Source organism: Desmodus rotundus, chromosome 4, assembly GCF_022682495.2.
Source record: "Desmodus rotundus isolate HL8 chromosome 4, HLdesRot8A.1, whole genome shotgun sequence".
NCBI lineage: Eukaryota > Metazoa > Chordata > Mammalia > Chiroptera > Phyllostomidae > Desmodus > Desmodus rotundus.
This window is the reverse complement of record NC_071390.1, coordinates 104,291,521-104,807,332: the sequence shown is the minus strand read 5'-3', so window position 1 is coordinate 104,807,332 and position 515,812 is coordinate 104,291,521. Positions and strand designations below refer to the sequence as shown.

Sequence of the window (515,812 nt, the reverse complement as noted above, 5' to 3'; positions counted from 1 at the left end):
TGGAGGATATTGAAGACAGTGGATTGATGCCCACTGTGCATTTGTGCAGTGGAAGGGCAGGGAGGGCCAGAAAGTGTGTGACCTGCCCTCCCCTAGTCCGCTTCCTGCACAAAAGCTCTTGTCAGCACCCGGGCTGTGTGGAGAGGGGTGCAGTTCACTTCCCCAAAGTCTGGGCCAGCACCGTCCAGTGGGAGCATAATGTGAAGCACTGGTATAATTTCAGATTTCCTAGTAGCCCCATTTTTTAAAAAGTAAAATGAAACAGTCTATACTAATTTAAACATGTTATTTACCCAACACATCCCAAATACTGCCACTTCAACAGGTAATGAATGTAACAATTATCAGTGCAATCTGTCATGTTCCTCCTTTCCACACTCCCCTTACTTAGAGGGCCGAGAGCCGCTGTGCCTGCAGCCCGGGCCAGGGACCACCTCCTCTCCGCACAGCGCAGGTCTTGGGCGGGCCGTGTAGTCCAAGTTGCTTTTGAAGGTACTACCTGGTCTAAAACCACAGGCCCCAGGCTAACAGAGGTGTCCCCTTGCCAAGCAAAGTGTGGCTGCACCGAGAATGTAGCTGAGGCAGCGTGGTGCACAGGCAGAGCCAAACTGCACAGAGCCGCCCACGTGGGAAATAAAGAACAACTGAGTGGCAAGGGGTGGTGTTGGGGGCGGGAAGAGTTTTCTCTGTAGGGAAAGCAGTACGCCTACGTGCGAATGCATGTGTGTGTGTGTGAGCGTGCACGTGTAGCCTTGTATACTGCGCCCGTGTGCATGTGTGTGCGTGCATGCACATGTGTGCGTGTGAAGGTATGTTTATTTATACACCCGTGTGTGCCTGTGTGTGTGCATTTATGTGTGGAAGTGCCTGTTTGTGTGTGCATGTGTGTGTGTGTGGTGTATGAGAGAGAAAGAGATGAAATGTGTAGGGAATCCACATCTATAGTACTTCTGTTTATTTCTCCAATAAAACATTTTTGGGAAATGGCACAGCACTGAATGAGGCTACTTTGAGGGACAGCTTGCTAGAGGGACTATTAACAGCCAAGGCACCTGTGTACTTCACCCTTGAGGATCCCTGTTGCTCCGTCTGGGCAGGAAGACCCCTTTGTTCTCTGTGGGTCAATGGCAAACTACTGTGATGCACAGACCTGGGCTTGACGCTTGGGAGAAGGGCAGCTCCTTTCAGGACAGCCTGAGGCGCTGAGGGGGTTCCCGGTGCCCAGGAGCTGCTTTCCCTCTGCCGACGTGGAAAATGAAGCTCTTGGACGCCCAGTTGAGCGGTTCAAGCCTGCTTCATGAAGGGGAGAAGCCTTGGACAATGGCCCAGGGCTGGGGGCACAGGTCCTGTCAGGCTCCTGGCTGGCTGTGGGAGGCCAAGGGGATGCATTAGGGATCTGAGGTTTGCTCTGCCATGTAATAGCTGTGTGACCTTGGACATGCCACCTGATCTCTCTGAGCCTCAGTTTACTCAGATGACAAATTAGGAAAACTGAGCCTACCTGTTGGGTCTTTGGAGAGGGCTGAAATTGTGCATGAAGATGCAGAGACTGGGACTAGGGAGCTTAGCTCCCCCACCCCGTCTGGTGTGTATATGTGGGGGCCACAAGGCCCCTCATCTCAGCATGGGGAGCTCAGTGCCACAACAGGCTTACTTCCCCACCCCCCAGGACCACCCAAGCCAGCCCCGACTGCCCCTCCTATTTCAGTCCTGTCCCAAGAGTGTCAGCCCACCCAACTCACATAAGGACTGATTCTCTGAGGGAAAGACGCCGTTGGTTGGTCCAACACACACACCCTCCTCTTATCTGAGCATTGCCCCCCTCCCCACCTCTCAGGCTGTGCCAAAATGGCCATGTTTGACTATATGTCACCTGAGGCAGAGAGAGAGACAGAGAGACAGAGAGACAGAAAATAGAGATAGGGAGGCATAGAGACAGAGAAGCAGGGAGAAGCAGAGATAGAGAGAAGCAGAGAGAAAAAGACAGAGACAGAGAGGGAGAGAGACAGAAATAGAGACAGAAAGGCAGAGACAGACAGAGAGACAGAGACAGAGTCACACAGACTGATCACGTAGACCTGGGCCTGCCGCAGTCAGCCCCCAGGGTCAGTTGTAGGCCAGAGGGTCTGACCCACTCTCCGAGGGGCTGGCTGCGGAACCTGTATGGAGGCCTCGTCGCATCACGTGGGCTCCTTCCTTTCCTTTCTGCTTCCTGGGAAATAGACCTTCTGCAAATTGATTTCAATAGCAGAATTTCTGATTCACTGGCAATGAGCCCATAGTGAGGTGCTAAAAATGGCATTTCTGGGCACTGACTCAGTGGTTAGGAAGCATTTGGTAGGTTTGTTTCTGCAGTGGAGGAAAAAGTGACTCATCCTCCTGTACTGGAGAATGGAAAGGTCCTTTGATTAAACCCGGAGTCTGATGCCAAATCTGGGCTTCTCCCAACCCAGGGGCCCTAGGAGAGGAAATCCCACCGCAGACTGGACTCGAGTGCATGCGAATGTCCTGCCTCCCAGGAGGGAGTTGTTTGCTCACCCTTCCCCAGGCAGGAGTGGGCCATCCCCATTGGCCAGGAGGGTCTGTGAAGCCTCCTGCCCTTCACTGGGGGCAGCCTCTCCTTCGATGCTGCAGAGAGGTCACCCTGCCTTCAACCAAAGGGTTGGGGCCAAGCCTAGGCTCTTGAAACAGCTCGCTTTTATCGGGAGCCCATAGGAGGCATGTCATGGGCTGGGGCTTGAGGGCAAGTAGTTGATTTGGGAGGTGGTCCTGGAATAGCTGGTCCAAGTGGAGGCAGGGAGGGAGACCATAGACTGCAGGAGCCTTGTCCAGCACCGGACAGTGTAGGCAGGTCTGGGGTTCCCGGGGAGAGGCATCTGGGGTGTCACCCACAACTCCATGCAGGGGTACCCCCTACAGCCCCAGGCCTCATCTCGGGTGACCAGAGGGAGATGCTAGGGCAGCCACAGGCATTCAGTCTGTGCCATTCAGCAATCTCAACAGTCTCAGGTCAGACCAGCGTCCTTTCTCATCTGGCCCACAAGAAGGGGGTGTGTGCTGCCACCGTCGGAAGAACCGGGATGGTGATGCTGGGGGAACTCCAGGGGCTGGTTGCTTGGAGAGTAAGTAAAAGGGCCAAATGTCAAGAGACAGTGATGGGCAGGAAGAGTGTGTGATTGGAATTGTGTGCCACAGGTCTGCACGTGGCTGCTGGGTGGCCGGGTTCCATGGGGCACACAGTGCACACCCTGACATCCACCTTCCACACTAAGAAAGAGCTTCTTGGCCTCTGCCCTCCTGGCAGCCCTGGACAGTGGACAGAGAGGGCTCTGAGTGCATCCCTGGCTGCCCGCCAGGCGTGGAGAACAATTGCTGATGGCTGAGATGGGTCAGACCACACCTCACTCATCAATAATCCAGGGACTGAGCTGTCTCTCCCAGGCTGCGCCTGCCATGGGCCTCACCCAGGGACTCAGGCGAGCTTGGCAGGGTCAGTGAGCTTTGATTTCTCAGAGAACAGGGTGAACCTTTCTGAACCATTCTGGCTGCAGGACACCTGGAAGAGTCTTATGGCCAGTGCCTGGGATTGACAGCTCCTGTCTTGGAATGAAGTCAAAGGCAGAAAGCTCAGCCCAGGCCAGGCCTTCTCATTGATGGCACATTTAATTCTCCTGCAGAGCTCACTGAAATGTAGGTTCCCAGGCTGCTTGCAGAAGGCCTGGCTCTGTGAATGAGCAACAGCCCAGGGTGCCTGGAGCTAGGACCACAGGCCATCCCTCTGAGAAGCAAAGTACTAATGGGAACTTTAAACCAGATGAGCTGCTTCAGGAAGAGGCCAAACATCAAAGTCAGGGTTCATGTTCAGAAGTTAGGGCTCCTGGTCAGAGCTGGAAGGGTGTGCCCTGTGCTTCAGCCCTGTTCCTGAGGTGGCCTTGCAGGTGGACTTTGCCCCACCCCACCCCACCTCCACCCGGAGCTGCACCTGTAGCATCGCTTCACCTCCCACAGGCTCTCAAGGACTGAGCATGGGTGTCCCTCCCAGGGTGGGAACCCTAAGGCCCACTGGGATAACCAGACAGGGAGGACTGGGGGTGGGAGGGGCCTCGCAGAGCAGCTGAGGCAGTAGTTGCCTGGCCGGGCTGGCTGCTAGTCCTGCTGCACACACCAGTGGCCATCTAGGGCCTTGCCCACATCTGCTATCTTTGGGGCGCTTAAGATAATGGCTGAACTAATGAGTAAATGCATGCACAGATGAGACTAAGACTTGAGAGATTGCCAAGATGATAAATTCCTGGAGAAGAAGGAAAATGAATGTTTAGTGTCTATAGCACCTCTAAAGGCTCACGCGCTCTGCCCGATGTGACCTAACCTCACTTCATGTTTCCTGTGGAGTCTGGGGTCACACCATTCTCCCTTGGCCATTGCAGATACTGGGGAAGTTGAGTTGAGAGGGCAATTTAGAAATTAGGCTCTCGCCGCTGATGCCCGCTACCTACCGGAAAGCTGTAGGGCTAGAGGCCAACGGAGGGCCCTGGAATTGCAAACACATCCGAGATTCTGAAAGTGCAGCGAAGCAGTTCTGTACTGTGCTTTCGACCTGCCCCGTCATACTCTTCTTGACAAATCTTCCAGCTGAACCTGTTGGTAGAGTGTTTCATTGGGATTTTGGAATGGAAGTCAACTGGAGAGTGGGATTCGCATAGGGATTTTAAAGTTACTCATTGGAGAACAAATGCTTCCCGATGGGAGCAGAGACACTACAGGCGCTGGAACTGTGTGGGAGGTCTAGCTCCATGGCCTGGCCCCGCCCGGCTGGTAGGACTGCTGGCTTTACCACTGACCACGAGGCTCTTCCTACCTCGGTCTCTGAGCTGGGGCTGACACTTCAGTCCTCCTGGGTGAAGCTCATGACTTGATTTCTATCAATTCTTCTGCAAATGGAAATGAGAAAGTTCAACAGACTAAATATTTACTGTGTGTGAATAGCATTGGTTATTGTTAACCTCAAATACATGGAGGATTGTTGTTCTGGCCTGTGGACTGGGCTCAGCGACATGGGAAAGTGAGGCGATGAGATGCTAGCTGGGAAAGTGGCACTCATCCATCCTCGGTCCCCTCCTGCCACCCTCCCCAGCTGTGGTATAAATTTAAATTTGGAGCAAACATTTCAGAAAGAGCTTCCTGTCAATAAGATCCACCCAAACCTTCTATTGAGCCAGAATTAGGGTGGGTGCTTGGAGTCTGCCTCAGGGTACCGAAGCATCCTGAGAGACATAAAAATAACAATCTTAAAAGATTGTGCAGAATTTCTAGCCTCCTCGCTGTTCACAAACATTCGTGGCAGCTAGAGGGCACGGAGCCAACGTTAGTCGTCAATGCTCAGAGTGTGGTCCACTCTGCAGGGCCCACATCCCCTGGGAGTGTGAGAAATGCAGCGTCTCAGGCCACATGACCAGGCAAGAATCTGCAGCGTGGCCAGGTGAGCTAGTGATTCCTAAGCCCGGTGGTGGTGAAGGAGTGCTGGTAGGCGGAGCTGGCTCTCTTCCTCCCACTCTTTCCTTTTCCTTCCCTCCCCCAATTTCCTTCCTTTCCTATCCCTCTTCCCTCCCCTCCTTCCCCTCTCCCCCAATCTCACACAATTTGAGCAGCCTGGAGCTGCGCCTTCTATTTTAGGCAAAAGAGCCCACATCCCGTAACAGCTCTCCTCACGCACTGCCCCTGCCATCTGTACCAGCAGCAACTTGGGTAGCAATATTTTCTCTTCCATTTCTTGGGGACAGCTCCATTCATTTTGTTCGTCTCATCCTCAGTACTTGGGTATTCAAACACTGATGCTGTGGGCAATCCCTGTTCTACTTTCAACAAACGAGTAATTTATCCCTGGAGGAAAAAGCCATCTTCTTAAATAAAGGGATGGCAGATGGGCTTTTGTCCACTGAAGCAACCTTCCCAAACCACAGCCAGCTGCAAGCAAGAGGAGCTCCCTGGTCCCTGCCTCTGTGGCCACAGGCAAAGAGAGCAGAGGTCATGAGCACAGGTCATGACAGAGTCTCTGGTGCTTCTCCTAGGAATCACCCTTTTCTCCTGAGTGCTCTCAGCAGACTCCCCTGAGCTTTCCATTCTGGGTGCCACCAGCCAGCTCAGACATCCTGAGGCCCAAGGTCAGCTTCTCTACAGACATGCATCTCAGTTCCCAGGGGCGGGACTGGCCTCTCTTTGTCTTTGCCTCCTCTGATGGAAGTTACTCTTCTGGGATCTGTTCTGAGGGGACTGGGGCAGGATCGGGAACTCAGATCTCCAGAGCTCCTGCTGCCTGCCACCTGGGAGCCCCTTAGGGGCCCAAACCTTACATGAGCCAGACCCATCACTGGGCCTGAGTGTGAGCAGCGCTGTGGCTGGACTAGACTCACTCTGGGGTGAGGCCACTCACTGAAAGGGAGATGATCTGGATGGCCTGTTTACCTAGGCCCCTGAAAAGGGACCAGCTCTTCCTGCGGCCACAGAGATCGGGATGTGAGGGGCTGTGAGGGCCAGCTTGTCACTAGGGGATGGATGGCCAGTACACTTATCCAAGCGAGGCAGGAAAGTTGGAATAGGGAACAAAGGTCTCAATCTCTCCCCCCTCTCCTTTCTGTGTTCATTGGGACATCGCAGATGTGACCTTCACTGACTGCCTGCTCTCCTACTTCCCCTCCCCAATTCCCCGTAATTGAGAGGACCCCCACGAAATAGAGCAATCACTAGCTGGAGAGAAGGGAGAGGGACAAGCCATGTTAGCAGTCACTCTACCAGTGTCAGCAGCCAAGGTCCACCATATTCTACTCCCCATTGCCCATGTTTAATGAAAACCTTCCACCCAGACCCCACTGGCAGTCTTGTTCTCCAAGGCGGCCCTCACTTGCTTCTCAGGTATGTACTATCGCTTTAGTAAATTTACTATGCTTTGCTAAATCTTTCTTTCATGCTTTCAAATTTCTTCTTTTTTTTAATCCTTACCTGAGGACATTTTTCCCCACTGCTTTTAGTGAGAGAGGAAGGGAGAAAGGGACACATTGATGCAAGAGAGAAACATTGATTGGTTGCCTCCTGTATGTGCTGACTGGGAATCAAATCTGTGACCTTTTAGTTAGAGGATGACGCTCCAACCGACTGAGCCACACCGGCCAGGGTCGAATCCCTTCTTGTTCTGTGAGAAGAACCTGGATGGGTCGAGGCCTCCCTTAGCCTTCCTGGGTGCCACCTGGCATCTCAAGGAGGCCCCTCTTCTCAGAAACACTGACTTTCAGGGTCCGAAGTGGCCCTCGGGGCTAAATTGTGCTTGTCAGCTCCTTCCTCCTGCTCCTTTCACTTTTGAGCAGCTCAAAGACAGAGGACACCACAGACCCAGGGCATCCCTCTCCCTCAGAACTGCCTGTCTCCACCTCCAGGCTTCTCACACGTCTCAGTTCTACCACCCACTGTTTCCTGTCCTTGAACTGTCCCCATTTCCCTACTTCTTTCTTTGCTTTTTGAAGTACAGTTGGTATCCAACGTTATACTGGTTGCATTAGTTTCAGGCATCCACTGTAGCGACTTGACATTTTTATACCTTACAATGTGATCCCCTTACTAATTATCGTAATTCTCTGTCCCTGAGCAAACTTATCACAATATTATTGACTATTTCCCCTTCCCCTTCCCACCCATCCCCCAGCCGCTCCCATCTGGTAACCATCCCTTTGGTCTCTCTTTGTGTATCTGTTTCTGTTTTGTTTTGTTTGTGCATTTATTTATCTGTTTAGATTCTTCATATAAGTGAAACCATATGGTATATGTCTTTTTGTATCTGGCTTATTTCACTTAGTGTAAAACCCTCTTAGTCCATCCATGTTGCAAATGGCAAGACTTCATCCTTTTTGTGGCCGAATGATATTCCTGGGGGCCGGAGACCATGAGTTTGCCTAAGGAGGGTAAGCCAGCCCAGGTCGGAAACAGAGCAGGTCAAACTCCTGTGCTGACGAGCTTCCCTGGGTTCTGGACAGGATGCCCCGGGCCCATGCTGGGGCACGGGCTGACCTGGAAGGAGCACAGCAGGTGGTCACCCCCTCCTGCAGCTGTGCCTGAACACAGCCCCTCTCACAATGCTGGCACAAACCCCGAGTCCCTGGGGCAGCCAGGGAGATTGTTTTCCTCAGAATGTGAATCAACCACATCACCCCATAACTCTTAGACTAAATCCAAAGTTCTCAGTATGTCTAGAAGGTTCTCAACAGCCTGGTACCTGGGCTGCTGGGACCTCCCCGACCTCAGCTCTGACCGTGGTCCACCTCTTCCCTCTGTCTTCCCAGTACAGCCCGGCCCAGCTGATCCCACAGCTCTTCCTTGCCTTCAGACAGCACCCCTGAAAATGCCCCTGCCCCCTACATCCTTCTCATCTCCACTTCTGCCTCTCCCACCTACTGTCTGCACATGTGCCAGGGCCCTGCACAGTCACTGCTGCATCCCGGGCCCGGGCGGGCACTCTGCAGTTAGTGCTCTCGTGAATGGGTGGGTGGCAAGAATTACACTTCAGTTACTGCCAAGATAACTGGTCTCTGGGTTCTGAACGACCTTCCCCTTGCATAGTAAGAACCCCCTGGTCTTGTCTGCCACCAGGAGGCACACGTCTCTTACCCCACATGTGTGCAGTTGGGGGAAGCTCAGTGCAGAAACCTACCTGCGTCCCTTTTAGTTAAATCTCACCAGATTCGGTCTCCTCAGCTCGTGAGGCACTTTTCAGATATTGTGTCAACCTCAGCCATCTGATGCCACCTCAGTGTCTGTCGTGAACGGCTCCAGGGAATTTTCCCGTCACCTGGCTCAGACACAGTTACCTGAGTGAGCCTGGCGCATGTCCCAGGGCCGCCTGAAGTGACTGCAGCCTTTAATCAACAGTCAGCCGGCCAATCGGCCCCTGTCCTCGCGTCCTGGTGAGTGGATGTAGGCAGGACGTGCACCCCCTCAGGTAGTTCTAAATTTCCTAGTGGCCTTGGGGAGTACAAAGAAACAGGGAAAATTAACTCTAAGAAAATACTTTATTTAAATACCACATCCATGGTACCATTTCAACATGGAATCAACATAAAATTATCAATGAGACAGTTCATGTCATTTTCATCCCAAGTCTTGGAAACCTGGTGCTGTACGCTGACGGCCCGACGGCATACGCTCACTCAGGCTCACCGCACTTCCTGTGCACGTCTAGTCTCTCTTCAGCCTTGACCATTCCCTGCGCCTGGTCCCAGAGTCTGTCTACCTGTGTGTGGACAGGTGTCAGGTGAGGACTGCCAGAGGCCCTGAGAAGGGTTCTGATGGGGACCTGGCCTGACAGGCAGCGGGGAGCTGAGTGACAGTGGCCCTGTCAGTCCTCCTGCGAGCCACACAGCCCATGGGCTCCTGCTCACCCGGCACCTGGCCAGAGAGTGGAAGAGGGGCCGTGGAGCGTCCAGGAGCTCTTGGGCCAGGTGCCCAGTGAGCTGTGAGAGGAGAAGGAGTCCAGGTAGTGCCTTCTCCTCCATTCCTTCTTTTTGCAGCTGGTGGGCCCCTGAGTGCCCCAGCCAGTGACTGTTTAAAATGCACAGGCACATTGCAAACGATGCCTTCCACGCTGAGAAAAAGTTTGGTTTTCAAATCCACTCAAATTATCATAGGAAATGCCAACAGCTTGCACTTCCAGCAGTGCGCAGGGCTCAGTTTCCCACACGTCGCACGCACAGTGCTGTGCACTTCAAATCTGTTGGGGGGTAGGCTTCATGGTACGTGTTTTTACCACGATAACAGTTTTTGAAAATTAAAAAGAAATGTCCACATTACAGGAAAAGGGAGGAAGATACAAAAATCTTACAAAAAAATTCTAACTCTTCACTTTTAAATGGTTGTAAAAGTGGCTCTAAATTCTTTTGTCCTTTCTTGGTGTACTTTCTCACTGTGAAATGGGTTTCAGGAGTTGAAAATGCATCGTCAGACAGTCTTGGGAATGAGTGATGTGTGGCCATTTCAAGGATAAATGCTGATATATGGAGGTTATGTTTTCTCAAGCAAGTTTCACAGTGAGATCTTTTGAAAAGATTTCATTTGGAAGTTTTGTGCAAAATCAGTATTCTTGTTGTGACGACATAATGATAAAGAAAATGCGAGCTCCGTGTCATGCACCCAAGTCCCCCATTTGGTCAGCTCCCCTGGCAGCCAGGTGCACCTGTGACCCTGTGAGAGCCCCTGGGCAGGGCGTTGATTGGCTCTGCCTCTCATCCCAATAGCGCTGTGGGTGCGCAACGTCACTCCACTGCCTGCTGGGGACGGGAGGGGTGAGAAGAGGGGTGGTGTGATGGCCGCCCCACCTTCTCTCTCACAGCAGAGCAAGAAATGTCTGTTTCTATGATGGTACTGTGAGCTTTTGAGGGGTAAGCAGGTCGTGTCGGGTTCCGACTGTCGGGGGCTCACTGAGATGCCGCGGCACTCCCAGTATTGCAGGGGTGGGGGCGGGGGACGGCGAGGGAGCAGCAGCACCGGAATCACTCAGGTCAGAGTTTGTTCACTGTCTCACTCCCCGTGCAAACACAGTGTGAAATTTAAAATACATAAACGCAAAAAGAAAGCAAATTAAAGTGAAAGTGAACTTCTGGGTATAAAAATAGGACAAACGTTAGAGGTTGGAGGTGCTCTCTAAGCTACCAGGGTAGTTTCACTATAGATGCTACCAAACGGTCAGCGGCAGTTTCTCCACCTATCAATGCAAACAGAGAGGTTTTGCCAGGACTGACATTGTACAGAAAGCAATTCCCCCTTTGCAATATTTTTGGAGAGATTACTGTTAAAACTTCGAGTTAGAAGACGGTGCTGGGGTGGTTCCAGGTACTCAGGGCAAGCAGCTGCCTCAACCCCTTTTTGGAAGGAGGCAGAGGATAAATATAGGAAGCACAGGACACACACAGGGCAGTCACGAATGAAAGGGAACTTGGACTGGCTGGAGCCAGAGCTCAACCAGTCTCGCTTGGCACTTGAATCTCTCCAATCGTGGATCACGAGGAAGACTCTCGGGCTCCCTGCAGTCTAACGCTTGGCAGAGGCAGGGGCTGTGCAAGCCGATGGCCCTGGAGCCTTGTGTGCAGAAGGACCACAGAACTGGGAGAGGCAGTGACCCTGCCTGGCTCAGCTGACAGGACACAGGCTCCCCTGCGGATGGCAAAGGGGGTCTGGATGAGGTCTGGGTCAAGGGCAAGACCCCTGCTGTTGGGCAGAGGCTGCCAGACAAGCAGTACAGCAGAAGAGGAGCTGCTGCATGAGGCCTGGTCATCCACTGGCTGCTGTGTCACTGATCCTGGACTCAAGCTGCAGGGCCCGAGCTGGAGTTGCCACCTCCATATCCTTGATAAATCTGTCCCCGATGTGTGTTTATAAAGTTCAGTGGGGCAGTGCAGCATGTGTCTGGCTCTCGGCCCCACCCTCTGCCTTCTACAGGCATTATCCAGGTGGAATCAGCAAACAAACCACCGTGTCATTTCAGTGATTCTGCGTTCAAAGTAAAAGCTCTGATATTTGCATTTAAAACTGCCTTGCGCCCTGGAGGGTGTGGCTCAGTGGATTGAGTGCCAGCCTGGGAACTGAAAGGTTGCTGGTTAATTACAGGTCGCTGGTTCGATCCCCAGTCAGGGCACATGCCTGGGTTGCAGCAGGTCCCCAGTTGGGGAAGAGCAAGACTCAATTGCATTGAAGTTTCTCTCCCTCTCTTTCTCCCTCCCTTCTCCTCTCTCTAAAAGTAAATAAATAAAATCTTTTAAAAAACTGCATTGCGCAATATAAAGATGAATGGTAAAATTCATCTTCACCAATCTAAATATTCAATTGGAATATTTAGATTTTCTTAGGGCAGTGATAAAGAGCAAATAAAAATATGATAAGTTGAGAAAGAATGATGAAAAAAGAAAAGCATTAAATATAGCTTTCATAGTTTTTCCTGCCTTTGAGCAAAGGGCTGTGTTCCCACACCGGAAGGAGACATTACTGCGCAGAGTCCGTGGATGGAGACCCAGGACAGCCCACACTCCCGTGCACGTGAGAGCAGGGCTGCAGCCCGCTTTCCAGGGCTGTGTATTGCTAGCGCACGTGCACTATCCACGCTCTCCCAGGTGTCATCTCAACTGCTCTGGCCCGGCCTCAGGATCCAGAGCGTGTCAGAGCCAACACTTGACCTGAATCCCCATCAGTGCGAAAGGAGCCTCCGAGAGCCGAGCTTCACAGAACAAGAACTATCAGGCTTCCTCGGCCGCAGGGTCTCAGGCAGGGCACTGGGGGCTGCTGGAGATACTGTCCCTACAACAGGGAGAGTCTGCCATGATGTGGCTCAAGAGTCCCCATTCAGGGAAAACTCACATAATTCTGAGTGTTTGCAGACAAGGGCAGTGGATATTCTCATTCACACCGAAGTGTAAGCATACAGATTCCTCAAGGGCCCCGAACGAAGACCTGCCTCCAGGGTTCAACTTTCCCAAAGGCGGTTTCCTCACAGCCTCTCTTTGGAAGGCAGCTTCCAGAGGACTTTGAAATTACAGAGAAACAAGGCTCTTTATAGAATAAGAGACAAGCACAACTAAGGTGATATGCTGTGACAGCTCCCACTCCTCCTTGGGGTCTCACATGTTTACCTTTATACAAAACTGTCAGATGACTTCCAAAGCATCTGGTGCACTTAATATGAGCAACATATGAGCTTCCAGTTGCTCCACATTCTCATCAACACTTGGTATTTTCAGCCATTATAATTTAAACCTCTTAGAGGGTATGTAGTAGTATCTCACTGTGGTTTTGATTTGCATGTCTGTAATTTGCATAAAGTTAAGCATATTTTCTGGTATTTATTGGAAAGTTGCATATTTTATTTTATAAAATTTGTCCAAATATTTTTTCCATTTAAAAAATTGAGTTGTCTTACTACTGAGATGTGAAAGTTGTTCACATATTCTAGGTGCAAGCCCACTGTCCAATGTATGTATCAGATATTTTCTTCCAGTCTGAGGCTTGCTTTCTCATTTTCTTCAAGGAGTCTGTCAAAGTACAGAAGCTTTTATTTTCTTTTATTTTAAAGTCCAGTTAACTTTTTTTGTTTTTAAATTGTGCCTTCTATATCTATTTTTTGGTTACTTTTGAGATTTTGTTTCTTATCACTGGTTTTAGTTATTTTCTCTATGATAGGTCTTGTTGTGTTTTCTTTGTATTAATCTTTCTTGGGAATTTATTGAGTTTTTTGGATCTGAAGATTTATACATTTTACCAAATGTAGAAGATTATATCATTAACGATAATATTTTCCTGCAGCTCCCCACTTTTCTGCTGGGCTTCTCACTACACATCTGTCAAACCACTGGATGTTGCTCCTTGGTGCACTAAGCTTCTGCTCATTGTTTTTCAGTGTTTTTCTCTCTGTCCTTCATTTTGGATGGTTTCTTTTGCTATATCTTCAAGTTCATTGATCTTATCTTCAATGTCTAATGTGCTATTAATACCATTTAATACCATTTTTATTTTAGCTATTGTGTTTTTCATCCCTAGAATTTCCATTTGATTCTTTATCTTTTATGTTTCCCATTTATCTTCTCATTAGGTTCATATGTTCCATTACATTCTTGAGCATACTGAACATATAATAACATTTATGCTTTTGTGTGATAAATTTATCATCTCTGTCATTTCTTGCCTTAGTGCATGTGTAGTGATTTTTTTATGGGATGCTGGTCAATGTGAATTTTAGATAGCCATTTGTCAGATTGTGTTGTATTCCTTTAAAAAAATTGAAGCTATTTTTAATTGTGCTTGATTCTTTCAAGGTTTTTAAGAGATATTTTGTGGCAGGTCTAGGTTAGTCTTGCCCATCACTACTGAGGCAATCTGCTGATTAGCCGTGTATTGAGCCAGGTCTCTCTAGCCTGACTGTAGGGGATGCGAACAATTCCTAGCCCTTTGTGAACTCTAGAAATTGCTCTGCTTATAGCTCCTCAGTCATTCTCCTTTCTCTGGAATATGCTCTTTAGCAAACTAAGGAGTTTTACCTTGATCATGAGCAAATGGTTTCCAACTGAAGACTCAAGAGAACACATATACAGATTTTTGAGCTCTTTGCTTCTATAACTTCTTTCTCTTCTGTACTCTGCCTCACAAATTTTAGCTGCCTAAGCTTCCCCAGGCCCCAGTCTCTACCTCCTCAACTCAATGAAATCCCCTGGCTCTGTTTTTCCTACCTGTGCCAAGATCAACATTTGCTCTTGGGATGAATCTAGGTTGCTGGAATGACTCGTCTACATCATTTCCCTTCTCTTATGAAGCATGGTCCTATGTCGTCTGCTGTTCAATATCTAAAAACAATTTTATGTACTGTGGGTATTTTGTGCATGGTTTGTTTAAAATATTTGTCTAATTTTCTAACTGTTACAGCAGAAAAACCAGTCTGGACACTTACTCTCTTACAGCTAGAAGTGGAAAACTCAGTTTTGTTTTTTTTAAATATTTCTCTTTATTATAAAAATAACACATGTTCATTTTAGAAAACTTAGGAATTACAAGTAGATACATACAATGAAGATCACACACACCACAAGAATAACCACTAACCTCATGGTGTCTATGTATCTATGCATCTTACAGAGTCCCTGTGAGCAAGTGTGTATGTGTGAGCATGTGTATGGATACATGCTGTGTTTCTAACGAACTATGGAAATGATCCCTGAAAGTATAGTCTTACATAGTGTGTTTTTAAAACAAAAATAGACTATCACACATACTATTTTATAATCTGATTTTCATTTAATAATATATCATAAACAGGTTTCCATGTTATTGAAATCCTGAGACCATCTCTGACTTCTTTACTTATATGTAGCCCTCTCCATTTACCTTCCTTCCCTACGTCTTCCCTTTTCTCCTACTACAAACCTTCCTCAAAAACTTCTCTGCAGAGGTCTGACCAGTGTGGCTCAGGTGGTTGGGTGTCATCCTGCAAAGTGAAAGGTCACCAGTTCAATCTCCAGCCAGGACACATGCCTTCAGTCCTCAGTTGGGGCTTGTACAAGAGGCAACCTACTGATGTCTCTCTCTCATATTAATGTTTCTCTCCCTCTCTTTAAAAATAAAAACAAGAACTTCTCTGTAGAGTCTCTTTCACCCCCAGTGCTATCCTGGACATTGCAATGAACAGAGAAAATAGAGATCACGTTCTCTTGATGAATTTAATATCACACAAGGCAGAGTGACATAAGTTCTGTGCCTGTTTGGAGAACAATGGCAGAGAATGTAGAGACAAGCACCTTGTAGAGTGGGGTTGGCTTTGAAGTGTAGAGTAGATAAGGAAGTGTAAAGGCTTATTTAAAAAATAGAGTCACAGACCAAAAAAAAAAATTAACTCTGAGATCTCTCGAAATTTACCTCTTTAGAGATTTTACAGTATTGGAGTCATATAATGAGTTGTCATTTTTGTGGGAGTTTCAAAGCTTTGAATGATTTGCCGGATAGGTTTTCTCTCTCTTCATAGGAAAAATTGGTGTGCTTAGCCTGAGTTTCAACGTCTGCTGTGATCCTGTTGCTCAGGATAGCCCAGACAAATCCGTACTCCTACTAGTAATTTGTCCACTTAAAACATAAGGCAGAACACAGTCTGTTCCGTATGCTATAGTATTTTGATTGTACACAGTTATTAGGATTTCTAAAAGTGCTAATGTGAGCTGTTTACGTGAGGGATGGTAATCGCAGAGGGAAAGTTAACTATGATAAAAATCAACCTCTCAACTATATATGAGGTAAAGTAAGGGGAAGGGCTAATATTTAGATGTCTTTTCTTGGGGTATACTCTTTAATATGTCAATTAAATTAAATTCCTATATTTTTATGATGAATAATTTCACATTTTTAGCTCAATAGATATTCATATTTATAATGTATAAAAACTATTAAATTTACAAATATGAACAGGTCTACTTCTGAGCTCTCTTTTCTCTTCCATTGGTTCATCCATGAAGCAATACCACAACTCTGAATTAATTATTATAACTTTGTAAGTGTTGATATTGGACAAGTCTTCCATTGTGTCTTCCCTCAGGAGTGTCTTAGCTATTCTTGGCTCTTTGCTCTCCACAGAAATTTTATAATTAATTCATCAGATTCCATAAAAATTCCCCTTTGGATTTTGATTAAAATTGTGTTGGATCTATATATCAATTTGGGGAAAAATAATATCTTTTTGATCTTGAGTATTCCTAGTCATGAATATACTGCTCTCCTTTAAGGCATTCTTTAATGGGTCTCAAATGATTAAAAAATGTCCTCCATGATGGTCTTCCAAATATTTTTATGTGTATTTGGAGTTAATAATGGTGCATCAAATACATTTTTGCTAAATATCAAATAACCAAGTGTCAAAACAGATATTTGGCCAATGTCATGGCCAGAAGTGAATATCAGAAAACTAAATATATCTCTGAAATACACACGTAAATATAAAACATTATCATACATTTTATTTTATGAAAAATTTTAATTTTTACACTACAATTTTAGTATCAGCAATTCAAGTTTGATATTACACTGCAGAAACAATCGGTTCTCAGAACCGATAGCCGTTAGTGCCCCTGCAGCTGCCGGACTTCACGTTTGCAATGTTCTCACGTTCAGATGAGGTGAAGGGAAAACCAGATACTTTTGAGGTATGTCATTTTCTTCTCTAAAACTTCCACCTTCATATTTTTAATGTATTTACTGACTAGATCTTTTCTACCCAGAGAAATCTGGAAGTGCCAAACATAACAAAATACTTTTAATTTATCTTCATGAGCCATGAAGGATTCCCCCAAAATAATTTTTTTCAAGGACCTCATACTTTAAATGAAATTAACTGAAAATTAAATGCAGATTTAAAATGTTATTTTGTTTAGTGTAATGAGTGCTAGTATGCCAAACAATTCTACGATGACTAAAATAATTACATAATCTAATTCTCAGTATTGTGCTTGTATAATTACATAAAGTTTTGGGAATGTTTCTTGGTTCAAAATAACAATGTTATTCCTATATTTATCTAGCTAATGCATTCTCTTAACATTCATATTAACTTGAAGTCATTTTCCTTATTTATTCAGTTATTTGGAAGCTCTTGATCACCATTTGTCTGATAAAATCAACTGTTTTTACAACCATCATTAATCCACACAAAATTTTATTTCTTCAATAATATATATACCACAACCAACACTTTAACATGAAAAGAACCTAAGACTTTTTCCTCCAAGTTACTTATAAAATGCATACCTATATTCACTAAGTAAATATTTAGATATTAGCAATAAAACCTAATACCTTGCTTTGCCTTATTGCTAGTGGTAAACAACACTGGCATGTGACTGCACACAGAACCAGGGAGACAAGACCTGACGCTGACGTAGACCCCTGACCTTCCCACGCCCAAGACAAAGCCAACCAGCAGACGGAGCCCCAAAGCAGGGGTTGAATATTAACATCGGTGCCAGGTGCTAGATAACTTTTCCTTAATTGCTATGATAAATGACATTTTTGATAAGTTATATTTTTTACATATTGTTAGGGTATGGAAATTGAGTTTTGAATGTTGGTTTTATATCTAGCAATGTTGCCAACCTTTCTCCTAAATTTTAATACTGTATCTATTATTTGGGGGGCCGTTGTGAAGACCACCATAACAGCTGTGAATGATGACAATTTGTCTTTGTTTTACAGTGGTCTTCTTTGTATTGCTTTTTCTTCAGGGCCAGGGCCTCAGCAATGCTGGATAGAAGCAGAGCTGGCAGTCATCCGTCCTCTTTCTGATTTGAAAAGAAAATGCTTTCAACATTACCTCATTCGTTATGAAGTTAGCTGAGTTTTTCAGAGATACTATGGAAACAAAAATGTAAACCCCATGTCTTCTGACTCAACAAGTCACATTTTCAACCAGTCCCATATCCTTAGACTCAGCCTGGCTCATGAAAAGCAAGTGCATGCCAGAGATTAGGAGGCCCTTACTAGCAGTTGTTAGCAGAAACCTTGGGAAGATTAGGACTATTGGCTCAGGAGGAGAAGAAACACAGAGAAAGATGCAAATGTTTACGAGACATTTGAAGATGCCAAGAATGTAAATCTTTATTTTTCTTTTTAAAAAATTGTGGTGAAATACACGTAACATAAAGTTTACCATATCCAAGAAATCATTGCCAAATCCAATAGCATGCACCTTTCTCCCTGGGTTTTCTTCTAAGAACTTTATAGTTTTAACTCTTCCACTTAGGCTTTTGACCTATTTTGAGTTATTTTTTTGTATGTGATATATGTTTGGATCCTACTTCATTCTTTTCTTGATAGATATCCAGTTGTCCCAGCACCACTTGTTGGAAGGACTGCCCTTTCCCCCCGCTGAACGGTCTTGACACCCTTGGTGAAATCATTCAGCCGTACGCAAGGGTCTGTTCTGAGGCTCTCTATTCAATTGTTTCATCTGTCTGTCTGTTTGCCAGTGTCACACTGTTTTGATTACTATAGCTTTGTAGCAAGTTTTGACATTAGGAAGTGTGAGACCCTCAACTTTGTTCTGCTTTTTCAAGATTTTTTGGCTATTTGGGGTCCCTTGACGTTTCATATAAATTTTAGAATGGATTTTTCTATTTTTGCAAAAAGCATCATTGGGATTTTGACATTGATTGTATTGAATATGTAAGATAATGTAAATCTTACATTGGAGTCAAGGCCCTTTTGAGTTAACATTCATACCTGTTCTAGATCTTGTGCTAGTGACTTGGAGAATTTATTCTCTAGAAATTCCATTTTGTGTCATGTAGATTTCAAATACTTATTTTCAGATGCTTAATCTATGTGGAATATAATAACCTTGGTGCTATATACACTAGTTGCTTATTTGGAGAAACTGCATTTTCTGTAATCTCTCTTATCTTTAAGGAGATTTGTAGCCTTTTGATAATGACAAAGTTTCAAGACCTTTCTTTGCCTGGCTTTCTCCCTTCAAGCTTGATTGCAATAAATTGATAACTTGTATAGATTCAGTTCTTAAAACACATGGGACAGATTTCTAATTATATTCTTTACCATGTAATGGAAGCTCTCACATATTCCAAGTTTGCTAAGAGTTTTTATCATAAGTGGGTGTTGAGTTTTATCAAATACTTTTTCTTGAATTTATTGATATAATCATATGAGATTTCTCATTTAACTTTAATGGTGGTAAATTACATTAATTGATTTCCTATGTAAAACCAATTTGTAATGCTAAAATACATCTAACTTGTCCGTGATAGGTTACCTTTCTTTTATAATGCTAGGTTCTGTTGTCACAATTTTGTTCAGGTTTTTGCCTTTATGTTCATAAGTGATGAGGTTGCTAGTCCTTAAAGGTGAATCATGTCTCCTAGAATTCACTCCCTTTTGTGGGTCCAGCAACGCAGGTCAAACAATGGAAAGCTGCAGAATTAATGCTGTGCTAGCTCTGGGCATACGTCTAAGAAAGGCCTGGTAGGTTCAACATTCTCACTTTTGAAAGCCCTCGGAGGCCATATAAGTCTTGTCAACATGCTTGTGAAACCACATAGAGAGGCCACATGGTCCAGCTGAAGCTCAGAGACCATTTAAGAGACAGGCCCAGTCATGTGTACATCCTCTCTGAGTGTAACTTCTCAGCTGTCACCAGCCAGGCACCGCATCTCTGGTGAAATTATCTGGGACATGCCAGCCCAGTTGAGCCCCATAACCTTACCTGGAGTAGAAGAGCCCTGTGAACCGCAGATGAATGGAAGAGAATAAATGTTTGGTTTTTAAGCCATTAAGTTCTGGAGTAGTTTGTATGCATCAATATTCAACCCAAACATTACTTTTGTCTATTTTTTGTATTAAAATTAAATTAACTTTGTAAAATAAGTTAGAACTATTCCCTTTTAAAAAAATGTTTCCTGAAAGAGTTTATATAAGGTTAGAATGAATTATTTCTTGTGCGATTAATAGAATCTGTTGATAAATGTCTGTGGCTCTGATGTTTACATTGTGGGAAAATTTTTAAACATTTTCTTCTATGTGTTTATTGATTGAATCTGTGGTTTTCAAGACTCCCTGATGTGCTTCAGTAAAGTCACTGGGCGCAGCAAGATTTTTCACTTTCAGAAGGAAATACATTGACACCTGATATCCATCGGGCATTGCACACACTTCTAACGAGGCCGTTCATGGTTTCAACTTCAGGTCACATTGCATTCCTATCAGTGACATAGCTTTGTTAAACTGGTTTAAATGTGGAGGTTCTGATTTAAAAAAAAAAAAAGCATGTGGAAATCAATGTGGAACAGAAAATGAAGATGGTGGTGTTCAATCTGATTCCACGGTTTGAGAAGGTATGTCGTGTCCTGTGGGCATCTGCATCTGAATAGTAAGGAATTATGGTTAAAAAAAATTATGTATATACTTTTCACCAAGCAAGTAAGTTGTTAGGATATAATATGTGCTTTCTCCCTGTGGTCTTTGTCCATCTGCTGGAGGTTTGTGAATTTTATTGATTATTTCAGGGAACTAGCTTTTGATTTTATTGATATTCCACCTTCACTTTCTATTTGCAGTTCATTGATTTCTGCCCTTTTCATTTTCTTTTTAAAAATTGTTATTTATTGATTTTAGAGACAGAGGCAAGGGGAGAGAGAGACAGAGAGAGAGAGGGACACTGGACCTGTCGTTCCACTTTATCCATGCATCTAGTGGTTGATTTTGCATGTGCCCTGACTGGGATCGAACCTGCAACCCAGCCAGGGCTGCTTTCTTCTACATCCTTTGGGTTATTTTTGCTCTACTCTTTCTTTAAAAAAATTTTTTAGTGTGTAAGCTTTGATTATTCATTTGAGAATATTTTTTCTAACATGAGCTTTTAATGCATTTCTCATTACTCTTAAGTGTACTCTGTTTGGCTTTTGGAAGTTTGACTATGACGTGAGCCTTCTTTGTATCTATCCAGTTCGGTGTTTATTGAGCATCTTGAATCTGTCAAGTTATGTCTTTCATAAGATGGAGATTGTAAACCATTATTTCTTCAAACACTTTTTTTAATCCCACTTGCTCTTCAGTTACACATATGTAAAGGTTGTTTGATGTTACCCAATAGGTTCCTCAAGATTTGATCTTTTCTTATCCTTGTGTTCTCGGTACTTCTCACTATGTCCCCTCTATTTATTAATCTTCAAGTTTAAGTATTCTTTCTTTTGTCATTCCATTTGGCTATTAAGTCCACCCAGTGAATTTTTATTTCAGATATCAAATCTTGGGGTTCTTTCGTCATTTCCATTTCTCTTTGAACATATTTTGTTTAATTTCACTGAGTATAGTTCAAATAACCCCTTTAAAACTTTGCCTGTTAGTTCCAACATCTGGGTCATTTCAGGTTTTCTATCAGTTTGGTTTTTTGCCTCTGGAGGATGGGTTCCATTATCCTGGGGTTGGTTTGTGTGTATGTGAGTTGACTTTTCACATCCTGGACATTTGAAATGTTAAGTTGTAACGACTCAGGATTCTTTTCATTTTCTCTAGCAGGCATCATTTCTGGGTTTTAGCAGGTAATGATCTTGGTGAGCTGAAGAAATGGTCTCAGTTCAGATCATCTCTGTTCAGCAGATATTCTCGGTCATTCCCACACATGTGTAGTTCAGAGAGAGACACTCAGCATTTGGGGATTCCCTCTCTGGGTTTCCCTTCTGAAATTCCTTCCTTCTGGGGTGCTGTGGCTTCCCTGGATTCTGTTGTCTTGTCCAAACCCCGAAGACTGGTTTTCCCACCCACACCCATAGAGCCCTGTGCACCACACTCATCACCTCTGGCCCTTTCTAAAGGCTACAGAGACAGGCACTGGTTCACACAAGTGTCATTCTCCAGCATGGACTCCCCCAGACTCTACATGCGTCTCATCTCAGGTCTCTCAGGTGGCTGCTTTTATTTGATGTCTTATGTTATATTTGTCTCTTGCAGGCCTGAGGTCTGCTAGGATCTTATTAGTCATCATAGAAACAGAATACCTTCCTTATCTCATAAAAATGCTTTGTAGTTTCAGTTACGTATGCTGTTGACCTTTTTCTTTAAAATCTTCAAAGACACTATATTTCCAGGTCCTATCAGGAATGGTAGCATGATTCTGAATTCTTCCTCTCTTTCCCTTTCTTTCCATATTTGCTAGTTAGTCATTGTTGCTGGTATATAGATATGCTATTGAATTTATTTTTAAAATATATTTTATTGATTATGCTATTACAGTTGTCCCATTTTTTTCTCCTCTTTATTCCCCTCTGCCTTGCACCCCCCTCCCACCAGCATTCCCCCACCTTAGTTCATGTCCATGGGTCATATATATAAGTTCTTCGGCTTCTCCATTTCCCATACTATTCTTTACCTCCCCCCGTCTATTTGTACCTACCATTTATGCTTCTTATTCCCTGCACCTTTCCCCCCATTCCCACCTCCTTTTTACCACTGATAACTCTTCATGTAATCTCCATTTCTGTATTCTGTTCTGTTCTAGTTGTTTGCTTAGTTGTTTTTGTTTTTGTTTTAGGTTCAATTATTGATAGTTGTGAGTTTGTTGTCAATTTACTGTTCATATTTTTTATCTTCTTCTTTTACTTAGATAAGCCCCTTTAACATTTCATATAATAAAGGCTTGGTGATGATGAACTCCTTTAACTTGACCTTATTTAGGAAGCACTTTATCTGCCCTCCCATTCTAAATGATAGCTTTGCTGGATAGAGTCATCTTGGATGTAGGTCCTCGCCTCTCATGACTTTGAATACTTCTTTCCAGCCCCTTCTTGCCTATAAAATTTCTTATGAGAAATCAGCTGATAGTCTTATGGGAACTCCTTTGTAGGTAACTGTCTCCTTTTCTCTTGCTGCTTCTAAGATTCTCTCCTTGTCTTTAATCTGGGTAATGTAATTATGATGTGCCTTGGTGTGTGCTTCCTTGGGTCCAACTTCTTTGGGACTCTCTGAGCTTCCTGGACTTCTTGGAAGTCTAATTCCTTTGCCAGATTGGGGAAGTTCTCCTTCACTATGTTTTCAAATAAGTTTTCAATTTCTTGTTCTTCCTCTTCTCCATCTGGCACCCCTATGACTTGGATGTTGGAACATTTAAAGTAGTCCCAGAGGTTCCTAAGCCTCTCCTCGTTTTTATGAATTCTTGTTTCTTCACTCTGTTCTGGTTGAATGTTTATTTCTTCCTTCTGGTCCAAACTATCGATTTGAGTCCCAGTTTCCTTCCTGTCACTGTTGGTTCCCTGTATATTTTCCTTTATTTCACTTGGTATAGCCTTTACTTCTTCCTCTATTTTGTGACCATACTCAACCATTTCTGTGAGCATCCTGATTACCAGTGTTTTGAACTGTGCATCTGATAGGTTGGCTATCTCTTCATTGCTTAGTTCTATATTTGGAGCTTTGATCTGTTCTTTCCTTTGGGCCATATTTTTTTTTTTTGTCTTGGTATGCCTGTTACATAGTAAGGGGAAGAGCCTTTGGTATTCTCCAGGGTGGGGCAACCACATCACTGCATCATGGCACTGTATGGGGGGAGAGGGATCTGAGAGGGAACAATGCCACTTGCTTGGCTCTTTGCTGGCTTTCAGTCACTTCCCCCACTACCCACAGCAAATTGGGTCCCTCTGGTGCTGATTCCTGGGTGGTGGGTTTGTGTACATTCTAGGATCCTGTAGGTCTCTCCCACAAACTCTCTTGTGAGGCTGGGAGTTTCTCCTGATGCCTCAGCCCCCACAGGATTTTTTAGTCAGAGGTTTTGAAGCTTTTTTTCCTCACCCTGGAACCCTGGGTTGTGCAGTGTGTCTCACCCCACAGTTGTTCCTCTCATTTTATCTGCACACAGGTGTGGGAATGCCCGGTCTGCAAGCCTCTGCCTCCCCTGACCCCATCCTCCAGCCCAGCCACTGCCTTGCCTCAAGTCCTCTCTGCCCTGGCTGCCTGTCTCCGCCCCTCCTACCAGTCTGGATGAATGTTTCTTTTTTAACTCCTTGGTTGTCAGACTTCCATATGGTTTGATTTTCTAGCAGTCCTGGTTGTTTTTTGTTTTTAAATTTGTTGTCCTTCTTTTGGTTGTGCGAGGAGGAAAAGTGTATCTACCTACTCCTCCATCTTGGCTGGAAGTCCCAGCATGCTATTGAATTTAAAAAATTGTTTTGCATACACTTTCTCCCAAAATGTATTTGATTTAGTTTCTTTTCATTTCTAGAGGAAAATTGTAAATAAGGATTGTAATTTTTATTGTTTTTATTTCCATTCTTATTGGAATATCCTTTTTGCTTCTTACCCTTCACTGACACCTCACTCCTGGCTCCATATTCCTCTGCCAGGCTCATGCCTGGCTTGTGGGAGGAGAGGTGACAGTGTGGTGGAGCTATCCAGAATAGTTGAACCGAGACCCAACTTGACTCATTAGTTCAGCCAAAATGGCCAAAAAGAATGGGCTTAATACAAAGCCTTTGAGTATTTTGGGTGAAAACAGTGAGAAAGCCTTGACAGAAACACCTACTGGAAATAGGGAGGTGGAATTCTGTTAGATTTTGGCTTTGTTAAGGACTAAGTGGGGTGGTATTTTGATTCTAAATTCTTCAAAGGACAATGGAAATAACCTAACTTCTCTTGGCTGAAGCTGCAAAGTAAAGCAGAGAAGTAAAGAAATTATAAAGCTAAATCATATCAAAATTTTCCCTTGGAATGACCAGATAATTGAGAGCAAAGTGATGATTTTATTTGCTCAAATTAACTGAAAATTTTTTTTATCTTGCATCTTGCCCCTATGAATAAAGCATTGGTGTAGGAAGGAAAATTGAGTCTTCGCTTCTTTGAAAAACATATTTAAACATCCTTTAAAAAGAGAGAAATAGAAAAAGTATATGAAGAGGCCATTCCCTGAAGAATACAAATAACCAATGTACATATGGAAATAAGATATACCTCACCAGTAGTGTGGGAAAGGAAAATTAAAGCAATGGTTAATATGATTTTTTTGCCTACTAGATTAGCAGAAGTTAAAATTTTTGATAGTATGCAATGTTAATAGACTGTGGTGAAATAAATGTTTGTGGCTGACATTGGAATGGCTATAATTAGCTCACACTATTTGGAGAGTGTGGCAGATAGCAGCAGGCCTGGGCCTCCCCAACTGGGGGCAAGGTGACATCAAATTAACCATGGCTTGGCCAGACCTCTTTGTGAGCTCCTGGACAGCTCAGAAGTCACTTCCTCACACAGTTGTGCCAGGTACTACCCCGCACCTGTGCTTTCTGTACTTGTAGTTGCACCGACTACCTGGGAGCATTTTATCAGCTGGCAGACCAGAGGAAGCGCTCCAGGAGAGCAGGACTTGCATGGTTCATTCTTGTACAGAGAGTCTTCACTTACTTCCACAGCTTCTTGGAACTGCAGCTAGATGACAAGGAACCAATCTTATCACAGGTGAGTTGATACAAACAACAGTTAAGTTTCTGTGGCATCTCATCAATGCTTTAACGGAATGGCACTGAATAAAACAACATTATTAGAGGGCCTGCTGCTATCTGCCACTCAAGGCAATGGCAGGGAGACGTTGCCCATAGATTTAAGCTATGGGATGAGAGGGAGCCCAAAGGAAAGTCTCTGCACCATGAAGTAAGCCCAACCCTCAAAGCTGCACCCAGAATACAGCAGGTGCCTTTGGGTTTCCAGTCAGCTGGCCTATGTCCAGATGTCCAGCCACAGCCTGATCTTCTAGAAATCGCCTGCAGATGGGCAGCTTCACACCAAGTGGCAGCATCCAGGGCCTGCATTGTCATCTAGAGGCCCGTCCTGTCCGGTGAGCCCACCATCAAGTGCCTATGTCCAGCAGGATCAGGACCGCAGCTGGTGGAAGCTGAGAATCCTAATGCACATCCTGTAAATATTGCAATACAAGGGACTGTGTAAAATAAACTCTAATATCCTAAACCTGCAGTGTTAAGAAAACACCCTTTCTTCCAAACCGATACACTCATGCTGTGCATAGTAACACTTTGATCAGTAATGGATCACATATATGATGGTGGTCCTGCAACACTTTTATTATGGAGCTAAAAAGTGGACATTTTAACACAGACACACAGGAAAAAGCAATGTGACAATAGAGGCAGAGATGGAGTGACAAGCTAAGGGACCCAGCAACCCAGCAGCTGGGAGAGGGGCCTGGAGCAGCATCTCCCTCTGAGTTCCAAAAGGAACAGCTCTGACAGCACCTTGATCTCAGACTTCCAGCCTCCAGAACTGAGGGAGAATAAAATATCTGTTGTTTAGGCAGCCTGGTTGGTGGTACTTGGTTCCAGCTGCCCGAGGAAAGCAGCACAGGGCTTTAGACATGTAACAAACACAGAATGCTATTCACGTGGCATCCACGCAAGAGAGCCCATTAGAAACAGGGTGGCTATCTAGGGTAGGAGGCAGAGCCTCCGATTATGGGGGAAGAAATGAGGGTGGTGCTCTTATGGACGTCTGGGAGAGACCATCCCAGGCTGAAGGACTAGTGTGCACAGAGGCACTTTGAGATAGAGAAGCTCTGCGTGGGAGAGGCGGGAGGGGCGGGACTGGCTGGACGTCACGCAGGCCGGTGTGTTATCCCTGCCTACAGTGTTCAGTACAGTAACGTGCAGTATAAGCTGGTGGTCCAGAAGGAATAAGCTCTAACAGGCCACGCATCCCTGTAGGTTTGCGTAAGTGCATGAAATGATGTTCACACAACAAAATTGCCTAACAACACATTTCTCGGAACGTATCCCTGGCATTGAGTAGTGTGTGACTATACTCAAAAACTGTGCAAGGGCAGGAAAGTGCCAGAGGATTTCACATCCGATAAAGGAATATGGTTGTCTAAGAAAACCCAATAAATCTCTTCACAATTTTCCAGTGGAAAATTATCTGAAGAGCAAGGCATAATAGTCTTTTCAAATTGTCTCAGTCAAATTACATAACTGCCTCTCATCAGACTTGCAAGGTGTTTCACAAAGAGTAATTTTAGTTCTAACGGCACATTAATGCAGATATTTGACAAATCGGAACCAAATGCATTTCTTGCTTGGTGCTCTTGAATGAAAGAGGGGGGGGTGGAAATCACCCTAAGACTGCCACTCCTACTTACTTAATTATAAAAGAAATAGTATTTCACCCAAGAATTTTATTTGGCTTGGTTTCAGAAAAGGAGGTTTCAAACTCAGTTTTGAACATAGTCCATCTGCCAGGTTTCTTGGGACAGGAAGTTTGGGCTGCTGGATTCCAGGGAGTATGGTTTGGGGTCAGCACGTGTGTGGTTCTAACCCCAGGAAGAAACCAGAGGTTACCAGTAAAGAGAGTCAGAGGGAGCATCAGTTACAGAATTGATGACACACTCCTCTGATGGAAACCATTTCTCAAGTTCCATGTACATGTGTGGAAGGAGCTTCAGAAGGAATACATGTCAATTACGTATTCAGAGCACGAGATGCTACCGTCTCCAGGCAAAGCCCCCAGTGCAGCTGACAGGTGCTCCTGTGCTCTTGTCCCTGCTGCGACCTGGGGAAGCTGCTCACCCCGTGGCCCCCGTGTTCTCCATGGCACAGCACCTGCACGTGGCTGAGTATGTGTGGGGGGGGTGCCAGGAAGACTCCTCATTTGCCATCCTGCGGCTGGTGTACAGAGCAGCCAGAAATGATCATAAGTAATCTTGGACCTGATTTAGAAGTCCCTGATGCAGTGGTTTTCAAATTACAACCCACAGAGACTTACAGGATTTTTGGTCTGTGTCTAGGATGGTCTGCAAAAGGAGGCTGCAAAGCTGGGCTCTCAATCAGAGCAGACCTTAGCAGGCCCACCAGTATGTCATGCAGCTGTGTCTGTCACAGTCCCATGGGTGCCATCACCTTATAGATCTCACAGGCCAGGGCTCATTTTATAACAGTTTCCTAGAATGTGACAGTGAAGAGCCTGTTCTGATCAAAGCCATACATTGCAAACCTTCTCTGCATAACACAGGTAGTGTCTTTAGAAAAAGGCCCCCGTCCCAGTGATCAACTGTCCCTCCCTGTGTCTGCACCCGGGTGGTCCCCTTTGACCCATGTGGGGACACGACCAATGAGACAGAAACACATTTGACAGAGGCTGGGGCTCCCTCGCTCTCCCTCGGGACTTTCAGCGTCCAGACCCCATGGGAAGAAGCCTGGCTGAGCCTTCTGGGGAGAGCCAGAGCCAACTTCAGGCACAGGAACGGGGCCACGGGGATGTGCAGCCACGCCTGTGCCCTGATGTCCCAATTACTGGTCATGGAATCATGGGCAATTAAGTAAGCCACCCAGCTTTGGGGTAATCTGAGGTAGTTGCTATGTGGCACTAGATAGAGACTTGGGTATCTTTTTCTAGTTTGTACAAAGGAACGAATTGGGCTAGCATGTACATAGGGCTGCCACTTAAGAGCCCTTTAAATAAAAGTTTTGCAGCTAAAAATATGCTTGGAAAACCTGTTCTGGTTAAATACGTTGCTTCACTGAAATTCCTAGCATAAATAAAAATGGTCAACTTTTTGCGAAATTGACAGTTTCTAATATTCAAATATAGTAAACTATATGCTCCTGGTACCATACTAACATTCTTTGGCTCGATGTAATGTGGTCAGGCGTGATTATTTGCTTTGATCTTCTAGCTCACTAATCGGCCCTTAAAATGTTTTCATTCTAGATAGAATACATTTTTCCTGTATCCTTTAAAAATGTCCCCCAACAGTTAAATACTTTAAATCCACCTGTTTTTGTTTCGTAGCTGATCATGAAACATCAGACATGTACCTTTGTTCCTTTGAGGAGATTAACCATATTTTTTTTAACTTCCTGCTCCAGTGCTCATATTAACTTGTTGTTTCGGTGTAAGTTTTCTCCCCCGTTGAGTTGGCAGTTCCCCTTTGCCACACAATCCACAGCTTCTGCTACTGCAGGCGCTGCTGGGGGCTCCCTGCCCTGGGACAGTGGCGCCCTCCTCAGGAGCCATGCAGGAGTGCGGCAGCCTCTGTGCCGCCCCTGGGAAGTCTCGCTGGTGTGGGCATCTTCAGTCTCTGCTCTGGTCTGTCTCTTCCAGCTGCCCTCCCGGAGCAGAAGTGCAGGCTGTGGTCACTGTTGCACATTTGTCATTGATTAAATTTGCACTTAACATTAGTGTTAACCAGGCACACCCTTCCCCTGATGACATTGCTTTTTCCTTTCAAGTTAAAATATGACATTTTGACTAGAAGATCACGCTGGGTCAATATTTGCACTGCAGTAGCAGAAGTGAGATAAAGGGCGAATGTCACATAGAAAAGGCAGAGAAACAAAGGTACAGCTCAGGGAAGCTATGTGGCCAGATGGGGTTCCAGGAGGGACCGGCAAGGGGTGGGGCTGGTGAGGACAAGGGCAGTACCAGTGAGCAGGGAGGGTTGGTGTCCGCTGTCCCTCATGCCTCAAATCTCTTCACTAGCATTTTTCCTTTGGAGTAAGAGGCTGTCAGGAATGTTCTGTTAACATGCAAATTGTCCCCAGAAGGAGAAGGATCCTTTCCCAGAAATCTGCATGCAGAGCATCTGTACCCCCAAGTGGCAGTTGCCTGAGAGGGCTTGGGAACAGACCCTGGTGAGCTTGAGCAGCCCCAAGGACTCCTGGGGCCAAGGCAGTGCTATTAAACACCATCACCAGGGCGGAGAGGAGCGAAGACCCAGCGTGTGGTGGGATGGTGAGGAGACTGCACTTTTGGCCAGGCTGTCACGAGCTCTAGAGAAAATAGATTGGGTATGTTTCAGGAAGGCTTTGTTTCAGTGACATATGCCCAGGTAAAGCTCTTATTTGGTGCTATTCATGATTTGTCCATTAAAACGTGCCTGCTGCCCTGGACAACGTCGCTCGGTTGGGCATTGTCCTACAAAGTGGAAGGTTGTTGGTTCGATTCCCGGTCAGGGCACATGCCTGGTTGCAGGTTCCATCACGCCAATGTTTCTCTCCTTCTTCCTCCCTCCAATCCCTTCTCTCTGAAAGTAAATAAGTATTTAAAGTAAATAAGTAAAACATGCCTGCCATCCTTGTCCCACCCCGTCCACATGGCCTTGCTCTGCAGGAGAGTCCAAAAGAAACAGACATGCTTCTCTTTCTCCTCTGATGCTGTAGATTTCTCAGTTTGGGGAAACGCGCCAGCATGTTTCTCTTAAAGTCCTGAAGTGCAGATTTCAAAAATAAGTAACTTTAGGGGGAATAATCCTCTTTATTTTACCCAAGGATTTGTATAAGATACCTTTCATTAAAATAGAATTTCATGTACAAAATTTTGATTTGCCTTGTGTTTTAAAATAACATCCACGCCTAACACATGTTGGACCAAATCTCCTAGATTGATGAGAGGTGGGTGTTTTAACTCAGAATGGGGTTGAAAATGGCCTGCCTGTTACTCAGAGCCTTGTGCAGAGTCGCAGCCGGGGCCCAGCTGAGTTGATTGTTGAGTCACTGCACTGTTGGTTTTGTAGCAAAATGTTGGCACTTTCACCGTAAAGAAGAGGAGACAGAAGAATGTGTTGGGTCAGAAGGCCCATGAATGCTGGAGCTCTGACTTTCCATCTGTATATTCCCAGGGCTAAGCACATTGGTTTCTAACGAATAGTAGATGCTCAGTAAAATATTTGCTGAACATGCAAATGAGTTCATGAGAATGAATAAATGAAAACTGGGCTGGTCAGTCCAAGTCCTTGATTCTGGCTGCTGGTCTGTTACAGGTAAATTATCTGATTGCATGACCTTTGCTCCAAGGTGGTGAGGGTCACCTGACATATTATACATGTGGGTACATGTTATATAACACAGAACAAGCTTATAGCACTTGAGGCCCTGTTTCTATCATTTGACTTTACTTTTTAGATTCCACATGTAAGTTATACCATGCAGTATTTATCCTTCTGACTTATCTCCCTTACCAGATAATGCCCTCAAGGTCATTCATGACGTCATAAATAGCAGAATGTTCTGTTTTTGTGGCTGAGTAATATTCCACTGTATGTCCATACCACATTTTCTTTATCCAGTCATCCATCGACAAACTTTAGGTTATTTCCATGTCCTGTCTATTGTAATAATGCTGCAATGCATATGGGGTGCAGTAGAACAGTGTTTGTCAGGGAATGGGGGGTAGAGGGAAATAGGGAGAGGTTGGTGAGGAACAACAAACTGTCAGCTGTGGGATGAATAGATCTGAGGATCTAAAGTACGACACGTGGCTATGGTGGGTCACACTGTGTTGTGTAATGGAAATGTACTGAGAGAGCAGAATGTTTTAACCAAAAATGAAAAGGTAAATATGTGAGGCGATGGATGTGTTAATTAACTCAATGGGCGTAACCCTTTCACAATGTATGCGTGCAGTGAGTCACCACGAGGTACACTCTGAGTATCTTACAATTTTGTGTGTTACTTATACCTAAAAGAGCTGAAATTTTTAAAGAAATCATGTGTTGTAATAAACTAGGTAATAACATCAACAAATATTCACGATATATAATTTTTGGATTATTTGGGTTTGCGTATGTTTAAATGTTGGTATTTGCTTGGAAAAGCAAACTTGCTTTTTCTGTAAAACAAATATCTTTCTTTAAAAATATATTTTATTGATTCTGTTATTACAGTTGTCTGATTTTCCCCTCTTTGTTCCCCTCCACCCTGCACACCCCCTCCCACCTGCATTCCTGCCCTTAGTTCACATCCATGGGTTGTATATATAAGTTCTTTGGCTTCTACATTTCCTACACTATTCTTACCCTCCCCCTGTCTATTTTCTACCTACCATTTATGCTTCTTATTCCCTGTACCTTTTCCCCCATTCCCCCCTCCCCTTCACCACTGATAACCTTCCATGTGATCCTCATTTCTGTACTCTGTTCCTGTTCTAGTTGTTTGCTTAGTTTATTTTTGTTTTTGTGGTTTCTTTGCTTCAATTATTGATAGTTGTGAGTTTGTTGTCAGTTTACTGTTCATATTTTTTATCTTCTTCTTTTACTCAGATAAGTCCCTTTAACATTTCATATAATAAGGGCTTGGTGATGATAAACTCCTTTAACTTGACCTTATCTGGGAAGCACTTTATCTGCCCTTCCATTCTAAAGGAAAGCTTTGCTGAATAGAGTAATCTTGGATGTAGGTCCTTGCCTTCCATGACTTTGAATACTTCTTTCCAGCCTCTTCTTGCCTATAAGGTTTCTTATGAGAAATCAGCTGATAGTCTAATGGGAACTCCTTTGTAGGTAACTGTCTCCTTTTCTCTCCCTGCTTTTAAGTTTCTCTCCTTATCTTTAATCTGGGTAATGTAATTATGATGTGCCTTGGTGTGTGCTTCCTTGGGTCCAACTTGTTTGGGACTCTCTGAGCTTCCTGAACTTCCTGGAAGTCTATTTCCTTTGCCAGATTTGGGAAATTCTCCATTATTTTTTCAAATAGGTTTTCAATTTCTTATTCTTCCTCTTCTCCTTCTGGCACCCCTATGATTCAGATGTTGAATGTTTAAAGTTGTCCTGGAGGTTCCTAAACCTCTCCTCATTTTTTCTGAATTCTTGTTTCTTCATTCTGTTCTGGTTGAATGTTTCTTTCTTCCTTCTGGTCCACACGATTGATTTGAGTCCTGGTTTCCTTCCTGTCACTGTTGGTTCTCTGCACATTTTCCTTTATTTCACTTTGCATTGCTTTTACTTCTTCCTCCATTTTGCAACCATACTCAACCATTTCTGTGAGCACCCTGATTGCCAGTGTTGAATTGTGCATCAGATAAGTTAGCTATCTCTTCATCACTTACTTCTATTTTTGGAGCTTCGATCTGTTCTTTCATTTGGGCCATAATTTTTTTTTGTTTCAGCATACCTGTTACTTACTTAGGGGTGGAGTCTTAGGTAGTTGACAGGGCGGGGCAGCCCATGCCACTGTGTTGTGACACTGTATGTGGGGGAGGCATCCTAAAGGGAACAATGCCACTTGCTGGGCTCTCCGCTGGCTTTCAGTCACTTTCCCCACTACCCACAAGCAAATTGGGCCCTTGTAGTGCTGATTTCTGGGTGGGTTGGTTTGTGCACATTCTAGGACCCTGTGGGTCTCTCCAACTAACTCTCCTGTGAAGATGGGGGCTTCTCCCGCCACTGCAACACTCACAGGTTTTTGCAGTCAGAGGTTTAGAGGCTTTATTTCCCTGCGCTGGAACCCTGGGTTGTGTGGTCTGTCTCGCTCCCCAGTTGTTCCTTACGGCTTATCTGCACACAAAGGTGGGACTGCCCAGTCTGCCAGCTGCTGCTTTGCTCACCCCAGTCCTCCAGCTGCTGCCTTGCTCTGTGTCCTCTCTGCCTGCCTTCCTGTGTCTGCCCTTCCTACCAGTCTGGATAAATGTTTCTACTTTAACTGGTTAGTCGTCAGACTTCCATACAGTTCGATTTTCTGGCAGTTCTGGTTGTTTTTTGTTTTTAAATTTGTTGTTGTCCTTTTTGTTGTGCGAGGAGGCACAGTGTGTCCACTTGTTACAGAACAGATGGGGGGGTTCACATATACTATTATGGAAAGGATCCCCCTTTCTCTCTGGGGGTCCCCCCCCCACTTACTAGGTTCGCAATGCCCACTGCCAGAGGAAAGACGTCTCTCAATGCCAGAGACTGGTGAAAAGGAAAGATATTATTTATTTAAAAGTTACACAGACTTAGAGTAATGACTTAATGTCTTCATTAAAATACTAAAGTCCTCTAGAATACCCACAGACACACACAGTCCTTCCCTCTCCCTCTGCCCAGTCAGGGGTACCGTATCTCAGGAAAAGAAGTAGAAGTCCATGATTCAGGTTCCCAGCACCATCAGTTGTGTGGCTGCTGCAATCTCCAGTTAATCCAAAGACATGTGGCACCTTCTCATGGCCCACCAGCAAGAGTCCCTTCTCCCCTTTTCTTCCCGGCAAAGTCTCTCCTGCTGCCTAAGCCGCATGGCAAAAAGGAGCACTCCAAAACCTCGTGGTCCTCTCTCTGCTCTCCCCAAACCACATGGTCCTCCCTCTCTATGGCTGCCATGCCTGGGTTTAAATCTCAGCACCAGTCTTCCTCTGCAGCCCCATTTCCAACTCCTCCTACAATCAGTTACACCTGCCAGCATTCCCATGTTCTTCCAGCTTTACTGGGCTGCCATAGTAAGTCTGGGCAGGTGTGGCCCCATGGCATGGAGCCAATCTTCTCCAAGCTCTCACACAGGTGCTGTAACCAGGGGGAGTTGCCTCCCAGTTACATCTTGAGTGGAAGTCACTCCCATCCCCCTGGCTCAAAGCATGGCCACAGTTATTTAACATATCTATGAAACCAGTTAAAGGTTACAGATATGTTAAATGACCACCCCAGGGGCAAGCCGCACAACTGTTGCTATACAAAACAGCTCTGAATGGAATGGCCCTGCTCCATGTGTCCCTTCCCCCAGCTCACGCTTGTGGGGATGAAGACATTCTATATATTTTTTCTAATATTTCCTGGACACCTTGAGTTCTGGACCCCATTACAAATCCCTATTTGGGGCCCTCCTCTTGGCTGTACCTTGTGAACCACACTTACACCTCCATCTTGGCTGGAAGTCCAGAAATCTTTTTACATTTTATTATGAAATTAGTGCATTGTTGTAAATTTTAAGTAATTTGCAAGATCATATAAATTTGGAAGTGAAGGTTCTCCTGCAATCTGTGTCTGACCCCTATTCTCACCCAGATGTAACTAGTTGCAGATAATACCTGGCCAGCTGGAATACAGAGCTGATAATACTGCTGATCAGCAGGTAAGGTCTGAAGGGATGATTATCTTTAAAATATGTTGAGCCCTGACCAGGTTGCTCAGTTGGTTAGGCATCTTCCCAATGTGCCAAGGTTGTGGGTCAATCCCATATAAGAATCAGCCAATGAATGTGTAAATAAGTGGAACACCAAATCAGTGTTTCTCTCTCTTTCTCTCTCTTAAAGTCAATAAAAACAAAGTGTTTTGATAAAGTCACTTCTTAAATTTTATTTCAGAAAATATAAGGTAGCCAGTAGAAGTAGGAACATTGTATTTGTAACTTTCATTGATTATCCATTTGAACATTCAAAGATATTTACTACACTCTTGTCACATTAGAAAGGAGTCAATAGAAGTGTTCAGTGTGTGAGAAACATTTCAAAAATCATTTGGGGAAACGTGAGGTTTTCTATCTGTTGTGTGTTGCTTGTCATCTGACCTGGAATACAGTCTTAGTTGATGAACAAAAATAGTTCTGTTCCTTTATCCTTCATCAAGGTTTCTGGAGTGCCCCTCACGTCTGTGCAATTTGCTGGATGCCCTCCGGGGACCATACTTGGGATTCCTTGTCTTTTAGTCCTAGGAATTGTCAGTGGAATCTCAATGTGAAGCAGAAGCTTTAACAGCTCTAGTATTCCTGGCGTATTCTATCTCTATCTCTTTTTATTTACGAAAAATGCCATCTTATCACTTAAATGGTACTGAGAATGACATACTTAAATTTATTTTTGACCACACTAAAAAGGCTTTTTTCCCTTTTTGTGTGTATTGAGATGGTTATTATACTCACATGGAAGTTCAGAAAATTGGTTCAAGACTTTGTGAGGTTTATCAGTAAAGATAATGTTTCAGTGATATAGGTGCAGTGAACACAACAATCGTGTTCAGCCTGCCAGGAATCGTTGTCCAGGTAACGTGATACTTTTTCTGAGCAGACCTGTGAGTTTTTACTTAAGCCATTTGGGAGGAACAACCACATACAAGCAGTGATAAGAGGTAACTTCCAAATTTCACCCCAGCTCTCTGATCCCATAGTTCTTTGCTTCACAAGTAACTAGTGGGGAAGGGGAATGTGCCCTGTGCATCCTTTGCAGCAGCTTCTGGACATTTGGAAGGGTAATTAACAGTTACAGTGAAAGTTAAAGCTGTCACGACTCTCCCAGGGACACTAAATTCTCTAGAATCTAGAGTGTCAACTTCCCAGGATGTTGACACTGAAATGAAGGTTTTGGTGGGACCCTGAGCTAATCCAGTGGAAAATCTCTTGGGTGTGGCTGCCTCTCTTTTGGACCAGATGGTCTTGAACACCCCTTTTGGCTGTTACTGATTATGTGACTCGGCCCGTCTCTCACTGTACACCTGGCCCTTGCTGGCACTATGGGAGAGCAGGGGACAAGATCGACACAGCCAATGTGCTTTGATGGTTAATGTCCTAGTCTCTAATTAATTTTTAGAGAGGGGTGAAAGAAGGGAGAAAAAGAGGGAGAGAAGCCCTGGCTGGTGTGGCTCAGTGGATTGAGCACCGACCTGTAAGCCAAAAGGTTGCCAGTTCAATTCTCAGGCACTGGCCCATGCCTGGGGTGTGGGCCGGAACGCCAGTTGGGGGCATTGGAGAGGCAACCAATCAACTTATCTCTCACACATTGCTGTTTCTCTCCCTCTCTTTCTCCCTCCCTTCCCCTCTCTCTAAAAGTAGATAAACAACATCTTTTTAAAAAAAATTTTTAAAAAGAGAGAGAAAAGCATTGATGCCTTTCATACCCACCCTGACTGGGGACAGAACCTGCAACCCAAACACCAGGAATCGAACCAGCAGCAACCCTTCACCCTGCAGGACAACGCTCAACCAACTGAACCACACTGGTCAGGGCCTGTCCTCTGTTCAAAAGGAAATCACCAATCTGTGTCCTACGGTTAGCAAAATCAACAGTTCACCTTCTGTTTTTTTCCATAATTCTCAAGAACTTAATGTTTACAAGGTACCTTTGCCCTGGACATCTCTTTCCTTAAACTTACTTACAAGAAGAATTTACCAAATGGAGGCAGCTTTCTGCAAATGTTACTTGGTGACATAATTTCTGTCTGAGTAATTCACACATCTAAAAAACACACCCTGGCTGGTGTGGCTCAGTGGATTGAGCGCTAGCTTGCAAACTGAAAGGTAACCAGTTCGATTCCCAGTCAGGGCACATGCCTGGGTGGCAGGTCGGGTTCCCAGTAGGGGGCGTGGGAGAGTCAACCACACACTGATGTTTCTCTCCCTCTCTCTCCCTCCCTTCCTCTCACTCTAAAAATAAAAATAAATAAAAATAAAAATATATATATATACATAATGAGACCATATCTACTAAAAAATAAATTAAATCTTTAAATAAATAAATAAATTTGCCTTAAAAAAAAAAGAACACACATGACCACCTACTCTGCACCAACACATAGTAGGGAGTGGATTGTGATTTACAAAAATACTTTGCACATATCCAGAGAATCCCTTTCCTGGCTTTGTTTACTTGTTTAAGTAACAATGACTTTGGATTCAGCCTGAAGAAAAGCCATATTCTTTTTAAAGGAAAAAGCATAATATCTGGGTTGTTAATATGCACAGGGTTCTCCCAGCAAATGGAACAAAGATTCAGAAATGTCATCATATTTTTCTTTATTCAAAGAACACTGAAAATTGTGAATATTACAGACAAGCCCCGGAAAATTGAGAAGAGATGAAATTTACTGGCACGTTGATGAAAGCCGACATAGCTGGAAACGTTCTGTCTCCTTGCGAGTGCATAAGCACATGCGCAGGCCCAGGTTGTGCAGGAGCTTCTGATTTATTCAACAGTGTTCCTGCCTCCACTGCTGTTCCTCTTGGTTGTGCATCTTGAAGACACGTATTATAAGACATATTCTTGGACCAGGCAGATGAAAACTAAGGATTTCATTTTTATTCATTGAAACAATGACACTAAGACAGTCGCTAACTCAAAAAATGTTTAAGTATGAGCTTGTGTTTATTTTACAGCTGTGGCCCATTTTGGTGGAATTTGTGATTTTTTTTGTGAAGTCGTGCCTCCCTCTAGGGTGTTGCTGATGTTATGACGTAGAGAAGAAAGAAAAGACAGCATCCTGCCTTCTGTTATATCACAAGGATGAAAGGAGCTGGCTTGGCTTTGGCAGACAGAGCATCTGACGTGACAACCAGGGTAGTGGATGCTGCTGGTGTCTGGTGACGTGAATAGGCTAAACCTCCCTGATGAAGAGAAACGGGTGGCAAAGGCTGCACCAGGCACCAGAGGTCTGATGCAGAAGGGAACTGTGCGGTCATTCCCAGATGGGAGCAGAAAAGTATGGGAGAGCCAGAACCACATAGCCACTCACTCCTGAGGGTACTGCCTCTGACCCCTGCCAGCAAGGGATAGCAAGGACAGGGCCCACCCAGGGTGAAAAGTCCTGTGTGGGACATGCCGATGTGAACCCCCGGGGGAGAGTCTTAGCTTTAGCCTGGCAGAGCAGACAGGGAACACAGGCCCTCCTGGACAGCCTCCCTGAGGGCAGTGGGTGGCTTCAGTGAGCGCTAGGAAGCCTTTCAGGGATAGCTAGCACTGATCTTACATAAATGATTTTGGGAAACAGAAGGAGAAGAAACACATCCCAACTTCTGTTTTGAGATGGACACAACTTTGATATGCAAACCAGAAAGGACATTAGAGGCTAGCCTCTCATGAATGTGGATGTAGAAATCCTAAACAAAATACTAGCAAGTTGAAAGCAGTAAAAGAAGAAGGTAAAATACCTCATCGCCAAGTTGGATGTATTTGAGAAATAGACTGGCCTTAGAAACTCAATCATATAATACATTAAATGAGAAAAATAATATGATCACCTCTGCAGACTTATAAAAAAGCATTTGGTAGAGTTTAGCCTGTACCAATAAAAAAAAACAAAAGCCAAAAACCTCCACACATGTCTTAGCAATCTGAGAACAGACAGGACTTTCCTTAATCTAAGAAAGGGCAGCTACAGAAGACTGACAACGAACATCACTCAGTGGTGAAATGTAGAAAACTGGCCTGAGAGACAGACGACAACAAGACAAGCTTGTCAGCTAACGCCACTGCTACCTAACTTGTATTTGAAGTCTCAGCCAGTGCAATTAGAACTGAAAAGAAATAAGAGTTATAAAGATTGTAAAGTGTGGGGGGCCCCTCTGTCTGCCATGGGTGACAATAAGTCTACCAAGACATGATCTGCTTGGGAAGGAAGGATGGCCAGTCTCTCAGAGGAGAAGGGCCTTGAGCTTCTTCCTCAATGGGCTTTTATTGGGTTAAATTTGCACAGGAATATAGGTAAAGCTCATCAATCATTGTCAGGCAGTAATGATCAAACAATAGATAACATTCAAAGAACTATGAGGGCTTATTCTGAGTCAGGGTCAGATAGCTAAAAGGTCATTAAACTTTGAGGAACAAACCCATTCTATGCTTGGACCCTTATCATTTAAATTGAGGTTATTAGCAAAGCAGATTTCACAGGATTTTATGCATTCTTTTTTGGGCCTGATCCTCCCCCCCTCCCACTCCCACCCCCACCCCCAACCCAAGAACCACCCTTTACAGCACAGGGCCACACCCACCTCTGGCATTGTTTCACGCTTAAGTCAGGCAGGGGAAGTAAGGCAGCCAAGAGATTAGGAGACTTCTTGCAGACAGAATGAGGACTCAGGCTATGTCAAAGCTGAGGGGCAAAGGTCCATCACCCCCTTTTTCTACAGCCCCCCAAGTCCTTCCCTGAGGGCCCCTTCATGACCATGCCTGTCTTATGTCATCCCTCCCTTGAGGAATCTTACTCATCATTAGTTAACTAGTCATCCACTTGGGGCCAAGCAGGGTGAAATAAAGGGGGTAGAGGCAGCACCCCTGCCAGGAAGATAAGCTTTGTCTCCTTAGTGGCTTATGGTCCTGAGGTCTCTCACTCAGCCTTAGCCATGGGGGGTTACAACTTCTGAAACCAGGCAGGGCAGTTCCCAACAGTAAAGGGATAAATAAGATTCTCATTATTCATAGATGACTGTGCACATGGAAAAACTAACACAATCTAGTAGATAAGTTACTAGAATTAATGAATGAGGTTTGCCTTATTGAATACACCAAAAATTGCATTCTGTATGCCAAAAGTTGCACATTGCATTGCATTTTTTTCATTCAAGAAAGAAACAAAAAATGAGCATTTGTAAAATATACCATTAAAGTAGAATAAAAAATTGTCAAACACTCCAAGATAAATCTGACAAAAGAACTCTATAGGGAAAGTCATTAAACTTTCTTGTGAGACTTTATTTTTTTTTAAGATTTTATTTATTTATTTATTTATTTATTTATTAGAGAGAGGGAAAAAAAAGGAGAAATAGAGAGAAACATCAATGTGTGGTTGCCTTTCGAGCACTCTGCACCAGAGGCCTGGCCCACAACCCAGGCATGTGCCCCGACTGGGAACTGAACTGGTGATCCTCTGGTTTACAGCCCACACTCAATCCACTGAGCTACACCAGCCAGAGCTATTGTGAGACTTTAAAGAGACTAAAGAAATGGAGAGCTAAGGAGTGTCCATGAATTACAGACTCAGCACTGTAATGTAAATTCCTCCTCAAACTGATTTAGTGATTTCAAGCTCCTCAGTCACACTTCCAACAGGTTTTTGTTCTTTTAATATTTTTAGAATAATTTGATAGGCTGCCTCTAAAATATATATGGAATTGTAAGTGCCATGAGTAGCCAGGATATCCTTGAATAAGGTGGGAAGACTTTCTGTGTCAAATATCAAGTCATACTATAAAGCTGTGTAGTCATGTGCTGTGGTATTTGTAGACCAGTGAGCAAACTAAGTAGAATAGAAAACCTAGAAACAGACTCACATGTGCCTGATTTATGATCATGTGATGTATGACAGAGGCTGTGTTGGCGAGAGAGACTGGTTCTTCTTGCTGATGCTTGTGAAGAATTACAGATCAGCAAATCTATTTGCGTGTAATCAGTTTATTAGTGATCTGTTCCCATGGAAGAGAACGGGCCTGCATAGAGAGGGGGGTGAAAGGCAAAGTTTCAGGGCAAAGCAGGGTGGCGAAAGTAAGAGCGGCTGCAGACCAGGGTGGCGAGCTCCGGGGCAGCCTGAGGCCGGGTGGCCAGAGGCCCAGTGCCCCGGGAGCCAAGAGTGCCAAGAGCACCCTCAGCCCCCCAAGAGAGAGTTAGGACTTTGTTCTGAGGACTTAGATAGTTGGTGGGACAGGAGAAAAAAGTTACATATTGATTAACGGGTAAATATGGTGCCAGCTTTCCTGGGGGAATGTGACTATCCAAACTTAGGTTTGTGTCAGGGTCTGTTAGCCCGAATCCTTATCTTGCTCCAGACCCCATTTGTTCATCTTGTTGTAAAACAAATACGTGACAGGAGTCAGTTAATTAAAATTGGGGCACTTTCTAAAGTTATTTATGGTCTCTTTCTGTAAGCATCAGGGACTCCCTCGTAAAACAGTGACCAGAGGTAGACAATTAACCAAAGTTATTTTTTGAGCTTCTTCCTCAGGCACCGTGGGCCCTCTCCTGCATTCCAGGCCTTGGGATGAAAGCACAATTTCGTGGCTTTCTTTCCCAGATAGTGGAAATGTTTCATAGAATTTCAAGGACTCCCCTTCTTTCTTGTTAACATAGTGTTTCTTGTGATGTTGGAACACCTGGCGATATTGTCAGACCAGGCTCAGGACTGTTGAGTTTGCATGTGAGACACGTCTCCCTCCTCCTACCCACCCCCACCCCCCCCCCCCCCCCCCCCCCCCGCCCCAGTTTACTATTTAATCTACCTAATTGGTAAAAGGCGTTCCCTGGCAACCAGGGTGCTAGACGCTGGCCAGTAACAGTATTGTGGTCTCAGATTCTTCCTCTGCTGTCTCCTGCCTCAGTTGCACTTTAGATGAGTGGGGCAAGGATGGACTTTTTTCAATAAATAGTATTGGGAAACTAACCAAAGGAAGGAAGGGGAAAGGGGAGGGAAGGAGAAGGGGAGGGAGGAAGGGGGGAAGAAAGGGAGGGAGGAAGGAAAAAGAAAGGAAAAAAGACCCTTTACAAGTTATACACAATTAATAAAGAACTAAAGACTGAAATAAACATTCTAACATCTGAAACCAAACTTGGAATCAAATTCGGTTGATTTTCTTTTCTCCTGAGAACGTGTTCTATTTTCTTGGTTTTTCGTGTGTTGGGTAGTTTTGGATTGTATCCTGGTCGTTACAAAAATTAAGCTGTGGAGTTCAGAATTTGGTTTTTTTCCTCCGTGGATGTTGCGTCCTTTACTTAGTAGGTAATTTTCTTGACTGAGCTGGAACTGCAGTCTCTTGAGTGACAGTTTCAGTCCATTCGGATCTTTGTCTGCACCTGGGGATTTTGAACCTGTTCGTGCATGTGTGGCCCGGGGCTGACCAATTATGAAGGAACACAGTGAAACCTAAAATATATGCAGGAAACTATGAAAAGTGATGTAGTCCACTTGAAATGGAATGTCTATAAATAAATAAATACAATACCCAAAATCTGAAACTAAATGGATACATTATAAGACAAAGAGAAAATCTTTGTCTATAAGACAAAGAAAATGGACAGATCACCTTCTTCAAATGACTGACAGTTACACACAGCTGGATTCTCAGTCGCAACATTCAAAGCAGAAAGTTCAATGGCATTGATCTCGTCAACTGCCAGCCTAGCATTCTATGCATAGGAAATCCATGTTTCATGGATGAGAGTGAAATTAAAACATTTTCACAGATGAAAATGGAAAGAATTCATCACCAACTAACTCTCACTAAAAGGAATTCTAAAGGAGACAGAAGATAAGTGATCCCAGATGCAAGTTTTGAAATATAAAGAAAGAATAACAGAAAAGTGAATATACAGGTAAATGTAATGGAACATTGGCTGAATACAATAGTTATACTACTATCTAGTAGGGTCAAAAAATGAATGATAAATTATGGGTTGTAAATAAAGTATTCAAAGTCCTTGTATTATCCAAGAACATAACAAAGATTTTATCTTTATATTTTAATAATTTAACCATGGGTGTTGTAATTTCTGGGGTAAGATAATTAGAATTCACAACTTCCAAACTAATAGTGGAAAAAACTTAAATGATCAGGAATTCTTAACCAATCAAAATACTACAGTCCTGGCTGGTGTGTCTCAGTGGATTGAGTGCCGGCCTGCGAACCAAAGTGTTGTTTTGATTCCAGTCAGGGCACACGCCTGGGTTGCGGGCCAGGCCTCTGGTGTGGAGCACGTGAGAGGCAACCACACACTGATGTTTCTCTCTCTCTCCCTCCCCCTCTGTCTAAAAATAAATAAATAAAATCTTTAAAAAATACCACAAAAAGGAGAGAAAAAACAGAAGAAGTGTGACAAGTGGAAATCACAAAATAAGATGGCAGACTTAAATCTAAATATCTTAATAACTACATTAAATGTAAACAACTAAACTGGTTTAAAAAAAACAAAGAGTGTTATACTTATTTTTTAAAATTTTTATTTATTGATTTTAGAGAGTCAGAAAGGAAGGGAGAGAGAGGGAGAGAGAAACGTTGATTTGTTGTTACATTTATTGATGCATTCATTGGTTAGTTCTTCTATATGCCCTGACTGGGAGTCGAACCTGCAACCTTGGAGTATTGGGCTGACACTCAAACCAACTGAGCCTACTGGCCAGTACAGAGTATACTGAATCTTAAAAATTCAGCATACCTGTTGTAAGAATATGGGAAGATTACTAATAAAAGGATAGGAAAAATGTATCATTTATATTTGCAGAAGATATTTGGTATAAATAGATTAATGCCATTGAAAATTGACTATAAGGCAAAAAGCGTTATGAGAATTAAGAAAGGATGCTTCATGATGATAAAAATTTCAATTCATCAAGAAGATATGATTATGTGAATTTGCAGATACCTCATTAAGATAACACCAACATACATAGAGCAAAAGAACTATAAGGAGAAATAGACAAATTCACAATTATAGAGGGAAATTTTATTGTACCTCAGTTACTGAAACAAATAATCAGGTCAGAAAAAACAGCTGGTTAAAATATAAAAGATTGTCCCTTGCTGGTGTGGCTCGGTTGGAGCATCATCCTGTAACTCAAAAGGTCATGCGTTTGATTCCCGGTCAGGGCACATACCTAGGTTGAGGGTTTGGGCCCTGTCGGGGCATGTGTGAGAGACAACTGATTGATGTTTCTTTCCCTCTCTCTCTCTGTCTTCCTTCCCCCCTCTCTAAAAAATCAATAAGCATGTTCTTGAGTGAGGATAAAAAAAGACATAAAAGATTGAACAATATAATTAACAAACTAGATTTATAGTCATTTATTTAACACTATAACCAACTACCAAAACACATGTTTTCCATTACACACAAAGCTTTTACAAACAATGGCTTTAAAAAGCATTAAGAAAGGTAAGCATTAAAACATCTCAAAGCATTGAAACAATATCCAAGCATTTTCTGGTCATGATGTTTATGACAAAGTAATTCAAAATATTTAAAAAATTCCAAAGAGAAGACTAGCCAAGGCATTGTAGAAAGAGGAAGAGAAGAGAGGAAGGGAAGGAAAGGAAAGGGACAAAGAGAGAATGAGGAGCCTCAGCTGTCAAGTGTTTAGAAATGACGAAGCTACATTAATCAACAGCATGCTGCACTGGCGTAAGAATAGACAGAGATGAGTGGGACAAGGGCAGCGTCTGCGGATGCACAGCAGCGTGAGGCCTGGGGGAACGTTCAGAGCAGTGGGGGCGAAGCTGCACTTATGTTCGCAAGGATATCAGCTCTGAGACATACATACCTGGGATAGATCGTATGACATGTCATATTCTCATACATTATACGTGATCTACATCAGATATGTCGATGTTATTATTTGTTCCATAATTACCCAAATCTAGAAGTAATCCAAATGTCTAACAGTAGAATGAATGGTAGAATGGATTAAGAAACTCTGATATACTCATTCAAAAAAATATCTACTTAAAAAAGTAGGCTACTTGAAACAAAATGCATAAATCTATAAACCTAAAGTTGAATGAATAAAAAATAAAACATATAAGTTATGGTTACAGTATAATTCTATTTATACAAAGTTCAAAAGGAAGTAAAATTAAACTACATTTTATAGGGATGCTTGCAAGGATGGTTAAGCAAAGCAAGGGTGTATCTCCCACACAGGCAGACGAATGGTCTGCCTTGGAGGGAGGGAGGGTGTTGTAGTCAGGAAGGACCTTCTGGGCTGTAAATATTGTTCAATTTCTGGACCTGGTTTACAGTTACTTGGCTTTCTAACCATTTGTTAAATGTTACCTGTAATACTTATGTACATTTCTTTATATTTTGCAATAGAAATTTTAAAAAATTAGTATAATTCAACTTCCTATGAAAATCAATTTTCTGACATGGTTGAAAATTAGTTAGCTTTTACTTATTTGTTAAATGCCCAAACATTTATGCATATGTATATGTTACCCTTCACACCAAAAACATGTCATTGTGTAACTAGACTTGCAATGAAAAACAGCAATCGCCAGACCATCTTGTTTCCTAGAGGCACAGTCAGAGTTTCTGGTGGGCTTTTTTCTGTGGTATTTACCTCATCATTTCTAAAAAATAAGCTTAAAGGGTTGTGTCTTTACTTTTTACTTTTATATACTATTTATAGACTGTCTGCAACCACAAGGTGGCTTTCTTATCCACCTCTTCTTCTCGAGCCTCACACACCCTACTTTCCTATTCTCCTCTCCCCAACCATATTATGTTTCATTTATTTCAACTGGATACTATTATTTGGTATTTACATGATTATGACTATATAAATATTATTCATAACCAAAATTATTCAACCCTAAACTCCTATCAATGTGTTCCATTAGTTTTTTTTCTTGGAGCTATCCCTCCAGAATCCCTTATTCCCCCCCCCCCCGCCCCCAAGTTTGGACCAGAATTTACATTATTATGCTTACGAAATATTTTTCAGAGACTCCCACCAGCCGTGACCTGGTAAGTGATACCAGATTTGCTGCCCACTGAAACAACCACAAAATTGGACAGTATGTGTGTACGATACAACTCTTTTCAGGCACTGAAAAATGAGCATCACAGAAGAGAATCTCTCGGGGGGAGCCCAGTGTTGCCCCGTCATTGTTCTGGCTCTCAGCCTGGAGGTGGTCTTTCTGCTGTGCAGGAAGAGCCTGAAGTTCAGACTTTTGAAGTGGCTGGAATTTGTTTGTCAGGGTGTCTGAGAAGGGGGAGTTGCCCAGAGAGGAGCACCAAGAGGTCTGCCAGTGAATCACTGTGGGTCTTTGGCTTAAGGCCAGGCTGCACAGGCAAGGGGTGAAACTCTGTGACTAAATAGACATCACCTGCTGTAGTCTGAGAGCCAAATGGTGACAGCAGAAGGCACACAGTTGTGGGTGACATCGGAGTACTGCCTAGGTGGTAGAGAGACCTCATGGAAAATTTGGGAATGGAGTGGACATTCTAAAAAGGGCAAACTTTTTAGGAAGTTCCACACTCCACAGTAAGGGACATGTCCTAAAAATGAGGTGTAAACCAAAATAGGCCCGTTCCAACAAAGAATACAGCCAAGGCTGACAAGATGAAAAGTGAATGTCCACAGCTTCAGTGTCTGAACAAGCTAAACACTTGTGTATGAGGAAGGTGTGATTTTCTCTCTCTGCTCCATGCCATACGCAATGGTCAGCATATACTAAAAGATCACTAGATATGAAAAGAAATGGGAAAACATGAGCAAAAGTCAAGAGAAAAATACAGTTTTTGAAAAGTGGTTCCTGGTTTCCCAGATGTTGGAACTAAAAAGCAATAATTCTCAAGCAACTATTACAAATATACATGTTTATAAATGAACAAATGGGGTCTCAACAGAAAATGTAATTTATAAAAAAAATTCAAAGGGAAATAGGAAAACTGAAAAGTGCAACATATGAAATAAAGAGTTAATTGTAAGAACTTAAAAGGAGATTGAAGGTGTTAGAAGGAAGGGTCAGTGCCCTGACCAGGTGGCTCAGTTGGGTGGAGCGCTGTCCCATACACCAGAAGTTTGAGGATTCGATTCCTGGTCAGGGCACATACCTCGGTTGTGGGTTCCATCCCTGGTCGAGTGCAAATGGGAGCAATCAATCAATGTTTCTCTCTCTCATAGATGTTCTTCTCTCTCTCTTTTTCTCACTCTCTCTCACTGAAATAAATAAAAACATATCTTCAGGTGAGGATTAAAATAAAAACATAATTAAAAAAGAAGAAAGGCCCTGGAAGGTGTGGCTCAGTGGATTGAGTGCCATCCTGCGAACCAAAGGGTCACTGGTTTGATTCCCAGTCGTGGCACATGCCTGGGTTGTGGGCCAGGTCCCCAGCAGGAGATGTGCCAGGCAACCACACATTGATGTTTCTCTCCCTCCCTTTCTCCTTCCCTTCCCCCTCTCTAAAAATAAATAAATAAAATCTTTTAAAAAAAGAATTACATCTTTAAAAGAAGAAGAAGAAGAAGAGAGGGTTAATGAGCCTTTCCATCTGAGAAACAGAAAGAAAAAATATTGAAAAAATTAAGACATGAGGACTTCTGGTCAAGATGGAGGCATAGGCAGACATGGCTCACCTCTTCTCACAACCACATCAAAATTACAATAAAATATAGGACAACCATCACTCAGCAAAGTCAGAAGTCAAGCTGAATGGAAGTCTGACAATTGTGAAATCGAGTTGAATGGAAGTATGACAACTACGGAATTAAAGAGACCTTATCCATCCAGACTGGTGGGAGGGGCATGAACATGGAATGGGCAGGTCCCACACCCATGTGGATAAAAATTTGGGAGAGATATCTTGGGAGCGAGAAGTCCCAGACCCACACCAGGCCCCCAGCCCAGCATTCCAGTGCCAGGAAGATAAGTCCCCTCAACTTCTGGCTGCAAAAACCAGAAGGAATTGAGTCAGTGGAAGAAACTTCTGGAGTCTCAAGCAGTTCCTCCTAAAGAACCCACACACAGACTTACTCAGACTCACTCCCTCTGAGCTCCAGCACCAGGCTAGCAGCTTGAAAGGCATCAGTGGTACATAGGGAGGAACTGAAGTGTCTGGCATCAAGAGGAGCAGATGCCATTGTCCCTTTGCTAAACCTTCCCGCCAGAGAGCTGGCAGGCTGGTGCCATATGTGAGACTCCATCAACCTGGCTAACACTGTTTGCCCTACCTTGGACATCCCCAGAGGCTCTGGTCCATCTGACTTAAGGACCCATCCAAGTTGCTTTTCCATAAAAGTGGTTCGTCTTGGCTCCTAGGTCTTATCAAACGAGCAACACCTGGCTTCAGTGAGCCCTAATGGCAGTCAGATTAGATTCACAGCTTGGCTTCACCTGGGAATCTCTGAGTTAGCACAAGTAGCAGCCATCTCAGATTGTTTTACAGTTCAGGCAGGGTGCCCCATGTAAAACACAGGTGGGGGCTGACCTTGGCCTGCACCACCCAGGGAACCCCAGGGCCAGCACACCCAGTGGGCAGCCACAGACCACTTAGGAGCACCACCACCCTGCCCCTGCACAGCTGATCCTGCATGGATGGCAGAGGTTGGTGGTCAGTGGTCATAGCCACTCCTTGCAGGTGACTGGCCTGGGTAAACCCCTCTCATTGATCTGCCAACAGCAATCAAGGCTCAACTACAAGAGGAGGGTGTACTCAACCCATGCAAAGGGCACACCTTGGGTACCCAGCTTGGGCAGTAGGGGAGGCTGTGCCACTGGATCCTACAGGACACCTACTACATTAGGCCACACTACCAAGACAAGGAGTCAAAGCAGCTGTACCTAATAATAGAAACAAACACAGGGAGGTTGCCCAAATGATGAAACAAAGAAATGTGGCCCAAATGAAAGAACAGATCAAAACTCCAGAAAAAGAGCTAAATGAAATGGAGATAAGCAATCTATCAGATGCAAAGTTCAAAACACTGGTCATAAGGATGCTCAAGGGACTTAGTGAGGACCTCAGCAGCATAAAAAAAGACTCAGTCAGAACTGAAGGATACACTAATTGAAATAAAGAACAATTTATAGGGAAACAAAAGTAGAGTGGATGAAGCTGAGGATCAAATCAATGATTTGGAACATAAGAAAACAAAAAACAACCAATCAGAGCAGCAAGAAGAAAAAAGAATCCCCCCTCAAAATGAGTATAGTATAAACAGCATCTGGGACAACTTTAAGAGGTCCAACATTTGCATCATAAGGGTGCCAGAAGGAGGAGAGAAAGAGCGAGAAATTGGAAATCTGTCTGAAAAATTAGTGATAGAAAACTTCCCTAATTTGGTGAAGGAAATAGACATGCAAGTCCAGGACACACACATAGTCCCAGTTATGATGGATGCAGAGGCCCACTGCAAGACACATCATTATTAAAAAGCCAAAGGTTAGGCTCTCTTGGCCAGGTGGCTTAGGAAGCAGGAAAGCAAGATGTAGCATCCATGCAGAACTCTCTCTCGAAGCGGTTTGAAAGAATGCAGAAGGATTCCCACTGGCCCACCATGAGGATGAGGTTTTGGATTAAGAACAGGAGTCTAGCTGAGCTTTGGGCTTCTATTTCTTTTCCTGAGATACGGTACCGCTGACTGCCCTGGTTTGGCAAGGGGAGTCAGGACTGTGTGGGTGTTAGTGACTTTGGGATTTAACTGCAACATTCTGCCATTACTCTACACCTGTGTAACTTTTGAATAAATAGTTCCTTTCCTTTTTACCAAAAAAATAAAAATAAATAAATAAATAAAAAGCCAAAGGTTAGAGATAAAGAGAGACTCTTAAAAGCAGCAAGACAAAAGAAGTTAGTTACCAGATGGTTGCCAGATGGGAGGAGGGAGGGGAGACTGGGTGAAGGGGTGAAGGGATTAAGAAGTACAGATAGGTAGTTACAGAATAACCATGGGGAAGTATAGTACAATATAGGAAATGGAGTAGCCAAAGAACTTATAGGAATGACCCACAGCTATGAACAATGGTGGGGGGATTGCCTGAGGGAGGGGTGTTGGTTGGAGGGGGACAAAGGAGGAAAAACCAGGACAACTGTAATAGCATAATCAATACAATGTAATTTTAAAAACTAAGACATGAACAGAGCAATTATTGAACACTATATATTTCTCACGTGCTGAAATTGAACTAATCTCGTTCACTGCATTTGTTTTAGTTTGGTTTTTTTTTGTTATTCAAAAACTTTAAAAGCTGTATACAATATTAATATGTTACAATTTTTTCTACTGCTTCAATTACACTCCATAATTTTGGTTTGTTTGTTTTATAACTTGCCCTTTAGTAGTCAGCCCTTTGTAAGTTCTTGGTGTTTAGGATATAAAGTTTTAAATCTAGATTTGTTTTTCTTCCCATATTAATACCTGTAATGGTTGACTTGTGTCCCTGAAGACGTGCTAAAATCCTCACTCCCAGGACCTCACAATATAACTATTTAGAAAGACACAAACAGAAGGAAGGTGACGTAAAGGGACCAGTGTGACAATGAAGGCAGAGATTGGAGTGATGCAGGACAATCTGAGGACCACCAGGAGTTAGGAAAGTTCGGGAGGGATTCTCCTTTAGAGCAGCAATTTTCTTTCTCTCTTTCTTTAAAAAATTTTTTTTATTGTTATTCAATTACAGTTGTATGCCTTTTCTCCCCATCCCTCCACCCCACCCCAGTCAAACCCCCCTCCCTCCCCCATCTTCACCCTCCCCCTTGGTTTTGTCCATGTGTCCTTTATAGTAGTTCCTGTAGAGAAGCAATTTTCAACCTTTTTAATCTCATGGCACACATAAGCTAATTACTAAAATTCTGTGGCACAACAAAAAATAGATCGTATTTTCTTCCAATCTGACAAAAAAAAAATCGGTATAACTTTGATTCATTCACACCAGATGGCTATTGTTGTGTTGGCTGTTGTCTTTTTCTTTTTCTTTTTTTAACAATGTAAAGGAAAAGAGGTCAGTGCCCCCAACTAGTCAGGTACTGCATGTTTTAAAAATCCTTGCGGCACACTGTTTGAAAATCACTGCCGTAGTGCGCCAGAGGCAGGGCTGCCATGCTGACACCCTGGTGTCAGACTTTCCAGTCTCCAGACTGTGACACAATGTTTCTCTTGTTCCAAGACATAGTTTTGTGCCAATTTGTTACAGCAGCCCTAGGAATCTAATACAGTAATTTCTGCTGCAACATTTCAAAATAACATTTTTCTTCCCTATTTAAAAAAAGTTACCTGGTTCATTATATCTTAAAAGTCATTAGTTTGGAGCTCTGTCTGCCTGTATTTGTATTTTGTTCTAATCAGTCTCTCTTTTTATTTTTGTTTTTTATCCTCAGCCAAGGGCTTTAAAGAGAGGGAGAGGAAGAGAGGGAGAGAAACATGGGTGTGAGAAACATCGATTGGTTGCCTCTCATATGCACCCCCAACTGGGGACTGAACCCACAACCCAGGCATGTGCCCTGACTGGGAATTGAACCAGCAACTCTTTGGTTTGCAGGCCCATGCTCAATCCACTGAGCCACACCAGCCAGGGCAACTTCCTCATTCTTTAACCTCCTTAAAAACTCGTTGCCCATGTGGCACTTATTACATCCCTCTTTGTTCTGCTGGATTTGCACACATATCTCTTCTTCCCAAGGTCTGAAACCACTGAGAGAGTTTGTGAAGTCCTCGGTGAGGCTGCCTACTTGGAGAAGAGGATGATATGAGGGATCAAAGAGATGGAACAAGGTGGGTAAGATTATCTCTGGAGTACTGCCCCCAATTATTTTGGGCATTTGAGAGTGTTGGGTAAAAATGTGTGGCCTTGACATTTTGTGAACTGTATGCATGGCCATATTTTCTCCCATCTCAGGTCAGATTCTTAAGAGGATTCTGGCTTTGATTTGGGAGTTGAGTAAAAGGCCAAGAGACGAGGCTTTCCTTACTCACGTGCCCAGAAAGGATGCATCATGAATTGGGGGCTCTGAGGTATATCAGCTTATCTCCAAGCCAGGGGCAGAGTGGGGAGCTGAGAAAGAACTTGAACCAAACAAGTCTCAGAAATCTGCTTGAAGAGTGTGATACCCAGGGTCATGCTTCCCTCTTCCCCATGTCTTCCCATGCCATCAGCAGAGGCCTGACAAGGACAGAGAAACATCGACTGCAGGGCACCTGGAAGGGAGAGATAGGGCCGCTGGATGAGCAGCTGGTCAATGAGAGGCTCACCTTTTGCTCTTTGAAGATGGAGGCCACATGAGGTGTATAGATGGGCAAGGAACTTTCCTGAATCAGATCTTTTGGGCAATATGGGATACAGTATAAGTGTACTGTTTCTCATGTATATTAAAAGTAAATACCAGTTTTGGCTAGTGTGGCTCAGTGGGTTGAGTGCTGGCCTGAGAACTGAGAGGTTGCCGGTTCCATTCCCGGACAGGGCACATGCCTGGGTTGTGGGCCAGGTCTCTAGTTGGAGGCATGTGAGAGGCAACCCTTCGATGTATCTCTTGCACATTGATATTTTTCTCCCTCTCCTTCTCCCTTCCTTTCTTTCTCTCTAAAATAAATACATAGATAGATAGATAGATAACTAAATAAATAAAATCTTTAAAGAAAGAAAAAAAATGCAAATGCCAGAGTAAAAGGGTCTGTAAGGTCACGTGTCACCTGCTTCAGCCTGCCTTTGTTCCTTTTACTTGGGAAACATGCTTTTAGGGCCATACGCTCCTAGAGGTCATAAGCAACATACTATATGGCAGCTGCATAGTGCTTTGCACAATTGTTTTCTAAAAACTACATGAATGACTGGGAAGCATTAGAAATCTTCATGAGCCCATGCAAAGCGAATAAATTTTGAATAATTCTTTGGCTTATAAAAATAAAAAGTAATATTAACGTAGAAAATGAACCCAAATAAAAAATAATATTAATGTACAAAATAAACCCAAAACGCTCAGTTGCCTAAGTCCGTCCTCCTCCCCTCTCCCCAAACTCAGACTTGGCAGGTTCCTGACTTTCCATGAGCTGCCCGCCCAAACCAGCTTCATGGTGGATGTAAGCAACTACACCCAAGCCAGCAGTGACCCAAGTTTTTGCCCCGTGACATACGGAGCTTGTCCGGAGCCCTTTATAGGCTGACGCTCCATCCCTTAGCTGCTGTCAGTGTTGGTGCTAATGGATCACGGTGACCCACCTTCCTGATGGGAGTGACTGATGGTGGCCATGCATCACAAGTCGACAACTGAGTGTCCCAGTAGTACACAGGCTGGCCGTCAGTGCTGCTCCCACAAACTATGGACTGTGGTCTGCTTCTTTCCTCCTCCCCTGATGTGCTCACTCCCTATAGGTTCTGTTTTATAAGAGCACAGCCTCAATACAGTGTGTGTGACCCCTGAACCCCATCAGGGAACCCACCTGACATCTCCTCAGTCCATTTGCCTGACTGTGAGCACGGCTGGAAGCTTAGGCACCGGAACTGACAGACAAGACTTCTGCTGTAACCGGGACTCGGATGCCCACGATTGCTCATGCTCTTCTGTTCCCACCCAGCCCCGTTCTCATGGCATTAAGTTCATCTCCTGCTTGTGGGAGGGTGATGGTTAGACAGCCAGTGTGTGGTGAGTTGTGGATGGTGCAAATTCACAACCTTTATTTTTGTTTATTTCCATTGAGTGTGTCTGAGCTAGTGCAGACTGGAAAACACTGCTTTTAATTATCTTCACAATAATGAGAGTCTGCATTTTACACAATTAAATTTTTGAGACTCCACTTATGAACATGATGGTGGAGTTTTACTTGGCACAACAGAAGCAACTCAAGAACACACTTGATTGTGTCTGTGTGTTCTACCCCACCCCCATCTTGAAGAGATGAAGCTAGTTTTAAAATTTTCTTTTATGATTCTGTTCCACTTCATAGATTTTTGATGGTGAACTTTTAGTTCTCAACCACTTCTTTCTCTTCTGCTTTAAAAGCCTATGTTTTAAACACTCAATCAAGTCTTGTATGTTAAAGCACTTTGTAAAATCATGGGGAAAAAAGCTTGTGTGTTGCGTGTCACTTGTCTCAGCCATTTAATTGATATGAATTCTGGGAGTGACAATTAATTTTAACATTAGCTTAATTAAGCCAGATATTAGTCAGTCATAATTGGCAAAGGAAATATGCTGTAAAGATATAATGCTGTCTAAGACCAAACAGGATTAATTTTTGGATAATTTGTTCTTTTGTGCTAATAAGGGTTCATAAAAATGATCAGAAATGATTACATTATTGGTAATTGCAGATGATTTATAATAAAATATACAAAGAAACACTAGGCTATTTGTCCAAGACAAATTCACACACTTATTTTTTCATTGAAACATCTTCAACTTATGGCTGAATTCTTAGCACTTCCAGTAGTGGTATGGAAATTACATTAACATGCTGTGGAATTCCTTCCTGCTTCTCCTTTGCTGACAGACTGGTTCTTAGGTAAATAGTTTCAATAGTTCTTTATTTCCAGAGGAAGATAGTGAGCATAGCAGAAAGGCAGACGCACACACGGCTCACCCAACTGAGTCCCTTTCACATTCACTCTGTAATGATGTAAAAAAAGTTACGAAAAAGTTAATGATCTCTTGCATGCGCAGAGTAGTTTCATTCAAAAGTTCAAGCTCCTTTCTAAGTTCTAAGCAATTAAACCCAAACTTTCTGTGTCAGACTATTCACTTTTGTCCTTTCTTTAAACCTAACTGGCATTTCTGATATTATGGGAAGACCAAAATGAAACATAACCAAGAGCATGAATTGCCAGGCACAGTTCTGTAGAGAGACTTCTGCTTAAGAAGATGTGTCACAAAAGGCTGTAAGCATCTTTACCCCCAGGACTTAGGATATAAGAATTTAAAGCACTCCCACTACAGTATGTTGAACAAACTCTTCCTAGTAACTTTGGAAAAGGTAAAAAATTTACGAAATTGGGATAAATGTGAGAGGCCAGAGCATGAGTAAATTCCACATGAATCTGATGAGGAGTGAAATAATCAACTCTTAACAGCAGTAAGACTCAGGAAGTGAAGGTGTGTCTGTGAGACACCATCTGCAAGAGCGCTGTCACCTGCGGAGTTACCTCCCCTTATCTCAAGAATGAATCGGCCATCTGGCTCTGAGGATGCCTTCGGAGTCCGCTGGCTGAATACCCTCTTTTACTACTCTCTCTTCCACCCTAACCAGGCTTCTGAAACGTAGGACCCAGTTAATGTGAGGAACTAAGTTTGTACTCAGAATTGACTTGGGATTCAGTGAATCAGGAAACACAGAGGTGAGGTCCTGTGAGTAGGTACACAGTGGTAACAAATGACCCAGGTCAGACAGTAGAGCAACATATAGACAGAGGTCTCCAAATCCTAGTTTGCATGATGATTACTTGATTAATTAGCTTTAGGAAGCTGCCCCTCTGTGGAACTCAAAAACAATTGTCTTCAGGGCTTGTCTGGGCAAAAGGATAGAGGAGCAGAGACAGCTTTCAATGTCACATTTTAGCATTTCTTCTCTCTGCTGGCCTCTGGCAGGCCACCCCCTAGTGGGCCAGGATCCTCATGGCGGAGCCTTCCCCCCACCCCGGACATCTGAATGTTTGTGCTGTGTCTCAGACCCTCTGGGTTTCGTTACAGCAAAAGCTGGCTCATTTGACAAATTAAACTATGCTCGCGTGTTAACAAATGCTTACGATGTGTGACCCCTCCCAAGCAGCAGCCATAAGATTTTACAGCAGCTTTCTGAAGATAATTGAACACACTTCCCAGGGCTGTGGCAGAGATTATGAGGCAAATAGCCCTTAGTGCCCACTGAACTTACTGTAATAAACTTCTATTGACTATTATTATGCCCACCTTGTCACACATTCGAACCAGGTTTTTATACGTATAGACACAGATGACCATATATATTGGGGTTTTCACGAAGCCCTACATTCCCTGAGGCTGCCCTGACTGGAGCAGAAGAGAGGAGGGAACAGTCTTTCTCTTGTTCCAATGCCAGACTTCACTTCGAGAAACAACATGCTGTTTGCAGGTCCCTCAACACCGCGGAGTTATTATAGATGAACTAGCTGCTATCGGAGATGCACAGATGGTCTACTAATCTGGTACACCAGGCAGAAAAGAGGTGTGTGATTCCAGAGGTGGGAGAGCATCCTTCCAACTGGGAGATTGGGAAGGAAGGCTTCATGGAAAAAGCGGCGTTTGAGCCAGGACTTGAAGGGGTAAAATTTGATGTGTGGTTGTGACTTGGGCTGGAAAATAAGGGAGAGAGTATGACAAGAAGAGGGAACATGTCTGTAGAAACAGACACAGGCAACTAAGAATTCTCAAGAACACAGGTGCATGACAGGGGGCTGCAGAACAGAAGGTAGAGAAGAAAGCTTTGTGCCAGGGCCTGTGAAGCCTTCAGTGTCCAGCAAGGAGTTCTCAGGTTTGCAGAGAACCACTGTATATTGCAGAGCCCAGACTATCTCCTGTTCAAAGTGACACTTTAAAACAAGTGATCTTGAAACTGGAAAAGTCGGCGTTCGTACTGCCTGTCACTACCAGAACCAAAATGCAGAGACAAGGATTGAGTCTTTATGGGTACCTCATTCAGGTGGCCAGCAATCTGAGGAGACGGTGGGTTATGTACAGTCAAAAACCACCTTAACATCTCATTTCAAGCCAACCTTTTTATAAGGAGAACGAAGGTTAGATAAGGGGTTTGGAAAAAGGTTAATAGGATGAGTTGCAGTCTGGAAGCGATTTTCCTAGTATTTCTTTATCTCTTGATCGACAATTCTTCATCTGCAGCACTGGTGGTCCCCCCGGAACACAATGACTCAGATACCGTCTCCACGGCTTGCAGACCCCCTGGGGCACAAAGGTCGAACTGCTTTTCCACCTCCTGCAGTCCTGTGGTCATGCAGTCAGTTCCTGGAATAACAGCCTTCCAGTGCATTAATCACTTAAGCCTATAGCAAAGGCTAAAATCTTTAACTCTTGAGTTCCCCTGTCAATCCGACAGCCATCATAGGAGAGATTACAAGGAAAAAACTTGCGGGGGAGGGGGATGGGTGCAGTGTGTGCTCTGAATTAGGCAGTGGCAGTGGGCAGAGGGGAGGAGAGAGGCTCAGAGAATGGTTGTAGGTAGAAGTTACTAAAGCTTGATAACAGGCACGGTTCACAGCACAGCACGGGTGACAGGGAGCAAGGGAGGCCGTGATCTGAGATAATGAGCAGAGACTAAGGATCAGCAGTTAAGAAGATTCTGATTTTGAGTATAATGAGTTTTGAGGACACGGCAGGATTTCCAGATAAAGACGTCTATCCGGCCACTGGAAATTCCATGAGTATACTGTCCAATCTGCACTCTGAAGTTACACAAAGACCCGTTAAAATAAACCTTCATTCATAATCTCAGTGTGCTATCAATGTGTTTAATTCAAAATAGTAGTCTTCTTTGGAACCAACCTCAGTTATAGCATCGTCCGTAAATGATCAAAACCCATCTGTGCATTGAAAAGGGAATATATATTTTTGTTTTGGCATCATCCTGCCCGACAGTGACTTGATACTGCTCACTACGTGGAGTGTGGAGCCTCACTTTGCTGTAATGAATCCAGCGCTTTATTCTGCAGACTGCGGTTTGAATCCTGGTTCTGCTGCATTTTACTTCTCTAAGGCCTTTCATCAGTAGCAGGAAGGGCTGGAATAGAGCCCCTCTAAGGCTCTCTGCACCAGTGGTCTGTTTGTCCTGAAAAGGAGAGAGATGATGCTGGAGCCAACAGTGTCCATATGTCCACAGGACTTAAAGCACAGGCATTTGGGTTCCCTTTTTTCTGGCTTGTCACTGTCAGTTGCTCACTTCTCTCACAAGTCCCCACTGAGAGGTCAGATCTGTATGAGAAATGCCCACAACTCTCTAAGTTGCCACTATGGTCAATTCACTGGAGGGTGCAGGGGTGAAGAAGGCTTGTCCTCTGGGAGCTTACATTCAGGCTGATGAGGATGATAACGAAAAGTCAGACAGGACAAGGGCAGTAAGCAGTGGGAGCACAACAGGGAGGGGGAGAGATCTTTCTGGAATTGACATTAGGGGTGGATGTGGGAGGTGTGGGCAGAGAGGTGGGTGAGCACCCTGGATGAGGGCACACCCTGAAGGAAGGTGCAAAAGGCCTTTAGGAGGTCTTTTGGGAGAGCATGTGTGGTGGGGCTGCAGTTTGGGGCCGGGCAGTGGAGGGTCTGGTGTCTCCAGCTAAGCAAGCAGGGTAAGTACAACTGCCTACTTATGAAAGGGGAAGGAATGCCACAGAGCTTCTGGGCGTTGTTTCCTCTTCAGGGTTAAGGTCGCCGGTGGGAAAACGACCAGGAGTTCCTTGGAATGCGCCAGGCATGTGCACAGGCTGAACTGGAAAGAGCGGTTACAGGAATGAAAATGAGGTCAGGTGACCAAGACTTTGACAGCCCAGAGAGGATTGGGAAGACTGAGGAAGGCAAGAGTCTCCGGGGACTCTTTCTGTCCTGGAGAATTAGGAAACTGGTGCAAGTAGTTAGAAGTCAGGAGAAGGTGCTGGCTGAATCTTGGGTTTGTGAGTTTGGGGTGTCAGGGTATCTTGGTGAGGTGATTCAGTTGGACAGTTGTAGACATGAGACAGCCTCCCCTAAACGATCAGGCCCAGAGGCACAGATCTGGTAGTCGCCTCAGAGGTGATGCTGATAATGCAGCCGGGTGGAAGAGGAAAGGACGGTATCCTGGGCGGTCATGCAAGGGCGTGGGGAAGACGATCAGCTGAGGACGACAGGAGCCCCCAGCCTATGAAAGGTGGGTGCTGCAGACTGTGCAAACTGGCCACGACCTTTTAGGCTAACATGGATGTGGGCAGTAGCTGACTCCACCTCTCCTCCAGCCTCCTTTTCGCAGGTGGGGAACAAGGCCAGGCAGACGCACTGATTAGCCAAGAGCACAGGCTGGTGGATTCTGCAGTCAGAGTTAGGAACTTCCAGCCAGGGTACTCGCTCCACGGCCCAAGCTGACCCCGCCCCCCTCTCCCCATAAGAAACTATTCACACACACACAAATTCAGTCCTCGAAGACCCAGAATACTTGAAGTTTCAACCTGCGCGTTAAGACCGGTCTCCAGCAGGTATAATTTCCCTTTAACCAGAGGGAGGCGAGGGCTGGGCGGGGTAGGGAGGGCCAGCAAGGCCGGCAGGGCCGAGGCGTGCACCCTGGGAGCGCGCGCTGCGCTGGCCCGCCCGTCCCCGCCCTGGTGCGCGTCGCCATCCCAGTGCACGCCCGTGTCCCGGCGCGCGCCTCCGTATTGCACACCATCCTCCCCCTGCCACCCCCAGATCCTCCAGCGCACCCCACAAGCAACCGCCCGCAGTGATCGTGCTGGTGCGCGCCCCCGTCACTAGGTCCTCGCCTGCCCCCTCCCCGGTCCCCTGTGCGCGCCCCCGCCCTGCAGCCCCCGCCCTGTTTGCGCTCTCGCTGCCGCGCGCACCAAGAAGCTCCGGCGGAACGGCGGAGCAGCGGCGGGATCGCGCCGGGCCGGGGGCGCGCGGGAACGCGGGGGCGCGGGCGCGAGGCCGCCCGGCGGGGCCGCGCGTAGGAGGTGCCGGAGGAGGAGCGCTGCCCGCCGGTGCCGCCGCTCGGTGCGGGTCAGGGATCGCAGGAGCGGCCAAGCCGCGGCCTGGAACAAAGAGGCGGGCGCGGCGCGATGGCGGACCGCAGCCTGGAGGGCATGGCGCTGCCGCTGGAGGTGCGGGCGCGGCTGGCCGAGCTGGAGCTGGAGCTGTCGGAAGGTAACAGGCCCGGTCGGGCCGCGCCGCGCTGTCTTCGGGAGGCCGCTGCGGGCGGGCGGGAGGGCGCGTGGTCCCTGGGGAGCGAGGTCCCTGCGGTGCGTGTCGCGGCCCGCACCTGGGCCAGTGCGTGTCGCCGCTGGGCTGCGCTGCGGCGGGGCCTGGGGCGCGGGATGGAGCGGCTGGCCTGGCGGGCCCGTGTCCTTGTGCGCGTCCGCGCTCTGCCCCCGCGGCCCAGGCTGGGGACGTCTCCGCGCCGCTCGGCCTGCGGTGTTCTGGCCTTGTTCTAATGCGAAACTTGTCGTTGGACTTGAGGGCGTGATCACCGACGTGCATAGCATCCTGGTTTTCCAACGGCCTGTCCTGCTTGGGGAAGGTAGTGCTACTATTGTTCGTGTGTGTTGTGATGCGAAGGGTGGGAGAGTCTCAAACCTCCTCCTTCAGGCCAGGTTCCTTGCGTCGCGCTCATCCCTCGGATTTGGAATTGGTGACAGATTTGCAGCCGTGATTCATGGAGTGCTCTGTACGGTTTCTTATTTGCTCTTAATGGTGGGATCATGTGCTCAACTGTCATAAGTTTAGATCGGGTTTTGCTATGTCTTAAAAAAGCCACTAAAGTTCTGAAATGTTAATATTTAAAATATATTTAGTATTCACCTGGCTCACCCTCGAAAGGCCACTAACATGCTGTGGTGGGATGGGGAGGGACCGGCTGGTCTCGGATTTATATTTGGAGCAGTGCAGCGTGGTGAACTTTGTGTGTGTGTGTGTGTGTGTGTGTAACGGTTTTGTGAGGGCCGGCAGCCAAAAAGTAAATTCATTCGTGCCAATTTCATCAGCAGGGAGGAGCCGATGTTGACTTTATGTCTTCCTTTTTAACACTTGCAGGGCGCAGAAAGGAATCAACCAGGGGACTGAGGTGTAGTGTTAGCTGCCTTTTCGGAGGTCCACAGACTATTTCTCTTTTTCAAATCTGGTGTTCTGCAAGATATCCCCATGTTTTATCATATTAAACAGTCCTGTAGCCAGAGAAGGAAGCGCTTCCCGGACTCTGTGCTGAGCAGACACTGTTCGACCTGGTTGAAGATGTGGGGGCCTTGCTAGTACCCCAGGGGGCCCAGAGGCAGGCCATACAGGGTGAGTCCCCCTGGGAACACTGTTGAGGTTTACACTGGTGGATAAGTGTGTGCTCTGGACAGTGCTTAAAGGAATGAAGTCTGTATTAGAAAACATTTGCTGGAATTCTTTGATTTTGTCAGTGTTCAGATGGGTTTTCTCCCTCACTTTTCAAAGAGCCCCTCAGAGCTCTAGTTTCTCATCCACACCACTGTTGCGTGATTCACAGCACCCGTCACTCATGCATTCTCTTCAAACAAGCACTTCTGCTGTGTCTGCATCATCTGAAGGTTAAGTGTCAACACCCCACCTGTGTCAGCAAAGTGGGAGCCATCCGAACTCCACAGCCCTGTTCACCTGTCCCTGTCAGCCTGGAATTCAGCTCACGTTTGCTTCTCTGAGTCTGGGACAGTGCCCCGCATGTGTGTCCTGGCCCCCTGCTATGCTGGGAGCAGTCACTTACAGTCACTTGGGGCGCACTCACCTGTTAGATGACACTCACCTATCACCAGCTGTCGCTCTCTGAGGGTGAGTAATATGTTCCCACTGCCCAGAGGATGGCAAAACCACTTTAGACCAATGTGCTCCCAGCCCCATGCCCTGTACAGATTTTTTAAAAGGGCTTAATGAATTTCTTATTGAGTGTCTGGACAGAGAAAGGGATGTGTGTGTTTGCATTCAGGAAGCACATTATTGTTTTTCTTTCTATGTAAACCTTGCTAGACCTAGCCTGAACACTGAAGAATTATAGAATCAGAGGGTTGTGGTAGAGGCTGGTGGAGCCTCAGCCCCCTCCCCCCACTGCTCTCCTCCCCCTCCTCACCCCCCCCCCCCTCACCTTGACTTGCTTTGTTCCTGCTGAGTTGATAGAGTTGCTCTTTAAGGTCATTTGGGATTTCAGGTCTTGTAACCACGTAAAATAGTTTTACTGGCATAAATTAAATGAACCAACTTGTTTTCCAGTAATGCTTAAAAGGAACCAAATAATATCATGATCAAAAATCTCTGTGTCTCTTCACATTTTGGAACTTAAAAATTGCCCCAGCATACCCACTTTCAAAGGGAAGAGTTAAAACAGCTCTTGGTGCTGAATTGCTTAAGTGTATTGCTTTCACATTTTCTCTTTAATCAAGATTCATGGGGAGAGGATTCTTTAAATTAGCCTTCATTATTTTATGGAACTATCAGAAAATATTGTGGGAGCACATGTGGAATTTTCAGTGCTCAGTTCCTACAGAGGAGGATGGCATGAACAGTTCTGTTTTACGTACACAAGATCGGTTGACAAAGCAGTGGACTAGCCTCTCGAAGTTACAGGGTGGCCTGCCAGTCGTTGATGGTCGCCTATTTTCTGGCTTTGTAGGCAGTGGGCCTGTTTTGGTTTGCACTGTCTGATGGGTGTTGTTATAGATGCTGATATTATATTTTATTGGGCCATTGTCTGCGGAACTCAGGTTTTTACTTCCCTGCTCTGCTGGTTGCGTCCTTGTTTCTTTCTGCCGTTCTCACTACCCAGTGCTCCCCTCACTGGGGAAAGCCAGCTCCTCTCCCATAGAACAGCCTTGTCAGCAGTGAACAGGAGCCTTCTGGGGAGATGTGGGCACTAGCAGCTCCAGTCACTGTTGTGCGGCCAGGGATTGTGGGTCTGCTCAAATCATTGGGACTGAATGTGAGTGGGGGAGGAAGCCAGCCAGTGAGCTGGCCGCTGCGGGATGCCAAGTGGAGTAGCAGACACTCCTTTTCCTAGATCATTTTTTTCGTCCCTTCTCTTGCCTTTTAGGATCTTGCATTTTTCTTCTTGACCTTAACAGGGTCCCCAAATAATTTCAGTAATAATGAATAAACATTTGGCTTCAGGAAAAACTTTAAATGGAAATACCAACCAACGTAGAGAGGAAACAGAAAACTTCTCAATAAAGACAGGCTCACGTCTTGTTTTTAAAGAAATTCGTGTATTGATTGGGATGGAGCAGTAAGTTTCTCTGTGAACTGATGCTTGTTCCTGGGGCTGGGCCTACCCTGGACTTGGCAGCTGCAGAAGGCACTCTCCCACTCCTTCAGGGGTGGCTGGATGCTTATTCTGGTGGACCAGGGAAATTGCCTTGTGATATAGCCTGCGAAACTCATTTGGTGTTTGCAGAAGAGATGTCTTCAAAAAATATTTACCATGTCAAACCCTTTGTGGCCTTTAATTGTTGGTATGCCTACTTACTTCCTAACTTCTGCTTATGGGGGTTACTCAGTTCAGGCTTCGTTTTGCTAATTAATATACCAGATTACCTTAACTGTTAATTTTATTCCATCATAGAGTCCAACTTCGCATTTTCTTAGTAATAGTGAAGCTGTTTGTTGAAGGAGGTGAGTACTGACTTAAATGTCAGCACTTTGTGTTGGTCAAGGAACCAGTAATTTTTAAAAAATTGCAGATGTGCAAACCACAAGCAGCTTGCACGTTCCTGTCACCAAAGAGTAGAATCTTAACGAGATGGCATTTGGAAGGTTTGTGGACTTAAAACGAGTGGCATTTTCAGGGCTACTGGTCCCAGATAACAAATACACTTTGCTCAAACTCGTGTTCTGTCCTGCACACTCTTTCCAGCCCCGATGCTTTTCTTGGAGGTCCCTGTTGCTACAGAGCTAAAAGCTCTGCTGAAACTTAAAGCTTAGGACCACCTCACAAAATCAGTAAGCAAAGGCCCAGCTGTCTCAATGCCACCCAAACCTTGTGTACATGCTCCTCATGGAAAGGAAACGGTTAACTCTGGAAAACAAATGTGTGAAAAACGTTGCTACCCCCCCTCACCGCCCAGAGTCTCCTTGATGACTTGTTGTAAGTGGGGGAGGAGGAAGGGCTGGCCGGCAGAGGCAGGGAAGTAGAGGCTGTGGTGCTGCACCTCCCGCTGGAGTCAGATCTCAGGATGGTTCAGAGTTTGTTTACTTTGTATACCCATCTCAGAATTGTCACACTTAAGTATCACGGTGAAGGAAATGAGATACTCGTGCTAAATGTTAAATATTGTTACCTGCATTAAAAAATATTTCCAAAGTGGCAGCATTGATATGTGCGGGATTTGAAATGGGTGGACTTGAATTCCAAGAGTTCTTCAGAGTATGAAAATTGTTACATTTGAATGGCCTTTTCTCCATGAATATAGATGTCAAATTTATAGCCAGGAAGCTATGGAAGTAACCACACACACATTGAAGGCACAGATATGTAACCTTGTGCCAAATGCTTGTAAGATGTTTGCAATGCTGTAGTCCTTAGATCTGAACCTCGTGGGGTTAGAGCCGAAGCAACAACTCGATTTTGTTTCAGACGAGGCCCACGGGTTTTATATTCTTGTTATGGTTTCAGGCTACAAGCTGTTGGATGTTATGAGTCACTTCTCGTCTTCCTCCTCCCGGCCTTCTTCAAATGGTTGTCTCTTTTTTTAGAGCTGATTTTTTAAAAAGCAGTGATTTAGGGGATGAGTTGTAGCTTTCTTCTGAATTGCAGAGAGAATGTACTGGATCATCTTCGTTTGGATATTGTGTACGTGGACTGACTCACCAGTTCAAATCCTAGTCATATTATTCAGATCATTTCTAGTTCCCACAATTACTCAGGCACCTTAAAAAAAAAAAAAGCAAATTCTCGGTGCAGTGACTTGATTGCGTTTTGGGCATCAGAGTTCATCCTGGGAGTCAGGGACCTCTCATCGGCTGTAACGTGGACAGCACCTCGGCTGATGTGTTTGGTTTCCTGGCCGCTCTTAACTGGGTTGGTGCCTTCCCACCCTCCAGTTTCTTCCTCTGCACACCTCTACTTGCAAGGTTGCTGTCTTTATCTTTTTGGTGCCCCATACAGGGGTTACCTACTGTTGTTGCCCGCGCTCTATTCTTTCTGCTAAGAGGGTTGAAAAACTTGTCATGTCTCAAAAGAAGTAATTTCATCAGTTTGTTTGTGATGATAACAAATACGGCTCTCAGAGAGGAGAGGCGAAGTAGGGGTCCCAGCGGGGGTGGGGTGGGGTACAGGAGCCAGGGTGATAAGGAATGGGGTTCCTGACTTCTGAGCGTATGGATACTGCCCTCTGTCTTCAAGACCTGACTGGGGTATTAATTGGAATAAACCCTGAAACAAATGGAGTAGGAGAATCCTGAGGTACCAAATTGTAAAAGTCAAAATTACAAAAGCAGTCTTTTCTTGGGGGAGAGGGATTCTGTTGTTGTTGTTGTTGTTGTTGGTTTTTTTTTTGGAATATTCTCTTGATATTTTGTATAGTAAAATGGACCGTCTGCTGTGTAAATTACAAATTGAAAGAGTTCTTTATTTTTTCTTCAGGACTTTATTTATTTATTTTTAGAGAGAGGGGAAGGGAAGGAGAAAGAGAGGGAGAGAAACATCCGTATGTGAGAGATACATCATACTGCCTCTCCCATGCACCCAACTGGGGACCTGGCCCACAACCCAGGCATGTGCCCTGACTGGGAATTGAACTGGCGACCCTTCAGTTTGCAGGCTGGGGCTCAACCCACTGATCCACACCAGCCAGGGCTGAATTTTTGTTCTATTCCCTCTTCCTGTTTCTCACCAAGCTGAGATTCACTTCCCCATAAAGATGAAGACAGCAGGGATCTACCCTGACCATCTTCTAAGGAAGTTTTAAGAGATGCTTGCTGGACAGTAGGCCAGTGTACCTGAAATGAAAACGGAAATGGAAACTATGTTATTCATTAACCTTACTGGAAGTTTCTGGGTCTTTATGAGTAAAGGAATGCAAACAGAGCATGGCCAGTTATGGCAGTGTTACAATTACCCATATGCTGACAAAATGTAGCTTGTAAGTCATCATATAAGGATGTCAGGTATATCTAAGAGCAGTTGCAAAGCCTGATATTATCAAAGGAGAGGAATAGATGAAATCTTTTAGTTAGCCCAACGGTTTAGGAAGGACAGCTTCACCTAGGAGCCATCCGTTGGAGGGGGCTGGATTATATTACCCTGGGAATTTAAGCACAGAAATCCATCTTTACTTGTGGGTGACCTTCTTCTGTGCTTTCTTGACTATCTCTGGGTTTTTCTAATTCCTAGCGGCAGGAATTTGTGAGAGGATATTGAGATTTCTCTGGCCGGAAGGTCTGATCCTCTGAGAAATCTTCCTGCTTTTCCTCCATCAGAGAGTGCGCCTCGTGCTCTGTCTTGGTCCCACCACTCACGGCATTGTCTTGGTGAGATAGCTTGTCCCTCACAGCCTCAGTTTCCTCAGCTGTCCGGTGGCTTAGTAACCCTCCCTGCAGGGTTGTCACCGGGACCAGAGAGGCCGTGAGTGTCCCAGTGTTTGCCTGGTAAATACTCACTTCTGCTCTTTTCCTCCCAGGTGCTGGGATGAGCTCCTTGTTCTTCCTGCTCCTGGTGCTCCCCTCGCCCCAGTTTGTTCACAGGATTTGGGGTCACAGTGACTGTAAGAGTGGCCCTAGGAGAAAGGAAGTGGGAGGAGGAGGCCTTTCAAGGCACAAGCAGGGTGTGGGAAGCACTCACTTCTGCCGAGAGGGCGCACTTCTTAACCATTGCTTGGCCGCTTACCGTGTACTGGAATAATTTCAGAGCTGTGATGCCTTGAAAAAATTTTTTTGAAAGACAAAACTTGTTTCTTCCTGTGACCTCTTTGAGTCAATATGCCTGTAAGTGCCCCCTCCCCTGCCCACCTTTTTTTTTTTTTAGCTTCTTTACCTTTCAAGAGAAAAGTAGGAGAAGGATGTCCTTGCTTAGGTTCTAGTCCAGCTGTATCTGGGAAGGATGTCCTATTAGGTTTTCCTCCGGACTGCATTTGGATCTCCTGTGAGACTCGTTCTGGAAGCTTGCTGAAGGAGCTGAGTATCTCCTGCCGCATTACCCGATCCCCGCCCCCCCCCCGCCCCCCCCCCCCCCCCCCCCCCCCCCCCCCCGCCCCTGCTAACTGACGACGAAGTACGGAACTCTGCCCAGCTGTGACTCCAGACATCTGCCTCGAGGACACGAGTGGAGAGAGACTAAGCTGACATCGCCTCTCATCGTGTCTGGTGACGTTCACATGGATGTTGGCTGATGGCGCACACAGGTGGAATGACTGGAGCCTGCGGCAGTTCTGAGAGGCCAGACCCCGCCCACCTGCAGCCTCCTGCAGCGGTGCGAAGTTTGGGCAGGGGCTCACTCTGGCAGTGTGGCCCGAGGCCCCGTTCCCTGGCGGGCCAAACATCTGGGATGTCCTGGGGCTTTATCCTTACAGTCCTCCTGGCAGTTTCATGGGTTGAGCTCCCTTGGGTTTGTGACTGTGAGTGGGATTGACGCTCATGAACTTCTTCTTTTAAAATAAAGACCAGAGATAAGAGTGTTAAGCCCCACCCCCACGTGAACTTAATGGCATTGCAGAAGTCATGGCTTCAATCACGTATAATGGCGGACTATTTCAGAGTAACATGAAGTAATGAGGTGGAGCTGGACTTGGTGCCATACTCTTAAGTGAGCATTAGCAGGCTTCAAAAACATCTTTTGTTCTTATTTATTTGGGCAAATGTAATGGATGCTTGAAAGCTGTTGAGTTTTAGTAATATACGGTAATCTTTAAGGAGCCTTTTAAGCAAGGGTGTGATTCCCTTAAACTTAAGTCATTAATATGCACCTATTTAGAGCCAAGGAAATAATGAGTCAACTCACCAGGGTTGAAGCTTTGTGATGAGTATTACTAATGAGCATTGTCACTGTCCCGTCTGCCCCCAAGTCACTGCGGCAGTGCTGTGTCAGTTCTGGAAAAGTAGGACTCGCTGTGGTGGGAGGTTTTATTTCTTCTCTGTGCTCAGTTCCCATGAATGTAATCTCACTGGGTTGGCTGGGCAACGTCCACGGCGCAGAGGTTGACGGGCCAAGTGAGAGATCGCACCTGGGGCTATTTGGCTGCTGCTACCACAGTTGGACTTTGGGCGTGCTTTCTCACTTAGTTACTTGTACACAGATCAGCGTGAAAAGGAAGTAGAATTCCTTTTTCTTTTCCCCTCCCCCCTGAGATGGTGATGAATTATTATTTAGATCTCCTACTAGTAAGAGATTTATAATGCCTGTTGGTATTTTAGAATTCCCTGTTGTTAGGAAGGTCTGGCCCTGGACACAGGGAAGGAAGTAGCCTTGATTTTGCTTGTTTCCTTGATGACTTATTGAGTTTAGCGTTTGACACAAATAGGACTGTGGATGAAATCTGCTCTTGATAGAAAGGGTGTAAGTAAAACAGGGCCATTCAGAACGTCCTGTGACTGTAGAAGATACAGAAGAGCAAGGCCTTGGGGAAGGAGTGTGGGCAGAAGGTGGCCTGGGTGGGGCTGGCTGAGAACACTCAGCAGCAGCAGGAAGCTCACCGGGGTGGCTGCAGCAGCGGGACCCTAAGGCAGTTTGATACCCTGTGATTTATTCTCGAAAGATGATGTGGGACAGGGACTGATATTTGGGACACTAGCATTCTGTGAAACCAAGATATGAAATCAGCCTCATAATTGCATGACACCCTGTATATTTCAACTGCTTTCATGCTGATATTTTTTAGTCCCTTAAAAGTATTTTCTAAGGAAATGATGTTTTCTTCTTCTTACAGACAAGGAAAGCAGACTGAATTTCACATGGCCAGAAAGCCATCATGAGCATCAGAACCTCGGTTTCCTGACCCGTGGTCAGTGTCCTGAGTGAGCTGGCAGACCGTAGGGCTTTTGCGAGGCGCGTTTCCTTTGGATCAGTGAATGGGGATCCAGGCCTCTCTTTGGAGACGCACGCAAGGAGCTTGACAGCAGCTGTGGGTGCTCTCGGGAGGGGAAGCAGTGGGCAGCCCCCTCCTCAGCAGTCTCTCCCCAGCCGGAGCAGCAGGTCAGGGAGGAGAACGCTGGCATTTTCCTTCTGCTTGGTTGTGACAGGGCAGAGGCTTATGCTGCACATTTTCTTAGCTGGCTGCCTCTGGAACTTTGCATTTAAAGTGTAATCTGTCTTCTAGGGGTGGGTCCTTTGGTGTTCACTGTACAACTTCACATTTTCTGTATGCTTGAAAATTTCCCATGTTAATCATGGAAGATAAGTAGAAGACATGCAATCCCTTGGGTTAACTTTTCCGGATAGCATCCTTTAGAATCAGGAGGCTGGATATGGTATGGTCTTATCTGAAATCTTAATTGTTTTGGTCAAGAGACAATGCTGTTAATTCTGGGTTGTATTGTTTCTGGGAGATGTATTCTAAATGAGGTTCCAGGACTAACCTCTGCAGCGTGGGTACCAGAAAAGGGTGACCTCTCTCAAAGCTTCCCCACAGTACTAACCAGGATGAGGGTGACCATGTTTAAGCAGCCGCCCATCACTCGTGAGGTGGTCAGTTTTCAGTTTGACGTGGAGTGCTTGTATGCCCCGTGAACTGCCCGTCCTGATCTTCTCTGGTTCCTGCAGGGATGGGCCCACATCTCATACTCAGGAACCGCGCTCACCTCTGTCCCCAGGGAACTGGCGTTGTGTCTGTAGGGATGCATGGTGCAGATGTGGCCTTTTGAATGAGATGTTGCAAGTAGACATCTTTTTGGTGTGCATAAAGTCTGTTCTCTTTGTCATGGTGGAGGATGCTTACATATATTCATAGCTACCACTCACTGATTATTCCCTTTGTTGCATTAAATATATTACATTATATTACCTTTTAGCACTTATAACCTGAGTGAAATTACATTCATCTCGTAACAAAGGAAAGTGTTCAGAGAGCTTACGCAGGCCACGGGGCGAGCGTAGGTCCCAGTCATCAGCTTTGTCCTTGGAGCTCTTTCTGTGCTGCCGCCACCTGCTTTTCATGTGATAGCTCTCCCAGGGGGAAGCCCACTCTTGTGCCGTAAGTTAGGCAGATCCGAAGTAGGAGATTGAATTTTTGAAAGGTGGAGACTTTTGCCCTGGATGGTGTGGTTGAGTGGGTTGAACGCTGGCCTGCAAATCGAAGGGTTGCTGGTTCCATTTCTGGTCAGGGCACACGCCTGGGTTGCAGGCCAGGTCCCTGTTTGGGGCCGTGCGAGAGGCATCAGATTGGTGTATCTCTCACACATCGATGTTTCTCTCCCTCTCTTTATCCCTCCCTTCTCCTCTCTCTAAAAGTAAGTAAATAAATAAAATCGTAAAAAAAAAGAAAGATGGCAAGTTTCATGGTATATGTGATTTTTCTTTTTTACACATTTACTTTCATATATGCTAAATGATTATGTGTTCCACCTGTTACAACAATTCCCTTAATCACCAGACATTACTCGTACTGGTGCCCCTTGTTTTGTCGCACTTCATAGATGCTGCATTTTTTGCAAATTGAAGGCAAGACCCCCACCAGCAAACAGACAGCACCTGAGTGCTACCCGGGCTTGACTGCGGTGGCCAGAACAGGCGCGCCACCTCCTAGGTCTGCCTTCCCGGCTCTGCCTTCCCAGGTTCTGGGAAGGACAGTTTGGGAACCTGGAGTCTCTCTACAGGGGATAAAAAAGATATTCTATTTTCATAACCATAATCTGTTTAATAACGTTGTTGGGATTGTGGCTGTCTGTTGTCCTATTTTTATTTTTGGATCCTTGAGGGGAAGCAATTTAGTGATTACTCATAATTGTGAAAATAATTTAGCGATTAGAGAAATCTCATTGGGACAAATCTGATAGCTTCTTTCCTTTCAGTAAATTAAAAAAAAAATCTTAATCTAGATAAACATTGGTAGGAATGATTGTTTTTAAAATAGGTAAGATTTTTATGTGACATGAACCATCCTGGGATATTGTCTCTAGAATATTCTAGAACATCCACCTGTATTCTCACAAGTCTGTACCCTCCTGTCTCCTGATTATCCATGTTGGCATCAGACTTTTTAATCCAGATGAAAATTACAAATGTGTGCATTCGTGTGTGACGTCTTTTCCTGCCACATGGGCCTTCCGAATGTTGTGGTTGGACAGCACAGCTTCCCGTGTGCGCAGCCAGAGACCAGGTCGCTGCTCGCCAGTACAGACAGATGTTCCAGCATCAGGAACCTCGAAGACTTTTTCTGTTACAGGAAGTACATGGATCCCAGAACAAAGACGGCTTTGTGTGCTCTGCATTTACCGTGAACTTTGTTGAGAAACTGGAACAGCAGTTAACAGAAAACATAGAGTATGAAATTCTGTCATCAGATCGTTTTGCATATTTATGATTGCACCTGTCCTGGAAGCTGGGAAGGCCACTTGCTGTTGGCCCAGCTGGGGCCACGGCTACCAGAATTAATGGAAACAATATCATTTTCCAGTTTAAGTATTTTCAATCTAAAGGTGCCCCATGTTTGCATAATAACCCGATTTTCAAAAAAGATACAATTCAACTTTCAGTGGATTGTATTAATTTGGTTATCTGTGGCTGGATCATTACACTGTGTTGTGAATTAATTTTATTTTTCAATTTATCCTCATAGTATAGAGCATTCTAGAAGACCAACCAGAGGCTCAGAAGAAAGCATTAACATCGTTACTCGTAACTTAGACCAACTCTTGGTTTTCATGAGATGATAGCCATAATCATGTATTTAATTTCCATTTCTCACTTTGTTCTAAATTCTAAGTTCCTTTTTTGTCCCTGTTTCTCCCGTGTTCTTCTCGCGCCATCCTTCCATTTTCTTTCTGATTCCGAGACCCTCAGTGCATGGCGTGTGGGGTTCCCGACAGCTGTGAATCTTTTATGACGTGGAGAGGACTTCTTCTTTGGGTCAAGACAGCTTAAACAAATTTCAGTTGCCCGAGTGTCACCTGTTTTGTGGGTGGTCTGTGGACAGTTCTAGCCCTTTTCCTGTGGGGTTTTGGCTACCTTTTCTTTGCCCTACTCCTGACTGCTCTGGCCTGTGAGTGCATATGCTCTGCACACCTGTTTCATCACGCAAGGCGGTTAAGCAGAGCTCTAGAAGTAAGTCCCACACTGCCACATAAGCACCCTTCCCTGGCATTTGAGTGTGGGTTGTTTTGTTGCTGTGAATGACCCTGAGGATCCTGGCCTTTAGGAGCCCCTTACATTGACGTGGATATAAAATATAAAATCAATTATGGTATTATGACACCTCATGGAGCAGATAACAAAGATGCTTTAATCTGAACAGCAGCTGAGATGAGAACACATTAGGTTTGGATGTGGATGACCTTTTGATAGAAGCAGCTGGCTTTTGTCATACCCTGCACGCTGTGCTTGCACTGTTCTCTCTTTCATACTCAGAATTTCTATGGTACCTGAAGGAGATATTTACTAATTTTAAGGGAGTAAACTACTCTAGCAATAGAAGTGCTCTCTGGAGATTTAAATCGGATAGGTTTGCCATATTGTTTGTTGTCTGCTATTTATTTTTTTAAAGAATTTATTTATTTATTTTTAGACAGAGGGGAAGAGAGGGAGAAAGAGAGGGAGAGGAAATAGTGTGGTTGTTTCTCATGCGCCACCCACTGGGGACCTGACCTGGCCCGCACCCCAGGCATGTGCCCTGACTGGGAATTGAACCAGCGACCCTTTGGTTCACAGGCCAACACTCTACCCACTGAGCCACACCAGCCAGGGCTCTTGTTTACTATTTAATACGAAGGAGAGTTGATGGGTAAGTAGCTGAATGTGCCCACCCCTGTGTCAGTGTGCATGCATGTGGAAGTGTGCAGGTGCACACTTATCTCCAAGTGAAATCAGAACAATTCCATGTGGTTGCAAAGTTAGGTGGAGGTTGCTTTTGCCTTATGAGAACTTTTGGACTGTCTTTCCTTTCCTCAAGCACTTATTTCATTAGTCCTTTTTGAGTGAGGCTCTGTGTTCCATGCTGTGGGAGTGGCGGCAGTCGGTTTTATAATCCAGAAGGAGCTGGGACACATGCCTGTGGGGAAGTTCCGCACAGATGGAGAAGACACACTATTGCGGAGGGCCCACCACAACTGCATGTGGAATTCGGTGCCAGATGAGCGACCTCAGCCCTGAGAGCTCTGAGTCTGGAGGAAGGAGCGGCTGGGTGACGGAGGGGGCTCAGTGTGCTCGCTGGGTGGAGAGGGCCCTGGGCCTTTGCAGTGGGGCCAGAGACCAGCTGTGCTGGGGGTGGCATGTCACTCAGTGTGGCTGGGCAGTGCTGTCTGTGGCTCCTGTGTTCGGGGTGAGACCCTGGCTGGCTGGCTATGGCCTGAGGTGTGAGGCCTGGGGCACTGAGCTTAATGGGACCATGGCATCTGGGTCTTTTGTAGTTTTCAGAGGCACATGTGAGTGATCTGGGCTTTTCTTTGTTTTCATCTCTACGTCTGTCCTGTCCAGTGGAGCGACTGTACAAGGTTTGACTTATAACTCTGACACTGTGGTAAAAGAGTAGAAAGTTAAGCCCTGAATGTAAGACTCTAACCTTGGAGATGACCTCATTCAGCCTTTCCACTTTTTGAGCAAGTTTATGGAAGCAGGAGGTGCAGGGACTTGCCAAAGATCACCAGTCAGCGGCCGAACCAGGTAACAGTCTCCTCTCTCTGCTTGTCCTCTCCGCAGCAGACTTTGCCTCCTTCCAGGCGCTCCAGGGTGGGGGGTGGGGGTGGGGTGGGGAGGTGAGGTAGGGGGAGGCTGGCAGGGGCGAGTATCATTAACACAGAGCGCCTACTCTTCAGGTTTTCAGTGTGTGTGCTATGTGTGCACAGAGCGGGGTCCACGCCCCCCTCCCCCTGTCCTGCAAGGTTTAGGTCATGAAGCAGCAGTGTGGGGACATTGGGCTGTGTTGGAGGTGACACTCACCCTGTGAGGCTCCTGCCCTGAGCTCTGTCCTCCCTCCCCCCAACCCAGTGCGTTGGCCTCTCCCCTCCAGACAGACGCCTGTGGAGCTTGCATTTACCTTAGCCCCCAGTTCAGGACCTTCACACCTGCCCTGCAGGGTGCATGTTGGTCACTGATGGCTTTGCCCTGTGCTGACCAGTGATGGGTTGAGTGGGTGTGCAGGGCGGTGGTTGTCTGACCTCAGGGACACTGGGTCATCCATGAGGCTCCCTCTGAGGAAGGTATCAGAGAGACTCCCACTCCCCCCTCCCCGAAGGCAGCCCCCCTCCCCTGCTCCCCTTCTGCACTCTCTCCTCAGCCACTGTTACCCCCGGGCAGCAGGATGTGCTGTGACCATGGGGAGGGCGGAAACCTTCAGTCATCTGGGCTGTGAAAGAAAGACCTATTTTTTAAAATCAGAGAACATCTCCTTTGTCTGTCTGCTTTTTAGTTAGGATGAGGATGCTGTGCGTTTCAAGTTTCCCTCTTTCTAGGAAAGAATGAGTCTTCTTTGTGGCGTTGCTGTTGATTTGCTGTATTGTTGGCAGAGTGAGTGTCTGTGGGCAGCCTCTGCCTTGCAGCCAGGTCTGCCTTTTAGGTAAGGTGGCCGAGAGGTCCCACCTTCACCTGGCCGCCGGCCCCCTGTCCAAACCCAGCCAGTGGGGCACATGAGGCTTAGCACACATCCCCGATGGCCACCTGCAGAAGGCCAGTTCAGTTGTCACTGTCATTGCGTTTGAATCTTAGAACAGGTGTGGGCAGATACTCAGGCCACCACACGGACCTCAGCTCTGTTTTACCACATTTCTTCTTTCTTGACATGTAGAAACTTGGCCGTTTATTGCAGTCACCTGGGAAACTGATTCCTTGTCCCCCAGGCTGCCTTCAGAGTCACAGTCTGGGGTGGCGTGGTGTCCCTAGGCGATTCCAGTGCAGCTGGCCAGCCTTTGGGAGCTAGTGGCTTCTCCCACTCACTTGAAGTTTAATCATGTATTTCTTTGGAAAGCGTATTGGCATGGAAAAGAAGTAGGAGGCAGGAGATTCTGGTTTAGTCCGACTCACTGGCTCTATTTGCTTGGGTGTTGTGAGCATTTGGGTGTAGATGATGGTGCCCTGTGCTTTGTGTTCAGCTCTCTCAGTAGGTACTAACATAATGATTGTTCCTAGAAGGCCAGTTTGAAGAAAACTGAAATTCAGAATTGCATTTTGTGAACCTTTACTATTTGGAAGGAAGGAATGCTGGGAGCGGACAGCTCTGTCTCAGCCATGGCCGGTGTGCACAGCGGTGATGGTCTCACTTTTCCACAGGTCTGCCTCCCTTGGGAGCTGCGAGTCCTTGAAAGCTCAGGCACCGTAGAAACGCTAAGTGAAGACTGGACCCACTGCAGGAGAAGGAAAAGCGCTCTGTGGCAGACTTCCAGCTGGCTATTTACCGAGTCAGCAGGTTACTCTCAGGGCCGTGTGAGGCCCATATAAGATCTATGGCGTGTTCCTGGCCATAGGTCCTATGAGAAGGAACCTCAGCTCTGCTTTTGTTTCAATTGCCTACATTTTCCTGGGCTGCCGTGATCGATGGTTGTTGTGAAAGCTGCTACAGAGGACGCCACGTCAGGTCCCTGCTCCAGGCTGTGGTGTCCACAGGGCAGCGTTTCACGTGGGGGTAAAAACGTAGACTCTACAGGACTTCCGTTAGTGAGAACTCAGAATCTCCCCAGCAACTGCGTATGTGGCTTTTTCTTTTGAAAAGCTAACTCATACACTAGAGTTTATTTAGTGTTTATATGAAGTTTGTGGAATTCTTAAAAATATTTTCTTAACTAGATGATGATGTCATTATTGGATTTGGGCAATTGCAAATCTTGTTTTAGATTGTGTTATCATTTATTTACTCTCTCCTTTCAGTTAAAAAGTACAATTTAGTTAAGTAATGCAGTTAAAAATGAAATCAAAGTCACAAATACATAACATCTAAACAGTTAAAAAATATATATGTATACTTTATAAGTCATCCAGACTGAAAAAGGAAATAAAAATAAAAATTGAGAGGATCCAGTGGTGCAGAAATGTTACGATTATTTCCTCTTGTGTCCAGGAAACCTACATCTTTGAGACTCTGTGTTTTCTTTTTCTAGGTCAGCGTCCTTCGAGTGGTCACCAGAGGCGGGGGGAGGGGGAGATGTGGGTCAAGGGGCACACACTTGTGGTTAGAAGGTGGAAAACTGCTGGGCATGATGTACAGCAGGGCGACTGTATTTGATCAGTCAGTATTACATATGCTTAATGTTGCTGAGAGGAAATGTTAGGCATCGTTACCACGAAGAGTTAATGAACATGTCCATCATCTCACACGTTCATCTTGATCTTGGGGACCGTTTCGCAGTACGTACAGACATCGTCATGCTGCACAAAGCAACTCAGTCCTTGGGTCGGGTCTCTCAGTCTTCGGCTCCCGGGCCCTTTGTGTGGGGCGTCCTCTGCATCGTAAGACCGTCAGTGTCATTGCACTTCTACCTGTCAGATGCCTTCTGTGACACAGTGAGACGTGCAAGTTGGCATTTCCTGGTTATTAGCCGTTGCTAATTTTTGCAAATCCAGTTGTGTGATTGAAACGTGGTTCAATGTCAATGTTTGGGTGAACAGGTCTCCTCTCAGCATCTGCATCAACCTGTCCAGGCCAAAATTGGTGCACATCTTGGTTTTACGGAAGTGAAACCCTTTCGATGCTCGTGCCCTGAAATGTGTGCATAGTTGTGTGGCATACTGGCTAAAATGCATCTGCGACCTGTGTGCCAAGGGCCCTCTGATCTGCTGCTGGGGTGCAGGGTTGTTTCATGAAGAGAATTCCAAGGAGGGAGGCTTTATAAGGACTTGTGATCTCCCCACCCTGCAAAAAACCCCTTTTAGTTAGGGAGGTGTTTCCATATGCCTTTGTTCTCCATCTGTGGGGGGGAGGGTGGGGGGCACTGTCCTTTGTGTAATGGCCTTGAAAGCCTGGTCCTTCCATTCTGTGCCCCTAAAGCAGTTCTTTTCATGTATCAGTTTGGTTGCTTTCTTGCATCATACCCCAGTTTTCCAGTTTACTTGCCCTGGGACTCAAGGTGGATATAGAATTACAACAAAAGCTTATTCGTGCTTAGTGCAGGGGAGAGACCTCCCCAAGTTCCTGCCGCCTCCCCTGCTTGCCTCTCGGAGAGCAGGGCTGTGTGGTCTCATTCACCACCTGCCTGCGAGGGCCGGGGAGACTTAACAGTGTTTCCTAGGCAGGAAAACCCATTCGTCCGAGGTGATGAGAATCCTTGTATTCAGTTACCTGGCGAGGCCCCGGCTAGGAACCATGAAGGTGGTGCGTGGACCCCTCAGCACAGAGCATAGACACGGATACCCCCTCGTGGGGGCCCAGGCGTCTTGTCAGGGGGTGTGTCACTGATTTGGGTCTGTGATCACTTTCTTGCCTAAACCACAGCTGTGACACATAATCAGTGTGCATCACTGCTGGTTTTGATTTCTCTAAAAGAGAATAAGCAAACACTTGAGAGATGACCTGAGCTCAGAGTCTTAGATTTAAAACATTTATTATTATCTCCCATAATATATTCATTGTTTTGCCCACACCTAATTTGAAAGCAAAATTATTTTTAATTAATAAATTATTATTTTTTCCTATATCAACTCTGCAAAACATTCCACTTCATTTTTGTGGAATCAGTTACTGTTTTGGGAGTCATATTTTGCTGGCTTAAATAGTCTGTTACAGGTACAACTGGTCCAAACAGGTTTAGGAGCAAACACACCTGTTTCACGATCAGCTGCTAAGAAGGAGCATCGGCCAAGTGAGCATGTGAGCAGACTTGAGCTGCATTGGCATCCCCGGGCCTGCTGCAGGGAGAGGCTGGAGACACTGTTTGGGGGATGGGGGGTGGAGGAGAGCCTCCAATCAGGATGGAGTCTCCATGCTCATGAACCCTTGTTTTTCAGCAGTTCAATTTTTCCGGCACTGTCATAATTATCAGGAGAGTTTTGTTTGAAACAATGTATTGGGCTGACCAAAAAGTTGTTTAGGTTTTTTTCTATATGCTGGCTCTAGTAGTGTTTAGTTGTCTTCAACTCATTTGAAACAATTTTGTTAGGTTGTATTGTGGCAGCTGTCATATCAGCATGCATTTAAAAACAAACTTAGCAAAATTTGTGAATTTTTGTGCAGCCATTTTAATATTGAAAATGGAAGAAAGTACACATATTGGGCATATTATGCTTTATTATTTCAAAAAACGTATAAGTGCAATTGAAATGCAAAAAAAGACTTGTGCAGTGTATGGAGAAGGTGCTGTGACTGATCGAATGTGTCCAAAGTGGTTTGCAAAGGTTCTTGGTACTAATTGACATTTTGGCCAAATAATTCTTTGCTGTGGGGCTGTCTTATGCACTGGAAGATGTTTAGCAGCAGCCCTGGCCTCTACCGACTAGAAGCCAATAGCAGGAGATAGCTGATATACTCAAAGTATCCAAATCAATAAAGTTATTGGTGAAAATGAAAAATGTGTTTTTTACAGTAAACACTAAACAGACTTTTTGGCCAACCCAATACATTCTATTAAAACTTAAAAGTGTATGGATATTCCCTACAGCTCTTGTAGGAGGAACTGGGGGCCTAAGAATGAATGTAGGTATACTGCTTACAACCTCTGTGGGTGGTAGAGTATGTGTGAACGTAACTTAGGCCAGAACTGGACGTCTTCAACTGTCAGGTTATTTGGGACCCAAGAGGATTCTTGGAGGGGGCCGCATGCATCATGATCCAGGCTGTGCTTCTGATGGGCAGCATGCTGGGGGTCAGGAGAGGCCCAGGTAGGCCCATGGGCTGTTCCCCACTGCGGCACTGGGGGATGGTGAATGTCTGAGCTGCTGGGTGGGAGGAGGAAAGAGAAGAAAGTGTGTGTGTGTGTGTGTGTGTGTGTGTGTGTGTGTGTGTGTGTGTTAGAGAGAAAACAGATGAACTGAGGAGCCTTAGTGACCCATTCGGGGAGACGCAGGAAGAGAGAGAGGATGGAGGTTTGAGCCTGGGCAGCTGAGGTCTGTTGGAGATGCAGAGAAGCAAGTCTGGAAGGAGGATGGGTTCACTTCAGACTTGGAGATGCTCTGGGTGCCACATGAGCACAGTTTGGAAACAGGGAGTGATGCTCGGGAACCATCTGGACTGGGTGGGTTTGGAGACGACTGCACAGATGTGCGGTTGAGTACCAGGGTGGTTGAGTACCAGGGTGGTTGAGTACCAGGGTGGTTGGAAGCCGCAGGTGGAAAACCAGGAGGACAAAGGACAGTGCTCCTTCAGGCGTTTGGGAAGTAGTCAGGCAAGAGAGAGAAGGCCTAGCTTGAGGTTAAGGGAAGGGCTGGATGGTGCAGTTCTTCAGAGCCCAGAGAAGAAAGGTTCTTTTCAGATCATTTTTCCAGATATTGTTGAAACTAGGCGGCAGGACTCAGGAGCATTTGACTTGAAGCCTGGGAGGCACTGGTACCTGAAAGGAGCAGTCAGGTTGGAGAGTGAGGGTGATGTCACTTCCCGTGGGAGGTGCTATGGGGAGACAGCTAGCGTGTGTGTGGGAGGGGCGGTGGTGAGCATTCCTGCAGATGAGGATGGAGGGAGAGACTGAAATGCATGGAAGAGTGAGTGAGGACCAGTGGAGCCAGGTCCCCTCGGATGGACAGTCTTGCCCTTCTGTATCCATGAGTTGCTGTTATTCCAAGTTCACAGAGTAGTCTGCTTCATTCAGAACAAAGGAAAGTTCTGAAGGGCCCTCAAAGCTGGAATGTGCCTGCCTGTGCTTTTCAGAACGCTGTGCACTTTGATTCTGGTTTATTGTGGATGACTAACTCCAAGCATGTCTCCTGTTGACGTCTACAGAGCAGCCTGCCAGCGTCACGGTCCCCACAGTGTCTCCCCACGGCCCAGTGTTTGGAAGGAGGAACCTGCAGTTTGGACTGTGTGACTCCTGAGTCGTCTGACTTCCTGTGTGCATGGTGACTTCCACCTGTGCTTCTGAGCCAGCAGCATCCAGTGGGGAGCCAGATGCACCTTGCGTTCCTGTTGTGTCTGCGTTTAGCTTCTGCCTTCATTCAGTCCTGTGCGTGTCTTTCATCTCTGCTAATAAATGATGAATGTAAACAAGCAGTCAAACCCACAAAGCAGGCTTTAACTCACACTCAGTGCTCCAAATGAACACTAGAGAAGGGGATCCAGGGAGGGGAGGAGAAGACCCCTTGCAAGGGACACTTGACCCTGGGGCTGAGGGGAAGCCCATGCTGGGGGGCTGGGCTCAGCATGAGAAATGCAGCGTTTTTGTGAACAGACAGTGGTAGGTCCTCATGGAAAATAAAATCTTGGAGTCTTTGTGAAATTATTTGATTTATGACTATATCATCATCATTCTGATAGGGGAGTTGGGGGTGAATGTAGTTGAAAGAACAAAGAGAGGCTGTGAAAAACGTTGGGGCTGTAACTTGTATTCTGGTTCTGGGATTTTGTTTTCTGTTTTTGGTTAGGTGTTTTTTTTTAACACTTGGGGTGTGGCGTTTGAAACACTGTATTTTTGTGATGTGTTAGCTGTGAAGTTAGATTCCTAGAAATCAGTTGTGGGAGCTCCTGGCCATGCTGTCTGTGTGTGTGATGCTGGAGCTCCTGTTAGTGACACTTCATTCCCAGTGTTTGAGGGACACCTGACTTCTGAGGCTGTAAGATGTGGTTTTCTCTACAGTGCGAACATGGTTTAGCATCGTTAGAGCTCTCACGAGCGATCAGGTTCTCGTGTCCCTTGTAAAGCAGACACGCATTTTAAAAGTGGTCCTTTCTTTCCCTTGTCTACAACTCTGTGTCTTTCATTTTCCTTCAGGGCAGCTTCATAAAATAGGGAGATAGGAATGCAGTCTTCATTCTGGACACAGAAGGGACGAGCCGGGCTGACTCGTGTGCCTGACGGCATTGGTGTGTTTCCCACGTGTGAGGGGCCTCAGGACTGTCAGTTTTGTGCCTTCCCCCAGAGAATACGGTCTCCTGTCTCAGGTCTATTCTGCTGTGGTATTACTTCCAAGGGCTCTTTCTTTGCCTTCAATTTTGAGAACTGTGATTTAGTTTCTGGGATGATAAGAGGGTCGCGAAAGGGCATGGAAGAAACAGGCAGGAAAGGAAGGATTATCTCATGATTTTAGTCAGAAGGAAATCACTGAGACGGAAAAGAAAAAACCTTCTAAGAGGGTCGGACACCAGGAAGTTACATTGAATAAGTGACCCCATGTCACACAGCCCCTTTTGCATAATTGTTGTTACTGGGGTAACGCAGAGAATGGGAACATTCATTGAGTTCAAAACACACATCTTTGCGACTTGGACTGCAATCAGCAGCCTTAGTTGAAGTTGGAGAGAAGAGGGTCTTGATGAGGCCTCATTATTTGAAATCAAGACATGGGCAGCAAAGTGGGCTCACTAATTTCAAGAGGGTACATTTGGGGGGATGTACCCCTTTTTATAGAATTGAGTGATTGGGTTCCTGTGAGTGTGTATGTGTATGTATGTGTGTGTACATGTGTGTATGTGTTTCCGGGCATATGTGCATGTGTTTGTGCAGATGTGTGTGTGTGTTTCTGGGTGTATACGTGAGGCTATGTGTGCATATGCGCACATAGGTGTGCGGGTAGTTTGTGAAGTCCTCTGTAGGAGGGCAGGCTGCTGAACAGCCTCTGCCCAGAGCCCGTCAGTCCTTCCCTCTGGGGGACTGCAAACAGCCCACCACTGGGTAGAAGCTCCCAAAGGTATATAAGGTATATCAGCCTGCATCGTGGGAATTAGTTTTAAATGGGTGTAGAGGCGTCACAGACATCATAATAAAAGTGACATCGATGGCTCCTTGTTATAAGCTTTGTGAATGATTCCTGGACCAGTGAGAGAAGAGGCTGCTCAAAATACAGGTGGGTTAGTGCTGGTGTTCGCCCGGGAGGACTGTTAATGATTAGTGTTTCTGGTAACAAACGTGCTGTGTAAACTTTCACGGGGCTTGAAGTATCGCTCACACTATGCCAAGTTAATGACACCAGGGTTTTGATCTCTTCCTTGTTCTGCTGACTTAGGCCAGAGCTGGGGCAGCAGCTCTCAAGTCCATTTTTCTTTTCTCTCGATAAACCCAGAACATTTGCATCACTTACCTGGCCTGTGTGAAAGCCTGACCGTTCCCTTCCCATAGCCGCGGTGGTCAGTAGCACCTACGGCTGCTTTCTCCTTGTGCAGTATTGGCTTCACTTGCTGTTCTGGAGTCGCTGTGTGCTTGCTGCCCGGTGTTTGCTGACAAGGGTCTGGCTACCCTCCTGTCACACCCTCGACACGGGCCGGGGCTGTGCGCATGAGGTGCTGGCTGTCTAGCGGACTGCTGCCGGCCTCACTCTTCCTCACTGAAAACCAGAAACTGCAAAAGGCTTGTGACACAGTCCAGAGAAACCTGGCTGTAAGAAATGGTTAATCATATGAGACAGGTAATAACACAGGTTCTAGTGAAATGTGAATTTATGTAATAATGCACATTATCACTTGAAAAATATGAATCATATTTGAATATTGAACCTAAAAAGAACTCAGGAACTAGATCCTGTGACAGTATAATTGGTGATACTCCAGTATGATATAGTAGAGCAGGGTAGAGCACAGCGCAGTATAGAATAGAATGAATAGTACACAAGAAATGATGGTAGCGTAGTACAGCACCGTGCCGTGTAGAGTAGTGTAGAGCGGTGTAGCGTGGTGCAACACTGCAGTGTAGAACGGTGTAGCGTGGTGCAACGCTGTGCAGTGTCGAACGGTGTAGCGTAGTACAACACTGTGCAGTGTCGAACGGTGTAGCGTGCTGCAACACTGTGCAGTGTCGAACGGTGTAGCGTGCTGCAACACTGTGCAGTGTCGAACGGTGTAGCGTGGTGCAACACTGTGCAGTGTCGAACGGTGTAGCGTAGTATGGCACTGTGTAGTGCAGAGCAGGATGACACAGTGCAGCACGGTAGAGTGTAGAATAGTATCGCGGGTTACAACACTGAGTATAGCATAGAACAGTGTAAGTACATTGTAGCCGTGTGCAGAATAGCATCCCATCTCTTCCCCTCTCTTTCTTTTGTTTACTAAGAGAATTAGGATTGAAAGAGATGAAGAATAGAAGGTTGTCTTCTCTTACTCTTGGTGCCATTTATTTACTTCTCAGGGATCATTGGTGGCCCCTGTTCATTGAGAGTGTTCTGTGTGGCAGTCGGTGCCCTGTCTGTGTATAAAACATGATATCATGTGTAACTAGTTACTTCATGCCTGGCATGTGTCACCTACTCAGTGCATTTTATCTGTTGTTAATATTTTAATTATTTTTTTAGAGTACTTTCCCTCATTTGAAAAAAAGGCACAGAATACATTTTTTAAAAGGCACAAAATACATATCATATTATGTAGAAAATGAGCCTTTCCATGTGGATTTTTACTTTAACAAAAATAGAAATTTATTGGGGAAAACCCACTAGTACTCAGAATGCTGGCTCCTTAGATGTTCTGTGCTGTGAGTGACGTTGCTTGTGTAACTGACTGTGGAAAGGATTTCCAGTATTTTGTCTTTTCTCCCATCTTTCATCTGGCCGTCTTTTCAGAGAAAGCCCCAGTTTTGAGAAAGGTCCTGGTTAGCATGGGATGCAGATGGCAGCTGCGAAGAGAGGAAGCACGAAGGACAACGTGGAGGGGGCGCTGGTGTCCCCGGGGCTCCTTCCTAGGGGACCTTGGCCGAGTCCTCCTCGGGTGGAGAGTGACTGAGCCAGCCAGAATGCGGTGATCTGGAGAGGCAGCCATGTCCCTGTCTGAAGACACCCATGTCCAGGTGCTTGCTGACCCAGACAGGACAGCAGGGTGTCCCGTCCAGGTAAGAGCATTACAGCATCTCCTCTGAGCAGTGCCTACTTTCATCTTTTCTGAAGCTCTTCCTGACTTTAGCCTTCGGTTTCCCACGTCAAAGAACAATTTAGAGTATCCTTTTGAGTTGCTTTGCCCTGAACAGTTTAAGTCATTGATTACTAAGGGTCCTAGTCCCCATCTCCGTGGATGCCTTTCTCTTATCCGAGGAAGTATATTCTCTTGACATTTCTGAATTGGCAAATTTTGGGCATAGAATCATGACTCTTGTTTTAATTTGCAATATATGATTACTCTAACAGACCCAAGTCAGAGTTCATTTAAAGCATTGATTGTAAGGGTGTAGGGTGGCCAGCCCCTTGTGTGATTCCCAAGGACCAGGGAATGGATGTATTTTGCCTTAAATCCCACTTGTCCCTTAAAGGCCCAGCCGGCTCAGAAGTCCTCTCTGATGTGTTTCATGTTTCAGGTCACTTTTAATTGTCATTATGCAGTTTGGGTCTGATGCACAGAAGAGGTGGAACACTCAGAAGGCAGGAATTTGCCTCTTCCTGTGGCATCCTGTCTGGTGTCCTGGGCAGTTGTAGGAACTCAGATATGCTCACTGACTGGGGATTCCTATGGTGTCTGAGGGAAGCTTCCTCCTGTTCCAGTGCAGCTGTCTGTGCGGGAAGCCCGCTGCTGGTTTCTGCAGGGGGCCTGGAATGAAGAAGGAATCCGCAGAGGGAGTGGCGAGGTACTTGGAATTTCTCAGAGGTCTTAGGCTTCAGGGATGTTCCTCAGTTAAGAGCTCATAGTCCCAAAATTAATCCGCCCCTCCCCCAATAAAATGGTTAGTGCAGGTTCCGGCCTCTCGCCTTGATTGTGTGGCACCTGCACATCGTACGTGTCACCTCGCTTTGCTGTTGGGAGATTCGTGCATAGGTCTCAAGGTGGTCTGATAGCATGCTTCTCAGGTATATCCTTGCAAAACTGTCTCACAGCCACAATAGTATATTCGAAAAATGCCTTTTTGGGGGCGTCTCTCAGCGTGGTGGAGACACAGGCCTTTGTGCAAAGGGAGGCTGGGCCTCAGCCCACTGCTGTCTTAGGACATCGAGGTTTATTAATGAACCTTTGTGGGGATTGCTTATTTGCCAAGTACATTGGGAATTTTTTTCTCCATTAGGGCTTTTTAGGGTGTGATGACTGCAGGAAAGCTGGTGGTTTCTTCAGGTTTGCCCAGTCAGCAGGCGTGTGTGTGGCTGACGGCAGTGGCCCTTCTGCTCAAAAGCCACCTGCGGTCCGAATCCTCATCCGCTCAGCCTTCCCCCTCCCCAGTCCTCTGCCAGGGCGCTGCTCAGCCAGATCACACTCTTTGACGTTTATTCTGTAGGAAAATGCGCCCACATTCAAGGGCTCCCAGGGTGAGTGTCTGGACCTTGGCTCTGTGGCTGCAGTTGCCCACCATGCTGGAGGGGAGTTCAGGCTGCATCTGAGGGAAGGTCCCCTGAGCTCCCTGAGCTGGGTGACTTTGGATCCCCCAGTGGGAAGTGGGAAGAGGGGTTGGGTCAGTGAGCAAAGGCCTTTCATCTCTTTCTTCTTCTTCTTTTTTAAAGATTATATTTATTTTTTTTTTTTGAGAGAAGGGAAGGGAGGGAGAAAGAGAGGGAAACATCAATGTGTGGCTGCCCCTCACGTGCCCCCTACTGGGGACCGGACCTAGACTGGGAATCAAACTGGTGACCCTTTGGTTCACAGGGCAGCGCTCAGTCCACTGAGCCAGGGCTCTTTTTTCTTTAATTAAACAAAGTCCAGAGAAGCAGTGGCTCAAGGTTATGACCCACCTATCAGAACTGGAGGGGCACATGGGCCTCTGACTCGCATCAACCCAGGGACGCCCCGTCCTCATCAGGCAGCACTCTGTGCTCACATCACTCTCATGTTTTTACCCATCTGGAGTCAAATGCCCGAGTGGCCAGTGCCATCCTGGCCTAGCTATTTGGGTTAACATCGGAGAAACTGCAGGCACGCATCACAGGACGTGTTAATTGTATCCACTCAGCGGCTACTTCATGAAATGACAAGGGTCGTGCACATTGCCTAGTAGACAGCGTGGTGTTGGCATTTTGGGTCTTAACATTTTTTGTTGGAAAATTTTATTCTCTAGACATCCAGATGTTGTCTTGTAACCATAAATGAGTGGTTTCAATATGAGGAAACATGAATGATGATTCTTAGTGACATGCAACCAAGTACTTACATCACGAATCTGGAAATATTTAGCCTTGAATGGAGATGCCAAGCCTGTGTCCCCGCTCCCCACAGGGGGACATCTCTGGAGCTGGAACTGAAGGTTTGAGGGCAAGGTTTTGGATATTCAGCTTACCCCCAAACGAGAGGGTACCATAAATCATTTGTAACAGAAGAAAGGAATTGCATGGCTACAAAAAGTGAATGATTGATTGTGAGTGCTGCTGGAAAAGCCCCTACCCATGGTTTTGATTGGTCCCTAAATCAATCTTTTGTGGATTTTACCGCCTGTGGTGAGGGAAGGAACGCACGAGTAGATTTCCTCACGACTTCAGGCCAGCATAGCAGGGACACTGAGCTCTGCCTCCGGGCTCCACACCGCCCGTGGTCCATAGATGTCAGTGAGGAACAAAGGCCCTGCCGTGGGCAGGCGAGGGAGAAGTCAGGAAGCTCGAAGGGCTGAGGGACGCTGAACCTCGTGGAGGCGGGGGCGACTTTGATTTGGGCGTGGGTCTCCCAGGGGTGGGCTGTCTTGAGGGGCGGTTTGGGGTTCTGCCTGGTACTACATGGGCTTGATTTGTTAGGAAAGGTGACTGATATCCAATAAGAAATGTTCTGATCCCTTCGAGGTTTTCTCTTTGCCATGAAAGTTGTGAATAGAACATGGAATATCTACCTTTTGTCCTTCTAAGGAAAGACCAACAGACTACCCCACACTACCGCCGTTCACTGTTCAGGTGCACAGGACATGGAGGGAGGTCAGGAGTGCCCCTCCGCGTGGCTGGGAGAGGGCTGGGCTGCCACAACTGGTAGCTGGGGCTCCCGAAGGCTCTTGCCCCACAGTGCACTAAGCGTGGTCTCCACACCCGTGGAAGCTGTACCTTCTGTTACCTCATCAAGGATTTGAGGCACCTAGAGAAGTGTGTGCAGAAATTACGGTGTTGCATGTATGGGACTCTGAGGGGGCTGATAAGAAAGAATGAGCAGGATCTATATTTGCCACCAGAAAAGCATCCAAGAAAGTAAAGAAACCGGACAAAAAAAGGATCATCTTCCTTGGTGCCATTTTTGTTAAAAACAGAAGGTGAACCTAGTGTGGGTTCTGTGTTTATTATGTAAGTGTAGACAAGATGTGCAATGAAGCGCAGACTCTGCTGTGGTTCACACTGGGAAGTGGGATGGGGTTTGGCAGTGGGGGAAGGGGCTACTTATGTGTTACTTTTTTATGATTTCATTTTTCAAAGCAAATGATTGGAGTTAAGTTTGCCTGGTGGGTGGGCCTGGCAGATGCAAACATGTAATGACTTCAAATGATACCAGTTTGTTTCCTGATCACAAAGAATTTGGAGGTTCTAGGTCTTGAACCAGGGGGTCACTGAGGCTCCCCGTGTCTGTGTCCTGCACAGACCTGGTGTGGCAGCCTGGTGTGACAGCCTGGCCATCCTCAGCAGTGACCTCAGCTGAGCAGGCAGGTGCATTGGGAGGGTTGGGGGCCAGGCCCAAGGGGCAGAGCTCACAGGGCCCTGCCTGGAGCTCAGTTATGCCCTCGAGGAGGCTGGCTGTGTGGTCTGGGATGGAGGAAAAAGTGGGTTTAGATCAGTAGCTAGCTGCGTTCTTTACCATGGGGGATGTACGATAACTATCGAAATCCACACTGTTCCCATTTTTGAATTTTGTTTATTTTACTTACTGTGCCACCTTTTAGAAGACATGGGTATCCTAAGTTGGAATTAGTGCTAATTCTATATTTTAGTACTATTAATATAGTATTCCTCAAGAATGCATTGTTTTCTTTTATTCCATATCCCAAGAGTTCCAAAGGTTACCTCCTTTATGTAGCTTTCTTTATCTGTCACTCTTCACTCATTCTCTTTCACCTTAGGGACAAATCACTGGGGTGGGGGTGGCCGTCTCGCCCCTCTGGCATGTCTGTGCCCAGTGCTGCTTACGTGGAGAGACTTGTTTTCTGTGCGTTGTCTCTCTGTTCCGTGAGTGTGGACTTCAGCTCAGACCCTGAAGTCTCTGTAGGCGCTGTCGTCGCCCGAGGCTCCTGCTACCACCTGTAGGAAGGAGGGCACAGTGTGGGCTCCAGGCTGTGCCGGTTGCTCTGAGGGCACATCTCTCCTGGGGGTAGGGTTTAGCACCAAACAAGAGGGTGTCTGAGCAGCACCTGGAGGTCTGGCTCTTCCCTCTCCTCTTCCTGGCTGCTGCCTCCCAAAAGTGCTCGCCCCAACTAGGAAGTCGTGTGCTTTGCTGGACAGCTTGAGTCGATGTGACCTTGGGACCACAGATACTGTTTGAATTTCCTTTTCTGTTCCGAGGTGTTGACTGTGTGTTATAGCAATGAAACCCGTGAATGTTGGTGACTCCTATGGTCACCTGCAAGGGAGCCATGAGCAAGCGTGTGGGATGTCAAAAGGGCCTTCTTACCTCAGAAGAAAAGTGTAATGACTTTCCTCCAGGAAGAACCTGTCTTTATTCAAAATAAGTAGAGGATCATTTGGCGAGTGATTTGGGATTTTGGTTTAAACTAAAAATAAATTAACTTCCTTTTATAGCACCGTGAACATGGTATTTGAGTTAATTATTCATTCAGAATTCAAATAACACTTGCGTGCTATGTTCTGACTTCTGATTCCCTTCTCATTCATGGCATTTGCTGCAACATGACAAACTCTGAATCTGAAAATTGCTGGGTCACGTGAGAAAGGGAAACGTGGGTTCTCTGGTGTTTTTCTTTAAGGGAGTTGCATAAATTTACATTTACTTTATATTTTACTTTTTCAATAAGAACAATTCCTTATCAGAAATGAACTTACCTGAAAGTTAATAAAAAATAAAAGCAACACACTTGGAAATGCTTATGTTTTAATGAAAAAGAATTAAGTTACCATAGAATGTTTATTTTCTTTTTCTTTTGTCCTTCCCCACCCCTACCACTATCAGTCATGTTCAAGTTTGCTTACAAAAAGGTGAATATTATCATTCATAATCTTTTAATGCAATTTTCAGCCCAAGGAATAGGGCATAATTTTAGCAATGGAAATTCTCAACTGAGTGGGTTGGTGCAAAGTTTGGAAGAAAAAAATTATTAAACTTCTACCCCTTCCCTGAGTGCCTCCACCTTGAGAACAGGATTTAATTAGCTTCATTTCCAATTTAAAATAATTTAACAGTTAACAAACTCTTACAACCCTATAAAATTCTGCTTATGTGTTTTGTTTTGTATTTTTCAGTTGCTTGGCTTAATATGATAAATGCATCATGAATTATTTTAGTAATTGCTGTAGAAATTAGTGTTTTAACCAACTATGACAAACTTTACAGCCAAGTAAAGAAAATTTTTTACCTATTTCTCTTATAACGAGGGTTGCCTTTTCTTAGAACTTCTACCTCTACATTCAGGGTAGAGTCACCTCTCTTCCCATTGGGTCCCCAGGTGGCATTGTGCTTTCTGGGTTGTGGCTGAGTCCTGGGGTCCCCCCTCCATACTTGGGCACAGAGATAGGGGGTGTAAATTTGATGTTGTCACACTTATTAAGGCAGACAAGGGAGAAAGGAGCAGGAGTGGCTGGTCGCCGTGACTCTGGGGTGTCCTCGGCACCATTCTGGGGTTCCAGTTGGGGCTGGGTGGGGTGGGAGGTGGTGGTCGCTCATTTCTCCTGAGGAGTGTTGAACCCACACACGCACGCTTTCATGGAGAAGGAAATGAATATTACTTAAAACTTTAAAATGTCCCCTCCCAAAATGTATCTGAGTCAGAATGAATGTTAATTCACTTTACTTTGAAAAGTAATTAAACTATGTACTACTTTCTAGGAAAAACAAAGAAAACCAGTTGATTTAAGAAATAAAGTTGGAGTGATGGATGGGCTTATGTGCTAGTGGTTGACAATGTTTCCTCAACAATAGAGTTGGTTTTTGTATTTCAAATATAAAACATTTGTTAAACACAGGAAAATGAAGGGAAAAACAATCCTCACTCCCCCACTGAGAGAGAAACGTTATCAGTGTGCAGATGTACTTCCTTTTAGTATTTTCCTCGGTCATTTTTACTGTGTGATGATCACGTGACAGACGTGGAGTTAGTTGTTTACCATGACTTAAAAAGCACTTTGACTGTTAAAAATAGTATGTGTTCATTGTGGAAAATTGAGATGACTCTTTTGTTTAAAAATTACTCATAATTCCGCTAAACCACTGATATGCTATATAAATTTTCTTGATCTTTTTATATACTTGAAATATAAATTTTACAAATAGTAAGTACATAATTTCTTGGTATTGGGAATGGAGGCACAGAGGCAGCAGAGTGCACAGGGAAAGCCACAGGCTGCCCTGGACCAGGGTCTGTCTGAGCTGCCTCCTGCGTTTTAGATGCCTGCACCGGGAAGTCGCTGCACCGCGCCTCCCACGGTCCATTCTGAGCTCTGACTTCCATTTCGATTAGAGTAGGGGAGGGGGGAACGGCCAACCTGCAGCCCACGGGCCGCATGCAGCTTGGGATGGCTCTGAATGTGGCCTAACACAGAATTGTGAATTTACTTAAAACATGATAAGATTTTTTTGTGATTGCGTGTCACAGTGTATTTAATGTGTGGCCCAAGACAGTTCTTCCAGTGTGGCCCAGAGACACCAAAAGGTTGGACACCCCTGGATTAGAGTTTGAACCTGGGTAGTTTCGAGCCCCCCTGTCTCTGAGACTGTCTTCCTGCTGCTCTCCAATATGACACATGCCAGAGTTGTCTTCAAAACACACACATCACTTCATCATCTTCGGGATTCCGTGTATGGAGGAAAAATCTGAGGCTGGCTCTCTTTTTGTTTCACAGTAGAAAACTTATCTTTTTCTCCAGAATGTTTTTAGGGTTTTCTCCCCTTTCCTTTGTAATAAAAGTCATGTTTAGCTCATGCTGCTGTGGTCTTGTTTTACTGTTTTGTCTGGAATTATGGCCTCTCACAGATGGCTTATTCAGGTTGTCAACTCCATGCTTAGTGTCTTGCCATCCTTCTTAGCTGCCCCATTTTAATTTCTTCATTATTTTGATTTTTATGCTAGCCTCTCCACCCACATTCTGGTTCTCGTAACGTAGACACCAGGTTGAGTGGTGTGGAGTGTTCACAGCTTGCCTGTGTGTCGGAGGTTTTGGTGGCAGTGTTTTACGCTCTGTGGGTCTCCATAAGAATTTTTGAGAAGTGGCAAACTTATATCAGGCTGCCGACCAGATGCTGTTTTATGTGACTCCAGGCCAGGCTCTCTGAAGTGAGGGCCAGCATCTGGGGCTCCTCAAGGTGAGTTGTATCGTTGACTGAAGCCAGGAGCTGCACCCCCCCAGTTCTCCAAGTACAGGAGGTGTGTGTACCACGTGTGGGCAGGCGGGGGGGCGGTGTAATCAAGCTTATGTCCTTCTCCAGAACACATCTGGAGTGCTACCCAGAGGCTTGTGGGGTTTTCTTCAGCAAATGTCACTGTCTTTAGAGACCAGGACACAATTAACTTATTAAAATGCTGTAAGTGCCTAATTGTTAGGGACTCTGGTGCAAAGCCAATGGGAGGACTCCCCATGGAAAACCTTTTACAGCATTCCTCCCACTCCTGAATTCTCCCGGTCCTGTCCTCGTTGTCCTCATCCCTGTCATCCCTGTCATCCTCGTCCCTGTCGAGTGTGGCTCATCCTTGGTCTCCTGAGGCGCACTGAGGCTTCTTCAAGACTGCCTCCTTTCTCTTTTTAAATAACAAGTAAGCTTACAGAATTTAAATTGCTTTGTCCTTTAAGACTTAGCTTCCCTAGCTGTCTGTACCTCTAAACTTCAGGAGTTGCTGTCTGTTTTTGCTGTGAGTGGAGCAGGAGTCAGGTTTGGTGATGGTGAAGAGACAGGGGTGGCCATTGCCGGGCTCTCGCCTCTTCCCGGTGCTTTCCCGTGAGGGCCTGCGGTGCTGCTTCTCATTCTTCCCAGTTCCTCGACCTCGTTCCACCAAGGGGAACCTTCTCCTACTTATGCTTTCCCCCAATTTAAAAGCATATAGTGATATTTAATAAAGCAAATGAACCCAACAAGAATGCTTTTAAAAACTGGGCAAGGGGGAGGGAACGGAAGTATTGATATGTGTCACACTATAACCAGCCAGAATTTAATACCTACTTTTGATAACATTGGCTAGCTAGAAGGGATGCCGATGCATCCTCACTGCCTCATGCATATTTATGGAGTAAAATGGGCTTAATGGAAGGGTAGCGAACAAAGCAAGTCCATTCCAGTACTCATGTTCTGTGATTGGAATAATGAAATAGTTTTGGTAATTTAGCTTAAAGATCTTCCACATCAGCACGTTGGGGTGTGACATGTAGGGTAGCATGTGGGGTGGCTCAGGGTTTATCCCAGAGGCTCCGACACAGGGACACGGGGTTGTTAAATCCTTTTTGAGTGTCTCTTCCCCCCTGGAGAACCACAGGAGGTCTGGGTAGAGAGAGTGGAGCTCACACATATCCCTGTCATGCTCCTTCCCTCAGTTAGCCACTCTTGAGTTTACAGGAGAGTAGGGGCTGGAATGAATGTCGTGTCCCAGTGCAAGAGCACGGAGGCTTTCTGTGTGATTGTGGCTGTAGACATGCATGCCCCACGGTGTGACACTGACGGGCATGGGGTCTGTGTGGGGGCCTGGAGACTTGACCCTTGAAGCCATTCTTCCGAACAAAGTCAGAATCAGCAGAAGGACTAACGTGAGAACGATATTGTAGGTGGTGGTGTTGGCCAGCGTATCACTGGGAACATAAACCTCTTCAGTGGAACCTGCTGAGTTATTTTTGAGTTTAAATTGGCAGCTGATGGTCATGGTGTCTGGAGCTTGCCCTATGGATGTGCCTAGTTTATTGCAGTGGTTCAGGGTTCTTATCAGAAATGAAAACTCCTTGTCCCACCTGTGGCCTGCAAGCCTTTAAGAGGCCCCTCACCCCAGGCGATTTGGATGAAGCTCAGATTCCAGATCTGCTGGTTTACTGGCTGCTGTGAACTGTGCTTGTTCAATTTCCAGCACAGAGGCCAGGTTCTGAAACAGCTAGTTCCAGTATTGTACAGTATTAAAAAAAAAGACGTGTTTTATTAAAATGGGTATGGTAAGGAGAATGATTTCCTTCATCAGATTCAGAAAGACTTCAAAGTGCAGGCACTATTTGGAAAGAAAGTGAGCTCCTATCTTTCTTGCCTTTGTGTATTGGAGCAGGGATATAAAACCATTCAGTGTAGTCAGTTTAAGTACATGTTGTTTTCACAGGTAATCTAATAGGACTGTATACCAGTGATGCTGGCTATGACTGACTAGTAGAAAAATCAAGTCAAAATGTGGGTCTGTTTTACTCTGAGTGTCTCTCTCAGCAGCAAGAGAGAATGGCATTAAGGCTTTTCTTCCAGATGTGAGCTGGTAGGACAGGGGTACAGTCCATCAGGTACCTGGGATCCAAACAAAAGCCTGGAAGTACATGCAAGGCTGCCGCAGTTGCAGTCTCTTCTGAAAGGGTACGTCATCTTGAGGGTTTCGCTGCATGGCCTGCTGTGCCCACCGGTCTGAGTTCTGGACCAGGTCACAGTGACCCAGCCCAGGTGACAGACCAGCCCTGAGTACAGAGGAGCCTCAGGTTTTTTGTCCCACAAACTGTCTTTAAAAGAATTACATGGACCCAGTGAAGTAGGTGAATGTAGTGTCCATTGTGACCCAGAAGACTGAGGAATGACCTTGAAATCCTTTCAGATTAGGGTAGGTTTTTCCACTACTCACAAGAATTTGTCATGAACGAACTTGGAGCTATCCCTCCTGGTTTTGATAGGAAGGGAGGAAGAAGACTGCATCGTTAGCTAGTCTCTCTGTGCTGGTGGGAGGTAAGAGGTGAAGCACAGATGAGAACCAGGGTTACGTGATTCTGTGATCCTGCATTTTTTCTTGGAACATACCCGTCACTGTCGGCACGGTGAATCAGGGCACGCCGTGGCTACACGCTCTTTAATGTCCTGACCACCTCTGTGGTCCGTGCCGCCTGTGGCTGCTACGGCAGCATCTGAGTTGATCTTCATAGTTTACTTGTTGATCTTTATAGTTTCCCTGTTTATCTTCATAGTATTTGTCTTCCCACTGTCCCACACTTGTCAATGTGGGATGTCATGTGCAAGGCTGCCCTGGTTTAACGGTGCTGGAATTTCCGTGTAAAGGTGGTCTTTCCCTTTGAGCTTGTTTACTGAGGTGTGGTGGGGCGGGTTTCAGAGGCTTCGGGGGCAAGACTATCCCTTGGTGTCTCTTCACCAAGCAAATTCACTGTGTATCCTGGGTGGCCCTTGGGGAAGGTGAGGCTGCCCAGCCATGTGCCCAAGCCAGGCAGGGGAGTGTTCCCTGTGCACATCTCGAAGTTGGCCTGGGACAGCTTCCTGCCATTATCCCAGAATTCTAGCGCTGCTGCTCATTTGTGTGTGACCTTGGACAAGTGTCTGAATTCATTAGGCCTCAATCTAGCCTGTAAAACTGGCACAATGTGACTGTTCCGAAGATGTATTGGACCGGAATGCATGCGGCCAGCTGTTTTGTGCTGGGAGAATGTCCAGTTGTCATTAAGAGTGAACACTCCAGGCAGATGACATTGGACCTGAGTGACATAAACCTGCTAGGAAGCCTCCCCATCACTTCATGCCCTGGTTTCCACATCGACCACTCCTGTGCTCCTAACATCCTGGCGACATTTTTGCTATTAGGACAAATTCCATTGTGTTTGTTATAGTCCTGGGTACACGCTGGACTCTCAACATAATAATTATTATTATTACTCGGAAAAATAATAGTGAAGCTAGGCTAATTTCCTCATACTGTGTTGCGATGGGGAGTGTCAGTAGCCCAGCCCAGCAGTTACTCGGTGCCTTGACATCTCTCTGTTTTCATGGTTTCCCAGCAGCAGAGTGAAGCTCGATGGGAAAAAGCGTTTCTACAGTGGAAGCAAAACCATGTTAGAGCCTGTTGTGACTTGAGTGGCACAAGAAGAGTTGTTTATGCTACAGCAGAAATGAGATGGGTGCTGTGTCTTCCGCTTCATATTTTTAGGGGCACGGGACCTTCCTCACTTAGGTAGGAGATGGCGTTGCCCTAAGCTCAGGGAGGAGAGCTAAGAATAAGACGTGGGCATTGCAGTTTATCCTCCAGACGGTCCAAGAAGCCAGGAGAACCCTGACAGTCTCTGTTCCCTCCTGGGGGCCGAGGGTCTGTATTGAGGACATTTTGCAAAATAACCTCAAGACTGAGTCAGAATCTGTACCCTAAAAGACAATGCCTTGGATGGCAGCACTTTCTACCTGAGTGCTCAATTGACTTTATGTGGACCCTGGAGACCTCCAGCTTTTTAGTTACCTGGGTGAATAAGTGCTGGAAATACCTAAATGCTCTTGAACCTGAAACTCTAATGTCACTGTGTAAAGTTTATTACCAAAATAGGGTGTAAGGGGAGAGAAGAAACAACTCCTCGACCTGGAATGACCCTAACTTGTGACTTGCAATCCAACGCCCCCTGTTATTCCTTCTAGGAGCAGGGGGACTTTAATGTTTTGCTTCAGTGATATATTTATTCACATTGATTTCTTGCTTTGCAAGTACTGTGCTTTGGAATTAAAATATTTAGGCTAAATTGTCATGTATGATTGAATTGGCACTATAACGTTACCTTCTGTAAAGTCTTTTGGTTTCCCATTAGAATTACTTACCTTTACATGAGTTAACAAGTGAAATCTGCTGTCAGTATAGTTAGGATGTCAAATTATATAGCATTTTCCTAAATGGCTCATGCTCTCATAAATTTTTGAAATTCATTTATTCATCCAGCATGGATTGAATGCTTCTTTCTGGTTCCCTAGTCCTTCACTGTTCACATATATTTTTAAAGAGTTTTCCTCTATCTAGCTCTAAAATAAGAATGCATTTAGAATTTGGCTTAGAGATAATTAAGCAAGATGCTTTCACACAGCAGTTATGCTTTCATTTTTGCTGGAAAATGTGTTCTCAGCCTTGGCACACAGGTGATGTCAGGCCCTTCTTGCCTGTGGGTTCTGCTGCCTGCTGGGCTCAAGGCTGGGTCCGTGCAGTTCACAGAGTGAAGTCAGGCTCATGAGTTACCTGCCTTTTTACATTTCCCCTGTGGAGGGATTAGTCCTTGGGCAAAGCTTTGGTTGTTTCCTGCTGGACAAGTTACCTCTTTTAGTTCAGTCTCCCTAGTTAAGCTTTAGAAAAAAGAGGTTAAATGAATTGGACAGTGGTTTTGGCCTTCTGAGCCGTGAAAACATGAGAACCTAGGAATTTATAATTGGCTTCACTTAGCATAATGCTCTCCAGTTCCATCCATGCTGTTGGGAAGAGTAAGGCTTTCTTCTTTCTTTCTGCTGCTTAATATTCCATCGTGTAAATGTACCACAGTTTTTTGATCCACTCATTTACTGATAGGCACTTAGGCTGCTTCCAGCACTTGGCTTTTGTTAAGTAGCGCCTATGAACACAGGGGTGCATAGGTTCTTTTGGATTGGTGTTTCAGGATTCTTAGGATATAATCCCAGCAGTGGAATTGCTGGGTCAAAAGGCAGTTCCATTTTTAAGTTTTCTGAGGAAATTCTTACTGTTTTCCACAGTGGCCTCACCAGTCTGCATTCCCACCAACAGTGCACTAGGGTTCCCTTTTCTCTGCATCCTCTCCAACACTTATTGGTTGATTTGTTTATGATGGCCATTCTGACCAATGTGAAGTGGTATCTCACTGTGGTTTTAATTTATATCTCTCTGATGGCTACTGATGTTGAGCATCCTTTCACATGTCTATGGGCCCTCGGTATGTCCTCCTTGGAGAAGTGCCTATTCAGGTCCTTTGCCCATTTTTTTAATTGGATTGCTTCCTGGTGTTGAATTGTGTGAGTTCTTTATATATTTTGGAGACCAAACCCTTGCCTGAGGTATCATAGGCAAATATGTTTTCCCATAGAATTGGTTCCCCTTTCATTTTGCTGATGTTTTCTTTAGCCGTGAAGAAGCTTTTTAATTTGATGTATCCCCATTTGTTTATTCTTTCCTTTATATCCCTTGCCGTAGGGGATATATTGGCAAACATATTGCTGCATGGGATATCTGAAATTTTTATGCCCATGTTTTCCGCTAGGACTTTTATGGTGTCACAACTTATATTTAAGTCTTTTATCCATCTTGAGTTTATTTTTGTGTATGGTGTAAGTTGGTTGTCGTTTCATTATTTTTTCATGTAGCTCTCCAGATCTCTCAACACCATTTATTGAAGAGACTATTTTTGCTCCATTTTATGCTCCTGTTCCCTTTGTCAAATATTAATTGACTACAGAGACATGGGTTTATTTCTGGGTTCTCTATTCTGTTCAATTGATCTTTGTGTCTGTTCTTATGCCAATACCAGACTGTTTTGATTACCGTGGCCTTGTACTATAGTTTGATATCAGGTATTGTGATCCCTCCTACTTTGTTCTTCTTTCTCAAAATTGCTGGGGCTATTTAGGGTTGTTTATGGTTCCATATAAATTTTTGAAATATTTGTTTTATATCTGTGAAAAGTGTCATTGGTATTTTAATAGGGATTGCAAAAATCTATAGATTGCTTTGGGTAGTGTGGACATTTTAATGATGTTAATTCTTCCACTCCGTGAATAAGGTATATGCTTCCATTTATTTGTGTCTTTAATTTCTTTCTTCAGTGTTCTGTAGTTTTCTGAGTATAGGTCTTTTACCTCCTTGGTTAAGTTTATTCCTAGGCACTTTGTTTTTCTTGTTGGTGTAGTAAATGGGACTTTTTTCTAGTTTCTGTTTCTGATATTTTATTGTTGATGTACAAAAATACCTTTGATTTCTGAATATTGACTTTGTATCCCACTGGTTTACCAAAGTCACTTATTAGGTCAAGTAGGTTTTTGGTGGAGCCTATAGGGTTTTTTATGGACACTATCATGCCATCTGTAAACAATGACAGTATTTCTTCCTCCTTTCCAATTTGGATGCCTTTTATTTCTTTTTCTTGTCTGATCGCTGTGGCTAGAACTTCTAATACTATGTTGAATAGCAGTAGTGAAAGCAAACACCCTTGTCTTTTACCTGATCTTAGTGGGAAAGCTTTTAGTTTTTGCCTATTGAGTATGATGTTCGCTCTAGATTTCTCATATATGGCCTTTGTTATATTGAGGTATGCTCCCTCTACTCCCACTTTGCTGAGTGTTTTTAAGGTAAATGGGTGCTGTAGTTTATCAAATGCTTTTTCAGCATCTATTGATATGATCATGTGATTTTTGTCTTTCATTTTGTTTATGTGATGTATTACGCTTATTGATTTGCAAATATTGTACCAGCCTTGCATTGCTGGGATGAATCCTACTTGATCATGGTGTATGATCTTTTTAATGTATTGCTGAATCTGGTTTGCCAGTATTTTGTTGAGGATTTTAGCATGTATGTTCATCAGTGATATTGGCCTATAGTTTTCTTTTATTGTTGTGTCTTTACCTGGTTTTGGAATTAGGATAATACTAGCCTCATAGAACGAGTTTGGAAGTCTTCCCTTCTCTTGAAATTTTTTGAATAGCTTGAGGAGGATAAGAGTTAGCTCTTCCCTAAGTGTTTGGTAAAATTTGCCTGTGAAGCTGTCTGGTCCAGGATTTTTGTGTGCCAGGAGTTTTTGATTACTACTTCAATTTCACTACCTGTTATTGTTCTGTTCAGGCTTTCTGCTTCTTGATTCAGTTTGGAAGATTATATTTTTCTAGAAACTTGTTCATTTCATCCAGGTTGTCAAATTTCTTGGTGTATAGTTGTTTGTAGTAATTTCTGACGATCCTTTGTATTTCTGTGGTATCAGTTGTAATTTCTCCTCTTTCATTTCTGATTTTATTTATTTGGGTCCTCTCTCTTTCCTTCTGATGAGTCTAGTTAAAGGCTTGTCAATTTTGTTTATCTTTTCAATCAACTGGCTCCTGGATTTATTGATTCTTTGAATTGTTCTTTTAGTCTCAATGTCATTTAATTCTACTCTGCTCTTGATTATTTCCTTTCTTGTATTTGCTTTGGGCTTTGTTTGTTTTTGTTCCTCTAGTTCAGGGGTATCAAACTCATTTTCACTGGGGGCCACATCAGCCTTGTGGTTGCCTTCAAAGGGCCAAATGTCATTTTAGGACTGTATAAATGGAACTGCTCCTTAACAGTTAAGCGAGAGCTTGGTGCCGGGCCAGATAAAACAAGATGGAGGTCTGGATTTGGCCGTAGGCCTTGTGTTTGCCACCTGTGATGTAGTTCTTGTAGATGTAGAGTTAGGTTGTTTATTTGAAAATTTTCTATTTTTACAGGTAAACCTGTATTGTGCCAAACTTCCCTCTCAGGACTGCCTTCACTTTGTCCCATAGGTTTTGGGTTGTTGTGTGTTCATTTTCATTTGTTTCCAGAAACTTTTTGATTTCTTCTTTGGTCTCATTGTTCACCCATTCATTGTTTAATAGCATGTTATTCTGTCTCCATGAATTTGAATGGTTTTCACTTTTTTCCTTGAGGTTGGTTTCTAGTTTTAAGCCATTGTGATCCAAGAAAATGCTCAATATGATTTAAATTTTCTTGAATTTGTTGAGGCTTGTTTGGTGCATTGAACCCGCAGTCTTTCAGTTCTTAGGCCAGTGCTCAGTCCACTGAGCCACACCAGCCAGGGCTTCACCACCCAGGGCTTCACCACCCATTTTCAGTGAGAACCTGGCTGGATAGAATACTCTTGGTTGTAGGTCCTTGCTTTTCATTACCTGGAATATTTTGTGCCAGTCTCTTCTGGCTTGTAGTGTTTCTGTTGAGAAATCAGCTGCTAGTCTTATTGGAGCTCCCTTGTATGTTACTTGCTGCTTTTCCCTTGCTTTAAGATATTCTCTTTGTCTTTAACATTTTGATACTGTGATTTATAAGTAACAGATATTTGCTCTTTATCCACAATTCCTGGCTCACAGGTCCCAGAACTCTTGGAATTTCCTAAGGGTTAAGGGTGGCAAAGGTGTTTTTTTATGTTAATGAGGTGACTTATGGAACCCCTGTGTGTTTAGAGGGACATTCAGTCCCACCCCAGACCTCTGAGGAGAGGAGGGGGCTGGAGGTTGCATTGCCAATTGCTGATGATTTAATCAATTGTGCTTGTGTAATGTGGCCTCCATAAACCCCTAAAGAATGGGATTTAGCGAGCTTCCAGGGTGGTGAACCTGAGATGATTTGGGGAGGGAGAATGGCATCCTCAGAGAGGGGGTGGGTAGACTGGTGGGGCGGGTGGGTAGAGAGGTGAGGGGTGGGTGGATTTATTGGTGGGGGTGAGTAGGTGATTGACAGAGAAAGTATATATAACTAAATGGTAACAATTGTAGATCTACATGGAGGAAGTTTGTGTACTTTCATTGTAGCATTCTTTCAACTTATTTTTTTTTGTGTGTGTGTGTGTGTGTTTGAAAGAGGTGGTTTTATTACAAATAAGGAATTTCTGCTTAACAACGTGGACAAAAACTGAGAGAACCCACTGCCTTTAAGATATCATGATAATGGATTTTTTTTTGAAAAAAAAAAGACTGCACATAGTTTATTAATAAGTTTCATATTGATTTCATGCAAAAATGATAATACATTGGATATATTGGGCTAAAGAACATATTATTAAATTCATTTACCTTTCTAAACATTTTTTAAATATATTTATTGATTATGCTATTACAGTTGTCCCATTTCCCCCCCCCCCTCACTCCACTCCATCCTGCCCACCCCCTCCCTCCCACATTCCCTCCCTATAGTTCATGTTCATGGATCATACTTATAAGTTCTTTGGCTTCTACATTTCCTACACTATTCTTACCCTCCACCTGTCTATTTTCCACCTATCATCTATGCTACTTATTCTCTGTACCTTTCCCCCCCTCTCCCCCTTCCACTCCCCTATTGACAACCCTCCCTGTGATCTCCATCTCGATGGTTCTGTTCCTGTTCTAGTTGTTTGCCTACTTTGCTCTTGTTTTTGTTTTAGGTGTGGTTGTTAATAACTGTGAGTTTGCTGTCATTTTTACTGTTCCTATTTTTGATCTTCTTTTTCTTAAGTAACTCCCTTTAACATTTCATATAATAAGGGCTTGGTGATGATGAACTTCTTTAACTTGACCTTATCTGAGAAGCACTTGATCTTCCCTTCCATTCTAAATGATAGCTTTGCTGGATACAGTAATCTTGGATGTAGGTCCTTGCCTTTCATGACTTGGAATACTTCTCGCCAGCCCCTTCTTGCCTGTAAGGTCTCTTTGGAGAAATCAGCTGACAGTCTTATTGGAAGTCCTTTGTAGGTAACTGTCTCCTTTTCTCTTGCTGCTTCTAAGATTCTCTCCTTTAATCTTGGGTAATGTAATTATGATGTGCCTTGGTATGTTCCTCCTTGGGTCCAGCTTCTTTGGGACTCTCTGAGCTTCCTGGACTTCCTGGAAGTCTATTTCCTTTGCCAGATTAGGGAAGTTCTCCTTCATTATTTGTTCAAATAAGTTTTCAATTTTTTGTTCTTCCTCTTCTCCTTCTGGCACCCCTATAATTTGGATGTTGGAACGTTTCAAGATGTCCTGGAGGTTCCTAAGCCTCTCCTCATTTTTCTGAATTCTTGTTTCTTCATTCTTTTCTGGTTGGATGTTTCTTTCTTCCTTCTGGTCCACACCGTTGATTTGAGTCCCAGTTTCCTTCGCATCACTATTGGTTCCCTGTACATTTTCCTTTGTTTCTCTTAGCATAGGCTTCATTTTTTCATCTACTTTTTGAACAAACTCAAAAAATTCTGTGAGCATCTTGATAACCAGTATTTTGAACTGTGCATCTGATAGGTTGGCTATCTCTTCTTCCTTTAGTTGTATTTTTTTCTGGAGCTTTGAAGTGTTCTGTCATTTGGGCCTTTTTTTTTTTTTTTTGTCTTGGCGCGTCTGTTACTTTAAGTAAGGGGCGGAGCCTTAGGTGTTCCGGGGCGGGGCGGGGCGGGGTGGGGTAATGCTGGTGGCTGCGCTGTGACGCTGTACGCTGTACGTGGGGGAGGGGCCGAGAGGGAGCAATGGTGGTCGCTCCACTCTCCACTGGATCTCAATCTTTCACTCCGCTACCCACAATCAAATTGGGCTCCTCTGGTGCTGGTTCCCGAGTGGGTGGGCTTGTGCATACCCTAGGCCCCCTTGGGTCTCTCCAACGACCTCTCCTGTGAGGCTGGGAGTTTCTCCTGCTGCCGCCCCAACCCCCACGAGAGTTTTCAATCAGAGGTTTGAGGCTTTATTTCCCGGCTCTGGAGCCCTGGGTTGCCCGGTCTGCCTCGCTCCCCGCCGTTTGTCCGGTTTATCTGTGCGTGAATGTGGGGCCGCGGGATCTGCTAGTGGTCAGACTGCCTGCCCCATTCGTCCCACACTCTGCCAGTCCTGGTCCTGCCACGGCCACGCGAGTCCTCTCCGCCCTGGTGCCCGTCTCCCCCGCCCCCCTTACTGGTCTGGATGAATGTTTATTTTTTATTTCCTTGGTGTCGGACTTCCTTGCCGTTTGATTTTCTGTCAGTTCTGGTTGTGCGAGGAGGCGCAGTGTGTCTACCTACGCCGCCATCTTGGTTCTTCCTCAACTTCTTTAGTATGTTTGACTATTTCCGTGATAAAAAATGGGAGAATTAAAAGAATTTAATATCAAACTGCACTTTTTTTTGGATTAAGACAGAGTTGAAGTATTCATGATGATTTTTTAATTCATCAGGATTTTATCCCCTTGGGTCTCCAATATAGTTTTCTTTCTAATAAAGTTGTTATTTTATACATCATTTAGAATATAGATCATACAAAAAATATGAGGATTGTCTTACAAAATCAGAGATTTGGTTAGATATGCAATTTATAACTGAAAGGTAAAAACTGAAGGTAAATGCTGCCTGTTCTAATTTCTGTAATGACAAGGTCCCCTGGGTGCAGACACTGAGAACAGTGTTGGGTCACCTGTCTGAGCTCTGTTGAGTGCCACCACCCCTGGGCCAGATGAGGGGCCCTCAATTGCTCTTTCTGTGGCAGTCCTTCACTTAACTGCATCACGGTGGCAACTGCGCCTCACGTCCCCTGCCAGAGTGTATGTTCCTCCAGGTCAATCACAGCTGGCGTTACCTGCGCACCCAGCTGAGCACTGGGCACAGTGGGTGTCGCATAGCTGTGCCGTGAACAGTGACTGGGAGAGCTGTCTGTTCCTGCCCTCCTGTGGGCAACCAGCGAGGACAGTGCCTCATGGGGACCCATGCTTTGGGCAGCACCCAGGCTGGCCTTGGCTCCAGACTCCTGCAAGGCAAAGGCTGGTCCATCCCTGCCGTTCTCCTGATGACGGCGGGCCCGTGTTGTTCACTTATTTCCCACCTCAGTGGAAGAACAGAAGGTGCACAGGGCGGCCACCTCTGTCCTAGCTCAGCAACTTGGTGCCATAAACACCCCAAAGACTGGCCCAACCAGCTTTCCGATTCAGCTCTGAGGCTTGGCAGCCTGGCCCCTGCTGATTTTGTCTGGGGTGAACCACCAACCCCTTCGCCTCTGCCCGGACCCTGGGCCTTTGTTCATTGCCCTGCATGGACTTCTGTCTGACCATCCTTGACACTGTCCGGCACTTTCTGTCAGTCAGGGAAGAGCAGAGTTCATGTAGCAAGCTGCGTGGGACATTGGGACGGGCTTTCTGGACCTTCAGAAAGTGGGCTTGACAGCTAGAGTTCCTTTATATTAACGGCCTGTGTGTAAACAGCTGGGAAATTGGATCATATGTATTCAGCATGTGTGTATATACATTTTCTTTTGGCTAATCTCTTATTACATTAAATCAGAAAGATTTGGCAAATGTCTGTTTCTTCAACTTAAGTGGTGATAGAATTCTGTGATTGTCCCCAGCTTACCTTTGACTTGGAAGGTTGGTGTTTCTGCCACCAATTTGTAAGGTTCTCTGTCTGTGTCTTGTGTATCAAGGACTATTACCAAAGTGAATTCCTGATCTAGATTCAGGGAAACCGACAGGTTTGCTTAAATCATGCTTTCGTGGTTATTCCTTGAAAACATCTTCAGTCCGTTAAATCCTCAAGAATTGGTTGCCAATTTGAGATAAAGAGTTAAGTAGGTGGGTTGTTGAGGGCAGAATTTTGATTGAATTTGTTTACAATAGGTGTAATACTTTTATGGTGCCTTTCAGAAGAATTTAGGAGGTTGAAATGCCATGAGAATCTCTTATTAAGGATGTTTAGTTTTGGGGTGGTTTGTCCTTTCTATATGTCCGTCAAGCAGTGGTCTATACTTGAACTAACGTTCGACGTCCTCACCACTGCAGAAGCTCACCTGGCATCCCAGAAAAAGAGGAGGGGGAACATTTCCACCGAAAACTTTATCTCCAGTGTCATTCGAACTTTTATGAGCTGCTGTCACTGTAAGCAGAATCTGCCAGAACACAGGGCTTAGTGCAGCTACTGCACAAGGTGGGTTAAAATAACAAACCATCATGACTCTCGACTGATAAAATGTCAGGTGAGGCTCAGAGAAATAGGAGAGGAGGCACTTCCTTTTTTTTGCTATTAGTGTAAAGTTGGAATATCCAAATGACAGCATTTTTGTGGATTCTGATATTTTTATTAGCATTTCCTCTGAGGAAAGGCTACTAGTGTGACTGCTAGAAACAGGGATGCCCAGATTGGAAGGGCACTGTTCTTCGTGAGCACTAGGGTTTGCAAATGTAAGTGCTCATCACCAGCAAAGCTGAGGCCAGGCTCACCGGAAGGGTTCTGAGATGGGGGTGGTGGGGGTGGCTTTCCAGGAGGTTTTCTGGAAGCAGGCCTGTCAGCTGGGACTGACATCCTGGGACTGAAAGTAGGGCCATCCTTTCAATAGAAGAAGTCAGGAGAGAGCATCTTTAACTGAAAAAAAAGTTTCTGGGAAAAGAGCTGTTTCTCCCTGTTTGGGGAGTTGAAACTTTTCCCCACATTGATTCAGGGATACTCTTTGTCACTGACTGAGGACCAGCCACCTGCTAGTGGGCAGAGTCACCCTGTTGCGTCAGTCACAGTAAGATCCTCCAGTTTTTGGGCCCCCATGGGTATAGTAGGGTTTTCTTCCTACTGGTTCGAGGTCAGTTTTCTGAATCCACCCTATTACCAGTATTAGTTGCAGAGTTCAGGAGCTTTTACACACGTCTTTGTATGTTGTGTGGGGCGCCTTTGGCCCCGGAGCCCACTCTGAGATGGGCCTGCAGTGGCTGGGGATCCAGACGGCAGCTTCGAGCAGGTGGGCTGGCCTGAGGCGTGGTCTCCTCCAGTTGACCTGGGGTATGCACAGTGTGGGGGCGCCAACTGCACCAACAAGGGTACCCGGGTGTTCACTGTAGTTTGGGAAAATGTGGTCCCACTGCTGGCAAGAAATGGCAGAGCCTTTGTTGGACAGTCTCACGAATGAGAGATTCATGAAGAAAACTGGTTTTGGAGTGCATCTCCTTCAGACATAGGGGCTTGTTCCGGGGTCCAGCTATCTGCTCAGTGGACTTGCTGTGTGTTGTTCTAGCTCAGCACCGCAGAGTCAGGCAGGCATGATCTTTCTTTTTTAGATTAAAATTAAAATTTTTTTTTCATTTATAGTTGACATACAATATTATATCAGTGTCAGGTGTACAGCATAGTGTTTAGACATTTATATGTTTCACAAAGTGATCACTCTGTTAATTCTAGCACCCACCTGGCATCATACACAGTTATTACAATATTACTGACTACATTCCCGGTGTTGTAGTTTACATTCCCATGACTGTTTTGTAGCCACCAGTTTGTACTTCTTAATGCTTTCCATCTTTTCCATCCTTTCTGGAGCTGGTCTCAGGGTGGGCAGTTGCAACAGTTCCCGATGGGATATTCAGACTGCCAGTAGCAGACCCTGGGCAGCTTACATGCCATCAGGATTTTAATTAACTTCTCAGTACTTCTGCAGTGATAGGGTTGGGGATGGCGGTTGTGTGGCATGAAGAATGGCATTTGTTCCACCCCATGGGCTTCTGCGTTGAGAGCTATTAGTCAGATTCCTTTAATAGATGAGCACATATCCTCTCAAAACCACCAAAGGAAGGTGAGCTTGTGTGGAGTGGCCAGCAGCCGATTTCACTCCCTCCTCCTCCAGCTGCGTGTGTTGGAGATGCCACTCCCTGGGTTCTGAGGAGCCAGGGGCACAGGTGTATTTCAGGCAGGTCTCAAGTGAACCAGCCTTGGTGATGGGGCAACAATTGCTGAGTGTTAGCTGCACAGATGTGCTCAGTGAGAAAGGATTCAGCACCAGTGATGAAAAGAGCCAACTGTGCGTGCGAGGTGGACATAGAAACAAGAGTCCTGGGGGCTCCTGGTGCTACAGGGGGTGTGGGCTGTCAGCCAGAGCTTCATCTCCTTTAATTTCACTGCACTGGAGAGAGAGTGAAGGTGGAGGCTATTGCAATTCACAGCATTGTAAAACAAAGTATCATATTATTAGAAAAGTGTCTTAAGAAATGAAATCATCTATAAGGCAGATCACATTGAAATAAAATGAGTGTTTGCCCTCTGGAAGGCACTTCTGCAGAAGCAGTGTGGAGTTCAGCTGAACCAGTGGGATCCTAGGGCTGTGTGAGCGGGTCAGGCGGACGCTGAGAGAAGCAGGGACCGGACGTCGTCCAGAACATGATTTCCGGTCCTGCCTCCACATGTTCCCAAGTCCTAGTGCTGGTCATTACCACCCTTCTGAGAAGGTGAGAACTATAATTTGTCTGATCCATTGCTAATGCTTCATTTTAATCATTATCTCATTCCAGACCTGGATCAAAGAGGGAAACACTATGTGTTTTTAATTATCCAGCCCTGCCTTTCCCCAAATCTTGTTTCTGTGTTGGTTTATAGCATGACATTGTCTCTTTTATGAATTGTTATCCTTTAAATCTTGTGCTTTTGTATACGTCACTCTCTATTCTGTCCCATGATACAGGTTCTTCTCCCCAGCTCAAAACTTAAAAATAGTCTTTGTTCATATGTAACAGGTTCTAAAGGTTTCAAAAGTCTACTGGAATATTAGTTATTGAATATTGGTAGTTTACTTAAAGAAAATTACATTTTTTAAAATATTGTATTAATTATGCTATTACAGTTGTCCCATTCCCCTTCTTTGTTCCCCTCTGCCCTGCATACCCCCTCCCACCAGCATTCTTCCCCTTAGTTCATGTCCATGGGTCATACATGTAAGTTCTTTGGTTTGTACATTTCCTATACTATTCTTAACCTCCCTCCCCCTGTCTATTTTCTATCTACCATTTATGCTACTTATTCTCTGTACCTTTCCCCCCCTCTCCCCCTCCCCACTCCCCTGTTGATAACCCTTCATGTGATCTCCATTTCTGCTATTCTGTTCCTGTTCTAGTTGTGTGCTTAGTTTATTTTTGTTTTTGTTTTTGTTTTTTTTTTTTAGGTTCGGTTGTTAATAACTGTGAGTTTGTTGTCATTTTACTGTTCATATTTTTAATCTTCTTTTCCTTAGATAAATCCCTTTAACATTTCATATAATAAGGGATAAGGGCTTGGGGATGAAGAACTCCTTTAAGTTGACCTTATCTGGGAAGCACTTTATCTGCCCTTCCATTCTAAATGAGAGCTTTACTGCATAAAGTAATCTTGTTTGTAGGTCCTTGCCTTTCATGACTTGGAATACTTCTTTCCAGCCCCTTCTTGCCTGCAAGGTTTCTTTTGAGAAATCAGTTGACAGTCTAATGGGAACTCCTTTGTAGGTAACTGTGTCCTTTTCTCTTGCTGTTTTTAAGATTCTCTCCTTATCTTTAATCTTGGCTAATGTAATTATGATGTGCCTTGGTGTGTTCCTCCTTGGGTCCAACTTCTTTGGGACTCTTTGAGCTTCCTGGACTTCCTGGAAGTCTATTTCCTTTGCCAGATTGGGGAAATTCTCCTTTATTATTTTTTCTAATAAATTTTCAATTTGTTGCTCTTCCTCTTCTCCTTCTGGCACCTGTATGATTCGGATGTTGGAACATTTAAAGATGTCCTGGAGGTTCCTAAGCCTCTCCTCATTTTTTAAGATTCTTGTTTCTTCATTCTTTTCTGGTTGAATGTTTCTTTCTTCCTTCTGATCCACACCGTTGGTTTGAGTCCCAGTTTCCTTCCCGTTATTGTTGGTTCCCTGTACATTTTTCCTTTATTTCACTTAGCATAGCCTTCATTTTTTTGTCTAATATGCGACCATATTCAACCAATTCTGTGAGCATCCTGATTACCAGTGTTTTGAACTGTGCATCTGATAGGTTGATTATCTCTTCGTCACTTAGTTGTATTTTTTCTGGAGCTTTGATCCGTTCTATCATTTGGGCCATTTTTTTTTTTTTTTGTCTCCAAGGGCCTATTACGTTTAGGGGGTGAAGCCTTAGGTATTCACCAGGGCGGGGCAACCGCGTCACTGTGTTGGGATGCTGTATGTGGGGGAGGGGTCCAAGAGGGAACAGTGCCACTTGTTCTGCTCTCTGCTAGTTTTCAGTCACTTCCCCTGCTACCCACAATTAAGTTGGGCCCTTCTGGGGCTGATTCCTGGGTGGGTGGGCTTGTGTACATTTTAGGCCCCTGTGGGTCTCTCTAATGGATTCTCCTGTGAGGCTAGGAGTTTCTCCTACTGCCGCCTCAACCCTCACAGGTGTTTTCAGTCTGAGGCTTTGAGGCTTTATTTTCCCATGCTGGGATCCTGGGTTGCGTGGTCTGTCTTGCTCCCCAGTTGTTCTTCCCGGTTTTTCTGAACATGAATGTGGGACTGTGTGGTCTACCAGCTGCCACCTTGCCTTGAGTCCTCTCTGCCTGGCTGCCCGTCTCTGCCTCTCCTACTGGTCTGGATGAATGTTTCTTCTTTAACTCCTAGGTTGTCGGACTTCCATACAGTTCGATTTTCTGTCAGTTCTGGTTGTTTTTTGTTTTTAAATTTGTTGTTGTCCTTTTGGTTGTAGGAGGAGGCACACTGTGTCTACCTACGCCTCCATCTTGGCCAGAAGTCTAGAAAATAACATTTTAAATGGAGTATTAAATAGAGAAATAATGCTTTGATTTTGTTATGGATTGATATAAAAATATTAAATATCTTCTCTCACCTTCATACTTGTATAATATGAAAATGTATATGGTTATCTAACAACTAGGTTGTACCTCTGAAACTAATACAAAATAACATTGGATGTAGAGTGTAATTGAAAATAAAATTTGAGAAAGGAAAAGAAAATGTAAAAGCCCCAAACTCCTTTGTAGACACCGTGTAGGAATGCATCATGAAGAATGCATTTGGAGTCTTCCTTTTTTACTAAATTTTATGTATCTCTTAAGCAGTTGGCTGGAGAGGGGGTGTTTATGTTGAGTGAATGTTTGAAAAGATTTCTCCCGATGTAAAGTTAGTTTTAAAGAGTCCTCAGAGTTCCCTATAAAGGTCTACTTTTTAAAGACTGTTCTTGTAAAAGTGTTTTAAGAGCTTTGACACCTAGAGGTGCTAAGTGCTAACTGTCCAGCCCTGTGGCACAGTTGTTAGCTGTTACAAAGTGACACATTTAAGCAGTATTAATAACTGTGTATCAAATGTAATCTCAAGTGTCGCTCTTTTTGAAGCAAAATTGAGTCCCTACAGATGATATAATCTTACGCAGTTTTAATTAACATGGAGATTGCTATGAAATTAGACAGACCCCAAGAGACAGATAAAAGCCTGGGAAAGTAAGAGTTCAGGATACTCACTAAGCTTGCCCTAAAAAGAAGTGAAGCATAGTAAATAGAAAGCACCAAAGGTTGGGCACTTAAAAAATTTAGTTATTTTAATTCATTAATTAAAATAATAGAAACAATTTATTTGCATTCATTTTAATTATTTTGATTAAATTTGTGATAATTGAGATTCAGTTTTGTGAATTGAAGTAATTTATTTTAATTAATAATATATCAAGTAATTTTAATTATTGATCTGAATAATTTTGCCCCCTAAGAAGACTTAATGTTCTCTGAGGGCAGAAGCCCTTCCTGGTGCTGCTTCTGCATTCGTCACGGCAGAGCCTTTCCCCGAAGCTTACCTTGTGCCGTGGTGACCCCACAGCCCAGTCCCACAGGTCGTAGAAGGAAATCTAGAACACTGGCCACAAAATCGTCACCTCCATCTGAACCACAGGTAGATGAGCCACCACACCTCACTTTTTGGGTACACGTTTAAGTATGAAACAGATGGAAAGTGTTCACCTTATTTTTAAGGCAGGGTTAAATGCTTATTATGAACTCCTGGTTTTGGTATCAAATACTGAGTTTTTTTCATTAAGATCGTTCCCATACGAAGAAGACAGAGCCTATCAGTGCTGTATCTCTGGTCTGAGTCAGATCAAAGAGGTCTTATTAATTATTCATTATGACATTTTACATGTTATTTCACTTTTTATAATTACCAATCTGTATAATTAAGCTTTCATTGAATTGAAGTGCTTAACATTAAGTAAGGCTATAATTACAACTATTAAAAAAAGCATATGGAAGAATTAAAAAAATCTTTAATTAGAAAGGTCCTTTTTTCCCCCAGGTCCATGGTGAATATTTTTCTTGTCAACAGGTATCTTTAATTATTTCAACAAAAAGAGAAAAGCAAAGCAGAAGAGCGGAGCGGTCAGTCACGCTGACCGGAGAGAGTGTGCAGTCTCATCAGCCCCGTATTTTGCGTCTGGGATTGGAGATATGCTCTGTGTCTGCGAGCGTCTTTGATTCTGTGACACGCGTTCCTGGAGTGCAGAGATGGTTCAGTCCAGCTTTGCTGTTTTACGGATGAGAGGGCAGACGGGCATCTGCGTGGCCCCCTGGGGTTGCTGTGAGGAGCCAGTACCCCCTCCTTGGCGGCGGACGTGCGGAGGATCAGCTCCAGACGGTGGTTCAGCCGGCACAGGGACCAGTCTCTTTCTCTGCCAACGGCTGTTCCTAGTGCACTGTAAATCAGGAGGGGTTTAGTCCAAATCTAGTCTGAATGGAGTAGGTTGGAAACAACATGGAAGAGTTGAGAGGTGGTTAGCTTTCTGTGAAGTGTTCTGTCTTAGCAAATAGCTCTTGATGGGAAGTCAGTCCCCTGCTTTGAGGCCACCTCCAGTGGGTCTTAAACAGGAGCCATGGTGACTCATGTATGGTGAGCTCCAGGCTGTAACCCAGTGATGAGGCTAAGTCTGAAGGGCAGTGTGGAGCCTGTTTAATGGGGCTGATTCCACAGAAATAGGTCGACCTGTTTCCCAGTGTCAGGTTTCATCCTTCAGGCACAGGTTCCATCTGGTCTTACTCTGAAGGTTTCTGTGCAGCACAGCCACCCTCCACCCGATGCTTAGGGGGCGAGGAGGAGCTGGTCCTCTGCGCCCATATCTTGGGCTCCATTCCCACAGCCCCCGGTGGTCCGTTTTGTGTCTGTGTGGCTCTGATCTCTGGGAGGGACCTAGGCTTTGGAATTAACCCAAGTCCTGCTTCTGTCCTTGGAGAATGGGACAGTCACTGCCATCTCTGAGGGTTATTGGGAGAATTCTGCATTGGACAACCTCTCGGAGAGCACCAAGCATGTGGCCGACCTGAGGGTCTTGGCCCCGTCGGCCCCTGTAGCACCACATGGCACCTCTCACAGCCCATTTCTCCTCCATTTCCCTGCTGCCACCACATGCCGAGCCGCTGCGTCCTTCTCTGGAGATGAGCATCTGGTGTGTCTCCTCAGCCTCTTCTCTAATTGGTGCTGCACAGCGGTGTGTCTCATCAGTCCTCCCGAGGAGAGCCCCGATCAAGCTGTCCTGAGGTTGGAACCCACAGTAAAAAAACCAGATTTCTTGTTTAACTGTTCACAACCCTCTGAGCCTGCATTCCATGGATCTGCCTCGTCTGCCTGTTTGGCTCAGTGGTTCCCGCTGCAGCGATCTTGATGCCCAGGGCTGGGGACACTGAGTGATATCCGGAGACATCTTTCAGCTGGGAGAGAAAATTGAGAGTGGCTTAAGGAACTCCTGGTATAATGAGTGACATAATTAGGTCTGCCTTCATGAAGGAGGGCAAAGGCAGAGGAAGGGCATGAGTTTGCTATTAATCTTATTTCCTACGAGTAACTAACTCACAAGTGAGTAGTATCTGTAACCACAGAATAAATTCGAATGGATCTTGGGGATAATTAATGGATTTATTCAGGAATGGCCCAAAATGGGAGTTCTAGTGAAATAATTAAAGTGGGGTTTGATCCCGACTCACTGTGTGACCTTGGGCTGTCATGTCCGTTGTGGGTTTCAGCTTCTCCCAAGTGGGCTCACCCCGCTGTTCTCAGAGCTCCTGTTCTGCCGTGGCACTTCCTCCATCTCCTGTATCCCGTCTGGAACGGGCCATGGTGCAACACCGAGACTTTGGATACAGTGCTGAGCCTCTTTAAGCTGATGTTGCCACTTAAGGGATTCAAGGTAAAAAGGAAAGGTCAAATCAAATATGTGGGAAGGAAAAAGGAAACCAGAAACAGAGATGAGATGAGGAAAAGGAAGATGAACAGTAACTGTTTCTCCGGGTGCTGCTGAACGAGATGGGTGCCCCTCTCTTGCCTTGGCCCCGTTCTGTGGGTGGTCCCTGACTGCAGGTGGATTTAATAGAATTCCTCAGGAGGGGCAGTTCCAGGAGATGTCTGAACCCTGGAGTTGATGGCCCAGCAGTAGGTTCTGGCAGGACTCTGGCACCAGCTGTTCTTTACTAGCTGTGTAGCCTTGGCAGGTTCCTTGGCCTCTCCCTGCCTCTGTTTTCTCATCTGTAAAATGGGGATCATAGTGTATCTCAAGCAGAAGGTGGTTGTGAAGGTCACAGCCTTCTTCACTCTTCAAACGTGCACTCAGTCTTAGCAGTTGTTAATGTGGACGTGACTGAGGGTTAACGTGATAGAAATTTGTGGTTTCTTATTTGCTTTATTATTTCATTTATCCACAGTTTATTAGCTTTTTGAAAATCATTTTTAAGTAGTTTTTTGTCTTGGAATGAGTTAAGTGATTCATCACATATTTCATTAGATGCAATTCTTCTGGTTTTCCAGGTTTCGAAAAATCTCTTTTGACATGCCTCTAAAAAATATGGTTATTGATTTTAGAGAGAGAGGGAGGAAGAGAGAGAAACATTTATGTGAGAGAGAAATATCAATTGGTTGCCTCCCATATGCTTTGTGACTAGGGATCGAACCCCCAACCTTTTGGTGTACAGATGATGCTCCAGCCAACTGAGCCACACCGACCAGGGCTGACATGCCTTTTATCAGCCCCTTTCAAAAGCCTTCAAGAGTAAACTTCATTGCTTTATTTTATTACTGTCTAAGGCGATGTCCTTCAATAGTTAATTCTTTTAAATCGAAAGATTGTCATTAAAATTTTTTATTGTATACAATTTCAGGTTAATTCCTCTTTTTGATATTTTAGGCAACTGTTCCCCATTTATATGTAATCAAAAAGAATCAGTACAACTTTTATGTGTTGTTTGTATTTTTTTGGACATATTAAGAGGTTGTCACTGCTTGTCACCCTAATGGAAATAGCAGTATGCATGAAGGTATGTATGAGGCCTTGCCTGGCTTAAAATCTTTTGCAGATTTAGGAGTAATTTTTTTCATTCTTCCCCAGACCTTCTCATCCTTGCTCATTACTCCTCTGTCCTTTCCCAGCATTTGGAAGCTGTGCCAAGAATGTTTGACAATGTTAGGATGTCTTATCTTGTGCTGGCAGCTGAGGCCACACAAGCTGGACGTACTTAGCCCACAGGCCCAGGCAGAACCCAGCACCGAAACTGCGTTCCCAACGGAGCGGAGAGCTCAAGCCCGTCGTCAGGGCCAGGCTAGCTGAGAAAGCCCTCCGAGCAGTGTTTGATCTGGGAATCCGCTGCTGCCAACTGCCCATTTCTGGGATGTATTTAAATTTTGATATGATTTTTCCTCTTGTGCCGAAGCTAGTGCGTGACTGTCTCTTAGTCACCGTCATGGGACTCAGTGTCAGTTTGACTGGAACTGGCAGATGTGGGAATGCCGCCCGGAGCCCTCGAGAAGCAGGGCCCTGGACTGCTGGGCCAGCGGATGATGGAGGGTTTGTTGTCTGCTGGCTGCCGTGGAGTTCCAGTTGTTTTGTGATTGTTAGTGTAAATAGTGACCAACTGAAGAAATGACTGTAATTTAGACTGACATGTTTTAATTTTCATAGTTGGCATCAGGATCTAAAATGCAGGAGACTGTTGAGCAAAAGTGCCACCTGAGGCCACCTTTCCTTGGTGTCTGCCTGGAGGTGGGGCGAGAGTTTTACTGCTGTTGGTTGTGGGCTTGGAAACCTTGAGTGGGGGAAGGTGGGGCTGCCGGCCAGACCTGCGGAGATGCGGGTCAGCGGGTGCGCTCCAGAGAATTTCCAGGATGCTGTTTGCTCATGGGGACCAGTTCTTCCGCCCAAATGCAGTTGTTTCTGGCTCTATTTTGTTCTGGCAGCCTGTGTGCACCTCCATCTCAGCACAGTTAGCATTATCTGTCATTTCTGCTTGGTGTCCACCAGAGTGAGGGCTTGCTTTGGGTTCGCTCAGTAAATCCTTTCCGAGTAAGTTACTTCGTTATGTATATTTACATTTAAAGTATTTATAAATGAGCTTTCTTGAGGCTTTATGGCTAAGGTCGGAGGCACGTCCTGTAACAGACTTGGGTGTAGGGCTGGGAGGATGTGCTGGATGTTCAGCCGGAGTGGATTCCAAGTCATTCAAGGATACTCTCCTTTTGCCTCCGGACGCTGTAAAAATGCAATCATGTTAAAATTTAATACAGCAGTTCTTTGTGCCTTTCGAACGTGGTTCCCACTAAGTGGAAAAAAAGTTGTTTCAAGTGGAGCTGAGTAGCCAAATCGATACGTCAGTTTTTATCTCGTGTTAGAGCTCTGAAGCTTTCAGGCCCGTTGGAGGAAATGGGGAGACGCTTTCTCCACTTTGCAGCTGTGCAGGCGTGACTAGGTTCTTGGGCCCAGAAGACAGGGTTTTCTCTGTGCACTGCAGGGACGCTGGGCTAGATGAGTGCAGTTTTAATCAAGAAGCTTTAAGAAAACATTCTTTTCCCAAAACATTTTCAAACAAATTAAAAGCAAATGATTTTTTCCTGTTACCAAGTCATATTAATTGAAAATTATTTGGCAAAAATCACAATGAATCACACCACCAGAAATAACCTCTGTTAATATTATAATGCATTTCCCTGTATTTTTCAGTATTCATCCATGCACCCATCCACCTATCCACACACCCCTCTATCCATTCACCCGTCTATACTTTTGACCAATACCACTGTATTAGGAAATATAGCTTTATTACTTGCTCTTTTTTCTAGGCAGAAGACTATCGCACAACACTTCCATGTTAATAAATGTTCTGACCAGATGTTATTTTTAAAGGCTGGAAACTAGGTTACGAATCTGAGTCATGAGAGGACCTATTCAGATGAGGCAGATGGAGCTGCGGTTGCTGAAAATAATGGGAATCATCATCACAGTCAGTGCAACCTGCACAGAACTAGGAGGACACGAGGAGGAGTAGGAATGATTGAATTAAAATCTCCGCCCATTCCTTGGTGGAGGCTGTTCTTGCTGCTGGTCCCTGAACTGTCAGAAATGCAGGTGATTGGGCCCCACTGACTCAGGAGCTGGGAGGGAACCCTAGCAACCTGTGTTTCACGAGAGGTTCTGATACAGGATACCAGTGGAGAACCGCTGCTGTAGGATAGGCCAGTCAGGTTCAGACCCACCTGAGAATAGCCTTGGGGTCAGAGTTAGTAGGCAACTTGCTGTAACTGCACATTGGCACTGACCCTTTCAGAACTAGCTGTGTGGTTAAAAAAGTTGGGATGACAGGGAATAAACCCAGGCAGGCCGAGAACTATACATGGTAACAAGGCATGAGCCCCACCAGGCCAGATGTTCAGCAAGAAGACTTAGGGGCTTTGGGTCCAGATCCATCTGTTCAAACAAACCAAGATTTAATTGCTGTCTGCTATGTAGCAGGCACTACAATGGAGTTTTGGACTAAGATAATTTAATGAGTGGATTGTTTAAGGGTTTAATGATTAAAAAGGAACATGTAAGCTTTGAACCATTTCCTTGTTGGGAGCTACTTCAACTGTTTTGGAATAAATGCTGTGATATAAGAAATTTTGCCTTTTATGGAGTGGCTGCCTCCTTTTACTCATTCAGCACAGGTGGCCAAACCCTGGGCTTCACACTTGGAGTCAGTCCTGTGTTCTGTTTAATCAGCAAAGCAGACAAACAATCCAATTAAAAAATGGGTAGAGGACCTGAATAGATATTTCTCCAGAGAGATATACAGATGCCCAGTAGACATGGAAAAATGCTCAACATCACTAATCATCAGGGAAAAGCAAATCAAAATCATAATTAGCTATCATTTCACACCCGTCAGAAGGGCGATCATCAATAAATCAACAAACAAGAAGTGCTGGCAAGGGTGTGGAGCAAAGGGAACCCTTGTGCACTGATGGTGGGAATGCAGACTGGTGCAGCCACTGTGGAAAACAGTATGGAAGTTGCTGAAAAAATTAAGTATAGAACTGCCATATGAACCAGCAATTCCACTTCTGCATTTATATCTAAAGGCAATGCAATCACTGTCTTGAAGAGCTATCTGTATTCCCATGTTCACTACAGCATTCTTCATAAAAGCCAAGATATGGCAATAACCTAAGTATCCACTGGTGGATGAATGGATAAAGAAGATGTGGTATTCCTATGATGGACTATTATTTAGCCATAAAAAGAAGGAAATCTTGCCATGTGTGACAACATGGATGAGCCTGGAGGAGAGTATGCTAAGTGAAATAAGTCAGAGAAAGACTTATATGTAGATGTAGAAAAAGCCAAATTCATAGAAGCAGAAAGTAAAAGTTCTGGGGATCTAATGTATAATATGATGGCTATAATTAATGCTATATTGTATACTTGAAATTTGCTAAGAGAGTAGAACTTAAATGTTCTTACCGCCCCCCCCCAAAAGGTAAGTATATGGGGTGGCGGAGAGATACTAACTAACCCTACTGTGGTAATCATTTTGTGATGTATTTGTCTCTAAAATCAACATGTCATACACCTTAAGCTTACACAATAGTATATGTCAATTATCTCAATAAATGTTCAATAAAACTGAAAAAAAAAAAGCCTTTTGAATTTGTGTTGGGGAGGGCACCTGAACTCCAGTTTCCCAGCAGCAGCCTCTTTACTTTGTGCACCTGGTGCTTCCTGAGGCATCGAGTTGGACACGGTGGTTTAAAGCGCTTAGACAATTCTCTGCATGGGGCTGAAAGTGCAGGGCTGCGGCTGCTGCACAGGGAGCAGACCTGTTTCATCTTTGGCCTTGTCATCCACTTAGTTTATAGCATTTCTTTTGTGATTTGTGGCAGGGAGGAAAAGAGAGCTTCAGATATGATGCCAAGGCCCTTTTCAACCTAGGGTTCCAGGATTCTCAATGATACAGATAATTCCACATATTTGTTACTTTGTGACTTACAGACGTCTCACATCCTGATGGGCAGCACTGGCCTCACCTGGGAGGTGGAGAAGCCCAGGGAGGGGATAAGTGCGCCATTTTCCTTATGTATATGGGGCCTTGGGTGCAAATTTACACGAGCAGTGAGTTGAGTGGCAGAGTGGGGATTTGAATACTGTTGGGTTTAATCTTCTGGATCTGTTCTGTGGATATCATGAATAGTAAACAAAATGAAAGCTCGGGAAAAAAATTTTAAGGATTTTCTAACCTATTACTTTAAAACACACTTACCATGGAAGCACAGTCTGGGCCCATTGCGTTTATTCACTTGAACTTTCTTCTGCGTGAAGCTGATTGTGGTGTAAGGAGGGGCCGGACCCATGTGGCCCTTCTCTGTTTGGCCTGTGCGGCCATGTCCCTCTTGTCTCTTATCTACAGCCTTGGAATATCCCACAGAAGTTATGGTTTGACATTACATACTGCCCCCTGATTTTTCTGAAAACTGTAAGGTTTTCAGTGGAATGAAAAGCTGCTGCACTTCTTTTGGCCTGATCCCGCCATCAGGCCTCCCCAGCTGCCTCCCGCCACAGTGCCCCTTCTCAGAGCTGACGTTTCTGAGGCCTCGCCAGTCTTGTCTAATGTCGTGCATCTTTCGTCTTGTTCTGATACCTCACGTGTTTGCACTTTCTCTGTTCGAATGCTCTGTTGGCCCCTTGGGGTGATCCCTACATCTGATCCTTGTGGGAGCCCTGCTTACCAGTCCAAATGGAATAATTACTTGGTGAAACGTGATGTTTTGACGTGGAAAAATGAATTTAATTGCTGTAAACATTGGGCTAAAGTTGGGAAGATCTTAGGTACTTTCAGAAAATTGTGTTCTGGAATTTATGGTAAGGATGTCTAAGTGTTTACTTCACCATCTTTGCATCCCACTGTCCCTGGTCTAGCAGTTTCTTAGTAAATGTTTATGTACTGAACTTAGCCGAGTCTAGTATTCCCACCCTGACTTAGAAGGCCAGTCACCCAGCAAACGGCACGTAGAGTGTGAGTTTTGTTTTGGTGCAGTAAGACATCATACTTCCAGGTCAATATTGGTATTTCATCAGATGGACCTCCAATACAGGGCTGTTGTTGGAGTGCTGATAGCAGTATTGCATGTTTTGGCTGGAGGAAAAGATTTTTTTTTTCTTTTGCCAGGAGGAGGAAGAGGGGGAGGGAATGGGAAGGAGAAAGGAGGAAGAGACACTCCTCCCATAGGCTGATCTCCTGAACCAGAATTACAGCTGCTTTTCCTGTGTTGGCAGATATCTCAGGAAGGCACACTAATAGAAATCCTAAAATAATGTATTCTTAAAGAACATGAACTGAAATGGGAAATCAGCACTTACGAAGTTCTTTGATTTTATATATTTATTGGACATTTTTTGGTCAAAAGAAAGCATGTATCCTAAATTATGCTAACGAAGGTAGATCATTTTTAAAAGCAAACAGAATATGGTATTTTTTAAAAAATAAAACACATTTTTGTTTGTTTTGAGACCTGAACTTTCTGAGCAGGATCTCAAGTCCTGTTTTAGGTTATAAACTAATGACTTCCTTTCTGGGGGGTGTGTCAGCCTGTTACTATGTGTAAGGTCAACACAATGACAGAAGAACGTGTCCACAGGTGCTCTTTGCTGAGCAGCTCGCTCTGCGCTTCGGGGTGTTCTTATATTTGTACTTCCTAACAACGCTGTGATGAAGCAAGTTTCACTCTCAGTCACATTTTTACCAGACAGAAGATTGAGGCTAACAGGGCACAGATAACGTACCCAACTTATGGCCTACCCTGTGGGAGGTGGAGCTGGGACTTGAATGGTTCTGATGCCAAACCCTTGTCTGATTCTCTTGTCTGTCCTTTTCCCATTTGCGACTGTGCACTGTGTGAGAGGTGCCCTGGGGTGTGTGCGCTGGTGTGTGCTGGGTGTGCACGAGCTGGTGTCTAATGTGTGCATGTGCTTGTGTGTGTTACAGTGTATACGTGTCTGTGTTGGTGTGTGTGCACTGGCTGGCACGTGTGCACCGGCATGTGTGTTGGCGTGTATACTGATGTGTGTGCATGTGCGCCCGATTTCAGAAGCTGTTAGTAGGGGGTATTTTGTCAGGTTGGTGGTTCTCTAGTTTTGGATCCATCCTTGGCCCTCGGCCTGTGTGTGCCCATCTCCCTGAGCCTGATTCTTCATCTCCAAGGCCTCAGTTCCTCAGGACTGAACATCAGAAGTAGTTAACTGCAATTATTGGAACATTCACATGTGTCTCCGTGGGGAAAAATAACAACAAAAGCTGGAACAGTTTGCCTGCCTGAGTGAATAATTAACCAGTAGATAACCAGTCAGCAAAATTATTAGATAAGCCCGGAAATTAGAGTCCACATAAAACATATTTATTTCCAAATTCAAACAAACGGGAACTGTTTGAGCATTGCAGCATTTTCTTGCTAAACTTTGACATATCTGGTGCTTTCTACCCTTTTTGATTAAAAACCAGAATTGAGGTCACTACCAGTCAGAAATAGTAAAACTTCTAAATTCAGTTTTATGATATGAGACTTATCACAACAAAAGGTAAGACCCAATGGGCCACTTTCTTCCCCATATGTTTGCATTACTTTTCCCTTCCTTTCACATTGTGCTCATCGCTGCCAGTTACCTGTTCACATCGAAGAGACGTTAGTCTTATTTTGGAGAAACTGTAGTTAGGGTTATTTTTTTTCATGGTTTAGTTAACCTGTAAGTCTGGTGCCCAAATTTACTCAATAGTCTTTTAAAGTACAAAGATGCTGTCCAGCCAGTGCTCCCTTCCCATATATTGCGGCCTGCCCAAGAGGACCACTGTACACAGGCTTTTGGAAATTGAGACCTTCTATGTTTTTTTAAGTTCAATATACATTTGGTGTAGGAGAAAATGGGCCTCTTCTTTGAGTGCCTATTTACTGCCTTCTTATGAAGTATTTAATGATGAAACATACTTACAAGCTAATTTTATAAGTATATGGTTATAGTTGAAGTATCATTACAGTTTAAAAGCAAGAAATACTCCCATAAAATTGATAGTAAGAAAGAGCTATAAAAACTAATAAAACACAAAATGTTTGTTGTCATGAACATATACAATGGAAAATATATTCAGCTCAAAGTCCAGGCTGACCAGAATTCCTATGTGAATAACTTTAGCCACATGTGACCCTGGTAATAAAGAACACTGATATGATGGGACTATAATAGACTGAAATGTTTTTGTACAACCAAGGGAACCATCAACAAAATGAAAAGACAACCTACTGATGGGAGAAGACATTTGCCAATGATATATCTAGTAAGGGGAGAGTATCCAAAATTTATAAAGAACTCATACAACTCAACACCAACAAACACAGAGTCCCATTAAAAAAAATGGGCAAAGGGCCTGAATAGACACTTCTTCAGAGAGGACACACAGATGGCCAATAGATAAACAAAAAGATGCTCAATGTCACTAATCATCAGAGAAATGCAAAGTAAAACAGTGAAGTATTACCTCACACCTGACAGAATGTCTACCAATAAATCAATAAACAACAAGTTGTTGTTGTACAGAAGAAGGAACCCTTGTGCACTGTTGGTGAGAAAGCAGACTGGTGCACCCGCCATGGAAAATAGTTTGGAGCTTCCTCAAAAAACAAAAAATGGAACTGTCTTATGACCCAGTGATTCCACTCTGGGTGTACTTTGCCTGCCCTTGTATATCCAAAGAAACCCAAAACACTAATTCATAAAAATATATGCACCCCTATGTTCATTACAGCATTATTTACAATAGCCAAAATAAGGAATAACTCAAGTGCCCATCAACAGACGATTGGATAAGAAGAGAAGGTACATATCTACAATGGAATGTTATTCAGTCATAAAAAAGAATGAAATCTTGTTACCATTTGTGACATCATAGATGAGCGTAGAAGATATTCGAAGAGAAATTAAGTCACAGAGAAAGGCAAATACCATGTGATTTCACTTATATATGGACTCTAAACAGCAAAATAAATGAAGGAACAAAATAGAAGCTGACTCATAGATACAGAGATCAGACTGATGGTTGTGGAGGGGAGGTAGGCTGGGGGACTCGGTGAAAAGGTGAAGGAATTAGGAAGTCGGAATTGGTCGTCACCTAATAGTCACAGGATGTAGAGGACAGCACAGGGAGTGTAGTCAGGATGAGTGTAGTAACTGTGCATGGTGCCAGATGGGCACTTGAAGTTTTGCAGGGACCACTTTGTAAAGTACATGATTGTCTGTCTGATCGCCACACCATACACCTGAAACTAATATAAAATAATACTGAACATAAACTCTAACTGAAAAATAAAATTAAAAGAAAAAATTGCTGATACATAATTTTGATTCTACATGTTTTTACTGGATCTGCACTCACATAGTGCAAGCCAGTATATTTAATTGGGCGTAATTAAGGTGATTTATTTAAAGCAGTGATACCTGCTCTGAAGGGGTGGTGGAGGACCCCACACTGCAAACGCAAGGGCAGATTACTATTCCCAGTGACGTTCTTGGTGTCCCTCATCCACTGCTCTGTTGAAAGCACAGTGATTGGTCAGTGAGGAGATGACTGCGGAGACTGAAGTTGCCGTTTTCATCCAGTGTCAGCTGCTGCAGAGCCTGGCCGCCCAGTGGAGCCCACTGTGGACCAGCGGTGAGCCCTCCTCCTGCAGCATCTGTGGATCAGGGTCCACACCAGGTCTCAGAGTAGGTGGTGTGTGCATGTCCAAGGCTTTCCATTGGGTATGTGCCCTGATCTTTGTTTGTTGTCCCTAAAATCTTGGAGGGTCCCCAGCCTCCTTGTATTGTAGGATCAGGGCCTGGGCACTGGCTTCCCCAGGGAAGACCATTCTATCTTCTCCAGGAACCTGATGAATGTCTGGACCCAGGGACAGCAGATGGTTGTCACCTGCTGACTGTTCTTCCCCCACTCAACTCTGATGTGCCACGTGCTTAATGTCATTTCCATGTGTAAATTCTCCTCTGGCTTGTCAATTTCAGGATTCCTCAGAAAGTCTCTTCTGTGCAGCTTTGGGTTATCTTGCCCATAGAGAATGAGGTTGTCCTGAACACAGCTGTCAGACAGAGGTGTGTCTGTCCTGAGTGCCCTCTGGACTGGGTTTGTGAAGGGAAGTGCTTCTGGGCAGAAGTATGGCCTCCGTGAGTGTGCACACCTGCAGGCTCGGTGTCCAGGGCAGACCCCTGGGGTGCTTCTCCTGACGGGCACAGATGAAGTGGTGTTTTGTACTCAGGGAAACTGTTAGATGGTTGCTGATAATTATCTGAAGAGTTTCATTCCCCAAATCATGAGTTGTTCCATGGTTATTCCATGACGAGTTACTCCAGTGTTAGAACTAGTATCCTGTAACTAAGTGATGGTCTTCTCAGCTGCAAAAAGCCTCAAACAAACAGAACCTATAAGGATAGTTAAAAAATTATTATTTCATAGTCATGGCTATAAATACATACAGTTTATGGCCATGGCTATAGAATCGGCTGCATTGTAGCTTAAACCCATAAGGCCTGTGACATGGACCACTTGCTGACGGTATTTTTAATGTTGGGCGGGAGTCGCACGTCCCAGAGTTGGTTTGTAATGGGAGCAGCAGCTGTGCATTTGAGAAATGTGGGCAGGTTAGCTACTCCAGCCAGCCGACATGTTACTGGACGAAGGAGCTGGAATGAGGCCACATCGGTGGCAAGGAGTTGGGTTTTTATCTTAGCAAATGTACCCTCTGACTTTGTGAACCCACTCGTCAGCCAGGAGCTCAGCTCAGAGGTTTTCTTTCCTCATTTGTGCCAAAGAAAACTAATTTCTCAAAGGGTTCTTATAATTTATATAAACAAAGCATTTGAATACTCAGAATATATATGAGAAAATGTTACCTATTTTTAAAAAATACATAGAAATCTCACTATTTGACAAATTTAATTTATACATGGGGATTAAATAATTGAAGGCATTTGTTTTACTAATGAATATTTAAGCATTTTATGAACAAAGTAAATATCAACAGCATTTTAAAATAATTTTGGATTTTTGAAAAACATTTAGATCACCACTGAGACGTGGTGCCGGGACTGAGTGAATGCTGGTGAGTGAGATGGTGAGCTCCTCGTCCTCCTGAAGCTGGCAAGTGAGGGCCCATGTTCTTACACTGTAATAAGGGCTGTGCTTGCAAGCACAGTGAATTTCTTCAAAAGTGGAATTAGTATCACTGCACAGCTATTAGAATTGCTAGAGTCCAGAACTTGGACAACACCAAGTGCTGACGGGGATGTGGAGCAACAGGAACTCTCATTCAAAATGGTACAGCCACTTTGGAAAATGTTTTGTTAGTTTCTTACAAAACTAAATATACTCTTACCATATGACCCGACAATGTATTTTTTTCAGTATTGATCCAAATGAGTTGAAAACTTGTGTTTACACAGAAGCCTGCACATGGATGCTTATAGCAGCTTTATGCATAATTGCCCAGACTTGGAAGCAACCAAGGTGTCCTGCGATAGGTGATGAGGTCCATCCAGATGGTGGAATATTATTCAGTGCTAAAAACAAATGAGTTATCAAGTTATAAAAATACATGGAGGAAACATAAAAATACACACTACTAAGTGAAAGAAGCCGATCAGAAAAGGCTGCATTCTGCAGGATTCCAACTCTGTGACATTCTGGAAAAGACAAAGCTATGGAGATAGTAAAAGATTACTAGTGGTTGCCAGGGGTTGAGGGGAGGGAGGTGAACAGGTGGAGCCCAGGGTTTTAGGGAATGAAGCTACTCTGGATAATACTATAATGGTGGATCAAAAATGGAAAAGTCAGCGTTCATGCTGCCTGTCACCACCAGAACCAGTAAGTAGAGACAAGGATTGAATCTTTATCTGTGCTTTATTCAGATGCTGGCGATCTGAGATGGTGGGTTATGTACCCTAAAAGACCACTTTACATCTCATCTCAAGCTGACCCTTTTTTAGAAGGAGGAGAAAAGTGTAGGTAAGAGGTTTAGAATTCAGGGAAAAAATAGGTAAGGGGTTTGGAATTCAGGGAAAATGTTAATCAGATAAAAGCTGCAGTAGGGCAATTTTCCTAGCATCCTTCCATCTGTTGACTGATGATTCTTTATCTGTGTCCTGGGCGGTAGAAGTCTCTCCCTGGAGCACAGGGGGTCAGATACCATCTTGACTGCTTGCAGTCCTCTTGGGGCACAAAGGTCAAATTGCTTGTAGTCTCTTGGAGTCAGGGTGGGTCCTACCTTCAGTTCCTTAAACAATAGCTTTTTACCTGCATTCATTACTAAGCTCATTCACTATAACTTAAAACTAAAAATTTCCCAACTCTCAAGTTCCCCCATCAGATACATGTCATTAGACCTTTGTCCAAACCCGTAGAATGCACAGCACTGTGAGTGACCCTGATATAAACCGCGGACTTTGGGTGATGATGATTTGTCAGTATAGGTTCAATGAATGCACCATCTGGTAAGAGATCATGGTAAGGGGGAGGCAGTCCATGTATGGGGGCAGGGGACACATGGAAAGCCCCTGCAGGCTCCCCTCAATTTTGCTGTGGATCTAAAACTACTCTAAGAAAAATAAAGACTTTATGAAAGTGGGATCAGCGCAGGAAGGATGAACTGGCAAGCCTGCTGGGGAACAGAGGGCTTTCTGGAAAGGGTGTTTCCTTTAGGTGAACTGTGAGATGCAAAGTGTGTGTTCCGAGCAAGGGAGAGTGCTTTAAACACCATAGTGAAGGGTGAAAGAGCTTGGTCCACGGAGTTGACCGCTAAGTGGCACTAGATCAGTGTGTGGGCTGCTGGGAGTGGGCTGTGGAGGGGAGTTGTGGTAGGCAGTGGGGGCAGTCTGTTTAGATGATGGGTGGGTGATAGAGAACATTGTCCTATAAACCTAATGGTTTAGATTGTATTTCAGTGGTGTTCAGGAGTCAACTTAAGGATTTCCATCACAGAAGGGACATGTTTGAACTTGAGTTTCAGCATGGGCTAGGGCTGCATGTGATCTCATTCTGTTCATAAAACCCTCCGGGGTAGGCTCGCTTATTGTCCCCATTTTACATTTGAGAACACTGAGGAGAGTTTACAGCATGTCTTCAAGGTCACACAGCTGGTTAGAGGTAGAACTAATAGATCAGGCCACGATCCCAGAGCCCATGCCCTGATCAACCTGTTTGGGTGTGAAGCTGCCAGGCATGGGGGTGTGGACAAATAGTGAGGAGGGTTCTTATACACTTCAGAGAACAGGCAAGTAACTAAAAGAGTCAGAAGTAGTGAGGATGAAGGAATCAAAACATTTACAAGGCATTAGGAAGGCAAACGGGCCACACTTGATGGCGGCTTCGAGAGAGAGGAAGAGGGAGAGGGAGGAGACAAGCAGAAGCAGAAGCCTAGGATGAAATGCAGGTTTTTGGTTTGGACAAGAGGGAACCAGAGCAGGAGGGTAGGAGGGGAGATGACAGGTATGCTTTTCTGTGGGCATATTGAGTTTGCGGAGCCAGGGCTTTCTCAGCAAAGATGGCTTGTTGGCGGTTAGTGTACGACAAGAGTCACTCGGGAGAGAAATGCAGTTAGAGGTAACTGGTTGTGCGAGGCACAGTCTTCCACGTGACACTGATACCAGAGGACGCGTCTGCACAGGATGAGAGAGCCTAGGCTGCAGCACTGTAATATGTGTTTGGGGTGGGCCTGCTGGCCACCAAAGGAGCTGGAGAAGAAGCTGTCAGTGAAATAGGGGAAAAGGTTAAGGTTGAAATATTCATTGATTCCGCCACTAAGGTGTCATTGGTGGCCTTGATGAGGTCGTATGCTACACTGTTTATTCACGGAGTGAATGCATCTGCTCACCACTGGTCAGTCAGGTCTGCCAAAGTCTGGAAAGCCATTTTGCTGTCATCCAAAATGATTCGAATGATTGCCTCTCAACTGAGATAAGCAGATTAACATCTGTGAATCGGATATTACACTTTTTTTTTTTCCTGTTGGTTGGCTTTATTTAAGTGAGGTTCTTTAAACCTAGCCTTCACACAGATAAATGAATGGATGTTTAAATATTAATTATGGGAAGAGATTTTCATCTTAGATTTTTAAAAATGTTGATTAAAATATCCCCTGTAGACATACATCTTTGTAGATTTTGCTTCTGCCTATAGAGAATCATAAGTATGTATTCTCTTCTGTAACTTTTGGGTCTTTCCTAATGGAGCGATAAATAATAATCTTACTTCTGAATCACCTTTGAATTTTACAACAGCACAGACTATACCTTCATTTCAGTGTGGTAACAATCAATCAATATTGCTAATAAGTCAGTGCTAGGGTTTTGGGAGCCCACTCATATTCCTCATTTTAAAAATGATGATCTGGTGCAGTGATGTCTCAGGTATTTTAAAATGCTTGGATTTGAATGTGTCAAAAATAGGTGATTTTTGTCTTTTTTTTTTTTTTCTGCTCCCACATAGCTGAAGGACATGGATTTGTTAGGGCAAGGGTTATTATTATTTTTTTTGCAAAGGGAATCTCGGATGTGTATAGCTTGAAAAAACCCTCTGGATAATTCCCTAAGTTTCTTGAAGGGGAGCCTCTTGCTGTTGAGAATCACTCGCAATAATGGCTAGGTTTAGCCAATTCTGGATTCTCTGCAAGTTTCTGGGACCTGTGGTTATATGCGTTTCATTAATAGTGTAAATTCTTGGTTGTTATCTCTTCAAAATTTATCTTTCCATCTCCCCTCTCTTTTCCCTCCTTTAGACTGTTGGATGTTGTTGTTTGGCTGCTGTGTTCTGGTTCCCACATCCACTCTTTTTTCTCTATACCATATTTTTTGGACTATAAGACTCACCAGACCATAAGACGCACTTAGGTTTTAGAGGAGGAAAATAAGGGAAAAAAAACCCCTCTCCACCACGGTGCCCCCCCCCCCCCATCCCCGAGAGCCAGGTAAGCTACATTCGGACTATAAGACGCACCCCCATTTTCCTCCCAAATTTTTTTGGGGGGTGCGTCTTATAGTCTGAAAAATACGGTATGTGTGTTTTGGTAATTATTGATTGATTTTTCCAGTTCATCATTTTCCCCCCTTGCTTGGGTTGAGTCTACTGATGAGCCTGTTGACAGCATTCTTCGTCTGTTGCCATGTTTTTATTTTCTCGCATTTACATTTGACTTTTTCTTATAGTTTTTTCTTCTGGTGAAGTTCCTCATCCCTTCATGCATGTTGTTCACATTTTCCATTACAACCTTTATATATTAATCGTGATGTTGAAGACTTTTTGGTTGATGGTTCTTACCTCTGAGTCATCTGACATCTGCTTCTGTGGATCGCTTTGTTTGGGGATAGTGGGCGTTTTCTGCTTTGGTTGTGTGTCGTGTGCATCTTGACTGAATGCCGGACACCAACACAGGGTTGTCCAGACCAAGGTGCTGAGCGTTTATGCTGGACGTAGGCTCTAGTCTTCTACTCAGTTACTGGTATGGGAAGTTGAGAGTCCCTCTGGTCAGGGTGTGGATGGGATTTGGGGTTTGTTGTCATCACAGTCACCTTCAATTCCTCCAGCTCCACCTTATCCCTGGGCTGGGGTTGCTGGAGGTTTTGCTCAGTATTCCTGATCCAGTCCTCTGGTCAGAGCCTGGGGTGTCTCCCCATGTACCCCCCACCCCCAAGCTCAGTCACCAGTAGATGCTGTTGTTTGCTATTTGGTGCTTCCTACTTCTGGTAATAACGGAAGAAAGGGGTGTTCTGCCTGTCCTGGTCCACCCTCAGCCCTGGGGTCTAGGGTGAAGTGGGCATTTTTGGTGATGTAGCCCATTTCCTCATGGCAGCCAGTTCCCACCTGGTATCATTGGCAGGAGAGATTTCTTTCCCCTCTCCCAGGGTGGAAGTGTTTTTCTTTCTCTTCCTCTGGGAGGCAGTGGGTCTTGACAGTGCCCTGGGCCCCACAGAAGTAGCTGAACTCCCTCAATGGCTCTGTGGGGGAGGGTCCTGCCCCCCATTATGCCCTTCAGCAGGAGTGACTGTCCTTCCCCATCTGAAGCACCCAGGAGAGGGGCACGGACTGAGGACTTCTGTGCATTCAGGCTGCCCACCCTTGGCCTTCAGCAGTTTGTCTGTCACTCAGTGTAGGTGAGATCCCATTTTCATATCCTTAGAGTCCCAGTAAAATGCAGCTGCCTAGGCAACCCTGCAGCATCTCTGTGCCTGCACCTGAGTATTTTGAAGAAGCTAGGGAAGCAATCATGACCTGTCCCAGTGGTGAGCCGCTTCACAGGTGGGGATTCCCATTTGTAGAGCATCCATTCTGTGGCAGACATGGAGCTACACCCTTAATGTGCAGCGTGGGTCAATTTGACAGTGACTCCAAGGAGCACCTGCATTAGTGGGGAGATACAGCACAGTTGTTTCTGGGCCTCAGGCTTGATTCCAGGCCAGTCGCTGGTCCAGTGTGTGGTCTGCTGTGCTGCTTTGTTCTGCCCGTTGGGCTCCCCAGTGGGGCAGTCAGGGGAGTCTCCCTGTGCTTGCCAACAGTGAGAGGGTAGAGAGCTGGTCATACTCAGGAGAAGCACAGATTTATGAGATTTTCCCTAAGACTATACGTTTAAAAATTCATATTGGAAAAGAAAAAAAGCTTTTGTAAGGGAAGCAAATTAATTTGCAACTGACTCAAGACTCTCATGCTTGGATAGTTGGTTTGTTTAGGAAATTGGTCCCATGAGTTGTGTGCTGAAGTAGGAGAGTACCCTGTGCTGTTTCTCAGCAGTCTTCAGGAGTACACGGATGGAGAAAGATGTGGAGCTAAATGTGGACGAATTCCACCATGAGCCTCTTTCCCTGTACCCTGAACCTCTCATGTGGCTACAGAACATGATTAAGCTGAATCAGCACAGCCTACCTGCAGACAAAAACTAATTAATTTAGAAATAAAGTACCATATTTTGCTGTGTATAATGTACACGTTTTTGCCCAAATTTTTGAGGGAAAAATAAGGATGTGCATTATACATGGGAAGTGCTAGTTCTGTACCTATATAAATGTTTTTAATTCTTTTATTTATGCTTATGCATTAAAAGTGTAACTCTAGAAAACAATAACAATATCTATATTTTCAAAAGCAAATGCTAAAATTCCATTATAACACAAAAACAAGTATCTGAATATAAATAAATAAATCATTGAATTAAAAAATTGAAACAAAAGATTTTTTTCCTGAAAGTTTGGGCCAAAAATGTGGGTGCACATTATACACAACAAAATACAGTAGCTGGTAGCGTTTGGTTCCCAGGTGGCATTGCATTCCAAGCGCCCTCTTGGATGCTGTGGTGGGAGTCACGGGAGCTACAGCTCTTGTTCGGAGGTTGCTGTAACCCGATGTGTAAGATGTGGGTTTTCAACTCTGATGCCTGGGAACTCTTCAAAGTGGGTTACGCACTGCGCATGCATGTTTCTTTTACTGGTGAAATCCTTTGGTGACATTGTTCCAGATGAGTCAAAAGTGCTCGTGAAGAGAGGGCCAAAGAAACCCTGCTCTTGGCTGTACCTCATCTGGCGTCCCAAGTAAACTGACAATTTATAAACATTTATGAATTTGATGGGGGGTGTGTCCTACAGAACTTAGGTTGGTAATGCAGTGTTCTTCCCTCTCCCCTGTAATTGTAGGTGACTGGATGACTCGATGTCTCACTGGTGAAAGTTCGATGAATTAAATGTGTTTGAGGAGAAGCACTCCTAGCAGTCACCTGTTTCTCCATGATATACAACCTGCCCCTACAACAAGATCTGCAAGTTTTCAGCTTTTGCAGGAGTAGCCACGGTGGGGCTTGGTGATTAGATTGAAGGCATAAACCACTTGATAACTTTTTAAAACCATGCAAATGATTTCTCTTGAAAGAAAGAAGCAAATGGTGCACACGAGATTCCTATTTTTGTCACTTGAATATTGGCAGGAGCAGAGGCATTAGGGAGCCCACCTGGGAGCTGCTCAAATCCTACGCTATTTCACAGTAAAACTTCTATTTATATTTCACTGCGAAGCACGAGATACAGTAGAAATTGTCTCCTCAGTCGTTCCTCTGTGTGAGAGCCTGGCACAGCATTGCCTGCCTGTTTTGCAGAGCGTGACAGCTGGTTGTCTGTGGGCCGGGCATGCACCTCATGCCTCGGTTCTGCCATCCCTGCCCTGCTGCCCGTCCCGCTGAGTGTTCTCGCCACCCTCCACTGGGAGACGGAGCCACGGGAGGTCACACACGTTAGGGCTGGCTTCAAAGCTAGGTCTGTCTCTCTGCAGAGACTGGCCCTTCTCAGGGCGCCTGTTGTGTCACATCGCTGAGGTGACTTTCTCTGAGGTCAGGTGTTAAGTCACTCTGAGGAGTGGAAGAGCTTCTGAGCATCACGTCTTCCCATGTTCACTCTCTTGAGCTGTGATGTCCACTGTGATAGCCTGTAGCCATGGCTATTTTAAATTTAATTAAAATTTAATTACATGAATTAAATACAGTTGCACTTGAGCAACATGGTTGAACTGCATGGATCCACTTATATATGGATTTTTTCAATCAATACTATACATGTATGTTCTTTTCCTTATGATTTTCTTAATAACACTTCCTTTTCCCTAGCTTACTTTGTTGTCAGAATACAGCATATAACACATATGCAAAATATGTGATCAACAATAGGCTATTAGGAGTCAAGCTTTCGAAGAGTGAGTTATACACAGATTACCAATTCCTCAGGGCGTCGGCACCCCAATCCCCACATTATTCAATAGTCAACTATACTTTGAAAAATAAGTTTACTAATTAAAAGTCTGGCCCTTCAGTCACACTAGGCATCTTTCAGGTGCTTGACAGCCCCGTGTGACTGTTGGCTTCTGTTTGCAGAGGGCAGAGGTGGGACCCGTTCATTATGGGAAGTTCTGTGAGACGGGGCCACCCCAGAGCAAGGGCTCCTGGACAGTGGAGCCAAGTGGGCACCCTTCACTCCTTGTTGGCTGTGACAGGGCCTGGGCATTGCGATGTCTGTAGCCCTGTACCTGGTGCCACAAGGCAGGCGCAGTGCAGGTTGGGGTGGCTTCCTGCGGCCATCCAGTGCTTTCTTAGTGTTGGGGCTGCGTGCTGATTTCAGGGCGGTGTGCGGGCCGGGTGGGGGACGCAGGCGGCTCCTGTGCTTCCCTGGCTGAGCCAGTCTCTGTGAGTCCCCAGTTCTGTGTGGGCAGGGAACACCGGGCCCCCCCATCAGGCCTTGCGCTGAAAGAAAGGGCAGGTCCCCTGTAGTATCAATCTCAAATTGTGAACCCAGGTGGGACTCAACTTTGATACCTGGCCAAGTGTGGAACCTAAATAGTTGTCTATACTGTTTGTATGGCAAAGAACGTGTGGCCACTAATTTTTTTGTTTTTGAATCGGAATCTTTATTACAAGATTTATTTTTTATTCTTTATTTCTTCCAATGACAAGGGAAGAAAATAACCATCCACAAACTCAACCTCCAAAAGGTTCATCACTCGTCCCTGCCAATACTGATTTGTAAGAGATCTTGAAGAAGGCCCCGTAGGGAAATAGGGCATATGTTTTCCTGTAAACCTATCAGTGAATCTCTACAAATATGATCTGTTATCCAAATTATAAAGTGAAACCTCTCCCCACTCATAGTCCAGAAAAATGCCAATCTCACAACTTGCTCTCAGGGCACATGTCACACACACTGGTACACGGGTGACATTGTTAGGTAATGTGATATAAGGACATTTCTAGGGAACAATTCTTTACACATACCTAAGGACCCTCCACCTGTGCCTCCTCAAGCCCTGGGAACTCAGGACAGGTGGGCAGGAAGTAAATGCCTGAGACTGTGCAGACAGTTGGGTGTCATTGCCCTTAATAGCACCCTTTTTCTGTGTTTTGAGATAATGAGAGTTGGGTGAGCAGTTTCAGGTCTCCTGTTAAATCTACCTGACATGTGCTGATCATTTTTGAGGGCCAAAGTCATGTGGGAGGAGAGTACAGCATTTCCTTTCCTATGGAAAGACCCCTGTGTTTTGCAGGTGTTCATACCTGTTGTGAACACATTTCGGTACCTGCCAGTAAATCCTGGTCTGTCTGAAAATCAGTCTCTGCTGTTTTACATAGCAGGTTTTTTAGTGTGGATACATGGTTTGTAGTTTGTCTTTTATTTTTTTCTCCAGCATCCTTCTCTTCCGTAAGGAGCCTGGAGCGATGTGCAGTGTGCTTTGTTTGCAGGGAGCACTCATGGTCTCCATGTTCCTAGTGCAGTCTAGCTTCCAGTTTTCCATCCTCTCCTCAATTGGAAAGTTTTCGCCCTGGATGGGTGGCTCAGTTGGTTGAGGTGTCATCCATATGCCAACAGATTGCAGGTTATGATCCCCAGTCAGGACACATACCTCGGTTGTGGGTTCGATCCTAGCCAGGATGCGTGCAGGAGGCAACTGATTGATGTTTCTTTCTCACATTGCTGTCTTTCTCTCTCTATTTCTCTCTCTCTCTCTCATTTCCTCTTGCTTTAAAATCAGTAAACATATCCTTGGGTGAGGATTAAAAAAAGGTTTTCAAAACTTGGTTTTCATACCCTGTTTCAGCATCTTCAACCTTCTCCCTCAAGAGCTCACTGTGGTTTGGGCGATTCCCATTGTGACAGCTGCCGCTTGCTCAGTGGACATCAGGAGACCCTGCACTGGGGACAGAAGAGCCCCAGGCCCTTCTCTCAGAACAGGGTCAGAACACACAATGATTTTTCTCTTTCTGCCATGTCCTGTGGCTTCTCATGATGGAAGACCGCTTAAGCATAATACTATCAGTCATGTGACATAATCTGGTGTTCCTCCTGAAGTTCCCATTAGGGCTGTTGTGGTGGCAGACAAGACAGGGGGAGGATGTCCTGTAGATCGATCCAGTGCAGGTGGATGCAGGAGCGACAGAAGTTGTGTCTGCAGTTAGGGGTCAGTGGGGTTCAGGGGAATATGGCCTCTGCGTGGAGTGCGACCCTGGAGGCTGCAGAGCGCATTGTGCAGTGTGGGTTTCTGTCTGAGGAAACTTCCGTCTGTCTGACTTTCCAGGAGCTAGGACAAGTGAGAAGCTAATGTCTCTAGCCCTCCCTCTCCTCTGTGGGAGGCAGCACCAGCTGATATCCAGTCTTCCCATCACCCTCTCCTTCCATATTTCCCCCAACTGAAGGTTAGCATGGAGTCCTTGTGGTTACAGATGAAGCACAATATCCAAGACATTGATGGTTTCTGTGGCCTGCAAGGTGCTCACCTGTGGAAGCTCTCTGCTCAGGTCACCTTGGCTCTGTGCTGAGGGGTTGCTGCTCTGTGTCCTCAAGACCTGGTGGCTCTGTCAGCCCCTCCTGCTGGGACTGTGGGCGCCTCCCTTGCTTGCTGAGCAGATGGTCTTCTCCTACTAGGTCAGAGGACACGGCATAGGTCTCTGTTCATAGTTATTGTGTGGCTGCTAAGTTGAATTCCCATGTATATGCTTAGTGAAATGCAAGATCCTGGGACTGCTGCTGAAGTAGCTTTCCTGGTCCTGAGTGCCAGAGGTTAATGACTGGGAATGCAATTGCTGGTTTTTGATAACCCAGGCTTCCTGGCCGTTTATATGGGGAAAACATCCCTGGATAGCTTAAGGTAGAGGAAGGCAGGACTTGGGGGATAGTTTGGGTAATGTGTTTGGGATGGGCGCAGGTCAGATGCAAAGGCTCCACTGGGCCAGTGCCCAGGCCTCTCCTCTTGGAAGGTGCTGGGGGCCTGAAGGAGTGGTTGCAGGGAAGAAGAGCCTGTTGGTTCTCATTTCCAGGCAACAGTTCCTGGTGTAAAGTCCACTCTTACTAGGAATGTGTGCCATTATAATTCAGGAGCAAATGGTGCAATTGCTGTAATTACCTGCTGTTAAGTCCCCATTTCAATTACCATGTGTTAGAAACAGTGACAATTACTAAAAGTGGGGAGGACAAAGCTATCCAGGGGTGGAAAGTGACGTGGTTGTTTGCTTGGTTTATCCTTGCCAAGAATAGGAAGCCAGTGGAACCAATTTTAGCCTTGACTTTCCTCCCAGTCGGCTCCGTCAGCCGGCTGGCATTCCCACAGCTGTGCCAGCCCCTCCCGGGCTCGGCGGGCGCATTCCAGGCGTTCACTCTCAACCTGATGCCAGGACGGGCTTGTTATTTATAGCAGTGACACCACATTATTTCATCTGTTTGTTCTGGCATTTTGTAGGTGTGGACACTGAGGCTGAGGGAAGTTATACCTTTCAATTGTTTTTAATCTCATCCTCATGGTAAATACCTTCTATAGGAGTGGAATGCACAGATGTTGTAGAGGTCAGAGTCCTCTCTCAAACTCTGGCATTCAGGACAAGGTCACAGTTCCTGCACTGGCTGACCTGGGGCCTTGCCAGGAGAGGAAGTGCGTGAGGAAGTTATGTATTCCCACTGTTGGTGCAAGAAATGTCCAAACCTGTAGAACAATTTTATGAGTTTACTTTACACAAACTGATGACTATTGCCAGGAAGCAAGACCTCAATGAATTGAGAAAATGCTCAGGAGTATGGTAGTTTTGCTGCTTATTTTACAAATTAGAAAGAAGGAGATAGAAGGGGGTTACATGAAGTTCATTGGTGGTCGACTAGGGAGGCAGGAGAAAGCAAAGCAAGGAAATCTCTGGGATTGGATAAAAAGTAAAACAGAACTCATTTGTCATAAATTTTTACAGCCATTCCCTGCATAAAACAAGAGCTCGTGTTCTTTTGTAGATGAGACAGCGCACAACTCATTTTGACCTTCCTAAGCCACAGACAGGCCTGTCCTTTGTCACCAACTTCACAGGTGTATGGAATGTTTCCCTCGAGCACAGCCAGGGGAGAGACATCACTATTGCATGTGACGAATGGCTAAAACATCACTATTGCAACCAACTGAAAGTGCACGCTTACTGGGAAGGGTCAGACAGTTGTTTCAAATTCTGAATTAAGTTTTAAACCAGCAGGCAAGCAACTACTTTCAATAACTAAACTGTCTCATGGGAAACCTGACCCTTTCTGACTTTGAAGTAGCGTATACTTTGTTTGTGGACCACCATTGTTACATTTTTGGTTTCACCTGTGCCCGAAGTGACGAGCAAATATAAGTGTTTTCAATTATGACCCTTTCTTTGGGGGATGGTGGTGATCTCTCTCTGTGGGATCTCTGGTGTGGACAAATCAGGCTTAGGAAGATGCTACCCATTATGTCATTGTCTCAAGTGTTTTCCAGAGACGTAGAACAATATAAGGCATGGGTGGGAGAGTTAATATTTTAGGTGTCTCTTCTCTTTTGAAATCAAGACTTAAAGAAAAAAAATTGCTTTGAGGTCTTTCCTCATACATGACTTTCTCCTTGAGGTTTTTACGATTATCTTGTTACTGAAGTCCCCCAGCCCCATCCTTGGAGGACTTTTCATCTTCATATCCTCGTTTAAAGATATAGCTAAACCCAGTGAGTTGGATTTAAAATACCTTTCCATTTTATTTTATTTTATCTTCTTTCAACTGATATATTTGACATTTTACTTGTAAAAATTTAATTGGGTGAATTCATTTATTCTTGATTGTAACTGACATAACTAGATCCCTTAAAAAACCCAAAATAATAACATTCCTCCCCCCCGCAAAAAGCAGCTGAAAAGTCCTGAAATTAAAAGGATAATTTGGACACCAGTTTAAAATGGCCCCAGTAGAAATTCCAGTCACATGGGCCACCCGCCCTGTGAGCCACCATTCCCGGGGATCCAGGGTGTTTGGGAAGTCATAGAGATGTGTGTATGTCAACCTCTGGGACATCATATTAATATTAATTCAACCATACATGTTGATTGCCAATAGGCCAGGCCCTGTTCTAGGAGATGGGAATTAGTCATGAATGAGAAACAATCTTTCTTTCCTTTTCTTTTCTTTCCTTTTTTTAAAAAAAAAATTTATTTATTTATGTTTAGAGAGAAAGAGAAAGCAGAAAACATCAATGTGTGGTTGCCTCTCTAGCGCCCCCCAACTGGGGACCTGGGCTGCAATCCAGACATATGCCCTGACTGGGAATCAAACCAGCCACCCTTTGGTTTGCAGGCCAGCTCTCAATTCACTGAGCCACACCAGCCAGGGCAAGAAACAGTGTTCGGTTTTTTTTAAAATATATTTTATTGATTATGCTATTACAGTTGTCCCATTTTTCCCCCTTTATTCCCCTCCATCCTGCATACCCCCTCCCACCAGCATTCCTCCCCTTAGTTCATGTCCATGGGTCATACATATAAGTTCTTTGGTTTGTACATTTCCTATACTATTCTTACCCTCCCCCTGTCTATTTTCTACCTACCATTTATGCTACTTATTCCCTGTACCTTTCCCCCCCCTCCCCTCCACCTCCCCCTGATAACACTCCATGTGATCTCCATTTCTGTGATTCTATTCCTGTTCTAGTTGTTTGCTTAGTTTGTTTTTGTTTTAGGTGTGGTTGTTAATAAGTGTGAGTTTGCTGTCATTTTACTGTTCATGTTTTTAATCTTCTTTTTCTTAGATAAATCCCTTTAACATTTCATATAATAAGGGCTTGGTGATGATGAATTCCTTTAACTTGACCTTATCTGGGAAGCACTTTATCTTCCCTTCCATTCTAAATGATAGCTTTGCTGGATAGAGTAATCTTGGATGTAGGTTCTTGCCTATAAGGTCTCTTTTGGGAAATCAGCTGAGTCTAACGGGAACTCCTTTGTAGGTAACTGTATCCTTTTCTCTTGCTGCTTTTAAGATTCTCTCCTTATCTTTAATCTTGGCTAATGTAATTATGATGTGCCTTGGTGTGTTCCTCCTTGGATCCAACTCCCTGAGTTTCCTGGACTTCCTGGAAGTCTATTTCCTTTGCCAGATTGGAGAAGTTCTCCTTCATTATTCTTTCTAATAAGTTTTCAATTTGTTGCTCTTCCTCTTCTCCTTCTGGCACCTGTATGATTCGGATGTTGGAACATTTAAAGATGTCCTGGAGGTTCCTAAGCCTCTCCTCATTTTTTAAGATTCTTGTTTCTTCATTCTTTTCTGGTTGAATGTTTCTTTCTTCCTTCTGGTCCACACCGTTGGTTTGAGTCCCAGTTTCCTTCCCGTTATTGTTGGTTCCCTGTACATTTTCCTTTATTTCACTTAGCATAGCCTTCATTTTTTGGGGGTAAGCAATGTTACCCCAATAATGTGACCATATTCAACCAGTTCTGTGAGCATCCTGATTACCAGTGTTTTGAACTATGCATCTGATAGGTTGATTATCTCTTCGTCACTTAGTTGTATTTTTTCTGGAGCTTTGATCTGTTCTATCATTTGGGCCATTTTTTTTTTTTTTTTTTTTGTCTCCAAGGGCCCTATTACGTTTAGGGGGTGAAGCCTTAGGTATTCACCAGGGCGGGGTAATGCTGGTCACTGCGTTGTAATGCTGTATGTGGGGGAGGGGTCCAAGAGGGAACAGTGCCACTTGTTCTGCTCTCTGCTAGTTTTCAGTCACTTCCCCCGCTACCCACAATCAAGTTGGGCCCTTCTGGTGCTGATTCCTGGGTGGGTGGGCTTGTGTACGTTCTAGGCCCCTGTGGGTCTCTCTAATGGATTCTCCTGTGAGGCTGGGAGTTTCTCCCACTGCCGCCTCAGCCCCCACAGGTGTTTTCAGTCAGAGGTGTGAGGCTTTATTTCCTGGCACTGGAGCCCTGAGTTGTGCGGTCTGTCTCGCTCCCCAGTTGTTCCTCCCGGTTTATCTGCGCACAAATGTGGGACCACCCGCTCCACCAGCCACTGCCTTGCTGGGTCTGCCAGCTGCTGCTTTGCCGTGAGTCCTTTGCACCCGGCTGCCCATCTCTGTTCCTCCTACCGGTCTGGATGAATGTCTCTTCTTTAACTCCTAGGTTGTTGGACTTCCACACAGTTTGATTTTCTGTCAGTTCTGGTTGGTTTTTGTTTTTAAATTGTTGTTGTCCTTCCTTTGGTTGTGCGAGGAGACGCAGTGTGTCTATCTACGCCTCCATCTTGGCCGGAAGTCTAAAAAACAGTCTTTTGATGGATGATTGGATAAAGAAGATGTGGCACATGGATTCAGTGGAATACTACTCAGTCATGAGAAAGGATGAAGTAACTGCCATTTGCGACAACTTGGATGGATCTTGAGGAGATCATGTTAAGTGAAATAAGTCAAATGGAAAAGGACAAGAACCATATGATTTCACTCATATATGGGATATAAAACAGAAAGCAACAAGTAAACAAACAAAACAAAACAAAAATCTCATAGACATAGACAACAGTGTGGTGGTTACCAGAGAAAGGGCACTGGAGAGAGGATGAAGAGTAAAGGAGGTCAGGTATATGGTAACGGAAGGAAACTAGAGTATAGGTGTTGAGCACACAATGCAGTGTACAGGTGAGGCATTATGGAGTGGTACACTTGAAGCTTATATGATCATATTAAGCAATGTTACCCCAATAAGTTTTTTAAAAAGGAAACAGTCTTGATTTCATTGGGTTTACTTTTTCCCCCATTTAAAAAAAATTTTAATGGAAAGAATAAAATGATCAGTGAGGTGAAAGGAAATGCCCAGCTTTTCTATTGCTTCAGGGAGGGAAGTCTTAGTAACTGTTGGCAAGAAAGAGGCTCTTGGAAGGGTGGGTGCAGACACGTGGGGCTTCTGTGGGAACGATTGAGATGAGCAAGGTGGACAGGCCCCGTTTGCCTGAGATGGGAAAAGTAGAACAGCCTTGGGGATTCTGGCAAAGGGCTTCTCAGATAGGTGAACCCTCGTGACTTGATGCTTATTGGATGGAAGAAAAAATTGCCAATCCTGGGAACTTTGTCCCACCAATACCTGTGTGTCACCTGGTTCTATCAGCTTTGTGTTTGGGAAGTGGTAGCCACATCAGTATTAGCTCAAACTCAATTCCTGCAAAGCCTCCTAGGGAATTTTCTGTGCCTGCAGATTTCCCGTTGTACAAATAGTGAGGGAGCAGCTGTAGGACAAGGCGTGATTTCTGCCTGTAATTCATACACCAGCAGGATTTGGCCAGGTGAGACCTTCGCAGGGCTTCAGGTGAGACCTATACCTGCAGTTGGATTTCTATTCTTCTTATGCTTTGAAACCTGGGTATACTATGGGATTATCAGCATTTTTGATATTTAAGAGGTGATAATTTTATTTTCTAAGAAGTCAAGGAGCATGAGAGTATCACGTTAAGTACTCTCAGTCTTAGATCAAATGAAATCATTTGAAAGAAAGAAAAACTACTTGGGGGAAAGTTTAACTTATTTTAAAGATAAAGGGATGACATGTTTCTGAATTGAGTTAATTATTACACAGGTGAAGTGGTTTTGAAAAGACACTATAGGTGCTTTAAATTCATTAAGGATACTGCTCTTTGTCTTGATTTAGAAAATCGGCTTTGAAGCAGTATGTTGCCATGTTCAGTCAGCCTCACTGGCGCTTACTGGAATGTACAGTAAGTGACTGTAAAGATGAACTGGATCTTCCCCCCGCCCCGCCTGTGTTACTTTGTAAAAGAAAAGTTCTGACAGCTGATGGAACAACCTTCCACCGATTTCCTTCTGGTTCCATCACGAGAAAAAGTTGTCCTCTTGTTAATTTTAGAGTTTACTTTTTTGGAAGTTCGTGTAACGAGAGAAAAGGTCACAGTGCTTAACAGTGACTTTAATTTAGGTGTTAAATATATTCTAATCATATTTGTCTTGTGATATTTTTAGCTGTTTTACACTAAATTTAGAGCAGTGAGTCATACTGGCTAAATGTGTCCTTACCTTTCTCTTTTTTGAAGTAACATTACTTTTGTTTATAATATGACTCCAACAACGAAGAGTGATGATGGGGGAGATATGCTCAGGATATGGGGTTAGTTTTCTGTTTTGAATGTGTTAAGATGTTTAGGGGAAGAAGTTAATTATACTTTTAATAACTATTGTTCTGTACATCGGGTAACTAGTACATTAACTTGTCACTGTAATGATAACCATATGAAACCACTATACTTGATACAACATCTTACGTACGTTGAACCTATTTGTGTTGTTATATAAAAATACACAGGGAGTTTATTTCCGGAAAGTCTGTTCTGACACCCAGAATCGAAAGTAGTAATATATTTTTGAGATGGTCTTTTGCGTGTGTGTGGCGGCTTCTTTTTCATATCGTGGGAAGGAGACGTAGGAGGGTTACGTCAGATTTGCTGGCCGGCGTTTGTATAAATTTCAGTGACAACCTGAGGATTTGGGGGTTCATCCCCACAGCGCCCATCAGCTGTGAGCCCAGCGTCCTTCTCTGGACCACTCACCCCATGGGGTTGTATCCAGAGTCATTGTCACCACCGTAGACTTGGATATCTCAGCGAGAAGGGCACAGATGGCCCGATAAACCCATTTGGGCTGTAGAATACTGAGAATCTTAGATTTTAGATTTTTCCCTGTCCACTTTATGGACTATGAGTTGATTCTTGTTGGAGAGGAGGCCCCAAGTCTTCGCTGGTAAAGACAGTGGCCACAGTGCTACTCGTGAAAGTGGAGATGTTCTTGCACGATATCTGCCGCAGGGACACATGGTTGTGCAACGTCGTCTTCAGGCCTGAACTGAGACCTGAGTGGGGATTGGTGTCGTCGGGCCCTGGAGTATTTGCACGGACTGCCGACTCTTCGGGTGTGTCCTGGCAATAGTGTCAGCTATGTTTTTCTCAGCTCAGTGAATTAGTAACTACTTTCTAAGTGCAGAATGGTCAGCCTGGCTCGAGGTGAAACCTTCCTATTTTGAGTTGTGTGGGACAATTCTGACTGCGAGGTCTTCAGGGCCTCCTGGAAGGAACAGGAGAGATGAAGACATTCTGGAGCTTCAGAAACTGTAAGACAGACTCGAGCGCCTCTTCCCTGGGACGGAAGAGCCCGATTAGAGGAAATAGGATGTGCTGTGGCCTGCTCTGTGCTCAGCTGGCCCTGCACCAGGCACGAAGACAGTCTCAGGAAACACAAGTCTGTCATGAGCTGTTACCACTCAGAGCAGACCTTGTGTCGGGGGGAGAGCATGGTAGTAGTTCTGGCATGTTGTGAATATAGGAACGTGGTAGTTTTGGGGTTTTTTGATGTGTTCTGGTGGCCTGTCAAGTAATTGCTGGAAAAATATCCTCGGTCTGCAGTCACTGTGATGAAGCTCTTCAGCTTTATGGAGGCAAACCTGATGATTTGACAGGTAAGCACTCCCTCTGGTTTCTGAGGTTAGAGAAACATTGTTCAAGAGTGGTCTTTGGGTTTTATTATTCTTGGGTGGGGGATAACAAGGAGTTCTTCATTGGTGGGGCACTCGTCCAAATTAATGAGAATTTAAAATCCCTGAGGAGAAGTATGATGGGCGGTGGAGCGTTCCCTGTCTAAGGGTGGTGGCTGCTGGTCCCTCCCAGGGGCACGGACAGAGTCTGCTGGTCTCAAGGGGGCTCTGCCGAGTGACAGAGCGTGCCAGCTGACAAGTGGTTCTTGTTGGCTGGTACCCTCCAGCTGATCTGCAAAGGGGCTGTTCTGACATGGCACTTCCAACCTTACCTTCACAATTCATTCTGCAGGGACAACTCAGACATCAGTTCCCAAGTATTCACTCGACATTTATTGGTGCTCCCCAGTGCCAAACACTGCAGCAGGCTCCAGGGTCCCATTTCGGAAGACGGTCACGTCCAACACGACAGCGTGGAGCTGGGGGCACTTGGAGAGAGTTGTGGGAACGGGAAGTGGAGTGATTAACTTTTCATGGGGGGTTCACAAGTGAGGACCTTTGAGATGGGCCCAGAAAGACAAGGGCATGGAAGTGGTGCTGTAATGCCTGTGGCTTGAGGTTTTGAGCCATTTTGTAGTATTTTGTCTTTTGTCTTATTTGATGGAGGACATCTTCCCTTTGCTGGACTTATCTGTCTGTCTACCTGCCTGCCTACCTGTCTGTGGATAGATAGATGCGCACGTACATGTAGATATGTAGATGTAGCTTTCCAAGCTTCCTCATTCAGTTTCGGGTATGTTGGTGTTATGGAAATCCCTAAGACGCACTTCTACCACATGATCGTCAGGTTATTTCTGTGCCTAGGTAAATGACCTGCAGTATTGGTGAATTACTAAGTTAGCAGTTTTGAGGGCATCGGCATCCAAGACAGAGGCAGACATCGTGAAGTAAAATGCATGCCACGCTTTAGAAACATTGGTTCTGTGATCTAAATTAGAGATTTGATTTGGTAACAGCCTTGGCATTCATATCCGAAATGGGGAAAATGCGCTTTCCTGGTTTGGTATTTCTGCTGAAAATTTGCCTCAAGAACAGTCTTGTATAAATAACAGTTTATGTTTTTAGACCAATGCTAAAGGCAGGGCATCAATTGATCTTGTTATCTGTGGTGATGTTATGTGTTTTTGATGAGGAGTTTAGACTTTATTAGATTTCTTAGGAAACCCTGAGTGGCAGACCAAAGAATGCTTCAGGATATTCTGGAATCTGGTGGAACTGATAGATTTGGATTCTCATGATTTTTCTAAGGAAAGCCAGTAGTTGAGATAGTTTAGAATCCAGTTGTGCTGCCTCAGTTTCCCATTTTAAGAGGAAGACTTAGCTTGGATGTAGAATGTTCAATGTTTGAATCCCGATGGCCAACGATATTGGAGTTATAACTCTCTTGCACCAAGGCGAGGAGGTTGTGATTCCCAGGTAAAATCAGCGCTGGGAGGGTCTCCTGTGAGAAGAAAGAACTTACCCCCCCAACACACACTCCAGCTGCCCCCAGTTCTCACCATTTCTGGATGCCTCAGGTGTGCAGAGATCTCTTCTTGATGCTTAAACCTCCTGTATTATCTTAAACAGTTTCATTGTGTATGGCTTCTGATTTAGCTGTGCTTTGTAGATTTTTCAGATACTAATGGCCTTTTCTTGAACTCTTGCTTTTGTAAGACACTGATCTTGGGAATGTGTAGGAAAAGTAGCAAGCCAACAATTTGATTGAGGAAACCCAGAGTCTATAGCCTGCTCGTAAGTGCAAATTTATTTTTTTCTCCCCCTCAAGTTTTGGTACCACTGCTCCCTAATTGGTCAACAGTAAATCATTGGCCAAGTGCTAGGTGAACCTCCCACATTAACTAAAGTGTTTATCTTTTTTCTCTATGCACTATATTTGTTTATATGGGACAATAGAATTGAGAAAAAGGTTTTTTTGAAGAAAATTCATTTCTGTAATTCTGGAGAAATAAATCTTTTTTTCAGAATAGTTACTTTAAAAAGAAAGAAGTAACTCCAAACTATTAAATGTCTTATAATTAAGTGGCTGTTTTATTGTATGAGAAGATTTAGAGTATTAAAGTTGAAAGCTCTTTATATTTGATTTAAAATTTTGGGGGTGTGTGCATTCTGGCTAGTGTGGTTGGAACGTCATCCCATAATTGAAAGGTTGTGGGTTCAATTCCTGATCAGGGCACAGGCCTGGGTTGTGGGTCCAATCCCCGGTCCAGGTACGTACAAGCCCTGGCCTGGGTGCATGGGATTCCCGGTTGTGATGCGTACAGGAGGCAACCAATTGATGTTTCTCACATCACTGTTTCTCTTCTTCCCTCTCTCCCATCCTTTCTCTCTAAACAATGAAAAAATGTCCTTGAGTGAGGATAAAAAAAAAATAAAAAAAATAAAAAATAAATTTTCGGGGTGTACATCTGCACGTGTGCCTGTGTGCAATGTTGTCTGTGTGTGGGTGTTGTTTGTGCACAGATGTTACCTGTGTGCATCTGTGTGTGTCTGTTTCTGTGTTGGTGTGTGCTTATGTACATGCATGTCAGTGTGTGTGTGTGTGTGTGCACACATGTATATTCTCCACAACCACACACAGCTCTGGAAATATGTTGTATGCTCAGTATTTATTGGTTTGCTGATTTTTTCAGTCATGTTGGCTGACATTTGCATGACTATTTTGTTATGTGTTATTGTCATGTGATATATTTAGGTTCTAAATTTAAATGGAAAATTACCAAAGACATAATTTTTACTTAGCATCCGTCGTCAGTAGAGTGATTCCCCTCAGAGAGGTCTATGATATGGTCCCCAGAACCTGTGAATGCCACCATACATGAGAGAAGGGACTTAGCAGATGCGACTAAATTAAGGATCTTGAGATGGGAAGACATGAGGATTGTTCTGTGGCCCAGTGCCATCGCAGGGCCCTGGGGAGAGGGAGGAAGAGTCAGAGCAGAGGTCCTGGCACCTTGATAAGCTGAAAAGGTTAAGGGAAGGGTCCATGGCAGCCTCAGGATGAAGCATCCCCTCCCAACCCTGAGCTTAGCTTAGTGAGACTTCTGAGCTCACGAGTGGAAAGAGAGTAAATGTGTGGGGCAGGAAGCCACCAAATTGGTAATTTGTTACAGCAGCAACGGATACAGCGTTTCTGTTCTTTTCCTCTGAGTCTTTTAAAAACGGTTATATGTCTTTTGCGTGTCTTAAATTATAATGAGAGGTGGTTTGTAGGGTAGGCATTTAAACTATGATGGAAAAGAGAACTGGGCAGAAGTAGTGAACCTTCTTTGGAGGTATTATTTGAGTGTTTAAAAAATGACTTGTCAGTCACACAGTCTGACCTTGTTAATAATATATTGGAAACACTTGTTCTGATTTCTCCGGGAGACTTAAGTTTTTATGCAATGTGTGTTAAAGTAAAAAAATTGAAGACTTTCTGAGATAGAAGTCCTGAATGTACATTAATTCATGTTTGAGTTTTGGGGTACCTAATTCACCCACTTTACTGCTTGGGCCAATAAAATTTCATAATTTGCTGAATGTTCTTTTTTTTCAATTAATGTAGTACTTTGTAATAAATAGTGTTCACATAGATTTCATATATTACTTGACATGTCAGAGCTTAAATGTGATCATTTGTGCCAAGCAACTTGGTTGGGACAGGGCTTTGCTGGGCAGGTTTTATTTTGTTTTCTTTTATAGGATGTAGGGCAGCGTTTTGGCTCACTGCTGCTGAGCTAACAATCTTGAAACATAAGGGCTGTAAACTCTACCAGTTTGCCGGTGGGTCTCATCACCACTGCTGGGACGTGGGCCTGTAGAGGCCCGCCCCCTTCCTGCAGGAGAGGCTCAGCACTGAGGTTCTCGGTGGGATTGTCTTTCCTGAACCCGCCCTCTAGGAAATGCCACTCGAGTCCTCCTGGTGTTTCCATGAAGTGCCCTGACCCACGGAGAAACAGTGATGCATGAGTGTGGGTCCTGTGCTGCCAGATCAGGGTGACGGAAGTGTCACTCTTGCAGGAAACAGGAGTGATTGTATGAGGTGGGAGTGAGTGCAAGATGCAGAAACCCTTTTGGGAACCTCTGCAGTGGGAGGAATGTGCCATGAGGACTTGAGAGCTTAGACAACCTGGGAGCCTGTCGGGATGTGTCCAGACCACTCCAACCCGACTTCTGACACCAGGAAGCTCTCCTGAGGCCTGTGTCCTGCAGGACAGGATGGCTACGTCCTCCACCTCTCTGCTTACCACAAAGAACCCACCTTCTCATGTGACCCAGATAAGATGCCTGGTGTCCCTGTGTACCCAGGGCAAGCCCTCACATCTCTCCAGATTCCCGTCTCTGCCTCATAAGTGATGAGTTGTGTTGCTTACCCACCAATCAGTGGGAGCAAAATGCTTGCTAACCAAGCTCACTCAGGTCAAGCTTCTCGCCTTCCCAGCTCTTGAACTCGCAGCCAGCAAGCAGCCTCTTGTCAGGACCCTCCCAGGACAGGCTGGCACCGGGTAAACCTTCCCTGACCTGCATCTGGCTGGGCTGCTTCCGTCCCACTCCCCGCAGCAGGCCCCACCAGGCTTGCTTACTCCTGCCTGTGAGACACCCTGTCTCTGCCTCCCCCTCAGATGGAGGCAGGCTTTGGGGCACCGTGCTCTTTCTTCCTATTGTGGTTGTCTCCTCCCGCTGCCACAATGATTCCTTTGAATAACGTCTGTCCTCACCAAGTTCAGATCTTTTTTTCTGCGCAGTGCAGTTTCCATCAGAGAACAGCCAGAGTGCTGGGAAGACGTCCTAGCCAACATCTGCATTCCGTGGGGACCCTCTTGCCGCCCAGGTCTGGAAGCATAGTTTAAGTTTTCCAGCATCATTCAGGTGGACGCAAAATAAAAACATTGTAGTTCTAAAAGAGAGAGGGTCTCTATGTGAGATTATAAAATAGTTTGAGAGCATTTCTGTTTTTCTCACATGCATTTCACAGCTAAAATGGGAATGGTGATTTTTTGAAGCCCAGTTGTATTTTTAAACTATTGTTGTGTTGTAAAACTGAGTGTAGCTTTATTTTTGATTTTTGCTGGATTAGCTGGAAATTTACTGAATCTTTGGAGTGGTAATAATGACACTAGTTTTTATGTGTATGACTTTTTTTTTCTTTAATGAAGCAATCAAAGTGTTGTAACTTAAAACCCATGTAGTGTGCGAAGCAGGTGATAGGCTGAAAAAAAGCCAGCCATTTGCCTATGCTCACTTTACTTCGTGGTGTGGTCAAGAGAAGGAAAACCAAGCTGCTCAGTTGGTTCAGGGCACACGAGATCCACGAAGGTCAGGCAGCCCTCCAGCACTGCACTGTCTCGTGTGGTACGTAATGTGCCATAAATATTGGTGACACTGGTTCTTTGCACAGGAAAGTCACACCTGAGCAAGGGAGTGTGTTTTGAAGGAGCGCTGGAAAACATTGTTCAGTGTATCAACACTGATGTAGAAAGGGCTGTGACAAGCCTAGATCCCACTGTCAACCCAACTCAGTTGTTGAGCTGCCTGACTGTGTGCAGCTGTGTTCGCTTGCCAGTACCAGCACCTGTCCTGGGGTCTTCACTGTTTGTCATGCTAATGGGAGGCCCCACGTGTGAAAGCACTTTCAGGGTGGAAAGAGCCGAGGGAGCTGCTGGGACCATGACCAGTGTGTCCTCTCTGGTGAGTCATCTCCAGGCTCGAGGCCATTTCTCTCAATAGCAGCACTTCCCCCAGGCTGGAAAGGAAGCAGTGTGGAGACTGTGCCAAAACTCACCTATGAAATAATCTTACTGTTCTGAGGGAAGTGTAGTCAGAGAAGGCAGGGAGAGGACCAGGAGAAGTCTGCGGTCAGCGAGGCCTCTGGGTGTGGGAGTGCTGTGGCAGGCGGGTGAAGCAGAGTCCCTGAGATCAAGTGGCCTCTGTACACAGAGGGCCCCATCCAGGTGTGTCTGTCAGCTCAAGCTGCTGCAACAAAATGCCCAGGGCTGGGCCTTAAACAACAGACATTCCTTTCTCACGGCCCGGAGCCTAGAAGTCTGAGATCAAGGTGCCAGCATGATGGGGTTCCAGGTTCATAGATGGGGTCTTCTCCTGTGTCCTCACATGGAGGAAGGGGACAGGGAGCTCTCTGCGGTCTCTTTAATAAGGGCGCTAACCCCATCATGGGGGCTCCATCCTCATGACCTCATCACCGCTTCAAGGCCCCACCTCCTATCACCATCACACTGGGGCTTGATTTCAACACAGGAATTTGGGGAGCATACATTCACTCAGTGCACAGCACAGGGCACCTGTCCCTTGGCTCTGAGCGGAGTGAGCTTGGCCCTATGGCCTCAGCTCCATCAGGTCCCTCAGGTGACACAACAGTCTGTCCCAAAACTTGTAGCACCTTAGAGACAGAATTCGTGAACTTTTGCTGTTTTTCATGGCTGCTGCTCCTTTCCAGTGTCACTCTTGTCCCATGGTTTTGAGTCCTGGGGTAAGGAGGAATCAGACTTCCCCTGGTCCTGGAGAGCAATGCTGGGGCTAGCCCCATGGCAGAGGGCATGGGGCAGGAGGTGGGCTGGACTCTGGACCTGAAGCTGTGACCACTGACTGATTCACATGTCTTTTTTTAAAAAAGGATTTTATTTATTTATTGTTAGAGGGGGGAGGGGGGAAGAAAGAGAGGGAGAGAATATCGATGTGTGAGAGAAGCATGGATCAGTTACCTGTCGCATAGCCCTACTGGGGACCTGGCTCACAACCCAGGTATGTGCCCTGACTGGGAATTGAACTGGTGACCTTTTGGTTTGTGATATGATGCCCAACCCACTCAATCACACTGATCAGGGCGCATTCACATGTCTTGATCCTCATCACAGCCCTTGGAAACACTGGGGGCTGCTGCATTTATCTATTTTTACAGGTGACAAAATGACCTCAGAGAGGTCGGGGGAAGTGGGTAGCACAGTCGGGAGCAGCGGTCCCATGGCCTGGCTGCCCTGAGATGTCACAGGTGCAGGGTGTTTCCGCTGCTGTGTAGTATTCTCATGGACAGTGCTGAGCTACATGTCAGAGATTCCCACGCCGCACAGGGAGACATGACCTGAGGTCTCCTTACTCATGCCCACAGTGCTTCCATTGGTCCAGTTACCCTGGGCGTGTACACGGATACTTGAAACCTTCGAAAACCTTGACCTGAGCTCCTTCTACTTCTCCTCATGCCTCCCCCTCATCTTCGAATAGCTGCAGGTCTCCCTGTCACCTATGAGGAAACTGGGGGCCCATCTCAGTTGGTACCTTCCCCTCAGCTCACACATCTTGAAAGATGGACCAGATTCACCCATTGGACCATTGTCACAGGCTCTTGGTGCTACCACGTGCCTGGCAGAAATGATATCCCCCAAAAAGTCTCATTGTGATATTCCTACTAAAATTCTCAAATGTTTGATATTGCTGTGCATGTCGTCAAATGGGAATGTTCTGGTCAGTATGCAGTTACTGAAATGTGCAGCCCACATTGAGTGTTGGCTGTAAGCAACATTCCCAGGTTTATCTGAGCTGTGTTTTGCTAAGGAACCCAAAGTACCAGAGTCAAAGTTGTCGTGACAAAAAGCATGAAGTTGGCTCCATTTAGCTAGACCTCCGGTGCCCACACTGACGCCAACTGATGGTGGTGCTTGGTGGGTGCTAATTGAGATTTCCTTCCAGGTTTTCTCCCATTGGCAAGTCCCTTCCCCATCCCCAGTGAACAGTCTCAAGTTCCCATTTGGGCACTGGCTCGCTCCCGTCTGTCTCCTCTGGACTTCTTGTCCTGCACTGAGACTGTCCCTTCCAGTGCTGATCTATCTCACAGGATATGGCTTCCTACTTCAGCTCTTCCTCCTGGGTGTTGGGGTTAATGAAAGTCTGAGACAAGCAAGTCATGGACACTCATGGTGGGGTGTGGCCTTAAGGGCTCACAGCCCACCTGGTGCACAGACCATCACTGAAGATGGTCACTGAGCTCCAGGCATTTTGCTCCTCCCTACATCTGCATCATTTCACGTCCTTCTATAGCCTTCCTGTAGTGGGACCTGCGTTACTGCCGATTTTCCAGTGAGGAAAGGAACTCCAAAGAGATGTACCATCATAAGCAAGGTCATATAGCCACTAAAGAGCAGACTTAAGCTGCATTGGGGTTCCCAATGGGCTCTGCTGTGTCTCTCAGAGATTCATAGAGGGTGAGTCTGCAGCTTTTCTGTTAATGAGTACGCTGACTAGTACCTTCCCCTTCCCAAATAATCCCTTTCGTACTTCAGCAACTGTTAGTCCTTTGTATCAAACAGTTCCCTTTTGTTTCTACTGACTACCTCCAGTTCTACACCTTATGCTACACACCTTTGTTAGTGAAAAGGCCGGCGCCCCCTTTGCAGCCCTGTGCAGGGGGCACACACCCTGAGAGTGGAGTAGACTGGATCACGGCCACTCTTGGCTGCCCTCTCGTATAAATGCATGTGAGACGGCACCCTTGTAACATCCTACAGCAGGTCTTAGGGAAGTATCTCTACTGAGAAAAAGTTTTGGCTGATGGGTGGTGACTTTGAGCTTCCCACATCTTCCAACTGAGCCGGAGTGGGGGCAGGGGATGGCATGGATGGTGAGGCAAATTGAGTGTACTAGCTCCCTGCTTGGTGTTGTTTTTGCATAACAAAAGTTTAATCATGCTTAAAAAATAAAAAACCCAACGGCCTCTTTTCACCTTAAAGACCAGAGGACAACCATAGCACACCTGCACTCTCACGAAGAGGCCCCTCTCTGGGAGAGGAAAGCGGAGAGTGCGGTAGTCTGTGTGCAGAGGTGCCCCCCTGCCCAGTCGCAGTGTTCACAGTCATTGGTGAAAAGTTTGTTTAGCATGAAAGGACAGAAACTTTATGGATTTTTCTCCTTAAAAAATTTTGAAAAGTTTTGAGTGCTTATAGTAATAAAAGTTGTTTATTTTTATTAGAGTCCCATATTTGGATTCTAAAGATACACAAAACATTCTGTGTAAAGTCTGTGGAATCAAAAGCTAAATATACTGAAATTTTCTTGCAGATTTGTTTGGTGACAGTGATAAGAGGGAAGTGCTTAGAAATAAATTGTTGCCTGAGGAATACTTTTTCTTGTGTTTTGGTGGACACTGGGCATTACTTGGCTTTTTTCCGGTGTGAAGGCAAAGACAGACATTCCAGTGACCCAAACGCTGGTGTCTTCTCCCTCTGCTCTAAGACATGCGTTCCAAGGGTCCGGAAAGCTCACACCAAGTGTTTCTGGATGATGTCTTGTCTGTTCACATAAATGCTAGTTAACAAACACTGTACTGTAGATGCTTAAAGCTGACTGCCCCTTTTATTATAAATCAGGGAGAAATAATAACAAGTGTTTTGTGCTAGGGACTTTAAAAATGATCTCAGCTTTTTCCCTGAAATAAGATAGCCAGTTATTTATTGGATTTTTCATGTGTTCCAGGGGGAAAAGAAACTAGATTACTCTATATGTACAAGTGAAAACATTTTTTAAAATGGTTGAAGCTGAATTCACCTGATCTCCTTTTGGAAGATTAGTTTTGAATTTGAGTATTTAGTAAACTATATTTAGGTTAGTTTACCAGAGTATTTTAACATTCTTTAATTTCTTTCACTTGTATTTCATGCTTAGAGCCTAAATGTGTTGTTCTGACACTTGTGACTTTTATATTCCTTTAGTATTTGTAAACCCAGGAGATATGAGAACACAGTGGGAGGTAGGTGGTGAGGGAGTCAGGGTACTGGGGTTAGATTCTTGCTTTGCCCTTAGTTGACATTGGACATTGGGTGAGTGACTTAGGGCTCTGTGGCCCTTGGTTGTCAAATGAGGGCCTGGATTAAGTGACTTGAGAGATTCCCACAGCCCCTTTCAGGTCACCGTTTCACCTTGCCCTTGGTTGCCCGATTTTCATTACTGACCTATTGATTCATAGTCCAGTGGGAAGTTGGTCGGGGATGAGTGACCCGCAAATTCATGGTTCTTCCTTTACTGTAAGGCCAGTGATAGGTTGTTCTTTGACACAGTTTGGTCTATTACTATTCCCTTTAGTTCCACCGTGATCTTAATCATTCTGCAGTTTGGGATTGATATGTGATTAGGAAGAGATGGCCCACCACATCTGTACCTGCATGTCTCAAAGATAATAGGAGACTTGTGCTTGGATGGGTTGATGTGTCTGAATTCCTTTACCTTCTGCGTTTGCTGGGTACCGTGTTCACATGGGACATCGTATTGAGTCCTTCACCCATTCTGTCTGCCCACTTGGCTAACTCTAACGATTTCAGCGAAGTGCCACTTCTTTGGGGTCCGAAGAAATAAGAGTGGTGTCTCCTCCAAACTAGGGGGAGATGGCATTTATTCTGTCTTCTGGCAGAGAGATGTCAGGGATTCTGACTTCCTGAACTCAATTCACAACCAAGAAAGGTGGTGGTTTATGGAGCCTGTTTGGGTTGACTTGTTCCTTCTTTGCTCATTTTATTTCTGGGGTCCTGGTGTCACGTGGCCTTGGCCACTTCAGTTTAGGAGCAGAGACAAGGGATCCACATTTGTCTGATGCAGAAACTTCCATGTCATTGGATGGTATCCCTGAGTGGCCCATAGTGGGGTTATTCCCTGCTTTGGACAGGAAGGCAAATACCCACTGGCTTTTATCTTCCCAGCAATGGTTTAAAATAGACTGTGTGAATTCACTCTTGGCGTTGAAAGTGCCTACAGCCCGTCCTGGTGTGGCATCCGGCATTTTGCTCAGCTTCATGTGCTGTCACGTGTAGACATCAAATGAAGACTCTCACATTGTGGTCCTCACATTGAAGAGAATAAAAAAACACAAGCTGGCCATAGCATGGGCTCCCTTTGAAGTTCCATGCCATTCATTGCTTTGGATTTGAGAAATGAGGGGCTTCATCAAGAAGGATGTGTGACCACAGTGGGCCTGTGATGGAGGGGCTGGACACAAGGAGTCTCCTGGCAAGAGAATGGGGCAGGAGGGGACGGAGGACTCTGGGGTTGACGTTCTACCAACTCTGATTCCCCATGGGGCCTGAGTGAGATTCTGAGTCATTTCCCACAGGGAATGTGTATCATACTTGTGTCTGCTGTGTGAGCGTGGCCATTTGGGTTCAGGGAGACCAAGTCCATATTGTGGTCTTTTATTGATATAAAGCTTGAACCAAAGGGTTAGTGCTCAATTTAGGGGTCTTGTAGGAAGGCAGGACTGCTGACTTCAGCTGTCCTGGAGGGGATGAGGGGAAGACAGGGCAGAGGCTGGTGCCAGCATGTACTTCTTGAGTGTCTCTCTCCCATTTTTCTTTTTTAATGTAAGAACTGAACTCTGTACTCAGTTAGGTTGATTCACAGGGACTTGTCTGGAAAGTCATAGTGGAGTTTTCCTCAGGGGTGACTGGATATCAGATCAGCTTTATTTAGCCTGGACTTGCCTGTGGGCGCTGACAGTGTCCCGAGGAAGATGCCTCCTGCCCAGAGTGGTGGCAGAGATGGAGGTGGATGTGCTTCGGTGAGTCAGGGAGCTGTGCAGACCTGCTGGGGCCGGGCTGGAGGAGGAGAACCTTGTAGGCAGGCTGTGTCGGGGAGGGAGCAGTCACCCTACGGGGGATGGGGTGGGTCCCACGCTCAGTCCTAACTCTGTGCCTCTTCCCTGTGTTTATATATAGGAGGGGGAGAATTTGGGGTCAGTCGGTACGTTATGGGTATAAGTTCTGCCCTAATGTCATGCCAGCTGTTGTCAGTAATATTATTTATACTCATCTATCCTGAGGCTTATTTGGTATAAAAATATGAAGGGACAGAAATAGTTCAAGGGCACTTAAAAACTTACATAATCTTGAATAGGCCTAGTTTTATGATGTTTCATGTATTAGAAAGGATCAGGAAACAAATTCATTTCACTAGTTTAAAATATCTCTACCGTTCCCAGTTTCTGGCAAACATTGATGGTTGGTTGATACCTAGTGAGAACACGTAATGTTCTGTAACTAATGCCCTTTGCCTCCGTGTGCCTTGTTCACTGGGTGTCTGCTGCCCGAACCATGTGCGTGGCCCGGGAGGGAGAGCACGCTGGACCTCATGGCCACGAGGAAGCCTGCAGGTCACTGCAGGGAAATAACCACGTGTGTGTGTTTGCTTTTACGTGCTGTGTGCTTGTTTGTCTGCACGTGTTGTTCACATGCTTCATTGTCACGGCCTCTGTTAGTTTGTGGACTCGTCACAGGTGGTTCCTCTGTATCTCCATGGTGGTGATGACCAGCAAGAGCTGGCACTGCTGCAGGCAGAGGCTACCAACAAGGAGCTCAGACGGCTCTGTGACGCCACTCACACCTCCACTGAGTCCCTTATTTTGGTTCAATTCAGAGTGAGATATTTCTTTCCACCCAGGGTTTAACCTTCTTCCAAGGAGACACTCTCATTCAGCTGTGTAGTGCCTAAAGAAAAGTATTTATAATAGTTGAAGAAATGTCTCTAGACTGAATGGGTGAATGAATGGTATGTCTCATAAGGAGGGAAATTTAATACCAAACATAACATGATTTTAATGGACTTGTTAAAGACGAGCATATACACTAATACAATAAATTTCATTTAAAAGAAACAAGGATATTTTGTCTGTGACCTTTGTTTCATAGACCTGTTGCTTGTATCTCGGCAGTGCTCTTCCCAGTAGGGAAGGTCTTGTCTCTTCTGACAGAGAGGGACACTGAGGAAAGACTTTCTGTGTGTGTGTGTGACTGGTGGGTGGCCAGTGCAGTGCCTGTGACCTGGGCTCTTGGACCTCACACTTGTGTCCTTTTAACATTGACAGGTACCGGTATTTCATTCCTGGTTAAAAACAAGTTTTTTTGTCCCTTCTAATCAATGTGGTCTAGTCAGTTAATTTGTTTAAGATGTCAAAAATGATTGCTTTTAGATTCCTTTTTCTACCACAAATAATAATTTATTTAAAAGTTATTTAAAAGTTTATATCCTGCCCTATTCTAAAAGGAGCCAAGGAGGATGCTAAATTATTTCAGTGTTTAGTTTTCTGCCCTGGGCGCACAGGAGGCTGCCTGCCCTCCGTGCAGGGGGCTCTGGTGCTGGACGCTGAAGATGCCACACATGCCTCTACCAAAGGTCCTTCAACTCTGCTGCAGAAAGTAACCCTGTTGTGCATTTTACTCCAGTTAATCACATCGTTCAGAGAACATTGGGTCCTGTGTGTGCGCCAGGCCCTGGGTTGCTGGGAGTTCACGAGCGAATGGCAGAATCCTCTCATGGATTGTGCCTCTAGTGGGTCGACCAAGGAGACCACCAAAATGCAGTACAGTAGAGGCCGTGTAATAGAAGGTACCTGCGCTCGGGTTTCACTGCTTCTTCAGGGGTTGCATTTAGGCAGCACCCTGGGCACTATGTAACTGTCCTCTCCTTAATCCTTCAGATCAGGAGCAGATGAGATGAAAAGTAGAGTTTGAGGACTTTGCCCAGGGCATTTAGACAGCAAGGAAGAGCCATATGAGTTATCTTAGATTCTTGCCCCAGGTGATGGGAGCTCTGACTTTGCTAGAGAAGGTTGGAGGTTATGGGTGGAGGGTCAGAGGCCCCCCCCTGGGGAGATGGTCCCCAGCTGATCCTCTGTGGGGGGGGGCGGGGAGAGAGAGAGATTGAGAGAGATTTCCTTGAACAGCAGAACCAAACAGCACATTTCAGGGTCAAAGCTTAAGACTTGAGGAGAGAGTGGGGTGTACTATGAATGAGAAAAGGTGGATTCTGGGCTAGGCATCTTGAGTAGTGATGGCAAGTGGTCAGGAGTGGCTCTTGCTGGGACAGCGAGGATGAAATGTGTGGGTAGTTGGACTTTATCCTGTAAATGGGGAATGTTTAAATGGTTTAAGCCAGACAGATAGCAGTTGAGTTTCACTGAAGAAAGATGTTGATGACAGATTGACTTAATGGTCCTGAATAGTAGACTTGTGAAGTAAACTAGGCAAGAGATGATAAGGCCAGACACAATGTGGTGAGTTTGGAGAGGACGGGATGGCTGAGAGATCATTAGAAGGTGAAATTAATGGGAACTGTGGTGATTTGATGTCTTAGAAAAGAATAGTGAAAACCTAAGGCTGATATTTTATTTTTCAATTTGGCACAATTGGTTGAATGATAGTATTTTCCAACAATGAAGGTAGGAGGAAGGCATGATTTGGGGGAGGCAATGAAGGAGATAATGAGTTTTGTTTGGGGGGAAGTTGTTCGAGATTGAGGGGGCATCTTGGGTAGAGATGAGACAGGTTAGTAAGCCAGGACAAGCAAAATAGGGAAACTGAGACAGATAGTTAAACAAGCAGTTTGCAGCCATCTGAGAGTAAATTGCAAAATCATATCTTCCCTAACCAAGAACAATTAAGAGTAAATGGTTTACACTTCTCCCCAACCAGAGGGTAAATAGCTTAAATCATCCTGCTCAGGGAGACAGGTAACAGAAATCCAATTAGTGTCATTTGCCAACCACACCCAAAGACAGATGAAGTTAAGGGAATAAATCCCATTTTGGCGGCATCAGCATAAAGATGATGAATCTTCTATTGAGATCCTCCCCTAAGACCTCTCCTAAACTCCCAGTCTTTGTTTAAAGAATTTATTTATTTACCTTTAGAGAAAGGGGAGGGGTGGGAGAAAGAAAGGGAGAGAAACAGCAATGTGCAAGAGATACATTAATGGGTTGCATCTTGCACACCCCCAGCAGGGAACCTGTCCCACAACCCAGGCATGTGCCCTGACCGGGAATTGAACCTGTGAGCCTTTGGCTCGCAGGCTGACATTCAATCCACTGAACCACATCAGCCAGGGCGGCTCCCAGCCTTTAAACCCTTCAAAACCAAGGTCCCAGAGTACATGCTCTCCCTCCTGGGAGCACACCCCACACCTTTCCCTCTTCCTAGCTTCTTCCCCCACAGATGTGCATCTCCTGAACTCTAAGGGACCCAGTGAGACTTGCAACCAGGGAGCAATGAGCAGTGGCAACTCATTCCGGGCTAACCCCCTGAACCTGTCTTCAAGGCCCCTTTCCTCTGAATTCGTGAGCCAAAGCAGCCCAGCGTAGGCTCATTTTCCCACCTAGTCCCTCTACTGTTGCTTCTCTCCTAAGCCCTTCCTTGTTTCACTGTCCCCAGCTTTAATAAACTTAACTGCGAAGTCACCTGGACTTGTGAAGTCTTTCTACATGAAGTCAAGGACCCACACACTACTGGCCGGCCCTAGGCAGACCTGCTCAGGCCAGTCCTCTTTCTAGTAACAGAAATACCCAGTGGGATATAGACAGGGTGAACAGCATGGAAGAGGGTGCTATTCAATTATGGTGGGCAAACAACATATATCAGGTCGGTGGGAAACATTTTCTTGTTGGCACGCTAGACGTGGGTGTCTTTGGGCGTGGAAGATAGAGACTTCCGAGTTCTCAGGGTAGAGTTAGGCCAAGACAAGGGTCAGCCACCCTTGGGACAGGTGGAGTTGTTGAATGAGGGAGGGCAAGGGGTGATAACCTAGAGGACCACAGGATTGGCTAAGAAGGAAAATCAGCAGGAAATGGAAGCTCTTAGAGACCCAAGTAAATATGGGATTGAAGGTTACACAGAACCACAAATCCAAGTTGTGCTTAGATGTTTCCACGATTTGTAGATACATGTGAGGGGAGAGGAGCCAGTTAGCTTTCAGATCATGATTCTGTTAAGGGCACCCTAGGTTCTTTTGATCTCCCAGAATAGAAATCATCATCAGAGACTACTATGGAACCTGGTGTATTGGCCAGGAATTGAACCTGTCTCCCTATGGCAGGTGAGAATTCTACTATTGAACCACCTGGGTTCTTGGGAACTCCTGAGATGCAAATCAAGAGAGTTCACCACAAAAACAGTTCAGGTAAGAAGTTTATTAAGAAAGCTTGTGCATGCCCTGACCAATGTGACTCAGTTGGTTGGACAAAGTCCCACAAAGCAAAAGGTCACTTGTTCCATTCCTGATCAGGGCACATGCCTGGCTGTGGGTTAGGTCCCCAATCAGGGCACGTGTGAGAGGCAACTGATTGATGTTTCTCACATCAATGTTTCTCCCTCTCTTTCTCCCTCCCTTCCCTCTCTCTAAAAATACATACATAAATAAGTAAAAAACAGACAAACCAAAAAAAGAAAAGCCAAAACCTTGTGTGTACATGCAAGGGAAACAATATATGAAGATAAAAAAGGTGTTGCACCCAAACAAAAGCTGAGCAACAGTTTTAAGTTGAGGCTGGAACGATGACATCTAAATGTGGTATCTAAGTATGTAGAGGTGGGGACTCTTTGGTGCTTGGTCAGTATAACTACATGCTTTTCATGTGTGGCACGTCTCATTAGCATGTTAAATCTCCACCCAGGGGGGTGTTTTTCTTTTTTAATGACAGTAAGGTAATACCCTTAGCATTCACTCTGAGGCTCAACCTCAAATATATTAGAGTAGAGAGGGTCTCTCCACTGCTAAAGCTGCTCCCCAAGGCTGCTATGCTGATTGGGTGCAGGTTTTGAAGAGCAACCTACGGAAATTCCAGTCTTATCTAGGAGAGGCTCAGCCTGTGTCATTCCCCTCTGAGGGATTTTATCTTCCTTAATCTTAAAGGATAAGGGCTGAAGTTCTTTTCTTCTGAAGCTACTTCCAGCTGACAGAGGCTGAACCCAGGCTTGATCAAGGGGTGGGTATGATCTTGAGTCTGGGGTCTCAGTAGTTAAGATTGGCTGAAACTCCTGTATGACTGCCAGCTCTACATGGAACTGTTGAAGCCTGAAAACACAAACTATAAGAAGCTGAAGGGGCAAGAACCAAATGATAGCAGGAGTAGAAAGGCCATCAGGGGCCCTGGAAGGGGAAGGAACCGGGTCAGCAAGGCAGGTAACCTTTAATGGTTTCCCAGATCAGACCTGGATTACCAGAGTACATTCCTTTCAACCAGGTAGCCGGCTGGACTTCTTCGAAGCCTACATTATGTCATCTAGCTAAAGTCTGCAATCACAGGGCTCAGAGAGGCTCAGCCTGTCTTAGCTCCACATAACTTAATTGGAGCTATTTTTTCCATGGTGTTTATTCTGAAGCTTGTCAAAGCAAGAGTTGGGGGACAAAGCTGAACATTTTTAGAATTATTATCATAATAGTTAGGACTTATGAAGAACTTTGAATTACATACAGTCATTGTTTTGCTCCCCCCCCCCCACCCAGATGTGTTCCTAACAGTGTTGCTAATTATGGTGTTTAAACTGCTGGGTTAACAGTACCCTTTTCAAGCAAACATCTGATAGATAAATTTTGTCTAGTGAGTTCCTTAATGAATATAAATATGATTGGCTCTATCCCAGTTGTACCTGTAGCTCTGGTTTATTTGGTTTTCACTGCTGTATAGTATTCTACATGTGAGCATACCATTGTTCACCCATTTTCATACTGATGGGCATGAGGTTTATTTGAGGGAGGTGTCTATTCGAGGCTTCAATTTTTCAGGATTTCGTTTTAGACTATAAGCATGTTATAATGAGATAACATTATCTGCCATTGAACCAACATGAACTCTGATTACAGCCATGCAAAAAGACATTTTAGTAATAAGATACATCGAACCGTTTTCTTATAGTCAGATATCCACAAATGTAGAGCCTAAAGTCATCCAAATGCTCCTCAGATCTTAAATTTATAACACATTTTGCTAATGTTTCTGCCAATTCAGTAGGTTACACAGAAATATGAGAATTTGAAGTTACTCGTTTAGAATAGAAAGAAACTGCATTTTCTTAATACCCCCAGATATATGGCCGTGAGTGTTGTTTTCTTCTTTTTATATGTCCACTGTGTTCTTCACTTCAAGTGTGAAGTTATATTTGAATATCGCTCTCCACCTCTACTTTTAGATGGGCACATAGTTCTTCAATGAAATGTAAAAATTTATTACATGAGAAGATTCACCATTTATGGGACACACTTTCATATGAAGCACATTGCTGTAGGTCCACTTCAGATGCTTTCTGTGGGGTGACTTAGTGACCTTTCACTTAAGGCCCCGTTAGCCTGGAGAGTTTATTAAAAACTGAGTGGGTTTCTGACGAAGGTCCCAGCTTCATTGTCCTGATGTCCTTAAGTGTTGGGGGAGGTAAGCGAGGAATATGTAGGATATTCTAGTTTTTCTTTTTATTCCTAGAGTTTTTCCTTGATATTCCCCATGTTTCTATTTCATGGGCTTAGTGCTTCTATCTGACCTCAGGTAGGTAGATGGAAAGGGAAATTTTGTTCCGTCACTAACATGACTTTTTGTGCAAGTCTCAAGTCAACTGGGATTTGGCAGCTTCTGTGGGAATTGATGGTGTTCTTTGTTTTTCAAAATAATTCAATGTTGCTATTTGTCCTGCAAATGGTAAGTGTCTGGTGGTTCCGTGGAGAAAAAAGATAGGCATGAATCTGGTGTTAAAAGATGCAGGGGTGGGTGTGAGAGGTTAGTTTACAAACTATACAATAATGGAAGCGTGCCTGTGTCAGCTGTGATAAAGGTTTTAGTGATGAAATGCATGGAATCCATGTTGCAATGTTGACCTCCACAAGTGAAAGGCAAGAACGGACACTTTCTTCAGCTCTGGCCTAGCCATTCTTAGACTAAGACTAATTTTGTGGGTCCCTTCGGAAGCGCAGAGTAGGGAGGGATTCCATGACTCAGGTGTATTTAATATGCAGAGAGGGAGGAAGGTTGCGGGTCCTGGCAGATCCAGGAGGTCGAGGCTGATTCCTTTCCGCTCCTCAGGTTCTGCCTGTGTGTTGTGACTGTAAAAATCTGACTTTCCTCAAGTGATTGCAGAAAGCAGGAGCCAGTTCTGGTCACTGAGCCCAAGCAATGGAATTGCCAAGGGCTGGGGCTTCCCACACAGTGAGCCTTTGCTCTGGGAATGGGAGGTTTCTGGAAAACTGCAGTGTCCAGACAAGGTTGAGCCGGGAAGGGAAGGATGGCCTTGGTTTTCCACCACCCCTCTTCCTCAGGATCCCAGGAGGTGAGGAACAGCCCCTGCCTGCTCAGAGGGTGTCCCGTGGTCACCAGCTCCGAGAAAGAGTAGCAGTGCTGACCACGTCTCATGCCCCTTCGATGACACTGAATGTTTTCTCCACTGTTTTTTTTAATCCTCACCCGAGGACGTGCATATTGATTTGTAGAGAGAGGGAAAGGGAGGGAGAGAGAGAAAGAGAGAAACATGGATGTGAGAGAAACATTGATCAGTTGCCTCTTGTTCACGCCCTGACTAGGGACCGAGCCGGCAACCTAGGCATGTGCCCTGACCGAGAATAGAACCCGCAACCTTTTGTTTCCAGGACAACGCTCCAACCAAATTAGCCACACCAGCCAGGGTGGTTTTCCCCATTTCTAAGTCCATATTCTTAAAGGGGTCAGATTCTTGAGTGTTATGAGGTTGTCATCCCCATAGCCCTGTTTATCAACCACATGTGAAAAGCCAGGCACAATAATTTGTGTTCATACCTGGTGTTTAACTCACTGGAAATAGTTCTGCTTCTCTCTCAACTACTTACATAGTTAATTCTTCATAGAATGAAGGTGTCGTATTGGACATAAGATACAACCTGTGAAACGACTATTGGTTTGGGAACCGTATTATTCTACCTATTGTTACCATATTTTTTGGACCTGAACTTTGAAGGTTTATAGGAGTTAAATAAGGAGATCTGAAGTCCTTCCTAGCTCAGAGAGTTTTATGAACTCTGTTTTAGGCCGCTTGAGCTGGCAGGAATAGGTTACATAAGGAACAATTCCGGAAATGTTGGGTGCCCTGCCATTAGCTCTTTGGGCCGAATGTGTAATTTTCTCTGGTGGTCCTTTCGAAAGGGCCAACACTCTGCATACATACATTCTGGTATATTTGTTACAAAAATGTGGCCTTGCCGTGCAGGTTTCCCACAGGGTGGTCAGCGTGTCGTTCTGCACTGTTGATGACGGTGAGATGCAGAGGGCTTAGTAGGCCGATGTTCTGATAGCGTTAGCTGGGGCATGTTGGTGCGCGTGTGAATTCCTGTCGTAAGGTGGGACTATTTCTTCTCTAATAAAAGCTTCATCAAAGTGATTGCTGTCAGATATTCGATTCTCATTTTGGTAGTAGAGTTTCCAGGTCCCTTCTTCTATTTTTAACTTGATTTCTAGTACTCTGAAGGCCAGGAAATGGAAATAGCCCATCTAACTCACGGGGCCTGAATTTTGCAATAGTAAGAGACGATGGGCTCTTTGTGGCTCTGCATTTGTTTAAAGACTGTAGTAAACTCTTGTCTTGGTCAGTTAGGGCGAGTTCTCCTGTTTAATCCCAATGTGAGTGAATCAAAGCTGGTACACGTGTTGTTTGACGCACCATATGCCGCAGAGTCATCATCCAAGCCCGTCATTGAATGCCTTGGGTAAAAGGAGTTACAGGGCCTTTCGTCACCTGAGGGTCGTCATCAGGGGAAGAAGATCAGTGTGGGCGTTGACAATTCCAGCCTTTCCAGTGATGACTAACAGAGCTGTGTGTTTCTAAGAGCCTTGTATTTTATTTTAAGTCACCGTTTATCCCACTCGAGGCAATGTTCTGTTTTAGATCTGTTTTTGCACCATGCACTAGTTTTATGTCTCCCCCAATAATTACCTTTTCTTTTGCTCTTGGCCCCACCATTTGAGTTTTGTTGCTATTGGACTTGAGAAGCCATCTGGTGTGAGGCCTTCATGTGGCGGGTGGGCCCTGGGCCACCACCCTGGTGCCCAGTTTGGTGCTTCTCGGTGTGACTTATGAAGTTGTCCTCAGGATTGACTGTCTAGAGAGTGTTTGATTTTCCTGTAGATCAGACAGCTTGTTAGGGCCATTCTGCTGGTGCAGAAACCACCCTCAGTTGGTCACCTCTTGTATTGCCCCTTCAAGGTATTTATTATTTAGTGTTGGTCCAACTATCTTAATCTGAGGATAGTTTATATTATAATTTAATTAAAAGATTTTCAACCCTGGCCAGCAGCTCAGTTGGTTGGAGCTTTGTCCCATATACCAAAAGGTTGTAGGTTTGATCTCTGGTTGGGGCACGTACAGGAGGTGACTGATTGACGTTTCTCTCTCTCTACCCCCCCCCCCGCCCCCCCCCGCCCCATCCCCTCTTTCTAAATCAATAAGCTTATCCTCTGGTGAGGATTAAAACAAAAGGACTTTCAGTAGTTCTTTATTACATCACTCACGTTGTTAAATGGTTGGAGTTTCCTTGGGGAACTTACTTTGAAATGAACGGCTTTCCCCCTCAATGTGTTCAGCTGTTATGTGTGTATTTGCCTGGGAGCCGCCACAGAGTTTATCTGCTTTAGCATTGAGCTGTTCATACCTCCTCATAAGAAGCATAATGTCATATAGAGAATTACTAGTTTGTTTTTGCTTCCAGATAAAATTATTTCTTTTTCCCACAAAGAGATATTTACTAAAGTAAGTAGTAAGCTATAATATGCTCAGAATAAAACTTGGATCAATAGACAGAATAGAGAGTCCAGAAATAGATCTGCACAATATGGCCATTGATTTTTGATGAGATGAAAAGCAATTCAGTGGAAAGTGGATCATCTTTTCCACAAATGGTGCTGGAAGGATTGTGCATCCATATGCAAAAAAAGGAAAACTCCTTACACAACAGTTTACTCTAAGTGACTGTGCATTAAATGTAAAATGTGAAACTATAAAATTTCTGGAAAAAAAACATAAAAGAAACTCTTCTGTACCTGAGGTTAGGCAAAATATTAGATATGACACCATGATTCATAAAAGGAAAAAGATAAGTGGAGTTCATCAAAATTAAAACTTATGTTTGCAAGAGACACTGGTAAGGAAAATGCAGAGACAAACTATACCCTGGGAAAAATATTTACAAATCACATCTCCTAGAAAGGACTGGTGTGTAGAATTGCTCAATCGATAGACATGGCCCAGCCGAAGCAAGGCCTGCTTCAGTGTGGTTGGTAGGGTAATAGTATGGGTGTAATAATTTATAGTTTTAATTGAACACTTCACCTAAAGTGTCATATGGTATGCTTGAGTTACAGAATCACATGCTTATGATTTTGTAATAAAAGGGGCATTATTTGTGCTGGACCCTGTATTCTGGAATATATATATATCCCCAAAATCCAATAAGAAAACAAACAACCTAATTTAAAAGTGGGCAAAGGATTTAAAGAGATACTTTATTGAAAAGGATACAAGAATGGCGAATAAGCACATGAAATATTCAACATGACTGCTCCTCCTGAAATGCAAATTATAATCACGATGAGATGCTTTTAACATCGATTAGAATGGTTGACATAAAAAACAACTGACGATACCGTGTGCTGGTGAGGATGGGAGCAACTGGAATTCTTGTACATTGCTGGTGGGAAATCAGAAAGTGCAGCCACTCTGGGAATCAGCTTGACAGTTTCTTTAAAAAGTAAACACAGGCTTAGCACTTGACCCAGCAGTCGGGCCCTTGGTGTTACCTTCAGAGAAGTGAAAGCTGACGTTCAACAAGAGTCTGTACTCGATTCGTACTTGCCCCACACCGGTGAATAAATGAGGAATGATAGTGCGTCCGTGCCATGGCATACCGCTCAGCAGCACAAACAAACCAATTATGGATGTCCACCCCAACTTAGATGCTCCTCGGTGGTATTATGCTGAGTACGAGAAGCCAGTCTCAAATACTACGGTCCGTAAAATTCCACTTATGTAACATTCTGGAAAAGACAAAACCATAAGAATGAAGAACAGGTCGATGGTTGCAGGAGTCGCCTCAACTCTATTTTTATGAGCTTAGCTTTTTAAGATTCTGCATGTAATTGAGAACATAAGATATTGAACTTTCTCTGACTTATTTTACTTAGCATAATATCCTCAAGGCCCACCCCTGTCGTCACAAATGGCAGGATTTCCTTTTTAACAGCTGAATAATATTTGTGTGTGTGTGTGAACACGGCATCTTTATTCATTCACATCAATGAGCATTTAGGCTGTGTCCACACCTTGGCTATTGTAAACGATGTGGCCGTGAACATGGGAGCGCAGGTATTTTGAGATCGCCTTGTCATTTCCGTTGGGTAAATGCTGAGAAGTGAAATTGCTAGACCCTATGGCAGTTCAACTATCAGTGTTTTGAGGAACCCGTATACTGTTTTCCACAGTGGCTGTACCAGTTTGCGTTCTCACCAGGAGAGCACAAGGGTTCCTCTCCCCGCATCCTCGCCAACACTTGCTATCTTTTGTGTTTCTGATAATAGCCATTCTGACCGGTGTGAGATGATACTTCATTGTGGTGTGGATTTGCATTTCCCTAATTATCCCTTTTTTTTGCTTCCCCTTTTTCTTTTCTTTTTAAATTTTTATTGTAATTCAATTACAGTTGTCTTCCTTTTCTCCCCATCCCTCCACCCCATCCCAGCCAAACCCACCTCCCTCCCCCCCTACCCTCCCCCTTGATTTTGTCCATGTGTCCTTTATAGTAGTAATCCCTTCTCCTCACTGTCTCCTCCCCACTCCCCCCGGCTATTGTTAGATTGTTCTTAATTTCAATGTCTCTTACCTCCTTTGCACCTCTGGGTTTAGTCTGTTTTCCCTGGGACTAGAGCCTTTGAGATAACATCTGGTTCTCTTGGGGAAGGGGGAGTGTACAACATACTAGGTGACCATAAACCAATCTCATCACCTCATGGGGGGGCTCCTGGGCTACCAGGGCCTTGTTGGCAGGTGTCTGTGGCCTCTGATGCTCAAGGTCCTTCTGGCTCAGCAGGAACTGTGGGGAAGCAGGAGCAGCCCAGGCTGCCCCCCAGCACCACCTCCTCAATCACAGCACAGATGACCTGTGGCCTCTCTTCTAAAGAACGTGTGGGCACGGTGGGGCGTGGGGATGGGCTGGGGAGTCAGTTATCGGCCCTACAAATCGAGTTTCTTTTTAAGGAGAAACACACACCATAGCAGGTAAATTGTGCTGGGATCCTGTTTCAGCAGCTGTAGTTTCAGATTCCTGCAGGTTGGCCCCAGGAAGGGTTGCACAAAGCTGTTTAGTGAGATGGAGAAATCAGGGTGGAGGGAGGGCTGAGCGTGTCCTATGATTGTGCTATGAGCAAGAGTAAACATTTCTTCTCTGGCTTCTCCCTTAGCTGCGCCAGCATTGCTGCAGGTGAGCTCACCACCTTTCCTCCTTTGGGAGGAACTACTCAGTCTCCGGTTCGTTCTTGGCTGGGCTGTGGCTCTGGGTGTGGATGAGGACAGTCTGGAGCCTCATTTCTTTTGTGTCCAGGCTGGAGGCTGGTGGCATCTGTCCTCCTGCCTCCTCATATCTTCATGTTAATCAGCTGCTTTGGGACAGGGACAGCTGCCAGGGAAGTGTTCAGTCCAGACCTCCTCTGTCCACCTGGACATTTTGACTCCTCTGTCCAACCTGGGCAGTTACGGAAGCAGCCTTTGTGTGGGGCACCCCCTCCCACCAGAGGCTGTCTGCTTTTAGGTATTTGGAAATGTCACTTAACTCATCTTCAATTTAAAGTGTGTTATTAAATTTTAATGTTTAAATTGATGGCTGTGTTTTATGGCCTTTATTTGATTTCCTTCCTAATTGATTTTTCTTTTTCCCATATGAGAGGTGGTGTTTTAAGGGAGAAAGTGGAACCTAGCCCCATTCTGAGGATCTATAGTGACTTTCGAGAGCCTTTCACACAGGCAGGGAGACCATCAGGGAGCCGGGATCACAGAGGGCCTGTTAGCCCGGCGCATGCGTGACTACCAGGAAAAGCCCTGCCCTGGAGACACTCAGTACTGCCTCTCCTTCCTGTTCCCCCAGAAGCTGGGCATGAGGGGATGACGGGCATGGTCCACCTCCCGAGCCCCTGCTGCTCCTTCCACTGTGTTCAGTGCCTGATGGGCGTATCTTTCCGGTTCCAAGGTGGCCGGGGATGTTGTCGCTGGCCTTGTGTTCCCAGACCCAGGTGTACTGGAATCAGGAAGTGTCATGCCGGGCCTTCCAGACGAGGGTCAGTCATGAGCTGATTCAGGTGGAAAGACTAGGAAAGTAGTTTTTGTGTGTTGTGGTGTGTGGTCTTGGATTTATACACATGGGGGAGGGGTACATGTGATATGTGTGGTCTTGGATGTATACATATGGGGGGTGCATGTGTGGAGTTTGGTCTGGGATATGTACATATGTGGGTGTGTGCTGATGTGTTGTATGGTCTGAGATGTATTCACATGGATAGGTGTGTGTGCATGTGTGGTGTGTGATCTGGAATGTGTACATGTGAGGACATGGGCACATGTGAGGTGTGCGTGCACATGTGTGCAGGAGCCCCTCAGATAGCTTTCTGAAATACGCATGTGACTGCCCATGGTGGCTCTTTGACCAGGCACCTTGGCACCTTGGCACCTTGGTGTCCGCAGGGGCAGGTGACAGCTCTCTTCCTTCTCTCAGGCTCTCTCTTGTACTTGCCCCAATCCTGACATCCTGGCTTCTTAATGGTTTGAGGTTTTCTTTTCTTTTCTTTTTTACCCTCGCTCGAGGACATTTTTATTTTCATTGCTTTTAGAGAGAGAGGAAGGGAGAGAGGGAGAGGAACATTGAACTGAGAGAGAAACATCAATTGGTTGCTTCCTGTATGTGCCTGGACTAGGCAACTAGGCATGAGCCCTGATTGGGAATCGAACCCACACCGTTCAGTTATAGGACAGTGCTCGTACCAACTGAACCACACTGGCCAGGGCAGTTTGAGGTGTTCTTGATTCTGAGAAAAATCTAGAATCTAGTCACTGCTGATCTGCAGACCTAGCATAAGGCCTGTCTGTGTCCTACAGAGCGACTAACAGAGAGCCAGGGCCTGTGGAGGCAGCAGGTGTTGGGGGGAGTCGGCGGTGCCTGGCTGTCTCACAGGATGGTCACTTGGATGGCTACTCCTGAGGCGGCTCCTCTCTGATCAACAGTGGCGCGTGTCTAGTGTGCTGGTCACTGGATGCTGATCCAGGTGGGCCATCTCATGTCCCCGTGTCCTTTCTGTACCATTTCCTCCTTTGGGAGAGCCCAGGACAGGGCCTCCTTTCCAGCTTCCTATTCGTGTCCCTCTACCACCCCACACTCTTGTCACCTGTTAACGAGGGCAGCTGCATCCGTGGCCCAGCAGCACTCTCCCTGGACCCTGGGGAGGAAAGCAGATTGGGGAAACGCTGGACTCTGAACCCAGAACAGAATAGATTTTTCCCAGACCTGCTGTTTTTCTGAATATTCTTTTATATTCTGGTCCTGACTTTTTTTTTTCTAAGGGAAATCAGATCTTGAGTTTTTCTTTAAGGAAATGTGTCTTTGTATATTTGCTGCCATCTGAGGATTCTCCAAGAGCTCAGGTCACATGGAACCGGTTCCTTCTGGATGAATTTGGTGAACAATTAGGGGGCATCATATGAGCTTTGCTGTCCACTCTGCACCCACCGTTTGTAGGGAGCCAGCTACTCCTGTGACGAGGAACAGTGAACTACACGACAGCATGAAATGATGGTGCCTTTGTTTTCACAAGATCAGTGGAAACTTAAAACACAAACTTATTCTTTGGACTTCAGAGGGGCATGTTTTTTTTGTTTTTTGTTTTAAATATTGTGAAAAGGGAACCAGTCTCTAAATAGGCTTCCAGACTTGTTCCCCTGGAGATGGTGTGACTGAGTGAGGGTCAGGGTGCAGGAAATTGTGGGAAATCTGTCAACTGATTTCCCAAAAAACACACCTTTAGGAAACACGGGTGAAGATGTTCCTGATGAGTGAAAACATTTCAAAAGGACACGTTAAATGGTTGTCGCTGTTATTTTAAAGGTTATCATAACTTTCCTGTTGCTTTACGTGTAAATTGCCTGTGGAGTGGGAAAGGGTTTGTGTACTTTTTTCTCTTTTCCTGTCTGAATATTAGAGTTTTTGTTTTGTTGTTGCTCATAGATACATGGGTGTGTAGTTAAAAGGAGGATTTAAAAGCCGAGTCCAGTGGAACCTTGTGTGTGGAATAGTCCTGTCTAGAGAAGGCGACAGTTGGTGCTGGACATAAGGCCACCTGCAGCATAGCCTCTGCTCTTCAGGTGGCCCCGAGGCTGAGGCTGGCGCTTGAAGAAGGTCACAAGTAAAGACAGCGGCAAGCCAGCACCAGGCTGCCCTTGCTTCTGTGTCTTAATGGGTCATATCGAGAAGCTACACATGGTTCTTGTGGAAGGAACATCTGGCTGTAGTCATCAACGTGGACCCTCAAGATTTCAGTTTTTCGTTCATGACAAATTTTTCAGTGATTTTTTAAATTTGAGTAATAAATAGGATGGAATTTGACTTTTCTAACCTTCCTGTTATGCATTTAATGTGTTTCTGCATCAGATGCGTTTCTGTTATGATCATGATGATAATAGTAATAGAAATTCCTTCCATTTATTGAGCTTCACGGGAGCTAAGCACTTACATACCTATAATCCCAAGAGGAACCACTGGGGCAGGCGGTGCTGTCCCCATGTTACTCTGGTGGAGGCTGAGGCTCATGGAGAGATTAGGAAGTGTGTCCAGAGCCAGGCAGCCCATCAGGGGCGGGGCAGGGCTTCCAGCCTGTCTCTGCTGCTCTGTAGCAAACGCCTTACCTTCCCACTGTCTCTTTTCTGAACTTCTTAAAACGTTGTGTATATTGAAATCTGAGTATTTAAAACTCTCTAGAGGGATTTGCAATTTAAAAGAATCTTAGTGTAAAGTTCAGTAGTGAGTTCGTGTGTAGAAGAATGGTCTCTTACCTTCTGTGTAGGTACTCACCAAGAATTTATTCCACGTGAACTTTTCCTCTATCTCGTTCCCAGACAGGTAACTTGTAGGGACTGCTCATAGTGAGGGCTGCCACGTTGCCCTGTGCTTTTAGTGGCATGCCACGCAAGTGACATGGACACTGTTGAAGTCAAGTTGTCTTACTTGGTACCTAGCTTTAATGCTTGTGATCACATTTCAGAGGCGTGATTTGATCACTTGTAATAAAAATATAAAATCATTCATTTTATTTAATGTAAGTATTAAATAATTTCCTGAAGTGCATTCCTTCCACTGAAGTTAGTCTTAGACGTCCTTTGTGGAGGCATCCTTTGTTCTTGCCCACCTCCCCACTGTCATGTAAGTATCAGCACTTCCCAGTAGTGTTGATATTAACAAATGTGTAATAAAAAAGGCTTTGTCCCTATATCATAGATGACTTCTTTATGATAAAAATGAGAGAATAATCAGTGGCCTGGCAAGTGTGCAATTTTCAAGTCTCTTGGGGTGAACACCGAATTCCTCCCCAGAGAACAAGATGCACACATTTGCACTCACCACCTTGTGTTCCACATCTTCCTAATGAATCCGCGCTGCTCCTTATGTCGATGCTGAGTGTGTGAAGCAGCCTCTAGCAGGGTGTGAAAGGTTTGTGGAGAACATGTTTGTTTTGCACATACTTGGCTTTTCAGAAGCAAAGGATACACTTTTAATACAATGGCACTTTTTCTTATTAGCTCACTTACATAACTGAGTGTTCCTTTGGAGGAAATACCATGCGTTTCTGTGTATGTTATGTTCTTTGGGGATAAAAGTGGTTACACAAACAGATCTATGTTTTGTAGATCTTTTGTAAATCTATAAGGTTTTATACATCTACAAGTTGCTCGAGTGAGAATATTATGATAACTGACAAGGTGCCTTTTGTGGCAAAATGACCTTAAATACATATCGTTTTTGTTTAGAAAGAAAAATAACCACACTTTTTCCTGAAGATGGTAGTTGTGATATACATCAGAAGTTTTCTTTTCTTTTTTTCATTTTCACCAATAACTTTATTGATTTTGTGTATTTTGAGCATGTTGGATATCTCCTGTGTGGTATAACATTGATTATTCTCAATTAATGCCTCAATTTGATTACTGTCAACTTCAACTGGTCTACCCAACCATGGAGCATCATCCAGAGAGAAATCTCCAGCACAAAACTTCACAAACCACTTTTGACACGTTTCATCAGTCACAGCACCTTCTCCATACACTGCACAAATCTTTTTTTTTTTTGCATTTCAGTTGCATTTTTACTTCGCTTTTTATTTTTATTTTTTCACTGTTGTTCTATTATAGTTGTCCAATTTTCCCATTGCTCTCCTGTGCCTGCCCCCGCCCTGCTCCCATAATCAATGCCTACCCTGTTGTCCATGTCCATGGGTCATTTACACCCAGAAGTTTTCTTACCTTAAAGTGGAAACTTGCTTTCATTTCTTTGTAACTAAATCCTCAGAACTTCTATATACAGTGATTTCTTCTTCTTTTTACAGAAATACTGAGCACCTAAAAAGACTTTCTCTGTAGCCCGTTTGTGTCATTACAGTGTTTGGCTCCATTACAGTATTTGGCTCCATGGTATTAAAAACAAGAAAGGCAAATGCATGTCAGTGATTCCAAGGACGGCTGTGCTCATGGCCTGAGGGCCGTGAATACCCAATTTTCAAACATTCGTCTTCCCTGATATAAACGATGTAACATTGGTTTTCCTTCCACTCCCAAGTCACAAGGCTTACTGCTTCTCTCGTAGTGAATGTATGTGCGTTTTTACAAAGGAAATTTTCTGTTTGTTTGCATTGGGTCAGTTCCAAAGAAAATTACCAGGAGTGGAGGCTCTTCCTGAGATTTCCTTCTGAGATGCCCCCTCACGTGGGCTGGGCTGGGCTGGGATTTGTTCGGCTTGTTTCTTTCTCCGCAGAGAATCAGGTCTGAACTTCTTTCCTTTCAGGTTCTTGTGTAACCATGGACACTCTAATAACCAAGTGCATGTTATATATAATGAATAACTAAGATGTTATGAGATTTTGGGCTTAGGCTGCACTTGGGGCAGCTAGAGTGGAGAGGATTGAATAAGGCATGTGGGAGGCTGAGTGCTTCTGAAGACATATTCCCATCTCTCCTGCAGCACGGGGGCTGGGGACAGAACTGACCCAGAGCTCAGAACCACGGATTCAGCCACTGCTCACACTGCCGGTCTCCTGTCTGCCTGACCTCACTGTTTGCTCACTTACTCCGTCTTGGTGTTCATTCCATTCACAGCTTCCAAGAAAGAACAGCAGAGATCATTACTTAAACAATACAGTTTTATTTAACTTCCTCTAAGAGACATTAAAATCATTGTGTGTGAAGCTTCCAGATAGTGGTATTTTTATTCTTATTTTTTCCATAGATGTTTAAGTATTTCCGTGCAAATCTTTAAAAAAATCTGTGAGTGCATTTTTGAATCACAGCTTTGATGAACAGTTTGATGAACAATTTTCCTTAGGTAAATTTTCTTGGTTTTTGTGTTCCCAGAAGCTTGTCTATATTTATTTGGAGAAGACTGCATGCCTTTATTTTTTCTACAATAGCCACTGTTTTAGTTAATATTGTATTTATAGTATACTGTTGACATACGAGGTCTGTCTAGAAGGTATCCAGCCATGTAATATGAAAAGTAGAGACATTTATTGAAGAAGATATGAGATACAAGAAACATTGTACATAGGACAGTGACGCCTCAGTCCCCTTCAAAGTAGGCACCTTGGGATCTCACACAGTTCTCCCAGTTGCCATCAGCTACCCCATCGTATTTTCCTGAATCTCATCAATGGTCTGACATCTCTTCCCTTTCAAAGGTGATTTTAGTTATGGGAAAAGCCAGAAGTCACAGGGTGCCATATCTGGGCTGTAGAGCCGTTGAATCACCTGGGCGATTTGATGTTTCACCAAAAACTCTGCACCCGATGTGTGTGATGCCTGAGCACGAGTGTTGTCGTGATGAAGCTGCCCATCACCTGTTGCCCACAGCTGTGGCCTTCTGAATCATCCCAGTAGTTTCCGTGGAGGAACCTTCAAGCTTAACGCAAAATTTGATGCAGATTCATTGCTCTACTAGCTCAGTCATTTTGAATACGACAGCCACACAGTACACACGCTCACACAACAGTGTCTACTGCCCCTATTGACTAGTACAGGAAGTTGTTACTGTTCATACATATGCATTCCAGTCCACTCTCCTTGGCTGCCAGGTTACATCAATGTTGTGCAAACTGTTCTTGTTATATTAACAATGGTTGGATTTTTTTCTGGACAGACCTTATAGAGCAATCTTTCATTTTAGAAAGTTTGCATTTTAATTTAAAAAAAATAAAAACACATTGGGTATTTCTCCCTTGTAGCTTAATTCAATAAAAGAAAAAAGCCTCAGGAAGGCCATATTTGGTGAGTGGCTGGGTGATAGGGACATTCAGTGGTGGCACTGGATTGCACCCACGTGACGCGGCTGCTGGGGAAGGCTGACTTCCTTCCAGGCTGCAGTGGGTTTCTTCCTGGGACATGTGTGTTTCTCTAGGAAATAAAGAATAATCTGACAGAGAGATTCTGTGACTCAATAAGTTTAGCGGGAACTAAACTTATTGAATAACAGGTTTTGTCTCAAAGGCCAAAACATGACGACAAGTTTCTTTTCTGATTTTCAAAAGGACACTGAGTCTTTGCTGATCGGCCTGCATGCACATATTGTACGGGACACGCCTCACTGTCAAGCCGGGCTCCAAGGGAACGGGGCCTCGTAGTGTTTCACTGCGCTTATGTCACTAGTTGTATTCATTAGAATTAGTTTTTTAAAATCCTGTCAGAGTTAGCATTTTAAAAAAATTTTGTGTAGAACTGGCAGAATTTCTATGGTGTGTTACAGGTGATATTATTCAGGGCCCATTCAGGGTCTCCATGTATGTACACTATGCATGTGTGTGTACATTGTATGTACGTACATTGTACATCTATTTGTCTTTATAGCATGTACATTGTATGCGTATATAATACACATACATTATATGTGTGTACACTATATGTTTATGTGTGTACACTGTGTATGTATATACATGCACTATATAAGTATACAACTATATTCTGTAAACTTCTGTGCTACAAGTATGGATGCATGTTATATAGTGCATGTGGTGTATTCTATGTGTGTGCACCATACGGATGTATTATGTATCTATAAATCGTGGATATATAGGTACATATGCTAAATATATGCTATATACACACATATAACACAACGTGTGTATTTATAGTACATGTAAATCCCTCTATAGGTATATGAATGTCCACTGTATACATGTTTGTGTGCACACTATATGTGTGTGCATGGATGGATGCTATGTGAGTACATACAATATAGATGTATATATATTTGTGGACACTGTATATACACTTGTATATATGCACACTGAATGGATATATATGCATGTGTATATACTAATAGATATACACCCACACAGGTTATAAGTATATGTGTATGGATACTGTATACATATGCATGCACTATGGATGCATGTATGTGTGACTAAAGTGTATATGTACTACATATGTATATACAGTGTAATATACAGTATTCACATAAGGGAGTCTTATACTAGTTAAAGTTCTTTGAAGGCCGCGAGTTGTTTTATACTTTTCATAAACTGCTGGGCTAACGATAGGGCTGCCAACCCTTCATCTGGCCATTTATTCTTTGGCAGGCATCCTGGAGTCCTTTCTATGTGCCAAGCATGGTGTTAGCTGCTTAGGTACAAAGATGAATCCAAGATTATTTCAGGAAGCTCTTGCCATACTTGGGGAGAGAGCCCATTGGTGACTTAGTGTGACAATGTGTAAAACACGTGTCCAGACTCATACTGAAACTCATAGACACAGACAACGGTGTGGTGGTTGCTGGAGGGAGGGTTGGGAATGGGGTAGTAAAGGGTGAGGGGGCCAAACATATGGTGATGGAAGATTTGACTTTGGGGGGCAGGCAATATGCAGATCATGTATCATAGAAATGTTCACTTGAAACCTATATGACCCTATTAACCAATGTCACCTCAATGAATCTAAATAAATAAGTAAATAAATAAACAAATAACCAACCAACCAAAGGAGAAAAACAATGAGTACTGTTAGGGGCACATAAAAAATGGGGTTGATTTGAACATGATAAAATTTTCAAATTTACTTGGCCTTTATTAATTCCTACTTATAATCCTGATGCTTTCTTTTTTTCACTGGCAAATTGATGATGAACTATATTTATGTCTTTTAAATCATGATTTATTCATTCAGCTAGAGGCCACTCCCTTGTAAAGTGCCAGTAATATGTCAAAGGATGGGTCAATTTTACATTGTCAAAGGATTAATAAGTACCTCAGGGCACATCCTTACTGGAATTTGCTTGTTCCTGAAATGTAAGCATTTTATCTTCAGCTGGTAGGCACACTCAAGTTGCCATTGCAATTAGTTCGAATTAAACATTTTGAGCCACGTCAGAAACATGCAAACATCATAATGAATGAAAATATATGTATATACCAGTTAATGAATTTTATCTTAAATGAATGTGGAGGTCAGCTTCTGTTTGTGACATTCTAGTCTAAACTACTTGTTATTGTTTAGTCTCAATATAAACATTTAGTTTCATTAAACTGGGGCAGGGGGTGCGGGAAGGAAACTGGAATGAGCATTTATCCAAGTCATTACTGGAGGCCAGTATTGTGCCGGGTAGTTTACGTGTCAGCGCATTTAATTCTCATGCCGCTTTATGAGGCGGGTTTGTTACTGAAGAAACCGTGGGTAGGAAACTTAGGTCAGAGCGGCTAGGGCCTTGCCGGCAGTCACAGCCAAACCAGTTCTTAACATTGCTTTTCAGCACACAAATAAACAATGTTCAGAAGTCAATTATGATTAAATACAGTTAATACTAAAGTGTGACTTAATCTGTGGTGACTCTGTATTGACAGCATTTCATGACTAATGATGATAATTATGAGAAACAGCTACCTTTTTTGTGCTGTGCGTGGAAGTATGGAAGTGTCAGAAGGGAGTCCACTGACAGACACTTGCAGGGTGCAGCAAGATGCTAGCAAATTTGGAATAGACAAGCACAGTTAGATGGAATCTTGGCCAACAAACGTATATAGCAGTTGTAGAAGTCTACACAAATTTCGTATTAGAAAATGTGAGTTCTTAAGTCATCACCGCTGAAGGCAGCAGGGCACGTGGCTTGTGAGCAGTGTTGGGAATGACATCCCTCTTCCAGAAATAGCAAACTGTGTTAGGGGAAGGGAATGCCTGACATAACGAAAATGCAAAATCATTAAAATTCTAAAGCGTGGCTGATAGAAATGCTAACTTGACTCTTACTGCAGTAGAGCCGTAATGGGTCAGACAAGATTGTATTTCACTGCTGCGTGTTCTGAAAGTGGCGCTGGAAGTTGGTGCCCTCAATCGAGTTCTTCCTGCGTCAAGAGACCTGCTGGTGTCCTGTCCCTGTGTCTGTACTCAGGTTGGAGGGAAATGCGCCCTGTGGGGCCTCCCCTGAGCCTGGAGAAGGCGTCACCTCCACGTGGCAGGGCTTTCAGGTATGAAGTGATAAGTGTGCATTGACTCAGAGTTGTGACAGCTGCTCTTTCCCGTACCACCCCATGGATTGTCCCCTGCATCAGTCCTCTGGGGCGGTTTGCTGTTCAAGCTTAGACCTTCCTCCCTTCTTAGCTCAGGTTTCAGGTCTGTGAGGCGTGTGCTATTTTGTCATTTTTGGTGATCACCTGTGCCCATAGGAAGGAGCCTTGACCTACTAAGATCCTGCACTACCAGAAAACCTGGGTGTCTCTCAAGAACTCTGCTAAAATCGCCATGCTACTTCTCTCTCTTTCTGATGAACCGACAGACAGTCCTAGAAGAGTCCGAAGCACAATTAGTTGCTTATCTTAATCTCCTTCCTTACCACTGCCTGCTTCTTTTTTCAAGGGGGAACAAAAAACATATATCATGAAATTTACCATTCCCTTCCTTGTTTTGAAACAAAGCTGCCTTTACCGGCCAAAAATTTCTGCCATTATAGTTAATGGTTTGGTTTGTGCAAACATCAGTTAATATGTGTCCCTTAAATTGGAATTTTATTTATTTTTTAAAAAGCATCACAAAGGGTCTTGCTAATTGTTTCGTATATAATTAATAAATTGTACTCATAATAAACTTAGATGTCATCTTCTAGGTAATTCTCTTGAGTTTCAAATTCGTGTTTACAATGTTATGCACTACAATTTTTCAAGGTAAAGTTTAAAAGATTACAGTATTGGAGTGAGTTCCTTTTGGTCCATTCTTTTGTCTATTTTTTAAAACTTGAGATGTAATTGGCATCCATTATATTAGTTTCAGGTGTACAACATAATGATTTGATATTTGTGGATATTGGGGGAGGACCACCACAGCAAGTCCAGTTAGCATCCATCACCGTCCCTCGTTAAACAATGATTTTTTGCTTGTGATGAGAACTTTCCAGATTTACTCTTTTAGCAACTTCCAAATCTGCAAATGGTATTATTACATTGTAACTATAGTCATTGTGCTGTGACATATTTTACAGCTGGAAGATTGTACCTTTAGACCCCTTCACCTGTTTCATTCCTTCTGCCCCCACCCCATCACCGGCAACCCACAATCTGTTCTCTGTATCTATGTACTTGGTGGTTTTGTTTTGACTCCACATATAAGTGAGATCATATGGTATTTGTCTTTCTCTGTCTGACTCACCTTGCTTAGCATAACACCCTCTAGGTCCATCCATGTTGTTGCAAATGACAAGATTTTATCCTTTCTTTAAAGGCCCAGTAATGTTCCACTGTGGACATAGACCACCTTCTCTTTATCCACCCACTGACGGGTGCGTCGTTTGAGTCCCTGCCGTAGCTATTGCAAGTTACGCTGCAATGACCACGGTGTGCAGCCATGTCTCTGACATAATGACTTCATTTCCTTTGAATAAATGCCCAGAAGTAGGTTTGCTGGACCCCATGGTAATTCCTTTTTTAAATTTTTTTTAGGAACTTCTATATGTTTTTCATGGTGGCTGCACCAATTTATATTCCCTCAAACAGTGCACAGGGCCCCCTTTTGTCTACGTCCATGACAACACATTTCTTGTCCGTTTGATGACAGCCATTCTAACAGGTGTGAGGTGATATCTCACTGGGGTTTTGATTTGCATTTCCCTGATGATTAGTGATGTTGAGCATCTTTTCATGTACCTGCTGGCTGTTTGTATGTCTAATTTGGAAAAAATGTCTATTCAGATTCACTGCCCATTTTTAAATAGGATTTAAAAATTTTTCCTTTTAAGTTATGTGAGTTCTTTATAGATTTTGACTATTAACCCCTTGTCAGATATAGGATTTGCAAATATTTCTCCCTATTCAATGCCTTTTCATTTTGACTATGATTTTCTTTGCTTTGCAGAACATTTTTAGTTTGATGCAGTCCCACTTGTTCATTTTTGCTTTTGTTGCCTCTGCTTTTGGTTGCAAATCCAAAAGTCATGGCCAAGTCTGATGTCAAGGAGCATGCCACCGATATTTTTGAGAAGCTTTATGGTATTGGGTCTTACAGTTAAGTCCAATGCATCTTGAGTTAATTTTTGTCATGGTGTAAGATAGCCATCCAATTTCAATCTTTGGGATGTGGCTGCCCAGTTTTCTCAACACTATTTATTGAGCAATGAGGCTTCTAGTTTGCCTGCATAAAACCTCTGGTTATCATAGGAACTTCAAGGTATGTGGCTTTGAGTGCTTGCAAAAATTGTGTCTATACCACTTTCTGTGATTTTTGAGAGCCTGCATAAACTCTGGTTATGCCAGAGTTTGCGTGTTGGTTAACAAGAGCTTAATAATATTCACATTGGGGCAGATTCTGTCTTTTTAATTAGCATCTCTTGACAAGAATATGCGCTTTTCCTATCAAGAAGATGAAACAAATGTCAGCTGTCCTTTCCTGGGCCACAGCCATTTTGGATGGTCCGCCCTGGTGCTCACGCCTGTTTCTCCTGTCTCTCGGTTTACAAGCTTGGGTTTGGGACTGGGTGCTTTGGTTTGCCACATGTCATGGGAGGCTGTCATCTGAGGACTTGTTTTCTATTTCACGGTTACATTATTTGAATTTTTTCCCAAACAATACTCTACTGTACTTTTTATTTGAATTTATGTGTACATAGAACAACAGGATAATTATTTTTAATAAACAATATGCAGTCCCCTATTTATTATGTTATTTAGTTGTAGAAAGATAATAGTGGCATTTATTTTAGTAAAATCTATGCTAGAATTGTGCAAACCTTTATGTAAAATGATCAGTCTAGCCCTGATTAGTGTGGCTCAGTTGATCGGGCATCATCTCACAAAGCAAAAAGTTGCTGGTTCAATTCCCGGTCAGGGCACATGCCTGGGTTGTGAGTTCAGTCCCCAGTCAGGGTGTATACAAGAGGCAACTGATTGATGTTTCTCTCTCACAAAGATGTTTCTCTCCCTCCCTTCCTCTTTTTCTAAAAATAAATAAGTAAAATCTTTTAAAAAATGTTCAGTAAATTCTTACTGCTAAAAGGAATGATTGACGTGAGTAAAAACTTAAACTTCTTACTGACCATATAGTCAGTAAAATGTATTATGTGACTTAATATAAGAAAGCATCATTACTTTTTTTAAAATCTGCTGTGAAATTTTTTTAGATGCCTCTGCAAGACATAGGAAAAACAGAATAAAATGTCTCCATTGAGGGAAATTGTGTGTTAGGACAGCTGTATATCTGACTTCAAAGACCCAGAGTGTGGACCAGCTTTCTACAAACGGAGTCCCGTTACTCTGAGTCTTCGACACTGGTACTGGCAGGTCCACCGAATTACCTTTGTAGGAGTTTCAGAAAGATGCTGTCATGAATCAAATACAATATTGTATCCCTTGCATTTTAGTTGTGGCTTTTGAGATGTGTGAAAATTCTGTTTGCAGTGTCTGTCTCTTACAGATTTCCTTTGCTTAGTTCAGAAAAACATATCGGAATGCCTACCAGCTGAAGCACTGACTCACAAAAATATAAAATTCATGTGTGGATGAACTGGCCAGCTGCTCTATCAATCTAACCTGGAGTTGTGTACAGTTAATTATGTTTTAGTCCTTATTAATTATCCTGATTCCTTCAGTATATTGTTGCTGAACGTCTGGAACAGTGGATTCCTGTGCGGGGTCCTTATTTGATTGCTGAAAATGGGAACAATTTTCCGCTTCCCTGGATGTGAGTTATGTGACTTCAACTGTTGAAATGATATGCACATTTGACAACACAAGAGTTCACTGCTACTGAAATTTATGTGCTTTGGAGCATTGTCCTCATAGAATGAGAGTGGAACCTTTTACTTGTGGGTCGATGGCACTGTTTCCTGCACCTTTTTACTTTTCCACCTTCTTCAGTATTTGGGTGCAGTGCCCTGTTATTTGTGGAGAGACCAGGGAGATGGGACATCTGCACTCCAGGGCTTTTTCTGCTCTAAGAGACCTCAGTTTCTCTGGCTCCTTACTTGGTCTAGATGTTTACCTGTGGAGCCTGAGGGAGCTGTTTGCACACCTGGATCCACACCTACAAATGTTTTCTAGCTTCACAAAGGTGTGGCATCAGCTGTTACGGTCACTGGAAGGCTCAGTTCTGAAAAGAGCTGATCCTAATGTAAAAACGGGGCAGAGCCGCTGCCCGCAGTGGTCACTCCCTAGTGCCCACTCCATGCCCAGCCTAGCACTGGCGGCAATGGGGACCCACGGGTTTCCTTGTCCTGCCAGCGTTTAGGGAGTTTTGTGGAGGAAAGGGCACGTCATTAACTCTAACTCAGAGCAGAGCACGATGTGCTGTGGAAGGTGAGGGAAAGAAAAGGTAATAAGTATGAGTAAAATATTTTGGGCACACTAGCAAATCTCACTGCACCTGCTGGTACCTTGACACCCTTTTGATCCCTGGAACCTGGGTCTGTCAGAGACTCCCACTCCCTGTAAAGCTCATGTGTCCCCATTATTGCCCCTGGGGTGACCATAATTGAAAGTTCATAGGGGCTCCTTTGAATAGGAAAACCTTACAGCCTCAGGGTTGATTCCAGTTATTTTAATTAAGATGTTGCTTATAGATTACAAACATGGAACCAAACAGATACTCCATAATCCCTGTAGCTCTTCTGTAACTATAGCTCCGAAGCAATTTACAGGTTAAATAACAAAACTATGTAAGCTATGAAATGGGAATGAACGTTAATTTAAATAATCTGTGAGAGCAGACAGCGGCTTGCATCTCGTATGCAGGGATGGTGGGACTCATCCCCGGTGTCCCCGTGTCTCTCCCACAAGCCTCAGCGGGTGAAGCTGTGCTGCTGTGCAGTCGTGCACGTGTGACGTGGTGGTTGTAGGGCACATGTTGGTTATGAGTTGGCCCTCAGGTGGGCTGCAACATATTGATGTTAATTTTAAGAATAGTCATTGCATTGAAAACAGAATGAAACAAAACTCAGTGAACCTGAAAATAGGCTGGCTAATTTGGATGGAGAAAGCCAACCCCTGACCAGTGAGAAACAGAAAGATGAGAGAAATTGGGAAGGTAGAGAAAAAGAGGAAGGGGTGGGGCGGGGAGTAGAGAGCTTCTTCTGCTGGGCAGCAACCAGTGCTGATCAATGCAGATCAGTGCAGTGCCCTCGCGTGTGCAGCAGGCCTGTGGGATTGCAGTCCACCTCCCCCGCAGAGGCTGGCGTGGGACCACAGCTCCCGGGGGCAGAGGCAGGCTTCCTGGTTATACTCTCTCTTTTGTCAGTGGGCGGCTGTTAGGGATGTTCAACATGTGTAAATCTGCTCCACCGAAGAGACTATTGTTGTCACAGTTGTCATTTGCTATGTCCAATTGGAAAGAAAAGCACTCCTCCCTTTAGGTTCTTTTTATTTTATGATATTTATCATGGTTTGGTTGAGTGGTTTTTTCCATAAGAATGTTAGGGATAGTAATGTCTCTGTTAGTCTCCAGAGTGATCAGCTAGTTTCAGATTTTTGGCTTGATGGAGAAGCTTCCTGGGCTAATGCAAGTCCACTGTGGAAAAACTGAGGGGACGTGTGAGACCTTTTGTCATCCAGGAGTTTTGATAAATATTTTGCATTAAAAAATAGCTCTTTTCAAATAAAGCTAAATAAGAAATCGTATGTTTTCATTGGTATGCAATAAACATAATTTTACGTGACCAATGAGACTTAATTATTTGTCATTACTGAATCCTTTGTGATCTTTTTTTTTCAAATGGAAATATTTTCTGATATTAATTCAGCAATCAGTTGGCTGCTTAGCTTGTGAAAAGTGGGATATGAGTTTATGGAGGCGGGTCCCACTCTCAACAGACTCTAAGCAGTTGGGCGCCTTCCAGGTGAAGCAGTGAAGGCGGTTAGACAGGAGGGCGTCACTTCCGGGTGGAGTAGTGCTTGGTCCACACTGAAAGATGGTGAAGTTTGGATACGTGGGCGTGGGAAACAGGGGACGGGGATGGGAGATGCAGGTTGTGTTTTGGGGATGGCAGTGATCCGGATTGGTGTGAGGATGCGCTCCCAGGGGAGAGCAATGGATGTAAGCCTGGGCAGGGGCTCAGGGCAGTTGGCACCATCCAGGCCTTGGACTCAGGGGGCTTGGCTGTGCTTGTGCTGTGTCACTCTGGACAGTCTACTTAGCTGCTTCAAAATCCATTTAAAAAAAAAAATCTACCAAGTGGACATAATAAAACATACCTTAGGAGTCTGGAGATTAATCGAGGTGATGGATGTGAATGTTTCCCCTTCCTGGCATATAAACTCAGAAAGGCACCAGCTGTTGGTGACAGCAGGCTGGACCGATTGGAGCATTGCGGACCAGAGGGAGCGGCGTGGTTTCACTTGGGTCTCTGTTCGTCTCAGGGGCAGCCTCACAGGGGCCCTCTGGTCTGTGGTGGGTGTGGCCAGTCGGGGCTAAGAGGCTACTGAAATAATCCAGAGATGAGCTGAGCAGGTATGAAAACATAGGTTAAGGTCAAGGAGGTGCAGAGAACGTCTGGATGCCAGAAACATCGGGCTGCCCAGATTGTTGACATATAGATGGGAAGGTGATGATGTAGAAAGAGCCCAGATTGCTCCAAAATGTTAAGTCTAGAAGAGTGTGCTATGGTAAGATTGTTAAATAAGTCTGGGTTACCTAGTTGGTTTCTTTCTGGAGATCCTCTCTCCTCCCAAGTCCTGCTGGACCCCAGGGTGAGGCCTGTGGGCTCCCCTCCCGTCCAGCTCCTGCTGGCTCATGGCAGGTGGCCTGGAGGGTGGACATGTGCACTTCAGAGACACATTGCACACGGGCGGCGGCTTACTTGGTCACTAAAGCCTCAAATTCCAAGTCGTGTCACTATTTTATAGTGCTGCCCAAATTTGAAGTGAGTGTAAAGTATTCAAACTTGTATCTATCATGTAGCTGATTAACTGGTCACGGGGAGAGGCCAGACCATCCTCTGGTGGTGGTTGTTTGAACTTGACCTTTGAGCTAGTTTATTTTCACATGGGAACACCAGTGAAGTGTTCTCCCGTCACACCTCATTGTGTGTCTCAAATTGTATTACTTCTTAGCTGAATTGCTTCCCTTGTTTCAGCTTTTACAAAAATGAAGTCTGTTCTAAGCACATGACAGTATGTCTCCATTAAGGGTTTTCAAAAGCATCTCCTCCAGCCCTGAATGTTCTGGCATGTTGGCTTTAAAGAATCAGTGACATTATTTTATAGAAATGCTTTGTGGCTAGAGCTGGAGCTGGGCTGGCAACTTTCTGTAAGCAGCCAGAGAAAGAGAGCACAGGTTTTATCCTTGCTAGCCATAGTGGCCTCTGGTACATGTTCTTCTTTATCTCTCTCTTTTTTTTTAACCATTTAAAAGTGAACAAATCCCTTTTAGCTCGCTGAGTGTTGTCCAGGGGCCATCGTTTGCAGGGCCTTGACTGCACTTCACTCGCAAGTCTGTCCTGAATTCCACCCTGGGCAGGAGTCCCTCATCGCTGTTTCAGATCTCCAGCCAAGAAGCTCTCACCTTGATGCCAAAACTTACGAATTTTTTTTAAAGATCGCTCTTCCCTTACTGCAAGGCTCAGTGTCTCTCCAGAGCGGGCAGCTGCCAACTTCCATCCTGTCGCAGGCCCAGGAAAATGCAGAAGGCGCCTTGGTATTTTAGTTTCACCGCTTCCTGGGGAACAGCTCTGAGACATTGGCAGAAACTTCTTGTAGATCCAGAATCAGTGTCTAGAATTTTTTCCTAAATGCTTGTCACCAGGATGTAATTTCTAGTCCCTTTCCATCTACTAATCCTGTGTGATTGGCTTATCTTCCTGTTCCCATTTGGATGTGATGTGTTGAAAAATACACTTTTTCCCCCTAATTTAGAATTTCAGCTCTTATTTCACAAGTGGATTATTATTCTTACTCTTCTTTAGAGATCTAAAAAAAAACCCCACCCCGTTGAAAACTAAAAAACAGAGCAATTTCAACAGGCCCTCTTTATTTCCTTCCCTCCACACTCTATAATCATGCTGCTGACTTTTCCCTCCCTCCTGGGGAGCAGGGAGTGCTGATCCGTTTCTTACAGGCCTCCTCCGCTCCCCTCCGGGGCACGGGGTAGCTCTAGGGTGTGACATCTCATTCAGTTGCAGCGTTTGTTCCCACCTTAGTTTACATTTTAAAGTGCTGTCACTACTGAAACACCCTCAGGTTTCCACTAGATTCTTGGCCTGAGCCTTGGCAGAAACGCTCTCCTCCCCAGCGTACTGCTGCCCAGAACCATGCAGAGGAAGCAGGAAGCACTTTGGGAGAAACGACAACCTGTTAATTACCCACTGATCCTCCCTTTGTGTTTATCAGCAGGGTAACCTCAGAACTTGGTGGGTCTCGGAGGGGCCTGAATATGTGCGTTTCTAACAAGTTCCCAGGCCTCGCTGAGAACCTCCGTTCCGCACTCTGTGCAGCCAGGCTTGTGTCAGAACTGAGCAAACATTCCACCGACTTGGAATTTTCTTCAGTCGGTCAGTTCCCACAAATAGCAATTTAAACCACTGGATGTGGGCCATCACGTCACAGTATAAGGAATAGGATATCTCTACTCTGAGTTTTGACTCAGAGACAGTTACCATTTGAGGGGATGCCTGCCGCATGCAGATCCCCATGGAGTTTTCTCATCTAGGCAGTGCCCTAACTGGTGTCACTGTGATCCTGGTCCCCGGGTCGTCTGCTGAACCAGCATTTCTTCAGATGGCAGATTAAAAGTTACAGGCCCCTGCTGTACTCCTGTGTTGCCCTGAGGTACTACTGGTGTCTTTAAAAGCCAAGCCTCTGTGGAGAGATAAGCAGGGATCTGATTTGCCACAAAGAAAGGGTCACATGGTCTGCCTGGCGCTGGCCTGGGAGCCTCTCCCTGGGCGAAGAGCAGAAGCCTGACCATCCTGTCCCCTCTATACTGGCCTCGTTCTTTCTGAATGTGTAAGCTTTGAAGTCTAAATGAGCTAAAAAAAATAGCAACTGTGCCCAAGTGGGCCCTGTTTATTTTTAGAATGCTATTTAAGAAAAGGCAACCATGGAAGTAGAGAATTTGGTTCTATGTCCTGTTGGTTGATAGTTTGTGTATCATAAGAAGAAATTGTAAGAGTGTAACCTTCTAAGGAGACACGTACACATTTATAATGTAAACAAATAAAAAACGTGTATTTGTAAGATTCCCGACAAAGTAGGCTTTTAATAAATGGTAGTCATTGTTATAGCTTTAAAATAAGCAAAAATTACTTTGTAGCTCTATATTTTTTGGACTGATGATTTTAATATAAAACATCCTAGCCCTGCCTGGGTGGCTTGGTTGGTTGGAGCGTTGTCCCATACACACCAACCAAAAGGTGGTGGGTTCGATTCCATGTCAGGGCACATACCTAGGTTCTGGGTGTGATCCCCAGTCAGGGCTTGTTGGGGAGGCAACCAATCTCTTTCTCTCTCTTTCCCCCTCCCCCTCCCTTCTAAAAGCAATTAAAAAAAATATCCTCAGGTGAGGATTAGAAAATAGCATCCTAAAAGAAGGTACTGATTTTATAACCTTTTATTACTTAGAATGTGTTCCAATTTTGAAATAGACTTATTTTCCTGATATGGTTTAGAGTCTGTCCATGAGGAAAGTACAGTAGTGAGAGGCCACCCGCCAGAGTAGGAGACGAGGTGAGTACAGAAGAACGGGTTCGAAATAACACCCACTGCCTCACAGCGGCCACGCAGCTCTGCTAAGTGAGTGTGTTTCCTGGATATGAGTACGAATCAGTGGTTTTTCTTCATGTAGGTTCAGCAATTTTTTATTGTCCTTATGCTATCAAATACTTCTGAACAGTGTGCTGAGTTGCAGTGTGTGTGATTCACGTGTTTGCTGCCTGTGATGCTGCTGGTTTACGCCGCTGTACCTCTGCCGTAGGTTTAGAACAACTCTAGGAGTGAAATTTAGGTGCGTGGGATGAGATGTTATTAGAAACTGGACTTGCATGGAGCAAGTGGGGAAAAAGCACAGTTTTACATCTTATTACTTTAGTACCTATGGATTCTAGGGTTTTAAATTCTAGGTGTAGTTGTGGTGTAGTCCGTGGAAAATGCCTTCTTTTAAAAGTGGAAAAATTTTAATCCTCAAAGCATTGTTGAAAAAGTAGAACCAAGATGGGACAAAAGTCTTCTGGGCTGATTCTAGTTGAAGACTCTCACTTCATGTGAAATGTGTATTTTTGGAGAGTCCAAGTAGTGACTTTGCATTATGGGGGTGTGTGTCTAACACTGTTTTGGAACTCAGGTACTGTTTTGTATTTTCCTGAGTGACATGTTTCCTCAGATGAATTGAAACTGTTGGAGGTCAGTGCTATTTCCATACTTAAAGATGCATAAATGCCCTAGGATGGTCAGCACAGAGGAGGTGTGCTTGACCATCTGTTTTAAAAAAATGGAATTTTGTCTATTAGGTAGAGATTTTTTTAATTATCAGGTAGGAGTCTCCTCATATTTCAGACACATGAAACTGAAATGATAAAAATGATGAATCACATAATTTCTTTCTTTTAAACAGTGAGCCTTTGTTTTTGAAATAATGATTCATTGACAAAAATATCTGTGTGCAGCTTTGTCAAGGGCATATTCATTGCCTTAATTCTCAAGTGAACTCAATTTTCTGTACAGGAAAATTATTAATTTTAAAGTTTATCTTGATGTTGGAGAGCAGGGAAAGTTTTTCATGTAGATGCCTCTCTGTATAATGTTTAACTTTCCAGAGAAACCGGCCCTTTTGTACTTGGCGACCTTATCTGTTAGGATCATTATTGAGGACCTTGGGAAAGCAAGAAAGACTTTGGAGTAGCAAAAGATGTAGCAGATTTCATGCAGTAAAACGTATGCATTTTAATTAGAGATGTCCTTCTGAACCATACTTTCAGCTTATTGATTATTTTAGAATTATAACATCCTTGATCTGGTTCTTCTGTCCGCAGTCCATTAAAAGCAGCCCTAAGAAAAAGCACAAGACCTGGCAGCTGAGCAGGTCGGCACAGGGCAGCAAGGGGCACCGCTGATGCCTGAGGTCAGTGGCTGCTGAGCCAGGATATGGCTTCCCCCGTGGGGATGTTGTGCAGATAGTCTCGGTGCCGTCTAGACTAGAACGAAGTAGGTGGTCTCTGAGGAGGAGAGTGTTTATTCGCTTCAGAGGTACTTGCTTCCCCTGTGGTTAGGAGCCTGTCTTGGGGGAACCTCTCCTTATACCTGGAACACGAGCCCCTCTCCCCTGCAGACAGTTTGTAGAAGGGACCAAAGCCGGGTGCTGTGGTCACACGACTGGGAAGTGGCCATCCAGTTCGGCATGAGTCTGAGGATGTTGGCAGGGGCTGAGCTTCAGCCCTATGTGCTGGAGCCAGGGGCCTGGGAAGTGGATGCTGGACCGCAGACTCCTTTCCTTGCATCGGAGATTCCTGTCGCAATTGTCAGAGGAATAAACTTCAGGAGGAGCAAAGAAAAAATAAGACAACACACCTTGACAAGTATTCTGCAATGCTGAATGAGTTTGGGAGCTGTCTTACTGACATGTTTGAAAGGAGAAGCCGGACCTGGTGCAGGTCTACCAGCAGACAGCTCTGTGTGAGGGACCCTCCCTGGCTAGAGCAGGCCAGCAGTCCTACTCGTGGAATAATTGCTGCCTCCCACCCATTTTGAGGCTGCTCGCCTCCAGGGAAAAGAATGCACATGAGAAAACACTAGAAAGTGATTTGTTGTTGTTGACAGTACCATGTGGCAATTAATATTTTCTTAAGTTAGCTGATCACTTTGGAAGTCGATGGGTTTTCAAGCACATTAATTATTGAGTTTATAGCAAAGGGGGAAAGTGTACTTCGAAGCCAGCCCGAGAACCAGTGGCATTTCAAAGAAAACAATAGGAGGCCTTCAGTGAGACTGATTCAAGGGCTTCCTGCCAGGGAGAGGGACATCTGAGAAGCTTGCATGCTGACATGTCAAGTGGTTCGAGAACTTAAATCTTGATTGACTCTTAATTAACAGTGAGGTATTCTCCTCTAAAGATCAGTGTTTACAGGACTCAGATGTCACTGTGGGTTTTTTGTTTCTGTTTCCAGTTTCAGCCACTGAGCCTCTTGTTAACTGTGTCCTCCGGTCCTTCCTGCCTTCCCTGATTTCTGCTCCATCCCTGGTTCCCTCTGTGGCCGTCCTTCCGTTGGACACGCATGTCTTTCTCCTACAGATGTTAGTGTCAGGGAAGCCCATGACCGTGCTATGTATGTGGCAAAAGCTCACTAACCACTTGGTTTGTATATGTTTACTTTTTAAATTTTTAACTGCCAGCCTCTAAAATCACAGTTGTCTTGATTCCCAGGGAAACTTTTCACTAGGTGCAGAGGCAGACCTGGGTGCTGGGTGGGACCAGGAGAGGTTGAGGTTGGGGAGGGGAAGTGTGTCTGAGAGGAGCGTCATTCCTCTAAGACACACACCTGCCTCCGAACTTCTGATCGAGGGCAGAAATGGCAGTCTCAAGTTTTCTGTGACTCAATGTAATGAGCGCATTGGTTAAGTGAGTGGATATTTCCCCTGGTGCTGCCAGAGTTCCACGTGGCCTGGCTGGATCCGGATTCCCACAGGAACCATGGCCACACCCATTCATCTGCAGAAGGTGTGAGCTGAACACGCAGGTATGTGGGAGGCACCGGGATGTGGGGAGGAGGCCTGGGGAGCCTCTTCACAAGCAGTCATGAGTGCACCTCCGTCTTGGGCATTTCCAGTTGCAACTTTACCCCAAACTGCAAAGAGGAATCTGGGCTCGCCCTGCCACTGGGACATGCTCAGGAGCTAGTGTGGGTTTGTTTTTGTGTTAACATGAAGAATGACGCCAGTTACCCTGGATGTTGGAGGGTTGGAGGATGTGGGGCAGTAGGCTTGTTTTGGGCTAATATGTTCCTTCTTGACTTAAAAAAAATTCTCGTGGCTGACACTGTAGGGGAGGAAAAGTAATTTTCCCTTAACGCTTCTGAGATCTTGGCTGAGACTCCTGTAATAAAAGACAGATTAACAAGAGAAAAAGAAACAGAAATTTATTAACATGTGTGCCTCCTGTGTGGATGGGAGATGCCCAAGGAAAGATGACTGACTCCTTCTGGGGCTTAGAACTAAGGCTTAAACACCGCCCTATGTGGAAGGGAGGCCTGTGGGCTGCTCAGGGGTAAGTCAGCGGTTTAGCAAAGATGGCTTGGTCCTCAGGAGAACAAATGGGAAGTGTGATAGTTTGTGACAGTCTGTCTGGGTGTGGCATCCACAACTAGGTTCCTCTCCTGTGACAGTAGTCAGCCTCCTGGTCTGTGAAACTCCTGGGAGGGGATCAACGCCTGACTTCCTTTTGGAGGGCCTGGGTTGAGGCAGAAAGTGGAGTTCAGAGAAAGCCTCTCCCTGCATCTGCTCTTTCTCAGATGCTTTCAGCTCACCAAAGTGGCACCTTTTGGGGGTGGCGTGTCTGGAACTCCTACAGTTCTGTTTTGGGGTGGGGGTTTCCTTTAAGTAGGAAACACAGTACTTGCTTTGGATTCACTGCTGCCCTTCCCTGACCTTTCCTCTGAGGTTCCCCATAAAGACCAGACGCTCTAGGCCCGGCTGTTTTCCCAGTTACGCATCATCTCAGTGTTTTCCTTGGTCCAGGACCAAGGGCCCAGGCACTTCTCTCATTATTAAAACCATTCCTCTAAGACACACACCTGCCTGAGAACTTCTGATCAGCATTAAATGTAGCCAGTGCTACTACACCAAGTTGACAGAGTTCTAAAGAGAGGAGAAATTTCACTTTTCATTCGCTTCTGTGGTTGCATAGATGCAAATATACAATTTCCATTAAACTTTCAAAATCTTGAAAGTCTCTTTCAGGCTTTGTTGGAAATCACTGGTCTTGCCCCACTACTTCACTGTCCTGCTTCAAAGGGGGGTATTGAAGAAAGATAAGTGAGCTCTTCAGGGTCACAGAGCTGGGCTTCTGTCTATTTCTCGAACATTCTTCCCGTTACATCACTGACGAGAGCCTGAACAGTTGTTTGCTGGCTAAATGGACTAATGGACATTTTTCATTGTTTTGTTCCACTGTTGCCTCAATTAACTTTAAAAAAAAAATTACCAGAAAAATAAATTTAGGGCCCTGTCTTTGCATTCCAATGGAATTCTTTATTCTGAAATGCTTTCTATGGAAGGCACCCTGTGTCGGTAGAGAAATAGTACATAGTTTCAGAGCTGGAAGCCCTATAACAGTGTTTTTGTCACACAGAGAAGTACCCGATAAAACATCCACTCCCGAACGTTAATTTATACAGAAACTCACTGTCAGGTATTAGACTCATGTTGAGGGAAAGTAACCTCCCCTTGCCCGTGACGGAGAGTCCCGTGATGGCCCGGTGACAGCTTAACAGCACCCTTGCTGGCCTCATGCCCAGGCAGGACTCCCACCAGCCTCGTTCTCAGACTACTTAAGGTAAGGTGGTCTCGCCCAGGGCGCTGCGTACCTTAATCCCTAGCAGGTGTCAGTGTTGACCTCTTACTGTCTGCTTTGCATCTTCTCCCCCTTCCAGATCCTTCCACCCCGAGAGCGTGCCTCTCTGCCCTGGAAACACTGCCAGATTCCTGGGGGTGTCTAGTAAATATTTACAAGTGAGTTAATGAGTGACGTGGTTATTGTAAGAAAAGGAGAAATCATGTTGGTTTTCTGGAACTCCTGCACAAGCTCAGGCTTTGTGTGTGTTAGGCCGCCCTGTTTTGTCAGCTTATGATCATGACCGATTATGAGTCAAGGGTTTCTAAATGCCTGTGCGTGTCTTTCTGTATTGTGTGTGTGCTGTTTGTGTGTGAGGAACACTCACTTTGGGAATAATGTAATTGATAGAAAGATGGGGAAAAACTGTTTCATAGAAAACACTGCCTTAGAGACCCTCTCTCAAGGGTATGTAGAAGAAACACTCAAAACATGTTTTTGTAAAAAGCCAAAGCAAATCCTGAGAACTTGTTGAAATTAAATATAAATAAAAAGTTCGCACCCCAGCTGGCGAGGCTCTGTTCGTTGGAGTGTCGTCCTATGAACGAAAAGGTTGTGATCTGGATCCCCAGTCAGGGCGCGTAGGAGCGGCGACCAACCAATGGATGTTTCTCTCCCCACCCCTTCCTCCTTTCCTCTAAAATTAATAAACATGGCCTTGGGTAACACTAAAAAAGTTCACATAAGGGTCATTTCACAAAACAGTAGTAGTTTACCCCAATTTTCTAAATAGTTGGAGAATGAAATTCTCTTGACTGTCACACTGAAGAACTAATTTATTTCAGGAAATCAGCATCTGTCATTCCCATTGTCATCCAGCTGTGACAAGGGATGTAATTTATATGCAGATATTTTGCATCTTCAGATCTTACTTTAAGTTGGAGTATGCCCAGTCCAGGTCGATACCTTACACTTGAGTGGACATCTTCGTAGTTTGGGGTGGAAACTGTCATGCTGGCTTGCCTGGCTGTGCTGGGTGGAGGCAGGCAGGGGAATGACGGGTCTCTGAGGACGGTGTCTTGCTTTGAGAGAGCGAGAAAGATTCCTCGGTGTGGTTTGCGGCTCCTAGTGCAAGTCCTGTCTTCCTCGTGCCTGTTGGCCAACAATGGCCTGAAGGTCCGGACCGTGTTCCCTCCTCTCCTGCCAGCACTGGCTGGCTGCAAGCTCCCTCCCTAGAGCCTTCTGCAGACCCAGGCGCTCTCACCCTCCACTGCCCGACCCGGCAGCCTGGGCTTTGGACAAAACTTGGAGTCTTGAAATTAAATACACCTGAAATAGTAAAATCAAATCTTATGCACATCGGTATAGCATTTAGTTTGGTAGTTTATGGTCTTATAATTGTATCATCCTTTATTTATTTGTGGGTAATCAGAGATTTTTAGATTTGGAGTTTATCTAAAATTCTGAAAAGCATAATTGGTTAAATTACATATGCAGGGAGCTGAGGTTGCTCCTCACCAGTGAAGAATAAGCCAAGGGTGCAGGCTTTTGGGAACTGCTCTGGACCGGTTTCTTTATCGAGATAATGAGGGAAGAGAGTTTCTGCTGTTAGGCGAGCAGTGTGGCAGCCAGCTGGCACTAAGTTCTCAGATGCAATCTCGTTTTTATTACATTTGATATTTTGGTAATTGTGTCTGGCAATGAAATGCACGACCTTTACAACTTTATAGAAAACTACGCAAGGAAACCACCCTAATCTGAAAACACTTGGCACTTCACCTTCTCTCTCCAAGCATTTTTATTACGTTAACTCTGTCATGTGTCAATATGGTAATACAGCTGTGCCGCAATGCCACCTGTCAGTGGCCACAGTGGAGTGGGGATATCAGTGTCACTGGGGAGCACCCCACTCCACCCCACACCTAGTACTTCCTCTGTCTCTGTCTTCTCTTTCTCTGTGTGTCTCTGTCTCTGCCTCTGTTTCTCTCTCTGACTCTTCTCGCTCCCTCCACCCTATATATCTGTATCTTCCCACATCTCTCTCCCTCTCCCTCTCCCCCTCTCTATCCCTCTTTCTCCATCCCTCACACTATAACATAGGCTCAGCGTTGGCACTTCCAGCTGGCGGATTTTAACACTTGGCTGTGAAACTGGCAGGAAGGGGGCCTGGTTACTACCGAAATGCAGAGAATTGAAATAGAATGTGAGCTACTCTTGCATCTTGTTTTGTGCTTTAATCTAAATACAAAAGGCAAGTGTCAAAACAGAATCACTGTTAATTACTCCACAATGTCTGGAGTTTGGTGCCTCCTGTCAGAGCTCCAGCGGTTTCAAGTATCTTGGCCTGGACCCACTGGGGATTTTGTCGACTTTTCCACCAAACATTGAGGAGTGCTGCAGGATGAACAAAGGACCCATTAATGGTAAGGTCTCTGATAAAAAATGCCAGAATCATGTGGAATAACAATTTTTCAAAGTTATCCATTGACAAGTCTTGGTTTAGTGAATTTTTATCATCCTTCTGTGCTGGGTGTTCAAAATGTGGTGGGGAGAAGGCAGAGCCTCTGTCTGAGAGCAGCCAGAGTCCTGAGAGGCAGGAGTGTGGATGTGGGGGAGGGCCACCCAAATACACCCGTCAGCATGCTCACACCTGTGTGTGCCGCCCTATACTGGATCATACTCTGCGTACTGTTGTTTTTCACTTAACGTTACATTGTGAACATTTTCTCATTTTAAAAATGTTCTGTGAAAAGGACTTCGGCAGCCTTTGCGGCACTGACAGTGGTGTGGCGTTGCTGGTTCGTGGGGAGCTGAAGGTGGCTCTGGTGGGACCTAACAAGTAGGCAGAGCGGGGTCATGCGAGCCTGGCAGTCCTCTGTCATTTCCTAAAGCTGCCGACAAATTACCCCAGACTGTGTGGCCTATATCAATGAGTGTTTATCACTGTACAGTTTCTATGGTTGCAGCTTTGCTGATGGTTCTGGCTTAGGGTCTCTCCTGGAGGTCAAGAAGCTGCCAGGCTGCACTCACCTGAAGGTTTGACTGGGGCTAGAGATTCCCTGTCCAGGATGGTGTGTCCATGATGAGCCCTCCCCTCGGGAGGCTGGTGCGGGGAGGCCTCAGTTCCTCGCCACCTGCGGTGGGTCATGTGCGGTCAGCCAGGGGAGTGGGGCAGTGAGAACTTCTAGGAGGAGACGTGGGGTGTGAGTCATGAAAGCGACCGCAGACAGCCAGTGCAATTGTCCAGATTTTCCGCTTATGTTTATGTATTGAATTATTTTGCATACCTAATAAAAATGGTTGGATATTGAAAATCAATATAATATTAAAGAATGGGAAGCCATGTGGATTGGGAGCATAAAAGGATGAAAGATCGGTTTTTGGAAGGGAGTTAAAGGTGCAGAACAGGTCTGTTGGAATTGGGTATGTGGCAGGGGTGTGGTGGCCGTGGAGCTGAAATGAACTTGTCCTGAAGCTCAGCTGTGGGTGCACTCAGCTCCCCAGGGTGCTCTGCTCATCTGCCTGCAGTGCTCACTGCGCAGTGGTCGGGGGGGGGGGGGGGGGGGGGGCGTCAGCTCCACTCCTCCACTCTGCAGGTGCTCCTCACTCATGCTCACTAACTTCCAGGACCCCGTTAGCTGGAGCCTCCACTGCTTTAAGGTTAGTCACCTTCTCTTCTTGGCCCGTTTTGCCCCAGGCCTCTTTGGGTTCTAGGTGCTTGCTGTGCTCCAGATGCCTTCAGCTCATCCTCCCTGTGGCTTCTTCAGGGTGGGTCAGCCCTAAGCAGTAACTTAGTCATTAACTGGTTTTAGGTACAAGGTGTTCTAGAATCATAAGGAGGACAGTAAGTGTGTTTGTGATGCCCAACTGGGAAAAATGCTTTATAGTGAGTACCATGGGGGAAGCAATAGGATGGAAATGATGAAAATTAAAATAAAGAGAACGATGGGTTTAAGGATATTATTCTAAAGTTAGACCATGAAAGGGGTCTCAGGAGAATGTGGGAGATAAAGGGACTGAAGATAGAGGGAAAGGAGACAGTGTGGACTTACCACTCTCTGCTGGATTCCCACGGAAACTTCTAGAAAGCAGCTTCCCAAGAGGCACTCAGGTGATGGTCTCCGCTGGTAGTGTTCACAGTGCTCACTAGGCCATGGTGTGGGAAACAGCCCCAATCCATGTGGGCTTCTCATCTGTACTAATTTCCAGCTCACATTTTTGATGCCTCCCCTCGCTGGAGCCAGCAGATGCTGGGTCCCCTCATTCCCAAAGCCCAGTCCTTTTCTGCTGGAGCACTGGGCACATTGCAAGGCCTTTTTTCCCCTATGGCTGGGAGATGCCAAACAAAAAGTTGTCCTTTTGCAGACTCAACGCTCAAGGCCAAGAGCCTTGTCGTTTTGCCTTTGAATCCTAATGCATCACAGAGACCTCCCACAGAGAGGGCAGAGGGCTGTCGGTGAGTGATTTCTGAGAGAATGAATGAATGAATGAATGAATGAATGACTCCATCAGAATTTACTCCTTTCTAATGAAGCAAGGTTACGATATTTTTTCAGGGTATCTGTTAATACATTTATTTGGTGTCAACTTTGCATAGCACTGCTCCTTGTGTGAATGCAAAGCAGTAGCATAATTCTTTTCCTTTGAGAGCTGTCTTTAGAACTAGGGAAGCAAACCATGAGCGTGGTGAACCACCAGGAGGGAGGGATGCATCGTGACCCAGAGGTGGAGGCAGGTTACCAGACAGTGGGTGGCAGATGTGAGGCTGTGAAGAACTGTGGGTCTGGGCCAGACTGTCAGGCTCACCCGAGCTGCTTTGGAAGAACAGCAATTGCTTGGGCCCAGGACCTATTAAGTGAGAATCTTGGACTCTTGGGAGGCCCAGAAATCTGCACTTCAGACAATGCAGGGAAACAGAATCAAACCCTCTTTAGGTGGTCACGATCTACTACCAGTTGGAAACTACAGATGCATGGACAGGTGCTGAGGTGACAGGAATGACGTGGGATGTGGGAATGCACCGCTCTGAGGGACGTGAGATTCTGATTCTTATTATTTAGGGCCATATGGATTCAAGGTTATGGTTTGTTTTAGTAGAAATTGCAGGTTATTTTGGAGGAGGTTGCAGGGATTTCTAACTAAGCTGAGTCCACATAGGGCACAAATCAGGCCTGAGCAGGTGTCAGAATGGGAGGGCAGAGCTCCCTGCTTTAATACACGCTGTCCTCCTGATTCCCCATTTTATTTTCACTATTAAAGGATCTTGGTCATGCATGACCACATTGGGGGAGAGTATAAGTCACACAGAGTTAATGAACTTGCTTATATCAGAGAACCCAACATGTGATGCTCTCGGGAGAGAGCAACCCCGTTGCTCTGGGTTCTTGCTGGGAGAGGCCTCACGTGGAGACAGGGAGGAGACCTGTGCCCTGGCCTCCAGGACCTGGCTGAGTACGTGGATGGAGCTGGGAGTCAGGGGCCTTCCAGCCTCAGGAACACGGGTGGGGAGAGGGTGTCTGAGCAGCATGGGCCCCTGACTCCCATGCAGAGGTGGAGACGTAGGCCGAGTGTTCCTTCCATGCCCTTCCCCCCTGGGGACAAGCACTGGGTTTCATCCGACCTCCACCCCCTAAAAGACATGTCACTTGCATCCCTGGCAGGGTTTCCTTAGCTGGAATTGGGTTCTCAGGACTATAAGCTTCTGGGTTTGTAAAACTAAAGTGAACCCGCAGATACGACGCGGTGGGCTGTGGTGCTGGAGGAGAAGCAGGATCTTTTTACACTGCCTGGGGGTCACCGCCGACCCCAAACCCAGGTCCCCCTTGCCCCGTCCACTCAGTCCCATGCCTCCCTTCCTGCAGTGCTGTTCCTTCTCCCTGAAGCAAAGACCCCTTCTCTATGAGATGATGTCCTCAACTGACCTTTCCTGCTCTACTTGCTGCACTGACTGCCATCTAATGGCTGCCTGCTTCTCATCAGTACCCTGGGTGGCCCTGTAGATCAGAGGTCCCCACCCTCTGGGCCCAGCCTGTTAGGAACCTGGCCGCACAGCAGGAGGTGAGCTTGAATGTAACCTCCTTAAATCATCCCAAAACCATTCCTCCTACCCCCATCCCCCTAGTCCCTGAAACCGGTCCCTGGTGCCAAAAAGGCTGGGGACTGCTCCTGTAGATGGAGTATATCCCACATTCCTGCAGAGCGAGGTTTTCCAGGGAGGGCCAGGGGCTCCCATCTTGCCCCCAGACCCTGAGGCATGTGGGACACGGGGCGGGAGACTGAGCTGGGGTCAGCCACGGGGGCACTTCACCTTTGTTTGACTCCTGCTCGCTGAGCGGCTCACTCCAGACCCGGGGGCAGAAAGGGGCAGTACGGGTGGAAGTGGCTGTTTTCAGTCTATCTCTTGAGTGGTGCTCCAAGTGGGCTTTGACCTTTGTTATCTGCTGTGGTCCTCAAGGCCATGCAGGACATATCTGCGGCTCATGATGAGACAGGATAGTGGGAAGCTATGAAAATTCCTTGGCAAGTGGAATAGGGAACCTGAAACACATAGCTGAACACTATGGCCAAGCAACTCACAGCCAGGTGCAGATGGTCACCAGGGTGGAAGGTCCCCAGTGCCCGGCAGGGGGCAAAACTGGGAAAACAGGGACCTTACTCCCTGGGTAACCTTTCTTCCCTGGAGATAACACCTAGGCCTCCATTGTATTTCAGCTCCAGGCCAAGAAAAGTAGCAAAACCAGGTGGGCAACATGAGAACCAACTGCAATGACTAAAGATCCTCTGCCCTGGCACTGACCAATCAGTGGAGACCATGACCCTGAAAGGGCCACCTGCAGAACTGATGAATATTCTGCCCAAACCTCCCCTGAGGCCTCCCCTTAGGTTCCTGCCTGCAAGAGACAGATAAAAGCCTCAAGACAAAGAACCCAGCCCATGCGCTCTCCCTCTGGGGAGCAATCCTGGCCATTCCCATTTCCTTCTTCTTCCCCCACTTCTTTTTCCACAGGAAAAAGAGTTTGTGTCACCTAAACTCTTAAGGCAGTGGGCAACTGGCAGCTTGTCCCAGGCTAATTCCCCAAACCTGTCCCCAAAGCCCCCTTTTCTCTGAGTTCCCAGGGAGCTAAGGCAGCCCAGCCTGGGCTCTCCTGTTGCTCCTTTTATGCTATGCCCTTGCTTGTTTCACTGTCCCCAGTCCTAATAAATAGATCCTCAGAGTCACCTGACTCGTGTTGTGAAATCTCTCCTACACAAAGTCAAGAACCCACACCCTACAGCGGGCCCTAGGCAGACCGCTCAGGGCCAGGCTCCTGTCTAACAATGACGACACGCAGGAACCCCATCAGGCATGTAATTAAATGCACCCCATGGATTTCACATTCCTTTCTCCTGTGGAGTGCCCTCGTCTTGTCCCCCTACACCTGTCTCGCAGTCCTAGGGGCAACTTGAGAAGCGTGGGGAAGGACTGAGAAGCCACGAACCCGTGAAAGGCACGGTGTCCCCCTCCAGGACTTCAGGGAGGGCCGCTGCCTTCTGTCAGCCTGGGTGGTGGGGACACATGGCTCTGGGATTCTTCTGGCATCTGCAAGTTGTGTGTGTCCCTGTGTTTTCCTGTCACATCCCACAGAGAATGCCTCGTTTCCTCGGGGAGGGTGGGATGGTGGAGGGAATGAGCCAGAGCTGACAGAAAAAGACAGCAACCGAAATAATAGCAGAACTCATTGAGATGCTTATCAAAAAATTTTCTCAGCTCTTGCTGGCCTGGGGTGATTTACAAGGCTGACACTGTGGAGACTCTTAAAAGAAGCATAATTTTTAAAAAAGATTTAATGACAAGAACATTTTGAAATGAAACCCAACATAGGTTTCACTCCAGAGTTAACACCACTCCAGAGTTAGCATGGGTTAACTCTGGAGTGGTGTAAATGCCATCTTCTATCTTTGTGCCGTCTAGCACGCCCTCCCTGGGGACCCGGAGCTGGAGCTGGACAAGGCTGGTGTCCTGGCTCCATGTGGATTTCCCTAGGGCGGCCAAGGTGACTCAGGTTTCCTGTGGGTGAGACCATCTGGGGCTCAGAGCTGTGGCCACGGGTGTCCACCTCCGGGCCCCTGGGTGATGCTGTCATGGCGTCCCCTGAGTTAGGATGTTAGGAGCCTGCGCAGAGACTGCTGGTCCACAGTGCTCCTGCCCCGTCTGGTAAGATGCGTGTCTCAGAGTTCTGCCTCACGCGCCACTTCAGTTTGCTCCCTGGACCGTCTCTGCTTTTCCTTTTGAAGCAGAACACACATCTGCTCTTTCTTCCCTGGTGGCCTATCAGATATTGGGGACAGCTGCCTCATCCCTCCAGCCTTCCCTTCTCCACGTGAATGAGACCTTCTTCAGGCATTTAGTACATGACACAGATTCTCATACTTTGCTGTCTTAGTCCCTCTTAGGCAGAATTCCTGAATTCACTGAAAATCAACCTGTAAGATATCTCATGTTCAAACTCCATTTTATTTTTTGTTAGAAGGTTTGATTGGGGAGCAGCAAAGAGTACAGACTTCTCAGCCAACCGCTTGGATGCCAACACCTCTCCACACCTGCACACTGAGCCTCAGTGTCCTTATCCGTGCAGTGGGTCACTAACGGTACCTGCTTCACAGGGCTGCTGGAGTGTGCAGTGACCTGCTCAGAGATGCCCGGCACTCACTGCATTGCAGGAGCGTCCACGTGCTGGCATTTTTTAACCCATCATTTCCAGAGCCAGAGTCCTCCGAGTCGTCACTGTTAGGCACAGAGTACAATCTCTCCTCATGTGGCTTTCTTTTCATCACTGTAATAAGCATTTTCCGTTTGCCGGTGTAAACACGGGGAGCTCCTTCCCCCGCTGGGCTGTGGCCCAGAGAGCAGAGATCACTGGCCTGTGTAAGGACAGAGCTCACAGGAGCACAGGCAGGAACCTGAGGACAAGACAGAAACCTAAAGTAGAAAAGGCAGCTCCGTTGTTGGAGAGTATCGAGCTTTTTAAAAAGCTGGATATGGTCAGATAAGCCCAGTTCCCTAACATTTACTTAGCACGTCTGAGGTTTTGCCCATAGCTCTCTCTGGACAATGTTACTGAGAACTCAGAGGATCGAGAATTTTGAAAAATGGGCGAAACATAGGGGCCGTCCTTAAACAGTAGAAGGGACTGACCACAGGAAACTATAGTGCATTCGCATTATCTTTGAGGCTGGGAAACCTTAAAAGGCTAAAACAGTCTATTTGTGCTCCTTGATTAGTGCACAAGAAGGGGTATCACGAACACCTGGTTTTGGGGAAAGGCAATCAGGCCTGATCGATTTCCTTTCCTTTGGCGATCAAGTGGCTGTGCTTGTGTACGAGGAGAGAAAAGTCCGTACCAACCTTAGGGAGCCATTTTGATGGTGTCTTGTGACTTGCCTGCCGGCCAGGCGGGTCATGTGCCTTTGTCCCCTCCTCCATGGTGATGGGGAGTTGAGAGATGGATCTACAGAGTTGGCATCTGTGCCACAGTGGGTGCCACCCACCTTCAAACCTTGTGAGTTCACACGCTTGTCCTGCTTTCTAAAAGTGCACTTTTAATTATCCACAGAAATGTATCGATGATTTTCCTCTTACAGATTCCACAGTTGTGAATTCTGCTTTGAACTCTAGTCAGGGGTAGGATTAATTCTTTGTTAACAAAAGCCTGATAAATCAAGTCTGTCATTTGTTGTTTAAGTACCAGTGGCCTGCCTGTGGGTTCTTGTCACCAGGTGCTCTCAGTGTCACATCTCCACGAGGCATCTAAGTGAGACCTGGCACAGAGTAAGAGCCATTAACAGCTGCTGTCACTCGGTCTTGGCAAAACCAGGTGCAACTGTTACTCAAATACAGCTTGTGAGCAAAGTTATATATACAAGATAACAGAAGATTCCCTGACCTCCAGCCTTGGGCTCAGAGGAGGGGAGACTGCATCTGAGGGGGACAGAAGGAAAGCGCAGGGTTTCTGTAAAAGCGGGCCCGATGAGCCAAGGCTCAGCGTCCCTGCACCCCGTGGCTGATCCCGGGGGACTGAGGGGAGCTGTCAGCCATCATGTGGGAAGGTTGCTTGATGAATGCCGTGTTCTGGACTGTTCTCTCCTTACACAGTAGGCTGAAGACTCTCAGGGTGAGTGAGTGGTTGAGAGCACTGAGGCCAATTCCGTGTACAGTTTTTCTATTTAACTTGAGAACAAAGTGATTTCTGTAAAGCTCAAGGCCCCCCTTCAGACACGAGGACTCAGCAGGTCTGAGGCAGGTCCCCGGGGTCTGCACCCTGACATGCATCCAGGTGGGTCCACACAGACCACTTGGGAAAAACATAACCTTTCAAGTGTATTTCCTGCATCTCCTAAATCTGCCTCCTTCACCTTCTCTGCTTTCTTGCCCTGTCACTACCCCCGCCCCCTTCTGGGCAAGCTCAGCAGTCTCCCAAAATGCCGAAATCATTTCTCAGGTGTTAGGGTTGTCCAGACCCCCACTGGGGGCATACAGTCACTTAGAGACTATTTGGTGTCTGAGGACTTCTCTGCCCTAAGGACCCCAAATTTCCTTATTCTCTGCTTTCCCATCACAACCCTGCGGGGCATTTGTGTCCTGGTTTTAAAGACTGAAGTGGTTTGTCTGGTTGTCCAGTTAAGAAGAAGGAAGCTGTTACCTCCAGCAGGCCCTTCCGTCCTCCCACCTTGCTGGCTGTCCTGGCGTCATGGTGCTGCTTGTGCTCCCGGAGGCTCGCATGTCATCTGTGCATCCCCTCGGCTGGCACCCCACCGGATCCAGTTTCAGGAACCACTGAGGACAGGTTTGCTCAGAGTTCCTGCTTTGTGCTGCCTTCTGGAGGGGCAGGTCCTTCAGTGAAAGGCCCTACACTCACCTCCAGTCAACCTGATGATCTCTCCCCAAAGATTGCTGTCTCTGTTGTAGAGAGAAAGGTGTTTGATCTGGCACTGGAACCCTGGTTCTAGAACTATCTCTGTTTCCTCACCTGGCAGTAGGGGAATGGGAGGAGAAGGCCACGCAGGGCTTTTGCCTTCCCTGTTCCTCAAGAACGTGGTAGAAACAGCATTGGAAATGCACACACCCCTGTTCCCCTGAGCCACTCACAGGTCCCATGAAGCATTTAAGTTACTTAGTGATAACTTATTGTCTTTCCTAGCAATGATATATTTTATAGAAATAGCATGCAGAATGTGGTCATCCAATATCTGAACAGCCAAGAGCAGGCATCGTTTTAGCTGTCACTTTGTCCAAGAAACACGTCTTACCTGCCATTGATGAGATGGTCGCCTTGTTGTCATCATCTTGGAGCTCTTGATAAGTACCCCTTTTGAGGTTCTCCTGTTTATACATCATGTTATAGTTGTGTGTGTGTGTGTGCATTTTTTCTGTGCTGTGTATTCCTTGAAGCTGTGGACTAGTCCTACTTACCACTACCACAATGTTCAGTGTACATGGTCACGAGATGCTCGTTTAATGAACAAGTAAAGAATAGAAGTGGTGACCTGAAATTTGATGTGAGATATACATGCTTTATACCACACTTTGAACTTTTGTGGTCCTTTGGATAAACGGGGCCTTGGCACAGGGTGGGTAAGTAATTAATGGCACAGCTGAAGTGAGCGGCTTTGTGGTTTTGCGTTCACTAAACCAGTACTGGAGGGAACCCAGTAGGAGCACCTGCATTGTGAAGTTTCCGTGTGCGTCAGAGTCCTGTCGTGAACGTACAAGCACTGCTTCGTAGACTGCTCCAGGACGGGGCCTCACGGGAACTGACTGAGTGTCCAGCTGGCATTGCGTGGCTCCCACAAGGAGCCAGGAGCAGGATGGATGTGAGGAAAAAGGCAGCGTTTCCCAGGTCCTGATGCCCCAGCCCACAGCCCTCAGAGGGGCTTTGAGATCCAGGGCCCAGGCGTCCCTGTGGAGGGAGGCCCCTAGCCAGGCGTTTATGTACCCTTGGCTCAAGGGGCTAGGGCCAAGGACGCAAGGTGGGAAAGGACATTCAGTAGTACTGAGCCCTGTGCTTGAAAATGGTCCTAGCTCTGTGTCAGAGGCAAGCACCATTTATAAAATAGCAAACGTGGGCTTCCCCTGCGATGGCAATGCATGTGGCTTCTCATCTGCGGGTCCAATGCCAGACCTGCGGGAAACTACACAACGTCCCCACGGCCGCGGTCCACAGACCAGCCGGAGGCAGGCGGATTCGGGGTGTTTCGTCACATCTTTCAAAGTCACACTTAAGGAATGAAGTAGACCAAATATTGTTACTTATTTTTGAATCCTTAATATCAGTATATCAGAATGCTTAAATACTTAATATGTCAGAATAATAAGGAAGGACTTTTCCCTCCATTTCAAAAGCAAAAGCATAAACAACTCTTTACTTGGCAGTGACTTTACTATGTTTCTAAAAAGCCAGCAATACTGTTCCTAAAAAATAGCTCCATCTGTTACTATCCACAGATCTTATTAAAATCCCAGATAAATTTCTACTCTCTCGATGTGACAGATTGTTCAAAAATTTTTTTCTACTAGAACTTCATGATGCTTTCTTTGCAAATACTGAATAGAACGTATGGAGAACATATCTCCAAAGTTAGGTATAGTTCTGGGTCTTCAGAGAGCTGCTCGTGACAGTGACAGAATGTGTATCGCTATAGCAACTGAACCAGGGTCACTAAAGATGCAGAGCACTGCTACCCAAGTGGTAGGAGCGGCTGTTCTGCAAAGAGAGGAGAGGCCTCCCCTTAACGGTAACTTTGAGGGACCTGCAGGGGATGCGCATCCTGGAATTGGGGGGGTGCTCCTGCGCGTCCCCCTCCCGTCTAGATGAAGGGGCAGAGATGCAGAGACCTGCCCGTCGTCTGATGGGCTGGTGAGGGAAGCCCGAACCTGGGGCTGGAGAAACCGGAGTTGACCTGTCATTGCTCCACTAACAGATTTGGGCTTAATTTTCCTCCGGAAGGAGCGGTGGTTCTGTGTTTATACTTGACCCTGTCACAGGACAGAGAAAGAATGATCCTGGACAGTTGCCGGGATCTCGAGTCTGTCCTTATTTGTTGCTGAGTCTGGGTTGGATAATGAGTACACACTGACTTGACTCTGTTGCCCACACAGGACAAGCATGTGTACGTTTTCCCAGGAGATATTCCTGATCAGTGGAGAATGAACTTCAGTCAGTTAACATTTGGAATGTCCTAGAAAAGATTGAAAGTCAGCAGTGTGCTCTGCAAGGGCTCTGATTCCCTTTGGAACATGCCGTGGGCTCAGCAGACACTGTCGGACGGATGCTGGGCTGATCACATGTGACCTGAGAGCTTTCTCTCTGGGAGGCGGGAGGGTTTCCTTGAACCTGCATCAGTGCTGGACCCAACAGGAGGCTGGAGCTCTGGGGATGGGGTTGAGAAGCAAGGCCTCCTTCCCTGAAGAACTTCGTAAAGGAACTTGGGATCTGCCCGCAGGGCCGCATTTGCTCTGGAAACGAGGCCAGAACAAGCTGAGCATGGATGTGAGCCCAGACTCCTGGCGGGAGCCCTGCAGTGGCTGTGTTGGTGGTGGTGGCAGTGCCGGTGGTGGCTGTGGTGATTTGGGAAAGTGGTAGGGAAGGGGTGGGTTTGTGTATCCATGGGGATGAGGAAGGAGGGACCTCAGCTGTGAGTGTCACTCAGCAAGGATGGTGGAGGCCATGGACGACTTTGAGGCCAGGACCTGGCTCATTTTCCTCTCCTGTCACCAAATGTCCTGTGGATGTTCTTTTATTACTACGCTGGCAATTATCCTGAATTTTAAGGGGAATTTTAAAATTGCAGGGGTGGGTTGGGGGTTTCATTTTGTTTCTGACTTCCTAGAACTCTAGGTTTCTACTGTCCCTTAGCTGGAGGTGGAGAAAGGATTTTCTGCTTATGTTATCAACAAAGGTCAGATACTTTCAGGAGACAAAGTCAAGAGAGATTGGATTGTTTAAAGAGCCTGATTATTTAAAATGAGAAGAAGGTAACATCTACAGGAAATAAAATATTAGTAGCTTTACATCTGTAGATATTGAGAGGGTCCAGAGCAACTCTGTCCCATGGAACTTTCTACAGCGATGGAAGCATTGTAGTCAAGCTGCCCCCGAGTGGCTGCTGAGCACCTGAAATGCCATAAGTGCAGATGAGGAATCAAACTCTTAAATCGTATTTAATTTCAAAGAACATTATGTAGCCCCATGTCACCAGTGACTACAGAATGGGGCAGCGCGGTTCTGAAATATAAACCGTTTGTGTGGATAATGTCGCAGTATTAAGTCTGATGGCGTGAGCCCCCTATTTAAGTAGCTTGGGCTCTGGTAGGTGTCCCCCCACCCACTGTGTGTACAGCGGTCTGTGTCACTCTCAGGTCCTTAGTTCTGTGGGTCAGTACCTGCACTGGCTGTGGGCCTCAGGGCCAGAGAGAGGAACAGAGGGAATGAAAAGTGATGCCCGGGAGCTCGGGGCAGGGCTGCGTCTGCTGTGCTTGGGACAGTCCCTGGCATGGTCACAGGTGACACACTCTGCCTTTTCTTTGGTGTTGGGTATCGTTTACTCTTCCTGCTTTCATATGTGTTTTCACGTGCCACAAGCACAAATAGTTCATTCTTTAGGCAGGGTCTTTATCTGCGTGTGTAGCATGCATTCTCAACAGGATGGCTCGTCCTGGGGGTGTCTGCACTGGTGTGTGCCCCTCCAGAAGGCCTCGGTACGCAACCGGAACACAGCTTACCTGGTGTCCAGATTTCCTGGGGGTGGAAGAAGGCTCTCAGGGGGTGGGGCACAATAATGAAGAAGTGAAATCCTTTATACCCATTTACATAACGATTTTTTTTGACAAAGATAGACTTTTAACATGGGGGTTGCTAAAGCCATTGCTTGCAGGATCCTTGATGAGTGTCTTGTTTTCTGTGAAGTAGAAAGTCAGTGGGAACGGTTTTGTTGTTAACTTGAAGTGCAATCTATACTCTTTTATTTCCCATTCACAGCTGTGGGGATTGGACAAGTAGCGCCATTAAGGATCTCTCTTTCTAATCTTAAATGACTTTTCCTTGCTCACGTTTTGGGGGATGAGTCGAGCTACTGTGTTTTCTCCTGTCGGTGTGCTGTTCCCTGGTCCCGGAAGTGCTATATTTACACTGTGCTTTAATGTACACAATGGTCTAAATTGCTCTGTTTCTTTAAAGCTGGGGATAACATTTTAATTAAAATGTCATCCATAAATTATGCTCAGGGCCCCTGAGCCTGTGTAGCCATTCCATAGCCTGCGGATTTGGGGACTCACTTTTTTCCCTCCCTGAACGCTGTCTTCACACACTCGAGTGATGGCTCTGGTTTCCGTCCACCCTGGAGATTGGTGTGCTCAGGCTTGCCTGCCCTCAGGAAGGGTCTCCAAGCCTGGGTGTGTCATGGGACGGGTCTGTTTGGAGGCAGCGTATGTCTTCCTTCTTCCCAGTAGCCAGTTCTCTGGGCCTTCCTTCCTGTCCTGTCCTCTGGACGCTCTTCCATGGGGAGCAGGGCCTGGAGTGAAAGGTGCTCCAGGTGTCATGGAAGCACGTGGAGTGCCGCAGGGACAAAGGGCCACTCACCACCTTCCGTTCCTCACGGGTGGGTCGTGGGCATGGTCACAGGAGGAGCAGATGTAACAGCACTTTGTAAATTACAGTACGTAGTGTCCCTCAGCCTTTGGCAATATAGTGACAATTCTGATGGAGAGAGACTTCATGTAAGGTGTGGCTTGGAGCTGAGTTTGAAGGACGAACAGGTATCTGTAGGTGGAAATGAAAGACAAGGCTGTTTCAGGTCTGGGGAGCTGCCTCAGCAAACCAGGCAGGTATGAAGTGTGGGGGTCATTAAGGAATGGGGTTGTGGTTCAAAGTCAGGGAAAGGGAGGGGCAAGGGGAAGGAGAGAGAAGAGGAGAGGAACCGGGCCGGGTGTTGACATCCCTGCAGAAGAGAGTGGCCTGTGTAAACATATGTATTTCATTTGTGTCATGTATACATATTTTATGTGTTATGTATGTGTGAGATATTTATTATTTGAAAGTATTTCTGGGAGCTGCTGGTAGAGCATATGATGATTGCCCATTCTCTGGATCTTCTTTTCCATGTTTATGAAATGATGAAAGTAATAGCGCCTCTAGATATCTCATGAGTTGCAGTGAGGGTCCAAGTGCATAAGCTGCGTGGAAGTGCTAGGTGTCGGTTTGTGGGCTGAGACTTCCAGTATCCTCTCCTCCTTGGTAACAAGAATCCTGATAATCGTTGGGCACTTGCTGTCCAGCCACCAAATAGCTGTTTCCCTGTCCCACCTGCTATGCCTATGTGACAAAGATTTGGCAAATAAGGAAGGATGAGTGTTGTTTGATGTTCTGTGAGGCTTTTTTAAAGGTATTTAAAAAATACCTGCTTCCCTTGTTGGTTGGAGTCACGATGTGACTTGGCCAGAAGACTAAGGACGTGGCTGGGGACGGTGGGCCGTCAGGAGCTCTGGCCCCCTAGTGTTATCTGTGTGAGCAAGAAACTGACAGGAGTATTTGAGTTCTTCTAGTCTGATTACTTGAACAGGGCCCTAATGGATCCAGGTCGTATGACACAATATTGTGCTTTTGAAGTCAATGCTGGTCGAATTTAATGAAAGCTTGTAAATAAGACTAAAAATAATTTTGAGAATGGAATTTGAAAATTAAGGTAACAAGTGTTGGTAGGATAAGGAATAGAAATGATAAGTAGGTTTGGTGTTATTTGCAATCAGTTCAATGTACCTGGTGTTTCAGTCCAAGAATGGTCTGCTCTACAAGTATGTAATTCTCTTTGAACTCTGGATTATAGTAATTTTGTTTATAAATTAAATGATGTCTTACCGACAAGTCATGAGTCACTCTCAGTCATCTCCATGGCCATCGATTGGAGGACACTGCACTGAACCTTTTCTCTGGTTAATTAATTTCCGAGGTCTTGGTGGTTTACAATTTTAAGTAAGTCTGAATATAAAATTTAAAAAGTAGTCCTCATTTTTTTAAACTCCGTATCGTCCCGCACACGTCACTGGGCTGGAGGTGCAGTGGGGAGACGTTGGGGGCCAGCAGTTGTGCTGTGTCTGCTTCCCTGGCCTAACCGCTTCCTGTGTCAGACAGCAGTTCTCAAAGTGGGGTCGGTGGGTGCCCCTTTCAGAGGTTCTTGAGGTTGGAGAAATTATAATAAATCTAAGACGTTCCTTGTCTTTCCCACTGTGTGGCTACTTACACCCATGGTGTACATGTGTTGGGAACGGCGAGCCCGCCGTGGGCATCCTGGCCCGAATCGAGATGGTGGCCCCACCCTGTGCTGGTTGTTACTGCATTATTCACCTTCACATACTCACGGCAGGGGGAAAGGCCGGTTTCACTTGGAAATGCACTTGATGAATCAGTAAAAGTTTCAGTTTTACAGAATCTTAACGCCCGGGTACCCTTCTCTTCAATATCCTGACCCATGAAGTAGGAAGTATGTGTAAGGCGCTCTGATACATACTAGAGTGTGAGGGTGTCCCAAGCGGAAGCACTGTGATGAGCTGAACCAGCCACTTGTCCCCAGGAGAAGCCTATTTTTATGGAAAAGGGTGATATATAAACTATGGCTATTCAGACATAGGTATTTGCAGATGTTTTCTCAAAATCGAAGGCATTGCCTCTTTTAAGAAAAAAGAGTTTATATTATTTGTCCCCAGTGATAAAATTTGAGCTTTCAAGTGAATACTAAAATGTTGGAAATCTTGCATCTACCCCCACTTCTGACGTGAGGAGTGCTGTTTCTACAGATGTGATGTTTGGATGTTACGCAATGAACTAACCGTGTCAGCACTTGAGAAAGACGTGCAAAACTCCGTAAGCCAGTGTTTCGTAGATGGCCAAAGTGTGGTCACAAAACCCTGTTGATAAAAGAGCAGCTCGAAGCACAAGCTATGAATTTAACAGGAACTGAACATGAGAGATTCACTGATGAGATTTCAAATTCCAAAAACGTTTCAGGAAGTCCCAGTTATTAAATTTGGCATAGCATCAATGGAGAATACCAAAAATTATCTGAAAATAAAAACATTTGTTTTCCAATTCTGTATCAGTTGAGGCCAGACTTTCTTCATATACTTCAACCAAAACTACATACTTACTACAACAGACTGATATAGAAGCAGATAAGAGAATCCTCCTGTTTTGTATTAAGCCAGAGGTTAGAAATTTGCAACAAATTAGCTCATTGAGATACTGAAAAACCACTGAAATGTACACTTTAAAAGGAGGGACATTGTGGTTTGTCAGTTTTAATTTAAAAAGACATTAAATGAACTTCTTTGCTGGTGTTATTTTAGAATGTGGAAGATGTTGCATCTAAAACTTGTTATTATATTAACTTACACCCCCCAAAAAAAGCACCTTGCTCCATCTTCATAGGACCTATTAGATTCAGCGAGCCACACTATGTTACAGACCCTATCGTTACTTTCCACCTTACATACAACTTACTGCTATACTTCATACAGAGGGCAAAGTACCAATCATGTAAACATGAATTTTCTTTTCCCAGACAGTCTTCAGCAGAGCAGCAGGAAATGCGGCCATAGTGCGTTAGTTTCCTCTGCAAGGCAGCAAGACTTGCACATTTATTTAATCCTTGGGCTTTCCTGAAAAGTTCCGAAAAGGGTTGCGTGGAGCATCTCCTAGCACTTTCTGTGTACTCTCCCCGCGGAAATAAGTGAGCACACCTGCACAGTATTCACTTCGAAAGGGGTGCAGATCTGGCGAAGGCAGGTGTTGCAAGCGGGGCACGTGGGAAACCTGACTCCCGAGAACCTTGGGGGTAGGTTTTTATTTGTAGCAGCTTGAGCTGCGGGAAGCATATTTAGGAATGTTACTAGAGTGTTCAGGAACTTGAACAGGTGATACCTATGTCTGCAATTAGTTGCGGTGGATGCTGAAGCTTGCCTGGGGCGTGCGTGGGGCGTGCGTGGGGCGTGCGGGAGGCGTGCGGCCAGTACTTGCAGTGAGTGAACAGGAGAAGGATCTCCTGCCCCGCCCTGTGCGTGTGGGGCGCCTGCAAGCCTGGGCAGCAGGGCAGGTGGCGTCTGGTGCCCGGGGTGTAGGCGTTTGTGTGGCTGCGCACGCCTGGTGGGGTGGCGCTGAGGGTGGCCGCAGGCGGTTCTGAGCGCCCTTCGAACGAGCGCATGCTTTTTCGGGGCACGTAGGTCTTCAGAGAAGTACACACCTCCGCGGCCCCCTGCCCGCCAGCTTCAGCCTGGGAGTGCAGGGGACGATGGCCTGTCAGTGTCATGGAGCTGGAGCTCCCTTCCAGTGCTTTTCAAAGCGGGCTGCCACCAGAACCGCCTGGGACTTTCGGGAGAAGCCGTCTTTGTGGCCTAATCCCCAGAGACACCTGTGCTTTTTCACAGACTGAGCTCCAGGTCCTAACAGTATGGACCTGCTTTACCAGCAGAGACCGTGAACTCACTGGTGGGTTTTGAAGAGGAACACCACATCGGGTACACAAGTGGAGTGAGAACCCAGGCTGAGGTGGGTGCGGCAGCTAGAGGACACCTTTATCAGGGGAGCTGTGTTCACCTGGAAAGATGGTCTTTTCTGTTGATGAGGAAGCAACGCTGGCTTTTGAAAATTCATGTATTGGCATGAACTTTCCTTTTTGATGTGCTCCTCCATGCATGGCCCTTCAAATCTGTCTCCCGTGCTTTTCAGATAAATTAAAACGAGTGAATTATGCTCAGCTATAGCTTAATTATGGCTTAATTATGCAGATTCATGGGGAAGGCTTGCTTAAATAACAGCCTCTTCCTGTAAACTGTCTGAATGTCAGCATGGGTTTTGTTTGGGGGGATTTTGTGGGAATGAGGATTGTGGGGTTTTTTTTCTTTTTTGGAAATAAGGTCACATCCTAGTGATTGGTTGTAATATTTAACCTCAATACAAACATCATTGTTTAAATGTCTTGCAGAAAAGTGCAGATGGGTGCTGTTGAGAGGGACAGGATTCGAACACCCCACACCTGCAGTCAGATCATTTAACAATGTTCTGTGGCTTTGGAGCATTTTCACTACTTTTTAAATTACTGTTAATTAAAATATTAAAATTGCCGAATTGTTGGCAGTGGGTGGCCTGGGAGTGACTGAAATGCTGAGGTGACTCTGGTGGCTAGTGGTGGGATGAGCTGCTCCTGGTGATGCTGCGCGTTTGGGGCTGTTTTTCGGCATTAGTAGTAATAGGTAGGAACCTGAGGAATTGGCAGCTGTTATTGTAGAAGCAAACTGTGCTCCAAGGAGAGCAAAGGGGGAAAGATACCTCGTTGAGGCATGTGGCATTGGGTCAGTTTCTGAGGGACAGTGGGCGGGAGCCAGAGCAGAGGAGAAGGGAGGTATGGGTTTTTAAGGAAGCATTCCCTGCTCTGGGAGCAGATTCACTGGGGCAGTGGGGAGGGCACTGCTCACAAAGATGGAAGAATGAGCACATCCCTTGAGAACATAGCCTCCCGCACAGGTCATCTCCCAATGTCCGTCCAGGCCAGCTTTCTCAGGGTCACAGAACCAGCATGAACCAGACTCACTGTGCCAGTCGCAGTTTATAATTGATGTGGCACACCCCTTGAGAAAGCACGGGCAGGGATGGGCTAGGTTCATGCACCTCGGTGTGGGGTGCAGTCAGGGCCTTCTCTGCTTGGATCCTAGAGTGTGCATTCTTTTCCTGTCTTTCTGAGCAGTTGAGGTTCAGGGCCACAGCTGCGGTTGCCAGTTAGCCTAAAGAACAGCCATGGGTGTTTTTGGTGCGTCTGGCGCAGAGAACGCCTGGGGCCAGGATGGGTGTCAGTGATGGTGGCTGCATGAGATTGCGGGAGTCTGGTGAGTGTTGGCATCTTCTGGTTCTTCCCACTTCCCTCTCACATTTTACTTACCACGTATTTGGCCTCCTGTCTGTGTCTAACAAACCTGCGCTCTGTAACTATTGGGCTGGCCAAAAAGTTCACTTAGTTTTTTTTCCATATGATGGCTCTAATTGTGCTTAGTTATCTTTAACTTCATTCAAAATGATTTTGTTAGATTGTATTGTGACAGTTGTCATATCAGCGTGCATTTAAAAATATTGATCAAAATTGGTGAATTTTTGTACAGCCATTTTAATATTGAAGATGGATGAAAATACACAACATTTTCAGCATTTTATGCTTTATTATTTCAAGGAAGGTGAAAACTCAACTGAAACACAAAAAACAATTTGTGCAGTGTGTGGAGAAGGTGCCATTACTGATCAAACGTGTAAAAAGTGATTTGTGAAGTTTCTTGGTACTGTTGACATTTTGGCCAAATAATCCTTTGCTGTGAGGCTGTCTTATGCATTGGAAGATGTTTAGCGACACCCCTGGCCTTAACTGCTAGGCGCCAATAGCAGGAGTTACTTAAAATACTCAAATCAATAAACTTATTGGTGAACATGAAAATGTGTCCCTTGTTTTATGGAAAAAGCTATCCATATAGCTTTTTGGCCAACCCAGTAGAGAAATGTGCAAAGATGTCTTGAAGAAACACTCTACAACTGAGGTAAATATAGAAGATTAAGAGGAAAACATTTCTTATTAGCAGTCACATAGACTTAAATTAACAGCAATCTGCTGCTTTTTGCATCTCTAAACAGCAAATTTTTCAAAATATTACCCAGTGTTGTATTGATGTAATTATTGGTAGAAGTTGTGATACATATTTTTTTGTAATTTTTTAAATTATAAATCATAACTTTACATGTTTATATCCTTTTCTGGGTGTTCTGGGGCTCCTAGACTTACAAGTGAGGTTCTTAAGTTAGACCAGTGTGTGTGTTTTAAGGTGACCAAGCTCCGCCGCCCCCTCCTGCCTTGGAGCGAAATCAGACTGTAATAAGGGGGTCAGGGCCCCTCCCCTTAAGCTGGGTGAGCTCTTCCAGGCCACCTGGTTGGTGTTTAACAAAGGCTGACTAAGCCTGTTATGCATGGTGCCCAGGATGAAAGGCTGAGTGAGACTGGGCATTGATACCTAGATACTAAAATTATCTCCTCTCATTACAAAATAAGTGGTCTTTATAATGGCATCCTAGGAAAAACAAAGAATGAAAAATTGATATGTGTTAACTAAAGATTGTTAAATGGGGCCTTTGAAATACTTGAGAATTGAAAATAGGACCATGGTAACTCAAGGAAAAGAAAGTAGTTTCAGATCTCCACCTTCTCTCTTCACATTTCGCACTCTTTCCATTTTCTCTCCATTTGGAAGGTGCGTGCTGGGAGGATGTTTAATCAGTAAAAACTGAGTCATAGATTAGACTTCCACAAATAGTACATGGCTGTTTCTGTCTTAGCACCTCTTATGAGGCTGTCACAGCTCACCAGGGGTAGAATTACAGAATTCGTAATCTCTTAGCTGTTTCAGCATCTGTTGTGGGTTAAATTGTGTCCTCCCAAAATGTGAGTCCGTGTCCTGGCACCTGTGAATGTTACCTTATTGAGAATTAGGGTTGTTTTTGTTTTTGTTTTTTTTGCCTTGGCCAGGTGGTTTAGTTCATTGGAGTGTGGTCCCATATACCAAAAGGTTGTAGGTTCAATTCCTGGTCAGGGCACATACCTAGGTTGTGGGTTCCATCTCTGGTCAGGGATTGTGCAGGAGGCAGCCTATCGATGTTTCTCTCTCACATCTGCGTTTCTCTTTCTTTCTCTCCCCTCCCTTTCTTCCTCCCTTCTCCCTCTCCTCCCCCGCCATCTTCCTCTCTTCCTCTTCCCCCACTCCCTCTCCCTTCCTCTCTCTCTAAAATCAATAAACATATCCTCAGGTAAGATTTAAATAAAGGAACAAAATAGACCGTGGCTGGTGTGGCTCAGTGGACTGAATGCCAAACTGCAAAGCAAAGGGTTGCCAGTTCGATTCCCAGTCAGGGCACATGCCTGGGTGGCAAGCCAGTTCCCCAGTGGAGGGCATGCAAGAGGCAACCACACACTGATGTTTCTCTCCATTTCTTTCTCCCTCCCTTCCCCACTCTCTAAAAATAAATAAAATTAAAAGAAATGAAGTGTTTTTGTAGATTTAAGGATCTCAAATGAGATCATCCTGGATTTAGAACTACTATCCTTATTAAAGAAAGAAGAGGAGCTCTTTGGCCTTGTTCGCAGAAGCCAGATGATGAAGGAAATGCCATTGTTCGGAAAGCACTACAAGAAGACACTTGCTGTGACGCTGCTGTGGCCGGAAGGCCTACCACCTTCAGAAATCCACTTGTGACAAGTGCGGCTACTCTGGCAAGCGGAAGAGGAAGTGTACCTGGAGCACTAAGGCTAAATGACAAAACACCACCCAGACTGATTGGATGACTCAGCTAAAAACTGTATACCATCAATTCACGCCTGGATTCCATGGACGAATGATACCTAAACCCACGAGGGCAGCTGTTGTGACATCCATTTTATCTTAGGGATTTCAATGATTAGACATACAAGAAATGTTCTGGTTAAAAAAATAAAGAAGGGGGAATTTTGAGACACAAACAGAAAAAGGCCATGGGAAGATGAGGCAGAGGTTAGAGTGATACAGTCACAAGCCAGAGAATGCCAGGGGCTACCATATGTTGGAAGAAGCGGGAAGAACCCTGCCTGGTGCCCCTGGAGGGAGCATGGCCCAGCTGACACCTTGGTTTTGGACTTCTGGCCTCCAGAACTTTGAAAGAATAGATTTCTGTTGATTAAGCCATTCAGTTTGTGGTTAGTTTTATGGTGATCCCAGGAGGCTAACGCAGCATGCATCTGAAAATACTCTTCGCACGCAGTCAGTGCTGCGGGATGCGAGTTTACACGAGGAATGGAAGGTAAATGTTGAAAATATGGCATGAACAGGAAATACACACTTCATACCTTGAGTAAAGGCTTGAATTCTAGCAAATGTGACACAAGGTGTAGGCTGAGCCTGTCCTCACAAGGTGTCACGCTTCCTGAGTGAGCACCAGGGAGCCCTTGAGCAAACCCAGGTGCTCTGATCAGCAGCCAGCTGGGAAGGTTCGAGTGAGGTGTGCGTCAGGTGGTCAGAGCCCACACAGGCCTCCAGTTTTCCTGCTGTCAGACGAAACCATTTTATCTTGTAATTAAAAATGGTAATAGGTGAGCAGCAGTGAAGGAATTAATGAGATTGTGGTCGTCTGTAAAGTCCATTCTGTCACCACTTGTGTTAAATGGCCCACCTCACTGAGAGCATTATCAAAGCACCCATTTTCAGCTCAAGGTGAAACCCGAAGAGAAACAACCACCTATGGAACATGCAACGAAGTGCCTGTCCTTAGAGTGTTGTCACTCGTGTTGGCCTCGTGGTGAAGTTTCTGTTCTATGAGGAATTCCTACACGGTGATTCCGTGTTTATTAACCTCACGACCCTTGAGGAAATGAGGTCAGATGGAGGTTAGAAATTTGGGTTTGGCAGTGGCCATCACACCAGATTCTCTCAGCTCCTTTCTCTGCAGCCTGCTCGCCTTCTCTTTAGTCCTGACTCTGATGCGGGGGGTGAGGGGGAGTGCTGGGGGCAGAACACTTTGCCAGGGCCAGGCTGCTTGTGACGAGCCCTGCTCTCGGGCAGCAGGTCTTGTTCTCAAGATCCTGCTACAACTGAAGGGAGATGTTGGAGGCTCGAATGATGCCCTCAGGACTCTGAGGGGCATCAGATGGGGTAGTGGGTATGGCTCCCACCTCCACCCCTCCAGAAACAGGTTTCTTAACTGTTTTGTAGGAAGGACTGTAACTTAAAGTCATCCAGCAAGTGAGAAATACTGTGACATGAAGTAACCCTGCAGCCATGTGGTGCATTAGTGGTAGACGTGGGCTGGAAGTCCGTCTCCGAAATAACAGGCTTCGGTTTCCTTCTGTTAGGGCATCATTTGACCCAAAATTCCCAAATAATTGAGATGCTGTCAGTCAGCAAAATACCCATGTCTTATTTCTCTTGAGTTTTTCTGAAGCAATTAATATAAGCTCTGTGTGTGTGTGTGTGTGTGAGTGAGGTCCTAGGTGGGGATCTCTCTGTAGGTAAAGGCCCAGCAGGTATGAGGCTGGTTGGTGTCACTGGGGTCTCTCAGGGGCTAGGTTCCCCCCACTTACAGCTCTGCCACCTCCCTCAGGCCCAGCCAACGGGAAAGAGAGGAAGGAGGTAGGACGAGCCTGTCCCCACAAAGGGGGTGTCATCTGAGCTGTGCCTGCAGTTCTCACATTCCCATGGTTCATTCCTGATCAGAAGGCCTCACCTGATTGTTCCAGCGTCTGTGGGGAGCATGCACCCAACAAAAGTGTGAGGTTGCTGTAACTCCTGAGACAGAAGAATCGTACCGGGGAGGGGTGACTGCCATCTCTCCTGCATCACGTCAGCGTGATAGTCTCTGTCGGCTTCATACTGATCACTAAAGAAGTGAGTTTGTGCTACATGGTGTGTAAACTACTAGAAAGAATTTAAGTTGTTTTAGTATATCAGGTCCTCAGTTTCTCTGGACTTCTCTAATACAGTGTTTTGTAATCCCACATGGTTGCATCTCTGGGCCTGTGCGGAAGGGAACGTTTGCTGAACATGGTGTTATAGAGAGTATTCTGTCTAACTTGTGGGAAGGAGCACACTATTTTAAAGGGCTTGAACATGTCCTTTGTTTGTTTAATCATCGTGGCTCCGTTAAGTTGCACGTGGCCAATTGCGGTATTGACTCACCCAGTGCCTCTAGAATCTGCTCAAAGGGGAAAGGCTTAGCCATGTGGAACCTGGTAACTTCACCTGAAGTTAATATAGCAGCTGGATGATCAGGGAAGTAACTGTATTGCTGCTTACAATTTTTGATGTTATGATTTTTAAAAAATTTTTATTGTTTATGCCATTACAGTTGTCCCAATTTTTCCCCAGTTGTCACCTTCCACCAGCATTGCCCTTTCCACATTCAATGCCCACACAATTTTTCAGTCTGTGGGTCATTCATATATGTCCTTTGTCTAATCCCTTTACCTTCTTTCAACCAGTCCCACTCTTCCCCCTCCCCTCTTACAGCTATCAGTCTGTTCCTTGTTTCTGAGCCTCTGATTCTATTTTGCTCATTAATTTATTTTGTGCCTTAAATTCCATTTACGTGAGATCACATGGTATCTTTCATTGCCCGGCAATGAAAGTCTCCAGTTCCATCCATGATGTCACAGAAAGAATTCCTTTTTTTACTGCTGTGTAGTATTCCACTGTGTAAGTGTACCACAGCTTTTTTATCTACTCATCTACTGATGGACACTTGGACTTTTTCCAGATCTTGGCTATTATAAATAATGCTATGAACATAGGAGTGCATATATTCTTTTTAATTTGTGTTTCAGAATTCTTTTGGACGTATTCCCAGCAGTGAAATTGCTGGGTCAAAAGGCAGTTCCATTTTAATTTTGTGAGGAAAACTCCATACTGTTTTCCAGAGTGGTTGTACTAGTCTGCATTCCCACCAATAGTACACTAGGGTTCCCTTTTCTTCACATCCTTGCCAGCACTTGTTTTTTGTTGATTTATTAATGATAGCCATTTTGGCAGATGTGAGGTGGTATCTCATTGTGGTTTTAATTTGTATCTCTCTGATTGCTAGTGATATTCAGTGTTCTTTTTATATGTCTCTGTGTCATCTGTATGTCCTCCTTGGAGAAGTGTGTATTCAGGTCCTTTGCCCATTTTTAAATGGATTATTGTCTTCCTGGTGTTGAATCATACAAATTCTTTATGTATTTTGGAGATTAAACTCTGGTTCAATGTATCATTGACAAATATTGGTTTGGCCAAAAAGTTATTTTGTTTTTTTCTATAAGATTGCTATAGTAGCACTTAGTTGTCTTTAACTTCATTCAAAACAATTTTGTTAGATTATACTGTGACAGCTTTCATGTCAGCGTGAATTAAAAGAAAAAGCTTACCAAAATTGGTGAATTTTGGTGTAGCCATTTTAATATTGAAGATGGAAGATAATATGCAACATATTTGGCATATTATGCTTTACTACTTCAAGAAAGGTAAAAATGCAACTGAAATCCCCCCAAAAAAGGTTTGTGCAGTGTATGGAGAAGGTGCTGTGACTGACTGAACATGTCAAAAGAGGTTTGTGAAGTTTCATGCTAGAGATTTCTCATTGGATGATGCTCTGTGGTTGGGTAGACCAGTCGAAGTTGATAGTGATCAAATCGAGACATTAATTGAGAACAATCAACATTATACCATGTGGGAGATAGCCGACATACTCAAAATATCCAAATTAATAAAGTTAATGGTGAAAATGAAAAAAATGTGTGTTTTATTTTATGGAAAAACCATATGGACTTTTTAGCCAACCAAATATGCTCTCCCACACAGTGGGTTCCCTTTTCATTTTGCTGATGGTTTCTTTAACTGAGCAGAAGTTATTTAATTTGTTGTAGTCTCATTTGTTTATTTTTTCCTGTTTCCCTTGCCCTAGGAGATACATTGGCAAAAATATTGCTATGCAAGATATCTGGAATTTTACTGCCTATATTTTCCTCTAGAATTTTTATGGTACCATGACTTATATTGAGTCCTTTATCCATTTTGAATTTATTCCCATTTATTGTATAAGTTGGTGGTCTACTTTCATCTTTTTGCAAGTAGTAGTCCAGTTCTCCCAACACCATTTACTGAAGAAACTGTCTTTACTCCATTGTATGCACTTTCCTCCTTTGTCAAATGTTAATTGACCATAAAGGTGTGGGTTGATTTCTGGGCTCTCCGTTCTGTTCCACTGATCTATGTGTCTGTTCTTACGCCAGTACCAGACTGTTTTGATTACAGTGGCCTTATTGTTTGATATCAGGTATTGTGATCCCTCTAATTATCTTCTTCTTTCTCAAGATTTCTGAGGCTATTTGGGGTCCTTTTTGGTTCCATATAAATTTTTGGAATGTTGGTTCTAGATCTGTGAAATATGTCCTTGGTATTTTAATAGGAATTGTGTTGAATCTGTACATTGCTTTGGGCAGTATGAACATTTTAATGATGTTAATACTTCCAATCCATGAACTTGATAAATTCTTTTACTTATTTGTATTTTCTTCAGTTTTTTTCCGCAGTGTCCTGTTTCAAGGTTTGTATGTCCTCCTTCATGCTGATATAGTTACCACTAAGTTCCTTACAGTTATGAGTTCCTTGACCACCCTTACAACCATTGCTTTGAACTCTGTGTCTGATAATTTGCTTGCCTCTGTGTCAGTCAGCTCTTTTTCTGGGGATTCCTCCTTTTTCTTTCATTTGGGGGTTATTTCTTTGACTTCATTTTAGCTATCTGTTTTAGTTTGTTTCTGCATGTTAGATAGGTCTGGTTTGACTCCCTGTCTTCATGGGGTGGATTTACATGGTAGGAGTCCTATGGGACTCACTGGTGCAGCCTCCTTGATCTCCTGAGCTGGGTGCTCTAGGAATGCCCTTGTGCGGTTTATGTTGTATTTGAGTCTTGACTGTTGTTGGCCTGTTAGTTGGTGAGTCCTCCCTTCCATTTGACTGACTGAGGGGCTCAACCCCCATCATGCCTTGTATGCTGTTGCACCAGTGCTGACCAAACAAAGCAAACAACACAGAAAATAAAACCCACACAAGCAAAACAAAAACAAGAACCAACAACACTCAAAACAGCAAAATCAATGTTAAAAGAGCAAAGAATAATAAAAATGGAAAGAGAAATAAAATAAGGTAAACAAGAATATGATAAGACCAAAGGAAAGAAAAAATGATTATGGAAGGATGGAGGAGAAACAATAAGAATAAGGAGTAGAAACAGTGATGCCACAGAAAAAAACAAAGGGAAAAATAAAATTAAAAAATAAGAAAAGGAAAGAAGAAAGCAAAGTAGAGTAAGAAAAGGGGAGAGCAGTTTACAAGATTTGAAAGAAAAATAAGGAAAAAATTAAAGAAAAAAATTATATAAAGCTATGTGAAAGAAAAACTAATGAAAAAGAATGAAGTGGATTTCCTCTCAGCAGAGTTTAGTGCTTGCCTGCTGGGTTCTCCCTCTGGATACAACTCTGATGATGTCTGCAGCTGGTGCAATCCAGTGTCAGATGCTATTCAGTCTAGCTCTAGGCAGCCTGTCTGAAGCTACAAGTGACCCACAGTTTGTGCCTGTCCCCTTGGGGTCGGCTGCATCCGGGATGGGCCTCGTTGCTCTGTAAGTCTGGCTTTTTATTAGCACAGGGCCCAGGGGTGAGTCAATTAAGGACCGAAGGCATTGCCAGAATCCCCTCCACCTGCCTCTGCCTGTGGTCCTGCTGGTAGTCTAGTCACTGACCTGTCTGTTTCTGAGAGGTCTTCTGGTGGATTCAGAAGGATGGGAACCCCTGGATCTTCTGTGAGAGGTGCCGTTCAGACTTCAGGGAAGATGGTGGCTGTGTTCTCGTGTCTGAGTCTGTCCAAGGTTATTTCTCTGAACTTGGCAGGGCAAAGCCCCTGATAGTATAGTGGGTGGGACCTCCACAGTCCACAGTTTGGATCTGCCGGAAACGTGGAGGGCGTTCCTAAACTCTGTGGTGAGGGGGAAGTGCCAGTCTGGTTCCTGGGAAAGTGTACGGAATGGCTGTGCCCTAAAGCCAGTCTCTGACACCCCTGAGTCTGCCTGTGTTGCTGTCTTCTCAGCAGGGAATAAGATGCAGGTTGGGGGAAAGGAATAAAGAAAACAAAAAAAGGATGCAGAGTGGGGTGAGCAGGATTCCAGAGGATGGGACTAGGAGGCTTCCAGAGGCTGGTGCAAGTGGTTTCCCATAGGGTGGGATAATTGTTCTTCCCCTGGAAGGGGCTTGCTCTGCTCCCACTTCATGAAAAATGGCTGCTGCAGTACGGTGTTCTATCCTAGCGCTGGGAACCCAGCTGCCACCCTGCCACCCCTTTCCCCCAAGCCTCCCACTCCAGACTCTCCTTGCACAACTCTGGACTGTGCTGCCCTCCCTATGCCCGAGCCAAAGGTGAGTGGCTGGGAATGTGAAACCTGTGCACTAGCCCCCTAAAACAAAAGAAAGGGGAAAAAAACAAGAAAAGAAGAAAGGTGGCCTTGTCTCCAGTGGGTATCGTCTCTCAGTGGGCAAAAACCTCAGAGCTTTCACTGCTGGATGCTGTGTGGGCAGGTGATCCCGACACTGGTGCTCTGTGCTTGGGAGTCTGGTCTGAGGTCCAGGCTTCACTCCTCCCCAGGGGAAGCTTCCACAGTCGTGCGGCCACCTCGGCCCGCTGCCACCTGGCCTGCTGCCAGCTTGGCCCCCCACCTGTGAAAGTGATGTGGTTGTCCCTTTTCATGTCCCTGACCTTTCTACCCGTCTCAAGGTGGTTTCTGCCCATCCTTGGTCAAATAGCTCCTCTTTAGGTAGTCTTCAGTTGTTTTATTTTGGGTGGATGTTCCCCTCTTTATTTTTATTTTCAGCTTGGTTCTGGGAGGCAGTGCAAGATAAATTTTCATACTCCGCCACCATCTTAACACTGTCACCTCTTGATAATATGGTTTAAACATCAGTGTTTTACTACATTTTTTATTTCACAACCCTGTCAAACCTCTCCCACTCCTCAGCTGCCATAGGATTTTACTGTGTTTACCACTAGGATTTATGAGGGGGAAGGTTAGTTCTGACCCTGTCTTAGCTATTGACATGAAAATGATATAGTCAGTCAGAGAAATCTCTTGGAGCTGTCAGAGCCAGTGGAGATCTACATGGTGAAGTTCACGTGGTCACATTCAATTGTCTTAGTTCAGGGGTGTCAAACTCATTTTCACTGGGGGCCGCATCAGCCTCGCACCTGCCTTCAAAGGGCCGAATGTAATTTTAGGACTGTATACATGTAACTACTCCTTGACAGTGAAGTGAGAGCTCAGCACTGCTGCCAGGTAGAAACAAAGTGGAGGGCTGCAGGCCTTGTGTTTGCCTCCTGTGTCTTAGTTTAAATTAAGAAATATCAGTGCTAATTGGGCAAAGATGGGGAGATCTTTTAAGCAGGAAAAACCTGACTGTTTTGGTTGCTCTGTGGAATTTAGCTATTTTGACTTGTTAACCAGTAAGAAAATACAGTGATGGATCACCTAGCTAACAGAAGTGAAGTTTCCAGTTCATCTGCTTGGGCATGAGGAGGTGAATGTCCTGGGCCGCCTCCTCTGAGAGGGGTCCTGTCCCACAAGGAGTGATGGGGCGGGGGGGATACTGTGCTCTCCAGAGAGGAGCTATGATAAAGCGGTGAAGGTTCCAGGAGGCAGCTCTCAGGACGTTACTGAATGTGCACCTGTCCAGCAGTGAGATCGTGGCTCATGATCTGAGCAGGTAGGGAGCTGGCCCACGGACAAGAATGTTTTGAAAGAGTCTCCCATTTCTGCAAGAAGATACACTAGAGCCTCAGGTTTCCTTCTGGTTTTAATAGTGCATTTAATCATTTAGCTCAGAAATTAAAGCACTAAGAGTGATTGATAATACTCAGCATTCCAGCCTGTAGGTCCTAGGCTGATCCTTTTGGAGCCTGGGGACACCCTGTAATCACCCAATTTGTCTGTAAAATAAGTTACACAATCATAACTGGTTATAGCCTGTTCTTTAAATCCTGTCACAGTTTAGCACTTGTGGCCAAGCATGGCCAGGAGCCACACACACTTGGACGACACACACTTGGGCGACCCCTCGTAGTTATCAGGGATGGTCATACGATTGGCTGCTCCCTCCCAAAGAGTCATTGTCTTGACAACAGAGGGTAACTGAGGCTTTGCCTTTGAGACCTTCAGAACTGTTAGTTCCATGGCACCTTCTTTGCCTCTGAAGTTCACAGACCTTGTACTCCTCACAGAGGATGTAATAAAGGTTGCATCCTGATTTCCCCAAAACTGCACCAGACCAAGAGTTCCTTATGTATGACAAGTTTCCTTTGATTCAGACCTGCCTGGTGGAAGCATCCTCTCTGCTGTTGGTTGGCACTGTTCCTGATGGACGTCTGGCGTGTGTTCACGGGACAGCAGCCTCCTGGGATGGGGGCTCAGGAAACACTGGGTCATCACTTGGTTTCCAGCATGTACAATGCCCTGTTTCTCTCCAGTTGTAGTAAAAGCCATTCATTTGCTTAATGTACTTATTACCATGGTTTTGGGCTCACAGTGATGCTCTGCCTCTCCTGCCCCCTCAAGCACACTGGTCAGCCCCTCCAACCTCAGAGTCACATCTCTGCCCCTTGTTATTTTTCCCTTTTCTTTGGCTTCAGGTTCTGATAAGAACAATTATGAAGTAGACATTTGGTGATTTTTCTCTAAATAAAGCCAGAATCTCATCAGAATCTCTAGATGTTTGTCCCCAGGAGTCCGAAAGCTATTTTGAATCCAGCCCATAGCAAATAACCAAGGACCTAATAAGCACATCTCACACTCCACTTGGTATCTGAGAAATGCATTAGTTTCCAACACCTTTTAATCTATTGTGACATGTTGTATCTAATCAGGGGCAGCAGAGTTACACCATGGAACGAAATACCATCCACAGTAGCAGGTCAGGAATTTCTGGGCTGTCATTTATATGTGGCTATCATTTGGCCTGGCAGATATGCCAGCCTTGGCCTAGGGGTCTCTCAAGGTAAGAACCAAAGGGCCTGACATCATTTGCAAAGCTTTCGCGATAATGAAGCATAACTCATATCACAGAGCCTGAACAGTAGTGAGGGCAGAGTATCAGGACAATGACCTGCCAGCCCTGTGAGTGGTAAATTAGAATTTACTTATTAGCAAGGAAATGCGGCTAACACTGTCTCTCCCTTTCAGGGGGAACTTACCAATTTAAAATAGCTGGAAGAATCTTAAAAGATTTAACTTAAGAGGTTAAGTGAGATATACCCTGGGCTACGTGACTGTTTTGGGGGGCAGGGAATTGAAGTGGCCAATTGTTGGTTTTTCCCACCAGCACACTTGTCAACATTTCTCCTTTTGTCAGTGTTTATGATATTTCTCATGTTTTTTTTTTCCTTTCCGTATTATTTCCCTTTTGGAGTATGTAGTCAGCTACTTGATACCTAAGCATGAGTAAAATATAGTGTGATGATCTACCACTCGTGTTGAGAAATAACTTCCGTGTCTTTTGAAGAAAAAAAAAAAAAAGAAACAAGTGGGCAGACACCTGGACCCTGAGGAGGCTGACTTGTTGTGACGGTAACCGATGTTTGGAACAAACACTGAGAATTGGTAGGATTTCCTTTCTCTCCCTTCTCCTTCATTGCTGCCTTCTTCTAGGATAAAAGTGTCCTTGTGCTCTGTATGTTGGAGTTAAGAATTTAAAATAATAAGAAATGAAGTTTTTTTGTGTTTTGTTTTTTGTTTTTAAGTTATGCAGCACTGTATGTAGACACTGAGGGTGCGCAGCTGACCTGAGGTGCGCTGTGGAGAGCAAGGAGCAGAGGCTGGAAGCGAGGATGCCTGGGCGCGGGAGGCGGGGCGGTGCATTTCTGTGCTGAACTGAGGAGACCTTACAGGCCACAGAGACCTTTGTGCGCTGAGTCATCCTGCCCTGGCTGCTGGAGAGCTTAGAATCGGGTCTCACTGATTTCAGGGCAGTGTGACTCCTTCCTGCTGGTCTTCACAAAGGTGTCCTGGGACAGGTGAATTAAGCAGCACCTTGGAAGCTGTTGACCATGTTTGTTCCTGTTGTTTTCAGTATTTTAATCAAGTTTTCTGTTCATTTGGAAACATAGGAGGATGTGCGGCAAGAGGACCACAGCTGAGTTGCGTCTGTGCGGGACGGTACAGCCTGCGTGGGGTGGGGGGTCGTGTGGTGGTTTCATATTTGAGACCTGCAGTGACATTTTTGCAGCTGATCGCTGTTGTTTCCCACTCAGCACCACCACGGGAAAGTGTCAGCGTCAGGCTTCCCAACCTCCTGGGATATTCTCGTGGCCTTGCTGTTGTGGGTGGGTGAGCAGGCAGTGGAGTCACACGTGTGGACAGGGAAGGACTCTGTGGGGCTGAGGTTGGGTGTCAGCTGGGTGAGGAACGGGGCATAAGATGGAGAGCCACCCTGTACCTGGAAATGTGGCCGTGCTGCAGCTGTGATACGCCGTTGATATCTGGGCTCCGTCTGTGTAGTAGTCGCAGCTCAAAGACGGGTGTGCAGTGAATACGCAGTATCTCCAGCAAAAAGTCATGTTACCTGCGTCGAAAATATTAACCACCGTGGGTTTCGATGTGAATAAAATTAGGATCAACAGTGCATTTTTCTTCCTTTTTTTATTTTGGTAAATGCACATTATATCAAATTTGCCATCTTAACCATTTTTAAGTGTACAGCGGTATTGAATGCATCGCCACCATCCATGCCCATATAACTCATTTAATCTTGTAAAACTGCAGCGCTCTATCCAGTAAACAATAAATCCTCACGCCCCTGCCCTCAGCCCCTGGCTATCACTATTCTACTTTCTTTCGTTAATTTTTACTACTCTACATACCTTTCATAAGTAGAATCTTAAGGAATCTGTCTTTTTGTAACTGTCTATTTTTTCTTAGCAATAATGACCTCAAGGCTCATTCATGTTGTAGCCTGTGTCCGAATTTCCTTCCTTCCTAAGGCTGAATGACACCGCATTGCACATACACACCGCCTTCTGTTACTGATCCTCTGACGGACACTTAGAGTACTTCCATGTATTGGCTACTGTGAATAATGCTGCTGTGAACATGGGTGTACAAACAGCGCTTTGGGACCCTGCTTTCAGTTCCTGTGGGAATGTACCTAGAAGCAGAGTTGCTGGATTACCTAAGGTGGGTAAATTCATAGTATTCATGAATTTCAGTGTGTTCTTAATTATGGCACTGTTACGTAAAGGTGTAGATAGCTAGTTTATTAGGATACAGTAATGTGTTGTAACAGAGAAGCCCTATGATATAGCAGCTTAAACAAAGTTTTTCTCTCTCATATAAGGCTGGTGGCTCTGCTTATCCAGAGTTATCCTGGTTATCCAGGGACCCAGGTTCCACATCACTGCTCTGCGTGTCCTAAGGCCCCTCCTCCTCTGTGCAGTTGAGGGTGGGGGGCTGGCATGCTCACTGTGCTGAGGATTTGCTCCAGAGTGGCACACAGCACGTGGGCTCACATCCCACTGCGAGAGCTCAGTCGCGTGGCCGTCTTCTGGTTGACCGGGGAACATGCTGTAGCCATAGCACTGGAAGAGCAGCCACTGCAGCTGGCACAGTGAACAGGAGTGAGAAGGAAAAGATTGATTACATTCTTAAATTTTACCTTTTTCTTTTGAAGTGGACTTAATTTCTTTATTGACTTGCTACTGCAAAGACGGGAGAGCTGTGGGTCTGGGCTGACCACTGTATTGATCTCATAACATTTCCTATCTGTCGACCCACACTTACTGTTTCAGAAATGCCACCAGTTGGCATGCGTTTCTCAATCTAGTTTAGCCTTGCCTTTTATACTGTGTCTACATCTGTATTTATATCCATGTAGTTGTTACTCTTCCATAGAGTGTTTGCCACAGAATTCTATTCTGTGGAAGTTACTGCCAACACACACTTTCTGTGACTAGAAAGATGAAGGTAAAAACCAAGTCTTTTTATTCTTGTTTTTTGATTACTTGCCCCCAGAAGTCATGCCAGAAGTACAAAGATCATTGATTTGGGGACAGGTGTGGGATGGATCCTGCCTCAGAGCAGTGACTCAAAAGGTGCCCCAATAGAATGAAGAGGAATAGGCACAAACCTTCAGGAGTTTTGCTTTCAGAGTGGGGATTTTGGTATTTCGATGTGTCTGCCGGAAGTTACTCATGTATAAATAGTTAAAGCCATGAGTGTAGATGCATTCTTGAAAGTGGAGAATTTAGCCCTGGCTGGTGTGGCTCAGTGGATTGAGCACTGGCCTGTGAACTAAAGGGTCGCCAGTTTGATTCTTAGTCGGGGCACATGCCTGTGATGCAGGCCAGGTCCTCAGTTGGGGGCCTACGAGAGGCAACGACACATTGATGTCTCTCCCTTTCTTTCTCCCTCCCTTCCCCTCTCTTTAAATATACATAAATAAAATCTTTTTAAAAAGCAAGTAGAGAATTTAGAGAGAATGTACTTTTATTGTGAAATCCATTATATTTGGCAAACTTTGGGGGAAAACAATTTTATATCTAAAATGTCATAAAACTAATTTTATTGAAATTAATTTTGAACTGAGAAACTTGATGGCATTTTAGTTTCTTAGCGAGCGGGACTGGGTGTATGAGTGAAGAATAATGGATTTTATAGTATAGGTGTCACGCGTTGGTCCTGAGCTGTACGTGAGCAATTGCAGCTGTATGAAAAGTGTTTCATGGTGGTACAAATATAAACATCTGGATTATGCATTCTGCATAAAAGCAGTGGCACAGCCCAGCACCTCCGTCCCTCCAACAAGCTTTCCAAATAGAGACTGAACGTCTTTGGGTTGACGGCGGCTACTAGGGGTTATTGCACAGTGCACCTTCCATGAAAGGAGTTTACCTTGTTCTGTGTGCTCCTGACTTTTCTTTAGATTTGACAGCTCATACCCCAGTTAATTCCTGTTTTAGGTAAACTTCTCTTACAGGCTTCCATAAACTCTACAATCCCTTCTCTCTTGTTCCTCTTTCCTTCAATCAGTAAATTTAAAAAAATGCAAGACAACTCATGTCAGCAATTAAGGAAATTCAGAGCAGTGGGTCTTACAGAGAAATGAGGGTACAGAGCAGGGGTGTTCTCCCTTGACCACAGCAGGTGACATAACTGGGCAGCAGCTCATCCAGAGCTTCTTGAGAATGCAGGTTCCTGGGCCTAGCCCTGCTGAATCAGAACTGGGGTCCGTCCAGCCTGAGTTTGAGAACCACTGATCTTGACAAGTCATGTCAACCCTTGAGTCTGGATTTCTGGACTAAACACCTGACATCAGATAATTGTGAGAATTAAACATGTGAGCTACCTAGTTTATAACAGGTGCTCAGGGTTGATTCCACTTTCCTTTTCTTTTTCAACTTACAAAGCCCTTTTAAGGTATCCTCCTGCTTTTACTTATTTCTCATAGGTAGGCAAGAAAGATGTCCATTTTCATGGACAGTTGGAGAAACGTCTGAAGCAATATGCAGCAGCCACGGTCCCCTTCACAGTGTTCTGTCTCACTCTGTCTAGTTATATTCTTGTGGTTGGAAAGACATCTCAGAAGCGCGGGTGCTCTGAATGAGAGACAATACAGACCTTTGCCGTTTTCTCTAGTAATTAGAATCTTACCTGTACTGTTTTCTGTTGTCGTCCATCAGAACCCACTTATTTTCAGTTTGTTATAGGCCGCATCAGCCTTTGTAATCTCCAGGGGGTATTGTCCACTTTTATGAACATTTCCATCAAAAACTACACTCTGAACAGCTGCTCGTGACTTGGAGATGGCTTGTGTCTGTTAAATTTCATTTCAGTTTGAGGTCTTAGGAGCTTTAGGAATTGAAAATATAAAAATGAAAATGTGACTATAAAATGATTTGTTAACTGAGATGTTAGGCTTTGGTTTTAAGGACCATGGCTCATTATGAATGGTTTCCTGTATTTTAAACTCAATTGTCTTTCATGAGGATATCTTGTTTGTGCCACCCAAATCACAAATTTGTGAAATATTTTTAATATCGAAACAGTGCCAAGTGATCTTTTTTACAATATACTAGATTCATTCTTGATCTTCTGATCTTGGAAATGTAATTCTGTCTTAAGCTTTCTGTGTAGACAGTCTGGATTGCTTCAAACAAATCTGCAAGCCCACCTTCTTATTTTCTTTTTAATTATTTTATATTGAGAGAAATTGACATAGAACATTAGTTTCAGGTGTATAATAATTCAGTATATGTATATGTTGCAAAATGGTCACCCACAGTAAGTCTTGTTAACGCCCTTTACCATACATAGTTACAGTTGGTTTTTTCTTGTGATGAGAACTTTTAAGATTTACTCTTTAGGCACCTTTCAAATATACCATACAGTATTGTAAACTAGAGCCTACACACTGCACATTAAATTCGCGGGCTTATTTATTTTATAACTAGAAGTTTGTACTTCTTAAATCTCTCAACAACCCCATGCCCCTGGCAACCACCAATTTGTTCTCTGGTTCTGAGTTGGGATATATGTATATATGTATGGGTGTATGTATGTGTACATGTATGTGTATGTATTTTAGATTCCACACTTAAATGAGATCATGTGGAATTTGGGAATTCTATCTCTGACTTAACCTCATTTAGCATAATGTCTTCAGTGTCCACCCATATGATTGCAAATGGCAGGATTTCCTTTTTCTGGCTTCATAATATTCCATTGTGTGTGTATGTGTGTGTTTATGTATACATGTATGTCACATTTTGTTTATCCATTTGTCCATTGATGGACACTCAATTTATTTCTATGTCTTGGCTGTTGTAAAATAATCCCGTGGTGAACATGGGGTTGGAGATTTCTCTTTAGATACTGATTTATTTCCTTCAGATATAAACCCAGAAATGGAAGTGCTGGATCACATGGTAGTTTTGTTTTTAATTTTGTGAGGAATATTAATAGCATTTACTATAGTGGTTGCACCAGTTTACATTCCTACTAACAGAGCTCAGTTTTCTCCTTCTCCACAGCCTCACCAGCGCCTGCTACTTGTTGATAATAGCCACCCCAGCAAGTGTGAGGTGATCTCATTGACTTGCATTTTCCTAGTCATTAGTGATGTTGAGCATCATGTACTCGTTGGCCATTTGTATGTCTTTGGAAAAACGTCTGTTTAGATCTTCTGCCAGTTTTGCTACTAAGTTGTATGAGTTCTTTAGGTCTGTCCAGAAGGTATCCAGCCATGTAATATGAAAAATAGAGACATTTATTGAAGAAGATAGAAGAAACACTGTACATAGGACAGTCATGCCTCAGTCTCCCTCAAAGTAGGCACCTTGGGACCTCACACAGTTCTCCCAACTGCCATCAGCTGCCCTGTCGTATTTTCCTGAATCTCATATACAGTCTGAAATCTTCTTTCATCTTTGAAATCACCTTTCAAAGGTCATTTTGGTTTGGGGAAAAGCCAGAAGTGTCAGGACGCCAAATCTGGGCTGTATGGGGGTTGAATCACCTGGGTGATTTGATGTTTTGCCAAAAAACTCTGCACAAGACGTGAGGCATAAGTGGGCGCGTTGTCGTGATGAAGCTGCCAGTCAACAGTTGCCCATAGCTGTGTCCTTCTGAATCATCTAGATAGTTTCCGTGGAAGAATGTTCAATCGAACACAAAATTTTATGCAGATTCATTGCTCTACTGGCTCAGTCATTTTGAATGTGACGGCCACACAGTACACATGCTCCCTCAATGGCGTCTCCCACCCCCACTGCCTAGTACAGTGAAGTCATCATTGTTCACACATACACATTCCAGTCCACTCTCCTTGACTGTTTGGTTACATTGATGTTGCAGAAACCACTTTTGTTATATTAATAATGGCTGGACTTTTTCCTGAGAGACCTCATATATTGGGTATTAACCTCTTATCAGATAGATGATTTACAAGTCTTTTCCCTCACTTTGTAGGTCACCTTTTCATTTTATTGATGGTTTCCTTTGCTGTGTGGAAGCCTTTTAGTTTAATGGAGTCCTACTTGTTTATTTTTTTGCTTTTCTTTGTTTTTGGTGTCAAATTCAAAAAGTCATCACCAAGACTGATATCAAGGAGCTTACACTACGTATTTTTTTTGGTAGGAATTCTATGCTTTAAGGTCTTCAGCTCAAATCTTTAATCCATTTTGAGTTAATTTTTGTTTCCAGTAAGGTGGAAGTCTAGTTTCATTCTTTTGCATGTGGCTGACCAATTTTATTAACACCATTCATTGAAGAGACTGCCCTTTCTCCATTGTCAATTCTTGATTCCTTTGTCATAAATTAGCCATATTAGGCATAAGTTTATTCTGCACTTTCTTTTCTGTCCCACCAATCTGTGTGTCTGTTTTTCTGCCAATGCCATACGCTGTGATTACTATGGCCTTGAAATAAAGCTTGATTATTAGATAGCATGATGGGTTTGGCTTTGCTCTTTCTTAAAATTGCTTTGGCTATCAAGGCTCTATGTGGTTTTATACAAATTTTAGGATTTTTCTGTTTCTTTAAAAATGCCATTGGAATTTTTGCGTTGTATTCAATCTGTAGATTGCTTTGCATAGTAGGGACATTTTAAAAATACAATTCTTGCAATCCATGAGCGCAGAATATCTTCCTGTTTATTCGTGTTTTCTTCAATTGCTTTTCAGGGTCTTTTAGTTTTCAGTGTATGGGTCTTTCACCTCCTTGTTTAAATTTATTCCTATTTTGTTATTTTTGATACAGTGTAAATGGGATTGTTTCTTTAAATTCTCCAATAACTTCTTATTGGTGTATAGAAATGCAAATAATTTTTCCATATTTTGTATTTTGCAACTCTATTGAATTTGTTTTTTCTAGCAATTTTTGTGGTGAGGTAGTTAGAATTTTCTCTCTTTATATATAATAATACACCTGCAAATAGAAATAGTTAATGTTGAATATCAAGTTTGGCAAATTTTAGAATTTCTGAGCAAAAGCGACTGTTCAAATAGAAATTTGGAGAGGCAAGAGGTAATGCATCCTTATTTTTAAAAATAAAATATTGACACTTCCGAGAACTTTGTAGGATTTAAAATTTTAATCTCCATATAGAATTGGAGGATAGTATTCTGCTTCAGAAATCTGTTGTCAGTGAGATTAGTGTGATTATCAGATTTCAAAAACTTACTTGTTTATAGTTTATTTTCTATATTATTTGTTTTTTAAGGAATTTCCTCTATTTTTGGTCAGATACACATCTAAATTACAATGATTTTACTTTATGATGATGAAGGTAGTTGCAAGATTTTTCTGTCATCTCATGCTGACCTTTCAACCCCTCTTTCAAATCCCATTCTGGTCTACTTGCATTGCCTCCTCCCACATTCTTGGTTTTACACAGCACATTTAAGTTTTTGGAGACTTAAGTCTCTAAAACTTAAGTTCATCTTAAGTTAACTTCCAGAGTGGCTGGAGATGAACTTAAGTCCATCTCCAGCCACTCTGGAAGCAGTTAGTTGCTCAGAATAGCACCAGATAGGTCCCAGGGGTGTCTGCAGTCCAGCCTCCCTGGGGTATAAGCTACTCTTTCAAGAGCCTCAACATGGAAAATAAGGTTTGTGGCAGGGGACAGTGCATCCAGAATGTCCCAGAGTCACAGCCAGGTGTGAGAACCAGGAGAGGAGAGGAGCCCAGCCCCAGCTGCATTTGTAACTGGATGTAGTCAGAGAAAGAGGATTAAAGGCAGTAAGGGACGCTTTCTTTCTTCCATGTACTCACAGTTAAGTGGGAGGGTTGGATTTCTTTGGGTGAAAAGTCCCAATTGAGTCTGTCTTGGACAGTGAAGGTGATATATTGGGCCCCTGTGAGGCCCTGCCACCGTCCTGTCTAAATAGTACCTCTTCTGAGACGTGGGATGGGTGTTAGTGGTCAGAGCGGCTTGTATGTCTGTCTTCTCACTGGAATGCGGCTCTGGACAGGAGGAACATGGCTATTTTGTTTATTGGCACTGCCAGTGCCAGTGGCAGGGTCTGCACTTAGGAGACACTCACAGGATGACTCTGTGATTGAATGAGCAGGTCACGAGCCTGTCAAGTTCAGAAGTGGTTCAAGTTTCGGGTGTGAGTCTAGGGGCTTAGTGCTACCATCCATCCCTGGCTCTTTCTCTAATTTGCCATCCGTGGGTCTGCCTCTTCCATGTGTCCCCCTGCCTCCCTCACTCCCCACTCCTTCGTGGTCACTGCACAGCTGCAGGAGTCTCAGAATATTCTCCTCAACGTCCAACCAGGCCTCTGAACAGCTGGAGGTGGGGAAGGCAGAATAATACTTTAGACCAGGGGTGCCAAACTCATTTTCACTGGGGGCCACATCAGCCTCGCACTTGCCTTCAAAGGGCCGAATGTAATTTTAGGACTGTATAAATGTAACTACTCCTTAACAGTTAGGTGAGAGCTTGGTGCTGCCGCTGGGTAGAAACAAGGTGTTGGACCAGATAAAACAAGGAGGGGGGGGGCATTGGCCCACGGGCCTTGTGTTTGCCACCTGTGCCTTAGACCCAGCCCAGATCCAGTGGACACGAGAATGTCAGTGCTGATCACAGGCCTGGGTTACCTGTACCAGCAAACATGGTAGGGGCTGGGTCAGAAGATGTGGGCTGCGAGGGAGGATGGCTATTAAGGAAAATATATGCCTATTATTAGCAAAGCAGACAAAGAAGTGGTTCTGGTTAAGCAGATTGAAAAGTCCACAGTTAGCTTTGTTTGCAGAACCTGGGCTCACAGATTCCTGTAGGGTTTCTAGGAAAAAGACCTATGTTGACGTGGAAAAATAATGAAATAGGCTTTAGACAAACTTAGAGTGAATCAATCTAAAATGAGCCTTCTTTTTTTTTTTTTAATAGAAATAACTGCTTACTTGAAGGGGAATGAGGATGAGGGACAGGTTGTTGGAATAATAATTTTTTTTTTTATCCAAGGAGAGGAGAACAGGAATTTTAGGCCGATTCTGAAGCCTCTCCTGGGTGAGACGTAGCTGTCACTGTCTGTGGGACAGTGAGAGTTGTCCTGTTTGTAGATTCCTAACTTACTGGATTTTTACTTTCCCTCCAAACTCAGTTCTCCAGGGGACAGGCCACTCCCGGACATCAGTGCCGCTGGACAGGAGAAGATGGGAGCTGCAGACTCGGACACCTGGCCTAGGAGGGGAGGGCAGTGCCGTCGTGCCTCAGACACTGGGCCTCAGGGTCAGATGGAAAGTGCAGTTGGGTACACACAGTTGTCAGGCTTCTGACACCGTCACTTGTTCTAGAGCTGTCAGGCAGTGCAGGGGCAGTGACAGCATTGCAGGGAACTCAGTACTGGGGGGCGAAAGAAGGACATTGTTTACAGCCCACCCAGGACCTGAGCCTGCCCCGGCACTGCAGCCCCTCGTAGGATCTCATAGAATTATGTGGGTGACCTGGTTTGGGAGCTAGTGGATACTGGTGATTTCCTCAACCTGTAAAATTCCCTCCCTCCACCCCCAAACCATGCTTGGCGAAGATGGCGGAGAATCTGGGTGCTGTGTTTGAATTTCACACGAGATGTCGCAATAGCACACTTCACTCATATCATGATGTTATATTTCTTTTCAGCAAAATCGCACTGAGGAGGTTTCTAGGTTTCCCTCTGACTGTTAGACGTCACCCAAGTGTTGCAGGACATGCTGGCTTACTGTCGACAGGCATCTGTGAGATGGCTACCGATCCTTAACAAGGTGACCTTTTATGTCAGCACAAACGTGGGTCCCTTGAGATAAATTCAGTGTGATGTATGAGTGCTTGTAAGCTGTCAATCAAAAGAAAAGGCCACCTCTCCACTAGTGACAAATTTGCTTTGAGTACTGACTGTGACTCTGACGGACGATGATGATGGGCATTCACTATAATCTCCCAAGAGATCATAGTTGCTTTGTTTTTTTCCCTCACAGTCTGGGTATAATGAGGAGTTCTTTTTGTTACCATCACCAGCAAGAAGCTTATAGTGAGTACCTGTTTTCTTGGGTGTGTGCTGTAAACAGGTGGAAGTGAACTCTCTGCTCAAGAGCTCTCAGGCCAGGTGTGGTGACAGCATGGATGGGGAGTGGGAGGGCCATGGATGGGGAGTGGGAGGGCCATGGATGGGGAGTGGGAGGGCTGTGGAGAGGGAGCACAGAGTTGTGGTGGGAAGAAATCTTCACGGTGAAAAAACCCGGAGATATTAGGCCTTCTCAACCCCTCCTCCTTTGGTTAGGTTTTTTTTTTTTTTCCCTGATTTAGCTTCTGGGAAATGGGATGCATTTTATAATCGAGTCGAGGGATGTCCCGGGTTAAGTGGTATGTTTTTGATCTTGGTGGTAGATTAATGGTATGGTTGGTAAGATTAGACTTGATGATACAGTAAATACATGGAGCCAGAGGGAGTGGTATTCCAGGGAAGAGAATGGGCCGGCAAGCTGGGGACATGTCCTTGGAATGCAGTGCCATGGAGGTGGGGGTGGGAAGGGAGTTCACCCAGCTGTCCCTATGCTTGTAGAGAGCTGCGTGTACAGTGGGATGGCGGAGTTCACCCTTAGAATGTTTCAGTGGAATCAGTCACCCCAGGTATTTGCCCCACCACACCTGGATTCTGCATTCTTCTTTTAAAATCTCCAAGGTGAGGAAAAAGCCCCTGGTGGGGGTGAATTATTACTTCTCTGGAAAGGGTTGTAAACAGCTCCTTTTCGAGGTTAGGGATAGTGCTTTGCAGACCAGGAATTTATATGGTGGTTTCAGTGGAGGATTCTGGAGCTCAGTTCAGATGACCTGAGATCTAAAACCTTGTCAAGGACAGGCTGGATGTGGCCTTGTCCTGTGGTGACCTCAGAAGGCCCTGTGTGAGTCTGTCCTCATAGACTCCTAAAGTGTGGGAGTTACAGTGTGGCTTCGTGTCATGCAGAGGGTGTGCTGAAGACACCATGCTCTTGCTTATTTGGGATCCACGGTGCTTGCCTCTTGGGATTGTTTCCAAGTAAAGGCGTGTCCTTGTGGGCCAGTGGGCATACTTTCTATTGACAGGAAGTAACTGGTGGCTCATGTATCTTTTTTGTCCAAGTTGCCAAGAAAACCCCTAAAGCCATGGCCACTGCCCTGTTGGAGGAATTGCCCATTTCGGGTGCGTCTCTTCCTTCTGCTTCCTATGTTCCTCTTCTGCTGAGATTCTGAGTTACTGTAACTCATGTTAACTTAAAGTCTGACTTTGTGCCTGATCTTTGGGGAATAAGTACTTGATAAGCTTGCGTTACCATTTAACCTGAAAGCTGAGGGTGTGCTGATAGATCTGGCGGAAGGTAATGTGCACGAGGCATGCAGTGACCACGCTCAGCACCCCTTGTGTCACTCAAGAACACACGCCCTGTCCCCCACATCTGCTTTTCCCTTCCACAGTCGTGGGAGGAGGGTGACACCCCACTTGCACTCCCATTTCAGACTCCTTGAATATGTACTTTAAGCTGAAGAATGACTCATTGTCAGGTTGCAGCTGATTTTAAGTAGGGACAAGGGACAGCTATTGAGTTCTGCCTGGCACATTCACATGCAGGAAATGGAGTCGGATGTTGAAAAATTCCTCCATCTGCTAGGGTTGTCACTAAGCTGGGCAGAATAAATGATGTCTTTACTGATTTCCAAGGAAAGTGGGTCAAGTTATTAAGGTTGGAAGCCTTTCTCTACTTCCCGCCCTACGCTTGTTGGCACATCCTGACATGGCAGGAGGACTGGGGGGAACACACCTTCACCCTCTGGGAACTGCTCCTCGCTCTCGTGTCCTGTAGTCGGCGGGCCCAGCACAGCAAGGAGGCATAGACCCCATTCCACCAGTGGTTAGGGAAATTGCCCAGTTTCCTTTGAGCTCAGAAGTGGAGCTCTTCTGTCAGGTTAGCTGTTCCCTGAGATGTGCCCCCCGCCCCCACATCCAGTGTTAGTAGATCCAGGAGTTTCCTGTGTCAATGGGGTGAGTGTTTTCTCCTGTGTGTAGAGATGGGAGTGAACCTCTATCTCTTGTTCTGAAAACACATGAGAACCTTGCCATGTGATCCCTGGGAGGGTACTTACAGCTTTTTGGGGAGCTAAGTTCTTATATTTTGATATCCTGACATCTTTTGAAGCTGCCTTCACTTACCAAAAATCAGCTGATGTATGAAAATCAGACTTGGAGTAAAGAGGGATATGCTTCAGCGGAGTAAATAATAACTACGCATATGTTAAAATTATCAGCCAAATTACCCTGTTAACTTCTGTTTAGCATTTTATATCCATTTATGGTTATTCTTTCAGTATCAAAAACTTAAAGGTTTTGTGACAATTTTAATTATAGACAAATGACTGTTAAAACTCAGCTGTATTGTAACACTTTCAAAAACTAATGGGATTACGTTGTTAATTTTCTTGAGGCATTTTGCATAGCTACACAATTAATGTTTATGTCTTTGCCAGAAATCACTTCATATTTTTTTCAGATCAGAAACCTGAAATGAAACATTTCTTTGCATTAGATAATATGCTAAAATCAATTTGCGAATGTGACAAGACTATGTTGTATCTTTTGGGATAATTCTTGCTTAATAGTGATAGTGCTAAATGTTAAAATTATGGAACAACCTGGTTTTTTTTTCATGGAAATTAGTATTTGCATGTGCACCACGTGGGAACTGTTGAAAATGTGGACATGAAAAAATTAAATTGCATTCAGTTTATAAGAAGGAAGACGTCAAAAATGCTTTTTGTTTTGTTGGCAGCATGGTGGTTGCTTAGCTACAGAAATGAGGTCATCGAAGGCCCTTGGAATCTATATCTCTTTCACTTCCACAATTGGAAGAAATACCCCCAGGCAAGCACGGTTGTCTGAAATCACGATATTTAGACTCCCAGGGATCACGTCCAGTGGAATAGATGCTAATGTATATGAGTGTTGGCATTTATTCTGGGGGAGTCCTAACCCAGCTGGAGTTCTGGGAGCGGGGACTTGTGGGGCCAGGAGGGCCTGGAATGTACATTGTAGGGAAAACACTGGTGACAAAGGAGCAGCAATGCCCATGAAGGTGGGCGTCCCAGAGTCTTGAGACTAAAAAGGGAGTCCCTGGAAGAAGCCGTCGTTGAAAGGACCAAGACAGTGAGTGGCGTGGCTTATGGGCAGTGTGGCTTGGCCCCCAGAGCTTGAGAACTTGATCAAGTGGTCAGGCATTAGCAGAAACTGCCCCTCAGGGAGGTTGCAAAGCGTCAGTAGACAGAAATGGGAAAGACACTTAGAACCGTGCTGGTCACCACTGACATTCTCATGACTAATGAGCACCAGCAAGTGGGGACATTTGACCGGTCAGTGTCCTTAACTGGGACAGGGTCTGTTGCCTTAAACACTGGACATGTTGAATGATAACTCAGATTTTTAGTGAGCCTGTGGAGGGAGGTAATTTTTAATGAAGGGCATAAAATGTGTATTCCTGGTTGGACTGTCTGAACCGAGTGAAATGTAACAAGGAGCTGGAGCTCCTCAGCCTGGGCAGGTGTCTGGGGGGTTCAAGTGCGTGCCATTCAGAGTGATATGAAACAAGCAAGCGTGGTCCTCACTGCCGTGGCCACTGCTCACATTCCTCCTGCCCATACAAGGAAAAAAAGAGGCGTCACTGGGGAACGGCCCATTTTCCTGTGTTCTGACCCTGTTTGTTGTGGCTCAGAGGTTAGAGCCAGGTTGGACTGGTCTTTACAGTGAATAATATAATGTGTCTTTAAATGTATTATATTTGATGGTTTTTAGAGCAATTGTGTTTGTACACTGTACAAGGGAGTGTAAGTGGTGGTATGGTAAATTCAAAGTAAATTCCATGCTTTTTCTCTTTTACTTTTCTGTAAGAGGTATGCAGTAGAAGCCCACTGGTTTGGAAACAGTGTTGTTAATTATTTTATGTTGAATCTAAGATTAGCGTTGTTTGGTAAATGAAGTTTTCTGTAGAGAAAAATAGGACACAGGATTTTTCGCACAGGTTACTGTTTAATCTGCCATCCTCACATTAGCTGAGCCTTTGAAAATTAGTTGTGCAGCAGCTGAAGAGGTGGTGGGTTTACCTATATAGTGCTTGCAGGCAGTAAGGCTCTCTGCGAATTCCTCACACTGTCACGGTTGCTTCTAAGGATGTCCTATTCATAAGGCTTCCTGTTGCTCTCACTGCCCTCTAGTGGCAGCTGGAGCCACAGCCACCCACAGAAGGGCACAGACTGTTTACCCTTGGTTCCAGGAACAGCTGTGCGTGTGTGCTGAGAGTAGCAATGCAGAATTAAGTACATCTTAAACTTCTTGGGTGAGCAAGTTGATGTGGGACATGTGTCTTGAAGGATAATAGATTCGGCTTTGCTATGCTTAATATCCAGGAGAAAATACTGGGTTTTGATGAAGAAAGCAGGGATGGAAAGAGGGGTGTGTTTTGTGCCTTTGCAGGACTAAGGACATCTTGCCCTTCGGTGTCACCATCTCAGAATGATGAATGTTGACATTTTGTCAATTTAGATACCATCGATCTTTACAAAGGTTTGATCGTGCAGCCTCAGAGTAGACAGATAATAATGCTGAATTTAAACCCTTAGGTATGCAGAGGCATCTGAAACCTTCAGCTATTTTTATACCATATTAAGGCATGATTCTTGGCTTTCTCATCAGTGTGTTTTCCTTTTCCTTCTAGACTTTTGCCTGAATTTCAATAGAAGAGAGTGTGTTCAATTTATATTTATTGCTCAGCTGGCTCTAATGTTTAAAATTCCAGCCACTGTTTAGCTTTGCTGTGTCCCCAGGCCTGCCACAGGGTCCAGAGTGGAGCAGAGCATCGCAAAAACCGTATCTGAGAGGGAAACTGCACTGTTGACAGGCACATGGCTGTGCACCTGTGGTTAAGTGGTGCACGTGTGTTCAGGGAAGATAGGAAGTTTAGGAAAGAAGAATATTGAGTCAAGTAATCATCTTAAAAAGCAAACAAAGCCAGTCCTTGTGAGACCCCAGAACTTAGAGTAGGATAGTGGTCTTGGAGATGACAGATGTGGGACTCAGTCTGGTTCATAACTTGGCCTTTCCAAAAGCCTGTTTTCCTTATCTCTGATTTGGGGGTACTCACAGGAAGCTTCCCTCATGGATTTTGCTGCTGTGAGTGGAGCCTAGTTAAGAACTCAGCAAGTATTAGTTATCAATTATGTTTTAAAGATTCCCTCCAAAATGATTGCTACAGATGAGTCTGTTAGGTAGTTACGCTACTGAATGCTAGAGCTATAAATTGGCTTTGGATTTGTCTGACACATGGCATACTCATGCTCACTCCCTCGGTTCCTTAGTCTGGGATAACATGGACACTCACATTGGTTGTTCTTCCTCTTCCTGTTGCTGTGACTTGAGAGCTTTTGCCCTAGGAAACATCTTTCCTGTAGAAGTGAGGGTGAGGAAAATGAGATGCCAGAACCCAGTGCGCCCCAGGGCTGGGAGAGCATCTCCATCTGAGTCCACTGTGAGCCAGTCTCTAAACCTGGAATAAAATCATGGGGTTTGCTAGAATCCAGGCTCACATCACACTGGCATTCTTTAGAGCTTCCTCCTGAAAAGTACCTCTGTCCCCAACCCCCAGGTTGTCATTGTGCTGCATTCCAGCTTTCTCAACTATCTGCTCTCTTGCTCTATTATCTCAAATCACTGATCACTAATAAACCTGATGACCTGTTGTAACATGCTAATGGCCACTAAGAGGTTAATATGACTCCCCCTTGTAGTAAATTGTCTGTGTTTTACTGCTTCTGGGGTTTATACCTTCACCCAGAGAAGGAATCATGCTTTCCCCCAGGAATTCCAATGTGATGATCTCTTCTGGTTCATCGTTAGCCTATCACTTAATGTCCTCCATCCAATAAAGATGAAATAAGCTCTGTGAACGTGTTTTTCAATGAGTCACTTAGAGTGAGCAGGGTCAAGTGGCTCTGTTTGAAGCACAACCTTGTCAGGCTTCAGCTGTGGGAGCCAGGTGGACATTGGGAGGCCACCAGACCTGGGGACCCAGCAACGACCCAGGTCATCAAGTTCTGGAGCATAAACCCAGGAAGCCACATCTTGGGCTACCGTCCTGCTCAGGGAAATGGAGCAGGAGCCCCGAGAGGAAGGTGGTAAATGGCGGTGCTGCTTTAACTGTACCCATAGGATGTGTATCAGGGAGGAGGAGGAGGCTGTGGTGGTGGTGGCGGCAGCAGCAGGCTTGGTTAAGACAGCGGGTGTTAAAGCAGGAGGGATCACAATACCTGATGTCAAACTGTATTACAAGGCCACTGTAATCAAAACAGCCTGGTACTGGCATAAAAACAGGCACATAGACCAATGGAACAGAACAGAGAGCCCAGAAATAAACTCAAGCCTTTACGGTCAATTAATATTTGACAAAGGAGGCAGGAGCATAAAATGGAGCAAAAACAGCCTCTTCAACAGATGGTGTTGGGAGATCTGGACAGCTACGTGCAAAAAAATGAAACTCGATCACCAACTTACGCCATACACAAAAATAAACTCAAGATGGATAAAAGACTTAAATATAAGTTGTAACACCATAAAAGTCCTAGAGGAAAACATTGGCAGGAAAATCTCAGACATTCCACGCAGCAACATCCTCACAGACATGTCCCCTAAAGCAAGGGACATAAAGGAAAGAATAAACAAATGGGACCTCATCAAAATAAAAAGCTTCTGCATGGCTAAAGAAAACAACACCAAATTACAAAGAGAACCAACAGTATGGGAAAACATATTTGCCAACGATACCTCACACAAGGGCCTGATCTCCAAAATATATAAAGAACTCACACGACTCCACTCCAGGAAGACAAACAACCCAATTAAAAAATGGGCAAAGGACTTGAACAGACACTTCTCCAAGGAAGACATACAGAGGGCCCAGAGACATATGAAAAGATGCTCAGCATCACTAGCCATCAGAGAGATGCAAATTAAAACCACAGTGAGGTACCATCTCACACCAGTCAGAGTGGCCAACATAAACAAATCCACAAACAAATGTTGGAGAGGATGAGGAGAAAAGGGAACCCTAGTGCACTGTTGGTGGGAATGCAGACTGGTGGGGCCACTGTGGAAAACAGTATGGAATTTCCTCAGAAAACTAAAAATGGAACTGCCCTTTGACCCAGCAATTCCGCTGCTGGGATTATACCCTAAGAACACTGAAACACTAATCCAAAAGAACCTGTGCACCCCAATGTTCATAGCAGCACAATTTACAATAGCCAAATACTGGAAGCAACCTAAGTGCCCATCAGCAAACGAGTGGATCCAAAAACTATGGTATATTTACACAATGGAATTCTACGCAGCAGAGAGAAAGAAGGAGCTTATACCCTTTGCAAGAGCATGGGTGTACCTGGAGAGCATATGCTAAGTGAAATAAGCCAGGAAGTGAGGGACAAATACCATATGATCTCACCTTTAATTGGAACATAATCAATAGAAGAAAAAAGGAAATAAAATATAACCAGAGACATTGACGTTAAGAACAATCTAACAATAGCCAGGGGGGAGTGGGGTGGGGACAGTGAGGAGAGGGGATTATAGGAACTACTATAAAGGACACATGGACCAAATCAAGGGGGAGGGTGGGGGTGGGGGAGGGAGGGGGGTTCAGCTGGGGTGGGGTGGAGGGATGAGGAGAAAAGGCACACAACTGTAATTGAATAACAATAAAATTTTTTTTTAAAAAAAGACAGCGAGTGTTGGGACAGGCAGTCTGGAGTCCATCAGTGGACCCCCACATGTAGGCCCACAAGACACTTAGGAATCATGCTCTTATTGAAGCAGGAGGACTCTGTCGTGGAGACAGCAGCAGGAGACCTGGATCTTAGCCCTCACCTTTCATTACTTATGACCATCAATACGACCCTGAGTTTTTCTGGGCCTCATAGATCAGATACTGCAAATCGTGCTTTTTTTTTTTGCTGCTTGTTACCTTTACGGCTAAATCTAGGGTCAATCTTTTTAGCTCAAAAGCATAAAGAATTCATGGGAATACTTTTCTTTTCCAACGACATACATTCCCATATTAAAAATTTTAATTTTAGAACAGTTTAGAAAAGCTGTGACGATGGCACAGAGTATCACAGGCCCCACCCTGGTTGCTCTCGCTAACATCTCACATCAGCACGGCCCACTTGTTACAACCAACGAACCCGAACAGGTGCATTATTACTAAGGCCTGTGCTTTTTCTGAGCCTCATTTTTCACTAATGACCTTTTTCTGTCCCAGGAGCCCATCCAGGATACCATGTGACGTTTAGTGGTCATGTCTCCTTAGCTCCTGCAGACTTTTCTTTTTGGTGATTTTGATAGTTCTGAAGGTAAACTGGTCAGTGTTTTCTAGACGTTCTGCAATTGGGATTTGTCTGATTGTTTCTTTCGTGACTTGACAGGGTTGTGGGTATGGGAGGAAGGTCATGGGTGAAGCCCTGCTGATGACATCATGTCAAGGGTATAGCCAGTGCCTGTGACTCCTGGTGATGTTGACCTTGATCACTTGAGGTGGTGCTTGCCAATTCCTCCCCTTAGTTCCTCCTTTCCCACTTTCCACATGTTCCTCCTCCTCACAAAGTTGAGAGCAGTTTTACATAGGAGCCAGCAGGTGAGCCCCGAGATGTTTACCCAGCTGATCCGCAGGCTGTTGTCCACATACGAGCGGCACGTGAATGTTTACTGCAGCTTTAGTCATAAACAGCAAACACTGGCTGAGGAATCCTCCACGAGTGAGTGAATGAAGGAGCCACTTCACCAAGAATAGGGACCTGTCAGTGAGACAGAATGAGCATGATAACCACACAGGAACAGGGTGGTGGATGCTGCTTTATAAATGAAGGAAGCCAGTCTGAAAAGGCCACTTGCTGTGTGATCACAATCATGTGATACTCCAGAAAGGGCACAACTTTAGGGGATATAAATAGATTAGTGTATTTCCATTCTTTAGAAATGGCCTTTGCTCCAACTTTCAAGTCATGGTTTTATGAGCCTTAACTGGTTGAATGTGAGGAAACTGTCGAGGATTAGAAGAACCTAGAGTTAAATTATCAGCATGAAACAAGTTAATGGCAATTTTGTATGGAATATGTGGAATATGAGTTAACATTAAGCTTAGAGTAAAATAAAATCTTTTATCCTTTTCCCTAAGAATCTTTTTTATTGTTATTCTATTACAGTTGTCTCAATTTTTCCCCCTTTCCCTTCCTCTGCCCAACCCTCCCTCTCCCAGCATCAGTCCCCACACTGTTGTCCATGTCCATGAGTCATTCACACATGTTCTTTGTCTAGTCCCTTTCCCTTCTTTCTACCCTTTCCTCTGGTCACTGTCAGCTTGTTCCATGTTTCCATACCTGTGGTTCTATTTTCCTTGTTAGTTTATTTTGTTCATTAGATTCCTCTCATAGGTAAGATTATGATATTTGTTTTTCACTGACTGGCTTATTTCAATTAGCATAATAATCCCCAGTTCCATGCATGCTGTTGCAAAAGGTAGGCATTCCTTCCTTCTGCTGCACAGTAATCCATCATGTAAATGTACCACAGTTTTTGACTGCTCATTTACTGCTGGGCACTTAGGCTGTTTCCAGCACTTGGCTATTTCAGATAACTCTGCTGTGAACATAGAAGTGCATAAGTTCTTTTGAATTGGTGTTTCAGGATTCTTAGGGTATGTTCCCAGCAGTGGAACATTGCTGCATCAAAAAGCAGTTCCGTTTTTAGTTTTTTGAGGAAATTCCATTCTGTCTTCCACAGTGGCTGCACCAGTCTGCATTCCCACCAACCGTGCACTAGGGTTCCTTTTTCTCCACATCCTTGCAAGCACTTGTTGTTTGTTGATTAATTAATGATAGCCATTCTGACAGGTGTGGGGTGATATCTCATTGTGGTCTTACTTTGCATTTTTCTGATGATGGCTAGGCTTGTTGAGCATCTTTTCATATGTCTCTGGGCCACCTGTGTGTCCTCATTGGAGAAGTGTCTATTCAGGTCCTTTGCCCATTTTTAAATTGGATTGTTTGTCTTTCCGTTACTGAGTCATATGTGTTCTTTATATATTTTGGAGGTTAAACCTTTGTCTGATATATCTTTGGCAAATATGTTCTCCCATATGGTTGGTTCTCTTTTCATTTTGATGATAGTTTCTTTAACCATGTGAAAGCTTTTTAATTTGATACTGTCCCATTTGTTTATTTTTTCCTTTATTTCCCTTGCCCTAGGAGATGTATCAGCAAAAATATTGCTACATGGGCTGTATGAAATTTTTGTGCCAATGTTTTCCTCTAGGACATTAATGATGTCACAGCATATTTAAGTTTTACCCATTTTGAGTTTATTCTGGTGTATAGTGTAAATTGATGGTCTAGTTTCATTTTTTTTTTTTTTTTGCATGTACCAGTACTGTTCTCCCAACACCATTTACTGAAGAGGCTATTTTTTACTCCATTGTATGCTCCTGCCCCCTTTGTCAAATATTAATTGACCATAGAGATATGAATTTATTTCTGGGCTCTCTATTCTGTTCCATTAATCTATGTGTCTGTTCTTATAGCAGTACCAGACTGTTTTGATTACAGTGGCTTTGTAGTATAGTTTGATATCAGGTAAGTTGATCCCTCCTGCTTTGTTCTTGCTCAAGATCGCTGAGGCTATTTGGGGTCTTTATTGATTCCATATAAATTTTTGAAATATTCTAGATCTGTGAAATATGCCCAAAGTATTTTATTTCATTTTATTTTTTATTTATTTTTTCAATTATTTTTGTTGTTGTTCAAGTACAATTGTCTCCATTTCCACTCCACCACACCCCCCACCCCACCTATCCCTGCCTCCCACCCTCGAACCCATCTGCTTTGGTTTTGTCCATGTGTCCTTCATACATGTTCTTTGATGCCCCCTCCCCCCCATTATCCCTTATTATTCCTCTCCCCTCCTCCTCTCTGGTCACTGTCAGATTGTTCTTTATTTCAATGCCTCTGGTTGTATTTTGCTTGTTTGTTTTGTTGATTAGGTTTTAGAGAGATAGGAAGGGAGGGAGAAGGAGAGTGAGAGAAACATCGACCAGTTGCCTCTTGTATGCCCCTAACTGAACAGCTGGCTCACAACCCAGGCATGTGCCCTGATGGGAAATCAAACTGGTGACCTTTTGGTTTGCAGTTCAATGCTCAGTCCACTGAATGACACCAGCCAGGGCACCATTGCTATTTTAATAGGAATTGCATTGAATCTAGATTGCTCTGGGTATTATGGACATTTTAATGATGTTAATTCTTCCAATCCATGAACACGGTAGATGCTTCCATTTATTTGTGTCTTCCTTAATTTTTTCTTTGGTGTTCTGTAGATTTCTGAGTACAGGTCTTTTACCTCCTTGGTTAAACTTATTGCTAGGTACTTTTATTTTTCTTGTTGCTATAGTAAATGGGATTTTTTCCCTAGTTTCTCTTTCTGATACTTCATTGTTGTACAAAAATGCCGTTGATTTTTGAATACTGACTTTGTATTCCACTATTTCGCCAAATTCACTTAGTAGGTCAAATAGTTTTTTGGTGATGACATAGGGTATTCTATGTGCACTATCATGTCATCTGTGAACAATGACAGCTTTACTTCCTCCTTTCCAATGTGGATACCTTTTATTTCTTGTCTGATTTCTGTGGCTATAACTTCCAATACTATGTTGAATAAGAGAGATGAAAGCAGACACTCTTGTCTTGATCCTGATCTTAAGGGGAAAACTTTTAGTTTTAGCCCATTGAGTATTATGTTGGCAGTAGGTTTCTCATATATGTTGAGGTATGCTCCTTCTGTTCCCACTTTGCTAAGTTTTTTTTTTTTAATCATAAATGAGTGCTGGATTTTGTCAAATGCTTTTTCAGCATCTATTGATATGATCATATGGTCTTGTCCTTCACTTTGTTTATGTGGTATATTATGTTTATTGATTTGTGAATATTGTACCATTTTTGCGTCCCTGGATGGATACCACTTGGTCATGGTATATGATCTTTTTAAGTTGCTGGATCCAGATTGCCAATATTTTGTTGAGGATTTTGGCCTCTATGTTCATCAGAGATATTGGACTTTAGTTTTCTTTCTTTGTTGTGTCTTTACCTGGTTTTGGAGTAAGGGTAATATTGGCCTCGCAAAAAAAAAGTTTGGGAGTCTTCTTGACTTTTTTTTACAATAGTTTGGGAAGGATAGGAATTAGTTCTTCAAATGCTTGGTAAAATTCACCTGTGAAGTCATCTGGTCCAGGGCTTTTGTGTTCTGAGAGTTTCTTGATTACTTCTTCAATGTCACTTGTTATTACTGGTCTATTCAGGATTTCTGCTTCTTCTTGATTCAGTTTTGGAAGATTGTATATTTCTACAAATTTGTTGATTTTGCCCAGGTTGTCAAATTTCTCAGCATATAGTTGTTGATAGTAATTTCTTACAATCCTTTGTATTTCTGTAGTATCAGTTGTAACTTTTCCATTTTCTCTTCTGATTTTATCTATTTGGGTCCTCTCTCTTTTTTTCTTGTGAATCTGCTTAAAGGTTTGCCGATTTTGATAATCTTTTCAAAGAACCAGCTCCTAGATTCATTGATCCTTTGAATTGTTCTTTCCATCTCTATGTCATTTAATTTTGTTCTAACCTTGGTTATTTCCTTCTTTCTACTTGCTCTGTGCTTTGTTGGTTGTTGTTCTTCTAGTTCTTGTAGATGTAGGGTTAAGTTGTTCATGTGAAATGTTTCTATCTTCTTTACATAGGCCTGTATTGCTATGAACTTCCCTCTCAGGACTGCCTTCACAGTGTCCCATAGGTTTTGGGTTGTTGTGTGTTCATTTTCATCTGTTTCCAGATACTTTTTGATTTCTTGCTTGATCTCATTGTTAATCCATTCATTATTTAATAACATGTTATTCAGTCTCCACATATTTGAATGTTTTTGAGTGTTTTCCTTGAGGTTGGTTTCCAGTTCAAGCCATTATGATCCAAGAAAATGCTTGATAGGATTTCAACTTTCTTGAATTTGTTGAGGCTTGTTTTGCATCCTATCATGTGGTCTATCTTGAAAATGTTCTATATATGTTTGAAAAGAATGTATATTTTGTTTCTTTGGTGTGAAATATTCTGTAAATATCAATTAAGGCCATTTGATCTCTAGAGTGTCATTAAATGCCACAGTATGCTTGTTGATTCTTTGTTTGGAAGATTTATTCATTGTTGAGAGTAGGATGTTAAAATCCCCTACAATGGCTGTATTTGCTGTCAGTCTCTTTCTTGGAAGTCCTCCAAGATTTTCCTTATATATTTAAGTGCCCCCATGTTGGGTGCATATATGTTTATGAGGGTTATATCCTCTGGTTGGACAACTCCTTTAAGGGTTATGTAGTGACCCTGTTTGTCTCTTGTTATGGCCTTTGTTTTGAAGTTTGTTTTGCCTGATACAAGTATTGCTACCTCAGCTTTTTTTCATGCCTGTTTGCTTGAAATATTTTTTCCAACCCTTCACTTTCAGCCTGTGTAGACCTTTTGTTCTGAGATGGGTCTCTTGTAGACAGCATATATACAGGTTGTGTTTTATTATCCATTCAGCTACCCTATGTCTTTTGATTGGAGCATTTAACTTATTTACAATTAAGGTTATTATTGATAAGTACTTATTCATTGCCAATTTTTCCTTCTCACCTGTATTTGTGTGTCCCCCCCCTCCTTTTTCTTCATCTTCTTAAAGCAGTCCCTTAGCATCTCTTGAAATGCTGGTTTGGTGAGATGTATTCTTTTAACTTTTGTTTTTGTCTCAGAAGCTCCTTATTTTGCTTTTCATTTTAAATGAGAGCCTTGCTGGGTAGAGTAGTCTTGGTAGCAAGCCTTTGCCTTTCATTACTTTGAATATTTCATGCCAGTCCCCTCTGGCTTATAGTGTTTTTGTTGAGAAATCAGCTGATTACCTTATTGGATCTCCCTTTATGTTACTAGCTGTTTCTCCCTTGCTACCTTCAAGATTCTCTTTTTGTCTTTAAATTTTGCCATTTTATTAATGATATGTCTTGGAGTGGGACCCTTTGGGTTCATCTTTATTGGGACCCTCTGTTCTTCCTGGACTTGCATGACATTCCCTCACCAAGTTAGGGAAGTATTCTATCATTACTTTTCCAACAAGTTTTTTTTTCCCTTGCTGCTTTTCTTCTCCATCTGATATTTCTGTGATGCATGTATTATTATGTTTCATGTTGTCCTGCAGCTCCCTTAAACTAGCTTCATTCTTTTTGAATATTTTTCATTTTGTTACTCTGTCTGGTGTTTTTTTTCTACCTTGTCTTCCAACTTGCTGATTCGATCCTCTGCTTCATTTAGCCTGCCTTTAATTCCTTCTAGTGTATTCTTCATTTCCTTCTGACTCTTATTCATAGTTTTTATGTCCTTTTTCATGCGGATATAGTTCCCACTAAGGTTCTTGTAGCTCCCATAGTGTTCCTTGTAGTTCTCATTAAATACCTTGAGCATCCTTATAACCATTATTTTGAACTCTGTCTGATAGATTGCTTGCCTTAATTTCATTTAGCACTCCATCTGTGGATTTCTCCTTTCCTTTTGATTGGGGGTTGTTTCTTTGTCTCCCCATTTTAGTTGACTCTTTTTGTTTGTTTCTGCACCTCAGATTGCTCTATTTGACTGCCTGTTTTCATGGGGTAGCTTTCTGTGGTAGGAGATCTGTGGGATTCATTGGTGCACTCTCTTTGTTCTCCTGAGCTGGATGCTCTTGGGATGCGCTTTATGCCATTTATGTGGGCTCTGTTGTAACTGGGTTTTGATTGTTGTCGGGTTGTTCTTTGGTGGGTCCTTCCCTCTTGCTGGCTCATGGTGGGTCACACTGCCCATCATGTCTTTTATGCTGTTGTACAGGTGCTGCCAGAATAAAAAAAATAACTGAGGAAACAAAACCCACACCTGCAAAAATTACCCCCTACTACAACCACACTATCAACAACAAATGAGCAAATATTAATAAAGTTGGAAAGAGACTAGGACTGTTATAAGAAAGGAGAAACAACTATGAGGTGACTAGTGGAAAGAAAAAAAATTTAGAGTGTAGAGGGAGGAGAAATAGAATAGGGAATAGAATCAAGTTGAAGAAAGAATGAAAATTTACAACGTAAGTAAAAAAGGGAGGGAAGAAGGCCAAATGGAGTAAGAAAGGGAAGACTGTAATAAACAGGGTTTTTAAAAAACCTTTAAAAATTAGTGAAAAAAATAGGCACAAAATTGAAGAAATACAACTAGCATAGCAGTATCAAGGACAAATGAGCAAAGATTAATAAAGGTGGAAAGAGAATAGTAGGAAAAAAGAAAGAAAAAAAGATGAGATATCTAAAGAAAAAAAGTGATTTTGAGAGGTTAGAGGGAGAAGTAGTAATAAAAGTAAGGAGTAAAAACCAGGCTAAGAGACAGAAAAAATAAAATTTAAAACCAAAAAAAGGGCAAAAGAAGGCAAAAGGGCAAAAGAGTAGGAGAGGGGAATAGTAAAATTTGAGATTTGAAATACAAAAATAGTAGACATCTAGGAATAAAATTGAAGAAATGCAACAACCACCACCGTATCAACAACTAATGAGTGAAGGTGGGGAGAGAATAAGGATATTATAAGAAAGGGAAAAAGAATGTGAGATGACCAATGGCAAGAAAAATGGTTTTGAGAGGCTGGAGGGAGGTGAAATAGTAAGAGTGCAGAATAGAAACAAGGTGTAGAAAGGGAAAAAAATAAAATAAAAAGAAGGAAGAAGGCAAAATGGAGTAATATAAGAGAGGAGTAAAATATGAGATTTGAAATAAAACTAAAATAAAAAATAGTGAAATAGAAGGAACAAACTTGAAGAAAAAGAAAAAATGTTAAAAAGCTAAGCAGGAGAGGTCTCTTGCTGCAGCGACATGAGTAGGAGCCAGGACTTCAATTTGACAGCCAAGGCCAAGGATTGTTTTAAGAAAATGGCAGGCAAACCGGACTTGGGGGAAATCATCAGCTTCGATAGGGCCAAGCTGAAGAAGACGGAGATGCAGGAGAAGAACACCCTGCTGACCAAAGAGACTATTGAGCAGGAGAAGTGGAGTGAAATTTCTTAAGAACCTGGAAGATTCCCCACCCCTGGCATCTTTGGGACCCCACTCGTGATGTGGAGAAAAAGTTACCTGCAAAATGGACATGAGCAACAAGCTTCACTGTGAACCCAGACATTCCGCGCCCATGCCATCAGGCATGGGTCTCTCTGTGGACCGCTCCCCATTCGAACTTCCAGATTTTCTGGTTTGCCCTGGGATACTGTAGAAAATTATTTGTATGATTAATAAAAATAAAACACGCCTCATGGGGAAAAAAAGCTATGCAGGAGAAAAAATAATGCAAATAATGAAGAAGACTGAGGTGGAATTCGTCTCAGCAGAGTCTTGTGTTTGCCAGTCTTGTCTTTCTGAATCTGCCCCTGTTAACATCAGATAGCATCCTAGTCTAGTCCTAGGCAGCCTGTTTGAAGCTACAAGTGATCCAGTCTATGGCTGGCTGCCTCAGGACTGGCTGGTCCTCACTGTTTTGCCCTGCTGGCTTGCATCAGTACAAGGCCCAGGAGTGGTTCATGTAATGGTCAAAAGCCCTGCCAGTACCACCACCACCTGCCCCTAGAAGGGGGCTTCTGGTGCAATCCCTGTGTCACCCCTGGGAGGCACTCTGCAGTCTGCAGGGAAGATGGTGGGAGTGTTTTCCTGCCCCCCGCCGCCTCCTCCCCACCCCCCACCCCCTGCCCCCCACCCCCCGCCACACATCTTACTCTGTCCCAGATTATTTCCAGTAACGTATAGTTTCTCGTGAATTAGCTGTGCATTTCTTCTGAGTGGCAAATCTGTGTAAAAGGGTCAGCTCTTTCCTGCTTGGTGCTGATGGCAGCTCTGTATAAGTGTGAAGGCTGGATGGGGCCCTGAGCACTCCTTGCTGCACCCTGTCCCTAATCTCTATGCTCTCCTTGTTTCAGTGGATCAGGACCTGAGGAACCAGTGTAGCTCTAGCTCATAGTGTCTAACAGAATTTCAAAAAGGGCCCTTTTGGAACTTCTCCTTTTCCCTGCAGATATGCACTGAGCAGGGGGCTCCTGGACCTGGCCTCACTGACGTGCAGAGCCTGCAATCCTGCAGGCGGGTGTTGGGCGTTCCTGCCTATGAGGGGACCTGCCTGGCTGCAGGAATCTCAGGGGCTCAGCTCCTGGTCGTGCAGTCCCCAGCCTGCTGCTCTCACAGGACACTCAGACCTGAACTCTCCGCACAGCACAGCCCCCTTGCTCGCCAACCACTGTGGGTTGGGTCCCACAATCTCTTTGCCATGCCACTTTCTGTTCTTCCTCTGCAGCTGGACTCAGTGGGACCAAACTGCGCTTTCACTCTGGTTTCTGTGTTGGCAGGGCTGCTGTGCATGCAAGCGTGGGGTCTCTGCCCAGCCATGTCTCAGCTCCCATTAAAAAAAATGTCTCCATGTGGCACCCACACTGCTGCTCTGAGTCATGGGCTGGCTCTCCCTGTGCTCCATCTCCCCCAAAAGTACAAAGTCTCTCTTGGTCAGGGCTGTCCACAGCCTGCCAGTGCCTCCAAACATTTTAGGAGGTAGAGTTTCTCTTTAGAGCTCTCCCAGTTGGTGCTGCCGTTCTGGACCTGCTGCTCTCCATGTGTGTGCGGCCTGAGGCTCCCAGACTTTGTATACCCTCCCAAGTCTCTCCCAGTTAGGGTTGGGGGTTTCCCAGTACGGGACCAGGGCCCGGGCTCCGGGAGGGGGAGAGCCACTAAGCTGCGTTTTCTGTATAATCTCTCCTTTACTGTAGGTGCCTTGCACAGGTATTTTCCCCTCAATGTATAAAATCTCTTACCAGATGGTGCAAAGCGCCCTCTGTACTCCTTGGCTTCAAAAATTCAAATCAGTAGAGATTCCATTGATTGTTCAGGTCACTTGTTGGAAGATCAGCCAAAAATCCATGTTGGGGGCACAAGCAAGTGAGTTCAGCTTCCACCCCCTCGGCCACCATCTTCTCTCTCTCCCTTAGAATCTTGTCATCCCAGGGAAGGACCACAGGTTGCTCTGACAATCCCTGGTAGCCCTGTCTTGCCTCTCCCCTATAAGCCTTTATCGTTATGTGGACATTCTAACAGCTCACATTACATTAAAACACACACACACACACACACACACAACTCATTGTCTCCCCAGATGACACTTCTTTAAAAACATGAATATATTCCATTCCTCAGTTTGACCCAACTTGTTTCAGTTCGGCTGATTTGGTGAAAGCATGGTACATAGGAGCCTATTGTTCCATCACCCCTTTCCCTGGGCCAGTGTTCCCCAGACCTGTGGTCTGGATGTGTGGTTGCAGGCTGGCAGGACACCAAGTACTGCTGAGGAAGAGCATGTCAGATGTGTGTGTGTGCACACATGCTGCCCCGTGCAGAGCCGGCAAGGGGAGGTTTGTTCTTTCTGTAAGCAGAGGAAGTCAGGATTCATGAAAATACTACTGGGGAATCACAGTTTTCCTGATGAAATCAGAGTGGCAGATTGTGAATGAGTCTGTCATCCAGTTGTATGAACACCCACGAGGACAGTGCTCTAGGTGCAGGTCTGAACGTGACAGTGGAGTGACGGGACTGGAAATCAGCACAGCCTAATGCTGGAGAGTTGGTGCAAACTGAGTGTGGGGTTTGCCAGTCAGCTTGTGGGCAGGAGGAGGACGGAGACAACAGATTAGAGTCATGTGGTCACTTAGTAGGGCCAGCCTGGGACAGGCCTTGGTTCCAGTTCCGCTGCCCTTCCCACTCATGCCACACTGTTGATCCCACGACTAGGGACATCATTCACAGGAATTCTTGAGAAGTTACATTCAAACAAATAATTTAAAGGAGATGGTGGGTGTGAGTTTAGTGGGAGAATGTATAGGACCTTCCAGATGTTCTGGGGTCAGTCAGAAGTGAGGGCAGTTCATCGAGGTCTGTGGGGAAGATGAGGGTCCGGGAAAGTGTGGGGTGGGGCTTTGTATGTAGTGGGGCTTCAGGGTCACTGCTGAAGATGGCTTTCACCTGCAAAGCTGAAATAGAGGAGTAACATACTATTGACGGTGTTTAGGAAGATGGTTCATTTCAAAGTATTGCCCCTGCTGTTTTAGGGACCACTTCCTGTTAAGTGTAGCTCAGCGCCAATGCATAAATAGCCAAGTAGGTTCTCCTGGTGCCCACCACTGCCTGCATGGAACTGAGCTCTGGATGGAGACCCTCACTGCTTGTTGGTCAGTTAGGGGCAGGTCCACACTCTGAGCTTCAGTGTCCCACGATGTGGATCAACAGCTCTGGCTGTACAGGGTGTTGTCGGATTCAGGGAGCACATGAAGGGTGCCGGCCCCTCAGTCAGTGGGGCTGTAATGGTCACCACCACCATGCTCAACAAATGTTGAGGCTGATCATTACCCACGTCCAGCACCCATTCATTTAGTCAATATTTATCGAGTGTTTGTTTTGAGAACACACTGGTGAGGAAAAGTCCTGCTCTCAAACTATCTGAGCCCAGGTTTTCTTATCCATACAATGGGGGTAGTAGTGGTGCCTTCTGCACAGAGCTGCTGGGAAGATGAATGTGTTAATACATTTACAGTGTCATTGCAGGCACAGTGGTAACTTCATCACTGATGTAGCATCACTGATGTAGCAGCCTTTAGTGTGTTAAAAACTTGGTAACACACCAATACTTTCTAAAGTTAATGTATTTCTTGACTTGGTGTGCCTTTCCTTTGCAAATGATTAAAACAGAAAACTAAGGTTCAACAGGCACTACAGGGGAAAGCTTTACTTTGTAGAGGCTGAGTTTGGGGTCAGACCAGCTGGATTTGACCCTCCCATCCCACACTCACTCATTATGTGACCTTCCTTCTCTCTCTCTGTCCTGTAAGGTAAGAATACTAACAAGTATCAATGGAATCGTTGTGAGGGTCAAAGAAAGCAGCACACAGTAGGTGCTGTCAGGTTGCAGTCTTTATTTTTCCTGTATATAGAACCCGTCAGAAGGAGGGTGGTGGCGTCCAGGACCCTGGCGTATGACTATAAGGCACTCAGGTGATCAGGACCTAGTCAAAGACAATTGCCTTTGGATAGAATTTCATAACTCTAGCTGCTAAGACACATCCCAAAATTTCAATGGCCTAACTCAAACTCATGTGGAATTCCTAGACAGCAGGTGGCCTTAGGGAGCAAGTGTGTGGGGCCAGGTGCTAGCAGCCTATAGTTTCATCCTCTACCCTCCTGGTGTCTCTGCATTCAGCCAACACAGGGAAGGACAGGATGGAGCTGGCATCGTGACATTACCAGCTGTCCCGCCATGGTGACTTGTCTCATGGCCACACCTGAAGAAGCTGGAACCATAGTTCAGCCCTGCCAGAAGGAAAGAGATCAGGTTTGTGACCGGCTGGTCCCTGGGGAGATTTGATGGCTCTGTGAATGGTCCACCAAACTGAAGACAGTGAGGACACTTCATGTCTCTGTCACCTTCCCTGTAGTGACTGTTAGGCTTGGGGAAGGAACTGCGATTCTTTTACTTTCCAAGGAGTCTTCCTTTGTGCACTGCAGGTAGCACTGCCCCTCTGGGTCTGTAGTCCCTATATTAGGTTCCTTTCTGGGGTTGGAAGCTGTGTCTCCCTCCCGTTTCTTTAATGCTGCTGAACACTTCTCAGAAGGCGGAGAACCAAGAACTCTGACAAGGTTTTCCTAGAACAAACAGGAAGCAGGAACCTGACATTCTACAAGCACCCTTCCTCGTCCAGACCTGCTTCTCCTTTTCTGCATCTCTCGGGTCTCTTCTCTATTTCTAATCTTTTGCCTTCTTTATTGCTTCTTTCTTTCTTTTTCTTTTCCTTTTTCTTTTGGATATTTTAAATATTTTCACAGACAGTTCTTTTTATAGGCACTTTCCTTCTTTCCACATGTTTTCCTTTCCTGGTTCTCGCCATGTACACTCATATGTGATCCACCGCATGGGACGTGTTGATTCCCCCTCGGAAACACAAACGGCCAATCAGAGTTCGACACTAGAGATGTGGTGAGCAGTCCTTGTGCCCAGAAACGCCGGACTCGTGAGTGCCTTTCATGACCAGACATCCAGAATTTAGTGTCACTGCGTTCTTCTTAAACTTTTTGGAATTTACTTGTTCATATAATGCCATCCAACGTGTTTTTAAATAGTGATGCTTGTGTTTATGAGTTCTTCCAGCGGCGTGGTGAGCTGAACCATTGCGGCTGTCTCCCAGGCAGGTGCCTCAGTGACTGAGCACAGGCCGTGCGTGGGAGGCGCCCAGGCAGGTGTCAGAGAGCTTATCCTTCTCGTGTCCCAAAGCATCACTTCCCCCGGTTATCTGTAGTTCCCACGACAGTCAGCCAGTCAGCGCTGGCTGGGTTAATGAGGTGTTTTAATGCTTTTAGAGTGTGAGTTAAGATTGTCACTATTTTCTCCCTTTTCTCATGGAGTTAGTGGCCCCAGGGAACTGCTGCCCGAGTGTCAGTCAGCCTTGTTTTTCCATGAGACTGACTTTGTAATAGATGTCATTAGAGAGTGTAACCATGGTTATTGTATGTCATTAGTGCCTTTCTCTGTAAGATGCCAGTAGGTTAATAAATACACCATCCAAAGAGAATCACTTTTTAGAAGGCTTTTTAACTTAATTGCACACATACACCTGCATACACACAAACACACAGACACACCCACCCACACTCATGCACAGTCATGTGCACTCATGCACAGACACACACACACAGACAGGTACAGACACACAACACGCTTTTCCTCTCAGGACTTTAAACTTCTTTTAATTTCAGTTGCAAACTTTGTGAGATTCTGTTGTGCTCAAAGATGGGGCATTAAAACCCCCATCCGCTGTGGTTTCTTTGAGCTTCAGTGAGCGTGTCTGCTTTTTGTAAATCTCACACATTTTCAGTTGTTAGCTTAATGCTGAAACCCTGCATTCAGGGGGTAAAGGAGGTTTGGGTACTGCCCATCCATACTCTCTCTCCGACGGACGTCCCAGTGAGCAGTCAGGACACTGAATACATGTTATGACTTTATTTAATGTATCTTCTAAGGTGTTGTGTGTGGAAGTGCACTGCAACCTGCGCAGTGTTAGCTCTAGAATAACAGTAACCCAGTTGTTCTGACCACACAGAGCAGCGGAAAGCTGCCACGGCCCCTTTTGAAGTATTTTTGCCTGTGTTCCTAACTTCCTCACACCAGCACAGTCGCTATTGTAGGTGCTGCTTTAAACTTCTGTGGTTTCCTTGGCTCCCTTGCTTTTTGTTGAAAAGAAAGTCCTTGTTACTCTCTAAAGTGGTTCCCACAGCTCTGGGGGCGGGGCACAGGGGTGGCAGAGAGGACAGGCCTAGGTTCTCGGTTGTCTGGGTGTCACGTGAGGGAGTATATGAAGCACACTTATTGTTGTCATGGTGCCCAGCACAGACAGGAAAGTGCGACGCGTGTTTTCTGGGCCGGGGGTGTGCTGCAGAGAGGTGGAGGGAGGGGGTCATGGAGGGAGGAGGAGGAGCACGGCCCTGATCACTCCCATGAGACAGAGCCGCCATGCCCCAGATGCTTACCTTCTGTTCCTCACTGGGCCTCCCAAGACAGCTCCTGTGTTTGTGGCTTCATGGTGGTGGAGAGCAGGACCAATAAAATGGCATTGGTCTGGTTGAGATAGGATCAAGTATATAAAACAAAATGAAGTCACTCATGTCAACCAGATGGCTGCCAGTCAGCCGTGACACTTTGGTTCAAGAGGGAAATACCTAAGTCATGCCAGACACATCTGGCAAGGAGACACACCTAAGATATCTGCACTCATGATGAGAACAGCCATGTGTGCATAGTGGGACCACCCACAGATAGGTTCCTGGGGAAATTCTCCACTTGCTATCAGGGGTGCCAAGACACTTATCAAGAGCCCCAGAGGGATGGAGCCCACCACCCTCAAGTTATAACTTGAGGTAGGCTCCAGACCGCTGCTGAGACAGTGAGCTCCACACACCAGAGGGCTGCCCTGTGCCACGCTGATCTCCCTTGGCATCGACCAATGGAGGCTCTGCCCTGCTGGATCAAGACTGTACCCTCTCTGATCTGTGAGCCCAGCTCTTCCTTCAAGACGCGGACAGCTCCCTTGCCCACTGTGCTATCTCCTGGACCTGTTCGCCGAGACTTTGGGACTCGGGTTTGTTATCCCCCATTGATTGCTGTGTATGTGTGTTATATTCCTCCTAGGTTGTTGTAAGTATGAGTAGGATATTAATGTGTGTTGATGTTCTACTTTGAGTGAACCCACATTCAATAAAAGCTGAGTGAATAGCATAGCTATCTTATGTGACTCTTGTCTGTTCCTTGGTGCCATGTTGCTCAGCAGGCAGGTAGTCGTACACTTGCTGGACTGACTTACAGGAAAGACTATATCACCAGACATACTCACGACAGTACTCTTCAGAAGGGATGGAGGAATTGATGGCGTGTTATTAACACCTTATTTACAAGGTGCCAACCGTTCATCATTTCCTTTAAAAGTTCCTAATTGAAATTGTTCCTCAAAATACTCCTAACCACTTCACCAGTTCTCTGTTCAGCACAAATCTCTTTTTTCTCCAGGATAAACACAGGTTTGGGGAGGCCTGTGTGCCTGTTCCACCAGAACCCCTCTCCTGGGGCAAAAAGGGTCATTTTAATCCTCACCTCTCAAATCACTCATTAAATGATGGATGAATGAATAAATGAAACCCAGCACGAATCAGTCACACAAGTTCACCAAAGAATATACCCTACGTCCTTGAATAATGTCATTTCGTTCACACTTGTTTCATTATGATGAGCAGAAGAAAAGTTGTTTCCTGGCAGGGCCACTGCCTTGGAGTTTACACGTTCTTGCCATGTCTGTGTGGGTTTCTCGAGGGCCTCTGGTTTCCTCCTCCATCTCAAAGATGTGCACGTGAGGTGAATGGTGTGTCTACACTCTCCCCATCAGAATGTGGGTACGGGAGTGAGTGGCCCTGTGATGGAGGGTATCTTATCCACGGTAGGTCCAGCCTTGTGCCCCGAACTGCCAGGAGAGGTTCCAGCCACCCAAGACCATAGACTGGGAGAAGCAGCCTAGAAAATCATTCTTCCTTGTTTATATTAATTTTTCTTAAGTGAGTATATAACTCACATTTATTTCAATGTTTAATGTGAGAAGTGTTTCAGGTCTTTAGAAATTGAGTGATGTTTCTGTGGCCAAAAATGTGCCGTAAAAATTTAACTCTTGTTTATATCAGTTCTCTTAGGGTTTCCTTATATGTTGTTTCTCTTAAAGTTGTAGTTTCCAAGAACCTATCAACGATGTTAAGTGGCGACTTACTGTATAAAAGTGGCTCTGAGTGTTAAGAACACAAAAAAAGGGGACAACGCAAATATCAGCTGTGATACTTTAGTAATTTTGGTTTGTTTCCTACTTTTTAATATGAAGCTGGAAAGAACCAAACTAGCTGTCACTTTCTGTTAGTCCTTATATAAGCTTTCTTCTTAAAAAAGAAAGATATACTAAATTATTTAGTTGCAGTGTGAGAGAACACAAAATGCCAGGAGAAGAAAAATCTCACTCCATTATCTATAATTTAGATCACAGAGTTCTCAGGGTGTTTTCCTCTAAACCTTTTATTAATTCAATCCTGCAGTGGATGCTGGCGATGGAATGTCACAGAATGATTCCGGGCCGGGTACTGTATTCTCACCCAGAGCTGCAAGGAGGCTCATACCTAGAACTTCTTGGCCATACAAGATGCTGTTCTGTGTCTGGAGGCATTTGAAAGCAGCTCTGACTGCAGAGAATGTGTCATCTTGGGTATGGGAGCAATGGCCCTCCTGACGTTTGCTTTCCCCTGTTCTGTTTGAGTGTGGTTCCTCTTCTCTTCCATGGAGCTTTTGAACAGAGTTCTGCCCATCAGTGGCTTGAGGATAATTTATGCATTGTGGGCCTGGGGTCTGTGTTCTCTGCTGCTCTCTCTTACTTTGCCCAGGCTAGCCTTGGGTCAAGGCCTGGTGGGTCGTCTGTACACTTTCAGGAGATGAAGGGTCCTCCTGGGTAATTGTCTCTCTGTTCACACAGTTAAACCAGTTTTATCTGTCATCTGAAAATTGGACTGAGGTGACTTACTCAGCCGAGTGTGATCAGGAAGCTGGCATTTAATTCCCGGGTGAAGTGACCACGATGAGAATGTGCCTTTTGACTTGGAATTGAGATTAGAGTGATGGGGAACTGTAGGCGAAGTCCATATGGGTTTACACAGAGTCTGCAGTTTATCAGGTGTGTGAAAACCTTTATGAAAGCCATAGGGGGAATAACTAACAGAAAGAGTCTTCTTAAAATAGAAGGTGTGTTAAAAATGCAACCTAATTTTCTGTGTAAAGGTCCATCAAAAGGTAACCCAATTTTCAGTTTAACAGTAGGGTAGGAGCTGGAGAACTATTTCTGAGTTTCATTGAAATTGCTTTCTTTTATGCATAACCATGTTTTTCTAGGCGATGGCCATGGGTACTCTCTCCTCCTGCACACTCAGATGATGCTCTGAGTGAAGGAGGGACGTGATCTCTCCATGGTTTTTGCCAACTTGTAAAATATGTGATTTTGTAGCCCATGATGCCACTTCTATTTCTCTGTAATAGTAGTTTCATTTGGATTTTAAAATTAACAGTAAAGTTGACTTTCTTTTTGGTATCGGTTCTGTGAATTTTATTGTGCTTACTCTCTTTATTAAAGTGTCCAAGTCTTTGCCAATTTTTTAAGGTTTTATTTTTTTAATTTATTTATTTTTAGAGAGGGGGGAAGGGAGGGAGAAAAAGAGGGACAGTAACATCAATGTGTGCTTGCCTCTCATGTGGCCCCCCACTGGGGACCTGGCCTGCAACCCAGACACATGCCCTGACTGGGAATTGAACTGGCAACCCTTTGGTTCACAGCCTGTGCTCAATCCACTGAGCTACACCAGCCAGGGCTTTGCCAATGTTTTAATCAGAATGTTTAGTCCTTTGTCAGATACAGTTTGAAAATATTTTTTCCCAGTGATTAGGTTAGTTCTTCGGATATACTCATATACCCAAAAGTGAAATTGCTGGGTCAAAAGGCATTTCCATTTTTAGTTTACTGAGGTCCCATATTGTTTTCCATAGTGGCTGCCCCAATCCACATTTTCACCAATAGTGCATGAAGGTCCCTTTTTCTCCACATCTTTGCCAACACTTGTCATTTGTTGATTTGTTGATGATAGCCATTCTGACAGGTGTGAGGTGACATCTCATGTGGTTTTAATTTGCATTTCTATGATAATGAATGACATTGAGCATCTTTTCATATGTCTATTGGCCATCTATATGTCCTCTTTACAGGTGAGAAGTGTCGGTTTAATTCCTCTGCCCATTTGTTAATTGAATTGTTTTTTTTGATTTTGAGTTGTATAAGTTCTTTATGAATTTTGGATATTAACCCTATATTGATTGGATCATTTTCATGTATCTTCTCTTATTCAGTAGGTTTTCTTTTTGTTTTATTGATAATTCCCTTTGCTATGCAACCATTTTTTAGTTTGATATATCTCCATTTTTAAATTTTTTTCTTGGGCTTCCCTTGCTTGAGGGGATATATCAGAAAAAAGTACTGCTATGAGAAACGTCAGAGATTTTATTGCCTATGTTTTCTTCTAGGAGTTTTATGGTCTTACATTTAGATCCTTAATCCATTTTTAGTTTATTCTTATGTATGGCATACCAAGGTGGTCTAATTTAATTTTTTTGCTTGTAGCTGTTCAATTTTCCCAATACCATTTATGAACACACCGTCTTTACTCCATTATATGTTCTTACTTCCTTTGTCATATGTTAATTGACCGTAAAGATGTGGGTTTGTTTCTCGGCTCTGTGGCCTGTTCCATGGTTTATACATCTGTTTTTATGCCACTATCATGCTGTTTTGATTACTGTGGCCTTGTATAGTTTGATATTAGGTAGCCTGATACCTCCAACTCTGTTCTTTCTCAAGATTGCTGTGGCTCTTTGAGGTCTTTGGTGGTTCCATATAAATTTTTGGATTATTTGTTCAAGTCCTATGAGAAATACCGTTGGTATTTTAATCGGAATTGCACTGAATCTATTGATTACTTTGTGTAGTATGGACATTTTAATGATGTTAAGTCTTCCTGTCCATGAGAATGGAATGTTTCTATTTATTTGTATCTTCAATTTCCTTCTTCAGTGTCTTAAAATTTTTCGAGTATGGGTCTTTTACCTCCTTGGTTAAATTTGTGTCTAGGTATTTTTTTTTTTTATGCAATCGTATATGGGTTATCTTCTTAGTTTCCCTTTCTGATAGTTCATTATTGGTGTATAAAAGTGCCAACAATTTCTGGCACGTTCTATACTTTGAAACCTAAAAGAGGGAGGCAATATTCAGTCATTCTTATTTCCTAATACCTTTGTTTTCATTTTTATTTTCCATTACTGGCCCAGATGGGACAATTTGTTTAAGAAAGTCATGGAATTGTTAACTTAGCACCACTTTATTTCTACCTTTAAAAAAGTTTTCAAAGCGAATCTATAACTTTTATTTAATCTTTCATTCAGCAAACATGTAAGTGTGTCTGTTTCATTAACTACCCTTTATCGATCATCTGTCACATAATAGGTATTAATAAATATTTTTTGGATGAATGAGTAAATCAGAAAGTAAAATCAGGATTTTTCTCTGACATTTGGACATTTTGAGGTAAAGTTTCGGTAGGAGCATGAAGTTTATTCCGCAAGGGCTGAGTCAGAGTGGAGTGTTACTGTAGCCATTTCAGATTTGACTCCGTGTTTAGCGGCAGTGTCCTCTTGAGATTCTGGATTCCATAAGGTCAGACTGATCCTGCGATGCAGGGGTTTATTCCATCTGATAGAAGAAGTAAGGCGGCTCCTTGTTTCAAGGGAGGAACACTGGGCCCTGTTACCATGCCAGTGGCAGGCTGGGTGCTCACCAGCATCTCTGGGGTTCCCAACCCCTCCGGGCCCCACTGGTGGGACAGGCAGGGCAGGGAACGGGGAGTGAACTGTGAGCTCGCCTTCCATCCTGACAGCCTACCCGCAGAGGGGTGGTTTGTGAGGGGAGTTAACGTGTGCTACCCGGGGTGTTTCCAGTATGGGGGATGCTAAAGAGGGCCAGACACAGCCCAAAACTCATGTAAAGAATTGTAGGTGGCCTACGCTTGCTGAGGGGTCCCCAGTTTTATTCTCTAATTGTAAAGTTGCTCTCAGTGGTCCTGTTTGCCCCAAGAACCCACCATAGTGAGAGCTGGTCAGCTTGGCATTGGGGTCCATCCACTCCTCTCCGACCACGATGGTGTCAGGTTCCTGAGTCAGCACTTTGTTATTATAAAGTTTGAGGGGTTAATGTTCCAATGAGTTCTGTAGGATAGCATTAACAATTTGACAAATGACAATTGGACATTCCGGGTATCCTTTGGAAGAGTTATCAGTGAAGCCCAACAGTTTACTAAGAGACATAGATAAAGGATGTGAGTGCTTTGGTTCATGGTATCAGTGCCGGTGGTGAGCAAATCAGCAATGAAGTGTATGGAAGCATCTGTCAGGCTAGCCACTGAGTGATCAGGTAGTGTTTCTAGTGAGCGAGCCATTTTAGTCCATTCAGAGGGAATCAAGGAGAGTTGAGGATCTGCTTAGAGGAAAAATTAATTCAGACTAAATTTTTCAGAATTGGTGCCTTCCCTGAACAGGCAGTTGAGAATAATAAAAAATAAAAGCAGAGAGTCATTCTCAGTACAGTCAGTGGTTCTTTGTAAACTAAAGTAATGTTGGTAAGAAATATCAGTTTGCAAATAACTAATACCATAGAGGAAAATTTAAGCAGTTACAGAGTTTTAAAATTGTTGTTAATTATTAGCCAATAGGGTTCAACAAATGCTCTTAGTGTCCTTTATGCTGTTGCCCAGGAGAAATTTTTTCAGGCTCCAGCCGTCACTGGGGTAAAGTGTGAGCTGGCACTCGTGTTCATGGAAGGTTAAATATGGTGGAACCGGGGCGAGATGAGTGCTGTAACTCTTAAGGTAAGCTGCTTTCTCCCCTGAAGAGTTTTATTTAGCTGAGACATAATGGGCAGAAATTGAATTTCAGGTAAATAAAATGTAATTCAAGCAGTCATTGAGGAACAAAAAGTACATTCCTAACAAGACCACTAAGGAAAGCTACCTGGGGACTTGCAGGAGCAGGAATGTCAGTGTTTGTGCTGTTCATCCATGACAGAGGCCAAGCCTGGTCCATGGTACCAAGTAACCACCTATAGAAGGGAGAAATTGATAAATTGGACTTCATCAAAATTAAAAACTTTTGCTCTGTGAAAAAACCTGTAAAATGATGATAAAAAGACAAGCCACACATTTGGGAGCATATATTTGCAACTCACGTATCCCACAAAGAACTGTCTTTAATATATAAAGAACTCCAAGAACTCAACAAAGCTACCAAAAACCCAATTAGAAAATTGGCTAAGGACATGAACAGACATTTCACCAAAGAGGATGCCAATGGAAAGTAAGCAAGTGAAAATAGGGTTAACGTTATTAGGAATTAGAGAAAAGCAAATTAAAACCATTGTGAGATATCACTACTTACCTACTGGACTGGCTAAAATGAAAACCAGTAATAACACCAAGGGATGGTGGTTGCAAGAAACTGCCATCCCTGGGGACTTTGCTAGGAATGTCTGTTCCTGCATAGCCCTGGGATTCTCAGGCACAGGTGTGGTGAATTGCTCATGGAATTTCTTGGAGCTTCTCTCACTGAGGCTGTGTCTGGGTAGACAAGGCAGACTCTTGAGTCCTTTGACTCGCTGGTGCTGGAATAGAAACAGCCAATCGAAGGGCCGTAGCTGCTGAAGGCTCTCAAGTCCCTGACTTAGATTATTCTGAAAACACTTATTGTAAAATCAAGCTCTTGGTAAGTGAGAGTGTGCTTCTAACATAGGAAGCTAATTGCTTATACTATTTTTAGAAAATCAGGGCTTTCGTGGTGTTAGGTCCTTGCAGGTTAGCACCTTCCTAAAGCTGACAAGAGTATAGTCAATCTTGAGCTGTGGTTATAGGGACACACTTTTCGTGTTTAGGTCTTTGCACTGGAGGGACCTCATGTGTCCACTCTGCTGCGTACTTCCTCTGATGTCAGAGTGGTTAAGCCTTTGATAAACTCAGCCAGTTTCTTATTTCTCCCGATGGTTCTGCCTCATGGCCCTGCTCAGGAGAGCAGAAGTGGCTTCTGTGGGACCCGCTTCATAACTGTCACTAGTGGTTCGCCCCTTGCACCCTTCTTTTCCCTGCGCCTGTAGAGACCATCCTGTCTGCTTACTTGCCCCAGGCTACGCCACAAGACTGCCTACTGAGGGGTAGGAGTGACATAGACATTTTTTGTGCAATTTGTCCTTCTTCCTCTTCCACAAATAGCTTTGACGTTCCCGCAGTGTGACATGTAGACAGTCACCTGTGTGACATTCCACAGTCCCATCGTGGAATGGCAGGAAAGCTGCAGTGCTGGTGCCAGTAGTTCTGGATGATGCCTTCAGTTGGGCCCATGGACAAGTGTCTTAGTCTTGCTGGGACTGTCACCTGTTGTGGAACATGAGGGGATGATGGTGGTGGACCTCTAAAATTTAAATGTGTTTATGCGTAGGGTGTCCAGGAAATCCTGGCTCACTGTAGAAAATCAGTGTCCCTTCCTTTCCCAACTTACATTTTGTGCTCCTGTCCCCCTCTCAGTGCACAGTACAACGTCTGATGGTCTCTCCCTGTTTGTCTTCACAGGGGAGCTTCCAGGGAGGAGGGCGAGAGGCTCACAAGACTTGTGAGGTTTGGATGAGAAAGGGCTGAGCCTGCCGGGACCCTGGTCCCATCTGAACTTCTGGATTTCTAGGTAGAAATAATGAAAGATGCTGTTGATCACCCCCCTTCCCACCTCTTCCTAACCCTTCCCATCGAGGAATAGATACAACATCCAGTAAAACACACTGTCTTGCACAGTGGGGAAGCCACGGTCAGGGAAGCAGCTCTGTTTCGTGTTTATGTGGACTTCTCAAGAACTGTCTTCCTAAGAGTGTTTTTTTTTTTCGTTTTTCTTTTTTGACATGAGGGGAAAGGGATATGTGAATCCTATAAAATAGTTATACTGGCTGGCTTAAAGAGTTTTTAGCAGTTGACTATAGCAATTTGCCTGAAACTGGCCTATTTAAATTTTCCAGACTGGTGAGCAAGGCTGACTGCTGGTGGGGTGTCTCGGTGGTTGTGGGGAGAGCCCTGGGTGGGTGCCGCCTGCTGGGCCCTGATCCTGTTGGGACTCTGGGAGGGCATGCCCGACAGCAGGGGAACTTACAGACCTTTCTCTGTTACCTACACAGCACACTCTCCAGCATTTCGGAATTTTAGAAACCTCTATTGGAATGCTCATTTTTAAGATCTTCAGGGCAGTTCCAGCCCCAGGACTCCTGTGCTGCAAGTAGTTTTCCTTTAACATCAGCAGCTTTTCAAGTTGGCTGTGGGTGGATGGAGGTTGGCTCTCGCTCTCCCGTGGTTCAGAATAGAGTAGACTCCAGACAGGCTATTTTCTTTAAAGCCTCTTGCAATTGGAGTTTTTAACATACCAAAGTGAAAAGCCACAGGGGACATTTAATTTTTTTTAAAAGATAAAGCCTTAAGTGATACTATCCAGGAACTTACTAGCTACAATTATAATTTTAATATGTTGGCACATTTAAAATATTTTTATCTTTCTGGTGATGCCGTTAACTAAATGTTTTAAGGAGGTTTTTTGTCATTTACATGTACATGGAAACTCAGTCACGTTAATATGTAGGTCTTGAGAATTTTCCGCCTTCATACTAAGTCTTAGAATAAGCCTTGTTGGTTTTATAATACTAGTGCAGGTTTTATGCTTAACCTGACTACCTTAAAATATTCTCGTGGAACATAAATTTTTAAATTTCACATTGGAAATATGACGTACACTAATGAGCAATGAATACAGTAATACACATAGTAACAAAGGGAAGCATAGTCACTGTGAAGTGATGTGAACATTGGCACAAAGGGCCAGGCTTGTGAAGGACTCGCGGCCCTCTGGTGAGTTTGCTCTCAGTCCTGAAAGTGCTGAGCAGCCTTTGACAGACTCCAGGCAGGCGGTCATGCCATCCTCTTAGTGACAGATCAGAGAGAGGGCTGCATGTGGAGGGAGGACGGGTGGCTGGGACTGGAGAGCTGGGGACAGAGCAGCTGTTCGGATCACGAGCAGAGAGCTGTTGGCATCGGCGTTAGTGACCAGGTGAAAGAGAAGCAGATGGACGACTTTCCTCGGGGTTTGTGACACTTCTGTAATCTGTCTTTGGCCCACCTCTCAGGAGGGTGCATTGCCATAGTCCCTTCGGCTTCTAACTGCACATGACTTGCTAACACACAAGCAAGGCTGCTTTCATGTGTCCTCGTGCCCAGCTTGGAGGCTAGAGCCATACTTGCGTGCTCCTCAGTGTCGATGACACGTTTGAACATGTAATAGATGCTGGCAAGTACTTATTGGGTTGTTATAACTGCTTCACGCTTCTTGAAACATTTCCCTTTCTGTGTATGTGATTTTTAAAACTATAGTAGAATGTTATAAGTGTGTTATTAATGTTTTATCAATGAGAAAAGTGAGACCCTGAGAAATCAGCTGCCCTTGTGGGGCCCCCAGCTTGTGCTTGGGGAGGTGGGGGTTTGGGAATAGAGGTCCCTGGTCTGCCTGCTCCCGCTCCCTTGGACAGGTGGGTACTTGCCTGGATATCACAGCGTCTCTCCGCACAACAGAGGTCTGTGCAGAGCTGACAACGTGCTTCCAGCAGCGGGGCAAGAGGGGGAATGCCTGCAAGGGTATCTCTAAGCCTTATAAAGCCATCAGTGTAGGAAAGAAATGCCATGAAGGTTCCTGACGGCCATAAAATTCCAAACATGGAAACGATTGCTTTGTTATATGAAACATTTGTTCCAGCATTAAATAATAAAATAACTCCTGACACGAGAATGGAAACCATCACCGTTAAGCCGGTCTGTTTACTCTGGATTGATCCTGTTTTGGCTGGGGCGCATACGTTAATGGTGGGGCACTCTTTGCTGCCTGGAGAACACAGGGCTCTGGGTTTCCTGTCCTGGCCAGAGTGCAGGTCTGGGGCCCTGCACAAACCTCACTGGGCTGAGTTTGCCAGAGTGAGGCTGAGATGGGAAAATGAGGGAGCCGCGGCGTCGCCTTCACCCTCGCATTCATGGGCCTGGCTTTCCCCTCACTTTTCTCAGACTCAGGCTTTACTCTGCAACTCTGGTCTGCAATGTAGGTAAGAAAAAGAATGCCATTTGGAGAGGGAAATAAGAATTGTCTTTTCTGGCTCAGAGTATGATTTGACCATTTACTGGTGGTTTTGCTTTACTTGCATTTTCATTTTAAATTTATGACTTGTCTGTAATTCTGTCTTTGTAAACAGAACACGTGACAAGTTTATTTGTACTGCTGGAATTTAAAGCCTTATGAAGCATTTTTAAGGATAACAAATTACACTTTTTATAAGTAGAAAGTGCTTCACAAGATCGCTTTAATTTTCTCCTCACTGGGATTACCAGTGATTTTTTCATTTACTTTTCTGTTATACCTTCTTATGACTAAAACGAAAAGGGAGCCCCGTCTGGTGTGGCGCAGTGGGTTGGGCATCATCCCACAAACAGAAAGGTTGCAGGTTCAACTCCCTGTCATGTCACACGCCTGGGTTGCTGATTCGGTCCCCAGTTGGGGCATGTATGGAAAGCAGCCGATCGATGTTTCTCTCCCTTTTTCTCCCTCCTCCCCCCTCTCTAAAATAAAAAAAAAAAAATGAAAATGGAGTTAAATAAATGAGTGTCTTGAGTATTCAAGCATGGAAAATATATATGGAGAATAATCAAGTGTGGATCCTGTGGCTTATGCCTTCTAGTAGCTACTTTTCAGGGAACAAAATTCTGTAAATGCATTGTGGGTGGGGATGAGCTGCACCTCTCACTGATGATGGTCTGTTAGCTCTAGGCTGAGAAAATACTAGTTAACCTGCTGAAAACCATGGGCTGTTCCTTGTAGGATGGTAGACGTCAGATGAAACCTTGCTGAGACATGTGACAATGAGCGGAGGGTCCTCTTTAGTAGCCTTTCCACCTCTAATTTCCAAAGTTTTATGCTGAAGACTATGTGTGTTACAGATTCAAGGTGAGGAGAGAGGAGGTGTAGCTGATTGCTCTTTCAGCCGGAACTGATGCAAAGTGAAGGAGGAACCAGGTCATACCGTAGCATTGGGTGTAGGTCAACCTTGGACAGAAACCAGGAGGCATTCTGAGTGGGCGGAATTGTGTGAGAACCCAGCCAGCTTCTGTCTAATTATCTATCCATTGTCTATTATCTGTCTATATCTTACTTACTTATCTGTATCTACTTATTGTTTACCTATCACCTACCTACCTGTCATCTATTAACGAACTATAGAAATGATCCCTGAAAGTATAGTCTTTGTTAATCACCTCTTCTTTGTATCAGTCATCTATTTTTTACCTATCATCTCTCCATAGTTATCTATCTCTCTTATCGGTGTTGTATTAGCACAAAAACCTCATAGGTTGCTTCAAACAATGGGCATAAATGCCTGTACTAGAAAGTTTGCTCCTATAATTTGCAGTGAGTCTGTCTGAGAATCTGTTGGATCTCTGACTACCAGATGCTAAAGTGGTTCCAGAGTTAAAAATGCCTGGACTTTCTCCCTGCGAAAGACAGTGTGTAGCAAGGCATGTTTAGCCCTGATGCTTAGGGACCTAAGTGAACCTGGCCCCTTGTCACGGATGCTGGATCCTTCTGGGTAATACACAAGTCAAGCTGTTGTATTACACACTTTAATAACGGAATTGTTATTGATTTTCCCCTCTGCCCTTTACCTCATGGTCACTAAGCAGTTAAACAGTCACCCTGCGTTTACTGTGATTACAGATGCAGCCTCCAGTCATTTATTTGAAGTCACTCGGACACTTGTGTCTGCTGCTCACTTGTGTGACTAAACCCATCGACACGCAGTCCTGACTTGTGAAACATCAGGGGTCAGGACTCTGCCTGGAGGACCCTGACCCATAAAAGCATCACAACCTGGTTTTGAGGATGAGAGCCACTCGTTTATTTTTGTCACCAAAATAAGCCGAGGCCTCGTGGGGAGAGCAGCACGTGACTTGTGCAAAATTCTGTGCAGAAGGAGCCCTGATGTTGGGGTGTTGCAGAGCTGGACTGGGCTTTGGAGGGTGATGGCGGGCAGTGGGTGCAAGGTGGTCCCTGAGAGCAGGATGTCCTAGGTGGCTGGAGCTGGGCAGGACGTCCAGAGAATGCTGACCACATTGGTGTTAGTTGAAGTGGCAGATTCTAAGTGTGATTTCAATGGGGAAAGTATTAGATTTGGACAAGCTTAGTTTTCTTTTTAGATCTGGAGCTCTGAGTGAAAAACATAAGCACTGTTGTGCCTCAGTTTCTTACCTTAAACTTAGGTGTTACAAGAATTAAAAGAGATTATTTAGGACCTGTAGGACAGGACCACACTGACACCTTCCCCTTTAATAGGGGTCATGATTTCTTGGGGAAAGTGGTTATTTTCCTTTATGCTTAAGGTCTTAAAAATTGGAGTTTGTTGAAGTAAGAGTTCGAAGTGAGTTTCCTGTGAACCCCCCTTATACTTAAATGTTCATCTGAGAGATTTTTAAAACTTGAGCTGAGTTTTGGGTATAGCAGCAAAGATGCTGTGAGTTGCCAAGTGCTGACCAGGCAGTGGAATTGGCTGGGAATGGGCACCCTGGTAACCAGTAGGTGTCTACCTAGTACATAGGGAGCTTCTTGGGAAGCCAGTATGTGCTAGTTGATGGTGACTCCCCTGATACTCTCGCTCCCATGTTCCTTTTCCTGGTCCCTGCTTTTGTTTCATCCAGGTGTCCCCTGGGTTGTAAAAGCTGGCTGGTTTTGAATTTTTAAAATGCTGAGCTGAAGCCGAAGCGGATTAAGGGAGAGTACAGTTAGCATGGAAACTAGCTTCCTGATAGTTTCATTATTTCCTAAGACTGGTCAGGAGAGAACATGCGGTGAAGGACAGTGAAAATGTTGGGGAGGAGGGGCAGCTGCCTACTCAGGGGTCCCCAGGGGGCTGAGAGGATGGATCTTCTGGGAGGCTTTTCCTGCTTTGCTGTCAAAGAGCAGGAAGTGCCTCTTTCTGCAGGTTATCATGTTTTCTCAAAGGCAGATGTTTTCCTCTTCTTGCGACGTTACACAAAGAGCAGTCAGAGCAGCGATTTTCAACCTTTTTCATCTCATGGCACACATGAACTAATTACTAAAATTCTGTGGCACACCAAAAAATATGTTTGCTGATCTGACCAAAAAGATAGGTATAATTTTGATTCAGTCACACCAGCGACTATTGTTATGTTGGCTGTTGTCATTTTTTTTTTTAATTTGGTGATCTAAGGGAAAAGAGGTCAGTGCCCCTGACTAAATAGTCAGGTATTGCCTGTTTTAAGAATTCTTGCGGCACGCTGGTTGAAAATCGCTGGGTTAGAGAGAAGTCTGAAGGGGGGAGGGTAAGGTGTGAGAGCCACTTCTTCACCAGCATCTCCATGCACGGGCTCTCGTCCTTGTCCTCATCAACCCCAAAGCTATTCCAGAGTGTGCACATGCATGTGGGTGTTAAGAATGCTGAAATTTTGGATGTTTTTAGGAAATGGAATATTTGATGGGGTCTTTCCAAAAAGGACTGACCAGCCCCAGCACTGAGTAGTGAACGGGCGCAGGTGCAGAGCATGGCAGATCTTGGATGGGGGCCACGTTTCACCTTAGTCTGGTCAGCCGACTGGCAGTGGCCACTCTCATACGTGTGGCATCAAAAAGACTCATCAACCGAGAACAGGATGTGTTTACTATATCTTTCTGTTATTTATGGCCCCGTGTTTAAAAATGAGTTGTGTGTTTCCTGGGGCGGACAAGACTCTATAGTGAGCTGTGAGTTACGTGTCATACATTGAACACTGAGGGCATTGTATGGTCCGATCGAGTTTGGTGAGCATCTCTCTCTAGAGAAAGCAAATTCACCACTTTGCATATGGCCCATAATAACTTGTCATTTGCCTGCTGTGTTTTTATTCATGTTCAAGTTTTTGGCTCTTCTGGGTTGATGGTTTGATCAGAATATTAGGAAAAAATAGCAGATTCTAAAAAATTCAAGGAAAAAATCAGTATTTTGTGTGCAATAGCGCTTATCCTTGGAAAGGCTGTTGCATGCCACGGAGGTTATTTTGTCCCATGTCCTCAGCACTTAGGAAGAACGCCAGCGTGGTGCTGATGGCTCCTGCTCTTCTGTATGTGACACTCTGGCTATAACATTTTAATTCTCGTCTTACTGATAAGTATCTTTTTCACATATTTTGGATTTCCCTAGGTCCCATGTCCTTTAACTTTGTTTTATTTAATGTTCCATTAGTCTAAGTCACTTATTTTCAAAAATATCCTAGCAGTTTAAAGTCCTTGGGACTGACACACTGATTAGAAAAAAATCTCATTAATGGAAGGTGATAATCAGTGGCGGTTTTGGGCGGCTGTCACCGGTGCAAAGCTGCACAGTCCGTGGTTGATTAGGTTAATGAGAGCCATGCAGACTGGGGAGGTTTCCTGCTCCGGCAGATGTGAATAAGATGGCAAGAATCTAATTCTGGGTCCCATCAGAGCCAAAGTCTTGAAAGGAGGGCTGGGCAAGCATTTTTGTTTGTTCGAGGGCAAAGGGAAAAAAGGCAAATGACTAAAGTGTTTTCTTTTAAATTATTAATTATAAAGCAAACAGAAAACACAGTCGTGCCTGTATGTCCTCTTAGACTGTACTGAGTGATCAGCTCTACCTTTGGGGACCATTCTGAATCTTTCTTTCCTTCTCTTACAGGTGACATCACACAAAAAGGATATGAAAAGAAGAGGTCGAAATTAATTGGTGCCTACCTGCCCCAGCCTCCAAGTACGTAAACTCTGATGACCTGTCATCTAGTTTAGAGAGTTAACTGCAACATGCAAGAGGAGGAAATGAGTGCAGACCCTTCTTTAGTCGCTGATTTGCACGAAGATCATGCTCCTGACGTGGCACTCGTCACACCTAAGTTTTCCGTAGGACTGCATGTATATTTTGTAAATACAGAATACACGCAGGATATTTTCCGAGTGTGCCTAATGTGTTTAATAAGTATTTCATCTATAGGGGATAGTAATATGGTTGATTACTTCAAAATGCTTATAGTTTAAATTAAGCCAATTGAAGTCATTGGGGGTCAGGCCAAATCTAGAAATCTAGAAAATGATATAATATCCTGCCTGGGATTATGAAATCATAAAGCGTGGTTTTGCTTTGAAATGTGATTACAAAACATTATGGATTCTTCTAAAAGTACAAAATCTGTTTCACTCAGTGTCCAGGTTTGTAGAATGTCTTTGCACTTGAGCCAGGTTCTGTCCATTTCAAGAAACAGGAAATGATGCCAGGCTGGAGCTCTCACACTTCAGTTCTAACAACGCTCAGTTTGGTTCAGGGTGACCTTGCGGTGACTAGGCTTTGGGAATGACATAAAGCTACTGCAGGTAATGCTGTACTCAAGGAGGAAAGGTGCTGCCTGGACTCTACAGTTGTCACTATGAAAACAAGGTTCTACAGCAGCTCAGATGCTTCTGCTGGAGAAGGGTTAAGCAGGGGCCTTTAACAGACGGCTCCCCAGCTCTGTCCCTCCTGATCTCCAGGCTGTGACACACCCAGTATGCTCTGTCAGCATGATTGGGAGCATTTCCTGAAGCTTATATTACAGGAAACATAATTTGTGTGTTTAGTTTCTGCTGTGATGGAATCTTTGTTTTGATTTTGTGCATTTTCTTTCTTTCCTTGATTCTTTTTTTCCTTTTTATGGAATTTATTGGGGTGACTGGTTAGCAAAATTACAGGTGTCAGGTGCACAGTTCTACAACACGTCATCTGTACGCTGGGTTGTGTGTTCACCGCCCCAAGTCAAGTGGCCGTCCATCACCATGTGTCCCCGCTGTCCTTCTCCACTCTTTCCTTGATTCTTAAGAGAGTTAACATAAAGATGGACCTGTTGTATAGCCTGATAGGCTTGATTTCCTGTTTTCTGCCTTTTAGAAGGAAGAAGCCCTGTTCTATCTGCGTGAGTTTAAAAAACAGGTTTCTGGTTGACTGATGCCCACATATGAAAGGCTTTAGGAGCATGTGTAGGCAGATGAGTAGACAGTGGTCTCCCCCTTTCTCTTGTCCCCTAGCAGTACTGCCTGGTGACAACCTGTGGACCGTTATTGGGAGTCCCTTTCAGTAGGCGGCCCCTTCACATCTTGGAGGAAGGCTGGCAGGCTGACTGTAGCTTTTGACATTGTCGGGTTCTGATTTCTGTGCCTTACCAAACAAGAGTGAAACAGAAGCAGTTTCCAGAAGATGGTTCTCCAGCTGTGGTGCCAAGAGCGTGGCTGACTGTGTGGGCTGGGCGCCAGGGTGGCACCCATGTTGCGTGGTCCCTTTGCATGGGGTCGGCAGCTCTGCTCAGCGCTGTAACAAATTTAAAAAAAACTAAAGTTTGAATTAATTAGTTTTTTTTCGACTTGTTACAGCAGCGAACGGAGCTGCGGTGGCCCGGTGTAGACTGCAGCACAGTGAAGGCGCCCCGAGGAGAACGCCACACTCCGGCCACATCGGGGTGTGTGACATCAGAGAAGCCGCTGGCAGGGAGCGGGTGGCCAGCACCGCGGGAAACCGGCCTCTGTTTTACTTTCGTTTCGGTGAGCGCACTTTTCTGAGAGAGAGAGACCTCATGGCAGGGAAACATTTGAAATGGCCATCATCTGATGCCATTGTAAACAGAAGTGCAGGGCTTAGCTTTGGGGGGACACTAAGGGACCCCATGTCTGATCCCACATTCTACAGGTGAAGTCACAAGAGTTTTTGGTGGCCACGGTGCTCCTTGGTCACAGAGACGTCACAGACCCCGAAACCATGACCATCCTACTGACTCAGGGCCAATTCTGAGAGTTCTATTAGAATAGAATATGCTGTTTCAGCAACCCTATGTTCCCAATCGGGACACTGCTTACAAAACACTTCAGAAAGAAGAATGCATATTGAATTCCAATTCTTTCTAAAATCGCTGGTCTTCTCCTGACCTTTGTCTCATAGCCAAACCCCTCAGTGAAGGAAGAACTAGTAGGTCCTGGCCTCTGAGATCTACTGAAGGGAGTGAGAGCTATAGCCCTTCACACTCCTGTCCCCAAAGGACAGTGTTATGGGACTTGCTTGAAAAATGAAACCGATTACTCGCACAGTATGTTCTTAAAGGTAATGATCCTCGGAGGTCAAAATGATGTTAGTGCATAATATTTTGAATACAAGAAGCCCAAAAAGGTGAGTTCAGTGCACCTTTTAGAAGAATAAGAAAATAAGGATTCGTAAGTGTTTGGCTTATCTTTAAGGTTTGATCTCAAATAAAAGGCATTGTTTGAACATCATATACAAAAAATAAAGAGAGAAAATTTAATGTAATCAGCCCCCAGGATCTCTAAAGTGGCACCCAGCCTGGTCACCCCACTGCGGTTTCTTTTGGTCCCCTCTGAGCCACTTGCTGGCAGATACAATAAATGTGCTTGTGGGAAGAATGGAGGCTTGGTGGGTGGGTGGCGCAGTCTAGCGGTAGCTGTGAGGTTCTTTCACAATTACGCAAGTGTCACCCACCTGACTGATTTGTGAGGAAGAGAGAGCCTGCTTGGGGATGCTGCTCTGTGGACCTCGGGGGCCACCCCATTCCCACTGGGAAGGAGATGGCCTCGTTCAGGATTTCAGGATTGGTAACTGGAGGCCCCTTTCATTTTTACTGATAATATTTGTTTTTGAGAAGTTACCCTGGATGAACACTCACACAAAACTTTGTCTCTGGGAAGCAGCGAGGAGAGCAAGTAGTTCTAAATCAGGGAATTCTTTCATGCTCAGTCTTAGAAATAATTATTTTGCTTTAGGATCTTTATGCAAAATGTCGTGTTTTCTGTTTCAGTTGCCCTTATCCTGTTGTACACTTTCCTAGAAGAGGTTTATGTTTGGATTAACTTTTCTTTTTTCTTTTACATAAGTTTTATTTATTGGAGAAAATTCTAAGACTTCTCCAAAAAGTATTCTAAAACTATTTCCACATTGGTTTTGGGACACATGATTATGAATTAGAACAGCCTGTTCAGGCATTCAGCAAAAATCGGTAGCTCAAGTCGGAGCTACCAAGCCCATCTCAGGGAAGGTGATCAGGGAGCAGGTTGTTTCCTGGTTTTCTGCTCAGACATGAGTGACTGTCACAGAATCTCTTGTGTGACTTGGGCTCTCCTGGAAGACACAGTGCATCAGTGAGCATGATGTGGAATGCTTACCTAAATCTAGATGAGAAAAGTTATGCCAAAATCTAGAAAGAAAAGTGAAAATTATATACATATGGAAAGGATCAGAAAGAATATCTTGGAAATCATTTTCAAAAAGATGATATGAATTAGGCCCTGACTGGTGTGGCTCAGCGTCTTGGACGTCATTCCACAAACCAAAAGGATGGTGGCATGATTTCCAGTTAGGGCATGTGCCTAGGTTGTGGGCCAGGTCCCAAGTAGGGGGCGTGAGAGAGACAACAAATCTGTGATTCCCTCACATATCCATGTTTCTCTCCCTCACTTTCTCCCTCCCTTCCACTCTCTCTACAAATGAATAAATAAAATCTTTTAAAATAAGAGAATATTACTTAGGACAACTCACTCTTTTGGTATGAGTTCTCTTACAGTTTTTGGTTGTGTAGTGTTCTTTTCAAAATCATCTTTTATTCTCTAAATCTGATACAACTTGTGAAAAGAGAAATTAAAATTTCTTTTCAGCAATATCTTCACAAAGTGACAAATTTTACGATTGAGTCTTCACTGTTTTCAGGACAGGGCCCTGGTGTGAAGTAGGAAAATTCCAGTGTTACCATAAACAGTGAAACTTTTCTTGCCCAAACATAATCCCCCTTTCTTATAACATGTGTATTAGCTAGATTCAGCTTTCTACATGATTGTTCATCAAGTGCTCCTCAGTGGTGAGTGATTTATGTAGATTTAATCTTCCTTAGGCCCAGTTTGAGTTTATTTCAACAGCCAGATGGCTTTGTCCCTAGTTACAAGGGTTTACCATGACCAAGTAGTTGTGACAGTGTTGGTGATTTGGGTAAGGTGACTGGAGGGCAAGTCTGTCTCTGTCCTTCCTATCCCCTGGGAATCGACTGTGGGATCCATGGGAGCAGCCTTAGAGAAGGGAGAGCCTGGTCAGGGTAAATTTGTCTGCCTTTGTTTCCACTGGAGACGACAGATGGCTCTGTGTGGAGTCAAAGCTGGAGTGTGTCAGGGGGCCTTGCACACGGCGGCCTGGCCTTTTCTCAGCTCTTCGAACCTTCACGCTCCTCTGATGTTCACTGGAGCCATTCTGCACATGCCGCGTGCTCCGCTTATACCTGCATCGTTTAACCCGCAGTTCAAGTGTTGCTTCTACACGGATTCCTTCATGGTCCCTCAGTTTAGGACAGGCCTTCCAGTCCCAATCTTCATGACATCCCACTTCTGAAATACTTAGCAGTGTTGTAGGCGGATGGGTGTGCCTGAGTATTTGGTGATTCCACCCATCCCATCCCGCAGTAGATCCCTCATCTCCTTTCCACAGCAGTGGGCGTTCAGCAGACATTTGTTGAAGGATGAACTGGGTAAATGGACCTGGAACTATGTGTGCACCTGACAGACCAGCTGGTAGAGCCCAGGCCCCCTGCACAACTGTGGGTAGTGGGAGTTACTGCCTGAGCAATCCCCTCACCGTGCGTCCCCCAGTGAGTATCGAGGCAAGTGTGCTTACATGACTGAGGGAACAAGGGAGCATAGAGACTGGTCCAAGGCAGTGGATGCCCACTGCTAGTCTAGTGATGCCCCAAACACATCAGCAAAAGGACCTTTACTGCCTCAGGCAGCTCTTCTCTGAAATCACTGTTTTATTTTGATTTCTCGTTTGGATCAATTTAAATGGCAAATGGTACATCAAGTGCTGATCACTGTTTCCATATGTGGAAGGCTAAAGGATAATATGATTTTGGACCCCTCCACATTCAATCAGCTGAATTTTATTTTCTTAACTGATTTGGGAGTTCAGCCTGAGAAATCCTGGTGTTCAGTTACTGTTACTGTTAGAAGCTGTTACTGAGGATCCCCTGTCCTTTGTAATCCTGTTCCTATGAGGGGACCTGCAGGAGCTGCCTCCAGCCCTCGCCACAGGTTCTCTAGCTGGGATGTGGAGAGGAAGCGGCCTGTCATCACCAAATTCAGTGTTAGTGAGTTTTGCACTTTGGTCTCATATGACATGAAGAACTTTGTCACCTTGTGTTTAAGGGTATAAACCTGAGACACGTGCCATTGTGTTCTGTATTCTTCAGGAAGTGAGGCTGGCTGCTTTGCTGCCTTCCTGAGCTGTGGTCTGTCCATCTGACTTCACATTAGGTTAACAGCACTGAGCTTCTCTAGTGCAGGGCGCAGTTTGGTCCCTATTTTCATTCTGCTGCCAGGTCTACAATCTCCCTGGGCACGGATGTCGTATTTGCTCATTCTGACCTGGGCATCAGGGGTCACATGGCCTGTCCTGGAGGTGGGGGTGAGGTGTGATCCAGGAAGTTACTCTGTGCCATTTTTTCATGGCGGTTGGGGTGTAGGAGACAAGGTTAAGTTTCAGAACAGGAGAGATGTAAGTATTTAAATTGGTGTTGCCTGTCTGTGACTTAGCATGAATTTTTCCCAGATTGAATTCCCACTGGAAATGAACCTTCATCAACTAAAAGTAAATACCTGTGTCCCAGGTCCGCAGTGGTCATGATCGTCAAGATTTTTGCTGCTCTCAGTGAGCTAAGAAGTATTCTTTTATCACAGGCAACTATGGTTCGATCATGCAAATGTCCTATTATTTTTAGTGATGTGTAACCAGTCAGGGTCCTCACCCCCAATGTCAGTAGTTAAAGGGAGCACATCCAGGCTGTTTCTGCCTCTGGAGTGTGGGGCTAGCGTCCACTGGTCAGTGAGAATGGTGCCTGCTTTGGAACTGGCTCATACCTGTGAGCCGTAAGAAAGATGCAGAAACTTGACATCTCAATCCTGACCACAGACACTCACTTCCTTCTAAACATACCCTCCCTGACAAGCGAAGACCCGGTGTTGACAGTAGAATCAGGCACAAATGCACTCACGACATATGGAGGGCTCTTGTCAAACTTTTTCAAGCTCCAGGTCTTCTACATGTTCCCAGGTCATGAGTTGGTGATCAAATTAATATGTTTTAATAGAAAAGTGGTTAGCAAATTTGTACTGGTTGATGGCAAAGATTTATGTTAATGAAGGACAAGATAGAAGCAACAATGACAGTGATGAAGAATTAGGCTAGTATGGTTGGGGTATAGGTTACTTACAGTGGAAGTTGTATTTTGCAGTGTTGTCATCTGTGCCAATACAAAGCAAACAGCGAATTCTGAATCAGCATGCACTATAGTTGTAGTGTTTTATGTGTGGCAAAGTGTTTGATTTCACCTGGTTTAGAAGGAAGCGCCACTGAGGAAGAGTGTAATCAGGTACTAAGAGAGAATGGGACAGTTTAGAAATCATTTTTGTACAGGCTTGAAACATGGAAAAGTCTTCAGCAGCTTCACCAAGTTCTAAAGGCCAGGTTGCCTGGGAGGCTCCATGAACACTACACGAAGGGGGAAGCGACCAGCAGATGCTCGACTTTTCACGAGGGCCCTGGGATCATGTCCACATCTGTGCCCGCAGCATCGTGGGACCTGACATTTAGAAGCTCAGTGGTGTGTCCAGTGCCATGATTAGCAAGAACATACCAGAATTTGGATGCAGTTCTTCTGTTAAACCCCACATGCATTCTCATTCACATTATTGTCCACCTACACTTTATGATTTTTTTTTTTTAAAAAGCTGCCCTGGCTGGCATGGCTCAGTGGATTGAGCGCTGGCCTGAGAACCAAAGGGTCGCTGATTTGCTTCTCAGTCAGGGCACATGCCTGGGTTGCGGGCCAGGTCACCAGTAGGGGGCATGTGAGAGACAACTGCACATTGATGTTTCCTCCTCTTTCTCCCTCCCTCCCCCTCTCTATGAAAATAAATGAATAAAATCTTGAAAAGTATACTGAGAAGCCTAGATTTTCAGCGTATTCTCTCACTATCTGAATTTAGAAACTCTGACTTTCTCCAGAACATTTAACATCCTGAATAACCACAAGTCTGTACTGCAGGTCTCCTGGCCTGTGCTCAGCACTGTGTCAGAACAACAGTGACTGTCCCCTTATCCTTAGGACAGAGTGGTGATTACTGTGATTTCTGGTGTCTAGTTTTTCACAATTAATAAAGGGACTATATTTTTTCAATAACCTGAAACTGATGAGTTATTTAGGGACAGAGCTATGGTGTTAGTAATTTTCTTTGGGGAATCCTCTCTTAATCATATGTTGGAAGTAACTGATTGAAGTTCTAATAAAAAGTGGCTTATTTCTCTGCTTTCTCTCCCTTTGGGCTTGAACAAGATTTTCATGTCTCAAGGGGGAAAGAGCATTTAGAGGAGAGAGTATGGTAAGACAGGTCAGAGCTCAGGAACAGTGACTGTTTCTGCTTGACTAGAACCTGGAGTCTAGCCTTTATTTTCTGGTTGACAAGACAGAGGGAAATGAGATGGGCAGAGCCCTGCGTGGGTTGAAGCGGGGGCAGCCTGGGGGTGGGGGTTGTGCTGTGGGAGCCGTCTGACTGTGAAGGCTCCAGGCAGGCCCCGCACTAGGCCTGGTGGCTTTCCTGACCCTGGGGATAAGGTGTAGAGGAGGGAGGAGAGGACTCAGGGGATGCGGACGTTTGAGGACAGGAGAGGTGGAATGCCCCTGGTGGAAGTTGGCTGTCCTGGGCAGGTGGGAGCTCAGCGGAGGGATGGGGCATATCATTCCTTCCCTGTGCTGTCGTTCTGTTTCCTCTTTTCTCTGTGCTCCTTGAGTCACCTTCCTCTGATTTGGAATCATTTTTATAGTTCCATTTTAATTCTGGAGGGAAAACAGAAGTCTCACCGACATTGTCATAGTTAAATTGAAGCCCTGCGGCCTCTGCGCAAACCTTGAAAATGTCACTTACGGGTTCAAAAGTGTTTTCTGAGCCTGTCCTGTGGGATAGGGGAAGTGCTCGGCTGGGGTGGGGGGCAGATAATAAGACAGAGGTCACCTTATCCTGCCACTCTCCCAAGTAAGGATCTGATGGGCGCACCTTGTGTCAGGTGACAGCTCTCAGCCGCTCTGAGTTCACTCCTGGGCAACAATGAAATTGTGCCAGTTTCCATCTTTCCTCATAAGATGGTTATTGAACAAACAGTTTTGCAATGAGGTCACAAAAATACTTCTTTGTGTCATCAAGGCACCAGCTAGACTTTGCTCATGTAACAAGGAATTTCTGTACTGGGAGTGTAGCACCGAACACATGGCCGCTGTCCCAAATATCAGGCCTCTTTTGGGGATGGGGTGGTGAGGCCACCTTGTCACTCTTGACAACAGGGTACCTAGGAGCCCTGGGAGGGGATACCCATCTCAAAAGAAAGGGCCATTAGGAGGAAGTGTTTAAATGCTGCTAGAGAGTGACAGTGGCTGAGGTCAAACCCCAGTTCTGGGCCTGTGTCTCCTCATCAGTAAAATGGCACAGGTAACAGCACCTACCGCATGAGGTTATGTTAACAAATGAAACAAATTCGTAAATGTAAAGTGCTTAGACCAGTGCAATAAAGTGTTCGCAGTTCTTACTCGTTCTGTGTAAAGATGGTAAACTGAGGCCCTGGGTCTCAGGTGGTGACAACAGCCAGTGGGACGTCCACCTCCAGAGCATGACATGCTTGCTGGTACTGTTCCCCTCTATTCAAAAGGGACCCTAAACTAGGCCAGTGCCCGGCGCATAGTGCTCTTTAAATGTGGGAGAGAGGGTCTAGTCTTGATGTTTATCACGTTGTCCTCTGAGGGGAACTAATCTTTGTCCCCTTGGCTTCCCGTGTTCTTGCACAGTTACCCCACCTCCCTCGGGACACCTACCTTCCCAGGGACCTCTGTTGGCCCGTGTCTGTTGTAGACAATCTGGTGGGCCTGCAGCTTTTCTGAGAGGTAGTTCTCAGTCATGGTATGGACATGAGACCCCAACAGTGCTGAATTCTGAGCTATAGTTGTGTTTTGCTAATTATTCGTGTGTTAGTGTTACCAAGAAGACACCCATTTTAGCAGCGGCCTTTGCCCAAATCCTTATGATAGATAATCAGAAGGACCCCTTACTGCCCCGGGGTCCTCCCGTGGTGACAGGTTGAGTTCTACTTTGGAGTTGCATATTTGACTGTTGGCTTTCGTTGTTAGAATGTACCTTTAAGCCACCTCAAATTTCATTCACAATGAAGTCAGATAAAAATAAATAATCAAAATATGCACGCCACTACTTAGTTTCTTTTAATGTCCCATTGCTAGTAACCTGTTAAAGCTAACTCCTTCTGTCAAATTTCTTTTTAAAAGAAATAAAACTGTGTAAAAAACTGTGGTTTTTAAACTCTGTGTGCCAGCCTATGAGAGTAAGTGTTGCCATGTTTGCTGCATATTAGCCAACTGAGAACAGATGTGTGGGGTCCACGCATAGGCTAGTCCTGTCGCTGGTGCAAGTGTGTGAGTGTCGGGACTTGTGTATGTCTCAGAGGATGTACGTGGCCACCTAGGGGCCCAGAAGGGGTCAAGGTAGAAGGTAGTCCCAGGAAGCATGTTTGAATAAACGAGGAAGGTAGCAGTACTGAGAATGAAAGTGAAATATTAAATGTATATACGAATCTGTCCCTGTGTAACCTTGACTGCTTCAAACTATCTATTTAGCTATTCTTTCCAGAACTGCACTAAGACATCAGTAAACAGTTAAAGTGTAAAGCCACAGGACAGGAGAAGGGAAGAAACGGCGACAGGTTTCTGTGATGTGTAAGACACCTCAATCAGCCCGGATCAGCCCGGCGTGGGGGGCAGCGGATGAAGGTGTTGAAAGCTCGGGTGGGGGGAAGCATGGGATCTAGGAAGCAGGTGATCCATGTCCTCTCTACTCTTCAGAGAGGTTTGTTCTCTGGAAAAATGGACTGAGAGCCTCCAGGTTTAGGGACACCAGGCAGTACTGACCCCACAGGTGCTAAATCAGAGCATGCATTCTGGAGGGAAAGAAGAATCCAGCCCCGAATTATGAACGTTCCTGTGTTTGGTCACAAGACAGGAGACCACAGGCCTCATCTTTGGGCAGATGGAGCAGCCCAGATAAAAGAACTGCTGGGAATAGACCTGGCGATGCCAGCGCCCCAGGAAGAAAACACTTCTTGCCACTCCTTTGATGGTAATAAAGAAGAAATTATAGAAGTTGACAGAAGAGAGAAAAACAACAGGTTTTGCATAATGATTATAACTTCAGAATGACATTTAACATCTCAGCAACAGTAATTGACATGAAAGGCAATGAATGCAAATAATTTTCAAATATATTTATACAAATAAATTTTCAGAGTTACAGATAATTTTGCTTAGAGTTCTGACTTGTACTATGGCAGTTATGCAGCAAGCCTGGGCCAGCCAGCCAGGATGAGAGCAGGAGGGGATTCCAAGAGGGAGGTCTTCAAAGAAAAGAAAATTTCAAACTAAAACACTGTCACCAGATTGTCAGTGTTTGACCCCAGGGGAGAAAAGACCTGGAAAGGGTTTTTCACTGCTTTTGGATAGTTTTAAAAGGATTAGCAATAGGTACATTGAAAACCAAGATAATGGAACAAAAAGATACATATATTAACTGAAGAATAACAAAAAATGTAAAATAGGAAGGTATTCATAGCATACTGCCAACTCATGACCCTAGTAGTGATGTGGTCCTGGCCGTGGTGATGTGCGGGAGAAGCCAGTGTATTGTCTGACGTGGACAATTGCGTACGATTATGACTCCATATGTATGAATTCCAATGTAAACACAAGGTAACTTTTTTATCATAATACTTAATAGTACTCTTTGATTTTCATGCACCTGTTTCATAAAAATAGAGTAATTTATAAAAGGATCATTTAAAAATTCTGTACATTTGATAAATTCCGTGCATGTGTTTGATAAAAAAATTAAGCGATTTTGGAAAAGACCATTTTAAACGATCGTTTGTAGATGGTAACTGGAAGAAGTTTGGTAGCTGTGAATATTCCAGTTACCAAGAACTGTTAGTTAATGATGTCAGTGTGCTTGCTACGTGAAGAATTTACAGATCTCACATGTGGCTATAGTCTAGTTATCTTTTCCACAGTTCTAATCTAGCTCACCTCCTGTGTGGACCCACAGACATGCCATCAGAGATCGAGATGCAGAAATCACCATTAGAGGAACATTAAACCCGGGGACAGATGACTCTCCTGGAGCCATCATGGAGAACCAAGGACTGCTCATTGTTTTGTTAACTTTGCTGTGTCCGGTTTACTTCCTGTCACGTATTACTGGTCCTTTTCTGAAGAAGTAGCAATTAATGTTTAATGGTCAGTGCTCAGAATTTCTTCGTATCTGAACTGTAATGAGTCAATTTGCTCATAGTATACTTACTTTTCTCTAGATCGTGCTTTTACTGCTCTAGTTCTGAAGTGTAAGAGGTATCGTGATTTCCAGATTTAGGTCAGTGTTTGACCCATACCCACTGAATCATTTTTAACCATGTTAATATTTTTGGTAAGGCATCAAAGCCATATTGAAATACAGTTTGTTCAATCATTTAACTTCAAATGGAGTAAGATTCCAAAGAGTTAGAAATTTTGAATGAACAAAGATAGAAGCTTATGCCCAATCCTCGATACCTGAATGACATTGTTAAAATATCCTATAAGATTTATTTTAAAGTTTTCTTTAACTTAATGATAAATGTAATTTTTAATTTTCTCAAGTGTTTTTTTCACAGCTTTCTTTTTGTTTATTAAAGAACATCATTAATTGATTCTGTGCATTGGACTCCATTTTCTTTCTCTTTTATTTTTTTTATCCAAACCCTAAAGATTTCAGACATTGCTTGCGGCTTAGTTTGCATCTCTTTCCAGGAACTCTTAGAGGTTTGTGGTATTCCGGAGCCTGTTTCTAACGGCTGCAGTGAGGGTGGGAGTCTTGCCCTGCCTTGGATGCTTCTCCCTCTCCTGGACATCGTCCACCACGTCCCCATGCCCACTCCCATATGAGCTCTAGCTCAGCTGTGGGAGTGCAGTGAGCCAGGGCTTTATTCTACCAAATGATTTGCTCCCCAAAGTAAGTTAAGTCCAGTTGCTAAGTGAAGCTTCACCTTACTTTGCTATTTCCCTTAACCCAGGGGTGGATCAAGCTTTGCCGCCAGAGCGCCGGGCTCCAGTTACTCCTTCCTCTTCCTCTCGCTATCACCGCCGAAGGTCCTCAGGGTCACGAGATGAGCGCTATCGGTCAGGTAAGGCACCTGTGTGGGCATGAGGTCACTAATACCCTGCTCTGTAATGCGGGTGGTGAAATGGCCGAGTGGACGCATGTCTGGAGCAGCTCTGTGTATGTGAGGCAGAAGTACGTGTGTTTGAATGTTCTTGTGACTCATTCTGTGACACACAGGCGATGACATCCTCCCTCAAACACAAATGTTCTCTCCAAACACATTAAAACTCAGTAAACAGTAACTGTTTTCACATTTTTAAAGATAGTGTTGTTTACTATTTAGAATTTGATAGTTAAAAAAATAGTAACTTCTCATGACCCTAACTATTTTTTTAGGTGTCACTGTTCAACAGTTTGGTTATCATTTCAATGATATTGGTTACTAGTATAATTTTTTTCTTCTCTTTCAACCTCAGTAATTTCTTAAGTACAGTTTTCAAAAAAGAATCAAAATCCCTAAAATGTTTTATATTCTGTGTTACTGCCTTTGTGTTTTATGATGCTGTCTACAGGAGCGCTATCTTGGTAATTCCGTTTTATTGTGATCGTTACCTGGGCTTGGCTAGCTTGAATTTATTTAGCATCAGAAAACTTGTTTTGTGATTACTATTTTAAGTACTTTTTGAGAGATTCTTTCCCCCTAACCCCAACATCTAGATTCAAGTTGTTCATTCCTAGTTCCCTAACTACAATTTTTAGAAGAAAACTATCGGCACGTGTTGTTGGTGTGACACCAGTTCAGGGCGCGTGTGGGTTGCTGAGGGTAGTGATCTGAATTATAATATTTGTATATCACTTTCTCGTTGGCAAAGTACTTTCACAGACATCATTTCACTTAGTTTTTATAACAAATGGGTGAAGTGCTTATTACTGTTTCATGTTGCAGAAGAGGAAGCTAAGGTTATGGTAAATGGAATAATAGCTCAGCTGGTTCATACCAGGGCCAGGCAGGTCCATGTTTCGTGAATCTTTCCATTAATGCAGGCTTATAAACCACCACCATTACCTCTAAGGACCTGTCTGCTTTCTGGTCCTATTCTCCTTTCTAGAGGCAATGAAGTGGTAAGGCAGAGATTTTATGGCATCGGGAGTAATTATTTGCACAAGCAAGAAGAAAGGACTCAAGAAACTAAGCAAGGCCAAGTGCAGCCTTACTGCTCCTCTTCCTGTTTTCTCAACCCTTCTGAAGATGTCTTGATGCCCAGGTCAATACTTGGGGATGGAAAGAAGGCAGAAGTTTGTTCTCAAATCCACCTTCTGTTTTTCAAAGGTGTTTTAACACCCAGCACATAGCAAAAACCCATCTTAGCCATTTAGACACCTCAGAGGTTCCTTTCAGATAGTTAGGAGGGAAGAGGCATGCTAATGTGTGCTGTCAGCTTACTATGAAACCTTTGCATTAACTCCTTCACCTTGACAACTTCTGCTAGTATTTTCTATATGTGCATACACATATAGACACACACACGTAGATACATAGTCCCACATACAGTAGACACATGTAGTCACACATCCCGAAGACACACACAGACTCCTACATATGGAAGACACACGTGTAGAGACCCAGAGTCCCACATACAGTAGACACACCTGTAGACCAGACATGAAGACATATGCTTACCATCATCAGTATCTTCAGTTCTCACAGAAGCTAATGCCGTGCTCTTATTTTCATTTTATAGATGAGATAATGGAAGTTTAGGAAGGAATGTGATTATTAATGATATTGCAGTGAGTAGCTCATTCAAAATGGGATGCGAATCTAGCTCTGTCTTCCCTGTCATCTGCTCTCTTACCACAAAGATTGTTATCTTGGGTCCATTTCTAACCTTTAACTCTCTCTGCTAATTTTTAAAATTTAGATAGAAATTAAATCCCAGCAAGTCTATTTCCCAGATTATCTGTCTTTACTGATAATGAGGGTGGAGATGATAAACCCCAATGTTTATGTGGCCTTTGATAAGGTGCACTGTGTTTTGCAAATCCTCCCAGTTATTTAGGGGGCGGGTAGGACAGATGGTCAGATAGTAGAAGTCTGAGAGAGGTTAACACAGCACGGATGGTGAGTCCTTGGCCTCAGGTACATGTCAGCTCACCTGTGTACATTACTTTCCATCTTCTAGGATGGAAGAGAGGATGTGGGAGAGCAGTGTACTATGGGAAGGTGTGGGCTGAGGACAAGAATCAAGCAACGTCAGGGATTATTTTCACTAGTGGGTAGAAACATGGCCACCATAGGCCTCTGCAAAGAAAACTAGTTCCATCTGGGTCCAGCCCACCTCAAGCCCTACTTTAGAATCATATTAATTCCTCACCCACATCACTGTGAGGTGGAGGAGCCGTGAAGAAAAAGCTGCAGTTAGTGTTAGTCCTTTCCAGTTAGAGCTCCACACTGGGACATCAGCACTTGGTACTTCCTCCCTCTCCCCACATCTAGGCTGCAGAGTTCTAACAGGCTCCTGACCTTGTGGCTTGGTTTCCCAGGGGCATCTCTCCAGGCTGCCTATCCCACTTCCTCTACATACTTCTGGATTCCTCTCTTATTTGGTCACCCTTTCTGCCCAGTTGTTGAGATCACCCCGTCCCTGTGGCTGAACTTTGGACTCTAGGCCTAAGGTCAAAGACTAGCGCTCAGCCCCTCCAGTCGCCAGCACAGTCCTGGAGCTCCATCTGAGCATCCAGCTCCCGAGGAGTGTGATGAAATTTTCTTCCTGATCTGCTTGGTGCTAGAGAGCTCCAGAGAAAGTAAGACACAGCCACCACCCTCTCTAAGGAGTTCACAATCTAAGGAAGAACCAGACCAGTGAACTGAAGGGCAAATGTTACTGTGTAGCGTGGTCTCTGAGGAGGCTGTTCACAGCACTGTGAGGTCCTGAACACGTGTCAGCTGGCAACCCTCCTCTGCTCAAGCATCCCAACAGTTCCCATTGCTCTCAGAGTGAGAATCACATTCCCATAAGGATCCACTGTTTGCATGGTCTGGCTTCCATTCCTCCTTGATCTCGTCTTTCACATATCTCCCCTCTGCAACTGCACTGGTGTCCTGGGTGGTTTTCTAGCACACAGGCACCTGACTGCTGTAGGCCTGTACATTATCTGTTCCTCTGCCTAGAGTGTTCTTTCCTGATATACACACACTGTTGGTTTCCTTACCTTCTTTAGGTCTCTGCTCAGGTGTGACTGCTTTTCCTGAGGTATTCTCCGACCACCCAAAGAAAATGGTAAAGCACCACATAACTTTAGACATGATCCCCATGCTTCCCCACCCTGATGCATTTGTATCCGTTGCTGTCATAACCCCAACACTTATCTGTCTACTGTCTTTCTATCTATCAGCCCATCTCCCTGTCTATCACACATCTCTATCGATAATCTATCATCTATTATCAGCCTTCACTTACCCACCTATATCAATCACCTGTCTAGTTAGCTATACATTATTTACCTACTTGCCTATGAGTTGTCTTTCTATGATCTATCATCTGTTAACCATCTACCTGCCATAAAAACATAAGATCCAAAAAGACAGAATCTTTGTTTTGTTCATTCATGTATGCCAGACACATAAAATGTTGCCTAGTTAATAGTTTTGAAAGGAAGGAAGATGAGGGAGCATAGCAGATTTGGGGGAAAGCAGGAAATTACGTACAGGTGTGGTGGGGGGCAGATTTTTAAGGTATCTGTTATACCGTGCTCTGGAAATTACACTGTATCCTGAAGATGCTGGAATACCACTGATGGAATACCACTTCAAGATTTTAGGCACAGATATGACAGGAGCAGTTTTAGCATTTAGAAATTGCTTTGGTTAGCACAGTGGAGTATGGATTAGAAGCGGAGAAATTGCAATGACCCTCAGTGCCTACTATACATGCGTGTTTAGGAGATGACTCAGTGCTGTAAGATGTGAGATATGTTCAGAAGGTAATAGCAGTAGGGCCCTAAGGCTGAGTTAATACAGGGGCGTGTGGGAAAGGAAAGTACGGGTGAGTCCTAGGTGTCAGATGATGCACCTGCGTAGAGGATGGCCTCTGGGCCTGCCTTTGGAGAATGAAGGTTTCTTTCATTCCTAGGCTAGAGATGGTGGAATTTGCCTCAGCTATTCACCTGCCATGTAAAAGATATGATGAAAAATTGTACAGCCATTCCTTGAAGTGTCGTGTAAGGCAGGGACAATGTTATTCCGTATGTACTATTACAATTTTTAAAAGTTTGTACTCCTCTAAAAAATACAACAAAGATTAAATTGGAACAGGAAAAAAGGTGTGTGCTCCTCTCAATTTTGAATAATGACTGCTTAATTTCCATATGGGACAGACCCATCCAGAGGATCTTTCTATATGCCTGTGAAATACCAGCTGGGGTTCTCGTTCTCTATGGTCAACACCGAGGCCACCCCACCTTTTATATATCACGACAGCCGCCCTGAGGCAAGGTAAGGAGGGCCCGAGGCACACTGAGGGCTCACTTGGTAGTTTCGCTTATTCTCTGATAATCCAGTGATATGGGTAGTAATTTTAGACATTTCACTAATATAAATTACTTTTTCTTAGGATATATAGTCTTACATCGTTTTTAAAAATTGCAGTATGAAATCTTAGCTGATTTTAGTCTACTGCCAGTGTACAATGTTTTGGGATTTCCTGGTTTCTTTTCTCCTGAGCCAGGATGGAAGACTTAAGATATTCAAAAGGAGGCCCTCAGGAGAGTTTGCTTTCTGAATTTCTTTGACCACTTAACTTGCAGTAGAGTTTCCTTGGTTGTTTCAGTGACCAAATTATACCAGCCAAGAAGTAATTCTGTTATCTCTGAGATAATTGACCTAATTAACAATCAATCTAGTCAATCATACAGCCTCAAATTTAATCTCTCCTGGCAATATTTTTGTATTTCAATTCTACACCCATAGCCTTACATCATAATGAGTTCTTACGAGAATTCTTAAAATATATATATTTTATTATTTTTTAGAGAGTGGGGGGGAGAGAAAGAGATGAAGAGAAACATTAATATACGAGAGAAACATCGATTTGTTGCCTCTTGCACGCCCCCAGCTGGGGACCTAGGCGTGCGCCCGGACTGGGAATCTGACAGCGTTTTGGTCTGCAGGCCGGCACTCAGTGCACTGAGCTTCAGCTGCCAGAGTTGAATTCTTGGTAACAGTGTTCACTTCTCTTCTTATAAATAACTTTCTTTGGAAACTTGAATTTGATCTGGAAAGTGAATGAATGATGAACAGGTGTCTTTGTATTAGACACTTTGTTACAGTTACTTGATAAAATATAAATTAGAGTTTAAAACACTCTAGGTATTTTTAAACACCCCTTTTCTCCCAACCAGACCCCCTGGGTGAGGGGAACCCTTGAGATCTGTGTTATGTCTGTTTCACCAAGACCCACTATAGCAAGGAAGAAAATTAAAACTAAAATGCAGCAATTTCCAGATACGTTAAAAATGATTGTTTTGCCTTTTTTTGAACTTAGAAATGATTTAAAAACCACGCCTTGGATTTTATGTGTGCACATGGACTAGGTAGCTGCCTCTCAGTAGTTAGCCGCCCTGACCCATCCTCGTGTGTATTCCCGGGAAAACTTGGTGGAGCCCTGTCTTCCCTGAGCACCGCGACTCAAGTAGCCTAGGGGCTCTGGGGACCTCGAGGCCCTTTCAGGACGTTCGTGAGGTGAGACTGTCTTCACAGTAACACTAACACTTTGTTTGCCCTTTTCACTCTCAGTGTTTCATGAATGCACGCTGGATTCTTCCAGAGGCTGCGTGACCTGTGGGAATGTTATGGTTCTGACAGCCAGCGGAAGCCATGATTGTGAAGTCCTGTGTTTGAAAGTTTTAAAGTTTACTTTGTAATGCAGTGAACCTGCAAGTATTAATCTTATAAGCAAAGCTTTTAAGGGCTTTCAGCAATTTCTTTTTAGTTTTTAAGAGTTTAAAGTGTTCTGTGAGTCAGAGAGTTTGAGAACCATTGCTATGAGTCTTGTAAAAACATAATTCTTTCTTTAAGAATTGATAATATGAACTAGACACTCCTACATGTGAATCCACCCCAAGTCTGATTTTTATGCTGACATTAAAGTCTGGTTTGTGGCAGTGTTCAGTTTCTGAGAGTAAGGACTTATATCCTAGCATTGTTCATACAACAGATGTGCAAATAATTTTGTGTTCTGGGTATTCTGCTATGTAATATAGGCGAGAGAGAAATATAGAATATATAGAAAATAATTTATTCATCCTATAATAATTTCTTCTATGATGCTACAGTTTAATTTCCTAGATTGAGGTTTTTCTTTATCTAGTCAACTTGAATTTACTGATACTCTGTAACTTGTGTTCTCTCTGAACAATTCAGCTTTCATTAATTTATGTACTCCAGTATAAATCAGGAAATAACAGTTTCTTATTTACATCAGAGTAAGACACAAGAAGACATTAAGTCAGATTTCACTCTGAACTAAAGAGTTTCTGTGAAGGACAGACTTCTTTGAGTACAGCCGCACTGTTAAATGAGGTGGCCAAAGCCATGTGGGGCCTTTTAAATTTAAATTAATTAAAGTGAAGTAAAATTTAAATTTCTTTTGCTTCATTAACCACATTTTTTTTTGTTGTTTTTGCAAGTGGCTGCTGTACTGGGCTGTACAGATATGGAAGTCACCAGCGCAATAGGAATTTCTCCTTCACAGTGCAGTTCTTGGGCCAAGGTTGTGTAAGAGTGGGGGCGAAGGTGGGAGAGGCACTTAAGACAGATCAATAAAGCCTGTTTGTCCAAAACTAATAAAGCTAATCTTGATATCAGCTCCTAGCCATTTAAACAGAAACAATGCAGTCAGGTTTGCATTTTAGAAATGTCAGTGTTGGAGGAACACATAGACTAGATTAGCTGAGTTGGGATGGGTTCCTGGCTGAAAGTAGGAACATGTTAAAGAGGTTGTGTTTAAAGGGGGAAAAAATTCATCAAAATGTGTGTGATGCGCCAGTAAGGTACTTAGAAAGAAGTTGATAGCCTAAAATATTTATATTAACTAAGCTGTGATTCTAGACATTTAAGATATAAGGATTTATCTTAAAAAGATAGGAGTATTTACGGAGTATTGTAAACTCATCTAGGCAATGAGAAACTAATAAAGAGAATGAAATGGAGTAGAGGATACAGACTTGGTTTCCACTCCAGCATGTAGTGGAAGCATGCAAGTTGTCACAGCCATCCCCATCACAAGAGAAATGCTTAACAAATGGAAAGTCAACATCCCTTCTTCTACCTGTGAAAGAACTGAGGTCATTGGGCGAACTGCCACTCCAGAATTGGGGATGGTAATATATGCAGAGAAGTGGAGTCTCTAAAAAAGAATCTAAAAGCAGTCCTAGAAATAAAAAACATCGTGACAGAAATGAAGAATGGCTCATCAGTAGACTGAAGGTGGATTGGCCAGATGCTCAGACCTACATAAAGAAAACTTAAGAGATTAAACAATATACTCTGCCTAAATAAACTTGGAAAAAGAAAAAGTCTAAGAGAAATTTTAAAAATATCTTGAATGTAAAAGGATAAATACAAATGATCAAAATCTGTGAGCTGCAGCAAAGGCCTTGCTTAGAGGCAGATGTATGGCATTGAATGCATATATTAGAAAAGAAGAAAGATCTAAAATCAATCGTCGAAGCTTCAAACTTAGGAAACTAGGAAAATAAGAGCCAAGTAAATCCAAAGAAGAAAAGAAATAAAAGTTGGAGAACTAATAAAATTGAAAATGGAAAATCAGAGAAAATTGAAGAAACCAAAAACTGGTTCTTTGAAAAGATCAATATATTGATAAACTTCTGGCCAGGTTAACTAAGAAAACAATAGAGGGTGACACATAGTAGTAACATCAGAAATGAAAAAGCAACCCTCAGTATTGATCTCATAAACCATAAAAGGATAATAAAGGAATATTACAAACAATTCTGTGCCCACAAATTTGATAACCTACATGAAATAGACCCATACCTTGGAAAGACCCAGTCTACCCAAACACACAAGAAGAAATAGACAATCTGTATAGGACTATGTCTTTTAAAAAATTGAATCAATAATTAATAACCTCCCAAAACAAAGCACCAAGCCCAGATAGGTTCACTGGCAAATTCTACCAGACAGCTAAGGAAGAAATCATACTATTCTTTATATTTATTTTTTTAAATATATTTTTTGATTATGCTATTACAGTTGTCCCATTCTTTTTCTCCCCTTTATTCCCTTCTGCCCTGCACTTCCCCTCCCACAAACATCCCCCCACCTTAGTTCATGTCCATGGGTTCTACATGTAAGTTCTTTGGCTTCTCCATTTCCCATAATTATTAATCTCCCCCTGTGTATTTTGTATCTACCATTTATGCTTCTTATTCCCTGTACCTTTTCACCCATTGCCCCCTTCTCCTCCCCACTGATAACCCTCTATGTGATCTCCATTTCTGTGATTCTGTTCCTGTTCTGGTTGTTTGCTTGTGTTTTTTTATTGTTTGTTTCTTTAAGTTTGGTTGTTGATAGTTGTGAGTTCATTGTCATTTTTCTGTTTGTATTTTTTATCATCTTCTTCTTCTTAGATTAATCCCTTTAACATTTCATATAATAAGGGCTTGGTGATGATGAACTCCTCTAACTTGACCTTATCTGGGAAGCACTTTATCTGCCCTTCCATTCTAAATAATAGTTTTGCTGGATAGAGTAATCTTGGATGTAGGTCCTTGACTTTGATGGCTTGGAATACTTCTTTCCAGTCCCTTCTTGCCTGCAAGGATTCTTTTGCAAAATCAGTTGATTGTCTTACAGGACCTCCTTTGTAGGTAACTGTCTCCTTTTCTCTTGCTGCTTTTAAGATTCTTTCCTTATCTTTAATCTTGGGTAATGTAATTATGATGTGCCTTGGTGTGTGCTTCCTTGGGTCCAGCTTCTTTGGGATTCTCTGAGCTTCCTGGACTTCCTAGAAGTCTATTTCCTTGTCCAGATTGGGGAAGTTCTCCTTCATTATGTTTTCAAATACGTTTTCAATTTCTTGCTCTTCCTGTTCTCCCTCTAGCACCCCATGATTCTGATGTTAGAATGTTTAAAGTTGTCCTGGAGGTTCGTAAGCCTCCCCTCATTTTTTTGAATTCTTGTTTTTCATTCTGTTCTGGTTGAATGTTTATTTCTCCCTTCTACTCCAAATAATTGATTTGAGTCCTGGTGTCCTTCCTTTCACTGTTGGTTCCCTGTACATTTTCCTTTATTTCATGTTGCATAGCCTTCACTTCTTCCTCTATTTTGCAACCATAGTCAATCATTTCTGTGAGCATCCTGTTACCAGTGTTTTGAACTCTGCATTTGATAGGTTGGCTATCTCTTCATTGCTTACTTAGTTCTATTTTTGGAGCTTTGATCAGTCCTTTCATTTGGGCAGGGGGTTTTTTGTTTGTTTGTTTGTTTTGACTCATGCTTGTTATGTTGTAAGAGGTGGAACCTTGGGTATTCACCAGGGTGGGGCAACCCACTTTGCTGTGTTGTGGCACTGTATGTGGGGAGGGGTCAGAGAGGGAACAGTGCTGCTTGCTCAGGTCTCGTTGGCTTTCAGTCACTTCCCCAGCTACCCACAAGCAAATTGGGCCCTTCAGGTGCTGATTACCTGGGTGGGTGGGCTTGTGTACATTCTAGGACCCTGTGTGTCTCTCCAACGAACTCTTCTGTGAGGCTGGGAGTTTCTCTCGCCCCTGCTGCAAGCCCCATACCCATTCTTTATATTCTGTTCCTGAAGATAAAAGCATAGGAAATACTTCCTAATTCATTCTATGAATCCAGCATTAATCTAAAACAAAAACTAGAGAAAGACATTACAATCATTTTTTTTCATATTTTATTTATTTATTTTTAGAGAGAGGGGAAGGAAGGGAGAAAGAGAAGGAGAGAAACATCAATGTGTGGTTGCCTCTCATACTCCCCCTACAGGGGACCTGGCCTGCAACCCAGGTATGTGCCCTGACTAGGAATGAAACTGGCAAGCCTGTGGTTCGCAGACTGGTTGGTGCTCAATCCACTGAGCCATACCACCAGGGCAAGACATTACAGTAAAGGAAAACTACAGATTAGTATCTCTCATGAACATAGACATAAAATTCTTCAAAATATTAGCAAATCAAATCCAATAATATGTAAAAATAATGATACACTGTTACCAAGTGGGACTTATTCTAGGTATGTAAGTCTGGTTTCATATTTAAAAATCAATTAATGTAATCCATCACATTCAACAGACTAAAAAAAAGCACATGACTATCAATATATCCAAAAATTTGTTTGACAAAAATCTGATATCCATTTGTGATAAAAACTCTCAGGAAATTAGGAATAGAAGGGAACCTTTCTCAAATTGATAAAGAACATCTACAAAAAAACCTAGAGTTAACATCACATTTAATGGCAAGAAACTAAATGATTTCCTGCTAAGATCAGGAACACAGCAAGGATGTCCCCTCTCCCAGCTATTCTTTAGCATTATATTGCAAGCCCTAGCTAAGGAAAGGAAGCAAAAGGTGTACAGACTGGGAAGGAAGAAATAAAACTGTCTTTATTCACAAATAACATGATTGGCTATTTAGAAAATCCCAAAGAATCAAGAAAAAAGTCTGAAACTAATAAGCAGTTTTAGCAAGGTTGCAAGATATAAAGTTAATGTACATGGGGGAGGAAGGGGGGTTCGGCTGGGGTGGGGTGGAGGGATGGTGAGAAAAGGCACACAACTATAATTGAATAACAATAAAAAATTAAAAAAATAAATTAAAAAAATAAAGTTAATGTACAAAAACCAATCACTTTCTTATATACAAGTAACAAACAGTTGGAATTTAAAATTAAAATACAATGTCATTTAAATTAGCACCAAATAAATGAAATACTTAAGTAGAGCTCTAAAAAATGTACAAGGCCTATGAGAAAATGGTAAAAGTGATGAAAGAAATCATTAAATATCTAAATAAATAGAGAAAGTTTCCATATACATGGATAGGAAGACTCAGTAATTTTAAGATGTCAGTTCTTCCCAATTTGATCTATAGGTTAAATGCATTTTCAGCCACAATTCCAGAGAGTTATTTTGTGAATACCAACAAACTAATTCTAAAGTTTATATGGGAAGGTAAAAGACCCAAAATAGCCAACACAATATAGAAAAACAAAGTCAGAAGACTAACAGTTCTCAGCTTGAAGACCTACTATAAAACTTGAAATGGGACAGTGAAGTATTGGTGAAATAACAGACTTATAGATTAATGGATCATATTAGCCCAGAAACAGACCCACATGAATATAGTCACCTGAGATTTGACAAACAAAGGCCATTCATGGAGAAATGACAATCTTTTCAATACATAGCACCAGAACAACTGGACACCCACATGTTAAAAAATGAATCTAGACACAGATCTTACAGCTTTCATGAATATTAACTCAAAATGGATCATGGACCTACATGTAAAACAAAAAGCTATAGAATTTTTAGAAGATGATATGGAAGAAAATCTAGATGACTTTGGTGATGTCTTTTTAGATACAACACCAAAACCACAATCCATTAAAGAAAAAATTGGTAAGTTAGACTTCATTATAATCAGAAATTTCTGCTCTACAAAAGACACAGTTAAGAGAATGGAAAGATAAACTACATATTGGGAGAAGAATCTTTGCAAAACTCATTTCTAGTAAAGGACTGGTATCCAAAATATACAAAGAACTCTTAAACTCCAGAGTAAGGAAATAAGCAACCCAGTCAAGAAGTGGGCAGAAGACCTTAACAGATACCTCACCAAAAAAGATCTACAGATGGCAAAGAAGCACATGAAAGATGCTCCACGTCATAGGTCATTAAGGAATTGCAAATTAAAACAACAATGAGGTACCATTTTTAGAATGGCAAAAATCCAGAACACTGACAATACCAAATGTTGGCAAAGATGTGGAGCAACAGTAACTCTCATTCATTGTGGCAGGAATGCAAAGTGGAACAGCCACTTAGGAAGGCAGTTAGATGGTTTCTTACAAATCTAAACATACTCGGAAGTACTGAGGGGACCACTTTGTGGAGTATATGACTGTTTGGCCGCTATGCTACGTGCCTGTAGCATAGAGAATAATTTAAAATGTAAAGTGTAATTGGAAGGTCCCCAGGAGGGGGTGCGCAAGACGCAACCACACAGTGATGTTTCTCTGTCTCTCTTTCTCCCTCCCTTCCCTCTCTCTAAAAATAAATAAATAAAATCTTTAAAAACATTTTTTTAGAAAAAGAAAAAACAGTCACTTCCACTGATCCACTGTTGTCTTTGAAGTTGGACAACTGTCACCGTACGTGTTATTAATTTTATGTTTTGAGCTCTAGAAAATGGACATTAGAAGGAAGAAGTGAAGGGGCAAGCATCAATTTCTCTTAAATGTAAACACATTGATCTACAAAGATACAACTTTTTCTGAGAGGCTAAAGCTGTTCTGGTTAATTTTACCTTTATTCTCCAAATATTCCATTGTTTGTTGTATTGCAGGAGACTGGTCTCTTTCAGAGTGAATGCAAGTGCTATCTATTTAAAGAAACCAAAAGGAAAGTTGAGGTTTCTGTCCAATATATTAAGAACTTTCATCTGAGACTTTTGGCACAGGAGCCAAAAACTAGGAAGTTTTGTGAAGAGAAATGACTGATGGTCCATGACTGTCCTTTGGGATTTACTTCTAAGGTGCAGACCAGAGGCTGTGGGTGGCCTGGCCCATACACAGGGTTGTCAGTGTGAGCGTCTGTCTTCCTGTTCATTGGGCACCATTCACAGGTTAAACTGTGGTCTGTGCTGTGTGTCTTGCAGGACCACGAGCATCACACAGTGTCACTCCAAGAATTCAGGCTATAGTTCGTGGGAACAAAGTAGAAACCACCAGCAATCTGGTACCTTCAGGCCTTTTCACTTTATCAAACCCACTGTACCAAACCTATTGCTTCCCAATAGTCCTGAAAGCAGCTGTCATTAATGAGTGCCTGCTCTGACAGGTAGCTAGAGGCTTGATTATACTATATTTTAACTTACGTCATTCCCGTAGTGACTGTGATTTGTTCCCATTTTAGAGATATCAAAGTCAGACTTAGAGGGATTGAAACATTTACAGTATTACAGCTAATAAATGGCAGAGCCAGGATTCTGATTCTTAGCCTCACCTCTTCCGTAATCTGTCATTTCCCCAGAACTATGGAAGCATCTTATGTTTCTGTGTCTCTTGTAGCTTCCTCACAGTAAGACAATCTCAGCTCACAGAACGAAATGGGAAGAAAAACATTGCAACTTTCTTCCCATGAGGGAATGGTAAGTGAAGAAATTGTCAGAAATCAGAGAGTATAGTCTCAGGTTCACCTTTCAATACATTTTTGGTGTTATTCACTCAGTTTTTTAAAATAAAATTATTTTTAACACAAGCATTTTAATTATAATGACCAAATCATTATTGGTTAGGAAATAAGGAGAAGAAAAAAATACCAAGTTTGAGGCAAAAGAAGGAAAACCATAGGTAAAGAGGATGTAAAACTTCTGAAAACTTTAAGAGCAGGCGGATATCAGTTGTGGTGGTCATATTTATTTTGTTTTAAGCATGAGAGGTCAAATTACTGTTCTGGGCACTGAGGACAAAGATAAATGTTTGTGGTGGTGTTTTGGTGCCACATAAAGCCCAGGGACACTTCCACCCTCTGTATAACAAGCACGGGTTTCAGTGTAGTTGCTGTTATTTTGGTTACTTTCCTAAAAACTGGTCTTTGGAGGAAAAGGCTGAAGAAAGATTAGGAAGTAAGTCTGAAATAACCGAAACGATCTGTTCGAGCTTGGGAGTCTTTCTACTCTGTGTGTGTGTCCCTGTTCCCAACATACAGAAAGAGGGACTGGGAGAGCGACAGTGTGTTGCTTTCATTTGCCGCCATCCAGGATGCGGGGCCGGGGGGGGGGGGGGGGGGGGGGGCGGGGGGGGGGATGCCTCTCGGTGCTGCAAGGACTGGGAATGAGACCCCTGCCCATTACCTGAGCAGGTCGCTGGCTATTTGGTAGTTGCCCTTTGTTTAAGCTATCGAAATTTTATTACATTTCCCAGGATTTTTTGGAAATACCCTGTCAAATTTTTATAAAAACCCTGCTGTGATTAAAATAAAAGAGAGTTGCCTTTTTGAAAAGAGTTTGTTTGATCATTAAATATGACTCCTTTATTTTATGGATAGTTCTACAGATATTTAATGATTTGCCCAAGGTTAGTGTTTTTGCTGACTTTTTTCCCCAAAACAGAAATTGCTGGTAGTGCCAGAAGCTGTCAAAAAGTAAAAGTACTGTGACTACATCTTACCTCTCTTATCGCATCACTGATTCTAGGATTTATTTGTAAATCAGGTGAACTTATCCGAGATCCATGGGAGAGGTCAGTTGAGTAGTTGTTGATTGATATGCATCTCATTGGCTATTAACTAATCAAAGGAAGAAATTTTGTGTAAAAAAATGGATCAATCAAATGGAATCTTATGTTTTTCCTTTAAGAGTAACTTACAATTAAAAAAAGTAACTTGTAATTAGAAAATTTAAAACTGAAAATATATTTTTTTTCTGTTACTATTTTAATAGATTTTATTGATTTTGCTATTCCAATTGTTCCAGTTTTCCCCTCCCCCTGGTACCCCCACTCCTAGCAATCCCTCCCTTAGTTCATGCCCATGGGTCATGCATATAAGTTCTTTGGCTACTCCATTTCCTATACTGTTCTTAATATCCCCCTGTCTATTTTGTACCTACCTTTGTACTTCTTAATCCTTGCACCTTTACCCCCATTCTCCCCCTGCCCTCTCCCAACTGATAACCCTCCAAATGATCTACATATTTATGATTCTGTTCCTGCTTTCCTTGTTTGCTTAGTTTGTTTTTAGATTCAGTTGTTGGTGCTTGTGCATTTCTTGCCATTTCAATGTTCATAGTTTTCATCTTCTTTTTCTTATATACCTCCCTTTATCAGTTCATGTAAGAATGGCTTGGTGGTGAAGAACTCCTTAGTTTTACCTTGTCTGGGGAACACTTTATCTGCCCTTCCATTCTAAATGATAGCTTTGCTGGATAGAGTAATCTGGGTTGTGGGTCCTTGCTTTCATCACTTTGAATACTTCACAGGCTAGAAGGGACTGGCATGAAAATATTTTTCTTTATTTTTTTAATTGTTGTTCAAGTACAATTGTCTCCCATGCTCCCCCCATACCGTTCCACCCATCTCACCTCCCACTCTCAATCTTACCCCCCTTTGGCTTTGTCCATCTCTCCTTTATACATGTTTCTTGATGACCCTTCCCTTTTTCCCTCCGTTTCATCCCCTCCCCACTCCCCTCTGGTTACTGTCAGTTTGTTCTTTATTTCAATGTCTCTGGTTATATTTTGCTTGCTTGTTTGTTGATTAGGTTCCACTTATACATGAGATCATGTGGTATTTGTCTTTCACCATCTGACTTACTTCACTTAGCATAATGCTGTTCAGTTCCATCCACGCTGTCGCAAAAGCTAGGAGTTTCTTCTTTCTGCTGCGTAGTATTCCATTGTGTAAATGTACCATAGTTTTTTGATCCATTCATTTACTGATGGGCACTTAGGTTGCTTCTAATACTTTGTTATTATAAATTGTGGTGCTATGAACATTGGAGTGTATAGGTTCTTTTGAATTGGTGTTTCAGGAGTCTTGCTGTATGATCCCAGCAGTGGAATAGCAGGGTCAAAAGGCAATTACATCTTTAGTTTTCTGAGGAAATTCCATACTGTTTTCCACAGAGACTGTACCAGTCTGCATTCCCATCAACAGTGTAGTAGGGTTCCCTTTTCTTCACAACCTCGCCAGCACTTGTTGTTTGTTGACTTGTTTATGATGGCCATTCTGACTGGTGTGAAGTGATATCTCATTGTGGTTTTAATTTGCACCTCTCTGTTGGATAGTGATGCTGAGCTTCCTTTCATATCTCTGGGCCCTCTGTATGTCCTCCTTGGAGACGTGTCTGTTCAGGTCCTTTGCCCATTTTTTAATTGGGTTGCTTCCTGATGTTGAATTGTATGAGTACTTTATGTATTTTGGAGACCAAACCCTTGTCCAGGGGTTTTATATCATTTTCAAAAATATTTTTCCATAATGTTGGTTCCCTTTTCATTTTGCTGATGTTTTCTTTAGCCATGCAGAAGCTTTTTATTTTGATGATATCCCACTTGTTTTTTCTTTCCTTTATGTCTTTTGTTCTAGGGAACATATCTGTAAAAAAATAGTGCTGTGTGGAATATATGAGATTTTCCTGACTGTGTTCTGCTGTAGGACTTTTGTAGTCTTGTGACTTATATTTAAGTCTTTTATCTACCTTGAATTTGTTTTTGTGTATGGTGTAAGTTTGTGCTTGAGTTTCATTTTTTTTCATGTAGCTGTCCAGATCTCCCAACACCATCTGTTGAAGAGACTGTTTTTGCTCCATTTTATGCTCCTGCCTCCTTTGTCAAATATTAATTGACCGTAAAGACTTGGGTTTATTTCTGGTCTCTCTGTTCTGTTCCATTGGTCTATGTGCCTGTTTTTATGCCAGTACCAGGCTGTTTTGATTACAGTGGCCTTATAATATCGTTTGATATCAGGTATTGTGATCCCTCCTACTTTGTTCTTCTTTCTCAAAATTGCTGAGGCTATTCAGGGTCAGTTATGTATCCATATAAATTTTTGAAATGTTCTATATCTGTGAAATATGTCATTGCTATTTTAATAGGGATTGCATTGAATCTATAAATTTCTTTGGGTTGTATGGACATTTTGACGATGTTAATTCTTCCAATCCATGGCCATGGTATATGCTTCCATTTATTTGTGTCTTCCTTAATTTCTTTTCAGTGTTGTATAGTTTTCTGAGTTCAGGTCTTTTACCTCCTTGGTTAGGTTTATTCCCAGGTACTTTATTTTTTCTTGTTCTTATAGCAAATGGGATTTTTTTCCTGATTTCCATTTCTGATATTTTGTTGTTGGTGTACAAAAATGACCTCGACTTCTGAATATTGACTTTGTATCTTGCTGTTCCACCAAATTCACTTATTGAGTAGCTTCTTCGGTGGAGTCTATAGGACTTTCTGTGTACACTATTATGTCATCTGCAAATGATGACAGTTTAACTTCATCCTTTCCAACTTCAATGCCTTTGTTTTTTTTCTTCTCTCATTGCTGTGGCTAGGACTTCCAATACTATGTTAAACAGAAGTGGTAAAAGCAGACATCCTTGTCTTGTTCCTGATCTTAATGGGAAAGCTTTTAGTTTTTGCCCATTGAGTATGATGTTCCCCATAGGTTTCTTGTTTATGGCCTTTATTATGTTTAGGTAAGCTCCTTCTACTCCCACTTTGCTGAGTATTTTTATCATAAATGGGTGCTATACCTTATCAAATGCTTTTTCCACATCCATTGATATAATTGTGTGATGTTTATCTTTCCTTTGTTTATATGATGTAGTACATTTATTAATTTGCAAATATTTTACCATCCTTGCATCCCTGGGATGAATCCCATTTGATCATATTGTATGATCTTTTTAATGTATTGCTGGATGAGGTTTGCCAATATTATTTTTTCTTTTCTTTTTATTGTTTTTCAAGTATAGTTGTCTGCATTTTCCCCCACCACTCCCCCCCACAGTTTGCCAATATTTTGTTGAGGATTTTAGCACCTATGTTCGTCAGCAATGGCCTGTAATTTTCTTTCTTTGTTGTGTTTTTACCTGCTTTTGGGATTAGGATGATGCTGGCTTCATAAAAAGAGTTTGGGATTCTTCCCTCTTCTTGGATTTTCTGAAATAGTCTGTGAAGGATAGGGGTTAGCTCTTCCTTAAATGTTTTATAAAATTCTCCTGGGAAACCATCTGATTCAGGCCTTTTGTGTGCCCTGAGTTTTCTGATTACTGCTTCAATTTCATCAGCTGTTACTGGTCTGTTCAGGCTTTCTGCTGCTTCTTCACTTAGTTTTGGAAGATTATATTTTTCTAGAAATTTGTCCATTTCACCCAGGTTTTCAAATTTCTTGGCATACACCGTATTTTTTGGACTATAAGACACACTTCCCTGCCCCAAATTTGGGAGGAAAATGGGGGTGCATCTTATAGTCCGAATATAACTTACCTGGCTCGCTTGGGGGTGGGGCAGCAGCGGTGTAGCAGGGTTCTTTTCCCCTATTTTCCTCCTCTAAAACCTAGGTGCATCTTATGGTCTGGTGCATCTTATAATCAGAAAAATATGGTACTTGTTCATAGTAACTTCCTACGATGTGTTGTATTTCTGTGGTGTTAGTTGTAATCTCTCCTCTTTCATTTCTGATTTTGTTTATTTGGGTTCTCTCTCTTTTTTTCTTGATGAGTCTGATTAATGACTTGCCCATTTTGTTTATCTTTTCAAAAAACCAGATCCTGGATTTATTGATTCTTTGAATTGTTCTTTTAGTATCTGTCATTTAATGTTGCTCTGATCTTGGTTATTTCCTTCCTTCTACAAAGCTCTGGGCTTTGTTTGTTGTTGTCCCTCTAGTTCTTGTAGATTTAGGGTTAGATTGTTTATTTGAAATGTTTCTGTCTTTTTTAGGTAGGCCTATATTGCTATGAATTTCCCTCTCAGGACTGCCTTTGCTGTGTCCCATAGGTTTTAGACTGTTGTGTGTTCATTTTCATTTGTTTCCAGAAACTTTTTTAATTTCTTCCTTGATCTCATTATTGACTCATTCATTGTTTAATAGCATGCTATTCAATCTCCACAAATGTGAGTGTTTTTGAGTTTTTTCCTTAAGGTTGGTTTCTAGTTTCAGGCCCTTGTGATCTGAGAAAATGCTTAATATGATTTCAGTTTTCTTGAATTTGTTGAGGCTTGTTTTGTGTCCTATCATGTGGTCTGTCTTTGAAAATGTTCCATGTACATTTGAAAAAAATGTGTGTTTTGCTTCTTTGGGATGAAAGGTTCTATATTTATCAGGTAAGTCCATTTGAGCTAAGGCATTGTTCAGTGCCACAATATCCTTGCTGATATTTTGTTTGAAAGATCTGTCCATTTTTGATCGTGGGGTGTTGAAATCCCCTACTATGAGTGTGTTGCTGTCTGTATCTTTCTTGAAGTCCTCCAAGATTTTCCTTATATATTTGGGTGCTCCTACATTGTGTGCATATATGTTTATAATGTTTACGTCTTATTGATGGATCTTGATGGATTCTTCCCTTGAGTGTTATGAAGTGTCCTGGGCTTCTTTTTATGGCCTTTCTTTTGAAGTCTGTTTTGTCTGATATAAGTATTGCTACCCTAGCTTTTTTTTCCCCCCCTATCCATTTGCTTGGAATATTTTTTTCCAACCCTTCACTTTGAGTCTGTGTAGGTCTTTTGTCCAGAGATGGGTCTCTTGTAAGCAGCATATGTGTGGGTCAAGTTTTCTTATCCATTCAGCTACCCTATATCTTTTCATTGGAGCATTTAATCCATTTACATTTAAGGTTATTATTGATAGGTACTTGTTCATTGCCATTTTACCCCCTTTGTACCTGTGTTCCTCTGTCTCTCTTTTTCTTCTGTTCTTAAAGTAATCCCTTTAGCATCTCTTGCAGAGGTGGTTTGGAGGAGGTGTATTCTTTCAGCCTTCTTTTGTCTGGGAAATTCCTTATTTCACCTTCCATTTTAATTTAGAACCCTGCTGGGTAGAGTAATCATTGTTGTAGGCCTTTGCTTTTCATGACTTGGAATATTTCTTGCCATTCCCTTCTGGCTTGTAGTGTTTCCACTGAAAAGTCAGCTGCTAGCCTTATCAGGGCTTTATTGTATGTTACTTGCTGTTTCTCCCTTGCTGCCTTTAAGGTTCTCTCCTTGTCTTTGAATATTGCCATTTTGATTATGATGTGTCCTGGAGTGGGCCTCTTTGGGTTCCTCCTGATTGGGACCCTCTGTGCTTCCTAGACTTGTGTGACTTTTTCTTTCATCAAATTAGGGAAGTTTTCTATCACTACTTTTTCAACACAGATTTTCTATTCCTTCTCCTCCTTCTGGTATCCCTATTATATGGATATTATTATGTTTCATGTTGTCCTGCATTTCCCTCAACCTCTCTTCATTCTTTCTGAGTCTTTTTTTCTTTTCTTGCTTTTTCTGGGAGTTTTTTTCTACCTTGTCTTCCAGCTCGCTGATTCGATCCTCTGCTTCATCTAGCCTGCTTTTCACTCATTCTACTGTGTTCTTCAATTCAGAAATTGCATTCTTCATTTCCTCTAGGCTGTTGTTGATAGTTTCTGTGTCCTGTTTCATGCTGATATAGTTTGCAGTAAGTTCCTCATAGTTTTTGGTAATTCTCACTGAGCTCTTTGAGCTTATTTATAACTGTTATTTTGAACTCAATATCTGATAGTTGACTTGCCTCTATTTCATTTAACACTCTTTCTAAGGGTTCTTCCTTTCCTTTTGATTGGGGGTTGATTCTTTGTCTTCCCATTATTTGTGAGACTCTTCTTGTTTGCTTCTGCTTCTTAAATTTGATCTATTTTGACTCCCTGAGTTTGTGGTGTGGACTTCTGTGGGGGGAGACCTGTGAGATTCAGTGGTGCAGTCTCCTTGATCTCCTGAACTCAATGCTGTTAGGATGCTTTTTATGCCATTCATATTGGCTCTCTGGATGTAATTGAGTTTTGATTGTGGTTGGGTCATTGTTTGGTGGGTCCTTCCCTCCAGCTGGCTGACTGAGGGTCACTCTGCCCACCACATCTTATGTGCTGTTGTGCAGGTGCTGCCAGAACAAAACCACAAAGCCCAGGAAAGAAACCCATTTGTGCAAAAATAGCTCCCCCCGCCTGTCAATCCCACCACCAACAGCAAATGAACCAGTATTAATAAGGGTGTAATGGAATTAAGACTGTTAAAAGAAAGGAGAGAAATAAACTATAGTACAAATCTGGTGACTTAATATGTACAAACTTGATGGACAAGAAATAAATGTTAAAAAGCTATGCAGGAAAGAAAATATTGCAAATCCTAGAGAAGACCACAGTGGATTTTGTCTCAGTAGCCTCTAGAATTTACCACTGTTTATTCTTTCTGGATCCACCTCTGGTGATGTCACATGTTGACCTCGTCTGACCTTAGGCAGTCTACTCTGGGGCTGCCAGGGATCTACTATGTGTGACTGTCTCCTTCAGTTGTTAATCTAGGCACTCTGCACTTAGCAGTCAGGCTTAAGCACCATAGGGCAGGGCACAGTCCCTCCTGGGGTCCGAGCTGTTGTTCCTCCTCAGGCTGCTGCCACTCGTAGGAGAGTGGCCTGCCAGATCAGGATGGCTGCTGCTGTATGGGGGATGACTCACCACTGGGATCCTGGAGTGTACTCTCCGTTCTGTCCCTGAAGCTTCTGTCCCCAATCTCTCCTCAGGCATCTTTAGCCCACTCTGCAGCCACCTTTGCCAAAGCCCAAGATAAGTTGCTGCAAATGAAAATTTGTGTGTTGGCTCTTTAAATGGCTCTTTACCTCTCTAGCTGTCCATCTCTGCCAGAGAGCAACCATGCTACTTTTTGCTGCTGGTTGTTTTTTGTTTACTTTGTGGGCTCTGGTGCTCTAGGTTGGGGATCCCAGCTTAGGGTTTAGACCCCACTCTTCCCAGGAGGATCCAACTGGCTGCTCAATTATCCCTCTGGCACTGCCGCCTTTGGGCATCCAGCCAGCCTTCTCCAGGCTCCACTGCACTCCTTACCAGTCAGTTTGTGCTGAAGCTGATTCCTCACTCTGTCCGAGGTTTTATATCTTTCTTGCTATTGGTCAGTTGTTTGTTGTGGGTGATTTCTCCACAATTTAGTTGTAATTCCAGATTGGTCCTAGGAGGAGGTTAGTGTGGCTTCCATTCACTCCTCTGCCATCTTGCCATGTAACTGAAAATATTTTTCTTAAAGCACCTGAGCTGAGACTTGGAGTAATAGTGAATGTCTTTAGGGAGGCTTAAGCTTTAACAACTTCTTCAGCCCTTTAACTTAAAACCATTGTAATAAATAACAAAAACAAAAAAAAAAGAATCCCATAATTTGTGGCTTTGACTCCAAATTTTGGGAGTGAGTTGTTGTATTAAATAATTTTCTTTTGGGGAGCATGGTCAAGTGATGATATGAGCTATTTTTCCCTCTTAGCTTCAGATGTTTTCAATTGATTCTATCATGTTTCTTTATTATTAATGTCACAAATTAAAAAATTCATTTTATGGAGGATTTAATTTAGGTTGAGAGTGTTTGATTAAGATGATTATGAGTCACTTTCAACCAAGTGGAGTTTGAAGTTATACTTTATTTGACTTGGATGAGCTTATTAAATTGTTTAATTTTAAAAATTCCCTGGCTATTGTGGATCAATGGATTGAGTGCCAGCCTGCAAACCAAAGGGTCACCAGTTCGATTCCCAGTCAGGGCACATGCTGGGTTGTAGGCTGGATCTCCAGTTGGGGGTATGCAAGAGACAACCACACATCGATGTTTCTCTTCCTTTCTTTCACTCTCCCTTCTCTCTCTCTAAAAACAAGTAAATAAAATCTCTTTTAAAAAGAAAGGATGTAGAGTTATAACATCTGGTTCTGGAGTTGGTCTCAGACCATCCCTCCCACATATTACAGTAATAACCCTGAGACACAGTAGTAACAATAACTATTTGAATGCACTGTAGAGAAACCCCCAAAGGTAGGCAGAAATGGAGTGGCCATGTGAAGGAAGAACACAGTACCAAGTGAGGTTCATATTTATTTGGCTTTTTGCCATAAAGATACTCTGTAGATGCCTTATTGTGAAAGTTCTAAAACCTAAGCTGAAAGCCATGGAGTTACTTGCTTACTGTGTTAGAAGAAAGAGTTTGAGGGTGGATATCAAAGGGGAAACCTGGGTAAGAGTGACAACTCAGGGAGCCCCCACATCTGTGTTTGAACTCCGTTCAGATTCTTGACAAACCCCGGAACTGTGTGTGCCTGTGGGAAACCAATAGACAAAACAGCTATGGAGGCAATTCCTGGGACAATTAGCACCATTTGAACATGGCCTAGGACTAGATAATAGTACTATATATATAGTATTATATTTGTTCAGTTTCTTGATTTTCAGAGTTTACAAAGAATGTCTTTGTTCTTAGGATATACATTAAATATTTAAGTATAGAGTAGCACGCTACCTGTAATTTATTTTAAAATGATTATCAAAAACAAAACATACAGATTAGGAGGGAAATGGGGTAAATGTAAACAATTGTGAATGTGGGTACAACTTTACAACAGTTCTCTGTACTGTTCTTGCATATTTTCTGTAAATTTGTAATTATATCCAAAAATTTTTAAATGGGGTCATGTGACACTGAAAGTGTTTTATGTTTGAAGAATTTTTGTCCTCTGTCCTCGTCACAGATGAACTCTTTACTTTTAGGTCATGAATCCAAGTTACTCATTTATCAGTTTTTAATTTGAGTGTTTAAGAAAAAATTGCAATCAGAAATTTGACTTGTCTCAAAGTATTTTGAGTCTAGTTGAGGACAAAAGAGTAGTGTACACACAAGCTGAACAAATAAAGCAAAACACGTTCATTGTGTTTGGTACGTGATGTGCTATGAGATGGGCTGGCAAATGCCTTTTATAAAGGGCCAGATAACAAATATTTTCAGCCTTCTGGGCCATTATGGCCTCTGCCGAATACGGTGTGAAAGCAGACGTAATGTGCACATACAGGAAGGGTGCAGCTCTGTTCCAATGAAACATTATTTACATAAACAGGAGCAGGCTTTATGTAGCCCACAGGTGTGGTTGGCTGACCCTTGTTCCAACGTGTTAACAGGGTGGAGTTTTCATAAAAACGGCAGGAGTATAGAGTGGTCATGGTGCAGGGCGTGGGCCCTGGGGTACTCACACCTTGGTTCAAACCCTGACAATGCTAGTTTGATAATCTGGGAGAGTATCTTACCTCCGCTTCCTCATCTGTGAAATGGAAATACTGAAAGCACGTCCTACACACGACTGTGTGTGTTGTGAGTGTGGTTGTGTCTTGCCTTACTGCTGTCCTCTAACTGGTTTCCTGCTGTCCACTCTCCTTATTCTACAGTCTGCTGCACAGCAGCAAGAATGATCCCATCAAAATGAAATCAGATCATGTCATTCCTCATAATCACTCAGTGCTCCCTGTCAGACTTAGGATAGGAGCCAGACTCTTGACTGCACAGAGAGTCTCTCACCCTGTGCACACCTCTCCCAGGGTCCTGGTTGTTTTGCCAGCACCCCCTCACCTGCAGTTTAGGGCGTTCGAGCGGGTTTTGCCCTCTTCCTGGACCTCCTCATCCGGACAGAGTGGCTGGTTCATTCTTAACATTCAGATTTCACATCGTGAGAGCTCCTCCCTGGCCTTACAATGAAGTAGCCACTCAGTCAATTTGTTTTGCCTGTTTTAATTCTCTGCTCTACTTACTTGTCTAAGGTCTGTGTCTTACCCAATGTAAAATAAGATGTACGATTCACAGTACCTTTTCTTCCTTACTCTTCACTGCACCTGCCCTGAGGAGATGACCTTACAAAGCAGGCAGTCAGTAATATTTGTAAAGTTAATGTAATGAGTTAACATACACAGAATGCCTAACACAGTGACTGAATTCTCAGTACATGTTAGCTAAAATCATTACCAATGGCCAGTAGGATGTATATACCTCTCTTAACGGTGAAGTGAATTATGAGGCTTGAAAATGGGAAGAAATACTTGAAGGTCAATACTTGAATAAATTGAAGGTCAAGTTCATTCATCCTAAGAATAGAAAAGTAGCCCAGAAATTTGCAGCGGGTACTTGTTATTTATACAGAATCTAGGGTAATAAAATGAATAATTAAAATCTGCAAATGAATTTGCATGTCTTCTTACTGGTGCTTTCAATCTAGCAGGTTCACACTTTCGCTTTCTTCCCCACCCATTCATTTGTGACAGTTTCTGTTGGAAGATAAACTATTCCACAGGACCAGAGAGAAAGGAGGAGAAGCGTGGTGCTTCCGGGATGTCCCTGAACAATGGAGTAATTGAGCTCTCTTTTTGTTTTAGATGTCCACACAGAAGCTGTTCAGGCAGCGCTTGCGAAACACAAAGAAAGGAAGATGGCAGTGCCTATGCCTTCCAAACGCAGGTCCTTGGTGGTGCAGACCTCGATGGATGCCTACACACCTCCAGGTGAGCGGCAGGCCCACCGTCTGCTTTGTAAAGTGGCGAGTATGCCTTAGAATTAATTCACTACCAGCCCTGCAATTGTAATCTTACTAGCTTTCAAAATAATGGGGCTCTAATTCAGATTTTGTTAACTACAGGTCCAGAAACAATATATGTGCTCTAAATTAAATTTGGACAGAAAGTTACCCTTATGTGTGTATATGTATACATGTATATTTTAAACTTTTCACTGAGAATCATAAGTATGAAAGACTTAAAATCTTATAAAATTTTACTTAATAATTCATATAGCAGAAGTGTTTATACCTCCATAGTTCTAACTGAACTTGTACTTTCTTCTTTTTAGACTGGTATGTACATATTCTCAAATCTTTAAAATATTAACATAGGTAAAATCATACCTCCATACTCGTCAGCCTCAGAATTCGTCAAACCCTGTATTCGTTGCATTTTGACGAGAAAAAAAATGCTTCAGCACTTGGTGCTGCTTGGACTCATCACACTTGCGAGAACTCATATGAGTCACGACGCCACCCCGCAAGATAAAATGCTTCATTGTTCGGTACCAGTCAGTTTCGGCACTTGTCACGAGTTCCGGGAATGAATTAACGATGAGTACCGAGGTGCCACTGTATGTTGTAATGTTGTATTAAAAAACAAAATGAATTGAAAAATTTAGGCAGTTACCTTAATTTGGTGTCATCAAACTTTTCCTTAAAGTGCAGACAGTATTTTGGTCTTTGTGGGCTATAGTGAATAAGTATGGCTGTGTGCCAATAAAATTTTATTTCTAAAAATGGGCAGAGGGCCAGTTTGGTCAATAGTCCTACTGACCTCTGATTGAAATGGTCCAAGGTAATATCCCATTTACATTTCTGATTTTGATACTGTTTTTATTTAACCTTGAATTTTATATAACTACTTAAGTTCTCTACTTCAACTGTCCAAGTAATTATAATTTGTATCTCATGATTTTTGAAAACAAAGTGAAGCACACAGTTTAATCATGGTATATATCACAAACGTGAAGGATCGAGCCTAATCTATGTGATTTTTTTTCCGTGATTTTGGTCCTAGTATTATTTATGTCATTGTTGCCACAGAACTAAACATCTTCTCTGTAGACCTAAGCTACCTTGTACACCACTTTGTGCAGTGCCATATGCCACCGTCTTTGTTCACAGGAGAAACTTAAGGTGCAATAAGAAGAGTGGAAAGTATATTGTACAACACTTTGGGGTGTTATTGAAGTTTAACCCTGAGTGTTTGCAAGCAGTGAGGATAATGAAGCTCCCACTTCAACTCAGAGATGTAGTCAAGTATTGATATATCCAATAATTCTCCAAACGGCTCTTAAATATTCAACTCTGCATGCCTTTAAAGGTGAAAGTCCAGAGCTTTATAAGATAAGACAAATAAACAGTATACATCATACTCTTTTTTAAAAATTTAAGATAGTCCAACAAATGTTCTTCATCTCAAGGATATAGTATTCTTGTTAGAAAGGAAGTCTTTTTTTTCTTTTGCCAATTTATTTACTCTTCTTTCTTTATGCTGAGCTTCAATGTCATTTTGGACTATTTAAAAATCAGCATAATTAATATGTTTGATTCTGTGTATTTAGTTTGTTATAATTTGCCAAAATTAATAATGGGGTGGAAATTTTTAGTTTTATATATTGTCTGTGCAACAAACAGAATGGGCTTACAAGGACAACAAACCCACTTAAAATATTTTTAACCAAATGTTTGGAACTAGGAGTTTTCAGGAAGATGGACATTTTTCTTAGCCACTTTTTATGAGAAATGTTGAGTTTAAAGTGCAAGAAGTAATGTGATTATTCGTGTATGTGCTCTTCTCCATGTTAAATCCACCCTCAGAAATGTTTTTGTGTCATGAGTAATGAAAGAACCTTCAGAAAAACAAACCTTATACAGATGTCTTTGCAAAATATAAAAGAACATTATTGGAAGTGTTTTTGGTGTAATGTGCATATAATTGACTAGAATTTTCATGTACACCATATAATACATTTTGTGAACTGTCATTTAGGAGTCCTAGTGATAATGTCACATGAGATAGTTTGTATAGTCACAAATGCCTGTTTCTAACCATATTTGCTTGAACAGAATCTTGGCTAAGGTTCATTTTCCCTCCCTCCCTCCCTCCTTTTCTTCCTTCCTTCTTTCTTTTCTATTTTCTTTTCTTTTTACTTTTCTCCCCTCCCCACCCCTCCCCTCCCCTCCCCTCCTCCTTCTCTCCCCTCCCCTCCCCTTCTCCTTCTCTCTCTCCCCTCTCTCTCCCCCGTTCCTCTCTCCCCACCCCCTCTCCCCCTCCCTCCCTCCCTCCCTCCCCCCCTCCCTCTCTTCCTCTCTCCCTTTCTCCCTTTCTCCTTCTTTCCCCCTCTCTCCCTCTCTCTCCCTCTCCCTCTTTCTCTCTTTTTCTTTCTTTCTTATCAGTAACGTGTTAGAACTCATCTCATGTCCCCTGCTCTCCAAGGAAATTCCTGAAGTTTATATTCTCTTCATGAAATGAATGGTTGCTGACCAGTGTCATAGTTTCTGGAAAAGATGTTATTAACATCATTACACTGCTAATCTTCTGCAAGTGAAAATTACCGTTAGTTTTTACGTATAAAAATATAAGATGATTTGCCAGCAGTTCTGCTTCTAGCTGTAACAAAGTCACTGGTACTGGACTAACCCAGGCACTATAAACAGCTATAACACTGCACACAGCAAATGAGTCGACTGTTTGTAGGCTGTGGACCTCAAGCAGCACAAGGCTGAACTGAGAAAAGAAAATCTCATGAGGTAAGCCCCACAGTTCCCCATTCTCTGCCTGGAGAATATTCTCAGACTGTGACACAGAGATTGGGATCTGAGCACACTTGGTCATCTGCTAAGTTGCAGAGGGCGGAGATCCAGGTTCAGGGAGGATAAAGGGGCTGAAACTTTCCACAGATCCACACTAGCAAAAAATAACTCCAAGTCTGCTCAAGATCAAGAGGATCAACCAGTAACTGAAGTAAGTGCTAAAGTAAAAAGGCTTCAGAAGAAGATTATAGAATTCAGAGTCTCCTTGAAGTACTACGCACAGTATCTAGCACTCAGTGAACGATAACTGGATACACAGAGAAACAGGAGATGTAAGCTGTGGCCGTGGATAAAGGGCTCAGAGAAAACCAGCACTGTACTTTCTGTCGAGTACACTGGTTGTTGCTGGTCTCAATTATATTTGCAGTACACATGGGATACACACGTCTACGGCCATACCACCCTGAACGCGCCCGATCTCGTCTGATCTCGGAAGCTAAGCAGGGTCGGGCCTGGTTAGTACTTGGATGGGAGACATGGGATACACACAGGTTTTTAAGCGTTTATATGAAAAATGACTAGAAAATATTTCAATACTTTTATGTTTATTACATGTTGAAACAATATTTTAGATATTTTGTGTTAAATAAAAATACATTATTAAAATTATTGTACCTATTCATGTATTTTATAATGTGGCTACTAGAAGATTTAAAATTATGAGTCTCCCACTAGACTTCTATTGGAAAGCACTGGGGTAGGTGTTTGGTATAGAGGAAGACAGAATTTTAATATCTGATTGTAAGATTTACTCGGAATCAAATGAAAATGTGTCAAAGAAATAAAGGAAAATATTGTCTTAATACTTGAATTGAGCAGAGAAAGGGAAAATGTTTTTTAAACTAATGGAAACTCTAAAACTGAAAAGTATGATTCTGAAATAAAATTTTACTGGATCAGATTACTATTGGATTGTAGGGGGGAGATGAAGTCTTTGAATTTTAAGAGATATCAAGAGAAATTAACCAAACTTAAGGAAACCAGAAGATTAAAGTAAAATTAACAGAACCTCAAGCATCTGTGGAACAATGTTAACATATTTGTAACTAGAATCTAGGAAGGAAGACAGAGTGAGAAAAGGGGAGAAAAACTACTTGAATTAATGAAGATCAAAAGCTTCTTTTTCCCCCCATTTTTCCCCCATTACAAAACTTCTTAGGTTTATGTAATCACCACATGCTGCTTCAGAAGTGTGGTGAATCTCAAAGCAGGATAGTCTAAAAAGAGTCAGTCTTAAGGTCATAAAAGTCAGAGTGCTAAAATGCAAAGATAAAGAAGAAATTTTAGAAGTCATCAAAGGAAAACATTCATGTACATTATATATGGGAGAACAATTGTATGAATAATAACTGACTGATATGAAGGTACCGTAAAATCCAGAAAACAATGGAAACTCACCTTTAATGTCCTAAAAGGAGGGGGGGGAACCTATCAAGTCATATCCCATGGAAATATCCTTCATAATCAAGGATATAAAAGGAAATAAGGACACAGTGAGACGCGTGAAAGCGGCGAGACTATGGTGCCAGCAGAACTGCACTGCAAACATGCTAACGATGGCGTACAGGCCGATGGGGAATGACACTGGGTGAAACCTGACACCTGTAAAAAGGGAAGAACACTGAAAACAAAAAAGAGCTGGACAAACATACTATGTTTTTTCCTCATAATTTGCTTCAAAACAACAATCATACAAAAGACAGGGACAAGAGAGAACCAAGATGGCGGCGTAGGTAGACACACTGCGCCTCCTCGCACAACCAGAACTGACAGAGAATCGAACAACAAGGGGGACCAACACCAAGAAAATAGAAAATAACCATTCATCCAGACTGGTAGGAGGGGCGGAGACGGGCACCGGGGTGGAGAGGACTCGCGCGGCTGTGGCGGGACTGAGACTGGCGGAGTGTGGGACAAATGGCGCAGGCAGTCCGAGCACTAGCAGACCCTGCGGCCCCACATCTGCGCAGATAAACCGAGAGGGCCGGACTCAGAGTGGCGGAGAGTGGGGCAGGCAGAGCAGCGGGTAGCACCCCGCGCGGCACCAAATTCGCCCACAGATAAACCTGACGAACGGCGGGCAACGAAGCAGACCTTGCAACCCAGGGCTCCAGCTCCGGGAAATAAAGCCTCAAACCTCTGATTGAAAGCGCCCCTGGGGGTTGGGGCGGCAGCAGGAGAGACTCCCAGCCTCACAGAAGAGGTTGTTGGAGAGACCCACAAGGGCCTAGAGTCTGCACAGGCCCACTTACTCGGGAACCAGCACCAGAGGGGCCCAGTTTGATTGTGGGTATCGGGAGTGAAAGATTGAAATCCGGAGGAGAGTGTGGCGGGCGCCATTGCTCCCACTCGGCCCCTCCCCCACGTACAGCATCACAGCGCAGCGACCAGCATTACCCCGCCCCGGTGAACACCTAAGGCCCCGCCCCTTAAAGTAACAGACGCGCCAAGACAAAAAAAAAAAAAAAATGGCCCAAATGACAGAACACTTCAAAGCTCCAGAAAAAATACAACTAAGTGACGAAGAGATAGCCAACCTATCGGATGCACAGTTCAAAGCACTGGTTATCAATATGCTCACAGACTTGGTTGAATCTATTCGAAAAACAGATGAAAAAATGAAGCCTATGCTAAGAGAAACGAAGGAAAATGTACAGGGAACCAATAGTGATGAGAAGGAAACTGGGACTCAAATCAATGGTGTGGACCAGAAGGAAGAAACAAACATCCAAGCAGAAAAGAATGAAGAAACAAGAACTTGGAAAAATGAGGAGAGGCTTAGGAACCTCCCGGACGCCTTGAAACGTTCCCACATCCGAATTATAGGGGTGCCAGAAGGAGAAGAGGAAGAACAAAAAATTGAAAACTTATTTGAACAAATAATGAAGGAGAACTTCCCTAATCTGGAAAAGGAAATAGACTTCCGGGAAGTCCAGGAAGCTCAGAGAGTCCCAAAGAAGCTGGACCCAAGGAGGAACACACCAAGGCACATCATAATTACATTACCCAAGATTAAACGCAAGGACCTACATCCAAGATTACTGTATCCAGCAAAGCTATCACTTAGAATGGAAGGGAAGATAAAGTGCTTCTCAGATAAGGTCAAGTTAAAGAAGCTCATCATCACCAAGCCCTTATTATATGAAATGTTAAAGGGAGTTACCTAAGAAAAAGAAGATCAAAAATTGGAACAGTAAAAATGACAGCAAACTCACAGTTATTAATGGCCACACATAAAACAAAAACGAGAGCAAACTAGGCAAACAACTAGAACATGAGGGTTGTCATTAAGGGAGTGGGAGGGGGAGAGAGGGGGAAAGGTACAGAGAATAAGTAGCATAGATGATAGGTGGAAAATAGACAGGGGGAGGGTAAAAATAGTGTAGGAAATGTAGAAGCCAAAGAACTTATAAGTATGACCTATGGACATGAACTATAGGGGGGGAATGTGGGAGGGACGGGGGTGGGCAGGATGGAGTGGAGTGGGGGGGGGGAAATGGGACAACTGTAATAGCATAATCAATAAATATATTTAAAAAAATTAAAAAAAAAAAAGACAGGGACAGGTAAAGGGACTTATACTGTTGTATGGTTATTATGTTTGTGAAAGTAGGAAGCAGTTTGTGGTGTCAGATTTGAAGAGCAAACGGTTACAATACTGACCCAATATAGACCCATCAGGGATGCATATTGCTAGCCCTAGAGCAACCGCTAAACATGAAAAGAGATACGGGTAAGCACATACGGCGTAACAGTGAAACTCTTAAAAAATATATGGTTTATAGAAAAGAAGGAAAAAGCAAGAGAGATTAAAAAATATTAGGAGGAATGAATGGAAAACAAGTAGCAAAATGTTACCTTTAAAACCACTTATACCAATGATTGCAATAGATATAAGTGGATCAAAAACCCAATTAAAAGAGATTGTCAGGTTGGAAAAAAGTGAAAATACTGGGTTGGTCACAAGTTCATTTTGGTTTTTTTTTTGTTTTTTTCAGTAAGATGGCTCTAATAGCATTTAATGTCTTTAACTTCATTCAAAACAATTTTGTTAGATTGTATTGTGACAGCTGTCATATCAGCATGAATTTAAAAAAAACATCAAAATTGGTGAATTTTTATGTAGCCATTTTAATATTAAAGGTGGAAGAAAATATGCAACATTTTTAGCATATTATACTTTATTATTTCAAGAAAGGAAAAAATACAACAGAAACGCAAAAAAAAAAAAAGATTTGCGCAGTGTGTGTAGAAGGTGCTGTGACTGATTGAACGTGGCAATAGTGGTTTGCAAAGTTTCATGCTGGAGATTTCTTGCTGGATGATGCTCCACAGTCTGGTAGACCAGTTGAAGTTGATAGCAATCAAATCAAGACATTAATTGAGAACAATCAACATTATACCATGTGAGAGATAGCCAACATACTTAAAATATCCAAATCAATAAAGTTATTGCTGAAAATGAAAAGTGTGTATTTTATTTTATGGAAAAAACCATACAGACTTTTGGCCAACCCAATATATACATCTATATGTCGTCTATAAGAGACACATTTAAATATGAAAACAAAGATAGTTAAAAAATAAAATGATGAAAAAGTATAAATGCAAACCTCAGGCATGAGAAAGTAAACAAGTCTATATTAATATCAGACAAGGTAGACAAGACAAAGTAGTATAAGATACAGAGAGACATTGCATAATGGGAAATGAGCAATTCACCAGGAAGAATAAGAATGAATATTTTTACGGAATACCTAAAAGCAGAGCATTATAATTTATAAAGCATAAACTGGGACCCTGGCTGGTGTGGCTCAGTTGGTTGGGCATCATCCGGTGAACTAGAAGGTCACTTGCTCAATTTCTGATCAGGGCACATGCCTGGGTTGCAGATCCGGTCTTCTGGGGTGAGTAAAGAAAGCAACCAATCAGTGTTTCTCACATCCATTTTTCTCACCTTCTCTTTTTCTTTTCTTCTTTCCCTCTCTAAAATCAAAAATAAAATAAAATATTAAGCTGGCATAAGGAAGGGAAAAGTAGAAAAATTTAATAATAATAATTGGAGATTTTTAAAAATCTTTTTTGTATTTTTTTACATTACCTTTTAGTCCCCTAATACCTACCTCCCCCCAGCAATCATCACAATGTTGTCCATGTACATGAGTCCTTTTTCCTTTTTGCTCAATCCCTCCACCCTCTAACGTCCCCCTTCCCAGCTGTCATGCTGCTGTCTATCTATGAGTCTGTCCCCATTTTCCTTGTTAGTTAAGTTCATTAGATTCCGCATGTGAGTGAAACCATATCGTATTTGTCTTTCTCTGACTGGCTTATTTCACTTAGCATAATGAAGTTCATTTCATAATGAAATGAAATTCATTTAAGTTTTTCTCCAGATCCATCCATACTGTTGCAACAGGTAAAATTTTCTTTTTTACAGCCAAGTAGTATTCCATTGTGTAAATGTCCCATAGTTGTCTTATCCACTCATCTGTTGATGGGCACTTGGGCTGCTTCCATATCTTGGCAATTGTAAATAACACTGCAATGAACATAGGGGTAGTTCTGTTCTTCTGAATTAGTGTTTTAGGTTCCTTTAGATATATTCCCAGAGAGGGATTGCTGGATCAAAAGGAAGATCCATTTTTAATTTTTTGAGGTATCTCCACACTGTTTTTCAAAGTGGCTACACCAGTCTGCATTCCCACCAACAGTGCAAAAGAGTTAGTTCCCCTTTTTCCACATCTCACCAGCACTTGTTTGTTGATTTATTGATGATAGCCATTCTGACAGGTGTTAGATGACATCTCATTGTGGTTTTAATTTGCATTTCTCTGATAATTAGTGACATTGAGCATCTTTTCATAATGTCTATTGGCCATCTGTATGGCCTCTTCGGAGAAGCATCTATTTGGGTCCTTTGCCTATTTTTTAATTGGTTTGTTTGTTTTATTGGTGTTAAGTTTTGTAAGTACTTTGTAAATTTTGGCTATTAACCCCTTATCAAATATATCAGCAAATATATTCTCCCATTCTGTGGGTTGTCTTTTTATTTTGTTGATGATTTCCTTTGCTGTGCAAAATCTTTTTAATTTCATGTAATCCCGTTGTTAATTTTTTCTTTTGTTTTCCTTGCCTGGGGAGATACATCCTATAAAAAAATTGCTAGGAGCAACAGCTGAGATTTTGCTGCGTATGTTTTATTCTAGGATTTTCATGGTTTTGGGTCTAACATTTACGTTTTTAACCCATTTTGAATTTATTTTTGTGTGTGATGTAAGAAGGTGGTGTAGTTTCATTTTTCTGCATGCATCTGTCCAATTTTACCAGCATCATTTACTGAATAAACTATCTTTAGCCCACTGTATATGCTTGCTTCCTCTGTTGAATATTAATTGACCATAAAGGTGTGGGTTTATTTCTGGGCTCTCTACTTTGTTCCATTGATGTATGTGTTTTATGCCAGTACCGTGCCATTTTGATTACTATGACCTTATAGTACAGTTTCATATTTGGTACCATGATTTCTCCAGCTTTGTTCTTTTTTTTCTCAGGATTGCTGTTGCCATGCAGGGCCATTTGTGGTTCCATGTTAATTTTTGAAGTATTTGGTCTAGTTCTGTGAACTACGTCATTGGAATCATGATACGAATTGCATCCAATCTATAGATTGCTTTGGGTAATATGGACATTTTAATCATGTTAATTCTTCCTATCCATGAACATGGTATGTACTTCCACTTATTTGTATCTTCTTCAATTTCCTTCTTCAGTGTCTTCTAATTTTCCAAATACAGGTCTTTTACGTCCTTGGTTAGGTTTATTCCTAGGTATTTTATTCTTTTTGAAGCAATTGTGAATAGGATTGTTTTCTTGATTTACCTGTTAATTCATTATTGGCATATAAAAAATGATGCTGATTTCTGGATATTAATTTTGTATTCTGTTTCTTTGCTGAATTCATTTATCAGTTCTAGTAGTTTCTTGGTGGAGTCTTTGGGTTCCTCTATGTACAGAATCATGTCATGTCATGTCTGTGAATAAAGAGAGTTTTACTACTTCCTTTCCAATTTGGATACCTTTTATTTCTTCTTGTCTGATCACTGTGGCTAGGACTTCTGCTACTATGTTGAATAAGTGAGGTGAAAGCAGACATCCCTCTCTTGTTCCTAATCTTACAGGGGAACACTTTCAGTTTTTGCCCATTGAGTATGATGCTGGTTGTGGGTTTGACATATATGGCCTTTATTATGTTTACATATGTTCCCTCTATTCCCACTTTGCTGAGGGTTTTTATCATAAAGGGGCACTGGATTTCGTGAAAGGCTTCTTCTACTTCTATTGATGTGATCATGTGGGTTTTATCCTTCATTTTGTTTATGTGGTGAATCACATTTATTAATTTGCCAATGTTGTTCCAACCTTGCATCCCTGGAATAAATCCCACCTGATCATGGTGTATGATCTTTTTGATGCATTGCTGTATTCGGTTTGCTAATATTTTTTTTGAGGATTTTAGCGTCTATGTTCATCAGGGATATTGGCCTATACTTTTCTTTCTTTGTAGTGTCTTTATCTGGTTTTGGAATTAGGATAATACTGGCCTCAAAAATGAGTTTGTGAACCTTCCCTCCTCTCGAATTTTATGAAATAGTTTGAGAAGCAGAGGTGTTAGGTTTTTTTTTCAGAAAAAAGCCATGTAAAGCCATCCAGTCCAGGACTTTTGTTTGTTGGGAGATTTTTTGATATTGCTTCGATTTCAATAGGAGTAATCTGTTTATTCAGATTCTCTGATTCTTCCTCATACAGTTTGGGAAGATTATATGTTTCTAGGAATATATCCATTTTTTCTTTGGTGTCAGTTATTTCTTTTTTGTTTGTATTTTTTTAAAGATTTTATTTATTTATTTTTAGACAGAGAGAGAAGGGGAGGAGAAAGAGAGAGAGAGAGAAAATCATCAATGTGTGGTTGCCTCTCGCTCATCCTCAACTGGGCGCCTGGCCCACAACCCAGGCATGTGCCCTGACTGGGAATCAAACTGATGACCCTTTGGTTCACAGGCCTGCACTCAATCCACTGAGCTACACCAGCCAGGGCTGTTTGTCTTTTTCTTAATGGTGTCAGTGGTAAACAGAATTATGACCCCTCCAGAGATACCTATGTTCTGATTCCTAGAAATTGTAAATAGATCACCTTACACTGCAAAGGGGACTTTGCAGTTATGATTAAGATCCTGCGCTACACAGTTATCCCGGACTCTCTGGGTACCCACTACAATCAAAAGGTCCTTATTCAGACAGAGAAAGACAAATACTGTTTGATCTCACTTTGATATGGCATCTAAAAAAAGAAAAGAAAGCAAAGGCAAAAACTTCATGGAAAAAGATAGATTTGTGTTTCCAGAGGCCAAGTGTAGGGGGACAGGGAATTGGAGAAAGGTGGCCAAAGGGTGCAAACTTCCAGTTACAAGATAAATTAGGCACAAGGGATGTAGTGTGCAACGTGATGACTGTAGTTAACACTGCTGTATGATAGAGAGACGAAAGTTAAGCAGTAAATCCTAAGAGTTCTCATCACAAGGAAAAATTTTTTTGCATTTTCTTTTTACTATATCTATAAGATGGATGTCAACTTAATTGTAGTAATCATTTCACAGTATATGTAAGTTGAACAATTATGCCATACACCTTAAAATTATACAGTGAATCAATTATGTATCAATAAAACTGGGCAGGGGAGGTCCTCAGTAAGAGAGGGGGGAGTGTGAAAGTTAGGATATGAAATACAATGGAACCAAAGGTTGGAGGGTTACACTTTAAAGATAAATGAATGGGCCAGGAGCCAAGGGTACAGGTGATGCAAGCGCCTCTAGAAAGGGCAAAGGAAAAGACCCTCCCATGCAGCCTCCAGAAGGATTATAGCCATGCCAACACCTGGATTTTAGACTTGTGGCCGCCGGAACTATAATTTAGTAAGTGTTGTAAGCCACTGACTTTGTGGTGATTGTTACATTACACATAGGAAAATAATAGTGTCCTTTGAAGCATAAGGGTTTTTTATTTTGATGAAGTTCAATTCATCCATTATTTTGTTATGGATCATGCTTTTGGAAGTTTTAGAAATTTCATAGTTTTAGTTCTTTCATTTAGGTCTGTGATCCATTTTGAGTTTATTTTTGTTTGTGATGTGAGGTAAGATCTATGGGATTTTGGCAGGTTTTTGGTTGCTGCTGTTTTTTGGTATGAGAATATCCAGTTGCCCAGCAACATTTGTTGAAAAGATTATCTTTTTCTCATGAAATTATCTTGAGAGCTTTGTCAAAAATAAGCTGACGACACATGTAAGGGGTTATTTCTGGATTCACTTCTGTCCCAGTGATACATGTGCCTATTCGTGCGCTAATATCACTGTCTTGATTACTGTAACTTCATAGTAAGTTTTGATATCAAGAAGTGAAGTCCTCCTTCTTTCTCAAAATTATTTTGGCTATTCTAGGTCCTTTGTATTTCCAAATGAATTTGAGAGTAAGCTTTCAATTCTCCAGAAAAGAAAGCCTTCTAGATTTCATTAACTATTACCTTGAATTTTTATTAGATATATTGCTAAGGTTTTCATCCTTTTTGATGCTCTTGTAAATTGAATTGTTTTTGTTGTTTTAAATCTAGTTCCCAGATTGTTCAGTGCTAATATCTGTATATATAAAAATATTTTATGTCTTGTATCCTGTGACCTTGCTCATCTTGTTTCCTAATTCAAGAATTTTTTGGTATGTTCTTTGGGATTTTCTGCATACAAGATTGTCATCTGTGAATAAAGACTGTTTTACTGCTTACTTTCCAATCTGGATGCCTTTAATTTTTTCTTTTTGCTGTGTTTCACTGTCTGGAACCTTCCAAATAATGTTGAATAGAAGTGTCAAGGAGGGATATCTTTGCCTTGTTCTTGACCTTAAGCGAATGTATTCAGTCTTTTACCATTAAATACAATGTTAGCTGTTGATTTTCATGGATGCTCTTTATCAGGTTGAGGAAGTTGCCTTATATTTCTGCTTTGCTGAGAGGTTTTCTCGTGAGTGGGTGTAAGCTTTTATGAAGTACTTTTTCTATAACTTTTAAGGTTAACTTGGGGTTAATAACAGTAATTTGCATTTGAATGTCAGACCAGCTTTAATTTGTGTTCGTAGGTATAATCCTGGCCACCACTTGGTCACAATGTACTATCTATTTCATATGTTGCTCAATTCTGTTTGCTAATATTTTTTGAGGATTTTTGTGTCTATATCATGAGGGATATTTTTCTGTAGGGTTTGTGTGTGTGTGTGCATGTGTGTGTGAAAAGGTAGGTTAGGAAATGAAAAACTATTAAAGGGCATGAAAAACCTTTCTGGGGAGATGGTAATATCCCATGTGGTATGGGTATATGGCTGTATACATTTCTCAAAAGTCTTTAAAAACTTTTTGTCATAGTGGTAACAAAATATTATTGTAAATATCCTTTATAAATATTGTTGTGTTTAAAAAGTCCTGTCTTGATTTAAGATAAGCGCTCATTTCTCTTATTCTCATTAAATGTTCTAGAGCTACTCACACCCTTTTTTCCCTCCTGGCATCTTACATTACTGCCCTGTAGGCAGGACCCTAAATGTCATGATTACACTGAAGTTTAAGTAACGAGTGCACAGGTAGTTCGCTCTTGAAAACCTCGCTGCTAAGTACAAAGTTATTAAATGAAAGATGTTTCCTAAATTTAATGAAAACAGTGATGTGTTTTATCTCAATCTAAGATACACAAGTTTCACAGATAGAAAAAAAATGTAAAAACTTTATAAGAAATGAATGTAAAAGTAAATAATGTAGTTTGATCCTGAAGTGTAACGTGATGATCTGTTGTCCTCAGCAAGGAGCAGGCAAGGTCTTGAGTCTGTAGTTGGTAGAGAAGGTGGGGGGCATTCGTTGTGAGATGCATTCCTCCTTCCACACCAAAATCTGCACTGACGTGTCACTCTTTGGGGGTGGGGGTGCAGTGCATGTTTACTTGCACTCCGACTGAACTTAAAAGTAAATTACAGCTCAGAAAACCACCTTGGGGCCAAACAAGGGCCACAAACATCTCACTTTGAAACGCATGAAGGTTCAACATCTCTGAGACAATGCTGCCCTCAACGGCCTCACCCAGTGTGTGTGTGCAAAAACATTCTTCCCAGACTGTTGAATCGAGACAAGTGATGAGTGTGTTTTAGTCTGAGTGTGTATCCCCCACCCCCCAAAAAAGCTTTTTGTAGCAATTTATTATAAGGTGTTTGGGAGGAAACATTAATTGTACTAAAACATAACTCACCTGAGAAATAGTGTAACCTCAAGAGTGTTCAAAGCAAAAGTTGCTGAATTGTCCGTGGGTGCGGTAGGTCTGTGTTTGTGGTGTTTGATTGGGGTGTGCTTCTTTGTTCTGCTGCATAATAACTCTCCCATCACACAGATACCTCCTCTGGTTCTGAAGATGAAGGCTCCGTGCAGGGGGACTCCCAGGGGACGCCTACCTCCAGCCAGGGCAGCATCAACATGGAGCACTGGATCAGCCAGGCCATCCATGGCTCCACCACCTCCACAACCTCTTCCTCATCCACCCAAAGTGGGGGCAGCGGTGCCGCCCACAGGCTGGCTGATGTCATGGCCCAGACGCACATAGGTGAGTGCCTGTCACTGCGTGATTCCTGTTGTTGTACCTACGTGACCCAGAGTAGCCAAGTCCCTGTGTAGAAGTTTGTCTATCTGGACATCACATCCTTGGAATCCACCCGAGATTCCACAAAGAGTCTCACTCTAGCTCCTGGTCTGCTTTGTGCTTTGGTTTTCCTGTTCTGTGAAACCATTGGTTTTATTATTTCTCACCATCCCAGATGTCTCCTACAGCTAGACTTCAGGAGCTTGCTGCTCATAAAGGAATGCACTTGTTCTTTAGGGAAACTTGCAGCCATATCTGTTTACATGTTTTCTTCTCATTTATGCTAAAATATGCTCCTAAATGAAATTTTAATACCGCTAATAAGCAGGCGGGGAACTGTAATGTGTGTTTGCCATGATTTGGAAATCATTTAAGGAATCAGAGGGCTTTAATCACTTCCGTTTTCTGCCGTAGGTATGTAGATTTCTCTGGTGGTTCATGTCGTTTTACATGTAGGTTCTATGATGAGTGAGATCCTCTATATTGGAGAAAGCAGAAAATTAGGAAGCATTGCCTGAGATGTTTGGAACTAGTGTGAAAAAGGAGGTTAAATATGAACTATTAGAGAGAAAGAGAGTGATTGTATGAACAGTATGGCTGTTTCAAATGTGGGTGAGTGAGGTGCACGTTTTTCTGCCCCCACTTGTGCCAGCCACTTGTTTGCCAGGGAACTGGGTCCTTATGATGTGCAGAAAGAACAAGTATGATGTCCAGGTCTGTTCTGATCCATTTTTAGCTGTATATTAAGATTTCCAAACATCCCAGTGGTATCAGAAATGAGACTATGTGTCTACAGGAGGCAGGACATAGGCAGCCGTCAGGAGAGCTGGGTCTGGTCTCACCTCTCCCATGAACGACTGCTGGCATCCTCACAAGTCACTTCTCCATTGGTCAGTTTTGTAGTGGGGAAAAAAAGAATAGTGATTTCTTTCCTTTGTACCTCTAAGAACTGTTGTGAGTGAAAAGGAGAAAATAGGAAATTTCCAGGTTTTTTTAAGTAACACTCCAATCCAATGCGATGTTATTAGACTTCAGTATGAGAAGGTTTTGGTAATACGGACACTGGCTAATGCACATTATGACTCTATATTTGAAGTCGTAGTAAGTCATAAATGAAACAGAAATGTGTGACCGTTAAATATTTTTAGATAACTAAATGTCTTCCTGTGTGTTTTGGAACCTGAGGTAGCAGCCGAGGTCCTGCCCTTGTGCCTCACGTGGCGCTTGCTCAGGGTCAGGTGTGGAATCCCCTCACCTCTGCCTCCCACGCCAGCCCCGGAAGTGTGTGCGCTCTGACCCGGCTCCCCTCTCAGCAAGAGTCGGGATCTCCCTGAGAGAAACACACAGTTTTGAACAAATTAATCACTGCATTTGATTTTCTCTTTGTGACTTTGCACATAGAGTCCTGGAGAAAGTGACAGTGAAGAGAATTAAATTTACCAAGACTGTAAAAGAGTGCATGATTCATGTACATAGGTCTCAGTCAACGTAAACCTAAATATAGCTTTTTAATGGCTGACATTTCAGTAATTTCTATATTGGCCCAAAGATAGGTTCCTAGAATATCTGGGACTTTTCTGTAAATATAAAAAAATTTAGAAAGCAGTGTCAAAATAATAAAATGAAAAAAAAAGAGAAATAAAAATTTTAGTCCTGTGACAAAGCAAAAGAAGTAAAAAGTCAGAATTGGCAGCATTTGACCTTTTGTTGAGATCATTGAAAGCCTACAAATAATAGTGTACGTGTGTGTTTTAAGGAATTTAGGGTAAAATAAACCACCACCTTGTGCTTCTAAACCCTCATAGTAAGGGCTCAGGTAGTGTTTGCAGACACTTCTTTGTACAAATGGTTAGGAAGTGTCTGTCTCCATCTCTCTCTCTCTTTTGCTGTTCTTTCCCCCCCACCCTGGGAAAGGAGACTTCCTCTTGCTAGAGTTCACTCTTTCACCCTCATTCTGGATCTCAGCTCCTCCCATATCTGCTAGGTCAATGCTAAGCTCTTTTGCATCTTAGCTGTCCAGTGGGTGAACCCTAGCTTTGGGTGTTACTGACCAATCACCTCCTCTCCAGCCTGCCCACATCTGGTTTCCTTCCCACTTCTGATTCCTTCCTCCTCTTCTGGTAGCTCATCTCCTTGTCCTGTTCCTCCAGTCTTGCCAATTTCATCCTCTCCCAGTTTTGAAGGCCACCTGGTCCTCCTTGACTCACACACCTGCATTTTCCACCATGAAGTCCTTCACCAGTCCTTCACATTCTGAAGTGCCTCTGGACACCACCCATTGGCACACCCTGTACCTGCGGTCAGCTTGTCTCTTGATGTCGTACTCCTAGGAGCAGGCTCAGGGACTTGAGCTGCCCTTGGCTCCTCCTTCCCCCGTACCATCCGTGCCCACGTCCTTGGCATTTGGCAACTCATGGTCTTGCAAGCCTTATTTCTCTCCCTCACTGCTCCTAGGCCCCTGGTTCCAGGCACCTCCCTTCCCATCTGGACCGTTGCAGCCCCTGCCGCCCTATCGCCCTTCTTTTACAATGTCCCGTATCTTGCAGCCCTGTCAGTGTCGCTAGGGCACTGGTCTGATCCTGTCTCTTTTCTCAAAAAATGCTTTGGGGATTTTCACCTCTCAAAACTGATTTTCTTTATTTGCATTTTATACTTAAAGTAATGACTTTGGGACCCACACGTATCCTCACCCTTTATCCACTGTGCATCCCGTTTTGCAGGAATATCTTACTGACCTGCCTACACTTGGTGTACATGGGAAAATCCATCTATTCAGCTCTGCTTTTCCAATGTTTAAATGTATTTAACTCAAAGTGGTAACACAGCCATTTATACTTTCTGCATGTGAGTCTCACAGATTCTTCCTTGAGGGGAAAGCATCTTCACACAAGGGGTTAGAAACGGCAGAGAGGAAGCATGCAGGTCTGGGCGACCAGGGCCTGATGCTGTGATGGCAGTAATCCCATCACAAGAGATGTAAGGTGTGTTGTCACTTAGTTCCCTCAGCCCCAGCGAGGAGCAGCACTATCATTCTGTGAACGGAAGACTGAGGCTTAGATTGTTGATATGTTGCTCCGGGCAGCCAGCCGAGGAGTCACACTCCCATCTGCTGGGTGGCAGAGCCTGGGTGACACTCAGTGGTCTTGGTTTCTCCTCACCTTCTTTGTTCCATTGCGTGATACATATGGAAAGGGAGCTCTTTTCAAACAAAATGCAATGAAACTTTGCATTAACAGTAAAGATTTAAGTGTTGCCATCACAGTTTGGGGCCTTTTATCATAAATTTGAGTCTGTGGACAAATATCCAGAAGCTGTTGTCCAAAATGGAAGATCTTTGTTCTGATCTACCTTAGAACACACTTCTACAGTTCCTACATACTTCCCACTGCTGCATTCACCGCCCAGTGGGATTTCATGGCATAAATGTGGGAAAGAGGCATTTCCAGGTGTGAGAACCTACCATCTTTTTCGGACTATAAGACACACCCCCCAATTTGGGAGGGAAATGGGGGTGCGTCTTATAACCCGAATGTAGCATACCTAGCTCACAGGGGCGGGGCAGGGGGTGTGGCAACGGAGCAGGGTTTATTTTCCTACTCTAAAACCTATGTGTGTTTTATAGTCCGAAAAACACGGTGTGTAATCCTGAACTCGACCCTGACTCTCAGGATGTTGCTGAAAGGGCACTTTCGACATAAAACCTTTAAATCTTTTTCTGACCATCTCCAGGTTTAGTCCATGGGTGATTTGCCTGCACATAATGAAAAGCAGCTGTGAATCACCATTACTAGTATCACATGCTCACACATACACTCACACACTCAAACACACATTTACATGCTCACACACATAGGAAAAGTTGATCAGCAGGAGACAAGGTACACGAAGTGTATTGTTCTGTCCCTGAGTCACTATTAAAGGAATAAGAAGATAAATCCTCACATGATATATTTTCATGTGTCACTTTTAGTCAAGACACCAGTTAGAGCTTCCTGTGAGGCACCTTCCATGAGACCCAGTGAAAGGGGACTTCACTGGTGAGACCAAGGAGGAAAGTCTTCTCTCCCAGCTGGCTGCACATGGAAGACATGTTGGTGCAGTGCGCGGGCCAGCCGAGCCCCCAGCAGCACGGCTAGTGCTTCGCTCCCCCAAGAGCCAGCTCTCCCCCCATTGTTGTCTTTTGTTGTGATCACAGCTGGTGGTTAAACTTTGTTCACCTCCCTGTTTTCACCCAGGGACCTGGTTTTCCACCACCATGTGGAGGGCGTGATTGTGTCACTTTAGGAAGCTGGGGCAGCTGGGCAGACCAGGTGGGGCCCAGGTTACAGGTACCTTGTTTCTTCTTTTCTTAGTGAAAACAGCGATCATGTTGACAGGAAACCAGGATGGGGCATTCTTGGTGTACAGAAACGTCGATTCCTTTGAACATGTTACTCATCATATATCACCAGTTAGTGGACCACAAACAGACTGCGTTTTACACATTAAAACCAGATTTCCTCCTTCTCTTTATTTGGGTACTGAAAAATAATTAACATGGCTTAAAAGTGAGGTTTATCACCATGACCCCTGTGGATTTCAACTCATACAGTTAGAATTAAAGGGCAATTCTTTCTAGTGGGCGTTAGAACTGGATGCATTTTATCTAGTTGTCAGCTGTTCTTTAATCCATTCATTCTTTGAACTATTTCTCCAGCATTTGCTGAGCAGACAGTGTGGGCTGGTGTAGGTTACTTTAGCCTCTGAGGAAGACACAGGGAGTCAGACTGAGTTGGACACCTGTCCAAGCAGGTGATTAGGAAGAGTCAAGGAAGCAGGGATTTACAAGGCCAGGTTCAGCAGGGAACTAGCCAAGACCTTGAATTGGTCATGGCCAGAAACAGCTGTGCAAATGGGATAGATTACTGGCAAGAGGAACAAACTAAAACCCTGTGTGGGGTAGAGGTGGGTGGGGGTCAGGGACCAAGGTGGGGCCTCTGTACTGATTCTGCCAAAGCCGTGTGCCACTGCTGCCATGAAAGATGGCAGAACTGCCCTTCCTTCCTGCCTTCCTCTTGTGCCCAGTTTGAATTCCTGAATCATGGGGAACCCATGTCAGCTGCTGATAGCAAAAGCCAAGCAGAGGTAGATGAAGGCGAACCCACCCCACTGAGGGCAGATGTGAAGGTGTCACAGACAGCTCTCGGGAGCATTCACAGTGGAGGTGACACTTGACAGGTGGCTAGAAGGATGGCTGCCATTTTTCTCTTGATTTAAAAGGACTGGGGAATTGATCTAAGAAACAGTGGGGCATCTTGCTCAAAAGATAAAACCTCGCTCTGATGAAGGTTCTTGTTTTTGTTTTTGTTTTTTAATTTTAGAATTTATTGAGAAAGCTGTCAATTTGAACAAGAGGGAAATTTCATTTTTGGTCTTGACCGTCCTAGCTTAGTGGGTTGGGAATTGTTCCACAAAGCAAAAGGTCACTGGTTCCCAGTCAGAGCACATGCCTGGGTGGCAGGCCAGTTCCCCAGTTGGGGGCATGCGAGAGGCGACTGATCGATGTTTTTCTCCCTGTCTTTCTCCCTCCCATTCCCTCTCTCTAAAAATAAATTAAAAAACATTTTTTAAAAATCAGAAATACCATCTACAGGAAAACAGCTAAAAAGGCACAGAGTGTATGATACACCTCCCTCCATCAGAAAGCAGCTAGAAAGGCAACCTGGGAGACCTTGTGCTAACTCAGGAAGGCTCTGCGCATCCTCTGAATTCCCTTTGAGAGTTAATCTTCAAAATGCTTCTGATGCACGTAGACTCCACTGGCCTCGTGCCTGGAGCTGGCAAGCATCTTTGGCCTTTGAACCTTCACCCTCAACCTGATTCCACTTTTTCTTACCCATCAACAAATGTTTTCTGAGCATCTGTTATGTCCAAGGTTTTAAAAAATAGTCCCCCAGAGATAGATAGCCTAGTTAAACACTCGCAATCCTGATCTTTACCAAAGTAAAACAGGTTACAGTACTTCACTGCAGCGTCAGCATGTCCTCTGGCTTCCTAACTGGAGCAGCTGCTGGGCTGACGGATCCCACAGTGACAGCACAAGCGAGGAGTTCAAGAGGGAGTGGGAGGGGAGGTGTCATCTAAATAAATTTGGAAAGTACTTAGAAGTCACCCAGCTGTCACTGTTCCTACTTTTTAATCACAAGATGTATTGGAATTATTTTTTCCAACCTCAAAATGGAAACACGACAGTATTCCTGCCGCCCAACACAAAGACGGATTGACTGTTTATCACCAATGATGAGGCTATAGTGTCACCCAAACACCAGTGAATCTGGATAAAATCGCAATGCAGTGTACCCACATTATAGCTGCTTTTATTTTAGATTCTAATCTGAAAGTCTACTCAGTTCCCATCAGCATCTATTGTATTTTCATCTGAAATATGAGGCCCCAGTGAGTGTGCTACTTGGCCATGGAGAATTAGATCATTCTGCCACATGAAGTAAGGTTGATTTGGTGAAAGCAGTGGTGGAGATGAATGAGAGGATGAACAGTCTCTGAATCACTGAAGAGGTGATTTGAATGGTCCTCTTCTCTCATTCTCTTATTTACCCTCAGTGATCCACCTACTTGTTAAAATTATTTATAACCCCAATCAGTACGCTCAGCCTTCTCGTGGTCACGTGTGCACATTTGCAGAGCAGCCAAAATTTGAGTCCCTGACACGCTTGTTCCCAGCTGAGGGCAACATTCTGCCTTCTTGTTCCAGCTCTCAGACTGTGAAGAGTGTCCTTTACAGGAGCAATTTGGTGCCCTGTTTCTCCTCTTGTGCTTTTTGTTGGTGGTTTCACTGTTTTTACAGCCCATACCTCCACGTGTGGTGCTGAAGAGGGAGTGTCTGAAGAAAAAGGCTTTCCAGTACCGGCTCCCCTTTTTACAGCACAAGGAAATCACTTCTGTTGCATAGAACTATGGAATCTCGACAAGTTTGCATCTGATAAGGATTAACTAATCAAAATTAACAGCATAATACCCATTATAAGGACTCAGGATATAGAAAATGTCATTGGAGTCTCATTTGATGTGCTCTCCTGACTGCCTTATTTAATAAATACTGGGGCAACACTTTGTAAAGTGTACGATTGTCTACTGTACTGTACACCTGAAACTAATACAAAATAATATTGAATGTAAAAATAAAATAAATAAATATAGGAACTGTGCTTTCCCCACTTACCCTTTTAAGTGCCTGACACCACCATCGATGACTGCTGCAGGGAAGGGCTGCACACAGCTCCCTGCGTCACCAGCATCAGTGCACATGAGGGTGTGCCCGCGTGCTTCGAGTGAGTGTTCAGTATGATGCTGAAACAAATGAAATAGCAAATATGTTTTGAGTGGTCAGCCTCTATCAAGAAATGTCCTCAAAACATGGGTTATTAACTCAACGTAATCTCCCCTGCAAGGAAGTCGCCATTATCATTCCCATTGGATGGGTGGGGAGACAGGCACGGAGAGGTTAAGAGGTGCTTCCCTAGATCTCAAGGAATTTGCAAGCTGGGATTCAAACCGCAGGCTGTCTGCCTTCAGAGCTTGAGTTGTTAACCGCCACTACTACGACAGACAAGAAAATTGCTCTTTATGAACAAACACGTAACTTGCAATATCTCTTTTTCTACTGGCTGCCTAAGGACATTATTGTAGTTAAAATGCTAAAGTGATTCATTGATGGGGCTCCTGTTATGACATTATTCCTGAAGTTTTACCTAATTCTGTTTCATTTTGAGCAGTATGAATTACCTTTAAGATCATCTTTATGCTGAGATTTTTGTAGTAGACTTTGATTCAGAATTATGGTCTCTTTGCAGGATGTGGCCTTTATTGAAACCCTGTTTCTTACTCAGCCTTCAGAGTAACTCCATCAGGATAATCAGAGAACTCGTAATTTGCTTCTTTACAGAAAATCACTCTGCACCTCCTGATGTAACCACGTACACCTCAGAACACTCGATACAAGTAGAAAGGCCACAAGGCTCCACGACATCACGGACAGCACCAAAGTACGGCAACGCCGAGCTCATGGAGACCGGTGACGGTATGTCTCCCGGCAGTTTCTTCCTTCCTCTGTAACTCTCAATTCCACCACCTTACCTTTTAGATAGAGATTGGATGTGTTTCTTCTGGATAAATGGTCAACTCACAAGCCTCCCGTAGAAGGTGGCATCGTCACAAGGAATGCAAATTGTCTCCAAGTTGGCCAAGAGTTACTCCTTGAAGGAAAATAATAATGATGTTGCAGGAAGTTAGTCATGAGAAAAAAGGACATTTTTAAAGATTCCGATGTACTCGCTAATGAATAACTAAATGTACTCGCTAATGAATAACTAAAGTTGGTGCAGCAGTTAACAGATTAGTGTGCAAGCATTAAGACCGTGAACAGTTACTTAGAAGGGCAGAGTGAAGGTAAACGTAAACAAATTAATTGACAGATACGGGCCAATATGCTGCTTTAGAATTTAGAAGAAAGAGGATCTTTTTTTCTCCATACTGGAAAAAAAGTATTAGTGATTTGATAAAATACAGTAGTAGAGGTGTTTTTTTATTCCTCATATCATTAATCTTTGTGTATTCTGATTATGGTGGCCATTTCTATTACCCAATCTGAAGTAGCAGATTCAAACATGAACTCCATGTGTCATTTTACTTTCCTGAAGTCTCAGTCCTGCCCTGGGTCATGAAAGTGAAAATAGAACCCGATGGTGACGTGAAATGCTGACTTTGTCGAAGATGGCCAAAGTAGGGCTGGTAAGCCCGCCAACCAGCTGTTACCACGTCCATGATATGGAGGGATTCAGAGGCGACAGGGAAGGCCTCCCCCACTCTCTAATAGGCAGCCGTCTCTCTGTAGTGGGCGGAGCCCAGCGTCGGTGCAGTTCATGGGCTCCTGTTAGTACGTTTGAAGTCACTCCAGGGTCCCATATGATTGGTTTTCCTGGAACACTTTCAGTTTCAATGTTTGCTTTAATTCTGTGCTAAATTTACTGTTTTTTTTTAAGTTGATCATTAACTGTTATTCTAGTCATTACCATTTTAATAACTTTCTTGTTTTTGAAGTCCGTCATCTTTACCCGCTCTCCCACGTAAGTTCATATGTTGTCCACATGACTCCATTGGAGTAACATGTTGTCCAGTTCCGAGGTTTTCCGGCATGACGACCTCGTGTCGCAGAATCACTTGGGGCACTTGGAGAAAGCAGATTCTGGGCCACACACCAAACCTGACACATGAGAAGCTCTGGCCAGGCAGGTCCTAGAGTGATTCTTACGTGTTCTAAACGGAGTTGGAAAACCAGTGGCATGGTAAAATGATCTCAGGCTCATCTAAGCCAAAATAAGTGAGACTATTTAGTGAGGAAAGAATGTGTGTAGAGACGGAGAATTCTGGAGAATTCTATAAAAAGTATTTATATATTTTAAAACTATAAAGTATTTAATGTCTCAATTCTGAAGGTGCCCATTGAGTATTTTGAGATTACCTATGAAAATGTTTCTGATTTGATAGAAGAATTTTCTTGAATTCTGTCATGTTCACATCCCAAAAGCTGAGGTTTTCTGTGATACCTGCAGTGGAGAAGAAGGGCCCCTCCTCAGTCATTATGGGGGAGACCCCTTCAGCTGTGGTTCTTCGACTGTGAGAGTAATGAAGTTTCCACACCCATGCTTACCAGGCGTGGGTTTCCAAGCACCTTCCAGCGGGATGAGATTTGCCTGCAGTGGGTGCATTTGAACAGTTAAGCATCTTCGTAGTCCTCTTATTCATTAATTTGGGTTATTTACTTAAAAATTTTAAAACTTCTTACCTTTTTCAATGATCATGTCCCTTGATTTTCAAAATGCTGTCACATTCATTGTTGTAAGAAGTAAATTATTGTAACATGGGGTCAGTGTTTCTCAGGACACGTGGGTAAATGTATGCCAGTATTCTGTCATGCAAAAATTGAATGTAGAGACTCAGTACTGTGGTTCTAGAATGGATTGCCTGAATGCTCACTCAGGAGCGTGCAACTGAGACGCTTGTGTGGAAGGGGCCGCCAAGGCGCTCGCTTTCCTCAGGAGGCAGCGCAGGCACTGCAGGGCATCTGAATTGGATGTGTTCATCAAAATGTTCTCTTGGCCCAGTGAGGCCGAGCACCAGGGGTCTCAGGAGAGACAAGGACTCGGGGAGGATCTCTCTGCTTCATCACTTCTGTGGTCTCCTTTGAAAAAGGGGGCCAGAGACAGAATGAGTGAGGAGGTGACAAACCCAGTTTTAGGAATTAGAGGTGGGTCCAAGACCTATTTGTGGTCGGAGCTCTCCCTAACACCCCCAGATCAGGATGGCTTGTGAAGTTGTGAAAGGGAATTGTTTCTGCTGAGTCTCTCTACCCTCTCACAGCTTCTCAGCAGGGTCAGTACACTGTGACTGTCCATCCAGTAACATGTCTTTCCTCGGCACATTGTCCTAGGTGGCACTTTGAGGGACTTTTAGTCAGTTTCAGTGCCATCCCTCCTTCTTCCAGCCCTGAGATAGGGCAGTCAGCGTGGGTATCTCAGCCCTTGGTGCCTGTTCAGATGGGATGGACCGAAGTCAGTCCATCTGTCCCGTGGTTCTGTTTTTCAGGAGTGCCAGTAAGTAGCCGGGTATCTGCAAAGATTCAACAACTTGTCAATACCCTCAAACGACCGAAACGGCCGCCGTTACGGGAATTCTTTGTCGATGACTTTGAAGAATTATTAGAAGGTAAAAGATCCCTTTTCTACCCCCATTTATTTCGATGTCCCATGCTCCCATAAACTATAATGATATTTTTTTCTGCCAAGGCTATTTTACTTTTTAAGAACAATAATCTTGGCATTCACTAGAAGATGGAAATCTTATCTAGAGACCGTAGCTACTACTTCTTCAAGTCATGTAAAAGTGAGTACTGTCCCACAGGGCAGGCCTCTTTCTAAGGACACTGTCAGGTTCCAAAATTCGAGTAAATCGTAGAAAACCTTGCTGACAGTGACACAGCAACACAATGACACACGGTGACAATTCACACTGTCAATTGACAGTGACACAGCCCCCTCTGAATAAGCTTCGTAGGAGTGCTGTGAGCATGTAGCCGGTCCCATCCTGCTCCACCTTGTATAAACCTAAGAGTGGGCTTCTTCACCCCCTGGGGCTCGTGAGCTTATTTAAAATTAATATTGAAAGGGAAGGGAGGGAGGGAGAGACATAGAGAAACACCGGTGTGAGAGTGAGACATTGATCGGTTGCCTCTCATATACACCCTGAGGGGGCAGGACCTACAACCTCGGCATTTGTCCTGATCAGGAATCAAACCCGTGATCTCTGTTTTAACCAACTGAGCCATACACAGACCATTTCAAGTCAAAACAAAAAAAAATTATTATATCAAACACAAACTCTGTGTGTTCTCATTCTTTTTATCACAAATAGGATGTAGCTGATTTCCTGCCCAGCGGGTGGGAATCGTCAGTCATAAACTGTGAGAGAGAAACCCCTTCCAGAAATGAGAAAAAAAGTCTCAACTTCTCACCTATCTAAACAGTAGGGCAAATTGCATGTTATCATGAGGCATTTATTTTTGTTTTACTCAAGAAAATGTGGTCTGTGCTCATTATTTGTAGTAGTTGTAGCAAATTTAAATTTACACTTCAGTATGTAAGGGCAAAATAAATTTCAGCTGAAAAGGTTGGAGCTTTTTGGGGTCCAGAATTACTAGTCTATGTTAATCATTGATATTTGTAACGTAGTTGTTGTAATCCTAGACTCCAGGCACGTAAAAATCCATAGCTTTACTTGCTGTCAGTTTGTAAATGCACTCGGGTCTCCTTAAGTACCCCACCTGACTTTGCCGGGGAAATTGTCAGAATGATGTGCCTCCGTTATATCTATGAGGATAGTATCTGGGTCATAGTTCTGATTCTAGAAAAGCATGTGTATGTATTTTCTGTGCACTAATAAATTTATACTTTAAGTATAAGCCTCCTACCTTCCTTTAAAAGAGTAAAAATGTGATCATAGTAATATAAACGTATTTCTTCTAAAACCTCTCGTGTCCACATGTGTTTAGTCCAACAACCAGATCCGAACCAGCCAAAGCCGGAGGGAGCACAGATGTTGGCCATGCGAGGGGAGCAGCTGGGCGTGGTTACCAATTGGCCCCCGTCTTTAGAAGCCGCATTACAGCGATGGGGGACCATCTCACCAAAGGCCCCGTGCTTGACCACGATGGACACGAACGGGAAACCTCTGTACATCCTCACTTATGGTAATCATAGAAGGCTCGCCTGCCTTCTGTTTGCTTGTGCACATACCTGCCACTTTCAGGGCGGCTAATTTAGGGTTGCGCTGCTGCTTTTATGTTCCCAGTCCCCAAATAAATGAAATCGGAAAGGAAATATATGAAAATATATTTCCTAATAATACTTTTAGGAAAGTTATTTTCATATGTGAATATGAGAAATCATTTGTTAAATGTTTTTTGAGTAAAATCCAGAAATGGATCCAAAAACTTAGTGATCATCACTCTAACAAGATGTTGGAATATATATATGATATTCTTGAAATTCCTGGTTTTAAGGAAGGGTTGGTAATTAAAGAATTTGTATCTAAACTCTTTGACATATATAATTCAGAAGAAATGAAATCTGTTTGCAAAGTGCTTTTTCAGAAAATGAGAAACAAATTTTTCCTTAATTTTTCATTCAATACATTTGATGTAGTTTGTAATTTTTTCAAAATAGTTAACTGTAGTGGAGGGATCCCTTACTTTGCCCCGTGGATAAGGGACCATGAAAAGACAGATTGTCAGGTTTTTGCACGTTATCTGGTGTAGCTTTGCAAAGAAACCAGCTTAATAACTAAAAGACCAAAATGGCTCATATTATACCTGCATGCATGAGGTTAGAGTACTTTTTTTTTTAACTTTAAATTTTGATATGACAATAACACTCTTCTAACCACAAGTAGGAAAGAAATTGATTTCTGCATTAGCAGTCAATGTCAAGAATCAGATGTTATGTTAAATAACATAGAGCCCAGCCTTCCGGGGAGGGGAATGAGGCCCCAGAAGCATCAGCCATGGAGGCACAGTAGTCACCATCCTGTGCATCCCGTGGCCAGAAATGGAACGGGGGTTCAGAACAGATGTTTCATCGCCTTGTTTTTATGACATTGTCAGGTATTTCTAAGTGGATAAATTGTATTTCACCCATGATGAGGCATAAACTTGATTTTTTTTTAAAATTATGCTCTTGGAAATTGGTTTCATCCTGTCAGAAAGATAGAATACTCTCCTGTATGAGCCCTCACCATTTGCCACATTCAGCCGTGGAGCCCACTGTGTGCTTGGAACTGCTGCTCCTCAGCTGGTTCTTCAGGGCTTCTCTGCACACACGAGCGCAGCACTCATCTGCAGCCACAGTCACTGCTTAGTGTGTTTGAAGCATGGGCACGGCGCTAAGGCTTGGGGATCAGAGCTGAGTGAAACCCAGTTCTCAGGGCTCGTGATCTACACTGGAAGTCCGGCCCTGCTTCTTCTACTGGTGGAATGGAGAACAGACTAGTGCTGACTGTCCTAAGATGAATTTGAACTGTCAGATAAAGACTGATGGTACTGGGAAAATGTGGAGTGCATACGTCTACACCAAGGCATCTCAGTTCCTGCTTTCAGTCATCTATATTTTGTTATACTGTACTCATCTACATTAGACATACGTTATGAGTCAATCTTTGTTTTCACTTTGGCAAAGGAATATAAGAAAGCAATGGCTTTCCAAATGTAAGATTGTGATTTATAAGGATGTAAAGTGAAAGTGTTGCTTACTATAATGAAAACTGGAAAACAGTGCTAGGTAGAAACACTAAATAGATGAACACTTAATGATTGGATGTTGCTGAAAAGATGCAGAGAAAAGTTCATTGAGCAGAATTGTTCTAATACCAAGTAACTTGGTATAATCAAAGGGCTAGACCATTTACAGTATGTAGTTTACATTCAGCTCTATAATGTAGCTTCCTGAAACCCCTCGGGTAGCAGAATTCCCAGTGAGAAACAGGATCTTCAATAGAAAAGATAAGTGGTAAATGAAGGTTATAAGCAAACTCATTTTAAAAATCTTATGCTTTCCATTTACCAATATAAGTTAAAAAGCATATGAAGAGAACACATGACATTTCATCATGTTAAATTAATAAAAGTAAATCATGCTGAGCAACTAGCTTCCTTTTATCATGCCCCACTTTCAAAACTCAGTCTTCCTTCTCTACCTTCTCCTTAGCATTAATGAGAGATCTGCTCATTCTTTTTGCTTTGGTGCAGTGTCTGTCTGTCTCTCTCTCTCTTGATTTTTGACTTGATTTTTGCCCAAAATATTTCAAGGGATTTAGATACTTAAGCTAGAAAAGCATTGGGCAACCTTTCTGTATCGTTTTTATTTTTTATTTTTGCAACGTTGGTGATGTGCTTTGCAAGCCCCCACCACAGTTTCCGGGTTAAATAGCCACTATATTCCACGTGACTTCTGACTGCCTGCCCTTCCTCACCATCCGCCTCCCCCTCAGAGTTACACTCTCCACACAGTGCTTACTCCTGTCTCAAGTCAAAGTAAAGTTAAAATTTACATGTAATAAGATAGTGTTTACATCATTTCTACATCTTTTTTTCCCCCCTACAGGTACATGGCTGTCTCAGAGTTTCAACATCTGTTTTCCCAATCAAAATATCTGTTTACCCTGCCTTAAATCTGGCAGAGCTTCATCTCTAATTCCCAGCTTTTAAACATACAATACAGTAGTATTAACTATAGTTGCCAAGCTATATATTACATCCCTGTGACTTACTTGTTTGACAATTGAAAATTTGTGCCTTTTGACTCTCTCCACACCCCCATCTCTAGCAACCAGCAATCTGTTCTGTTTATAAGCTTAGTGGGGTTTTTTTTGTTTTTTTATTCTACATATAAATGAAGTCATATGCTATTTGTATATTCCTCTTTGACTTGTTTCTTTTAGCATAATACCCTCTAGGTCCACCCATGTTGTTGCAGATGGCAAGATTTCATTCTTTTTTTATGACTGAGTAATATTCCATTGTTTATACATGCCACATTCTCTTTATCCATTCATTCGTCAGTGGACATTTAGATTGTTTCCGTACCTTCACTATTGTAAATAATGCTGCAATGAATATGGGGGGTGCATATGTCTCTCTGAGTTAATGTTTTGTTTTGGGTTTGTTGTTTGTTTTTTTTTTTTTGATAAATACCCAGAATGGAGTTGCTAGATCACATGGTGGTTCTATTTTTAATTTTTAAATAAACTTCCATACTATTTCCCATAGTGGCTGCACCAAATACTGAGTTAGCCAAAAAGTCTATATAGTTTTTTCCATAAAATAGAAGACACATTTTTCATTTGCATCAATAACTTTATTGATTTGGATATTTCGAGTCTTTTGGCTATCTCCCACATGGTATAACATTGATGGTTCTCAATGTCTTGATTTGATTGCTACGAACTTCAGCTGGTCTGCCCAACCTTGGAGCATCATCCAGCGAGCCATCTTTAGCACAAAACTTCACAAACCACTTTTGAAATGTTCCATCAGTCACAGCACCTTCTCCATGCACTGCACAAATCTTTTTTTGCATTTCAGTTGTGTTTTCACCTTTCTTGAAGTAATAAAGTGTAATATGCTGAATATGTTGCTTATTTTCTTGGATCTTCAATATTAAAATGGCTACACAAAAATTCACCAGTTTTGATTAGTTTTTTAAATGCATGCTGATATGACAGCTGTTACAATACTGTCTAACAAAAATGTTTTGAATGAAGTTAAAGACAACTAAGTGCTGCTAGAACCATCTTATGGGAAAAACCAAATGAACTTGTTGGCCAACCCAGTACCTCCCTACCAACAGTGCACAAGGGTTCCCTTTTATCCACATCCTTGCTGGCATTTGTTATCTCTTGTGTTTTTGATGATAGCCATTCTAACAGGTGTGAAGTGATAGCTCACTGTGGTTTTGGTTTGCACTTCCCTGATAATTGGTGATGCTGAGCAATTTTTGTATACATATTGTGTGTCTGTATGTTGTCTTTGGAAAAATGTCTATTCATATCCTGTGCTCATTTTTAAATGAGATTGTTTGTGGGAGTTGGTCAAATTTTATGAGTTCTTTTTGTATTTTGGGTATCAGTCTATCATCATTCATCATTTGTGAATTTCTTCTCCCACTTAGTACAATAGATTGCCTTTTTATTTTGTTGATGGTTTCCAGTGCTGTGCAGAAGATTGATGTAGTCCCACTTGTTTAATTTTGCTTTTGTTGCCAAATCCAAAATATCATCACCAAGACTGATGTGAAGGAGGTTACTGTCTATGTTTTCTTCTAAGACTTTTATGGTATCAGGTCTTACATTCTAATCATTACTCCATTTTGAGTTCATTGTAAAAAAAGATTTTATTTATTATATTTTTAGAGAAAAGAGAAGGTAGGGAGAGAGAGAGGGAGAGAAGCAACAATGTGAGAGAGAAACATTGACTGGTCGCCTCTCGTATGTGCCCCAAATGGGGACCAAACCCGCAGCTCAGGCACGTGCCCTGACTGAGAATCAAACCGGCGACCTTTTGTTTTGCAGGATGACGCCCAACCAACTGAACCACACCAGCCAGGGTTTGAGTTAGTTTATTGTGTACGGTGTAAGATAGTGGTCTAGTTTTATTCTTTTGCGCGTGGCTGTCCAATTTCCCAACACTATAAGTTGAAGATACTATCTTTCCCCCACTGTATATTCTTGGCTCCTTTGCCATAAATTAATTGACTGTATGTGTAGGTTTATTTCTGGGGTCTTTTCCATTTACTTGATCTATGTGTCTATTTTTATGCCAATACCACGCTGTTTTGGTTACTATAGTTTATAACATAGTTTGAAGGCAGAGAGTATGATACCTCCATCTTTGTTCTTCTTTCTCAACATTGCCTTTGACATTCAGGGTCTTTTGTTGTTTCATACAAATTTTGGAGTTGTTTGTTCTATTTCTGTTGAAAATGCTGTTGAAAAATGCTATTGAAAATTTGATAGGGTTGCATTGAGTCTCTAGAGTGACTTGGGTAGTATGGACATTTCAACAATATGGACAAACCTTGGAGACACTGCAGGTTTGGTTCCAAACCACTGCAGTGAAGTGACCATCACAATAGAGTGAGTCACATGAATGTTTACGTTTTCAATGTAAAAGTTATGTTTACACTATACTGTAGTCTATTAAGTATGCAATAATATTGTCTAAAAAATGGTGTAATTACCCTAAATTTACATACTTTATTTCTAAAAAATGCTAACCACCCTCTGAGCCTTCAGCAAGTCATCATCCTTTTGCTGCTGGAGGGCCCTCCCTTGATGCTGATGCAAACACAGTGTCTGCAGGGAGCCTTTATTAATTCTTCCAGTCCGTGAGCACAGAATATCTTTCCACTTATTTGTATCTTCAATTTCTCTCATCAGTGTCTTACAGTTTTTAGTGTACATGTCTTTCCCCTCTTTGGTTAATCTTATTTCCCAGTATTTTATTCCTTTTGATGCTATTTTAAATGGGATTGTCTTCTTAATTTCTCTTTCTGATAGTTCATTATTGGTGTATAGAAACACAATTGATTTTTGTATCTGAAACTTTACTGAATTCATTTATTCTAACAGGTTTTTTTGGTGGAATCCTTAGGGTTGTTGAATAAAAGTGGCATTGTCTTCTTAATCTTAGAGAAAAGGCTTTTAGCTTTTCACCATTAAGTATGATGTTAGCTTGTCATATGGCCTTTACTGTATTGAGATACATTCCCTTGCACCCACTTTGTTGAGAGTTTTTATCATAAATGGATGTTGAATTTTGTCAGATTTTTTGTGTCCATTGGGAGGATCATATGTTTTTCTTTATCATTCATTTTGTTAATATGGTGTATATCACATTGATTAATTTGTGGATGTTGAACCATCTTTGCATTTGTGGTGTAAATGCCCCTTGGTTATGGTGTATGATCCTTTTAATGTATCGTTGGATTTGATTTACTAATACTTTGTTGAGGATTTTTGCATCTATGTTCACCAGGGACGTTGTCCTGCAATTTTCTTTCCTTGTGGCATCCTTGTCTGATTTTAGTCAGGGCAATGCTAGCCTCATAAAATGAGTTTGGAAGTGTTTTCTCCTCTTCTAAGTTCTTTGAAGAGTGTGAGAAGGCTTGTGACTAATTTGCCTTTGAATATTGGGTAGATTCACCAGTGATGCTGTCTGGTCCTGAACTTTGGGGGTTTTTGGTAGATTTTTGATCACTGATTCATTCTCCTTACTAGTAATTGGCCTGTTTAGATGCCGTATTTCTTCATGATTTAGTCTTGGAAGGTTGTATGTATCTAGGAATTTGGATAAATTTATAGGTTTTCTAATTAGTAGGCTTATCATTGTTCATAGTTATCTCTTATGATCCTTTGTATTTCTGTGGGATCAGTTGCAATGTCTCCTCTTTCATTTCTGATCTTATTTATTTGAATCCTCTCTCTCTTTTTCTTGGTGAGTGTAGCTAAAGGTTTGTCAATTGTGTTTATATTTTCATAAACCCGATCTTGGTTTCATTGATATATTCTATTGTATTTTGAGTCTGTATATCATTTATTTCTACTCTATTTTTTTTTATTTCCTTCCCTCTACTAACCTTGGGCTTCATTTGTTCTTTTTCTTGTTCCTTGAGGTGTAAAGTTAGGTTGTTTAGTGGAGATTTTTCTAGTTTCTTGAGGGTAGACATTTATTGCTATTAACTTCCCTCTTAGCACTGCTTTTGCTGCATCCCATAAGTTTTGGCATGTTGTATGTCCATTTTCATGAGTCTCAAGGTATTTTTGATTTATTCTTAAATTTTTTTTTGTTGACCCATTGGTATTCAGCACGTTGCTTAATCTCAACATACTTGTGAGTTTTCCAGTTCTCTGTGACTGATTTCTAGTTTCATACCGTTGTGGTCTGAAAACATGCTTGACATGATTTCAGTCTTGTTAAATTTGTTAAATTTGTTTTGCGGCCTAAGATGTGCTCTACCCTGGAGAATGCTCCCTGTCCACTTGAGAAGAATGTGTGTGCTGTTGGCTTTTGGATGGAATGTTCTGTGAATATCTTAAGTTCATCTGGTCTAATGTGTCATTTAAGGTTGATGTTTCCTTAACATGTCTGGATGATCTATTCATTGATGTAAATGGAGTATTAAAGCTTCCTAATATTATTGCTGAGTATTTCTCCCTTTAGGTCTGTTGATATTTGCTTTATACATTTATGTGTTCCTATTATATTGGGTACATAAATATTTCCTCCTGTGGGATTGACACTTTTATCATCACATACCATCCTCTTTGAGTCTTATCACAGTCTTTGTTTTACAGTCAGTAAACCATGTAGCTGCACTGTGACACTGTACATGGGGAAGGGGTCCAAAAGGGAACAATGGCACTTGCTCCGGTCTCTGCCAGATTTCAGTCACTTCCCCTGCTACCCACAATCACATTGGGCCCTTCTGGTGCTGCTTCCCAGTGTGTGGCTTTGTGTATGTTCTAGGCCCCTGTGGGTCTTTCCAAAAAACTCTCCTGTGAGGCTGGGAGTTTCTCCCACTGCCACCTCAACCCCCGCAGGTGTTTTCAATGAGTGGTTTGAGGCTTTATTTCCCCTCACTGGAGCCTTGCACAGTCTGTCACCAGTTCCACCAGCTGCTGCCTTGCTGGCCAGCCACCATCTTGCCCTCCCTCGTCCTCCATCTGCGGCCTTGCTGTGAGTCCTCTCCGCCAGGCTGCCCATCTCCACCCCTCCTTACGGGTCTGGATGAATGTGTCTTCTTTAACTCCTTGGTTGTCAGACTTCCATAGTTCGATTTTCTGTCAGTTCTGGTTGTTTTTTGTTTTTAAATTGTTGTCCTTCTTTTGGTTGTGTGAGGAGGCACAGTGTGTCTGCCTACAGCTCCATCCTGGCCAGAAGTCTCACTCTGTCTTTTGATTGGAGAATTTAGTCCATTTCATTTTTAAGTAATTATTGGTAGGTATGTACTTACTGTCATTTTGTTCATTGTTTTCTGGCTGTTTTGTAGTTTCTCTGTTCCTGTCTTCTGCTATTGTTCTCTTCCTTTGTGATTTGATGATGGTCTTCGTTATTGGTCTGCTTAGATTCATCGCTCATTATCTTTTATCTCCTATAGATTTTGCTTGGTTGTAACCATGAGGCTTTCATATAACACCTTATATGTATGATAATCTATTTTAAACTTAGGCTGTTCTAAGTCCATAATAAGTTTGATTGCATTCTCAAGCTCTACATTTTTACTCCCCCCCATATTTTATAATTTTGATGTTACATTTTACAGCTTTTCTTCTTATGTATCCCTTAACTAATTACTGTAATAACAGTTATTTTTACTACTTTTGTCTTTTAACCTTCACACTAGCTTTATAAGTGATTAATCTACAATCTTGTTATGGATTTATACTTTTATATGTTTTGATGTTACTAATTAGTTCCCTCCCCCTTTTGTTTTTTAGCTTAAAGAAGTCCCATTAACCTACTTTTGCAAGGCTGATTTACTGGTGATGAACTCCTTTACCTTTTGCTTGTCTGGTAAACTCTTTACGAGTCCTTCAATTCCTAATGATGAGTTTACTGGGCAGAGTATTCTTGGTTAGAAGTTTGTTTTTCTTTCTTCTTTATAAACCAGACAAGAACTGTTATCTTCTTTAACTTAAGTCAGCAGCTTTCTCTCTCTTTTTCCCTTTGAAAAACACCAAGCACATTTCTAGTATTTGCCAGAGTGTGTTGCCCTTTCAGACTCTCTGCTTTGTTACCATCTGGCTTTAAATGAGTTTATGGTAATATCAAATTCTTGTGTGATCTGAAATCACAAAACAATTGTGTTTCTTTAAGAAAAAAATTATCCTTTGAGTGATTTCTAGTGGCTAGTACTTATATATTTGAGAAAAAATAAAATCACCAAAGACAATACCAAATAATTGTAAAGTTGCTGGTATTGAGAAGGATTTAGAGAGAATGAAGGAGGCATGAATAAAAAACTTCATAACTAGTAATTACTCCAAGTTTTCAAGAAGCATGCTACAATGTATACTATAACCTTGTGTCTTTATAGCTTGCTTGTGACATTAATAAAACAAAGAAATACTTGTTGAGCACATACTGTAAACCAGGAATACCCTAGGAATTAGAGGAATCAAAGATAATGAAAACATTCTCTTTGTCTCATTAAGGCAAATAAATCCTGTGGCAGGTAAACAGATTAATAACACTAATTGAGTTGTTGTAAAACCCAATATGAAAAAAATTGCGGATTTTTTAAATTAATTAATTCCTTTTTATTCAGTTACAATTGTCTGCATTTTCTCCCCATCCCTCCACCCCACCCCAGCCAATCCACCTCCCTCCCCAGCCTCCACCCTCCCCCTTGATTTTCTCCTTGTGTCCTTTATAGTAGCTCCTATAGACCCCTGTCCCCACTATCCCCTCCCCACTCCCCTCTGGCTATTGTTACAATGTGCTTAATTTCAATGTCTCTGGTTATATTTTGTTCTCACCTTTAACTGGAACATAATCAACAAAAGAAATTGCAGATTTTTTAATTCAAAATATATGTTATGAACAAAAATCTTTTAAATATGGCTTTTATATATAAAATAGGAAAAAAATTAAAACAGCGATTACACTTGCAGAAAACAGTTGAAACTGCCCTTTACTATAGTGTATGAATCAATAGAACTTCTAACACTTTGACTACTTCTGAAAACTCATAGATCCTGAAGTTGTAAAAGGCTGTATGTGGCCAAGATCTCACCTTAGATTTTGAAGTCGTACTTATTACATTTCACACTATTTACTGTTGCCTAGACGGTGCTGAGGGAAAGCCTGGCATTGGGGTGAAGGGATTTGAAATTTGCAAATTCTAAAAAGCTGGTCATTCTTTTAGATTTTTTTTTTTAAATCCTGCTTGTGGTCATTTTTTCTAGAGTTTGAAACTTTAAAATAATTCAAAATATTTGTCACTATCTTTAAGTTCAAGAATTCCTTTCCTACAGCTCTGAGGTAGAAACATTTGAAGCTGAGAAATAGGACCACGGAGGGGTGGGATCAGGCTCTTTAAAGCCAGGCTTACGGACCCTTTACATTCATTACAGTCACGCAAGTCAGGGCTCTGTCACACAGGCAATGTGTGTCATCTCGCACAACATAAATTAGCAGGAACACACTATTGCCATGGTGTTTGCCCTGCTTTGCTCCCAGGAAGTGTGCCCCCACAACTTGTGTGATAATTAAAATTCTCTATGGCTCTGCTGTTGGCACTTGGCACTCTAAGAGTATTTGTGTTAGCGCCGTCTTCCAGTGCTCAGGCTTCTCAGCTTTTGTGAGTCGGAGTTGCTGGCTCTTATTTCCCATCTTGATTCCAGGGACTCAGGATAACTTACTTGAAGGCTTACAATGAAAAAGTAATACGTGCTGTATAGTTTAATGTGCACATGTATACACAGCTGAAAAGACATGTGTCCAATTACTTGTGTCTTTGCAATTTGTGTTGATAGGCAAACTGTGGACAAGAAGTATGAAGGTTGCTTACAACATTCTGCATAAATTAGGTACAAAGCAAGAACCGATGGTGCGACCCGGAGATAGGGTAAGTGCAGTTTGTTACATCTGCAAAACACATTGTCTTGTGTGGAAAAGGCACCCACTGTTACAAAGTTCCAGAGTCCAGTGTCTCCTAAAACTAACACTGATAAATAAGGTTTTCCTAACATTTAGTATGAGCCAGGAGCAATTACATAACAAGCAATTCAATCTTCACAGCAACTCAGTGGGTCTGACTAGAGTACTTGTCACACTTTATCCATGAGAACAATCGGAATTGAGAGGATAAGTCTAAAAATCAGATGCAGGCACAAAACTACTAAGTGGCATACGCCAGCATTCATACCCATTTCTGTCCTACTCCAAAGCCTGTGTCATATATTATCTCCGAGTTTGAAAAGTACTGTCTTGTCTACCTGAGCAGGCAGGACAATATACTTAAAACTTTTTTTACATTAGTCAGTGAGATCGACAACCTTGGCAGCAAACCGCTGGTACCATTCCTTCCCCAGTGTTAAATTTCTTGATAGACGCTACTGTCTTTCACTGAGAAGCAAATTTTTATTCTTCCTGCAATCCGATAAGTTATAGAGGGTGGGTATCAGCACCTCCATTTCCTTGTTACCCTCACAGCAGGTGATAACCTTGTCCACATTCTGCAGCCCGGTTCAGGTGTGGGGCTGGGTGCAGAACCCAGCTTTCCTGACTTACACACCTCAGATGCTGTAAGACTGGGTTGTCCTATCAGCACCTGAAGGACTCCAAGTGAATTTTGTAAGGATATCATTGTGGAGCACCATAACCCAACAAGAAAACAAGCTATGATTTACTAAAGAGATATTATAAAGACATAAGCCCATTACAGGCAAGTTTTTTAAAGATCGCCGCCAACCTACAGTCCTGTGGTAGACCGTGATTCTCTCCAATTTCCTATTGAACAGATTTGGTCTTTAGCTGGTCAATTGGAGGCCCTACCCTTACTGATCATAAAACTTATTACAAAGGTACACAGTAATCAAAATAGTGTGGTATTGACATAAAGACAGACATAGACCAATGAAATAGAGAACCAGGAATAAATCCTCACATACTCGCTCATATGTGGTCAAATGGTTTCCATCAACAATGCTAAGAGATGTTAAATGGGGAAAGGATAGTTTATTCAACAAGTGGTCCTGGGAAAACCGGTATCCACAAGCCAAAGAACAAAGTTGAGCCCTTCTAACATATATAAAAAATTAATTCAAAATATATCAAATACCAAAACATAGGAGCTAAAACTATAAAACTGTTATAATAACACATCGGGGAAAAGCTTCATGACATTAGAGTGGCAAGAATTTCTTGGATATGACATTAAAAACCCAGGCAACAAAAAAATTGATAAATTGAACACTATTGAGAGTGAAAAGGCAACACAAAAAAATGGGAGAAAAATGCAAGTCATGTATCTGATAGGTGATTAATATCCAGAAAATATAAAGAGCTCCCACAGCTCAGCAACAATAATAACCAAAAAAATAGAAGTTTAAAAATGGTCAGAGGACTTGAATAGACATTTCTCTAGAGAAGATTTTAAAATGGCCAATGAGCACATGAAAAGATGCTCAGCATCACTAATTATTAGAGAAATGTACATCAAAACCACAATGAGGTGCCACCCCATACCTATTGGAATGGCTACTATCAAAAATAGAAAATAATTTAGTGTTGGCAAGAATGTGAAGAAATTGGAATGCTCGTGCATTTCCATAGGAATATACAGTCATGTAGCTGCTGTGGAAAACAATACGGTGGTTTCTTAAAAATTAAACTTAGAATGACAGTATGATCCAACAATTCTACTCCAGTTTCAAAAGAATGAAAAACAAGGACTTGGATATTTCTACACCGATGTTCATAGCAGCATTATTCACAAAAACCAAAAGGTGAAAGCACCCCAAGTGTCTGTAGATGGATGGATGGATAGCAAACTGTGGAATGTTTATACAATGGCATATTATTAAGCCTTAAAAAGGAAGGAAATTTGGACATATGCTACAACATGGGTAAACCTTGAGGACATTGTATTAAGTGGAATAAGCCAGTCACAAAAGGACAGATACTATATGGTTGCACCTATGCGAGGTGTTTAGAGTAGTTAAATTTGTAGAGACAGGAGGATGATGGTGACCAGGGGCTGGGAGAGGAGCATGAAAATAGCTGAGATGAATTTTGTTATATATATTTTACTACAATAAAATACTCAGTTGTAATATATCTCCCTTATCTATAATTTGGTTAATAATCTTAGTATTTTTTTAAATTCTTTTATGGTAGTGCCGGTAGATTCTTGAAGTTCCATTATAATTACAAAATAAACCCCATCTGCTTAGCTAAGATGTTTATATAAGGGGAGGACCCAAAAATGCAAAATTATCTTCTGGGAGGTAGGCCACTTATAATACAGGCTTCCCCCACTAGGTGAGTGTTCTAAGAACCCATCTGTATCAGCGTACTAGCTGGTGGTGTTGTGAGAGGCTGCATTCGGCTTCAGTGAATTTTTTTGAAGACTCTTTCAAGGCGTTTGCCCATTTCATGATGGGTGATTTACGAGTGCACCTGCCCAAACCATGCTTTTGGCCAAAAACGGCATGACCCCCATGCCACACGCTTCTCTATTCACCCAATCTCACCCCAAGTGACTTTTTTTATTTGTTTGTTTCCCTGGATGATGAAAGACTCCTCAAAGGGAAACGTTTCGCCGGGGTGGAAGAGGTGAAACAAAAAACAGCAGAGGCAACAAAAGGCATCAAAATTGACAAGTTCTAAAACTGTTTTGAGCAGTGGAAAAAATGTCTCGATAGGTGTATTGCATCCAATGGAGAGTACTTTGAAGGTGGCTGAAGTTTAAACATGTAAAAAGTAAATTCCAGGGTTTTGTTTTTTTTTTAATCTCGTGGGAATACAGGGGCACAGCTTGATCGAGTACAATATATAAAGGAATTTTGTTGTTGTTAGTGGCTTGTTTGAGTTGTGCAAGGGGGACTACTTTTCTAAATTATTCCATAAAAGTTATTTTTGTGGTGGTGACATGGCCAAGGTAGCAGATGGGGACTTGGCTGCCCAGTGGGGTGGAGCTGGGGCCAGAGTCTGGAGAAGAAATCAAGATCCTGGACTAAAGCCAGCTGCTGGGCCTAGGTACCTGCAGAGAACAGTGAGGTGGCGGGTGGTGGCAGAGCATCCGCACCTGTCTTGGCCCTAGCACACAGGGCCATGGGCAACCTGTCCATGAGCTGTGGGAGCACACAGGAAAAAGGAGGACGACAGGGGCTTGCACAGAAGCCATGAACAAAAATCAGCTTCTTGGACAATGAGAAATGCAAATACTTTGCCAACCCAGAGCCACAGGTTTACAAGTGCAAAGAGCAACCAGGCAAAACTAGATGAAGACAGAATGGACCCTGAGTTTGGGAACCTGTGGAAAAGGGGTGCAGAGCAGACAAGCGGTGTGTATACAACAACTGAGCTATGGAACCAACAGGGACTCTGCTGGGCCTTAACCAGCCTCTGGCCAGTGCTGCGAGGGCCAGGAATGCACGACTGTGTAGGAGGCGGGAGCGTGGTCAGAGTGATTGGCAAGTGTGGCAAAGGCATCTGTCTCTGGACACTGAGGTGTGTCAACCCTAGAAAAAAATGAGTCCTCTCCACCCAACCCAGGGCGACTGAGGACTGTGAGGGTCACTGGAAATGCTACCTGTGGTCAGTGGGTGACTGGGCTCAGCCCAACATAGGAACTTCAGAATTATTTTCTTTAAAAAAAATGTTCCCAACACATACACAGTGGGGTCAAAGCCCCTCTTATGAGCTTAGCTGCACCCAGTCACCATGGAAACTTCACTAGGGAGATGCCTACATTCCACATTGTGAGCTGTGAGAGAAAGTAAAACAGGCTTTAACCAGCTCTAACCTGCTGGAGAGGAAAAAGTGAAGGGATTCGGAAGCATCATCCAGTGCTAAGCTGGCACGGGATCCAAACCGAGACAGTGGTGAAGATGTAACACCACGGGGAGCAAGACTCCTCGTGGCCAACAGAGGGTGAGCTCAGCACAGTGGAACTGAACCTGGGGAAGCCAGAGCCCTAATTCCTGAAACAGCCAGAAGAGTTGAGATCCCTGATGCTGAAGCTGGCCTCTGGTGGGAGGGGAAAAACCATTGCCAACGAATTGGAAACCAAAGCCCCTGGGGTCTTGATGCCAGTGCTGCGCTACCCAGGACAGTGGTGCTGCTGAGGTCCGGAGCGCCCACCAGGACCACAGTGTCACTGAGGTCTGGAGCACTTACTAGGACCACAGTGCCACTCAAACCCGACCTGGCTAGTATCCAGATGAGCTGGGACCCACCAGGCTTCTGGAGGATGGACACTAGTGCTAAACGCAGACATATTTCCTGAAAGGAAGGACTCCAATAGTCTCTCTATGTCATATTTTCCTTTACTAAATCATGCTTTAAGCAAGAAAAGCCAACCAAGGCAGCACTGGGGCTTATATAAAAGACAATAATGGAAGTGGCGAAGCTGGACCACCAAATAAGAGAGACTCAAATCCAACAAAAAGTACTAAGTGAGGAAGCCAGCCTGCTACTCCATGAAAAGTTACCATTCCAGGCTAACACTAACGAACATCATAATAGCGAACTTGAGCAACAAAGCTAAGAAGTACCAAATGGAAATCGACAATCAGTGGGGGCAAACGCATATGCACAAGAAAGCAGTGAGAACAAGACAAGAATCAGCCTCGAAATATGAGAAACTTCAGAGCTTCAAACACCACTGCTCTTGGAGAAAGAAAAGCTGGTCTCCAATATCCAGCAGCAGTGGGAGGCAGTGAGGGACATTTCACTGGGAAGGAAAAAGAGTACAGGGAGCTGCAGACAATCCAGAAGGAGCTAAAGAAAGCTCGAGCTGAGACAGCTGCAAAGGCCTGGGCCCAGTACCTCCAGGAAACAGCATTACTGGAGAGGCAACTGAGTGAGCCAGGCGAGAGCATGTGGGAGGAGAGAGAAGAAAAGGAGCTGAAAAGGAGGGCCAGGCCTTGGAGGTGGCAGCAGAGAAGCATGCTGCTCAGCTGTGCCACCTCTGAACAGAGAACCTGACTCACACACAGAGTACCGCCAGCAGTCCCAGCAGCACCCAGAGGAAAAGACCCTCCACCCCTGGTTAAAAATTACGCAGCAGCAGCTGCAGCAGGAAAAGTGGTGGTCTGCAAAGAGCTTGCACGAGGACAGGCAGGAAAGGAGTGCAGGAAGAGCTCACAGTAGGGTCTCCAAGAAGTTCCCTAGCCATGGAATGAAATCACTGCTGAACTGCTAGATATTTGTGTGACCACCTCCCTTAATTAGGTTTTTCTGTAATTAGCTCCTGTTTGTAAATAAGATATTCCTCAAACCTCCAGATAGACTAACACCTTTTGCCAAACACTCATACATGAAACCAGGTGGAGAAAACCACCTGGAGTAATTGAAAGGAAAACAGTTGTGTGGTTAATTCCATCTAGCTGAGGCAGATTTCTTTATAGAAAAAGCACTTTTAAGGATAGCATCTCAGATTGACTTCGTATAGCACTTTCTGCTCTGTCAACAACCAACATCAGTTCATCCTCATTCCTTTAGGCCAACTGAGAATTTAAAGGCACTGTTTTTAATCCTTTTTTTTTTTTTTAAGTTTGTGCTGGTGACCAGGTAGCTCCTTCCATAGATCGCTCATGAATGAGAAGGTACCCCAATAGCAACAAGATCAGTAAGCGTTATGCAGAATCACCTTTTGGTTGATGCAGCCCTTACAATTTTAGCTTTCAGTGGATTGAGAAGGGAAGATACAGGAGATGTATATTATGTCATTTCTTTTGAAAATTTTTTTCTGTGAAGAAATACCTTTAGTATTAATAAGGTAGCTGAATGCCTCTGTTGTTGTTTTTTTTTAATAAGTATCAAAAGAAAAATTTTAAATATCTGGACCATAATCTTTTTGAAGATTCTTACTCCATCTGTTTCCCTAGCAACACCCTAAATTCTAAGATGACACGATTACTTAATGTTAAATATAGTAAGTACTTTAGTTTTAGGTCCCCTGTTACTTTTTCTTTCTATGTGTGCACTTAACAAGTCCACTTAAAACAGTTTTAGGTGGCCATATCTGGCACGTGTATAGAAGTACTCACTAAAAAGCATACGTGCCTGTAGCATTCCTTCGGGTATAACCCCCCGTCACTATAAACATAATTCTTTGAAATCATTTTTGAATGAAACATAACTTCATCCAGAATGATGAACATTCAGTCCTTACCATAAAAATTACAGGCACTTTGCATGTAGGGGACTGTGAATGCAGTGTGGGGAATGGCTCCTTGGACTTTGAAAAAGGCATCGAAGTGCCCAAACTGAACAGGTTTCAGGATGTTGTAGGAGGAGCTGTGGAAGATACAAGACGTCCCACATGTGAAGCCTCCCTTAAGGGAGTTTGCAGTATTTTTTTAAGAAAATAGACACATTGATAATTAGCTTTTCTATAAACTGGAAAGGAATATAGATCCCCAAAAGGAATGGTGAGTGATACAGCTGAACTTTTTGGGAAACAGAGATCAATCTCTTTCATTTGGGGAGCATCTGGGATCTGAGAAGTTTTCTTGGGCTAAAAAAGGCCATGAGTTCTTGGTGAGGTTCTAGGAAAGAGCATGTGAAAAGCCGGGGGGAGGAGGGGTCAGAATGTAGCATGCCAAAGACGACAAACCAGGCACCACACAGTAGGGCTGGGTGTGGGAGATAAATGGAATCAACAAGATAAACCTTAGCAAATGCTAGGACGGGCTTCCACCTCTTGATTTGTTGATGTCTATTCCGCTCTGTGGATAATTAGGTGCAAGGAAATCTCGAAGGAATACATAGAGAACCAAATGAAGGAAAACTGTGAGTTTATGAAATCATTTGGAATCTCTGTGGAATTACCACAAAACAGGACTTTTGACTGGTCAGACATTAAAGGAAAACTTAATGAGAATGATGAAAATACAGACTGCCCTCTCCTTAAAACAAATTGGGAAAAAAACATAATATTTTATTCTAAAAGAGCTTTTAAGAATTTGACCCCTTTCTATCCATTATTTTTACGTGGTTGAGAGCTTATAATGCAGTTTTATATTCTGTTTTTATTCATTTTACATTAAAGTAACATTTCATCCTACCTTGCAACTCCGTAAGGCTATGTAACATAGCATTAGCAGGGGGCTGTCAAATCCTGGATCAAGTCGGTCTTCGTGCGGGCAGAGCTGGCATGGCAACCGGACTCACATCTCGGAAACGGGCTTGATACGCTGTCTGGCTCTGGGGTGTCGCCTGCTTTCTCTCTTCCATCTTCATGACGACGACTCCCACCTGCAGGATAGGTATATGTTAGGAAGAACAAGTCAGTACTTAACTGGCCCCTTCTGAATGGGACCAGTTAAATACTGGTGAGACCATCAGGTTCAGATGGAACTTTAACATCTGCTTTTTCATTACACTTTGACTGGCTTCTTAAGACGTTTTGGTCTACTTCAGGGAAAGAAGCCATGTGGCAGTGGTGCCCTTGGAGATTTGCAAACATTTAGTTGAATATTGTTGCTTTGCCAGGTCCAGATCTAGAGACAGGTTCTGTCAACTCTCAGCCCACCAACTGAGAGCAGGACATCCGAGGCTAATGCACATAACTCAGATAGATTTTCAAATAATTGGTTGTGGTTCATATGCATAGACATACAAATAGCCCTTTTATTCCTCCTTGAAAGTCCTACTGATGATAGCCTGCCACCTGTCTGGGTGCTGTTGAGACAAAATAAGGATTAATATTTAACAACTATTTCACAGAGTTTCTCAAATAAAATTCATCAGTAGTGCAAAATGGCTTTTATTGGCCTTGCAGTTTTGTCTGTCTCTGATTTAGGTGATTTTAGTAAACTTCAGACATTTCGTAGAGAAAGGAAACGTTCCCAAACTTAATTTTGTTTCCACCAGCCGTCCTGTGGTACTAAGTTGCAGACATGGCCAAATTTAAGATAGAGCTTGCTCTATCCCCAGCTACATCCGAAACCTTTTACGCAACCCTGTTTCTTCAGATATTGAAATAGAGTGTTTTATCCAGCTCTTCATGACAAAACTATTTACTTCTACTTGGGATATATTTTTTTAAGTTGTTTAGCCCTGGCTGGTGTGGCTCAGTGGATTGAGCACCAGCCTGTGAACCAAAGGGTTGCCGGTTTGATTCCCAATCAGGGCACATGCCTGGGTTGTTGGCCAGGTCCCCAGTGGGGGTATGCAAGAGGCAACCACACATTGATGTTTCTCTCCCTCTCTCTCAGTAAATAAAATCTTGGGGAAAAGTACAAATCGTACCTTTAAAAAAAAAAAAAGAAAAAGTTGTTTAAATTCTGTAATGTGCTAGTGTGAAAAATGATCATCATGTGCTAAATCATGGGTTTTATGTGCTTTGTAAACACACCAAACTTATAAGAAAGAGCATTGCCGATGCCACAGCAGCACACGAGAGAAGCTCACATTAAATAAGTCAGAGTGAGGGAGAGCACAGTGGGCAGTCCAGAAATGGGACTTGGTCTGTCACAACTTCACGTCCTACGGCAGGCTTTCTGACACAAGAGACTAGGACGGGCTACGTTCAGTTAGCTGCACTGTGCAGACACTAGCATGAGCTCCAGATGAATTTAAATCAGATGAAATATTTTTTAAATAATAGGTGATAAAGGGAAAGTTTGACAAATTTACATAAAACATTAAATGCACCAATAAAAATAAACTATTCTTTCAAGAAGTCTTTACACCAAATTTAAGAGTTAATACTATTATCACATGTGTTTAGAATTCATCCAGGTTTTAGGGTCACTGTCAAAACACAGCTAAGTAGGCAAGGGAACTGAAAAGCAGTTCACCCGAGGGTGGATACTTACAAGCCACTCCATGGGAACCTGTTCATCACCAACATAGCCTAAGGACAGGAAGAAAACATACTTCAAAGTCATACTGTCCATTGTCCGGTTACTTGAGTGCTAACTTAAATCAACCTGGCTTTTAGAACTTTACCACAAAGCTGAGATGGAGGTTCTAGTGTTCCTGTGTCTCAGATTTGAAAACGAAGGCTTAGTGTGGCTAACACTGCCCCAGATCCCAGAGCTAAACCTGGGTGGGGTCTGAATAGGTTCCGACTCGGGTCCAGCTGCCAGCCCAGCATCCCGTGAGGAAGCACACGGCGTCCGGTCGTGATGGCGATGACCCAAGGATGTGTTTATGAAGCGTGGTGGGAACCAGAACAGTGTGTGCACTATGGTGTCATGTAAAACATGTCCATGTGGAAGATAGATGCCACAAGCAAGGATGGTCGTGTTCTGGTGCAGTGTTACAGTTGGCTCAGTAATGGGCTTGCCTTTCACGTGAATTAAAGGAAAAGTATATGACGCCTAGTAAAACATGTCTTCCTAAAGAGCATCTTTAAGTAGGGCACCTAGTTTTTGGTCCAGCGTACTTTCTGACTGGGAGCGTGAGCCCCACTGTCTGTGGCAGGTTGCTTCCTTTCACGGTATTTTAAAAGCCATGTTAATGGTAAATCCACCCCGTGTCCATGCAGGTGGCTCTGGTGTTCCCCAACAACGACCCTGCTGCGTCCATGGTGGCCTTCTACGGCTGCCTGCTGGCCGAGGTGGTTCCTGTGCCCATAGAAGTACCACTCACAAGAAAGGTAAAGAATGCGTTGTTTCATTAAAGCCTGTTCACGGGAATGACAGGCTCGACTGCACTGGAGCTTTCTCTCGCGAGGTCGGAATGTGTGGATGGCCGTTTTGAAAACGGCTTTTCATCTCAGCAGGATGTGGATCAGGAGGCACAGAGAGGTGGCTCTTGTTTCTGAGGCTGTCAGGTTTGCAGCCGTTCTCTCAGTAAAGGGCACGGTAACCACACACTCAGCCCAGCTGCATGGTTTGGTAGGAGGAGCGTATCAGAGGCAGAGCGCCTGTGCACTGTAACAGTTGAGCCAGGTAATCTGTCAGTAAAGCAAGTGTTTGTGTGTCTTCTTCCTCCGCATCATCGCACTGGAAGCCTGGGTAAATGATAGATTTTTTATTTTGGGGAGAGGTGGTCCCTGCTTTCATCCAGGTGTTTGGATATTATCGAGTCCCAGGACCACCTACCGTTTGTCAGATCTTATTTTATAATTAGAGTACGTGCTTAATCTTGCTCTTACATTGATTCTGTAGCGCAGGGTCAGAAGGAACGTTGTAGCGTCCTGCACATCGGTGTATGTCTCTTCATCCCTGCCAACGACTGGCTGTCTACTCCAGAGCTGCAGCATCTGCAGGGAGAAAGACAAAGGCAGGAGGCCCTACAGGCTTGACACTGGTGGCCACCAAAGACAGAGGGTCTGGTGTTGCCCAAGGAGACAGAGTCGACAGCTGTGGAGTGGTCCCCTCTCTCACACAGGCTCTGTGACTGCAGAACATAACATGTGTTGTCGTGGAGAACTTCTCTTAATTTTAAATAAAAGAACCATTGGTTGGGTACAGTTGAGAACGGGGTGGGATGTGCACATGAGCGTGGGGGATGACATGTGGGAATATTTCCTCTATCCACCAGTCCTGGTTCCACTGGACTTGTCTTAAAATAATGGGCCAACCCTGGCCAGGTAGCTCAGTTGGTTGGAGTGTTGTGTCAAAAAGGCTGCAGGTTCAGTCCGCAATTAGGGCACATACCTAGGTTGCAGGTTCGATCCCCGATCAGGGCATGTAAAGGAGGCAGCTGATTGATAGTTATGTCTCTTTCTCTCTCCCACTCTCTCTAAAATCAATAAACATATCGTCAGGTGATGATTTAAAAACAATGGGCCTAATTAGAACCAAATTTTCTGAATCCTGAATGTTGTTTAATGAAACTGACTGAACAATTTAGTTCCATGTACATTTATTTATTCTCTGTTCTAATTATGGGGATGAGAGGAGAAGCTCATTTTTTCCCTTGAAGATGTCACAACAGAAAAAGTCAGTGTTCCTGCGATGCTGGGCATGGGAAGGGGTGAGAGGGTGTCCACATGTCTGTGCCAGGACAGGCCTTGAGGGGTCACAGCAGATGGAAACGCCTGTCCCCAGCACCCTCTTGAGGTGGCTGAGCTGGTCTGTGAAGGCCAGCTGTCAGCAGAACCTATGTGTCAGCTGGTGAAATTAGATGAACCAGAACTTCTCCTTCTGGACATGGCATCCAAGTCTCACAGGAAAGTAGCAAGGCTGTCAGGATGGGGGTCAAATGCCCATACTCTAAGTAGGAGAGGGCCAGAGACAAGGTGGGCCTGTGGGCTGTGGAATTCAGCCGACCAGGGCCGGCCAGCACTCACTTCCTCTCCTTAGAATTCTAACACACCAGCCATTTGTTTGCTTTAGCAAAGGTTTTCAGGTGCCACATTAAAATGAAATATCTCTGGAAGGGATAACATCAACGCCTCACCACATTTTTACAATGCCCTAGAATCAGTCACAGAATCTCTCCCTTAGGCAGTCAGAAGTACTGAGGAGACCGTGGGGCGAGGGGGCACACCGGCACCTGGGGCGACCCTCACAGCCAAAACAAATATGCATGAAAGGATGCGCCCAGGTGTGGGGTTCATTTTGAAATACTCGGGTCTGTGTGTGCATGCGTGTGTTTGGGGTGAGACCAGGTATGCCAAACGTTGGTTAGTTGTTGAAGCTGGATGAATAGATTTGTGGGATTTCTTTCTCCTTTTCTCTATATCCTTGTGTATTTGAAAATTTCCATTATAAATAAAAAGAAGTTAATTAGCAAGTATATATATATGACAAGTCTGTCTTAGTTTTGATAAGGACAATGTCTGTGTTCGGTTTCTTTGATCCACCTGGTTCCATGACCACGATCATCTTTAAGCTCATGAGTCTACAGCATTCTGTGTGGATTCTGCATCTGTGTCCATTTCTCCCCATGTCTTTCATTATCGTTTTTTTCATCTCACAAGAGCTAACCAGCTGGTAGTTGGCAATTTGGATGGGCAAGGAACACAACTGAACAAATACCAGCTAGTTGTGTGGGGCCGCAAGTCAAAACTGAGTTCAAGAGAGAGGCTTGCCATGAAGTTACCTCTTATTTATTAGGGAGAAGATGCTTTCTGTGGGTGTGGTTGAGGCTGGCTGATGAGGAGACTGAGACAGGATGGCATAGATGATGGTCGAGTGACATGTCCACTTGGCTTGTCAGCTGCCGGAGGAGTTACTTGTGAGAGAAGCTGTGGTAAGGCTAGACTTCCTAGGAAGTGATGTAATTATTCAACTCCACATATTGGACAAAGGTTGAAAGCAAGAGGAAGGTTTAAACTCGAGGGAGGTCCAGATTTTCTTGGCATCTAAAAAAGAATCAATCATTAGTGAGATCTAGTGATGAGGGAGCTGACCATCCTTGACAGCATGGCTCTTCAGAGGAAGAGCCCCAGCCAGGTGGCCGCCTGCAGACCAGAGCACCCTCAGTCCCAGGGAAAAGGCGCAGAGAACAAGTAACAGCAGGTGTGTCCACTGGGAGGCAGTGTCATCACATTCTTCCTGAGATGCAGCAGCTGCCTCCCTCACTCAGCCAGCGGCATGCGGGGCCAGAAGAGGAAGGTTTACAAGGCCTGGGCGTGAGAGTGCCAGGTGGATGGCTGCACAGGACATGTCCATGGTCCTTGCAGTCCTTGTCCTCAGGGTCCAGGTAGAAATGCAGTTTTGATATTTTATGTTGGGTGTCTCTATGTGCAGGGCTCTGCTCCAGGCTCTGGGTTCAAGCGTGTGTTTGTTCAGGGGTCTTGGTGTGTGCAGGAGACACACAGGCTGCCCTTAGAGCAGGTAAATGGGGTCTTAGCCCAGCCCAGTGTGGGTGCAGCAGTCATAGCTGTTCTTGTTAAGTTGACATTTGAGTGGAGTTCTCAGCAGGTATTGTCCAGATAATGATGACAAGAAGTTCTTTCTAGACAAAGGAGGAACAGGCATGAAATTTGAATTTCATGCTGAATTGTGGCATCCTATTCCCAGTTACTCCCCTTCCCACGTGATCTCTCATTTCTCCCTCTGTGTTTTAGGTGTCTTTTTATCCTTGTGATCCCATCATTTTAGAAGTCAAATCATGAGCAGATGTTGGAAAGACAGGGTTCAGGGGACATCATGCCTCCACTGGGGGTGCCAGGATCAGAGTGTGTACCCGCAGCTTGGGCACCAACCCTTCACAGGTCTTGGCAGATACCCACTGGTGCTCTCGCTCCCAAACCCTCTTTGCCGCAGACAGTGTGGCAAACTCGCGCTCACAAAGACATGCCTTCCTGCTGCCGAACCTGATCTCAGAACCTGTCTCCCTTTCCCACTGCGTGGGCGTGGTGTGTGGTGATGGGCTATACAAATCCATATTAAAGCACAGGTGGCAAACACAAGGCCCACGGGCCGAATCCGGCCCTCCACCTTGTTCTATCCAGCCCGGCACCTTATTTCTACCCAGCGGCAGCACCGAGCTCTCGCTTAACTGTTAAGGAGTAGTTACTTTTATACAGTCCTAAAGTTACATTCGGCCCTTTGAAGGCAACCTCGAGGCTGATGTGACCCCCGGTGAAATTGAGTTAGACACTCCTGTATTAAAGTGACTGATTATAACTCTGCTTGAAATAGTATTGCTTGAAGGGAACATACTGTGAGCACCCCAAAAATGGGACCATTCCTGTCCACCTGTCCCCTCTCAGGGCTGCACAGGGTATTGGAGGTTTTCTGTGCACAGTCCCACATAGAAAAAGGTGTGGTTTTCACTGGTGTGGGGAGATTAAATCCACAAAAGGAAAGATAGAAACCGTTCACTTGAAAGACTATAGGTATAAGATGTCAATACGTTGATTTTACCTGGGTGAAAACACCACGGTGTCTCATGTTTTTCTTAGCAAGGTGCAAACAGGTAGAGTGACAGACAGCCAGGTATCTGGTCCACCAACAGGCCAGGGTCCAGGGTTCAGGCGGAGTCCCATGGGAATGAACTGAGGTGATGGGTTCACTACAGCCAAAACATTTTGGTTCTAGCGATGCCAGCCCCTTCACAGTGAGAGTCCCAGCTAGTGTGGCAGCATGAGTAAAGAAAGAGAATTGAGTTAACTTCCCACAGGGCAGCTAGACACAGTAAGCAAGAAAACTCCCAAGTTTGGCACTTCCCGTGGCTACCCCTCCCGCAGCAGACGCCATGTTCCTAAATTGGTGCTGGTTATTTGGAGGCTCCCAGTGCTCAGTGTTACCAGAATCAGTGTCACACAGGATGGCCTGTCTAATACATGTTCTTATATCATGAGGCAAGACGTGCTCAGGGTGGGTTGTGGTGACCAGGTCTCCATTTTTTTTTTTTGGTAGATGTGATCAAATATGGCAGACCCCTTTGCTCTGAGTGTTTAAAATCAGGCAGTCAGTAATTATTCAGTATGAAGACGTTTTCTGGGATCCTTCTTGTTCTCCACAATACTTATGTCCTATAGTAGTAGTTCACAGACCTAAGAGTTTTTATGGGACCACTGGGTGCCAGGCCCACATTGAGTACTTACTTGCCTCTCCTGGTTTACCCCTCACAGCAGACCTGTGAGGGGACTGCCTGTCATTGCATGGTGCAGTTGGGAAAAGTGAGGCCATGCAAGGTAGCTACCCCATTCAAAGCCACACAGCTAGCAAGCGGCAGTCTGGGATCTGATGCTATTCTGCAGAGCCCAGCCCGTGCCGGAATCACGGTTGACCAGGGAGGTTTCTTGCATCCCGGAACCCAGGACGAGGCCTCGTACTGCCGGAAGTGCCCCTGTCATCTCCGTACCTCTTTTCTCTTTGTTGCCCTCTCTCAGGATGCAGGAAGCCAGCAGATCGGCTTCCTGCTTGGCAGCTGTGGAGTTACTGTTGCCTTGACCAGTGACGCCTGCCACAAAGGACTGCCGAAGAGTCCTACGGGGGAGATCCCCCAGTTCAAAGGTATGACAGTGTTGGCGTATGACAGTGTCAGCGCCTTGTCAGGAGGCGGGCCCTTCTCTGCAAAGGAATGTACTACATTGAACCAGCCAGCGTACATTCCTTTCTACACACAAATGTCTCCGACAACCTATCAGCCTGCCCTGTGGCGTGATTGGACTGGCGGTGGCTTTTGCGCTGTGGCTGCTGTCCTTGACTTGATGGAAACACCAGAGGTTCCCTCTAGCATGTGGTGTTGTGAAATATGGTCATGAATGGGGAGGTGATTCTTCACACCTCTTTTCTGAGAAACACTCACCTAAAAGGAATTTGTCCTTTATTTCCAAGGTTGGCCAAAGTTATTATGGTTTGTCACAGAGTCAAAACATCTCTCCAAACCTCCTCGAGACTGGTTCCCGCACATTAAAGATGCAAATAATGACACCGCATATATTGAGGTAAGTCACTGGGCCTGGGGCCTCGTGACTAAGTCCCCGCGTTGCTGGTATTACACAGCTCCAGAATTGGCATTTTCAGCCTCTTATGTGACTTGAAGAGCTGACAGATGTGGCTCCTGCTTTGTTCCTTGGTACCACCTGTCCCCACATTGTCATCTCGTTTCAGTATAAGACGTGCAAGGATGGAAGTGTGCTTGGGGTGACCGTGACAAGGATTGCACTGCTGACCCACTGCCAGGCTCTCACACAGGCGTGTGGCTACACAGAAGGTATTGGCGGGACCTTCTGAGACCCTCCTGTGGGACCCTGACTCCAGACCTTGGCCTGTAAGATGCATGTTGACCAGTCGAGATGGTGTTGTTCCCACTAGTAACCGTAAGAGTCGTGTTGCGTTTGAGCCCAACTCAATTGCAGGTTAACTTGGATTGTGTAGTGTCTCAGCTCTGGCTGCCGTAGCAAATACCACAACCTGGAGGCTTAAACAACAAACACTTGTTTCTCACAATCTTGGTTGGGAGTCTGAGGTGAGGGCACCATCAAGGCTGGGGGTGAACATTTCTTCCTGACGTGCAGACAGCGCCTTTTCTCTGTGTCCTCACCTGGCCTTTCTCCTGTGTGCGTGTAGAGAGTGAGAGATACGGTGTCTCTTCCCTTCTCGTAAGGACACCGGTTCTATTGGATCAAGTCCCCTTTTGGCCCTTAGAGGTCCCATCTCCACGTTCAGTCATAGTGGGGTGAAGGCTTCAACCTCTGAACTGGAGGGGACCCTACTCAGGCCATCACAGATAATTAATAGCATCTGTATTCATCTCTGGCCACACAGCAGAGTCCCTTTGAAAATTTTTTTAAAAAAACGCCCATGTTTAGACCACCCCTACCAACTGAACTTGAGCTTCTGGCGGCGGGTTCTATAAGCTCCAGGGGTGGGCTACACAGTTGAGAACCACTGGTTTTCGTGATGCGCTTTCTTTCACTGGAGCTGGACAGTCATGGAGGCGAACAGGAAGGGTGACCAGAGGAAACCGTGGTACCAGCACTGACCTGGGATCTGAGAAGGGTCAGGCCATATGCCAGTTATCCCTCTGGCTGGAGCCTCTGCAACAAGGTCCCTGCATTGGGAGCGTATCCGAGGATGCTGGTGGCGCCTGTTGCTCCATTGAAGCCTGAAATGCTTTAATTTCTCTACTTTTCTCATTCTTTTTCTCTCTCCCCCCATCCTTCTGGTATTCTCCCTTTTTAAAACAATTAACTTTTCTCATGAGATGTTCTGCTCGGTTTTGGTACCTGGACTAGTTTCCCAGACATCAAGACACATTGTCTCTAATTATTACCACCCTACTTGTCAGTGTTTCCAGTTTTAATTTCAACATTTCTTACAACTTCATGAGCCGTTTCCTTGTCTTAACTGAAGGTCTAAGGTTGTGTCTCTTGTGAGAGTCGGAGAAGGGGAACAGAAGACAAATATGTGTGTATGTGTGTGTGTGTGTACATACATGCTCTCCATTCCCCAACTTAAAAAGTATTTGTATAAACTGCGATGTAGGTTGTTTCCTTTGGGCACGTTTCCGTTGAAAGCCCCTCTGCCCATCCTCTGAAAGGTGGCCAGGCACACAGTGCTGAGCCGTTGGCAAACATCTCAACAGCAAACAAGTAAAAATGGAGGACGAGGCATGGGTAAATGCCTGGGGCTCAGCACTGGGCGGCATTGGGCACAGGGGTAGGCAGCTGGGCCACCTGCCCAGGCCACTTAACAATGTGACTTTCAAAGCATTGTTCATGGTATTGCTGGTGGCTGGCTCTCCAGCTTGGCTTCCATGTTCCATCATAGTAGTTGTTCCAACCATATATTTTTAGCTCCCTTTTCTTACCCTCACCTTTAAAAAGCACCCCCCAACCCTTGACTACTCCCCCATTCTATTTTTCTAAAGCCCTTGTCGCCTCTATTATCCCGGCCCCACCCCTGGGGCTTCTATGGTGGGGCAGCATAGGGCATTTGCTGGAAATCGCCTGTGCTCTATGTTTCCTGAGAGAACATGTGATAGAAATGAAAAGAATCTTTTTTTAAAAAAGGAAAAAGGCAGGGAGGAGGAAATAGTGTATAAAAAGGGAAGGAATAAGGTGCTTTAAGTGAGGGTGTGAAGAGCCCTTGCTGTAAACGTGCGTGTCAGAATTTTGTCTAGAAACGTTTTCCAGGCAGGCCAGCAGTTTGGAGGCTACAGACTTTCTACGAAGATACAGTGAAATGTTGTCATTCTAAGGTCCATCACTACCCCTGATGTGACACTGGATTTTCTTTGTCCTTTGTTCTGTACCTGTCTGTCATAAGTAAAAATCTTGCTACTCTTTTTATTTGTACAGCTGAAACAATTGTGAATGTGTTGGATTTCAAGAAAGACGTTGGGCTCTGGCATGGAATCCTAACAGTAAGTGTGATGGGTGCACAGTCCTGCGGTGTCTGTCTTAACATTTGTGTCTGCTCCTGTCAGCATTAGAATTAGGGTCTTTACTCTTAGCTAGGGGGCGCCCCTTCCTCCCAGTTATAAGGAAAAGTCATCACGCTTAGAAGTCTTGAATTGGCAGCTAACAGAGCTTCCAAAAGCACAGTAAACCCAGTTGGTCTCTGCAGCCACTTGCTTGAGGCACTGACCCACACTGAGGTCACAGCTGCTGAGGGCAGCCTTTCTCAGGCTCACAGGAAGCTCAGTATCTTCCTCCCCACGTTCGTCATTTGTGATTACACAGCAGTGTTAGTTATCCAATGTCTGTGTTTGGGTCACTTTACATTTGATTTGGCAACAATGTTCCTCTTCTTCTTCTTTTTATAAGTCAGTGTTTATGGATACTGAGGGAACCTGTTTCCGTATGCTACAGAAGAAAGTCCTTTACAGATCTCCCCTTGGTGAACATTCGGTGTGCGTGGTAGAGAATGCACAGCTCACTGTTGTCAGTGCCACTTGATAAGTGGTGACAGCTCAAAGCTGCAGGCACATTTTAGAGAGGTAGCTTAGGCTTATTATTTAAGATACGTTTGGCACTTAAAAATGCATAGTGTGACTGCTTAGACTCTTACATATCTGTTTTATATGTGGTCATTTTTAATCATCCATTTTTCTTCTTCAGCTTCATATGCTGAAACTATATCTTTTCTGAAGTAGAAAAATATAGTTCCTTTTGCATGATTGATAGGAACATCAATACAAAAACTGAAACTTGTTTCTTTCTCAACCAGAATTTATCAGACAAGAGCACTTAAGTATCACATAAGAAGCTCCAGATTGGCAGCTTCTTTCTGTGATCTGTACAGTTCGTTTCTACTATCTGGATACCAGTGGAGGACAAGCCACACGAGCCTGACTCCCTCACGCACTCACACTGCTGTGCTGGTGTCATGGGTAGAGCCCAGAGTCAGAGAACCCAGGCTTGGACCTCAGCCTTTCCTTGCAGGGGTGTCCAACTTTTTGGCATCTCTGCGCCACACTGGAAGAAGAAGAATTGTCTTGCGCCACACATTAAATACACTGTGACACATAATCACAAAGAAATCTCATGATATTTTAAGTAAATTTACAACTTTGTGTTGGGCTTCATTCACAGCCATCCTGGGCCACATGTGGCCTGCAGGCCGTAGGTTGGTCACATTTACGGCTTTGTGACTCACTGCAAGTCTCCTGAGCCCAAAAATCATTTCTTGCCCAAGTCGCTCTGAGTCTCAGGTTCCCTATCTGTCCAATGGGAATGATGATGCCGTGTAAGAATCATGGGCCTGATGTGTAGTGAGCACCTCGCCCATCCATCTGCTTGATAATGTGACAGAGCTGCTGTTACTGTTGCCGTCAGAGTTTCTTGTGATACTCTTGCTTTCAGGAGCACTGTGATAGGTCTGTGGTAGATCTTGTTGATACTGTCTTCCACCTGCTTGCTGTTGCTCTGGATTACTGCCCCAAAACTGGCGGTTTCTGAGTCCCTTGCTGCCACCTTCTAGAGCAAAGCAGGTCTGGCTAGAGAGCCTCACACACTGTCCTGTGGCACCTTCTATTTGGTGGAAGGTGCTCTCACTCCCAGCGTGGAGTGGGGAGCAACCAAGGTGAGAGGGGCCAGTAGGCTCACTTCTACCTGGGAAGGTGTAGGTGGTCTTTTTCCTTCAGAGCTTCCAGAATTAGGCCATCACTCTCCGGAGCACCCATGCCCTCTCCCTCCACCTCCTCCCACAGTAGCAGAGAGAATCCTGATGTGACAGAGCCGGCCAGGGAGGGTTCTGGCCAACGCTCCCCCTTTGTCGTCCCTTAACTGCCAGCTCCTGAGTGCATTGCACTAAATGACATCTAGACAGGTGTGTGAGTCCTACCTGAAGCATGTAAGGACTAAGCATTTACATTATTTTTTTAATTTGATTTTGCTTTTTTTTTAATTACAGTTGACATTTGGTATTATTTTATGTTAGTTCAAGTATGTAGTGCAGTTGTTAGACATTTATGTAATATATGAAGTGATTCCCCCAGTAAGTCTAGTATTTTGAAAGTTAGTTTTGGTCATTCATTTTAAAGTAATGAATCTTTTAGGGATTACTAAGGGTGATACAGACACTTTCCACTATGAAAGGACCTTAAAAATGATAATCATTCAATTAAAGGCTTTATATGTATTTTTTAAGTATTTGGACTTAGATTCTCTACCTGTATCAGGAAAAGCAGGAGCCTAGAGGACTAGACAACCGTTGAGACTTCCCTTCCCAGATTATCCTGACATACACTGGGATCAGCTGCCCATGAGCACTGAGCACCCCTGGCAGTGTGGGGAGCCCCAAGCCTGTCCTGTTGCGTCCCTGCCTGGAGCCTGGTGCTTGCGGGAGGGCCTCTCCCATCTCACCTGTGTGTGTCCTTGGTTTCAGAGCGTCATGAACATGATGCACGTGATCAGCATCCCGTACTCGCTGATGAAGGTGAACCCACTCTCCTGGATCCAGAAGGTCTGCCAGTACAAAGGTGCATCCCAGAGTGGCCTTGGTGTTCCCCCACTATCATGCGTCCCTCTTTTAATGTCTCACAGTCTGATGGTCCACCTATTAATTCCTTCCCCTCTGCTTCTACTTCAGCAAAAGTTGCCTGTGTCAAGTCCAGAGACATGCACTGGGCGTTGGTAGCACACAGGGATCAAAGAGACATCAACCTGTCCTCTCTGCGGATGCTGATCGTAGCCGATGGCGCAAACCCCTGTAAGCGACATTTGCTGCTCAAGAGGGGACGAGCAGGCGCAGGGTTTATTCTGTGCACTTTGGTTTTTCTTTTTCTACTCTTTACCTTAGTTAAAAAGTGGTCTCAGGATAATAACCAAACTGAACTCCTCACTGGCTGAAGGCACCACGGTGTGCCAGAGGAGAACATGGAGCTTCTAGACATGGCCCCGGGATCAAGTTCTGGTTCTTCTATTTCCTGATTCTGTAGGGAATGTCACTTTTTTTTAAATTCTTCTCTTCTTTTAACTTCAAAATGACACCTAAATCATAAGAATTTATGAGGATTAAATGAAATAATCCCAACATGCAGTTACTTGGGATGTAATAAATTCTCAAGAAATAGTAACTATTATTATTTTATGGTCCATACTAGTTTTATAGATTAGGAAATTAATTTGTAATTTTTAATGAAATTTCACTATTAAGTCCTATAGCAAAAATTATCTGGGTAAAGTTAATTAGCAGTTTCAGAGAATACTGTTAATATGAGGTCTGTCCAGAAAGTATCCAGCCATGTACTATGAAAAAGAGACATTTATTGAAGACACAAGAGACAATGTACATAAGAAATGATGCCTCAGTAGGCACCTTGGGACCTCATACAGTTCTCCCAGAGTCTTTTCCACTGTTTAAAACCCTGCAAAATCCTTTGTTGGAATCACCATCAGTTGCCCTGTCGTATTTTCCTGAATCTTATCAGCAGTCTGAAATCTCTTCCCTTTCAAAGGTGATTTTAGTTTTGGGAAAAGCCAGAAGTTGCGGGGCATAAAATCTGGGCTTTAGGGGAGCTGAGTCACCTGGGTGATTTGATTGCACCACAAAACTGCACGAGACGTGATGCATGAGCGGGTACATGGTCATGGGGGACACTGCCAGTGACCAGTTGTCCACAGCTGCCGCCGTTTTTGTCATATTGCATCTCTCAACTGATGAAGAACATTGAGGTGGTACTCCTTATTGTTTGGCCTGGAGGGGGCGTACTCATTTTAGACAACACCTTCCCAATTAAAAAACAGTTAACATGGTCTTGATCTCACTGCAACTTTGCTGCACCTTCTTCGGGTGTGAAGAACCAGGTGACTTTCATTGGGGCGACGGGGCCTTCATTTCCAGACCATAGCTGTAAACTCGGGATTCATCTCCAGCTATGAACTTCTTGAGGAAATCTGGTTCATCAGTAGGGGTTTGAATCAAGTCATTAGCAACTGTAACACGATGTTCCTTCTGCTCTGGTAGCAGAAGGAATTTTGCCACAACACGTTTCATGCCAAAGAACATGGGGTCAAAATCTTGGATACAGTAGTTTTTGGAATCCCCAGATCAACTCCTAGTTCTCACATCATCAGTTGCCAATCTTTGTCAATTGCAGCCCATACACGTTCAACATTCTCAGATGTTCTGCTGGTTGCAGTCCTTCCAGAATGTGGACCACTTTTAATAGATTCTTGACCATCTTTGAAGCATTTGGGCCACACTTTTATTTCTGCTGCACTCATTGCATTGTCCCCCAAAGCCTTTTGAATCATCCAAATAGTTTCTGTGGAGGAATGTTCAAGCTTAATACAAAACTGATGCAAGTTCATTGCTGTACTCAGTCATTTTGAATGGGATGGCCACACAGTACACATGCTCACTCAGTGGTGTCTATCACCCCCACTGACTAGTACAGTGAAGTCGTCACTGTTCATACATGTGCATTCCAATCCACTCTCCTTTGCTGCCAGGTTACGTCAATGTTGCGCAAACCATTCTCATTACATTAACAATGTCTGGGCTTTTTCTGGACGGGCCTCATATACCTTGAGAAATATTTCAGTCAATTGAAATAAAATCCAGCTAGCTTGTTTTTTATGAGACAAGTATGTAAGCTAGAAGCAAAGTGAATGACAGTGAAATGAATGTAAGAAAGTTTGCTTCTGACCATGTCGTAAACTCTGCATTGTGTATATTTATAAATTAAAGCAGTGTGTACTTTCGTAAAGAACATCTGATATGCAAAAGTGGACTTGCAAAACAATAATTAATTAGTACTAGTTTTATAAATGATTCTTCCACTTACAGAATGACTCCAAAAATTGTGAGCTATTTTAACCCATAATTGGTTTTACGCATAACTCTACCGAGCAGCATGTCTTACACGAAGCTCAATTTGTATTAGGAAATCTTTTAGATGATACGTCCCTAGTAGTTATACCTGGGTCTCATCATTCAAGTTAAAGTTTTCTCCATCTAGTTAAGGCAGTGATTTTCAACTGGAGTGTCACAAGAATTTTTAAAACATGTAATATCTGACTATTTAGTCAGGGGCACTGACCTCTTTTCCCTTCGATTGTAAATAAAAAAATGACAACAGCCAAAACAGCAATAGCTATCTGGTGTGAAGGAATCAAAATTTCACCTATTTTTTTTGTCAGATCAGCAAAAAATATATTTTTGGCATGCTGCAGACTTTTAATGATTAGTTTGTGTGTGCCATGAGATCAAAAAGGCTTGAAAATCTCTGAGTGAAGGTTACATTGACCCACACCCTAGAACATCCATATTGAAAAATAGTAAAACAGTCTCAAAGAAGTTGTTAAAGTTCATCATCAGTCAGCAAATGTTTTGATTAAGCATAGAAGTTGTGGGTTTTTTTTTTTAAATTCCTGAGTTCTCTAAGTTTGAGAAAATCATCTTTCCTTGTAACATAAGTGATAAACTGTACTAAGTGAAGTGTGTTTTCTATGCCCCCTAATTCCACATGTGCCTAAATGCTAACTTCAGAAGCATTTCTGATTACGGGATATTTTTAATGAATGACATACATGGGCTTCCACTGTCTGAACATTGTCCCTTCTTTCATTCCAGGGTCTATTTCTTCCTGTGATGCATTTCTCAATGTCTTCCAAAGTAAAGGCCTGCGCCAGGAGGTCATCTGTCCCTGTGCCAGCTCACCAGAGGCACTCACTGTGGCCATTCGGAGGTACAGCCACATAATTTACGTGGACAGCTCGGGGATGGCCGAGATTAAGCTGCTACAGGAGACCTGGGAATCATAGCAGTTAATCTCAGTGAGGGAATAAAGCAGGGCCGGCCTTTTCAAGATGCTGAATGGATTTTTATAATAGGCTAGATTCACTGCAGAGGGAAACAGCCCTCACTCTGACGACTCACTGTAATTCCTGTGTAGGTGGAAAGCACTGGGGTGGGGATGACACCAACATCCTGTGCTTGCAGGGGACCCGCTTTCCTGTTTGCTTGCACCAGGCCCCGTGTAACAAGGAGTGAAATTGAGTCAGTGCTGGGTCAAGGGCAACTTTTGTCGCCTGTGCCCTTTGACATGCAGGTTCTATGTCATCTTCACTTTCTGCCCCCTGAAACCTTACACACACTGCCCTTTAAAAGTCCTGGTTTTCTGAGGTTTGGAGCCACTTGGCAGCTCGTTTGGGGCTTGCCGGTCTGGGGTGAGTGCGGGTGGTGGGTGCTCTGGCTCGGTACCCTGGGTTGTGGGTTGCAGGTCACTACAGCAGCACCTCCACCTCTGAACAGGGTGAGGGCGCACGGGTGTGGGCCTGTGAGAGCTGGCCCTGCCCAGGAGAGCGCTACTGGGAAGGCGTATGACCCTCAGCTCTCCGTCATCCACACTGATGCGAGTGGGGTGGTGGTGCATCATCTAGGTATTTGTAGCTTGTACCATGACTTATTTTTCAGTATCCTTGGATTCTGTCTCTAATTAGGTTTTGTTTCCTGTCACGCAGATGTGCTCCATTGTAAGAAGGGATGACGGGGCTTTCAGGGCACAAAGCACATGAGTTCTGCTCTTGATTATTGAAAGGTTTGGCTTCCCAAAAATATACACTGGAAGAGTGTACCTTAAGTGAGAAACCAGATGCTCTTAGGTATTTGTTAATGTGAAATTAGCCAGACCACCTGACTAACAGGCTAAGAAATCTAAAATGTTTAGAGCGTCAGAAGCAACTTCTAATTTCGATTGAGCCGATATTAAGTCTCCAACATAATGAAAATTGATGAGAAAACACAGTACCACTGACCAGACTCTAATATTTACTTTCTAAGAGATGTCCCTGTGGCCCTGATAACAGTCTTCTGACTTTTCCCTCTGACCTTGGAATGCAGAGCACCTCAGGGTGTGTTAGCAGACTGACTTCCACAGTATTCTTCACATATTAAAGTGTCTCATTTGAACATCCGAGTAGATTCCAGGGAGAGGGAGCCTCTGGAAGCTTGCGAGCAGGAGTCCGTGCCGCTGCCCAGACTGGCCACGTGACCCTGGGCGAGTCCCTTCTCTCCAAGGCCTCAGTTCCTTCACCAAAAAATTTCTGGGACCTTACAGCATTGCCACGGATAATTCACGAAATGAACAGTCCACACATCCAGAAAATTCAGTGTCACAATGAAATGATTTACTTATTTGCTTTTCCTAAAAGTGTACTCTCTGTGCCATTGAGAGGAAGCAGCCTGGATTATGCCAGAGTTGATTGGCAAGAGGGAGAGGGGATAAGTGAAGGATTTTAAATCATTTTTCTATAAAGTTTTTCACATTTAAAAATATTTTCTAAAAATATAATTTTAACATGAAAAAGATTATTTTTAATATTTCTTTAGAGAGAGTAAAAATTCAGTGCCAACAATGGGCAAATTTACTGAGTGCACCTCGTGTGGCCCATGAGGTGCTTCCCACCTGGTCTGCAGGGCTCCAGCCTAAAACCAGACTTCAGGCAGAAAGGCATGGCCCACATCTAGAGTGCCTGTGTGTGGGCCCTGTGCCCAAGGTCTCTCCCTCGTCTGTGGTTCCGACTCCTCCTTCAGTCAACTGTCCTGGCTCTGTCCCCCTGGCGTGTGGTGGCACCCACTGCACTTACAGAGTCGTGACTCGACTCATGTCGGGGGCCTTGCTTTTGAGCTGAGCGGGCTTCTCTGCAGTCCTGGGTGCACATTTGCCTCAGTTTCTCACAGCCTGCCCCCAAACTTGGCCGCCATCACTCCTCTGAGCTCTCACCCCTCGTTTCCCCAGTAACTGGTAGATGAAGCAGAACTAGGACAGGACCAAAACTCCTTGCAAGCACCCCGGGGTGAGGCACCCCGCCAGGAGTTTTATGTCCACGTGGCTCACTGACGGAGACTCCCCAGAACTGGCTCTCTGGCGAGCGGTTAGTGGAGTGTGGTGTTGCTCCTGTGTAAAGCAAGAAGGGGCCATAGAATGTACAGGACAAAAAGGCATGGTGTTAGAATTAAAATTAGATGTGGGTAATAATACGGTCAAAACAAAACAGGCCTCTGGTCGCATCTTTTTATTTCACATTTGTCCCTTTGCCTTGATCACGTTCCTCAGCCTTTCCAAGACAGTCGTCACCTTGTTGAATGATTATGCGTCCGATGTGTTTTTGAGCCATTGAACACTGGTGATTCTGTGAAAGAGCAATCTTTCTAATCAGCTACTGTGCTTTGACTCTGTGTGGAGGTAGATTTAGGTGACAAGGACTTGATTTTTGCAGTGAATATCTTTAGAAGAGAAATGAATGCTAAGCTCTCATTTAGAATCTTTCATTGTCCTTGTTTCTTACATGTTTCTTTCTAAGTTATTTTCAAACATATTTGATGAAAACAGCATTCACAATTGATTTTTATTGAATACTCCTCTCTCTCCAGGCTGTTTTCTGTATCATGTGAATTTAGGTTAAAATTCCCTGTTCCTGGTGCCCACTGAAATGTTGCGACAAACTCTTGTTTGGGGAATCAAGCATTTAAAATCATGCTGTACTTTGTGCTAAGTGCTTCCATTCCTCCCTGAAATACATTGAAGACCTGAAGGGAATTTTCCACATAAAGAGGTCAGAGGCCAGGTTGCTAAGGAAAAAAGCTTTGATTCATTTTATTCACACCATTTTGAGTGCGGGCCAGGAAGCCTCGTCATTCATTGCTCCTCAAGGATTTTGGTGTGAGGACTAAATGGATGCTTTCTTAAATGTCCCTACAAAGTCTGGTGTCGGGAGCATTGCAATCTCACATTTTGTTTACTGCTCATAGGATTTTTTTTTAAAGTCTTAGACTGCTATGTTGTCCTGTTTTATTTCAAAGAAGCAACCCCTTATTAAAGCAAATTTGTGAATGGCCATTTTCCTCCACACAGCTATGTGAGCTTTTATGTCCTTGTGTCCTGTGCTTCCCTATCTTCCCGGATTGGCTTGTTGTACCCTGATGACGAACTTCCAGTAAAGAGCTGGGAGTGGCTGATTGCTCACTTGGCTTTTCATCCACTTAATTAGAAAATGATAATCAGTTATTGTGCATGGTCATTGGTGAAAATAAAACTGGCGATGCATTTCCAGTGCTCATGACATGCAGAGACTTTTGGCCTTTTCTGGAATGTGTATCAATCTTTAATTCTCTTCTCTAAAAAATTGTACATAGATCAGCAAGCTGAATGGTTACGGGAAAGCTGCTCAGGTGGCCAGAGAGCTGTGTGGGGACAGCTGCATGCACTAGTCCAGCTTCACAGGCTGCTCTGAGCTGACCTTCCAGAGCAGACGGCCAGGCCTGATGGGTCGGTGCCCATGGTCACAGCCATTAAGTGTCTTGATGCCACTCGTCTTGTAAGAATGCCTCTCGCTTACAAGGCAGGGAGCGTATTGGAAGGTTGGGGGTGTACAGAGTTGATGGGAACCTCCCGCTTGAAAGTGGGCAAGATGCACAGGTGCTCCGGAGAGCCAGCAGCAGGACCCTGGCCATGGCCTGGGGGGAGCAGTTGGCTGGCACCGGGCTTCCAGGGCAACGCGCCTCCCAGATGTACTGCCCAGGCAGTGTCGGACTGCCGAGACCAGCCCCCTGTCAGCTTCCCCTCGGGGAAAGGCTGCTCTCCAGGAGAAAGTGAGGTCGGGCTAGAATACGACAGACGTTCATCACAGGATGGTTGAGGACTTTAAGAACATGAGTTGGAGAACTTGAAGGAATGTGGGCAGGAGGCATGCCTGCCTTTATATGTGTCCTCTCGTGTGTGCCTCTTCTCATGAGTGTCAGCCAGGCGGTGGCAGGAAGCCACGATGTTCCCTAGTGAAGCCTGCTCTGGCTTCCTGTGTAGCCCGTACTTTCACCCAGGGACCGAATCCACTTTCCTATTTTTAAACCTTCATCGTCCAGGTCAGCGTTTTGTGTTTCCTTCTTCTCTGAAGATTTGTCGTCGAGTAAACAATATTGGAGAAATGTGGATTCATGATGCTTAAAGTCTTCAGTAGAACTCCCTCCCTCAAAAAAGGGCAAATTACAAAAAGAACACACTCTTATTATTTTCTGGCTCCAAGTATCTCCTACATTACTGTGTGGTTTTCTGTTCCCGTCTCTAGAATATAGATGACAGAGTCAATTTTTTTAAAGTTACATCATGATAACGCAGATTGAACTTAAAAAAAACATGTGGCTTAACTACAAAGTATTATTTCAATACCTCGATGCTTTAGCAATGAGTAGGTAATAATTTTATAAAACATGTACATTTTAATATGTAATTAAACCAATAGTTCCAGAGAATAATAAAGATGCCCCTTGCCACCATAACTGCTTTCCACATTGAAAATGTCTAAACTTGTATTTAGAAAGCTGGGAGAAACCCAGGAGCAGAGACACCCAGAGGCTGGCTGTGCGCCGCATGATGCCCGTGTGGCTCTGGCGCAGCCGCCCAGTGACCCAGGGTGAGACAGACTTGACACAGGCTTCAGAATTGAAGTGGATTTTCAGGAATGTTTCTGACCTCTTGAAAAGTCAGACTTGGAGATGTATAACCTTGTTTTTAAAACACAAGAAGATAAAATACATTGTAGCTTTTATCTAAAAATTTAGATAAAATTTTAAAACTTCTTACCACAGAACAGTTTGGAAACGACAATAATCTAAGTGAAAATATGACTTGATCGCGTGCCATTGAAGAGCAAAGTAACTGTGTTACCATGTTGAAATTAAGTTCTCCTGGCTGCTTGCATTTAAGAGTAAGTTCTGCTTTGTTTTGTGTTTGACTGAATTGTGCACAGACGGATTTGCTGGTGGGGATGTGAGCTGTGCAGAGAGCACGCAGCTGGAAGCGGCCCCATCCCTGACTTTCAGGCTGGCTGTCCCAGCCAGTTCCGCCCAAGAGCTTGCCCTTGGTCGTGGAAGAGCCGCCAGGGCAAACAGAACCACAGTCACACACAGCTTGTGTGGTGGCATGATCCTTTTTCTGGCTGAAAAATAAAATAAGTATCCCTAAAAAAATGTGAAAGCTATATACTAAACCACACAGGTGAGACAAGGATGTCAGTGAAAACACTTTTTCTGTTCTATGCAGTTCTTTTTTTTTTTTTTTTTTCTTAAAAGGCATATATTGCTCTTACCAGAGAAAGGGGAGGAAATTACATTAACTCATAACTTGGGGGCATGCTGTTTAAACCCTGTGCCTTTCTCTATTAAAAATCAAGAACGTAACTAAGACCTCAGGTATCTGTTGCAATGGGAGAGTCTTTATCATGCTCTCAAACATTGAATATGGGTACGCCCATGGACTTGACCAGATTTCTGCTGAAATTTGTGTTACAGGAGTGTCCCCCCAAAATACAGTTTCTGTTAAAACGAGGACATGAGCTCAGCTGCCCCCACCCTCCAAAGGGCACTCTCACCAGCGTTCACCATTTAGCAGTGGCCATCCTGCCACAGTGGGAAGGATGAGCCTGGGAAAGGTCACAGGCGGAGGTTGTCCCCAGTCTGCGTTTGTGCATCCGGCCGCCCAGGCTCCTGCCTGGGGCCAGCTTACAGTCGTTCAGAAGAAAGACTCTCTGGGCAGGAGGAGCAGGGCAGCTCCGGAAAGAACCATCTGGGTTCAGAGGGAAGGCCTGACCTCCAGCAGGCAGAAGGCAGAAAGGAGGCCCCTCCCCTCGAGTGGATTGATGGCCCTACTGCTTTTCAGAGGTTTATTTGGCGCTTAGGTGTATTTCCCAGGGAAGCAGAGTTACAGGAGGCACTTTGATGCCACGTGGAGGAGCTCCTGGACCCCAGGAACATGTCACCCTCATGTCCTTCCTGTCCAGGGAGCCTGGCCCAGTGAGTCAGGATCCTGTGGCCTGGACCACATTCTGGCTCTCCATTTGCTTTGCTTTTGCACTTGGTGGCTTTGTAACTTGGCGCAACCTTAACCTTCAGGCCTCAGGGTTTCATCCATAGGAGGAGGAGTACATCAGTGCCCACACCACAGGGTCACACGAGCATCAAATGTGTCAGTATACGCAGAGCTCTGAGGTGTGCCTGGTGCAGAGGGTGAGTTCAGCAGGCGTTAGCGCTGTTATCAATGCTAGCAGTACTGCGATAACATTATGTTTATAATATGTTTATGTATAGATACATATATATGCACACGTGTGTGTACTGTTCTGTAATGCTCTATTACACAGCAATGCTCTAATATGTAAATATTGTTGCTGGAGGAGAGGGAACGTGCAGTTACCCCAGACATAACTCCTTTGCTCTCCACATGTCCCTGAATTGGGAATTACTAGGTTAGAGATTGCCTGTGTAAGGTGAGAGGAGGGGGACCCTTGTTTTCCTGCCAGCAGAGGGCTCAGTGAGTAACCCTGTGGGTGATGTGTGCAGATGTGGCAGCAGTTAGTGGACTAGTCCTGGGATAGAAATCGTCACAACTGCCTGTTATTCACTTGACTTTGTTTATTTCCCATTAATGTGTGTGTGGGCTTCGGCCAGGCCATTTGCTGTCAGTGGCAGCAAACTGTAGATGTGTTGAGATTGATAGCCGCTTTCCTAAAGATGTTCCGCAAGCCTGAGCAGTAGAAGCGTAGCTAATATTTTAGAGGCCGGAAGTAAAGTGACTAGCAAACAGCGGTGCGAACTTTCTGATCGAAGCCGTTCGCCCTCAAGCCTGTTCCTTACGAAGCACCTGCTGAGGCTGATGTGCTCCTTGCTCTCTCATTGTCTTTAATTCTGGTCTTTGTCCCTTTGCTGTCATTGCAGCATTGGCCACACCGAGCTACATACCCGCTTCCTTCTCTAAGTATAAGGACCGCCTCTGTACAGTCCTGGTAATTGCCGTTTATCCCTCCCGTACTTCCCACCCTGTGTGACGTGCAGCTGCATAGTCCCCAGTCACAACTTCATCGTGGGGTTGAGCCTGGAAGGTGACTGGTGGGTCCGTAGCTCTTTTAGCCATTATTTAATTAACTTTTTGATTAGAAAATAACTGTTTTTGAAATCCCCAGGAATTCTGCTTATTGGGATAATTTTTTCACTTTCTCACCTAGTTTTTCTGCTTGGATGTTTTATTCCTAGGAAGGTGTTGATGGAAGCAAAAATCTGACTTGGTTAGTAACTAAGGGAATACAAACTAAAATAACAATGAGGAATGGCACTTCATTCATCAAACTGGGAGCAGCTTTCAGGCTGAATAGCAGTGTTGGCACGAGGGCACAGACAGGCAACTGAGCCCGGGGGTGAAAGCACAGGGTGTGAGGCCAGCCTGAGCTTGCCACCCAGGTCTGCCCCTCAGCTGTGGCCGTACACAGCTCTCTCGCTCCCCTCCTGGCTGTAAATTGGGGGACAGCCGTGTCCCTCTCACAAAGTCGCTGCCAAGAACAGACAAGTTAATGTACCTGAAATGCTGAGAACAGCATACTGCATGTAACCAGTGCATGTACGTGTCTAGTCAATGAAAAAATAATGCATGCTGTTGGCGGGGGTGCAGAGTGATGCAGTCCTTTTGGAAGGTGTCTAGACCTTACTGAATTTTTAATGTACTTTTTTTTATTATTTCATTCCCTTTCTAGGGATGTATCTTACAGAAATATTTCCAGCTGTATAAAAATAAAGTGGGATAAGATAACTGATCATGTGTTCATATTACTGAACACCATCTCATAACTAAGAGAGGTCAGTTAATTGTGTATACAGTTCACATACTACACATGGTCATATATGCACACTCACGTGGAAAGATCTGCAAGGTATATTTAGTGAAAAAGCAGGTTGCGGAAGAATATACATACTGTATATTCTGTGGTCCTGCTTTTCTTTGAATATAAATGTATTTGTGTGTACACATATTTTATATTTTTATATGGAAGTACATATTAAAGAAGCTGGAGCTTCACACGCTGAGGTGGCGGTGGTGGCTGCCCGTGGGTGGGGGCAGAGGGTAAGCTGGAACCCTCGCCTTTTTTGCTGTGTGTCCTTGGCAACGTTGGACTTGCACATACAAGGATGTGCTCATATCATTTGTTTGAAGATTTCCTAAAAAGAAAACTTCGCAGTGAACTAAAAGGTTCTCAGTCTTCTAGGCCAGAGGCTGGGAAAGAACATGGGAGAGTCCAGCTCGGGGCACAGGTCTGGAGACCATCACGGCCACCACTCACACTCGCAGCTGGGCTAATTGTGCCTTAGTTTTCTGATCCGTGACATGGGGGAAGAGTGATGCCCACGTAGTTTTGTGAATTAAGTGATTAACTCTGTGTGAGGCCTCAGGACAATTGGGGACACACAAGTGTCAACTGAGCAAAACTTTATCATCAGGCAGGAGGTGCGGTGGGCTGGCAGGTCTTGCAGAAAAGGCCGGAGGACAGCGCTGGGACTGTGTTGTCTGTGGTGAGGCGGGGTGATGGTGCTGAGCGCTGAGTCCGGGAATTCACGTGATTCTCTTCTGCCTTTTTGCAAATCTGCCAGGACATGAGCCAGGGTCTGAGCTATCTCTAACCAGCCGGGACTCTGTTCAATATGGATTCACAGGGGCAGGGTTTGAAGCAATGTAAGATCAGCGTCACTGGTTGACATTTTAAGTGAGGATATGCAATCTTTTATAATTATCATTTTGTAGACCTGATTGAAAATTTCCTTTAACAAACACAGCTCATAATTTAAGGTGTTTATTACATTTTGGAATCTTGCTTCTCATTCACTGTTAAACGTAGGAAAGCAGGTCTCGCAACTGAGACAACAGACTGCACATTATTGGATCTTAAAAAAAAAAAGACCTTTCCCCCTTCTGGCTGTGTGGTTACCACACACTGGTGTTCTCGAATCTTCCATCCTTGGGCTGTGCCATAGCGCATACAGCCAGCACTTCGCTTTCATGGGGCTTTATAATGCAGCATGTTAGTTTCCCAGGGCTGTGTGCCTTTAAACAACAGGAATCTGTTCCCTCTCAGTTCTAGAGTCTAAAAGGCTGGACTCAGGGTGTCAGCAGGTTGGCTCCTTCTGGGGGCTCTGAGGCAAAATGTGTTCCAGGACTCTCTCCAGCTTCCGGTGGTGCTGGCTGTCCTTGGTGTGCCATGGCTTGTACCTGTCACCCCAGGCTCGGCCTCTGTCATCACAGGGTCTTCCCCCGTGTCTGTGTTTCATGTTTTCCCTCCTTGTAGAACATTGGCCATTGGATTAAGGGCCCACCACCCTACTCCAGGGTGACCTCGTCTGAACTGATTATATCTCCAAAGCCCCTATTTCCCAATAAGGTCATATTCAAAGTTTCAGGGGCTAGAACATGGACATCTTTTGGGGGACACTATTCAACCCACAACAGGTGCTAAGGCTTATGAATTCTGACTCTCACCTGGATCTTTGCCAGGTACAGTCACTGGTGAGGACGTCCTGGTAGCTGGGGGCTCCTCTCCTTCATTTCAAGGCTCTGATGTGTTGGGGTCTTTGGGAAAGAGAATCCGGGGACACTGTGGACTCCTGTGTTCTGAGCCCGTCGTGCCAACACGGCTCCCGTGGCTCTTACTGTTGGGGCACACGCTCTGTGTTAGGTTGGCCCTGCCCTTTTTGATTGTTATAAACAGAATAATTCTATTTCCAGGGTCTTTTATGCTTCTCTTTTTATTAAGATATAAGTAACACATAACATACTTCTTTTTAAAATACGCTAGTTACTTGATTCAAACGAGACCTCCTTTCACAAATTTTAACTTTCACGTTTCCCCATTTATGCTTCTAGGTTCGTGATATTTGGAAGCCAAATAGCAAGCTTCTATTTTTATAGTCCAGCCTTTAGATCCTAAAACTGCATTGAACATTTGTAGATGGAAAATTCCAGAAATAATGTGTTTTTCTAGATTGTGCTTTTACTTAGCTCCCATGGAAGAATGTTTAGTTTGTAGGGATAAAGCCCATGATCTTGGAAACACTCACTTGTTTCCTGATTCAGTCAGACACTTACTGCAGACCCTACCACAGAGGTGAGGGCACGGCCGTGACCAGGAGGCTCAGATGGGCACAGCAGGCCCGGCACAGGCAGGCAGGTGGTCCCCTCTGTGGAGATGGGGGCTGGCAGCAGGTGCATATTCGAGCCGCCCCAAAAGACCATCAGGGGGGAAGTCAGGTGGACATCTATGAAAAGAACTTCCAGGTAGAAGCCCCCAGATGGGGGCAGGCTGGGCACTGGGGGACAGTGAGAGTGGAGATGAGGCCAGGAGGGGTGAGGGTGAACCATGGAGCCCAAAGGCCATGGAGAAGATGGACCGTGGGTACAGTGAAACCGTATATTATCCAAAACGCCATATCCCATGACCATAAAGCACGTTACAGCATGCCTCTCATCCGACAGCGTCCCGAGAACTTCCCGTCCAGAACGGCATAGCATCAGCCTCATTTCCGATCCTCACACGTACAGCTGCTCTTGAGCCTACACCCTGCGCGTCTGAACTTGAGTCTGGATAATGAGCGTGATCTCCATCATTTATACTCCATGCTATCGTTGTGTTCTTAGAACCATCACTCTCCCTTTTTAACCATTTCCCAGACTGGAAAACGTAATCTTGCAGAGGTGGAGACAGAGAACTGAACCAGTTAGTCTAAGGGGGGGTGGGGGGTGGTGTTAAGGGAACGCTGCAATGTCTTCACTTTTCTGAGGTGCTTTTAAAATATTCTAGTGACCCAGAGGAAGAATTAGTGGACACTAACATATCAAAAACAGGGCCCTGGACAAGCTGAGAACCCCAGACGTCTAGCAGCCTTCACGAGTCCTGTGGGACCCAGAGGTGGCTGACTCTGCCTTCTGTGGGCACATATGCTCACGTGCTTATCTGTGCTTCTACGTATTGAGACACAACTGCTCTTACAGGCCCACAGATGACAGCAACCAGCCCCCGGGCCGGGGTGTCCTCTCCATGCACGGGCTGACTTACGGGGTCATCCGGGTGGACTCGGAAGAAAAGCTGTCTGTGCTCACCGTGCAGGACGTCGGCCTGGTGATGCCTGGAGGTGAGTGTCGCCCGGGCCCGCAGACAGTGCGGGAGTGCAGTCAGTACCCTAGCCGTGGCCGGTGGACGGACCAGATATCAAATGCTTCCCTAACAGCATCAGCAGCCCCTCTGGCAGGAGCTCTCGGAATGACGCCTAGCTCCAGTCTCCTCACGTGTTTGTTAAGCTTCATGGTTGGCAGTAGCTGCCCCTCCTGGTCACAGGAAACCCAAAATTTTCAAGAAGCTGAGGACAGGCTTCCATGATATCTTGTGCACGGGAACCTGGGGTCCACCTCCCCTGGGGCTGGTGGGGCTTCTCTGTACCTCCAGCAGCACCTGGCGGCTTCTCCTCTGAGGGTCAGGTTTTCGCTGGTCATCCTGATGCACCACGCAGGGCTGGGTGCTGGCTCAGCTTGTAAGCAGGCCTGTGAAAACTGAGGAATGAGGGTCTGACTATTCAGTGAAGCTTGTTTTAGCAATAGGGCCCTTTTTTAAAAGGCACAGAAGCCATTAACACAAATGAGCAGACAGGAGCCCTGGTTGAAAGGCTCACCCTGCAGGACCCCATGTGCCCCCTACTCCCGGCCCTGTGCTTGGGTGTCTCTTGTGACCTCGTAGAGCTCTAGGAAGTGCGGGGAGACTTCTGTGCTGGAAGGAGAGGGGAGCGCATTCTCTGATTTGCAGAATACCTTTACCTGGCCCCGCTTCTCCTCACATGTCCCCTCTCTCAGGATGCTTGTGAACACTCAGGCCCCGGCAGTGGAGCCGGCTCCCTTTTCAGCATCAGGTTCCACTTGGAATCTGGACCTTTTCCTCCTGATGCGCCCTCCGTGCACAGGAGTGTGGCCTCACCTCACAGGGGACAGTCACGGCCACGCGCAGCACAGCCCCGCAGATACACACATGCATAGCACTGGAAGTAAAGGCACAGCTTCCTCACCACCAGCACGTGCCACAAGCCAGAGGCACACACGTCTGAGTGCTGTAGGTGCGAGGCCCATGTGGACCCTCCCAGGAGCTCCCCTTGTCTGTCTATAAAGAGTCTGTCACCTGGTACCCCTGGTGTCACAGAAACTTTGCTTCAGTCCTCAAACCCTCCACATGCTGTATGTCTCAGGCCCACTGCACACTTTCAGCCTTAGCCAGGCTTCCTGGCTCCTTTTCTTTAAAAAAGTTTTTTTCAAATAAATAATAGATTCCCATGGTCTTAGCCTCAAAAGATTGTTTGTTCAGTGAAAAATCTTTCTGGCAATAACGCTTCCTTTCAGAAATACTCTGGGTCTGTAGGGACACACACACAGTGACATACATATATGTACTTGCTTTTTCTTTTTCTTTTTCTTTTATTAATTTTTTAATATTTATTTTGAGAGAGAAGGGAAGAGAAGGAGAAAGAGTAGGAGAGAAACATCAATGTGTGGTTGCCTTTCACACACCCCCTACTGGGGACCCGGCCTACAACCCAGGCATGTGCCCTGACTGGGAATCAAACTGGCAACCCTTTGGTTCGCAGGCCAGTGCTCAATCCACTGAGCCACACCAGCCAGGGCTCTTTTTTTATTTTCTATGTCACATAATGAGAGAGCACTCTTGGTTTTTCCTCTGTTCAGTGTCACATGACATAGGGCAGCGCCCGCCTGTCTTGCACCTTAGAGCTGGTTTGCAGTGCGTGAAGGGCTCTCCTTCCTTTCCAGGCTGTGGAGTGTACAGTGCTTGTCCGTCTTGTGCTGCCAAATGGGGATGCCGGCAGCAACTCGCCTGTGCTTCGTCTGCACAGGTGTGAGGGTGACCCAATGGAAGAGCTCTAGAAATTGGATTTGTTTCTAGGGTAGATGCCCACGAAACTGATGATATCGTGTCCTCTGGAAAAACTGTAAAGATTAATATCCTACAACCAGTGAGAGATGACCCTCTCTCTTCACTCCTTCCTGCCCAGTGTGTTAGATTTTTTAATTCTTATCTGGTGGGTGGAGAATATTTTGGTATAATTTTATTCTGAATTTTTCTCCCCAAGAGTGAGCTGTACGTCTCCTGTGTTTTGCTGGCTCTGTTTCTGAGACGTGGCAGTTCCTGTTACCTTAACTCCGACCCAGGGTGACGGGGTCAGGCTCTTTCTGGTCAGCTCAGCTGTCACTGACACACACCCCACCTCACTGAGCTGCCAGCTCCCTAACCAGACCCACGGTCTGTGGTGGCCAGTGCAGGGAGCCTGTGTCGTGACAGCTTCGGACGTGCATGCCTCAGATGAGGAGAGCTCAACGTCTTTGAATTACACGCTGTATCCAGTGACCCTCAGGCTTACTCTGTAGTCCTCATGTCTAGGGCAGAAAGGACTACTCCTCTTACATACAATTTACACATTAAAATTAAAGTGATTGGGATGATCTACTGAAGCCACAACTGTGAAATTTGACATTTTGCTGTAACATGAAAAGTCACGACTCACTTAAGGGAAAATGGCTGCCTGGCTCGTCACCTCCCTGTCACACTTGTAGCTTTGCTGCCGACGCTGTTTCTTTTCATTTATGTTTCCATTTGTATTCATTTCTCTCTCTGTCTCCGTCTCCATGTATGTCCCTCTCTGTAACTGTCTCCCTGTCCTTCCCTCTCGTATTTCCTGCCCTCGGTGTTCCACATTCAGCCATCATGTGCTCCGTGAAGCCGGACGGGATCCCTCAGCTGTGCAGAACGGATGAAATCGGGGAGCTCTGCGTGTGTGCGATTGCTACAGGCACATCCTACTACGGCCTCTCCGGCATGACCAAGAACACCTTCGAGGTAGGTCTGGGAGGTGAGCGCCATTGCCAGGAGCACAGACATGAAAGATAAAATGGCAGTTTCTCAAAAAAAATTTCTTATAGTCACTAAAGTGATCTCACTTTCTCCTGCCATTTTTATAGTTTTCAAGAAATTGGGCTTATATTGTTTTCACTTTGTAACGCGTGTTGGAAAAGGGCAAATAACAGTTTCTTTCAAATGGGCCTTTTCAATATATTGCTGTTCTCCCCTTGCCGGTTTACGAAGAGCACCAGGATGGTGGGTGGGTGGAGAAACATGAGCACACACACGGGCACGGCCTCGCTGGTGGGGGAGCCAAGAGCCCCCTTTTGGCCTGTCAGTCTAGGCCCCACTTGGGCAGGCAGGAACAGGTGTGCACACTAAATATCTGTCTCCACAGCGTGAACAGGCAGGTGTGTGTGGGGGGTGGTTATGGTATGCTGTGTGTGCACATACATGTGTGGTGTGTGCAGTGTGTGCACACACGTATGGTGTTAGCACATGCCCACACACTCCTGGCCGTGTGAGTGAGAGGTTGAAGGATGTACTCAGCATTCCGGGAGCTCAGCTGCTCCTCAGCGTTCTCAGAGCTCCTGCCGTTGGCCGTTGGCCATGTGCTGCCTGACCCCAGGAGAAGCACACTTTTGATTACGTTGTGCACAGGGAGGCCTGAGTTGTTTGGGGATGAGTTTCTTAATGCTTAGAACTGTGGTCGTTGACTATAGATTCATGTTTTCAAGACACACCTACATAAAATCCCCATCTCCTTTCCTATGTGATTCACCTGCCAGGTTTGAGGAAAACAGGCGTAGAGTCTGAATACGTGATTTGCTTTGTTCATATCATTTTTAAGTATAGTTCCAATAAGGAAAAATACTCTAATGAATAGGGCTCATTTCACAAGGAGAAGATGTTATTTAAAATGTACCTTGATTCTCCATTAATCACGTTTATGCTGTGGCTTTACAGCAGAAGTAATCAGTGTTTATCAGACCATTGTCATGACCTCTGCATATCGCCTCTCAAGAGGCTTAGAAGCTGTGGAACGGAACCTGGGAGGGCTCTGTGTGTAGACTAGTGGGGCCAACTTGTAAGGTGCTGGGTGGGGGGAGGTGCCTCCCAGGTTCGTGGTGTCTGCTGACAGCAGCTGCCTGGACTGGCTTCCTCGGCCAGGGGGCCAGGGTTCCGGTTAGCAGACACAGCTGGAGAGAAGCAGGCCCGGTGGGCTCCAAGGAGGAGGGAGGAAGACAGGCCTCGCTGGGCACTCACAGCTCATGCTCCCCCAGGTGTTCCCGGTGACGAGCTCCGGGGCCCCGGTCAGCGAGTACCCCTTCGTGAGGACAGGTCTGCTGGGCTTCGTTGGCCCTGGAGGGCTCGTCTTTGTGGTGGGCAAGATGGATGGGCTTATGGTGGTCAGTGGACGCAGACATAACGCCGATGACATCGTAGCCACAGCACTGGCCGTGGAGCCCATGAAGTTTGTCTACAGGGGAAGGTGAGTGCACCCTCTGTGAATTAAGCACACAGTTTACTGTGGATTACAGTTTTTATATAAAATTGCATAAATTCCTTAAACCAACGGGACTCAGTTTACTTTTATGTAAAATGAAGCAACTGGACTCACTGACCTTTGTGATTCCATCTAGTTCTAAATGTCCAATTTTACAGAAATTTCCTGATCCCATAAATATATATTCATTAACTTTCCCTCTAAGTAACATAAAAATATCCATTTGAGAAATCTATTTCAAAAGATAACAGATGAGCAACAAATTTGCACAGGCAACTGGCTCTCACAACTTCCCTCCCCCTGATTGTATCCCTGCCTTGTTTGGAATGGGGTAAATACTAGCGATTACAGCCCCTGCATTTTCTGCTAATTTGAAGAAAGCCATAAACTTCTTTAGGACCTTGTGTTGGAAGCTAACAGAGTGGGAGAGATAGGTGACTTGGATGAAGCATTTCCACCTTTGAATTATTCTTCCTACAGCCTCCATGAAAAGGGGCATTGGGTGTCCAAGTTGCCACAATCCTGTGCTTACATGGGACACTGACATGTGTCTAGAAGAAAACTGTTACGTCACAAATGCAAAATTTGTACTCATTTGGAGGATATTGCTTCACAGGTGCAAACTCAAGATGTGAATGGAGTGGTTTTCTAAATTTCAGCGGTCCTGACAGTCGCACCGAACTCCTCTGGTTGGTGCTGAGAGGTAGGGAAGTTGTCATCAAGCCTGCAGGCGGCCTCAGGAGGAATACGGGCGATTCCGCCTCGCAGCTTCATCAGGCTCTCAGAGCTGCACTTACTAAGAAAAATGCACAAGATTCTGTTATGGTCAATCCTTGGCGCTGCGATCCCCTGAATCTATAACCAGTGGCTGTAAAACTCCTTAATTGCAGACTGGTCCTCCTGCAGGCATCTCCGGCGTATGCTCACCGTGCCCTCCCTCTGTCCCTGCAGAATAGCTGTGTTCTCAGTGACCGTCCTGCATGATGAGAGGATAGTGATCGTGGCTGAGCAGCGGCCCGACTCCACGGAGGAGGACAGCTTCCAGTGGATGAGCCGGGTGCTCCAGGTAGCCCTTTTCTTGCCCTGCAGCTCCACCCTTCTCCCAAAATGGCTCAAGGCAGCTGTGTAGCATTTGTTAGGATGTGGCCAACCCCCATCAACTGTGCTTCTGTCCCTGATTGTCACTCCATTTGATCAGAAATGGCATCAACACTGAAACTTAGAGTTGCATTCCAGGAAAGTGGCTGTTAGACCGAGGTCAGTGATCAAGGGGTTGTGAAACTGGCTCCTGCTTGCTGTGCTTGTGGGGAGCAAGCATAGATCTTGAGCGTGTATTTTCTTTTCTCCAAACTTCCCTTCTTAGTGTGTGTGGTAGCCCACAATTCCTCTGTGATGGTTCAGTGACACGGATCCCAGCCCACGGGATCCATGTGTTCTGGCTGCAGTGGAAAAATTCACATGGACTATAGAAATCCTGTGGGAAAAAAGAGATGGCATGGCCACTCTCTGAGTGAGGGACAGCAAGAGGGCCAAAGGGCTGGAGAGCCCGACCCCGCCTGGACAGGCTTTTGTTGCTTTTCTGGGCACATTACATCGAGGATGGTCCTCATTTACTATGCACAGGTTCGCAGTAGGTGATTACCTTTTACAGATAACAAAGGAAAGAATGTCACTAATTACTTCAAAGAGAAGGATGTTACAGATCAAGGGGAAAAGTGGTTGAACTGGTCACACTCCATACTTGGGAGGTTTAACACAGACTTTAGGAAGTTAAAGATACTCAGTAAACATTTGCTGCCTCAATCCAGGGTGAGGGAGTTTTAGCAAAAAGCAAGCCTCATAGCAGCCTAGGTACAATGCAGGCCTGAATCCCCACAGGAGAACCTGTCCATGGGTGTGGGTCCTGTGTGCCGGACCTCACACCCACTGGCTTTTCCGTGTGGGGGCTGGGCCACATTTCCCAGGCGTGGAACGGTTCCCTATAGTTCAGCCTGATGAGGCTTGGCAAGGCAGCCCCCCTCTTCCCTTGGCACCTTCCCACAGGCCGCACCGCTGTGCTGCTCGTGCTCCCCGTGCTGTGAACGGTATTCTTCATGGTCTGCACATGTGCTTCATGTCTCTTCACAGTACCTGTTCTAACACAGTCCCCTCCTGTGACTTCCAGGCGATCGACAGCATCCATCAAGTTGGGGTTTATTGTTTGGCCTTGGTTCCTGCAAACACCCTCCCCAAAACCCCACTTGGTGGGATCCATTTGTCAGAAACGAAGCAGCTTTTTCTGGAGGGCTCGCTTCACCCCTGCAATGTCCTGATGTGCCCTCACACTTGCGTCACAAACCTGCCTAAACCTCGACAGAAACAGCCAGGTATGTCCAACGTCCAGAGGGTTTGTGCAGAGTCTCAGATGGGCCTCTGCAGCCAGCGGTGTTGGTGCCACACTCACTGGGCCTCATGAACGGGGGAAATTCTCAGCTGTTCTCCCCCACTCTGAGTCTCCACTCCTACAGGAGTGGAGCTGCTCGCCGTAAGTGCTGTTTTCTACTGGAGGATGGGGTGGACATGGGGCTCTGCCAGGCCAGTGGGCTCCACTCAGAGCAGGCATGTGTGGGACATCCGGAGGGAGGGAGGCGCCAGTGTCCTGACCGTCCTTAGTTGGGAGTCAGGACTCCATCTGCGGTGGCCTCGGTGAGGCACAGAGCCTCTCAGGGGCATGGTTTCCTTGCACACAAATGAGAATTGTGCTTCCTTACGTGTTTCATGAGTTAATTTAGGGGTCAAAGCTGCTAACACGTGGGAAAGCACTTTGAAGTCTGTGAAGAGTTCTGCAAACCCGTTGGTGATGTCCTGAGAGTGAACATTTGCCTGGTGCTCCTCAGCTGGGGGGACACATGATGATTTGTCATCTGACTTGCTCCTCCAGGAAACAAAATCGATCATGCTCTTCAGGGTGGCACAGTTAGTAGTGAAAGGAAATTTATCTCAAGTGTGCATCACGAGGGAGCAAATCTGCCAGTGTAGTCAGGAGGTCCCGGTCTCCAGGCTGGGAAATGCACACAGGCATCAGAGGACCAGAGCTCTGACTGGGCTGATGGAATGTATAGTGTGTTGCACGTATTAACTCCATCTCTCAGAGCACCAGGAGGTGGCGCTCTCTTGTCTCCTTTTACAAATGAGGAAAATGCACCACCCATAGCTACCGGGCCAGAGTATGCTAGAGACAGACTGACCTAGACCCAGTGGCCATTTGCTCCACCCTACAGAGTAGCTGTGGGGGCAGAGTTCTTGGTGAGGCAGCTACAGGCGGTGGGGTCATCACAGGGCACATACCCTGTGGTAAACGTAGGGACCATCTGCCCCCAAGGCTCACTCCCCAAGAGTGAGACCAGATGAGGTGGCTGGGGCAGGCGTGGTTGCCAGGGGAGAAAAGTGGTTTTCTCACAAGTTGAAAGAGGTCAGAACTTGAATCCAGGTCTGTGACTCTGTGTCCCTCTGTCCCATGCCGTTACTGTCCCTACAGCACGAAGATGTCTGTATAGCAGTCAGAATGTAGCTTCCACATTGTGGTAGTTTGCTCTCTCCTAGTATAAGGTGATTCTCTAAAACAGCCTAGAAAGACAGCTTTTTGCTTTCTGAGCCCATCGGGTTTGCAGTCATCACTGTTCTTTTGTTTTTGTTCTAATTCCATCTGGTTAATTATTTTCTTACATTCTAGATTTCCTTAACTAATATTCCTCCCCATTTTTTTCCTCTCTCCTTCTTTGTTTCTCTCAATCCCTGATTTATAAGATTACTGTAGCAAAATGTAGAGTGGCACTGGCCGAAGTGTTCATTCTTTAAATTCTTGCCACCTAGCATGTGCCCTGACCCAGAATTGAAGGGCGCCCAGGCTTTAAGTAGGGGGCCTCTGAAAACACAAAGCATCACCCTTCAGCGAGCATAACCACTGGATGCCAGGTCACTCCTATGTCTCAAGGCATGGACTGCATTGGGGATGCTGTCTGGTCGTGGTTGTTTTGTTGGCGGGTGGGGGGCAGTCAGGATTCCCCAGGGTCCTCATGCACTCTGAGTGACTGGCGCATGTCTGTCCTGCTCACCTTCACTCATCAGCAGCCAATCCTTGACCCACTGTCCCCGGTGCACAGGTGTAGAGGAGGTCACGGCGGTCTGCAGGTCAGCAGTGTGACAGCAGAATCAGGACAGATATCTGTGGAGGGGGGTGGTTTGCAAATACGTATGATTCCAGAGGGACAGGGCACAGCTCACCTGCCAGATGTCAAGGACCCCGAAAGGAGAAACATGGCCAAGGAGAAAGACCAGGGTGCTCCACTCTAAGAGCTGTGGGGAGGGCCTTCTTCCTCAAGGGGAGTGAAGGAAAGGTGACTAGGAAGATTCGGGACCGCTTTAACCCTGCAGTGTGGTACATGGGGCTTATGGCTACTGATAAATGTGAAGAAAAGAATTTTTATCGATATTTTATATCCCACCTGTTCTTATTCAATATTGAGAGGTTATTAATTCTATGTCTTTAAAAAGTTATTTTTAAACAAACACGAAATAGCAGCTGTGAGGTGCCAGCTGTTGTCCCTACCTTTATTGATGTCCTATGATGTCCCTTAGGTGACATTTCCCTGAGGACTCAGTTTCCATGAATGCAGGAAGGGATATGGATAAGGTAATTTCTATGGCCTCCTTGGAATAAACATTTGTGACTCCAAACAAGTGCCCGGCAGCCAAAGAAAACATGTGAAAAAATTGTGAGGCCATTTACTCATAGGGTTTTGCTAGATGCTTGAAACAGAACCCCTGAAGTTTAAATCATTTGTAGATACTCCAATTGCCTTTAACTGAATGAATGTGTATTTACTCAGCTAACAACACTGTTACTGTGAGAGTTTCTTCATTGAGCACAAAACTGTTAAAAGATCTTTAACCCATCAATTGGGCTAGCAACAATATTATAAAGGCATCTCCCAGTTTTGATGTTCCCTCGATACATTCCATCAGAGCAGCTGGGGGAGACCTGAGGAGTGTGTGCAAGTGCGCGGCCCCTGCGGGAGGAGAAGCACTGCTCTCACGTGCACTGGCCTGTGGCCCTGCCCAAACCCGTCCAGTATTGGAGGGTGGGAATTCAGCAACACTGAGGTGAAGTTGCTGGCTTGTGCATTTGTAAATCTATGAACGGGAGCATGGGAAGAGACAGCAAAGGTGAACTTAATACATAGTTTGGGTTCACCTCCACCTTGTATTTTCACATTCTGAGGGGTGAGGGCTGCAGGTGTCTTTTGCATACATCCCCTTAAGTCAGCAAGGGAGAGAGCCTCCATTCTCCACAAGGATGGATTTTGTAAATAAAAGCAGCAGGAAAGCTGCCTGTCTTCCAGCAACATCAGGGACATATAAACTCTTAAGACTGTGTGGGGAGAGAGATGCGTAAGATCCAAGCATTGCAGCCAGAGAATGCCGGCAGAAATACCTTCTTAGTGCAGCAAGGCTGGACTCAGAGACAGAGACACAAAATAAGCCACCTTGAAAATGTAATATCCCCTCAAAACAGTGCTTTTCCTACCATAGTTTGGATTCTTTAAAAAAAATCATGGGGAAGCCTTCAAACCAGGTCAGGCAAGTTTTTGAGTTGGCTTCAAAGAACTGTCCTGCCCAGTCCCAGCAGAGGAGGAGAACACTGGAGGCTTTGTGGGAGGCCCTAAAGGTAGGGAACCAATGACTGATGAGCAAGGCTGTAGACGAGGGCGCCTGTCTCTGGGCAGCAGCTACCAACCACACAGCAGCATGATTTCTTCCAACACGCACCACATTGCCTAATTTTCTGTTTCATAGTTTCTACCTTAAGAGCTAAGAAAAGACATTTAGTCAGCCCCAAACTACTGCACATGAAAATTCAAACACGATTTAGCTGAGTATATAGGTTCTATGACTGCATGGAAACCAGCATCAGGGCTCCTCCCAAGGCCCCAGTGAAGAAACCTGTGCCGTGGGCTGTTCTCCACAGTGCAGCCCTGCCTTCAAGTGTCCTGCGGCCCCCGCACAGCTGTGGGAAGATGGCTGTCTGAATGCAAACCATTGAATTCTGGACAGCTGTGTGTCTGCAGAGAAGAGTGGGTGGCCTGTTCCCACTTGGACAGTCACCTAAAAGGTATTAGGTGCCCTGACTGGCATGGCTCAGCGGGTTGGGCATCATCCAGCAAACCAAAAGGTCTCCAGTTCGATTCCGGGTCAGGGCACATGCCTGGGTGGCAAGCCAGATCCCCCATCAGGGCACATGTCTGAGAGACAACCCATCAGTGTTTCCCTCACACATCAGTGTTTCTCTCCTCCTCTTTCTCCCTCCCTTAGCCTCTCTCTAAAAACAAAACCTTTTTAAAAAAGATATTAGGTGCTCACCTACTGCCTTCCTCATTATTCCAGTGAAAGCCAAGGTGACTGCTGGGGTGGTTGTCACAGCACCTGTGCATGTTATTAGCTGTGTTTAGTGGCATCACACCCCTCAGCCTAAATTTTAAAACCTGTGTCTCAACTGCAGACAAACAGCTCTCCACGTGCGGTGAATGATGCAACATACACCCTGATTTCTCCACCTATGACTTGGCCTTCATTGAAAATTTAGTAAGAATAGGACTCAATAGTGGCCTTCAGCTCTTATTTTATCAAACCGAGGATTAGACACTTGTTACTTTAAACTGCACCTTTTTTTTCTTTTGGTTAATATCTCTCACCCTTCCTCCTCCACGTGCTCTTCTCCTCTTTCCTCCTCCTACACCTCTCACACTTACACATTCTCACACATGCTCACACACACACTCAACATACTCCCTCACACATACACATCCTTATACACACTTACACTGGCAGGTTCTCCTGGAACTCCTAACATTTTCCTATTAAGTGTGTGTGTGTCTTGACTTATATGTATGTATTTAATGGAAAAAAAAATGTGAATGGTAGTATTTTCAGAAAATTGAGGTTATCTAGGGTTTCTTGAAGTCAGAGATTTTGAAAGCTTTAGTCCAGCTCTAAGAAACTTCTTTTTATCATTAAAAAAGACAAGGAAAGCTGCCAGAATAGATTGTTCCTGCATTTCTCTTTTGAAACATGTCACAAACTGTGAAAAGAGTATGGCGATCGGGTGGGTAACAGGGACGTACAGGGAACGTGGACTCTACGGGAGCCTTTTGGCTTATTCCACGTTTCTGTGGACCTGGCAGAGAACCCAAACCCTCCAGTCGATGAAATACCCAGGTGAGTGACTGTGTTGCGTCCTTCTACAGTCTTACTCCCTAAATCTGTCCCAAGAGGTACTTATAAAAAATGTGTGTTTGGGGCCAATTCTCAGTGATGTGTAATAGCACCAGGGAGCCAGACTCACATAATCCAGGGGTCTTCCATTACTTAGCAGTGAAATACGTCATGCTTTAAATTCCACATTTGTCTTGTGCTGTATTTTTTATGTAACCACTGATGTGAGACAATTTCAGCATCCCTCTAACTGGAACAGGCTGGAGTGGCACTGGGGGAATTTAATGAACACATTATTTCTGTGAATCCTTAATCGAAGCCTACATATGCCATCGTTATCATAGTAGTGACCTGTCTGAAATTCTATTTTAATAATATTCTTTTTAAAGTCATGTCTTTGAAAGGATTTCTCCAGAGTAAGCTCTTTAACAGGGTGGGATGTCATGTTTTTGTGAATTTCATGTGTGTTTCCCTCACGCATGTGCCACCATTTTCTTTCCAGAAATCGGCCCTGCCTCTGTGATGGTGGGGAACCTGGTGTCTGGAAAGAGGATTGCACAGGCCAGTGGCAGAGACCTCGGTCAGATAGAAGACAATGACCAGGCCCGGAAGGTGAGAGCAGTGGGCTAGCCTTCCCTGGGTCCCCCACCCATAACCCTGATGCTGAATTACAGGGGCACTGGCTCCCACTTCCTGCCCCACCAGCCCAGCATCTTCCACTGATCTTCCCCATCTTTGGTGACCTTTGTTTCCTACCTGCCCTCTTGGTTCTACATGAGACACCCATATAATTTTTAAGGAAATGTGTTTATATTATCCCGGGCGCAGTGTCGTATAACACGTCACAATGGCACAGAAGGGTGGATGACACAGTCCCACGACTGGCAGGCCTGGAATCAGTGTCTGGGCAGCCCTGTCCGGTCCTAGTCCCCTGACCACTTGTTCCTAGTTTCCTGCCAGCCCTGACTGGGCACCAGACTGTCTCACAGTGACCTTGTAGCAAAACTTCACTCCTTTCATTGTGCAAATGCAAGAAAGCATCAGCTCGAAACCAGATTTGGGAGCCAGATGACCTTAAAGTGGCCTTAAGAATGTAGACGTCCTCGGTCCCCCTCTACCACAGACACCTTACAATTTGTCACATGTGGCTGCGAGTCCCGTTATGACCATTTGGCCTTGAGAACTCGTGCAAGTCACCAAAAGGAGGTCCCACTGTGTACAGCTACCAGGAAATGTGACAAAATCAACCATTGAAATATTGCAAATTGGGTAACATTAGTGGTATGTTCATCGAAAGCAGTGGTCGTGCTCCCCCTGCTGGCACATCCCTGTTATAACATGGACTAAGGGAATGAATATGTGGTGCTGCCTGGGTCCTGATGTGAGAGAGGCTGACCTTTTCACTAGGACTGAGTCGGTGTGATATACATGGTCTCTGCGATTTCTGGTGCCTTTGAATGACATCAGGGGTGGCCGTGCTAAACAACACATTCAAGAGAGCCCATGTTACAACAAGACAGAGCTGACTGCCATTGCAACCCAGAAATCACATATCTTCTAGGTATCTTCTAGAAACCCTAGGAGAGAGTTGTGTGTGTATGTGTCAGCTGTTCCATGGGGGGGGGGGCGGGGAATGAGGATGCACTTCTCTCATCTTGGGCAGATTCCAAAAACTTCTTCTCCAGGGGTCACATCTGAACCCTGAGCACCTGCATGTTCTGCCGACCACATCTGTCAGGGCGTCCCCATTCCTCTGTGGGGACGCCCCCTGAGAGCACTCAGACAGACGGGCAATTTAAATGTTGCAGTGAGCCCCCCAAACCTGGTGGTCTGGGCCTAACATCTGTGCTTTGTTCCAGTTCCTGTTCCTCTCGGAAGTCCTGCAGTGGAGGGCTCAGACCACCCCTGACCACGTCCTCTACACGCTGCTCAACTGCAGGGTGAGGCTGCTGGCTCACACTTGCTCCCTGGGGTGCCCCCCACGCCTTCTGCTATTTATCTTATTCCTGACCTCATCCTCTCCCTTCAGTCTTACTTGAATTCCTTTCAGTTATTTATGTGTTGCTATTCTGACTGAGACTTTTTCACTTAAGGATTGTTTTTAAATATAAGGGTTTACACATCTATGTATAAAGTATATATACATATTTTAGCAGTTTTTTTGCAATATTTCCTCCCAAAATAAGTAATGAATGATTTCTGCCACCAAGAACAATTTCATATTTATGGGATATCTGTCTTCATTTTTATTACTGAACTCTTTTTTTGTGGTAAGAAGTTATATTTTAATTACAGATGTTCATTCTTAGGAATGAAAACCATTTCTATTTTATAAGTATAATTAAAATACTTTAATTAAGTTAAAATTACTTTAAAACTTGTGATGCAGGTTCCTGTCCCCTGACCCCTTGTTTGCAGTCACTTGCTACAGGCAGACACAGGGTCTTAGGGAAAATGTGTTCACTGGAAATGGCAGGAAATCAGATGGGCAGGCTGCGGAGGTCAAAGCCATGAGCATGGAGCAGGTGTGGGCCTGAGACAGAGTTCCTTCGAGATGTGCCTGCTGTTTCCTGAGGCTTCTGATACAGAGGCAACTACATCCTGAACCTTTCGTGGGCTCACACCAGGTCCACACATCTGACTCCATCCTCGCCCTTTCCAACACATACGCACACTTACCACAAACACTCAACCTGGGCCAAAGGTCAGAAACATCATTTCTATGGTTTTCCTAAGTGTATTTCCACTTAAGTCACCCTCTAGTTCATCATTGCCCAACAGAAATGTAACACAAGCCACCTACCTAATTCTATATTTTCTAAAAGCAGTACTTAAAAAGGCAAAAAGAAACTGGTAGAATTTCATTTTAATAATTTTGCTTAATATATCCCAAACGCCACTTCAACACTTGGCCCCACCACACGCCAGCACTTGCCATTGTGAAGTCAGCTCCTTGATCAGCTCCTTAAGGGGGTGAACCATTCAGTTCCTGACCGAGGGAGGTTTCCCGTTCTGCTGCATCTCTCTCCTCCGAGACAGTGCCGTCAACAGGAGAAGAGTTGTGTACAAGATTTATGGCAGGAAGTTAGGACATAATTCCTTGCAAATCACAGAAACTTATTCTTGGACCTCGTTTGCATACAAAGAGCATCTGTTATTTTTTTTTTTTTTTAGCAAAAACACAAGCCATTCCTTTTAACTTTGGTTTTTACTTGTAGCAACTTCTTTAAAATTTTGAAGTACAAATCCTATTTAGCTTTTGCTTTTTTTAGTTGTCATGAATTTAATGTAAGATTTTGAAAGTGGTGGCAGATATACAGTCACGGACACCGAAATGTGTTGTCCTGAGATTAGGGCCTGGGCAGTGGGTTACCCTTCATTCCCACTCTGTCATGACAGGACCCCAGACCTCTTTTAGGGACAGTCGCCCCGAGTTCTCTAGTAGGAGTTTGTACTAGAACCTTCGGCTTTGATGGTAGGTTTCCATATGGAAACCCCAAGTTTTTCCGTGAAGGTTGATGACCACTAACCTGAAGACAAGCAGCGACTGCTTCATGGACCCCTCATCCATAACACTTCATTTTTTCCTTAACAACAGTGTCAATGTGTAACTGTAAGTCAAAGGTATTTCTCTGGAGCACAGGTGGCAAACACAAGGCCCGCGGGCCAAATCTGGCCCTGCACCTTGTTTTATCTGGCCCGGCACCTTGTTTCTACCCAGCGGCAGCACAGAGCTCTTGCTTTACTGTTAAGGAGTAGTTAGTTTTATACAGTCCTAAAGTTACATTCGGCCCTTGGAAGGCAACTGCGAGGCTGATGGGGCCCCCGGGGAAAATGAGTTTGACACCCCTGCTCTAGAGGGAAAAGGTAGGATTGAGACTCCCATAGAAAAAGTGGTGATGGACAGTCTGGGACCAGATGTGACCTGCATCCCATGTGGGCTCAAGAGGTGGCGTCACGTCCAACCTCGCAAACTGGGGAAGAGAGGAGAGGAGAAGAACGTTGTATTTGACTTGCCTTGATGTGGCCTCTTTCCAACATGGCACTTTCTTCAGGGGTTTTTGAGAATAATTTTGGTTGATCCCCAGTCGCCCATTGTGCTGACTTCAGCATGTGACAGGGCTTACCTGTATGTCACTGTAAACCTTGGGAAATGGCGGGCAGTGTTGGGAAAACTGAGAGGTTCCTCAAGGTAAGGGACAGAATGCCGATTAAATTAACCTGTTGTGAGTTCTGATAGCATTTTCGCGAACCACAGTCAAAATACTTCTTCAGAAACACTCTTGATCGCTGGTTGTGAGTCACCTGTGCCTCTCAAGTCTCAGGCTTTTGCTATCACAGAAAAGAGGGTTATTCACAGGGGTTCAGTGCCAGCCCTCCAGAAAGTGGGGAGATACCAGTTCCAGAAGTTGAACGGTACAGACTGAGAACTGCTGCTTGAGATCAGACAGCCATAGCACACCGACAGAATCCCACATAACAGGAAGATCTGGCTTAGTGGGCACAGAAAGATGAACCCCCTCTGCCAGCACTGTCCCTGTGGCATCCTGCCACCCACCAGCCATGCAGCTGATCCCCTTTCGACAGTCGAGTGCAGGACTGGCTTCTTTCACGACAGCTGATGTGGGAGCATCAGAGGGACAAAATGGTCCCCCTACCACCAGTGTAGGGACCAAGTTGGTCCTGGGCTTCACTTTGAAGAGCTCAAAGGACATTGGAGTTGAGAGGAGTTTTTGGTGGGGTTTTTTTTCCAGTTCCCATAAATATGTGTGGTGTCTGGGAGTGAATACGCATAGGAAAGGTCCCTTGTTGGAGGTACGAGCTCTAATGTTTTGACAGGATTTCTAGACTCCAGTCTCATCCATCCCTGTGTTCACCTGCCTTTGCACCTTCTGCTCCTCCCTCTTTGTGTCTGTTTCCATTTTCTTATTGTTTTTTTTTTTTTACCTCTTTGGAAGGAAAATCATCAGGGAAAGTGTGTGTGATGAGAAGGTTTGATTCAAAGAATGTAAGCTAAGCCTGTCCGCTGGGATAGACCGGTCTGAGCTCAGCAAAGGCCACTGCTGGGCCGTCTCTATGGCCACGCGCTGTTTGTAGGTCACAGAGAGGATGTGCTGCATCCTGGAGCTGGATGCAGCCGTCCGTTACTTTGTGAACGTCTTTGGCAAACACCAGGTGCTGGTTTTCATATCCTGATACTTTATAAAGGGTTCTCCCACTGGCTCCTCCCACTCTACCTCATGCAGGTGTTTCTAACAGATGTGTAATTTGGGGTGGACACTCTGTCTGTCTCCCCTCCCCCGCCCTGACATGACCAGTCACCAGGTCATCACTGTCCTTTAACAAGAAGGGTTCTGGTCTCTTCTATCTCCCACGTCTCTTACTGTCATCAGCTGCTCACCCCACCTCCCGTTTAGACTTCTTCCTCCACATAAACATTCAGGGCCTGAACCGGGATGTCAGTTTGGCCCCTGAAAGTGTTCTCTGTGTCTGGCCATTCTCTCCGGCTACCTTGCTCACTTCTCCCCTGGAGCTCCAGCCTCAATACGAGTGTCTGGGCCAGTCATTCAAGATCATATCTCAGCTTCTGGGATCCCCCCGATGTGATTCTTCTGGACAGCTTGCCTGTTGCTTAAGGAAAGTTCTTCACTCCGTTATCACTTTAAGGAAGATTTCATCATAAAGAAGTAGTTCTTAAAAAGCTTATAGACAGTGATGTCTTCACACCTGAGGTTTTGTGCAAATGAACCATGGTGGTAATATTCATCCTCAGGAAAGCTCTCTGCAGTTAGTTGTATGTTCATAATTTTGCAATTTATCCATTCTTCTCTCTACAGTTTAAACTGCAAATCCCACATATTTCAATATTTCTTAGTACCAATTTTGCTACTGATCTTCCCTAACAACCCCTTTTTAAGGTATTTGTCAATTCAAATGTGTTTTCCACTTGTTTGTAGATGTTTAAAAAGTCTGCATTAAAAATTTGACAATTAGTGGGGGGGTTGCCTTTCGGATTGGTTGTTGTTTGGCCTCCTTGACTTCGATGGGGTCTCTCTCGACAAACACTTCTCACTAGTCTTGTCTTCCACGGTGCAAGTCCTGCAGGGTCACTACGAACCTTCACGCCCACGGCAAGTACACTTAATGCCCAGAATCACTAGGCTGGTTTTGTATACATCTACCAATTTTACGTAATTACTTTAAAAAATATTTGTTGTCAGCACAAGTATATCCAGATGGATCTTTAGTTCTGTGTGTCCTGGCGAGTGGGGAGAAAGGGGAGTGACTGCCGATGGTCTGGGGACTTGAGTCGGTGATGAAACGTCCCACAACTGACTGTGGTGGTGTCATAGCTTTGAGTATGCTAACAGACACTTAACTGTACATTTTAACTAAGTGACTTGTGTGATTGTATAAGCTAGATCTCACGAATGCTGTTATGTGAAGAAAATCTGGCTTCCCTGCTTGTTCTTGCAACACTCAGGGTACAATAGCAAACTCGCTGACATGTGTCCAGCTGCATAAACGAGCCGAGAAGATAGCCGTGATGCTGATGGAGAGAGGGCGCCTGCAAGATGGGGACCATGTTGCTCTTGTCTACCCACCAGGTAAGAGGGCAGGACCAGCGACTGCATGGGACAGCTTATTGCTCATACTGGAGCTTGACGACTGGAGTTGCTGTATGGTCACTAAGAGGTTGCTCACTTGTCTGGTTACTCTACCACTTGAAGAACTACACTGCATGCTGTGTGGCTTTTGGGGGCATAAATGAAGTGATATTTCACAAAGAATTTTGTATCTAAATTTGTTTTATTAGATAGCTGAGGTACTTATTTAATCAGTTGTTGTTAAGTGCTTAACTACGAAACTGATCATCATAAAGTTGAGTAATTCCTTAGAGAAATGACAGAAATTAAACTTAGCGGCTGCTTTGGCATCTCATACCTAAAACAAAGGGCCAGCCCTGCCCGGGGAATCCAGTTGGTTAGAACGTTGTCCCAATACACCAATGTTGTGGGTTCCATCCTCGTCCCCGTCAGGGCACGTGACAAAAATCAGCCAATGAATGCATAAATAAGTGGAACAACAAATGTTTCTTTCTCTCTCTCTCTTTCTAAAATCAATAAAATTAAAAGACCAAATACCAACAACAGGCCAAGTGGAAGTCACTCCTGAAGCGTTAACAAAACCCCCAGAAGGAGAAAAGAATCCGTTAAGGTCTTTGTTGTCCACCTAACTTACCTTTTTCCAGACTAGTATCTCTGCTGATAGGGTTGACATAATGGTTTGACTTGTTTCAAGTGAGAACTGCTTTTCTTCTTGCTTAGGAATAGACCTTATTGCAGCATTTTACGGCTGCCTGTATGCAGGCTGTGTGCCAATTACCGTCCGGCCCCCACACCCACAGAATATCGCAACAACGCTGCCGACCGTGAAGATGATTGTGGAGGTAACACTCCTGGAGTGTCTGGGCACTTCCTCCTGCCCTGGGCCTGAGTGTTGGGCTCCTGGACCAGAGCGGGGCCATCTGGGGAGGCGCGGGTTGTGGAATTGCATGGGAGTCTGAAACCCAAGTGATGGGGCCGGACAAGGCCTCTGCTCTCAGGGAGCTACCATCTAGTGCTGGAAGCAAAGGCCCACCTTCCCATGGAATTAGGGGTTAGAGGACAGCCTTGCCTCGATGCCTAGAGAAAGCAGCTCCCCAGACAGGGTGTCCCTATAGACATGCAGACCTGCCCCAGCAAACCCAGTGCACAAACCAAACCAAGTGAAAAAATGTACACTTTTTAAATAATTCTTTCCTCATGATTTGTAAGTGTCCTGTTCCTGTTTTAATTTTGTGTATATGTGCCTGGGGAAATTTAAAAGGATTAGGAAAGGTTTTTCCCTTTAGAGAAGGAACCACAAGGAACAAGATAGTTTGGGGACCCCACGAGTAACTATTTTTTCCACCTGTTGTAGTAGTTAGGTTGGAGTACTTTCTCAGTCATTACACCCGTTAGAAACTGTGGGCGGTTTCTTGGCGGACATGTGTGGCATTTCTAATAGGACAGCTAACAGTGTCAGCAAGTGAGTTTAGAAGCTCCATTCTGAGTGTGACCTTGCACTGGATCCTATTCAGCTACAGAAATTTCCAGGGACCTCAGAGCCCATGAGCTTTGTGTGGCCTTCATGGTCAGATTCCTAGCTCCTTTGTACCTCCGCCGGCCAACACGGACTCCTCCTGAGGAGCCATGTCCCTGGTGGTCTAACCTGCTCTAAAAGTCACATGGCCTCAACACACATAGGGAGCAGACGTGTGCAGTGAGTATTCACCTGTGGTTTACCTTCCTTCATCCATTCTGTTCTGTGGCCCTCAGGTGAGTCGCTCTGCCTGCTTAATGACAACACAACTGATCTGTAAATTGTTACGGTCCAGGGAGGCAGCTGCAGCCGTCGATGTCAGGGCGTGGCCCCCCATACTGGACACAGGTGAGTCCTTGAACTAGCTGGGTACATTTACTTCTCTGCTTTCCCACTGAGTCAGATACACTAATAGCTTCACTTCGCTCTCCAGATGATTTGCCAAAGAAGCGGCCGGCCCAGATCTACAAACCCTCCAACCCGGACACGCTGGCTTACCTGGACTTCAGTGTGTCCACAACTGGAATGCTAGCTGGAGTGAAGGTGAGCAAGGCAGTCTGCCCAATGTGCAGTGAGCCCTCACAGGTACGGCTAGTTACATCTAGTCACGTCGTGTGCCGTGGATTCCGGTGGGGACGTGCAGTGAACCACGGAGCGAGGCCTTCGTAGGTGTCCAACTTTCTTTCTTTCTTTTTTTTTTTTTTTTTTTAATGTAAACACAGCCTGACTAGCCCTTACTAAAAAACTGTGTCTGTGTTTCTTTTTTGGTGGTTCTCAAATCCTAATTTTCTTTTTGCTGTAAAACTGTGCACTATAGTTTCTTGGTTTTTAACACGGATTCCATTATGATTTGCCAGATTGATGCTCATTGCAGCTGCAGTGACCCCTTTTCCTACCAAAGAATGGGGCTACTCTGTGTCCCCAGAGGTAGGGTCCTCCAGGCTCAGGGGAGGGCCTTATCAAGGGCATGTTAAATTTTCAGAAGCCTCAAGAAGCCCTTTCCCTCTTATCTGCCTCTGGGGTCTGACTGCTGATTTTGCATAATTTACCTCATTTCTCTTATTCCGTCTACTCCAATTTTTCTTATTGTAGTAAAATACATGACATAAATTTACCACCTTAGCCAATTTAAGTGTGCAGTTCAGTGGTATTAAATACATTCAACCTGCTGTGCTGCTATTACCCCTCTCCATCCCCACAGCTCTTTTCTTCTTGTAAACATGAAACTTTGTCCCCATTAAATACTAACTCTCCACCACCCTCTCCCAAACCCCAGAAATCACCGTTCTTTCTGTCTCTATGGTTTGTATACTCTACATACCTCATGTAAGTGGAATCGTACCGTACATGTCCTCTGTGTCTGACTTTCTCCACTCAGCGTGCTGTCTTCACCCATGTTGTAGCATGTATCAGAATTCTTTTTTAAGACTGAACATTATTCCATTGTGCCTACACCACATTTTGCTTATCCGCTCATGTCAGTGGACACTTGCCTTGCTTGCACGTTTTAGCTGTTACAACTAATGCTGCTGTGGATGTAAGTGTGCATATATTTGAGACACTAATTCCAGCTTTGGGGTATGTACCCAGAAGTGGAATTGCTGAATCATATGGTAATTCTATTTGTAACTTTTTGAGGAACAACTGTACTTTTTTACATGATGTCTGTACCATTTTATCTTCTCACCAGCAGAGCCCAAAGGTTCCAAATTCTTAGCATCCTTAGCAACACTTGTTTTATTTTAAAAGTAGGCATCTTAGTGGGTGAGGTTGTATTTCATTATAGTTTTGATGTGCGTGTCCCTAATGATTAGTGACAAAGAACATCTTTTCATGTGATTATTGGCCATTTGTGTATCTTTGGGGAGATGTCTGTTCAAGTCCGTTGCCCATTTTAGAATTGGTTTGTTTGTTGTTTAGTTTTAGAAGTGTTCTATATACTCTGGATATTAATTCCTTATCAGATATGTAATTTGCAAATATTTTCTCCCATTCTTTGGTTGTCTTTGTATAGATAGTGTCTTTTGATGCACAAAATTTTAAAATTTTTATGTAGTTCAGTTTTGTTCATTTTTTGTTGTTGTTGCTTGTGCCTTTGGTGTCATAGCGGAGAAAACGTTGCCAAACCCATTGTCATAAAGATTTCGCCCCATGTTTCCTTCTAAGAGTTTTATTGTTTTAGGTCTTACATTTAGGTCTTTGATCCATCTTGCGTTAATTTTGTGCATGGTGTCAGGTAAAAATCCAGCTTCATTGTTTTACATGCAGATATCCAGTTGTCCCAGAAATGACTCTCCTTTCCCCATCGGGTGGTCGTGGCACACTTGTAGAAATTGTTTGACTATATATGGAATGGTCTATTTTTAGGCTTTACAAAAAAGTTCCATTGTTTTATCTGCCTGTCTATATGCCAGTACTGCACCATTTTGATTGTTACAGCTTTGTAGTAAGTTTTGAAATCAGAAAGTGTGATGGGACCTCCAGCTTTGTTCTTTTTCAAGATTGCTTTGGCTATTCAAGTTCTGTTAAAATTCCACATGAATTTTACAATGAGCTTTTTTATTTCTGTGAAAAACATTATTGAGATTTTGATAGAAATTGCATTAATCTGTGTTGCTTTGGTTAATATTGACATCTGTGTATATGGGATATGTTTTCATTTATTTATGTATTCTTTAATTTCTTTCAGGAATATTTTATAGTGTTCATTGTTCAAGTCTTTCACCTCCTTGGTTAATTTGTAAATATTTTATTATTTTTTTATGCTGTTGTAATTGGGAACTGTTTTAATGACCTTTTCAGATTTTCATTTGGTATATAGATATGCAAGTGATTTTTGCATGTTGACTTTTCTTGCTGCTTCAATGAATTCATTTATGATTTCTAACAATTACTTTGTGGAATCTTTAGGGTTTTTTACATATAAGATTATATCATCTATGAACAAAGATAATTTTACTTCTTCCTTTCCAATATGGTTGCCTTTTACTTATTTTCTCACCTAATTGAGCAGGCTAAAACTTCCAGTACTATGTTGAATGGAAAGGGGAAATGTGGGCATCTTTGTCTTGTTTCTTACCTTAGAGAAAAAGCTTTCAGTCTTTTGCAGCTGAATATGATGTTTGCTGACTTTTCATATATTGCTTTTATGTTGAGGTACTTTCCTTCTATTCCTAGTGAGTGTTTTTATCATAAAAAGATACTAAATTTTGTCAGATGCTTTTTATGCATCAAATGAGATGATCATGCAGGTTTTTCCCCTTCATTCTCTTAATGGGATGAATTACATTTATTGATTGTCATGCATTGAGCCATGCTTGCATTCTAGGAATAAATCCCACTTGGTCATAATGTATAAGCCTTTTATTGTGCTGCTGAATTCCATTTGCTACTATGCTTGCCTAGTATGTTGAGGATTTTTATCCTAATGTTCATAAGGCATACTGATCTATAGTTCAGTTTTCTTATAGTGTCTTTGTCTGATTTTGGTATCAGAGAAATGCTAACCTCATAGAGTGCGTTAGGAAGTGTTCCTTATCTTCAATTTTTTTTGAAAAGTTTGAGAAGGATTGGTATTAGTTTTTCTTTAATGTTTGGTAGAATCACCAGTGAAGCCATCAGGTACAGGGCTTCTCTTCATTGGAATTTTTTATTTTTTGTCGATTTGATATTTTTACAAATTACAGGTTTATTCATATTTTGTATTATTTATGACCTAGTCCTGGTAAGTTATGTGTTCCTTCTTTATAGTTCGTGTATCAAATTTCATGAGATGGGATTTCTGTTTCATGTAGTTGTGTAATTTGTTGGTGTACAGTTGTTTATAGTACTCTCTCATAATTCTTTTTATTTCTGTAGAATCAGTAAAATGTCCCAATTTTCATTCCTGATTTTAGCAATTTGAGTTTTCCCTTTTTTTTTACTTCATCTAGCTAAAATTTTCTGAGATTTTCAAAGAACCAACTTTTGTTTTCATTGATTATCTCTACTATTTTTTAATATATTTATCTTCCTCTCTAATCTTTATTACTTTCTTCCCTTCTGCTAGCTTTTGGTTCAGTTTGCCCTTCTTTTTCTCATTTCCTTTTTTCCTTTCTTTTTATTATATTTTATTGATTATGCTATTACAGTTGTCCCCATTTTTCCCCCTTTGCCCTCCCACCACCCCTTCAGGCAATCCACATACTGGTGTTCATTACCCATGGGTCATGCATATAAGTTCTTTAGCTACTCCATTCCTGATACTGTACATCCTCATGGCTATTCTGTAACTACCAATTTATACTTTTCAATCCCCTCACTTCTTCACCCATTCCCCAAACCCCCCGCCCATCTGGCAGCCATCAAAATGCTCTCCATATCCATGGTTCTGACTCTGTTCTTCTTGTTTGCTTAGTTTCATTTTTAGACTCAATTGTTGACAGATATGTATTTATTGCCATTTATTTTTCATAGTTTTGATCTTCTTGTTTTTCTTAAATAAGTTCCTTTAACATTTCATATAATAATAGTTTGGTGATGATGAATTCCTTTAGATTTTATCTTATGTGGAAGCTCTTTATCTGTCCTTTGATTCTAAGTGATATCTTTGCTGGGTAGAGCAATCTTGGCTGTATGTCCCTGCTTTTCATGACTTTGAGTATTTCTTGCCAATCCTTTCTAGCCTGCAAAGTTTCTCTTGAGAAATCAGCTGACAGTCTTATGGGGACTCCCCTGTAGGTAACAGCCTTCCTTAACAGAGAAACTGTGTTTCTCTTGCTGCTTTTAAGGTTCTCTCTTTTTCTTTAGCCTTTGGCATTTTAATTATGATGTGTCTTGGAGTCGACCTCTTTGCATTCATCTTGTTTGGCACTCTGTGCTTCCTGGACTTGTATGTCTATTTCCTTCACCAAATTAGAGAAGTTTTCTTTCATTATTTTTTCAGATAGATTTCCAATTTCTTGCTTTTTCTCTTCTCCTTCTGGTACCCCTATGACAAAAATGTTGGAATGCTTCAAGGTGTCCCAGAGGCTGCTTATACTATTCTCTCTTTATTATTATTATTATTCTTTTTTCTTCTTGTTGTTTTGGTTGGTTGTTTTTTGCTTCCTTATGTTACAAATCATTGATTTGATTCTTGCCTTTATTCATTCTATTGTTTCCCTATAAATTGTCTTTATTTCAATTAGTGTATCCTTAGGTTCTCACTGGATCTTTTTTATGCTGTTGAGGTTCTCACTAAGTCCCTTGAGCATCCTTATAATGTTTTGAATGCTACATCTGATAGATTTTGTTTAGTTCTTTTTCAGGAGTTTTGATCTGTTCTCTCATTTGGGCCCATGTTTCTTTATCTCCTCACTTTGGCAGCCTCCCTGTGTTTGTTTCTATGTATTAGGTAGAGCTGCTTTGACTCTGTATCTTGGTAATGGGACCTGATGTAGCAGGTATCCTATAGGGTCCCATGGCACAGCCTCCCCTATCACCCAAGCTGGGTACTCAAGGTATAACCTCTATGGGGGCTGAATATATCCTCCTCTTGTAGTTGTGCCTTAATTGCTTTTGGCAGGTCAATGGGAGGGATTTACCCAGGCCAATCAGTTGCAAGGATTGGCTGTGACCACTGATCACCAACCTCCATGGGGGATCAGCTGTGTAGGGGCTGGGTAGTGGTGCTCCAACATGCTCTGTAGCTCTCCACTGGTTGCACAGGCTCTGGGGTTTCCTGGATGGTGCAGGCCAAAGTCAGCCCCCATCTGTGTTTTGCCCAGGGCCACTCTGGGATGGCTGCTACTTGTGCTGGGCTTTGAGACTCCCTGGACAAAGCCAAGCTGTGAATCTAGGCTGACTGCTGCTAGTGCTGTGCCTGGGGCTACTTAGCAAGAGACGTGGTGCTGGGGGCTCACAGAGGAAGGTTGTTGCTCGTTTGATAGGATTTAGGAAGTTCCGAAGCATGAGCCAAGACTAGCCATTCATATGGAAAATTCACGGTGAGCTATAAGTTGGGTGGGATGGAGCCTCAGGGGATCTCCAGGACTGGGCAAACAGTGTTAACCAGGTTTATGGAGTCTCAGATATGGCACCTGCCTACCAGCTCTGTGGCTCTGCCCACATTTCTGTCTGATAGAAAGCTGTCCCCTAGCTCTTGCCTTGATGTCAGTCACTTCAGTTCCTCCCTCTGTGTGTCGCTGGTCCCTTTCAAGCTGCTATCCCTGTCCTGCAGGTCAGAGGGAGTGAGTCTGAGTAAGTCCATGTGTGGGTTCTTTAAGAGGAACTACTTGGGACTCCATAATTTTCTTCTACTGACTCAGTCCCAACTGGTTTTTATAGCCGGAAGTTATGGGAATTTATCTTCCTGGCACTGGAACCCTGGGCTTGGGGCCCTGGTATAGGGCTGAGGCTCCTCACTCCTGAGATTTCCCTTCCAAATTTTCATCCATCACGTATGTATGTGGGACCAGCCTGTTACTCTGCACCCCTTCTACTACTCTGGACAACAACTAATTCCATAGCTGTCAGACTTCCATTCAACTCTATTTCTGACAGTTCTGAGTGATGGTGGTTCTATAATTTAGTTGTAATTTTGATGTGGTTGTGTCAGGAGACAAACGGTGTTTACCCTTGCCACCATCTTGACAGGAAGTTCCTTTTTCTCATTTCTTAAGTTATAAAGTTAGGTTGTTGAGGTAAGATCTTTTAATATAATCGTTAACAGCTATAAATTTCTGCCTTAACACTGCTTTCCCTGTGTACCATAAGTTTTGTTATGTTGTGTTTCCATTCTTATTTGTATATAATTATTTCCTGGTTTTTCTTGTGATTTCTTCTTTTATTTATTGGTCATTTAAGAGTGCGTTGTTAGAATTCCACAGATTTGTGGGTTTTCTAGTTTTTTTCCTTATTACCAATTTCTAACTTCATCCTGTTGTGTTTAAAGAAGATACTTTGTATCTGTTTTTCAAAAGCTATTTAGACTTCATTTGTGGCCTAAAATATGATTTATCCTGGAAAATTACCCAAGGAGTCTGGAGAAGACTGTATTCTGCTGTGGTTCAATAGAGTGTTCTGTGTGTCTCTGATTTATTGTGTTTTGGTGTCGTACTGTGGTAGCATGTTGTGTTTTGAGGGGTTTTTTTGAGATTTGAAGATTCATACTATTTTTTTATTTCTTTTTTTAATATATTTTATTGATTATGCTATTACAGTAGCCCCAGTTTTCCCCCTTTACCCCTCCACCCTATACCTCCATTCCCTCCTGCAGTGCCCTTCCTTAGTTCATGTCAGTGGGTCATGCATACAGATTACTCTATCCCACAAAGCCATCATTTAGAATTAAAGGGCAGATGAAGTGCTTCCCTAACAAGATAAAACTAAAGGAGCTCATCATCACCAAGCCATTACTATATGAAATGTTAAAGGGAATTATATAAGAAAAAGAAGAGCAAAACTACAAACATTAAAATGGCAAAAAATTCACAGTTATGAACAACTGAATCTAAAAAGCAAACTCAGCAAGCAAGCAGAACAGGAGCAGAATCATAGATATGGAGATCATTTGGAGTGTTCTATTTCTTTTTTTATTTTTAACGTTCATCTAAGGATATGTTCACTGATTTTAAAGAGAGGGGAAGGGGGAAAGAGTGAGAGAGAAACATCAATGTGAGAGAGAGATGTTAATCTGTTGCCCTCCATACACGCCCTACTGCAGATGGAACCCACACCTAGGTATGTGCCCTGATCGGGGATTGAACCCTCAGGCTTTGGTGCCTGGGCTGATACTCTAACCAACTGATCCACCCAGCCAGGGCAGTGCTCTGTTTCTTTAATCACCTTATGTCTAGTTGTTCTGTCCATGATCGAAAGTGGTGTATTGGAGTCTCTGATTATTGTAGAGTTGCCTGTTTCTCTTTTCAGTTCTGTCAGTTTTTGTTTTACATATTTTGATGGTTTCTTACTGAATGTGTAGATGTTTGTAATTGTTATATCTTCTTGCTCTGTTATTAATATATAGTTGCTCTTTTATTAATATATAATGCTCTTCTTTGTCTCTTGTAACATTTTTGGATTGAAAGTCTATTTTTCTGATATTAGTATTGCTACTTCTCCTTTTTGGTTACTATTTGCATGAAATATCTGTATCCATCCTTTTACTTTCAAACTATTTGTGTAATTTAATCTAAAATGATACTTTTGTAGGCAGCATATGGTTGGGTCATGGTTTTTATCCATTCTTCCACTTCCTGTCTTTGATGAGAGAGTTAATTCATTTATATTTATTTATTTTATTTATTTTGTTTTAGATTTTATTTATTTTTTAGAGAGAGGGGAAGGGAAGGAGAAAGAGAAGGAGAGAAGCATCAATGTATGGTTGCCTCTCGCATGCCCCCTACTGGGGACCTGGCCCTCAACCCAGGCATGCGCCCTAGACTGAGAATTGAACTGGCAACCCTTTGGTTCACAGGCCAGCACTCAATCCACTGAGCAACAATAGCCAGGGCTAATCCATTTATATTTAGAATAATTATGGATAAGAGACTTCTCTCATCTTGCTGTTTTCCATATGTCTTAATAGCTTTTCTATTCCTCATTTTCTGCATTACTTTCTTATTTTGTGCTTAGTTGATTTTCTTCTAGTGAAATATTTGAATTCCTTTCTCATTTCCTTTTGCGTATCTTCTATAAGCTATTTTCTTTGAGGTTACAATGGGGATTCCATTCAACATTCTAAAGCTGTAACATTCTATTTTGAATTTATAGCAGCTTAACTTCCATAAGATACAAAACTGGTCCTGTACAGCTCTACCTGACCATTTTCAGTTTTCAGTATCACAAAATTATATCTTCATAGATTGTGTGGCCCAAAACATATAGTAATAATTTTTAAACTCATTCTCTTAACCTATATAGGGAAGAATTGTGGAATTTAAATACCAAGTTACAATAATAGTTTTTAAACTAAGAGTTGTTTTGTTTTAATATATTAGTTTCCTTAATCATGTAGGAAAAATGGAGTTAGAAACTGTTGCTGAAACTATACTATCTTTTATCATTACCTTTTTAGTTACCTTTACTAAAATCTTTATTTCTTCAAATATCTTTGAGCTATGTCTAATGACTTTCTATTTCAACCTGTAGAAGTTTCTTGAGAATTTCTTTCACTCGGGTCTAAATGTAATAAACTTCTTCACCTTTTTTTTTTTTTTAACTCACGGTTGTCTTAATGCTCTAAAGTTAATTGCAGCTCCCATGCAAGTCTATCCCTATAAGTTGCAAGCCTTTGACAGATCCTAGAGTTCCAAACTAGTTACTTCATATCCTGCACTGCTTCCTGCTTAAGCATCTTCCCAGAATCCTTCCTTCTGCTTTTTAGTACCATTTGAGGTGATAAACCAAATAAAATACAATATAAAAATAAAACAATTTTTCAAAAGCCTTTCAGAATAAACATTTTCATACCATTCAAATTACTTATTATACTTCTGAAATTAGCCTTCTAATGTCATAACCAAAAGAGAAACATATTTTTTTTATTGTTCAATTACAGTTGTCCCCGTTTTCACCCATTACTCTCCCCCCACCCTACCCACCCCCATCTCCCACATTCAAACATTTCCCCTGACCCCCATTGTCTTTGTCCATATGTCCTTTATAAAAGTTCCTTGATGACCATTCTGCTTTTTTGCCCCATTATCCACCCCTCCCCCCAGTTACTGTCAGTTTGTCCTTCATTTCCATGTCTCTGATTTATATTTTGCTTGCTTGTTGGTTTTGCTGATAGGTTCCACTTATAGGGGAGATCATATGTTATTTGTCTTTCACCACCTGGCTTATTTCACTTAGCATAATGCTCTCCAGTTCCATCCATGCTGTCGCAAAGGGTAGGTGTTCCTTCTTTCTTTCTGCTGCATAGTAATCCATTGTGTAAATGTACCACAGTTTTTGATCCGTTCATTTACTGATGGGCACTGAGGTTGCTTCCAGCACTTAGCTATTGTAAATTGTGCTGCTGTGAACATTGGGGTGCATAGGTTCTTTTGGATTGGTGTTTCAGTGTTCGTAGGGTATAATCCCAGGGGTGGAATAGCAGGGTCAAAAGGCAATTCCATTTTTAGTTTTCTGAGGAAATTCCATGCTGTTTTCCACAGTGGCTGCACCAGTGTGCATTCTCACCAACAGTGCACTGGGGTTCCCTTTTCTCCACATCATCTCCAACACTTGTTGTTGTTGATTTGTTTATGATGGCCATTCTGACGAGTGTGAAGTAGTATCTCATTGTGGTTTTAATTTGCATCTCTCTGATGGCTAGTGATGCTGAGGATCTTTTCATATGTCTCTGGGCCCTCTGCATGTCTTCCTTGGAGAAGTGTCTGTTCAGGTCCTTTGCCCATTTTTCAGCTGGGTTGTTTGTCCTCCTGGAGTGGAGTCGTGTGAGTTCTTTATATATTTTGGAGATCAAACCCTTGTCCAAGTTATCATCGGCCAATATGTTTTCCCATATGATTAGTTCTCATTTCATTTTAATGCTGTTTTCTTCAGCCATGCAGAAGAAAACATTATTTTTATTTTGATGAGATCCCACTTGTTTATTCTTTCCATTTATGTCCCTTGTTCCAGGGGACATATTGGTGAAAATATTGCTGCGTGGAATATCTGAGACTTTCCTGCCTGTGTTTTCCTCTATGACTTTAATGGTGCCATGACTTATATTTAAGTCTTTTATCCACCTTGAATTTATTTTTGTGTATGGTGTAAGTTTGTGCTTGAGTTTCATTTTTTTCATGTAGCTGGCTAGCTCTCCCAACACCATTTGTTGAAGAGGCTATTTTTACTCCATTTTATGCTCCTGCCCACTTTGTCAAATATTTATTGACCATAGAGACATGGGTTTACATCTGGGCTGATTTTTGGACTCTATTCTGTTCCATTGATCCATGGGTCTGTTCTTATACCAGTACCTGACTGGTTTTTCTAAAGATTTTATTTTATTTTATTTATTTTTAGAGGGAGGGAAGGGGTGGGAGAAAGAAAGGGAGAGAAATAGCAATGTGTGGTTATCTCTCAGGCATTCCCAACTGGGGACCTGGCCCACAACCCAGGCATGTGCCCTGACTGGGAATTGAACCGGTGACTGTTTGTTTTGTAGGCCAACACTCAATCCACTGAGCCACACCAGCCAGAGTAACTGTTTTGATTACAGTGGCCTTGTAGTATACTTTGATATCAGGTATTATGATCCCTCCTACTTTGTTCCTCTTTCTCAAAATTGCAGAGGCTATTTGGGTCATTTATGGATCCATATAAATTTTGAAATGTTTGTTCTATATCTGTGAAATGCGTCATTGGTATTTTAATAGGAATTGCATTGAATCTATAAATTGATTTGGGTAGTATGGACATTTCGATGATGTTAATTCTTCCAGTCCATGAACACAGAATATGCTACCATTTATTTCTGTGTTCCTTAATCTCTTTCTTCAGTGTTATGTAGTTTTCTGAGTACAGGTCTTTTACCTCCTTGGTTAGGTTTATTCCTAAGTACTTTATTTTTTTGTTGCTGTAGTAAATGGGATTTTTCTCCTCATTTGTGTTTCTGATATTTCATTGTTAGTGTACAAAAATGCCTTCAATTTCTGAATATTGACTTTGTATCCTGCTGTTTTGTCAGAATCACTTGTTAGGCAAAGTAGTTTCTTCCTGAAGTCTATAAGGTTTTCTGTGTACACTATCATGTCATCTGCAAACAATGACAGTTTAACTTCCTCCTTTCCAATTTGGATGCCTTTTTTGTTCTTGTCTGATCGTTGTGGCTAGAACTTCCAATACTATGTTGAAAAAAGTGGTGAACGCAGACATCCTTGTCTTGTTCCTGATCTTGGTGGGAAAGCTTTTAGTTTTTTCCCATTGAATATGTTGGCTATAGGTTTCTCATATATGGCCTTTATTATGTTTAAGTATGCTCCTTCTACTCCCACTTTGCTGAGTGTTTTTATCATAAATGGTTGCTGTACCTTATCAAATTCTTTTTCTGCATCTATTGATATGATCATGGGATTTTTGTCTGTCCTTTTGTTTATGTGATGTATTACATTTATTGATTTGCGAATATTGTACCATCCTTGCATCCCTAGAATGAATCCCACTTGGTCATGGTGTATGATCTTTTTAATGTATTGCTGGATGTGGTTTGCCAATATTTTGTTGATGATTTTAGCGTCTTATGTTCAATAGCAATATTGGCCTGTAGTTTTCTTTCTTTGTTATGTCTTTATCTGGTTTTGGGATTAGGATGATGCTGGCTTCATAATCAGAGTTTCAAGTCTTCCCTCTTTTTGGACTTTTTGCAAGAGTCTGAGAAGGATGGGGGTTAGCTCTTCCATAAATATTTTGTAAGATTCTCCTGTGAAACCATCTGGTCCAGGGCTTTTTTGTGCCAGGAGTTTTCTGATTACTGCTTCAGTTTCACTAGCTGTTATCAGTCTGTTCAGGCTTTCTGCTTCTTCTTGATTCAGTTTTGAAAGATTATATTTTTCTAAAAATTTGTCCATTTTACCCAGGTTTTCAAATTTCTTGGCATATAGTTGTTCCTAGTGATTTCCTACTATGAATTGTATTTCTGTGGTGTCAGCTGTAATCTCTCCTCTTTCATTTCTGATTTTATTTGGGTTCTCTTTTTTTCTTGATGAGTCTTGTTAAAGACTTGTCGATTTTGTTTATCTTTTCAAAGAAACAGCTCCTGGATTTATTGATCCTTTGAGTTGTTCTTTTAGTCTCTGTGTCACTTAATACTGTTCTGATCTTGGTTATTTCCTTCCTTCTATTTGCTCTGACCTTTGTTTGTTGTTGTCCTTCTAGTTCTTGTAGATTTAGGGTTAGGTTGTTTATTTGAAATGTTTCTATCTTCTTTAGGTAGGCTTGTATTGCTATGCACTTCCCTCTCAGGACTGCCTTTGCTCTGTCCCATAGGTTTTAGACTGTTGTGTGTTCATTTTCATTTGTTTCCAGAAACTTTTTGATTTCTTCCTTGATCTCATTATTGACTCATTCATTGTTTAATAGCATGCTATTCAGTCTTCACAAATTTGAATGTTTTTGAGTTTTTTCCTTAAGGTTGGTTTCTAGTTTCAGGCCCTTGTGATCCGAGAAAATGCTTGATATGATTTCAATTTTCTTCAATTTGTTGAGGCTTGTTTTGTGTCTATCATGTGGTCTGTCTTTGAAAATGTTCCATGTACATTTGAAAAGAATGTGTATTTTACTTCTTTGGGATGAAAGGTTCTATATTTATCAGGTAAGTCCATTTGAGGTAAGGCATTGTTCAATGCCACAATATCCTTGCTGATATTTTGTTTGGAAGATCTGTCCAGTTTTGACAGTGGGGTGTTGAAATCCCCTACTATAAGTGTGTTGCTGTCTGTATCTTTCTTGAAGTTCTTCAAGATTTTCCTTACATATTTGGGTGCTCCTATATTGTGTGCATATATGTTTATAATGTTTATGTCTTCTTGATGGATCTTGATGTATTCTTCCCTTGAGTGTTATGAAGTGTCCTTCTGTGTCTCTTTTCATGGCCTTTGTTTAGAAATCTGTTTTGTCTGATATAAGTATTTATGCTCCAGCTTTTTCCCTGTCCATTTCCTTGAAATATTTTTTTCCAACCCTTCACTTTGAGTCTGTGTAGGTCTTTTTTCTGAGGTGGGTCTCTTGTAGGCAGCATATGTGTGGGTCATGTTTTCTTATCTGTTCAGCTACCCCAAGTCTTTGACTGAAGCATTTAATCCATTTACATTTAAGGTTATTTTGATAGGTACTTATTCATTTTTCCCCTTTGTACGTGTGTTTCTCTGTCTCAGACTCTTTTTCTTCCTCCTCTTAAAACAGTCCCTTTAGCATATCTTGCAGTGCTAGTTTGTTGGAGGTGTATTCTTTCAGCTTTCTTTTGCCTGGGAAACTCCTTATATCACCTAGCATTTTAATTGAGAGACTTGCTGGGTAGAGGAGCCTTGGTTGCAGGCCTTTGCTTTTCATTACTTGGAATATCTCTTGCCATTCCCTTCTGGCTTGTAGTGTTTCTGGTGAGACATCAGCTTCTAGCCTTTTCAGAGCTCCCTTATATGTCACTTCCTGTTTCTTCCTTGCTGCTTTTAAGATTCTCTCTTTGTCTTTAAAATTTGGCATTAAGTATGATGTGTCTTAGTGTGGGCCTCTTTGGGCTCCTCTTGATTGGGACCCTCTGTGCTTCCTGAACTTGCATGGTTTTTCCCCTCTTCAGGTTAGGGAAGTTTTCTGTCAGTATTTTTTCAAACAGGTTTTCTATCCCTTGCTCCTTTTCTTCTCCTTCTTGTATTCCTATGATTTGAGTGTTGTTGTGTTTCATGTTGCCCTGCAGTTCCCTTAAGCTATCTTCATATTTTTTTAGTCTTTTTCCTTGCAGCTCCTCTGCCTGGGTGTTTCTTTCCACCTTGTCTTCCAGCTCACTAATTCAGTCTTCTGTCTCATCCAGCCTGATTGTAATTCCTTCAAGTGTATTTTTTATTTCAGATATTGTGTTCTTCATTTCTTCCTGGTTCTTGTTTATAGTTTCTATTTCCTTTTTCATGCTGTCATAATTTCTACAAAGTTCCTTGTAGTTGTTACTGAGTTCCTTGTGCATTCTTATAACCATCCATTTGAATTCCGTGTCTGATAGTTTGCTTGCCTCGTATCCATTTAGCTTTCTTACTAGGGAATCTTCCTTTTGATTGCATGTTCATTCTTTGTCTCCCCATTTTAGGTGACTCTCTTTGTTTGTTTCTGCAATTCTTGATGCTCTGCTTTGCCAGCTGTCTTCTTGGGGTGAACTTCTGTGGTAGAAGTTCTGTGGGACTCATTTGTTTGGTCTCTATCTCCTTGTCTGGATGCTCTGTGGTTACCCTTTCTTCCATTTCTGTGGGGTCTCTTGTTGGACTTGGGCTTTACCTGCTGGTGTCTCCTTTGTTGGTGGGTTCTCCCCTCCAGCGGGCTTACTGGTAGTTGTAACTCCCACCTTGTCTAGTATGCTGATGTACAGGTGTTGGCTAACAAAGCAGTATTATCCAACAACCAAACCTATGCCAGCAAAAAGAACTCCCCTTAACCACAATTGAATTAAGATTATTAAAGGTGAGAAGCGATTGCAAATATTGTAAGATATGTGATAGGGAATATGAGGTGACAAAAGGAGGGCAAAATGTTATCACATGGTAAGAGGGAGAAGAATTGATTAAGAGTTGGGATAGAACCAAGGCAAAGAAAGGGAGAGAACAAAATTTAAAATATAAGTAAAACACGGAAGGGCAATGAGAACAAGGGGGTAAGAAAAGAGAAGAGTATACTATGTGATTTGAAATAAAATTGAAAAGGTATTGGATTAGCGGGAACAAAAGTGCAGAAAACCACAGAGGGGTCGATAGCAACGACAGCTGAGTGAAGCTTAAGAAAGGTGGAATGGGAATGAGAATACTGTAGAAAAGCAAAAAGTGAATATGTCTACAGTAAAGAAAGATGATTTTGAGAGGATGGGAGAAGCAAACTAATGAGAGTAAGCAGTAAAGCCAAGGTTGAGAGAGGGTGGAAGGAGAGAGAACAATGTAATAAAATTCCTCCCTCAACTGATTTCCCTCAAGGTGAAATGGAGTAAGACAGCGAGAGAGCATTCTATGGGATTTAAGTACAAACAAGTAGTGAAGACATCGAGTTCCTTTGGAGAAGAACAGTAATAGCCATGGTATTTCACCCAACTCGCCACTGTTTATAATAGGTGGAAAAGAAATAAGACTCTTAACAGAGGGAAAAGAGGGAAAGCTGACTTGAGAAAGCAGAGAGCTTATGCAAGGTTAGATGGAGGAGAAATAGTGAGAGTAAGGCATAGAAACTTGGTGTAGTGTGTGAGAAATAAAGCTAACCACAGCAGTAATAAAGCTCAGAAAGATGGCAAAATGGATTAAGACTAGGGTAGGGTGCTATGTGGGCTTTGGAATAACAATAGTATGAAAAATATATATAATCTGAATAAAAAGAGTAAAATACCAAGAGTAGTGTGTTATTTGGAATACTAGTGAAGTGAAAGAAGAAAGATTAAAATGCAATATGAAAGGGAGAATAAAATAACACAATAAAAACAAAAAAACCCCTGAATAAATGGAAAGAAGAAAGAGGAATTTTTTTAAAAAACATACTGGTTCTGATCAAGAGCAAAGTGAAATTTGTCTCAGCTGTTGGTCTTTGCCTTCTGACTTCTTTGTGCTTCTGTCTCAGGTTTTCTCTCAGCTCCGGGTCCTACTGTCTTGTGCTTGAGAAATAGAAAAGAAAAAAAAAAGCCTGCTTAGCAGGTTTTGCAGGTCTTCCCGGTTCCTGCAGGCAGAGGGAGCTGGGCTCTGTTTTCCCTCAGTGTTTTGCCAAGGAAGGGGGCTCAGTCTGGGCTATAATAATCACAGGTGCCCAGTTTCCAGCCCAGGCCCTCAGAGCGCTGTGCAACCCGCAGTCTCCACTCTGTCCATCTGCACCCTGCCGGCACCAATAAGCCACCTTGTTTTGCACCCCTTTGATCAGTCCCTGAGGTGTGCTGAGTGGGAGCAAATCACACCCACACTCCTCCCTCTTTGTTGGCCCAGCCACTGCGCGCCCAAGGCCCCTGCATGGTGTGCCTCCATTCCACTTCTGAAAAAAGTCTCCTGGGTGCCACTGCCTGGCTTTCCACACAGTCCAACCTTCTGGCAAGTCCAGAACCTACCTGGGTCACAGCCAGTCGTGGCCCTCCACTCCCAGTTCCAGGTGTCACTAGGATCCCCCAAATTATCTGCCTCAGCCTGGATACCACCCGCGGTGTGTAGCTTGCTGAGTTTTTTTCCCCCTAGCCTACTACTCCGTCCATGTCTCTCCCAGCATGTGTCTGGGATATCCCCGCCCCTGGAGGGGAGGTAGCTGCTAGGCTGCTATCACTGACCTGCTCTCCTCCAAAGCGCCTGCAGCAGCCTCAGTCTCTACTACCAGGACAGGGGACCTTCTAGTTAACCTACAAAACCTCCTTACTGTCAGTTTTTAAATGTCCTCTGCACACTTTGGCTTCCAAACTTCCTGTCAGCTGAGATTCTTTGGCTGTTCACTTTGTTTTTCAGACAGCTAAGTGTCCCGGTTGGGTGCACAAGCAAGTGGACTCAGCACCCACCTACATCGCCACCGCCTTCCAGAAATGTACTTCTTGTCATACATTTTTATGATCTATGCAAGTGCGGCCTATAATATTAACTCTTTATCCAATGAAGATATTTCTGTTTGAAACAAGTATAGACCCTAGAAATCTTAAGAGATGAAAAATTAAACTTTTTCTTAAATTTATGAAAGTTTTTTCTTAAACTTTTGACTGCTAAATGTGTTTGATGATACCTGAGATGAAATAGGTTGTGACATCATTTAATGAAAAACACATAAGCTTTAAATACTCAGCGGCATAAATAGCATTGAAATTATCTGCCTTATACTCTTCTCCAGAAGGAAAGCCCTTTATCTCTGGTTGCACAGGTCAACATACTTCTCAGGAAAACATTTTGACTCAATTTTGGCTTTTGGACAGAAATCTCATTAAGTATTCAATTTGCTATCAAAAATTGAGAGAGGCAAATTTATCCAGTAAACTGTTTTCCCCATAATGGGCACTACAGAGCGTCTGACTTAGTATAAAACCTATGAGTGTGTGTTTATATGTTAAATTTAAGATTTATAGTACTGCCTGTCTAAAAGTGTTATTTACCCCTGAAGGTTCCTAGTACATCCTAGATACACACTTGTGCAGCGTCATCACGGAAGTCAGATGGAGGACTCCCACACAGCACCTACAATTTACCTTAGATTCGTCACCTACGGCTTTTCACACAGGGTAGTTCAGAACTCATGGTGACTCTCCCTCCCACTGAGTGTGCGCCCATCACACTTTCCTGCTCACTCTCAGCTGATGGGTGCCCAGGGAATGAACACGTACTGTAACATCAGCCTACCCTGCCCCAGGTCAGTCACAGAAACATCCTGACAGTAAGTGCAGGCGACCGCATCCCCTCTTCCTCCACATCCGTGTATCCACTCTCGATGTGTCTTTTACAGTGGAGCATTTAGAGTTCGTTGTTCTGGGCATTGAGGAAACTAATCCTTTATCCAAATATAAGTTCGTCTTCTTAAGAATTGGGAGTTTTTCTTAATATGAGATCCTAAAAAATAAAAAAATGCTCCAACTTGGGCTCCTGGTTCGTGACCATGGCAGGTCCCAGACTGGGAAGAGTTTAGAGACTGGACCTTCAACTTTTCCAGCTGTTTTTTATCCCGTGTGCTCTTGTCGCTGTGCTGAAATCAGTCAGTGCTCACTTACCCACCGTGGCCCAGAACCCTCCGAAAGCCCCAGGAGTGACGCAGGGTCCATTCTCTGCTCTCTTTTCGTTCTGTGTGCTCACAGATCCTGCTCTCAGGTTAAAGTCCGAATTTCCATCAGTGTTCAAGCCCCTGAGGGCACAGGCGTGTTTTACTCCTTTCTGTATCCCAAGCACCTGCTACATAACACATGCTCGGTTAGTATTATTTGTATTTGTTGCACGGAGCTGAAGAACTTGGTTCTCAAGCTGTACATAGCACCTGCCCAGAGCAGGGATTCAGTAAAGGTTGGTTTGGTTGCTAATCTGAGAATGTAAGTAGTTTTGCTAGGTAGGATTTTACTACCTCCTGATGCAGGAGGTAGGAGGTTGAGGAATGTCTCACAAATTCAGTCCTGTTTGCTCCTTAAACAAATATAAGGCTAAAGAGAACTACTTATGTGTTAGGTTCTAGATTAATTTTAGCTTACCTTGGATGAAGTCAGTAAAATGTCCATGGTGAAACCTTCTGGACAGGGCTTCTCCCCATGAGCCTGTGGCTCATGATGGACGGGGCCCCTTGCCTGCATTCTCTCACAGCTTTCCCCAGGCTTGTCACTGGGTGTCCCTCCTCGTTACAAGGCTCTCACTGGTCCCTTCCAGCCCCACTCTGGGAACACAGCACTTCACAGTAACTGGGGATCCGCTTAAACCATGGACCTGGTAACGTTCCCTGTGCTGCTCTCATGTTCATCTTAGATTTGATTGGCGAGAAAGCTGCTGCGATACAATTGAATGTCATTCATAAGGCATTTTTAACAGTATTTTAAAATACTCTACACTGAGCGTAATGGGACTGATGCTGGGATTGGGGCAGCTTGTTCCTGTCCTTAGGTGGTGGGCTGAGAGTGCATTTTGGCTGCCATTCCATGATATAGCTGCCGTATCTCACTTCACAGATCTCTGATTCCAGCTCAGATGTGTGACCTTCGGCAAACTCTGTACCTTCTCTGAACCTCCCTGACTTGGGGCCTGTTCACTCCTCATGCTCTATTGGCCCCTGTTGCCCACTTGTGCAGCGCTGGGCCTGGAGATGGACTGTGAATAAGGTGTAGTGCTGCCCAGAGATGGGGCCTGAGTGTGACATCTCCCTGCCTACTTCACAGGCCTGCAGTAGGGTCACAGAGGAACCCGAAGGTAGATTAACCTGCTATTCAAATGCAAGATGTTGGTGCTTCAATTGCTAGAGTTATTAGGTCCAGGGGACCAGAAAGTCGTGTGGGGGGTGGGGGGAGAGTCTTCTTATTAAAAATGGGAAGACTAATGAGAATATTGCAGACCACTCTCTCCTCACAAAGCCAAAGCTAGGTCACAATTGCCTCCTGCCCTCAATCACTTCTGGGCGCTGGTGTTGGGCTCCATGCACTCAGTGGGCCCTGCTGTCTTGCAGATGTGTCACGCAGCCACCAGTGCCTTCTGCCGATCCATTAAGCTACAGTGTGAGCTCTACCCCTCTAGAGAAGTGGCCATCTGCTTGGACCCTTACTGTGGACTTGGGTTTGTTCTGTGGTGCCTCTGCAGGTGAGTTTCCCTTTAATACTTTTGATGTAATAAATAAATCATACCCGATTTCTTGTGATTGATTCCTGTTCAGCCAGGCTCTCAGGGTGGAGTGGCTTCCACATTCTGGGGTGTCTGAAAAAATTAGTCTCCATGAAGTTTGCTGAAAAAACAGAGATGGTGGCTGGGCTCTTTTGCTCTGTAATCCTAGCAGTTGTCCCTGGCCTGGAATTCGCATTACATCAGCAGGCGTTGCAGGTGCTCTCCTCCTTCCGCTTCTCCCTGATGCAGGCGGGGAGGAGCTGCAGCTGAGGGAGGGAGGCAGCTGGCCTCCCCCCCGGGGTCCAGTGCTCCTTAGCCATCCGTCCTCCAAGCCCAGCTTGTAACAGGTATTTATAGAGAGGGTGACCATGGAGATTGTTATTTTTTCAGGTTGTACATATATGTTTATTGTAGAAACTTCAGGAAATACAAAATATAAAGAAAATGAAACCACCAATAATTATATCACCTAGTGATACAAGGAAATGTTCACTATTAGCATTCGGCATGTAGCCTTTCAGAGTTTAATTTCTAATGCAGTGTAGTATTTATTATTATTAACATACCAAGGTCTGTCCAGAAAAAGTCCAGCGATTGCTATTATAACAAGAATGCTTTGCATTACACCGATGTAACTCGCAGCCAAGGAGTGGACTGGAATTCGTATGCATAAACAATGATGACTTCACTGTACTAGTCAGTGGGGGTGGTAGACCCCGTTGAGTGAGCATGTGTACTGTGTGGTTGTCACATTCAAAGTGACTGAGCAAGTACAGCATCAAATCTGCATCAAATTTTGTGTTAAGCTTGAACATTCCTCTGGGGAAACTATTCAAATGATTCAGAAGACCACATCTTTGGGCAACTGGTGATAGGAAGCTTCATCACAACCACACGCCCACTCAGGCATCACGTCTCATGCAGAGTTTTTGGCAAAACATCAAATCACCCAGGTGACTCAGTCCCTCTACAGCCCATATTTCGCACCCCGTGACTTCTGGCTTTTCCAAAAACTAAAATCACCTTTGAAAGGGAAGAGATTTCAGACCGTCAGTGAGACTCAGGAAAATACGACAGGGCAGCTGATGGCAATTGAGAGAACTGTGTGAGGTCCCAAGGTGCGTCCTTCAAAGGGGACCGAGGTGTCCTTGTCTTATGTACAATGTGTCTCAGATCTGTCTTCTTCAATAAATGTCTCTACTCTTCATATTACATGGCTGGATGCCTTCTGGATAGACCGGGTGTGTAAGTGTGCACGAAGATGCTCTAGCAAACCCCGGCGCCCACCACCCAGCTTCACATGGATCAGCATGTCGCCGATCTCGTTTCATCCACCTTCCCATTTTTCCAGTCCCTTTTTATATGGGACATTTTAAAGCAAACACCCCAACAGCACATGATTTCACCCATAAACCTTTAAGTTACGTATACAATTTTGTAAATGTACATCAATATATTTATAAAACTGAGATGTTACAGTATGAAATTGGTCATAATTTCCGTTTTTTCTTCATAGTCTATAGTAGACGTTTTTCTCACGTTTTTAAACATTCTTCTAAAACAATTATCTTAATGCCTTCATGATATTTAATAGTATTAGATTGGATTAAAATACAATTCCTGTATTTTTGAAAAACACTAACATTCTAATTAGTACAATAAAACTTTTTGAGAGAGAACATAGAATTGAACCTAGAGTATATTTTAATGATTTGTGCCTCCATCTAAAATGGAACAGCATTGTGGGTAACTTTTTCTTGGGAAATAGTTCAGAATATACCATCCCAACAGTAGGGCCAAAGTGACCTTAGACATATTTGGCCAACTGCGTAGGAAGCCTGTTCCAAACTACTGACCATTCAGGGCAGCTGTCTGTCTGTCACTTGGCAAAGGTTAAGCTGAAGCGCCTGAGTAGAGTGCTTCCTGGTTTTGCAGGGTCATCAAGCCTAAGCCCCATTCAGGCAACAGAGAAGGTGCTTTTGAAGGGAACGTAAGTTTTTGATGTGCATCACCAATATCAGGGGAGGGCCAGGGAGGTCTTTAAAGGAATCGTGCAGAGAGGGTTGCAACAAACTTTTATTTAATGACTGTCTTTCCTGAAAATTATTTCAGAAGTCTCAAAATCAGTGTTCTTGATTGACCCTGAAACATTAAAAATAAATGCCTAATAGCTGTGAACCTCTTCATTCTGAAATCCTTTGTAGAAACAGACCCCAATAGACCTGCTTTAAAAACTGGACCTGAGAGTAGCCACCCACTAACAGTGAGAATGCCCAGCATCCATAAATGTTGTTAATTACCACTTTCCTCTCAAATGCGCCGGGGCTCCTTTGAGAAGTGGCTGATTTCAGGCTGGGACAGGAAATGTAGGAGGTGACCCTGAATGTCTGTGTGAAAAAAACAAGGAAGTGCTCACAGAATGAGAAAGGGCATGCCAAAAGGACCAATGTCCCTTTACAGGGCCAGCTTACAGGGATTCCCACTGGCCAAACTGGGGCAATCAGAGCATCCAAATAAAGATTGTAATAGATTATAACACTTTGAATGAAATGGGAAATTATCTGACCATTCATATGTAAGTAGATGACAAATTGAAAGCCCAGTGAGTAACAAGCACTTACATGGTAGCCATCCACCAGACAGTTGTTAATTATAAAGGAGAGGAGAGAACCTTCACAGTGGAGAAGCCTGAACCAAGAGACCAAAGTGAACCTCGTCAACAGTGAGACAAGGGGCCCTTGAGTGTCTCTGGGAGGGTTGCAGTGAGGGAAACTGTGTCAAAGCTGCTTCACCTGAGTCTAATCATGGGGACATCAGACACTCAAACTGAGGAGCACACAACAGCACAGTGGCCTTTCATCTTCATCAATGCCATTGTCACAGGGTCTGGAAGCTCTGAAGGCTCCGCCTGGACAGAGTTGACAGCTTAAATGCAGGGTGAGACTCTGGACCCTTTGCTGTCGGATATCATTGGGACAACTGGCAGAACTTGAGTAGGGTCTAATGGAACTTGATAGGGTTAGATGGAAGAAACGTATCACTTAGTTTCCTGATTTTGATGCCTTAATTGGCTTGTGGAGGAAAATATACTTGTTTGTTGGAAATACCCCCAAACTTTAGGGCCTAAAGTATTTGAGGTTCTTGGGACATAAAGTCAGTGACTCACCCTCAAATGATTTGAGGGTGAAAAAGTTATACGACTTTTCTTGGAACTTTCCTTTAACTTTGTGATTGTTTCAGAGTTCTTTTTTTAATTTGATACAGAGTTTTTTGTATCTTAAAGTTTCCTTCAGTCATGAAGTAGGAGGTTATAGAATTGTTTGAAAATATTTGGTAAGATCATACATGTCTTTAAAAGCATGTCAGAGAATTGATATTCCCTGATAAGAAGTTCAATGTTGTTAAAATGGAAATTCTCCCCAAATTGGTCTAAAGATTCAGTGTAACCCCTGTCAAAAATCTCAGCAGGTTTTGGTTGTTTGGGGCTGTTTGGTTTTTTTTATTTATTTATTTACTTTTAGAGAAAGGGGAAAAGAGGGAGGGAGATAAGGAGAGAAACGTCAATGTGAGAGAGATTCGGTTGCCTCTCATACACCCCCAACTGGCCCACAACCCAGGCATGTGCCCTAGACTGGGAATTGAACCGGTGACCTTTTGGTTCTCAGGCTGGCGCTCTTTTTTTTTTTCAGTTGGTAAAATTACCAACATGATTCTAAAATATAAATAAAGGACCCACAATATCCAAAACAATTTTGGAGTAGAATAACTAAGTTGGAAAACTCAGACTTCCCAATTTCAACACTTACTACTGTAACCAAGATAATGGGGCACTAGCATAAAGATATAATGTAGATATAGAGATAGATACATAAAATAATCAATTAAACAGAATTGAAAGTCCAGAAAATGAACCCTTATATGTGTGGTCATTTGATTTTTCAACGAAGGAACCAAGGCAACTCAATGGGGAAAGGAAAGTCTTTTCAACGAATGGTGCCAGGCAAAATGAACATCCACCTGTAAAAAAGATTAAACTTCTACCTAACATCATATACATTAATTTACTCAAAGTGGATCATATACCTAATGTTGGAGCAAAACCTATAAAATGTTTATTATACAAGCATAGAAGTAAATATATTAGGTTAGGCAAAGAGTTCTTAGGTATGACACCAAAGGTACAATACATAAAGGAAGTACTGATAAATTAGACTCCAACAAAATTTGAAAACTTTTGCACATTAAAAGACACCATTAAGAAAGTGAAAGACAAACCACAGACCAGGAAAAAATATTTGCAAATCATCTATCTGATAAAGTCTTTCTAACCAGATATAAAACAAACTCTAAAACTCATAGACAAGTGGAATAATTTAAAAGTGGGCAATAGATTCGAACAGACATTTCACCAAAATACATATATGACCAGTAAGCACATGATAATATGTTTAACATTCATTACGGAAGTGCAAATTAAAACCAATGAACTACCACATCATACCATTTGAACAGCTATAACCTAAAAGACAGAAAATGAAGTGAGAGACTTGTATTTCTTGATTTCAAAACTATAATATGCTGTTAAGCAAAGGTAACCAAGGATACACAGAAACAGGATCCTCGTACATCATTGATAGGAATGTAAAGTGATGAAACCACGGTTCGCATGTTCTTAAAAATTAAACATAAATGTACCATATGACCCAGCAATTCCAGTCCTAGGCATTTACCAAAGAGAAAGGACATGTCCACACAAAGACTTGATGCTTGAAGCGTTCTCAGCAGCCTTTGTTTAAAGAAAAAAAAGGAAATAACCCAAATGTCCACTGACTGGTGAGTGTATAAACAGTATGTGTCACAATCCATACAATGGAATACAGCTGCCACATGGGTAAACTTCACAAACACTGTGCTGAGTGAAAGAAGCCAGATCCCAAAGCCCACATATCATATAACTGCATCACGATGCCATTAGTATGAAATGTTCAGAGAAAGCAAACCTGGACACAGAAAGGAGAGTGATGATTGACTGTGGCAAGCATTGGCAACAGGATTGACTACAAATGGACACAAGCCTACCCTTAGGGTGATGGAATGTTCTAGAACTGCATTGTGGTGACAATTTACAACTCTGCAATTTACTAAAGTTTATTTAGCTCTAGGCTTAAAATGGGTAGATTTCATGCTATGCAGCCCAGTATTGGGTTGACTGACAAGCACATTACAGATGCTAGCCTGTCAGTGAAGGAGGCTCACCCGGGTGACACAGGGTGGTGTGTGTCCAAGTGAGCCAAGAGGCTGGCTGCCTTGCTCACAGCTGCCAAGTTGTGGTAGTTTTCAATGGTTTGTGTATTTTGTCAGGTTAATAGTCTGAAATTACTCAAATACAAATGTGCAAATTTATATTAGTTACCAACATATCTTTTGTTCTCTCCTGGTCAGTCATGTTTTCTTTTTCGTAAATAGACTTTATTTTTCAGAGCAGTTTTAGGTAGGTTCACAGCAAAATTGGGTGTAAGATACAAAGACATTTTCTGCATCCCCTGGGCCCACGTCACACAGCCTCCTCCGTTATCAACATCTCCCACCAGATGGTGCATGTGCTGTGGTCTAGGAACCCATGTTGACACGTCATCACCACCCAGAGCTCCAAATTTGTATTAGGGTCCACTCTTGGTATTGTAGAGACCCCAGAAATACACCCACCTAAATATCGTCAACCAGTCTTTAACACAGGAGCAAGGCAATACCGTAGAACAAGGAGTGTCTCTCCATCAGATGATGCTGGAGCAACTGGACATTCACATGCAAAAAAAAAAAAAAAAAAGAAAAGAAAAAAAAATCCAGACCTAGAACTCACAGCCTTCACCAAAATTAGCTCAACATGGATCAGAGGCCTAAATGTGAAAGGTAAAACTATAAAACTAAAAAATAACACAGGAGAAAACCTAGATGACCTGGAATTTGGTGATGACTTTTTAGATATGACACCAAAGATACAATCCATGAAAGAGAAAATGGATAGGCTGGGTTTAATTAAAATTAATAGTTTCTGCTCTGCAAAAAAACACTGTCAAGAGAATGAAAATGCAGGCCACAGACAGGGAGAAGTATTCCCAAATGTCTTCTTAATCATTCTGTTCTTTTTGAAGTTGAAATCTACACTAAAATAGTCCAGGTTCCAGAAATTCTCAAAAAATAATCATAGTTCATTATCAGCAACCTGCTCTTCAGTAGGTTTGTTTTGTCCACGGAGGTATTCGTAGCCGGTGCCAACAAATCAGTGTTGGTTAGTGCCCGAAACAATCAACACTTGTTGGGCTGAGCAAGGAAAGAGCAAGTAGAGAACTTACGAATCAGGTTTTCTGCTTGTCCTGTGTTATTAAGATCTATTGATTTTTTTTTTAATGTTGACTTCTGTCCTATCGATTTTCCCAGCTATGCCTAAAATTCCCTAGCCCTGAACTCTGCAGTGTGCTAAGCACCATTTCATTTGCTAATGCTTCTGATCAAATCATTCCTCCTGATATGTATTCTTGGGGAAGGTAATAGCTGATTTGTATTTAATTTTCTTCATTTTGGATCTCCTTTCATGCTATAGCATTTATGAAGTAAGATGTCAGGGACAATATGGAAATGCTGGATTGTTATATAAAGAGGAATATCACCATAAGATTTCTCCTACATCTCCATTCCCTAAGACATGAGGCTCAAGGGCCATCAAACACGTTTGGTACCAGCACTGAAACATAAAAGTCCTTGGTGTGAAGGAGCAGCTGTGGAGATCTTAGCCACCATAAAAATCATACAGGGTAATCTCAGCTGGTGGTGTTACCCCTGCTTCACAAATGGGTTGAAGGACATTTGGTGTTAACAAAAACCTGCCCTATCCCTTTTCACAGAGGTAAGACTCGCGCTTCCTAGGGATAATTATGACCTATCCGATGTGCAGGCATGTTAGGTCGTAGGCTGCCCATTAGATCTTTGACCGAGTACACGGCCCACTTTGGGCCTGAGATTGTTCTTTTAATATCCACTCAGCAGAGATAAATTTTCCGTTATTTTTATTTCTGGACATTTACCAGAAATAAAACTTTATGATGGTATTCCTCTTAATATAACAACCTAGCATTTCCATATTAGTCCTGCTTCATGCTGCCTTGAGGCTTCTAATTGGAGATGACACGTTAGCTGCTAAGAATGGCTCTAATTCAGTCACACCAGACGTAGTGTGCGGGCTGATTCTGCGTCACGGTGTGGCAAGTGGCAGAGTAGGACTGAAAGACAGCCCGCCCACCGTAGCAAAAGAAAATAACAGCTTCCAACAGAGTCAGTCATAGGAATTCCCTTCTGCTTGCTGTCAGCATTCTCAGAGGCTGCCCGCCTTGGGGAACGGGGTCGTAGCAGGAGAGAGGAGAGTATTGTGTCTCTTACCTCTTCCAGCCCCTGGAAAAAAGACCATAGGTCTCCAAAGATGGCCCGGGACCTCTGTGAATGTGAGGGGGCAGCATCTTTTGGCCCCTGCATATGTTGCTGGAGCTAAGGAGTTGTTTGGTTTTGTTTTCAGATGCCACATGTAAAATTCTTGGAAGGTTATTTTAAGAATAATACGGTATGCCTCAAAAGTAAAAAATAAAACCTGTTGGCTTGTATCAGGATTTTGTGATATAGAAATGTTTGTTGTAATATTACTTGACCTCTTCAATACCTTTAATATAAAATTATTTTGAATGACCTAAATTAATTTCCCAGACAAATCTCAGATAATTAAACCATTTGAAAAGATCACAGAAAAGGTCAAAGATTGCCGTCTTTCCTTTTGGCAAAAATAAATGAAACTGGAATAGAGGAGTAGAGAAAGAAAAGAGAACTCTCCTCCACGTGCCCTGAAGAATAGTTTTTCTGCTGAGGGCACTGTTTAAAGTAGATTTTTCGAGCCAACTTAATTTCCTTACACTTTTGAACCAGTTGGAGTCTATTGTAAACAATTTTGAAAGTTTTAATGTGCAACTGGCTTCATTCCAGAAGAACTGGTTTCAGTATCATGGCATAGCAGTTGAGGCTCACTGCGCTTTTCACCCACCAGATTGTTCGAACCTAGAAAATCCCTTTTTCTTAAATGTTAGATTATTTACCTAGGATGTTTTATTATAATGCATGACATCTATTAATGTTGATTTATCTTCAACAACCATTAAAAATATAGTTTTGACAAATACTTCATTATTTTAAAGCCACACTTGCCCACCAATTGATGATCGATCAAAACACATAACCTAGCGTTTCCCTCATTTCTCTGTGGTCTCTGTTGCACCCACTCGGCCCTGCCTATTGGTGCGAAGCCACTGTGGACTGGGTTTCAACCAGTGAGTGGCCGAGTCACAATGAACTTCATTTACAAAAACAGGCACATCTGTGGTTTGCTAAATCCCACTCTAGCACATGTTTTACCAAAACTCAGTTCTGTGTTTCCTGCTGGGAAAGAGAACCCAGGTGGTGGTGGTGGTTATTGTTCTTGTTTTGTGACGGCTTTGAGAGAAACCTCACGGCATCACAGCTGAGATGTTTCAAGTGAGTGCTCAACTTGGTGGTAACTCTAGATCATAATTTCTATGGCTCTGCCCTGCTTTTCACAACGTTTTCATGAACACACTTCCATTTTTTGCTGTGACTGCCCCTCTCTTGCACGTGGACCACAGGCATCTCTCAGACACAGGTTGGATGCTTTTCTGCGTCCTCGCTGACCTCTCCATTTCTCTCTGCAGCGTGTACTCTGGGCACCAGTCCATTCTCATTCCGCCTTCTGAGCTGGAAACCAACCCTGCCTTGTGGCTTCTGGCCGTCAGTCAGTACAAAGTCCGGGATACGTTTTGCTCCTATTCGGTGATGGAACTTTGTACCAAGGGGCTGGGCTCGCAGACAGAGTCCCTCAAGGTAAGCAGCCCGGCCCCCCTCACAGTGCCTGCAGAATACACCCAGTGCCTGGGGAAAGCAGTGCCCAAGGGCATGAAAAGGGTTTGGTGAAGTTAAAATAATAACCCTTCACAAATGTCGGGAGTTACAAAGCTGTTTTCATGTGAAAAGCTCATTTCATACCATGAATATTTTGTCACTGCCCCAGCCAGAGAGTAGGAATGATGTTATTGATGTCTTGAATTCCATTAGGTCTACTTGAAGGGCCCTAAATGGCTTTTTTACTAGTTGGTGAAATCAGTTCTTCAGCACAGTTCATGTTATTCTGACACTAGTATTCCAGCCACAGGTTTGTATTTAGCCCCTATTTGGGTTTACCTTGAAGACCCTGATTTGTAGGTCACGAGCATGCCGAACCAAAATTCATTTTTACAGTTAAATGAACAGTGGTGTCTGTGACAATAATAGCATTTCCTTTCATGTAAACCAAGGACAATTGATAGACATATTTTCATGGTACAGTAAGCAGTCTTTACCAATGAACAAGGGGGAAATAATCATATCACCTGTTTTAATTTCTGACTGTTTACTGTTTCTGTGCCGAGATGTGTGGGTTGCCATGTACATATCCAGACGGCCCTTGTGTGTGTGTGTGCACCCACGTGTGTGTGCACGCACATGTGTGTGCATGCATGTGTGTGTGCGTGTGCACATACACACAGTAAAGCACTTGTCTCCCCTGAACGTTTTTTATAAACTTAATGGATTAGAATTGAGCAGGAAAATAAAATGCAAGATATATTTGAAATTAAGTTGCATAAATAACTGTATAATCACTTGAAGTTATATATTTATGCAGGAAAAGAAATTTATAAAACATAATTATTACTCGTTCACCTATATTACATTATGACATGAATGAGTACATTTCATCAAATTTCCCTGTAGGAGCATAAATAACCAAAGTGAAATCATATCATAATTGAGTGACTTCTAAGCACTTTACATTTTGATTCATTTCACCTTCATAACAGCTCTCTAAAATAGAAACAATTACTGTCTTCATTTTAAGGTGATTTGTCTTCATTTTAAAAATGAAGAAATGTAAGTTACAGACAAATTCAGCACCCTTGTCAAGTTCTTACATTTAATGAATTTGGGGGCTAAATTTTGAATCTTTGACTCCACGTCCGCCATCTCAAACCTGGGGCTGCACTGTCTCCCAAAACATATCATTTCTTTTGCCCGGGGTGTAATGTTCCCCGTGTGGCTCTATGTACATAAACCATGTTTATAGAAACCATGTTTATTGAAACCATGTTCAATTTCAGTGTCAACATTATCTTGTGCGCTGCCCTCCTCAGTTCAGGAGCCTTGTCAGCTCTCCCTGTGCCAAGGCCACCTTGCTGGTGCTTAAGGGACCAAAGGGGTTTGCGTGTGGCGATTGTCCTCCTTGACACACCACCACTCAAGTTCAACTCACATTCAGACGCAGCCCCAGCCTCTTATCAGGTCCCAGCTCTTACTGCGGAGAGTGTGCCAACTCACTTGCTTGCTCCTCCTCTGAGTTTTGTGGTTTTGCTCCGATGACTGAATTTGGTACAGACGGAGGTGTGTGGACCTTAGCGACAGAGATGCCCTTGATCATGAGCATTTATCTCTGACCTGTGAAGTCTCATGGAACATAAAACCTTTAAAAGTGGTCCAAACATTTTAGTTTTCCATTCCTACAGTAAAAATAGGTTTTCCTATTTCTCTCCAGTTCCGGTGCATCCATGTCCGTAGGAGTCTTTACAGATGCTTCCTTTCTTCCCCCATCCCTGAACTTTATTTTGTCCAGGCCCTAGCTTCTCCTCAACCTTTCTACTCCTCATGCTTGCTGTTGCTTTTTGCTGTTATTTAAAATGTTTGGGATAGCACCCCTGATCATCTGTTATCTGTGTGGTTGATTATATTTTTTACACAGACCTCCTAGACTGTTTCAGTGAATGGTGTGGAGCCATTGGACCCTGGAAACGAAAATCCGTGTGGAGTTTCCACTGTGTGGGTGGGTCTGGTGAAGGAGGTCACACAACTGAGCACTTGGAAGGCTGATCTCTTACTGCTGTCGTTGTCTCTAGGCACGAGGCCTGGACTTGTCCCGTGTGAGGACCTGTGTGGTGGTGGCAGAAGAACGGCCTCGAATAGCACTCACCCAGTCCTTCTCAAAACTCTTCAAAGACCTGGGCCTCCATCCACGGGCTGTTAGCACCTCCTTTGGCTGTAGAGTGAACCTGGCCATTTGCTTGCAGGTGAGTTTTGTTGATGTCGACAGTGCTGGGGTGACAGTCACTGTTAATGACAGGTGTGCAGCACACACTCAAGTTCAACTCACTTTCCTTGGCTGATGCTTAGCTACGTTTGGAAGATAGTCTTTTAATTAAATGCATGTGATTGGTACACATCTTCCTTCCTTCCTTTTTTGTCTACATTTCTCAGTAACCAGTATTCATAAATAGCATTGGCAGCACTGACTCTATTGGAACATTTTAATTTTTGGAACATGTGTAGCAGTTTTCCCAGTCTTCTGAAGTTGGGCTTTTTAAAATTAGATGCTAGACAAGTGTTTCGTTGTGGCAAAAAATCCTGTCTTTTGAAGAACTTGGTCTTGTGTATGCAGATAGTAATTTCTGTAGGATGAATTTCAAACATGAAGCAGGGTTGGCGGTTTAGAAACAACCGTTATAGCTGCATTTCTGTGGCGTAGGTGTGAGGCCACACTCCTAAGATAGTCTTGCCTTAACCATAGCTAAAAAATATAGTTCTCTTTCTTTCTCTTTATTAGCTCACTTCCAAGTATCTTCACTATTCCTTCCCCTTTCTGGACTGCTAACGTGAGGCCCAGGCCACGGCCACTGCTGTGCCAGCCCAGGGCAGCCTGAAACACAGGAGAGGAGAACCGGGTAGGACTGTTCTCCCCACGGGCCCTTCGCAGACCTTCACCCAGACTAGCTCAGTTACAGAGTTTGCTCCTCGAGTTTGTTAACGCAATAAAACTTGACTCATAGCAGGTGCCGGAACAAAGACCAGGTGACCCAAGTTACCCCGAAACTCTGCTCCCTGCCCACCCCGTCTCTCCATGTAATCTCCCAAAGACGGTTGCATACAATGGAGTTCTTGTCCTCATTGAACATCATCTCGTCATCAGTGAGACGGACTATAAATATATAGAGATAATTTTTTTGAATAAGTTTATAAAATATCTTTACTAAAAATAAACAGAGTGAGAGGGTACAGAATGGCTCGGACACACGGGAGGCAATTTTAGAAAGGGTGGCCGAGGAGGACTCTCTAGGAGGTGAATTTTAGCCCAGTGCCCTGAGGTGAGCAAGGTGCACAGTTTGGGCAAGTGCAGAGCCTTGAGGCTGGTAAGTGAAATGTTTGCTTCTACTCATTTTTGCAAAAATTAAAAACTCTGATGATGGTGCCACACAAACAGAGTGAGCATAGCCCAGATCCGATGGCAGAGATCCCACATCTCCTGCTTATGCAGGGCCTACCAACACCCAACATTTTATCTACCCAGAGATAACCAGCATTAATCCTTTGGTGTACAAAAAATAAATAAGCAGAAAAAGCTAAAATATTCCAAATCCTGTACCTAAATACTTAAAGGCATTGAGAAATGATGCAGTTTTTCCTTTGGAGCACCGCAGCTTCCGATACACGTGACATCAGTGAGTGGGCAGCTTTGCTGTTTTTGACAACACATTTTTCTCAGTCAGTTTGCTTGTCATCCTTGTTCAACGGGCCTGCAGTTTGGCTCCGCGCATCATAGTGGAGGGCAGCCCTGTTAGAAGGGAAGCATCTCGGACCAAACAAGGAGTGGAGCTGTGTCCCAGCGATGCAGGGTTTCCTGGCCGTGGTCTCAGAGACAGTGTTTTGTGGAGTCCGTGGGCGTACCCCTGTCTAAAGGGTTCCCTGGTGCCTGGGAAAGGCTGAGTGAGCCAACTGACATGACGTACTGCCTGAGAATGAAACACATCTGATACATGACAATTCAGTTATACAGAGATAAATTAGGGGGTTGGGGTTTTGGGGGCGGTTTGTGGGGGTTTTTTGCAAGAATAGTCTTCATTTATGGCACCCTGACTCCCTCTGTTCTGGGTCTGAAATGGGCTGCCACCGTCTTCACGTGGCAAAACTGGCTTCTTATTCCAGGTCTCATTTCTGATCCCTCCCGTGGGAAGTGTTTCCTTCCTTTGACTTCCACTGGCTCTTTGTCCCTCCCACTTTATACTTTCTGGCACATTTGATAAATACATATATAACAGACTTCCATCCCCTCTGGTCTGTGAAAAACCGTTAGAGAACTCAGTATCTCCCATAGTCACAGAGTCACTTGTTAAACTGAATTCATTTCATGGATGTACTAAAAGCAGTTCCTGTTCCCGCAGACATGACTCATGAAGAGAAATGAGGCATGTATGTCTGACTAGAGTCGAGCCTCCTGTGTGAAGTAAGTCCACGGCAGCACGGAGTTTTCCCCAGAATGAAGCACAGCGTGAACCTCCAGCTAATGAAAGCCCACAGCATCATTTTGTACCCAAACTAGTGGGATCCCACCAACTGCTGCCCACAGGCAATAACTCTGAAGACAGAGTCCACTGGGAAGGGAAATGGAATTTTTATTTACGTATAAACACAATTTCTTGATGCCCACGCCCGCTGCCAGTACCGTCAGAGGAGTGAGCAGGCTGTTGGTGGCTGGCCACCACAGCTTCGCATGCAGGGGAGGGGCACGGGGCTTATTGTCCCGCCACGTTGCTTCCCAGGACCTGCCTGCCCAAATCTCCTCTTCCCCCACCCTGCAGCCCCCTTTTTACTGGGCTTGCTCCGAGCACCTGTAGTGCTCCTGGTCAGGCGCGAAGCGCTCAGGGAGGGGTGCAGAGCCTGATCATCCCCAGCTGCACTGGGGCATAGCCGACTGGCCCACACTAGCAGGTGCCATGGACAGGCAGCAGCCACAATGACTTCCTGCCTTGGAAGGGACACAGGGCTTGCTGGCCCCAGCCTCGCTGAGTCTGCTGGCCTGAGCCTCCCCAAGCCCACTGGCCGGAATCTCCTCCCCTCCCCTCTTACCAGAGCTCATTGTACTCTAAGCCTACCCTGGAGCACTCAGGGAGGGCCCTGGAAAATGCCCCCAGGCCACTCAGTCCCCAAGGCCTGGGGCCCAGGAACCCCCAGCCCCTGTCAGCTGGGAAGGAGGGGAGAGAATCTAAGAGGGCAACATTCCTACCCACTCTCCTTTTAAAGTTTTAAAGTCTTCCCCAGAATGCCCTGGACAGTGGAAATACTTGGGATGGTATATCCCTCCCATCCAATCACCTTCCTAGTTTTTGTTGCCACCTTGCATGTCCCCCCCCCCTTTTTTTTCCTGTGTCATACATGTGTCATTCCAGTTGCTGGGGTGATGCACCCATGCTCAGTCTTTGGCGCTTCTCCACCCCTACCTGTTTCTGGTGGCAGGGCGGTTCACCCTGTTACAATTACCCCCTTTAACTCTCTGGACACTTGTAATCTTACAAGGGCAGATGGACAAAGGTCTTGTTCTTTAGTAACTACTTCCTGCTGACCAAGGCGTATAGTCCTACCTATCCCCTGGTCCAGAAGTCCCTAACAAAGGTGGTCTGGATGGAGGGGCGCCTCCATGTGAGGCAGAAGGATCTTGCAAAGTCCACGTCAGTTGGTTGTCCCTGAAAAGCAGCATGTGCGATGTCCAAAGGATGGCATTACTGGACAAGTTGGCATCCTTGTTGTGTTCTGGAGGTGGCAAATTTGGTGAAAGTGTCAGAAGGCATAATCAAACCCATAACAACTAAATGACAAAGGTAGGGACTAATTCTACAGTATCCCTGATTAAGAAAAAATAGCTTCCTTGGAAGAAGGTGTACATGGCATGTCACACCTGTCTGAAGCCTTACTGCCTCCTGTACTCAGCTTAAATTAGCCTTAGGGGAATATCCTGACATTCCTCCCTTAACACTTCTACACCCTTTCTTCTGTCCAAACTATTAAGGCAGAAAAGAAAGTAGTTTTGAAGCAAAGCTGATAGGCTGCCCCATACCTCACCAACTCAAACATTTAGTCCAGCTAAACCATTGAGTCCCAGGAGTGGTGATGCAGGTGGGCTTCTCAAGTGGGGCCTGCACCATTTCTGAACCCACAAGACTGTCTTTGAGAAGACGTTCAGTTGCGAGACCTTTGCTGGAATGATACTAATCAGTGACAATTTGATATGGCCAGGTTAAACCAGTTCAATTCCCAAGTGAAAACAAACTTTGAAGATAGTTAGTTGCACTAGAGCAGGTGTGTCAAACTCATTTTCACCAGGGGCCACATCAGCTTCGTGGTTGCCTTCAAAGGGCCAAAATAACTTTAGGACTTTTAGTGTAAGTGCAACTTCCCCTTAACTGTTAAAGAGTTGAAATTACATTCGGCCCTTTGAAGGCAGTCTCGAGGCTGATATGGCCCCTGGTTTGACGCCCCTTCACTAGAGTCTTCTGATCACAACTGAGCATTTTGGTTTCCCTTAAAACCTGATTTCTCTCCCTGAGATCACCCTCATTATCTCAAAAAGACTGCTGGTTTTCAATTTTGCCTCATTGTTTGCCTAAAAACAATAAAAGCAGCACTGAACACATACACTTTTTTAAGTCTGCTTTGCTGGACCTTCCACAAGGAACCTTCAGATTGACCCTTAGCCCTTCACAGAAGCCACGCCCCACAACTGCCATTCACCTTTGCCTGCGGTACTTGTATCCTTCAAGTTCTTGAGGTTCCCATTGTGTGTTAAGGTTCCTCCTTGCCATCTCTCAGGAAAGCATACTTCATTCCTTCCCCAGAAACCTGCCGTGTACCACACAACCAAACAAGGTACCAGGACATTTCTCCAGTGGACTTTTGTTGTTAGCTTCCAAAGTCGATCTTAGTTCCTCAAGGCTTTCTGGGAACAACCAGAGCCCATGCATGCCTCCTTCAGGCATGGCATTCCAGTCAACGTCTTGGTCATTAAAACCATAACTTGGCACCAGTCTTATTGGTTTTCATGCAAAGGAAATTTTGCATCATTTCTCACTTACTAAGAATGCCAAATTCTAGAGGGACCAGGTAGGGAGAAAACTACAAAGCAAAAAGGAAAAGTTTGTCTTTCCAATATCCACCAAAAGTGTTTCCGGCCTTACATCTTTCATTACTTTCCTCCTAACCTAATGTGAAGTTTTAACCCTTAGGAATCTCAAATTTCTTTTCAAAACAGAAACAAAAAATCCAAAGCAAAAATCAGAGTTTGAAAGGAAAATAAGAGTAGACTAAAACTAGCCTTAGTATCTTGTCTCCCACCAACCAGTCACACTAACTGGCCACACAGGCAACCTTTCTCAGGGCCCAAATGGCATGAAGCCCCAGTGGTAGAGGCACTCTCTCACCGACCAGTGCATCCACTGGTATCCTGGCAGAGACAGGACCTCTCATCAATGGGTCTCATGTCAAAAGGCATGCTCTCTCACCCCATCTGCCTCTACCTGGCACCAGGCAATCTTTCTTGGATCTAAAGGGCAGAGACAGTGTATTCCAAGTGTAAAAAAAAAAAAAACAATTAAGTTCCCCCAGTCCCCAAAAGGTCAGAAAGCAAGACATAAAGCAAACCCTAAAATAAAGAATAACTCAGTCCAAGCACCGAGGTTTCTCATCTTTAAAAAAAAAAAAAAAAAATCCACACCCTTCTATTGCCTCTACAACTTTCAGAAACCTTTTTCTTTTTCTTTTTTCTTTTCTTTTTTCTTTTTTTTTTTGTGGCTTATATATGCATTACAACTTTCTACGTACCTTCTGTAATCTTCATAGACTTTCTTAGGAAGATCCATAACTCACTTTCAGTACTTTTCCTTTTTAACAATGGGACCGACCACAGTCTTCTTTATTGTGTGATTTATTTTCTCAGTCTTTCCCATATTTGAGGTCTCCAATATGCATGTATTTTCCATCTTATTTGCCATACCTATCCAACTTTCTGGAAGATCTCTGAGGTGAATGATGATCCACTGTCACTCTGAATGCTGTGAGGGAGTCCAAACCTGGGAATTATTTCTTTAAGTACAAGTTTCGCTACCTCAGTCACCTTCTCAGATCTAGTGGGGTACACCTCTACCCATCCAAAAAAGTGTCCACAAAAAAAATAGTAAAAATTTGAAATTCCCTTTGGTTTTAGGCATTTGTGGAAAATCTACTTACCAGTCTTCAAATAAGCACAACCCTTTATATTGTTCTCCCTTTTTCACTGGGATGTGTTCTGTTTTAGGATTGTCTTTGGCACATACTTGACAGGCTTATATAATCCTCTGAATGGTCCTTGGCAAATGGGGCTCATCAAATGTGGCCTAATGAGGTCCATCGAACCATCCCTGCCATAATGGGTCCCTTCATGTTTGAGGATGCGATACACTAGGGCCTTGGGAAGTAAGACCATTCCCTGGGTGTTGATCTTCCATATGGAATTGGAATCAATGTCAGTGAATCCCCCATTCACAGTCCCATTCCTTATCTCCTTCTGCGTAATGAGGATAAAACTTTGACAAGTCCAAGCAAAGGACCAAAACCCCTAAGCACGGCAGCCCTCTGGCTGCTTGTCTGCCTGCTTTATCAGCAGTTTGGTTTCCCTGCTCGTTTGGTAACTGCCCCTTTGGTGTCCTGGGCAGTGTGTTATGGCAACCTGGTTGAGTAGCTCCACTGCCTCTAGCAATTGTAAAATCTCCTCTGCATGTTTAACATCCTTGTTCCCCAAGGCTAAGAGTCTCCTCTCCTTCCATATTGCTTCATGGGCATGGACTACCATGAGGGCATAGACTACCATGAGGGCATATTTGGAGTCTGTGTAGATGACAACCTTCTTTCCCTGGGACAGCACTAATGCTCTCCTGAGGGCTATCAGTTCAGCCTTCTGTGCTAAGGTTCGCGGCACAAGGGCTTGGGCTTCTATTACCTTGTCTGTGATGCCTGCTGCATACCTGACTCATCATTGGCTGTTGTCCATGAAGCGGCTCCTGTCTGTGCACAGCTTCCAGTCAGGTGCCGCCATGGTTGGTCTAGTAGATCCAGCCCGCTAGAGTTAACTTGGTCAATAATTTCCAAGCAGTCATGCTGGAGGGCTGCGTTTTCCTTCATGTCTGTTAACAGAGTGGCTGGATTCAAAGTTGTAGTATTGTGCAAGGTAACATCTGGGTAGTCCAACAGAATGGCCTGGTATTTCTCCATGTACCCTGTCGTCAGCCAATGCCCTCCTTTCTATTCCAGTAGAGTTCACACCTGGTGTGGTACCAATACTATAGTAGGTTGTCTCAAAATGAACTTCTCAGCTCCCTGTAAGATGTCACAAGGAGCTGCCACTGCTTGAAGACATAGTGGCCATCCCTTTCTCATGTGATCCAGCTTCTTTGAGAGATTGGCAGTGGGTTTGGGAATGTTTCCCAGAGTCTGGGTTAGTAAACCCAGTCCAATCCCCTGCCTTTCGTGAACGTACAATTTGAAAGGTTTTTGTGAATTGGGCAGTCCTAGCGTGGGAGCCAAAACCAGCTTTTCCTTCAAAGTATCAAATGCTACCTGTCCATCCCTTGTCCATTTGAAAGGTTCAGAGTCCAGTCCTTTCAAGGAATTGTACGTGGTTTTGCTGTGAGTCCAAAGTCTGGAATTCAAATTCGGCAGAACCCCGTAATCCCTAAGAACTCACAAAGATGCCTTAGATTTTCTGGTATTTTTAGTGTCTCAGTGGCTTGTTTTCTGTCTGTCGTCAAGTTCCTCATGCTGTTTCAGTTGAAATCCTAGCTGTACCACCTCCTGTTTGTGAATCTGGGCCTTATGAGGAGATACCCGTTTTTACCAATGATCTAGGATGGTGATGGTGTTGAGCAAACAGACCTTATAGGTGCTGCTAGTTATCAACACGTCATCTATGTATTGCAGAACTCCTGATCTCAATTGAAAATCCCTTAGGTCCTGGGCTAATACTTCCCCGAGTATAGTTGGGGAGTTCTTCAATCCTTGCGGCGCACAGTTCAGCAGTGTTGGAGCGTGGCTTTCATTTGTGGGTCCTGCCGTTCAAAGGCAGACAGTAGCTGAGCCTGTTCATCTATTGGGATGCAGAAAAAGGCATCCTTCCAGTCTAGGACTGAAAACCACTTGCTATCTCCAGGCACCATGGCCCACAGAGCACTGGGGTTTGGGACCGTAGGGTGAATGTCCTGCACAATGTCATTTATGGCTCGAAGATCCTGTACCAACTGAGATTCATCCGAGTGAGGCTCTTTGGCAAAGTGGGAATGTTACAGGGAGACTGGCTTGGCCAGATTAGTACCAATTTTAAGAATTTCTGCAATACTGGCTGAATCCCCTCTAAAGCCTCCTTTTTGAGGGCATACTGTATCTTCTGTAAAATTTGTACCTGCTTTTTTAAGCTATCTTTTATGGGTTGGACGTTAACTGCTTTACCTGGGGTACCATCAGGGATCACTTGTCTAGCTGCAGTTTCGGTACCTCCTAACCCTGTGATTGTAATCGGGGTTCCTTGTTTAAATTTTGGGGGTTTAGCATAAATTAAAGGGGCCTCTGCCCCAGTGTCAATAAGGGCACAGGCTACAGTAGTAGAACCATTTTTCCAATATATAGTTAAATTGATATGATGTCGGTAGTCCCTTCTTCGCCTCTTTCACTTCTGCAGCTGACCCGGGGCTTGGCCTGATCCCTGTGGTTGCATACAGGGATTCAGGACAGGGTAAAGGCTAGCTGTGGCCGGCGGGGCTGGAGGGCCCGCTGTTTCCTTTTTATCCTCCTCTACTTTGCGGTTTGTGCTTCTACATTTTTCTTTGCATAACTTCCAAAGATCATTGGTGGGAAGTCCATCTATTTTCCCCCTCTTTGTCCCAGCTCTGAAGAGTGCTTTGAACATGTCTTTACGGTGCATTCTATCAACAGGTTTGGGGCCCAATCTGTTATTGGAGTTATTAGTATCTTTACTGGTACTCCAGTCCCCCATGTCTCCTAACTGGACCATTTCATCTAAAGTAGCATTGAGGGGATTGCCAGTTTACCCCAGCAGAAAACTCATCATTAAGTTCTTATATGCAGGAGGGGTGGTTATAACTAGTATGTTACGATGGGGAGCGGCAACTTCAGTTTGATAATGTGTCTCTGCCTCCCCAGTCATGATGGCTGTTTCATCACCGCCTCTTTTAATTTCTGCGTTCCCTCCCTAAGGGAATACCATGGCTGGTCTCCACTTGGTCATATGGTATCCATGGGGTGATGTTTAGCCCATCCTTGAGCAGTCAGGTCCAACAGAGAAATAGTACTGTCCCCTTCTTGACAATAATCTCTAAAAGCTATTTGCACAAATGGGTTAGAGCTTATACCCAAAAACCTAATGCAATCTGTGGGATCTACAGTCATCCCTCCGGCTCCTGCATCAGCAATCCTAATCATCCAGGCAATCGAAGGCTCTCCCACTCGTTGAGTAAACTAGGCCAAAATATCAGTGATCTCTTATTGAGTAAAATCCTCAACAGTAACTTTGCTGGTCACCTGATTTCCCTGTTGTTCCTCTTTCCTATGTGTAATGGGGTGAGCTCCTTACTGAGGAGGATATTTTGACTCCTCATACTTTCTGGCCTCCTCCTCCAGTTCTCCCCAGTCCACCCCACCGTCTTCCTCATCCGTCTCATCCCAGACATCCCCACCCCATTTATCAGGGTCCCAATCAAGTGGCGCAGAAGCAATCACAGCATGCACTTCCTTTTTGTTTACCTTCCCACGGCACTTCTTATGTTTATACTGAGCACACCGTACTGCAGTCTTTGTGGCCACTGCCTGAGAATTTCTGGCTTGATACCCCAGAATAAAATTTTGATGTTGTAACATAGAAAGTTTTCCCTGTAATTTTGCGAGCTCTCGCAAGAGCTAAAGTTTTTTCTGCTCTTCCCTTTCATGACACTTCTGATATGCAGTTAGAATGACCCAACCCCTGTGGCAGACGTCAGCCATTTCTTTTCCTTTCTCTATCAGCACAGCCTGGAGGCATTCTACTAACTGGGCAGTTCCCTGTCTGTACCTGGTGTCCCCAGTCCTCACAGGGACCCATTCCCTTAGCCCATTCTTGTGCAACCTGAGAGAACGGCAAACCCTCCCAGCCCGGCACTTCACAAATCACACATTTCACTTCAGGTTTACGGAAAAAGGGCATATTGTCCTCAAATCCTGTTCATGACACCAATTTATACGCCGTTAAGGGGCACATATGAGATCACGGCCACTTAATTTGGAGGTTTGGATTTGAAGACAATAAAAACCCCAAGTGAAAGGTGAATAGCTAAGCACTTTATTAAGCGAAAGCAAAGAGAAAGCAAGAATCAAGAGCATACATAACCAGATGGGAAATCACCAACACCCAAACATAGATGCTGGGGAATCCCGGAGATTGATGCTGGGGGCTCAGGACCCCAGCTGCTCTGTGTTCCCAGTGGTGGGAGCTACACAAAACAGTGGAACTGCGGTCTTGTGGTGGGCAATCTGGACCTCAGCTGCACCGTGGTAGTGGTGGAGGGAGTTATAGAAGGAAATAGAACCGCGGTCTCAGTTGTGGGCGCCCCAGACCTCAGCTACACCACAGTCCCGGTGGTGGGAGGACCTTAGTGGAACCTAGTCCCCGTGGTGGCCCCTCTGACCACAGCTGCACTGTGGTCACTGTGGTGGGCGCTACAGAAAGCAGTGGATCCGTGGTGGATTTCCTCCCCAGACCCATTCCCTTTCCACATGCCAGGAGTGTTTAAACAGCCCACGCCTCTAGCAGGTGTGCAGAGGAATTCCTAGCAACAGGGAAAACTCACAGTCGCACTGCTCCAGAGGTCAAACTCTCCCCCTGGTTTCATGTATGAGTGTTTGGCAAGTGGTGGTACCTGATCTGGAGATGTGAGGAGTATTTTCGTTATTAACAGGACCTAATTAAAGAAAAACTGAATTAAGGGAAGCTGGTAACACAAATATCTAGCAGTTCAGCTGTGGTTCAATTCCTATTGGAAACTTATTCGAGACCCTGGAACATCGAGCTGTGAGCTCCTCCGGGATCCCCACCTGTGGTGCAGGTGTTCTGGCACCTCAGTTGTGAGCTCCTGCTAGATTCTGGTCTTTCAAGCGGGAGTTCTGGCTCGTCAGCCAGTGAGCTCTTCCTGCACTCCTTTCCTGCCTGTCCTCACACGAGCTCTTTGCAGACCACCGCTTTTCCTGCTCCAGCTGCTGCTGGGACTGCTGGCGGGACTCTGTGTGTGAGTCAGGCTCTCTGTACAGAGGTGTCACAGCTGAGAAGCGTGTCTCTCTGCTGCCAACTCCAAGGCCTGGCCCTCCTTTTCAGCTCCTTTTCTTCTCTCTCCCCCAGCATGCTCATGCCTGGCTGACTCGGTTGCCTCTCCAGTAATGCTGTTTCCTGGAGGTACCGGGCCCGGGCCTTTGCAGCCGTCTCAGCTCAGGCTTTCTTTAGCTCCTCCTGGATTGTCTGCAGCTCTCTGTACTGTTTCTCCCCTCCCAGTGAAATGTCCTTCACTGCCTCCCGCTGCTGCTGGAAATCGGAGACCAGCTTTTCTTTCTCCAAGAGCTGTGTTGTTTGAAGCTCTGAAGATTGTTTCGCATATTTGGAGGCTGATACGTGTCTCCTTGGAAACATCTTGCCACTTTCCTGTGCATGTGTTTCCCACTGATTGTCGATTTCCCTTTGATACTTCTTCACTTCGTAGCTCAAGTTCACTATCATGACTTTAGTGTTAGCCTGGAATGGTAGCTTTTCACTGAGTAGCAGGCCAGCTTCCTCCCTTAACACTTTGTGTCCACCCTTGTGCCCATTGTCTTTGACCTCAGATTTATTTTCCCCAAAGACTCTCATCACTGCCAGGACTTCCCCACTGCCACAGGCCCTATGCTGAAAAATGCTGCTCAATCTTTGCAAGTGGCAGGAATACTCCTTCCTAGGAAGTGTAGTATTGACTTCTGAGGGAAAACCAGTGTTTTACTAAATTTGAATTAAGAAGAGACAACTCCTTTGATAGGAGTCTGAGACGGTGGGGAAGAAGAAAGGAAAGAATATAAGTATTTGAGGGTGGTGATTGATTTTATTTTATTTTTATCCTCATCCAAGGACATGTTTATTGATTTTAGAGAGAGGGGTAGGAAGAGAGGAAGAGAAACATTGATGTGAGAGAGAAACATCCATCGGTTGCCTATCATATGAGCCCGGACTGGGGACCAAACCCACAACCTGGGCATGTGCTCTGACTGGGAATCAAACCCGCGACCTTTTGGTTTACGGGACTACGTTCCCACGGAACCACACTGGGCCAGGGCAGGACTGTGATTGATTTTAAAAGAATGCTATCGTTGTTTTAGCAAGAGCTAAACACAATAGGTAGTTATCTTCTAAATTGAAATTTCATGATTCAGAGAAATTTCATGATTCATGATGCAGAGGTCTTATTTTTTATTATCTACGCACTTGACATTTGTAGTCATCTGAAATCTTTAGTTTCAGGGAAATGGAAAACTTTCTATGAGGGATCTACCTCTTCGAACCTGCCTCCCTCCACCCAAGCCCAAAACGGTTCACATTCACGGCACTGTGGAGCATGTTGCAATTAATTTTTAAACCACCCATCCATGCTGATCAATTTTAGAAGGCACTGCTGTCACACGATGCCGTTTCTTCTCTATGCGGCACGTTAACTAACGGCAAATGGGAGGCGGTGAGAAAATGAATGACTGCCGCGCTATGGCCTGGTGAGCACACAGAAGTCACGTGGGCATCTTCAGTCAGCAGATCATATAAACGAGTCCTGCGCGTTCAAAAGCTCCAGATCAGTAATTTTCAACCTTTTTCATCTCATGGCACACATAAAGTAATTACTAAAATTCTGCAGCACACTGACAAAAAAAAGCCATAAGTGGTATTTTGATTCATTTGCACCAGATGGCCATTGTTGTGTTGGCTGTTGTCATTTTTAATTATGACAACCTAAGGGAAGAGAGGTCATGACTCCGCCCTAAATACTCAGGTACTGCCTGGTTTTGTTTTTTTAAAAGACTTTTTAAATTTATTTTTAGAGAGAGAGGAAGGGAGGGAGAAAGAGAGGCAGAGATACATCAATGTGTGGTTACCTCTCACGTACCGCTTACTGGGGACCTTGCCAGCAACCCAGGCATGTGCCCTGGCTGGGTATCGAACCTGTGACCCTTTGGCTCACAGGCCAGCATTCAATCCATTGAGCCATACCAGCCGGGGCTCAGGTACTGCCTGTTTTAAAAATTCTTTTATTTTTTTTAATATTTTCACTTTTTAAATTAATTTATTTTTTTATTGTTGTTCAACTACAATTGTCCCCATTTTTCCCCCACCACTCTCCCTTGCCACACCGACCCCCACCTCTCGCCCTCAATCCTACCAACCACTCTGACTTTGTCCATGGGTCCTTTATACATGTTCCTTGATGACCCTTCCCCTTCTTTCCCCCGATATCTCCCTTTCCTCTGGTTACTGTCAGTTTGTTCTTAATTTCAATGTCTCTGGTTATATTTTACTTGCTTGTTTGTTTTGTTGATTAGTTTCCACTTAAAGGTGAAATCATATGGTATTTGTTTCTCACCACCTGGCTTATTTCACTTAGCATAATGCTCTCCAGTTCCATCCATGCTGTCACAAAGGGTGGGAGCTCCTTCTTTCTTTCTGCTGTGTAGTGTTCCATTGTGTAAATGTACCAGTTTCTTGATCCACTCATTTACTGATGGGCACTTGGGCTGTTTCCAGCACTTGGCTATTGTGAATAACACTGCTATGAACACTGGGGTGCATGGGTTCTTTTGGATTGGTGTTTCGGAGTTCTTAGGATATAATCCCAGCAGTGGAATTGCTGGGTCAAAAGGAAATTCCATCTTTAGTTTTTTGAGGAAATTCTGTATTCCCACCAACAATGTACTAGGGTTCCTTTCCCTCCACAAGCTCGCCAGCACTTGTGTGTTGACTTGTGTGTGATGGCCATTCTGACCGGTGTGAAGTGATGTGTCCTTGTGGTTCTTGCAGCACACCGATGTAGTCTGTTTTCTCAGCCTCACAAAGTCTAAGACACATTTTCCAGAGTCCAGAAGTGGGGTGGGTTGGGGGACGAGGAACCTGACTCAATCTAGGACAGGGGGCCTCAGCCACCACCCAGGCAAATAACCAATAGAAAGTCGGGCATGAGCACAGACCACAAGGGGCCAAAACCAGCTTTCACACCTTCCCCAAAAGAACCAGAATAAGGGACTGTGAATCCGCACTCACCTGCCTCATCAGCTGACTCAGCTCCCACATCCTCCACCCTCCTAAACTCGGAAAGTGGGAGCCCCGTGGGACCTGCATGTAGTAAATGCTCAGTGAGTCTCACTATTACTGCTGCTGCGGACACCACATTACTGTCATTGTTCCCTGAGCACACACTGCCCCTGACCACGGGGCTCCTGACAGCTACCTTGACGACATTCTGATAACAACAAGGACACAGCAACCCGTAGCCACTGAGCTCTCACCTGCCAGGCAGCGTGCTGAGCATTTCACTTAAACACGACAATGACACTAGCAGGGATGGACTGCTGTGACTACCTACTTGCAGACAAAGAAACTGAGGCTCAGAAAGATTAAGTTACTCAGAAAGATTAAGGTCATACGGTCAGATGGTGGTGAGCTGAAATTTGAGGCTGGAGGTTCTGACTTCGGACAGAGCCCTCTCTCACTGCCATCGGATACCGCCCCTGGTTACCTGCTACCTGGGCAGGTAACACTCTGTTTACCCACTTCCCTCTATTATCCGAGTCCTCTCAACTCCTACAGAGCAGTGATTGATCACAGTCCCCTGGGTATGACAACACAAGATTCAGAAGTCCTGATTTGTGGAGAATTAGACCCAGGGCCTGCTGTGCTGGGCAGTGACAGGAGTAACGGCGCCTTTCTTCTGCGTGGAGGGATGGAGCTGGGAATAGCATCCACCGCAGGTCTGATGAGGACGAAACCTGCAGGTGGTCCTAGTCCCGGAAGGACCAGCAGCATCAAAATGTCCCCGTTCTTGGCTGGCTTGACACTCCATTTCCCCACCTGGACCTGGATGTGCTGAGACTACTGAACTTGAACTTCTGTTGGCATAACATACCTTTGTTTCTCAGACTTGTATTTCCTGTCAGTTCTCTCTCCCAAGAGATAACAAAGACAAAACTTCACACTCCTTAGAAGATACAAGCAAGTTTTGAAATGCAAGAAAAATAACTCTTGAGTCAACCATAACATTTACAAATTCTGTAATCAGATGGCAAACTTTCTGCAATGGTTCCATATTTTTGTTGAGATATATAAAAGTACTTCCTGAAAATATGACATATAGGACAATGTGAAAATCACCATGCTTTACAGAAACAAGTCCATCCTCAAATGTATATTTTCAGTCATCAAACTGCAACTTTCAGTTCCGGAGGGAAAGAGTCATTTTAAAACCCCTTCTATGACCGCTGTCTGCACTTTTAAATTAGGGAGAAAGTCTATTTAAACTTAGTTTTTCAACTATTTAAAATATCAGCAAGACAGAGAAGTCAGTTTCCAGTCAGGTGTGATATGAGCACCAAGACACTTCTTAAAACCAAGAGCTGCATTAGGTAGAACCCAGACTGGCAAAGTGGGAGTGTTATAAGGAGACTGGCATGACCAGATTAGTCCCGATTTTAAAAATTTTTGCAATACTGGCCAAATCTCTTCTAAAGCCTCCTTTTTGAGGGGGTGCTACTGCTTTTGTGGGATCTGTGTCCCCTCTTTTAGGTTAACTTTTATGGGTTGGACGTTAACTGCTTTACCTGAGGTTCCATCAGCCCAAGTGGTTTGGTCAACCTGTTCATGGATCCAAGGTGGGAAGAGTCCACCTCCGGGACCTTCCGGGCAATTCAGTGCCTGGAGGGGGAGAGCATATTCAGGGGGACCTCTTCACATAACTGCTGCTCTTCAGGAGGAAAAGTCGTTTGGGTGTGCAATTTGCAAAGTAAATCTCAGCCCAGCAGTGGAATTGAGAAGTCTTGCATACAGAGAAAACTGTGTGATCTTTTGGTTCACAAGCTGGCATTCTAGGGATTGAAGGTCCACCTGCTTTTGTAACTGTCCAGTCACTCCAATAACTGTTAACTGTATCCAAACTTTCCTTGGTTACTCTTGTATTTATCACTGAGTACGTAGCTCCTGCATCTACAAGGAAATCAGCTGGCTTGTTCCCCACCATCAACTGTACCCAGGGCTCCTGTAGGGAAATGGTGGTAAGTCAGGAGATGTGCCCTGGGCCTCCTCATTTGTCATCAGACTCCGCTCGTCTTTTTAGCATTTCTTGGCAAGGGTTTCCATCCCTACTTTCCCTTTTGAATTTTGGGCACTCCTTTCTCCAGTGACCCTCCTCCTTGCAATAGACACGTTGATTGGCACCTGTGGGAGTGGTGCCAGGCTCACTGGCCAATGCCAGAGGCATGGCCCATGGGTGGGAGGCAGCTGCCATGGCTCCCTGCCTGGGAGCAGGGCACAGGGCTCTCTGACCTGAGCCTCCCTGAGTCCGTTTGCCTGCATTCCAGGCCCATCCTGGAACACTACGGGGTCCCAGGAAACTCTCCCAAGTCACCCAGTCCCCAAGGTCTGGGCCCAGGAACTCCAGCCCACTTCGGTCGGGAAGGAGGGGAGAATCCAAGAGAGCAGCATTCCTGTGCACTCTCCTTTTAAAGGTCCCCCCAGAATCCCCTGGACAGTGAAAGCAGATGGGAGGGTATGTCCCTCCCAACCAATCACCATCCTAGTCACTGGCGCCAGCCTTGCACGCATCTTTTTTTTTTTTCCTCCTGTGTTATGCATCTGTTGTCCTGGTTGCCAGGGTGACACACACACATGCTCTGTCTTTAGTGCTCCTGCACCCCTCCCCACTTCCAGGGAGGAGTTCCCCCTTGTTACAATTTGTCTCGCTTCCTTGTGCGTGAAAATCGGGGTTTAGAGTTCTTCAACCTTCCAGCAGAGTTGGCATCTCAGACAGCAGGTCCAGGATTGCATTTTAGAAAAAAGACATTCACACACACACACACACAAAAAAGTGTATCAGACCCTGCAGTTCCAGGCAACGTCTAGCTAGCTACTTCCACAGCTCACACAGGGTAAGTTCAGCCATTTCCTCGTACACTGAGAGAAACAGAGGCTGAGACGTGGAGTGAACCCTCCCAATGGACAAAGCAGGGTGACGCAGCAGCCGTTGAACAGAAAGGTCCCTGCTTGCAGACTGTAGAGCCCAGGCGTGGCAGCACTTTGAACACATCCAGCACTTTGCAACTTTCTTAGGTGACATTTCTACCTTGTGAGTATCCAACAAACTAACAGCTTTGTAAACTATGCATTTGCAAAATGAATCTGTGTGCGGGCGGAGTAGCCTGTCTTCTGTTTTTAACATTTGAAACCAGACCTGCTGTTCCTGTGTGACCTAAATGGAGTAGTTCAAAAGACACACATCTCTGTGTAAGACGTGCTGTGAGAGGCGGGCTTGCATCTGCTGTCCCTGCAGGGGGCTGGGGGCTGGCACACGGACGGGCTCCTGCCGAAGCCCAGAGCAGCGAGGGCTGCGGTAGCTCTGCCCTGCCTTCTCTCCTGTGCTGCTGTGCAAAACCCTGGTGTTTGTTTCATAGAAGCAACAAACCGTGACATCCGACAAATATATCATTGTCAGATACGCAAATGGGCAAATATGAAAATTTAAATTAGACAATTCTAAGGATAAGAAATAGAAAATCGAGAGTTTCTGCGAAGCTGTTTTTTCAGCTCTTACATCTTAGAAAGTGAGTGACTTGTTTTACCCATTTACCATTTTGAGGTAGGAATTGCCACATTAATTATTTTGACACTGTCCCTTTGAGCTCCATGTCATAGCTTTAGGAATGGGCTCATAAAACTGTGTGGGTGACTTTCACTTTACATGAACTATTGGTATATTGTAGACTCACAGAAGAAAAATGTGGAAGTATGAACTGTTGTATGCAGGAGGGACATTTCCCAGAATCGTTAGCTGTTAAAAATGACTTTAAAACAATTTCAATTGGTTGAATTTAAAACAAAAGTGTACATTAGAAAGATCAAATTAATAACTCCTGAGTTTAATTAACTTTAATATAAATTTCCCTTAGTACTCTTAAGAAGTGCCACTTGTTTATTAACCTCTGGTGAAGAAGACGTTGCTTATAGCCACACTACTCTTTCCAAAGTATAAATTGAAAGGCCTTTGGTTTTATTAGGTTTAGAAATTTACTTCATTGTTACAGGAAAATTAGCATCCTTCCAGCAGGAGGGAGGGAAAATGAGGTCTTCTGTTTTCCAAAAGAGAGTTCAATTTTGACTTTATTAGGAAAAAACTTTTAAGCCACCTGACACAGAAACTTTGATTGTTATTATATAGTAAAATAACGATTAATTTATTTGAGAGGAAAGCTTTATTGGGAATAGCTGTGTGGAGTTAAATCAGTAGTGACCGTTACAGTCAACCTTAACTCTTGAGACTCAGGGAAGGAGAAGTGCAGCCACTCTGACGAGCAGAGTCGAGTCATCGCTGGAAAACAGCAGAGGCTCAGAGGGCAACGTCAATCTTCAGTAACTCAAAATAAAGTGAATAGTCATAGGAAGGCTTTCATTGGCTTGAGCTCTCAATTCATTTTCTCATACGCTGCTTTTAGATGAGGGAAGTGAAAATAAACCAGGTGCTGCTGGGGTTTTTATGCTCCGGGAGATTGGTCACATTCAGCCGAAACTTTCACATCTTCTCCCACTGTTATGTGTTGTCCCGGGTCATGAAAATTAACATTGGAGACCGTGGGCCCTATATTCTCTATTACCCAGTGCATCAGTCAGCATTGTACTTGTAAGTGGTAGGAACTTTTGGCAACTTAAATGAGAAGGATTTGTTATGATGCCGTTGTTTGCTCTCAGAAGCAAAGGAGCTGGAGGACCACATTTAGAAGTGAACAGCTGGGACAGCTCATGCCTTAGCACTGTTCCTAAGAGGATGCCAGTGATTGCAAGTTTGCACCACTGGCCAGCCGGCCCAGGACACCAGGCTCCACCACTAGCACATCTGCAGCCTGGCCTATGCCACGGACACCTCCACTGCCAAGGACAAGAGCATGTCCCTTGTGCCATGAATGGATGCAGCTAATTGGCAGCCTTGGTTACCTCTCCACATGCTGGCTTCCAGGGAAGCTGGGAAGGAGGGTGTTGGATGTTTTTAGTTACTACAGAGGGACAGGGGCTCTGTATGCAGCCAGGTTCCAAAAGTAGAGGAGTTCCCCAGGTACAGAAGGAGAGTTCCGATGCTTGGTGACCAAAAAGGAATGATCAGTGGCTACTTCAGCTCTTCCTATGGGTTGCCCAACATCAACACATACTCTTCACCCCATTCTTAAACATCAGAGAAAGGAAGGGGCACATTCCCTTACTCCTCTGTACAGTGTTTTTGGATGTCTAATGCATGCTGGGCGCTGGGCATTACCACACCAAAGCACTTGGCTCTGCCAGGTGCTAAGTGTGTCTTTCCACCAGAACATTCAGGAACTTTGGAGATAACCACAGGAGGAGTTTAGGGTCCTAAAGCCTATGATGAGATGTGCAGCAAATGTTGAACTCACAAGCTTCACAAAAAAATGTTAGCTTTGGTTTGTCTCTTGTCACATAAACCAGTGATTCCTTATCAGTTGTAGAAAATTCAATCTGTGCTTTGTAGAAGCGTCTGAGCTTCTTTGTTCTTCAGCCTCAGCAGCACCCACAGAAACAGCCATGGCATCATGTCATTCTGTATACTAGCAGAAGCAATCAGTGGCACTTTTTCTTGAGGGGCCAGAGAATAAATAGTTTGTGCCTGGAGCCCACACGATCCCTTCACATAGGCTTAGCTCTGGTGGCAGAGCTGGAAGCAGAGACAGATGGTATGTGAATGAATGGGTGTGGCTATGTTCCTGGAAGACTGCAGCAACGGACAGGCCTTTTTTGTTTTTGTTTTGCTCAGGGGTTTGCTGACCCCCTGTAAATGAGATTTCTTTAACCAGTTTACCAGTTTATGGCGTGGGCCACCACAGTCCAGCCCAGCAAAGGAGCTGAATTTTCACTACCTTTGAAGAAAAAATAAAAATAAATGTAGAAGTAAATGAATAGAAAGTACACGAATGGGGGAAATAAAGTTAAAACTTGTTTCTTTAACAAAATTAATAAATGTGATAAACTCCTACCAACACTGATCATTAGAAAAAGAAGAGACAGACTAACGATACCGAGTGCCGGCGAGGACGGGGCAGTGATCGGAGCCTCGGGCTTCACTGTTGGAACGGCACAGCTGCTCTGTGGAGCAGGGCACCATTTCTCGTGCCGTCGAACATGGACTTACCATATGACCCAGCAATCCATTCCTGGGTGTGTACCCAAGAGAGATAAAAATGTATATTCTCTAAGGGGCCTACACACATGTTTATAGCAGCCTTGTTCGTAATCATCAAGAATCAGGAACGACTTGGTATTCTTTAACAGAGACTGCAAGGGCAGGCTTTGGTCTGTCTATGCCCGGAATGCTTTTTGGTCATAGCAAGGAGTAGACTGCTCTCCATGGAACAGTGTGGCTGAATCTCAGGAACAGTGTGCTGAGTGAAGGGGCCAGACACCGAGGTCTGCATACCATGTAAGTTTATCAAGGCAAAATCATAGGCACAAAAATCAGATTACTATAGGATGGCAGGACAGGACTTTTAGAATGATGAAAAATTTTTGTCTTGACTGATAGCGGTTACTTGACTGTATACATTGGTCAAAATAAACCTGTACACTTAAGGAAAAATTTTATTGCACACAAATTATACCTAAATACATCTGACAGTTAAGGAGGGAGGGAACAAATTACAAGCATTAGAAATAGACACTTCCTCTATTGGCGAAGATGGAGCAGCAGGACCCAGATGTGCTGTCTGTCCTGAAACAGGCCAAGGATGGACAAATATGTAAAGAAGACACTGGACCCATGTAGCAAGGAACAGAGATCTCTGAGAGACAAGGTTAACCCTGTGATTTCCTCAGATTGCTGCCTGAGAGAGTTTTTGGACCAGTGCGCAAGCAGGGGAACCGGCAGAGCCCGGTGTGCTCTTTGCGTGGAGGAGATGGAGCTGAGAATCTGAGGAGACCAAGGCAGCTGCCGTTCACAGTACAGGACGCCAGAGAGGTCCCCCTCAGTGTTCAGCCGAGTGCCAATCAGCATAACTTGATAAAGGCCTCAGTTCATATTCAGAAACTACCCAAAGCCAGAAACAGAACCAGCCAAAAGGATTCAAGGGAGTAGAGCTTGTTCCCACCAGCCAGACGGAAAATCTCCCCTCCATCCCAACTAACAAATCTTAAAAGGAAGAGCCACGAGGATCAAGCTCTTTCCGAGTAATCTGATGTAGAACAAAGATAAGAATTTTCAGGAATACAGATGTATCCAGCACCCAACAAGGCCAAATTTACAATGTCCGACATCCTATCAAATATTAGCAGGCATGCCAAGAAGCAGGTAAGTATGACCCACAATGAGGAGAAATAATCAAAAACAAACCAAATTGACATAGATGTTGAATTTATGGACAAGGACACTAAAAATTACTTCAACTATATTTCAGATACTTAAAAGTTAAGAAGAAACATGAAATGTTAGAAAAAGCTGAAATGGAGCTTCTAGAAAGTGAGAGCTACAATATGCAAGATGAAAAAAACGCTGGATGGAATCGACGACAGAATAGATTAGTGTATGTGAACACATAGCAATAGAAACTTTCCAAAATAAAAAATAATTTCAAAAAATGGAAAGATCATCAGTGAACCTTGGGAAAACTGCAAGGGACTTAATATACATGTAATTGGACTTCCCCCAAAAAAGAGGAACAAAGGAGTCCCAGAAAGAGCACATGAAGAAATATTCAAATTTGATGAAACTATAAACCCACAAATCCTAAAACTCAGCTACCTCTAACATAACATGAAGGAAACTGCTCAGTTAAATTGCTCAAAACCAGTGACACAGGGAATGTCTTGAAAGCAGCCAGAAAAAATCAAGTTACACACAGAGGACCAAAGATAGAGATGGCTTCAAATTCCTTACCAGAAATCATGTAAGAAAGAAGAAAGCAGAGAACAGCTTTAAAGGTTTTTTATTTATTTTTAGACAGAGGGGAAGGGAGGGAGAGAGAGAGAAATATCAATGTGTGGTTGCCTCTCGCATACCCCCTTCTGGTGACCTGCCCTGCAAACCAGCCATGTGCCCTGACTGGGAATCGAACCAGTGATCCTTTGGTTTGCAGGCCAGCACTCAATCCAGTGAGCCACACCAGCCAGGGCCAGAGAACATCTTTAAATATTGAAAGGAAAATACCGTCAACCTAGAATTTTATATTCAGTGGAAATATTTTTGAAAAGCAAAGGCTAAATAAAACTTTTTAGCCTCACAAAAGCTGAGCATTGACTGCCAGCGGGGCCCCATGCCAAGAAATATTAACAGAAATCTTTTAGGCAGAAGGAAATGAAATCTGGATCTATTCAAATAATACTGGAAATGGCAACTGCATAGGTCAACTTGCAATATTTTTTCTTATTTAAATCTCTGTGGAAGGTAGTTGACTACTTTCATAAAATCAGTAATATTCTGTGGGATTTATAATGTAAGAGTTAACTGTATGACAACTGCCCAGAGGTTAAGAGGGAAGACATGAACGTGTACTATCTATACCACTGTAAAGTTCTTATACCATACAGACTATAATAAATCAAAGATATATGCTGTAAACCTTAGGGTAACCACTAAATTTAAAAATGTTACAGACTTAAAGCTAACATCTCTACAGAGGAGATAAAATGGACATATAAAAACAGTCAATACAAACGAAGGCTGAGAAAAAGAAGGAAAAATAGATGGAATGAATAAAAAACAAAATAACAAAAAGATAGATTTAAACATCATCGCATCAATAATGCAATAAATATAAATACTGTAAACACTCAATGAAGTTGGGTTTTTAAAAAGCAAGACCCAACAATATGTAGTCTACAAAAAACTTCAAAAATACCTTGGTTCTTGCACATAATTCATTCTGGAAGGATGTTCGAGAAGCAATTTACTCAAAAATCTAATTATTTTTCCCATCAAAAATAATTAAATTGAATCAATCTCTTCCAGACCCCCCAAATGATTTCCTGTTTTAACATTTCTTATATATGATACATGTCTAATATACCGTTTAATCTATAAATACTCCAAAAATACACCCTGGCTGGTGTGGCTCAGTGGATTGAGCACCAGCCTGCAAACTGAAAGGTCACCAGTTGCATTCCTGGTCAGGGCACATGCCTGGATTGCGGGCCAAGTCCCCACTTGGTGGTGTGTGAGACACAACCGGTCGATGTCTCTCTCACACATTGATGTTTCTCTCCCTTTCTTTCTCCCTTCCTTTCTCTCTCTCTAAAAGTAAATAAATAAACTCTTTAAAAAAAACTTTTCATAAAATAGTGGAAGAGGGAACACTTTTCAACATTTCTCATGAAGTGCATATAACCTACATACTAAAATTTGGCAAAAAATATTTCCAGAAAAGAAAATTTCAGGCCAATATCCTATATGGAAAAATTTCTCAAAATATTCACATGTTGAGTCCAGCAATATGTAAAAAGGGCAACACATTGTAACTAAACAGGTTGTGTCTCTGGAATGCAAAGTTACCATATCATTAAAAGAACGATCAGCTTCATTCACTGCATGAACTAAATGGAGGAAAATCATGTGGTTGTATCAGTGGAAGCAAGTAATGTATTTAGTAGACTTCAACGCCCTTTTATAGGATAACTAGGAAAAGAGGGAACTTCCTCAGACAAAAGCATAAACAAAAAGCTTGTAGCTAATCTCATACTTAATGATCCACTTTGAGAGTACTTCCCCTAAAATCAGGAACATCAGCATAGTATCAGAAGTCCTTACCAATGAGATGAGACCAAAAAAAAAGGTACTAATATGGGAAATGAATAAATAAAACTGGTCATTATTTGCAGATTTGCAGACAGCCCAACTACAAAACTACAAAAACTACAAATGTTAACACTTGAAGTTAACAAGAGCACAAAATAAGGATTAATACTTAAAAATTAACTGTATTCCTATAGGGTAGTAATGAATGAATAAAAAATAATGAAATTTAAAAAACAATGCTATTTTCAGTAATGTAAAAAACTTCAAGTATTTAATAAATGCAATGAAGGTAAACATTAAAAATCACAAAACATTGCTGAAATTAAAGAAATCTTAAATGAAGGAATTTGCCATATTCATAGAGCAGGGAGTTGAAGAGTCAGGATTTTAAAAGATGACATCTTCCCGCCAAATTGATCAGTAGAAACAATGCAATCACAGTCAAAGTCACAGCAGGCTTTCCTGAAGAAATTGACAAGATGACTCTACAGTTGTCATGGAATCGCAAACGAAACAGAACAGCCAGTCTTGAAAAATAACAGTGTTGTAGAATTCAGGCTACCTGATTTCAAGACTCACTATAAAGCTTCAGTAATCAGACAGTGTGATGTTGTTATGAAGAGAGACCAAAAGAGAAAAACAAAAAAAAGTAAAAACTGAAAAAAGAGAATCCAGAAATACATCCACCATGGTGCCAAGTCCATTTGATAGAGAAAGAAAAGGTTTTTGGCAAATAGTTTTTAGAACAACTGAAGATGAAATGAAATTAAGTAATTTCAATTTCATCCTCATAAAATACACAATATTTAATTCTAGATGAATGATAGACCTAAATGGCTATAAAAAATCTTCTAGAGGAAAGCTCTCAAAGGAGCTATTAAAGAGTGCTTTCATGACTTTGAAATACACAGATTTCTGATCTCTTCCGGCCAAGATGGAGGCATAGGTAGACACACTGCCTCCTCACACAACCAAAAGGACAACAATTTAAAAACAAAAAACAACCAGAACTGCCAGAAAATTGAACTGCATGGAAGTCTGACAACCAAGGAGATAAAGAAGAAACATTCATCCAGACCTGTAGGAGGGGTGGAGATGGGCAGCCGGGGCGAAGAGGACTCGCGGCAACGTGGCGGCTGGCGGACCCAGCGAGGTGGCGGATTATGGAACGGGCAGGCCAGGCTGCAGCTAGCACACCCCACAAGGTGGTGGCTGGCAGACCCTGCGGCCCCACATTCGCACATAGATAAACCGGGAGGAACAGCGAGGGATCAAAACAGACCGTGCAACCCAGGGCTCCAGCGCGGGGAAATAAAAGCCTCAAACCTCTGACTGAAAACACCTGTGGGGGTTGAGGCGGCAGTGGGAGAAACTCCCAGCCTCACAGGAGAGGTCGTTGGAGAGACCCACAGAGACCTAGACTGTGCACGAGCCCACCCACCCAGGAATCAGCACCAGAGGGGCCCAACTTGATTGTGGGTAGTGGAGGGAGTGATTGAAATCCGGCAGAGAGTGGAGCAAGCACCACTGCTCCCTCTCGGCCCCTCCCCCACATACAGCATCACAGCATGGCGAGGAGCGTTAGCAGCCCTGGTGAACACCTAAGGCTCTGCCCCTTTATGTAATAAGCACGCCAAGACAAAAAAAAAAAAAAAAAAAAAAAGCCCAAATGAAAGAACAGATCAAAACTCCAGAAAAAATACAACTAAGCAACAAAGAGATAGCCAGCCTATCAGATGTACAGTTCAAAACACTGGTGATCAGGAAGCTCACAGAGTTGGTTAAATTTGGTCACACATTAGATGAAAAATTGATGGCTATACTAAGAGAAACAAAGGAAAATGTACAGGGAACCAATAGTGATGTGAAGGAAATTGGGACTCAAATCAACGGTGTGGACCAGAAGGAAGAAAGAAACATCCAACCAGAAAAGAATGAAGAAACAAGAATTCAAAAAAATGAGGAGAGGCTTAAGAGCCTCCAGGACATCTTTAAACGTTCCCACATCCGAATTATAGGGGTTCTGAATTATAGGGGTTCTCTCAGAAGGAGAAGAGGAAGAACAAAAAATTGAAAACTATTTGAACAAATAATGAAGGAAAACTTCCCTAATCTGGCAAAGGAAATAGACTTCCAGGAAGTCCAGGAAGCACAGAGAGTCCCAAAGAAGCTGGACCCAAGGAGGAACACACCAAGGTACATCATCATTAAGTTACCCAAGATTAAAGAGAAGGAGAGAATCTTAGAAGCAGCAAGAGAAAAGGACACAGTTACCTACAAAGGAGTGCTCATAAGACTGTCAGCTGACTTCTCAAAAGAGACCTTATAGGCAAGAAGGGGCTGGAAAGAAGTATTCCAAGTCATGAAAGACAAGGACCTACATCCAAGATTACTGTATCCAGCAAAGCTATCATTTAGAATGGAAGGGCAGATAAAGTGCTTCCCAGATAAGGTCAAGTTAAAGAAGTTCACCATCACCAAGCCCTTATTATATGAAATGTTGAAGGGACTTATCTAAGAAAAAGATAAAAAATATGAACAGTAAAAATGACAGCAAACTCAGTTATTAACAACCACACCTAAAACAAAAACAAAAGCAAACTAAGCAAACAACTAGAACAGAAACAGAACCACAGAAATGGAGATCACATGGAGGGTTATCAACAGGGGAGTGGGAGTGGGAGTGGGAGAGAGGGGGGAAAGGTACAGAGAATAAGTAGCATAAATGGTAGGTAGAAAATAGGGGGGAGGGTAGGAATAGTATAGGAAATGTAGAAGTCAAAGAACTTATAAGTAGGACCCATGGACATGAACTATAGGGGGGGAATGTGGGAGGAAGGGGGTGGGCGGGATGGAGTGAAGGGGGGGAAATGGGACAACTGTAATAGCATAATCAATAAATACATTAAAAAAAAGAAATACACAGATTTCTTAGGGACCCAAAAGCACTAACTATAAAACAAAAACATGATAAACTGGACTTCATCAAAGTTAAAATTAATTTTAATCAATATATTTAAGAAGATTAATAGGAACATCATGAACTGGAAAAATATATTTGTAATATACCTGACAAAGGACTTCTCTCCAGAATATATTTAAAAACTACAAATCAACGACAAAAAGAAAAATTTTTAGAAAATGGACAAAAGACTTGAATGGACACTTAACAAAGTAAGATACTTCCAACAACCAAAAAGTACATGAAATGGTGCTCAACATCATTATTCATCAGGAAAATGCCAATTAAAATTACATGGCAGGCTTGCTTTAGTACATATACTGAAGTTACAACATACCGAGAAAATTAATGTGGCCTCTGCACGAGAAACTTCCTGACATGTTCACGTTTTTTGAAATTCTCCAAGGCCCTCCCACCCTTTGCTCCAGGGAAATAATGGTCAGCACACTGCATGTGGTACCCAGTATTGAAACCGTGATTTTCACAACACCAAAAAAAAAATCACACGTCGACTTCATTTCTCACCTTCTAGAATAACTAAAATCAGAAGGCTGACAATACTAATTGATGATGAGAGCATGGACCAACTAGAACCCTGATTCATTGCTGACTTGGGGAGCGGTGTAAGTTTTTTATAAAATTAAATGCATTTTAGCCCATGCACAGCATGTCTGTGTGTACTCAGGGATTAACATGTCTCCAAACATTTGTGTAAGAAGGTCTATTACAGCTTTTCGTGATAGCCACAGACTATAAATAACCTGAATGTTCGACAACCATGGGATAAATACGTTATGATACACAGGTACAACAGAATACTTTTTAGAACTTAAACAACAACATGGATGATTCCAAAATGAGTATGTTCTGTGAAAGAAGCAGTTACAATACAGTATAACTGTGTTGCTCCATGTATGTGAAGCCCAGGAACAGGTAAAACTACTCTATGGTGTTAGCAGTCAGAAAGTTGTAGCTTTGTTGGAGGTGTGGAGATTGGGTGACTGATATATACCTGGGGTGAACGAATTTTTATATGCTGTTTGGGGTGGGAGTTACATGGGCATATACAATTGTCAAAATCATCTAACTGAACACTTCAAATGTGTGCATTTCCTAGTATGCAAATTAGACCACAATTAAAACATTGAAAAAGATTGTCGTTAATACACACATCTACCAGGAGGGCCAAAGAACGTGGCTTGGCGTCACACACGTGGAAAATCCTTCTTAACATCCAGCTGCTGGTGTGGCCCAGTGGTGAATCCAGTGCTGTGCCCAAGCACTGCAGGTGTAGACCCCCAGGACCCCCTCCTGCAGAAACTCCCCCTGTGACCTCCCTTGAGGGAGAACTTCCTTGACTCTTGAAACACCCAGCCTAGCTGATACACCTACGTCAGGAAATTGTGTTACTTCACACATTTCCACTCAGAACTTTTACGTAAAGTTAAGGATCTGTGTACTAATATGTGAATCGCTGAAGAGCAAAAGCGCCCTGGATAGGACAAGTATGTGCTGGGTGTTCTGTGCCGTTTGAGATGTGAGTTTGCGTACCTGTAGCTGAGACTTGAATGTAGTTCACTCGTCCAGTAAGTGCTTAATACCTCACTGCTGTGACACTCTTATACCAATAAGAAAAAATAATTTTAGTATAATTTATATAAATATTGTATAAATCATATAATTTAATAATTCCATGAGTAACTTTTGTATTATACAATTGAATTTTAAAATTGACACTCTTTTCTGGTAAATATAATTTGCAATTTTAAAAGTGTTTTTTTTTCATTTCTGATAAGCTTTGGTTGAAATGAATAACTTTGCTTTCCTGCTGGTCCAAGTATTTAATGATTTTTAAGTATTTGGAACTAGTTCTGTGCATTAGAGACCCCTTTACTTGAAGGAAATCCAGCTTGCATTCTTTGGCAGTGGAGGTTTTGTTAAATGAGCACTCCTAACATGTATCTTATGGTCTCAGATTCTGGTCCTTTAGTGTTTTTGAAACTTGGAAACACCCTACATGGTAACTCCCTGTCGTCGTCTTCACGTACCCTTAATAATATAGGGGACAGTTTTGCTCCAGAGGCTGTGTCATCTCTGCACATCTACAAGTTAGGAAACTAGTTCCTGACCACATGTATTCTTTCAAAATATAAATTTGAGCCATTATAACAAAATGTATGAATTAGAATAATCACAAAGGACATTATTTAAACCATTGTTCAAATGTCTCGTGTGCCTTCCAAGGGCACACACTGTCACTAACCGTTCTTCTCTATCTTTGAGTCCTGCCTCAGTTTCCTAAAGGTAAAGGTGCTGAGAAAAGGCAGTAGCCATGGTTACCATCATGAAGGGAGGAACAGAGGAGGTGGTGGGGTCATCATTCTACATCTGGAACCACTGATTTTTTTTAAGACTCACCTCCAGGTTGAGTGGTGGTCATTTTTCTGTCTGCCTTTGGTTATCAGCAAGATAAGGCTGCCGTTTTATTGTTGCTGTTGTCACCTCTGGAGCCCGCCTACGAATGTGATTGCAGGGAGAGGGCTGGGTGAGGCCGTACAGACACAGCAACTGTGAATCAACCCAGGTGCCCATGGGGTAACTTCTACTTCTTCTGTTTCTGGGGATATTTGGAAAAGATACCTAAGTCACCTATGGAAAAACAGATTGTATCAAAGGAGTTTGCCTGAATTGTTGCTTTCTGGAGTTTTCTGACTATGCTGATGTGAATAATTTTTTAAAAGATTTTATTTATTTTTAAAGAGAAGGGATGGGAGAGAGAGAAGGAGAGAAACATCAATGTGTGGTTGCCTCCTACCGGGCACCTGGCCTGCAACCCAGGCATGTGCTCTGACTGGGAATTGAACCAGCAACCCTTTGGTTTACAGGTCGGCATTCAATCCACTGAGCTACACCAGCCAGGGCTGATGTGGGTAATTTAATAGGGGTAGAGTTGGCTATCAAAACCGTAGAAGGTGAAAAGAAAATGGAAGGAGATGTCTTCAGGGATGGCAGCCATGAGGGCTGGCACAGGATGCTGAGCTGGACCACACAGGAGTCTGGTGTCCTGGGGTTTGGTCCCTTCATGCTGCAGATGTCCTTTGGCCTCTTTCTTGTACCTGATGAGGAGGGCTGGGTACCCTGGGTTTAGATGTAAAAGCCTCGAGGCTCCCTTCATGACTGTAACAGGAAACTTGGAACTATTTCAGAGGGACACTCAACTTCAAATTCATACTCCCTACTTCTCTCAGAAAAGGAACTTTTAAAAAAGTACCATAAAATTAAACTAGCCAGGAACACCATTGAGCCTTATGTGCTTAAAAAAAAAAAAAAAAAGTACTCAGGTCTGTGTGTCCATGGCCAGTCATCTATTACTCTCTTCTGTTGCTTTGCGGATATGTTGACATTTTTAAAAGATTTTTTTAGCCTTTAATGGTACAGTGATTGATTTTTAACAATTCCATATTTGACATTGTTTTTGATCTTCTTTTTACTTTGTTCCCCGCTTTTTGCATTCTCCTCCCCACCCCTTCCTCTTCTTCATCCCATTTTTGATTGTTGGGTTGTTTTGTTTCTGTGTCTGTTGTGTGTTGATTGTTTGTGGTTTTTGTTGGTCTGGTGTCTCTCCTTTCTCTTGTTCCCCACCTCCTGCTGCTATAGCCCCACAGACTGTGGAAGCTGGCCGAGCAGGTAGGGAGTTCCTCTTTCTCCACGCCAGTGCCTACCCACCCACCACCGGCCTGTCCGCTCCCCACAGGGGTGCAGGCTAGGAGTTGAGTGCACAGACTGACTGGGGTTTACAGACCACGTGGTCAAGAGGGCTAATGCCAATGAGAAGTCGTTCCTCCAATCTATCCAAGTGCTTCACACTTGTGGCGAATGCTGTACTTTCGTTCATTGTACAGGATCAGTGATTTCTTTGCCACTTTGGGGCCATCTCCATTTTACTTCATTTTCCTCTCTTAGTGATCTGTTTTCTCCTTTGTTTACTTACTAATTGGCCCTCTGTGGTTATGTGTTTTGCATTTCTCAGAACATCAAACCACTTCTCCAGTCAGACTAGTCTGTGACACAGCTCCACTGAATAGTCGCAGGTTAGGAAGAATGCTCTTTGCCTTGTACTGTAGAGTGAGCTTCCAGCCTGAGCTGGCTGCATGTGCGCTCTGCCTTGGTGGTGCGATCCCAGTGACCAGGGTTCTTTAGTAGGATAGTGTGTGTTAATGAAAGTATCTTTATTTTTATCTTTTTTATATGAACATGCCTTTGGTACAAAATTAAAATTCTCTCCTGAAGGATTTTAGTTCTTCAAATAAATTCTGAGGGGGTCCCTTATTTTTGGCAAATTTGTTTTCAGTTCCATCTTTTTCTACCCAAGGTTTTGTACTGCCTTCCCAAGAAATGTACGTAGATTTTTGGCTTACAATGTAGTTTTAATGACATTGCTCTTACCTGGACAGAGCTTGCTGGTCAGAAGTCAACTCAGCATATATTTGAAGGGATTATGGTACAAGATGAGACTTCTGGACCCCGGGTTAAATAAGCAGTCAGATAGCTCAGACCGCCGAATGCTGCCCTGCTGCCTAGTGATGAGCTCACAACCTCCCCAGCCTACATCACAGACAAAAATAACCTCCCGCAGCTGGAGAAAACCAAGACAAAAGTAGAACTAAAAGGAACAAGATAATTATCTCTTATCTCTTTTTCCTTAATCTGTCCATTCATGTCACGTGTTCTCCTTCAGTTTCCTGAGCTCTTGATATTTTTGGATGCACACAGCCAAATTTCTCAGCAATTGAAGCTTGTATCCTCGACAGCCTGCTTTGGCTAGGCCAGTGTTGTCTCAGCCCAGCCAGCCTTTTTTTTTTTTTTTTTTTTTTGGAAAGACATGTGGCATGCCTCTTTTCTTATTTTCTAAATGTGACTGACAGTCAAGCTGTGTGAAAGTCCAGTATTATTCTAATAAGTTCCTTTGAGAATTGAGGCTATGAAACTGAAAGCCAACAGGTATCATGGAGAGGTGTGGTTTCAGTGCTTTTAGCTTTTGTTCAGTTTCAGATTTCACCTAAAATATTACTAACTTGTAGGAAACAGACCCAGATTCCCCCCACACATACATGAGTTAACCACACTGTGTCCTTGCTTGCAGGGGACCTCAGGACCTGATCCCACCACCGTCTATGTTGACATGAGAGCTCTGAGGCATGACAGGTATGATGCACTTGTGATGTGTTCTCGGTTGCTAGGCGTGCAGGTCCCCCCTGGAAAAGGAGGGGCAGCAACATTTTTCTCCTCCAACTACATACAGTCAGTCATCTTATGAATAAAGCAGTAGAGGTGGGCAAGTTGGCTTGAACTTAAACTCTCTCCACATTCTGTTTTGTTAACATACCCAATAGGCCAGTTGACTTTTTATCGTAAGATACAAATGGAAATTGTTGCACCATAGCCAGGTGTGACCAGAATTGCCTTTTCTAAGTTTAACCAGAGCACTTGATTCTTTTTCTCTTTGGGCATAATTTTGCACTTCATAAAATATCAACACATTTCTTTACATGAATTGAAAATTTTGGTCAAGGCGATTCCATGAAAAACAAAAATACAAGTCAAGTAACCTTTCTGCGCAGCTTCCTAAGCAGCCCTGAGCAAGAGTAAAGGGTTGTGTTACTGGTGGGTGCTTATAAGTTCCCCTCAAGGAACTTAGCAGTGCCCAGGGAGATGCTGCTTGCCTGCCTGGCCCGGTAGCCCTTGTTTTGGACCCTGCTGTTTGAAGGGACCACAGAGGTGAGAGCCCGTCTTGTGGGAGCCCCCCTGGGAGGCTGAGCACTGTAGCAAAATCCCATCTGGAACATTTTCAAAATTCAGAAACTTAGCTTGAAGAGATCGAGTAACTGATTCATGCACATTTCCAAATGTAACATGTAGGCTTTAAAACAAACCTACTTTACTTCCTATAAAAATTATTTGAAAAAAACTTTATGGCTTCAGAAGGTGAACAGTAGCTCATCAAAGACCCTGTGTGCGTAACATTTAGGCAATTCTCTCTGGGCCTGGCCCTCAGAGCACATGCGAAACAAACACAGTAAGACCATGTGGGGGGAAACGGCTGACCTTCGGGTCTGGAGAGCACAGCCTGCAGCGTCCAAACCGTTTATCTACGAGAACGGCGATCGTTAAAGGGCTGCTACCTCATTCTGTGGTATGAGTGTCCTGGAATGTCGGGGTGGTTAAGAGGAGGGACTTAGGGAATTTTTCTTTCCTGGAGAAGCAGAGAAACATAAAGGACTCCTTTCTAACAGTTTTTTGGACCTGCCCTTTTGGCTCTCTTTAGTGTGGCAAGTCTTCCTACCGAGAAAAGGCATAATTTGGGGCAAGTAAAATAAAATTAGAGCCAGTACAGTGTATGACAGTAAGGTAATATAATTTCAGTATCAGACCAATATGTGCTCTAGAAAGAGCCAGGAGACGTGCGTCGTAGGAAAAGCTTCTTGGTGATTTAGTAATTCTTTGAGCTTGAAAGCCCATAATCCTCTGACGTGATAGTTTTTTTCTAATCTATAAAATAATCTCTAGTACATCTTCCTCATAAGGTCACCAGAAGTGGAAATGACAGTACTTTGTGAACGGGAGTTGGCCGTGCGGTTACGTGTTATTGGACAGGACTTTGGTGACATCAGTGACCATTACGGTTGAGAGTTGTGTTGATTAGCATCAGAGTGATCCAACAAGCAGCCCCCGTTCCAGACACGCTGACCACCCCACCGCCCCACGCACGCCGCTCCTGAGAAAGCCTCCAGAACCGGGCCGCCCGCCCTCCCTCCAGCACCACCCTCCCAACCTTGTGTCTCGTATTCTCAGTTCTCTCCTGGGCAAGGACATGTGGCTGGGAGCTGAGGGGAGCTCTTCAGACACCAAATATGTTTTCCCTGGACTTCTCTCTTCATCTTGCTCAGTGTTTGACTTAGAGAAACCAAAGCAAAACCATGCCCTGGAGCCATATGTAACAGCCCCTTCTTCGTGTTTTTGGTTCCAGGAGCTGCTGCCCCAGGCGCTCTCAGAGTCACAGCTCCCTTCACTGCCTTCTCTGGGCTCTGGTGCCTGCCGTGGGGCCCAGCTGCTTGCTCTCGCCCTCGCCCTCTTCCTTCTTCCTTTCACTCCTTTTATCAACACCTGCTGATTGGAGGTTCAGACCTGGATCTTTCTGACCAGGTCTCTGTCTCAGTCGCTGGCCATGGTGTTGTTCATGCCCTGCTTTTCCAGGCGGCAAGGCTGGGTCCATGGTCCTTCCCCGTCCTGCTGGGCTCCTTCTTCTAAAGGTGGCAGAAAATCTCAGAAGTACCTCCTCTTTCCCTCACCCATCAGAGACCATGGCCCAAGGCCCTTCTATGTCGTGAGCCTTGCCCTGTGCCTCTCCTGCCTCTCCACCTCCCTCCACTCTGTTGAAATTCTCCTTATTCTTTCAAACGCAGCCCAAACACTGTCTCCTCTGAATATTCCCCAGTGAAAATATCATCTAGCTTGAAATCTCCAGCGTCACTTCCAACCTTATCATCAGGCATCACATGTACCTTAGGCTGTAGCTTGTGTGACTTAGAGGCTCTGGGGCCTGACCAATCAGAGTTCAACTCAACTGTCTTCTCCAGTCCTTGGACAAGCTCTGTAACCTCAGTGTCCCTGTGCTCAGAATGGATACACTAAAACCAGCCTTCAAGGGACCCATGAGGTGCCAGCAGGCGTGGAAGCTGTCCCTGGGAGTGCGGTAGGCATGAGGCTTGTGCTCCCTGTGGTGAGGTGGTGTCTTCCCCATGGAGAACTGGCCTCTCCGTTCCCCACCACCCAGAAAGGTGGAAGGGAGCTCGGCCGCTCCAAGGCCTCAGTGGGGGAGGAGGTGAGACAGGAGAGCTAACTCTTCCTTGTCACTATTCTCATTTTTTAAAAGAAACTGGGGCTTTCGTGTTCTTAACTTGAGCTGTATAGGCAAACCTTGTTTCACTGCACTTCACAGATGTTGCATGTTTTACACATTCAAGGCAAGACCCTCCACCAGCAACAAGATTACGATTCTCTTTATTGTGGCATTTGCTTTATTGTGGTAATCTGGAACCGGACCCCCAACTTCTCCAAGGGCTGCCTGTATATTCGGTCATGGGATTAATTACCTCTCCTGTTGCTTTAGTACATTCACTTGGGAGACTCAGGGCACCTGCCCAATCACCATTTAATTAATGTGGAGAAGGCTGAGTTGTCAGCACATGTTTGCAGTCTCTGAGAGAAGATGATTGTGTGTGTGCACGTGTGAGAGACGGTCAGGTAGGGAGGGGACAGAAGAACCACTGTTGTCAACGCCTGTGTCAGATAGGTTTCCCAAATTGATTTAGTTTCCACCATTTTCCTTGGAATTAGTGTTGTTGTTTGGTTTTCAGTCATCTGCAGGTTGCCATGGAGAACCTTTCTCCCTCACATAGTAAGGACACTTGTTCTCCTCCTCCTTGCGTGAATTTAGTTCCTATGTGCACAGGGGAAAATGATGAAATTGTTTTGAGACTATTTGAAAGTGACTGTTAGCTTTCAAAGTATTCTTTATAATGAATTCATTTAAGGCAAATTTTCAGTCTCTCAGTCACCTTCAATTTGATCTTTTCTTAAGCACTTGAATTTTGCAGACTTGAAATAAAAGAAAATTTTTTTATCATTTAAAGAAATAGTTTTAGGAGTTAATTCTTATGAACACAGTGTGTGCATGAAGGCCTTACATTAGAGCTTTCATAGCTTCCTTACCCCTCTTAACCTGAACTTGAAATTGAAGCCTCAGCAGACCATGGGTGGTAAATTACTCCTGGTCGGTGGCTGGCCCAGGGTCATAGAACATAAGTGCCTCCGAGACTCTGATTAGTCAGCAGTGGGTGGGGAGGGGGCAGAATGAAGACAAAAACAGCTAAAATGGGCTCCACTCCTGGTCAGTTCTGTGTGTGCAAGTGTGACTGTTGCCTGTGTGTGTGTGTGTGTGTGTGTGTGTGTGAGAAAAGGATTTGCTGGTGAGAGTGTTGAGTCTCCACCTCATCTTCTGTTGGTTCCTTGTGGCCATTGTCTAGCAGACCTGGGGCAGGACCTTCCATAGAATTTGCACTCCTTATTCTTATTACTGAATCTTTCCATCATGGTCTAATTCCCTGTCACATGGTACCCGGATGACTGTCCAACATGTGCACCTGCCTCATCAGCGCAGATCATTCCCTAACCTTCCCAGTCCTTCTAGGGACCTAGCTTATCCCCAGAAGACATGTCTGGCAGTGGTGAACACAGTGTAATGTTCCCTCAGGCTCAGGACACACCTTCTAGCTGGCGAGCCTAAGCACGTCACCCTCTTTGTTTCACCAATGCCCATGACATGGTAATAACAGTACCTACCCTGTAAGGATTGTTACAAGAATGATGTAATTTAGTACATCTCAACAGTGCATGAAGGGACTTCTGGCCAAGACAGAGGTGTAGGTAGGTACACTTTGCATTCTCGCACAACCACAACAGGGACAACAACAAATTTAAAAAGTTAAAAAAAAAACCCAGAACTGCCAGAAAATCAAACTGGGTGGAAGTCCAACAACCAAGGAGTTAAAGAAGGAACATTCATCCAAACTGGTAGAGGTAGAAGGGACAGAGAGGGGAAGCTGAGGTGGAAAGGACATGCGGCAAGGTGGCAACTGGAGGACCCAATGGGCGAGGCAGTGGATGACAAACCAGGCAGTCCCACATTTGCGTGTGGATACACTGGGAAGAACAACTGGGGAGTAAGACAGACTGCGCAACGCAGGGTTCCAGCGTGGGAAAAGAAAGCCTCAAAACCTCTGGCTATGAAAACCTATGGGGGTTGCAGTAGCAGGAGAAACTCTCAGCCTCACAGGAAAGTTCGTTGGAGGGGCCCTCAGGGTCCTAAAACGTACACAAAACCACCCATCCGGGAATCAGCACCAGAGGGGCTCAATTTGCTTGTGGGTAGCTGGGGAAGTGACTGAAAGCCAACAAGAGCCGAACAAGCAGCATTGTTCCCTCTCTGACCCCTCCCTCACATACAGCGGCACAATGCAGCGAAGTGGGTTGCTCTGCCCTGGTGAATACCTAAAGCTCTGCTCCTTACAATGTAACAGGTGGGCCAAGACAAAGAGATATGGCCCCAAATGAAAGAACAGATCAAAATTCCAGAAAAACAACTAAGCAACAAAAAGATAGCCAACCACCAGATACAGAGTTCAAATCACTGGTAATCAGGATGCTCACAGAAATGGTTGAGTATGGTCACAAAATAGAGGAAAAAGTGAAGGCTATGCTAGATAAAAATAAAGAAAAATATACAGGGAACCAACAGTGAAGAGAAGGAAACCGGGACTGAAATCAACAATTTGGAGCAGAAGGAAGAAAGAAACAGTCAACCAGAACAGAATGAAGAAACAAGAATTCAAAAAAATGAGAGGCTTAGGAACCTCCAGGACAACTTTAAGCATTCAAATATCTGAATCATAGGGGTCCAGAAGGGAAAGAGCAAGAGCAAGAAATTGAAAACATATTTGAAAAAATAATGAAGGAAAACTTCCCCAGTCTGGCAAAGGAAATAGACTTCCAGGACTTTCAGGAAGCTCTGAGAGCCCCAAAGAAGTTGGGCCCAAGGAAGCGCACACCAAGGCATGTCATAATGACATTACCCAAGATGAAAGATAAGGAGAGATTACTCTGTCCAGCAAAGCTATCATTTAGAATGGGAGGGCAGATAAAGTACTTCCCAGATAAGGTCAAGTTAAAGGAGTTCACCATCACCAAACCCTTATTATATGAAATGTTAAAGGGACTTATCTAAGAAAAAGGAGATCAAAACTATGAACAGTAAAATGACAACAAATTTGCAGCTATCAACAACTGAACCCAAATAAAAAACAAAAACAAACTAAGCAAACAACTAGAATAGGAACAGAATCACAGAAATGGAGATCACATGGAGGGTTATCAGCTGGGAGGAGGGGGGGATAGTGGAGGAAAAGATGCAGGGAATAAGAAGCCTAAATGGTAAGTATAAAATAGACAAGGGGAGGTTAAGAATAGTATAGGAAATGGAGAAGCCAAAGGACATATATGTACAACCCAGAGACATGAACTAAGGGCGGGAGGGGGGGGGGCGGGGGGAAATGCTGGTGGGAGGTGGGGAGGAAAGGGGAGGAAAAAATGGGACAACTGTAATAGCATAATCAATAAAATATATTACAAAATTTAAAAAATAAATGAAAATAATAAACAATGCATGAAAGGCAATGCCTGGCAAATTGTAAGGCTCACATGCATCAGCTTAAACAGTTCTACATTTATATAGATTATATAGATTATATTTACAGATTTTCTTTCTCTTCTATTGTATATATTATTATCCTCTGTATATATTATTATAGTATATATTATCCTCTGTTATTTCTGCATCTGGCCATATTCAGGCATAAACACAGTCTAATTCATTGTTTAGCCAACTCAATGGTAGCACCTAATCGAAGTTGAACAGATCAGGAATGTACTATGGCATTTGTACATTCCTTCAAAAGTTCTTGTGGAGTATAGTTGAAAATCAGATAACCTTTCCAGTGGACAAAACTGAACAGAAAGAAAACTACATTTTACACAATGTGTCTTATGTGGTCATTTGGAAGTGAATTTCCAGCTTCCACCTGCCCCCTGAGGTCAAAGTATTCCATGAGATTTGTGGCTTCTGTCCTCCCTTGAGGCGTAAAAAAAAAGACATTTTTCCTATTTCTCTAGTTCTCCCTCCTCAAAATTTAACACAATATAATCAGCTCTGAAAATCCCCTCCTTCAGCCAGCTCTGAGGAAGCACTGGGCAGCTCCCACACCAAGGAATTATCAGGACATGGGAGAGGCAAGCTCTTTACCTTGATTTTTTCTTCGCTTTTTCTGGCATTCAGTATCCCCTGGAGACTGTACAGCCTTTGAGCCACTGCAGTTTTGTCTTCACATCTCATTCTAACTTCTCCGCACCCTCTGTCCTGTCAGGAGGTCCTCACACAGAGTGAAAAGCCACACACAAGGAGCCAGGACCTGGGCACCAACAAGCAGTGTGACCTTAAGCCAAGTCCCTGCACCTCCCAGGGCCTCAGACCTCATATCTTCAGTAAAGGAACTCCAGAATCTTCCAGTGCCCACCCCTGATCAGTGAATCCTCCCTGCCCCACACTTGATTCTGAATGATTGGGTGATGTTTTTGTGTCCCTTCTATAATTCAAAAATTTGGTGAATTTTGATTAGATGTTCCGTAATCTGCTGGCACATTTTAGGTTCTTCTGAGAAATTTTCTTTTATCTTTTGGGTAAAGGTCAAAATCAGTTGATCTTAAATAATTTAAAAATAAAATATCCAGTCAATATGTTCCTTTTCTCCAAGTTCCGGCCAAGATGGAGGCATAGGTAGAAACACTTTGCTAAAAGAAGGATAACAACCAATTTAAAAATAATAAACAAGCAGAAGTACCAGAAAAATCAAACTGCATAGAACTCCAACAACCAAGGAATTAAAGAAACATTCACCCAGACCAGTAGGAGGGGCGGAGACAGGAGTTGAGCAGCTGGGCAGAGAGGACCCTTGGCAAGGCTGTGGACCCTGTGGGCAAGGCAGGGCTGGCTGAACAGGCAACTAAAGACTCAAAGCTAGCTGTAAAATACTGCAGGGGTTGCCACGGTGGGAGAAACTCCCAGTCTCACAGGAGAGTTTGTTGGAAAGGGGGGCTAGAGCAGAGCAAGCCAGCAGCATTGTTCCCTCTCTGATGCCCCCACACACACACAGCATCACAAGGTAGCAAAGAGGGTTGCCCAACCCTGGCAAATACTCAAGGCTCCGCCCTCTTACAATATATCAGGTGTCCTGAGACAAGGGAATATGGCCCAAATGAAAGAACAGATCAAAACCCCAGAAAAAGAGCTAAGCCAGGGGTGTCAAACTCATTTTCACCGGGGGCCATATCGGCCTCGAGGTTGCCTTCAAAGGGCCCAGTATAATTTTAGGGCTGCATAAATGTAACTACTCCTAAACAGTTAAGTGAGAGCTTGGCACTGCCAGGTAGAAACAAGGTGCCAGGCCAGATAAAACAAGGTGGAGGGCTGGATTCCACCCAAGTGCCTTGTGTTTGCCACCTGTGAGCTAAGCAATGAGGAGATAGACAACCTATCTGATGCAGAGTTCAAAACATTGGTAATCAGGATGCTCACAGAATTTGTTGAATGTGGTCACAAAATAGAGGAAGGGAATGAAGGCTATTCAAAGTGAAATAAAGAAAAACATACAGGGAACCAACAGTGACAGGAAGGAAATGGGGACTCAAATCAATGATTTGGAACAAAAGGAAGAAATAAATATCTAACCGGAACAGAACAAAGAAGCAAGAATTCAAAAAAAAATGAGGAGAAGCTTAGGAACCTATGGGACAACTTTAAATGCCCTAACATCCAAATCATAGGGGTGCCAGAAGGAGAAGAACAACAGCAAAAAATTGAAAACTTATTTGAACAAATAATGAAGGAAAACTTCCCCAATCTGGCAAAGGAAATAGACTTCCAGGAAGTCCAGGAAGCCCAGAGAGTCCCAAAGAAATTAGTCCCAAGGAGGAACACACCAAGGAATATCATCATTAAGTTACCCAAGATTAAAGATAAACAATCTTAAAAGCAGCAAGAGGAAAGGAGAGAGTTACCTACAAAGGAGTTCCCATTAAGACTATCAGCTGATTTCTCAAAAGAAACCTTGCAGGCAAGAAGGGGCTGGAAAGAAATATTCAAAGTCATGAAAGGCAAGGACCTACATCCAAGATTACTCTATCCAGCAAAGCTATCATTTAGAATAGAAGGGCAGATAAAGTGCTTCCCACATAAGGTCAAGTTAAAGAAGTTCATCATTACCAAGCCCTTATTGTATGAAATGTGAAAGGGACTTATCTAAGAAATAGAAGAAGATAAAAAAATATGAATGGTAAAATGACAACAAACTCATTAACTATCAACAACTGAACCTAAAAGCGAAAACAAAAACTAAGCAAACAACTAGAACAGGAACAGAACTGGAGAAATGGAGATCACATGGAGGGTTTTCAGTGGGGATGGGGAGGGGATGAGTGGGGTGGAGAACAGGTACAGAGAATATGAAGCATAACTTGTAGGCATAAAATAGGGGAAGGTTAAGAATTGTAGAGGAAACAGAAGCCAAAGAACTTATATATACAACCCATGGACATGAACTAAGGGGTGTGAGTGGAATTCTGGAGGGCCAGGGGGAACAGGGCAGAGTAGAGATAAAGGGCAGAAAAAAATTGGATAAACTAATAGCATAATCAATACAATATACCTAAAATTTGTTTAAATATGTTTCTTTTTTTCCTACTGGTTTATTCATTAAAGCTTATCCCAAATACCTCTATCAAATCCTCCAAATTGGGGCTGCAGACAAAATACAGGACAGCCAGTTAAATTTGAATTTCAGATAGAAGATAAATTTTTATTACAACTATATCCCAAATATGCATGAGATATACTTGACCAAATTTTTGTCATTTATGTGAAATTCACTTTTAACCAGATGTCCTGTATTTTGTTTGCTAACTCTGGCCACCCTCACCCTAAAATCAGATGTCAGGTCTCACAGCCATGGCCCTTGCTAGTCCTGTGTTTGTTGTGACTAGGGAGGGATCTGTTCCCAGGAAGCTTGTGCCCTAAAGGATCTTCCATTGCAGACTACTGTCTCAGCCATATTAAAATTCCTATTTCTAGACAAAGTTGTAAACTAGCCTCTTGATATATCGTTGTGAGATATGCTTCTCGGTGGTCAAATGGACAACAGCCCTCCTGGACATGCTGTGCAGGAAGTCCAGCGCCTGCCTGTGTCCAGGGGCTGCACACCCCTGGCCACCACTCGCCCTGGCTGGAAACCCAAGGAAGGGGTCAGGCCGAGGGCAGCATCCTGTCATTTTCAGGAGGTGGGCAAGGTATTTCTGCAGTGCAGTTCAAGGCCTAAAGGAGCCCTCTAGAGCATGAGACGGAGCAGCAGGAAGAGCTCGACATCTACATTGTCAGGACCCAGGACCCAGGAAGGAGCGAGGGTCCACTTGACACCCAGCAGTGGTTCAGCATCTTCAGCTTTTCCAAAACTGCCTGGTGGGTCTGGTCTAGACAGTGGCATGAGTTCTGGTTCTCGATGTGGGGGCTGACATCGCGGTGGAGCCTCAAGTCCAGGGCAAAGCACTCGAAGTATCACCAGAGGGAAGTTCCTCACTAAGGGCCTCTTCTACCTGCGATGAGGTCTCATACATCCAACAGCAGGCAACATTTCGGACAGTATAGCCACCACCACCTAGCACGAGTAGGGGTGTCTCCGGGACAAAAACTGCTATCTGCTATTTAATTCCGCCAACTCTATTCTCAACCAGAAATAAAACTCCACCCTGTGTCGGGCTGCATGCTGCATCCGTCATCTTTAGTCTCTTTTCTTCCTCATTCTCTTTGTCTACACAAGCATGTTGCATTTTTTAAAATTAAATGGCCAATTGTACATGTTGGTAGATATCAAATGAAAATAGAGCAACAAGAAGTTGCAGGTCTGTGAACACCCTCTTTCTCCCCTACCAGCCTGCTCGCTCAGCGTCCATCTGCAGACCCTGCTAAGTTGTTCCGCCCTCACTGTCAATAAGAAGCCTCCTCAGCAAAGACCCTGGGTGCCATTTGATTGTAGAACTTAGTGTTTTTCATGTTTCGATGTCAACCCAAGGAGAATGTCACAGTTTTTTATATGTGGCTGTTACATGTCAATCTGTTATAAAGTGAAAATTATTTTTTTTTAATTTTACATATTTATTTTTAGAGAGAATGGAAGGGAGGGAGAAAGAGAGGAAGGGAAACATCAATGTGTGAGAGAGACATCGATTGGTTGCCACCAGGCCCACAACCCAGGCTTGTGCCCCAACCAGGAATCGACCCAGCGACCCCCTGGTTCTCAGGCCAGCACTCAATCCACTGAGCCACACCAGCCAGAGCTAAAGTGAAAATTATTTTAAAAGAAATTAATTCTAGGTTCATTGAAATCAAACATCTTTTTGCTTAAATAAGCTTATTCTTTTGGAGTAGTTTTGGTGGAAAAAGAGCCGGTGGCCTGCTCAGACGTGAGACTGGCCTCTGCCCAGGGCTGGTGTGAAGACTCCCTCCTCCAGCAGAGAGGGACTGGGCTCAGGGATGGCGTGTGACACATGCCACGAAATGATGGCTTAGCTTCTGCCCTAATTGGCTTTGTCATGTCTGCCTGTGAAAGTTATGTGTAACTCCTTTCCTCCCCTCCTTACTACCGTTACACAGGAGAGCTGCAAGCTAAGAAAAAAAAGCCGTGCCAAAATTTTAAGTGGCATTCTCTTTCATTATTGTGTGTGAGAATGTTCTGTTAAAGGGACCAAAGAATTGACAAATAGAAACAAAACTCAGAGGAGCATGTAGACTGTTGAGCTTCCAGATAGGATCCCAGGAGAATATAAAATCCCCTCTGTAGCAACTCTGCCAAGAATCTGGGTGTAGTCATGAGGAAATATCAGAGAACCCCAAATTGATGTCTAAAGAATTTTTTAAACTGTAATAAATACACATAACATAGAATTTACCATTTTAACCATTTTTTAAGTGTACGGTTTAGTGGCATTGAGGACATTCACATTTTTGTGCAGCCGTCACCACCATCCATCTCAGAACTTTCTTGTCTTCCCAGACTGAAACTCTGTGCCTGTTACACCCCAAATGCTCATCCTCCTCCCCCAGCCCCGGCCCCCACATTCTGCTTTCTGTCTCTCTGAATTTGACCACACTAGCTACTTCGTACGTGGAATCATCAGCATCTGTCCTTTTGTGACTTGTGTGTTTCATTTAGCATAATGTTCTCGAGGTCCGTCCATCTTGAAGTATGTCAGAATCCCCTTCTTTTTTAAGGCTGAATAATATTCCACTATCTGTGTAAACCACATTCTGCCTGTCCTTTCATCTGTTGGACACTTGTGTGTTTCCACCCTTGGCTACTGTGATTGATGCTGCTATAAATACAGGGGTGGAAATGTCTCTTCTAGACTCTGCTTTCAATTCTTTTGAATCTATAACTGCAAGTAGAGTCGCTGGATCATGTGGTAATTCTATTTTTAATTTTTTAAGGAGCCTCCATACTTTCTTCCACAATGACTGCACCATTTCACATTCCTACCAATAGTGCACAAGGATTCTGGCTTCTCTACGTCCATGCCAGCACTTGTTATTTACTGATTTGTTTGGTTTTTTATAGTAGCCATCCTAATGGTTGTGAGGTAGAATCTCATCGAGGTTTTGATTTGCATTTCCCTAATGATTAGCGATATTGAGCATCTTTACATGTCCTTAGTGGCCATTCATGTAGAGCTATGTCTTTTAAAGTCCTTTTCCCATTATTTAAATTGGGTTGTTTGTTTGCTGTTGAGTTATAGGAATTCTCTGTGTATTCTGGATATTAATCCCTTATCAGATACATGATTGGCAAGTATTTTCTCCCATTCCATAGATTACCTTTTCACACTGCTGACTTTGTCTTTCACGCAGAGAAGTTCTGAACTTTGATGAAGTTCAACTTATCCACATTTTGCTTTTCCTGGCTGTGCTTTGGTGTCAGACCTGAGAAATGTTTACCGAATCCAGTGTTGTGAAGCTTTTGCCCTGTGTTTTCTCCTAACATTTTTATAGCTTTAGCTGTTACATTTAGGTCTTTTATCCATTTTGAGTTAGATGATTTTTAAATAATACCTTTATAAGACAGAGACTGTATTCTTCAAAAATGTCAGTGTTCCTCACTAGTGGAAGCTGAAAAACACTTAACAACCAAATGCAAAACCCAATGCTCAGCTGGGTTCTGTACTCAAGGGGGGATGCTGTGAAGGCTACTGGGCAGATGGACAACTTGGAACACAGACTGCGGATAAAAGTACCGGAGCAGTGCTAGGTCACTGAAGTTGATAGCTTCTGTGCCTATGTAAAAAAGTACCCCTCCTCTGAGGAAAGGCACACTTAAATACTTACGAGTGAAGGGTCACGGTGTATTCAGCTCACCTTTAAATGCTTCCCCGATATTGTGTGTGTGTGTGAGTGTGTGTGTGAGAGAGAGAGAGCAAGTGCTAAGGAGTAAACTATTAACAATAGGTGAATACAGGTAAGGAATATTACAGGTGTTCTTGCTACTTTTTGTAAGTAATCTGTAATTTTAAAATAGAAATTTATTTTTAAAACAATGCTCATAAATGTATCAAATCTAGAGATTATTTTTCAGATCTCCTATTCTCAATCAGAAAGGGAAAGGAGGTCCATCTTAGTTAAGACCTTAGGGTGGGAAGCACCAGGAACAGTTCAGAACTACTTCGACAGCATGGATTGACGTAGAAGGGAGAGATGGGCTGATGCAACCTAAGCGGAGAAACAAGCTCAGTGTCAAGAAGGGACTGGAAGCACGACCCGGATGTTCGCGATCTCTCCTTGTCAGCCCTGCTCCTCTGTGCCTCCAGTTCAGCCCAGATGTCCCCGTAGATGGACACAGCCCACCTGGGAAGGCATTGCCAGCCCACAGCCCTACATTTCTTCCACCTCTCTTAGAAGGCCAGCTCGCACAGGACTAGTGTCTCCTTGTCTCGGGTCCATGTTTGCAAGGACCTGAGCTCGGCCACCCCGCAGCAGGAGACTTGGCCCTCCAGGCCCTCATGAGCGTGCACAGAGGCCTCCTCCCCAAGAAGACAGCGTGGACAGGAGGCGAGGACCGACTCCAAGTGAGCGAGACACCTGACAAGCAAATGGCCCCGGAGCAGACCTAGGTCAGCTCACTAAGTCACACTGAGTATGTACCCCAGACAGGATGTGATGGGAAGGGCTTCGCTTCAGTGGTCTTCCTTCCAAAGCCCGTAACGGAAGTCTAACCACAGGAAAAACATCAGATAATCTCAGCTGAGGGACATCTCACAAAACAACTCACCAGATCTCAAACTGTCAAGGTCATGAAAAACACGGAGTCTGAGAGACTGACACGGCCCTGAGGGGCTAAGGAGGCTTGATGGCCAAGTGCCACTTGCCATCCAGAAGAAGGTCTTCAGGCAAAAGCTGAGGGAGTGTGACTGAAGTGTGGACTGGAGTTAACGATAAAGTACCAGCTTTGACGCATTGACTACAACAGTCACACGGTCCTAGCGTAAGGTGTCCAGGTATCCTGAGGTGGTGGCTACTGCTGGGGATGTGGGAAGTGTGTCCGTTCCATTCAGGTTTCTATGACTCTAAAACTTCTCTTGAGTTAATTAATTAAAAGAAAAAGCCAAGGACGCCTGAAGAAAGTTTTTTTCTAAATTTATTGCAAATGAACGTGCCATTAAAACACTATGAGTGGGCGTGAAGGTTAAATAATTCATTTCCCTATTGCTGTACAAATACTAATGGGTTTGATGAGGACCTCAAATGACATGGCTCCTTTGCTTAGGACCAGCACTTAGAAATCCGAGCAGTTGTGGAACCTGAAACCCCTCTGGCCAGCCGGCCTGGGGTGGGGCCCAGTGGGCACGCCTCGGAGCCTCACAGCACTCAGCCCACACCCCCCGGGCCGGTGTCCACAAACAGACCCCAGCAACAAGAAGACGACCCAGAACTCTGTTCAACCTGAGGGAAGGACGAGGAAAAAGACTGACAAAAGTCTGGGTTTGGGGAGGGCGGGGAAGTGGAGGCAGGGCATGTTAGATTTGTGATTTCCTGAGAGAAACAGTACCCAGGGTACTTAGGTACTTCGTTTGGACAGCGCTGTTACGCTGGATGTGCTCTTCCGACGTCAGTCATTTTAGGGGGACTTTACCTGGATTGGGGCTTTCTTGACACACCTGCTGCTGAGCAGCCCGGGCTGGCCCCCACGTGACCTGCAGCCTTTGTAAGTGCCAGTTCCCTTAGCAACAGCGGTCCTTCTCTTGTGTTTTGCTTTCTTGCTACTGCTGTGGGTATGCAGGTGTGCTGTTTGTGATACTTAAGTACTGATGTCCTTTCTGTGCTTCTGATAATCAGCAAAGGAAATAGCAAGATGTTAAAATCCAAACTTTGACAGTAAAACCTAATTCTCTTCATCTTAGTGGCCAGGAAAGCTGAGCAGTCACTAAATCCAGTCATAGAACCAACTTTTTGTTAAAGATTTTATTTATTTGTAAGAGAGGGGAAGGGAGGGAGAAAGACAAGGAGAGAAAGAAACATCGATTCACTGCCTTCCTCATGTGCCCCAACCGCGTACTGAACCTGCAATCTAGGCACATGCCTTGATCAGATATCAAACCAGTGACCTTCCCCTTTGCAGGGTGATGCCCAACCAAGCTACACTGGTCAGGGCCTAACCTATGTTTTTTGAATATTCAAAAGCATCTCATCTTTTGGGACTCCAAAAACCTTGTTCAGATGGACTTATTATATTTTATTGGGTCTTTTAAATGCTTCAGGTTATTTTTGGAAGATGCTGTTTCATGTTTAGTTAAAAGTCTCAGCTGGTTCTCTAGTCCGTGGTGTGCTGGGCTTGATTTTGCCCAAGCAGGTTGCTCTGGGTCCTGTCCCCTACCGCCCTTGTGTGCTGCCAAGTCGGTGTCTGGCGTAACTGTGTGGGTTATGGCCATTGAAGGCACAGATGATGCTAGTCCTCAGGTCAGGAGAGACCACGGGGCACCCACGGCTGGGCAGGAACACAGCCAGCAGGGTCAGGCACCCCCTTGCCCTCCTGACCCTGTCCTCCAGGACGTGCCCACACAGGGTTTGTTGTCCGTGATTCTGAAGTGACCAGCTCTGGCAGCAGTCTTGGGAACGCCAGCACTCCCACTGGGGCAGGTAGTGTGGTTCTTGTGTCACGTGTCTCCAGAACCTGTGGTGCGGTGGATGCTCTGCTAGTGGGTGGTACCACACGGGCCACACAGGCAGTGTTAGAAGTGGGCCCATCCCCGGGGGCGAAAGCACAATCCTCCGCTCAGTGAGAGTCCTAGTGGACAGGTGGGGGCTGGACACTGCAGAGGAGGTGAGACGGTGGTGCACCACCACCCCTCCCTGTGAGGCCAGAGGAGCACTGACCGCGAAGGAGCACTTTCCTCACAGAAGGACCTCTTGCTGTAGTGGCCCGGTCTCCACACCCCTCACGTGGCTATGCTGGCCGCAGCCTTTCGAGGTGAAATTCAGGTCAGGGGGGAGCAGTTCAGGGACAACAACACAGTGAGGGACTGCACTGCGGATGGCACATCTCCCCCATGCCAACTTTCTACCTCCCTGTCCAGTCTAGCAAAAGCTTGAACATCAAGACCACGTGACAGCCCTTGGGAAAAAACATGTTTTCTGATGTCCAGGGTTTGTAGTTGAGTTGAAAACGTCATGGATGGGGGTGAGACAGGGCCAAGCCTGAGGTGTCATTCAGATGCTAGCACAGCAAGTAGGAGGCAGCCTGGAGAAGCAAGTGCACCAGGTGACCCTGACTTCAACCTAGGGAGGGGCTCGCCTCCTCCTGAAGCCTGCTGGGCCAGCACTGGGGGCGTGGGGCAGCGAGATCCCAGTCACAGTACTGGATTGTCAGAAGCAGAATCCGCCAGGCTAGCCCGAGTCTTGAGAGCAGGTGCTGTTGTTGACTGAGTCTTGGCTGTAACCGCTCTGAAGACAGGGTTTCTTTCAGTGCTTTGCCTGAGCCCATGCGGTAGTTCAAGTTGCCTTCACTGCAAGAAGGAGCCAAGCCTGCTCACTGACAAGTGGTGGAGTGGCCTTTGCATCCGTCCCCTGTCTGTTCCTCTCCCTCCCTGGTGCAGCCCCTTCTGTCCTCGCACTCTGGCCTGGCGCCGCAGGCAGCCGCCTCTGCAGCCTCCCGCCCGTGCAGGCAGCTTTGCTCTAAGCTCGCAGACCTTTGGGAATGAGCAGTGCCAGTGACAGCACCTCACTCCCTCGCAGCTCACCCGGCGGGGCACCGCATGGGCACTTCGTGTTTGGAGCTCCCTGTGGTCTCCCAGCCTGAGGAGGTCAGTGGACAAGCAAGGCGTCACCTGGGCCACCCTGTCACTGCGTGCTGCCCTGCCCACACCCAGCCCTTCGGTCGCAGGTGTCCCTCCCAGCCCTTTTAGGAGACACATCTTTGCCTTTTTCTGTAAGAAGAGTTTCTTTCCTTTTTGCGCTGTTTCTTTTCATGCTGCTGAAGGGCAGTCCATGTGGCATTTGCTACCAAGATCTGTTGCTCTGCCACTCAGGACCAACCCTGAGTGGTCCCAGCATCCATTCCTACACTGTTCTCACGCTGACCACAGAAGTAGTTCTTAACGTAGGTCTCCTCCTCTTGCCCACATTCCAGCTGAGCTCCCGGCTGAGATGCCATGTCTCTTCCCTTCTCAGAGACCGTGGGGTGTACAGAGAAGGACAGGAGATGAGATGAACTCTGAAGGCAGAGAGAGGGCAGAGAACACAGACATGGCCAGGAGCCCCACTCGCTGAAGGAGAACTGGGCCTTTGTCTCATTCCCTGTGTTGGCCAGGCGCAGGCCAGGCAGAAACCTGGCGGGGAAGGTGGAGAGGAGGAACAGCCGTGGGCATTCTGGGCACTAATTATGAAGTTAAGGGACACTGTCTTGAGCAGTCTTGGTAAACCAGGTCCCCTCGCTGGTCACAGTGCTGCTTCCAGAACTGCCTGCCAAGTCCAAAGCGCCTGCCAGAGGTTTCTCACGCCCTACAGTGGCCGTGGCTATATGTAGACAGCCGGCAGAGCAGAAGCTTGTCCAAAACGGCCTTCCCTTTTGGCCGAGTTTTTCTCCCTGCCCCGTCACCAGCACTCTGTAAGACGTCCAGCCCAGCCCCTGGCCAGCTGCCCGCACTCGTACAGCAGCCCCATTACAGAGGCCGGGCCGTCCGCCAGTGGGAGCCGGGGGTAGCCAGCCATTCTTTCTGGCCCTTTCGCTTTCACTCTGTCCCTCTCTCCTCACCCCTGCCCCCACTCACTCATAGTTTTCCCGGCAAGTCTGGCCTCATTTCCCTGCCGTTTTCTCCATCTGCAGCAAATCGCCAATGCTCAGAACCCACAGTTGGCCATCCAGTCATCGAACTCGGGCTCTTCGCAGAACCAGAGTGCTAGAACCAGCCCAGTTTCAGTTCAGCGTGACAGCTGGCCCCTCTGGGCTGCCGGCTTTAACAGTAACTGCTTCGATGCTTCCCGCAGGCCTCGCATCTGGCTAACAGTGGGATTGCGAGTGTGTGCTGCTACCAGCTGAAGTCCCATGGGTCCTACCTGGTGCTCTCGTGGTAATTTTTCACAGTGCCCACCCAAAATTAGCATAATGCCACCCAGTGCTAAAAGAGCTTTGGACTCTGTTAAGTCTGTGTTAGTGCAGCTGGTCACATCAGGGCTGTTTCATTCAGTGCCGTTTCTTGATAACGTTGATGAGGTGCCGTAGAACTTAACTCGTGTCTGGACCCATACTCTGCCCTGTAGTAAGATGGTTTCCTTGTACATCATTTCGCTGATGACGTTCAGTGAGGAAGCTTACTGTAGTTTTGAAGGTTAACACCGTGAAGCCTATTTGCAATTCTGGAACAGTTTAAGAGGAATGTCCAGTCTAGGTGGTTTTTCTTTGATAGCCCTTGTCTCCTACTGTCAGCATCAAGGTCTTCCTTAGGACAGGCACCGAAGATTTCATTAGTGTTATCATCTGACCCAGAATTGCTCCAGTAAGTTCTTCTTTGTACCTCATCAAGGTACTGCCACGGCTGCTCAGGTGCGCCCCTCCCTCTCCAGGATTTCCTCTCCATTCTCCTGCTGAAGAGAAGATGTCAGCCCTGTCGTGTCTGCCCCCCCACCCACAGCGACCCACCCTGGGGCGGCCACTTTTGTCTCCAGCAACATGAGATGCCACATTAAAGGCTGGGTGGGGGCCAGGGCTGCCTTTCCCTGAATAAGCGCTTTTCCATTGCTGGGCACTTGGAGCCCTGGACCAGAGCCTGCTGCCCCAGGACACCCACCCAACCCAAGCGCCCCAGCGCTGCCCTGTGTGTCTGCCTCATGCTAATAATGTCATCCACCACCCCCACCCGGAACCTCACCTCTTGGGTATCTGTGAGGCTTCAAGGTGCCCCATGTGCCATCTGTGACTTTCAGGTTCTTCCTTTGTTGCCGCTGCCACCCTGGCCCCCTCCACACACACGTCCCTCTTTTCGGCACTTATCACTTAGGCAGAGGATCTATGCTAATGCGGAGAATGGGTTTCTGTGCTGAATTTCGCATCTTGGTGCTGGTGCAGAGAAAGCCCCTCACCATCCACACCCCTGTACCCCAACCTCCTGCTAACGGCATCTGCTCTGTAGTCTTCAAGGAGTCAAGCACTTTCTCCTTCAGGTCATTTTCTTTCAGAATTGTCTCTCAGATTAATGAACAGCATCACAGTCAGGTAGTCATGGCGATAGAAACATAAAACTAGTCATGGAGGCTAGAAAATATTTTTTAAAATGCAGCTGGGAAGGACCCAGTCAGCTCTGGCTATGACTGGTACCACAGTCCTCTGCAGGTCTTAAGATTAAATTACCATTAAATATCTTTTAAATTGAAAAGAGTTTCTTTTCTGAAGGGAGGTTTTGCTGTCTGAATCGGCCGGTCGTCTCCTCTTGGCTCAGATGCCCCCTGTGTAGATGGTGGGTTCTGTGCTGCTACAAAGCTGGGCCCTGCCCCCGGCCTGTTGTGGCAGAGCCCTGAGGGCCTCAGGACCAAGCTGTCACTGGCTGTTGGCAGCTCTTTCAGGGGTACAGTTAATCCTTATTTTTCCCCCTTTTTTGCATGTGCTGAGTTGACCCTGGTTTATTTAATGCAGAACCATTTTCCCAATTATGTTGCAGATTTGGGGAATGGGACTTCAACTGTGCTCCCCGTGCCCTGGAACCAGAGCACAGTGGCTCTCTGCTACGGGGCCACTTTCTCTTTGACTTCTAAACAAACTGTCTTTGCAGTGGATGACCCACATGAACAGAGTTAATGTTCCCCAACTACCTCCCAGGCGTCGGCCAAGTGCTGAGTGCGGACAAAGGGAACCACAGTGCAGAAGAAACTCAGTAACACCTTCTGTTTCTCCTTACAGAGTCCGCTTAGTGGAAAGAGGGTCCCCTCACAGCTTGCCGCTTATGGAATCAGGAAAAGTAAGTACTAAAGGAAGAAATAGGCATTTCTATATAAGTATGGGTCTCTGTATATGGGATTTGAAATTTTAAGAAATGTATTTCATAGAATTTTTTTCTCCAAAAAGTTTTCTTGTAGTGTATCGGGACTAGGTTTGACCATGAGCACAGAAACTCGAAATAACAGTGCTTTCAGTGAGCTCGGTTTTCTCTCTCTCATGTAAAAGAAACCATGAAGCCACTGGGAGCTCCAGCACTTTTGTCTCGTTCTGCCCTGCATGGACTACGTTCCCAAGGGCACCTCAGGGCCTCTAGTGGCTGCTGCAACTCCAGCCATCATTTCTACATTTTAGCAGCAGCAGGAGAAACAGGGTAGTTATGCTTATTTCACAGGTACGCTAACCTAGATGCACAAGAACAATGGACAGGGTTTGCTTAAGGCAAAGACAAACCTCTTCCCCAAGAAGTTACAGGCCTGGGGCCTGACTACCCAGCAAGACCCGCCCAATTAGGAACTGACGATCAGATCACCCTGTGTGGTTACACTCCAGAGAAGCACATTTTCATCTACGTTTGCAAGCATCAGGCTGTGTTAGATTATATTCCTTATCGTGCTTTTGTTCGAATTCTCAATTTTCAGATCACTTCCACACAGGCTGTATGATTGTCGTAATTACAGTGGAATGCAGCTGTTACGCTGTCACTACGTAATGCTATGGCACAGAACTTTGATTTAAAGCCATACCACTTTCCAAATGATTTTAGAAAGGAAAGCGAGCGTACGGAGTGAAGGCAAGATCAAGGTTGACTGCTGTGTAGTCTCCGCCTGTTTACTGACAAGGATGTTCTTCCTTCCTACATAGATACTTCCAGGGGTTCGGATTATAATCGCCAATCCAGAAACAAAAGGACCGTTGGGAGACTCACACCTGGGTGAGGTGAGTACGGGGTATCTGTCTGGGTAAGGTGAATTATGGGGTGTCCGCCCAGATAAGGGGAGAACACTGTGTCCACCTGGGTGAGGTGAGTGCGGGGTGTCCTCTGGGAAATGGAGCCTCTGAGACCAAATTCATTCTTCTGCTACGTACTGCCTGCTCCCAGGGACACCAGAGACCACGGTGCCTGTGCCACTGACCACCGTGCACGCTCTGGTCACATTGGATAAGTCACAACTGACTGGCTGGGAAATAACTGGAGATAAGCGTTATTGCTTACGTGAGTCCATGGAAGCTCAGGATTACAAAGCGGGGCTTCCTTAAGGAAGTAGGTTAGGTTCTCATCAAAAAACTTAGAAAACTGTGTGGACTGTGTTCCCTCTTTTCTTAGCTCTTGCATTTGGTTTCCACACGCCCTCCTTTGTTAGGAAGGTGACAGAGAAATGTACAGAGGGCATCATCTACAGTCCAGAATCATAGCAGCATCCATCAGTGCCGGCAAGCCGGTTAGGCAAACGACGGCTGTTTCCTTCTGTCAGGAAGTCAGTGTGACTCTATACTTTGCTCGTGACAAGCTTCCTCCAGGGAAGAAGTCAGGGGCGTCGGGAAAGGGCCTCCTTGCACCACACAGATGTGTTGCCTTCCCTCCGGTTCCCTCTGCAAGGCCGAGCCGCTTCAAGCACCGGGTCAGACCGCTCCTGCCCAGCAGGGACGCCCGGCCGCAGGTTCAGTGCCCGGGACCATCAGCTGCGCCTCCTTGTGGAAGTGTTCCAGCCACACACAGACCTGCTGCCACAGCTGAGGTCTTCGTAAAAACGTCATGGCTGCCACTGCTCCTGGAGTAGCCACAGTGCCGCAGCCACACGTGGCATGTGAGCAAATAAGTGATCACGGAGAGTCCTAACCATGGCTCACTCCCGGAGACCCTCTTAGGCTACTTTTTGGCTCTCCCCAAACCTCAATTATAAGTAGAGATTAGAAATGAGGTGACAGTGCTGTACAGCTGTTGTTTAGGGAGTTCCTTTCACTGCATTTGTGGAAATGACATTGGGTGGTAGAGGCTGCTGTCTCAGGCACCTGGAGGGGTTCTCTGCTGCTGCCCCCCGCGCCCCACGTGGCCTTGGTTTAGGCCTGGGAACAGCATGCTGGGGCAGAAAGAACCCGCACCGCTGTGATTTCCTTAGTGGGAACGTGTCTTCGGGCGAAATCTCATTAGAGAGCAGAGCACAGTTTCCCCTACCCGCATCAGACGGCGTCCCTCCTTTCTCTGGCCGGTCATGGTCACTCACGTGCCTGCCGTGCCAGCCACTGTCCTGGGAGCTGAGGAGACAGTGTAAACGTGACAGCATCCCTGACTTGAAGGAACTTACTACTCTTCAGTGTAAATAAGATAATAGAACCGGCCAAGCCCCAAACGCCTTTCCTATGAACACCCTGATTCCTGTGATTGTTTTCATTGTATGGACATGATAACATACAGTCATGTGAACCGTTTAGGAACTTCACAGTCCTAACAACTTCCTCTAGTGTTTTCCGTGATTCTACATGACCTACGCGGTCATCGCTTTGAGTGAACACATCGTTTTCCCCACTCTCCAGAGCGGCCCCCACGCGGCTGCTTTGGTTCCCAGTTTCTGACGCTGGAGCGTTCCCTCCCGGAGTTTGGTTTGTTTTGTGCCGTTGGCTGCAGCATACTTCCAACGTACGCAACCGGGTGACGGGGAAAATACCTCAAAACTTTTTAACGTTTTTCCACGTTGCTTTTTGGAAACAATCATTAAATTTGAATAAGTACAAGGAAACTGGTACAACTTTGCTCTTTTGATGTACTTATTTGAAAAATCCCCAATCAACCTGCTTTAATGGCTTCTCGGTGGGCGGATGGTGCAGCTGTTTGCTTAGCTGCAGGCTCGCCACGACGCATCGCGTCAGTGAGCCCTGTGGCAGCCGAGTCTCCCCAGAGATCAGAGAGAGGTCAACATCGCCCTGTTTTTGCAGCCCAAGGACACCTCCGACGTCCCTGGAGATTTCCTCAGGTTGACTGATCTGGTCGTGTTTTCTCTCACAGATCTGGGTGCACAGCGCCCACAACGCCAGCGGTTACTTCACTATTTACGGAGACGAGTCCCTCCAGTCAGATCATTTTAGCTCAAGATTAAGTTTTGGAGACACCCAGACCATCTGGGCGAGAACAGGCTATTTGGGGTTCCTGCGGAGAACGGAGCTCACCGACGCAAATGGAGGTGAGAGTCCAGAGGGGTGGGCGCAGGGCCAGCTCCCCCAAACACTGAAAGCCTGTCTGGACTTCAGGGTTCCCAAACTCAGGACAGGTGTCACTGAGCCCTCCTGACCCAGCTGCCTGTCAGGAGCAGCGCTATCCTGACCAAGCGGGCATAACTTTAGGGGAAAGGTACAAAGACATTTTGGCGTCCCATTTAAACTTGAGAAGAGCTCGGCTTAGAGATTTGAGACCGCGGTGATCCAGTCCTCCCAGGAGGCACAGCAGGTCTGGTCCTGTGGGAACAGGGGCTGAGCCGCGGGAGCCCTCCCCCTCCCCCAGCCCAGCCCACCCCCGCCACGCAGCCATGCCCTCATGATCAGAAGCTACAAGTAAATGTCTCCATTTCATCTGACTTAAATGGGAAAAGACCTGTGTTCTGGTGTTTTATACATGGATCACATCTTCAGTGTCGCCTCGATGTACTTACTACCTGAAAGTTGAGGGCTTGTCTCTTATTTTTAAGGGAAGATGGACCAACTGCAGGTTGTCCTTACCCCAAGGTTTGCAGGACTGATGAGAGGAAATGTGGTGGTCACAGGAGCTGAGGAAATCTTTGTTCATGAACATGATGAGAAACCCCGATGTGGCATAATAACAAAATTATGAGGTCTTAAGTCTGCGACCATCAGAGGGAACTGGGTTTACCTCTGCTGTGCTGTGTCCTAACCAGGCCACTCAGGGGCGCTCAGTGTGGATGAAGGCACTGCCCTGCGGGCCCAGGACCCAGGGGCTACTGAGGGGCTGCTGAGGAACGTTCTGATCCTGTGCGATGGCAGATGGAGCTGCCCTGGGGAACGCTCTCTGCAAGCCCAAAGCATGATGAGGAGTGTTGCTTCCTGGGGCCAGCGCTCCTGCCCCAGGGTTTAGCTGAGGCCTCAGGCTGCAAGCTCTCCCAGCAGAGGGAGCAGCTGTGCCCAGCTCAGTGGCCTCTTTTCTCTGCATCTCTTTCTCATTCAGGAGTCAGTGGCTTGAACAGTTTTTTGGTGACTCTCACACACATTTTGTTCCCTCCACAGAGCGCCACGATGCGCTGTACGTGGTGGGAGCCCTGGACGAGGCCATGGAGCTGCGTGGGATGCGGTACCACCCCATAGACATCGAGACCTCCGTCATTCGAGCCCACAAGAGCGTCACAGAGTGGTGAGCGGGGACAAAATCTGGGCAGCACTGGGAACAGTAGGGTCCAGTCCAAGTTTCGGAGCATAAGCCTGTACCTTTAGGGGTTAATAACATGGCAGGTCAAGCCGATGTGTCGCACACTTCCCAGGAATGACCTACCAATGGCTAGGTAGCATCTCCCAGGAGCTGAGTGGTCATTTATTTAGATTTTAGCTTACAAAAAACATGATGTAGGGGGAAAATGGACTGCATACATATACAGGCACAGAAAACACTTTCGTGACTGTCAACTCGAAGACTGTAGAAGTTAGTGTGACATGTGGGAGGATGTTAGATATCAGAGGACAGAATTCCCTGAATTCAACTGAAACCAGCTGCCATACGTCACCATGCCAGACCCCGCCCCCTCCCGTGGGTGGGCTCTTGGGGCCTTGGGGTTTTACCCTTCAGGTGGCTGGGCTCCCTCCCCGCCATTTGGTGGCTGTGTAGAAAGGTGTGTCGATGGTGCTTCAGTAGCTGGGGCTGCTGCACGGCCACTTCCTCAGGTTGCTCGGTGCCTTGATGTGGTGTTTAAGGAAGAAAAGTGGTTCGGCACCGTCAGCCGGAGGTTTGTTCTTTCGTTTGGGCCCCGAGCTGGCAGACATGATGAGGCCAGTCTCGGCTCACGGCATTTTTCTCTGGTGCTGTGGATCAGTCTGAGGTTTTTCATGCCTCTTGTTAGCTGATTGCAGGCTGGTGTTTGTTGCCGTTTGCTGCGCCCAAACGCACAGGCCTTGGCAGGTAGAAGAGATTGAAGACAGGAGCGCTTTTGATTACCAGTGTGATCAGGTCCCGTGGTTCAGACACTGCGTCCCTCTCTCCCTGCCACAAAGCTGGCCCTCAGAGACTGGCCAGGCCTGCCTCAGTTTCCATCTGCACAGCTGTAACTCTTTTATTACAGCATTCCCCTTTTGTATTTCTAAGACAGTGATGGAGACTGGCTTGTATGGCCTCCCTCCAGTGTTTCTCCCTAGTCGCAAAAGGACTGTTTCCATCTTAAAAGTCTGTGGCAATGGGCTCCCTGGTGCCCCTCATGGGTTTCCAGTCCATGACTGCAGTTTCTATTCTAAGCGTTGCTCTTGTCACCTGCCGTGTGGCCTCACCTGATGGGTTTGGCCTCCACTGACCTATGTCCACACGTGGCACCAGAAGGAAAGAAACGTGGGTGGTTCCATGCTGATGGGCTCCAGTCCCTGGAGACTCTTCGCCACACACTGCCCACCTCCCCTCTGTCTTCCCTCACCTGCCTGTGCCACTCCTCTCGAGCCCCCGGTTTGAGGAGGGAGGATGTGACCCCTGTGTCACGTAATGTGACGACTTCTCTGTCATGTTGTCCAGCCGGCCAGATCTTTCCCTCTCATCAGCTGTCCTCTGTGTTACAAATGTTTGGCCCCTAGGAAACCTCTGGCGGACGAAAGTGACCAGTACCCAGCCCTTAGCTTCCCAGCAAAGCTCCCCCCCCACCCCCGCCCACTACATGTGGGAATCCACCCGACTCCTGGAGCTGTGTCATCAATTTCAAATGTCATAATAAAGTTAGACCTGGTTATATATAAAAAACGTACCAATTATATATGAAAATGCAACCCGTGATTTCACCACCTCACCATGTGGGCTCTCTGGGGCCGCGCAGAGCGGCGTTTCACTGCCACGGAGACCGGGGTTCGTGCGCTTAGCACCGGCACACCTCCTAGGGTTCTACACTGCCACAGTGCAGATCCAGAAGGAGACGTCACATATGTTCTCTCCCATTTTCCTTTTATTTTTAACATATGTGTCGGCCATACTAAACAAAATACGCATGTTTTTTCTAATAGACATACTTTCGCTTTTACAAAAATGTGAGTTTTCCCGAATACTTCCTCACAGCTGAGATAGAACTGGCTATGTGTCCCCATAAAAAAGCAATTACCAGATGCCTCCTACAGGGCCCTGGAGCCTGGTCCCGTCCTCCACGTGCCCCCTCTCCCGTGGCCCTCCAGGCCTCTTCAGCCAAGCAACCCATGGGCACCAGGGCGATGAATTTTAAGGTACTTAGCCACTTTGTAAAAGCCCAACCATATAAGGTTAATGTGGCTTAAAGTGTAAATCTCTAGACTTTGCTTCCACAAATTGGACAGACTAAACCACTCTGGGTGCTTCTACCTTTGGAAGATCCCAAATAAAACGCTTTGGGGTGAATCTTTGACATTGTCAAGGAATTGTCCCCCATACGGGTTAGCTCTTGCTGCATTATAGCCACATAAACAGGAAACAGTTGTTGTGCCCCCATGTCTGCAGGTGGCTATGGAAGTATTTGACCTCAGCTTGGCCAGGCCTGCGGGTCAGCTGGGTGCAAGCTGGCAGCTCACGTCCTCCCAGAGGTCCCCCTCTGCTTTGGCAGAAGCAAGTCAGCCCAGCCCAAACACCCAGGGCTCTCCAGCCTCTGCTCACATCTCACTGTCCAAGTTGCATGTGGCCCATGGTCAAGGGCAGGACACAGACTCCATCCTTACGGTCACAGCTTGCAGATGACAGGAGGAGCTACTGCTATACCCACCAGCCCTCCGCAGCAGCTGGGGGCAGACGGCAGGTGCAGAGATGACGGAGCACAATCAGCAGCCACCGTGAGGACAGGCTAGTGGGAACGGCTAACAACAGGAGTGAGAGACAGTTGATGAGCTAGGGGACATGGATTCAGAGAGGCCACATGTCGGAGACTGTTGGTGCTCAAGCAGATTCAGACAGAACCAAATGAAACTTCTTGAAAAGAAAACAATCGTTAAATAAAAGCCTTGCCATATAGTGATGACTTTTTCTTTCTTCCAGTGCTGTGTTCACCTGGACAAATTTGTTGGTGGTTGTGGTTGAGCTTGATGGGTCAGAGCAAGAAGCCTTGGACCTGGTCCCCTTGGTGACCAATGTGGTCCTGGAGGAGCACTACCTGGTGGTGGGGGTGGTGGTCGTGGTGGACATCGGCGTCATCCCCATCAACTCCCGGGGAGAGAAGCAGCGCATGCACCTGCGAGACGGGTTTTTGGCAGACCAGCTGGACCCCATCTACGTGGCCTACAACATGTAGTCTGGTCTCTGGCTCCCGCAGACTGTTCTAGAGATGTAAACGTTTTTCTCAGTGTCACTAGAGTGTGCAGATGCAAGGGCGCCGTTCGCCGAAACGTGACCTGTTTCACACAGTGGAGCGGAGGAGACTTCCCACAGCAGTCCTGATTGGCATGGAGAACGGAAATGGGAATGATCACCGAGGTTGCGCAGAAGGGCCTCGCATTACTGCCTTCAGTTTGTTGGAAAAGCCCATTTCAAAACTTTTTTTTTTAGTTATTGGATAAGTGCTTTCTTCGTAAATGTGGTATTTTGTTAAGCCAAAATAGCAATTAAAAAATATTTGCCCTCCAGATGGGTTCTTTTAAACGATTTATGTAGCACTGACAAAGAATCGTTTTCTCTGTTTTAATGTGTCATGGCATCTTAATGACATGGACCTGTCACTACTTTAAGCCATTGCTAGAACTCATCCTTTTAGGGAAGTCTGTCGAGGTACGAGAAAACCTTCCAAATAGCACCTTCCAATTAGATGTTAGCGGCTTTCTCTGTCAGAAATGTGCTGAAGAAACAGAGGCCAACACGTGGCCTTCGGCAATAGCATAGAATGAGAAGAAATTATAAATAAGGTGTATTTCAGCAATTATCTTGCAGATATCTTTGTACTAAACTAAAAAGATAAAATAAGTTAACTTCTTCAGATGTAATTATGTACAAAAACGTTTAATTTATTTTGATCTCTTTAGAAGTATAAAAGAGAAAAACATTCAAGAATATTAAAGTCTTGTAATGTTTGCTAATATAAAAAAAGTGTTGTATTATCTTGCGTGGATAGTATCACAACAAATATATATATATGAAACATAAATTCACTAATGAACAAAGGAGATTTTAAAGTTTAAAATGCAGAACCTGTCACTTGCATGGTGTCCCCTTCACTGTACTGTAGATCAGAGAGATTCTCTCATATCCGCTTCGCTGATGGGAGCAATCAGATTGCCAGGAGCCCAGTCTAAGCATTTCTTCTAGAACCAGAAACCAGCAAGTGAAATTACTGAAAATTATCTCAAAGGAGGTGAAGGAATGTGAGGCGAGCGAGCCTGTGGTTCCCTTTGCCGCGGGGGTGACACTGGATGGCGTGACCAGGACAAGTCCATGGCCCTGAGCACGCTCAGGGGGCAGGCAGCCAACAGCACCGTTCTCTGAGCTGCAAGAATTTGCCGCACAAGGTTTTTCATCATTTGTGTTAGTGTCGCCCTTTTCTGGTCCTTGGTATGAAAAGGAACGCTCTCCTGAGGTCACTGGCACCCAGCTGCAGTGATCCCCCCAGACGACCACTGTGTGGAGTGGACAGTGCTCAGAACAGCTTTACGGGGAAAAGACTCACAAAGGAGATCGTCCCTTCGGCCAGCTCTCAGGGGTTCCCCAGCCCGTGTGAGCAAAACCCACAGGGACGCCACACAAGCTGCCCGGGACTGCCCCCAGCGCCACTGGCTAGCGCGAGAAAGCCTCACAGCTGCCTTCACGTTGCCACCTGTGGGTCACACGTTTCTGATTTTAGTCTCTAGCTGCTGCCTCCCAGGTCTTCTCATTTCCAGGGTCCTCTGTACACTCCTTAATGAATCGGCCCGTCTGTGTCCAGCCAAGAGGAGGTGTCAGCTCCCCAAGTGTGACTTACCTGGTGGTTGCCCGGGATGGCCCTGCGGTGGCTCTCGTTGCTGGATGTGCGTGACTGAGACCGTCGCTGGGCCAGACTCCGGTTGTCTGTCCATCCACCCTAGGCGATGTCTTTATCTGCCTTTGCTGTATGCGCCAGCAGTAAGCCCTTCGCTAAAAGAGAGTTTTGTTTGACTTCTGAGATCCAAGGCGAATTGTTTTCTAAAAATTTAAGTGGCATATTTTTTTTAGTTTGTCTGCATGTGGGATGCAACCTTCCATCACCACAAATCATTTGGCTTTTACAATATCGTTTGACTTCGTTGCTACCTGTGAATATTTCTCTACATGCTTCAGATACACATTCCTACAGTCTTCTTCTTCCTTCGGGGAGCCCCACCCACCACACACTGAAGAAAAGACATTTCCTCACACTCACCCACCTTGTTTAAGGGAAGGGGGTTCAAGGTTTCGGGTAAGACCCTGAGTACAACACACAATTGCAGGATAACTAGTGAGTCCAGCTGAGGTCCAAAGCAGTGAGTCGGGGGTCACTGCACGCATGGCCCTTGCTAAGCAGCCCCATGTCCGCTTCCCAGACCAGGCGGTGAGGCTGTGAAAGCGCTCGTGTCTCCTCTGGTGTCAGAGTTGAGGTCCAAACGGTTGGGGGGCTGGGGTTGAAGCTCTGTCATGCAAGAAAAAGGAAAGGAGACACTTAAGTACCACCGTTTCAGCAATAAAGAAGGATCGTTCTGTATTAGAAATTGTACTGTAGATAAATCACTCATGGGAATGTAACAAATGTTTGTCTTGTGACCTTGTGCTTTTGAAGTCAGACAAAACCGTGTGATCAGCTTGCACAAAGGAGGAGGGTACACAATGAACATTGAAACACAGACCTAACCCAACAGGGCGGCTTCCTCATGGTGCTTGTTTATTATATATATTTAACCCTGCTTGACACTTTACCCCAGGGAAACCGTCCCTTTTATCAGTTGAATGTTAGCAGCGTTATTTCATAGAGTGTGGTGACTGGTTAGAGAATTCATGTACTCAACCAATCACAGTTTCAAACAAAATTTTTATGTGCGAAGGACGGCAACCTTCTCGTATGTTAAACCACCAGTAAGCTTTGTACATCTGTGATAACGCCTGTTTTATATTCAAATGAACAAATAAAAGCTTTTATTTTTGTTGCTCTGAAAATAGCAGTTTCTTGATTGGTCCCCTGGCAAACTGTCTGGGCCAGCTTCTGTCCTAGGAAGGAAGGGATTCCTCCAGGAAATGGCAGATGTGTCTGACTCTGTTTACGTAATCTGTTGCATTACTTCTTAGTACGGATAATCATACGTCGAACAATGTTTAAATTTTGATGTGGGCATTTATTGCTAAAACAAATTCCTATGGCAACAAATGTTTTGTGAAATGTTTTTAAAATTCTTTTAAATATATCTAAATATATTTGTTCACATTTGGCTGCAAGTGTGCAGATTATTGGTTCACTTCCGGGACAAAGAGTAAGCCCGAGTCCGGCATGCAGACACGTCCTGTGAACGGTGTGCAGGCAGCCTCGGCGTGCGTGGCGGGTAGGTCTGGCTGACTCTTCCAACTCAAATTATCTGTGTTCATTTGACCATCAAAAGCTGTATCTTTTGCCCAAGATCTGAGAATTCTTATGGCTTTGTGCTTTGGAAAGCAGTAGCAAGTTAACTGACCTTCAGCCTAAAGGTTATAAAAGATAAGTTTTATACATGTGAAAGTCCGTAGAACTCAAATCTGCACACCGATCACCAGACTTAACCTAAGTCCCTGCATTAGAAGTCCACTTGTCCCCCCAGCCCACAGCTGTTCAAGGCAAATCCCGTGCTGGCGGGGGCGATGCGCTGAGTGTGCAGCAGTGGGGGGCTGGCAGGGGACCAGCCCGGCTGCATCAGGTGCCATGCTGTTGCAAGGAAGGCCCCCATGCCCCCAGTGGGGCCCAGCATCAACCACAAACAAGGTGACCACGAGAGCTGGCCTGCATCCCCCGCCCCGGTGTGGGCACGTGTGTGTGCCTGGGTGCGAGTGTGGCGTGGTTGTCTGTGATGCCACGTTCTCCGTCCTCCAGCACAGGGCTGAGTTCCTGGGACACCATCAGTGGTGGTTTGATTGGCTGGCTGATCATCACTCAGTGTCTTGTTAACCACCCCCCCACCCCCCAGCATCTCAGGGGACTGCTCCTCATGCTGCTCTGTTTCCTGACCTGGTACCCATGTGTGTTAACCGTCTCTTCACTGTTAGCTTCCCTGCGAGAGAAGAGGGTGTGCTTTTTCTGTGTGCCCACCTGGGCACTGGACACAGAGCAGGCATTCGATAAACATTTGCCAAGTGGAGGACCTTCTCACAGGTACGTGTCACCAAGGGCCTCTGTGACCAGAGGGCGCAAGGGCCTCCTGAGAGGAGGGTGATAGAACGGGCAGATAATCCAGATAATTGTAGTTTCTGGGAGCATGATGAACATGCTTCCTTTCCTAATGCAGAAGATGCCAGTGCATCCTGATAGCCATTCAGGCCTGTGGGCCAGAGGTTTTAATTCTAATAACCCACGTCGGGGCCCAAATATCCCTGCTGTTTGACAAGTGACTGGATATACCGGAAAGGGGGTGAAGGATGACAAGAAGCAAGGGGGAAGGAATTAGGAATAAGCGATGTGGTTACTGAATACAGAGAGCGGAGCCCGTCCCGTGTATCGGCCACTGCATGCTCAGGACAGCACAGAGCAGAGGGACGTGTGGTGAGCCACGGGGGTGGACAGCCACCTAGATTGATGGATCCTGGCACTTCTGCTCTAGCTAAACCTCAGGAGCATGTCATCGGAGCCAGCACTTGAGCAGATCCAGGTGACTGGCGTGGGCCTTGCCCTGGCTGTCCAGGGGCAGCTGTGCAGCTGCAGACAGGCAAAGATGGGCCGGAGCTGCTCCCACACCCGCCTACCCTGGGGACTTGTTCGCAAGGGAGGGGAGGCTCCCACTCCTCCTGCTGAGAGACCGTTGGTGAGTCACTGGCCTGTGTCTATGCTGCTTTTCCTCAGACCTCCATGCAAGGGCACGTGAATCCGCCCTGACCAGCATCAGACCAGCTTTGCTGCTGATGACTCAGGTGTCCCCTGTGTGAGTGGGGAGCATCAGAATGTTCCAAGACAGAACCCAAAGTACCTGGCCTGTGGAGTCTCTGACAAGTGCAAAACAAGCGTGAATTCTCAAGGACAAACGTCCTCACCGTCCAGAATAGCTCCCAGCTGTTGAGGGTGGATTGAGGGCTACCTAAGGTCAGCATAACCCAGACCAGCGTTTCTGGGCTCACTGATGGAAGACACACAAGTGAGCCGCCCGCCCTGTGGCTCCCGGAGCGAGTAAGGGAGCTGCAGAGAAGCACTCGAGAAGAAACTATTCATTTAAAGAGACCCTAGCATCCTTTGTAACCTGAATAATTAAACCCTCCGTTTGGTTTGTTTAAAGTTCAAGTCAATATTCAGGTATTACCACATTAATGTTTTGTTTAAGCATGTAAAAGGACGACCTGTGGGGATAACTTTGTACAGCAAGCTCCTTCCCCCTTCCACCGCCTGTGGTGGTTAAATCCTCAGTCTGACCCCGCCATGGGGGTGACAGCTCGTGCCTCCACGTCAGGACAAGTGGGTCTCGGGGCACTTTGGTGTTTAAAGCACTACATGGGGGTAGGGCAAGTGCCAGGAGGCACAGAACCGCAGAGGACAGCAACCTACTTAAGGAAATAAAGCTAGAAAGCAAGAAACGGACTGGCATGTTATGCGTGAAGTCATCAAGACCTCTTGGTTAGTGATGATTCAATTCGAGGAGGGAGAGGATCACCGCAGCCTGCCTGCCCTGCTGGGAAAACCCAAACCACCGTTCCTGGAAAAACTGTAACCTTCTGAGTAGGTAATCCGCTGTCACCGTCCGAATACGGGGTTGCATCAGGAGTTCATTGTGAACTCCTGCTCTCGACCTCGTCCCTGCCCCTGTTCCCCAGAGCCCCCCACTGTTACCCCCAGAGACAGGTAACAGTTCAGACTGGTTTCTGGCCTGTCTTTTCTGGGTTTCTTTACGTGAATAGAAGCCAGTTATGAATTTGTACTCCTACCATCCCTTCATTCTAATCCAAAAGGTGGTACATTGTATATTCTGTACCTTAGTTTTTTCCAGGTTTATTTTAGAGATCTACGCTGTTGTTTTTTAAAAGCCGCACAGTCTCCCCCTCTGGGTGGGCCGCAGCTCCGTTCCTGTCGCGCTCACTGAGCCTTTTCTGGTCTTTTGCTACTGTACACAGTCAAGGTTTGTTCTGACAAAAAGGCTTGTTTCACATGTGGGCGAGCACTGCTGATGGGTGGGTTTCTGGCCCGGGGCGAGCGGCGGGGCAAGGGCGGCTGTGATTTGCACTGACGCCACCGAGCGGTTTCACTTTCACTTTCCACTTTCACCAGCAGCACTTCAACTGAAAGTACTGGCTTTCATTTGCGTTTCTTATGTTAAGGAAGATTCAGCACTTAGAAAATATTTTAGAAAGCCATTGTATTTCTCTTTCTGTGAAGTGTTTATGTTCCTTTAACTACTGGGCTGTTGAGCTTCTCAGGAAATATTGTGACAGATTTTTAAATGGGCAAAAAAGAGCATTGGGTGTGCTGTGCAGGTCACCTATGCAGGTTCTCTCTGCCTTTTACTGCCGTGGGCTGAGCGCCACACACGGCCGTGAGGCTGACCTTCCAGGGTGCGCCTTCCTCCTTGAAAGGAAGTGTGTTTGAAAGTCCAAGTGACACTGCTTCTGCCAGGCTTACTGCCCACCTCCCACCTTCCCACTCCTTCCCTCATCCTGTCTGTTGAACTGTTTTTAATTCTATATTTTCCTATTCAGACCCAGGCTCAGGGCAGCTGAGGGGAAGGACCAACTGCAGAGCACGTGCGGCTCTCAGCCCCCAGGTGCAGGGTGCGGAGCCCCCCAGGTGCAAGGTGGGGAGCCCCACAGGCCCTGACCAGGAAGGCACCTCTGGGGGCCCGTGAGACAGTGTCTAGGACCATTCTTTCTGCCTCAGACCAACTTCCTGAAAACTCTTGGAAGCCAAATTAAAATGCTTGAAATGATTTTTGTGTAAGCAGAGCTCCCAGTCTTTGGCCTAAAGAAAGCAGAAGAAATTGAACACAAATCACAAGATTTATTTATGCTGGAGGCGAACAAACCCACAACGTGTGGCTGCGGCCACATCTGTCTCGCTCACCTATTAGCAGATACTGTTTCTGGAATTACTGAACAAATATAAGAATTATAGCTTAATCTTTCCTAATCTTTCTGATTCTCTTTAAAATGAGCTAGACAAGACTGGATTGCCATTCTTTTCTTTTTTTAAGCAGAGAAAATATAATTTGTTTTGTCCAAATCTAATCTGACCTTCTCCCTGATACCCACGCACAGAACGGAACTATCCTGAAGGAAAGCACGGCCTTAGCAGATGAGTGAAACAGTGAGGCCGCGCGCAGCCCCTCTTGGGTAAGAGTCCTGGGTCTCTGAGCTAAGCTCTCCCCTCGTGCTCCCCTCGACAGTGTCTAGAGCGTGACCTCTGCCACTGGATCAAGGTAGGTAAAGGTGAGGGGTCTTTGGATCCATGCAGTGACCTTTTCTGTCTGCTGGTTCCTGAGCGATGTCCCTTGTCACCTGGTCTCTGGATATCCACCTGGCTTCAAAGTTAAAGGTCTGAGCTACTGGAACTCAGGGTCAGCTCTCTGGGTGTGGCCCCGTCCGTCATGACTGACGCTCTGAGAAGGGTCTGACGTCGGGCCATGATGGCGGCTTCCCCGCAGCCCTCGCCTCAACACTGCCTGCTGTCTACCATCCACTCCCACCCCAAGTTCCCAGCTAGCACGGGGACACTGAGCCTTGGTCTCCCACGCGGACCGAGAGCACAGCCAGCTCGATGCACTTCTTCCCTAGGTTGGTATCTGCATCGTTTGGGCTGTTATAACAAAATACTACAGGCTAGAAGTATTATAAACAACAGACATTTACTTCTTATATTTCTAGAGGCTGGAAGTCCAAGGTCAAGGCACCAGCATGGTCAAATTCTGGTGAGAATGCTCTTCCTGGTCCATACAGAGTGTCTTGTTGCTGTGACCTCACATGTGGGAGGGGTGAGGGAGCTCCCTGCAGTCTCTTTTAATAGGGCGCCAACCCCATCCTGGGGGCCCCACCCTCATGACCCCATCAGCTCCCAAAGGCCTCACCCCCTAGCACCATTCCACTGGGGGTAGGATTTCAACATGTGCATTTGGGGAGACAAACATTCAGACCATAGCTGTTGGTATGGGGTGGCCTTTGGGCAGCATCTATTGGATCCCTGGGGGAGAGGAGGGTAGAACTTGCTGTGTTACTGTTACTCTCCATCCATGCTTGCTTCTCTGAGATCAGGCCTGGGCCTCCAGAAGGGTAGACACACGTCTGATAGTTTCATTGTTTTCACTCTCGCTCCCGGGTCTCCAGCCTTCCAGCCTGAGAGTCAGGCCTTTCTGCATCAAAACTTCAATCTCCAGGTTAAATCCTCCTTTTTAAAAAATTTTGTTTTCCACATTTTTATTGTGGTAAAATATTCATGAAGTTTACCACCTTAACCATATTTAAGTATAGACTTCATCAGTATTAAAAATTTCATAATTCTGTACAGCCATCATCATAACTTTCTTGTGAAACTGAAACTGCCCTAGCTGGTGTGGCTCAATGGATTGAGCACTGGTCTGCGAATAGAAAGGTTGCGGGTTTGATTTCCAGTTGGGGCACATGCCTGGGTGCGGGCCAGGTCCCCGGCTGGGGGCGTGCAAGACACAACTGGTTGATGTATCTCTCACACGTTGCTGTTTCTGTCCCTCTCTTTCTCCCTCCCTTCTCATCTCTCTAAATATAAATAAGTAAAATCTTATTTTTCTTTTCTTTTTAAAAAGTATATTTTATTGATTATGCTATTACAGTTGTCCCATTTTTTCTCCCCTTTATTCCCCTCCACCCTGCACATGCCCTCCCACCAGCATTCCCCCACCTTAGTTCATGTCCATGGGTCATACATATAAGTTCTTTGGCTTCTCCATTTTCTATACTATTCTTAACCTCCCCCTGTCTATTTTGTATCCACCATTTATGCTACTTATTCCCTGTACCTTTTCCCCCTTTCTCCCCTACCCCTCCCCACTGATAACCCTCCATGTGATCTCCATTTCTGTGATTCTGTTCCTGTTCTAGTTGTTTGATTAGTTCATTTTTGTTTTTGTTTTTTAGGTTCATTTGTTGATAGTTGTGAGTTCATTGTCATTTTACTGTTTATATTTTTGATCATCCTCTTTTTCTTACATAAGTCCCTTTAACATTTCATATAATAAGGGCTTGGTAATGATGAACTCCTTGAACTTGACCTTATCTGGGAAGCACTTCACCTGCCCTTCCCTTCTAAATGATAGCTTTGCTGGATAGAGTAATGTTAAATGTAGGTCCCTGCCTTTCATAACTTTGAATATTTCTTTCCAGCCCCTTCTTGCCTGCAAGGTTTCTTTTGAGAAATCAGCTGATAGTCTTAATGGGAACTCCTTTGTAGGGAACTGTCTCCTTTTCTCTTGCTGCTTTTAAGATTCTCTCCTTATCTTGCTGTGGTCCTCTTCACTCCGGCTGCCTACCAGTCTGGATGAATATTTGTTTGTTTGTTTTTTAAGATTTTATTTATTTTTAGAGAGGGGAAGGGAAGGAGAAAGAGAAGGAAAGAAATATCAATGTGTGGTTGCCTCTCAAGTGCCCCCTTCTGGGGACTGGCCCACAACCCAGGCATGTGCCCTGACTGGAAATCAAACCAGTGACCGTTTGGATCACAGGCCAGCACTGAGCCACACCAGCCAGGGCTGGATGAACTTTTCTTTAACTCCTTGGTTGTTGGACTTCCATGCAAATGATTTTCTGGTAGTTCTGGTTGTTCTTTGTTTTTAAATCGGTTGTTGTTCTTTGGGTTGTGCATAGGTCTTTTTGCCTATGCCTCCATCTTGGCTGGATCTCCTAAATAAAATCCCTAAAAAAATAAAATGGGTATAGAAGCTCTATACCCATTAAATGATAGCTCCTCTTCCCCTCAGCGATCACTATTCTACTTTCTGTCACTATGATTTGACTTCTGTGAGTACCTCATGTAAGTGGAGTCACGTAAGATTTGTCCTTTTCTGGCTCATATGTTTTACTTAACATAATGTCCTCAAGGATCATCCACATTCCTTCTTTTAAATAACTGGATATGTTCCATTGCACGTACACACCATGTTCTAGTATTCATTTATCTGTGGATGGACATGTTACATATTTTAGCTACTGTGAATAGTGCTGCTATAAACATGGGTATGCAAATAGCTCTCTCTGACTCTTTCTGTTCTCTTGGGTATGTACTCAGAATTGGAATGGCTGGGTCATATGAATTAGGAAATATTCCCTCCTCTTCCATTTTTGGAAAAAGTTTGAGGACTGGCGTTAATTCGTTAAATTTTTGGTAGAATTCACCAGTAAAGCCATCTGGTCCTGTGTTTTTCTGTGTTGAGTTTTTTGATTACTGATTCAATTCTTACTATTGGTTTCCTCAGATTTTCTATTCCTTCCTAATTCAGTCTTGGTAGGTTGTATGTTTCTAGGAATTTGCCATTTCCTCTAGGTCGTCCAATTTGTTGGAGTATGATTGTTCATAGTAGTCTCAGAATTGTTTGTATTTGTGTGGCATTAGTTGCAATGTCTCTACTTCATTTCTAATTTCAAGTCCTCTTTTCTTGGGAAATCTAGCTAAAAACTTGTCTGTTTATCTTCTTGAAAAAAAACCCCAGCTCTTAGTATCATTGACCTTTTTCCTTTTTAGTCTCTATTTCATTTATTTTTTCTCTGATCTTTGTTATTTCTTTCTTTTTCTATAACTTCGGGCTTCATTTCTTCTTTTTCTAGCTCCTTGATGTGTAGAGTTAGGTTATTTGAGATCTACCTTCTTAACATGTATTTATTGGTATAAATGTCCCTCTCAGAACTACTTTTGCAGCAGCCCACAGGTTTGGGTTGGGTTTTTCCCCCCATTTCCATTTGTTTGAACATGTTCTGCAGTTTTCTTCTGATTTCTTTCTTTGACTCCTTGACTATTCCAGACTGTCATGTTTAGTTTCCAGATATTTGTACATTTTCTGGCTTCACTCTTTTTCATTTCTAGTTTCATACCACTGTGGTCTGAAAAGATATTTGGTATGATTTCAGTCTTCTTTGCTAGACCTGTTTGGTGTCGTGTCCCCTGATCTGCCCGGGACAATGTCTGCATTGAGAGTCAGGGATCCCGCTGCAGTTGATGGGACGTCTGTAAACGTCTGTCAGCTCCATGTGGTCTGAGGGATGGTTAGGTCCTGGATGACCTACCAGTCACTGAAAGTGGGGTATTGAGTCCCCTATTGTTGCTGTATTTTTCTATTTTCCCTTTAGATCTATTACTATTTTCTTAATATATTTAGATGCTCTGATGTTGGGTATATATATATTTATTTACAATTGTTTTACCTTCTTGATTAATTGACCCATTTATCATTATATATTGACCTTCTTTGTCTCTTGTTACCATTTTTGGCTTAACATCTGTTTTGTCTGATATACATACACTTGACACTTGAACAAGGTGGGGGTTAGGGTCACTGACCTCCCACATAGTTGAAAACCTAAGCGTAACTGCAGTTGGCGCCCCGCGTGCACGGATTCCCAACCATGGAATTGACCCTAGAACAACGTTGTCTGCAGCTGCTCTCCTTTGGTTTCCAGGCACCTGGAGCATCTTTTTCCATCCCTTCACTCTGAGTCTGAGTGTGTCTTTAAAGCCGAACTAGGTCTCTCGTAGGCATCTAGTAGTTGGATCTTGTTTTTTAATTCTTCTAGATACTGTACCTTTTGATTGGTGAATTCAATTCGTTTACATTTGGAGTTATTATTGGTATGTAAGGACTTAATAATGACATCTTATTGTCTTCTGGTTGTTTTGCATTTGCATGGTTTCTTTTGCTCTCTGTTTCTGCCTGCTGTTGTAAATTCGTGGTTTTCCGAGGCGGTATTCTCAGTTCCCCTTGATCTTAGTGCAGTTGGTCTAAGGGTTTGCTTTGTGGTTACCCTGAGGATCCCATATGACACCTCAGAGATCAAACAGATCATTTTAAGCTGTTAACAAAATTTAACTTTGATCATATACAAAAGCTTCACTTTTTTACTCCCCCTTTAAAATTTTTTTGTCATTATTTATTGTGTATTCAGTAACAATTTATAGTACCTACTATTTTTAATACTCTTTTCCTTGGCTTTTATACTATAGTTTAGTGGTTAACATACCACTCTATTACACAATTAGAGTTTTCTAAGCCTGCCTTTACTAGTATGGTGTGCATTTTCATATATTTTCCTGTCACTGAGAAGCATCTTTTCATTTCAGCTTGAAGAACTATTTTCAGCCTTTCGGATAGATGATCAGCCCCAGGTGGTCTCCCTTTGGGGCTGGGGACTTAGAAAGTTCCTCTTGCTGCATCCATACTGGAATCTCCACCAGGGAAGGCTGGATTTCTGCACTTTCTCTGTCTTCTGTGGGTGTCTGCACAGGCCAACACTCTCTGGGATTTTCCTGACTCTGGCAAGAGGGGTTGAGGCAGGCTCACTGCTCCACTGGTTCCACAGCCCACATCGAGGTGTCTGCCGATCACCACACGCACAGGTGAGTGGCTCCTCTCCCAGGTCCCACAGCATGGGGTGCTGGAACCCATAACAACTGCCAAGGCGCTTTTGTTTGTGGGTGGATGTCCAGTTTGTTGTATAAAGGAGGAGGAATACCTTTCACCGCCATGACTTTGAGGTCACTCGTGTGTTCTTGTCCAAAACATCATTTCCCTCAGTCTGTTTTCCTTCTCCTGTTCACTAACAGAGAGAGCAGTCTTCTCTAACCCTCATTTACCGTTTGCCTCCTGCAGGCACTTAGGCCTGTGACCCCCATGGCATCACCCCCATTCTCCACTTCCTGTCTGCTGGCTTCCTTAACCCTGTCAAATCTCTCATTACTTGGGGAAAAAGTTACTGTACTCTGCTGCGTATAATGTGCTCTTTTTTGGCTGGATTTTTGAGGGAAAAATAAGTATGCACATTACACATGGGTATAATGATTACATGCCAGGGGTATAATTATCCTGAGCATAATGCTCACAAAATGTGGGTGAACATTATACCTGGCAAAATATGGTACTTCCTATAACCCTTAGTCCTGTAGATCTCTGTAGGGATGACTTTTTCTAACTCTTTTCCTGACTTTGTTTTTTGAAAAATTTTATTTTCTGAGGTGAAGGGAGAAAGAGAGGGAAATATCAGTATGTGGTTGCCTCTTGTGCGCCCCCTACTGGGGACCTGGCCTGCAACCCAGCCATGTGCCCTGACTGGGAATTGAACCAACGATCCTTTGGTTCACAGGTGGCACTCAATCCACTGAGCTATACCAGCCAAGGCCTGATTTTAAAAATAATGTTCACTAGTACAAATTTGGAGAAAGATGAGTGACCCCAAATCAATACTGGGTCCTCAAAATACCATTCTTTTCTAGCTAACTTCTGCTCACCTTTCAAGGTAAGATTCAGCTTACATGTAATTTTTTAAGCTTTCCTTAATTCTTTCCCTTCCTGTTATCCTTTCTCTGTATCCTATAGTCCTGTATTTATTCTTGCTTGCACCTAACTCTGGTTTGTAAGTAGAATGTTTTGGTTGACGCCCTCACTAGAATGTAAGCTATATAGGGGTATGTCTGTTTTGCTCCTTATCACATACTCAGTATCACACACAGATGTTTGTTAAATGAATAATGTCTACACTGTCTTCTGTTTTCTTAGCATTCCACACCTTCACTTATACTCTGTCCTGTTCCTAGACGTAGGAGCCACTTCTTATCTTTATGAGACTTAAGGCACATACAGTCTTCAAATGGCTGTAGGAGAAATAGGAATGTAGATATTAACTGAAGCAGCTCAGGTCTCAGCTCTCTCTCCAGTGTGAGATGAAGAAGTTGGACTAGGTAAAAGTTTTCGAACTGCCCTGGAGAGATTCAGGGAACTTTACGATGCCTTTCTGGGGTTGCCCAATTAACATGTCAACCTAGAACTTGCCAACTGGATGATTGCTAACCTCTCAAATCTGACTCTGAAACAGACTATGCATGAGCCTACTATCAGAGCTCCAATTCTGACAAAAACGGATTTTTTCTTAGCTCCTAGGTATCAAGTAAGCCCTCTAACACACATTCGCTGATTAAATACTGACTACAAGGTGCTGATGAGGGCACACACTTGGTAAGACAAAACTCTTTTTAGGCTGCACTGTCAATATGGGGTGGCCATCAGCCACATATGAATGAGATACAGCGTCTAAATAGGCATCCTGAAAGCATAAAACACACTGTGGAGTTTGAAGACTTGGTGCACAAAAGAATGTAAAATAGTTGATTCACTTTTATCAAATATTGAAATGTTTGGATATAGTAAATTTTAATCTTTCCTGTTATTTAAGAATTACACAGGTATCTCTTACACATTTTCACTTGCCAGCACTGTTTAATGCAGTTCTAGTTGAGTTTACCAGTGTTCTGTGATTGTGCACGCCCTTTAACACCCTGCCTCTCAAGTAGTGATCTGTGGCCATGCAAATCACCATCATTTGGAGGCTTAGGAGAAATGGCAGAATCACCAGCTCCACCAACCCCAGACCTACCATGTCAGGCTCTGCACTTTGACCGCATCCCAGGTGACTTGGGTGTGTGGAGAGGCTCTGATCTAGAGCACAGTAACAGGACACTTGCCTCCTGGGCCACATTTTTGCTTCTCCAATCCCACTGGATCAGGGATTAAACCTGAAGGACCAGAGTCCTTCTGGGGGTGGGGAGTCTATAGATGAGCCCTAAAATACTAAATTTTGGGCAGCATATTTGTGCACGTATATATGTCAATTTTTCACGAAATGGCCCATCATTTTTATTTTCATTAGTAAAGCAGTGTTATGTAGGGATGGTCCCATCAGCAACATTGGGAACTTGTTAGCAAGTGTGCTGTTCAGACCAACGTTTGGCAAGCTCTCCTGTGATGCTGACGTCAGAAGTTTCAGAACCACTGAATTAGGTATGAAAGGCAAAAAGGAGGGCCAGGCCATTTCCTGCCTGATCAGGAGGGCGAGGCTGGCCTGACTTGAGATTGGTTCATGTAAACTGGTTGGAGAAGTGTAGTGACAGAGGGAGAGATGAAGAATTTAATTCCAGATGTACTGAAATTGATGATACTAACAAACTTCAAGTGTTTATGGAGTAATTTTCTATCTATATGTTTAGCCTACTGTAAGGGTTGAGAAAACAGGCTGTGTAGTCAAACCTCAATTTTTTGAAAACTGGTGCAAGTATTTTGAGTCCTTGACAGCTACAGAAGCGCAACATAAATGTTTTAAGGGAATGAATAATTTTTCACACAGTTTTTATATAAAGTCAAACAGTCACCAATGGACAACCCACTGTGTATGATCACCATGTGCTACAGATGCGTTTGGTTTGGTATAGTGGAATGGACCGAATCAACAATGTATTAAAGCCAGTTTTCTTTTAAATACATTTATTAACCAATGTTAACACATTAAATGAATCTATATATTGCTAGTCAGAGCAGCTTACAAAATGCCAGAATGCATCATAGAACTGGACAGCCACAATGAATAATTACAATGTGCATAGTGGCTAAGCTCAACATTTTGATATAGCTTTATGATTTGCAGAAAATTTTCAATAATGATTCCTAAAACAATCAATTGTAATTTTACCTAAAACTTTTACAAAACCAGGCCACAATCTCTTTTTTTAAAATTTTGTATTTTTTTAACACACAGTTTTCACACTGCAGTAACTTGAAAATGTGCAACCGTGTCAACGGAGACGAAAAAGCCAAAGTAACACGAATCTTACGTTCATGCAGCTATCAGTAAATAGTACACACTCTGGAATGGTTTTACACCGAAAGTATTTCCACAATAACTTGCTCTCATAGGGGTGGATCGAAGTTTTAAAACTGGAAAAATGATCAAGGGAAGGTTAACTGTTCTTGGTTATGACGTCTCAACCAGACCACAACACCGTGGCAACACTGACTAATCACACAGCAACAAGGAGGGCCCGAGATGCTGAGATGCTGAGCTGCTGCGCGATTCAGACACGGCGTGGAAACGGCTACGGGCAGGCAGTTCTTAAGCGCCATGGGGCGCTGCTGGACAGCAGCTTGTCGATTAACTTGTGTCACCGCCATCTGCAACAGCACCAGGACTGGGTGGGTGATTATTTCACAGAAGACTTAGTTATATTTTTATCTTTAGAGTGACCCTGACAAACCTAGAGAAAACTTTTTAAAAAGGCTTTTCTCCTGATTTTTTCACTTCCGTTGTGTGTAATTGCTTTAATAAATATCAAAGGTCTAAATAAATATTTACAAATTATTTCTCTAACCTTAAAAAATAACTAAATGATAAATGGGAATTTGACTTGGTCTAAGATCAGTCTTTGAAAAAACATAAATTGTGAGATTTTTCTTAAAAAAAAGTAATTTAAGTTTTTCTGGCTGTATTTAATATATCTATGTATAAAAAATCATTATTCAACTATCGATCCATTCCTATTGGTAATGCTTCTTCATCCAGACATTCCGCAAAATACAGACTTTTTACAAACCACGGCATCTTTAATACAAGAAAATTAACATGCATTATTCTTCATTCTGTGTACAGTGATGGGGTTCATTAGTAGGCAATGACCCATTACCACAAACATAACGGCTTCTGTGAAACTTAAGTGCTTTCTTTCCTTTTAGCATTAACTTACAATATATGAGGTGACACCAGGTAATAGGCAATCGATATTTGGGGAGGGAAGGGAAGCATTAAATAAATTTGTATGCCTCATCTATAATTTCATGTATGGATTAAGGTAGTTTTTGGCTTATTTTATTTTTGTTTATTTTGTTACAAGCACTCATGTTAGGACAAAGATGAAATGTGCAAACTTTAAAATTTAAATATTCATTTTCTCTAAGATCCAGCTCAGTAAAAGATTACCCCAGTTCCCTGCAATTTTAAACTACAAGATCAAAGCTAATAATTTGTTATAAAAGTTATATATTGAAAAGAAATAATGAAAAACACAATCGGGAAACATTTAAGAAAAAATATGCAGGACTAGCACCTGCTGTGTCAACCCTGTTCCCTAAATTCAATCATATACCCACTGGCATAACCAATAGATAATGTCTTTAAACAGTAAATTAAGCTGAACAAAACCAGCTCAACAAGGTTAAGAAATAAATTTCACATCAAGGTAGTATGTTTTTTATTTCTGAAACAGTTCTGTAGTTCTTACATTCAGATCTATTTTAAATGTGTATTTGTTAAACTCACTTTATTCACCTGTTGTTTTTTTAAAGATCTGTTGTTTAAAGTTTAAAATCTCTGTAAAACCTAAAAATGTTTTAAAATTTGCTGTAAATGCAACAAATTCTCAATTAAATTTTATTTAAAATAATACCCTCCACTGATGTTTCTTTTACCCCCGAAAAATTCCAGAGGGACATTAACAAAAGATTTAAACTACTGTGCAAAATCTCTTCACGAAAAGTGTTTAAAGGCTGGTGCAAAATGGGAAGCAAATTCTAAACAATTTTGGCTTCTTGGAAACAAAAACCGTTGTGTCTGAGAAGAGCAATCATCGGTGACTCTCCTGCAAGAACCCGCCTTCATCTTTTCCGGCGACAGGTGCGCTTGTGCTCGGCATGCCAGTGCTCCTGCTGGCACTTGATGGAGCAGTAGGACGTATTCCAGCAGCAGTGGTACATGGCCTCCTCCTCACAGTTGTAGCACTGCAGAAGGGAAGACATGAGCAGTGTTTAAACTTCAGATTGAATGCATAGGAAACTAGTTAAAATGCAGACTTTGAAACTCATTTGAAAGCTTTTTCTGGCTCAGTCTTACACTAAAATCACCACCGAGAACATTAGAATTGTTTTATGTGCTCAGCAGAATGGAATGACTGAGGCTGCGTTATATAGACAGGTATCAGCAAACTCAGGCTTACCAGGCACGACAACTTCTCTTGTTTCTACTGGGTCATTCCAATCAGCACACAAATATGAACAATTTCTATTTCCCTAAGAAGGTCTTGAAAGGAAACCGGTAAGATGACAAAACAGCAATCTTGTCTCCCCACCTGGACGACAACTGCACTGGTGGCATCTGTCTGAAGTAATTATCTTGGAACTCTGGAGTCTGTTGAAGGACCACAACTTCCAAGGGAAAGTTTGGACAGTAAGTTGTGGTTAGTTTTGGTCAATTTCAGTAGTTAGCAGGGGAATAGCTACCCACCACCAAGCAGGCAGCTGTGCACATGTTCCTGGAGCAGCCCGTGGAAGCCACGGTGGACAGAAAGGACCCTGCCCCCAAAGTATCAGAACTGCACTGGCTGCTACTTCTGATCACAGAGATACACACAGATGGGGTTGGCCAATGATGTCTTTCTCTCATCGTCACAAACCCCTTCCGTTCCAGATAAAGTGACTTCCACAAAAGTTAAAGGGCCAGTGCCCTTTATTTTCCCCTTTTGGGAGCCAGAAATTAAAGATTAGGACATTCAAATCTAACTGCACATACAGGGAGTATTAGTGAATGTGCATGCCCTGGCTGGGAAAAGGCCTAGAAGACATACACATGCACTTCAGGCTGCTTGTTCACACAGCCAACAACAAACCCTGAAAAAAGGGAGAAAGAGAGTTATAGAGTTACCACTGTATTGGATTCAAATGTCCAGTGTTCTATTAAAAAAAAATCACAAGGCTTACAAACTGAAAAATCAACAGAAACTGTCCCTAAAAAGGTCCCAATGAAAGACATATTAGACAAAGACTTAATTTAAAACAACTATTAAAGATACTCAAAGAACCAATGGAACATGTGGAAAAAGTCATTAAAATGATGTGTAAACAAAATAGAAATATCAGTAAAAAGAAACCAGAAAGAAAATCTGGAACTGAAAAGTCCACTGACTGAAGTGAAAACTTCACTAGAGGGATTCAAAAGCAGATTTGAGCAAGCACAAGACGTGACAAAGGAAATTACCAAGTACGGGAAAGAGAAAAAGACTGAAGGAAAGTCAAAAGAGCCTTTGAGACTCTGGGGCATGAGTTCAGGACACCAAAATAAACATTTTGGGGGTTCCTGAAAGAGAGAGAAAAGGGCACGGAGAATATTTGAAGAAATAATGCCAGTCGACTTCCGGTCAAGATGGCAGTGTAGGCAGACATGGCCTGCCTCTTCACACAGCCACATCAAAATTTGAACTAAAATACAGAATGACCACTGAGAACCGTCAGATATTGAGCTCAATGAAGTCTGACAACTACAGAATTAAGGAAACCACATAAATCCAGACTGCAAGGAGGGGCAGAGATGCAGAACAGGCTGGTCCCACATTTTTATCCACTTGTGGTGGATAAAAATTCGAGAGGAACATCTCAGGGGCAGAGAGTCCCAGACCCACACCAGGCCCCCCAGGCCAGGATTCCAGTGCCAGGAAAATAAGCCCCCACAACTTCTGGGTCCAAAAACCAGCAGGATTGAGTCAAGGGAAGAAACTTCTGGAGTCCCAAGCAGTTGCTCCTAAAGAACCCACACACGGACTTAGTCAGACTCACTCCCTCTGAACTCCAGCACCAGGGCAGAGGCTTCAAAGGCACCAGTGGCATACGGGGAGGAACTTAAAGAGTCTGGCATCAAGGTAAGAGCTGGGGGACAGCTTTCTCTGAGACAGAAAGGTGGGCAGAGGCCACTGTCCCTTTCTGAGCCCTCTCCCCACAGAGCCATAGAGTCGCCAGGCAGGGCCTTATCTGAGTGCATCAACCTGGCTAACACTGTTTGCCCTGTCCCGGAGATCCCGAGACCCTGTCCCACCCAACTTACAGGCCACCAAGCTGTTAACCGTGAGTTTTCCACATGAATGTCTGGTCTTGGCTCTTGCTTCACAACTTCCTAAATCCTATCAACCAAGCAATAGCTGGCTTCAGTGAGCCCCCAGCATCTGTTTCTCTTGCTAAGTGGCCCCAGGCCTAGCACTAGCAGCAGCCATCTCAGATTACTTTACAGGTCAGACAGGGTGGCCCTGGGCAAAACACAGATGGGGGCTCACCTTGGTCTGCACCATCCAGGAAACCCCAAGGCCAGCATACGCAGTGGGCAGCTACAGACCACATAAGTAAGTATATAAGCAATCAAAAGCAAAAGTAGCACTGGAAAATTCACAAAATTGTGGAAATTAAACACATACTTCTGAATAACCAATTAATCACAGAAGAAATCCCATGGGAAACTCGAAAACACAACATACCAAAATCTAAGAGACACAGCAACGCAGTGCTCAGAGGGACTGTTTAGTTACAAATCCCTGCCCCGTAAGAAAAAGAAAGGCCTCAAATCAGTAACTAAATTTTCATCTTAAGGAATTATGAGATACGAACTAAACTCAAAGCCAGCAGAAGGAAAGAAATAACAATAAAGATTAGAGCAAAGATGAAATACAGAATAGAAATACAGAGGAAAAAAAAATGAAATAAACTTGGTTGTTCAAAAAGGTCAACAAAACTGACAAACCTGTAGCTAGATGCGCTATGAAAAGGAGGACTCAAAATAATAAAATCAGGAACAAAAGTTAAGACCCCACTACTGATTGCATATAAATAAAAAAGGAGTGTAACAATGCTCTATCAACAATTACAACACACTGGGTAAGCTAGATAAAATGGACAAATTCTTAGAAACAAAACCTACCAAGACTAAATCACAAAAAAGCAGAAAATCTGAGGAAACCAGTACCTAGTAAGGAAATTGAATTAGTAATAAAAAATCTCCCAATAAAAAAGAACTCTGGACCTCATGTCTTCTCTAGTAAATTCTAACAAATTCTTAAAGAGTAACTAATACCAATTTTTCTCAAACTTTTCCAAATATTAAATAGGAGGCAAGACTTCTGAAACTCATCAAAGACAAAAAACAAACAAACAAACAAACACCCCTACAGATCAGGCCTGATCAACATTGGAATAAATTCCTCAACAAATGCAAGCAAATGAATTTCAGCAGCACTCTGAAAAGATATACCATGACAATGGGTTATACATTCCTGTAATACACAGATGGTTCGAATGAAAATTCAACAGACCACATTAATGTAATGAAGGAAAAAAAACAGCAAACAGCACATAATCATCCGATTGGTGAAAAGGAATAGCATCTGACAAATTCAATACCTTTCATGATAAAGACATGAAACAAAACAGGAACAGAAGGAAACTACCTCCACATAATAAAAGCCACATGAAAAACCCAGTGAGAAACTTTAGTTTGAAGTGAACATCAAACTAAATGGTGAAAGACAAAGTTTTCCCTCTAAATCAGGAACATGACAAGGATGCCCACTTTTTACTTCTATTCAACAGAGTAATAAATGTTCTAGCCAGAGCCATTTGGCAAACAAGTAAAAGCCCTTCAAAAATTGAAAAGGAAAAAGGAAAATTATCTCTCTTTGCATGTGATATGATCTAGGATGTAAAAAATCTTCAAGATTCCAAAACAGAGCTATTAGATCTAATTAATGAATTCGACAAAGTAGCAGGATACAAAATCAATTCACCAAAATTACTTTCCTATCTCCACACAACCAATGAACAATCTCATAAAGAAATTATGAAAACAATTCTATTTAAAATAGCTCAAAGTAAGAATAAAATACTTACAAATTAACCAAGGAGGTGAAAGACTTGTACAATGAAAACTAAAAAATATTGCTGAAAGAAATGAAAGAAGACATAAATAAATGGAAACATATCCCACCATGTTCACAGATTTAAAAGGCTTTAAATTGTTAAGATGTCAATACTAACAGACAGAGAGCTATACATTCAGCACCAATTCCTATCAAAATTCCAATGGCATTTTTAGTAGAAACAGAAAAGCCCATCCTAATACTCCATGTGGAATCTCAAGGGACCTCGAATAGTCAAACAACTATGAAAAAAGAAGAGCAAATGTGGAGGACTCTCACTTCCTGATTTCAATACTCACTACAAAGTTACGTTATCAAAACTGTGTGGCACTGACATGAAGATAAAACACAGACCAGTGGAACAGAATAGAGCACCCAGAAATAAACCCTTACATTTTTGGTCAAATGATTTTTAATGAGGGTGCCAAGACCATTTAATGAGGATCAGTCTTTTAACAAATGGTGCTGGAAAGAAAATAAATCCTAATTTAACACCATGTAAAAAATTAAGTTAATCCCAAAATGGCAGTGTAGTCAGACAAGGCTCACCTCTTCACACAACCACATCAAAATTAAAACTAAAATACAGAACAACCATCACTCAGAACTGTCAGAAATCAAGTTGAATGGAAGTCTAGACAACTTAGAATTAAGGAAACCACATCCATCCAGACTGGTAGGAGGGGCACAGACACGGAAGGGGCTGGTCCCACACCCAACCCACATGTGGGGGATAAAGATTAGGGAGCGATATCTCAGGAGCAAGGAGTCCCAGCCCCATGCCAGCTCCCCCCCGTCCCCAGCACAGGGTTCCAGTGCCAGAAAGGTTAAGTCCCCACAACTTCTGGCTGCAAAACCCAGCAGGGATTGAGTCAGGGCAAGAAACTGCTGCAACCTGAAGAGGTTCCTTTTAAAGAACCCACACAGAGACTCACCTACTCACTCACATCCTCTGAGCTCCAGTACCAGGGTGGCAGCTTGAAAGGCACCAGCTGCATACGGGGAGAAAGAAACTGAAGAGTCTGACATCGAGGCGAGCTGAGGCCATTGTCCCTTTTCTAAATGCTCCCCCCACAGAGCCTGCAAGCTGGTGCCATATCTGAGATTCCATGACTCTGGCTAACACTGTTTGACAATCATTGGATATTCTCAGAGGCTCTGCCCCACCCAATCATGGGCCAACCCAAGCTGCTTTTCCATATGAATGACTGATCTTGGCTCATGCTTCATAAATTCCTAAATCCTATCAAACAAGCAACAGCTGACTTCAGTTAGGACCCAGGCCCACTACAAATAGGTAGTTACAGAATAGCCATGGGGATGTAAAAGAAATGGAGTAGCCAAAGAACTTATTCGCATGACCTGTGGAACTGAACAATGGTGGGGGGACTGCTTGAGTGGGTAGGGGTGCTGAATGGAAGGGGGCAAAGGGGAAACATCAGGAC

The 515,812-nt window shown here is 44.1% G+C and overlaps 3 protein-coding genes and 1 long non-coding RNA gene across 24 annotated transcripts in view; 2 read left to right on the top strand and 2 right to left on the bottom strand.

Moving 5' to 3' along the window:
• Window positions 1-59,559: 59,559 nt before the first annotated feature.
• DIP2C (disco interacting protein 2 homolog C) lies at window positions 59,560-493,140 on the top strand. Of its 5 annotated transcripts, XM_053922087.1 has the most exons (39): window positions 59,560-59,751; window positions 272,581-272,652; window positions 274,296-274,463; window positions 285,115-285,225; window positions 310,320-310,445; window positions 324,792-325,001; window positions 332,980-333,114; window positions 335,679-335,798; window positions 337,141-337,338; window positions 347,679-347,770; window positions 357,371-357,481; window positions 362,621-362,744; window positions 363,069-363,178; window positions 363,345-363,447; window positions 365,537-365,601; window positions 368,067-368,160; window positions 368,271-368,390; window positions 371,259-371,373; window positions 382,489-382,628; window positions 385,251-385,387; window positions 386,674-386,882; window positions 387,849-387,963; window positions 389,062-389,263; window positions 394,651-394,760; window positions 396,008-396,088; window positions 400,633-400,756; window positions 401,477-401,598; window positions 402,509-402,620; window positions 402,706-402,815; window positions 422,049-422,179; window positions 430,966-431,134; window positions 433,234-433,404; window positions 463,841-463,870; window positions 465,327-465,388; window positions 485,338-485,395; window positions 486,238-486,312; window positions 488,378-488,552; window positions 489,607-489,730; window positions 492,557-493,140. In XM_053922087.1, exons 1-39 carry the CDS (start codon window positions 59,667-59,669, stop codon window positions 492,807-492,809), a joined length of 4,869 nt encoding a protein of 1,622 aa, XP_053778062.1. In that variant the 5' UTR covers window positions 59,560-59,666; the 3' UTR covers window positions 492,810-493,140. The 5 variants fall into 5 exon arrangements, with proteins under 5 accessions (XP_053778062.1, XP_053778064.1, XP_053778063.1 ...); XM_053922089.1 differs by lacking the exon at window positions 274,296-274,463; XM_053922088.1 differs by lacking the exon at window positions 463,841-463,870.
• LOC139440827 (uncharacterized) lies at window positions 64,510-67,860 on the bottom strand. The gene is made up of 3 exons (XR_011651070.1): window positions 67,544-67,860; window positions 66,208-66,323; window positions 64,510-65,547 (listed from the first exon to the last, which is right to left on the bottom strand). It is a non-coding gene; the product is annotated as an uncharacterized lncRNA (long non-coding RNA).
• On the top strand, window positions 250,352-250,668 carry LOC112321489 (thymosin beta-10-like). The gene has a single exon (XM_045186918.2). It carries the CDS (start codon window positions 250,415-250,417, stop codon window positions 250,604-250,606), a length of 192 nt encoding a protein of 63 aa, XP_045042853.2. The 5' UTR covers window positions 250,352-250,414; the 3' UTR covers window positions 250,607-250,668.
• A 14,977-nt stretch (window positions 493,141-508,117) lies between the features above and the next one.
• The window catches only part of ZMYND11 (zinc finger MYND-type containing 11), a 147,978-nt gene continuing 140,283 nt past the window's right edge, over window positions 508,118-515,812 (bottom strand). For all 17 annotated transcript variants that reach the window (XM_024580826.3, XM_045186949.3, XM_045186963.3 and 14 more), the window contains one exon: window positions 508,118-510,417. In XM_024580826.3, coding sequence (XP_024436594.1) covers window positions 510,295-510,417 — 123 coding nt within the window. In that variant the 3' untranslated portion in view covers window positions 508,118-510,294. The remainder of the gene's footprint in view (window positions 510,418-515,812) is intronic.

Excerpts from the sequence above, each read along its gene's own strand:
- LOC112321489 (XM_045186918.2), top strand. The coding sequence starts at position 250,415 with ATGAGTAGGAGCCAGGACTTCAATTTGACAGCCAAGGCCAAGGATTGT.
- DIP2C (XM_053922087.1), top strand. The coding sequence starts at position 59,667 with ATGGCGGACCGCAGCCTGGAGGGCATGGCGCTGCCGCTGGAGGTGCGG. Across the intron at positions 335,799-337,140 it reads CTTTGAAGAATTATTAGAAG|TCCAACAACCAGATCCGAAC; the intron begins GTAAAAGATCCC and ends ACATGTGTTTAG. Across the intron at positions 389,264-394,650 it reads ACCTCGACAGAAACAGCCAG|AAATCGGCCCTGCCTCTGTG; the intron begins GTATGTCCAACG and ends TTTTCTTTCCAG.